A 576716-nucleotide genomic window follows, 5' to 3' on the forward strand; every position below is an offset into this window, starting at 1 on the left:
ATTCACTCCATGAATTGATTGCTACGGCATCTGTTATCAGCAGTCACAACCAGCAACACCAGTAGCAGCCGACTGCACGCAAAGAATGGGAACGTGCAGTGGGATTTACGTGAACTCGGCAAAAGGCATATCTTTCCGACGTAGGCTTGAGAATATTATGGGAACACTTGTACTGTTTCTAAATTAAGTGTAGGTGTGGGAGGAGGGTGCTTCCTGCACACGAATAAAAGCACGCTTGCCAATTGTGGATGCTAATCGTTCGCTTGTATCTGCCTAGACACCTCAACTAGTAGTGAATTATTCCACTTGCAGGGCAAGGTGCGAATGTAGGTGTGTTAAAAATTCTGGAGGCGCTGGGTATCGATCCCAGTACCTCTCGCACGCCAACCGAGCGCTCTACCATCTGAGCTACGCCCACACCGCCGGTGACTAATAGTGCTACATACAGTCATATCAACGTCACAGATCCTTGCACTCCCATTATTCCGCAGACAAATCCTACTCTCTATGTATCAGTGAGGGTGTCTTTCAGGTTTCGTGCATTCTGTATCGAATCGTAGTTGGCCACAATGAAAGTTGCACGCATAACGTCGAAAATAGAGTTCGGACATCGCTCTGAGTATGACGAACGTGTTGTCCACTCTCTAGACTTCAATGACGTTAAGCCTTGATACCTTAGACAGATCTGCACTCGATGACACCTCGATAACAGCCGGTCCCCACACTTACATCTTGCTCTCCTTATGTCAGTACACATCATATCAGTCTGTGACGCTGGTTTTGCAACTTCTTGCGTGCCTTTAGGTTCGTCGCGACCAACACTTACCATGCACTGACCACAAAACATGGATGCGCCGGGGCTTGAACACGAGACCTTTCACACACTAAGCGAACGATCAGCCAACTGAGCTACGGCTGCACACACAACAACGCCTGCCTATTCTCCATTCTTTGCGACTCTGATGTGCACGGACACGATGGTTGGTTGGTTTGTAGCGGCGAAGGTACCAGAGTACAAAGGCGCGGACACGTTCATATACACAAGAGTTCCAAGTAGTTTCGATGCTCTGGTATTACGAATGCAAATTCCGTCTGTTTTTAACGTCTTAAATTGAAAGGGCGGTCACAAATTGGTCCATTTCACTCCTTGTCGACAATCACACAGCACCTGAGATAACAAGCACATCTCGAGCCCCATTGTGCACTCCATTGTTCATGCCATCTCAGTGCCTCGCTCTTTGCTACTGTGTACCACTCTTGTCGTCCAACTGCAAAACACTGGGCCACAACAAGTTTCCGCGTCTCCATTGCACTGATCATACTCCGAAACGCTCCCCAAACTTGGCAATCACCCATGCAGCCGACTTTTCCGACTTTACACGACGCTCACGCAACGCTCACGCTAGTGGCAGCCTTATTTATAGTTCGACGTCGCGCCAAAGCGAATGAGCACATTTCGCCTACGGCTTAGGCCGCTCTCCTAGTGTGGCTGCTCTGTGTCTGCAGGCAGCGAGGGGCTGCAAGCTTCCTGTGTTCGCACCTATATCACCTGTGCTTGCATGTCAGAGACAGACTATCCCAAAACATACAATTCACTCCATGAATTGATTGCTACGGCATCTGTTATCAGCAGTCACAACCAGCAACACCAGTAGCAGCCGACTGCACGCAAAGAATGGGAACGTGCAGTGGGATTTACGTGAACTCGGCAAAAGGCATATCTTTCCGACGTAGGCTTGAGAATATTATGGGAACACTTGTACTGTTTCTAAATTAAGTGTAGGTGTGGGAGGAGGGTGCTTCCTGCGCACGAATAAAAGCACGCTTGCCAATTGTGGATGCTAATCGTTCGCTTGTATCTGCCTAGACACCTCAACTAGTAGTGAATTATTCCACTTGCAGGGCAAGGTGCGAATGTAGGTGTGTTAAAAATTCTGGAGGCGCTGGGTATCGATCCCAGTACCTCTCGCACGCCAACCGAGCGCTCTACCATCTGAGCTACGCCCACACCCCCGGTGACTAATAGTGCTACATACAGTCATACCAACGTCACAGATCCTTGCACTCCCATTATTCCGCAGACAAATCCTGCTCTCTATGTATCAGTGAGGGTGTCTTTCAGGTTTCGTGCATTCTGTATCGAATCGTAGTTGGCCACAATGAAAGTTGCACGCATAACGTCGAAAATAGAGTTCGGACATCGCTCTGAGTATGACGAACGTGTTGTCCACTCTCTAGACTTCAATGACGTTAAGCCTTGATACCTTAGACAGATCTGCACTCGATGACACCTCGATAACAGCCGGTCCCCACACTTACATCTTGCTCTCCTTATGTCAGTACACATCATATCAGTCTGTGACGCTGGTTTTGCAACTTCTTGCGTGCCTTTAGGTTCGCCGCGACCAACACTTACCATGCACTGACCACAAAACATGGATGCGCCGGGGCTTGAACACGAGACCTTTCACACACTAAGCGAACGATCAGCCAACTGAGCTACGGCTGCACACACAACAAGGCCTGCCTATTCTCCATTCTTTGCGACTCTGATGTGCACGGACACGATGGTTGGTTGGTTTGTAGCGGCGAAGGTACCAGAGTACAAAGGCGCGGACACGTTCATATACACAAGAGTTCCAAGTCGTTTCGATGCTCTGGTATTACGAATGCAAATTCCGTCTGTTTTTAACGTCTTAAATTGAAAGGGCGGTCACAAATTGGTCCATTTCACTCCTTGTCGACAATCACACAGCACCTGAGATAACAAGCACATCTCGAGCCCCATTGTGCACTCCATTGTTCATGCCATCTCAGTGCCTCGCTCTTTGCTACTGTGTACCACTCTTGTCGTCCAACTGCAAAACACTGGGCCACAACAAGTTTCCGCGTCTCCATTGCACTGATCATACTCCGAAACGCTCCCCAAACTTGGCAATCACCCATGCAGCCGACTTTTCCGACTTTACACGACGCTCACGCAACGCTCACGCTAGTGGCAGCCTTATTTATAGTTCGACGTCGCGCCAAAGCGAATGAGCACATTTCGCCTACGGCTTAGGCCGCTCTCCTAGTGTGGCTGCTCTGTGTCTGCAGGCAGCGAGGGGCTGCAAGCTTCCTGTGTTCGCACCTATATCACCTGTGCTTGCATGTCAGAGACAGACTATCCCAAAACATACAATTCACTCCATGAATTGATTGCTACGGCATCTGTTATCAGCAGTCACAACCAGCAACACCAGTAGCAGCCGACTGCACGCAAAGAATGGGAACGTGCAGTGGGATTTACGTGAACTCGGCAAAAGGCATATCTTTCCGACGTAGGCTTGAGAATATTATGGGAACACTTGTACTGTTTCTAAATTAAGTGTAGGTGTGGGAGGAGGGTGCTTCCTGCACACGAATAAAAGCACGCTTGCCAATTGTGGATGCTAATCGTTCGCTTGTATCTGCCTAGACACCTCAACTAGTAGTGAATTATTCCACTTGCAGGGCAAGGTGCGAATGTAGGTGTGTTAAAAATTCTGGAGGCGCTGGGTATCGATCCCAGTACCTCTCGCACGCCAACCGAGCGCTCTACCATCTGAGCTACGCCCACACCCCCGGTGACTAATAGTGCTACATACAGTCATATCAACGTCACAGATCCTTGCACTCCCATTATTCCGCAGACAAATCCTACTCTCTATGTATCAGTGAGGGTGTCTTTCAGGTTTCGTGCATTCTGTATCGAATCGTAGTTGGCCACAATGAAAGTTGCACGCATAACGTCGAAAATAGAGTTCGGACATCGCTCTGAGTATGACGAACGTGTTGTCCACTCTCTAGACTTCAATGACGTTAAGCCTTGATACCTTAGACAGATCTGCACTCGATGACTCCTCGATAACAGCCGGTCCCCACACTTACATCTTGCTCTCCTTATGTCAGTACACATCATATCAGTCTGTGACGCTGGTTTTGCAACTTCTTGCGTGCCTTTAGGTTCGCCGCGACCAACACTTACCATGCACTGACCACAAAACATGGATGCGCCGGGGCTTGAACACGAGACCTTTCACACACTAAGCGAACGATCAGCCAACTGAGCCACGGCTGCACACACAACAACGCCTGCCTATTCTCCATTCTTTGCGACTCTGATGTGCACGGACACGATGGTTGGTTGGTTTGTAGCGGCGAAGGTACCAGAGTACAAAGGCGCGGACACGTTCATATACACAAGAGTTCCAAGTCGTTTCGATGCTCTGGTATTACGAATGCAAATTCCGTCTGTTTTTAACGTCTTAAATTGAAAGGGCGGTCACAAATTGGTCCATTTCACTCCTTGTCGACAATCACACAGCACCTGAGATAACAAGCACATCTCGAGCCCCATTGTGCACTCCATTGTTCATGCCATCTCAGTGCCTCGCTCTTTGCTACTGTGTACCACTCTTGTCGTCCAACTGCAAAACACTGGGCCACAACAAGTTTCCGCGTCTCCATTGCACTGATCATACTCCGAAACGCTCCCCAAACTTGGCAATCACCCATGCAGCCGACTTTTCCGACTTTACACGACGCTCACGCAACGCTCACGCTAGTGGCAGCCTTATTTATAGTTCGACGTCGCGCCAAAGCGAATGAGCACATTTCGCCTACGGCTTAGGCCGCTCTCCTAGTGTGGCTGCTCTGTGTCTGCAGGCAGCGAGGGGCTGCAAGCTTCCTGTGTTCGCACCTATATCACCTGTGCTTGCATGTCAGAGACAGACTATCCCAAAACATACAATTCACTCCATGAATTGATTGCTACGGCATCTGTTATCAGCAGTCACAACCAGCAACACCAGTAGCAGCCGACTGCACGCAAAGAATGGGAACGTGCAGTGGGATTTACGTGAACTCGGCAAAAGGCATATCTTTCCGACGTAGGCTTGAGAATATTATGGGAACACTTGTACTGTTTCTAAATTAAGTGTAGGTGTGGGAGGAGGGTGCTTCCTGCACACGAATAAAAGCACGCTTGCCAATTGTGGATGCTAATCGTTCGCTTGTATCTGCCTATACACCTCAACTAGTAGTGAATTATTCCACTTGCAGGGCAAGGTGCGAATGTAGGTGTGTTAAAAATTCTGGAGGCGCTGGGTATCGATCCCAGTACCTCTCGCACGCCAACCGAGCGCTCTACCATCTGAGCTACGCCCACACCCCCGGTGACTAATAGTGCTACATACAGTCATATCAACGTCACAGATCCTTGCACTCCCATTATTACGCAGACAAATCCTACTCTCTATGTATCAGTGAGGGTGTCTTTCAGGTTTCGTGCATTCTGTATCGAATCGTAGTTGGCCACAATGAAAGTTGCACGCATAACGTCGAAAATAGAGTTCGGACATCGCTCTGAGTATGACGAACGTGTTGTCCACTCTCTAGACTTCAATGACGTTAAGCCTTGATACCTTAGACAGATCTGCACTCGATGACTCCTCGATAACAGCCGGTCCCCACACTTACATCTTGCTCTCCTTATGTCAGTACACATCATATCAGTCTGTGACGCTGGTTTTGCAACTTCTTGCGTGCCTTTAGGTTCGCCGCGACCAACACTTACCATGCACTGACCACAAAACATGGATGCGCCGGGGCTTGAACACGAGACCTTTCACACACTAAGCGAACGATCAGCCAACTGAGCCACGGCTGCACACACAACAACGCCTGCCTATTCTCCATTCTTTGCGACTCTGATGTGCACGGACACGATGGTTGGTTGGTTTGTAGCGGCGAAGGTACCAGAGTACAAAGGCGCGGACACGTTCATATACACAAGAGTTCCAAGTAGTTTCGATGCTCTGGTATTACGAATGCAAATTCCGTCTGTTTTTAACGTCTTAAATTGAAAGGGCGGTCACAAATTGGTCCATTTCACTCCTTGTCGACAATCACACAGCACCTGAGATAACAAGCACATCTCGAGCCCCATTGTGCACTCCATTGTTCATGCCATCTCAGTGCCTCGCTCTTTGCTACTGTGTACCACTCTTGTCGTCCAACTGCAAAACACTGGGCCACAACAAGTTTCCGCGTCTCCATTGCACTGATCATACTCCGAAACGCTCCCCAAACTTGGCAATCACCCATGCAGCCGACTTTTCCGACTTTTCACGACGCTCACGCAACGCTCACGCTAGTGGCAGCCTTATTTATAGTTCGACGTCGCGCCAAAGCGAATGAGCACATTTCGCCTACGGCTTAGGCCGCTCTCCTAGTGTGGCTGCTCTGTGTCTGCAGGCAGCGAGGGGCTGCAAGCTTCCTGTGTTCGCACCTATATCACCTGTGCTTGCATGTCAGAGACAGACTATCCCAAAACATACAATTCACTCCATGAATTGATTGCTACGGCATCTGTTATCAGCAGTCACAACCAGCAACACCAGTAGCAGCCGACTGCACGCAAAGAATGGGAACGTGCAGTGGGATTTACGTGAACTCGGCAAAAGGCATATCTTTCCGACGTAGGCTTGAGAATATTATGGGAACACTTGTACTGTTTCTAAATTAAGTGTAGGTGTGGGAGGAGGGTGCTTCCTGCACACGAATAAAAGCACGCTTGCCAATTGTGGATGCTAATCGTTCGCTTGTATCTGCCTAGACACCTCAACTAGTAGTGAATTATTCCACTTGCAGGGCAAGGTGCGAATGTAGGTGTGTTAAAAATTCTGGAGGCGCTGGGTATCGATCCCAGTACCTCTCGCACGCCAACCGAGCGCTCTACCATCTGAGCTACGCCCACACCCCCGGTGACTAATAGTGCTACATACAGTCATATCAACGTCACAGATCCTTGCACTCCCATTATTCCGCAGACAAATCCTACTCTCTATGTATCAGTGAGGGTGTCTTTCAGGTTTCGTGCATTCTGTATCGAATCGTAGTTGGCCACAATGAAAGTTGCACGCATAACGTCGAAAATAGAGTTCGGACATCGCTCTGAGTATGACGAACGTGTTGTCCACTCTCTAGACTTCAATGACGTTAAGCCTTGATACCTTAGACAGATCTGCACTCGATGACTCCTCGATAACAGCCGGTCCCCACACTTACATCTTGCTCTCCTTATGTCAGTACACATCATATCAGTCTGTGACGCTGGTTTTGCAACTTCTTGCGTGCCTTTAGGTTCGCCGCGACCAACACTTACCATGCACTGACCACAAAACATGGATGCGCCGGGGCTTGAACACGAGACCTTTCACACACTAAGCGAACGATCAGCCAACTGAGCCACGGCTGCACACACAACAACGCCTGCCTATTCTCCATTCTTTGCGACTCTGATGTGCACGGACACGATGGTTGGTTGGTTTGTAGCGGCGAAGGTACCAGAGTACAAAGGCGCGGACACGTTCATATACACAAGAGTTCCAAGTCGTTTCGATGCTCTGGTATTACGAATGCAAATTCCGTCTGTTTTTAACGTCTTAAATTGAAAGGGCGGTCACAAATTGGTCCATTTCACTCCTTGTCGACAATCACACAGCACCTGAGATAACAAGCACATCTCGAGCCCCATTGTGCACTCCATTGTTCATGCCATCTCAGTGCCTCGCTCTTTGCTACTGTGTACCACTCTTGTCGTCCAACTGCAAAACACTGGGCCACAACAAGTTTCCGCGTCTCCATTGCACTGATCATACTCCGAAACGCTCCCCAAACTTGGCAATCACCCATGCAGCCGACTTTTCCGACTTTACACGACGCTCACGCTAGTGGCAGCCTTATTTATAGTTCGACGTCGCGCCAAAGCGAATGAGCACATTTCGCCTACGGCTTAGGCCGCTCTCCTAGTGTGGCTGCTCTGTGTCTGCAGGCAGCGAGGGGCTGCAAGCTTCCTGTGTTCGCACCTATATCACCTGTGCTTGCATGTCAGAGACAGACTATCCCAAAACATACAATTCACTCCATGAATTGATTGCTACGGCATCTGTTATCAGCAGTCACAACCAGCAACACCAGTAGCAGCCGACTGCACGCAAAGAATGGGAACGTGCAGTGGGATTTACGTGAACTCGGCAAAAGGCATATCTTTCCGACGTAGGCTTGAGAATATTATGGGAACACTTGTACTGTTTCTAAATTAAGTGTAGGTGTGGGAGGAGGGTGCTTCCTGCGCACGAATAAAAGCACGCTTGCCAATTGTGGATGCTAATCGTTCGCTTGTATCTGCCTAGACACCTCAACTAGTAGTGAATTATTCCACTTGCAGGGCAAGGTGCGAATGTAGGTGTGTTAAAAATTCTGGAGGCGCTGGGTATCGATCCCAGTACCTCTCGCACGCCAACCGAGCGCTCTACCATCTGAGCTACGCCCACACCCCCGGTGACTAATAGTGCTACATACAGTCATACCAACGTCACAGATCCTTGCACTCCCATTATTCCGCAGACAAATCCTACTCTCTATGTATCAGTGAGGGTGTCTTTCAGGTTTCGTGCATTCTGTATCGAATCGTAGTTGGCCACAATGAAAGTTGCACGCATAACGTCGAAAATAGAGTTCGGACATCGCTCTGAGTATGACGAACGTGTTGTCCACTCTCTAGACTTCAATGACGTTAAGCCTTGATACCTTAGACAGATCTGCACTCGATGACACCTCGATAACAGCCGGTCCCCACACTTACATCTTGCTCTCCTTATGTCAGTACACATCATATCAGTCTGTGACGCTGGTTTTGCAACTTCTTGCGTGCCTTTAGGTTCGCCGCGACCAACACTTACCATGCACTGACCACAAAACATGGATGCGCCGGGGCTTGAACACGAGACCTTTCACACACTAAGCGAACGATCAGCCAACTGAGCTACGGCTGCACACACAACAAGGCCTGCCTATTCTCCATTCTTTGCGACTCTGATGTGCACGGACACGATGGTTGGTTGGTTTGTAGCGGCGAAGGTACCAGAGTACAAAGGCGCGGACACGTTCATATACACAAGAGTTCCAAGTCGTTTCGATGCTCTGGTATTACGAATGCAAATTCCGTCTGTTTTTAACGTCTTAAATTGAAAGGGCGGTCACAAATTGGTCCATTTCACTCCTTGTCGACAATCACACAGCACCTGAGATAACAAGCACATCTCGAGCCCCATTGTGCACTCCATTGTTCATGCCATCTCAGTGCCTCGCTCTTTGCTACTGTGTACCACTCTTGTCGTCCAACTGCAAAACACTGGGCCACAACAAGTTTCCGCGTCTCCATTGCACTGATCATACTCCGAAACGCTCCCCAAACTTGGCAATCACCCATGCAGCCGACTTTTCCGACTTTACACGACGCTCACGCAACGCTCACGCTAGTGGCAGCCTTATTTATAGTTCGACGTCGCGCCAAAGCGAATGAGCACATTTCGCCTACGGCTTAGGCCGCTCTCCTAGTGTGGCTGCTCTGTGTCTGCAGGCAGCGAGGGGCTGCAAGCTTCCTGTGTTCGCACCTATATCACCTGTGCTTGCATGTCAGAGACAGACTATCCCAAAACATACAATTCACTCCATGAATTGATTGCTACGGCATCTGTTATCAGCAGTCACAACCAGCAACACCAGTAGCAGCCGACTGCACGCAAAGAATGGGAACGTGCAGTGGGATTTACGTGAACTCGGCAAAAGGCATATCTTTCCGACGTAGGCTTGAGAATATTATGGGAACACTTGTACTGTTTCTAAATTAAGTGTAGGTGTGGGAGGAGGGTGCTTCCTGCACACGAATAAAAGCACGCTTGCCAATTGTGGATGCTAATCGTTCGCTTGTATCTGCCTAGACACCTCAACTAGTAGTGAATTATTCCACTTGCAGGGCAAGGTGCGAATGTAGGTGTGTTAAAAATTCTGGAGGCGCTGGGTATCGATCCCAGTACCTCTCGCACGCCAACCGAGCGCTCTACCATCTGAGCTACGCCCACACCCCCGGTGACTAATAGTGCTACATACAGTCATATCAACGTCACAGATCCTTGCACTCCCATTATTCCGCAGACAAATCCTGCTCTCTATGTATCAGTGAGGGTGTCTTTCAGGTTTCGTGCATTCTGTATCGAATCGTAGTTGGCCACAATGAAAGTTGCACGCATAACGTCGAAAATAGAGTTCGGACATCGCTCTGAGTATGACGAACGTGTTGTCCACTCTCTAGACTTCAATGACGTTAAGCCTTGATACCTTAGACAGATCTGCACTCGATGACTCCTCGATAACAGCCGGTCCCCACACTTACATCTTGCTCTCCTTATGTCAGTACACATCATATCAGTCTGTGACGCTGGTTTTGCAACTTCTTGCGTGCCTTTAGGTTCGCCGCGACCAACACTTACCATGCACTGACCACAAAACATGGATGCGCCGGGGCTTGAACACGAGACCTTTCACACACTAAGCGAACGATCAGCCAACTGAGCCACGGCTGCACACACAACAACGCCTGCCTATTCTCCATTCTTTGCGACTCTGATGTGCACGGACACGATGGTTGGTTGGTTTGTAGCGGCGAAGGTACCAGAGTACAAAGGCGCGGACACGTTCATATACACAAGAGTTCCAAGTCGTTTCGATGCTCTGGTATTACGAATGCAAATTCCGTCTGTTTTTAACGTCTTAAATTGAAAGGGCGGTCACAAATTGGTCCATTTCACTCCTTGTCGACAATCACACAGCACCTGAGATAACAAGCACATCTCGAGCCCCATTGTGCACTCCATTGTTCATGCCATCTCAGTGCCTCGCTCTTTGCTACTGTGTACCACTCTTGTCGTCCAACTGCAAAACACTGGGCCACAACAAGTTTCCGCGTCTCCATTGCACTGATCATACTCCGAAACGCTCCCCAAACTTGGCAATCACCCATGCAGCCGACTTTTCCGACTTTACACGACGCTCACGCTAGTGGCAGCCTTATTTATAGTTCGACGTCGCGCCAAAGCGAATGAGCACATTTCGCCTACGGCTTAGGCCGCTCTCCTAGTGTGGCTGCTCTGTGTCTGCAGGCAGCGAGGGGCTGCAAGCTTCCTGTGTTCGCACCTATATCACCTGTGCTTGCATGTCAGAGACAGACTATCCCAAAACATACAATTCACTCCATGAATTGATTGCTACGGCATCTGTTATCAGCAGTCACAACCAGCAACACCAGTAGCAGCCGACTGCACGCAAAGAATGGGAACGTGCAGTGGGATTTACGTGAACTCGGCAAAAGGCATATCTTTCCGACGTAGGCTTGAGAATATTATGGGAACACTTGTACTGTTTCTAAATTAAGTGTAGGTGTGGGAGGAGGGTGCTTCCTGCACACGAATAAAAGCACGCTTGCCAATTGTGGATGCTAATCGTTCGCTTGTATCTGCCTAGACACCTCAACTAGTAGTGAATTATTCCACTTGCAGGGCAAGGTGCGAATGTAGGTGTGTTAAAAATTCTGGAGGCGCTGGGTATCGATCCCAGTACCTCTCGCACGCCAACCGAGCGCTCTACCATCTGAGCTACGCCCACACCCCCGGTGACTAATAGTGCTACATACAGTCATATCAACGTCACAGATCCTTGCACTCCCATTATTCCGCAGACAAATCCTACTCTCTATGTATCAGTGAGGGTGTCTTTCAGGTTTCGTGCATTCTGTATCGAATCGTAGTTGGCCACAATGAAAGTTGCACGCATAACGTCGAAAATAGAGTTCGGACATCGCTCTGAGTATGACGAACGTGTTGTCCACTCTCTAGACTTCAATGACGTTAAGCCTTGATACCTTAGACAGATCTGCACTCGATGACTCCTCGATAACAGCCGGTCCCCACACTTACATCTTGCTCTCCTTATGTCAGTACACATCATATCAGTCTGTGACGCTGGTTTTGCAACTTCTTGCGTGCCTTTAGGTTCGCCGCGACCAACACTTACCATGCACTGACCACAAAACATGGATGCGCCGGGGCTTGAACACGAGACCTTTCACACACTAAGCGAACGATCAGCCAACTGAGCCACGGCTGCACACACAACAACGCCTGCCTATTCTCCATTCTTTGCGACTCTGATGTGCACGGACACGATGGTTGGTTGGTTTGTAGCGGCGAAGGTACCAGAGTACAAAGGCGCGGACACGTTCATATACACAAGAGTTCCAAGTCGTTTCGATGCTCTGGTATTACGAATGCAAATTCCGTCTGTTTTTAACGTCTTAAATTGAAAGGGCGGTCACAAATTGGTCCATTTCACTCCTTGTCGACAATCACACAGCACCTGAGATAACAAGCACATCTCGAGCCCCATTGTGCACTCCATTGTTCATGCCATCTCAGTGCCTCGCTCTTTGCTACTGTGTACCACTCTTGTCGTCCAACTGCAAAACACTGGGCCACAACAAGTTTCCGCGTCTCCATTGCACTGATCATACTCCGAAACGCTCCCCAAACTTGGCAATCACCCATGCAGCCGACTTTTCCGACTTTACACGACGCTCACGCTAGTGGCAGCCTTATTTATAGTTCGACGTCGCGCCAAAGCGAATGAGCACATTTCGCCTACGGCTTAGGCCGCTCTCCTAGTGTGGCTGCTCTGTGTCTGCAGGCAGCGAGGGGCTGCAAGCTTCCTGTGTTCGCACCTATATCACCTGTGCTTGCATGTCAGAGACAGACTATCCCAAAACATACAATTCACTCCATGAATTGATTGCTACGGCATCTGTTATCAGCAGTCACAACCAGCAACACCAGTAGCAGCCGACTGCACGCAAAGAATGGGAACGTGCAGTGGGATTTACGTGAACTCGGCAAAAGGCATATCTTTCCGACGTAGGCTTGAGAATATTATGGGAACACTTGTACTGTTTCTAAATTAAGTGTAGGTGTGGGAGGAGGGTGCTTCCTGCGCACGAATAAAAGCACGCTTGCCAATTGTGGATGCTAATCGTTCGCTTGTATCTGCCTAGACACCTCAACTAGTAGTGAATTATTCCACTTGCAGGGCAAGGTGCGAATGTAGGTGTGTTAAAAATTCTGGAGGCGCTGGGTATCGATCCCAGTACCTCTCGCACGCCAACCGAGCGCTCTACCATCTGAGCTACGCCCACACCCCCGGTGACTAATAGTGCTACATACAGTCATACCAACGTCACAGATCCTTGCACTCCCATTATTCCGCAGACAAATCCTACTCTCTATGTATCAGTGAGGGTGTCTTTCAGGTTTCGTGCATTCTGTATCGAATCGTAGTTGGCCACAATGAAAGTTGCACGCATAACGTCGAAAATAGAGTTCGGACATCGCTCTGAGTATGACGAACGTGTTGTCCACTCTCTAGACTTCAATGACGTTAAGCCTTGATACCTTAGACAGATCTGCACTCGATGACACCTCGATAACAGCCGGTCCCCACACTTACATCTTGCTCTCCTTATGTCAGTACACATCATATCAGTCTGTGACGCTGGTTTTGCAACTTCTTGCGTGCCTTTAGGTTCGCCGCGACCAACACTTACCATGCACTGACCACAAAACATGGATGCGCCGGGGCTTGAACACGAGACCTTTCACACACTAAGCGAACGATCAGCCAACTGAGCTACGGCTGCACACACAACAAGGCCTGCCTATTCTCCATTCTTTGCGACTCTGATGTGCACGGACACGATGGTTGGTTGGTTTGTAGCGGCGAAGGTACCAGAGTACAAAGGCGCGGACACGTTCATATACACAAGAGTTCCAAGTCGTTTCGATGCTCTGGTATTACGAATGCAAATTCCGTCTGTTTTTAACGTCTTAAATTGAAAGGGCGGTCACAAATTGGTCCATTTCACTCCTTGTCGACAATCACACAGCACCTGAGATAACAAGCACATCTCGAGCCCCATTGTGCACTCCATTGTTCATGCCATCTCAGTGCCTCGCTCTTTGCTACTGTGTACCACTCTTGTCGTCCAACTGCAAAACACTGGGCCACAACAAGTTTCCGCGTCTCCATTGCACTGATCATACTCCGAAACGCTCCCCAAACTTGGCAATCACCCATGCAGCCGACTTTTCCGACTTTACACGACGCTCACGCAACGCTCACGCTAGTGGCAGCCTTATTTATAGTTCGACGTCGCGCCAAAGCGAATGAGCACATTTCGCCTACGGCTTAGGCCGCTCTCCTAGTGTGGCTGCTCTGTGTCTGCAGGCAGCGAGGGGCTGCAAGCTTCCTGTGTTCGCACCTATATCACCTGTGCTTGCATGTCAGAGACAGACTATCCCAAAACATACAATTCACTCCATGAATTGATTGCTACGGCATCTGTTATCAGCAGTCACAACCAGCAACACCAGTAGCAGCCGACTGCACGCAAAGAATGGGAACGTGCAGTGGGATTTACGTGAACTCGGCAAAAGGCATATCTTTCCGACGTAGGCTTGAGAATATTATGGGAACACTTGTACTGTTTCTAAATTAAGTGTAGGTGTGGGAGGAGGGTGCTTCCTGCGCACGAATAAAAGCACGCTTGCCAATTGTGGATGCTAATCGTTCGCTTGTATCTGCCTAGACACCTCAACTAGTAGTGAATTATTCCACTTGCAGGGCAAGGTGCGAATGTAGGTGTGTTAAAAATTCTGGAGGCGCTGGGTATCGATCCCAGTACCTCTCGCACGCCAACCGAGCGCTCTACCATCTGAGCTACGCCCACACCCCCGGTGACTAATAGTGCTACATACAGTCATATCAACGTCACAGATCCTTGCACTCCCATTATTCCGCAGACAAATCCTACTCTCTATGTATCAGTGAGGGTGTCTTTCAGGTTTCGTGCATTCTGTATCGAATCGTAGTTGGCCACAATGAAAGTTGCACGCATAACGTCGAAAATAGAGTTCGGACATCGCTCTGAGTATGACGAACGTGTTGTCCACTCTCTAGACTTCAATGACGTTAAGCCTTGATACCTTAGACAGATCTGCACTCGATGACTCCTCGATAACAGCCGGTCCCCACACTTACATCTTGCTCTCCTTATGTCAGTACACATCATATCAGTCTGTGACGCTGGTTTTGCAACTTCTTGCGTGCCTTTAGGTTCGCCGCGACCAACACTTACCATGCACTGACCACAAAACATGGATGCGCCGGGGCTTGAACACGAGACCTTTCACACACTAAGCGAACGATCAGCCAACTGAGCCACGGCTGCACACACAACAACGCCTGCCTATTCTCCATTCTTTGCGACTCTGATGTGCACGGACACGATGGTTGGTTGGTTTGTAGCGGCGAAGGTACCAGAGTACAAAGGCGCGGACACGTTCATATACACAAGAGTTCCAAGTCGTTTCGATGCTCTGGTATTACGAATGCAAATTCCGTCTGTTTTTAACGTCTTAAATTGAAAGGGCGGTCACAAATTGGTCCATTTCACTCCTTGTCGACAATCACACAGCACCTGAGATAACAAGCACATCTCGAGCCCCATTGTGCACTCCATTGTTCATGCCATCTCAGTGCCTCGCTCTTTGCTACTGTGTACCACTCTTGTCGTCCAACTGCAAAACACTGGGCCACAACAAGTTTCCGCGTCTCCATTGCACTGATCATACTCCGAAACGCTCCCCAAACTTGGCAATCACCCATGCAGCCGACTTTTCCGACTTTACACGACGCTCACGCAACGCTCACGCTAGTGGCAGCCTTATTTATAGTTCGACGTCGCGCCAAAGCGAATGAGCACATTTCGCCTACGGCTTAGGCCGCTCTCCTAGTGTGGCTGCTCTGTGTCTGCAGGCAGCGAGGGGCTGCAAGCTTCCTGTGTTCGCACCTATATCACCTGTGCTTGCATGTCAGAGACAGACTATCCCAAAACATACAATTCACTCCATGAATTGATTGCTACGGCATCTGTTATCAGCAGTCACAACCAGCAACACCAGTAGCAGCCGACTGCACGCAAAGAATGGGAACGTGCAGTGGGATTTACGTGAACTCGGCAAAAGGCATATCTTTCCGACGTAGGCTTGAGAATATTATGGGAACACTTGTACTGTTTCTAAATTAAGTGTAGGTGTGGGAGGAGGGTGCTTCCTGCACACGAATAAAAGCACGCTTGCCAATTGTGGATGCTAATCGTTCGCTTGTATCTGCCTAGACACCTCAACTAGTAGTGAATTATTCCACTTGCAGGGCAAGGTGCGAATGTAGGTGTGTTAAAAATTCTGGAGGCGCTGGGTATCGATCCCAGTACCTCTCGCACGCCAACCGAGCGCTCTACCATCTGAGCTACGCCCACACCCCCGGTGACTAATAGTGCTACATACAGTCATATCAACGTCACAGATCCTTGCACTCCCATTATTCCGCAGACAAATCCTACTCTCTATGTATCAGTGAGGGTGTCTTTCAGGTTTCGTGCATTCTGTATCGAATCGTAGTTGGCCACAATGAAAGTTGCACGCATAACGTCGAAAATAGAGTTCGGACATCGCTCTGAGTATGACGAACGTGTTGTCCACTCTCTAGACTTCAATGACGTTAAGCCTTGATACCTTAGACAGATCTGCACTCGATGACTCCTCGATAACAGCCGGTCCCCACACTTACATCTTGCTCTCCTTATGTCAGTACACATCATATCAGTCTGTGACGCTGGTTTTGCAACTTCTTGCGTGCCTTTAGGTTCGCCGCGACCAACACTTACCATGCACTGACCACAAAACATGGATGCGCCGGGGCTTGAACACGAGACCTTTCACACACTAAGCGAACGATCAGCCAACTGAGCCACGGCTGCACACACAACAACGCCTGCCTATTCTCCATTCTTTGCGACTCTGATGTGCACGGACACGATGGTTGGTTGGTTTGTAGCGGCGAAGGTACCAGAGTACAAAGGCGCGGACACGTTCATATACACAAGAGTTCCAAGTCGTTTCGATGCTCTGGTATTACGAATGCAAATTCCGTCTGTTTTTAACGTCTTAAATTGAAAGGGCGGTCACAAATTGGTCCATTTCACTCCTTGTCGACAATCACACAGCACCTGAGATAACAAGCACATCTCGAGCCCCATTGTGCACTCCATTGTTCATGCCATCTCAGTGCCTCGCTCTTTGCTACTGTGTACCACTCTTGTCGTCCAACTGCAAAACACTGGGCCACAACAAGTTTCCGCGTCTCCATTGCACTGATCATACTCCGAAACGCTCCCCAAACTTGGCAATCACCCATGCAGCCGACTTTTCCGACTTTACACGACGCTCACGCAACGCTCACGCTAGTGGCAGCCTTATTTATAGTTCGACGTCGCGCCAAAGCGAATGAGCACATTTCGCCTACGGCTTAGGCCGCTCTCCTAGTGTGGCTGCTCTGTGTCTGCAGGCAGCGAGGGGCTGCAAGCTTCCTGTGTTCGCACCTATATCACCTGTGCTTGCATGTCAGAGACAGACTATCCCAAAACATACAATTCACTCCATGAATTGATTGCTACGGCATCTGTTATCAGCAGTTACAACCAGCAACACCAGTAGCAGCCGACTGCACGCAAAGAATGGGAACGTGCAGTGGGATTTACGTGAACTCGGCAAAAGGCATATCTTTCCGACGTAGGCTTGAGAATATTATTTGAACACTTGTACTGTTTCTAAATTAAGTGTAGGTGTGGGAGGAGGGTGCTTCCTGCGCACGAATAAAAGCACGCTTGCCAATTGTGGATGCTAATCGTTCGCTTGTATCTGCCTAGACACCTCAACTAGTAGTGAATTATTCCACTTGCAGGGCAAGGTGCGAATGTAGGTGTGTTAAAAATTCTGGAGGCGCTGGGTATCGATCCCAGTACCTCTCGCACGCCAACCGAGCGCTCTACCATCTGAGCTACGCCCACACCCCCGGTGACTAATAGTGCTACATACAGTCATACCAACGTCACAGATCCTTGCACTCCCATTATTCCGCAGACAAATCCTACTCTCTATGTATCAGTGAGGGTGTCTTTCAGGTTTCGTGCATTCTGTATCGAATCGTAGTTGGCCACAATGAAAGTTGCACGCATAACGTCGAAAATAGAGTTCGGACATCGCTCTGAGTATGACGAACGTGTTGTCCACTCTCTAGACTTCAATGACGTTAAGCCTTGATACCTTAGACAGATCTGCACTCGATGACACCTCGATAACAGCCGGTCCCCACACTTACATCTTGCTCTCCTTATGTCAGTACACATCATATCAGTCTGTGACGCTGGTTTTGCAACTTCTTGCGTGCCTTTAGGTTCGCCGCGACCAACACTTACCATGCACTGACCACAAAACATGGATGCGCCGGGGCTTGAACACGAGACCTTTCACACACTAAGCGAACGATCAGCCAACTGAGCTACGGCTGCACACACAACAAGGCCTGCCTATTCTCCATTCTTTGCGACTCTGATGTGCACGGACACGATGGTTGGTTGGTTTGTAGCGGCGAAGGTACCAGAGTACAAAGGCGCGGACACGTTCATATACACAAGAGTTCCAAGTCGTTTCGATGCTCTGGTATTACGAATGCAAATTCCGTCTGTTTTTAACGTCTTAAATTGAAAGGGCGGTCACAAATTGGTCCATTTCACTCCTTGTCGACAATCACACAGCACCTGAGATAACAAGCACATCTCGAGCCCCATTGTGCACTCCATTGTTCATGCCATCTCAGTGCCTCGCTCTTTGCTACTGTGTACCACTCTTGTCGTCCAACTGCAAAACACTGGGCCACAACAAGTTTCCGCGTCTCCATTGCACTGATCATACTCCGAAACGCTCCCCAAACTTGGCAATCACCCATGCAGCCGACTTTTCCGACTTTACACGACGCTCACGCTAGTGGCAGCCTTATTTATAGTTCGACGTCGCGCCAAAGCGAATGAGCACATTTCGCCTACGGCTTAGGCCGCTCTCCTAGTGTGGCTGCTCTGTGTCTGCAGGCAGCGAGGGGCTGCAAGCTTCCTGTGTTCGCACCTATATCACCTGTGCTTGCATGTCAGAGACAGACTATCCCAAAACATACAATTCACTCCATGAATTGATTGCTACGGCATCTGTTATCAGCAGTCACAACCAGCAACACCAGTAGCAGCCGACTGCACGCAAAGAATGGGAACGTGCAGTGGGATTTACGTGAACTCGGCAAAAGGCATATCTTTCCGACGTAGGCTTGAGAATATTATGGGAACACTTGTACTGTTTCTAAATTAAGTGTAGGTGTGGGAGGAGGGTGCTTCCTGCGCACGAATAAAAGCACGCTTGCCAATTGTGGATGCTAATCGTTCGCTTGTATCTGCCTAGACACCTCAACTAGTAGTGAATTATTCCACTTGCAGGGCAAGGTGCGAATGTAGGTGTGTTAAAAATTCTGGAGGCGCTGGGTATCGATCCCAGTACCTCTCGCACGCCAACCAAGCGCTCTACCATCTGAGCTACGCCCACACCCCCGGTGACTAATAGTGCTACATACAGTCATACCAACGTCACAGATCCTTGCACTCCCATTATTCCGCAGACAAATCCTACTCTCTATGTATCAGTGAGGGTGTCTTTCAGGTTTCGTGCATTCTGTATCGAATCGTAGTTGGCCACAATGAAAGTTGCACGCATAACGTCGAAAATAGAGTTCGGACATCGCTCTGAGTATGACGAACGTGTTGTCCACTCTCTAGACTTCAATGACGTTAAGCCTTGATACCTTAGACAGATCTGCACTCGATGACACCTCGATAACAGCCGGTCCCCACACTTACATCTTGCTCTCCTTATGTCAGTACACATCATATCAGTCTGTGACGCTGGTTTTGCAACTTCTTGCGTGCCTTTAGGTTCGCCGCGACCAACACTTACCATGCACTGACCACAAAACATGGATGCGCCGGGGCTTGAACACGAGACCTTTCACACACTAAGCGAACGATCAGCCAACTGAGCTACGGCTGCACACACAACAAGGCCTGCCTATTCTCCATTCTTTGCGACTCTGATGTGCACGGACACGATGGTTGGTTGGTTTGTAGCGGCGAAGGTACCAGAGTACAAAGGCGCGGACACGTTCATATACACAAGAGTTCCAAGTCGTTTCGATGCTCTGGTATTACGAATGCAAATTCCGTCTGTTTTTAACGTCTTAAATTGAAAGGGCGGTCACAAATTGGTCCATTTCACTCCTTGTCGACAATCACACAGCACCTGAGATAACAAGCACATCTCGAGCCCCATTGTGCACTCCATTGTTCATGCCATCTCAGTGCCTCGCTCTTTGCTACTGTGTACCACTCTTGTCGTCCAACTGCAAAACACTGGGCCACAACAAGTTTCCGCGTCTCCATTGCACTGATCATACTCCGAAACGCTCCCCAAACTTGGCAATCACCCATGCAGCCGACTTTTCCGACTTTACACGACGCTCACGCAACGCTCACGCTAGTGGCAGCCTTATTTATAGTTCGACGTCGCGCCAAAGCGAATGAGCACATTTCGCCTACGGCTTAGGCCGCTCTCCTAGTGTGGCTGCTCTGTGTCTGCAGGCAGCGAGGGGCTGCAAGCTTCCTGTGTTCGCACCTATATCACCTGTGCTTGCATGTCAGAGACAGACTATCCCAAAACATACAATTCACTCCATGAATTGATTGCTACGGCATCTGTTATCAGCAGTCACAACCAGCAACACCAGTAGCAGCCGACTGCACGCAAAGAATGGGAACGTGCAGTGGGATTTACGTGAACTCGGCAAAAGGCATATCTTTCCGACGTAGGCTTGAGAATATTATGGGAACACTTGTACTGTTTCTAAATTAAGTGTAGGTGTGGGAGGAGGGTGCTTCCTGCGCACGAATAAAAGCACGCTTGCCAATTGTGGATGCTAATCGTTCGCTTGTATCTGCCTAGACACCTCAACTAGTAGTGAATTATTCCACTTGCAGGGCAAGGTGCGAATGTAGGTGTGTTAAAAATTCTGGAGGCGCTGGGTATCGATCCCAGTACCTCTCGCACGCCAACCGAGCGCTCTACCATCTGAGCTACGCCCACACCCCCGGTGACTAATAGTGCTACATACAGTCATACCAACGTCACAGATCCTTGCACTCCCATTATTCCGCAGACAAATCCTACTCTCTATGTATCAGTGAGGGTGTCTTTCAGGTTTCGTGCATTCTGTATCGAATCGTAGTTGGCCACAATGAAAGTTGCACGCATAACGTCGAAAATAGAGTTCGGACATCGCTCTGAGTATGACGAACGTGTTGTCCACTCTCTAGACTTCAATGACGTTAAGCCTTGATACCTTAGACAGATCTGCACTCGATGACTCCTCGATAACAGCCGGTCCCCACACTTACATCTTGCTCTCCTTATGTCAGTACACATCATATCAGTCTGTGACGCTGGTTTTGCAACTTCTTGCGTGCCTTTAGGTTCGCCGCGACCAACACTTACCATGCACTGACCACAAAACATGGATGCGCCGGGGCTTGAACACGAGACCTTTCACACACTAAGCGAACGATCAGCCAACTGAGCCACGGCTGCACACACAACAACGCCTGCCTATTCTCCATTCTTTGCGACTCTGATGTGCACGGACACGATGGTTGGTTGGTTTGTAGCGGCGAAGGTACCAGAGTACAAAGGCGCGGACACGTTCATATACACAAGAGTTCCAAGTCGTTTCGATGCTCTGGTATTACGAATGCAAATTCCGTCTGTTTTTAACGTCTTAAATTGAAAGGGCGGTCACAAATTGGTCCATTTCACTCCTTGTCGACAATCACACAGCACCTGAGATAACAAGCACATCTCGAGCCCCATTGTGCACTCCATTGTTCATGCCATCTCAGTGCCTCGCTCTTTGCTACTGTGTACCACTCTTGTCGTCCAACTGCAAAACACTGGGCCACAACAAGTTTCCGCGTCTCCATTGCACTGATCATACTCCGAAACGCTCCCCAAACTTGGCAATCACCCATGCAGCCGACTTTTCCGACTTTACACGACGCTCACGCTAGTGGCAGCCTTATTTATAGTTCGACGTCGCGCCAAAGCGAATGAGCACATTTCGCCTACGGCTTAGGCCGCTCTCCTAGTGTGGCTGCTCTGTGTCTGCAGGCAGCGAGGGGCTGCAAGCTTCCTGTGTTCGCACCTATATCACCTGTGCTTGCATGTCAGAGACAGACTATCCCAAAACATACAATTCACTCCATGAATTGATTGCTACGGCATCTGTTATCAGCAGTCACAACCAGCAACACCAGTAGCAGCCGACTGCACGCAAAGAATGGGAACGTGCAGTGGGATTTACGTGAACTCGGCAAAAGGCATATCTTTCCGACGTAGGCTTGAGAATATTATGGGAACACTTGTACTGTTTCTAAATTAAGTGTAGGTGTGGGAGGAGGGTGCTTCCTGCGCACGAATAAAAGCACGCTTGCCAATTGTGGATGCTAATCGTTCGCTTGTATCTGCCTAGACACCTCAACTAGTAGTGAATTATTCCACTTACAGGGCAAGGTGCGAATGTAGGTGTGTTAAAAATTCTGGAGGCGCTGGGTATCGATCCCAGTACCTCTCGCACGCCAACCGAGCGCTCTACCATCTGAGCTACGCCCACACCCCCGGTGACTAATAGTGCTACATACAGTCATACCAACGTCACAGATCCTTGCACTCCCATTATTCCGCAGACAAATCCTACTCTCTATGTATCAGTGAGGGTGTCTTTCAGGTTTCGTGCATTCTGTATCGAATCGTAGTTGGCCACAATGAAAGTTGCACGCATAACGTCGAAAATAGAGTTCGGACATCGCTCTGAGTATGACGAACGTGTTGTCCACTCTCTAGACTTCAATGACGTTAAGTCTTGATACCTTAGACAGATCTGCACTCGATGACACCTCGATAACAGCCGGTCCCCACACTTACATCTTGCTCTCCTTATGTCAGTACACATCATATCAGTCTGTGACGCTGGTTTTGCAACTTCTTGCGTGCCTTTAGGTTCGCCGCGACCAACACTTACCATGCACTGACCACAAAACATGGATGCGCCGGGGCTTGAACACGAGACCTTTCACACACTAAGCGAACGATCAGCCAACTGAGCTACGGCTGCACACACAACAAGGCCTGCCTATTCTCCATTCTTTGCGACTCTGATGTGCACGGACACGATGGTTGGTTGGTTTGTAGCGGCGAAGGTACCAGAGTACAAAGGCGCGGACACGTTCATATACACAAGAGTTCCAAGTCGTTTCGATGCTCTGGTATTACGAATGCAAATTCCGTCTGTTTTTAACGTCTTAAATTGAAAGGGCGGTCACAAATTGGTCCATTTCACTCCTTGTCGACAATCACACAGCACCTGAGATAACAAGCACATCTCGAGCCCCATTGTGCACTCCATTGTTCATGCCATCTCAGTGCCTCGCTCTTTGCTACTGTGTACCACTCTTGTCGTCCAACTGCAAAACACTGGGCCACAACAAGTTTCCGCGTCTCCATTGCACTGATCATACTCCGAAACGCTCCCCAAACTTGGCAATCACCCATGCAGCCGACTTTTCCGACTTTACACGACGCTCACGCTAGTGGCAGCCTTATTTATAGTTCGACGTCGCGCCAAAGCGAATGAGCACATATCGCCTACGGCTTAGGCCGCTCTCCTAGTGTGGCTGCTCTGTGTCTGCAGGCAGCGAGGGGCTGCAAGCTTCCTGTGTTCGCACCTATATCACCTGTGCTTGCATGTCAGAGACAGACTATCCCAAAACATACAATTCACTCCATGAATTGATTGCTACGGCATCTGTTATCAGCAGTCACAACCAGCAACACCAGTAGCAGCCGACTGCACGCAAAGAATGGGAACGTGCAGTGGGATTTACGTGAACTCGGCAAAAGGCATATCTTTCCGACGTAGGCTTGAGAATATTATGGGAACACTTGTACTGTTTCTAAATTAAGTGTAGGTGTGGGAGGAGGGTGCTTCCTGCACACGAATAAAAGCACGCTTGCCAATTGTGGATGCTAATCGTTCGCTTGTATCTGCCTAGACACCTCAACTAGTAGTGAATTATTCCACTTGCAGGGCAAGGTGCGAATGTAGGTGTGTTAAAAATTCTGGAGGCGCTGGGTATCGATCCCAGTACCTCTCGCACGCCAACCGAGCGCTCTACCATCTGAGCTACGCCCACACCCCCGGTGACTAATAGTGCTACATACAGTCATATCAACGTCACAGATCCTTGCACTCCCATTATTCCGCAGACAAATCCTACTCTCTATGTATCAGTGAGGGTGTCTTTCAGGTTTCGTGCATTCTGTATCGAATCGTAGTTGGCCACAATGAAAGTTGCACGCATAACGTCGAAAATAGAGTTCGGACATCGCTCTGAGTATGACGAACGTGTTGTCCACTCTCTAGACTTCAATGACGTTAAGCCTTGATACCTTAGACAGATCTGCACTCGATGACTCCTCGATAACAGCCGGTCCCCACACTTACATCTTGCTCTCCTTATGTCAGTACACATCATATCAGTCTGTGACGCTGGTTTTGCAACTTCTTGCGTGCCTTTAGGTTCGCCGCGACCAACACTTACCATGCACTGACCACAAAACATGGATGCGCCGGGGCTTGAACACGAGCCCTTTCACACACTAAGCGAACGATCAGCCAACTGAGCCACGGCTGCACACACAACAACGCCTGCCTATTCTCCATTCTTTGCGACTCTGATGTGCACGGACACGATGGTTGGTTGGTTTGTAGCGGCGAAGGTACCAGAGTACAAAGGCGCGGACACGTTCATATACACAAGAGTTCCAAGTCGTTTCGATGCTCTGGTATTACGAATGCAAATTCCGTCTGTTTTTAACGTCTTAAATTGAAAGGGCGGTCACAAATTGGTCCATTTCACTCCTTGTCGACAATCACACAGCACCTGAGATAACAAGCACATCTCGAGCCCCATTGTGCACTCCATTGTTCATGCCATCTCAGTGCCTCGCTCTTTGCTACTGTGTACCACTCTTGTCGTCCAACTGCAAAACACTGGGCCACAACAAGTTTCCGCGTCTCCATTGCACTGATCATACTCCGAAACGCTCCCCAAACTTGGCAATCACCCATGCAGCCGACTTTTCCGACTTTACACGACGCTCACGCAACGCTCACGCTAGTGGCAGCCTTATTTATAGTTCGACGTCGCGCCAAAGCGAATGAGCACATTTCGCCTACGGCTTAGGCCGCTCTCCTAGTGTGGCTGCTCTGTGTCTGCAGGCAGCGAGGGGCTGCAAGCTTCCTGTGTTCGCACCTATATCACCTGTGCTTGCATGTCAGAGACAGACTATCCCAAAACATACAATTCACTCCATGAATTGATTGCTACGGCATCTGTTATCAGCAGTCACAACCAGCAACACCAGTAGCAGCCGACTGCACGCAAAGAATGGGAACGTGCAGTGGGATTTACGTGAACTCGGCAAAAGGCATATCTTTCCGACGTAGGCTTGAGAATATTATGGGAACACTTGTACTGTTTCTAAATTAAGTGTAGGTGTGGGAGGAGGGTGCTTCCTGCGCACGAATAAAAGCACGCTTGCCAATTGTGGATGCTAATCGTTCGCTTGTATCTGCCTAGACACCTCAACTAGTAGTGAATTATTCCACTTGCAGGGCAAGGTGCGAATGTAGGTGTGTTAAAAATTCTGGAGGCGCTGGGTATCGATCCCAGTACCTCTCGCACGCCAACCGAGCGCTCTACCATCTGAGCTACGCCCACACCCCCGGTGACTAATAGTGCTACATACAGTCATACCAACGTCACAGATCCTTGCACTCCCATTATTCCGCAGACAAATCCTACTCTCTATGTATCAGTGAGGGTGTCTTTCAGGTTTCGTGCATTCTGTATCGAATCGTAGTTGGCCACAATGAAAGTTGCACGCATAACGTCGAAAATAGAGTTCGGACATCGCTCTGAGTATGACGAACGTGTTGTCCACTCTCTAGACTTCAATGACGTTAAGCCTTGATACCTTAGACAGATCTGCACTCGATGACACCTCGATAACAGCCGGTCCCCACACTTACATCTTGCTCTCCTTATGTCAGTACACATCATATCAGTCTGTGACGCTGGTTTTGCAACTTCTTGCGTGCCTTTAGGTTCGCCGCGACCAACACTTACCATGCACTGACCACAAAACATGGATGCGCCGGGGCTTGAACACGAGACCTTTCACACACTAAGCGAACGATCAGCCAACTGAGCTACGGCTGCACACACAACAAGGCCTGCCTATTCTCCATTCTTTGCGACTCTGATGTGCACGGACACGATGGTTGGTTGGTTTGTAGCGGCGAAGGTACCAGAGTACAAAGGCGCGGACACGTTCATATACACAAGAGTTCCAAGTCGTTTCGATGCTCTGGTATTACGAATGCAAATTCCGTCTGCTTTTAACGTCTTAAATTGAAAGGGCGGTCACAAATTGGTCCATTTCACTCCTTGTCGACAATCACACAGCACCTGAGATAACAAGCACATCTCGAGCCCCATTGTGCACTCCATTGTTCATGCCATCTCAGTGCCTCGCTCTTTGCTACTGTGTACCACTCTTGTCGTCCAACTGCAAAACACTGGGCCACAACAAGTTTCCGCGTCTCCATTGCACTGATCATACTCCGAAACGCTCCCCAAACTTGGCAATCACCCATGCAGCCGACTTTTCCGACTTTACACGACGCTCACGCAACGCTCACGCTAGTGGCAGCCTTATTTATAGTTCGACGTCGCGCCAAAGCGAATGAGCACATTTCGCCTACGGCTTAGGCCGCTCTCCTAGTGTGGCTGCTCTGTGTCTGCAGGCAGCGAGGGGCTGCAAGCTTCCTGTGTTCGCACCTATATCACCTGTGCTTGCATGTCAGAGACAGACTATCCCAAAACATACAATTCACTCCATGAATTGATTGCTACGGCATCTGTTATCAGCAGTCACAACCAGCAACACCAGTAGCAGCCGACTGCACGCAAAGAATGGGAACGTGCAGTGGGATTTACGTGAACTCGGCAAAAGGCATATCTTTCCGACGTAGGCTTGAGAATATTATGGGAACACTTGTACTGTTTCTAAATTAAGTGTAGGTGTGGGAGGAGGGTGCTTCCTGCACACGAATAAAAGCACGCTTGCCAATTGTGGATGCTAATCGTTCGCTTGTATCTGCCTAGACACCTCAACTAGTAGTGAATTATTCCACTTGCAGGGCAAGGTGCGAATGTAGGTGTGTTAAAAATTCTGGAGGCGCTGGGTATCGATCCCAGTACCTCTCGCACGCCAACCGAGCGCTCTACCATCTGAGCTACGCCCACACTCCCGGTGACTAATAGTGCTACATACAGTCATATCAACGTCACAGATCCTTGCACTCCCATTATTCCGCAGACAAATCCTACTCTCTATGTATCAGTGAGGGTGTCTTTCAGGTTTCGTGCATTCTGTATCGAATCGTAGTTGGCCACAATGAAAGTTGCACGCATAACGTCGAAAATAGAGTTCGGACATCGCTCTGAGTATGACGAACGTGTTGTCCACTCTCTAGACTTCAATGACGTTAAGCCTTGATACCTTAGACAGATCTGCACTCGATGACTCCTCGATAACAGCCGGTCCCCACACTTACATCTTGCTCTCCTTATGTCAGTACACATCATATCAGTCTGTGACGCTGGTTTTGCAACTTCTTGCGTGCCTTTAGGTTCGCCGCGACCAACACTTACCATGCACTGACCACAAAACATGGATGCGCCGGGGCTTGAACACGAGACCTTTCACACACTAAGCGAACGATCAGCCAACTGAGCCACGGCTGCACACACAACAACGCCTGCCTATTCTCCATTCTTTGCGACTCTGATGTGCACGGACACGATGGTTGGTTGGTTTGTAGCGGCGAAGGTACCAGAGTACAAAGGCGCGGACACGTTCATATACACAAGAGTTCCAAGTCGTTTCGATGCTCTGGTATTACGAATGCAAATTCCGTCTGTTTTTAACGTCTTAAATTGAAAGGGCGGTCACAAATTGGTCCATTTCACTCCTTGTCGACAATCACACAGCACCTGAGATAACAAGCACATCTCGAGCCCCATTGTGCACTCCATTGTTCATGCCATCTCAGTGCCTCGCTCTTTGCTACTGTGTACCACTCTTGTCGTCCAACTGCAAAACACTGGGCCACAACAAGTTTCCGCGTCTCCATTGCACTGATCATACTCCGAAACGCTCCCCAAACTTGGCAATCACCCATGCAGCCGACTTTTCCGACTTTACACGACGCTCACGCAACGCTCACGCTAGTGGCAGCCTTATTTATAGTTCGACGTCGCGCCAAAGCGAATGAGCACATTTCGCCTACGGCTTAGGCCGCTCTCCTAGTGTGGCTGCTCTGTGTCTGCAGGCAGCGAGGGGCTGCAAGCTTCCTGTGTTCGCACCTATATCACCTGTGCTTGCATGTCAGAGACAGACTATCCCAAAACATACAATTCACTCCATGAATTGATTGCTACGGCATCTGTTATCAGCAGTCACAACCAGCAACACCAGTAGCAGCCGACTGCACGCAAAGAATGGGAACGTGCAGTGGGATTTACGTGAACTCGGCAAAAGGCATATCTTTCCGACGTAGGCTTGAGAATATTATGGGAACACTTGTACTGTTTCTAAATTAAGTGTAGGTGTGGGAGGAGGGTGCTTCCTGCACACGAATAAAAGCACGCTTGCCAATTGTGGATGCTAATCGTTCGCTTGTATCTGCCTAGACACCTCAACTAGTAGTGAATTATTCCACTTGCAGGGCAAGGTGCGAATGTAGGTGTGTTAAAAATTCTGGAGGCGCTGGGTATCGATCCCAGTACCTCTCGCACGCCAACCGAGCGCTCTACCATCTGAGCTACGCCCACACCCCCGGTGACTAATAGTGCTACATACAGTCATATCAACGTCACAGATCCTTGCACTCCCATTATTCCGCAGACAAATCCTACTCTCTATGTATCAGTGAGGGTGTCTTTCAGGTTTCGTGCATTCTGTATCGAATCGTAGTTGGCCACAATGAAAGTTGCACGCATAACGTCGAAAATAGAGTTCGGACATCGCTCTGAGTATGACGAACGTGTTGTCCACTCTCTAGACTTCAATGACGTTAAGCCTTGATACCTTAGACAGATCTGCACTCGATGACTCCTCGATAACAGCCGGTCCCCACACTTACATCTTGCTCTCCTTATGTCAGTACACATCATATCAGTCTGTGACGCTGGTTTTGCAACTTCTTGCGTGCCTTTAGGTTCGCCGCGACCAACACTTACCATGCACTGACCACAAAACATGGATGCGCCGGGGCTTGAACACGAGACCTTTCACACACTAAGCGAACGATCAGCCAACTGAGCCACGGCTGCACACACAACAACGCCTGCCTATTCTCCATTCTTTGCGACTCTGATGTGCACGGACACGATGGTTGGTTGGTTTGTAGCGGCGAAGGTACCAGAGTACAAAGGCGCGGACACGTTCATATACACAAGAGTTCCAAGTAGTTTCGATGCTCTGGTATTACGAATGCAAATTCCGTCTGTTTTTAACGTCTTAAATTGAAAGGGCGGTCACAAATTGGTCCATTTCACTCCTTGTCGACAATCACACAGCACCTGAGATAACAAGCACATCTCGAGCCCCATTGTGCACTCCATTGTTCATGCCATCTCAGTGCCTCGCTCTTTGCTACTGTGTACCACTCTTGTCGTCCAACTGCAAAACACTGGGCCACAACAAGTTTCCGCGTCTCCATTGCACTGATCATACTCCGAAACGCTCCCCAAACTTGGCAATCACCCATGCAGCCGACTTTTCCGACTTTACACGACGCTCACGCTAGTGGCAGCCTTATTTATAGTTCGACGTCGCGCCAAAGCGAATGAGCACATTTCGCCTACGGCTTAGGCCGCTCTCCTAGTGTGGCTGCTCTGTGTCTGCAGGCAGCGAGGGGCTGCAAGCTTCCTGTGTTCGCACCTATATCACCTGTGCTTGCATGTCAGAGACAGACTATCCCAAAACATACAATTCACTCCATGAATTGATTGCTACGGCATCTGTTATCAGCAGTCACAACCAGCAACACCAGTAGCAGCCGACTGCACGCAAAGAATGGGAACGTGCAGTGGGATTTACGTGAACTCGGCAAAAGGCATATCTTTCCGACGTAGGCTTGAGAATATTATGGGAACACTTGTACTGTTTCTAAATTAAGTGTAGGTGTGGGAGGAGGGTGCTTCCTGCACACGAATAAAAGCACGCTTGCCAATTGTGGATGCTAATCGTTCGCTTGTATCTGCCTAGACACCTCAACTAGTAGTGAATTATTCCACTTGCAGGGCAAGGTGCGAATGTAGGTGTGTTAAAAATTCTGGAGGCGCTGGGTATCGATCCCAGTACCTCTCGCACGCCAACCGAGCGCTCTACCATCTGAGCTACGCCCACACCCCCGGTGACTAATAGTGCTACATACAGTCATATCAACGTCACAGATCCTTGCACTCCCATTATTCCGCAGACAAATCCTACTCTCTATGTATCAGTGAGGGTGTCTTTCAGGTTTCGTGCATTCTGTATCGAATCGTAGTTGGCCACAATGAAAGTTGCACGCATAACGTCGAAAATAGAGTTCGGACATCGCTCTGAGTATGACGAACGTGTTGTCCACTCTCTAGACTTCAATGACGTTAAGCCTTGATACCTTAGACAGATCTGCACTCGATGACTCCTCGATAACAGCCGGTCCCCACACTTACATCTTGCTCTCCTTATGTCAGTACACATCATATCAGTCTGTGACGCTGGTTTTGCAACTTCTTGCGTGCCTTTAGGTTCGCCGCGACCAACACTTACCATGCACTGACCACAAAACATGGATGCGCCGGGGCTTGAACACGAGACCTTTCACACACTAAGCGAACGATCAGCCAACTGAGCCACGGCTGCACACACAACAACGCCTGCCTATTCTCCATTCTTTGCGACTCTGATGTGCATGGACACGATGGTTGGTTGGTTTGTAGCGGCGAAGGTACCAGAGTACAAAGGCGCGGACACGTTCATATACACAAGAGTTCCAAGTCGTTTCGATGCTCTGGTATTACGAATGCAAATTCCGTCTGTTTTTAACGTCTTAAATTGAAAGGGCGGTCACAAATTGGTCCATTTCACTCCTTGTCGACAATCACACAGCACCTGAGATAACAAGCACATCTCGAGCCCCATTGTGCACTCCATTGTTCATGCCATCTCAGTGCCTCGCTCTTTGCTACTGTGTACCACTCTTGTCGTCCAACTGCAAAACACTGGGCCACAACAAGTTTCCGCGTCTCCATTGCACTGATCATACTCCGAAACGCTCCCCAAACTTGGCAATCACCCATGCAGCCGACTTTTCCGACTTTACACGACGCTCACGCAACGCTCACGCTAGTGGCAGCCTTATTTATAGTTCGACGTCGCGCCAAAGCGAATGAGCACATTTCGCCTACGGCTTAGGCCGCTCTCCTAGTGTGGCTGCTCTGTGTCTGCAGGCAGCGAGGGGCTGCAAGCTTCCTGTGTTCGCACCTATATCACCTGTGCTTGCATGTCAGAGACAGACTATCCCAAAACATACAATTCACTCCATGAATTGATTGCTACGGCATCTGTTATCAGCAGTCACAACCAGCAACACCAGTAGCAGCCGACTGCACGCAAAGAATGGGAACGTGCAGTGGGATTTACGTGAACTCGGCAAAAGGCATATCTTTCCGACGTAGGCTTGAGAATATTATGGGAACACTTGTACTGTTTCTAAATTAAGTGTAGGTGTGGGAGGAGGGTGCTTCCTGCACACGAATAAAAGCACGCTTGCCAATTGTGGATGCTAATCGTTCGCTTGTATCTGCCTAGACACCTCAACTAGTAGTGAATTATTCCACTTGCAGGGCAAGGTGCGAATGTAGGTGTGTTAAAAATTCTGGAGGCGCTGGGTATCGATCCCAGTACCTCTCGCACGCCAACCGAGCGCTCTACCATCTGAGCTACGCCCACACCCCCGGTGACTAATAGTGCTACATACAGTCATATCAACGTCACAGATACTTGCACTCCCATTATTCCGCAGACAAATCCTACTCTCTATGTATCAGTGAGGGTGTCTTTCAGGTTTCGTGCATTCTGTATCGAATCGTAGTTGGCCACAATGAAAGTTGCACGCATAACGTCGAAAATAGAGTTCGGACATCGCTCTGAGTATGACGAACGTGTTGTCCACTCTCTAGACTTCAATGACGTTAAGCCTTGATACCTTAGACAGATCTGCACTCGATGACTCCTCGATAACAGCCGGTCCCCACACTTACATCTTGCTCTCCTTATGTCAGTACACATCATATCAGTCTGTGACGCTGGTTTTGCAACTTCTTGCGTGCCTTTAGGTTCGCCGCGACCAACACTTACCATGCACTGACCACAAAACATGGATGCGCCGGGGCTTGAACACGAGACCTTTCACACACTAAGCGAACGATCAGCCAACTGAGCCACGGCTGCACACACAACAACGCCTGCCTATTCTCCATTCTTTGCGACTCTGATGTGCACGGACACGATGGTTGGTTGGTTTGTAGCGGCGAAGGTACCAGAGTACAAAGGCGCGGACACGTTCATATACACAAGAGTTCCAAGTAGTTTCGATGCTCTGGTATTACGAATGCAAATTCCGTCTGTTTTTAACGTCTTAAATTGAAAGGGCGGTCACAAATTGGTCCATTTCACTCCTTGTCGACAATCACACAGCACCTGAGATAACAAGCACATCTCGAGCCCCATTGTGCACTCCATTGTTCATGCCATCTCAGTGCCTCGCTCTTTGCTACTGTGTACCACTCTTGTCGTCCAACTGCAAAACACTGGGCCACAACAAGTTTCCGCGTCTCCATTGCACTGATCATACTCCGAAACGCTCCACAAACTTGGCAATCACCCATGCAGCCGACTTTTCCGACTTTACACGACGCTCACGCAACGCTCACGCTAGTGGCAGCCTTATTTATAGTTCGACGTCGCGCCAAAGCGAATGAGCACATTTCGCCTACGGCTTAGGCCGCTCTCCTAGTGTGGCTGCTCTGTGTCTGCAGGCAGCGAGGGGCTGCAAGCTTCCTGTGTTCGCACCTATATCACCTGCGCTTGCATGTCAGAGACAGACTATCCCAAAACATACAATTCACTCCATGAATTGATTGCTACGGCATCTGTTATCAGCAGTCACAACCAGCAACACCAGTAGCAGCCGACTGCACGCAAAGAATGGGAACGTGCAGTGGGATTTACGTGAACTCGGCAAAAGGCATATCTTTCCGACGTAGGCTTGAGAATATTATGGGAACACTTGTACTGTTTCTAAATTAAGTGTAGGTGTGGGAGGAGGGTGCTTCCTGCGCACGAATAAAAGCACGCTTGCCAATTGTGGATGCTAATCGTTCGCTTGTATCTGCCTAGACACCTCAACTAGTAGTGAATTATTCCACTTGCAGGGCAAGGTGCGAATGTAGGTGTGTTAAAAATTCTGGAGGCGCTGGGTATCGATCCCAGTACCTCTCGCACGCCAACCAAGCGCTCTACCATCTCAGCTACGCCCACACCCCCGGTGACTAATAGTGCTACATACAGTCATATCAACGTCACAGATCCTTGCACTCCCATTATTCCGCAGACAAATCCTACTCTCTATGTATCAGTGATGGTGTCTTCAGGTTTCGTGCATTCTGTATCGAATCGTAGTTGGCCACAATGAAAGTTGCACGCATAACGTCGAAAATAGAGTTCGGACATCGCTCTGAGTATGACGAACGTCTTGTCCACTCTCTAGACTTCAATGACGTTAAGCCTTGATACCTTAGACAGATCTGCACTCGATGACACCTCGATAACAGCCGGTCCCCACACTTACATCTTGCTCTCCTTATGTCAGTACACATCATATCAGTCTGTGACGCTGGTTTTGCAACTTCTTGCGTGCCTTTAGGTTCGCCGCGACCAACACTTACCATGCACTGACCACAAAACATGGATGCGCCGGGGCTTGAACCCGACACCTTTCACACTTCTAAGCGAAAGATCAGCCAACTGAGCTACGGCTGCACACACGACCAAGCCTGCCTATTCTCCATTCTTTGCGACTCTGATGTGCACGGACACGATGGTTGGTTGGTTTGTAGCGGCGAAGGTACCAGAGTACAAAGGCGCGGACACGTTCATATACACAAGAGTTCCAAGTAGTTTCGATGCTCTGGTATTACGAATGCAAATTCCGTCTGTTTTTAACGTCTTAAATTGAAAGGGCGGTCACAAATTGGTCCATTTCACTCCTTGTCGACAATCACACAGCACCTGAGATAACAAGCACATCTCGAGCCCCATTGTGCACTCCATTGTTCATGCCATCTCAGTGCCTCGCTCTTTGCTACTGTGTACCACTCTTGTCGTCCAACTGCAAAACACTGGGCCACAACAAGTTTCCGCGTCTCCATTGCACTGATCATACTCCGAAACGCTCCCCAAACTTGGCAATCACCCATGCAGCCGACTTTTCCGACTTTACACGACGCTCACGCTAGTGGCAGCCTTATTTATAGTTCGACGTCGCGCCAAAGCGAATGAGCACATTTCGCCTACGGCTTAGGCCGCTCTCCTAGTGTGGCTGCTCTGTGTCTGCAGGCAGCGAGGGGCTGCAAGCTTCCTGTGTTCGCACCTATATCACCTGTGCTTGCATGTCAGAGACAGACTATCCCAAAACATACAATTCACTCCATGAATTGATTGCTACGGCATCTGTTATCAGCAGTCACAACCAGCAACACCAGTAGCAGCCGACTGCACGCAAAGAATGGGAACGTGCAGTGGGATTTACGTGAACTCGGCAAAAGGCATATCTTTCCGACGTAGGCTTGAGAATATTATGGGAACACTTGTACTGTTTCTAAATTAAGTGTAGGTGTGGGAGGAGGGTGCTTCCTGCGCACGAATAAAAGCACGCTTGCCAATTGTGGATGCTAATCGTTCGCTTGTATCTGCCTAGACACCTGAACTAGTAGTGAATTATTCCACTTGCAGGGCAAGGTGCGAATGTAGGTGTGTTAAAAATTCTGGAGGCGCTGGGCATCGATCCCAGTACCTCTCGCACGCCAACCAAGCGCTCTACCATCTCAGCTACGCCCAAACCCCCGGTGACTAATAGTGCTACATACAGTCATATCAACGTCACAGATCCTTGCACTCCCATTATTCCGCAGACAAATCCTACTCTCTATGTATCAGTGATGGTGTCTTCAGGTTTCGTGCATTCTGTATCGAATCGTAGTTGGCCACAATGAAAGTTGCACGCATAACGTCGAAAATAGAGTTCGGACATCGCTCTGAGTATGACGAACGTGTTGTCCACTCTCTAGACTTCAATGACGTTAAGCCTTGATACCTTAGACAGATCTGCACTCGATGACACCTCGATAACAGCCGGTCCCCACACTTACATCTTGCTCTCCTTATGTCAGTACACATCATATCAGTCTGTGACGCTGGTTTTGCAACTTCTTGCGTGCCTTTAGGTTCGCCGCGACCAACACTTACCATGCACTGACCACAAAACATGGATGCGCCGGGGCTTGAACACGAGACCTTTCACACACTAAGCGAACGATCAGCCAACTGAGCTACGGCTGCACACACAACAACGCCTGCCTATTCTCCATTCTTTGCGACTCTGATGTGCACGGACACGATGGTTGGTTGGTTTGTAGCGGCGAAGGTACCAGAGTACAAAGGCGCGGACACGTTCATATACACAAGAGTTCCAAGTAGTTTCGATGCTCTGGTATTACGAATGCAAATTCCGTCTGTTTTTAACGTCTTAAATTGAAAGGGCGGTCACAAATTGGTCCATTTCACTCCTTGTCGACAATCACACAGCACCTGAGATAACAAGCACATCTCGAGCCCCATTGTGCACTCCATTGTTCATGCCATCTCAGTGCCTCGCTCTTTGCTACTGTGTACCACTCTTGTCGTCCAACTGCAAAACACTGGGCCACAACAAGTTTCCGCGTCTCCATTGCACTGATCATACTCCGAAACGCTCCCCAAACTTGGCAATCACCCATGCAGCCGACTTTTCCGACTTTACACGACGCTCACGCTAGTGGCAGCCTTATTTATAGTTCGACGTCGCGCCAAAGCGAATGAGCACATTTCGCCTACGGCTTAGGCCGCTCTCCTAGTGTGGCTGCTCTGTGTCTGCAGGCAGCGAGGGGCTGCAAGCTTCCTGTGTTCGCACCTATATCACCTGTGCTTGCATGTCAGAGACAGACTATCCCAAAACATACAATTCACTCCATGAATTGATTGCTACGGCATCTGTTATCAGCAGTCACAACCAGCAACACCAGTAGCAGCCGACTGCACGCAAAGAATGGGAACGTGCAGTGGGATTTACGTGAACTCGGCAAAAGGCATATCTTTCCGACGTAGGCTTGAGAATATTATGGGAACACTTGTACTGTTTCTAAATTAAGTGTAGGTGTGGGAGGAGGGTGCTTCCTGCGCACGAATAAAAGCACGCTTGCCAATTGTGGATGCTAATCGTTCGCTTGTATCTGCCTAGACACCTCAACTAGTAGTGAATTATTCCACTTGCAGGGCAAGGTGCGAATGTAGGTGTGTTAAAAATTCTGGAGGCGCTGGGTATCGATCCCAGTACCTCTCGCACGCCAACCAAACGCTCTACCATCTCAGCTACGCCCACACCCCCGGTGACTAATAGTGCTACATACAGTCATATCAACGTCACAGATCCTTGCACTCCCATTATTCCGCAGACAAATCCTACTCCCTATGTATCAGTGATGGTGTCTTCAGGTTTCGTGCATTCTGTATCGAATCGTAGTTGGCCACAATGAAAGTTGCACGCATAACGTCGAAAATAGAGTTCGGACATCGCTCTGAGTATGACGAACGTCTTGTCCACTCTCTAGACTTCAATGACGTTAAGCCTTGATACCTTAGACAGATCTGCACTCGATGACACCTCGATAACAGCCGGTCCCCACACTTACATCTTGCTCTCCTTATGTCAGTACACATCATATCAGTCTGTGACGCTGGTTTTGCAACTTCTTGCGTGCCTTTAGGTTCGCCGCAACCAACACTTACCATGCACTGACCACAAAACATGGATGCGCCGGGGCTTGAACCCGACACCCTTCACACTTCTAAGCGAAAGATCAGCCAACTGAGCTACGGCTGCACACACGACCAAGCCTGCCTATTCTCCATTCTTTGCGACTCTGATGTGCACGGACACGATGGTTGGTTGGTTTGTAGCGGCGAAGGTACCAGAGTACAAAGGCGCGGACACGTTCATATACACAAGAGTTCCAAGTAGTTTCGATGCTCTGGTATTACGAATGCAAATTCCGTCTGTTTTTAACGTCTTAAATTGAAAGGGCGGTCACAAATTGGTCCATTTCACTCCTTGTCGACAATCACACAGCACCTGAGATAACAAGCACATCTCGAGCCCCATTGTGCACTCCATTGTTCATGCCATCTCAGTGCCTCGCTCTTTGCTACTGTGTACCACTCTTGTCGTCCAACTGCAAAACACTGGGCCACAACAAGTTTCCGCGTCTCCATTGCACTGATCATACTCCGAAACGCTCCCCAAACTTGGCAATCACCCATGCAGCCGACTTTTCCGACTTTACATGACGCTCACGCAACGCTCACGCTAGTGGCAGCCTTATTTATAGTTCGACGTCGCGCCAAAGCGAATGAGCACATTTCGCCTACGGCTTAGGCCGCTCTCCTAGTGTGGCTGCTCTGTGTCTGCAGGCAGCGAGGGGCTGCAAGCTTCCTGTGTTCGCACCTATATCACCTGTGCTTGCATGTCAGAGACAGACTATCCCAAAACATACAATTCACTCCATGAATTGATTGCTACGGCATCTGTTATCAGCAGTCACAACCAGCAACACCAGTAGCAGCCGACTGCACGCAAAGAATGGGAACGTGCAGTGGGATTTACGTGAACTCGGCAAAAGGCATATCTTTCCGACGTAGGCTTGAGAATATTATGGGAACACTTGTACTGTTTCTAAATTAAGTGTAGGTGTGGGAGGAGGGTGCTTCCTGCACACGAATAAAAGCACGCTTGCCAATTGTGGATGCTAATCGTTCGCTTGTATCTGCCTAGACACCTCAACTAGTAGTGAATTATTCCACTTGCAGGGCAAGGTGCGAATGTAGGTGTGTTAAAAATTCTGGGGGCGCTGGGTATCGATCCCAGTACCTCTCGCACGCCAACCGAGCGCTCTACCATCTGAGCTACGCCCACACCCCCGGTGACTAATAGTGCTACATACAGTCATATCAACGTCACAGATCCTTGCACTCCCATTATTCCGCAGACAAATCCTACTCTCTATGTATCAGTGAGGGTGTCTTTCAGGTTTCGTGCATTCTGTATCGAATCGTAGTTGGCCACAATGAAAGTTGCACGCATAACGTCGAAAATAGAGTTCGGACATCGCTCTGAGTATGACGAACGTGTTGTCCACTCTCTAGACTTCAATGACGTTAAGCCTTGATACCTTAGACAGATCTGCACTCGATGACACCTCGATAACAGCCGGTCCCCACACTTACATCTTGCTCTCCTTATGTCAGTACACATCATATCAGTCTGTGACGCTGGTTTTGCAACTTCTTGCGTGCCTTTAGGTTCGCCGCGACCAACACTTACCATGCACTGACCACAAAACATGGATGCGCCGGGGCTTGAACACGAGACCTTTCACACACTAAGCGAACGATCAGCCAACTGAGCTACGGCTGCACACACAACAACGCCTGCCTATTCTCCATTCTTTGCGACTCTGATGTGCACGGACACGATGGTTGGTTGGTTTGTAGCGGCGAAAGTACCAGAGTACAAAGGCGCGGACACGTTCATATACACAAGAGTTCCAAGTAGTTTCGATGCTCTGGTATTACGAATGCAAATTCCGTCTGTTTTTAACGTCTTAAATTGACAGGGCAGTCACAAATTGGTCCATTTCACTCCTTGTCGACAATCACACAGCACCTGAGATAACAAGCACATCTCGAGCCCCATTGTGCACTCCATTGTTCATGCCATCTCAGTGCCTCGCTCTTTGCTACTGTGTACCACTCTTGTCGTCCAACTGCAAAACACTGGGCCACAACACGTTTCCGCGTCTCCATTGCACTGATCATACTCCGAAACGCTCCCCAAACTTGGCAATCACCCATGCAGCCGACTTTTCCGACTTTACACGACGCTCACGCAACGCTCACGCTAGTGGCAGCCTTATTCATAGTTCGACGTCGCGCCAAAGCGAATGAGCACATTTCGCCTACGGCTTAGGCCGCTCTCCTAGTGTGGCTGCTCTGTGTCTGCAGGCAGCGAGGGGCTGCAAGCTTCCTGTGTTCGCACCTATATCACCTGTGCTTGCATGTCAGAGACAGACTATCCCAAAACATACAATTCACTCCATGAATTGATTGCTACGGCATCTGTTATCAGCAGTCACAACCAGCAACACCAGTAGCAGCCGACTGCACGCAAAGAATGGGAACGTGCAGTGGGATTTACGTGAACTCGGCAAAAGGCATATCTTTCCGACGTAGGCTTGAGAATATTATGGGAACACTTGTACTGTTTCTAAATTAAGTGTAGGTGTGGGAGGAGGGTGCTTCCTGCGCACGAATAAAAGCACGCTTGCCAATTGTGGATGCTAATCGTTCGCTTGTATCTGCCTAGACACCTCAACTAGTAGTGAATTATTCCACTTGCAGGGCAAGGTGCGAATGTAGGTGTGTTAAAAATTCTGGAGGCGCTGGGTATCGATCCCAGTACCTCTCGCACGCCAACCGAGCGCTCTACCATCTGAGCTACGCCCACACCCCCGGTGACTAATAGTGCTACATACAGTCATACCAACGTCACAGATCCTTGCACTCCCATTATTCCGCAGACAAATCCTACTCTCTATGTATCAGTGAGGGTGTCTTTCAGGTTTCGTGCATTCTGTATCGAATCGTAGTTGGCCACAATGAAAGTTGCACGCATAACGTCGAAAATAGAGTTCGGACATCGCTCTGAGTATGACGAACGTGTTGTCCACTCTCTAGACTTCAATGACGTTAAGCCTTGATACCTTAGACAGATCTGCACTCGAAGACACCTCGATAACAGCCGGTCCCCACACTTACATCTTGCTCTCCTTATGTCAGTACACATCATATCAGTCTGTGACGCTGGTTTTGCAACTTCTTGCGTGCCTTTAGGTTCGCCGCGACCAACACTTACCATGCACTGACCACAAAACATGGATGCGCCGGGGCTTGAACACGAGACCTTTCACACACTAAGCGAACAATCAGCCAACTGAGCTACGGCTGCACACACAACAAGGCCTGCCTATTCTCCATTCTTTGCGACTCTGATGTGCACGGACACGATGGTTGGTTGGTTTGTAGCGGCGAAGGTACCAGAGTACAAAGGCGCGGACACGTTCATATACACAAGAGTTCCAAGTCGTTTCGATGCTCTGGTATTACGAATGCAAATTCCGTCTGTTTTTAACGTCTTAAATTGAAAGGGCGGTCACAAATTGGTCCATTTCACTCCTTGTCGACAATCACACAGCACCTGAGATAACAAGCACATCTCGAGCCCCATTGTGCACTCCATTGTTCATGCCATCTCAGTGCCTCGCTCTTTGCTACTGTGTACCACTCTTGTCGTCCAACTGCAAAACACTGGGCCACAACACGTTTCCGCGTCTCCATTGCACTGATCATACTCCGAAACGCTCCCCAAACTTGGCAATCACCCATGCAGCCGACTTTTCCGACTTTACACGACGCTCACGCAACGCTCACGCTAGTGGCAGCCTTATTCATAGTTCGACGTCGCGCCAAAGCGAATGAGCACATTTCGCCTACGGCTTAGGCCGCTCTCCTAGTGTGGCTGCTCTGTGTCTGCAGGCAGCGAGGGGCTGCAAGCTTCCTGTGTTCGCACCTATATCACCTGTGCTTGCATGTCAGAGACAGACTATCCCAAAACATACAATTCACTCCATGAATTGATTGCTACGGCATCTGTTATCAGCAGTCACAACCAGCAACACCAGTAGCAGCCGACTGCACGCAAAGAATGGGAACGTGCAGTGGGATTTACGTGAACTCGGCAAAAGGCATATCTTTCCGACGTAGGCTTGAGAATATTATGGGAACACTTGTACTGTTTCTAAATTAAGTGTAGGTGTGGGAGGAGGGTGCTTCCTGCGCACGAATAAAAGCACGCTTGCCAATTGTGGATGCTAATCGTTCGCTTGTATCTGCCTAGACACCTCAACTAGTAGTGAATTATTCCACTTGCAGGGCAAGGTGCGAATGTAGGTGTGTTAAAAATTCTGGAGGCGCTGGGTATCGATCCCAGTACCTCTCGCACGCCAACCGAGCGCTCTACCATCTGAGCTACGCCCACGCCCCCGGTGACTAATAGTGCTACATACAGTCATACCAACGTCACAGATCCTTGCACTCCCATTATTCCGCAGACAAATCCTACTCTCTATGTATCAGTGAGGGTGTCTTTCAGGTTTCGTGCATTCTGTATCGAATCGTAGTTGGCCACAATGAAAGTTGCACGCATAACGTCGAAAATAGAGTTCGGACATCGCTCTGAGTATGACGAACGTGTTGTCCACTCTCTAGACTTCAATGACGTTAAGCCTTGATACCTTAGACAGATCTGCACTCGAAGACACCTCGATAACAGCCGGTCCCCACACTTACATCTTGCTCTCCTTATGTCAGTACACATCATATCAGTCTGTGACGCTGGTTTTGCAACTTCTTGCGTGCCTTTAGGTTCGCCGCGACCAACACTTACCATGCACTGACCACAAAACATGGATGCGCCGGGGCTTGAACACGAGACCTTTCACACACTAAGCGAACAATCAGCCAACTGAGCTACGGCTGCACACACAACAAGGCCTGCCTATTCTCCATTCTTTGCGACTCTGATGTGCACGGACACGATGGTTGGTTGGTTTGTAGCGGCGAAGGTACCAGAGTACAAAGGCGCGGACACGTTCATATACACAAGAGTTCCAAGTCGTTTCGATGCTCTGGTATTACGAATGCAAATTCCGTCTGTTTTTAACGTCTTAAATTGAAAGGGCGGTCACAAATTGGTCCATTTCACTCCTTGTCGACAATCACACAGCACCTGAGATAACAAGCACATCTCGAGCCCCATTGTGCACTCCATTGTTCATGCCATCTCAGTGCCTCGCTCTTTGCTACTGTGTACCACTCTTGTCGTCCAACTGCAAAACACTGGGCCACAACAAGTTTCCGCGTCTCCATTGCACTGATCATACTCCGAAACGCTCCCCAAACTTGGCAATCACCCATGCAGCCGACTTTTCCGACTTTACACGACGCTCACGCTAGTGGCAGCCTTATTTATAGTTCGACGTCGCGCCAAAGCGAATGAGCACATATCGCCTACGGCTTAGGCCGCTCTCCTAGTGTGGCTGCTCTGTGTCTGCAGGCAGCGAGGGGCTGCAAGCTTCCTGTGTTCGCACCTATATCACCTGTGCTTGCATGTCAGAGACAGACTATCCCAAAACATACAATTCACTCCATGAATTGATTGCTACGGCATCTGTTATCAGCAGTCACAACCAGCAACACCAGTAGCAGCCGACTGCACGCAAAGAATGGGAACGTGCAGTGGGATTTACGTGAACTCGGCAAAAGGCATATCTTTCCGACGTAGGCTTGAGAATATTATGGGAACACTTGTACTGTTTCTAAATTAAGTGTAGGTGTGGGAGGAGGGTGCTTCCTGCGCACGAATAAAAGCACGCTTGCCAATTGTGGATGCTAATCGTTCGCTTGTATCTGCCTAGACACCTGAACTAGTAGTGAATTATTCCACTTGCAGGGCAAGGTGCGATTGTAGGTGTGTTAAAAATTCTGGAGGCGCTGGGCATCGATCCCAGTACCTCTCGCACGCCAACCAAGCGCTCTACCATCTCAGCTACGCCCACACCCCCGGTGACTAATAGTGCTACATACAGTCATATCAACGTCACAGATCCTTGCACTCCCATTATTCCGCAGACAAATCCTACTCTCTATGTATCAGTGATGGTGTCTTCAGGTTTCGTGCATTCTGTATCGAATCGTAGTTGGCCACAATGAAAGTTGCACGCATAACGTCGAAAATAGAGTTCGGACATCGCTCTGAGTATGACGAACGTGTTGTCCACTCTCTAGACTTCAATGACGTTAAGCCTTGATACCTTAGACAGATGTGCACTCGATGACACCTCGATAACAGCCGGTCCCCACACTTACATCTTGCTCTCCTTATGTCAGTACACATCATATCAGTCTGTGACGCTGGTTTTGCAACTTCTTGCGTGCCTTTAGGTTCGCCGCGACCAACACTTACCATGCACTGACCACAAAACATGGATGCGCCGGGGCTTGAACACGAGACCTTTCACACACTAAGCGAACGATCAGCCAACTGAGCTACGGCTGCACACACAACAAGGCCTGCCTATTCTCCATTCTTTGCGACTCTGATGTGCACGGACACGATGGTTGGTTGGTTTGTAGCGGCGAAGGTACCAGAGTACAAAGGCGCGGACACGTTCATATACACAAGAGTTCCAAGTCGTTTCGATGCTCTGGTATTACGAATGCAAATTCCGTCTGTTTTTAACGTCTTAAATTGAAAGGGCGGTCACAAATTGGTCCATTTCACTCCTTGTCGACAATCACACAGCACCTGAGATAACAAGCACATCTCGAGCCCCATTGTGCACTCCATTGTTCATGCCATCTCAGTGCCTCGCTCTTTGCTACTGTGTACCACTCTTGTCGTCCAACTGCAAAACACTGGGCCACAACAAGTTTCCGCGTCTCCATTGCACTGATCATACTCCGAAACGCTCCCCAAACTTGGCAATCACCCATGCAGCCGACTTTTCCGACTTTACACGACGCTCACGCTAGTGGCAGCCTTATTTATAGTTCGACGTCGCGCCAAAGCGAATGAGCACATATCGCCTACGGCTTAGGCCGCTCTCCTAGTGTGGCTGCTCTGTGTCTGCAGGCAGCGAGGGGCTGCAAGCTTCCTGTGTTCGCACCTATATCACCTGTGCTTGCATGTCAGAGAGACTATCCCAAAACATACAATTCACTCCATGAATTGATTGCTACGGCATCTGTTATCAGCAGTCACAACCAGCAACACCAGTAGCAGCCGACTGCACGCAAAGAATGGGAACGTGCAGTGGGATTTACGTGAACTCGGCAAAAGGCATATCTTTCCGACGTAGGCTTGAGAATATTATGGGAACACTTGTACTGTTTCTAAATTAAGTGTAGGTGTGGGAGGAGGGTGCTTCCTGCGCACGAATAAAAGCACGCTTGCCAATTGTGGATGCTAATCGTTCGCTTGTATCTGCCTAGACACCTCAACTAGTAGTGAATTATTCCACTTGCAGGGCAAGGTGCGAATGTAGGTGTGTTAAAAATTCTGGAGGCGCTGGGCATCGATCCCAGTACCTCTCGCACGCCAACCAAGCGCTCTACCATCTCAGCTACGCCCACACCCCCGGTGACTAATAGTGCTACATACAGTCATATCAACGTCACAGATCCTTGCACTCCCATTATTCCGCAGACAAATCCTACTCTCTATGTATCAGTGATGGTGTCTTCAGGTTTCGTGCATTCTGTATCGAATCGTAGTTGGCCACAATGAAAGTTGCACGCATAACGTCGAAAATAGAGTTCGGACATCGCTCTGAGTATGACGAACGTGTTGTCCACTCTCTAGACTTCAATGACGTTAAGCCTTGATACCTTAGACAGATCTGCACTCGATGACACCTCGATAACAGCCGGTCCCCACACTTACATCTTGCTCTCCTTATGTCAGTACACATCATATCAGTCTGTGACGCTGGTTTTGCAACTTCTTGCGTGCCTTTAGGTTCGCCGCGACCAACACTTACCATGCACTGACCACAAAACATGGATGCGCCGGGGCTTGAACCCGAGACCTTTCACACTTCTAAGCGAAAGATCAGCCAACTGAGCTACGGCTGCACACACGACCAAGCCTGCCTATTCTCCATTCTTTGCGACTCTGATGTGCACGGACACGATGGTTGGTTGGTTTGTAGCGGCGAAGGTACCAGAGTACAAAGGCGCGGACACGTTCATATACACAAGAGTTCCAAGTCGTTTCGATGCTCTGGTATTACGAATGCAAATTCCGTCTGTTTTTAACGTCTTAAATTGACAGGGCAGTCACAAATTGGTCCATTTCACTCCTTGTCGACAATCACACAGCACCTGAGATAACAAGCACATCTCGAGCCCCATTGTGCACTCCATTGTTCATGCCATCTCAGTGCCTCGCTCTTTGCTACTGTGTACCACTCTTGTCGTCCAACTGCAAAACACTGGGCCACAACAAGTTTCCGCGTCTCCATTGCACTGATCATACTCCGAAACGCTCCCCAAACTTGGCAATCACCCATGCAGCCGACTTTTCCGACTTTACACGACGCTCACGCAACGCTCACGCTAGTGGCAGCCTTATTTATAGTTCGACGTCGCGCCAAAGCGAATGAGCACATTTCGCCTACGGCTTAGGCCGCTCTCCTAGTGTGGCTGCTCTGTGTCTGCAGGCAGCGAGGGGCTGCAAGCTTCCTGTGTTCGCACCTATATCACCTGTGCTTGCATGTCAGAGACAGACTATCCCAAAACATACAATTCACTCCATGAATTGATTGCTACGGCATCTGTTATCAGCAGTCACAACCAGCAACACCAGTAGCAGCCGACTGCACGCAAAGAATGGGAACGTGCAGTGGGATTTACGTGAACTCGGCAAAAGGCATATCTTTCCGACGTAGGCTTGAGAATATTATGGGAACACTTGTACTGTTTCTAAATTAAGTGTAGGTGTGGGAGGAGGGTGCTTCCTGCACACGAATAAAAGCACGCTTGCCAATTGTGGATGCTAATCGTTCGCTTGTATCTGCCTAGACACCTCAACTAGTAGTGAATTATTCCACTTGCAGGGCAAGGTGCGAATGTAGGTGTGTTAAAAATTCTGGAGGCGCTGGGTATCGATCCCAGAACCTCTCGCACGCCAACCAAGCGCTCTACCATCTCAGCTACGCCCACACCCCCGGTGACTAATAGTGCTACATACAGTCATATCAACGTCACAGATCCTTGCACTCCCATTATTCCGCAGACAAATCCTACTCTCTATGTATCAGTGATGGTGTCTTCAGGTTTCGTGCATTCTGTATCGAATCGTAGTTGGCCACAATGAAAGTTGCACGCATAACGTCGAAAATAGAGTTCGGACATCGCTCTGAGTATGACGAACGTCTTGTCCACTCTCTAGACTTCAATGACGTTAAGCCTTGATACCTTAGACAGATGTGCACTCGATGACACCTCGATAACAGCCGGTCCCCACACTTACATCTTGCTCTCCTTATGTCAGTACACATCATATCAGTCTGTGACGCTGGTTTTGCAACTTCTTGCGTGCCTTTAGGTTCGCCGCGACCAACACTTACCATGCACTGACCACAAAACATGGATGCGCCGGGGCTTGAACACGAGACCTTTCACACACTAAGCGAACGATCAGCCAACTGAGCTACGGCTGCACACACAACAAGGCCTGCCTATTCTCCATTCTTTGCGACTCTGATGTGCACGGACACGATGGTTGGTTGGTTTGTAGCGGCGAAGGTACCAGAGTACAAAGGCGCGGACACGTTCATATACACAAGAGTTCCAAGTCGTTTCGATGCTCTGGTATTACGAATGCAAATTCCGTCTGTTTTTAACGTCTTAAATTGAAAGGGCGGTCACAAATTGGTCCATTTCACTCCTTGTCGACAATCACACAGCACCTGAGATAACAAGCACATCTCGAGCCCCATTGTGCACTCCATTGTTCATGCCATCTCAGTGCCTCGCTCTTTGCTACTGTGTACCACTCTTGTCGTCCAACTGCAAAACACTGGGCCACAACAAGTTTCCGCGTCTCCATTGCACTGATCATACTCCGAAACGCTCCCCAAACTTGGCAATCACCCATGCAGCCGACTTTTCCGACTTTACACGACGCTCACGCTAGTGGCAGCCTTATTTATAGTTCGACGTCGCGCCAAAGCGAATGAGCACATATCGCCTACGGCTTAGGCCGCTCTCCTAGTGTGGCTGCTCTGTGTCTGCAGGCAGCGAGGGGCTGCAAGCTTCCTGTGTTCGCACCTATATCACCTGTGCTTGCATGTCAGAGAGACTATCCCAAAACATACAATTCACTCCATGAATTGATTGCTACGGCATCTGTTATCAGCAGTCACAACCAGCAACACCAGTAGCAGCCGACTGCACGCAAAGAATGGGAACGTGCAGTGGGATTTACGTGAACTCGGCAAAAGGCATATCTTTCCGACGTAGGCTTGAGAATATTATGGGAACACTTGTACTGTTTCTAAATTAAGTGTAGGTGTGGGAGGAGGGTGCTTCCTGCGCACGAATAAAAGCACGCTTGCCAATTGTGGATGCTAATCGTTCGCTTGTATCTGCCTAGACACCTCAACTAGTAGTGAATTATTCCACTTGCAGGGCAAGGTGCGAATGTAGGTGTGTTAAAAATTCTGGAGGCGCTGGGCATCGATCCCAGTACCTCTCGCACGCCAACCAAGCGCTCTACCATCTCAGCTACGCCCACACCCCCGGTGACTAATAGTGCTACATACAGTCATATCAACGTCACAGATCCTTGCACTCCCATTATTCCGCAGACAAATCCTACTCTCTATGTATCAGTGATGGTGTCTTCAGGTTTCGTGCATTCTGTATCGAATCGTAGTTGGCCACAATGAAAGTTGCACGCATAACGTCGAAAATAGAGTTCGGACATCGCTCTGAGTATGACGAACGTGTTGTCCACTCTCTAGACTTCAATGACGTTAAGCCTTGATACCTTAGACAGATCTGCACTCGATGACACCTCGATAACAGCCGGTCCCCACACTTACATCTTGCTCTCCTTATGTCAGTACACATCATATCAGTCTGTGACGCTGGTTTTGCAACTTCTTGCGTGCCTTTAGGTTCGCCGCGACCAACACTTACCATGCACTGACCACAAAACATGGATGCGCCGGGGCTTGAACCCGAGACCTTTCACACTTCTAAGCGAAAGATCAGCCAACTGAGCTACGGCTGCACACACGACCAAGCCTGCCTATTCTCCATTCTTTGCGACTCTGATGTGCACGGACACGATGGTTGGTTGGTTTGTAGCGGCGAAGGTACCAGAGTACAAAGGCGCGGACACGTTCATATACACAAGAGTTCCAAGTCGTTTCGATGCTCTGGTATTACGAATGCAAATTCCGTCTGTTTTTAACGTCTTAAATTGACAGGGCAGTCACAAATTGGTCCATTTCACTCCTTGTCGACAATCACACAGCACCTGAGATAACAAGCACATCTCGAGCCCCATTGTGCACTCCATTGTTCATGCCATCTCAGTGCCTCGCTCTTTGCTACTGTGTACCACTCTTGTCGTCCAACTGCAAAACACTGGGCCACAACAAGTTTCCGCGTCTCCATTGCACTGATCATACTCCGAAACGCTCCCCAAACTTGGCAATCACCCATGCAGCCGACTTTTCCGACTTTACACGACGCTCACGCAACGCTCACGCTAGTGGCAGCCTTATTTATAGTTCGACGTCGCGCCAAAGCGAATGAGCACATTTCGCCTACGGCTTAGGCCGCTCTCCTAGTGTGGCTGCTCTGTGTCTGCAGGCAGCGAGGGGCTGCAAGCTTCCTGTGTTCGCACCTATATCACCTGTGCTTGCATGTCAGAGACAGACTATCCCAAAACATACAATTCACTCCATGAATTGATTGCTACGGCATCTGTTATCAGCAGTCACAACCAGCAACACCAGTAGCAGCCGACTGCACGCAAAGAATGGGAACGTGCAGTGGGATTTACGTGAACTCGGCAAAAGGCATATCTTTCCGACGTAGGCTTGAGAATATTATGGGAACACTTGTACTGTTTCTAAATTAAGTGTAGGTGTGGGAGGAGGGTGCTTCCTGCACACGAATAAAAGCACGCTTGCCAATTGTGGATGCTAATCGTTCGCTTGTATCTGCCTAGACACCTCAACTAGTAGTGAATTATTCCACTTGCAGGGCAAGGTGCGAATGTAGGTGTGTTAAAAATTCTGGAGGCGCTGGGTATCGATCCCAGAACCTCTCGCACGCCAACCAAGCGCTCTACCATCTCAGCTACGCCCACACCCCCGGTGACTAATAGTGCTACATACAGTCATATCAACGTCACAGATCCTTGCACTCCCATTATTCCGCAGACAAATCCTACTCTCTATGTATCAGTGATGGTGTCTTCAGGTTTCGTGCATTCTGTATCGAATCGTAGTTGGCCACAATGAAAGTTGCACGCATAACGTCGAAAATAGAGTTCGGACATCGCTCTGAGTATGACGAACGTCTTGTCCACTCTCTAGACTTCAATGACGTTAAGCCTTGATACCTTAGACAGATGTGCACTCGATGACACCTCGATAACAGCCGGTCCCCACACTTACATCTTGCTCTCCTTATGTCAGTACACATCATATCAGTCTGTGACGCTGGTTTTGCAACTTCTTGCGTGCCTTTAGGTTCGCCGCGACCAACACTTACCATGCACTGACCACAAAACATGGATGCGCCGGGGCTTGAACACGAGACCTTTCACACACTAAGCGAACGATCAGCCAACTGAGCTACGGCTGCACACACAACAAGGCCTGCCTATTCTCCATTCTTTGCGACTCTGATGTGCACGGACACGATGGTTGGTTGGTTTGTAGCGGCGAAGGTACCAGAGTACAAAGGCGCGGACACGTTCATATACACAAGAGTTCCAAGTCGTTTCGATGCTCTGGTATTACGAATGCAAATTCCGTCTGTTTTTAACGTCTTAAATTGAAAGGGCGGTCACAAATTGGTCCATTTCACTCCTTGTCGACAATCACACAGCACCTGAGATAACAAGCACATCTCGAGCCCCATTGTGCACTCCATTGTTCATGCCATCTCAGTGCCTCGCTCTTTGCTACTGTGTACCACTCTTGTCGTCCAACTGCAAAACACTGGGCCACAACAAGTTTCCGCGTCTCCATTGCACTGATCATACTCCGAAACGCTCCCCAAACTTGGCAATCACCCATGCAGCCGACTTTTCCGACTTTACACGACGCTCACGCTAGTGGCAGCCTTATTTATAGTTCGACGTCGCGCCAAAGCGAATGAGCACATATCGCCTACGGCTTAGGCCGCTCTCCTAGTGTGGCTGCTCTGTGTCTGCAGGCAGCGAGGGGCTGCAAGCTTCCTGTGTTCGCACCTATATCACCTGTGCTTGCATGTCAGAGAGACTATCCCAAAACATACAATTCACTCCATGAATTGATTGCTACGGCATCTGTTATCAGCAGTCACAACCAGCAACACCAGTAGCAGCCGACTGCACGCAAAGAATGGGAACGTGCAGTGGGATTTACGTGAACTCGGCAAAAGGCATATCTTTCCGACGTAGGCTTGAGAATATTATGGGAACACTTGTACTGTTTCTAAATTAAGTGTAGGTGTGGGAGGAGGGTGCTTCCTGCGCACGAATAAAAGCACGCTTGCCAATTGTGGATGCTAATCGTTCGCTTGTATCTGCCTAGACACCTCAACTAGTAGTGAATTATTCCACTTGCAGGGCAAGGTGCGAATGTAGGTGTGTTAAAAATTCTGGAGGCGCTGGGCATCGATCCCAGTACCTCTCGCACGCCAACCAAGCGCTCTACCATCTCAGCTACGCCCACACCCCCGGTGACTAATAGTGCTACATACAGTCATATCAACGTCACAGATCCTTGCACTCCCATTATTCCGCAGACAAATCCTACTCTCTATGTATCAGTGATGGTGTCTTCAGGTTTCGTGCATTCTGTATCGAATCGTAGTTGGCCACAATGAAAGTTGCACGCATAACGTCGAAAATAGAGTTCGGACATCGCTCTGAGTATGACGAACGTGTTGTCCACTCTCTAGACTTCAATGACGTTAAGCCTTGATACCTTAGACAGATCTGCACTCGATGACACCTCGATAACAGCCGGTCCCCACACTTACATCTTGCTCTCCTTATGTCAGTACACATCATATCAGTCTGTGACGCTGGTTTTGCAACTTCTTGCGTGCCTTTAGGTTCGCCGCGACCAACACTTACCATGCACTGACCACAAAACATGGATGCGCCGGGGCTTGAACCCGAGACCTTTCACACTTCTAAGCGAAAGATCAGCCAACTGAGCTACGGCTGCACACACGACCAAGCCTGCCTATTCTCCATTCTTTGCGACTCTGATGTGCACGGACACGATGGTTGGTTGGTTTGTAGCGGCGAAGGTACCAGAGTACAAAGGCGCGGACACGTTCATATACACAAGAGTTCCAAGTCGTTTCGATGCTCTGGTATTACGAATGCAAATTCCGTCTGTTTTTAACGTCTTAAATTGACAGGGCAGTCACAAATTGGTCCATTTCACTCCTTGTCGACAATCACACAGCACCTGAGATAACAAGCACATCTCGAGCCCCATTGTGCACTCCATTGTTCATGCCATCTCAGTGCTTCGCTCTTTGCTACTGTGTACCACTCTTGTCGTCCAACTGCAAAACACTGGGCCACAACAAGTTTCCGCGTCTCCATTGCACTGATCATACTCCGAAACGCTCCCCAAACTTGGCAATCACCCATGCAGCCGACTTTTCCGACTTTACACGACGCTCACGCAACGCTCACGCTAGTGGCAGCCTTATTTATAGTTCGACGTCGCGCCAAAGCGAATGAGCACATTTCGCCTACGGCTTAGGCCGCTCTCCTAGTGTGGCTGCTCTGTGTCTGCAGGCAGCGAGGGGCTGCAAGCTTCCTGTGTTCGCACCTATATCACCTGTGCTTGCATGTCAGAGACAGACTATCCCAAAACATACAATTCACTCCATGAATTGATTGCTACGGCATCTGTTATCAGCAGTCACAACCAGCAACACCAGTAGCAGCCGACTGCACGCAAAGAATGGGAACGTGCAGTGGGATTTACGTGAACTCGGCAAAAGGCATATCTTTCCGACGTAGGCTTGAGAATATTATGGGAACACTTGTACTGTTTCTAAATTAAGTGTAGGTGTGGGAGGAGGGTGCTTCCTGCGCACGAATAAAAGCACGCTTGCCAATTGTGGATGCTAATCGTTCGCTTGTATCTGCCTAGACACCTCAACTAGTAGTGAATTATTCCACTTGCAGGGCAAGGTGCGAATGTAGGTGTGTTAAAAATTCTGGAGGCGCTGGGTATCGATCCCAGTACCTCTCGCACGCCAACCAAGCGCTCTACCATCTCAGCTACGCCCACACCCCCGGTGACTAATAGTGCTACATACAGTCATATCAACGTCACAGATCCTTGCACTCCCATTATTCCGCAGACAAATCCTACTCTCTATGTATCAGTGATGGTGTCTTCAGGTTTCGTGCATTCTGTATCGAATCGTAGTTGGCCACAATGAAAGTTGCACGCATAACGTCGAAAATAGAGTTCGGACATCGCTCTGAGTATGACGAACGTCTTGTCCACTCTCTAGACTTCAATGACGTTAAGCCTTGATACCTTACACAGATGTGCACTCGATGACACCTCGATAACAGCCGGTCCCCACACTTACATCTTGCTCTCCTTATGTCAGTACACATCATATCAGTCTGTGACGCTGGTTTTGCAACTTCTTGCGTGCCTTTAGGTTCGCCGCGACCAACACTTACCATGCACTGACCACAAAACATGGATGCGCCGGGGCTTGAACCCGACACCTTTCACACTTCTAAGCGAAAGATCAGCCAACTGAGCTACGGCTGCACACACGACCAAGCCTGCCTATTCTCCATTCTTTGCGACTCTGATGTGCACGGACACGATGGTTGGTTGGTTTGTAGCGGCGAAGGTACCAGAGTACAAAGGCGCGGACACGTTCATATACACAAGAGTTCCAAGTAGTTTCGATGCTCTGGTATTACGAATGCAAATTCCGTCTGTTTTTAACGTCTTAAATTGAAAGGGCGGTCACAAATTGGTCCATTTCACTCCTTGTCGACAATCACACAGCACCTGAGATAACAAGCACATCTCGAGCCCCATTGTGCACTCCATTGTTCATGCCATCTCAGTGCCTCGCTCTTTGCTACTGTGTACCACTCTTGTCGTCCAACTGCAAAACACTGGGCCACAACAAGTTTCCTCGTCTCCATTGCACTGATCATACTCCGAAACGCTCCCCAAACTTGGCAATCACCCATGCAGCCGACTTTTCCGACTTTACACGACGCTCACGCAACGCTCACGCTAGTGGCAGCCTTATTTATAGTTCGACGTCGCGCCAAAGCGAATGAGCACATTTCGCCTACGGCTTAGGCCGCTCTCCTAGTGTGGCTGCTCTGTGTCTGCAGGCAGCGAGGGGCTGCAAGCTTCCTGTGTTCGCACCTATATCACCTGTGCTTGCATGTCAGAGACAGACTATCCCAAAACATACAATTCACTCCATGAATTGATTGCTACGGCATCTGTTATCAGCAGTCACAACCAGCAACACCAGTAGCAGCCGACTGCACGCAAAGAATGGGAACGTGCAGTGGGATTTACGTGAACTCGGCAAAAGGCATACCTTTCCGACGTAGGCTTGAGAATATTATGGGAACACTTGTACTGTTTCTAAATTAAGTGTAGGTGTGGGAGGAGGGTGCTTCCTGCACACGAATAAAAGCACGCTTGCCAATTGTGGATGCTAATCGTTCGCTTGTATCTGCCTAGACACCTCAACTAGTAGTGAATTATTCCACTTGCAGGGCAAGGTGCGAATGTAGGTGTGTTAAAAATTCTGGGGGCGCTGGGTATCGATCCCAGTACCTCTCGCACGCCAACCGAGCGCTCTACCATCTCAGCTACGCCCACACCCCCGGTGACTAATAGTGCTACATACAGTCATATCAACGTCACAGATCCTTGCACTCCCATTATTCCGCAGACAAATCCTACTCTCTATGTATCAGTGAGGGTGTCTTTCAGGTTTCGTGCATTCTGTATCGAATCGTAGTTGGCCACAATGAAAGTTGCACGCATAACGTCGAAAATAGAGTTCGGACATCGCTCTGAGTATGACGAACGTGTTGTCCACTCTCTAGACTTCAATGACGTTAAGCCTTGATACCTTAGACAGATCTGCACTCGATGACACCTCGATAACAGCCGGTCCCCACACTTACATCTTGCTCTCCTTATGTCAGTACACATCATATCAGTCTGTGACGCTGGTTTTGCAACTTCTTGCGTGCCTTTAGGTTCGCCGCGACCAACACTTACCATGCACTGACCACAAAACATGGATGCGCCGGGGCTTGAACACGAGACCTTTCACACACTAAGCGAACGATCAGCCAACTGAGCTACGGCTGCACACACAACAACGCCTGCCTATTCTCCATTCTTTGCGACTCTGATGTGCACGGACACGATGGTTGGTTGGTTTGTAGCGGCGAAGGTACCAGAGTACAAAGGCGCGGACACGTTCATATACACAAGAGTTCCAAGTAGTTTCGATGCTCTGGTATTACGAATGCAAATTCCGTCTGTTTTTAACGTCTTAAATTGACAGGGCAGTCACAAATTGGTCCATTTCACTCCTTGTCGACAATCACACAGCACCTGAGATAACAAGCACATCTCGAGCCCCATTGTGCACTCCATTGTTCATGCCATCTCAGTGCCTCGCTCTTTGCTACTGTGTACCACTCTTGTCGTCCAACTGCAAAACACTGGGCCACAACACGTTTCCGCGTCTCCATTGCACTGATCATACTCCGAAACGCTCCCCAAACTTGGCAATCACCCATGCAGCCGACTTTTCCGACTTTACACGACGCTCACGCAACGCTCACGCTAGTGGCAGCCTTATTCATAGTTCGACGTCGCGCCAAAGCGAATGAGCACATTTCGCCTACGGCTTAGGCCGCTCTCCTAGTGTGGCTGCTCTGTGTCTGCAGGCAGCGAGGGGCTGCAAGCTTCCTGTGTTCGCACCTATATCACCTGTGCTTGCATGTCAGAGACAGACTATCCCAAAACATACAATTCACTCCATGAATTGATTGCTACGGCATCTGTTATCAGCAGTCACAACCAGCAACACCAGTAGCAGCCGACTACACGCAAAGAATGGGAACGTGCAGTGGGATTTACGTGAACTCGGCAAAAGGCATATCTTTCCGACGTAGGCTTGAGAATATTATGGGAATACTTGTACTGTTTCTAAATTAAGTGTAGGTGTGGGAGGAGGGTGCTTCCTGCGCACGAATAAAAGCACGCTTGCCAATTGTGGATGCTAATCGTTCGCTTGTATCTGCCTAGACACCTCAACTAGTAGTGAATTATTCCACTTGCAGGGCAAGGTGCGAATGTAGGTGTGTTAAAAGTTCTGGAGGCGCTGGGTATCGATCCCAGTACCTCTCGCACGCCAACCGAGCGCTCTACCATCTGAGCTACGCCCACACCCCCGGTGACTAATAGTGCTACATACAGACATACCAACGTCACAGATCCTTGCACTCCCATTATTCCGCAGACAAATCCTACTCTCTATGTATCAGTGAGGGTGTCTTTCAGGTTTCGTGCATTCTGTATCGAATCGTAGTTGGCCACAATGAAAGTTGCACGCATAACGTCGAAAATAGAGTTCGGACATCGCTCTGAGTATGACGAACGTCTTGTCCACTCTCTAGACTTCAATGACGTTAAGCCTTGATACCTTACACAGATGTGCACTCGATGACACCTCGATAACAGCCGGTCCCCACACTTACATCTTGCTCTCCTTATGTCAGTACACATCATATCAGTCTGTGACGCTGGTTTTGCAACTTCTTGCGTGCCTTTAGGTTCGCCGCGACCAACACTTACCATGCACTGACCACAAAACATGGATGCGCCGGGGCTTGAACCCGACACCTTTCACACTTCTAAGCGAAAGATCAGCCAACTGAGCTACGGCTGCACACACGACCAAGCCTGCCTATTCTCCATTCTTTGCGACTCTGATGTGCACGGACACGATGGTTGGTTGGTTTGTAGCGGCGAAGGTACCAGAGTACAAAGGCGCGGACACGTTCATATACACAAGAGTTCCAAGTAGTTTCGATGCTCTGGTATTACGAATGCAAATTCCGTCTGTTTTTAACGTCTTAAATTGAAAGGGCGGTCACAAATTGGTCCATTTCACTCCTTGTCGACAATCACACAGCACCTGAGATAACAAGCACATCTCGAGCCCCATTGTGCACTCCATTGTTCATGCCATCTCAGTGCCTCGCTCTTTGCTACTGTGTACCACTCTTGTCGTCCAACTGCAAAACACTGGGCCACAACAAGTTTCCGCGTCTCCATTGCACTGATCATACTCCGAAACGCTCCCCAAACTTGGCAATCACCCATGCAGCCGACTTTTCCGACTTTACACGACGCTCACGCAACGCTCACGCTAGTGGCAGCCTTATTTATAGTTCGACGTCGCGCCAAAGCGAATGAGCACATTTCGCCTACGGCTTAGGCCGCTCTCCTAGTGTGGCTGCTCTGTGTCTGCAGGCAGCGAGGGGCTGCAAGCTTCCTGTGTTCGCACCTATATCACCTGTGCTTGCATGTCAGAGACAGACTATCCCAAAACATACAATTCACTCCATGAATTGATTGCTACGGCATCTGTTATCAGCAGTCACAACCAGCAACACCAGTAGCAGCCGACTGCACGCAAAGAATGGGAACGTGCAGTGGGATTTACGTGAACTCGGCAAAAGGCATATCTTTCCGACGTAGGCTTGAGAATATTATGGGAACACTTGTACTGTTTCTAAATTAAGTGTAGGTGTGGGAGGAGGGTGCTTCCTGCGCACGAATAAAAGCACGCTTGCCAATTGTGGATGCTAATCGTTCGCTTGTATCTGCCTAGACACCTCAACTAGTAGTGAATTATTCCACTTGCAGGGCAAGGTGCGAATGTAGGTGTGTTAAAAATTCTGGAGGCGCTGGGTATCGATCCCAGTACCTCTCGCACGCCAACCAAGCGCTCTACCATCTCAGCTACGCCCACACCCCCGGTGACTAATAGTGCTACATACAGTCATATCAACGTCACAGATCCTTGCACCCCCATTATTCCGCAGACAAATCCTACTCTCTATGTATCAGTGATGGTGTCTTCAGGTTTCGTGCATTCTGTATCGAATCGTAGTTGGCCACAATGAAAGTTGCACGCATAACGTCGAAAATAGAGTTCGGACATCGCTCTGAGTATGACGAACGTCTTGTCCACTCTCTAGACTTCAATGACGTTAAGCCTTGATACCTTACACAGATGTGCACTCGATGACACCTCGATAACAGCCGGTCCCCACACTTACATCTTGCTCTCCTTATGTCAGTACACATCATATCAGTCTGTGACGCTGGTTTTGCAACTTCTTGCGTGCCTTTAGGTTCGCCGCGACCAACACTTACCATGCACTGACCACAAAACATGGATGCGCCGGGGCTTGAACCCGACACCTTTCACACTTCTAAGCGAAAGATCAGCCAACTGAGCTACGGCTGCACACACGACCAAGCCTGCCTATTCTCCATTCTTTGCGACTCTGATGTGCACGGACACGATGGTTGGTTGGTTTGTAGCGGCGAAGGTACCAGAGTACAAAGGCGCGGACACGTTCATATACACAAGAGTTCCAAGTAGTTTCGATGCTCTGGTATTACGAATGCAAATTCCGTCTGTTTTTAACGTCTTAAATTGAAAGGGCGGTCACAAATTGGTCCATTTCACTCCTTGTCGACAATCACACAGCACCTGAGATAACAAGCACATCTCGAGCCCCATTGTGCACTCCATTGTTCATGCCATCTCAGTGCCTCGCTCTTTGCTACTGTGTACCACTCTTGTCGTCCAACTGCAAAACACTGGGCCACAACAAGTTTCCTCGTCTCCATTGCACTGATCATACTCCGAAACGCTCCCCAAACTTGGCAATCACCCATGCAGCCGACTTTTCCGACTTTACACGACGCTCACGCAACGCTCACGCTAGTGGCAGCCTTATTTATAGTTCGACGTCGCGCCAAAGCGAATGAGCACATTTCGCCTACGGCTTAGGCCGCTCTCCTAGTGTGGCTGCTCTGTGTCTGCAGGCAGCGAGGGGCTGCAAGCTTCCTGTGTTCGCACCTATATCACCTGTGCTTGCATGTCAGAGACAGACTATCCCAAAACATACAATTCACTCCATGAATTGATTGCTACGGCATCTGTTATCAGCAGTCACAACCAGCAACACCAGTAGCAGCCGACTGCACGCAAAGAATGGGAACGTGCAGTGGGATTTACGTGAACTCGGCAAAAGGCATATCTTTCCGACGTAGGCTTGAGAATATTATGGGAACACTTGTACTGTTTCTAAATTAAGTGTAGGTGTGGGAGGAGGGTGCTTCCTGCGCACGAATAAAAGCACGCTTGCCAATTGTGGATGCTAATCGTTCGCTTGTATCTGCCTAGACACCTCAACTAGTAGTGAATTATTCCACTTGCAGGGCAAGGTGCGAATGTAGGTGTGTTAAAAATTCTGGAGGCGCTGGGTATCGATCCCAGTACCTCTCGCACGCCAACCAAGCGCTCTACCATCTCAGCTACGCTCACACCCCCGGTGACTAATAGTGCTACATACAGTCATATCAACGTCACAGATCCTTGCACTCCCATTATTCCGCAGACAAATCCTACTCTCTATGTATCAGTGATGGTGTCTTCAGGTTTCGTGCATTCTGTATCGAATCGTAGTTGGCCACAATGAAAGTTGCACGCATAACGTCGAAAATAGAGTTCGGACATCGCTCTGAGTATGACGAACGTCTTGTCCACTCTCTAGACTTCAATGACGTTAAGCCTTGATACCTTACACAGATGTGCACTCGATGACACCTCGATAACAGCCGGTCCCCACACTTACATCTTGCTCTCCTTATGTCAGTACACATCATATCAGTCTGTGACGCTGGTTTTGCAACTTCTTGCGTGCCTTTAGGTTCGCCGCGACCAACACTTACCATGCACTGACCACAAAACATGGATGCGCCGGGGCTTGAACACGAGACCTTTCACACACTAAGCGAACGATCAGCCAACTGAGCTACGGCTGCACACACAACAACGCCTGCCTATTCTCCATTCTTTGCGACTCTGATGTGCACGGACACGATGGTTGGTTGGTTTGTAGCGGCGAAGGTACCAGAGTACAAAGGCGCGGACACGTTCATATACACAAGAGTTCCAAGTAGTTTCGATGCTCTGGTATTACGAATGCAAATTCCGTCTGTTTTTAACGTCTTAAATTGAAAGGGCGGTCACAAATTGGTCCATTTCACTCCTTGTCGACAATCACACAGCACCTGAGATAACAAGCACATCTCGAGCCCCATTGTGCACTCCATTGTTCATGCCATCTCAGTGCCTCGCTCTTTGCTACTGTGTACCACTCTTGTCGTCCAACTGCAAAACACTGGGCCACAACAAGTTTCCTCGTCTCCATTGCACTGATCATACTCCGAAACGCTCCCCAAACTTGGCAATCACCCATGCAGCCGACTTTTCCGACTTTACACGACGCTCACGCAACGCTCACGCTAGTGGCAGCCTTATTTATAGTTCGACGTCGCGCCAAAGCGAATGAGCACATTTCGCCTACGGCTTAGGCCGCTCTCCTAGTGTGGCTGCTCTGTGTCTGCAGGCAGCGAGGGGCTGCAAGCTTCCTGTGTTCGCACCTATATCACCTGTGCTTGCATGTCAGAGACAGACTATCCCAAAACATACAATTCACTCCATGAATTGATTGCTACGGCATCTGTTATCAGCAGTCACAACCAGCAACACCAGTAGCAGCCGACTGCACGCAAAGAATGGGAACGTGCAGTGGGATTTACGTGAACTCGGCAAAAGGCATACCTTTCCGACGTAGGCTTGAGAATATTATGGGAACACTTGTACTGTTTCTAAATTAAGTGTAGGTGTGGGAGGAGGGTGCTTCCTGCACACGAATAAAAGCACGCTTGCCAATTGTGGATGCTAATCGTTCGCTTGTATCTGCCTAGACACCTCAACTAGTAGTGAATTATTCCACTTGCAGGGCAAGGTGCGAATGTAGGTGTGTTAAAAATTCTGGGGGCGCTGGGTATCGATCCCAGTACCTCTCGCACGCCAACCGAGCGCTCTACCATCTCAGCTACGCCCACACCCCCGGTGACTAATAGTGCTACATACAGTCATATCAACGTCACAGATCCTTGCACTCCCATTATTCCGCAGACAAATCCTACTCTCTATGTATCAGTGAGGGTGTCTTTCAGGTTTCGTGCATTCTGTATCGAATCGTAGTTGGCCACAATGAAAGTTGCACGCATAACGTCGAAAATAGAGTTCGGACATCGCTCTGAGTATGACGAACGTGTTGTCCACTCTCTAGACTTCAATGACGTTAAGCCTTGATACCTTAGACAGATCTGCACTCGATGACACCTCGATAACAGCCGGTCCCCACACTTACATCTTGCTCTCCTTATGTCAGTACACATCATATCAGTCTGTGACGCTGGTTTTGCAACTTCTTGCGTGCCTTTAGGTTCGCCGCGACCAACACTTACCATGCACTGACCACAAAACATGGATGCGCCGGGGCTTGAACACGAGACCTTTCACACACTAAGCGAACGATCAGCCAACTGAGCTACGGCTGCACACACAACAACGCCTGCCTATTCTCCATTCTTTGCGACTCTGATGTGCACGGACACGATGGTTGGTTGGTTTGTAGCGGCGAAGGTACCAGAGTACAAAGGCGCGGACACGTTCATATACACAAGAGTTCCAAGTAGTTTCGATGCTCTGGTATTACGAATGCAAATTCCGTCTGTTTTTAACGTCTTAAATTGACAGGGCAGTCACAAATTGGTCCATTTCACTCCTTGTCGACAATCACACAGCACCTGAGATAACAAGCACATCTCGAGCCCCATTGTGCACTCCATTGTTCATGCCATCTCAGTGCCTCGCTCTTTGCTACTGTGTACCACTCTTGTCGTCCAACTGCAAAACACTGGGCCACAACACGTTTCCGCGTCTCCATTGCACTGATCATACTCCGAAACGCTCCCCAAACTTGGCAATCACCCATGCAGCCGACTTTTCCGACTTTACACGACGCTCACGCAACGCTCACGCTAGTGGCAGCCTTATTCATAGTTCGACGTCGCGCCAAAGCGAATGAGCACATTTCGCCTACGGCTTAGGCCGCTCTCCTAGTGTGGCTGCTCTGTGTCTGCAGGCAGCGAGGGGCTGCAAGCTTCCTGTGTTCGCACCTATATCACCTGTGCTTGCATGTCAGAGACAGACTATCCCAAAACATACAATTCACTCCATGAATTGATTGCTACGGCATCTGTTATCAGCAGTCACAACCAGCAACACCAGTAGCAGCCGACTACACGCAAAGAATGGGAACGTGCAGTGGGATTTACGTGAACTCGGCAAAAGGCATATCTTTCCGACGTAGGCTTGAGAATATTATGGGAATACTTGTACTGTTTCTAAATTAAGTGTAAGTGTGGGAGGAGGGTGCTTCCTGCGCACGAATAAAAGCACGCTTGCCAATTGTGGATGCTAATCGTTCGCTTGTATCTGCCTAGACACCTCAACTAGTAGTGAATTATTCCACTTGCAGGGCAAGGTGCGAATGTAGGTGTGTTAAAAGTTCTGGAGGCGCTGGGTATCGATCCCAGTACCTCTCGCACGCCAACCGAGCGCTCTACCATCTGAGCTACGCCCACACCCCCGGTGACTAATAGTGCTACATACAGACATACCAACGTCACAGATCCTTGCACTCCCATTATTCCGCAGACAAATCCTACTCTCTATGTATCAGTGAGGGTGTCTTTCAGGTTTCGTGCATTCTGTATCGAATCGTAGTTGGCCACAATGAAAGTTGCACGCATAACGTCGAAAATAGAGTTCGGACATCGCTCTGAGTATGACGAACGTCTTGTCCACTCTCTAGACTTCAATGACGTTAAGCCTTGATACCTTACACAGATGTGCACTCGATGACACCTCGATAACAGCCGGTCCCCACACTTACATCTTGCTCTCCTTATGTCAGTACACATCATATCAGTCTGTGACGCTGGTTTTGCAACTTCTTGCGTGCCTTTAGGTTCGCCGCGACCAACACTTACCATGCACTGACCACAAAACATGGATGCGCCGGGGCTTGAACCCGACACCTTTCACACTTCTAAGCGAAAGATCAGCCAACTGAGCTACGGCTGCACACACGACCAAGCCTGCCTATTCTCCATTCTTTGCGACTCTGATGTGCACGGACACGATGGTTGGTTGGTTTGTAGCGGCGAAGGTACCAGAGTACAAAGGCGCGGACACGTTCATATACACAAGAGTTCCAAGTAGTTTCGATGCTCTGGTATTACGAATGCAAATTCCGTCTGTTTTTAACGTCTTAAATTGAAAGGGCGGTCACAAATTGGTCCATTTCACTCCTTGTCGACAATCACACAGCACCTGAGATAACAAGCACATCTCGAGCCCCATTGTGCACTCCATTGTTCATGCCATCTCAGTGCCTCGCTCTTTGCTACTGTGTACCACTCTTGTCGTCCAACTGCAAAACACTGGGCCACAACAAGTTTCCGCGTCTCCATTGCACTGATCATACTCCGAAACGCTCCCCAAACTTGGCAATCACCCATGCAGCCGACTTTTCCGACTTTACACGACGCTCACGCAACGCTCACGCTAGTGGCAGCCTTATTTATAGTTCGACGTCGCGCCAAAGCGAATGAGCACATTTCGCCTACGGCTTAGGCCGCTCTCCTAGTGTGGCTGCTCTGTGTCTGCAGGCAGCGAGGGGCTGCAAGCTTCCTGTGTTCGCACCTATATCACCTGTGCTTGCATGTCAGAGACAGACTATCCCAAAACATACAATTCACTCCATGAATTGATTGCTACGGCATCTGTTATCAGCAGTCACAACCAGCAACACCAGTAGCAGCCGACTGCACGCAAAGAATGGGAACGTGCAGTGGGATTTACGTGAACTCGGCAAAAGGCATATCTTTCCGACGTAGGCTTGAGAATATTATGGGAACACTTGTACTGTTTCTAAATTAAGTGTAGGTGTGGGAGGAGGGTGCTTCCTGCGCACGAATAAAAGCACGCTTGCCAATTGTGGATGCTAATCGTTCGCTTGTATCTGCCTAGACACCTCAACTAGTAGTGAATTATTCCACTTGCAGGGCAAGGTGCGAATGTAGGTGTGTTAAAAATTCTGGAGGCGTTGGTTATCGATCCCAGTACCTCTCGCACGCCAACCAAGCGCTCTACCATCTCAGCTACGCCCACACCCCCGGTGACTAATAGTGCTACATACAGTCATATCAACGTCACAGATCCTTGCACCCCCATTATTCCGCAGACAAATCCTACTCTCTATGTATCAGTGATGGTGTCTTCAGGTTTCGTGCATTCTGTATCGAATCGTAGTTGGCCACAATGAAAGTTGCACGCATAACGTCGAAAATAGAGTTCGGACATCGCTCTGAGTATGACGAACGTCTTGTCCACTCTCTAGACTTCAATGACGTTAAGCCTTGATACCTTACACAGATGTGCACTCGATGACACCTCGATAACAGCCGGTCCCCACACTTACATCTTGCTCTCCTTATGTCAGTACACATCATATCAGTCTGTGACGCTGGTTTTGCAACTTCTTGCGTGCCTTTAGGTTCGCCGCGACCAACACTTACCATGCACTGACCACAAAACATGGATGCGCCGGGGCTTGAACCCGACACCTTTCACACTTCTAAGCGAAAGATCAGCCAACTGAGCTACGGCTGCACACACGACCAAGCCTGCCTATTCTCCATTCTTTGCGACTCTGATGTGCACGGACACGATGGTTGGTTGGTTTGTAGCGGCGAAGGTACCAGAGTACAAAGGCGCGGACACGTTCATATACACAAGAGTTCCAAGTAGTTTCGATGCTCTGGTATTACGAATGCAAATTCCGTCTGTTTTTAACGTCTGAAATTGAAAGGGCGGTCACAAATTGGTCCATTTCACTCCTTGTCGACAATCACACAGCACCTGAGATAACAAGCACATCTCGAGCCCCATTGTGCACTCCATTGTTCATGCCATCTCAGTGCCTCGCTCTTTGCTACTGTGTACCACTCTTGTCGTCCAACTGCAAAACACTGGGCCACAACACGTTTCCGCGTCTCCATTGCACTGATCATACTCCGAAACGCTCCCCAAACTTGGCAATCACCCATGCAGCCGACTTTTCCGACTTTACACGACGCTCACGCAACGCTCACGCTAGTGGCAGCCTTATTCATAGTTCGACGTCGCGCCAAAGCGAATGAGCACATTTCGCCTACGGCTTAGGCCGCTCTCCTAGTGTGGCTGCTCTGTGTCTGCAGGCAGCGAGGGGCTGCAAGCTTCCTGTGTTCGCACCTATATCACCTGTGCTTGCATGTCAGAGACAGACTATCCCAAAACATACAATTCACTCCATGAATTGATTGCTACGGCATCTGTTATCAGCAGTCACAACCAGCAACACCAGTAGCAGCCGACTACACGCAAAGAATGGGAACGTGCAGTGGGATTTACGTGAACTCGGCAAAAGGCATATCTTTCCGACGTAGGCTTGAGAATATTATGGGAATACTTGTACTGTTTCTAAATTAAGTGTAAGTGTGGGAGGAGGGTGCTTCCTGCGCACGAATAAAAGCACGCTTGCCAATTGTGGATGCTAATCGTTCGCTTGTATCTGCCTAGACACCTCAACTAGTAGTGAATTATTCCACTTGCAGGGCAAGGTGCGAATGTAGGTGTGTTAAAAGTTCTGGAGGCGCTGGGTATCGATCCCAGTACCTCTCGCACGCCAACCGAGCGCTCTACCATCTGAGCTACGCCCACACCCCCGGTGACTAATAGTGCTACATACAGACATACCAACGTCACAGATCCTTGCACTCCCATTATTCCGCAGACAAATCCTACTCTCTATGTATCAGTGAGGGTGTCTTTCAGGTTTCGTGCATTCTGTATCGAATCGTAGTTGGCCACAATGAAAGTTGCACGCATAACGTCGAAAATAGAGTTCGGACATCGCTCTGAGTATGACGAACGTCTTGTCCACTCTCTAGACTTCAATGACGTTAAGCCTTGATACCTTACACAGATGTGCACTCGATGACACCTCGATAACAGCCGGTCCCCACACTTACATCTTGCTCTCCTTATGTCAGTACACATCATATCAGTCTGTGACGCTGGTTTTGCAACTTCTTGCGTGCCTTTAGGTTCGCCGCGACCAACACTTACCATGCACTGACCACAAAACATGGATGCGCCGGGGCTTGAACCCGACACCTTTCACACTTCTAAGCGAAAGATCAGCCAACTGAGCTACGGCTGCACACACGACCAAGCCTGCCTATTCTCCATTCTTTGCGACTCTGATGTGCACGGACACGATGGTTGGTTGGTTTGTAGCGGCGAAGGTACCAGAGTACAAAGGCGCGGACACGTTCATATACACAAGAGTTCCAAGTAGTTTCGATGCTCTGGTATTACGAATGCAAATTCCGTCTGTTTTTAACGTCTTAAATTGAAAGGGCGGTCACAAATTGGTCCATTTCACTCCTTGTCGACAATCACACAGCACCTGAGATAACAAGCACATCTCGAGCCCCATTGTGCACTCCATTGTTCATGCCATCTCAGTGCCTCGCTCTTTGCTACTGTGTACCACTCTTGTCGTCCAACTGCAAAACACTGGGCCACAACAAGTTTCCGCGTCTCCATTGCACTGATCATACTCCGAAACGCTCCCCAAACTTGGCAATCACCCATGCAGCCGACTTTTCCGACTTTACACGACGCTCACGCAACGCTCACGCTAGTGGCAGCCTTATTTATAGTTCGACGTCGCGCCAAAGCGAATGAGCACATTTCGCCTACGGCTTAGGCCGCTCTCCTAGTGTGGCTGCTCTGTGTCTGCAGGCAGCGAGGGGCTGCAAGCTTCCTGTGTTCGCACCTATATCACCTGTGCTTGCATGTCAGAGACAGACTATCCCAAAACATACAATTCACTCCATGAATTGATTGCTACGGCATCTGTTATCAGCAGTCACAACCAGCAACACCAGTAGCAGCCGACTGCACGCAAAGAATGGGAACGTGCAGTGGGATTTACGTGAACTCGGCAAAAGGCATATCTTTCCGACGTAGGCTTGAGAATATTATGGGAACACTTGTACTGTTTCTAAATTAAGTGTAGGTGTGGGAGGAGGGTGCTTCCTGCGCACGAATAAAAGCACGCTTGCCAATTGTGGATGCTAATCGTTCGCTTGTATCTGCCTAGACACCTCAACTAGTAGTGAATTATTCCACTTGCAGGGCAAGGTGCGAATGTAGGTGTGTTAAAAATTCTGGAGGCGTTGGTTATCGATCCCAGTACCTCTCGCACGCCAACCAAGCGCTCTACCATCTCAGCTACGCCCACACCCCCGGTGACTAATAGTGCTACATACAGTCATATCAACGTCACAGATCCTTGCACCCCCATTATTCCGCAGACAAATCCTACTCTCTATGTATCAGTGATGGTGTCTTCAGGTTTCGTGCATTCTGTATCGAATCGTAGTTGGCCACAATGAAAGTTGCACGCATAACGTCGAAAATAGAGTTCGGACATCGCTCTGAGTATGACGAACGTCTTGTCCACTCTCTAGACTTCAATGACGTTAAGCCTTGATACCTTACACAGATGTGCACTCGATGACACCTCGATAACAGCCGGTCCCCACACTTACATCTTGCTCTCCTTATGTCAGTACACATCATATCAGTCTGTGACGCTGGTTTTGCAACTTCTTGCGTGCCTTTAGGTTCGCCGCGACCAACACTTACCATGCACTGACCACAAAACATGGATGCGCCGGGGCTTGAACCCGACACCTTTCACACTTCTAAGCGAAAGATCAGCCAACTGAGCTACGGCTGCACACACGACCAAGCCTGCCTATTCTCCATTCTTTGCGACTCTGATGTGCACGGACACGATGGTTGGTTGGTTTGTAGCGGCGAAGGTACCAGAGTACAAAGGCGCGGACACGTTCATATACACAAGAGTTCCAAGTAGTTTCGATGCTCTGGTATTACGAATGCAAATTCCGTCTGTTTTTAACGTCTGAAATTGAAAGGGCGGTCACAAATTGGTCCATTTCACTCCTTGTCGACAATCACACAGCACCTGAGATAACAAGCACATCTCGAGCCCCATTGTGCACTCCATTGTTCATGCCATCTCAGTGCCTCGCTCTTTGCTACTGTGTACCACTCTTGTCGTCCAACTGCAAAACACTGGGCCACAACAAGTTTCCTCGTCTCCATTGCACTGATCATACTCCGAAACGCTCCCCAAACTTGGCAATCACCCATGCAGCCGACTTTTCCGACTTTACACGACGCTCACGCAACGCTCACGCTAGTGGCAGCCTTATTTATAGTTCGACGTCGCGCCAAAGCGAATGAGCACATTTCGCCTACGGCTTAGGCCGCTCTCCTAGTGTGGCTGCTCTGTGTCTGCAGGCAGCGAGGGGCTGCAAGCTTCCTGTGTTCGCACCTATATCACCTGTGCTTGCATGTCAGAGACAGACTATCCCAAAACATACAATTCACTCCATGAATTGATTGCTACGGCATCTGTTATCAGCAGTCACAACCAGCAACACCAGTAGCAGCCGACTGCACGCAAAGAATGGGAACGTGCAGTGGGATTTACGTGAACTCGGCAAAAGGCATATCTTTCCGACGTAGGCTTGAGAATATTATGGGAACACTTGTACTGTTTCTAAATTAAGTGTAGGTGTGGGAGGAGGGTGCTTCCTGCACACGAATAAAAGCACGCTTGCCAATTGTGGATGCTAATCGTTCGCTTGTATCTGCCTAGACACCTCAACTAGTAGTGAATTATTCCACTTGCAGGGCAAGGTGCGAATGTAGGTGTGTTAAAAATTCTGGGGGCGCTGGGTATCGATCCCAGTACCTCTCGCACGCCAACCGAGCGCTCTACCATCTCAGCTACGCCCACACCCCCGGTGACTAATAGTGCTACATACAGTCATATCAACGTCACAGATCCTTGCACTCCCATTATTCCGCAGACAAATCCTACTCTCTATGTATCAGTGAGGGTGTCTTTCAGGTTTCGTGCATTCTGTATCGAATCGTAGTTGGCCACAATGAAAGTTGCACGCATAACGTCGAAAATAGAGTTCGGACATCGCTCTGAGTATGACGAACGTGTTGTCCACTCTCTAGACTTCAATGACGTTAAGCCTTGATACCTTAGACAGATCTGCACTCGATGACACCTCGATAACAGCCGGTCCCCACACTTACATCTTGCTCTCCTTATGTCAGTACACATCATATCAGTCTGTGACGCTGGTTTTGCAACTTCTTGCGTGCCTTTAGGTTCGCCGCGACCAACACTTACCATGCACTGACCACAAAACATGGATGCGCCGGGGCTTGAACACGAGACCTTTCACACACTAAGCGAACGATCAGCCAACTGAGCTACGGCTGCACACACAACAACGCCTGCCTATTCTCCATTCTTTGCGACTCTGATGTGCACGGACACGATGGTTGGTTGGTTTGTAGCGGCGAAGGTACCAGAGTACAAAGGCGCGGACACGTTCATATACACAAGAGTTCCAAGTAGTTTCGATGCTCTGGTATTACGAATGCAAATTCCGTCTGTTTTTAACGTCTTAAATTGACAGGGCAGTCACAAATTGGTCCATTTCACTCCTTGTCGACAATCACACAGCACCTGAGATAACAAGCACATCTCGAGCCCCATTGTGCACTCCATTGTTCATGCCATCTCAGTGCCTCGCTCTTTGCTACTGTGTACCACTCTTGTCGTCCAACTGCAAAACACTGGGCCACAACACGTTTCCGCGTCTCCATTGCACTGATCATACTCCGAAACGCTCCCCAAACTTGGCAATCACCCATGCAGCCGACTTTTCCGACTTTACACGACGCTCACGCAACGCTCACGCTAGTGGCAGCCTTATTCATAGTTCGACGTCGCGCCAAAGCGAATGAGCACATTTCGCCTACGGCTTAGGCCGCTCTCCTAGTGTGGCTGCTCTGTGTCTGCAGGCAGCAAGGGGCTGCAAGCTTCCTGTGTTCGCACCTATATCACCTGTGCTTGCATGTCAGAGACAGACTATCCCAAAACATACAATTCACTCCATGAATTGATTGCTACGGCATCTGTTATCAGCAGTCACAACCAGCAACACCAGTAGCAGCCGACTGCACGCAAAGAATGGGAACGTGCAGTGGGATTTACGTGAACTCGGCAAAAGGCATATCTTTCCGACGTAGGCTTGAGAATATTATGGGAATACTTGTACTGTTTCTAAATTAAGTGTAGGTGTGGGAGGAGGGTGCTTCCTGCGCACGAATAAAAGCACGCTTGCCAATTGTGGATGCTAATCGTTCGCTTGTATCTGCCTAGACACCTCAACTAGTAGTGAATTATTCCACTTGCAGGGCAAGGTGCGAATGTAGGTGTGTTAAAAGTTCTGGAGGCGCTGGGTATCGATCCCAGTACCTCTCGCACGCCAACCGAGCGCTCTACCATCTGAGCTACGCCCACACCCCCGGTGACTAATAGTGCTACATACAGACATACCAACGTCACAGATCCTTGCACTCCCATTATTCCGCAGACAAATCCTACTCTCTATGTATCAGTGAGGGTGTCTTTCAGGTTTCGTGCATTCTGTATCGAATCGTAGTTGGCCACAATGAAAGTTGCACGCATAACGTCGAAAATAGAGTTCGGACATCGCTCTGAGTATGACGAACGTCTTGTCCACTCTCTAGACTTCAATGACGTTAAGCCTTGATACCTTACACAGATGTGCACTCGATGACACCTCGATAACAGCCGGTCCCCACACTTACATCTTGCTCTCCTTATGTCAGTACACATCATATCAGTCTGTGACGCTGGTTTTGCAACTTCTTGCGTGCCTTTAGGTTCGCCGCGACCAACACTTACCATGCACTGACCACAAAACATGGATGCGCCGGGGCTTGAACCCGACACCTTTCACACTTCTAAGCGAAAGATCAGCCAACTGAGCTACGGCTGCACACACGACCAAGCCTGCCTATTCTCCATTCTTTGCGACTCTGATGTGCACGGACACGATGGTTGGTTGGTTTGTAGCGGCGAAGGTACCAGAGTACAAAGGCGCGGACACGTTCATATACACAAGAGTTCCAAGTAGTTTCGATGCTCTGGTATTACGAATGCAAATTCCGTCTGTTTTTAACGTCTTAAATTGAAAGGGCGGTCACAAATTGGTCCATTTCACTCCTTGTCGACAATCACACAGCACCTGAGATAACAAGCACATCTCGAGCCCCATTGTGCACTCCATTGTTCATGCCATCTCAGTGCCTCGCTCTTTGCTACTGTGTACCACTCTTGTCGTCCAACTGCAAAACACTGGGCCACAACAAGTTTCCTCGTCTCCATTGCACTGATCATACTCCGAAACGCTCCCCAAACTTGGCAATCACCCATGCAGCCGACTTTTCCGACTTTACACGACGCTCACGCAACGCTCACGCTAGTAGCAGCCTTATTTATAGTTCGACGTCGCGCCAAAGCGAATGAGCACATTTCGCCTACGGCTTAGGCCGCTCTCCTAGTGTGGCTGCTCTGTGTCTGCAGGCAGCGAGGGGCTGCAAGCTTCCTGTGTTCGCACCTATATCACCTGTGCTTGCATGTCAGAGACAGACTATCCCAAAACATACAATTCACTCCATGAATTGATTGCTACGGCATCTGTTATCAGCAGTCACAACCAGCAACACCAGTAGCAGCCGACTGCACGCAAAGAATGGGAACGTGCAGTGGGATTTACGTGAACTCGGCAAAAGGCATATCTTTCCGACGTAGGCTTGAGAATATTATGGGAACACTTGTACTGTTTCTAAATTAAGTGTAGGTGTGGGAGGAGGGTGCTTCCTGCACACGAATAAAAGCACGCTTGCCAATTGTGGATGCTAATCGTTCGCTTGTATCTGCCTAGACACCTCAACTAGTAGTGAATTATTCCACTTGCAGGGCAAGGTGCGAATGTAGGTGTGTTAAAAATTCTGGGGGCGCTGGGTATCGATCCCAGTACCTCTCGCACGCCAACCGAGCGCTCTACCATCTCAGCTACGCCCACACCCCCGGTGACTAATAGTGCTACATACAGTCATATCAACGTCACAGATCCTTGCACTCCCATTATTCCGCAGACAAATCCTACTCTCTATGTATCAGTGAGGGTGTCTTTCAGGTTTCGTGCATTCTGTATCGAATCGTAGTTGGCCACAATGAAAGTTGCACGCATAACGTCGAAAATAGAGTTCGGACATCGCTCTGAGTATGACGAACGTGTTGTCCACTCTCTAGACTTCAATGACGTTAAGCCTTGATACCTTAGACAGATCTGCACTCGATGACACCTCGATAACAGCCGGTCCCCACACTTACATCTTGCTCTCCTTATGTCAGTACACATCATATCAGTCTGTGACGCTGGTTTTGCAACTTCTTGCGTGCCTTTAGGTTCGCCGCGACCAACACTTACCATGCACTGACCACAAAACATGGATGCGCCGGGGCTTGAACACGAGACCTTTCACACACTAAGCGAACGATCAGCCAACTGAGCTACGGCTGCACACACAACAACGCCTGCCTATTCTCCATTCTTTGCGACTCTGATGTGCACGGACACGATGGTTGGTTGGTTTGTAGCGGCGAAGGTACCAGAGTACAAAGGCGCGGACACGTTCATATACACAAGAGTTCCAAGTAGTTTCGATGCTCTGGTATTACGAATGCAAATTCCGTCTGTTTTTAACGTCTTAAATTGACAGGGCAGTCACAAATTGGTCCATTTCACTCCTTGTCGACAATCACACAGCACCTGAGATAACAAGCACATCTCGAGCCCCATTGTGCACTCCATTGTTCATGCCATCTCAGTGCCTCGCTCTTTGCTACTGTGTACCACTCTTGTCGTCCAACTGCAAAACACTGGGCCACAACACGTTTCCGCGTCTCCATTGCACTGATCATACTCCGAAACGCTCCCCAAACTTGGCAATCACCCATGCAGCCGACTTTTCCGACTTTACACGACGCTCACGCAACGCTCACGCTAGTGGCAGCCTTATTCATAGTTCGACGTCGCGCCAAAGCGAATGAGCACATTTCGCCTACGGCTTAGGCCGCTCTCCTAGTGTGGCTGCTCTGTGTCTGCAGGCAGCGAGGGGCTGCAAGCTTCCTGTGTTCGCACCTATATCACCTGTGCTTGCATGTCAGAGACAGACTATCCCAAAACATACAATTCACTCCATGAATTGATTGCTACGGCATCTGTTATCAGCAGTCACAACCAGCAACACCAGTAGCAGCCGACTGCACGCAAAGAATGGGAACGTGCAGTGGGATTTACGTGAACTCGGCAAAAGGCATATCTTTCCGACGTAGGCTTGAGAATATTATGGGAATACTTGTACTGTTTCTAAATTAAGTGTAGGTGTGGGAGGAGGGTGCTTCCTGCGCACGAATAAAAGCACGCTTGCCAATTGTGGATGCTAATCGTTCGCTTGTATCTGCCTAGACACCTCAACTAGTAGTGAATTATTCCACTTGCAGGGCAAGGTGCGAATGTAGGTGTGTTAAAAGTTCTGGAGGCGCTGGGTATCGATCCCAGTACCTCTCGCACGCCAACCGAGCGCTCTACCATCTGAGCTACGCCCACACCCCCGGTGACTAATAGTGCTACATACAGACATACCAACGTCACAGATCCTTGCACTCCCATTATTCCGCAGACAAATCCTACTCTCTATGTATCAGTGAGGGTGTCTTTCAGGTTTCGTGCATTCTGTATCGAATCGTAGTTGGCCACAATGAAAGTTGCACGCATAACGTCGAAAATAGAGTTCGGACATCGCTCTGAGTATGACGAACGTCTTGTCCACTCTCTAGACTTCAATGACGTTAAGCCTTGATACCTTACACAGATGTGCACTCGATGACACCTCGATAACAGCCGGTCCCCACACTTACATCTTGCTCTCCTTATGTCAGTACACATCATATCAGTCTGTGACGCTGGTTTTGCAACTTCTTGCGTGCCTTTAGGTTCGCCGCGACCAACACTTACCATGCACTGACCACAAAACATGGATGCGCCGGGGCTTGAACCCGACACCTTTCACACTTCTAAGCGAAAGATCAGCCAACTGAGCTACGGCTGCACACACGACCAAGCCTGCCTATTCTCCATTCTTTGCGACTCTGATGTGCACGGACACGATGGTTGGTTGGTTTGTAGCGGCGAAGGTACCAGAGTACAAAGGCGCGGACACGTTCATATACACAAGAGTTCCAAGTAGTTTCGATGCTCTGGTATTACGAATGCAAATTCCGTCTGTTTTTAACGTCTTAAATTGAAAGGGCGGTCACAAATTGGTCCATTTCACTCCTTGTCGACAATCACACAGCACCTGAGATAACAAGCACATCTCGAGCCCCATTGTGCACTCCATTGTTCATGCCATCTCAGTGCCTCGCTCTTTGCTACTGTGTACCACTCTTGTCGTCCAACTGCAAAACACTGGGCCACAACAAGTTTCCTCGTCTCCATTGCACTGATCATACTCCGAAACGCTCCCCAAACTTGGCAATCACCCATGCAGCCGACTTTTCCGACTTTACACGACGCTCACGCAACGCTCACGCTAGTGGCAGCCTTATTCATAGTTCGACGTCGCGCCAAAGCGAATGAGCACATTTCGCCTACGGCTTAGGCCGCTCTCCTAGTGTGGCTGCTCTGTGTCTGCAGGCAGCGAGGGGCTGCAAGCTTCCTGTGTTCGCACCTATATCACCTGTGCTTGCATGTCAGAGACAGACTATCCCAAAACATACAATTCACTCCATGAATTGATTGCTACGGCATCTGTTATCAGCAGTCACAACCAGCAACACCAGTAGCAGCCGACTGCACGCAAAGAATGGGAACGTGCAGTGGGATTTACGTGAACTCGGCAAAAGGCATATCTTTCCGACGTAGGCTTGAGAATATTATGGGAATACTTGTACTGTTTCTAAATTAAGTGTAGGTGTGGGAGGAGGGTGCTTCCTGCGCACGAATAAAAGCACGCTTGCCAATTGTGGATGCTAATCGTTCGCTTGTATCTGCCTAGACACCTCAACTAGTAGTGAATTATTCCACTTGCAGGGCAAGGTGCGAATGTAGGTGTGTTAAAAGTTCTGGAGGCGCTGGGTATCGATCCCAGTACCTCTCGCACGCCAACCGAGCGCTCTACCATCTGAGCTACGCCCACACCCCCGGTGACTAATAGTGCTACATACAGACATACCAACGTCACAGATCCTTGCACTCCCATTATTCCGCAGACAAATCCTACTCTCTATGTATCAGTGAGGGTGTCTTTCAGGTTTCGTGCATTCTGTATCGAATCGTAGTTGGCCACAATGAAAGTTGCACGCATAACGTCGAAAATAGAGTTCGGACATCGCTCTGAGTATGACGAACGTGTTGTCCACTCTCTAGACTTCAATGACGTTAAGCCTTGATACCTTAGACAGATCTGCACTCGAAGACACCTCGATAACAGCCGGTCCCCACACTTACATCTTGCTCTCCTTATGTCAGTACACATCATATCAGTCTGTGACGCTGGTTTTGCAACTTCTTGCGTGCCTTTAGGTTCGCCGCGACCAACACTTAACATGCACTGACCACAAAACATGGATGCGCCGGGGCTTGAACACGAGACCTTTCACACACTAAGCGAACGATCAGCCAACTGAGCTACGGCTGCACACACAACAAGGCCTGCCTATTCTCCATTCTTTGCGACTCTGATGTGCACGGACACGATGGTGGGTTGGTTTGTAGCGGCGAAGGTACCAGAGTACAAAGGCGCGGACACGTTCATATACACAAGAGTTCCAAGTCGTTTCGATGCTCTGGTATTACGAATGCAAATTCCGTCTGTTTTTAACGTCTTAAATTGAAAGGGCGGTCACAAATTGGTCCATTTCACTCCTTGTCGACAATCACACAGCACCTGAGATAACAAGCACATCTCGAGCCCCATTGTGCACTCCATTGTTCATGCCATCTCAGTGCCTCGCTCTTTGCTACTGTGTACCACTCTTGTCGTCCAACTGCAAAACACTGGGCCACAACAAGTTTCCGCGTCTCCATTGCACTGATCATACTCCGAAACGCTCCCCAAACTTGGCAATCACCCATGCAGCCGACTTTTCCGACTTTACACGACGCTCACGCTAGTGGCAGCCTTATTTATAGTTCGACGTCGCGCCAAAGCGAATGAGCACATATCGCCTACGGCTTAGGCCGCTGTCCTAGTGTGGCTGCTCTGTGTCTGCAGGCAGCGAGGGGCTGCAAGCTTCCTGTGTTCGCACCTATATCACCTGTGCTTGCATGTCAGAGACAGACTATCCCAAAACATACAATTCACTCCATGAATTGATTGCTACGGCATCTGTTATCAGCAGTCACAACCAGCAACACCAGTAGCAGCCGACTGCACGCAAAGAATGGGAACGTGCAGTGGGATTTACGTGAACTCGGCAAAAGGCATATCTTTCCGACGTAGGCTTGAGAATATTATGGGAACACTTGTACTGTTTCTAAATTAAGTGTAGGTGTGGGAGGAGGGTGCTTCCTGCGCACGAATAAAAGCACGCTTGCCAATTGTGGATGCTAATCGTTCGCTTGTATCTGCCTAGACACCTGAACTAGTAGTGAATTATTCCACTTGCAGGGCAAGGTGCGAATGTAGGTGTGTTAAAAATTCTGGAGGCGCTGGGCATCGATCCCAGTACCTCTCGCACGCCAACCAAGCGCTCTACCATCTTAGCTACGCCCACACCCCCGGTGACTAATAGTGCTACATACAGTCATATCAACGTCACAGATCCTTGCACTCCCATTATTCCGCAGACAAATCCTACTCTCTATGTATCAGTGATGGTGTCTTCAGGTTTCGTGCATTCTGTATCGAATCGTAGTTGGCCACAATGAAAGTTGCACGCATAACGTCGAAAATAGAGTTCGGACATCGCTCTGAGTATGACGAACGTGTTGTCCACTCTCTAGACTTCAATGACGTTAAGCCTTGATACCTTAGACAGATGTGCACTCGATGACACCTCGATAACAGCCGGTCCCCACACTTACATCTTGCTCTCCTTATGTCAGTACACATCATATCAGTCTGTGACGCTGGTTTTGCAACTTCTTGCGTGCCTTTAGGTTCGCCGCGACCAACACTTACCATGCACTGACCACAAAACATGGATGCGCCGGGGCTTGAACCCGAGACCTTTCACACTTCTAAGCGAAAGATCAGCCAACTGAGCTACGGCTGCACACACGACCAAGCCTGCCTATTCTCCATTCTTTGCGACTCTGATGTGCACGGACACGATGGTTGGTTGGTTTGTAGCGGCGAAGGTACCAGAGTACAAAGGCGCGGACACGTTCATATACACAAGAGTTCCCAGTAGTTTCGATGCTCTGGTATTACGAATGCAAATTCCGTCTGTTTTTAACGTCTTAAATTGAAAGGGCGGTCACAAATTGGTCCATTTCACTCCTTGTCGACAATCACACAGCACCTGAGATAACAAGCACATCTCGAGCCCCATTGTGCACTCCATTGTTCATGCCATCTCAGTGCCTCGCTCTTTGCTACTGTGTACCACTCTTGTCGTCCAACTGCAAAACACTGGGCCACAACAAGTTTCCGCGTCTCCATTGCACTGATCATACTCCGAAACGCTCCCCAAACTTGGCAATCACCCATGCAGCCGACTTTTCCGACTTTACACGACGCTCACGCAACGCTCACGCTAGTGGCAGCCTTATTTATAGTTCGACGTCGCGCCAAAGCGAATGAGCACATTTCGCCTACGGCTTAGGCCGCTCTCCTAGTGTGGCTGCTCTGTGTCTGCAGGCAGCGAGGGGCTGCAAGCTTCCTGTGTTCGCACCTATATCACCTGTGCTTGCATGTCAGAGACAGACTATCCCAAAACATACAATTCACTCCATGAATTGATTGCTACGGCATCTGTTATCAGCAGTCACAACCAGCAACACCAGTAGCAGCCGACTGCACGCAAAGAATGGGAACGTGCAGTGGGATTTACGTGAACTCGGCAAAAGGCATATCTTTCCGACGTAGGCTTGAGAATATTATGGGAACACTTGTACTGTTTCTAAATTAAGTGTAGGTGTGGGAGGAGGGTGCTTCCTGCGCACGAATAAAAGCACGCTTGCCAATTGTGGATGCTAATCGTTCGCTTGTATCTGCCTAGACACCTCAACTAGTAGTGAATTATTCCACTTGCAGGGCAAGGTGCGAATGTAGGTGTGTCAAAAATTCTGGAGGCGCTGGGTATCGATCCCAGTACCTCTCGCACGCCAACCAAGCGCTCTACCATCTGAGCTACACCCACACCCCCGGTGACTAATAGTGCTACATACAGTCATATCAACGTCACAGATCCTTGCACTCCCATTATTCCGCAGACAAATCCTACTCTCTATGTATCAGTGATGGTGTCTTCAGGTTTCGTGCATTCTGTATCGAATCGTAGTTGGCCACAATGAAAGTTGCACGCATAACGTCGAAAATAGAGTTCGGACATCGCTCTGAGTATGACGAACGTCTTGTCCACTCTCTAGACTTCAATGACGTTAAGCCTTGATACCTTACACAGATGTGCACTCGATGACACCTCGATAACAGCCGGTCCCCACACTTACATCTTGCTCTCCTTATGTCAGTACACATCATATCAGTCTGTGACGCTGGTTTTGCAACTTCTTGCGTGCCTTTAGGTTCGCCGCGACCAACACTTACCATGCACTGACCACAAAACATGGATGCGCCGGGGCTTGAACCCGACACCTTTCACACTTCTAAGCGAAAGATCAGCCAACTGAGCTACGGCTGCACACACGACCAAGCCTGCCTATTCTCCATTCTTTGCGACTCTGATGTGCACGGACACGATGGTTGGTTGGTTTGTAGCGGCGAAGGTACCAGAGTACAAAGGCGCGGACACGTTCATATACACAAGAGTTCCAAGTAGTTTCGATGCTCTGGTATTACGAATGCAAATTCCGTCTGTTTTTAACGTCTTAAATTGAAAGGGCGGTCACAAATTGGTCCATTTCACTCCTTGTCGACAATCACACAGCACCTGAGATAACAAGCACATCTCGAGCCCCATTGTGCACTCCATTGTTCATGCCATCTCAGTGCCTCGCTCTTTGCTACTGTGTACCACTCTTGTCGTCCAACTGCAAAACACTGGGCCACAACAAGTTTCCTCGTCTCCATTGCACTGATCATACTCCGAAACGCTCCCCAAACTTGGCAATCACCCATGCAGCCGACTTTTCCGACTTTACACGACGCTCACGCAACGCTCACGCTAGTGGCAGCCTTATTTATAGTTCGACGTCGCGCCAAAGCGAATGAGCACATTTCGCCTACGGCTTAGGCCGCTCTCCTAGTGTGGCTGCTCTGTGTCTGCAGGCAGCGAGGGGCTGCAAGCTTCCTGTGTTCGCACCTATATCACCTGTGCTTGCATGTCAGAGACAGACTATCCCAAAACATACAATTCACTCCATGAATTGATTGCTACGGCATCTGTTATCAGCAGTCACAACCAGCAACACCAGTAGCAGCCGACTGCACGCAAAGAATGGGAACGTGCAGTGGGATTTACGTGAACTCGGCAAAAGGCATATCTTTCCGACGTAGGCTTGAGAATATTATGGGAACACTTGTACTGTTTCTAAATTAAGTGTAGGTGTGGGAGGAGGGTGCTTCCTGCACACGAATAAAAGCACGCTTGCCAATTGTGGATGCTAATCGTTCGCTTGTATCTGCCTAGACACCTCAACTAGTAGTGAATTATTCCACTTGCAGGGCAAGGTGCGAATGTAGGTGTGTTAAAAATTCTGGGGGCGCTGGGTATCGATCCCAGTACCTCTCGCACGCCAACCGAGCGCTCTACCATCTCAGCTACGCCCACACCCCCGGTGACTAATAGTGCTACGTACAGTCATATCAACGTCACAGATCCTTGCACTCCCATTATTCCGCAGACAAATCCTACTCTCTATGTATCAGTGAGGGTGTCTTTCAGGTTTCGTGCATTCTGTATCGAATCGTAGTTGGCCACAATGAAAGTTGCACGCATAACGTCGAAAATAGAGTTCGGACATCGCTCTGAGTATGACGAACGTGTTGTCCACTCTCTAGACTTCAATGACGTTAAGCCTTGATACCTTAGACAGATCTGCACTCGATGACACCTCGATAACAGCCGGTCCCCACACTTACATCTTGCTCTCCTTATGTCAGTACACATCATATCAGTCTGTGACGCTGGTTTTGCAACTTCTTGCGTGCCTTTAGGTTCGCCGCGACCAACACTTACCATGCACTGACCACAAAACATGGATGCGCCGGGGCTTGAACACGAGACCTTTCACACACTAAGCGAACGATCAGCCAACTGAGCTACGGCTGCACACACAACAACGCCTGCCTATTCTCCATTCTTTGCGACTCTGATGTGCACGGACACGATGGTTGGTTGGTTTGTAGCGGCGAAGGTACCAGAGTACAAAGGCGCGGACACGTTCATATACACAAGAGTTCCAAGTAGTTTCGATGCTCTGGTATTACGAATGCAAATTCCGTCTGTTTTTAACGTCTTAAATTGACAGGGCAGTCACAAATTGGTCCATTTCACTCCTTGTCGACAATCACACAGCACCTGAGATAACAAGCACATCTCGAGCCCCATTGTGCACTCCATTGTTCATGCCATCTCAGTGCCTCGCTCTTTGCTACTGTGTACCACTCTTGTCGTCCAACTGCAAAACACTGGGCCACAACACGTTTCCGCGTCTCCATTGCACTGATCATACTCCGAAACGCTCCCCAAACTTGGCAATCACCCATGCAGCCGACTTTTCCGACTTTACACGACGCTCACGCAACGCTCACGCTAGTGGCAGCCTTATTCATAGTTCGACGTCGCGCCAAAGCGAATGAGCACATTTCGCCTACGGCTTAGGCCGCTCTCCTAGTGTGGCTGCTCTGTGTCTGCAGGCAGCGAGGGGCTGCAAGCTTCCTGTGTTCGCACCTATATCACCTGTGCTTGCATGTCAGAGACAGACTATCCCAAAACATACAATTCACTCCATGAATTGATTGCTACGGCATCTGTTATCAGCAGTCACAACCAGCAACACCAGTAGCAGCCGACTGCACGCAAAGAATGGGAACGTGCAGTGGGATTTACGTGAACTCGGCAAAAGGCATATCTTTCCGACGTAGGCTTGAGAATATTATGGGAATACTTGTACTGTTTCTAAATTAAGTGTAGGTGTGGGAGGAGGGTGCTTCCTGCGCACGAATAAAAGCACGCTTGCCAATTGTGGATGCTAATCGTTCGCTTGTATCTGCCTAGACACCTGAACTAGTAGTGAATTATTCCACTTGCAGGGCAAGGTGCGAATGTAGGTGTGTTAAAAATTCTGGAGGCGCTGGGCATCGATCCCAGTACCTCTCGCACGCCAACCAAGCGCTCTACCATCTTAGCTACGCCCACACCCCCGGTGACTAATAGTGCTACATACAGTCATATCAACGTCACAGATCCTTGCACTCCCATTATTCCGCAGACAAATCCTACTCTCTATGTATCAGTGATGGTGTCTTCAGGTTTCGTGCATTCTGTATCGAATCGTAGTTGGCCACAATGAAAGTTGCACGCATAACGTCGAAAATAGAGTTCGGACATCGCTCTGAGTATGACGAACGTGTTGTCCACTCTCTAGACTTCAATGACGTTAAGCCTTGATACCTTAGACAGATCTGCACTCGATGACACCTCGATAACAGCCGGTCCCCACACTTACATCTTGCTCTCCTTATGTCAGTACACATCATATCAGTCTGTGACGCTGGTTTTGCAACTTCTTGCGTGCCTTTAGGTTCGCCGCGACCAACACTTACCATGCACTGACCACAAAACATGGATGCGCCGGGGCTTGAACCCGAGACCTTTCACACTTCTAAGCGAAAGATCAGCCAACTGAGCTACGGCTGCACACACGACCAAGCCTGCCTATTCTCCATTCTTTGCGACTCTGATGTGCACGGACACGATGGTTGGTTGGTTTGTAGCGGCGAAGGTACCAGAGTACAAAGGCGCGGACACGTTCATATACACAAGAGTTCCCAGTAGTTTCGATGCTCTGGTATTACGAATGCAAATTCCGTCTGTTTTTAACGTCTTAAATTGAAAGGGCGGTCACAAATTGGTCCATTTCACTCCTTGTCGACAATCACACAGCACCTGAGATAACAAGCACATCTCGAGCCCCATTGTGCACTCCATTGTTCATGCCATCTCAGTGCCTCGCTCTTTGCTACTGTGTACCACTCTTGTCGTCCAACTGCAAAACACTGGGCCACAACAAGTTTCCGCGTCTCCATTGCACTGATCATACTCCGAAACGCTCCCCAAACTTGGCAATCACCCATGCAGCCGACTTTTCCGACTTTACACGACGCTCACGCAACGCTCACGCTAGTGGCAGCCTTATTTATAGTTCGACGTCGCGCCAAAGCGAATGAGCACATTTCGCCTACGGCTTAGGCCGCTCTCCTAGTGTGGCTGCTCTGTGTCTGCAGGCAGCGAGGGGCTGCAAGCTTCCTGTGTTCGCACCTATATCACCTGTGCTTGCATGTCAGAGACAGACTATCCCAAAACATACAATTCACTCCATGAATTGATTGCTACGACATCTGTTTTCAGCAGTCACAACCAGCAACACCAGTAGCAGCCGACTGCACGCAAAGAATGGGAACGTGCAGTGGGATTTACGTGAACTCGGCAAAAGGCATATCTTTCCGACGTAGGCTTGAGAATATTATGGGAACACTTGTACTGTTTCTAAATTAAGTGTAGGTGTGGGAGGAGGGTGCTTCCTGCGCACGAATAAAAGCACGCTTGCCAATTGTGGATGCTAATCGTTCGCTTGTATCTGCCTAGACACCTCAACTAGTAGTGAATTATTCCACTTGCAGGGCAAGGTGCGAATGTAGGTGTGTCAAAAATTCTGGAGGCGCTGGGTATCGATCCCAGTACCTCTCGCACGCCAACCAAGCGCTCTACCATCTGAGCTACACCCACACCCCCGGTGACTAATAGTGGTACATACAGTCATATCAACGTCACAGATCCTTGCACTCCCATTATTCCGCAGACAAATCCTACTCTCTATGTATCAGTGATGGTGTCTTCAGGTTTCGTGCATTCTGTATCGAATCGTAGTTGGCCACAATGAAAGTTGCACGCATAACGTCGAAAATAGAGTTCGGACATCGCTCTGAGTATGACGAACGTCTTGTCCACTCTCTAGACTTCAATGACGTTAAGCCTTGATACCTTACACAGATGTGCACTCGATGACACCTCGATAACAGCCGGTCCCCACACTTACATCTTGCTCTCCTTATGTCAGTACACATCATATCAGTCTGTGACGCTGGTTTTGCAACTTCTTGCGTGCCTTTAGGTTCGCCGCGACCAACACTTACCATGCACTGACCACAAAACATGGATGCGCCGGGGCTTGAACCCGAGACCTTTCACACTTCTAAGCGAAAGATCAGCCAACTGAGCTACGGCTGCACACACGACCAAGCCTGCCTATTCTCCATTCTTTGCGACTCTGATGTGCACGGACACGATGGTTGGTTGGTTTGTAGCGGCGAAGGTACCAGAGTACAAAGGCGCGGACACGTTCATATACACAAGAGTTCCCAGTAGTTTCGATGCTCTGGTATTACGAATGCAAATTCCGTCTGTTTTTAACGTCTTAAATTGAAAGGGCGGTCACAAATTGGTCCATTTCACTCCTTGTCGACAATCACACAGCACCTGAGATAACAAGCACATCTCGAGCCCCATTGTGCACTCCATTGTTCATGCCATCTCAGTGCCTCGCTCTTTGCTACTGTGTACCACTCTTGTCGTCCAACTGCAAAACACTGGGCCACAACAAGTTTCCGCGTCTCCATTGCACTGATCATACTCCGAAACGCTCCCCAAACTTGGCAATCACCCATGCAGCCGACTTTTCCGACTTTACACGACGCTCACGCAACGCTCACGCTAGTGGCAGCCTTATTTATAGTTCGACGTCGCGCCAAAGCGAATGAGCACATTTCGCCTACGGCTTAGGCCGCTCTCCTAGTGTGGCTGCTCTGTGTCTGCAGGCAGCGAGGGGCTGCAAGCTTCCTGTGTTCGCACCTATATCACCTGTGCTTGCATGTCAGAGACAGACTATCCCAAAACATACAATTCACTCCATGAATTGATTGCTACGGCATCTGTTATCAGCAGTCACAACCAGCAACACCAGTAGCAGCCGACTGCACGCAAAGAATGGGAACGTGCAGTGGGATTTACGTGAACTCGGCAAAAGGCATATCTTTCCGACGTAGGCTTGAGAATATTATGGGAACACTTGTACTGTTTCTAAATTAAGTGTAGGTGTGGGAGGAGGGTGCTTCCTGCGCACGAATAAAAGCACGCTTGCCAATTGTGGATGCTAATCGTTCGCTTGTATCTGCCTAGACACCTCAACTAGTAGTGAATTATTCCACTTGCAGGGCAAGGTGCGAATGTAGGTGTGTCAAAAATTCTGGAGGCGCTGGGTATCGATCCCAGTACCTCTCGCACGCCAACCAAGCGCTCTACCATCTGAGCTACACCCACACCCCCGGTGACTAATAGTGCTACATACAGTCATATCAACGTCACAGATCCTTGCACTCCCATTATTCCGCAGACAAATCCTACTCTCTATGTATCAGTGATGGTGTCTTCAGGTTTCGTGCATTCTGTATCGAATCGTAGTTGGCCACAATGAAAGTTGCACGCATAACGTCGAAAATAGAGTTCGGACATCGCTCTGAGTATGACGAACGTCTTGTCCACTCTCTAGACTTCAATGACGTTAAGCCTTGATACCTTACACAGATGTGCACTCGATGACACCTCGATAACAGCCGGTCCCCACACTTACATCTTGCTCTCCTTATGTCAGTACACATCATATCAGTCTGTGACGCTGGTTTTGCAACTTCTTGCGTGCCTTTAGGTTCGCCGCGACCAACACTTACCATGCACTGACCACAAAACATGGATGCGCCGGGGCTTGAACCCGACACCTTTCACACTTCTAAGCGAAAGATCAGCCAACTGAGCTACGGCTGCACACACGACCAAGCCTGCCTATTCTCTATTCTTTGCGACTCTGATGTGCACGGACACGATGGTTGGTTGGTTTGTAGCGGCGAAGGTACCAGAGTACAAAGGCGCGGACACGTTCATATACACAAGAGTTCCAAGTAGTTTCGATGCTCTGGTATTACGAATGCAAATTCCGTCTGTTTTTAACGTCTTAAATTGAAAGGGCGGTCACAAATTGGTCCATTTCACTCCTTGTCGACAATCACACAGCACCTGAGATAACAAGCACATCTCGAGCCCCATTGTGCACTCCATTGTTCATGCCATCTCAGTGCCTCGCTCTTTGCTACTGTGTACCACTCTTGTCGTCCAACTGCAAAACACTGGGCCACAACAAGTTTCCTCGTCTCCATTGCACTGATCATACTCCGAAACGCTCCCCAAACTTGGCAATCACCCATGCAGCCGACTTTTCCGACTTTACACGACGCTCACGCAACGCTCACGCTAGTGGCAGCCTTATTTATAGTTCGACGTCGCGCCAAAGCGAATGAGCACATTTCGCCTACGGCTTAGGCCGCTCTCCTAGTGTGGCTGCTCTGTGTCTGCAGGCAGCGAGGGGCTGCAAGCTTCCTGTGTTCGCACCTATATCACCTGTGCTTGCATGTCAGAGACAGACTATCCCAAAACATACAATTCACTCCATGAATTGATTGCTACGGCATCTGTTATCAGCAGTCACAACCAGCAACACCAGTAGCAGCCGACTGCACGCAAAGAATGGGAACGTGCAGTGGGATTTACGTGAACTCGGCAAAAGGCATATCTTTCCGACGTAGGCTTGAGAATATTATGGGAACACTTGTACTGTTTCTAAATTAAGTGTAGGTGTGGGAGGAGGGTGCTTCCTGCACACGAATAAAAGCACGCTTGCCAATTGTGGATGCTAATCGTTCGCTTGTATCTGCCTAGACACCTCAACTAGTAGTGAATTATTCCACTTGCAGGGCAAGGTGCGAATGTAGGTGTGTTAAAAATTCTGGGGGCGCTGGGTATCGATCCCAGTACCTCTCGCACGCCAACCGAGCGCTCTACCATCTCAGCTACGCCCACACCCCCGGTGACTAATAGTGCTACATACAGTCATATCAACGTCACAGATCCTTGCACTCCCATTATTCCGCAGACAAATCCTACTCTCTATGTATCAGTGAGGGTGTCTTTCAGGTTTCGTGCATTCTGTATCGAATCGTAGTTGGCCACAATGAAAGTTGCACGCATAACGTCGAAAATAGAGTTCGGACATCGCTCTGAGTATGACGAACGTGTTGTCCACTCTCTAGACTTCAATGACGTTAAGCCTTGATACCTTAGACAGATCTGCACTCGATGACACCTCGATAACAGCCGGTCCCCACACTTACATCTTGCTCTCCTTATGTCAGTACACATCATATCAGTCTGTGACGCTGGTTTTGCAACTTCTTGCGTGCCTTTAGGTTCGCCGCGACCAACACTTACCATGCACTGACCACAAAACATGGATGCGCCGGGGCTTGAACACGAGACCTTTCACACACTAAGCGAACGATCAGCCAACTGAGCTACGGCTGCACACACAACAACGCCTGCCTATTCTCCATTCTTTGCGACTCTGATGTGCACGGACACGATGGTTGGTTGGTTTGTAGCGGCGAAGGTACCAGAGTACAAAGGCGCGGACACGTTCATATACACAAGAGTTCCAAGTAGTTTCGATGCTCTGGTATTACGAATGCAAATTCCGTCTGTTTTTAACGTCTTAAATTGACAGGGCAGTCACAAATTGGTCCATTTCACTCCTTGTCGACAATCACACAGCACCTGAGATAACAAGCACATCTCGAGCCCCATTGTGCACTCCATTGTTCATGCCATCTCAGTGCCTCGCTCTTTGCTACTGTGTACCACTCTTGTCGTCCAACTGCAAAACACTGGGCCACAACACGTTTCCGCGTCTCCATTGCACTGATCATACTCCGAAACGCTCCCCAAACTTGGCAATCACCCATGCAGCCGACTTTTCCGACTTTACACGACGCTCACGCAACGCTCACGCTAGTGGCAGCCTTATTCATAGTTCGACGTCGCGCCAAAGCGAATGAGCACATTTCGCCTACGGCTTAGGCCGCTCTCCTAGTGTGGCTGCTCTGTGTCTGCAGGCAGCGAGGGGCTGCAAGCTTCCTGTGTTCGCACCTATATCACCTGTGCTTGCATGTCAGAGACAGACTATCCCAAAACATACAATTCACTCCATGAATTGATTGCTACGGCATCTGTTATCAGCAGTCACAACCAGCAACACCAGTAGCAGCCGACTGCACGCAAAGAATGGGAACGTGCAGTGGGATTTACGTGAACTCGGCAAAAGGCATATCTTTCCGACGTAGGCTTGAGAATATTATGGGAATACTTGTACTGTTTCTAAATTAAGTGTAGGTGTGGGAGGAGGGTGCTTCCTGCGCACGAATAAAAGCACGCTTGCCAATTGTGGATGCTAATCGTTCGCTTGTATCTGCCTAGACACCTGAACTAGTAGTGAATTATTCCACTTGCAGGGCAAGGTGCGAATGTAGGTGTGTTAAAAATTCTGGAGGCGCTGGGCATCGATCCCAGTACCTCTCGCACGCCAACCAAGCGCTCTACCATCTTAGCTACGCCCACACCCCCGGTGACTAATAGTGCTACATACAGTCATATCAACGTCACAGATCCTTGCACTCCCATTATTCCGCAGACAAATCCTACTCTCTATGTATCAGTGATGGTGTCTTCAGGTTTCGTGCATTCTGTATCGAATCGTAGTTGGCCACAATGAAAGTTGCACGCATAACGTCGAAAATAGAGTTCGGACATCGCTCTGAGTATGACGAACGTGTTGTCCACTCTCTAGACTTCAATGACGTTAAGCCTTGATACCTTAGACAGATCTGCACTCGATGACACCTCGATAACAGCCGGTCCCCACACTTACATCTTGCTCTCCTTATGTCAGTACACATCATATCAGTCTGTGACGCTGGTTTTGCAACTTCTTGCGTGCCTTTAGGTTCGCCGCGACCAACACTTACCATGCACTGACCACAAAACATGGATGCGCCGGGGCTTGAACCCGAGACCTTTCACACTTCTAAGCGAAAGATCAGCCAACTGAGCTACGGCTGCACACACGACCAAGCCTGCCTATTCTCTATTCTTTGCGACTCTGATGTGCACGGACACGATGGTTGGTTGGTTTGTAGCGGCGAAGGTACCAGAGTACAAAGGCGCGGACACGTTCATATACACAAGAGTTCCAAGTAGTTTCGATGCTCTGGTATTACGAATGCAAATTCCGTCTGTTTTTAACGTCTTAAATTGAAAGGGCGGTCACAAATTGGTCCATTTCACTCCTTGTCGACAATCACACAGCACCTGAGATAACAAGCACATCTCGAGCCCCATTGTGCACTCCATTGTTCATGCCATCTCAGTGCCTCGCTCTTTGCTACTGTGTACCACTCTTGTCGTCCAACTGCAAAACACTGGGCCACAACAAGTTTCCTCGTCTCCATTGCACTGATCATACTCCGAAACGCTCCCCAAACTTGGCAATCACCCATGCAGCCGACTTTTCCGACTTTACACGACGCTCACGCAACGCTCACGCTAGTGGCAGCCTTATTTATAGTTCGACGTCGCGCCAAAGCGAATGAGCACATTTCGCCTACGGCTTAGGCCGCTCTCCTAGTGTGGCTGCTCTGTGTCTGCAGGCAGCGAGGGGCTGCAAGCTTCCTGTGTTCGCACCTATATCACCTGTGCTTGCATGTCAGAGACAGACTATCCCAAAACATACAATTCACTCCATGAATTGATTGCTACGGCATCTGTTATCAGCAGTCACAACCAGCAACACCAGTAGCAGCCGACTGCACGCAAAGAATGGGAACGTGCAGTGGGATTTACGTGAACTCGGCAAAAGGCATATCTTTCCGACGTAGGCTTGAGAATATTATGGGAACACTTGTACTGTTTCTAAATTAAGTGTAGGTGTGGGAGGAGGGTGCTTCCTGCACACGAATAAAAGCACGCTTGCCAATTGTGGATGCTAATCGTTCGCTTGTATCTGCCTAGACACCTCAACTAGTAGTGAATTATTCCACTTGCAGGGCAAGGTGCGAATGTAGGTGTGTTAAAAATTCTGGGGGCGCTGGGTATCGATCCCAGTACCTCTCGCACGCCAACCGAGCGCTCTACCATCTCAGCTACGCCCACACCCCCGGTGACTAATAGTGCTACATACAGTCATATCAACGTCACAGATCCTTGCACTCCCATTATTCCGCAGACAAATCCTACTCTCTATGTATCAGTGAGGGTGTCTTTCAGGTTTCGTGCATTCTGTATCGAATCGTAGTTGGCCACAATGAAAGTTGCACGCATAACGTCGAAAATAGAGTTCGGACATCGCTCTGAGTATGACGAACGTGTTGTCCACTCTCTAGACTTCAATGACGTTAAGCCTTGATACCTTAGACAGATCTGCACTCGATGACACCTCGATAACAGCCGGTCCCCACACTTACATCTTGCTCTCCTTATGTCAGTACACATCATATCAGTCTGTGACGCTGGTTTTGCAACTTCTTGCGTGCCTTTAGGTTCGCCGCGACCAACACTTACCATGCACTGACCACAAAACATGGATGCGCCGGGGCTTGAACACGAGACCTTTCACACACTAAGCGAACGATCAGCCAACTGAGCTACGGCTGCACACACAACAACGCCTGCCTATTCTCCATTCTTTGCGACTCTGATGTGCACGGACACGATGGTTGGTTGGTTTGTAGCGGCGAAGGTACCAGAGTACAAAGGCGCGGACACGTTCATATACACAAGAGTTCCAAGTAGTTTCGATGCTCTGGTATTACGAATGCAAATTCCGTCTGTTTTTAACGTCTTAAATTGACAGGGCAGTCACAAATTGGTCCATTTCACTCCTTGTCGACAATCACACAGCACCTGAGATAACAAGCACATCTCGAGCCCCATTGTGCACTCCATTGTTCATGCCATCTCAGTGCCTCGCTCTTTGCTACTGTGTACCACTCTTGTCGTCCAACTGCAAAACACTGGGCCACAACACGTTTCCGCGTCTCCATTGCACTGATCATACTCCGAAACGCTCCCCAAACTTGGCAATCACCCATGCAGCCGACTTTTCCGACTTTACACGACGCTCACGCAACGCTCACGCTAGTGGCAGCCTTATTCATAGTTCGACGTCGCGCCAAAGCGAATGAGCACATTTCGCCTACGGCTTAGGCCGCTCTCCTAGTGTGGCTGCTCTGTGTCTGCAGGCAGCGAGGGGCTGCAAGCTTCCTGTGTTCGCACCTATATCACCTGTGCTTGCATGTCAGAGACAGACTATCCCAAAACATACAATTCACTCCATGAATTGATTGCTACGGCATCTGTTATCAGCAGTCACAACCAGCAACACCAGTAGCAGCCGACTGCACGCAAAGAATGGGAACGTGCAGTGGGATTTACGTGAACTCGGCAAAAGGCATATCTTTCCGACGTAGGCTTGAGAATATTATGGGAATACTTGTACTGTTTCTAAATTAAGTGTAGGTGTGGGAGGAGGGTGCTTCCTGCGCACGAATAAAAGCACGCTTGCCAATTGTGGATGCTAATCGTTCGCTTGTATCTGCCTAGACACCTGAACTAGTAGTGAATTATTCCACTTGCAGGGCAAGGTGCGAATGTAGGTGTGTTAAAAATTCTGGAGGCGCTGGGCATCGATCCCAGTACCTCTCGCACGCCAACCAAGCGCTCTACCATCTTAGCTACGCCCACACCCCCGGTGACTAATAGTGCTACATACAGTCATATCAACGTCACAGATCCTTGCACTCCCATTATTCCGCAGACAAATCCTACTCTCTATGTATCAGTGATGGTGTCTTCAGGTTTCGTGCATTCTGTATCGAATCGTAGTTGGCCACAATGAAAGTTGCACGCATAACGTCGAAAATAGAGTTCGGACATCGCTCTGAGTATGACGAACGTGTTGTCCACTCTCTAGACTTCAATGACGTTAAGCCTTGATACCTTAGACAGATCTGCACTCGATGACACCTCGATAACAGCCGGTCCCCACACTTACATCTTGCTCTCCTTATGTCAGTACACATCATATCAGTCTGTGACGCTGGTTTTGCAACTTCTTGCGTGCCTTTAGGTTCGCCGCGACCAACACTTACCATGCACTGACCACAAAACATGGATGCGCCGGGGCTTGAACCCGAGACCTTTCACACTTCTAAGCGAAAGATCAGCCAACTGAGCTACGGCTGCACACACGACCAAGCCTGCCTATTCTCCATTCTTTGCGACTCTGATGTGCACGGACACGATGGTTGGTTGGTTTGTAGCGGCGAAGGTACCAGAGTACAAAGGCGCGGACACGTTCATATACACAAGAGTTCCCAGTAGTTTCGATGCTCTGGTATTACGAATGCAAATTCCGTCTGTTTTTAACGTCTTAAATTGAAAGGGCGGTCACAAATTGGTCCATTTCACTCCTTGTCGACAATCACACAGCACCTGAGATAACAAGCACATCTCGAGCCCCATTGTGCACTCCATTGTTCATGCCATCTCAGTGCCTCGCTCTTTGCTACTGTGTACCACTCTTGTCGTCCAACTGCAAAACACTGGGCCACAACAAGTTTCCGCGTCTCCATTGCACTGATCATACTCCGAAACGCTCCCCAAACTTGGCAATCACCCATGCAGCCGACTTTTCCGACTTTACACGACGCTCACGCAACGCTCACGCTAGTGGCAGCCTTATTTATAGTTCGACGTCGCGCCAAAGCGAATGAGCACATTTCGCCTACGGCTTAGGCCGCTCTCCTAGTGTGGCTGCTCTGTGTCTGCAGGCAGCGAGGGGCTGCAAGCTTCCTGTGTTCGCACCTATATCACCTGTGCTTGCATGTCAGAGACAGACTATCCCAAAACATACAATTCACTCCATGAATTGATTGCTACGACATCTGTTTTCAGCAGTCACAACCAGCAACACCAGTAGCAGCCGACTGCACGCAAAGAATGGGAACGTGCAGTGGGATTTACGTGAACTCGGCAAAAGGCATATCTTTCCGACGTAGGCTTGAGAATATTATGGGAACACTTGTACTGTTTCTAAATTAAGTGTAGGTGTGGGAGGAGGGTGCTTCCTGCGCACGAATAAAAGCACGCTTGCCAATTGTGGATGCTAATCGTTCGCTTGTATCTGCCTAGACACCTCAACTAGTAGTGAATTATTCCACTTGCAGGGCAAGGTGCGAATGTAGGTGTGTCAAAAATTCTGGAGGCGCTGGGTATCGATCCCAGTACCTCTCGCACGCCAACCAAGCGCTCTACCATCTGAGCTACACCCACACCCCCGGTGACTAATAGTGGTACATACAGTCATATCAACGTCACAGATCCTTGCACTCCCATTATTCCGCAGACAAATCCTACTCTCTATGTATCAGTGATGGTGTCTTCAGGTTTCGTGCATTCTGTATCGAATCGTAGTTGGCCACAATGAAAGTTGCACGCATAACGTCGAAAATAGAGTTCGGACATCGCTCTGAGTATGACGAACGTCTTGTCCACTCTCTAGACTTCAATGACGTTAAGCCTTGATACCTTACACAGATGTGCACTCGATGACACCTCGATAACAGCCGGTCCCCACACTTACATCTTGCTCTCCTTATGTCAGTACACATCATATCAGTCTGTGACGCTGGTTTTGCAACTTCTTGCGTGCCTTTAGGTTCGCCGCGACCAACACTTACCATGCACTGACCACAAAACATGGATGCGCCGGGGCTTGAACCCGACACCTTTCACACTTCTAAGCGAAAGATCAGCCAACTGAGCTACGGCTGCACACACGACCAAGCCTGCCTATTCTCCATTCTTTGCGACTCTGATGTGCACGGACACGATGGTTGGTTGGTTTGTAGCGGCGAAGGTACCAGAGTACAAAGGCGCGGACACGTTCATATACACAAGAGTTCCAAGTAGTTTCGATGCTCTGGTATTACGAATGCAAATTCCGTCTGTTTTTAACGTCTTAAATTGAAAGGGCGGTCACAAATTGGTCCATTTCACTCCTTGTCGACAATCACACAGCACCTGAGATAACAAGCACATCTCGAGCCCCATTGTGCACTCCATTGTTCATGCCATCTCAGTGCCTCGCTCTTTGCTACTGTGTACCACTCTTGTCGTCCAACTGCAAAACACTGGGCCACAACAAGTTTCCTCGTCTCCATTGCACTGATCATACTCCGAAACGCTCCCCAAACTTGGCAATCACCCATGCAGCCGACTTTTCCGACTTTACACGACGCTCACGCAACGCTCACGCTAGTGGCAGCCTTATTTATAGTTCGACGTCGCGCCAAAGCGAATGAGCACATTTCGCCTACGGCTTAGGCCGCTCTCCTAGTGTGGCTGCTCTGTGTCTGCAGGCAGCGAGGGGCTGCAAGCTTCCTGTGTTCGCACCTATATCACCTGTGCTTGCATGTCAGAGACAGACTATCCCAAAACATACAATTCACTCCATGAATTGATTGCTACGGCATCTGTTATCAGCAGTCACAACCAGCAACACCAGTAGCAGCCGACTGCACGCAAAGAATGGGAACGTGCAGTGGGATTTACGTGAACTCGGCAAAAGGCATATCTTTCCGACGTAGGCTTGAGAATATTATGGGAACACTTGTACTGTTTCTAAATTAAGTGTAGGTGTGGGAGGAGGGTGCTTCCTGCACACGAATAAAAGCACGCTTGCCAATTGTGGATGCTAATCGTTCGCTTGTATCTGCCTAGACACCTCAACTAGTAGTGAATTATTCCACTTGCAGGGCAAGGTGCGAATGTAGGTGTGTTAAAAATTCTGGGGGCGCTGGGTATCGATCCCAGTACCTCTCGCACGCCAACCGAGCGCTCTACCATCTCAGCTACGCCCACACCCCCGGTGACTAATAGTGCTACATACAGTCATATCAACGTCACAGATCCTTGCACTCCCATTATTCCGCAGACAAATCCTACTCTCTATGTATCAGTGAGGGTGTCTTTCAGGTTTCGTGCATTCTGTATCGAATCGTAGTTGGCCACAATGAAAGTTGCACGCATAACGTCGAAAATAGAGTTCGGACATCGCTCTGAGTATGACGAACGTGTTGTCCACTCTCTAGACTTCAATGACGTTAAGCCTTGATACCTTAGACAGATCTGCACTCGATGACACCTCGATAACAGCCGGTCCCCACACTTACATCTTGCTCTCCTTATGTCAGTACACATCATATCAGTCTGTGACGCTGGTTTTGCAACTTCTTGCGTGCCTTTAGGTTCGCCGCGACCAACACTTACCATGCACTGACCACAAAACATGGATGCGCCGGGGCTTGAACCCGAGACCTTTCACACTTCTAAGCGAAAGATCAGCCAACTGAGCTACGGCTGCACACACGACCAAGCCTGCCTATTCTCCATTCTTTGCGACTCTGATGTGCACGGACACGATGGTTGGTTGGTTTGTAGCGGCGAAGGTACCAGAGTACAAAGGCGCGGACACGTTCATATACACAAGAGTTCCCAGTAGTTTCGATGCTCTGGTATTACGAATGCAAATTCCGTCTGTTTTTAACGTCTTAAATTGAAAGGGCGGTCACAAATTGGTCCATTTCACTCCTTGTCGACAATCACACAGCACCTGAGATAACAAGCACATCTCGAGCCCCATTGTGCACTCCATTGTTCATGCCATCTCAGTGCCTCGCTCTTTGCTACTGTGTACCACTCTTGTCGTCCAACTGCAAAACACTGGGCCACAACAAGTTTCCGCGTCTCCATTGCACTGATCATACTCCGAAACGCTCCCCAAACTTGGCAATCACCCATGCAGCCGACTTTTCCGACTTTACACGACGCTCACGCAACGCTCACGCTAGTGGCAGCCTTATTTATAGTTCGACGTCGCGCCAAAGCGAATGAGCACATTTCGCCTACGGCTTAGGCCGCTCTCCTAGTGTGGCTGCTCTGTGTCTGCAGGCAGCGAGGGGCTGCAAGCTTCCTGTGTTCGCACCTATATCACCTGTGCTTGCATGTCAGAGACAGACTATCCCAAAACATACAATTCACTCCATGAATTGATTGCTACGGCATCTGTTATCAGCAGTCACAACCAGCAACACCAGTAGCAGCCGACTGCACGCAAAGAATGGGAACGTGCAGTGGGATTTACGTGAACTCGGCAAAAGGCATATCTTTCCGACGTAGGCTTGAGAATATTATGGGAACACTTGTACTGTTTCTAAATTAAGTGTAGGTGTGGGAGGAGGGTGCTTCCTGCGCACGAATAAAAGCACGCTTGCCAATTGTGGATGCTAATCGTTCGCTTGTATCTGCCTAGACACCTCAACTAGTAGTGAATTATTCCACTTGCAGGGCAAGGTGCGAATGTAGGTGTGTCAAAAATTCTGGAGGCGCTGGGTATCGATCCCAGTACCTCTCGCACGCCAACCAAGCGCTCTACCATCTGAGCTACACCCACACCCCCGGTGACTAATAGTGGTACATACAGTCATATCAACGTCACAGATCCTTGCACTCCCATTATTCCGCAGACAAATCCTACTCTCTATGTATCAGTGATGGTGTCTTCAGGTTTCGTGCATTCTGTATCGAATCGTAGTTGGCCACAATGAAAGTTGCACGCATAACGTCGAAAATAGAGTTCGGACATCGCTCTGAGTATGACGAACGTCTTGTCCACTCTCTAGACTTCAATGACGTTAAGCCTTGATACCTTACACAGATGTGCACTCGATGACACCTCGATAACAGCCGGTCCCCACACTTACATCTTGCTCTCCTTATGTCAGTACACATCATATCAGTCTGTGACGCTGGTTTTGCAACTTCTTGCGTGCCTTTAGGTTCGCCGCGACCAACACTTACCATGCACTGACCACAAAACATGGATGCGCCGGGGCTTGAACCCGACACCTTTCACACTTCTAAGCGAAAGATCAGCCAACTGAGCTACGGCTGCACACACGACCAAGCCTGCCTATTCTCCATTCTTTGCGACTCTGATGTGCACGGACACGATGGTTGGTTGGTTTGTAGCGGCGAAGGTACCAGAGTACAAAGGCGCGGACACGTTCATATACACAAGAGTTCCAAGTAGTTTCGATGCTCTGGTATTACGAATGCAAATTCCGTCTGTTTTTAACGTCTTAAATTGAAAGGGCGGTCACAAATTGGTCCATTTCACTCCTTGTCGACAATCACACAGCACCTGAGATAACAAGCACATCTCGAGCCCCATTGTGCACTCCATTGTTCATGCCATCTCAGTGCCTCGCTCTTTGCTACTGTGTACCACTCTTGTCGTCCAACTGCAAAACACTGGGCCACAACAAGTTTCCTCGTCTCCATTGCACTGATCATACTCCGAAACGCTCCCCAAACTTGGCAATCACCCATGCAGCCGACTTTTCCGACTTTACACGACGCTCACGCAACGCTCACGCTAGTGGCAGCCTTATTTATAGTTCGACGTCGCGCCAAAGCGAATGAGCACATTTCGCCTACGGCTTAGGCCGCTCTCCTAGTGTGGCTGCTCTGTGTCTGCAGGCAGCGAGGGGCTGCAAGCTTCCTGTGTTCGCACCTATATCACCTGTGCTTGCATGTCAGAGACAGACTATCCCAAAACATACAATTCACTCCATGAATTGATTGCTACGGCATCTGTTATCAGCAGTCACAACCAGCAACACCAGTAGCAGCCGACTGCACGCAAAGAATGGGAACGTGCAGTGGGATTTACGTGAACTCGGCAAAAGGCATATCTTTCCGACGTAGGCTTGAGAATATTATGGGAACACTTGTACTGTTTCTAAATTAAGTGTAGGTGTGGGAGGAGGGTGCTTCCTGCACACGAATAAAAGCACGCTTGCCAATTGTGGATGCTAATCGTTCGCTTGTATCTGCCTAGACACCTCAACTAGTAGTGAATTATTCCACTTGCAGGGCAAGGTGCGAATGTAGGTGTGTTAAAAATTCTGGGGGCGCTGGGTATCGATCCCAGTACCTCTCGCACGCCAACCGAGCGCTCTACCATCTCAGCTACGCCCACACCCCCGGTGACTAATAGTGCTACATACAGTCATATCAACGTCACAGATCCTTGCACTCCCATTATTCCGCAGACAAATCCTACTCTCTATGTATCAGTGAGGGTGTCTTTCAGGTTTCGTGCATTCTGTATCGAATCGTAGTTGGCCACAATGAAAGTTGCACGCATAACGTCGAAAATAGAGTTCGGACATCGCTCTGAGTATGACGAACGTGTTGTCCACTCTCTAGACTTCAATGACGTTAAGCCTTGATACCTTAGACAGATCTGCACTCGATGACACCTCGATAACAGCCGGTCCCCACACTTACATCTTGCTCTCCTTATGTCAGTACACATCATATCAGTCTGTGACGCTGGTTTTGCAACTTCTTGCGTGCCTTTAGGTTCGCCGCGACCAACACTTACCATGCACTGACCACAAAACATGGATGCGCCGGGGCTTGAACCCGAGACCTTTCACACTTCTAAGCGAAAGATCAGCCAACTGAGCTACGGCTGCACACACGACCAAGCCTGCCTATTCTCCATTCTTTGCGACTCTGATGTGCACGGACACGATGGTTGGTTGGTTTGTAGCGGCGAAGGTACCAGAGTACAAAGGCGCGGACACGTTCATATACACAAGAGTTCCCAGTAGTTTCGATGCTCTGGTATTACGAATGCAAATTCCGTCTGTTTTTAACGTCTTAAATTGAAAGGGCGGTCACAAATTGGTCCATTTCACTCCTTGTCGACAATCACACAGCACCTGAGATAACAAGCACATCTCGAGCCCCATTGTGCACTCCATTGTTCATGCCATCTCAGTGCCTCGCTCTTTGCTACTGTGTACCACTCTTGTCGTCCAACTGCAAAACACTGGGCCACAACAAGTTTCCGCGTCTCCATTGCACTGATCATACTCCGAAACGCTCCCCAAACTTGGCAATCACCCATGCAGCCGACTTTTCCGACTTTACACGACGCTCACGCAACGCTCACGCTTTTTTTTTTTTTTTTTTCTTTTATTGTGATTTTAATACCTGTGACAAACAGGTAGGCCGGCAGCGGACCAAGTATGCCGCTCTTCGGCCTCAGAGTATACACAGAACAGAGATGAGTGAGATATAAAAACAATCAAGACGGCGGGGTACAAACAGTAGACAAAACAGAGTTAAAACGGAGTCGGTCACGTGCGTAGCACAATGGGTAAAAGCGGAGAAACACGGTGCACAAACGCAGATGGCAGATGGCCACACGTGAACCAGCGGAGCACAAACGACGAAACACAAACACACTGCAGGAGAGTCGAGGCACAAACACATGCGATGGTCTTCGGCGTAGGACGATGAAAGTAACTGATGGAAGACAGCAGAGTCGTGGCCTGCCAAGGGGAAAAGGTGTGGGGAAGAGGAGAGAGAGGGGGAGGGGAAGATGCCAGTGGAGGAGAGGGATGGAGGAGAAGGGGGAGGGTAGGGGGAGTGGAAGCCCAAGGAGAAAGGGGAGGGGAGGGAGGGAGAGAAGGGAGAGAGGGTGCCTACAGGAAAAGGAGAGGAGAGGGAAGGTAAGGCTCAAAGTTGGTAGGAGGGGTAGATGGAGGGGAGGAGGGCATCTTCAGGGAGGGGGAGTTGACGGAAGCCACCGAGGGAGAGGGTGTGGAGGGTGTAAAGATGGAGAGCAGGTGGGATATAGGAATGCAGGCGCGGCAGCGGGTTGGGGTGGGAGAGGATGGGAGAGACAAGAGGGTGTGGAGGATCAAGCTTGCGGGAGGTGTAGAGGATCCGTAACCGTTCGAGGAAAAGGAGGAGGTGCGGGAAGGGAATCAGGTCATAGAGGATCCGCGTGGGGGAAGGGAGACGGATGCGATAGGCGAGGCGGAGCGCATGGCGTTCTAGGATCTGAATGGACTTGTAGAAGGTAGGAGGGGCAGAGATCCAGGCGGGATGAGCATAGCAAAGGATAGGACGGATGAGGGACTTGTAGGTGTAGAGGATGGTGGAAGGGTCCAGACCCCATGTACGGCCAGAAAGGAGCTTAAGGAGGCGGAGGCGGGAGCGTGCCTTGGCTTGGATCGTCCGGAGATGTGGGTTCCAGGAGAGGCGACGGTCGAGGGTGACACCAAGGTACTTGAGAGTAGGTGTGAGGGTGATGGGACGGCCATAAATAGTAAGATAGAAATCAAGGAGACGGAAGGAACGAGTGGTTTTGCCTACAATGATCGCCTGGGTCTTGGAAGGATTGACCTTGAGCAACCACTGGTTACACCAAGTGGTGAACCGGTCAAGATAGGATTGGAGAAGGTGCTGGGAGCGTTGCAGGGTGGGAGCGAGGGCAAGGAAGGCAGTGTCATCGGCGTACTGGAGAAGGTGTAGGGGAGGTGCAGGTGGAGGCATGTCTGCCGTGTAAAGGAGGTAGAGAAGAGGGGAAAGGACGGAACCTTGGGGCACACCGGCGGAGGGGTAGAAGGTGTAGGAATCAGTGTTGTGGATGGTGACATAGGAAGGACGGTGGGAAAGGAAGGAAGCGACCAGACGGACATAGTTGAGAGGAAGAGCAAAGGTTTGGAGCTTGAAAAGGAGACCGGAATGCCACACACGGTCATATGCGCGTTCGAGGTCTAGGGAAAGGAAGATGGCGGAACGACGGGAATTGAGTTGTTCGGAGAGGAGGTGAGTGAGGTGAAGGAGGAGGTCATCGGCTGAGAAGGACGGCCGAAAGCCACATTGGGTAGGGGGGAGGAGGCGGTGTTGGTGAAGGTGCTTGTGTAGGCGGCGGGTAAGAATGGATTCCAGGACCTTGCTGAAGACCGAGGTAAGGCTGATGGGACGGTAGGAGGAGACAGCGGAAGGCGGTTTGTCGGGCTTGAGGAACATCAGGATCCGGGAGGTTTTCCACAGGTCGGGGTAGTAGCCGGTGGACAGGACCACATTGTAGAGCCTGGCCAATGTGGAGAGGAAGGAGGCAGGAGCTTCACGGAGGTGACGGTAAGTAACACGATCGTGACCGGGAGCAGTGTTGCGTTTAGGGCGAAGTGTAGCAATGATATCTTGAGTGGTGATTGGGGTATTTAGTTCTGTGTGTGTGATGTTGTCCAAGTACTGGAAGCCAGGAGCAAGCGGGGGGACAGAGGTATCAGTTCGATCACGGACATCTGGAAAGAGGGAATAATCGAACTGGGGATCGTCAGGGATGGTAAGGATATCGGAGAGGTAGGAGGCGAAATGGTTGGCCTTACTAAGGGCATCAGGGAAGGGGTGGTCATCATGAAGGAGAGGGTAGTAGGGAGAGGGTTTAGATCCGGTAAGGCGGCGGAAGGCTGACCAGTACTTGGACGAGTTGATAGGTAAGGTGGCATTAAGACGGGTGCATGTCTGTCGCCAGTCCCGGCGTTTCTTTGCCGTGAGTAAGTTCCTGATGTGTCGCTGTAGTTGCCGGTGGCGTCGTAGTGTGTCCTGGTCACGTGTGTGAAGGAAGGCACGGTAGAGCCGGCGGGATTCACGCAGGAGAAGGACGGCCTGTGGGGGTAAGGTGGGGCGGTGCGGATGGATGGCAATGGTAGGGACGTGGGCCTCCACGGCCTCAGACAAGGTCTGCTGGAGAAAGGAGGCAGCACGGGTAACGTCATCAGGTTGGTGGTAGGTGAGGGGGTGGCTATCGACCTGGAGAGCAAGGGAGTCCCGGTAGGCATTCCAGTTGGCACGGGAGTAGTCATGGACATATTTCGGGGGAGGGTCACGGCGCGGGTCGGGACGGGGGCGACGACCGTCTGATACAGTGAGGAGGACAGGGAGATGGTCACTGCCAATGGGATCAAGGACGTCCACCGCTATGCGGCCAAGCAGGGTGGGGGAGGCTAGGACGACATCGGGAGTGGTATTGGATTCAGGGCGGGTGTGTTGGGGAATTGGAAGGACGTCGCCTTGGAGGGTGGCAAGGAACCGATGCCACCGCCGTAACTGGGCGGCAGAACGACTATGGATGTTAAGGTCGGCGGCGATCACGTAGGAGGAGAAGGTACGGTCGATGTAGGAAAGGAAGTCGAAAGGAATAGGTGCAGCGGGGCGGACATAGATGGTGGCACAGGTAAGGGTAAGGCCGGGGAAGAAGAGACTAAGGATCAAGTGTTCTGTGGGGTCAGGAAGGAGGGGTTGGAGCCGGACAGGGATCTGGCGGTGGTGGCCAATGGCAACTCCGCCACGCGCTATCTGGAGTGGATTGTCAGACCGGTGAAGGAGGTAGGGCGAGGTGTGGACGGTGTGGTGGGGCTGAAGAAAGGTTTCGTTCAGAAGGAAGGCATCCACACGGTGGGTCGTAAGGGTATGCATGAGGAGGTGCTTGTTGGTGGGAAGGGAGCGGATGTTATTGAACAGGATACGGTGCTGTCGTGCCATAATGGGAATTTAAACGAGGGTGTCGAGACGGGAGAAGGTGAAATGGGCCTGGTTGTGGGAATAGGTGGCGTAGGTGTTGAGGTGGAACACGGAACGGGCAGCGAGGGAAATCTGGTGGAGGGTGTGGGGACGCTGAAAGGGATGGACGTTCTGGAGCACTATTGTGACGAACCTGATGATGTCCTCTGCGGTGGGGGGAGGACGGAGGGAATTGCCAGGAGGGGTGGGGTCATCCAAAGGGCGGAGAGGAACAGTGAGTTCAGGAGCGGATGGAGGAGGTCGAGCCTTGCATTTCTGGGAGTAGGTAGGGTGTTGGAGGTTGCAGGTATTGCAGGAGGGAGGAGACTGAAGGTTGGGGCACTGCCGGAGGAAGTGCGCTTGCTTACAATGCGGGCAGACTGGGGCCTCGCGGCACTCTGATGTTGGGTGTGCGTTATAACGCAGACACCTCTGGCAGCGAATGGATTGTGGTGGGGAGCGGGAGGGGTCAACCTTATACCGGCGGTGGAAGAGGAGGGCACCCTCCTTAAGGAGATGGTCGATGGAGGGAGCGTGTTCGGAGAAAACTCGCATAAGGCGAGTGGGGCCCGCAGAGTTGAAAATGCGGCGAACAGCTCGCACCTCCAGGTACGGGTGGGCCTTCAACTCCGCCAGCACCTCTTCCTCCGTGATCGTCGGGCTAAGCCGAGTGATCACGGCGGTGAGGGTCGGCGGGCGACGTGGGGGTTGGGGTTGACGGGGGGAGGAAGGGGAAGGAGCAGGGGCAAGGGAGGCATTAGGTCCAAATCGGGTGAGAGGAATTCGGGAGAGGATGTCGGAGTGTAGGGTAGGGCTTGGGGAGGTGATCAAGACAGAGTCCCTACGGGGGGTAAGAAGGGAGATGGGGGCTGCAGGGAAGTATTGGCGGAGGAGCAAGGTCAGGTTGCGGGCCTCCAGGAGAGAGGGATCAGGACGGGAGAGGAGATACTTGTAGGAGGGGGAGTTAGAAGAGGAAGTAGAGGGGGCTGGAGGGGAGACATCCATGGCATCTAGGGGTGGGGGAGGGGGAAGATGCTGGGACTTCTTGGGTGCAGAGGAGGCGGGGGTGCCACTGGGACGCTTAACAGCGGGGACAGGATGGGAGGAGGCGTGGGGCACAGGAGTGACGGGGAGATGACGGGAAGCGGCAGGTCCCGGTGTCGGTGCTGGTGCTGGTGCTGCTGTTGGTGCTGCTGTTGGTGCTGCTGCTGGTTGTGGCGCTGCTGCAGGTGGTGGTGCTGGCGCCGGCGATGGTGCGGCATGGGTCGTAGCCCGACGGGACACAACCCTGGCAGGGGCCGCATGAGTGGTGTGGGGGAGTGGGGGAAAGGGGTCGTGTGTGGAGGCTTGGGGAGAAGGAGCAGGGGATGGGGCGACAAAGGGAGCTGGGGTGGGAAGGGTGAGGAGGGGCGGGATATAGTAGGACGGGGGCGACTGAGCACACCAAGTAAGAGTAGTGGCAGCGAGGGAGGGCGTCGTATAGACGATGGCGGTGGTAGTGGCGGTGGTGGTGGGGGTGGTCATGATGGCAGTAAGGAAAACTGGAAACACAGAAAAGAAGAATGGGGACAGACAAGGGACAAAGTCAGGAACAGATTACAGATGACAGATGAGAGACGTCGAGGAGCGAGAGGATGAAGGCAAAGACGAAGACGAGAATAGCGACGACAACGAAAGCAGGAGAGGAAGACGAAGCACTGGGTCCTGGCGGCGGCGGCGGCGGCGGCGGCGGCGGGGGCCGGAAGCTGCGGCGGCGGCGGCGGCGGCGGCGGCGGCGGGGGCCGGAAGCTGCGGCGGCGGCGGCGGCGGCGGCGGCTGGGTCCGGAAGCTGCGGCTGGGTCCGGCGACGACTGCTACTGCAAAACTGGCGGCACTGGAAACTGCTGCTGCTGCTGCTGCTGCTGCTGGCGGTTCCGGAACTGCGACTGCGACTGCGACTGCGACTGCGACTGCGACTTCTGCGAAGCCCTAGCACTTCGATACGTAGCAGTACTCTGCAAGGTATCGAAGGGCGGAACTCTTCCGAGGTCCGCCGAAGAATCGAACGCTCACGCTAGTGGCAGCCTTATTTATAGTTCGACGTCGCGCCAAAGCGAATGAGCACATTTCGCCTACGGCTTAGGCCGCTCTCCTAGTGTGGCTGCTCTGTGTCTGCAGGCAGCGAGGGGCTGCAAGCTTCCTGTGTTCGCACCTATATCACCTGTGCTTGCATGTCAGAGACAGACTATCCCAAAACATACAATTCACTCCATGAATTGATTGCTACGGCATCTGTTATCAGCAGTCACAACCAGCAACACCAGTAGCAGCCGACTGCACGCAAAGAATGGGAACGTGCAGTGGGATTTACGTGAACTCGGCAAAAGGCATATCTTTCCGACGTAGGCTTGAGAATATTATGGGAACACTTGTACTGTTTCTAAATTAAGTGTAGGTGTGGGAGGAGGGTGCTTCCTGCGCACGAATAAAAGCACGCTTGCCAATTGTGGATGCTAATCGTTCGCTTGTATCTGCCTAGACACCTCAACTAGTAGTGAATTATTCCACTTGCAGGGCAAGGTGCGAATGTAGGTGTGTCAAAAATTCTGGAGGCGCTGGGTATCGATCCCAGTACCTCTCGCACGCCAACCAAGCGCTCTACCATCTGAGCTACACCCACACCCCCGGTGACTAATAGTGCTACATACAGTCATATCAACGTCACAGATCCTTGCACTCCCATTATTCCGCAGACAAATCCTACTCTCTATGTATCAGTGATGGTGTCTTCAGGTTTCGTGCATTCTGTATCGAATCGTAGTTGGCCACAATGAAAGTTGCACGCATAACGTCGAAAATAGAGTTCGGACATCGCTCTGAGTATGACGAACGTCTTGTCCACTCTCTAGACTTCAATGACGTTAAGCCTTGATACCTTACACAGATGTGCACTCGATGACACCTCGATAACAGCCGGTCCCCACACTTACATCTTGCTCTCCTTATGTCAGTACACATCATATCAGTCTGTGACGCTGGTTTTGCAACTTCTTGCGTGCCTTTAGGTTCGCCGCGACCAACACTTACCATGCACTGACCACAAAACATGGATGCGCCGGGGCTTGAACCCGACACCTTTCACACTTCTAAGCGAAAGATCAGCCAACTGAGCTACGGCTGCACACACGACCAAGCCTGCCTATTCTCCATTCTTTGCGACTCTGATGTGCACGGACACGATGGTTGGTTGGTTTGTAGCGGCGAAGGTACCAGAGTACAAAGGCGCGGACACGTTCATATACACAAGAGTTCCAAGTAGTTTCGATGCTCTGGTATTACGAATGCAAATTCCGTCTGTTTTTAACGTCTTAAATTGAAAGGGCGGTCACAAATTGGTCCATTTCACTCCTTGTCGACAATCACACAGCACCTGAGATAACAAGCACATCTCGAGCCCCATTGTGCACTCCATTGTTCATGCCATCTCAGTGCCTCGCTCTTTGCTACTGTGTACCACTCTTGTCGTCCAACTGCAAAACACTGGGCCACAACAAGTTTCCTCGTCTCCATTGCACTGATCATACTCCGAAACGCTCCCCAAACTTGGCAATCACCCATGCAGCCGACTTTTCCGACTTTACACGACGCTCACGCAACGCTCACGCTAGTGGCAGCCTTATTTATAGTTCGACGTCGCGCCAAAGCGAATGAGCACATTTCGCCTACGGCTTAGGCCGCTCTCCTAGTGTGGCTGCTCTGTGTCTGCAGGCAGCGAGGGGCTGCAAGCTTCCTGTGTTCGCACCTATATCACCTGTGCTTGCATGTCAGAGACAGACTATCCCAAAACATACAATTCACTCCATGAATTGATTGCTACGGCATCTGTTATCAGCAGTCACAACCAGCAACACCAGTAGCAGCCGACTGCACGCAAAGAATGGGAACGTGCAGTGGGATTTACGTGAACTCGGCAAAAGGCATATCTTTCCGACGTAGGCTTGAGAATATTATGGGAACACTTGTACTGTTTCTAAATTAAGTGTAGGTGTGGGAGGAGGGTGCTTCCTGCACACGAATAAAAGCACGCTTGCCAATTGTGGATGCTAATCGTTCGCTTGTATCTGCCTAGACACCTCAACTAGTAGTGAATTATTCCACTTGCAGGGCAAGGTGCGAATGTAGGTGTGTTAAAAATTCTGGGGGCGCTGGGTATCGATCCCAGTACCTCTCGCACGCCAACCGAGCGCTCTACCATCTCAGCTACGCCCACACCCCCGGTGACTAATAGTGCTACATACAGTCATATCAACGTCACAGATCCTTGCACTCCCATTATTCCGCAGACAAATCCTACTCTCTATGTATCAGTGAGGGTGTCTTTCAGGTTTCGTGCATTCTGTATCGAATCGTAGTTGGCCACAATGAAAGTTGCACGCATAACGTCGAAAATAGAGTTCGGACATCGCTCTGAGTATGACGAACGTCTTGTCCACTCTCTAGACTTCAATGACGTTAAGCCTTGATACCTTACACAGATGTGCACTCGATGACACCTCGATAACAGCCGGTCCCCACACTTACATCTTGCTCTCCTTATGTCAGTACACATCATATCAGTCTGTGACGCTGGTTTTGCAACTTCTTGCGTGCCTTTAGGTTCGCCGCGACCAACACTTACCATGCACTGACCACAAAACATGGATGCGCCGGGGCTTGAACACGAGACCTTTCACACACTAAGCGAACGATCAGCCAACTGAGCTACGGCTGCACACACAACAACGCCTGCCTATTCTCCATTCTTTGCGACTCTGATGTGCACGGACACGATGGTTGGTTGGTTTGTAGCGGCGAAGGTACCAGAGTACAAAGGCGCGGACACGTTCATATACACAAGAGTTCCAAGTAGTTTCGATGCTCTGGTATTACGAATGCAAATTCCGTCTGTTTTTAACGTCTTAAATTGACAGGGCAGTCACAAATTGGTCCATTTCACTCCTTGTCGACAATCACACAGCACCTGAGATAACAAGCACATCTCGAGCCCCATTGTGCACTCCATTGTTCATGCCATCTCAGTGCCTCGCTCTTTGCTACTGTGTACCACTCTTGTCGTCCAACTGCAAAACACTGGGCCACAACACGTTTCCGCGTCTCCATTGCACTGATCATACTCCGAAACGCTCCCCAAACTTGGCAATCACCCATGCAGCCGACTTTTCCGACTTTACACGACGCTCACGCAACGCTCACGCTAGTGGCAGCCTTATTCATAGTTCGACGTCGCGCCAAAGCGAATGAGCACATTTCGCCTACGGCTTAGGCCGCTCTCCTAGTGTGGCTGCTCTGTGTCTGCAGGCAGCGAGGGGCTGCAAGCTTCCTGTGTTCGCACCTATATCACCTGTGCTTGCATGTCAGAGACAGACTATCCCAAAACATACAATTCACTCCATGAATTGATTGCTACGGCATCTGTTATCAGCAGTCACAACCAGCAACACCAGTAGCAGCCGACTGCACGCAAAGAATGGGAACGTGCAGTGGGATTTACGTGAACTCGGCAAAAGGCATATCTTTCCGACGTAGGCTTGAGAATATTATGGGAATACTTGTACTGTTTCTAAATTAAGTGTAGGTGTGGGAGGAGGGTGCTTCCTGCGCACGAATAAAAGCACGCTTGCCAATTGTGGATGCTAATCGTTCGCTTGTATCTGCCTAGACACCTCAACTAGTAGTGAATTATTCCACTTGCAGGGCAAGGTGCGAATGTAGGTGTGTTAAAAGTTCTGGAGGCGCTGGGTATCGATCCCAGTACCTCTCGCACGCCAACCGAGCGCTCTACCATCTGAGCTACGCCCACACCCCCGGTGACTAATAGTGCTACATACAGACATACCAACGTCACAGATCATTGCACTCCCATTATTCCGCAGACAAATCCTACTCTCTATGTATCAGTGAGGGTGTCTTTCAGGTTTCGTGCATTCTGTATCGAATCGTAGTTGGCCACAATGAAAGTTGCACGCATAACGTCGAAAATAGAGTTCGGACATCGCTCTGAGTATGACGAACGTCTTGTCCACTCTCTAGACTTCAATGACGTTAAGCCTTGATACCTTACACAGATGTGCACTCGATGACACCTCGATAACAGCCGGTCCCCACACTTACATCTTGCTCTCCTTATGTCAGTACACATCATATCAGTCTGTGACGCTGGTTTTGCAACTTCTTGCGTGCCTTTAGGTTCGCCGCGACCAACACTTACCATGCACTGACCACAAAACATGGATGCGCCGGGGCTTGAACCCGACACCTTTCACACTTCTAAGCGAAAGATCAGCCAACTGAGCTACGGCTGCACACACGACCAAGCCTGCCTATTCTCCATTCTTTGCGACTCTGATGTGCACGGACACGATGGTTGGTTGGTTTGTAGCGGCGAAGGTACCAGAGTACAAAGGCGCGGACACGTTCATATACACAAGAGTTCCAAGTAGTTTCGATGCTCTGGTATTACGAATGCAAATTCCGTCTGTTTTTAACGTCTTAAATTGAAAGGGCGGTCACAAATTGGTCCATTTCACTCCTTGTCGACAATCACACAGCACCTGAGATAACAAGCACATCTCGAGCCCCATTGTGCACTCCATTGTTCATGCCATCTCAGTGCCTCGCTCTTTGCTACTGTGTACCACTCTTGTCGTCCAACTGCAAAACACTGGGCCACAACAAGTTTCCTCGTCTCCATTGCACTGATCATACTCCGAAACGCTCCCCAAACTTGGCAATCACCCATGCAGCCGACTTTTCCGACTTTACACGACGCTCACGCAACGCTCACGCTAGTGGCAGCCTTATTTATAGTTCGACGTCGCGCCAAAGCGAATGAGCACATTTCGCCTACGGCTTAGGCCGCTCTCCTAGTGTGGCTGCTCTGTGTCTGCAGGCAGCGAGGGGCTGCAAGCTTCCTGTGTTCGCACCTATATCACCTGTGCTTGCATGTCAGAGACAGACTATCCCAAAACATACAATTCACTCCATGAATTGATTGCTACGGCATCTGTTATCAGCAGTCACAACCAGCAACACCAGTAGCAGCCGACTGCACGCAAAGAATGGGAACGTGCAGTGGGATTTACGTGAACTCGGCAAAAGGCATATCTTTCCGACGTAGGCTTGAGAATATTATGGGAACACTTGTACTGTTTCTAAATTAAGTGTAGGTGTGGGAGGAGGGTGCTTCCTGCGCACGAATAAAAGCACGCTTGCCAATTGTGGATGCTAATCGTTCGCTTGTATCTGCCTAGACACCTGAACTAGTAGTGAATTATTCCACTTGCAGGGCAAGGTGCGAATGTAGGTGTGTTAAAAATTCTGGGGGCGCTGGGTATCGATCCCAGTACCTCTCGCACGCCAACCGAGCGCTCTACCATCTCAGCTACGCCCACACCCCCGGTGACTAATAGTGCTACATACAGTCATATCAACGTCACAGATCCTTGCACTCCCATTATTCCGCAGACAAATCCTACTCTCTATGTATCAGTGAGGGTGTCTTTCAGGTTTCGTGCATTCTGTATCGAATCGTAGTTGGCCACAATGAAAGTTGCACGCATAACGTCGAAAATAGAGTTCGGACATCGCTCTGAGTATGACGAACGTGTTGTCCACTCTCTAGACTTCAATGACGTTAAGCCTTGATACCTTAGACAGATCTGCACTCGATGACACCTCGATAACAGCCGGTCCCCACACTTACATCTTGCTCTCCTTATGTCAGTACACATCATATCAGTCTGTGACGCTGGTTTTGCAACTTCTTGCGTGCCTTTAGGTTCGCCGCGACCAACACTTACCATGCACTGACCACAAAACATGGATGCGCCGGGGCTTGAACACGAGACCTTTCACACACTTAGCGAACGATCAGCCAACTGAGCTACGGCTGCACACACAACAACGCCTGCCTATTCTCCATTCTTTGCGACTCTGATGTGCACGGACACGATGGTTGGTTGGTTTGTAGCGGCGAAGGTACCAGAGTACAAAGGCGCGGACACGTTCATATACACAAGAGTTCCAAGTAGTTTCGATGCTCTGGTATTACGAATGCAAATTCCGTCTGTTTTTAACGTCTTAAATTGACAGGGCAGTCACAAATTGGTCCATTTCACTCCTTGTCGACAATCACACAGCACCTGAGATAACAAGCACATCTCGAGCCCCATTGTGCACTCCATTGTTCATGCCATCTCAGTGCCTCGCTCTTTGCTACTGTGTACCACTCTTGTCGTCCAACTGCAAAACACTGGGCCACAACACGTTTCCGCGTCTCCATTGCACTGATCATACTCCGAAACGCTCCCCAAACTTGGCAATCACCCATGCAGCCGACTTTTCCGACTTTACACGACGCTCACGCAACGCTCACGCTAGTGGCAGCCTTATTCATAGTTCGACGTCGCGCCAAAGCGAATGAGCACATTTCGCCTACGGCTTAGGCCGCTCTCCTAGTGTGGCTGCTCTGTGTCTGCAGGCAGCGAGGGGCTGCAAGCTTCCTGTGTTCGCACCTATATCACCTGTGCTTGCATGTCAGAGACAGACTATCCCAAAACATACAATTCACTCCATGAATTGATTGCTACGGCATCTGTTATCAGCAGTCACAACCAGCAACACCAGTAGCAGCCGACTGCACGCAAAGAATGGGAACGTGCAGTGGGATTTACGTGAACTCGGCAAAAGGCATATCTTTCCGACGTAGGCTTGAGAATATTATGGGAATACTTGTACTGTTTCTAAATTAAGTGTAGGTGTGGGAGGAGGGTGCTTCCTGCGCACGAATAAAAGCACGCTTGCCAATTGTGGATGCTAATCGTTCGCTTGTATCTGCCTAGACACCTCAACTAGTAGTGAATTATTCCACTTGCAGGGCAAGGTGCGAATGTAGGTGTGTTAAAAGTTCTGGAGGCGCTGGGTATCGATCCCAGTACCTCTCGCACGCCAACCGAGCGCTCTACCATCTGAGCTACGCCCACACCCCCGGTGACTAATAGTGCTACATACAGACATACCAACGTCACAGATCCTTGCACTCCCATTATTCCGCAGACAAATCCTACTCTCTATGTATCAGTGAGGGTGTCTTTCAGGTTTCGTGCATTCTGTATCGAATCGTAGTTGGCCACAATGAAAGTTGCACGCATAACGTCGAAAATAGAGTTCGGACATCGCTCTGAGTATGACGAACGTCTTGTCCACTCTCTAGACTTCAATGACGTTAAGCCTTGATACCTTACACAGATGTGCACTCGATGACACCTCGATAACAGCCGGTCCCCACACTTACATCTTGCTCTCCTTATGTCAGTACACATCATATCAGTCTGTGACGCTGGTTTTGCAACTTCTTGCGTGCCTTTAGGTTCGCCGCGACCAACACTTACCATGCACTGACCACAAAACATGGATGCGCCGGGGCTTGAACCCGACACCTTTCACACTTCTAAGCGAAAGATCAGCCAACTGAGCTACGGCTGCACACACGACCAAGCCTGCCTATTCTCCATTCTTTGCGACTCTGATGTGCACGGACACGATGGTTGGTTGGTTTGTAGCGGCGAAGGTACCAGAGTACAAAGGCGCGGACACGTTCATATACACAAGAGTTCCAAGTAGTTTCGATGCTCTGGTATTACGAATGCAAATTCCGTCTGTTTTTAACGTCTTAAATTGAAAGGGCGGTCACAAATTGGTCCATTTCACTCCTTGTCGACAATCACACAGCACCTGAGATAACAAGCACATCTCGAGCCCCATTGTGCACTCCATTGTTCATGCCATCTCAGTGCCTCGCTCTTTGCTACTGTGTACCACTCTTGTCGTCCAACTGCAAAACACTGGGCCACAACAAGTTTCCTCGTCTCCATTGCACTGATCATACTCCGAAACGCTCCCCAAACTTGGCAATCACCCATGCAGCCGACTTTTCCGACTTTACACGACGCTCACGCTAGTGGCAGCCTTATTTATAGTTCGACGTCGCGCCAAAGCGAATGAGCACATTTCGCCTACGGCTTAGGCCGCTCTCCTAGTGTGGCTGCTCTGTGTCTGCAGGCAGCGAGGGGCTGCAAGCTTCCTGTGTTCGCACCTATATCACCTGTGCTTGCATGTCAGAGACAGACTATCCCAAAACATACAATTCACTCCATGAATTGATTGCTACGGCATCTGTTATCAGCAGTCACAACCAGCAACACCAGTAGCAGCCGACTGCACGCAAAGAATGGGAACGTGCAGTGGGATTTACGTGAACTCGGCAAAAGGCATATCTTTCCGACGTAGGCTTGAGAATATTATGGGAACACTTGTACTGTTTCTAAATTAAGTGTAGGTGTGGGAGGAGGGTGCTTCCTGCACACGAATAAAAGCACGCTTGCCAATTGTGGATGCTAATCGTTCGCTTGTATCTGCCTAGACACCTCAACTAGTAGTGAATTATTCCACTTGCAGGGCAAGGTGCGAATGTAGGTGTGTTAAAAATTCTGGGGGCGCTGGGTATCGATCCCAGTACCTCTCGCACGCCAACCGAGCGCTCTACCATCTCAGCTACGCCCACACCCCCGGTGACTAATAGTGCTACATACAGTCATATCAACGTCACAGATCCTTGCACTCCCATTATTCCGCAGACAAATCCTACTCTCTATGTATCAGTGAGGGTGTCTTTCAGGTTTCGTGCATTCTGTATCGAATCGTAGTTGGCCACAATGAAAGTTGCACGCATAACGTCGAAAATAGAGTTCGGACATCGCTCTGAGTATGACGAACGTGTTGTCCACTCTCTAGACTTCAATGACGTTAAGCCTTGATACCTTAGACAGATCTGCACTCGATGACACCTCGATAACAGCCGGTCCCCACACTTACATCTTGCTCTCCTTATGTCAGTACACATCATATCAGTCTGTGACGCTGGTTTTGCAACTTCTTGCGTGCCTTTAGGTTCGCCGCGACCAACACTTACCATGCACTGACCACAAAACATGGATGCGCCGGGGCTTGAACACGAGACCTTTCACACACTAAGCGAACGATCAGCCAACTGAGCTACGGCTGCACACACAACAACGCCTGCCTATTCTCCATTCTTTGCGACTCTGATGTGCACGGACACGATGGTTGGTTGGTTTGTAGCGGCGAAGGTACCAGAGTACAAAGGCGCGGACACGTTCATATACACAAGAGTTCCAAGTAGTTTCGATGCTCTGGTATTACGAATGCAAATTCCGTCTGTTTTTAACGTCTTAAATTGACAGGGCAGTCACAAATTGGTCCATTTCACTCCTTGTCGACAATCACACAGCACCTGAGATAACAAGCACATCTCGAGCCCCATTGTGCACTCCATTGTTCATGCCATCTCAGTGCCTCGCTCTTTGCTACTGTGTACCACTCTTGTCGTCCAACTGCAAAACACTGGGCCACAACACGTTTCCGCGTCTCCATTGCACTGATCATACTCCGAAACGCTCCCCAAACTTGGCAATCACCCATGCAGCCGACTTTTCCGACTTTACACGACGCTCACGCAACGCTCACGCTAGTGGCAGCCTTATTCATAGTTCGACGTCGCGCCAAAGCGAATGAGCACATTTCGCCTACGGCTTAGGCCGCTCTCCTAGTGTGGCTGCTCTGTGTCTGCAGGCAGCGAGGGGCTGCAAGCTTCCTGTGTTCGCACCTATATCACCTGTGCTTGCATGTCAGAGACAGACTATCCCAAAACATACAATTCACTCCATGAATTGATTGCTACGGCATCTGTTATCAGCAGTCACAACCAGCAACACCAGTAGCAGCCGACTGCACGCAAAGAATGGGAACGTGCAGTGGGATTTACGTGAACTCGGCAAAAGGCATATCTTTCCGACGTAGGCTTGAGAATATTATGGGAATACTTGTACTGTTTCTAAATTAAGTGTAGGTGTGGGAGGAGGGTGCTTCCTGCGCACGAATAAAAGCACGCTTGCCAATTGTGGATGCTAATCGTTCGCTTGTATCTGCCTAGACACCTCAACTAGTAGTGAATTATTCCACTTGCAGGGCAAGGTGCGAATGTAGGTGTGTTAAAAGTTCTGGAGGCGCTGGGTATCGATCCCAGTACCTCTCGCACGCCAACCGAGCGCTCTACCATCTGAGCTACGCCCACACCCCCGGTGACTAATAGTGCTACATACAGACATACCAACGTCACAGATCATTGCACTCCCATTATTCCGCAGACAAATCCTACTCTCTATGTATCAGTGAGGGTGTCTTTCAGGTTTCGTGCATTCTGTATCGAATCGTAGTTGGCCACAATGAAAGTTGCACGCATAACGTCGAAAATAGAGTTCGGACATCGCTCTGAGTATGACGAACGTCTTGTCCACTCTCTAGACTTCAATGACGTTAAGCCTTGATACCTTACACAGATGTGCACTCGATGACACCTCGATAACAGCCGGTCCCCACACTTACATCTTGCTCTCCTTATGTCAGTACACATCATATCAGTCTGTGACGCTGGTTTTGCAACTTCTTGCGTGCCTTTAGGTTCGCCGCGACCAACACTTACCATGCACTGACCACAAAACATGGATGCGCCGGGGCTTGAACCCGACACCTTTCACACTTCTAAGCGAAAGATCAGCCAACTGAGCTACGGCTGCACACACGACCAAGCCTGCCTATTCTCCATTCTTTGCGACTCTGATGTGCACGGACACGATGGTTGGTTGGTTTGTAGCGGCGAAGGTACCAGAGTACAAAGGCGCGGACACGTTCATATACACAAGAGTTCCAAGTAGTTTCGATGCTCTGGTATTACGAATGCAAATTCCGTCTGTTTTTAACGTCTTAAATTGAAAGGGCGGTCACAAATTGGTCCATTTCACTCCTTGTCGACAATCACACAGCACCTGAGATAACAAGCACATCTCGAGCCCCATTGTGCACTCCATTGTTCATGCCATCTCAGTGCCTCGCTCTTTGCTACTGTGTACCACTCTTGTCGTCCAACTGCAAAACACTGGGCCACAACAAGTTTCCTCGTCTCCATTGCACTGATCATACTCCGAAACGCTCCCCAAACTTGGCAATCACCCATGCAGCCGACTTTTCCGACTTTACACGACGCTCACGCAACGCTCACGCTAGTGGCAGCCTTATTTATAGTTCGACGTCGCGCCAAAGCGAATGAGCACATTTCGCCTACGGCTTAGGCCGCTCTCCTAGTGTGGCTGCTCTGTGTCTGCAGGCAGCGAGGGGCTGCAAGCTTCCTGTGTTCGCACCTATATCACCTGTGCTTGCATGTCAGAGACAGACTATCCCAAAACATACAATTCACTCCATGAATTGATTGCTACGGCATCTGTTATCAGCAGTCACAACCAGCAACACCAGTAGCAGCCGACTGCACGCAAAGAATGGGAACGTGCAGTGGGATTTACGTGAACTCGGCAAAAGGCATATCTTTCCGACGTAGGCTTGAGAATATTATGGGAACACTTGTACTGTTTCTAAATTAAGTGTAGGTGTGGGAGGAGGGTGCTTCCTGCGCACGAATAAAAGCACGCTTGCCAATTGTGGATGCTAATCGTTCGCTTGTATCTGCCTAGACACCTCAACTAGTAGTGAATTATTCCACTTGCAGGGCAAGGTGCGAATGTAGGTGTGTTAAAAATTCTGGAGGCGCTGGGTATCGATCCCAGTAACTCTCGCACGCCAACCAAGCGCTCTACCATCTCAGCTACGCCCACACCCCCGGTGACTAATAGTGCTACATACAGTCATATCAACGTCACAGATCCTTGCACTCCCATTATTCCGCAGACAAACCCTACACTCTATGTATCAGTGATGGTGTCTTCAGGTTTCGTGCATTCTGTATCGAATCGTAGTTGGCCACAATGAAAGTTGCACGCATAACGTCGAAAATAGAGTTCGGACATCGCTCTGAGTATGACGAACGTCTTGTCCACTCTCTAGACTTCAATGACGTTAAGCCTTGATACCTTACACAGATGTGCACTCGATGACACCTCGATAACAGCCGGTCCCCACACTTACATCTTGCTCTCCTTATGTCAGTACACATCATATCAGTCTGTGACGCTGGTTTTGCAACTTCTTGCGTGCCTTTAGGTTCGCCGCGACCAACACTTACCATGCACTGACCACAAAACATGGATGCGCCGGGGCTTGAACCCGACACCTTTCACACTTCTAAGCGAAAGATCAGCCAACTGAGCTACGGCTGCACACACGACCAAGCCTGCCTATTCTCCATTCTTTGCGACTCTGATGTGCACGGACACGATGGTTGGTTGGTTTGTAGCGGCGAAGGTACCAGAGTACAAAGGCGCGGACACGTTCATATACACAAGAGTTCCAAGTAGTTTCGATGCTCTGGTATTACGAATGCAAATTCCGTCTGTTTTTAACGTCTTAAATTGAAAGGGCGGTCACAAATTGGTCCATTTCACTCCTTGTCGACAATCACACAGCACCTGAGATAACAAGCACATCTCGAGCCCCATTGTGCACTCCATTGTTCATGCCATCTCAGTGCCTCGCTCTTTGCTACTGTGTACCACTCTTGTCGTCCAACTGCAAAACACTGGGCCACAACAAGTTTCCTCGTCTCCATTGCACTGATCATACTCCGAAACGCTCCCCAAACTTGGCAATCACCCATGCAGCCGACTTTTCCGACTTTACACGACGCTCACGCAACGCTCACGCTAGTGGCAGCCTTATTTATAGTTCGACGTCGCGCCAAAGCGAATGAGCACATTTCGCCTACGGCTTAGGCCGCTCTCCTAGTGTGGCTGCTCTGTGTCTGCAGGCAGCGAGGGGCTGCAAGCTTCCTGTGTTCGCACCTATATCACCTGTGCTTGCATGTCAGAGACAGACTATCCCAAAACATACAATTCACTCCATGAATTGATTGCTACGGCATCTGTTATCAGCAGTCACAACCAGCAACACCAGTAGCAGCCGACTGCACGCAAAGAATGGGAACGTGCAGTGGGATTTACGTGAACTCGGCAAAAGGCATATCTTTCCGACGTAGGCTTGAGAATATTATGGGAACACTTGTACTGTTTCTAAATTAAGTGTAGGTGTGGGAGGAGGGTGCTTCCTGCACACGAATAAAAGCACGCTTGCCAATTGTGGATGCTAATCGTTCGCTTGTATCTGCCTAGACACCTCAACTAGTAGTGAATTATTCCACTTGCAGGGCAAGGTGCGAATGTAGGTGTGTTAAAAATTCTGGGGGCGCTGGGTATCGATCCCAGTACCTCTCGCACGCCAACCGAGCGCTCTACCATCTCAGCTACGCCCACACCCCCGGTGACTAATAGTGCTACATACAGTCATATCAACGTCACAGATCCTTGCACTCCCATTATTCCGCAGACAAATCCTACTCTCTATGTATCAGTGAGGGTGTCTTTCAGGTTTCGTGCATTCTGTATCGAATCGTAGTTGGCCACAATGAAAGTTGCACGCATAACGTCGAAAATAGAGTTCGGACATCGCTCTGAGTATGACGAACGTGTTGTCCACTCTCTAGACTTCAATGACGTTAAGCCTTGATACCTTAGACAGATCTGCACTCGATGACACCTCGATAACAGCCGGTCCCCACACTTACATCTTGCTCTCCTTATGTCAGTACACATCATATCAGTCTGTGACGCTGGTTTTGCAACTTCTTGCGTGCCTTTAGGTTCGCCGCGACCAACACTTACCATGCACTGACCACAAAACATGGATGCGCCGGGGCTTGAACACGAGACCTTTCACACACTTAGCGAACGATCAGCCAACTGAGCTACGGCTGCACACACAACAACGCCTGCCTATTCTCCATTCTTTGCGACTCTGATGTGCACGGACACGATGGTTGGTTGGTTTGTAGCGGCGAAGGTACCAGAGTACAAAGGCGCGGACACGTTCATATACACAAGAGTTCCAAGTAGTTTCGATGCTCTGGTATTACGAATGCAAATTCCGTCTGTTTTTAACGTCTTAAATTGACAGGGCAGTCACAAATTGGTCCATTTCACTCCTTGTCGACAATCACACAGCACCTGAGATAACAAGCACATCTCGAGCCCCATTGTGCACTCCATTGTTCATGCCATCTCAGTGCCTCGCTCTTTGCTACTGTGTACCACTCTTGTCGTCCAACTGCAAAACACTGGGCCACAACACGTTTCCGCGTCTCCATTGCACTGATCATACTCCGAAACGCTCCCCAAACTTGGCAATCACCCATGCAGCCGACTTTTCCGACTTTACACGACGCTCACGCAACGCTCACGCTAGTGGCAGCCTTATTCATAGTTCGACGTCGCGCCAAAGCGAATGAGCACATTTCGCCTACGGCTTAGGCCGCTCTCCTAGTGTGGCTGCTCTGTGTCTGCAGGCAGCGAGGGGCTGCAAGCTTCCTGTGTTCGCACCTATATCACCTGTGCTTGCATGTCAGAGACAGACTATCCCAAAACATACAATTCACTCCATGAATTGATTGCTACGGCATCTGTTATCAGCAGTCACAACCAGCAACACCAGTAGCAGCCGACTGCACGCAAAGAATGGGAACGTGCAGTGGGATTTACGTGAACTCGGCAAAAGGCATATCTTTCCGACGTAGGCTTGAGAATATTATGGGAATACTTGTACTGTTTCTAAATTAAGTGTAGGTGTGGGAGGAGGGTGCTTCCTGCGCACGAATAAAAGCACGCTTGCCAATTGTGGATGCTAATCGTTCGCTTGTATCTGCCTAGACACCTCAACTAGTAGTGAATTATTCCACTTGCAGGGCAAGGTGCGAATGTAGGTGTGTTAAAAGTTCTGGAGGCGCTGGGTATCGATCCCAGTACCTCTCGCACGCCAACCGAGCGCTCTACCATCTGAGCTACGCCCACACCCCCGGTGACTAATAGTGCTACATACAGACATACCAACGTCACAGATCCTTGCACTCCCATTATTCCGCAGACAAATCCTACTCTCTATGTATCAGTGAGGGTGTCTTTCAGGTTTCGTGCATTCTGTATCGAATCGTAGTTGGCCACAATGAAAGTTGCACGCATAACGTCGAAAATAGAGTTCGGACATCGCTCTGAGTATGACGAACGTCTTGTCCACTCTCTAGACTTCAATGACGTTAAGCCTTGATACCTTACACAGATGTGCACTCGATGACACCTCGATAACAGCCGGTCCCCACACTTACATCTTGCTCTCCTTATGTCAGTACACATCATATCAGTCTGTGACGCTGGTTTTGCAACTTCTTGCGTGCCTTTAGGTTCGCCGCGACCAACACTTACCATGCACTGACCACAAAACATGGATGCGCCGGGGCTTGAACCCGACACCTTTCACACTTCTAAGCGAAAGATCAGCCAACTGAGCTACGGCTGCACACACGACCAAGCCTGCCTATTCTCCATTCTTTGCGACTCTGATGTGCACGGACACGATGGTTGGTTGGTTTGTAGCGGCGAAGGTACCAGAGTACAAAGGCGCGGACACGTTCATATACACAAGAGTTCCAAGTAGTTTCGATGCTCTGGTATTACGAATGCAAATTCCGTCTGTTTTTAACGTCTTAAATTGAAAGGGCGGTCACAAATTGGTCCATTTCACTCCTTGTCGACAATCACACAGCACCTGAGATAACAAGCACATCTCGAGCCCCATTGTGCACTCCATTGTTCATGCCATCTCAGTGCCTCGCTCTTTGCTACTGTGTACCACTCTTGTCGTCCAACTGCAAAACACTGGGCCACAACAAGTTTCCTCGTCTCCATTGCACTGATCATACTCCGAAACGCTCCCCAAACTTGGCAATCACCCATGCAGCCGACTTTTCCGACTTTACACGACGCTCACGCAACGCTCACGCTAGTGGCAGCCTTATTTATAGTTCGACGTCGCGCCAAAGCGAATGAGCACATTTCGCCTACGGCTTAGGCCGCTCTCCTAGTGTGGCTGCTCTGTGTCTGCAGGCAGCGAGGGGCTGCAAGCTTCCTGTGTTCGCACCTATATCACCTGTGCTTGCATGTCAGAGACAGACTATCCCAAAACATACAATTCACTCCATGAATTGATTGCTACGGCATCTGTTATCAGCAGTCACAACCAGCAACACCAGTAGCAGCCGACTGCACGCAAAGAATGGGAACGTGCAGTGGGATTTACGTGAACTCGGCAAAAGGCATATCTTTCCGACGTAGGCTTGAGAATATTATGGGAACACTTGTACTGTTTCTAAATTAAGTGTAGGTGTGGGAGGAGGGTGCTTCCTGCGCACGAATAAAAGCACGCTTGCCAATTGTGGATGCTAATCGTTCGCTTGTATCTGCCTAGACACCTCAACTAGTAGTGAATTATTCCACTTGCAGGGCAAGGTGCGAATGTAGGTGTGTTAAAAATTCTGGAGGCGCTGGGTATCGATCCCAGTAACTCTCGCACGCCAACCAAGCGCTCTACCATCTCAGCTACGCCCACACCCCCGGTGACTAATAGTGCTACATACAGTCATATCAACGTCACAGATCCTTGCACTCCCATTATTCCGCAGACAAACCCTACTCTCTATGTATCAGTGATGGTGTCTTCAGGTTTCGTGCATTCTGTATCGAATCGTAGTTGGCCACAATGAAAGTTGCACGCATAACGTCGAAAATAGAGTTCGGACATCGCTCTGAGTATGACGAACGTCTTGTCCACTCTCTAGACTTCAATGACGTTAAGCCTTGATACCTTACACAGATGTGCACTCGATGACACCTCGATAACAGCCGGTCCCCACACTTACATCTTGCTCTCCTTATGTCAGTACACATCATATCAGTCTGTGACGCTGGTTTTGCAACTTCTTGCGTGCCTTTAGGTTCGCCGCGACCAACACTTACCATGCACTGACCACAAAACATGGATGCGCCGGGGCTTGAACCCGACACCTTTCACACTTCTAAGCGAAAGATCAGCCAACTGAGCTACGGCTGCACACACGACGAAGCCTGCCTATTCTCCATTCTTTGCGACTCTGATGTGCACGGACACGATGGTTGGTTGGTTTGTAGCGGCGAAGGTACCAGAGTACAAAGGCGCGGACACGTTCATATACACAAGAGTTCCAAGTAGTTTCGATGCTCTGGTATTACGAATGCAAATTCCGTCTGTTTTTAACGTCTTAAATTGAAAGGGCGGTCACAAATTGGTCCATTTCACTCCTTGTCGACAATCACACAGCACCTGAGATAACAAGCACATCTCGAGCCCCATTGTGCACTCCATTGTTCATGCCATCTCAGTGCCTCGCTCTTTGCTACTGTGTACCACTCTTGTCGTCCAACTGCAAAACACTGGGCCACAACAAGTTTCCTCGTCTCCATTGCACTGATCATACTCCGAAACGCTCCCCAAACTTGGCAATCACCCATGCAGCCGACTTTTCCGACTTTACACGACGCTCACGCAACGCTCACGCTAGTGGCAGCCTTATTTATAGTTCGACGTCGCGCCAAAGCGAATGAGCACATTTCGCCTACGGCTTAGGCCGCTCTCCTAGTGTGGCTGCTCTGTGTCTGCAGGCAGCGAGGGGCTGCAAGCTTCCTGTGTTCGCACCTATATCACCTGTGCTTGCATGTCAGAGACAGACTATCCCAAAACATACAATTCACTCCATGAATTGATTGCTACGGCATCTGTTATCAGCAGTCACAACCAGCAACACCAGTAGCAGCCGACTGCACGCAAAGAATGGGAACGTGCAGTGGGATTTACGTGAACTCGGCAAAAGGCATATCTTTCCGACGTAGGCTTGAGAATATTATGGGAACACTTGTACTGTTTCTAAATTAAGTGTAGGTGTGGGAGGAGGGTGCTTCCTGCACACGAATAAAAGCACGCTTGCCAATTGTGGATGCTAATCGTTCGCTTGTATCTGCCTAGACACCTCAACTAGTAGTGAATTATTCCACTTGCAGGGCAAGGTGCGAATGTAGGTGTGTTAAAAATTCTGGGGGCGCTGGGTATCGATCCCAGTACCTCTCGCACGCCAACCGAGCGCTCTACCATCTCAGCTACGCCCACACCCCCGGTGACTAATAGTGCTACATACAGTCATATCAACGTCACAGATCCTTGCACTCCCATTATTCCGCAGACAAATCCTACTCTCTATGTATCAGTGAGGGTGTCTTTCAGGTTTCGTGCATTCTGTATCGAATCGTAGTTGGCCACAATGAAAGTTGCACGCATAACGTCGAAAATAGAGTTCGGACATCGCTCTGAGTATGACGAACGTGTTGTCCACTCTCTAGACTTCAATGACGTTAAGCCTTGATACCTTAGACAGATCTGCACTCGATGACACCTCGATAACAGCCGGTCCCCACACTTACATCTTGCTCTCCTTATGTCAGTACACATCATATCAGTCTGTGACGCTGGTTTTGCAACTTCTTGCGTGCCTTTAGGTTCGCCGCGACCAACACTTACCATGCACTGACCACAAAACATGGATGCGCCGGGGCTTGAACACGAGACCTTTCACACACTTAGCGAACGATCAGCCAACTGAGCTACGGCTGCACACACAACAACGCCTGCCTATTCTCCATTCTTTGCGACTCTGATGTGCACGGACACGATGGTTGGTTGGTTTGTAGCGGCGAAGGTACCAGAGTACAAAGGCGCGGACACGTTCATATACACAAGAGTTCCAAGTAGTTTCGATGCTCTGGTATTACGAATGCAAATTCCGTCTGTTTTTAACGTCTTAAATTGACAGGGCAGTCACAAATTGGTCCATTTCACTCCTTGTCGACAATCACACAGCACCTGAGATAACAAGCACATCTCGAGCCCCATTGTGCACTCCATTGTTCATGCCATCTCAGTGCCTCGCTCTTTGCTACTGTGTACCACTCTTGTCGTCCAACTGCAAAACACTGGGCCACAACACGTTTCCGCGTCTCCATTGCACTGATCATACTCCGAAACGCTCCCCAAACTTGGCAATCACCCATGCAGCCGACTTTTCCGACTTTACACGACGCTCACGCAACGCTCACGCTAGTGGCAGCCTTATTCATAGTTCGACGTCGCGCCAAAGCGAATGAGCACATTTCGCCTACGGCTTAGGCCGCTCTCCTAGTGTGGCTGCTCTGTGTCTGCAGGCAGCGAGGGGCTGCAAGCTTCCTGTGTTCGCACCTATATCACCTGTGCTTGCATGTCAGAGACAGACTATCCCAAAACATACAATTCACTCCATGAATTGATTGCTACGGCATCTGTTATCAGCAGTCACAACCAGCAACACCAGTAGCAGCCGACTGCACGCAAAGAATGGGAACGTGCAGTGGGATTTACGTGAACTCGGCAAAAGGCATATCTTTCCGACGTAGGCTTGAGAATATTATGGGAATACTTGTACTGTTTCTAAATTAAGTGTAGGTGTGGGAGGAGGGTGCTTCCTGCGCACGAATAAAAGCACGCTTGCCAATTGTGGATGCTAATCGTTCGCTTGTATCTGCCTAGACACCTCAACTAGTAGTGAATTATTCCACTTGCAGGGCAAGGTGCGAATGTAGGTGTGTTAAAAGTTCTGGAGGCGCTGGGTATCGATCCCAGTACCTCTCGCACGCCAACCGAGCGCTCTACCATCTGAGCTACGCCCACACCCCCGGTGACTAATAGTGCTACATACAGACATACCAACGTCACAGATCCTTGCACTCCCATTATTCCGCAGACAAATCCTACTCTCTATGTATCAGTGAGGGTGTCTTTCAGGTTTCGTGCATTCTGTATCGAATCGTAGTTGGCCACAATGAAAGTTGCACGCATAACGTCGAAAATAGAGTTCGGACATCGCTCTGAGTATGACGAACGTCTTGTCCACTCTCTAGACTTCAATGACGTTAAGCCTTGATACCTTACACAGATGTGCACTCGATGACACCTCGATAACAGCCGGTCCCCACACTTACATCTTGCTCTCCTTATGTCAGTACACATCATATCAGTCTGTGACGCTGGTTTTGCAACTTCTTGCGTGCCTTTAGGTTCGCCGCGACCAACACTTACCATGCACTGACCACAAAACATGGATGCGCCGGGGCTTGAACCCGACACCTTTCACACTTCTAAGCGAAAGATCAGCCAACTGAGCTACGGCTGCACACACGACCAAGCCTGCCTATTCTCCATTCTTTGCGACTCTGATGTGCACGGACACGATGGTTGGTTGGTTTGTAGCGGCGAAGGTACCAGAGTACAAAGGCGCGGACACGTTCATATACACAAGAGTTCCAAGTAGTTTCGATGCTCTGGTATTACGAATGCAAATTCCGTCTGTTTTTAACGTCTTAAATTGAAAGGGCGGTCACAAATTGGTCCATTTCACTCCTTGTCGACAATCACACAGCACCTGAGATAACAAGCACATCTCGAGCCCCATTGTGCACTCCATTGTTCATGCCATCTCAGTGCCTCGCTCTTTGCTACTGTGTACCACTCTTGTCGTCCAACTGCAAAACACTGGGCCACAACAAGTTTCCTCGTCTCCATTGCACTGATCATACTCCGAAACGCTCCCCAAACTTGGCAATCACCCATGCAGCCGACTTTTCCGACTTTACACGACGCTCACGCTAGTGGCAGCCTTATTTATAGTTCGACGTCGCGCCAAAGCGAATGAGCACATTTCGCCTACGGCTTAGGCCGCTCTCCTAGTGTGGCTGCTCTGTGTCTGCAGGCAGCGAGGGGCTGCAAGCTTCCTGTGTTCGCACCTATATCACCTGTGCTTGCATGTCAGAGACAGACTATCCCAAAACATACAATTCACTCCATGAATTGATTGCTACGGCATCTGTTATCAGCAGTCACAACCAGCAACACCAGTAGCAGCCGACTGCACGCAAAGAATGGGAACGTGCAGTGGGATTTACGTGAACTCGGCAAAAGGCATATCTTTCCGACGTAGGCTTGAGAATATTATGGGAACACTTGTACTGTTTCTAAATTAAGTGTAGGTGTGGGAGGAGGGTGCTTCCTGCACACGAATAAAAGCACGCTTGCCAATTGTGGATGCTAATCGTTCGCTTGTATCTGCCTAGACACCTCAACTAGTAGTGAATTATTCCACTTGCAGGGCAAGGTGCGAATGTAGGTGTGTTAAAAATTCTGGGGGCGCTGGGTATCGATCCCAGTACCTCTCGCACGCCAACCGAGCGCTCTACCATCTCAGCTACGCCCACACCCCCGGTGACTAATAGTGCTACATACAGTCATATCAACGTCACAGATCCTTGCACTCCCATTATTCCGCAGACAAATCCTACTCTCTATGTATCAGTGAGGGTGTCTTTCAGGTTTCGTGCATTCTGTATCGAATCGTAGTTGGCCACAATGAAAGTTGCACGCATAACGTCGAAAATAGAGTTCGGACATCGCTCTGAGTATGACGAACGTGTTGTCCACTCTCTAGACTTCAATGACGTTAAGCCTTGATACCTTAGACAGATGTGCACTCGATGACACCTCGATAACAGCCGGTCCCCACACTTACATCTTGCTCTCCTTATGTCAGTACACATCATATCAGTCTGTGACGCTGGTTTTGCAACTTCTTGCGTGCCTTTAGGTTCGCCGCGACCAACACTTACCATGCACTGACCACAAAACATGGATGCGCCGGGGCTTGAACACGAGACCTTTCACACACTAAGCGAACGATCAGCCAACTGAGCTACGGCTGCACACACAACAACGCCTGCCTATTCTCCATTCTTTGCGACTCTGATGTGCACGGACACGATGGTTGGTTGGTTTGTAGCGGCGAAGGTACCAGAGTACAAAGGCGCGGACACGTTCATATACACAAGAGTTCCAAGTAGTTTCGATGCTCTGGTATTACGAATGCAAATTCCGTCTGTTTTTAACGTCTTAAATTGACAGGGCAGTCACAAATTGGTCCATTTCACTCCTTGTCGACAATCACACAGCACCTGAGATAACAAGCACATCTCGAGCCCCATTGTGCACTCCATTGTTCATGCCATCTCAGTGCCTCGCTCTTTGCTACTGTGTACCACTCTTGTCGTCCAACTGCAAAACACTGGGCCACAACACGTTTCCGCGTCTCCATTGCACTGATCATACTCCGAAACGCTCCCCAAACTTGGCAATCACCCATGCAGCCGACTTTTCCGACTTTACACGACGCTCACGCTAGTGGCAGCCTTATTTATAGTTCGACGTCGCGCCAAAGCGAATGAGCACATATCGCCTACGGCTTAGGCCGCTGTCCTAGTGTGGCTGCTCTGTGTCTGCAGGCAGCGAGGGGCTGCAAGCTTCCTGTGTTCGCACCTATATCACCTGTGCTTGCATGTCAGAGACAGACTATCCCAAAACATACAATTCACTCCATGAATTGATTGCTACGGCATCTGTTATCAGCAGTCACAACCAGCAACACCAGTAGCAGCCGACTGCACGCAAAGAATGGGAACGTGCAGTGGGATTTACGTGAAGTCGGCAAAAGGCATATCTTTCCGACGTAGGCTTGAGAATATTATGGGAACACTTGTATTGTTTCTAAATTAAGTGTAGGTGTGGGAGGAGGGTGCTTCCTGCGCACGAATAAAAGCACGCTTGCCAATTGTGGATGCTAATCGTTCGCTTGTATCTGCCTAGACACCTGAACTAGTAGTGAATTATTCCACTTGCAGGGCAAGGTGCGAATGTAGGTGTGTTAAAAATTCTGGAGGCGCTGGGCATCGATCCCAGTACCTCTCGCACGCCAACCAAGCGCTCTACCATCTTAGCTACGCCCACACCCCCGGTGACTAATAGTGCTACATACAGTCATATCAACGTCACAGATCCTTGCACTCCCATTATTCCGCAGACAAATCCTACTCTCTATGTATCAGTGATGGTGTCTTCAGGTTTCGTGCATTCTGTATCGAATCGTAGTTGGCCACAATGAAAGTTGCACGCATAACGTCGAAAATAGAGTTCGGACATCGCTCTGAGTATGACGAACGTGTTGTCCACTCTCTAGACTTCAATGACGTTAAGCCTTGATACCTTAGACAGATCTGCACTCGATGACACCTCGATAACAGCCGGTCCCCACACTTACATCTTGCTCTCCTTATGTCAGTACACATCATATCAGTCTGTGACGCTGGTTTTGCAACTTCTTGCGTGCCTTTAGGTTCGCCGCGACCAACACTTACCATGCACTGACCACAAAACATAGATGCGCCGGGGCTTGAACACGAGACCTTTCACACTTCTAAGCGAAAGATCAGCCAACTGAGCTACGGCTGCACACACAACAACGCCTGCCTATTCTCCATTCTTTGCGACTCTGATGTGCACGGACACGATGGTTGGTTGGTTTGTAGCGGCGAAGGTACCAGAGTACAAAGGCGCGGACACGTTCATATACACAAGAGTTCCCAGTAGTTTCGATGCTCTGGTATTACGAATGCAAATTCCGTCTGTTTTTAACGTCTTAAATTGAAAGGGCGGTCACAAATTGGTCCATTTCACTCCTTGTCGACAATCACACAGCACCTGAGATAACAAGCACATCTCGAGCCCCATTGTGCACTCCATTGTTCATGCCATCTCAGTGCCTCGCTCTTTGCTACTGTGTACCACTCTTGTCGTCCAACTGCAAAACACTGGGCCACAACAAGTTTCCGCGTCTCCATTGCACTGATCATACTCCGAAACGCTCCCCAAACTTGGCAATCACCCATGCAGCCGACTTTTCCGACTTTACACGACGCTCACGCTAGTGGCAGCCTTATTTATAGTTCGACGTCGCGCCAAAGCGAATGAGCACATATCGCCTACGGCTTAGGCCGCTGTCCTAGTGTGGCTGCTCTGTGTCTGCAGGCAGCGAGGGGCTGCAAGCTTCCTGTGTTCGCACCTATATCACCTGTGCTTGCATGTCAGAGACAGACTATCCCAAAACATACAATTCACTCCATGAATTGATTGCTACGGCATCTGTTATCAGCAGTCACAACCAGCAACACCAGTAGCAGCCGACTGCACGCAAAGAATGGGAACGTGCAGTGGGATTTATGTGAAGTCGGCAAAAGGCATATCTTTCCGACGTAGGCTTGAGAATATTATGGGAACACTTGTACTGTTTCTAAATTAAGTGTAGGTGTGGGAGGAGGGTGCTTCCTGCGCACGAATAAAAGCACGCTTGCCAATTGTGGATGCTAATCGTTCGCTTGTATCTGCCTAGACACCTCAACTAGTAGTGAATTATTCCACTTGCAGGGCAAGGTGCGAATGTAGGTGTGTTAAAAATTCTGGAGGCGCTGGGTATCGATCCCAGTACCACTCGCACGCCAACCGAGCGCTCTACCATCTGAGCTACGCCCACACCCCCGGTGACTAATAGTGCTACATACAGTCATATCAACGTCACAGATCCTTGCACTCCCATTATTCCGCAGACAAATCCTACTCTCTATGTATCAGTGAGGGTGTCTTTCAGGTTTCGTGCATTCTGTATCGAATCGTAGTTGGCCACAATGAAAGTTGAACTCATAACGTCGAAAATAGAGTTCGGACATCGCTCTGAGTATGACGAACGTGTTGTCCACTCTCTAGACTTCAATGACGTTAAGCCTTGATACCTTAGACAGATCTGCACTCGATGACACCTCGATAACAGCCGGTCCCCACACTTACATCTTGCTCTCCTTATGTCAGTACACATCATATCAGTCTGTGACGCTGGTTTTGCAACTTCTTGCGTGCCTTTAGGTTCGCCGCGACCAACACTTACCATGCACTGACCACAAAACATGGATGCGCCGGGGCTTGAACACGAGACCTTTCACACACTAAGCGAACGATCAGACAACTGAGCTACGGCTGCACACACAACAACGCCTGCCTATTCTCCATTCTTTGCGACTCTGATGTGCACGGACACGATGGTTGGTTGGTTTGTAGCGACGAAGGTACCAGAGTACAAAGGCGCGGACACGTTCATATACACAAGAGTTCCAAGTAGTTTCGATGCTCTGGTATTACGAATGCAAATTCCGTCTGTTTTTAACGTCTTAAATTGAAAGGGCGGTCACAAATTGGTCCATTTCACTCCTTGTCGACAATCACACAGCACCTGAGATAACAAGCACATCTCGAGCCCCATTGTGCACTCCATTGTTCATGCCATCTCAGTGCCTCGCTCTTTGCTACTGTGTACCACTCTTGTCGTCCAACTGCAAAACACTGGGCCACAACAAGTTTCCGCGTCTCCATTGCACTGATCATACTCCGAAACGCTCCCCAAACTTGGCAATCACCCATGCAGCCGACTTTTCCGACTTTACACGACGCTCACGCAACGCTCACGCTAGTGGCAGCCTTATTTATAGTTCGACGTCGCGCCAAAGCGAATGAGCACATTTCGCCTACGGCTTAGGATGCTCTCCTAGTGTGGCTGCTCTGTGTCTGCAGGCAGCGAGGGGCTGCAAGCTTCCTGTGTTCGCACCTATATCACCTGTGCTTGCATGTCAGAGACAGACTGTCCCAAAACATACAATTCACTCAATGAATTGATTGCTACGGCATCTGTTGTCAGCAGTCACAACCAGCAACACCAGTAGCAGCCGACTGCACGCAAAGAATGGGAACGTGCAGTGGGATTTACGTGAAGTCGGCAAAAGGCATATCTTTCCGACGTAGGCTTGAGAATATTATGGGAACACTTGTACTGTTTCTAAATTAAGTGTAGGTGTGGGAGGAGGGTGCTTCCTGCGCACGAATAAAAGCACGCTTGCCAATTGTGGATGCTAATCGTTCGCTTGTATCTGCCTAGACACCTGAACTAGTAGTGAATTATTCCACTTGCAGGGCAAGGTGCGAATGTAGGTGTGTTAAAAATTCTGGAGGCGCTGGGTATCGATCCCAATACCTCTCGCACGCCAACCGAGCGCTCTACCATCTGAGCTACGCCCACGCCCCCAGTGACTAATAGTGCTACATACAGTCATATCAACGTCACAGATCCTTGCACTCCCATTATTCCGCAGACAAATCCTACTCTCTATGTATCAGTGAGGGTGTCTTTCAGGTTTCGTGCATTCTGTATCGAATCGTAGTTGGCCACAATGAAAGTTGCACTCATAACGTCGAAAATAGAGTTCGGACATCGCTCTGAGTATGACGAACGTGTTGTCCACTCTCTAGACTTCAATGACGTTAAGCCTTGATACCTTAGACAGATGTGCACTCGATGACACCTCGATAACAGCCGGTCCCCACACTTACATCTTGCTCTCCTTATGTCAGTACACATCATATCAGTCTGTGACGCTGGTTTTGCAACTTCTTGCGTGCCTTTAGGTTCGCCGCGACCAACACTTACCATGCACTGACCACAAAACATGGATGCGCCGGGGCTTGAACACAAGACCTTTCACACACTAAGCGAACGATCTGCCAACTGAGCTACGGCTGCACACACAACAACGCCTGCCTATTCTCCATTCTTTGCGACTCTGATGTGCACGGACACGATGGTTGGTTGGTTTGTAGCGGCGAAGGTACCAGAGTACAAAGGCGCGGACACGTTCATATACACAAGAGTTCCAAGTAGTTTCGATGCTCTGGTATTACGAATGCAAATTCCGTCTGTTTTTAACGTCTTAAATTGACAGGGCGGTCACAAATTGGTCCATTTCACTCCTTGTCGACAATCACACAGCACCTGAGATAACAAGCACATCTCGAGCCCCATTGTGCACTCCATTGTTCATGCCATCTCAGTGCCTCGCTCTTTGCTACTGTGTACCACTCTTGTCGTCCAACTGCAAAACACTGGGCCACAACACGTTTCCGCGTCTCCATTGCACTGATCATACTCCGAAACGCTCCCCAAACTTGGCAATCACCCATGCAGCCGACTTTTCCGACTTTACATGACGCTCACGCAACGCTCACGCTAGTGGCAGCCTTATTTATAGTTCGACGTTGCGCCAAAGCGAATGAGCACATTTCGCCTACGGCTTAGGCCGCTCTCCTAGTGTGGCTGCTCTGTGTCTGCAGGCAGCGAGGGGCTGCAAGCTTCCTGTGTTCGCACCTATATCACCTGTGCTTGCATGTCAGAGACAGACTATCCCAAAACATACAATTCACTCCATGAATTGATTGCTACGGCATCTGTTATCAGCAGTAACAACCAGCAACACCAGTAGCAGCCGACTGCACGCAAAGAATGGGAACGTGCAGTGGGATTTACGTGAAGTCGGCAAAAGGCATATCTTTCCGACGTAGGCTTGAGAATATTATGGGAACACTTGTACTGTTTCTAAATTAAGTGTAGGTGTGGGAGGAGGGTGCTTCCTGCGCACGAATAAAAGCACGCTTGCCAATTGTGGATGCTAATCGTTCGCTTGTATCTGCCTAGACACCTCAACTAGTAGTGAATTATTCCACTTGCAGGGCAAGGTGCGAATGTAGGTGTGTCAAAAATTCTGGAGGCGCTGGGTATCGATCCCAGTACCTCTCGCACGCCAACCGAGCGCTCTACCATCTGAGCTACGCCCACACCCCCGGTGACTAATAGTGCTACATACAGTCATACCAACGTCACAGATCCTTGCACTCCCATTATTCCGCAGACAAATCCTACTCTCTATGTATCAGTGAGGGTGTCTTTCAGGTTTCGTGCATTCTGTATCGAATCGTAGTTGGCCACAATGAAAGTTGCACGCATAACGTCGAAAATAGAGTTCGGACATCGCTCTGAGTATGACGAACGTGTTGTCCACTCTCTAGACTTCAATGACGTTAAGCCTTGATACCTTAGACAGATCTGCACTCGATGACACCTCGATAACAGCCGGTCCCCACACTTACATCTTGCTCTCCTTATGTCAGTACACATCATATCAGTCTGTGACGCTGGTTTTGCAACTTCTTGCGTGCCTTTAGGTTCGCCGCGACCAACACTTACCATGCACTGACCACAAAACATGGATGCGCCGGGGCTTGAACACGAGACCTTTCACACACTAAGCGAACGATCAGCCAACTGAGCTACGGCTGCACACACAACAACGCCTGCCTATTCTCCATTCTTTGCGACTCTGATGTGCACGGACACGATGGTTGGTTGGTTTGTAGCGGCGAAGGTACCAGAGTACAAAGGCGCGGACACGTTCATATACACAAGAGTTCCAAGTAGTTTCGATGCTCTGGTATTACGAATGCAAATTCCGTCTGTTTTTAACGTCTTAAATTGAAAGGGCGGTCACAAATTGGTCCATTTCACTCCTTGTCGACAATCACACAGCACCTGAGATAACAAGCACATCTCGAGCCCCATTGTGCACTCCATTGTTCATGCCATCTCAGTGCCTCGCTCTTTGCTACTGTGTACCACTCTTGTCGTCCAACTGCAAAACACTGGGCCACAACAAGTTTCCGCGTCTCCATTGCACTGATCATACTCCGAAACGCTCCCTAAACTTGGCAATCACCCATGCAGCCGACTTTTCCGACTTTACACGACGCTCACGCAACGCTCACGCTAGTGGCAGCCTTATTTATAGTTCGACGTCGCGCCAAAGCGAATGAGCACATTTCGCCTACGGCTTAGGCCGCTCTCCTAGTGTGGCTGCTCTGTGTCTGCAGGCAGCGAGGGGCTGCAAGCTTCCTGTGTTCGCACCTATATCACCTGTGCTTGCATGTCAGAGACAGACTATCCCAAAACATACAATTCACTCCATGAATTGATTGCTACGGCATCTGATATCAGCAGTCACAACCAGCAACACCAGTAGCAGCCGACTGCACGCAAAGAATGGGAACGTGCAGTGGGATTTACGTGAACTCGGCAAAAGGCATATCTTTCCGACGTAGGCTTGAGAATATTATGGGAACACTTGTACTGTTTCTAAATTAAGTGTAGGTGTGGGAGGAGGGTGCTTCCTGCGCACGAATAAAAGCACGCTTGCCAATTGTGGATGCTAATCGTTCGCTTGTATCTGCCTAGACACCTCAACTAGTAGTGAATTATTCCACTTGCAGGGCAAGGTGCGAATGTAGGTTTGTTAAAAATTCTGGAGGCGCTGGGTATCGATCCCAGCACCTCTCGCACGCCAACCGAGCGCTCTACCATCTGAGCTACGCCCACACCCCCGGTGACTAATAGTGCTACATACAGTCATATCAACGTCACAGATCCTTGCACTCGCATTATTCCGCAGACAAATCCTACTCTCTATGTATCAGTGAGGGTGTCTTTCAGGTTTCGTGCATTCTGTATCGAATCGTAGTTGGCCACAATGAAAGTTGCACTCATAACGTCGAAAATAGAGTTCGGACATCGCTCTGAGTATGACGAACGTGTTGTCCACTCTCTAGACTTCAATGACGTTAAGCCTTGATACCTTAGACAGATGTGCACTCGATGACACCTCGATAACAGCCGGTCCCCACACTTACATCTTGCTCTCCTTATGTCAGTACACATCATATCAGTCTGTGACGCTGGTTTTGCAACTTCTTGCGTGCCTTTAGGTTCGCCGCGACCAACACTTACCATGCACTGACCACAAAACATGGATGCGCCGGGGCTTGAACACGAGACCTTTCACACACTAAGCGAACGATCAGCCAACTGAGCTACGGCTGCACACACAACAACGCCTGCCTATTCTCCATTCTTTGCGACTCTGATGTGCACGGACACGATGGTTGGTTGGTTTGTAGCGGCGAAGGTACCAGAGTACAAAGGCGCGGACACGTTCATATACACAAGAGTTCCAAGTAGTTTCGATGCTCTGGTATTACGAATGCAAATTCCGTCTGTTTTTAACGTCTTAAATTGACAGGGCGGTCACAAATTGGTCCATTTCACTCCTTGTCGACAATCACACAGCACCTGAGATAACAAGCACATCTCGAGCCCCATTGTGCACTCCATTGTTCATGCCATCTCAGTGCCTCGCTCTTTGCTACTGTGTACCACTCTTGTCGTCCAACTGCAAAACACTGCGCCACAACAAGTTTCCGCGTCTCCATTGCACTGATCATACTCCGAAACGCTCCCCAAACTTGGCAATCACCCATGCAGCCGACTTTTCCGACTTTACACGACGCTCACGCTAGTGGCAGCCTTCTTTATAGTTCGACGTCGCGCCAAAGCGAATGAGCACATTTCGCCTACGGCTTAGGCCGCTCTCCTAGTGTGGCTGCTCTGTGTCTGCAGGCAGCGAGGGGCTGCAAGCTTCCTGTGTTCGCACCTATATCACCTGTGCTTGCATGTCAGAGACAGACTATCCCAAAACATACAATTCACTCCATGAATTGATTGCTACGGCATCTGTTATCAGCAGTCACAACCAGCAACACCAGTAGCAGCCGACTGCACGCAAAGAATGGGAACGTGCAGTGGGATTTACGTGAAGTCGGCAAAAGGCATATCTTTCCGACGTAGGCTTGAGAATATTATGGGAACACTTGTACTGTTTCTAAATTAAGTGTAGGTGTGGGAGGAGGGTGCTTCCTGCGCACGAATAAAAGCACGCTTGCCAATTGTGGATGCTAAACGTTCGCTTGTATCTGCCTAGACACCTCAACTAGTAGTGAATTATTCCACTTGCATGGCAAGGTGCGAATGTAGGTGTGTTAAAAATTCTGGAGGCGCTGGGTATCGATCCCAGTACCTCTCGCACGCCAACCGAGCGCTCTACCATCTGAGCTACGCCCACGCCCCCAGTGACTAATAGTGCTACATACAGTCATATCAACGTCACAGATCCTTGCACTCCCATTATTCCGCAGACAAATCCTACTCTCTATGTATCAGTGAGGGTGTCTTTCAGGTTTCGTGCATTCTGTATCGAATCGTAGTTGGCCACAATGAAAGTTGCACTCATAACGTCGAAAATAGAGTTCGGACATCGCTCTGAGTATGACGAACGTGTTGTCCACTCTCTAGACTTCAATGACGTTAAGCCTTGATACCTTAGACAGATCTGCACTCGATGACACCTCGATAACAGCCGGTCCCCACACTTACATCTTGCTCTCCTTATGTCAGTACACATCATATCAGTCTGTGACGCTGGTTTTTCAACTTCTTGCGTGCCTTTAGGTTCGCCGCGACCAACACTTACCATGCACTGACCACAAAACATGGATGCGCCGGGGCTTGAACACGAGACCTTTCACACACTAAGCGAACGATCAGCCAACTGAGCTACGGCTGCACACACAACAACGCCTGCCTATTCTCCATTCTTTGCGACTCTGATGTGCACGGACACGATGGTTGGTTGGTTTGTAGCGGCGAAGGTACCAGAGTTCAAAGGCGCGGACACGTTCATATACACAAGAGTTCCAAGTAGTTTCGATGCTCTGGTATTACGAATGCAAATTCCGTCTGTTTTTAACGTCTTAAATTGAAAGGGCGGTCACAAATTGGTCCATTTCACTCCTTGTCGACAATCACACAGCACCTGAGATAACAAGCACATCTCGAGCCCCATTGTGCACTCCATTGTTCATGCCATCTCAGTGCCTCGCTCTTTGCTACTGTGTACCACTCTTGTCGTCCAACTGCAAAACACTGGGCCACAACAAGTTTCCGCGTCTCCATTGCACTGATCATACTCCGAAACGCTCCCCAAACTTGGCAATCACCCATGCAGCCGACTTTTCCGACTTTACACGACGCTCACGCAACGCTCACGCTAGTGGCAGCCTTATTTATAGTTCGACGTCGCGCCAAAGCGAATGAGCACATTTCGCCTACGGCTTAGGCCGCTCTCCTAGTGTGGCTGCTCTGTGTCTGCAGGCAGCGAGGGGCTGCAAGCTTCCTGTGTTCGCACCTATATCACCTGTGCTTGCATGTCAGAGACAGACTATCCCAAAACATACAATTCACTCCATGAATTGATTGCTACGGCATCTGTTATCAGCAGTCACAACCAGCAACACCAGTAGCAGCCGACTGCACGCAAAGAATGGGAACGTGCAGTGGGATTTATGTGAAGTCGGCAAAAGGCATATCTTTCCGACGTAGGCTTGAGAATATTATGGGAACACTTGTACTGTTTCTAAATTAAGTGTAGGTGTGGGAGGAGGGTGCTTCCTGCGCACGAATAAAAGCACGCTTGCCAATTGTGGATGCTAATCGTTCGCTTGTATCTGCCTAGACACCTCAACTAGTAGTGAATTATTCCACTTGCAGGGCAAGGTGCGAATGTAGGTGTGTTAAAAATTCTGGAGGCGCTGGGTATCGATCCCAGTACCACTCGCACGCCAACCGAGCGCTCTACCATCTGAGCTACGCCCACACCCCCGGTGACTAATAGTGCTACGTACAGTCATATCAACGTCACAGATCCTTGCACTCCCATTATTCCGCAGACAAATCCTACTCTCTATGTATCAGTGAGGGTGTCTTTCAGGTTTCGTGCATTCTGTATCGAATCGTAGTTGGCCACAATGAAAGTTGAACTCATAACGTCGAAAATAGAGTTCGGACATCGCTCTGAGTATGACGAACGTGTTGTCCACTCTCTAGACTTCAATGACGTTAAGCCTTGATACCTTAGACAGATCTGCACTCGATGACACCTCGATAACAGCCGGTCCCCACACTTACATCTTGCTCTCCTTATGTCAGTACACATCATATCAGTCTGTGACGCTGGTTTTGCAACTTCTTGCGTGCCTTTAGGTTCGCCGCGACCAACACTTACCATGCACTGACCACAAAACATGGATGCGCCGGGGCTTGAACACGAGACCTTTCACACACTAAGCGAACGATCAGCCAACTGAGCTACGGCTGCACACACAACAACGCCTGCCTATTCTCCATTCTTTGCGACTCTGATGTGCACGGACACGATGGTTGGTTGGTTTGTAGCGACGAAGGTACCAGAGTACAAAGGCGCGGACACGTTCATATACACAAGAGTTCCAAGTAGTTTCGATGCTCTGGTATTACGAATGCAAATTCCGTCTGTTTTTAACGTCTTAAATTGAAAGGGCGGTCACAAATTGGTCCATTTCACTCCTTGTCGACAATCACACAGCACCTGAGATAACAAGCACATCTCGAGCCCCATTGTGCACTCCATTGTTCATGCCATCTCAGTGCCTCGCTCTTTGCTACTGTGTACCACTCTTGTCGTCCAACTGCAAAACACTGGGCCACAACAAGTTTCCGCGTCTCCATTGCACTGATCATACTCCGAAACGCTCCCCAAACTTGGCAATCACCCATGCAGCCGACTTTTCCGACTTTACACGACGCTCACGCAACGCTCACGCTAGTGGCAGCCTTATTTATAGTTCGACGTCGCGCCAAAGCGAATGAGCACATTTCGCCTACGGCTTAGGATGCTCTCCTAGTGTGGCTGCTCTGTGTCTGCAGGCAGCGAGGGGCTGCAAGCTTCCTGTGTTCGCACCTATATCACCTGTGCTTGCATGTCAGAGACAGACTGTCCCAAAACATACAATTCACTCAATGAATTGATTGCTACGGCATCTGTTGTCAGCAGTCACAACCAGCAACACCAGTAGCAGCCGACTGCACGCAAAGAATGGGAACGTGCAGTGGGATTTACGTGAAGTCGGCAAAAGGCATATCTTTCCGACGTAGGCTTGAGAATATTATGGGAACACTTGTACTGTTTCTAAATTAAGTGTAGGTGTGGGAGGAGGGTGCTTCCTGCGCACGAATAAAAGCACGCTTGCCAATTGTGGATGCTAATCGTTCGCTTGTATCTGCCTAGACACCTGAACTAGTAGTGAATTATTCCACTTGCAGGGCAAGGTGCGAATGTAGGTGTGTTAAAAATTCTGGAGGCGCTGGGTATCGATCCCAATACCTCTCGCACGCCAACCGAGCGCTCTACCATCTGAGCTACGCCCACGCCCCCAGTGACTAATAGTGCTACATACAGTCATATCAACGTCACAGATCCTTGCACTCCCATTATTCCGCAGACAAATCCTACTCTCTATGTATCAGTGAGGGTGTCTTTCAGGTTTCGTGCATTCTGTATCGAATCGTAGTTGGCCACAATGAAAGTTGCACTCATAACGTCGAAAATAGAGTTCGGACATCGCTCTGAGTATGACGAACGTGTTGTCCACTCTCTAGACTTCAATGACGTTAAGCCTTGATACCTTAGACAGATGTGCACTCGATGACACCTCGATAACAGCCGGTCCCCACACTTACATCTTGCTCTCCTTATGTCAGTACACATCATATCAGTTTGTGACGCTGGTTTTGCAACTTCTTGCGTGCCTTTAGGTTCGCCGCGACCAACACTTACCATGCACTGACCACAAAACATGGATGCGCCGGGGCTTGAACACGAGACCTTTCACACACTAAGCGAACGATCTGCCAACTGAGCTACGGCTGCACACACAACAACGCCTGCCTATTCTCCATTCTTTGCGACTCTGATGTGCACGGACACGATGGTTGGTTGGTTTGTAGCGGCGAAGGTACCAGAGTACAAAGGCGCGGACACGTTCATATACACAAGAGTTCCAAGTAGTTTCGATGCTCTGGTATTACGAATGCAAATTCCGTCTGTTTTTAACGTCTTAAATTGACAGGGCGGTCACAAATTGGTCCATTTCACTCCTTGTCGACAATCACACAGCACCTGAGATAACAAGCACATCTCGAGCCCCATTGTGCACTCCATTGTTCATGCCATCTCAGTGCCTCGCTCTTTGCTACTGTGTACCACTCTTGTCGTCCAACTGCAAAACACTGGGCCACAACACGTTTCCGCGTCTCCATTGCACTGATCATACTCCGAAACGCTCCCCAAACTTGGCAATCACCCATGCAGCCGACTTTTCCGACTTTACATGACGCTCACGCAACGCTCACGCTAGTGGCAGCCGTATTTATAGTTCGACGTTGCGCCAAAGCGAATGAGCACATTTCGCCTACGGCTTAGGCCGCTCTCCTAGTGTGGCTGCTCTGTGTCTGCAGGCAGCGAGGGGCTGCAAGCTTCCTGTGTTCGCACCTATATCACCTGTGCTTGCATGTCAGAGACAGACTATCCCAAAACATACAATTCACTCCATGAATTGATTGCTACGGCATCTGTTATCAGCAGTCACAACCAGCAACACCAGTAGCAGCCGACTGCACGCAAAGAATGGGAACGTGCAGTGGGATTTACGTGAAGTCGGCAAAAGGCATATCTTTCCGACGTAGGCTTGAGAATATTATGGGAACACTTGTACTGTTTCTAAATTAAGTGTAGGCGTGGGAGGAGGGTGCTTCCTGCGCACGAATAAAAGCACGCTTGCCAATTGTGGATGCTAATCGTTCGCTTGTATCTGCCTAGACACCTCAACTAGTAGTGAATTATTCCACTTGCAGGGCAAGGTGCGAATGTAGGTGTGTTAAAAATTCTGGAGGCGCTGGGTATCGATCCCAGTACCTCTCGCACGCCAACCGAGCGCTCTACCATCTGAGCTACGCCCACACCCCCGGTGACTAATAGTGCTACATACAGTCATACCAACGTCACAGATCCTTGCACTCCCATTATTCCGCAGACAAATCCTACTCTCTATGTATCAGTGAGGGTGTCTTTCAGGTTTCGTGCATTCTGTATCGAATCGTAGTTGGCCACAATGAAAGTTGCACGCATAACGTCGAAAATAGAGTTCGGACATCGCTCTGAGTATGACGAACGTGTTGTCCACTCTCTAGACTTCAATGACGTTAAGCCTTGATACCTTAGACAGATCTGCACTCGATGACACCTCGATAACAGCCGGTCCCCACACTTACATCTTGCTCTCCTTATGTCAGTACACATCATATCAGTCTGTGACGCTGGTTTTGCAACTTCTTGCGTGCCTTTAGGTTCGCCGCGACCAACACTTACCATGCACTGACCACAAAACATGGATGCGCCGGGGCTTGAACACGAGACCTTTCACACACTAAGCGAACGATCAGCCAACTGAGCTACGGCTGCACACACAACAACGCCTGCCTATTCTCCATTCTTTGCGACTCTGATGTGCACGGACACGATGGTTGGTTGGTTTGTAGCGGCGAAGGTACCAGAGTACAAAGGCGCGGACACGTTCATATACACAAGAGTTCCAAGTAGTTTCGATGCTCTGGTATTACGAATGCAAATTCCGTCTGTTTTTAACGTCTTAAATTGAAAGGGCGGTCACAAATTGGTCCATTTCACTCCTTGTCGACAATCACACAGCACCTGAGATAACAAGCACATCTCGAGCCCCATTGTGCACTCCATTGTTCATGCCATCTCAGTGCCTCGCTCTTTGCTACTGTGTACCACTCTTGTCGTCCAACTGCAAAACACTGGGCCACAACAAGTTTCCGCGTCTCCATTGCACTGATCATACTCCGAAACGCTCCCTAAACTTGGCAATCACCCATGCAGCCGACTTTTCCGACTTTACACGACGCTCACGCAACGCTCACGCTAGTGGCAGCCTTATTTATAGTTCGACGTCGCGCCAAAGCGAATGAGCACATTTCGCCTACGGCTTAGGCCGCTCTCCTAGTGTGGCTGCTCTGTGTCTGCAGGCAGCGAGGGGCTGCAAGCTTCCTGTGTTCGCACCTATATCACCTGTGCTTGCATGTCAGAGACAGACTATCCCAAAACATACAATTCACTCCATGAATTGATTGCTACGGCATCTGATATCAGCAGTCACAACCAGCAACACCAGTAGCAGCCGACTGCACGCAAAGAATGGGAACGTGCAGTGGGATTTACGTGAACTCGGCAAAAGGCATATCTTTCCGACGTAGGCTTGAGAATATTATGGGAACACTTGTACTGTTTCTAAATTAAGTGTAGGTGTGGGAGGAGGGTGCTTCCTGCGCACGAATAAAAGCACGCTTGCCAATTGTGGATGCTAATCGTTCGCTTGTATCTGCCTAGACACCTCAACTAGTAGTGAATTATTCCACTTGCAGGGCAAGGTGCGAATGTAGGTTTGTTAAAAATTCTGGAGGCGCTGGGTATCGATCCCAGTACCTCTCGCACGCCAACCGAGCGCTCTACCATCTGAGCTACGCCCACACCCCCGGTGACTAATAGTGCTACATACAGTCATATCAACGTCACAGATCCTTGCACTCGCATTATTCCGCAGACAAATCCTACTCTCTATGTATCAGTGAGGGTGTCTTTCAGGTTTCGTGCATTCTGTATCGAATCGTAGTTGGCCACAATGAAAGTTGCACTCATAACGTCGAAAATAGAGTTCGGACATCGCTCTGAGTATGACGAACGTGTTGTCCACTCTCTAGACTTCAATGACGTTAAGCCTTGATACCTTAGACAGATGTGCACTCGATGACACCTCGATAACAGCCGGTCCCCACACTTACATCTTGCTCTCCTTATGTCAGTACACATCATATCAGTCTGTGACGCTGGTTTTGCAACTTCTTGCGTGCCTTTAGGTTCGCCGCGACCAACACTTACCATGCACTGACCACAAAACATGGATGCGCCGGGGCTTGAACACGAGACCTTTCACACACTAAGCGAACGATCAGCCAACTGAGCTACGGCTGCACACACAACAACGCCTGCCTATTCTCCATTCTTTGCGACTCTGATGTGCACGGACACGATGGTTGGTTGGTTTGTAGCGGCGAAGGTACCAGAGTACAAAGGCGCGGACACGTTCATATACACAAGAGTTCCAAGTAGTTTCGATGCTCTGGTATTACGAATGCAAATTCCGTCTGTTTTTAACGTCTTAAATTGACAGGGCGGTCACAAATTGGTCCATTTCACTCCTTGTCGACAATCACACAGCACCTGAGATAACAAGCACATCTCGAGCCCCATTGTGCACTCCATTGTTCATGCCATCTCAGTGCCTCGCTCTTTGCTACTGTGTACCACTCTTGTCGTCCAACTGCAAAACACTGCGCCACAACAAGTTTCCGCGTCTCCATTGCACTGATCATACTCCGAAACGCTCCCCAAACTTGGCAATCACCCATGCAGCCGACTTTTCCGACTTTACACGACGCTCACGCTAGTGGCAGCCTTCTTTATAGTTCGACGTCGCGCCAAAGCGAATGAGCACATTTCGCCTACGGCTTAGGCCGCTCTCCTAGTGTGGCTGCTCTGTGTCCGCAGGCAGCGAGGGGCTGCAAGCTTCCTGTGTTCGCACCTATATCACCTGTGCTTGCATGTCAGAGACAGACTATCCCAAAACATACAATTCACTCCATGAATTGATTGCTACGGCATCTGTTATCAGCAGTCACAACCAGCAACACCAGTAGCAGCCGACTGCACGCAAAGAATGGGAACGTGCAGTGGGATTTACGTGAAGTCGGCAAAAGGCATATCTTTCCGACGTAGGCTTGAGAATATTATGGGAACACTTGTACTGTTTCTAAATTAAGTGTAGGTGTGGGAGGAGGGTGCTTCCTGCGCACGAATAAAAGCACGCTTGCCAATTGTGGATGCTAAACGTTCGCTTGTATCTGCCTAGACACCTCAACTAGTAGTGAATTATTCCACTTGCATGGCAAGGTGCGAATGTAGGTGTGTTAAAAATTCTGGAGGCGCTGGGTATCGATCCCAGTACCTCTCGCACGCCAACCGAGCGCTCTACCATCTGAGCTACGCCCACGCCCCCAGTGACTAATAGTGCTACATACAGTCATATCAACGTCACAGATCCTTGCACTCCCATTATTCCGCAGACAAATCCTACTCTCTATGTATCAGTGAGGGTGTCTTTCAGGTTTCGTGCATTCTGTATCGAATCGTAGTTGGCCACAATGAAAGTTGCACTCATAACGTCGAAAATAGAGTTCGGACATCGCTCTGAGTATGACGCACGTGTTGTCCACTCTCTAGACTTCAATGACGTTAAGCCTTGATACCTTAGACAGATCTGCACTCGATGACACCTCGATAACAGCCGGTCCCCACACTTACATCTTGCTCTCCTTATGTCAGTACACATCATATCAGTCTGTGACGCTGGTTTTTCAACTTCTTGCGTGCCTTTAGGTTCGCCGCGACCAAAACTTACCATGCACTGACCACAAAACATGGATGCGCCGGGGCTTGAACACGAGACCTTTCACACACTAAGCGAACGATCAGCCAACTGAGCTACGGCTGCACACACAACAACGCCTGCCTATTCTCCATTCTTTGCGACTCTGATGTGCACGGACACGATGGTTGGTTGGTTTGTAGCGGCGAAGGTACCAGAGTACAAAGGCGCGGACACGTTCATATACACAAGAGTTCCAAGTAGTTTCGATGCTCTGGTATTACGAATGCAAATTCCGTCTGTTTTTAACGTCTTAAATTGAAAGGGCGGTCACAAATTGGTCCATTTCACTCCTTGTCGACAATCACACAGCACCTGAGATAACAAGCACATCTCGAGCCCCATTGTGCACTCCATTGTTCATGCCATCTCAGTGCCTCGCTCTTTGCTACTGTGTACCACTCTTGTCGTCCAACTGCAAAACACTGGGCCACAACAAGTTTCCGCGTCTCCATTGCACTGATCATACTCCGAAACGCTCCCTAAACTTGGCAATCACCCATGCAGCCGACTTTTCCGACTTTACACGACGCTCACGCTAGTGGCAGCCTTATTTATAGTTCGACGTCGCGCCAAAGCGAATGAGCACATTTCGCCTACGGCTTAGGCCGCTCTCCTAGTGTGGCTGCTCTGTGTCTGCAGGCAGCGAGGGGCTGCAAGCTTCCTGTGTTCGCACCTATATCACCTGTGCTTGCATGTCAGAGACAGACTATCCCAAAACATACAATTCACTCCATGAATTGATTGCTACGGCATCTGTTATCAGCAGTCACAACCAGCAACACCAGTAGCAGCCGACTGCACGCAAAGAATGGGAACGTGCAGTGGGATTTATGTGAACTCGGCAAAAGGCATATCTTTCCGACGTAGGCTTGAGAATATTATGGGAACACGTGTACTGTTTCTAAATTAAGTGTAGGTGTGGGAGGAGGGTGCTTCCTGCGCACGAATAAAAGCACGCTTGCCAGTTGTGGATGCTAATCGTTCGCTTGTATCTGCCTAGACACCTCAACTAGTAGTGAATTATTCCATTTGCAGGGCAAGGTGCGAATGTAGGTGTGTTAAAAATTCTGGAGGCGCTGGGTTTCGATCCCAGTACCTCTCGCACGCCAACCGAGCGCTCTACCATCTGAGCTACGCCCACACCCCCGGTGACTAATAGTGCTACATACAGTCATATCAACGTCACAGATCCTTGCACTCCCATTATTCCGCAGACAAATCCTACTCTCTATGTATCAGTGAGGGTGTCTTTCAGGTTTCGTGCATTCTGTATCGAATCGTAGTTGGCCACAATGAAAGTTGCACGCATAACGTCGAAAATAGAGTTCGGACATCGCTCTGAGTATGACGAACGTGTTGTCCACTCTCTAGACTTCAATGACGTTAAGCCTTGATACCTTAGACAGATCTGCACTCGATGACACCTCGATAACAGCCGGTCCCCACACTTACATCTTGCTCTCCTTATGTCAGTACACATCATATCAGTCTGTGACGCTGGTTTTGCAACTTCTTGCGTGCCTTTAGGTTCGCCGCGACCAACACTTACCATGCACTGACCACAAAACATGGATGCGCCGGGGCTTGAACCCGAGACCTTTCACACACTAAGCAAATGATCAGCCAACTGAGCTACGGCTGCACACACAACAAGGCCTGCCTATTCTCCATTCTTTGCGACTCTGATGTGCACGGACACGATGGTTGGTTGGTTTGTAGCGGCGAAGGTACCAGAGTACAAAGGCGCGGACACGTTCATATACACAAGAGTTCCAAGTCGTTTCGATGCTCTGGTATTATGAATGCAAATTCCGTCTGTTTTTAACGTCTTAAATTGAAAGGGCGGTCACAAATTGGTCCATTTCACTCCTTGTCGACAATCACACAGCACCTGAGATAACAAGCACATCTCGAGCCCCATTGTGCACTCCATTGTTCATGCCATCTCAGTGCCTCGCTCTTTGCTACTGTGTACCACTCTTGTCGTCCAACTGCAAAACACTGGGCCACAACAAGTTTCCGCGTCTCCATTGCACTGATCATACTCCGGAACGCTCCCCAAACTTGGCAATCACCCATGCAGCCGACTTTTCCGACTTTACACGACGCTCACGCTAGTGGCAGCCTTATTTATAGTTCGACGTCGCGCCAAAGCGAATGAGCACATATCGCCTACGGCTTAGGCCGCTCTCCTAGTGTGGCTGCTCTGTGTCTGCAGGCAGCGAGGGGCTGCAAGCTTCCTGTGTTCGCACCTATATCACCTGTGCTTGCATGTCAGAGACAGACTATCCCAAAACATACAATTCACTCCATGAATTGATTGCTACGGCATCTGTTATCAGCAGTCACAACCAGCAACACCAGTAGCAGCCGACTGCAGGCAAAGAATGGGAACGTGCAGTGGGATTTACGTGAACTCGGCAAAAGGCATATCTTTCCGACGTAGGCTTGAGAATATTATGGGAACACTTGTACTGTTTCTAAATTAAGTGTAGGTGTGGGAGGAGGGTGCTTCCTGCGCACGAATAAAAGCACGCTTGCCAATTGTGGATGCTAATCGTTCGCTTGTATCTGCCTAGACACCTCAACTAGTAGTGAATTATTCCACTTGCAGGGCAAGGTGCGAATGTAGGTGTGTTAAAAATTCTGGAGGCGCTGGGTATCGATCCCAGTACCTCTCGCACGCCAACCAAGCGCTCTACCATCTCAGCTACGCCCACACCCCCGGTGACTAATAGTGCTACATACAGTTATATCAACGTCACAGATCCTTGCACTCCCATTATTCCGCAGACAAATCCTACTCTCTATGTATCAGTGATGGTGTCTTCAGGTTTCGTGCATTCTGTATCGAATCGTAGTTGGCCACAATGAAAGTTGCACGCATAACGTCGAAAATAGAGTTCGGACATCGCTCTGAGTATGACGAACGTGTTGTCCACTCTCTAGACTTCAATGACGTTAAGCCTTGATACCTTAGACAGATCTGCACTCGATGACACCTCGATAACAGCCGGTCCCCACACTTACATCTTGCTCTCCTTATGTCAGTACACATCATATCAGTCTGTGACGCTGGTTTTGCAACTTCTTGCGTGCCTTTAGGTTCGCCGCGACCAACACTTACCATGCACTGACCACAAAACATGGATGCGCCGGGGCTTGAACACGAGACCTTTCACACACTAAGCGAACGATCAGCCAACTGAGCTACGGCTGCGCACTCAACAAGGCCTGCCTATTCTCCATTCTTTGCGACTCTGATGTGCACGGACACGATGGTTGGTTGGTTTGTAGCGGCGAAGGTACCAGAGTACAAAGGCGCGGACACGTTCATATACACAAGAGTTCCAAGTAGTTTCGATGCTCTGGTATTACGAATGCAAATTCCGTCTGTTTTTAACGTCTTAAATTGACAGGGCGGTCACAAATTGGTCCATTTCACTCCTTGTCGACAATCACACAGCACCTGAGATAACAAGCACATCTCGAGCCCCATTGTGCACTCCATTGTTCATGCCATCTCAGTGCCTCGCTCTTTGCTACTGTGTACCACTCTTGTCGTCCAACTGCAAAACACTGGGCCACAACACGTTTCCGCGTCTCCATTGCACTGATCATACTCCGAAACGCTCCCCAAACTTGGCAATCACCCATGCAGCCGACTTTTCCGACTTTACACGACGCTCACGCAACGCTCACGCTAGTGGCAGCCTTATTTATAGTTCGACGTCGCGCCAAAGCGAATGAGCACATTTCGCCTACGGCTTAGGCCGCTCTCCTAGTGTGGCTGCTCTGTGTCTGCAGGCAGCGAGGGGCTGCAAGCTTCCTGTGTTCGCACCTATATCACCTGTGCTTGCATGTCAGAGACAGACTATCCCAAAACATACAATTCACTCCATGAATTGATTGCTACGGCATCTGTTATCAGCAGTCACAACCAGCAACACCAGTAGCAGCCGACTGCACGCAAAGAATGGGAACGTGCAGTGGGATTTACGTGAAGTCGGCAAAAGGCATATCTTTCCGACGTAGGCTTGAGAATATTATGGGAACACTTGTACTGTTTCTAAATTAAGTGTAGGTGTGGGAGGAGGGTGCTTCCTGCGCACGAATAAAAGCACGCTTGCCAATTGTGGATGCTAATCGTTCGCTTGTATCTGCCTAGACACCTCAACTAGTAGTGAATTATTCCACTTGCAGGGCAAGGTGCGAATGTAGGTGTGTTAAAAATTCTGGAGGCGCTGGGTATCGATCCCAGTACCTCTCGCACGCCAACCGAGCGCTCTACCATCTGAGCTACGCCCACACCCCCGGTGGCTAATAGTGCTACATACAGTCATATCAACGTCACAGATCCTTGCACTCCCATTATTCCGCAGACAAATCCTACTCTCTATGTATCAGTGAGGGTGTCTTTCAGGTTTCGTGCATTCTGTATCGAATCGTAGTTGGCCACAATGAAAGTTGCACGCATAACGTCGAAAATAGAGTTCGGACATCGCTCTGAGTATGACGAACGTGTTGTCCACTCTCTAGACTTCAATGACGTTAAGCCTTGATACCTTAGACAGATCTGCACTCGATGACACCTCGATAACAGCCGGTCCCCACACTTACATCTTGCTCTCCTTATGTCAGTACACATCATATCAGTCTGTGACGCTGGTTTTGCAACTTCTTGCGTGCCTTTAGGTTCGCCGCGACCAACACTTACCATGCACTGACCACAAAACATGGATGCGCCGGGGCTTGAACCCGAGACCTTTCACACACTAAGCAAACGATCAGCCAACTGAGCTACGGCTGCACACACAACAACGCCTGCCTATTCTCCATTCTTTGCGACTCTGATGTGCACGGACACGATGGTTGGTTGGTTTGTAGCGGCGAAGGTACCAGAGTACAAAGGCGCGGACACGTTCATATACACAAGAGTTCCAAGTCGTTTAGATGCTCTGGTATTATGAATGCAAATTCCGTCTGTTTTTAACGTCTTAAATTGAAAGGGCGGTCACAAATTGGTCCATTTCACTCCTTGTCGACAATCACACAGCACCTGAGATAACAAGCACATCTCGAGCCCCATTGTGCACTCCATTGTTCATGCCATCTCAGTGCCTCGCTCTTTGCTACTGTGTACCACTCTTGTCGTCCAACTGCAAAACACTGGGCCACAACAAGTTTCCGCGTCTCCATTGCACTGATCATACTCCGGAACGCTCCCCAAACTTGGCAATCACCCATGCAGCCGACTTTTCCGACTTTACACGACGCTCACGCTAGTGGCAGCCTTATTTATAGTTCGACGTCGCGCCAAAGCGAATGAGCACATATCGCCTACGGCTTAGGCCGCTCTCCTAGTGTGGCTGCTCTGTGTCTGCAGGCAGCGAGGGGCTGCAAGCTTCCTGTGTTCGCACCTATATCACCTGTGCTTGCATGTCAGAGACAGACTATCCCAAAACATACAATTCACTCCATGAATTGATTGCTACGGCATCTGTTATCAGCAGTCACAACCAGCAACACCAGTAGCAGCCGACTGCACGCAAAGAATGGGAACGTGCAGTGGGATTTACGTGAACTCGGCAAAAGGCATATCTTTCCGACGTAGGCTTGAGAATATTATGGGAACACTTGTACTGTTTCTAAATTAAGTGTAGGTGTGGGAGGAGGGTGCTTCCTGCGCACGAATAAAAGCACGCTTGCCAATTGTGGATGCTAATCGTTCGCTTGTATCTGCCTAGACACCTCAACTAGTAGTGAATTATTCCACTTGCAGGGCAAGGTGCGAATGTAGGTGTGTTAAAAATTCTGGAGGCGCTGGGTATCGATCCCAGTACCTCTCGCACGCCAACCAAGCGCTCTACCATCTCAGCTACGCCCACACCCCCGGTGACTAATAGTGCTACATACAGTTATATCAACGTCACAGATCCTTGCACTCCCATTATTCCGCAGACAAATCCTACTCTCTATGTATCAGTGATGGTGTCTTCAGGTTTCGTGCATTCTGTATCGAATCGTAGTTGGCCACAATGAAAGTTGCACGCATAACGTCGAAAATAGAGTTCGGACATCGCTCTGAGTATGACGAACGTGTTGTCCACTCTCTAGACATCAATGACGTTAAGCCTTGATACCTTAGACAGATCTGCACTCGATGACACCTCGATAACAGCCGGTCCCCACACTTACATCTTGCTCTCCTTATGTCAGTACACATCATATCAGTCTGTGACGCTGGTTTTGCAACTTCTTGCGTGCCTTTAGGTTCGCCGCGACCAACACTTACCATGCACTGACCACAAAACATGGATGCGCCGGGGCTTGAACACGAGACCTTTCACACACTAAGCGAACGATCAGCCAACTGAGCTACGGCTGCGCACTCAACAAGGCCTGCCTATTCTCCATTCTTTGCGACTCTGATGTGCACGGACACGATGGTTGGTTGGTTTGTAGCGGCGAAGGTACCAGAGTACAAAGGCGCGGACACGTTCATATACACAAGAGTTCCAAGTAGTTTCGATGCTCTGGTATTACGAATGCAAATTCCGTCTGTTTTTAACGTCTTAAATTGACAGGGCGGTCACAAATTGGTCCATTTCACTCCTTGTCGACAATCACTCAGCACCTGAGATAACAAGCACATCTCGAGCCCCATTGTGCACTCCATTGTTCATGCCATCTCAGTGCCTCGCTCTTTGCTACTGTGTACCACTCTTGTCGTCCAACTGCAAAACACTGGGCCACAACAAGTTTCCGCGTCTCCATTGCACTGATCATACTCCGAAACTCTCCCCAAACTTGCCAATCACCCATGCAGCCGACTTTTCTGACTTTACACGACGCTCACGCAACGCTCACGCTAGTGGCAGCCTTATTTATAGTTCGACGTCGCGCCAAAGCGAATGAGCACATTTCGCCTACGGCTTAGGCCGCTCTCCTAGTGTGGCTGCTCTGTGTCTGCAGGCAGCGAGGGGCTGCAAGCTTCCTGTGTTCGCACCTATATCACCTGTGCTTGCATGTCAGAGACAGACTATCCCAAAACATACAATTCACTCCATGAATTGATTGCTACGGCATCTGTTATCAGCAGTCACAACCAGCAACACCAGTAGCAGCCGACTGCACGCAAAGAATGGGAACGTGCAGTGGGATTTACGTGAAGTCGGCAAAAGGCATATCTTTCCGACGTAGGCTTGAGAATATTATGGGAACACTTGTACTGTTTCTAAATTAAGTGTAGGTGTGGGAGGAGGGTGCTTCCTGCGCACGAATAAAAGCACGCTTGCCAATTGTGGATGCTAATCGTTCGCTTGTATCTGCCTAGACACCTCAACTAGTAGTGAATTATTCCACTTGCAGGGCAAGGTGCGAATGTAGGTGTGTTAAAAATTCTGGAGGCGCTGGGTATCGATCCCAGTACCTCTCGCACGCCAACCGAGCGCTCTACCATCTGAGCTACGCCCACACCCCCGGTGACTAATAGTGCTACATACAGTCATATCAACGTCACAGATCCTTGCACTCCCATTATTCCGCAGACAAATCCTACTCTCTATGTATCAGTGAGGGTGTCTTTCAGGTTTCGTGCATTCTGTATCGAATCGTAGTTGGCCACAATGAAAGTTGCACGCATAACGTCGAAAATAGAGTTCGGACATCGCTCTGAGTATGACGAACGTGTTGTCCACTCTCTAGACTTCAATGACGTTAAGCCTTGATACCTTAGACAGATCTGCACTCGATGACACCTCGATAACAGCCGGTCCCCACACTTACATCTTGCTCTCCTTATGTCAGTACACATCATATCAGTCTGTGACGCTGGTTTTGCAACTTCTTGCGTGCCTTTAGGTTCGCCGCGACCAACACTTACCATGCACTGACCACAAAACATGGATGCGCCGGGGCTTGAACCCGAGACCTTTCACACACTAAGCGAACGATCAGCCAACTGAGCTACGGCTGCACACACAACAACGCCTGCCTATTCTCCATTCTTTGCGACTCTGATGTGCACGGACACGATGGTTGGTTGGTTTGTAGCGGCGAAGGTACCAGAGTACAAAGGCGCGGACACGTTCATATACACAAGAGTTCCAAGTAGTTTCGATGCTCTGGTATTACGAATGCAAATTCCGTCTGTTTTTAACGTCTTAAATTGAAAGGGCGGTCACAAATTGGTCCATTTCACTCCTTGTCGACAATCACACAGCACCTGAGATAACAAGCACATCTCGAGCCCCATTGTGCACTCCATTGTTCATGCCATCTCAGTGCCTCGCTCTTTGCTACTGTGTACCACTCTTGTCGTCCAACTGCAAAACACTGGGCCACAACAAGTTTCCGCGTCTCCATTGCACTGATCATACTCCGAAACGCTCCCCAAACTTGGCAATCACCCATGCAGCCGACTTTTCCGACTTTACACGACGCTCACGCAACGCTCACGCTAGTGGCAGCCTTATTTATAGTTCGACGTCGCGCCAAAGCGAATGAGCACATTTCGCCTACGGCTTAGGCCGCTCTCCTAGTGTGGCTGCTCTGTGTCTGCAGGCAGCGAGGGGCTGCAAGCTTCCTGTGTTCGCACCTATATCACCTGTGCTTGCATGTCAGAGACAGACTATCCCAAAACATACAATTCACTCCATGAATTGATTGCTACGGCATCTGTTATCAGCAGTCACAACCAGCAACACCAGTAGCAGCCGACTGCACGCAAAGAATGGGAACGTGCAGTGGGATTTACGTGAAGTCGGCAAAAGGCATATCTTTCCGACGTAGGCTTGAGAATATTATGGGAACACTTGTACTGTTTCTAAATTAAGTGTAGGTGTGGGAGGAGGGTGCTTCCTGCGCACGAATAAAAGCACGCTTGCCAATTGTGGATGCTAATCGTTCGCTTGTATCTGCCTAGACACCTCAACTAGTAGTGAATTATTCCACTTGCAGGGCAAGGTGCGAATGTAGGTGTGTTAAAAATTCTGGAGGCGCTGGGTATCGATCCCAGTACCTCTCGCACGCCAACCGAGCGCTCTACCATCTGAGCTACGCCCACACCCCCGGTGACTAATAGTGCTACATACAGTCATATCAACGTCACAGATCCTTGCACTCCCATTATTCCGCAGACAAATCCTACTCTCTATGTATCAGTGAGGGTGTCTTTCAGGTTTCGTGCATTCTGTATCGAATCGTAGTTGGCCACAATGAAAGTTGCACGCATAACGTCGAAAATAGAGTTCGGACATCGCTCTGAGTATGACGAACGTCTTGTCCACTCTCTAGACATCAATGACGTTAAGCCTTGATACCTTAGACAGATCTGCACTCGATGACACCTCGATAACAGCCGGTCCCCACACTTACATCTTGCTCTCCTTATGTCAGTACACATCATATCAGTCTGTGACGCTGGTTTTGCAACTTCTTGCGTGCCTTTAGGTTCGCCGCGACCAACACTTACCATGCACTGACCACAAAACATGGATGCGCCGGGGCTTGAACACGAGACCTTTCACACACTAAGCGAACGATCAGCCAACTGAGCTACGGCTGCACACACAACAACGCCTGCCTATTCTCCATTCTTTGCGACTCTGATGTGCACGGACACGATGGTTGGTTGGTTTGTAGCGGCGAAGGTACCAGAGTACAAAGGCGCGGACACGTTCATATACACAAGAGTTCCAAGTAGTTTCGATGCTCTGGTATTACGAATGCAAATTCCGTCTGTTTTTAACGTCTTAAATTGAAAGGGCGGTCACAAATTGGTCCATTTCACTCCTTGTCGACAATCACACAGCACCTGAGATAACAAGCACATCTCGAGCCCCATTGTGCACTCCATTGTTCATGCCATCTCAGTGCCTCGCTCTTTGCTACTGTGTACCACTCTTGTCGTCCAACTGCAAAACACTGCGCCACAACAAGTTTCCGCGTCTCCATTGCACTGATCATACTCCGAAACGCTCCCCAAACTTGGCAATCACCCATGCAGCCGACTTTTCCGACTTTACACGACGCTCACGCTGGTGGCAGCCTTCTTTATAGTTCGACGTCGCGCCAAAGCGAATGAGCACATTTCGAATACGGCTTAGGCCGCTCTCCTAGTGTGGCTGCTCTGTGTCTGCAGGCAGCGAGGGGCTGCAAGCTTCCTGTGTTCGCACCTATATCACCTGTGCTTGCATGTCAGAGACAGACTATCCCAAAACATACAATTCACTCCATGAATTGATTGCTACGGCATCTGTTATCAGCAGTCACAACCAGCAACACCAGTAGCAGCCGACTGCACGCAAAGAATGGGAACGTGCAGTGGGATTTACGTGAACTCGGCAAAAGGCATATCTTTCCGACGTAGGCTTGAGAATATTATGGGAACACTTGTACTGTTTCTAAATTAAGTGTAGGTGTGGGAGGAGGGTGCTTCCTGCGCACGAATAAAAGCACGCTTGCCAATTGTGGATGCTAATCGTTCGCTTGTATCTGCCTAGACACCTCAACTAGTAGTGAATTATTCCACTTGCAGGGCAAGGTGCGAATGTAGGTGTGTTAAAAATTCTGGAGGCGCTGGGTATCGATCCCAGTACCTCTCGCACGCCAACCGAGCGCTCTACCATCTGAGCTACGCCCACACCCCCAGTGACTAATAGTGCTACATACAGTCATATCAACGTCACAGATCCTTGCACTCCCATTATTCCGCAGACAAATCCTACTCTCTATGTATCAGTGAGGGTGTCTTTCAGGTTTCGTGCATTCTGTATCGAATCGTAGTTGGCCACAATGAAAGTTGCACGCATAACGTCGAAAATAGAGTTCGGACATCGCTCTGAGTATGACGAACGTGTTGTCCACTCTCTAGACTTCAATGACGTTAAGCCTTGATACCTTAGACAGATCTGCACTCGATGACACCTCGATAACAGCCGGTCCCCACACTTACATCTTGCTCTCCTTATGTCAGTACACATCATATCAGTCTGTGACGCTGGTTTTGCAACTTCTTGCGCGCCTTTAGGTTCGCCGCGACCAACACTTACCATGCACTGACCACAAAACACGGATGCGCCGGGGCTTGAACACGAGACCTTTCACACACTAAGCGAACGATCAGCCAACTGAGCTACGGCTGCACACACAACAACGCCTGCCTATTCTCCATTCTTTGCGACTCTGATGTGCACGGACACGATGGTTGGTTGGTTTGTAGCGGCGAAGGTACCAGAGTACAAAGGCGCGGACACGTTCATATACACAAGAGTTCCAAGTAGTTTCGATGCTCTGGTATTACGAATGCAAATTCCGTCTGTTTTTAACGTCTTAAATTGAAAGGGCGGTCACAAATTGGTCCATTTCACTCCTTGTCGACAATCACACAGCACCTGAGATAACAAGCACATCTCGAGCCCCATTGTGCACTCCATTGTTCATGCCATCTCAGTGCCTCGCTCTTTGCTACTGTGTACCACTCTTGTAGTCCAACTGCAAAACACTGGGCCACAACAAGTTTCCGCGTCTCCATTGCACTGATCATACTCCGAAACGCTCCCTAAACTTGGCAATCACCCATGCAGCCGACTTTTCCGACTTTACACGACGCTCACGCAACGCTCACGCTAGTGGCAGCCTTATTTATAGTTCGACGTCGCGCCAAAGCGGATGAGCACATTTCGCCTACGGCTTAGGCCGCTCTCCTAGTGTGGCTGCTCTGTGTCTGCAGGCAGCGAGGGGCTGCAAGCTTCCTGTGTTCGCACCTATATCACCTGTGCTTGCATGTCAGAGACAGACTATCCCAAAACATACAATTCACTCCATGAATTGATTGCTACGGCATCTGTTATCAGCAGTCACAACCAGCAACACCAGTAGCAGCCGACTGCACGCAAAGAATGGGAACGTGCAGTGGGATTTACGTGAACTCGGCAAAAGGCATATCTTTCCGACGTAGGCTTGAGAATATTATGGGAACACTTGTACTGTTTCTAAATTAAGGGTAGGTGTGGGAGGAGGGTGCTTCCTGCGCACGAATAAAAGCACGCTTGCCAATTGTGGATGCTAATCGTTCGCTTGTATCTGCCTAGACACCTCAACTAGTAGTGAATTATTCCACTTGCAGGGCAAGGTGCGAATGTAGGTGTGTTAAAAATTCTGGAGGCGCTGGGTATCGATCCCAGTACCTCTCGCACGCCAACCGAGCGCTCTACCATCTCAGCTACGCCCACACCCCCGGTGACTAATAGTGCTACATACAGTCATATCAACGTCACAGATCCTTGCACTCCCATTATTCCGCAGACAAATCCTACTCTCTATGTATCAGTGAGGGTGTCTTTCAGGTTTCGTGCATTCTGTATCGAATCGTAGTTGGCCACAATGAAAGTTGCACGCATAACGTCGAAAATAGAGTTCGGACATCGCTCTGAGTATGACGAACGTGTTGTCCACTCTCTAGACTTCAATGACGTTAAGCCTTGATACCTTAGACAGATCTGCACTCGATGACACCTCGATAACAGCCGGTCCCCACACTTACATCTTGCTCTCCTTATGTCAGTACACATCATATCAGTCTGTGACGCTGGTTTTGCAACTTCTTGCGTGCCTTTAGGTTCGCCGCGACCAACACTTACCATGCACTGACCACAAAACATGGATGCGCCGGGGCTTGAACACGAGACCTTTCACACACTAAGCGAACGATCAGCCAACTGAGCTACGGCTGCACACACAACAAGGCCTGCCTATTCTCCATTCTTTGCGACTCTGATGTGCACGGACACGATGGTTGGTTGGTTTGTAGCGGCGAAGGTACCAGAGTACAAAGGCGCGGACACGTTCATGTACACAAGAGTTCCAAGTAGTTTCGATGCTCTGGTATTACGAATGCAAATTCCGTCTGTTTTTAACGTCTTAAATTGAAAGGGCGGTCACAAATTGGTCCATTTCACTCCTTGTCGACAATCACACAGCACCTGAGATAACAAGCACATCTCGAGCCCCATTGTGCACTCCATTGTTCATGCCATCTCAGTGCCTCGCTCTTTGCTACTGTGTACCACTCTTGTCGTCCAACTGCAAAACACTGGGCCACAACAAGTTTCCGCGTCTCCATTGCACTGATCATACTCCGAAACGCTCCCTAAACTTGGCAATCACCCATGCAGCCGACTTTTCCGACTTTACACGACGCTCACGCTAGTGGCAGCCTTATTTATAGTTCGACGTCGCGCCAAAGCGAATGAGCACATTTCGCCTACGGCTTAGGCCGCTCTCCTAGTGTGGCTGCTCTGTGTCTGCAGGCAGCGAGGGGCTGCAAGCTTCCTGTGTTCGCACCTATATCACCTGTGCTTGCATGTCAGAGACAGACTATCCCAAAACATACAATTCACTCCATGAATTGATTGCTACGGCATCTGTTATCAGCAGTCACAACCAGCAACACCAGTAGCAGCCGACTGCACGCAAAGAATGGGAACGTGCAGTGGGATTTACGTGAAGTCGGCAAAAGGCATATCTTTCCGACGTAGGCTTGAGAATATTATGGGAACACTTGTACTGTTTCTAAATTAAGTGTAGGTGTGGGAGGAGGGTGCTTCCTGCGCACGAATAAAAGCACGCTTGCCAATTGTGGATGCTAATCGTTCGCTTGTATCTGCCTAGACACCTCAACTAGTAGTGAATTATTCCACTTGCAGGGCAAGGTGCGAATGTAGGTGTGTTAAAAATTCTGGAGGCGCTGGGTATCGATCCCAGTACCTCTCGCACGCCAACCGAGCGCTCTACCATCTGAGCTACGCCCACACCCCCGGTGACTAATAGTGCTACATACAGTCATATCAACGTCACAGATCCTTGCACTCCCATTATTCCGCAGACAAATCCTACTCTCTATGTATCAGTGAGGGTGTCTTTCAGGTTTCGTGCATTCTGTATCGAATCGTAGTTGGCCACAATGAAAGTTGCACGCATAACGTCGAAAATAGAGTTCGGACATCGCTCTGAGTATGACGAACGTCTTGTCCACTCTCTAGACATCAATGACGTTAAGCCTTGATACCTTAGACAGATCTGCACTCGATGACACCTCGATAACAGCCGGTCCCCACACTTACATCTTGCTCTCCTTATGTCAGTACACATCATATCAGTCTGTGACGCTGGTTTTGCAACTTCTTGCGTGCCTTTAGGTTCGCCGCGACCAACACTTACCATGCACTGACCACAAAACATGGATGCGCCGGGGCTTGAACACGAGACCTTTCACACACTAAGCGAACGATCAGCCAACTGAGCTACGGCTGCACACACAACAACGCCTGCCTATTCTCCATTCTTTGCGACTCTGATGTGCACGGACACGATGGTTGGTTGGTTTGTAGCGGCGAAGGTACCAGAGTACAAAGGCGCGGACACGTTCATATACACAAGAGTTCCAAGTAGTTTCGATGCTCTGGTATTACGAATGCAAATTCCGTCTGTTTTTAACGTCTTAAATTGAAAGGGCGGTCACAAATTGGTCCATTTCACTCCTTGTCGACAATCACACAGCACCTGAGATAACAAGCACATCTCGAGCCCCATTGTGCACTCCATTGTTCATGCCATCTCAGTGCCTCGCTCTTTGCTACTGTGTACCACTCTTGTCGTCCAACTGCAAAACACTGCGCCACAACAAGTTTCCGCGTCTCCATTGCACTGATCATACTCCGAAACGCTCCCCAAACTTGGCAATCACCCATGCAGCCGACTTTTCCGACTTTACACGACGCTCACGCTGGTGGCAGCCTTCTTTATAGTTCGACGTCGCGCCAAAGCGAATGAGCACATTTCGAATACGGCTTAGGCCGCTCTCCTAGTGTGGCTGCTCTGTGTCTGCAGGCAGCGAGGGGCTGCAAGCTTCCTGTGTTCGCACCTATATCACCTGTGCTTGCATGTCAGAGACAGACTATCCCAAAACATACAATTCACTCCATGAATTGATTGCTACGGCATCTGTTATCAGCAGTCACAACCAGCAACACCAGTAGCAGCCGACTGCACGCAAAGAATGGGAACGTGCAGTGGGATTTACGTGAACTCGGCAAAAGGCATATCTTTCCGACGTAGGCTTGAGAATATTATGGGAACACTTGTACTGTTTCTAAATTAAGTGTAGGTGTGGGAGGAGGGTGCTTCCTGCGCACGAATAAAAGCACGCTTGCCAATTGTGGATGCTAATCGTTCGCTTGTATCTGCCTAGACACCTCAACTAGTAGTGAATTATTCCACTTGCAGGGCAAGGTGCGAATGTAGGTGTGTTAAAAATTCTGGAGGCGCTGGGTATCGATCCCAGTACCTCTCGCACGCCAACCGAGCGCTCTACCATCTGAGCTACGCCCACACCCCCAGTGACTAATAGTGCTACATACAGTCATATCAACGTCACAGATCCTTGCACTCCCATTATTCCGCAGACAAATCCTACTCTCTATGTATCAGTGAGGGTGTCTTTCAGGTTTCGTGCATTCTGTATCGAATCGTAGTTGGCCACAATGAAAGTTGCACGCATAACGTCGAAAATAGAGTTCGGACATCGCTCTGAGTATGACGAACGTGTTGTCCACTCTCTAGACTTCAATGACGTTAAGCCTTGATACCTTAGACAGATCTGCACTCGATGACACCTCGATAACAGCCGGTCCCCACACTTACATCTTGCTCTCCTTATGTCAGTACACATCATATCAGTCTGTGACGCTGGTTTTGCAACTTCTTGCGCGCCTTTAGGTTCGCCGCGACCAACACTTACCATGCACTGACCACAAAACACGGATGCGCCGGGGCTTGAACACGAGACCTTTCACACACTAAGCGAACGATCAGCCAACTGAGCTACGGCTGCACACACAACAACGCCTGCCTATTCTCCATTCTTTGCGACTCTGATGTGCACGGACACGATGGTTGGTTGGTTTGTAGCGGCGAAGGTACCAGAGTACAAAGGCGCGGACACGTTCATATACACAAGAGTTCCAAGTAGTTTCGATGCTCTGGTATTACGAATGCAAATTCCGTCTGTTTTTAACGTCTTAAATTGAAAGGGCGGTCACAAATTGGTCCATTTCACTCCTTGTCGACAATCACACAGCACCTGAGATAACAAGCACATCTCGAGCCCCATTGTGCACTCCATTGTTCATGCCATCTCAGTGCCTCGCTCTTTGCTACTGTGTACCACTCTTGTAGTCCAACTGCAAAACACTGGGCCACAACAAGTTTCCGCGTCTCCATTGCACTGATCATACTCCGAAACGCTCCCTAAACTTGGCAATCACCCATGCAGCCGACTTTTCCGACTTTACACGACGCTCACGCAACGCTCACGCTAGTGGCAGCCTTATTTATAGTTCGACGTCGCGCCAAAGCGGATGAGCACATTTCGCCTACGGCTTAGGCCGCTCTCCTAGTGTGGCTGCTCTGTGTCTGCAGGCAGCGAGGGGCTGCAAGCTTCCTGTGTTCGCACCTATATCACCTGTGCTTGCATGTCAGAGACAGACTATCCCAAAACATACAATTCACTCCATGAATTGATTGCTACGGCATCTGTTATCAGCAGTCACAACCAGCAACACCAGTAGCAGCCGACTGCACGCAAAGAATGGGAACGTGCAGTGGGATTTACGTGAACTCGGCAAAAGGCATATCTTTCCGACGTAGGCTTGAGAATATTATGGGAACACTTGTACTGTTTCTAAATTAAGGGTAGGTGTGGGAGGAGGGTGCTTCCTGCGCACGAATAAAAGCACGCTTGCCAATTGTGGATGCTAATCGTTCGCTTGTATCTGCCTAGACACCTCAACTAGTAGTGAATTATTCCACTTGCAGGGCAAGGTGCGAATGTAGGTGTGTTAAAAATTCTGGAGGCGCTGGGTATCGATCCCAGTACCTCTCGCACGCCAACCGAGCGCTCTACCATCTCAGCTACGCCCACACCCCCGGTGACTAATAGTGCTACATACAGTCATATCAACGTCACAGATCCTTGCACTCCCATTATTCCGCAGACAAATCCTACTCTCTATGTATCAGTGAGGGTGTCTTTCAGGTTTCGTGCATTCTGTATCGAATCGTAGTTGGCCACAATGAAAGTTGCACGCATAACGTCGAAAATAGAGTTCGGACATCGCTCTGAGTATGACGAACGTGTTGTCCACTCTCTAGACTTCAATGACGTTAAGCCTTGATACCTTAGACAGATCTGCACTCGATGACACCTCGATAACAGCCGGTCCCCACACTTACATCTTGCTCTCCTTATGTCAGTACACATCATATCAGTCTGTGACGCTGGTTTTGCAACTTCTTGCGTGCCTTTAGGTTCGCCGCGACCAACACTTACCATGCACTGACCACAAAACATGGATGCGCCGGGGCTTGAACACGAGACCTTTCACACACTAAGCGAACGATCAGCCAACTGAGCTACGGCTGCACACACAACAAGGCCTGCCTATTCTCCATTCTTTGCGACTCTGATGTGCACGGACACGATGGTTGGTTGGTTTGTAGCGGCGAAGGTACCAGAGTACAAAGGCGCGGACACGTTCATGTACACAAGAGTTCCAAGTAGTTTCGATGCTCTGGTATTACGAATGCAAATTCCGTCTGTTTTTAACGTCTTAAATTGAAAGGGCGGTCACAAATTGGTCCATTTCACTCCTTGTCGACAATCACACAGCACCTGAGATAACAAGCACATCTCGAGCCCCATTGTGCACTCCATTGTTCATGCCATCTCAGTGCCTCGCTCTTTGCTACTGTGTACCACTCTTGTCGTCCAACTGCAAAACACTGGGCCACAACAAGTTTCCGCGTCTCCATTGCACTGATCATACTCCGAAACGCTCCCTAAACTTGGCAATCACCCATGCAGCCGACTTTTCCGACTTTACACGACGCTCACGCTAGTGGCAGCCTTATTTATAGTTCGACGTCGCGCCAAAGCGAATGAGCACATTTCGCCTACGGCTTAGGCCGCTCTCCTAGTGTGGCTGCTCTGTGTCTGCAGGCAGCGAGGGGCTGCAAGCTTCCTGTGTTCGCACCTATATCACCTGTGCTTGCATGTCAGAGACAGACTATCCCAAAACATACAATTCACTCCATGAATTGATTGCTACGGCATCTGTTATCAGCAGTCACAACCAGCAACACCAGTAGCAGCCGACTGCACGCAAAGAATGGGAACGTGCAGTGGGATTTACGTGAAGTCGGCAAAAGGCATATCTTTCCGACGTAGGCTTGAGAATATTATGGGAACACTTGTACTGTTTCTAAATTAAGTGTAGGTGTGGGAGGAGGGTGCTTCCTGCGCACGAATAAAAGCACGCTTGCCAATTGTGGATGCTAATCGTTCGCTTGTATCTGCCTAGACACCTCAACTAGTAGTGAATTATTCCACTTGCAGGGCAAGGTGCGAATGTAGGTGTGTTAAAAATTCTGGAGGCGCTGGGTATCGATCCCAGTACCTCTCGCACGCCAACCGAGCGCTCTACCATCTGAGCTACGCCCACACCCCCGGTGACTAATAGTGCTACATACAGTCATATCAACGTCACAGATCCTTGCACTCCCATTATTCCGCAGACCAATCCTACTCTCTATGTATCAGTGAGGGTGTCTTTCAGGTTTCGTGCATTCTGTATCGAATCGTAGTTGGCCACAATGAAAGTTGCACGCATAACGTCGAAAATAGAGTTCGGACATCGCTCTGAGTATGACGAACGTGTTGTCCACTCTCTAGACTTCAATGACGTTAAGCCTTGATACCTTAGACAGATCTGCACTCGATGACACCTCGATAACAGCCGGTCCCCACACTTACATCTTGCTCTCCTTATGTCAGTACACATCATATCAGTCTGTGACGCTGGTTTTGCAACTTCTTGCGTGCCTTTAGGTTCGCCGCGACCAACACTTACCATGCACTGACCACAAAACATGGATGCGCCGGGGCTTGAACCCGAGACCTTTCACACACTAAGCGAACGATCAGCCAACTGAGCTACAGCTGCACACACAACAACGCCTGCCTATTCTCCATTCTTTGCGACTCTGATGTGCACGGACACGATGGTTGGTTGGTTTGTAGCGGCGAAGGTACCAGAGTACAAAGGCGCGGACACGTTCATATACACAAGAGTTCCAAGTAGTTTCGATGCTCTGGTATTACGAATGCAAATTCCGTCTGTTTTTAACGTCTTAAATTGAAAGGGCGGTCACAAATTGGTCCATTTCACTCCTTGTCGACAATCACACAGCACCTGAGATAACAAGCACATCTCGAGCCCCATTGTGCACTCCATTGTTCATGCCATCTCAGTGCCTCGCTCTTTGCTACTGTGTACCACTCTTGTCGTCCAACTGCAAAACACTGGGCCACAACAAGTTTCCGTGTCTCCATTGCACTGATCATACTCCGAAACGCTCCCTAAACTTGGCAATCACCCATGCAGCCGACTTTTCCGACTTTACACGACGCTCACGCTAGTGGCAGCCTTATTTATAGTTCGACGTCGCGCCAAAGCGAATGAGCACATTTCGCCTACGGCTTAGGCCGCTCTCCTAGTGTGGCTGCTCTGTGTCTGCAGGCAGCGAGGGGCTGCAAGCTTCCTGTGTTCGCACCTATATCACCTGTGCTTGCATGTCAGAGACAGACTGTCCCAAAACATACAATTCACTCAATGAATTGATTGCTACGGCATCTGTTATCAGCAGTCACAACCAGCAACACCAGTAGCAGCCGACTGCACGCAAAGAATGGGAACGTGCAGTGGGATTTACGTGAAGTCGGCAAAAGGCATATCTTTCCGACGTAGGCTTGAGAATATTATGGGAACACTTGTACTGTTTCTAAATTAAGTGTAGGTGTGGGAGGAGGGTGCTTCCTGCACACGAATAAAAGCACGCTTGCCAATTGTGGATGCTAATCGTTCGCTTGTATCTGCCTAGACACCTCAACTAGTAGTGAATTATTCCACTTGCAGGGCAAGGTGCGAATGTAGGTGTGTTAAAAATTCTGGAGGCGCTGGGTATCGATCCCAGTACCTCTCGCACGCCAACCAAGCGCTCTACCATCTCAGCTATGCCCACACCCCCGGTGACTAATAGTGCTACATACAGTTATATCAACGTCACAGATCCTTGCACTCCCATTATTCCGCAGACAAATCCTACTCTCTATGTATCAGTGATGGTGTCTTCAGGTTTCGTGCATTCTGTATCGAATCGTAGTTGGCCACAATGAAAGTTGCACGCATAACGTCGAAAATAGAGTTCGGACATCGCTCTGAGTATGACGAACGTGTTGTCCACTCTCTAGACATCAATGACGTTAAGCCTTGATACCTTAGACAGATCTGCACTCGATGACACCTCGATAACAGCCGGTCCCCACACTTACATCTTGCTCTCCTTATGTCAGTACACATCATATCAGTCTGTGACGCTGGTTTTGCAACTTCTTGCGTGCCTTTAGGTTCGCCGCGACCAACACTTACCATGCACTGACCACAAAACATGGATGCGCCGGGGCTTGAACACGAGACCTTTCACACACTAAGCGAACGATCAGCCAACTGAGCTACGGCTGCGCACTCAACAAGGCCTGCCTATTCTCCATTCTTTGCGACTCTGATGTGCACGGACACGATGGTTGGTTGGTTTGTAGCGGCGAAGGTACCAGAGTACAAAGGCGCGGACACGTTCATATACACAAGAGTTCCAAGTAGTTTCGATGCTCTGGTATTACGAATGCAAATTCCGTCTGTTTTTAACGTCTTAAATTGACAGGGCGGTCACAAATTGGTCCATTTCACTCCTTGTCGACAATCACTCAGCACCTGAGATAACAAGCACATCTCGAGCCCCATTGTGCACTCCATTGTTCATGCCATCTCAGTGCCTCGCTCTTTGCTACTGTGTACCACTCTTGTCGTCCAACTGCAAAACACTGGGCCACAACACGTTTCCGCGTCTCCATTGCACTGATCATACTCCGAAACGCTCCCCAAACTTGGCAATCACCCATGCAGCCGACTTTTCCGACTTTACACGACGCTCACGCAACGCTCACGCTAGTGGCAGCCTTATTTATAGTTCGACGTCGCGCCAAAGCGAATGAGCACATTTCGCCTACGGCTTAGGCCGCTCTCCTAGTGTGGCTGCTCTGTGTCTGCAGGCAGCGAGGGGCTGCAAGCTTCCTGTGTTCGCACCTATATCACCTGTGCTTGCATGTCAGAGACAGACTATCCCAAAACATACAATTCACTCCATGAATTGATTGCTACGGCATCTGTTATCAGCAGTCACAACCAGCAACACCAGTAGCAGCCGACTGCACGCAAAGAATGGGAACGTGCAGTGGGATTTACGTGAAGTCGGCAAAAGGCATATCTTTCCGACGTAGGCTTGAGAATATTATGGGAACACTTGTACTGTTTCTAAATTAAGTGTAGGTGTGGGAGGAGGGTGCTTCCTGCGCACGAATAAAAGCACGCTTGCCAATTGTGGATGCTAATCGTTCGCTTGTATCTGCCTAGACACCTCAACTAGTAGTGAATTATTCCACTTGCAGGGCAAGGTGCGAATGTAGGTGTGTTAAAAATTCTGGAGGCGCTGGGTATCGATCCCAGTACCTCTCGCACGCCAACCGAGCGCTCTACCATCTGAGCTACGCCCACACCCCCGGTGACTAATAGAGCTACATACAGTCATATCAACGTCACAGATCCTTGCACTCCCATTATTCCGCAGACAAATCCTACTCTCTATGTATCAGTGAGGGTGTCTTTCAGGTTTCGTGCATTCTGTATCGAATCGTAGTTGGCCACAATGAAAGTTGCACGCATAACGTCGAAAATAGAGTTCGGACATCGCTCTGAGTATGACGAACGTGTTGTCCACTCTCTAGACTTCAATGACGTTAAGCCTTGATACCTTAGACAGATCTGCACTCGATGACACCTCGATAACAGCCGGTCCCCACACTTACATCTTGCTCTCCTTATGTCAGTACACATCATATCAGTCTGTGACGCTGGTTTTGCAACTTCTTGCGTGCCTTTAGGTTCGCCGCGACCAACACTTACCATGCACTGACCACAAAACATGGATGCGCCGGGGCTTGAACACGAGACCTTTCACACACTAAGCGCACGATCAGCCAACTGAGCTACGGCTGCACACACAACAACGCCTGCCTATTCTCCATTCTTTGCGACTCTGATGTGCACGGACACGATGGTTGGTTGGTTTGTAGCGGCGAAGGTACCAGAGTACAAAGGCGCGGACACGTTCATATACACAAGAGTTCCAAGTAGTTTCGATGCTCTGGTATTACGAATGCAAATTCCGTCTGTTTTTAACGTCTTAAATTGAAAGGGCGGTCACAAATTGGTCCATTTCACTCCTTGTCGACAATCACACAGCACCTGAGATAACAAGCACATCTCGAGCCCCATTGTGCACTCCATTGTTCATGCCATCTCAGTGCCTCGCTCTTTGCTACTGTGTACCACTCTTGTCGTCCAACTGCAAAACACTGGGCCACAACACGTTTCCGCGTCTCCATTGCACTGATCATACTCCGAAACGCTCCCCAAACTTGGCAATCACCCATGCAGCCGACTTTTCCGACTTTACACGACGCTCACGCAACGCTCACGCTAGTGGCAGCCTTATTTATAGTTCGACGTCGCGCCAAAGCGAATGAGCACATTTCGCCTACGGCTTAGGCCGCTCTCCTAGTGTGGCTGCTCTGTGTCTGCAGGCAGCGAGGGGCTGCAAGCTTCCTGTGTTCGCACCTATATCACCTGTGCTTGCATGTCAGAGACAGACTATCCCAAAACATACAATTCACTCCATGAATTGATTGCTACGGCATCTGTTATCAGCAGTCACAACCAGCAACACCAGTAGCAGCCGACTGCACGCAAAGAATGGGAACGTGCAGTGGGATTTACGTGAAGTCGGCAAAAGGCATATCTTTCCGACGTAGGCTTGAGAATATTATGGGAACACTTGTACTGTTTCTAAATTAAGTGTAGGTGTGGGAGGAGGGTGCTTCCTGCGCACGAATAAAAGCACGCTTGCCAATTGTGGATGCTAATCGTTCGCTTGTATCTGCCTAGACACCTCAACTAGTAGTGAATTATTCCACTTGCAGGGCAAGGTGCGAATGTAGGTGTGTTAAAAATTCTGGAGGCGCTGGGTATCGATCCCAGTACCTCTCGCACGCCAACCGAGCGCTCTACCATCTGAGCTACGCCCACACCCCCGGTGACTAATAGAGCTACATACAGTCATATCAACGTCACAGATCCTTGCACTCCCATTATTCCGCAGACAAATCCTACTCTCTATGTATCAGTGAGGGTGTCTTTCAGGTTTCGTGCATTCTGTATCGAATCGTAGTTGGCCACAATGAAAGTTGCACGCATAACGTCGAAAATAGAGTTCGGACATCGCTCTGAGTATGACGAACGTGTTGTCCACTCTCTAGACTTCAATGACGTTAAGCCTTGATACCTTAGACAGATCTGCACTCGATGACACCTCGATAACAGCCGGTCCCCACACTTACATCTTGCTCTCCTTATGTCAGTACACATCATATCAGTCTGTGACGCTGGTTTTGCAACTTCTTGCGTGCCTTTAGGTTCGCCGCGACCAACACTTACCATGCACTGACCACAAAACATGGATGCGCCGGGGCTTGAACACGAGACCTTTCACACACTAAGCGCACGATCAGCCAACTGAGCTACGGCTGCACACACAACAACGCCTGCCTATTCTCCATTCTTTGCGACTCTGATGTGCACGGACACGATGGTTGGTTGGTTTGTAGCGGCGAAGGTACCAGAGTACAAAGGCGCGGACACGTTCATATACACAAGAGTTCCAAGTAGTTTCGATGCTCTGGTATTACGAATGCAAATTCCGTCTGTTTTTAACGTCTTAAATTGAAAGGGCGGTCACAAATTGGTCCATTTCACTCCTTGTCGACAATCACACAGCACCTGAGATAACAAGCACATCTCGAGCCCCATTGTGCACTCCATTGTTCATGCCATCTCAGTGCCTCGCTCTTTGCTACTGTGTACCACTCTTGTCGTCCAACTGCAAAACACTGGGCCACAACAAGTTTCCGCGTCTCCATTGCACTGATCATACTCCGAAACGCTCCCCAAACTTGGCAATCACCCATGCAGCCGACTTTTCCGACTTTACACGACGCTCACGCAACGCTCACGCTAGTGGCAGCCTTATTTATAGTTCGACGTCGCGCCAAAGCGAATGAGCACATTTCGCCTACGGCTTAGGCCGCTCTCCTAGTGTGGCTGCTCTGTGTCTGCAGGCAGCGAGGGGCTGCAAGCTTCCTGTGTTCGCACCTATATCACCTGTGCTTGCATGTCAGAGACAGACTATCCCAAAACATACAATTCACTCCATGAATTGATTGCTACGGCATCTGTTATCAGCAGTCACAACCAGCAACACCAGTAGCAGCCGACTGCACGCAAAGAATGGGAACGTGCAGTGGGATTTACGTGAACTCGGCAAAAGGCATATCTTTCCGACGTAGGCTTGAGAATATTATGGGAACACTTGTACTGTTTCTAAATTAAGTGTAGGTGTGGGAGGAGGGTGCTTCCTGCGCACGAATAAAAGCACGCTTGCCAATTGTGGATGCTAATCGTTCGCTTGTATCTGCCTAGACACCTCAACTAGTAGTGAATTATTCCACTTGCAGGGCAAGGTGCGAATGTAGGTGTGTTAAAAATTCTGGAGGCGCTGGGTATCGATCCCAGTACCTCTCGCACGCCAACCGAGCGCTCTACCATCTGAGCTACGCCCACACCCCCGGTGACTAATAGTGCTACATACAGTCATATCAACGTCACAGATCCTTGCACTCCCATTATTCCGCAGACAAATCCTACTCTCTATGTATCAGTGAGGGTGTCTTTCAGGTTTCGTGCATTCTGTATCGAATCGTAGTTGGCCACAATGAAAGTTGCACGCATAACGTCGAAAATAGAGTTCGGACATCGCTCTGAGTATGACGAACGTGTTGTCCACTCTCTAGACTTCAATGACGTTAAGCCTTGATACCTTAGACAGATCTGCACTCGATGACACCTCGATAACAGCCGGTCCCCACACTTACATCTTGCTCTCCTTATGTCAGTACACATCATATCAGTCTGTGACGCTGGTTTTGCAACTTCTTGCGTGCCTTTAGGTTCGCCGCGACCAACACTTACCATGCACTGACCACAAAACATGGATGCGCCGGGGCTTGAACACGAGACCTTTCACACACTAAGCGAACGATCAGCCAACTGAGCTACGGCTGCACACACAACAACGCCTGCCTATTCTCCATTCTTTGCGACTCTGATGTGCACGGAAACGATGGTTGGTTGGTTTGTAGCGGCGAAGGTACCAGAGTACAAAGGCGCGGACACGTTCATATACACAAGAGTTCCAAGTAGTTTCGATGCTCTGGTATTACGAATGCAAATTCCGTCTGTTTTTAACGTCTTAAATTGAAAGGGCGGTCACAAATTGGTCCATTTCACTCCTTGTCGACAATCACACAGCACCTGAGATAACAAGCACATCTCGAGCCCCATTGTGCACTCCATTGTTCATGCCATCTCAGTGCCTCGCTCTTTGCTACTGTGTACCACTCTTGTCGTCCAACTGCAAAACACTGCGCCACAACAAGTTTCCGCGTCTCCATTGCACTGATCATACTCCGAAACGCTCCCCAAACTTGGCAATCACCCATGCAGCCGACTTTTCCGACTTTACACGACGCTCACGCTGGTGGCAGCCTTCTTTATAGTTCGACGTCGCGCCAAAGCGAATGAGCACATTTCGCCTACGGCTTAGGCCGCTCTCCTAGTGTGGCTGCTCTGTGTCTGCAGGCAGCGAGGGGCTGCAAGCTTCCTGTGTTCGCACCTATATCACCTGTGCTTGCATGTCAGAGACAGACTATCCCAAAACATACAATTCACTCCATGAATTGATTGCTACGGCATCTGTTATCAGCAGTCACAACCAGCAACACCAGTAGCAGCCGACTGCACGCAAAGAATGGGAACGTGCAGTGGGATTTACGTGAACTCGGCAAAAGGCATATCTTTCCGACGTAGGCTTGAGAATATTATGGGAACACTTGTACTGTTTCTAAATTAAGTGTAGGTGTGGGAGGAGGGTGCTTCCTGCGCACGAATAAAAGCACGCTTGCCAATTGTGGATGCTAATCGTTCGCTTGTATCTGCCTAGACACCTCAACTAGTAGTGAATTATTCCACTTGCAGGGCAAGGTGCGAATGTAGGTGTGTTAAAAATTCTGGAGGCGCTGGGTATCGATCCCAGTACCTCTCGCACGCCAACCGAGCGCTCTACCATCTGAGCTACGCCCACACCCCCAGTGACTAATAGTGCTACATACAGTCATATCAACGTCACAGATCCTTGCACTCCCATTATTCCGCAGACAAATCCTACTCTCTATGTATCAGTGAGGGTGTCTTTCAGGTTTCGTGCATTCTGTATCGAATCGTAGTTGGCCACAATGAAAGTTGCACGCATAACGTCGAAAATAGAGTTCGGACATCGCTCTGAGTATGACGAACGTGTTGTCCACTCTCTAGACTTCAATGACGTTAAGCCTTGATACCTTAGACAGATCTGCACTCGATGACACCTCGATAACAGCCGGTCCCCACACTTACATCTTGCTCTCCTTATGTCAGTACACATCATATCAGTCTGTGACGCTGGTTTTGCAACTTCTTGCGTGCCTTTAGGTTCGCCGCGACCAACACTTACCATGCACTGACCACAAAACATGGATGCGCCGGGGCTTGAACACGAGACCTTTCACACACTAAGCGAACGATCAGCCAACTGAGCTACGGCTGCACACACAACAAGGCCTGCCTATTCTCCATTCTTTGCGACTCTGATGTGCACGGACACGATGGTTGGTTGGTTTGTAGCGGCGAAGGTACCAGAGTACAAAGGCGCGGACACGTTCATATACACAAGAGTTCCAAGTAGTTTCGATGCTCTGGTATTACGAATGCAAATTCCGTCTGTTTTTAACGTCTTAAATTGAAAGGGCGGTCACAAATTGGTCCATTTCACTCCTTGTCGACAATCACACAGCACCTGAGATAACAAGCACATCTCGAGCCCCATTGTGCACTCCATTGTTCATGCCATCTCAGTGCCTCGCTCTTTGCTACTGTGTACCACTCTTGTAGTCCAACTGCAAAACACTGGGCCACAACAAGTTTCCGCGTCTCCATTGCACTGATCATACTCCGAAACGCTCCCTAAACTTGGCAATCACCCATGCAGCCGACTTTTCCGACTTTACACGACGCTCACGCAACGCTCACGCTAGTGGCAGCCTTATTTATAGTTCGACGTCGCGCCAAAGCGAATGAGCACATTTCGCCTACGGCTTAGGCCGCTCTCCTAGTGTGGCTGCTCTGTGTCTGCAGGCAGCGAGGGGCTGCAAGCTTCCTGTGTTCGCACCTATATCACCTGTGCTTGCATGTCAGAGACAGACTATCCCAAAACATACAATTCACTCCATGAATTGATTGCTACGGCATCTGTTATCAGCAGTCACAACCAGCAACACCAGTAGCAGCCGACTGCACGCAAAGAATGGGAACGTGCAGTGGGATTTACGTGAACTCGGCAAAAGGCATATCTTTCCGACGTAGGCTTGAGAATATTATGGGAACACTTGTACTGTTTCTAAATTAAGTGTAGGTGTGGGAGGAGGGTGCTTCCTGCGCACGAATAAAAGCACGCTTGCCAATTGTGGATGCTAATCGTTCGCTTGTATCTGCCTAGACACCTCAACTAGTAGTGAATTATTCCACTTGCAGGGCAAGGTGCGAATGTAGGTGTGTTAAAAATTCTGGAGGCGCTGGGTATCGATCCCAGTACCTCTCGCACGCCAACCGAGCGCTCTACCATCTGAGCTACGCCCACACCCCCGGTGACTAATAGTGCTACATACAGTCATATCAACGTCACAGATCCTTGCACTCCCATTATTCCGCAGACAAATCCTACTCTCTATGTATCAGTGAGGGTGTCTTTCAGGTTTCGTGCATTCTGTATCGAATCGTAGTTGGCCACAATGAAAGTTGCACGCATAACGTCGAAAATAGAGTTCGGACATCGCTCTGAGTATGACGAACGTGTTGTCCACTCTCTAGACTTCAATGACGTTAAGCCTTGATACCTTAGACAGATCTGCACTCGATGACACCTCGATAACAGCCGGTCCCCACACTTACATCTTGCTCTCCTTATGTCAGTACACATCATATCAGTCTGTGACGCTGGTTTTGCAACTTCTTGCGTGCCTTTAGGTTCGCCGCGACCAACACTTACCATGCACTGACCACAAAACATGGATGCGCCGGGGCTTGAACACGAGACCTTTCACACACTAAGCGAACGATCAGCCAACTGAGCTACGGCTGCACACACAACAACGCCTGCCTATTCTCCATTCTTTGCGACTCTGATGTGCACGGAAACGATGGTTGGTTGGTTTGTAGCGGCGAAGGTACCAGAGTACAAAGGCGCGGACACGTTCATATACACAAGAGTTCCAAGTAGTTTCGATGCTCTGGTATTACGAATGCAAATTCCGTCTGTTTTTAACGTCTTAAATTGAAAGGGCGGTCACAAATTGGTCCATTTCACTCCTTGTCGACAATCACACAGCACCTGAGATAACAAGCACATCTCGAGCCCCATTGTGCACTCCATTGTTCATGCCATCTCAGTGCCTCGCTCTTTGCTACTGTGTACCACTCTTGTCGTCCAACTGCAAAACACTGCGCCACAACAAGTTTCCGCGTCTCCATTGCACTGATCATACTCCGAAACGCTCCCCAAACTTGGCAATCACCCATGCAGCCGACTTTTCCGACTTTACACGACGCTCACGCTGGTGGCAGCCTTCTTTATAGTTCGACGTCGCGCCAAAGCGAATGAGCACATTTCGCCTACGGCTTAGGCCGCTCTCCTAGTGTGGCTGCTCTGTGTCTGCAGGCAGCGAGGGGCTGCAAGCTTCCTGTGTTCGCACCTATATCACCTGTGCTTGCATGTCAGAGACAGACTATCCCAAAACATACAATTCACTCCATGAATTGATTGCTACGGCATCTGTTATCAGCAGTCACAACCAGCAACACCAGTAGCAGCCGACTGCACGCAAAGAATGGGAACGTGCAGTGGGATTTACGTGAACTCGGCAAAAGGCATATCTTTCCGACGTAGGCTTGAGAATATTATGGGAACACTTGTACTGTTTCTAAATTAAGTGTAGGTGTGGGAGGAGGGTGCTTCCTGCGCACGAATAAAAGCACGCTTGCCAATTGTGGATGCTAATCGTTCGCTTGTATCTGCCTAGACACCTCAACTAGTAGTGAATTATTCCACTTGCAGGGCAAGGTGCGAATGTAGGTGTGTTAAAAATTCTGGAGGCGCTGGGTATCGATCCCAGTACCTCTCGCACGCCAACCGAGCGCTCTACCATCTGAGCTACGCCCACACCCCCGGTGACTAATAGTGCTACATACAGTCATATCAACGTCACAGATCCTTGCACTCCCATTATTCCGCAGACAAATCCTACTCTCTATGTATCAGTGAGGGTGTCTTTCAGGTTTCGTGCATTCTGTATCGAATCGTAGTTGGCCACAATGAAAGTTGCACGCATAACGTCGAAAATAGAGTTCGGACATCGCTCTGAGTATGACGAACGTGTTGTCCACTCTCTAGACTTCAATGACGTTAAGCCTTGATACCTTAGACAGATCTGCACTCGATGACACCTCGATAACAGCCGGTCCCCACACTTACATCTTGCTCTCCTTATGTCAGTACACATCATATCAGTCTGTGACGCTGGTTTTGCAACTTCTTGCGTGCCTTTAGGTTCGCCGCGACCAACACTTACCATGCACTGACCACAAAACATGGATGCGCCGGGGCTTGAACACGAGACCTTTCACACACTAAGCGAACGATCAGCCAACTTTTTTTTTTTTTTTTTTTTTTTTTCCCGCTTGTGTTCGTTTCATCTGCTCAGGGCGGACGTCGTTAGACATCCGGTTAAGTTCGTAGTTGATCGATTAACTCAGTTTTTTTTATTACAGAGAGAAGCTAACCCTCTGACCGAACACGCTGAGCTACCGTGCCGGCACCAACTGAGCTACGGCTGCACACACAACAACGCCTGCCTATTCTCCATTCTTTGCGACTCTGATGTGCACGGAAACGATGGTTGGTTGGTTTGTAGCGGCGAAGGTACCAGAGTACAAAGGCGCGGACACGTTCATATACACAAGAGTTCCAAGTAGTTTCGATGCTCTGGTATTACGAATGCAAATTCCGTCTGTTTTTAACGTCTTAAATTGAAAGGGCGGTCACAAATTGGTCCATTTCACTCCTTGTCGACAATCACACAGCACCTGAGATAACAAGCACATCTCGAGCCCCATTGTGCACTCCATTGTTCATGCCATCTCAGTGCCTCGCTCTTTGCTACTGTGTACCACTCTTGTCGTCCAACTGCAAAACACTGCGCCACAACAAGTTTCCGCGTCTCCATTGCACTGATCATACTCCGAAACGCTCCCCAAACTTGGCAATCACCCATGCAGCCGACTTTTCCGACTTTACACGACGCTCACGCTGGTGGCAGCCTTCTTTATAGTTCGACGTCGCGCCAAAGCGAATGAGCACATTTCGCCTACGGCTTAGGCCGCTCTCCTAGTGTGGCTGCTCTGTGTCTGCAGGCAGCGAGGGGCTGCAAGCTTCCTGTGTTCGCACCTATATCACCTGTGCTTGCATGTCAGAGACAGACTATCCCAAAACATACAATTCACTCCATGAATTGATTGCTACGGCATCTGTTATCAGCAGTCACAACCAGCAACACCAGTAGCAGCCGACTGCACGCAAAGAATGGGAACGTGCAGTGGGATTTACGTGAACTCGGCAAAAGGCATATCTTTCCGACGTAGGCTTGAGAATATTATGGGAACACTTGTACTGTTTCTAAATTAAGTGTAGGTGTGGGAGGAGGGTGCTTCCTGCGCACGAATAAAAGCACGCTTGCCAATTGTGGATGCTAATCGTTCGCTTGTATCTGCCTAGACACCTCAACTAGTAGTGAATTATTCCACTTGCAGGGCAAGGTGCGAATGTAGGTGTGTTAAAAATTCTGGAGGCGCTGGGTATCGATCCCAGTACCTCTCGCAAGCCAACCGAGCGCTCTACCATCTGAGCTACGCCCACACCCCCAGTGACTAATAGTGCTACATACAGTCATATCAACGTCACAGATCCTTGCACTCCCATTATTCCGCAGACAAATCCTACTCTCTATGTATCAGTGAGGGTGTCTTTCAGGTTTCGTGCATTCTGTATCGAATCGTAGTTGGCCACAATGAAAGTTGCACGCATAACGTCGAAAATAGAGTTCGGACATCGCTCTGAGTATGACGAACGTGTTGTCCACTCTCTAGACTTCAATGACGTTAAGCCTTGATACCTTAGACAGATCTGCACTCGATGACACCTCGATAACAGCCGGTCCCCACACTTACATCTTGCTCTCCTTATGTCAGTACACATCATATCAGTCTGTGACGCTGGTTTTGCAACTTCTTGCGTGCCTTTAGGTTCGCCGCGACCAACACTTACCATGCACTGACCACAAAACATGGATGCGCCGGGGCTTGAACACGAGACCTTTCACACACTAAGCGAACGATCAGCCAACTGAGCTACGGCTGCACACACAACAAGGCCTGCCTATTCTCCATTCTTTGCGACTCTGATGTGCACGGACACGATGGTTGGTTGGTTTGTAGCGGCGAAGGTACCAGAGTACAAAGGCGCGGACACGTTCATATACACAAGAGTTCCAAGTAGTTTCGATGCTCTGGTATTACGAATGCAAATTCCGTCTGTTTTTAACGTCTTAAATTGAAAGGGCGGTCACAAATTGGTCCATTTCACTCCTTGTCGACAATCACACAGCACCTGAGATAACAAGCACATCTCGAGCCCCATTGTGCACTCCATTGTTCATGCCATCTCAGTGCCTCGCTCTTTGCTACTGTGTACCACTCTTGTAGTCCAACTGCAAAACACTGGGCCACAACAAGTTTCCGCGTCTCCATTGCACTGATCATACTCCGAAACGCTCCCTAAACTTGGCAATCACCCATGCAGCCGACTTTTCCGACTTTACACGACGCTCACGCAACGCTCACGCTAGTGGCAGCCTTATTTATAGTTCGACGTCGCGCCAAAGCGAATGAGCACATTTCGCCTACGGCTTAGGCCGCTCTCCTAGTGTGGCTGCTCTGTGTCTGCAGGCAGCGAGGGGCTGCAAGCTTCCTGTGTTCGCACCTATATCACCTGTGCTTGCATGTCAGAGACAGACTATCCCAAAACATACAATTCACTCCATGAATTGATTGCTACGGCATCTGTTATCAGCAGTCACAACCAGCAACACCAGTAGCAGCCGACTGCACGCAAAGAATGGGAACGTGCAGTGGGATTTACGTGAACTCGGCAAAAGGCATATCTTTCCGACGTAGGCTTGAGAATATTATGGGAACACTTGTACTGTTTCTAAATTAAGTGTAGGTGTGGGAGGAGGGTGCTTCCTGCGCACGAATAAAAGCACGCTTGCCAATTGTGGATGCTAATCGTTCGCTTGTATCTGCCTAGACACCTCAACTAGTAGTGAATTATTCCACTTGCAGGGCAAGGTGCGAATGTAGGTGTGTTAAAAATTCTGGAGGCGCTGGGTATCGATCCCAGTACCTCTCGCACGCCAACCGAGCGCTCTACCATCTGAGCTACGCCCACACCCCCGGTGACTAATAGTGCTACATACAGTCATATCAACGTCACAGATCCTTGCACTCCCATTATTCCGCAGACAAATCCTACTCTCTATGTATCAGTGAGGGTGTCTTTCAGGTTTCGTGCATTCTGTATCGAATCGTAGTTGGCCACAATGAAAGTTGCACGCATAACGTCGAAAATAGAGTTCGGACATCGCTCTGAGTATGACGAACGTGTTGTCCACTCTCTAGACTTCAATGACGTTAAGCCTTGATACCTTAGACAGATCTGCACTCGATGACACCTCGATAACAGCCGGTCCCCACACTTACATCTTGCTCTCCTTATGTCAGTACACATCATATCAGTCTGTGACGCTGGTTTTGCAACTTCTTGCGTGCCTTTAGGTTCGCCGCGACCAACACTTACCATGCACTGACCACAAAACATGGATGCGCCGGGGCTTGAACACGAGACCTTTCACACACTAAGCGAACGATCAGCCAACTGAGCTACGGCTGCACACACAACAACGCCTGCCTATTCTCCATTCTTTGCGACTCTGATGTGCACGGAAACGATGGTTGGTTGGTTTGTAGCGGCGAAGGTACCAGAGTACAAAGGCGCGGACACGTTCATATACACAAGAGTTCCAAGTAGTTTCGATGCTCTGGTATTACGAATGCAAATTCCGTCTGTTTTTAACGTCTTAAATTGAAAGGGCGGTCACAAATTGGTCCATTTCACTCCTTGTCGACAATCACACAGCACCTGAGATAACAAGCACATCTCGAGCCCCATTGTGCACTCCATTGTTCATGCCATCTCAGTGCCTCGCTCTTTGCTACTGTGTACCACTCTTGTCGTCCAACTGCAAAACACTGCGCCACAACAAGTTTCCGCGTCTCCATTGCACTGATCATACTCCGAAACGCTCCCCAAACTTGGCAATCACCCATGCAGCCGACTTTTCCGACTTTACACGACGCTCACGCTGGTGGCAGCCTTCTTTATAGTTCGACGTCGCGCCAAAGCGAATGAGCACATTTCGCCTACGGCTTAGGCCGCTCTCCTAGTGTGGCTGCTCTGTGTCTGCAGGCAGCGAGGGGCTGCAAGCTTCCTGTGTTCGCACCTATATCACCTGTGCTTGCATGTCAGAGACAGACTATCCCAAAACATACAATTCACTCCATGAATTGATTGCTACGGCATCTGTTATCAGCAGTCACAACCAGCAACACCAGTAGCAGCCGACTGCACGCAAAGAATGGGAACGTGCAGTGGGATTTACGTGAACTCGGCAAAAGGCATATCTTTCCGACGTAGGCTTGAGAATATTATGGGAACACTTGTACTGTTTCTAAATTAAGTGTAGGTGTGGGAGGAGGGTGCTTCCTGCGCACGAATAAAAGCACGCTTGCCAATTGTGGATGCTAATCGTTCGCTTGTATCTGCCTAGACACCTCAACTAGTAGTGAATTATTCCACTTGCAGGGCAAGGTGCGAATGTAGGTGTGTTAAAAATTCTGGAGGCGCTGGGTATCGATCCCAGTACCTCTCGCACGCCAACCGAGCGCTCTACCATCTGAGCTACGCCCACACCCCCAGTGACTAATAGTGCTACATACAGTCATATCAACGTCACAGATCCTTGCACTCCCATTATTCCGCAGACAAATCCTACTCTCTATGTATCAGTGAGGGTGTCTTTCAGGTTTCGTGCATTCTGTATCGAATCGTAGTTGGCCACAATGAAAGTTGCACGCATAACGTCGAAAATAGAGTTCGGACATCGCTCTGAGTATGACGAACGTGTTGTCCACTCTCTAGACTTCAATGACGTTAAGCCTTGATACCTTAGACAGATCTGCACTCGATGACACCTCGATAACAGCCGGTCCCCACACTTACATCTTGCTCTCCTTATGTCAGTACACATCATATCAGTCTGTGACGCTGGTTTTGCAACTTCTTGCGTGCCTTTAGGTTCGCCGCGACCAACACTTACCATGCACTGACCACAAAACATGGATGCGCCGGGGCTTGAACACGAGACCTTTCACACACTAAGCGAACGATCAGCCAACTGAGCTACGGCTGCACACACAACAAGGCCTGCCTATTCTCCATTCTTTGCGACTCTGATGTGCACGGACACGATGGTTGGTTGGTTTGTAGCGGCGAAGGTACCAGAGTACAAAGGCGCGGACACGTTCATATACACAAGAGTTCCAAGTAGTTTCGATGCTCTGGTATTACGAATGCAAATTCCGTCTGTTTTTAACGTCTTAAATTGAAAGGGCGGTCACAAATTGGTCCATTTCACTCCTTGTCGACAATCACACAGCACCTGAGATAACAAGCACATCTCGAGCCCCATTGTGCACTCCATTGTTCATGCCATCTCAGTGCCTCGCTCTTTGCTACTGTGTACCACTCTTGTAGTCCAACTGCAAAACACTGGGCCACAACAAGTTTCCGCGTCTCCATTGCACTGATCATACTCCGAAACGCTCCCTAAACTTGGCAATCACCCATGCAGCCGACTTTTCCGACTTTACACGACGCTCACGCAACGCTCACGCTAGTGGCAGCCTTATTTATAGTTCGACGTCGCGCCAAAGCGAATGAGCACATTTCGCCTACGGCTTAGGCCGCTCTCCTAGTGTGGCTGCTCTGTGTCTGCAGGCAGCGAGGGGCTGCAAGCTTCCTGTGTTCGCACCTATATCACCTGTGCTTGCATGTCAGAGACAGACTATCCCAAAACATACAATTCACTCAATGAATTGATTGCTACGGCATCTGTTATCAGCAGTCACAACCAGCAACACCAGTAGCAGCCGACTGCACGCAAAGAATGGGAACGTGCAGTGGGATTTACGTGAACTCGGCAAAAGGCATATCTTTCCGACGTAGGCTTGAGAATATTATGGGAACACTTGTACTGTTTCTAAATTAAGTGTAGGTGTGGGAGGAGGGTGCTTCCTGCGCACGAATAAAAGCACGCTTGCCAATTGTGGATGCTAATCGTTCGCTTGTATCTGCCTAGACACCTCAACTAGTAGTGAATTATTCCACTTGCAGGGGAAGGTGCGAATGTAGGTGTGTTAAAAATTCTGGAGGCGCTGAGTATCGATCCCAGTACCTCTCGCACGCCAACCGAGCGCTCTACCATCTGAGCTACGCCCCCACCCCCGGTGACTAATAGTGCTACATACAGTCATATCAACGTCACAGATCCTTGCACTCCCATTATTCCGCAGACAAATCCTACTCTCTATGTATCAGTGAGGGTGTCTTTCAGGTTTCGTGCATTCTGTATCGAATCGTAGTTGGCCACAATGAAAGTTGCACGCATAACGTCGAAAATAGAGTTCGGACATCGCTCTGAGTATGACGAACGTGTTGTCCACTCTCTAGACTTCAATGACGTTAAGCCTTGATACCTTAGACAGATGTGCACTCGATGACACCTCGATAACAGCCGGTCCCCACACTTACATCTTGCTCTCCTTATGTCAGTACACATCATATCAGTCTGTGACGCTGGTTTTGCAACTTCTTGCGTGCCTTTAGGTTCGCCGCGACCAACACTTACCATGCACTGACCACAAAACATGGATGCGCCGGGGCTTGAACACGAGACCTTTCACACACTAAGCGAACGATCAGCCAACTGAGCTACGGCTGCACACACAACAAGGCCTGCCTATTCTCCATTCTTTGCGACTCTGATGTGCACGGACACGATGGTTGGTTGGTTTGTAGCGGCGAAGGTACCAGAGTACAAAGGCGCGGACACGTTCATATACACAAGAGTTCCAAGTAGTTTCGATGCTCTGGTATTACGAATGCAAATTCCGTCTGTTTTTAACGTCTTAAATTGAAAGGGCGGTCACAAATTGGTCCATTTCACTCCTTGTCGACAATCACACAGCACCTGAGATAACAAGCACATCTCGAGCCCCATTGTGCACTCCATTGTTCATGCCATCTCAGTGCCTCGCTCTTTGCTACTGTGTACCACTCTTGTCGTCCAACTGCAAAACACTGGGCCACAACAAGTTTCCGCGTCTCCATTGCACTGATCATACTCCGAAACGCTCCCTAAACTTGGCAATCACCCATGCAGCCGACTTTTCCGACTTTACACGACGCTCACGCTAGTGGCAGCCTTATTTATAGTTCGACGTCGCGCCAAAGCGAATGAGCACATTTCGCCTACGGCTTAGGCCGCTCTCCTAGTGTGGCTGCTCTGTGTCTGCAGGCAGCGAGGGGCTGCAAGCTTCCTGTGTTCGCACCTATATCACCTGTGCTTGCATGTCAGAGACAGACTATCCCAAAACATACAATTCACTCCATGAATTGATTGCTACGGCATCTGTTATCAGCAGTCACAACCAGCAACACCAGTAGCAGCCGACTGCACGCAAAGAATGGGAACGTGCAGTGGGATTTACGTGAAGTCGGCAAAAGGCATATCTTTCCGACGTAGGCTTGAGAATATTATGGGAACACTTGTACTGTTTCTAAATTAAGTGTAGGTGTGGGAGGAGGGTGCTTCCTGCGCACGAATAAAAGCACGCTTGCCAATTGTGGATGCTAATCGTTCGCTTGTATCTGCCTAGACACCTCAACTAGTAGTGAATTATTCCACTTGCAGGGCAAGGTGCGAATGTAGGTGTGTTAAAAATTCTGGAGGCGCTGGGTATCGATCCCAGTACCTCTCGCACGCCAACCGAGCGCTCTACCATCTGAGCTACGCCCACACCCCCGGTGACTAATAGTGCTACATACAGTCATATCAACGTCACAGATCCTTGCACTCCCATTATTCCGCAGACCAATCCTACTCTCTATGTATCAGTGAGGGTGTCTTTCAGGTTTCGTGCATTCTGTATCGAATCGTAGTTGGCCACAATGAAAGTTGCACGCATAACGTCGAAAATAGAGTTCGGACATCGCTCTGAGTATGACGAACGTGTTGTCCACTCTCTAGACTTCAATGACGTTAAGCCTTGATACCTTAGACAGATCTGCACTCGATGACACCTCGATAACAGCCGGTCCCCACACTTACATCTTGCTCTCCTTATGTCAGTACACATCATATCAGTCTGTGACGCTGGTTTTGCAACTTCTTGCGTGCCTTTAGGTTCGCCGCGACCAACACTTACCATGCACTGACCACAAAACATGGATGCGCCGGGGCTTGAACACGAGACCTTTCACACACTAAGCGAACGATCAGCCAACTGAGCTACGGCTGCACACACAACAACGCCTGCCTATTCTCCATTCTTTGCGACTCTGATGTGCACGGACACGATGGTTGGTTGGTTTGTAGCGGCGAAGGTACCAGAGTACAAAGGCGCGGACACGTTCATATACACAAGAGTTCCAAGTAGTTTCGATGCTCTGGTATTACGAATGCAAATTCCGTCTGTTTTTAACGTCTTAAATTGAAAGGGCGGTCACAAATTGGTCCATTTCACTCCTTGTCGACAATCACACAGCACCTGAGATAACAAGCACATCTCGAGCCCCATTGTGCACTCCATTGTTCATGCCATCTCAGTGCCTCGCTCTTTGCTACTGTGTACCACTCTTGTCGTCCAACTGCAAAACACTGGGCCACAACAAGTTTCCGCGTCTCCATTGCACTGATCATACTCCGAAACGCTCCCTAAACTTGGCAATCACCCATGCAGCCGACTTTTCCGACTTTACACGACGCTCACGCAACGCTCACGCTAGTGGCAGCCTTATTTATAGTTCGACGTCGCGCCAAAGCGAATGAGCACATTTCGCCTACGGCTTAGGCCGCTCTCCTAGTGTGGCTGCTCTGTGTCTGCAGGCAGCGAGGGGCTGCAAGCTTCCTGTGTTCGCACCTATATCACCTGTGCTTGCATGTCAGAGACAGACTATCCCAAAACATACAATTCACTCCATGAATTGATTGCTACGGCATCTGTTATCAGCAGTCACAACCAGCAACACCAGTAGCAGCCGACTGCACGCAAAGAATGGGAACGTGCAGTGGGATTTACGTGAACTCGGCAAAAGGCATATCTTTCCGACGTAGGCTTGAGAATATTATGGGAACACTTGTACTGTTTCTAAATTAAGTGTAGGTGTGGGAGGAGGGTGCTTCCTGCGCACGAATAAAAGCACGCTTGCCAATTGTGGATGCTAATCGTTCGCTTGTATCTGCCTAGACACCTCAACTAGTAGTGAATTATTCCACTTGCAGGGCAAGGTGCGAATGTAGGTGTGTTAAAAATTCTGGAGGCGCTGGGTATCGATCCCAGTACCTCTCGCACGCCAACCGAGCGCTCTACCATCTGAGCTACGCCCCCACCCCCGGTGACTAATAGTGCTACATACAGTCATATCAACGTCACAGATCCTTGCACTCCCATTATTCCGCAGACAAATCCTACTCTCTATGTATCAGTGAGGGTGTCTTTCAGGTTTCGTGCATTCTGTATCGAATCGTAGTTGGCCACAATGAAAGTTGCACGCATAACGTCGAAAATAGAGTTCGGACATCGCTCTGAGTATGACGAACGTGTTGTCCACTCTCTAGACTTCAATGACGTTAAGCCTTGATACCTTAGACAGATCTGCACTCGATGACACCTCGATAACAGCCGGTCCCCACACTTACATCTTGCTCTCCTTATGTCAGTACACATCATATCAGTCTGTGACGCTGGTTTTGCAACTTCTTGCGTGCCTTTAGGTTCGCCGCGACCAACACTTACCATGCACTGACCACAAAACATGGATGCGCCGGGGCTTGAACACGAGACCTTTCACACACTAAGCGAACGATCAGCCAACTGAGCTACGGCTGCACACACAACAAGGCCTGCCTATTCTCCATTCTTTGCGACTCTGATGTGCACGGACACGATGGTTGGTTGGTTTGTAGCGGCGAAGGTACCAGAGTACAAAGGCGCGGACACGTTCATATACACAAGAGTTCCAAGTCGTTTCGATGCTCTGGTATTACGAATGCAAATTCCGTCTGTTTTTAACGTCTTAAATTGAAAGGGCGGTCACAAATTGGTCCATTTCACTCCTTGTCGACAATCACACAGCACCTGAGATAACAAGCACATCTCGAGCCCCATTGTGCACTCCATTGTTCATGCCATCTCAGTGCCTCGCTCTTTGCTACTGTGTACCACTCTTGTCGTCCAACTGCAAAACACTGGGCCACAACAAGTTTCCGCGTCTCCATTGCACTGATCATACTCCGAAACGCTCCCCAAACTTGGCAATCACCCATGCAGCCGACTTTTCCGACTTTACACGACGCTCACGCTAGTGGCAGCCTTATTTATAGTTCGACGTCGCGCCAAAGCGAATGAGCACATATCGCCTACGGCTTAGGCCGCTCTCCTAGTGTGGCTGCTCTGTGTCTGCAGGCAGCGAGGGGCTGCAAGCTTCCTGTGTTCGCACCTATATCACCTGTGCTTGCATGTCAGAGAGACTATCCCAAAACATACAATTCACTCCATGAATTGATTGCTACGGCATCTGTTATCAGCAGTCACAACCAGCAACACCAGTAGCAGCCGACTGCACGCAAAGAATGGGAACGTGCAGTGGGATTTACGTGAACTCGGCAAAAGGCATATCTTTCCGACGTAGGCTTGAGAATATTATGGGAACACTTGTACTGTTTCTAAATTAAGTGTAGGTGTGGGAGGAGGGTGCTTCCTGCGCACGAATAAAAGCACGCTTGCCAATTGTGGATGCTAATCGTTCGCTTGTATCTGCCTAGACACCTCAACTAGTAGTGAATTATTCCACTTGCAGGGCAAGGTGCGAATGTAGGTGTGTTAAAAATTCTGGAGGCGCTGGGCATCGATCCCAGTACCTCTCGCACGCCAACCAAGCGCTCTACCATCTCAGCTACGCCCACACCCCCGGTGACTAATAGTGCTACATACAGTCATATCAACGTCACAGATCCTTGCACTCCCATTATTCCGCAGACAAATCCTACTCTCTATGTATCAGTGATGGTGTCTTCAGGTTTCGTGCATTCTGTATCGAATCGTAGTTGGCCACAATGAAAGTTGCACGCATAACGTCGAAAATAGAGTTCGGACATCGCTCTGAGTATGACGAACGTGTTGTCCACTCTCTAGACTTCAATGACGTTAAGCCTTGATACCTTAGACAGATCTGCACTCGATGACACCTCGATAACAGCCGGTCCCCACACTTACATCTTGCTCTCCTTATGTCAGTACACATCATATCAGTCTGTGACGCTGGTTTTGCAACTTCTTGCGTGCCTTTAGGTTCGCCGCGACCAACACTTACCATGCACTGACCACAAAACATGGATGCGCCGGGGCTTGAACCCGAGACCTTTCACACTTCTAAGCGAAAGATCAGCCAACTGAGCTACGGCTGCACACACGACCAAGCCTGCCTATTCTCCATTCTTTGCGACTCTGATGTGCACGGACACGATGGTTGGTTGGTTTGTAGCGGCGAAGGTACCAGAGTACAAAGGCGCGGACACGTTCATATACACAAGAGTTCCAAGTCGTTTCGATGCTCTGGTATTACGAATGCAAATTCCGTCTGTTTTTAACGTCTTAAATTGACAGGGCAGTCACAAATTGGTCCATTTCACTCCTTGTCGACAATCACACAGCACCTGAGATAACAAGCACATCTCGAGCCCCATTGTGCACTCCATTGTTCATGCCATCTCAGTGCCTCGCTCTTTGCTACTGTGTACCACTCTTGTCGTCCAACTGCAAAACACTGCGCCACAACAAGTTTCCGCGTCTCCATTGCACTGATCATACTCCGAAACGCTCCCCAAACTTGGCAATCACCCATGCAGCCGACTTTTCCGACTTTACACGACGCTCACGCAACGCTCACGCTAGTGGCAGCCTTATTTATAGTTCGACGTCGCGCCAAAGCGAATGAGCACATTTCGCCTACGGCTTAGGCCGCTCTCCTAGTGTGGCTGCTCTGTGTCTGCAGGCAGCGAGGGGCTGCAAGCTTCCTGTGTTCGCAACTATATCACCTGTGCTTGCTTGTCAGAGACAGACTATCCCAAAACATACAATTCACTCCATGAATTGATTGCTACGGCATCTGTTATCAGCAGTCACAACCAGCAACACCAGTAGCAGCCGACTGCACGCAAAGAATGGGAACGTGCAGTGGGATTTACGTGAAGTCGGCAAAAGGCATATCTTTCCGACGTAGGCTTGAGAATATTATGGGAACACTTGTACTGTTTCTAAATTAAGTGTAGGTGTGGGAGGAGGGTGCTTCCTGCACACGAATAAAAGCACGCTTGCCAATTGTGGATGCTAATCGTTCGCTTGTATCTGCCTAGACACCTCAACTAGTAGTGAATTATTCCACTTGCAGGGCAAGGTGCGAATGTAGGTGTGTTAAAAATTCTGGAGGCGCTGGGTATCGATCCCAGTACCTCTCGCACGCCAACCAAGCGCTCTACCATCTCAGCTACGCCCACACCCCCGGTGACTAATAGTGCTACATACAGTTATATCAACGTCACAGATCCTTGCACTCCCATTATTCCGCAGACAAATCCTACTCTCTATGTATCAGTGATGGTGTCTTCAGGTTTCGTGCATTCTGTATCGAATCGTAGTTGGCCACAATGAAAGTTGCACGCATAACGTCGAAAATAGAGTTCGGACATCGCTCTGAGTATGACGAACGTGTTGTCCACTCTCTAGACATCAATGACGTTAAGCCTTGATACCTTAGACAGATCTGCACTCGATGACACCTCGATAACAGCCGGTCCCCACACTTACATCTTGCTCTCCTTATGTCAGTACACATCATATCAGTCTGTGACGCTGGTTTTGCAACTTCTTGCGTGCCTTTAGGTTCGCCGCGACCAACACTTACCATGCACTGACCACAAAACATGGATGCGCCGGGGCTTGAACACGAGACCTTTCACACACTAAGCGAACGATCAGCCAACTGAGCTACGGCTGCGCACTCAACAAGGCCTGCCTATTCTCCATTCTTTGCGACTCTGATGTGCACGGACACGATGGTTGGTTGGTTTGTAGCGGCGAAGGTACCAGAGTACAAAGGCGCGGACACGTTCATATACACAAGAGTTCCAAGTAGTTTCGATGCTCTGGTATTACGAATGCAAATTCCGTCTGTTTTTAACGTCTTAAATTGACAGGGCGGTCACAAATTGGTCCATTTCACTCCTTGTCGACAATCACTCAGCACCTGAGATAACAAGCACATCTCGAGCCCCATTGTGCACTCCATTGTTCATGCCATCTCAGTGCCTCGCTCTTTGCTACTGTGTACCACTCTTGTCGTCCAACTGCAAAACACTGGGCCACAACACGTTTCCGCGTCTCCATTGCACTGATCATACTCCGAAACGCTCCCCAAACTTGGCAATCACCCATGCAGCCGACTTTTCCGACTTTACACGACGCTCACGCAACGCTCACGCTAGTGGCAGCCTTATTTATAGTTCGACGTCGCGCCAAAGCGAATGAGCACATTTCGCCTACGGCTTAGGCCGCTCTCCTAGTGTGGCTGCTCTGTGTCTGCAGGCAGCGAGGGGCTGCAAGCTTCCTGTGTTCGCACCTATATCACCTGTGCTTGCATGTCAGAGACAGACTATCCCAAAACATACAATTCACTCCATGAATTGATTGCTACGGCATCTGTTATCAGCAGTCACAACCAGCAACACCAGTAGCAGCCGACTGCACGCAAAGAATGGGAACGTGCAGTGGGATTTACGTGAAGTCGGCAAAAGGCATATCTTTCCGACGTAGGCTTGAGAATATTATGGGAACACTTGTACTGTTTCTAAATTAAGTGTAGGTGTGGGAGGAGGGTGCTTCCTGCGCACGAATAAAAGCACGCTTGCCAATTGTGGATGCTAATCGTTCGCTTGTATCTGCCTAGACACCTCAACTAGTAGTGAATTATTCCACTTGCAGGGCAAGGTGCGAATGTAGGTGTGTTAAAAATTCTGGAGGCGCTGGGTATCGATCCCAGTACCTCTCGCACGCCAACCGAGCGCTCTACCATCTGAGCTACGCCCACACCCCCGGTGACTAATAGTGCTACATACAGTCATATCAACGTCACAGATCCTTGCACTCCCATTATTCCGCAGACCAATCCTACTCTCTATGTATCAGTGAGGGTGTCTTTCAGGTTTCGTGCATTCTGTATCGAATCGTAGTTGGCCACAATGAAAGTTGCACGCATAACGTCGAAAATAGAGTTCGGACATCGCTCTGAGTATGACGAACGTGTTGTCCACTCTCTAGACTTCAATGACGTTAAGCCTTGATACCTTAGACAGATCTGCACTCGATGACACCTCGATAACAGCCGGTCCCCACACTTACATCTTGCTCTCCTTATGTCAGTACACATCATATCAGTCTGTGACGCTGGTTTTGCAACTTCTTGCGTGCCTTTAGGTTCGCCGCGACCAACACTTACCATGCACTGACCACAAAACATGGATGCGCCGGGGCTTGAACACGAGACCTTTCACACACTAAGCGAACGATCAGCCAACTGAGCTACGGCTGCACACACAACAACGCCTGCCTATTCTCCATTCTTTGCGACTCTGATGTGCACGGACACGATGGTTGGTTGGTTTGTAGCGGCGAAGGTACCAGAGTACAAAGGCGCGGACACGTTCATATACACAAGAGTTCCAAGTAGTTTCGATGCTCTGGTATTACGAATGCAAATTCCGTCTGTTTTTAACGTCTTAAATTGAAAGGGCGGTCACAAATTGGTCCATTTCACTCCTTGTCGACAATCACACAGCACCTGAGATAACAAGCACATCTCGAGCCCCATTGTGCACTCCATTGTTCATGCCATCTCAGTGCCTCGCTCTTTGCTACTGTGTACCACTCTTGTCGTCCAACTGCAAAACACTGGGCCACAACAAGTTTCCGCGTCTCCATTGCACTGATCATACTCCGAAACGCTCCCTAAACTTGGCAATCACCCATGCAGCCGACTTTTCCGACTTTACACGACGCTCACGCAACGCTCACGCTAGTGGCAGCCTTATTTATAGTTCGACGTCGCGCCAAAGCGAATGAGCACATTTCGCCTACGGCTTAGGCCGCTCTCCTAGTGTGGCTGCTCTGTGTCTGCAGGCAGCGAGGGGCTGCAAGCTTCCTGTGTTCGCACCTATATCACCTGTGCTTGCATGTCAGAGACAGACTATCCCAAAACATACAATTCACTCCATGAATTGATTGCTACGGCATCTGTTATCAGCAGTCACAACCAGCAACACCAGTAGCAGCCGACTGCACGCAAAGAATGGGAACGTGCAGTGGGATTTACGTGAAGTCGGCAAAAGGCATATCTTTCCGACGTAGGCTTGAGAATATTATGGGAACACTTGTACTGTTTCTAAATTAAGTGTAGGTGTGGGAGGAGGGTGCTTCCTGCGCACGAATAAAAGCACGCTTGCCAATTGTGGATGCTAATCGTTCGCTTGTATCTGCCTAGACACCTCAACTAGTAGTGAATTATTCCACTTGCAGGGCAAGGTGCGAATGTAGGTGTGTTAAAAATTCTGGAGGCGCTGGGTATCGATCCCAGTACCTCTCGCACGCCAACCGAGCGCTCTACCATCTGAGCTACGCCCACACCCCCGGTGACTAATAGTGCTACATACAGTCATATCAACGTCACAGATCCTTGCACTCCCATTATTCCGCAGACCAATCCTACTCTCTATGTATCAGTGAGGGTGTCTTTCAGGTTTCGTGCATTCTGTATCGAATCGTAGTTGGCCACAATGAAAGTTGCACGCATAACGTCGAAAATAGAGTTCGGACATCGCTCTGAGTATGACGAACGTGTTGTCCACTCTCTAGACTTCAATGACGTTAAGCCTTGATACCTTAGACAGATCTGCACTCGATGACACCTCGATAACAGCCGGTCCCCACACTTACATCTTGCTCTCCTTATGTCAGTACACATCATATCAGTCTGTGACGCTGGTTTTGCAACTTCTTGCGTGCCTTTAGGTTCGCCGCGACCAACACTTACCATGCACTGACCACAAAACATGGATGCGCCGGGGCTTGAACACGAGACCTTTCACACACTAAGCGAACGATCAGCCAACTGAGCTACGGCTGCACACACAACAACGCCTGCCTATTCTCCATTCTTTGCGACTCTGATGTGCACGGACACGATGGTTGGTTGGTTTGTAGCGGCGAAGGTACCAGAGTACAAAGGCGCGGACACGTTCATATACACAAGAGTTCCAAGTAGTTTCGATGCTCTGGTATTACGAATGCAAATTCCGTCTGTTTTTAACGTCTTAAATTGAAAGGGCGGTCACAAATTGGTCCATTTCACTCCTTGTCGACAATCACACAGCACCTGAGATAACAAGCACATCTCGAGCCCCATTGTGCACTCCATTGTTCATGCCATCTCAGTGCCTCGCTCTTTGCTACTGTGTACCACTCTTGTCGTCCAACTGCAAAACACTGGGCCACAACAAGTTTCCGCGTCTCCATTGCACTGATCATACTCCGAAACGCTCCCCAAACTTGGCAATCACCCATGCAGCCGACTTTTCCGACTTTACACGACGCTCACGCTAGTGGCAGCCTTCTTTATAGTTCGACGTCGCGCCAAAGCGAATGAGCACATTTCGCCTACGGCTTAGGCCGCTCTCCTAGTGTGGCTGCTCTGTGTCTGCAGGCAGCGAGGGGCTGCAAGCTTCCTGTGTTCGCACCTATATCACCTGTGCTTGCATGTCAGAGACAGACTATCCCAAAACATACAATTCACTCCATGAATTGATTGCTACGGCATCTGTTATCAGCAGTCACAACCAGCAACACCAGTAGCAGCCGACTGCACGCAAAGAATGGGAACGTGCAGTGGGATTTACGTGAAGTCGGCAAAAGGCATATCTTTCCGACGTAGGCTTGAGAATATTATGGGAACACTTGTACTGTTTCTAAATTAAGTGTAGGTGTGGGAGGAGGGTGCTTCCTGCGCACGAATAAAAGCACGCTTGCCAATTGTGGATGCTAATCGTTCGCTTGTATCTGCCTAGACACCTCAACTAGTAGTGAATTATTCCACTTGCAGGGCAAGGTGCGAATGTAGGTGTGTTAAAAATTCTGGAGGCGCTGGGTATCGATCCCAGTACCTCTCGCACGCCAACCGAGCGCTCTACCATCTGAGCTACGCCCACACCCCCGGTGACTAATAGTGCTACATACAGTCATATCAACGTCACAGATCCTTGCACTCCCATTATTCCGCAGACCAATCCTACTCTCTATGTATCAGTGAGGGTGTCTTTCAGGTTTCGTGCATTCTGTATCGAATCGTAGTTGGCCACAATGAAAGTTGCACGCATAACGTCGAAAATAGAGTTCGGACATCGCTCTGAGTATGACGAACGTGTTGTCCACTCTCTAGACTTCAATGACGTTAAGCCTTGATACCTTAGACAGATCTGCACTCGATGACACCTCGATAACAGCCGGTCCCCACACTTACATCTTGCTCTCCTTATGTCAGTACACATCATATCAGTCTGTGACGCTGGTTTTGCAACTTCTTGCGTGCCTTTAGGTTCGCCGCGACCAACACTTACCATGCACTGACCACAAAACATGGATGCGCCGGGGCTTGAACACGAGACCTTTCACACACTAAGCGAACGATCAGCCAACTGAGCTACGGCTGCACACACAACAACGCCTGCCTATTCTCCATTCTTTGCGACTCTGATGTGCACGGACACGATGGTTGGTTGGTTTGTAGCGGCGAAGGTACCAGAGTACAAAGGCGCGGACACGTTCATATACACAAGAGTTCCAAGTAGTTTCGATGCTCTGGTATTACGAATGCAAATTCCGTCTGTTTTTAACGTCTTAAATTGAAAGGGCGGTCACAAATTGGTCCATTTCACTCCTTGTCGACAATCACACAGCACCTGAGATAACAAGCACATCTCGAGCCCCATTGTGCACTCCATTGTTCATGCCATCTCAGTGCCTCGCTCTTTGCTACTGTGTACCACTCTTGTCGTCCAACTGCAAAACACTGGGCCACAACAAGTTTCCGCGTCTCCATTGCACTGATCATACTCCGAAACGCTCCCTAAACTTGGCAATCACCCATGCAGCCGACTTTTCCGACTTTACACGACGCTCACGCTAGTGGCAGCCTTATTTATAGTTCGACGTCGCGCCAAAGCGAATGAGCACATTTCGCCTACGGCTTAGGCCGCTCTCCTAGTGTGGCTGCTCTGTGTCTGCAGGCAGCGAGGGGCTGCAAGCTTCCTGTGTTCGCACCTATATCACCTGTGCTTGCATGTCAGAGACAGACTATCCCAAAACATACAATTCACTCCATGAATTGATTGCTACGGCATCTGTTATCAGCAGTCACAACCAGCAACACCAGTAGCAGCCGACTGCACGCAAAGAATGGGAACGTGCAGTGGGATTTACGTGAACTCGGCAAAAGGCATATCTTTCCGACGTAGGCTTGAGAATATTATGGGAACACTTGTACTGTTTCTAAATTAAGTGTAGGTGTGGGAGGAGGGTGCTTCCTGCGCACGAATAAAAGCACGCTTGCCAATTGTGGATGCTAATCGTTCGCTTGTATCTGCCTAGACACCTCAACTAGTAGTGAATTATTCCACTTGCAGGGCAAGGTGCGAATGTAGGTGTGTTAAAAATTCTGGAGGCGCTGGGTATCGATCCCAGTACCTCTCGCACGCCAACCGAGCGCTCTACCATCTGAGCTACGCCCACACCCCCGGTGACTAATAGTGCTACATACAGTCATATCAACGTCACAGATCCTTGCACTCCCATTATTCCGCAGACCAATCCTACTCTCTATGTATCAGTGAGGGTGTCTTTCAGGTTTCGTGCATTCTGTATCGAATCGTAGTTGGCCACAATGAAAGTTGCACGCATAACGTCGAAAATAGAGTTCGGACATCGCTCTGAGTATGACGAACGTGTTGTCCACTCTCTAGACTTCAATGACGTTAAGCCTTGATACCTTAGACAGATCTGCACTCGATGACACCTCGATAACAGCCGGTCCCCACACTTACATCTTGCTCTCCTTATGTCAGTACACATCATATCAGTCTGTGACGCTGGTTTTGCAACTTCTTGCGTGCCTTTAGGTTCGCCGCGACCAACACTTACCATGCACTGACCACAAAACATGGATGCGCCGGGGCTTGAACCCGAGACCTTTCACACACTAAGCGAACGATCAGCCAACTGAGCTACGGCTGCACACACAACAACGCCTGCCTATTCTCCATTCTTTGCGACTCTGATGTGCACGGACACGATGGTTGGTTGGTTTGTAGCGGCGAAGGTACCAGAGTACAAAGGCGCGGACACGTTCATATACACAAGAGTTCCAAGTAGTTTCGATGCTCTGGTATTACGAATGCAAATTCCGTCTGTTTTTAACGTCTTAAATTGAAAGGGCGGTCACAAATTGGTCCATTTCACTCCTTGTCGACAATCACACAGCACCTGAGATAACAAGCACATCTCGAGCCCCATTGTGCACTCCATTGTTCATGCCATCTCAGTGCCTCGCTCTTTGCTACTGTGTACCACTCTTGTCGTCCAACTGCAAAACACTGGGCCACAACAAGTTTCCGTGTCTCCATTGCACTGATCATACTCCGAAACGCTCCCTAAACTAGGCAATCACCCATGCAGCCGACTTTTCCGACTTTACACGACGCTCACGCAACGCTCACGCTAGTGGCAGCCTTATTTATAGTTCGACGTCGCGCCAAAGCGAATGAGCACATTTCGCCTACGGCTTAGGCCGCTCTCCTAGTGTGGCTGCTCTGTGTCTGCAGGCAGCGAGGGGCTGCAAGCTTCCTGTGTTCGCACCTATATCACCTGTGCTTGCATGTCAGAGACAGACTGTCCCAAAACATACAATTCACTCAATGAATTGATTGCTACGGCATCTGTTATCAGCAGTCACAACCAGCAACACCAGTAGCAGCCGACTGCACGCAAAGAATGGGAACGTGCAGTGGGATTTACGTGAAGTCGGCAAAAGGCATATCTTTCCGACGTAGGCTTGAGAATATTATGGGAACACTTGTACTGTTTCTAAATTAAGTGTAGGTGTGGGAGGAGGGTGCTTCCTGCACACGAATAAAAGCACGCTTGCCAATTGTGGATGCTAATCGTTCGCTTGTATCTGCCTAGACACCTCAACTAGTAGTGAATTATTCCACTTGCAGGGCAAGGTGCGAATGTAGGTGTGTTAAAAATTCTGGAGGCGCTGGGTATCGATCCCAGTACCTCTCGCACGCCAACCAAGCGCTCTACCATCTCAGCTACGCCCACACCCCCGGTGACTAATAGTGCTACATACAGTTATATCAACGTCACAGATCCTTGCACTCCCATTATTCCGCAGACAAATCCTACTCTCTATGTATCAGTGATGGTGTCTTCAGGTTTCGTGCATTCTGTATCGAATCGTAGTTGGCCACAATGAAAGTTGCACGCATAACGTCGAAAATAGAGTTCGGACATCGCTCTGAGTATGACGAACGTGTTGTCCACTCTCTAGACATCAATGACGTTAAGCCTTGATACCTTAGACAGATCTGCACTCGATGACACCTCGATAACAGCCGGTCCCCACACTTACATCTTGCTCTCCTTATGTCAGTACACATCATATCAGTCTGTGACGCTGGTTTTGCAACTTCTTGCGTGCCTTTAGGTTCGCCGCGACCAACACTTACCATGCACTGACCACAAAACATGGATGCGCCGGGGCTTGAACACGAGACCTTTCACACACTAAGCGAACGATCAGCCAACTGAGCTACGGCTGCGCACTCAACAAGGCCTGCCTATTCTCCATTCTTTGCGACTCTGATGTGCACGGACACGATGGTTGGTTGGTTTGTAGCGGCGAAGGTACCAGAGTACAAAGGCGCGGACACGTTCATATACACAAGAGTTCCAAGTAGTTTCGATGCTCTGGTATTACGAATGCAAATTCCGTCTGTTTTTAACGTCTTAAATTGACAGGGCGGTCACAAATTGGTCCATTTCACTCCTTGTCGACAATCACTCAGCACCTGAGATAACAAGCACATCTCGAGCCCCATTGTGCACTCCATTGTTCATGCCATCTCAGTGCCTCGCTCTTTGCTACTGTGTACCACTCTTGTCGTCCAACTGCAAAACACTGGGCCACAACACGTTTCCGCGTCTCCATTGCACTGATCATACTCCGAAACGCTCCCCAAACTTGGCAATCACCCATGCAGCCGACTTTTCCGACTTTACACGACGCTCACGCAACGCTCACGCTAGTGGCAGCCTTATTTATAGTTCGACGTCGCGCCAAAGCGAATGAGCACATTTCGCCTACGGCTTAGGCCGCTCTCCTAGTGTGGCTGCTCTGTGTCTGCAGGCAGCGAGGGGCTGCAAGCTTCCTGTGTTCGCACCTATATCACCTGTGCTTGCATGTCAGAGACAGACTATCCCAAAACATACAATTCACTCCATGAATTGATTGCTACGGCATCTGTTATCAGCAGTCACAACCAGCAACACCAGTAGCAGCCGACTGCACGCAAAGAATGGGAACGTGCAGTGGGATTTACGTGAAGTCGGCAAAAGGCATATCTTTCCGACGTAGGCTTGAGAATATTATGGGAACACTTGTACTGTTTCTAAATTAAGTGTAGGTGTGGGAGGAGGGTGCTTCCTGCGCACGAATAAAAGCACGCTTGCCAATTGTGGATGCTAATCGTTCGCTTGTATCTGCCTAGACACCTCAACTAGTAGTGAATTATTCCACTTGCAGGGCAAGGTGCGAATGTAGGTGTGTTAAAAATTCTGGAGGCGCTGGGTATCGATCCCAGTACCTCTCGCACGCCAACCGAGCGCTCTACCATCTGAGCTACGCCCACACCCCCGGTGACTAATAGTGCTACATACAGTCATATCAACGTCACAGATCCTTGCACTCCCATTATTCCGCAGACAAATCCTACTCTCTATGTATCAGTGAGGGTGTCTTTCAGGTTTCGTGCATTCTGTATCGAATCGTAGTTGGCCACAATGAAAGTTGCACGCATAACGTCGAAAATAGAGTTCGGACATCGCTCTGAGTATGACGAACGTGTTGTCCACTCTCTAGACTTCAATGACGTTAAGCCTTGATACCTTAGACAGATCTGCACTCGATGACACCTCGATAACAGCCGGTCCCCACACTTACATCTTGCTCTCCTTATGTCAGTACACATCATATCAGTCTGTGACGCTGGTTTTGCAACTTCTTGCGTGCCTTTAGGTTCGCCGCGACCAACACTTACCATGCACTGACCACAAAACATGGATGCGCCGGGGCTTGAACACGAGACCTTTCACACACTAAGCGAACGATCAGCCAACTGAGCTACGGCTGCACACACAACAACGCCTGCCTATTCTCCATTCTTTGCGACTCTGATGTGCACGGACACGATGGTTGGTTGGTTTGTAGCGGCGAAGGTACCAGAGTACAAAGGCGCGGACACGTTCATATACACAAGAGTTCCAAGTAGTTTCGATGCTCTGGTATTACGAATGCAAATTCCGTCTGTTTTTAACGTCTTAAATTGAAAGGGCGGTCACAAATTGGTCCATTTCACTCCTTGTCGACAATCACACAGCACCTGAGATAACAAGCACATCTCGAGCCCCATTGTGCACTCCATTGTTCATGCCATCTCAGTGCCTCGCTCTTTGCTACTGTGTACCACTCTTGTCGTCCAACTGCAAAACACTGGGCCACAACAAGTTTCCGCGTCTCCATTGCACTGATCATACTCCGAAACGCTCCCCAAACTTGGCAATCACCCATGCAGCCGACTTTTCCGACTTTACACGACGCTCACGCAACGCTCACGCTAGTGGCAGCCTTATTTATAGTTCGACGTCGCGCCAAAGCGAATGAGCACATTTCGCCTACGGCTTAGGCCGCTCTCCTAGTGTGGCTGCTCTGTGTCTGCAGGCAGCGAGGGGCTGCAAGCTTCCTGTGTTCGCACCTATATCACCTGTGCTTGCATGTCAGAGACAGACTATCCCAAAACATACAATTCACTCCATGAATTGATTGCTACGGCATCTGTTATCAGCAGTCACAACCAGCAACACCAGTAGCAGCCGACTGCACGCAAAGAATGGGAACGTGCAGTGGGATTTACGTGAAGTCGGCAAAAGGCATATCTTTCCGACGTAGGCTTGAGAATATTATGGGAACACTTGTACTGTTTCTAAATTAAGTGTAGGTGTGGGAGGAGGGTGCTTCCTGCGCACGAATAAAAGCACGCTTGCCAATTGTGGATGCTAATCGTTCGCTTGTATCTGCCTAGACACCTCAACTAGTAGTGAATTATTCCACTTGCAGGGCAAGGTGCGAATGTAGGTGTGTTAAAAATTCTGGAGGCGCTGGGTATCGATCCCAGTACCTCTCGCACGCCAACCGAGCGCTCTACCATCTGAGCTACGCCCACACCCCCGGTGACTAATAGTGCTACATACAGTCATATCAACGTCACAGATCCTTGCACTCCCATTATTCCGCAGACAAATCCTACTCTCTATGTATCAGTGAGGGTGTCTTTCAGGTTTCGTGCATTCTGTATCGAATCGTAGTTGGCCACAATGAAAGTTGCACGCATAACGTCGAAAATAGAGTTCGGACATCGCTCTGAGTATGACGAACGTGTTGTCCACTCTCTAGACTTCAATGACGTTAAGCCTTGATACCTTAGACAGATCTGCACTCGATGACACCTCGATAACAGCCGGTCCCCACACTTACATCTTGCTCTCCTTATGTCAGTACACATCATATCAGTCTGTGACGCTGGTTTTGCAACTTCTTGCGTGCCTTTAGGTTCGCCGCGACCAACACTTACCATGCACTGACCACAAAACATGGATGCGCCGGGGCTTGAACACGAGACCTTTCACACACTAAGCGAACGATCAGCCAACTGAGCTACGGCTGCACACACAACAACGCCTGCCTATTCTCCATTCTTTGCGACTCTGATGTGCACGGACACGATGGTTGGTTGGTTTGTAGCGGCGAAGGTACCAGAGTACAAAGGCGCGGACACGTTCATATACACAAGAGTTCCAAGTAGTTTCGATGCTCTGGTATTACGAATGCAAATTCCGTCTGTTTTTAACGTCTTAAATTGAAAGGGCGGTCACAAATTGGTCCATTTCACTCCTTGTCGACAATCACACAGCACCTGAGATAACAAGCACATCTCGAGCCCCATTGTGCACTCCATTGTTCATGCCATCTCAGTGCCTCGCCCTTTGCTACTGTGTACCACTCTTGTCGTCCAACTGCAAAACACTGCGCCACAACAAGTTTCCGCGTCTCCATTGCACTGATCATACTCCGAAACGCTCCCCAAACTTGGCAATCACCCATGCAGCCGACTTTTCCGACTTTACACGACGCTCACGCTAGTGGCAGCCTTCTTTATAGTTCGACGTCGCGCCAAAGCGAATGAGCACATTTCGCCTACGGCTTAGGCCGCTCTCCTAGTGTGGCTGCTCTGTGTCTGCAGGCAGCGAGGGGCTGCAAGCTTCCTGTGTTCGCACCTATATCACCTGTGCTTGCATGTCAGAGACAGACTATCCCAAAACATACAATTCACTCCATGAATTGATTGCTACGGCATCTGTTATCAGCAGTCACAACCAGCAACACCAGTAGCAGCCGACTGCACGCAAAGAATGGGAACGTGCAGTGGGATTTACGTGAACTCGGCAAAAGGCATATCTTTCCGACGTAGGCTTGAGAATATTATGGGAACACTTGTACTGTTTCTAAATTAAGTGTAGGTGTGGGAGGAGGGTGCTTCCTGCGCACGAATAAAAGCACGCTTGCCAATTGTGGATGCTAATCGTTCGCTTGTATCTGCCTAGACACCTCAACTAGTAGTGAATTATTCCACTTGCAGGGCAAGGTGCGAATGTAGGTGTGTTAAAAATTCTGGAGGCGCTGGGTATCGATCCCAGTACCTCTCGCACGCCAACCGAGCGCTCTACCATCTGAGCTACGCCCACACCCCCAGTGACTAATAGTGCTACATACAGTCATATCAACGTCACAGATCCTTGCACTCCCATTATTCCGCAGACAAATCCTACTCTCTATGTATCAGTGAGGGTGTCTTTCAGGTTTCGTGCATTCTGTATCGAATCGTAGTTGGCCACAATGAAAGTTGCACGCATAACGTCGAAAATAGAGTTCGGACATCGCTCTGAGTATGACGAACGTGTTGTCCACTCTCTAGACTTCAATGACGTTAAGCCTTGATACCTTAGACAGATCTGCACTCGATGACACCTCGATAACAGCCGGTCCCCACACTTACATCTTGCTCTCCTTATGTCAGTACACATCATATCAGTCTGTGACGCTGGTTTTGCAACTTCTTGCGTGCCTTTAGGTTCGCCGCGACCAACACTTACCATGCACTGACCACAAAACATGGATGCGCCGGGGCTTGAACACGAGACCTTTCACACACTAAGCGAACGATCAGCCAACTGAGCTACAGCTGCACACACAACAACGCCTGCCTATTCTCCATTCTTTGCGACTCTGATGTGCACGGACACGATGGTTGGTTGGTTTGTAGCGGCGAAGGTACCAGAGTACAAAGGCGCGGACACGTTCATATACACAAGAGTTCCAAGTAGTTTCGATGCTCTGGTATTACGAATGCAAATTCCGTCTGTTTTTAACGTCTTAAATTGAAAGGGCGGTCACAAATTGGTCCATTTCACTCCTTGTCGACAATCACACAGCACCTGAGATAACAAGCACATCTCGAGCCCCATTGTGCACTCCATTGTTCATGCCATCTCAGTGCCTCGCTCTTTGCTACTGTGTACCACTCTTGTCGTCCAACTGCAAAACACTGGGCCACAACAAGTTTCCGCGTCTCCATTGCACTGATCATACTCCGAAACGCTCCCTAAACTTGGCAATCACCCATGCAGCCGACTTTTCCGACTTTACACGACGCTCACGCTAGTGGCAGCCTTATTTATAGTTCGACGTCGCGCCAAAGCGAATGAGCACATTTCGCCTACGGCTTAGGCCGCTCTCCTAGTGTGGCTGCTCTGTGTCTGCAGGCAGCGAGGGGCTGCAAGCTTCCTGTGTTCGCACCTATATCACCTGTGCTTGCATGTCAGAGACAGACTATCCCAAAACATACAATTCACTCCATGAATTGATTGCTACGGCATCTGTTATCAGCAGTCACAACCAGCAACACCAGTAGCAGCCGACTGCACGCAAAGAATGGGAACGTGCAGTGGGATTTACGTGAACTCGGCAAAAGGCATATCTTTCCGACGTAGGCTTGAGAATATTATGGGAACACTTGTACTGTTTCTAAATTAAGTGTAGGTGTGGGAGGAGGGTGCTTCCTGCGCACGAATAAAAGCACGCTTGCCAATTGTGGATGCTAATCGTTCGCTTGTATCTGCCTAGACACCTCAACTAGTAGTGAATTATTCCACTTGCAGGGGAAGGTGCGAATGTAGGTGTGTTAAAAATTCTGGAGGCGCTGGGTATCGATCCCAGTACCTCTCGCACGCCAACCGAGCGCTCTACCATCTGAGCTACGCCCCCACCCCCGGTGACTAATAGTGCTACATACAGTCATATCAACGTCACAGATCCTTGCACTCCCATTATTCCGCAGACAAATCCTACTCTCTATGTATCAGTGAGGGTGTCTTTCAGGTTTCGTGCATTCTGTATCGAATCGTAGTTGGCCACAATGAAAGTTGCACGCATAACGTCGAAAATAGAGTTCGGACATCGCTCTGAGTATGACGAACGTGTTGTCCACTCTCTAGACTTCAATGACGTTAAGCCTTGATACCTTAGACAGATCTGCACTCGATGACACCTCGATAACAGCCGGTCCCCACACTTACATCTTGCTCTCCTTATGTCAGTACACATCATATCAGTCTGTGACGCTGGTTTTGCAACTTCTTGCGTGCCTTTAGGTTCGCCGCGACCAACACTTACCATGCACTGACCACAAAACATGGATGCGCCGGGGCTTGAACACGAGACCTTTCACACACTAAGCGAACGATCAGCCAACTGAGCTACGGCTGCACACACAACAACGCCTGCCTATTCTCCATTCTTTGCGACTCTGATGTGCACGGACACGATGGTTGGTTGGTTTGTAGCGGCGAAGGTACCAGAGTACAAAGGCGCGGACACGTTCATATACACAAGAGTTCCAAGTAGTTTCGATGCTCTGGTATTACGAATGCAAATTCCGTCTGTTTTTAACGTCTTAAATTGACAGGGCGGTCACAAATTGGTCCATTTCACTCCTTGTCGACAATCACACAGCACCTGAGATAACAAGCACATCTCGAGCCCCATTGTGCACTCCATTGTTCATGCCATCTCAGTGCCTCGCTCTTTGCTACTGTGTACCACTCTTGTCGTCCAACTGCAAAACACTGGGCCACAACAAGTTTCCGCGTCTCCATTGCACTGATCATACTCCGAAACGCTCCCTAAACTTGGCAATCACCCATGCAGCCGACTTTTCCGACTTTACACGACGCTCACGCTTTTTTTTTTTTTTTTCCTTTATTGTGATTTTAATACCTGTGACAAACAGGTAGGCCGGCAGCGGACCAAGTATGCCGCTCTTCGGCCTCAGAGTATACACAGAACAGAGATGAGTGAGATATAAAAACAATCAAGACGGCGGGGTACAAACAGTAGACAAAACAGAGTTAAAACGGAGTCGGTCACGTGCGTAGCACAATGGATAAAAGCGGAGAAACACGGTGCACAAACGCAGATGGCAGATGGCCACACGTGAACCAGCGGAGCACAAACGACGAAACACAAACACACTGCAGGAGAGTCGAGGCACAAACACATGCGATGGTCTTCGGCGTAGGACGATGAAAGTAACTGATGGAAGACAGCAGAGTCGTGGCCTGCCAAGGGGAAAAGGTGTGGGGAAGAGGAGAGAGAGGGGGAGGGGAAGATGCCAGTGGAGGAGAGGGATGGAGGAGAAGGGGGAGGGTAGGGGGAGTGGAAGCCCAAGGAGAAAGGGGAGGGGAGGGAGGGAGAGAAGGGAGAGAGGGTGCCCACAGGAAAAGGAGAGGAGAGGGAAGGTAAGGCTCAAAGTTGGTAGGAGGGGTAGATGGAGGGGAGGAGGGCATCATCAGGGAGGGGGAGTTGACGGAAGCCACCGAGGGAGAGGGTGTGGAGGGTGTAAAGATGGAGAGCAGGTGGGATACAGGAATGCAGGCGCGGCAGCGGGTTGGGGTGGGAGAGGATGGGAGAGACAAGAGGGTGTGGAGGATCAAGCTTGCGGGAGGTGTAGAGGATCCGTAACCGTTCGAGGAAAAGGAGGAGGTGCGGGAAGGGAATCAGGTCATAGAGGATCCGCGTGGGGGAAGGGAGACGGATGCGATAGGCGAGGCGGAGCGCATGGCGTTCTAGGATCTGAATGGACTTGTAGAAGGTAGGAGGGGCAGAGATCCAGGCGGGATGAGCATAGCAAAGGATAGGACGGATGAGGGACTTGTAGGTGTAGAGGATGGTGGAAGGGTCCAGACCCCATGTACGGCCAGAAAGGAGCTTAAGGAGGCGGAGGCGGGAGCGCGCCTTGGCTTGGATCGTCCGGAGATGTGGGTTCCAGGAGAGGCGACGGTCGAGGGTGACACCAAGGTACTTGAGAGTAGGTGTGAGGGTGATGGGACGGCCATAAATAGTAAGATAGAAATCAAGGAGACGGAAGGAACGAGTGGTTTTGCCTACAATGATCGCCTGGGTCTTGGAAGGATTGACCTTGAGCAACCACTGGTTACACCAAGTGGTGAACCGGTCAAGATAGGATTGGAGAAGGTGCTGGGAGCGTTGCAGGGTGGGAGCGAGGGCAAGGAAGGCAGTGTCATCGGCGTACTGGAGAAGGTGTAGGGGAGGTGCAGGTGGAGGCATGTCTGCCGTGTAAAGGAGGTAGAGAAGAGGGGAAAGGACGGAACCTTGGGGCACACCGGCGGAGGGGTAGAAGGTGTAGGAATCAGTGTTGTGGATGGTGACATAGGAAGGACGGTGGGAAAGGAAGGAAGCGACCAGACGGACATAGTTGAGAGGAAGAGCAAAGGTTTGGAGCTTGAAAAGGAGACCGGAATGCCACACACGGTCATATGCGCGTTCGAGGTCGAGGGAAAGGAAGATGGCGGAACGACGGGAATTGAGTTGTTCGGAGAGGAGGTGAGTGAGGTGAAGGAGGAGGTCATCGGCTGAGAAGGACGGCCGAAAGCCACATTGGGTAGGGGGGAGGAGGCGGTGTTGGTGAAGGTGCTTGTGTAGGCGGCGGGTAAGAATGGATTCCAGGACCTTGCTGAAGACCGAGGTAAGGCTGATGGGACGGTAGGAGGAGACAGCGGAAGGCGGTTTGTCGGGCTTGAGGAACATCAGGATCCGGGAGGTTTTCCACAGGTCGGGGTAGTTGCCGGTGGACAGGACCACATTGTAGAGCCTGGCCAATGTGGAGAGGAAGGAGGCAGGAGCTTCACGGAGGTGACGGTAAGTAACACGATCGTGACCGGGAGCAGTGTTGCGTTTAGGGCGAAGTGTAGCAATGATATCTTGAGTGGTGATTGGGGTATTTAGTTCTGTGTGTGTGATGTTGTCCAAGTACTGGAAGCCAGGAGCAAGCGGGGGGACAGAGGTATCAGTTCGATCACGGACATCAGGAAAGAGGGAATAATCGAACTGGGGATCGTCAGGGATGGTAAGGATATCGGAGAGGTAGGAGGCGAAATGGTTGGCCTTACTAAGGGCATCAGGGAAGGGGTGGTCATCATGAAGGAGAGGGTAGTAGGGAGAGGGTTTAGATCCGGTAAGGCGGCGGAAGGCTGACCAGTACTTGGACGAGTTGATAGGTAAGGTGGCATTAAGACGGGTGCATGTCTGTCGCCAGTCCCGGCGTTTCTTTGCCGTGAGTAAGTGCCTGATGTGTCGCTGTAGTTGCCGGTGGCGTCGTAGTGTGTCCTGGTCACGTGTGTGAAGGAAGGCACGGTAGAGCCGGCGGGATTCACGCAGGAGAAGGACGGCCTGTGGGGGTAAGGTGGGGCGGTGCGGATGGATGGCAATGGTAGGGACGTGGGCCTCCACGGCCTCAGACAAGGTCTGCTGGAGAAAGGAGGCAGCACGGGTAACGTCATCAGGTTGGTGGTAGGTGAGGGGGTGGCTATCGACCTGGAGAGCAAGGGAGTCCCGGTAGGCATTCCAGTTGGCACGGGAGTAGTCATGGACATATTTCGGGGGAGGGTCATGGCGCGGGTCGGGACGGGGGCGACGACCGTCTGATACAGTGAGGAGGACAGGGAGATGGTCACTGCCAATGGGATCAAGGACGTCCACCGCTATGCGGCCAAGCAGGGTGGGGGAGGCTAGGACGACATCGGGAGTGGTATTGGATTCAGGGCGGGTGTGTTGGGGAATTGGAAGGACGTCGCCTTGGAGGGTGGCAAGGAACCGATGCCACCGCCGTAACTGGGCGGCAGAACGACTATGGATGTTAAGGTCGGCGGCGATCACGTAGGAGGAGAAGGTACGGTCGATGTGGGAAAGGAAGTCGAAAGGAATAGGTGCAGCGGGGCGGACATAGATGGTGGCACAGGTAAGGGTAAGGCCGGGGAAGAAGAGACTAAGGATCAAGTGTTCTGTGGGGTCAGGAAGGAGGGGTTGGAGCCGGACAGGGATCTGGCGGTGGTGGCCAATGGCAACTCCGCCACGCGCTATCTGGAGTGGATTGTCAGACCGGTGAAGGAGGTAGGGCGAGGTGTGGACGGTGTGGTGGGGCTGAAGAAAGGTTTCGTTCAGAAGGAAGGCATCCACACGGTGGGTCGTAAGGGTATGCATAAGGAGGTGCTTGTTGGTGGGAAGGGAGCGGATGTTATTGAACAGGATACGGTGCTGTCGTGCCATAATGGGAATTTAAACGAGGGTGTCGAGACGGGAGAAGGTGAAATGGGCCTGGTTGTGGGAATAGGTGGCGTAGGTGTTGAGGTGGAACACGGAACGGGCAGCGAGGGAAATCTGGTGGAGGGTGTGGGGACGCTGAAAGGGATGGACGTTCTGGAGCACTATTGTGACGAACCTGATGATGTCCTCTGCGGTGGGGGGAGGACGGAGGGAATTGCCAGGAGGGGTGGGGTCATCCAAAGGGCGGAGAGGAACAGTGAGTTCAGGAGCGGACGGAGGAGGTCGAGCCTTGCATTTCTGGGAGTAGGTAGGGTGTTGGAGGTTGCAGGTATTGCAGGAGGGAGGAGACTGAAGGTTGGGGCACTGCCGGAGGAAGTGCGCTTGCTTACAATGCGGGCAGACTGGGGCCTCGCGGCACTCTGATGTTGGGTGTGCGTTATAACGCAGACACCTATGGCAGCGAATGGATTGTGGTGGGGAGCGGGAGGGGTCAACCTTATACCGGCGGTGGAAGAGGAGGGCACCCTCCTTAAGGAGATGGTCGATGGAGGGAGCGTGTTCGGAGAAAACTCGCATAAGGCGAGTGGGGCCCGCAGAGTTGAAAATGCGGCGAACAGCTCGCACCTCCAGGTACGGGTGGGCCTTCAACTCCGCCAGCACCTCTTCCTCCGTGATCGTCGGGCTAAGCCGAGTGATCACGGCGGTGAGGGTCGGCGGGCGACGTGGGGGTTGGGGTTGACGGGGGGAGGAAGGGGAAGGAGCAGGGGCAAGGGAGGCATTAGGTCCAAATCGGGTGAGAGGAATTCGGGAGAGGATGTCGGAGTGTAGGGTAGGGCTTGGGGAGGTGATCAAGACAGAGTCCCTACGGGGGGTAAGAAGGGAGATGGGGGCTGCAGGGAAGTATTGGCGGAGGAGCAAGGTCAGGTTGCGGGCCTCCAGGAGAGAGGGATCAGGACGGGAGAGGAGATACTTGTAGGAGGGGGAGTTAGAAGAGGAAGTAGAGGGGGCTGGAGGGGAGACATCCATGGCATCTAGGGGTGGGGGAGGGGGAAGATGCTGGGACTTCTTGGGTGCAGAGGAGGCGGGGGTGCCACTGGGACGCTTAACAGCGGGGACAGGATGGGAGGAGGTGTGGGGCACAGGAGTGACGGGGAGATGACGGGAAGCGGCAGGTCCCGGTGTCGGTGCTGGTGCTGGTGCTGCTGTTGGTGCTGCTGTTGGTGCTGCTGCTGGTTGTGGCGCTGCTGCAGGTGGTGGTGCTGGCGCCGGCGATGGTGCGGCATGGGTCGTAGCCCGACGAGACACAACCCTGGCAGGGGCCGCATGAGTGGTGTGGGGGAGTGGGGGAAAGGGGTCGTGTGTGGAGGCTTGGGGAGAAGGAGCAGGGGATGGGGCGACAAAGGGAGCTGGGGTGGGAAGGGTGAGGAGGGGCGGGATATAGTAGGACGGGGGCGACTGAGCACACCAAGTAAGAGTAGTGGTAGCGAGGGAGGGCGTCGTATAGACGATGGCGGTGGTAGTGGCGGTGGTGGTGGGGGTGGTCATGATGGCAGTAAGGAAAACTGGAAGCACAGAAAAGAAGAATGGGGACAGACAAGGGACAAAGTCAGGAACAGATTACAGATGACAGATGAGAGACGTCGAGGAGCGAAAGGATGAAGGCAAAGACGAAGACGAGAATAGCGACGACAACGAAAGCAGGAGAGGAAGACGAAGCACTGGGTCCTGGCGGCGGCGGCGGCGGCGGCGGCGGCGGGGGCCGGAAGCTGCGGCGGCGGCGGCGGCGGCGGCGGCTGGGTCCGGAAGCTGCGGCTGGGTCCGGCGACGACTGCTACTGCAAAACTGGCGGCACTGGAAACTGCTGCTGCTGCTGCTGCTGCTGCTGGCGGTTCCGGAACTGCGACTGCGACTGCGACTGCGACTGCGACTGCGACGGCGACTTCTGCGAAGCCCTAACACTTCGATACGTAGCAGTACTCTGCAAGGTATCGAAGGGCGGAACTCTTCCGAGGTCCGCCGAAGAATGACGCTCACGCTAGTGGCAGCCTTATTTATAGTTCGACGTCGCGCCAAAGCGAATGAGCACATTTCGCCTACGGCTTAGGCCGCTCTCCTAGTGTGGCTGCTCTGTGTCTGCAGGCAGCGAGGGGCTGCAAGCTTCCTGTGTTCGCACCTATATCACCTGTGCTTGCATGTCAGAGACAGACTATCCCAAAACATACAATTCACTCCATGAATTGATTGCTACGGCATCTGTTATCAGCAGTCACAACCAGCAACACCAGTAGCAGCCGACTGCACGCAAAGAATGGGAACGTGCAGTGGGATTTACGTGAAGTCGGCAAAAGGCATATCTTTCCGACGTAGGCTTGAGAATATTATGGGAACACTTGTACTGTTTCTAAATTAAGTGTAGGTGTGGGAGGAGGGTGCTTCCTGCGCACGAATAAAAGCACGCTTGCCAATTGTGGATGCTAATCGTTCGCTTGTATCTGCCTAGACACCTCAACTAGTAGTGAATTATTCCACTTGCAGGGCAAGGTGCGAATGTAGGTGTGTTAAAAATTCTGGAGGCGCTGGGTATCGATCCCAGTACCTCTCGCACGCCAACCGAGCGCTCTACCATCTGAGCAACGCCCACACCCCCGGTGACTAATAGTGCTACATACAGTCATATCAACGTCACAGATCCTTGCACTCCCATTATTCCGCAGACCAATCCTACTCTCTATGTATCAGTGAGGGTGTCTTTCAGGTTTCGTGCATTCTGTATCGAATCGTAGTTGGCCACAATGAAAGTTGCACGCATAACGTCGAAAATAGAGTTCGGACATCGCTCTGAGTATGACGAACGTGTTGTCCACTCTCTAGACTTCAATGACGTTAAGCCTTGATACCTTAGACAGATCTGCACTCGATGACACCTCGATAACAGCCGGTCCCCACACTTACATCTTGCTCTCCTTATGTCAGTACACATCATATCAGTCTGTGACGCTGGTTTTGCAACTTCTTGCGTGCCTTTAGGTTCGCCGCGACCAACACTTACCATGCACTGACCACAAAACATGGATGCGCCGGGGCTTGAACCCGAGACCTTTCACACACTAAGCGAACGATCAGCCAACTGAGCTACAGCTGCACACACAACAACGCCTGCCTATTCTCCATTCTTTGCGACTCTGATGTGCACGGACACGATGGTTGGTTGGTTTGTAGCGGCGAAGGTACCAGAGTACAAAGGCGCGGACACGTTCATATACACAAGAGTTCCAAGTAGTTTCGATGCTCTGGTATTACGAATGCAAATTCCGTCTGTTTTTAACGTCTTAAATTGAAAGGGCGGTCACAAATTGGTCCATTTCACTCCTTGTCGACAATCACACAGCACCTGAGATAACAAGCACATCTCGAGCCCCATTGTGCACTCCATTGTTCATGCCATCTCAGTGCCTCGCTCTTTGCTACTGTGTACCACTCTTGTCGTCCAACTGCAAAACACTGGGCCACAACAAGTTTCCGTGTCTCCATTGCACTGATCATACTCCGAAACGCTCCCTAAACTTGGCAATCACCCATGCAGCCGACTTTTCCGACTTTACACGACGCTCACGCAACGCTCACGCTAGTGGCAGCCTTATTTATAGTTCGACGTCGCGCCAAAGCGAATGAGCACATTTCGCCTACGGCTTAGGCCGCTCTCCTAGTGTGGCTGCTCTGTGTCTGCAGGCAGCGAGGGGCTGCAAGCTTCCTGTGTTCGCACCTATATCACCTGTGCTTGCATGTCAGAGACAGACTGTCCCAAAACATACAATTCACTCAATGAATTGATTGCTACGGCATCTGTTATCAGCAGTCACAACCAGCAACACCAGTAGCAGCCGACTGCACGCAAAGAATGGGAACGTGCAGTGGGATTTACGTGAAGTCGGCAAAAGGCATATCTTTCCGACGTAGGCTTGAGAATATTATGGGAACACTTGTACTGTTTCTAAATTAAGTGTAGGTGTGGGAGGAGGGTGCTTCCTGCACACGAATAAAAGCACGCTTGCCAATTGTGGATGCTAATCGTTCGCTTGTATCTGCCTAGACACCTCAACTAGTAGTGAATTATTCCACTTGCATGGCAAGGTGCGAATGTAGGTGTGTTAAAAATTCTGGAGGCGCTGGGTATCGATCACAGTACCTCTCGCACGCCAACCGAGCGCTCTACCATCTGAGCTACGCCCACGCCCCCGGCGACTAATAGTGCTACATACAGTCATATCAACGTCACAGATCCTTGCACTCCCATTATTCCGCAGACAAATCCTACTCTCTATGTATCAGTGAGGGTGTCTTTCAGGTTTCGTGCATTCTGTATCGAATCGTAGTTGGCCACAATGAAAGTGGCACGCATAACGTCGAAAATAGAGTTCGGACATCGCTCTGAGTATGACGAACGTGTTGTCCACTCTCTAGACTTCAATGACGTTAAGCCTTGATACCTTAGACAGATCTGCACTCGATGACACCTCGATAACAGCCGGTCCCCACACTTACATCTTGCTCTCCTTATGTCAGTACACATCATATCAGTCTGTGACGCTGGTTTTGCAACTTCTTGCGTGCCTTTAGGTTCGCCGCGACCAACACTTACCATGCACTGACCACAAAACATGGATGCGCCGGGGCTTGAACCCGAGACCTTTCACACACTAAGCGAACGATCAGCCAACTGAGCTACGGCTGCACACACGACAAAGCCTGCCTATTCTCCATTCTTTGCGACTCTGATGTGCACGGACACGATGTTTGGTTGGTTTGTAGCGGCGAAGGTACCAGAGTACAAAGGCGCGGACACGTTCATATACACAAGAGTTCCAAGTAGTTTCGATGCTCTGGTATTACGAATGCAAATTCCGTCTGTTTTTAACGTCTTAAATTGAAAGGGCGGTCACAAATTGGTCCATTTCACTCCTTGTCGACAATCACACAGCACCTGAGATAACAAGCACATCTCGAGCCCCATTGTGCACTCCATTGTTCATGCCATCTCAGTGCCTCGCTCTTTGCTACTGTGTACCACTCTTGTCGTCCAACTGCAAAACACTGGGCCACAACAAGTTTCCGTGTCTCCATTGCACTGATCATACTCCGAAACGCTCCCTAAACTTGGCAATCACCCATGCAGCCGACTTTTCCGACTTTACACGACGCTCACGCTAGTGGCAGTCTTATTTATAGTTCGACGTCGCGCCAAAGCGAATGAGCACATTTCGCCTACGGCTTAGGCCGCTCTCCTAGTGTGGCTGCTCTGTGTCTGCAGGCAGCGAGGGGCTGCAAGCTTCCTGTGTTCGCACCTATATCACCTGTGCTTGCATGTCAGAGACAGACTGTCCCAAAACATACAATTCACTCAATGAATTGATTGCTACGGCATCTGTTGTCAGCAGTCACAACCAGCAACACCAGTAGCAGCCGACTGCACGCAAAGAATGGGAACGTGCAGTGGGATTTACGTGAAGTCGGCAAAAGGCATATCTTTCCGACGTAGGCTTGAGAATATTATGGGAACACTTGTACTGTTTCTAAATTAAGTGTAGGTGTGGGAGGAGGGTGCTTCCTGCGCACGAATAAAAGCACGCTTGCCAATTGTGGATACTAATCGTTCGCTTGTATCTGCCTAGACACCTCAACTAGTAGTGAATTATTCCACTTGCATGGCAAGGTGCGAATGTAGGTGTGTTAAAAATTCTGGAGGCGCTGGGTATCGATGCCAGTACCTCTCGCACGCCAACCGAGCGCTCTACCATCTGAGCTACGCCCACGCCCCCAGTGACTAATAGTGCTACATACAGTCATATCTACGTCACAGATCCTTGCACTCCCATTATTCCGCAGACAAATCCTACTCTCTATGTATCAGTGAGGGTGTCTTTCAGGTTTCGTGCATTCTGTATCGAATCGTAGTTGGCCACAATGAAAGTTGAACTCATAACGTCGAAAATAGAGTTCGGACATCGCTCTGAGTATGACGAACGTGTTGTCCACTCTCTAGACTTCAATGACGTTAAGCCTTGATACCTTAGACAGATCTGCACTCGATGACACCTCGATAACAGCCGGTCACCACACTTACATCTTGCTCTCCTTATGTCAGTACACATCATATCAGTCTGTGACGCTGGTTTTGCAACTTCTTGCGTGCCTTTAGGTTCGCCGCGACCAACACTTACCATGCACTGACCACAAAACAAGGATGCGCCGGGGCTTGAACCCGAGACCTTTCACACACTAAGCGAACGATCAGCCAACTGAGCTACGGCTGCACACACAATAACGCCTGCCTATTCTCCATTCTTTGCGACTCTGATGTGCACGGACACGATGGTTGGTTGGTTTGTAGCGGCGAAGGTACCAGAGTACAAAGGCGCGGACACGTTCATATACACAAGAGTTCCAAGTAGTTTCGATGCTCTGGTATTACGAATGCAAATTCCGTATGTTTTTAACGTCTTAAATTGAACGGGCGGTCACAAATTGGTCCATTTCACTCCTTGTCGACAATCACACAGCACCTGAGATAACAAGCACATCTCGAGCCCCATTGTGCACTCCATTGTTCATGCCATCTCAGTGCCTCGCTCTTTGCTACTGTGTACCACTCTTGTCGTCCAACTGCAAAACACTGGGCCACAACAAGTTTCCGCGTCTCCATTGCACTGATCATACTCCGAAACGCTCCCTAAACTTGGCAATCACCCATGCAGCCGACTTTTCCGACTTTACACGACGCTCACGCTAGTGGCAGCCTTATTTATAGTTCGACGTCGCGCCAAAGCGAATGAGCACATTTCGCCTACGGCTTAGGCCGCTCTCCTAGTGTGGCTGCTCTGTGTCTGCAGGCAGCGAGGGGCTGCAAGCTTCCTGTGTTCGCACCTATATCACCTGTGCTTGCATGTCAGAGACAGACTGTCCCAAAACATACAATTCACTCAATGAATTGATTGCTACGGCATCTGTTGTCAGCAGTCACAACCAGCAACACCAGTAGCAGCCGACTGCACGCAAAGAATGGGAACGTGCAGTGGGATTTACGTGAACTCGGCAAAAGGCATATCTTTCCGACGTAGGCTTGAGAATATTATGGGAACACTTGTACTGTTTCTAAATTAAGGGTAGGTGTGGGAGGAGGGTGCTTCCTGCGCACGAATAAAAGCACGCTTGCCAATTGTGGATGCTAATCGTTCGCTTGTATCTGCCTAGACACCTCAACTAGTAGTGAATTATTCCACTTGCATGGCAAGGTGCGAATGTAGGTGTGTTAAAAATTCTGGAGGCGCTGGGTATCGATCCCAGTACCTCTCGCACGCCAACCGAGCGCTCTACCATCTGAGCTACGCCGACGCCCCCGGTGACTAATAGTGCTACATACAGTCATATCAACGTCACAGATCCTTGCACTCCCATTATTCCGCAGACAAATCCTACTCTCTATGTATCAGTGAGGGTGTCTTTCAGGTTTCGTGCATTCTGTATCGAATCGTAGTTGGCCACAATGAAAGTTGCACCCATAACGTCGAAAATAGAGTTCGGACATCGCTCTGAGTATGACGAACGTGTTGTCCACTCTCTAGACTTCAATGACGTTAAGCCTTGATACCTTAGACAGATCTGCACTCGATGACACCTCGATAACAGCCGGTCCCCACACTTACATCTTGCTCTCCTTATGTCAGTACACATCATATCAGTCTGTGACGCTGGTTTTGCAACTTCTTGCGTGCCTTTAGGTTCGCCGCGACCAACACTTACCATGCACTGACCACAAAACATGGATGCGCCGGGGCTTGAACACGAGACCTTTCACACACTAAGCGAACGATCAGCCAACTGAGCTACGGCTGCACACACAACAACGCCTGCCTATTCTCCATTCTTTGCGACTCTGATGTGCACGGACACGATGGTTGGTTGGTTTGTAGCGGCGAAGGTACCAGAGTACAAAGGCGCGGACACGTTCATATACACAAGAGTTCCAAGTAGTTTCGATGCTCTGGTATTACGAATGCAAATTCCGTCTGTTTTTAACGTCTTAAATTGAAAGGGCGGTCACAAATTGGTCCATTTCACTCCTTGTCGACAATCACACCGCACCTGAAATAACAAGCACATGTCGAGCCCCATTGTGCACTCCATTGTTCATGCCATCTCAGTGCCTCGCTCTTTGCTACTGTGTACCACTCTTGTCGTCCAACTGCAAAACACTGGGCCACAACAAGTTTCCGCATCTCCATTGCACTGATCATACTCCGAAACGCTCCCTAAACTTGGCAATCACCCATGCAGCCGACTTTTCCGACTTTACACGACGCTCACGCAACGCTCACGCTAGTGGCAGCCTTATTTATAGTTCGACGTCGCGCCAAAGCGAATGAGCACATTTCGCCTACGGCTTAGGCCGCTCTCCTAGTGTGGCTGCTCTGTGTCTGCAGGCAGCGAGGGGCTGCAAGCTTCCTGTGTTCGCACCTATATCACCTGTGCTTGCATGTCAGAGACAGACTGTCCCAAAACATACAATTCACTCAATGAATTGATTGCTACGGCATCTGTTGTCAGCAGTCACAACCAGCAACACCAGTAGCAGCCGACTGCACGCAAAGAATGGGAACGTGCAGTGGGATTTACGTGAAGTCGGCAAAAGGCATATCTTTCCGACGTAGGCTTGAGAATATTATGGGAACACTTGTACTGTTTCTAAATTAAGTGTAGGTGTGGGAGGAGGGTGCTTCCTGCGCACGAATAAAAGCACGCTTGTCAATTGTGGATGCTAATCGTTCGCTTGTATCTGCCTAGACACCTCAACTAGTAGTGAATTATTCCACTTGCATGGCAAGGTGCGAATGTAGGTGTGTTAAAAATTCTGGAGGCGCTGGGTATCGATCCCAGTACCTCTCGCACGCCAACCGAGCGCTCTACCATCTGAGCTACGCCCACGCCCCGGTTACTAATAGTGCTACATACAGTCATATCAACGTCACAGATCCTTGCACTCCCATTATTCCGCAGACAAATCCTACTCTCTATGTATCAGTGAGGGTGTCTTTCAGGTTTCGTGCATTCTGTATCGAATCGTAGTTGGCCACAATGAAAGTTGCACTCATAACGTCGAAAATAGAGTTCGGACATCGCTCTGAGTATGACGAACGTGTTGTCCACTCTCTAGACTTCAATGACGTTAAGCCTTGATACCTTAGACAGATCTGCACTCGATGACACCTCGATAACAGCCGGTCCCCACACTTACATCTTGCTCTCCTTATGTCAGTACACATCATATCAGTCTGTGACGCTGGTTTTGCAACTTCTTGCGTGCCTTTAGGTTCGCCGCGACCAACACTTACCATGCACTGACCACAAAACATGGATGCGCCGGGGCTTGAACCCGAGACCTTTCACACACTAAGCGAACGATCAGCCAACTGAGCTACGGCTGCACACACAACAACGCCTGCCTATTCTCCATTCTTTGCGACTCTGATGTGCACGGACACGATGGTTGGTTGGTTTGTAGCGGCGAAGGTACCAGAGTACAAAGGCGCGGACACGTTCATATACACAAGAGTTCCAAGTAGTTTCGATGCTCTGGTATTACGAATGCAAATTCCGTCTGTTTTTAACGTCTTAAATTGAAAGGGCGGTCACAAATTGGTCCATTTCACTCCTTGTCGACAATCACACCGCACCTGAAATAACAAGCACATCTCGAGCCCCATTGTGCACTCCATTGTTCATGCCATCTCAGTGCCTCGCTCTTTGCTACTGTGTACCACTCTTGTCGTCCAACTGCAAAACACTGGGCCACAACAAGTTTCCGCATCTCCATTGCACTGATCATACTCCGAAACGCTCCCTAAACTTGGCAATCACCCATGCAGCCGACTTTTCCGACTTTACACGACGCTCACGCTAGTGGCAGCCTTATTTATAGTTCGACGTCGCGCCAAAGCGAATGAGCACATTTCGCCTACGGCTTAGGCCGCTCTCCTAGTGTGGCTGCTCTGTGTCTGCAGGCAGCGAGGGGCTGCAAGCTTCCTGTGTTCGCACCTATATCACCTGTGCTTGCATGTCAGAGACAGACTGTCCCAAAACATACAATTCACTCAATGAATTGATTGCTACGGCATCTGTTGTCAGCAGTCACAACCAGCAACACCAGTAGCAGCCGACTGCACGCAAAGAATGGGAACGTGCAGTGGGATTTACGTGAAGTCGGCAAAAGGCATATCTTTCCGACGTAGGCTTGAGAATATTATGGGAACACTTGTACTGTTTCTAAATTAAGTGTAGGTGTGGGAGGAGGGTGCTTCCTGCGCACGAATAAAAGCACGCTTGCCAATTGTGGATGCTAATCGTTCGCTTGTATCTGCCTAGACACCTCAACTAGTAGTGAATTATTCCACTTGCATGGCAAGGTGCGAATGTAGGTGTGTTAAAAATTCTGGAGGCGCTGGGTATCGATCCCAGTACCTCTCGCACGCCAACCGAGCGCTCTACCATCTGAGCTACGCCCACGCCCCCAGTGACTAATAGTGCTACATACAGTCATATCAACGTCACAGATCCTTGCACTCCCATTATTCCGCAGACAAATCCTACTCTCTATGTATCAGTGAGGGTGTCTTTCAGGTTTCGTGCATTCTGTATCGAATCGTAGTTGGCCACAATGAAAGTTGCACTCATAACGTCGAAAATAGAGTTCGGACATCGCTCTGAGTATGACGAACGTGTTGTCCACTCTCTAGACTTCAATGACGTTTAGCCTTGATACCTTAGACAGATCTGCACTCGATGACACCTCGATAACAGCCGGTCCCCACACTTACATCTTGCTCTCCTTATGTCAGTACACATCATATCAGTCTGTGACGCTGGTTTTGCAACTTCTTGCGTGCCTTTAGGTTCGCCGCGACCAACACTTACCATGCACTGACCACAAAACATGGATGCGCCGGGGCTTGAACCCGAGACCTTTCACACACTAAGCGAACGATCAGCCAACTGAGCTACGGCTGCACACACAACAACGCCTGCCTATTCTCCATTCTTTGCGACTCTGATGTGCACGGACACGATGGTTGGTTGGTTTGTAGCGGCGAAGGTACCAGAGTACAAAGGCGCGGACACGTTCATATACACAAGAGTTCCAAGTAGTTTCGATGCTCTGGTATTACGAATGCAAATTCCGTCTGTTTTTAACGTCTTAAATTGAACGGGCGGTCACAAATTGGTCCATTTCACTCCTTGTCGACAATCACACAGCACCTGAGATAACAAGCACATCTCGAGCCCCATTGTGCACTCCATTGTTCATGCCATCTCAGTGCCTCGCTCTTTGCTACTGTGTACCACTCTTGTCGTCCAACTGCAAAACACTGGGCCACAACAAGTTTCCGCGTCTCCATTGCACTGATCATACTCCGAAACGCTCCCTAAACTTGGCAATCACCCATGCAGCCGACTTTTCCGACTTTACACGACGCTCACGCAACGCTCACGCTAGTGGCAGCCTTATTTATAGTTCGACGTCGCGCCAAAGCGAATGAGCACATTTCGCCTACGGCTTAGGCCGCTCTCCTAGTGTGGCTGCTCTGTGTCTGCAGGCAGCGAGGGGCTGCAAGCTTCCTGTGTTCGCACCTATAACACCTGTGCTTGCATGTCAGAGACAGACTGTCCCAAAACATACAATTCACTCAATGAATTGATTGCTACGGCATCTGTTGTCAGCAGTCACAACCAGCAACACCAGTAGCAGCCGACTGCACGCAAAGAATGGGAACGTGCAGTGGGATTTACGTGAAGTCGGCAAAAGGCATATCTTTCCGACGTAGGCTTGAGAATATTATGGGAACACTTGTACTGTTTCTAAATTAAGTGTAGGTGTGGGAGGAGGGTGCTTCCTGCGCACGAATAAAAGCACGCTTGCCAATTGTGGATGCTAATCGTTCGCTTGTATCTGCCTAGACACCTCAACTAGTAGTGAATTATTCCACTTGCATGGCAAGGTGCGAATGTAGGTGTGTTAAAAATTCTGGAGGCGCTGGGTATCGATCCCAGTACCTCCTGCACGCCAACCGAGCGCTCTACCATCTGAGCTACGCCCACGCCCCCGGTGACTAATAGTGCTACATACAGTCATATCAACGTCACAGATCCTTGCACTCCCATTATTCCGCAGACAAATCCTACTCTCTATGTATCAGTGAGGGTGTCTTTCAGGTTTCGTGCATTCTGTATCGAATCGTAGTTGGCCACAATGAAAGTGGCACGCATAACGTCGAAAATAGAGTTCGGACATCGCTCTGAGTATGACGAACGTGTTGTCCACTCTCTAGACTTCAATGACGTTAAGCCTTGATACCTTAGACAGATCTGCACTCGATGACACCTCGATAACAGCCGGTCCCCACACTTACATCTTGCTCTCCTTATGTCAGTACACATCATATCAGTCTGTGACGCTGGTTTTGCAACTTCTTGCGTGCCTTTAGGTTCGCCGCGACCAACACTTACCATGCACTGACCACAAAACATGGATGCGCCGGGGCTTGAACCCGAGACCTTTCACACACTAAGCGAACGATCAGCCAACTGAGCTACGGCTGCACACACAACAACGCCTGCCTATTCTCCATTCTTTGCGACTCTGATGTGCACGGACACGATGGTTGGTTGGTTTGTAGCGGCGAAGGTACCAGAGTACAAAGGCGCGGACTCGTTCATATACACAAGAGTTCCAAGTAGTTTCGATGCTCTGGTATTACGAATGCAAATTCCGTCTGTTTTTAACGTCTTAAATTGAAAGGGCGGTCACAAATTGGTCCATTTCACTCCTTGTCGACAATCACACAGCACCTGAGATAACAAGCACATCTCGAGCCCCATTGTGCACTCCATTGTTCATGCCATCTCAGTGCCTCGCTCTTTGCTACTGTGTACCACTCTTGTCGTCCAACTGCAAAACACTGGGCCACAACAAGTTTCCGTGTCTCCATTGCACTGATCATACTCCGAAACGCTCCCTAAACTTGGCAATCACCCATGCAGCCGACTTTTCCGACTTTACACGACGCTCACGCTAGTGGCAGCCTTATTTATAGTTCGACGTCGCGCCAAAGCGAATGAGCACATTTCGCCTACGGCTTAGGCCGCTCTCCTAGTGTGGCTGCTCTGTGTCTGCAGGCAGCGAGGGGCTGCAAGCTTCCTGTGTTCGCACCTATATCACCTGTGCTTGCATGTCAGAGACAGACTGTCCCAAAACATACAATTCACTCAATGAATTGATTGCTACGGCATCTGTTGTCAGCAGTCACAACCAGCAACACCAGTAGCAGCCGACTGCACGCAAAGAATGGGAACGTGCAGTGGGATTTACGTGAAGTCGGCAAAAGGCATATCTTTCCGACGTAGGCTTGAGAATATTATGGGAACACTTGTACTGTTTCTAAATTAAGTGTAGGTGTGGGAGGAGGGTGCTTCCTGCGCACGAATAAAAGCACGCTTGCCAATTGTGGATGCTAATCGTTCGCTTGTATCTGCCTAGACACCTCAACTAGTAGTGAATTATTCCACTTGCATGGCAAGGTGCGAATGTAGGTGTGTTAAAAATTCTGGAGGCGCTGGGTATCGATCCCAGTACCTCTCGCACGCCAACCGAGCGCTCTACCATCTGAGCTACGCCCACGCCCCCAGTGACTAATAGTGCTACATACAGTCATATCAACGTCACAGATCCTTGCACTCCCATTATTCCGCAGACAAATCCTACTCTCTATGTATCAGTGAGGGTGTCTTTCAGGTTTCGTGCATTCTGTATCGAATCGTAGTTGGCCACAATGAAAGTTGCACTCATAACGTCGAAAATAGAGTTCGGACATCGCTCTGAGTATGACGAACGTGTTGTCCACTCTCTAGACTTCAATGACGTTAAGCCTTGATACCTTAGACAGATCTGCACTCGATGACACCTCGATAACAGCCGGTCCCCACACTTACATCTTGCTCTCCTTATGTCAGTACACATCATATCAGTCTGTGACGCTGGTTTTGCAACTTCTTGCGTGCCTTTAGGTTCGCCGCGACCAACACTTACCATGCACTGACCACAAAACATGGATGCGCCGGGGCTTGAACCCGAGACCTTTCACACACTAAGCGAACGATCAGCCAACTGAGCTACGGCTGCACACACAACAACGCCTGCCTATTCTCCATTCTTTGCGACTCTGATGTGCACGGACACGATGGTTGGTTGGTTTGTAGCGGCGAAGGTACCAGAGTACAAAGGCGCGGACACGTTCATATACACAAGAGTTCCAAGTAGTTTCGATGCTCTGGTATTACGAATGCAAATTCCGTCTGTTTTTAACGTCTTAAATTGAAAGGGCGGTCACAAATTGGTCCATTTCACTCCTTGTCGACAATCACACAGCACCTGAGATAACAAGCACATCTCGAGCCCCATTGTGCACTCCATTGTTCATGCCATCTCAGTGCCTCGCTCTTTGCTACTGTGTACCACTCTTGTCGTCCAACTGCAAAACACTGGGCCACAACAAGTTTCCGTGTCTCCATTGCACTGATCATACTCCGAAACGCTCCCTAAACTAGGCAATCACCCATGCAGCCGACTTTTCCGACTTTACACGACGCTCACGCAACGCTCACGCTAGTGGCAGCCTTATTTATAGTTCGACGTCGCGCCAAAGCGAATGAGCACATTTCGCCTACGGCTTAGGCCGCTCTCCTAGTGTGGCTGCTCTGTGTCTGCAGGCAGCGAGGGGCTGCAAGCTTCCTGTGTTCGCACCTATAACACCTGTGCTTGCATGTCAGAGACAGACTGTCCCAAAACATACAATTCACTCAATGAATTGATTGCTACGGCATCTGTTATCAGCAGTCACAACCAGCAACACCAGTAGCAGCCGACTGCACGCAAAGAATGGGAACGTGCAGTGGGATTTACGTGAAGTCGGCAAAAGGCATATCTTTCCGACGTAGGCTTGAGAATATTATGGGAACACTTGTACTGTTTCTAAATTAAGTGTAGGTGTGGGAGGAGGGTGCTTCCTGCGCACGAATAAAAGCACGCTTGCCAATTGTGGATGCTAATCGTTCGCTTGTATCTGCCTAGACACCTCAACTAGTAGTGAATTATTCCACTTGCATGGCAAGGTGCGAATGTAGGTGTGTTAAAAATTCTGGAGGCGCTGGGTATCGATCCCAGTACCTCTCGCACGCCAACCGAGCGCTCTACCATCTGAGCTACGCCCACGCCCCCGGTGACTAATAGTGCTACATACAGTCATATCAACGTCACAGATCCTTGCACTCCCATTATTCCGCAGACAAATCCTACTCTCTATGTATCAGTGAGGGTGTCTTTCAGGTTTCGTGCATTCTGTATCGAATCGTAGTTGGCCACAATGAAAGTGGCACGCATAACGTCGAAAATAGAGTTCGGACATCGCTCTGAGTATGACGAACGTGTTGTCCACTCTCTAGACTTCAATGACGTTAAGCCTTGATACCTTAGACAGATCTGCACTCGATGACACCTCGATAGCAGCCGGTCCCCACACTTACATCTTGCTCTCCTTATGTCAGTACACATCATATCAGTCTGTGACGCTGGTTTTGCAACTTCTTGCGTGCCTTTAGGTTCGCCGCGACCAACACTTACCATGCACTGACCACAAAACATGGATGCGCCGGGGCTTGAACCCGAGACCTTTCACACACTAAGCGAACGATCAGCCAACTGAGCTACGGCTGCACACACGACAAAGCCTGCCTATTCTCCATTCTTTGCGACTCTGATGTGCACGGACACGATGTTTGGTTGGTTTGTAGCGGCGAAGGTACCAGAGTACAAAGGCGCGGACACGTTCATATACACAAGAGTTCCAAGTAGTTTCGATGCTCTGGTATTACAAATGCAAATTCCGTCTGTTTTTAACGTCTTAAATTGAAAGGGCGGTCACAAATTGGTCCATTTCACTCCTTGTCGACAATCACACAGCACCTGAGATAACAAGCACATCTCGAGCCCCATTGTGCACTCCATTGTTCATGCCATCTCAGTGCCTCGCTCTTTGCTACTGTGTACCACTCTTGTCGTCCAACTGCAAAACACTGGGCCACAACAAGTATCCGCATCTCCATTGCACTGATCATACTCCGAAACGCTCCCTAAACTTGGCTATCACCCATGCAGCCGACTTTTCCGACTTTACACGACGCTCACGCTAGTGGCAGCCTTATTTATAGTTCGACGTCGCGCCAAAGCGAATGAGCACATTTCGCCTACGGCTTAGGCCGCTCTCCTAGTGTGGCTGCTCTGTGTCTGCAGGCAGCGAGGGGCTGCAAGCTTCCTGTGTTCGCACCTATATCACCTGTGCTTGCATGTCAGAGACAGACTGTCCCAAAACATACAATTCACTCAATGAATTGATTGCTACGGCATCTGTTGTCAGCAGTCACAACCAGCAACACCAGTAGCAGCCGACTGCACGCAAAGAATGGGAACGTGCAGTGGGATTTACGTGAAGTCGGCAAAAGGCATATCTTTCCGACGTAGGCTTGAGAATATTATGGGAACACTTGTACTGTTTCTAAATTAAGTGTAGGTGTGGGAGGAGGGTGCTTCCTGCGCACGAATAAAAGCACGCTTGCCAATTGTGGATGCTAATCGTTCGCTTGTATCTGCCTAGACACCTCAACTAGTAGTGAATTATTCCACTTGCATGGCAAGGTGCGAATGTAGGTGTGTTAAAAATTCTGGAGGCGCTGGGTATCGATCCCAGTACCTCTCGCACGCCAACCGAGCGCTCTACCATCTGAGCTACGCCCACGCCCCCAGTGACTAATAGTGCTACATACAGTCATATCAACGTCACAGATCCTTGCACTCCCATTATTCCGCAGACAAATCCTACTCTCTATGTATCAGTGAGGGTGTCTTTCAGGTTTCGTGCATTCTGTATCGAATCGTAGTTGGCCACAATGAAAGTTGCACTCATAACGTCGAAAATAGAGTTCGGACATCGCTCTGAGTATGACGAACGTGTTGTCCACTCTCTAGACTTCAATGACGTTAAGCCTTGATACCTTAGACAGATCTGCACTCGATGACACCTCGATAACAGCCGGTCCCCACACTTACATCTTGCTCTCCTTATGTCAGTACACATCATATCAGTCTGTGACGCTGGTTTTGCAACTTCTTGCGTGCCTTTAGGTTCGCCGCGACCAACACTTACCATGCACTGACCACAAAACATGGATGCGCCGGGGCTTGAACCCGAGACCTTTCACACACTAAGCGAACGATCAGCCAACTGAGCTACGGCTGCACACACAACAATGCCTGCCTATTCTCCATTCTTTGCGACTCTGATGTGCACGGACACGATGGTTGGTTGGTTTGTAGCGGCGAAGGTACCAGAGTACAAAGGCGCGGACACGTTCATATACACAAGAGTTCCAAGTAGTTTCGATGCTCTGGTATTACGAATGCAAATTCCGTCTGTTTTTAACGTCTTAAATTGAAAGGGCGGTCACAAATTGGTCCATTTCACTCCTTGTCGACAATCACACCGCACCTGAAATAACAAGCACATCTCGAGCCCCATTGTGCACTCCATTGTTCATGCCATCTCAGTTCCTCGCTCTTTGCTACTGTGTACCACTCTTGTCGTCCAACTGCAAAACACTGGGCCACAACAAGTTTCCGCGTCTCCATTGCACTGATCATACTCCGAAACGCTCCCTAAACTTGGCAATCACCCATGCAGCCGACTTTTCCGACTTTACACGACGCTCACGCAACGCTCACGCTAGTGGCAGCCTTATTTATAGTTCGACGTCGCGCCAAAGCGAATGAGCACATTTCGCCTACGGCTTAGGCCGCTCTCCTAGTGTGGCTGCTCTGTGTCTGCAGGCAGCGAGGGGCTGCAAGCTTCCTGTGTTCGCACCTATATCACCTGTGCTTGCATGTCAGAGACAGACTATCCCAAAACATACAATTCACTCCATGAATTGATTGCTACGGCATCTGTTATCAGCAGTCACAACCAGCAACACCAGTAGCAGCCGACTGCACGCAAAGAATGGGAACGTGCAGTGGGATTTACGTGAACTCGGCAAAAGGCATATCTTTCCGACGTAGGCTTGAGAATATTATGGGAACACTTGTACTGTTTCTAAATTAAGGGTAGGTGTGGGAGGAGGGTGCTTCCTGCGCACGAATAAAAGCACGCTTGCCAATTGTGGATGATAATCGTTCGCTTGTATCTGCCTAGACACCTCAACTAGTAGTGAATTATTCTACTTGCATGGCAAGGTGCGAATGTAGGTGTGTTAAAAATTCTGGAGGCGCTGGGTATCGATCCCAGTACCTCTCGCACGCCAACCGAGCGCTCTACCATCTGAGCTACGCCCACACCCCCAGTGACTAATAGTGCTACATACAGTCATATCAACGTCACAGATCCTTGCACTCCCATTATTCCGCAGACAAATCCTACTCTCTATGTATCAGTGAGGGTGTCTTTCAGGTTTCGTGCATTCTGTATCGAATCGTAGTTGGCCACAATGAAAGTGGCACGCATAACGTCGAAAATAGAGTTCGGACATCGCTCTGAGTATGACGAACGTGTTGTCCACTCTCTAGACTTCAATGACGTTAAGCCTTGATACCTTAGACAGATCTGCACTCGATGACACCTCGATAACAGCCGGTCCCCACACTTACATCTTGCTCTCCTTATGTCAGTACACATCATATCAGTCTGTGACGCTGGTTTTGCAACTTCTTGCGTGCCTTTAGGTTCGCCGCGACCAACACTTACCATGCACTGACCACAAAACATGGATGCGCCGGGGCTTGAACCCGAGACCTTTCACACACTAAGCGAACGATCAGCCAACTGAGCTACGGCTGCACACACAACAACGCCTGCCTATTCTCCATTCTTTGCGACTCTGATGTGCACGGACACGATGGTTGGTTGGTTTGTAGCGGCGAAGGTACCAGAGTACAAAGGCGCGGACACGTTCATATACACAAGAGTTCCAAGTAGTTTCGATGCTCTGGTATTACGAATGCAAATTCCGTCTGTTTTTAACGTCTTAAATTGAAAGGGCGGTCACAAATTGGTCCATTTCACTCCTTGTCGACAATCACACAGCACCTGAGATAACAAGCACATCTCGAGCCCCATTGTGCACTCCATTGTTCATGCCATCTCAGTGCCTCGCTCTTTGCTACTGTGTACCACTCTTGTCGTCCAACTGCAAAACACTGGGCCACAACAAGTTTCCGTGTCTCCATTGCACTGATCATACTCCGAAACGCTCCCTAAACTTGGCAATCACCCATGCAGCCGACTTTTCCGACTTTACACGACGCTCACGCTAGTGGCAGCCTTATTTATAGTTCGACGTCGCGCCAAAGCGAATGAGCACATTTCGCCTACGGCTTAGGCCGCTCTCCTAGTGTGGCTGCTCTGTGTCTGCAGACAGCGAGGGGTTGCAAGCTTCCTGTGTTCGCACCTATATCACCTGTGCTTGCATGTCAGAGACAGACTGTCCCAAAACATACAATTCACTCAATGAATTGATTGCTACGGCATCTGTTGTCAGCAGTCACAACCAGCAACACCAGTAGCAGCCGACTGCACGCAAAGAATGGGAACGTGCAGTGGGATTTACGTGAAGTCGGCAAAAGGCATATCTTTCCGACGTAGGCTTGAGAATATTATGGGAACACTTGTACTGTTTCTAAATTAAGTGTAGGTGTGGGAGGAGGGTGCTTCCTGCGCACGAATAAAAGCACGCTTGCCAATTGTGGATGCTAATCGTTCGCTTGTATCTGCCTAGACACCTCAACTAGTAGTGAATTATTCCACTTGCATGGCAAGGTGCGAATGTAGGTGTGTTAAAAATTCTGGAGGCGCTGGGTATCGATCCCAGTACCTCTCGCACGCCAACCGAGCGCTCTACCATCTGAGCTACGCCCACGCCCCCGGTGACTAATAGTGCTACATACAGTCATATCAACGTCACAGATCCTTGCACTCCCATTATTCCGCAGACAAATCCTACTCTCTATGTATCAGTGAGGGTGTCTTTCAGGTTTCGTGCATTCTGTATCGAATCGTAGTTGGCCACAATGAAAGTGGCACGCATAACGTCGAAAATAGAGTTCGGACATCGCTCTGAGTATGACGAACGTGTTGTCCACTCTCTAGACTTCAATGACGTTAAGCCTTGATACCTTAGACAGATCTGCACTCGATGACACCTCGATAACAGCCGGTCCCCACACTTACATCTTGCTCTCCTTATGTCAGTACACATCATATCAGTCTGTGACGCTTGTTTTGCAACTTCTTGCGTGCCTTTAGGTTCGCCGCGACCAACACTTACCATGCACTGACCACAAAACATGGATGCGCCGGGGCTTGAACCCGAGACCTTTCACACACTAAGCGAACGATCAGCCAACTGAGCTACGGCTGCACACACGACAAAGCCTGCCTATTCTCCATTCTTTGCGACTCTGATGTGCACGGACACGATGGTTGGTTGGTTTGTAGCGGCGAAGGTACCAGAGTACAAAGGCGCGGACACGTTCATATACACAAGAGTTCCAAGTAGTTTCGATGCTCTGGTATTACGAATGCAAATTCCGTCTGTTTTTAACGTCTTAAATTGAAAGGGCGGTCACAAATTGGTCCATTTCACTCCTTGTCGACAATCACACAGCACCTGAGATAACAAGCACATCTCGAGCCCCATTGTGCACTCCATTGTTCATGCCATCTCAGTGCCTCGCTCTTTGCTACTGTGTACCACTCTCGTCGTCCAACTGCAAAACACTGGGCCACAACAAGTTTCCGCATCTCCATTGCACTGATCATACTCCGAAACCCTCCCTAAACTTGGCAATCACCCATGCAGCCGACTTTTCCGACTTTACACGACGCTCACGCTAGTGGCAGCCTTATTTATAGTTCGACGTCGCGCCAAACCGAATGAGCACATTTCGCCTACGGCTTAGGCCGCTCTCCTAGTGTGGCTGCTCTGTGTCTGCAGGCAGCGAGGGGCTGCAAGCTTCCTGTGTTCGCACCTATATCACCTGTGCTTGCATGTCAGAGACAGACTGTCCCAAAACATACAATTCACTCAATGAATTGATTGCTACGGCATCTGTTGTCAGCAGTCACAACCAGCAACACCAGTAGCAGCCGACTGCACGCAAAGAATGGGAACGTGCAGTGGGATTTACGTGAAGTCGGCAAAAGGCATATCTTTCCGACGTAGGCTTGAGAATATTATGGGAACACTTGTACTGTTTCTAAATTAAGTGTAGGTGTGGGAGGAGGGTGCTTCCTGCGCACGAATAAAAGCACGCTTGCCAATTGTGGATGCTAATCGTTCGCTTGTATCTGCCTAGACACCTCAACTAGTAGTGAATTATTCCACTTGCATGGCAAGGTGCGAATGTAGGTGTGTTAAAAATTCTGGAGGCGCTGGGTATCGATCCCAGTACCTCTCGCACGCCAACCGAGCGCTCTACCATCTGAGCTACGCCCACGCCCCCAGTGACTAATAGTGCTACATACAGTCATATCAACGTCACAGATCCTTGCACTCCCATTATTCCGCAGACAAATCCTACTCTCTATGTATCAGTGAGGGTGTCTTTCAGGTTTCGTGCATTCTGTATCGAATCGTAGTTGGCCACAATGAAAGTTGCACTCATAACGTCGAAAATAGAGTTCGGACATCGCTCTGAGTATGACGAACGTGTTGTCCACTCTCTAGACTTCAATGACGTTAAGCCTTGATACCTTAGACAGATCTGCACTCGATGACACCTCGATAACAGCCGGTCCCCACACTTACATCTTGCTCTCCTTATGTCAGTACACATCATATCAGTCTGTGACGCTGGTTTTGCAACTTCTTGCGTGCCTTTAGGTTCGCCGCGACCAACACTTACCATGCACTGACCACAAAACATGGATGCGCCGGGGCTTGAACCCGAGACCTTTCACACACTAAGCGAACGATCAGCCAACTGAGCTACGGCTGCACACACAACAACGCCTGCCTATTCTCCATTCTTTGCGACTCTGATGTGCACGGACACGATGGTTGGTTGGTTTGTAGCGGCGAAGGTACCAGAGTACAAAGGCGCGGACACGTTCATATACACAAGAGTTCCAAGTAGTTTCGATGCTCTGGTATTACGAATGCAAATTCCGTCTGTTTTTAACGTCTTAAATTGAAAGGGCGGTCACAAATTGGTCCATTTCACTCCTTGTCGACAATCACACCGCACCTGAAATAACAAGCACATCTCGAGCCCCATTGTGCACTCCATTGTTCATGCCATCTCAGTTCCTCGCTCTTTGCTACTGTGTACCACTCTTGTCGTCCAACTGCAAAACACTGGGCCACAACAAGTTTCCGCGTCTCCATTGCACTGATCATACTCCGAAACGCTCCCTAAACTTGGCAATCACCCATGCAGCCGACTTTTCCGACTTTACACGACGCTCACGCAACGCTCACGCTAGTGGCAGCCTTATTTATAGTTCGACGTCGCGCCAAAGCGAATGAGCACATTTCGCCTACGGCTTAGGCCGCTCTCCTAGTGTGGCTGCTCTGTGTCTGCAGGCAGCGAGGGGCTGCAAGCTTCCTGTGTTCGCACCTATATCACCTGTGCTTGCATGTCAGAGACAGACTATCCCAAAACATACAATTCACTCCATGAATTGATTGCTACGGCATCTGTTATCAGCAGTCACAACCAGCAACACCAGTAGCAGCCGACTGCACGCAAAGAATGGGAACGTGCAGTGGGATTTACGTGAACTCGGCAAAAGGCATATCTTTCCGACGTAGGCTTGAGAATATTATGGGAACACTTGTACTGTTTCTAAATTAAGGGTAGGTGTGGGAGGAGGGTGCTTCCTGCGCACGAATAAAAGCACGCTTGCCAATTGTGGATGATAATCGTTCGCTTGTATCTGCCTAGACACCTCAACTAGTAGTGAATTATTCTACTTGCATGGCAAGGTGCGAATGTAGGTGTGTTAAAAATTCTGGAGGCGCTGTGTATCGATCCCAGTACCTCTCGCACGCCAACCGAGCGCTCTACCATCTGAGCTACGCCCACACCCCCAGTGACTAATAGTGCTACATACAGTCATATCAACGTCACAGATCCTTGCACTCCCATTATTCCGCAGACAAATCCTACTCTCTATGTATCAGTGAGGGTGTCTTTCAGGTTTCGTGCATTCTGTATCGAATCGTAGTTGGCCACAATGAAAGTGGCACGCATAACGTCGAAAATAGAGTTCGGACATCGCTCTGAGTATGACGAACGTGTTGTCCACTCTCTAGACTTCAATGACGTTAAGCCTTGATACCTTAGACAGATCTGCACTCGATGACACCTCGATAACAGCCGGTCCCCACACTTACATCTTGCTCTCCTTATGTCAGTACACATCATATCAGTCTGTGACGCTGGTTTTGCAACTTCTTGCGTGCCTTTAGGTTCGCCGCGACCAACACTTACCATGCACTGACCACAAAACATGGATGCGCCGGGGCTTGAACCCGAGACCTTTCACACACTAAGCGAACGATCAGCCAACTGAGCTACGGCTGCACACACAACAACGCCTGCCTATTCTCCATTCTTTGCGACTCTGATGTGCACGGACACGATGGTTGGTTGGTTTGTAGCGGCGAAGGTACCAGAGTACAAAGGCGCGGACACGTTCATATACACAAGAGTTCCAAGTAGTTTCGATGCTCTGGTATTACGAATGCAAATTCCGTCTGTTTTTAACGTCTTAAATTGAAAGGGCGGTCACAAATTGGTCCATTTCACTCCTTGTCGACAATCACACAGCACCTGAGATAACAAGCACATCTCGAGCCCCATTGTGCACTCCATTGTTCATGCCATCTCAGTGCCTCGCTCTTTGCTACTGTGTACCACTCTTGTCGTCCAACTGCAAAACACTGGGCCACAACAAGTTTCCGTGTCTCCATTGCACTGATCATACTCCGAAACGCTCCCTAAACTTGGCAATCACCCATGCAGCCGACTTTTCCGACTTTACACGACGCTCACGCTAGTGGCAGCCTTATTTATAGTTCGACGTCGCGCCAAAGCGAATGAGCACATTTCGCCTACGGCTTAGGCCGCTCTCCTAGTGTGGCTGCTCTGTGTCTGCAGACAGCGAGGGGTTGCAAGCTTCCTGTGTTCGCACCTATATCACCTGTGCTTGCATGTCAGAGACAGACTGTCCCAAAACATACAATTCACTCAATGAATTGATTGCTACGGCATCTGTTGTCAGCAGTCACAACCAGCAACACCAGTAGCAGCCGACTGCACGCAAAGAATGGGAACGTGCAGTGGGATTTACGTGAAGTCGGCAAAAGGCATATCTTTCCGACGTAGGCTTGAGAATATTATGGGAACACTTGTACTGTTTCTAAATTAAGTGTAGGTGTGGGAGGAGGGTGCTTCCTGCGCACGAATAAAAGCACGCTTGCCAATTGTGGATGCTAATCGTTCGCTTGTATCTGCCTAGACACCTCAACTAGTAGTGAATTATTCCACTTGCATGGCAAGGTGCGAATGTAGGTGTGTTAAAAATTCTGGAGGCGCTGGGTATCGATCCCAGTACCTCTCGCACGCCAACCGAGCGCTCTACCATCTGAGCTACGCCCACGCCCCCGGTGACTAATAGTGCTACATACAGTCATATCAACGTCACAGATCCTTGCACTCCCATTATTCCGCAGACAAATCCTACTCTCTATGTATCAGTGAGGGTGTCTTTCAGGTTTCGTGCATTCTGTATCGAATCGTAGTTGGCCACAATGAAAGTGGCACGCATAACGTCGAAAATAGAGTTCGGACATCGCTCTGAGTATGACGAACGTGTTGTCCACTCTCTAGACTTCAATGACGTTAAGCCTTGATACCTTAGACAGATCTGCACTCGATGACACCTCGATAACAGCCGGTCCCCACACTTACATCTTGCTCTCCTTATGTCAGTACACATCATATCAGTCTGTGACGCTTGTTTTGCAACTTCTTGCGTGCCTTTAGGTTCGCCGCGACCAACACTTACCATGCACTGACCACAAAACATGGATGCGCCGGGGCTTGAACCCGAGACCTTTCACACACTAAGCGAACGATCAGCCAACTGAGCTACGGCTGCACACACGACAAAGCCTGCCTATTCTCCATTCTTTGCGACTCTGATGTGCACGGACACGATGGTTGGTTGGTTTGTAGCGGCGAAGGTACCAGAGTACAAAGGCGCGGACACGTTCATATACACAAGAGTTCCAAGTAGTTTCGATGCTCTGGTATTACGAATGCAAATTCCGTCTGTTTTTAACGTCTTAAATTGAAAGGGCGGTCACAAATTGGTCCATTTCACTCCTTGTCGACAATCACACAGCACCTGAGATAACAAGCACATCTCGAGCCCCATTGTGCACTCCATTGTTCATGCCATCTCAGTGCCTCGCTCTTTGCTACTGTGTACCACTCTTGTCGTCCAACTGCAAAACACTGGGCCACAACAAGTTTCCGTGTCTCCATTGCACTGATCATACTCCGAAACGCTCCCTAAACTTGGCAATCACCCATGCAGCCGACTTTTCCGACTTTACACGACGCTCACGCAACGCTCACGCTAGTGGCAGTCTTATTTATAATTCGACGTCGCTCCAAAGCGAATGAGCACATTTCGCCTACGGCTTAGGCCGCTCTCCTAGTGTGGCTGCTCTGTGTCTGCAGGCAGCGAGGGGCTGCAAGCTTCCTGTGTTCGCACCTATATCACCTGTGCTTGCATGTCAGAGACAGACTGTCCCAAAACATACAATTCACTCAATGAATTGATTGCTACGGCATCTGTTGTCAGCAGTCACAACCAGCAACACCAGTAGCAGCCGACTGCACGCAAAGAATGGGAACGTGCAGTGGGATTTACGTGAAGTCGGCAAAAGGCATATCTTTCCGACGTAGGCTTGAGAATATTATGGGAACACTTGTACTGTTTCTAAATTAAGTGTAGGTGTGGGAGGAGGGTGCTTCCTGCGCACGAATAAAAGCACGCTTGCCAATTGTGGATGCTAATCGTTCGCTTGTATCTGCCTAGACACCTCAACTAGTAGTGAATTATTCCACTTGCATGGCAAGGTGCGAATGTAGGTGTGTTAAAAATTCTGGAGGCGCTGGGTATCGATCCCAGTACCTCCTGCACGCCAACCGAGCGCTCTACCATCTGAGCTACGCCCACGCCCCCGGTGACTAATAGTGCTACATACAGTCATATCAACGTCACAGATCCTTGCACTCCCATTATTCCGCAGACAAATCCTACTCTCTATGTATCAGTGAGGGTGTCTTTCAGGTTTCGTGCATTCTGTATCGAATCGTAGTTGGCCACAATGAAAGTGGCACGCATAACGTCGAAAATACAGTTCGGACATCGCTCTGAGTATGACGAACGTGTTGTCCACTCTCTAGACTTCAATGACGTTAAGCCTTGATACCTTAGACAGATCTGCACTCGATGACACCTCGATAACAGCCGGTCCCCACACTTACATCTTGCTCTCCTTATGTCAGTACACATCATATCAGTCTGTGACGCTGGTTTTGCAACTTCTTGCGTGCCTTTAGGTTCGCCGCGACCAACACTTACCATGCACTGACCACAAAACATGGATGCGCCGGGGCTTGAACCCGAGACCTTTCACACACTAAGCGAACGATCAGCCAACTGAGCTACGGCTGCACACACAACAACGCCTGCCTATTCTCCATTCTTTGCGACTCTGATGTGCACGGACACGATGGTTGGTTGGTTTGTAGCGGCGAAGGTACCAGAGTACAAAGGCGCGGACACGTTCATATACACAAGAGTTCCAAGTAGTTTCGATGCTCTGGTATTACGAATGCAAATTCCGTCTGTTTTTAACGTCTTAAATTGAAAGGGCGGTCACAAATTGGTCCATTTCACTCCTTGTCGACAATCACACAGCACCTGAGATAACAAGCACATCTCGAGCCCCATTGTGCACTCCATTGTTCATGCCATCTCAGTGCCTCGCTCTTTGCTACTGTGTACCACTCTTGTCGTCCAACTGCAAAACACTGGGCCACAACAAGTTTCCGTGTCTCCATTGCACTGATCATACTCCGAAACGCTCCCTAAACTTGGCAATCACCCATGCAGCCGACTTTTCCGACTTTACACGACGCTCACGCTAGTGGCAGCCTTATTTATAGTTCGACGTCGCGCCAAAGCGAATGAGCACATTTCGCCTACGGCTTAGGCCGCTCTCCTAGTGTGGCTGCTCTGTGTCTGCAGGCAGCGAGGGGCTGCAAGCTTCCTGTGTTCGCACCTATATCACCTGTGCTTGCATGTCAGAGACAGACTGTCCCAAAACATACAATTCACTCAATGAATTGATTGCTACGGCATCTGTTGTCAGCAGTCACAACCAGCAACACCAGTAGCAGCCGACTGCACGCAAAGAATGGGAACGTGCAGTGGGATTTACGTGAAGTCGGCAAAAGGCATATCTTTCCGACGTAGGCTTGAGAATATTATGGGAACACTTGTACTGTTTCTAAATTAAGTGTAGGTGTGGGAGGAGGGTGCTTCCTGCGCACGAATAAAAGCACGCTTGCCAATTGTGGATGCTAATCGTTCGCTTGTATCTGCCTAGACACCTCAACTAGTAGTGAATTATTCCACTTGCATGGCAAGGTGCGAATGTAGGTGTGTTAAAAATTCTGGAGGCGCTGGGTATCGATCCCAGTACCTCTCGCACGCCAACCGAGCGCTCTACCATCTGAGCTACGCCCACGCCCCCAGTGACTAATAGTGCTACATACAGTCATATCAACGTCACAGATCCTTGCACTCCCATTATTCCGCAGACAAATCCTACTCTCTATGTATCAGTGAGGGTGTCTTTCAGGTTTCGTGCATTCTGTATCGAATCGTAGTTGGCCACAATGAAAGTTGCACTCATAACGTCGAAAATAGAGTTCGGACATCGCTCTGAGTATGACGAACGTGTTGTCCACTCTCTAGACTTCAATGACGTTAAGCCTTGATACCTTAGACAGATCTGCACTCGATGACACCTCGATAACAGCCGGTCCCCACACTTACATCTTGCTCTCCTTATGTCAGTACACATCATATCAGTCTGTGACGCTGGTTTTGCAACTTCTTGCGTGCCTTTAGGTTCGCCGCGACCAACACTTACCATGCACTGACCACAAAACATGGATGCGCCGGGGCTTGAACCCGAGACCTTTCACACACTAAGCGAACGATCAGCCAACTGAGCTACGGCTGCACACACAACAACGCCTGCCTATTCTCCATTCTTTGCGACTCTGATGTGCACGGACACGATGTTTGGTTGGTTTGTAGCGGCGAAGGTACCAGAGTACAAAGGCGCGGACACGTTCATATACACAAGAGTTCCAAGTAGTTTCGATGCTCTGGTATTACGAATGCAAATTCCGTCTGTTTTTAACGTCTTAAATTGAAAGGGCGGTCACAAATTGGTCCATTTCACTCCTTGTCGACAATCACACAGCACCTGAGATAACAAGCACATCTCGAGCCCCATTGTGCACTCCATTGTTCATGCCATCTCAGTGCCTCGCTCTTTGCTACTGTGTACCACTCTTGTCGTCCAACTGCAAAACACTTGGCCACAACAAGTTTCCGTGTCTCCATTGCACTGATCATACTCCGAAACGCTCCCTAAACTAGGCAATCACCCATGCAGCCGACTTTTCCGACTTTACACGACGCTCACGCAACGCTCACGCTAGTGGCAGCCTTATTTATAGTTCGACGTCGCGCCAAAGCGAATGAGCACATTTCGCCTACGGCTTAGGCCGCTCTCCTAGTGTGGCTGCTCTGTGTCTGCAGGCAGCGAGGGGCTGCAAGCTTCCTGTGTTCGCACCTATATCACCTGTGCTTGCATGTCAGAGACAGACTGTCCCAAAACATACAATTCACTCAATGAATTGATTGCTACGGCATCTGTTATCAGCAGTCACAACCAGCAACACCAGTAGCAGCCGACTGCACGCAAAGAATGGGAACGTGCAGTGGGATTTACGTGAAGTCGGCAAAAGGCATATCTTTCCGACGTAGGCTTGAGAATATTATGGGAACACTTGTACTGTTTCTAAATTAAGTGTAGGTGTGGGAGGAGGGTGCTTCCTGCGCACGAATAAAAGCACGCTTGCCAATTGTGGATGCTAATCGTTCGCTTGTATCTGCCTAGACACCTCAACTAGTAGTGAATTATTCCACTTGCATGGCAAGGTGCGAATGTAGGTGTGTTAAAAATTCTGGAGGCGCTGGGTATCGATCCCAGTACCTCTCGCACGCCAACCGAGCGCTCTACCATCTGAGCTACGCCCACGCCCCCGGTGACTAATAGTGCTACATACAGTCATATCAACGTCACAGATCCTTGCACTCCCATTATTCCGCAGACAAATCCTACTCTCTATGTATCAGTGAGGGTGTCTTTCAGGTTTCGTGCATTCTGTATCGAATCGTAGTTGGCCACAATGAAAGTGGCACGCATAACGTCGAAAATAGAGTTCGGACATCGCTCTGAGTATGACGAACGTGTTGTCCACTCTCTAGACTTCAATGACGTTAAGCCTTGATACCTTAGACAGATCTGCACTCGATGACACCTCGATAGCAGCCGGTCCCCACACTTACATCTTGCTCTCCTTATGTCAGTACACATCATATCAGTCTGTGACGCTGGTTTTGCAACTTCTTGCGTGCCTTTAGGTTCGCCGCGACCAACACTTACCATGCACTGACCACAAAACATGGATGCGCCGGGGCTTGAACCCGAGACCTTTCACACACTAAGCGAACGATCAGCCAACTGAGCTACGGCTGCACACACGACAAAGCCTGCCTATTCTCCATTCTTTGCGACTCTGATGTGCACGGACACGATGTTTGGTTGGTTTGTAGCGGCGAAGGTACCAGAGTACAAAGGCGCGGACACGTTCATATACACAAGAGTTCCAAGTAGTTTCGATGCTCTGGTATTACAAATGCAAATTCCGTCTGTTTTTAACGTCTTAAATTGAAAGGGCGGTCACAAATTGGTCCATTTCACTCCTTGTCGACAATCACACAGCACCTGAGATAACAAGCACATCTCGAGCCCCATTGTGCACTCCATTGTTCATGCCATCTCAGTGCCTCGCTCTTTGCTACTGTGTACCACTCTTGTCGTCCAACTGCAAAACACTGGGCCACAACAAGTTTCCGTGTCTCCATTGCACTGATCATACTCTGAAACGCTCCCTAAACTAGGCAATCACCCATGCAGCCGACTTTTCCGACTTTACACGACGCTCACGCAACGCTCACGCTAGTGGCAGCCTTATTTATAGTTCGACGTCGCGCCAAAGCGAATGAGCACATTTCGCCTACGGCTTAGGCCGCTCTCCTAGTGTGGCTGCTCTGTGTCTGCAGGCAGCGAGGGGCTGCAAGCTTCCTGTGTTCGCACCTATATCACCTGTGCTTGCATGTCAGAGACAGACTGTCCCAAAACATACAATTCACTCAATGAATTGATTGCTACGGCATCTGTTATCAGCAGTCACAACCAGCAACACCAGTAGCAGCCGACTGCACGCAAAGAATGGGAACGTGCAGTGGGATTTACGTGAAGTCGGCAAAAGGCATATCTTTCCGACGTAGGCTTGAGAATATTATGGGAACACTTGTACTGTTTCTAAATTAAGTGTAGGTGTGGGAGGAGGGTGCTTCCTGCGCACGAATAAAAGCACGCTTGCCAATTGTGGATGCTAATCGTTCGCTTGTATCTGCCTAGACACCTCAACTAGTAGTGAATTATTCCACTTGCATGGCAAGGTGCGAATGTAGGTGTGTTAAAAATTCTGGAGGCGCTGGGTATCGATCCCAGTACCTCTCGCACGCCAACCGAGCGCTCTACCATCTGAGCTACGCCCACGCCCCCGGTGACTAATAGTGCTACATACAGTCATATCAACGTCACAGATCCTTGCACTCCCATTATTCCGCAGACAAATCCTACTCTCTATGTATCAGTGAGGGTGTCTTTCAGGTTTCGTGCATTCTGTATCGAATCGTAGTTGGCCACAATGAAAGTGGCACGCATAACGTCGAAAATAGAGTTCGGACATCGCTCTGAGTATGACGAACGTGTTGTCCACTCTCTAGACTTCAATGACGTTAAGCCTTGATACCTTAGACAGATCTGCACTCGATGACACCTCGATAGCAGCCGGTCCCCACACTTACATCTTGCTCTCCTTATGTCAGTACACATCATATCAGTCTGTGACGCTGGTTTTGCAACTTCTTGCGTGCCTTTAGGTTCGCCGCGACCAACACTTACCATGCACTGACCACAAAACATGGATGCGCCGGGGCTTGAACCCGAGACCTTTCACACACTAAGCGAACGATCAGCCAACTGAGCTACGGCTGCACACACGACAAAGCCTGCCTATTCTCCATTCTTTGCGACTCTGATGTGCACGGACACGATGTTTGGTTGGTTTGTAGCGGCGAAGGTACCAGAGTACAAAGGCGCGGACACGTTCATATACACAAGAGTTCCAAGTAGTTTCGATGCTCTGGTATTACAAATGCAAATTCCGTCTGTTTTTAACGTCTTAAATTGAAAGGGCGGTCACAAATTGGTCCATTTCACTCCTTGTCGACAATCACACAGCACCTGAGATAACAAGCACATCTCGAGCCCCATTGTGCACTCCATTGTTCATGCCATCTCAGTGCCTCGCTCTTTGCTACTGTGTACCACTCTTGTCGTCCAACTGCAAAACACTGGGCCACAACAAGTTTCCGTGTCTCCATTGCACTGATCATACTCCGAAACGCTCCCTAAACTTGGCAATCACCCATGCAGCCGACTTTTCCGACTTTACACGACGCTCACGCAACGCTCACGCTAGTGGCAGCCTTATTTATAGTTCGACGTCGCGCCAAAGCGAATGAGCACATTTCGCCTACGGCTTAGGCCGCTCTCCTAGTGTGGCTGCTCTGTGTCTGCAGGCAGCGAGGGGCTGCAAGCTTCCTGTGTTCGCACCTATATCACCTGTGCTTGCATGTCAGAGACAGACTGTCCCAAAACATACAATTCACTCAATGAATTGATTGCTACGGCATCTGTTGTCAGCAGTCACAACCAGCAACACCAGTAGCAGCCGACTGCACGCAAAGAATGGGAACGTGCAGTGGGATTTACGTGAAGTCGGCAAAAGGCATATCTTTCCGACGTAGGCTTGAGAATATTATGGGAACACTTGTACTGTTTCTAAATTAAGTGTAGGTGTGGGAGGAGGGTGCTTCCTGCGCACGAATAAAAGCACGCTTGCCAATTGTGGATGCTAATCGTTCGCTTGTATCTGCCTAGACACCTCAACTAGTAGTGAATTATTCCACTTGCATGGCAAGGTGCGAATGTAGGTGTGTTAAAAATTCTGGAGGCGCTGGGTATCGATCCCAGTACCTCTCGCACGCCAACCGAGCGCTCTACCATCTGAGCTACGCCCACGCCCCCAGTGACTAATAGTGCTACATACAGTCATATCAACGTCACAGATCCTTGCACTCCCATTATTCCGCAGACAAATCCTACTCTCTATGTATCAGTGAGGGTGTCTTTCAGGTTTCGTGCATTCTGTATCGAATCGTAGTTGGCCACAATGAAAGTTGCACTCATAACGTCGAAAATAGAGTTCGGACATCGCTCTGAGTATGACGAACGTGTTGTCCACTCTCTAGACTTCAATGACGTTAAGCCTTGATACCTTAGACAGATCTGCACTCGATGACACCTCGATAACAGCCGGTCCCCACACTTACATCTTGCTCTCCTTATGTCAGTACACATCATATCAGTCTGTGACGCTGGTTTTGCAACTTCTTGCGTGCCTTTAGGTTCGCCGCGACCAACACTTACCATGCACTGACCACAAAACATGGATGCGCCGGGGCTTGAACCCGAGACCTTTCACACACTAAGCGAACGATCAGCCAACTGAGCTACGGCTGCACACACAACAACGCCTGCCTATTCTCCATTCTTTGCGACTCTGATGTGCACGGACACGATGGTTGGTTGGTTTGTAGCGGCGAAGGTACCAGAGTACAAAGGCGCGGACACGTTCATATACACAAGAGTTCCAAGTAGTTTCGATGCTCTGGTATTACGAATGCAAATTCCGTCTGTTTTTAACGTCTTAAATTGAAAGGGCGGTCACAAATTGGTCCATTTCACTCCTTGTCGACAATCACACAGCACCTGAGATAACAAGCACATCTCGAGCCCCATTGTGCACTCCATTGTTCATGCCATCTCAGTGCCTCGCTCTTTGCTACTGTGTACCACTCTTGTCGTCCAACTGCAAAACACTGGGCCACAACAAGTTTCCGTGTCTCCATTGCACTGATCATACTCCGAAACGCTCCCTAAACTAGGCAATCACCCATGCAGCCGACTTTTCCGACTTTACACGACGCTCACGCAACGCTCACGCTAGTGGCAGCCTTATTTATAGTTCGACGTCGCGCCAAAGCGAATGAGCACATTTCGCCTACGGCTTAGGCCGCTCTCCTAGTGTGGCTGCTCTGTGTCTGCAGGCAGCGAGGGGCTGCAAGCTTCCTGTGTTCGCACCTATATCACCTGTGCTTGCATGTCAGAGACAGACTGTCCCAAAACATACAATTCACTCAATGAATTGATTGCTACGGCATCTGTTATCAGCAGTCACAACCAGCAACACCAGTAGCAGCCGACTGCACGCAAAGAATGGGAACGTGCAGTGGGATTTACGTGAAGTCGGCAAAAGGCATATCTTTCCGACGTAGGCTTGAGAATATTATGGGAACACTTGTACTGTTTCTAAATTAAGTGTAGGTGTGGGAGGAGGGTGCTTCCTGCGCACGAATAAAAGCACGCTTGCCAATTGTGGATGCTAATCGTTCGCTTGTATCTGCCTAGACACCTCAACTAGTAGTGAATTATTCCACTTGCATGGCAAGGTGCGAATGTAGGTGTGTTAAAAATTCTGGAGGCGCTGGGTATCGATCCCAGTACCTCTCGCACGCCAACCGAGCGCTCTACCATCTGAGCTACGCCCACGCCCCCAGTGACTAATAGTGCTACATACAGTCATATCAACGTCACAGATCCTTGCACTCCCATTATTCCGCAGACAAATCCTACTCTCTATGTATCAGTGAGGGTGTCTTTCAGGTTTCGTGCATTCTGTATCGAATCGTAGTTGGCCACAATGAAAGTTGCACTCATAACGTCGAAAATAGAGTTCGGACATCGCTCTGAGTATGACGAACGTGTTGTCCACTCTCTAGACTTCAATGACGTTAAGCCTTGATACCTTAGACAGATCTGCACTCGATGACACCTCGATAACAGCCGGTCCCCACACTTACATCTTGCTCTCCTTATGTCAGTACACATCATATCAGTCTGTGACGCTGGTTTTGCAACTTCTTGCGTGCCTTTAGGTTCGCCGCGACCAACACTTACCATGCACTGACCACAAAACATGGATGCGCCGGGGCTTGAACCCGAGACCTTTCACACACTAAGCGAACGATCAGCCAACTGAGCTACGGCTGCACACACGACCAAGCCTGCCTATTCTCCATTCTTTGCGACTCTGATGTGCACGGACACGATGGTTGGTTGGTTTGTAGCGGCGAAGGTACCAGAGTACAAAGGCGCGGACACGTTCATATACACAAGAGTTCCAAGTAGTTGCGATGCTCTGGTATTACGAATGCAAATTCCGTCTGTTTTTAACGTCTTAAATTGAAAGGGCGGTCACAAATTGGTCCATTTCACTCCTTGTCGACAATCACACAGCACCTGAGATAACAAGCACATCTCGAGCCCCATTGTGCACTCCATTGTTCATGCCATCTCAGTGCCTCGCTCTTTGCTACTGTGTACCACTCTTGTCGTCCAACTGCAAAACACTGGGCCACAACAAGTTTCCGTGTCTCCATTGCACTGATCATACTCCGAAACGCTCCCTAAACTAGGCAATCACCCATGCAGCCGACTTTTCCGACTTTACACGACGCTCACGCAACGCTCACGCTAGTGGCAGCCTTATTTATAGTTCGACGTCGCGCCAAAGCGAATGAGCACATTTCGCCTACGGCTTAGGCCGCTCTCCTAGTGTGGCTGCTCTGTGTCTGCAGGCAGCGAGGGGCTGCAAGCTTCCTGTGTTCGCACCTATATCACCTGTGCTTGCATGTCAGAGACAGACTGTCCCAAAACATACAATTCACTCAATGAATTGATTGCTACGGCATCTGTTATCAGCAGTCACAACCAGCAACACCAGTAGCAGCCGACTGCACGCAAAGAATGGGAACGTGCAGTGGGATTTACGTGAAGTCGGCAAAAGGCATATCTTTCCGACGTAGGCTTGAGAATATTATGGGAACACTTGTACTGTTTCTAAATTAAGTGTAGGTGTGGGAGGAGGGTGCTTCCTGCGCACGAATAAAAGCACGCTTGCCAATTGTGGATGCTAATCGTTCGCTTGTATCTGCCTAGACACCTCAACTAGTAGTGAATTATTCCACTTGCATGGCAAGGTGCGAATGTAGGTGTGTTAAAAATTCTGGAGGCGCTGGGTATCGATCCCAGTACCTCTCGCACGCCAACCGAGCGCTCTACCATCTGAGCTACGCCCACGCCCCCGGTGACTAATAGTGCTACATACAGTCATATCAACGTCACAGATCCTTGCACTCCCATTATTCCGCAGACAAATCCTACTCTCTATGTATCAGTGAGGGTGTCTTTCAGGTTTCGTGCATTCTGTATCGAATCGTAGTTGGCCACAATGAAAGTGGCACGCATAACGTCGAAAATAGAGTTCGGACATCGCTCTGAGTATGACGAACGTGTTGTCCACTCTCTAGACTTCAATGACGTTAAGCCTTGATACCTTAGACAGATCTGCACTCGATGACACCTCGATAGCAGCCGGTCCCCACACTTACATCTTGCTCTCCTTATGTCAGTACACATCATATCAGTCTGTGACGCTGGTTTTGCAACTTCTTGCGTGCCTTTAGGTTCGCCGCGACCAACACTTACCATGCACTGACCACAAAACATGGATGCGCCGGGGCTTGAACCCGAGACCTTTCACACACTAAGCGAACGATCAGCCAACTGAGCTACGGCTGCACACACGACCAAGCCTGCCTATTCTCCATTCTTTGCGACTCTGATGTGCACGGACACGATGGTTGGTTGGTTTGTAGCGGCGAAGGTACCAGAGTACAAAGGCGCGGACACGTTCATATACACAAGAGTTCCAAGTAGTTGCGATGCTCTGGTATTACGAATGCAAATTCCGTCTGTTTTTAACGTCTTAAATTGAAAGGGCGGTCACAAATTGGTCCATTTCACTCCTTGTCGACAATCACACAGCACCTGAGATAACAAGCACATCTCGAGCCCCATTGTGCACTCCATTGTTCATGCCATCTCAGTGCCTCGCTCTTTGCTACTGTGTACCACTCTTGTCGTCCAACTGCAAAACACTGGGCCACAACAAGTTTCCGTGTCTCCATTGCACTGATCATACTCCGAAACGCTCCCTAAACTAGGCAATCACCCATGCAGCCGACTTTTCCGACTTTACACGACGCTCACGCAACGCTCACGCTAGTGGCAGCCTTATTTATAGTTCGACGTCGCGCCAAAGCGAATGAGCACATTTCGCCTACGGCTTAGGCCGCTCTCCTAGTGTGGCTGCTCTGTGTCTGCAGGCAGCGAGGGGCTGCAAGCTTCCTGTGTTCGCACCTATATCACCTGTGCTTGCATGTCAGAGACAGACTGTCCCAAAACATACAATTCACTCAATGAATTGATTGCTACGGCATCTGTTATCAGCAGTCACAACCAGCAACACCAGTAGCAGCCGACTGCACGCAAAGAATGGGAACGTGCAGTGGGATTTACGTGAAGTCGGCAAAAGGCATATCTTTCCGACGTAGGCTTGAGAATATTATGGGAACACTTGTACTGTTTCTAAATTAAGTGTAGGTGTGGGAGGAGGGTGCTTCCTGCGCACGAATAAAAGCACGCTTGCCAATTGTGGATGCTAATCGTTCGCTTGTATCTGCCTAGACACCTCAACTAGTAGTGAATTATTCCACTTGCATGGCAAGGTGCGAATGTAGGTGTGTTAAAAATTCTGGAGGCGCTGGGTATCGATCCCAGTACCTCTCGCACGCCAACCGAGCGCTCTACCATCTGAGCTACGCCCACGCCCCCGGTGACTAATAGTGCTACATACAGTCATATCAACGTCACAGATCCTTGCACTCCCATTATTCCGCAGACAAATCCTACTCTCTATGTATCAGTGAGGGTGTCTTTCAGGTTTCGTGCATTCTGTATCGAATCGTAGTTGGCCACAATGAAAGTGGCACGCATAACGTCGAAAATAGAGTTCGGACATCGCTCTGAGTATGACGAACGTGTTGTCCACTCTCTAGACTTCAATGACGTTAAGCCTTGATACCTTAGACAGATCTGCACTCGATGACACCTCGATAGCAGCCGGTCCCCACACTTACATCTTGCTCTCCTTATGTCAGTACACATCATATCAGTCTGTGACGCTGGTTTTGCAACTTCTTGCGTGCCTTTAGGTTCGCCGCGACCAACACTTACCATGCACTGACCACAAAACATGGATGCGCCGGGGCTTGAACCCGAGGCCTTTCACACACTAAGCGAACGATCAGCCAACTGAGCTACGGCTGCACACACGACAAAGCCTGCCTATTCTCCATTCTTTGCGACTCTGATGTGCACGGACACGATGTTTGGTTGGTTTGTAGCGGCGAAGGTACCAGAGTACAAAGGCGCGGACACGTTCATATACACAAGAGTTCCAAGTAGTTTCGATGCTCTGGTATTACAAATGCAAATTCCGTCTGTTTTTAACGTCTTAAATTGAAAGGGCGGTCACAAATTGGTCCATTTCACTCCTTGTCGACAATCACACAGCACCTGAGATAACAAGCACATCTCGAGCCCCATTGTGCACTCCATTGTTCATGCCATCTCAGTGCCTCGCTCTTTGCTACTGTGTACCACTCTTGTCGTCCAACTGCAAAACACTGGGCCACAACAAGTTTCCGTGTCTCCATTGCACTGATCATACTCCGAAACGCTCCCTAAACTTGGCAATCACCCATGCAGCCGACTTTTCCGACTTTACACGACGCTCACGCAACGCTCACGCTAGTGGCAGCCTTATTTATAGTTCGACGTCGCGCCAAAGCGAATGAGCACATTTCGCCTACGGCTTAGGCCGCTCTCCTAGTGTGGCTGCTCTGTGTCTGCAGGCAGCGAGGGGCTGCAAGCTTCCTGTGTTCGCACCTATATCACCTGTGCTTGCATGTCAGAGACAGACTGTCCCAAAACATACAATTCACTCAATGAATTGATTGCTACGGCATCTGTTATCAGCAGTCACAACCAGCAACACCAGTAGCAGCCGACTGCACGCAAAGAATGGGAACGTGCAGTGGGATTTACGTGAAGTCGGCAAAAGGCATATCTTTCCGACGTAGGCTTGAGAATATTATGGGAACACTTGTACTGTTTCTAAATTAAGTGTAGGTGTGGGAGGAGGGTGCTTCCTGCGCACGAATAAAAGCACGCTTGCCAATTGTGGATGCTAATCGTTCGCTTGTATCTGCCTAGACACCTCAACTAGTAGTGAATTATTCCACTTGCATGGCAAGGTGCGAATGTAGGTGTGTTAAAAATTCTGGAGGCGCTGGGTATCGATCCCAGTACCTCTCGCACGCCAACCGAGCGCTCTACCATCTGAGCTACGCCCACGCCCCCGGTGACTAATAGTGCTACATACAGTCATATCAACGTCACAGATCCTTGCACTCCCATTATTCCGCAGACAAATCCTACTCTCTATGTATCAGTGAGGGTGTCTTTCAGGTTTCGTGCATTCTGTATCGAATCGTAGTTGGCCACAATGAAAGTGGCACGCATAACGTCGAAAATAGAGTTCGGACATCGCTCTGAGTATGACGAACGTGTTGTCCACTCTCTAGACTTCAATGACGTTAAGCCTTGATACCTTAGACAGATCTGCACTCGATGACACCTCGATAACAGCCGGTCCCCACACTTACATCTTGCTCTCCTTATGTCAGTACACATCATATCAGTCTGTGACGCTGGTTTTGCAACTTCTTGAGTGCCTTTAGGTTCGCCGCGACCAACACTTACCATGCACTGACCACAAAACATGGATGCGCCGGGGCTTGAACCCGAGACCTTTCACACACTAAGCGAACGATCAGCCAACTGAGCTACAGCTGCACACACGACAAAGCCTGCCTATTCTCCATTCTTTGCGACTCTGATGTGCACGGACACGATGGTTGGTTGGTTTGTAGCGGCGAAGGTACCAGAGTACAAAGGCGCGGACACGTTCATATACACAAGAGTTCCAAGTAGTTTCGATGCTCTGGTATTACGAATGCAAATTCCGTCTGTTTGTAACGTCTTAAATTGAAAGGGCGGTCACAAATTGGTCCATTTCACTCCTTGTCGACAATCACACAGCACCTGAGATAACAAGCACATCTCGAGCCCCATTGTGCACTCCATTGTTCATGCCATCTCAGTGCCTCGCTCTTTGCTACTGTGTACCACTCTTGTCGTCCAACTGCAAAACACTGAGCCACAACAAGTTTCCGTGTCTCCATTGCACTGATCATACTCCGAAACGCTCCCTAAACTTGGCAATCACCCATGCAGCCGACTTTTCCGACTTTACACGACGCTCACGCAACGCTCACGCTAGTGGCAGTCTTATTTATAGTTCGACGTCGCGCCAAAGCGAATGAGCACATTTCGCCTACGGCTTAGGCCGCTCTCCTAGTGTGGCTGCTCTGTGTCTGCAGGCAGCGAGGGGCTGCAAGCTTCCTGTGTTCGCACCTATATCACCTGTGCTTGCATGTCAGAGACAGACTGTCCCAAAACATACAATTCACTCAATGAATAGATTGCTACGGCATCTGTTGTCAGCAGTCACAACCAGCAACACCAGTAGCAGCCGACTGCACGCAAAGAATGGGAACGTGCAGTGGGATTTACGTGAAGTCGGCAAAAGGCATATCTTTCCGACGTAGGCTTGAGAATATTATGGGAACACTTGTACTGTTTCTAAATTAAGTGTAGGTGTGGGAGGAGGGTGCTTCCTGCGCACGAATAAAAGCACGCTTGCCAATTGTGGATGCTAATCGTTCGCTTGTATCTGCCTAGACACCTCAACTAGTAGTGAATTATTCCACTTGCATGGCAAGGTGCGAATGTAGGTGTGTTAAAAATTCTGGAGGCGCTGGGTATCGATCCCAGTACCTCTCGCACGCCAACCGAGCGCTCTACCATCTGAGCTACGCCCACGCCCCCGGTGACTAATAGTGCTACATACAGTCATATCAACGTCACAGATCCTTGCACTCCCTTTATTCCGCAGACAAATCCTACTCTCTATGTATCAGTGAGGGTGTCTTTCAGGTTTCGTGCATTCTGTATCGAATCGTAGTTGGCCACAATGAAAGTTGAACTCATAACGTCGAAAATAGAGTTCGGACATCGCTCTGAGTATGACGAACGTGTTGTCCACTCTCTAGACTTCAATGACGTTAAGCCTTGATACCTTAGACAGATCTGCACTCGATGACACCTCGATAACAGCCGGTCCCCACACTTACATCTTGCTCTCCTTATGTCAGTACACATCATATCAGTCTGTGACGCTGGTTTTGCAACTTCTTGAGTGCCTTTAGGTTCGCCGCGACCAACACTTACCATGCACTGACCACAAAACATGGATGCGCCGGGGCTTGAACCCGAGACCTTTCACACACTAAGCGAACGATCAGCCAACTGAGCTACAGCTGCACACACGACAAAGCCTGCCTATTCTCCATTCTTTGCGACTCTGATGTGCACGGACACGATGGTTGGTTGGTTTGTAGCGGCGAAGGTACCAGAGTACAAAGGCGCGGACACGTTCATATACACAAGAGTTCCAAGTAGTTTCGATGCTCTGGTATTACGAATGCAAATTCCGTCTGTTTTTAACGTCTTAAATTGAAAGGGCGGTCACAAATTGGTCCATTTCACTCCTTGTCGACAATCACACAGCACCTGAGATAACAAGCACATCTCGAGCCCCATTGTGCACTCCATTGTTCATGCCATCTCAGTGCCTCGCTCTTTGCTACTGTGTACCACTCTTGTCGTCCAACTGCAAAACACTGAGCCACAACAAGTTTCCGTGTCTCCATTGCACTGATCATACTCCGAAACGCTCCCTAAACTTGGCAATCACCCATGCAGCCGACTTTTCCGACTTTACACGACGCTCACGCAACGCTCACGCTAGTGGCAGTCTTATTTATAGTTCGACGTCGCGCCAAAGCGAATGAGCACATTTCGCCTACGGCTTAGGCCGCTCTCCTAGTGTGGCTGCTCTGTGTCTGCAGGCAGCGAGGGGCTGCAAGCTTCCTGTGTTCGCACCTATATCACCTGTGCTTGCATGTCAGAGACAGACTGTCCCAAAACATACAATTCACTCAATGAATAGATTGCTACGGCATCTGTTGTCAGCAGTCACAACCAGCAACACCAGTAGCAGCCGACTGCACGCAAAGAATGGGAACGTGCAGTGGGATTTACGTGAAGTCGGCAAAAGGCATATCTTTCCGACGTAGGCTTGAGAATATTATGGGAACACTTGTACTGTTTCTAAATTAAGTGTAGGTGTGGGAGGAGGGTGCTTCCTGCGCACGAATAAAAGCACGCTTGCCAATTGTGGATGCTAATCGTTCGCTTGTATCTGCCTAGACACCTCAACTAGTAGTGAATTATTCCACTTGCATGGCAAGGTGCGAATGTAGGTGTGTTAAAAATTCTGGAGGCGCTGGGTATCGATCCCAGTACCTCTCGCACGCCAACCGAGCGCTCTACCATCTGAGCTACGCCCACGCCCCCGGTAACTAATAGTGCTACATACAGTCATATCAACGTCACAGATCCTTGCACTCCCTTTATTCCGCAGACAAATCCTACTCTCTATGTATCAGTGAGGGTGTCTTTCAGGTTTCGTGCATTCTGTATCGAATCGTAGTTGGCCACAATGAAAGTTGAACTCATAACGTCGAAAATAGAGTTCGGACATCGCTCTGAGTATGACGAACGTGTTGTCCACTCTCTAGACTTCAATGACGTTAAGCCTTGATACCTTAGACAGATCTGCACTCGATGACACCTCGATAACAGCCGGTCCCCACACTTACATCTTGCTCTCCTTATGTCAGTACACATCATATCAGTCTGTGACGCTGGTTTTGCAACTTCTTGCGTGCCTTTAGGTTCGCCGCGACCAACACTTACCATGCACTGACCACAAAACATGGATGCGCCGGGGCTTGAACCCGAGACCTTTCACACACTAAGCGAACGATCAGCCAACTGAGCTACGGCTGCACACACGACAAAGCCTGCCTATTCTCCATTCTTTGCGACTCTGATGTGCACGGACACGATGGTTGGTTGGTTTGTAGCGGCGAAGGTACCAGAGTACAAAGGCGCGGACACGTTCATATACACAAGAGTTCCAAGTAGTTTCGATGCTCTGGTATTACAAATGCAAATTCCGTCTGTTTGTAACGTCTTAAATTGAAAGGGCGGTCACAAATTGGTCCATTTCACTCCTTGTCGACAATCACACAGCACCTGAGATAACAAGCACATCTCGAGCCCCATTGTGCACTCCATTGTTCATGCCATCTCAGTGCCTCGCTCTTTGCTACTGTGTACCACTCTTGTCGTCCAACTGCAAAACACTGGGCCACAACAAGTTTCCGTGTCTCCATTGCACTGATCATACTCCAAAACGCTCCCTAAACTTGGCAACCACCCATGCAGCCGACTTTTCCGACTTTACACGACGCTCACGCAACGCTCACGCTAGTGGCAGCCTTATTTATAGTTCGACGTCGCGCCAAAGCGAATGAGCACATTTCGCCTACGGCTTAGGCCGCTCTCCTAGTGTGGCTGCTCTGTGTCTGCAGGCAGCGAGGGGCTGCAAGCTTCCTGTGTTCGCACCTATATCACCTGTGCTTGCATGTCAGAGACAGACTGTCCCAAAACATACAATTCACTCAATGAATAGATTGCTACGACATCTGTTGTCAGCAGTCACAACCAGCAACACCAGTAGCAGCCGACTGCACGCAAAGAATGGGAACGTGCAGTGGGATTTACGTGAAGTCGGCAAAAGGCATATCTTTCCGACGTAGGCTTGAGAATATTATGGGAACACTTGTACTGTTTCTAAATTAAGTGTAGGTGTGGGAGGAGGGTGCTTCCTGCGCACGAATAAAAGCACGCTTGCCAATTGTGGATGCTAATCGTTCGCTTGTATCTGCCTAGACACCTCAACTAGTAGTGAATTATTCCACTTGCATGGCAAGGTGCGAATGTAGGTGTGCTAAAAATTGTGGAGGCGCTGGGTATCGATCCCAGTACCACTCGCACGCCAACCGAGCGCTCTACCATCTGAGCTACGCCCACGCCCCCGGTGACTAATAGTGCTACATACAGTCATATCAACGTCACAGATCCTTGCACTCCCTTTATTCCGCAGACAAATCCTACTCTCTATGTATCAGTGAGGGTGTCTTTCAGGTTTCGTGCATTCTGTATCGAATCGTAGTTGGCCACAATGAAAGTTGAACTCATAACGTCGAAAATAGAGTTCGGACATCGCTCTGAGTATGACGAACGTGTTGTCCACTCTCTAGACTTCAATGACGTTAAGCCTTGATACCTTAGACAGATCTGCACTCGATGACACCTCGATAACAGCCGGTCACCACACTTACATCTTGCTCTCCTTATGTCAGTACACATCATATCAGTCTGTGACGCTGGTTTTGCAACTTCTTGCGTGCCTTTAGGTTCGCCGCGACCAACACTTACCATGCACTAACCACAAAACATGGATGCGCCGGGGCTTGAACCCGAGACCTTTCACACACTAAGCGAACGATCAGCCATCTGAGCTACGGCTGCACACACAACAACGCCTGCCTATTCTCCATTCTTTGCGACTCTGATGTGCACGGACACGATGGTTGGTTGGTTTGTAGCGGCGAAGGTACCAGAGTACAAAGGCGCGGACACGTTCATATACACAAGAGTTCCAAGTAGTTTCGATGCTCTGGTATTACGAATGCAAATTCCGTCTGTTTTTAACGTCTTAAATTGAACGGGCGGTCACAAATTGGTCCATTTCACTCCTTGTCGACAATCACACAGCACCTGAGATAACAAGCACATCTCGAGCCCCATTGTGCACTCCATTGTTCATGCCATCTCAGTGCCTCGCTCTTTGCTACTGTGTACCACTCTTGTCGTCCAACTGCAAAACACTGGGCCACAACAAGTTTCCGCGTCTCCATTGCACTGATCATACTCCGAAACGCTCCCTAAACTTGGCAATCACCCATGCAGCCGACTTTTCCGACTTTACACGACGCTCACGCAACGCTCACGCTAGTGGCAGCCTTATTTATAGTTCGACGTCGCGCCAAAGCGAATGAGCACATTTCGCCTACGGCTTAGGCCGCTCTCCTAGTGTGGCTGCTCTGTGTCTGCAGGCAGCGAGGGGCTGCAAGCTTCCTGTGTTCGCACCTATATCACCTGTGCTTGCATGTCAGAGACAGACTGTCCCAAAACATACAATTCACTCAATGAATAGATTGCTACGACATCTGTTGTCAGCAGTCACAACCAGCAACACCAGTAGCAGCCGACTGCACGCAAAGAATGGGAACGTGCAGTGGGATTTACGTGAAGTCGGCAAAAGGCATATCTTTCCGACGTAGGCTTGAGAATATTATGGGAACACTTGTACTGTTTCTAAATTAAGTGTAGGTGTGGGAGGAGGGTGCTTCCTGCGCACGAATAAAAGCACGCTTGCCAATTGTGGATGCTAATCGTTCGCTTGTATCTGCCTAGACACCTCAACTAGTAGTGAATTATTCCACTTGCATGGCAAGGTGCGAATGTAGGTGTGCTAAAAATTGTGGAGGCGCTGGGTATCGATCCCAGTACCACTCGCACGCCAACCGAGCGCTCTACCATCTGAGCTACGCCCACGCCCCCGGTGACTAATAGTGCTACATACAGTCATATCAACGTCACAGATCCTTGCACTCCCTTTATTCCGCAGACAAATCCTACTCTCTATGTATCAGTGAGGGTGTCTTTCAGGTTTCGTGCATTCTGTATCGAATCGTAGTTGGCCACAATGAAAGTTGCACTCATAACGTCGAAAATAGAGTTCGGACATCGCTCTGAGTATGACGAACGTGTTGTCCACTCTCTAGACTTCAATGACGTTAAGCCTTGATACCTTAGACAGATCTGCACTCGATGACACCTCGATAACAGCCGGTCCCCACACTTACATCTTGCTCTCCTTATGTCAGTACACATCATATCAGTCTGTGACGCTGGTTTTGCAACTTCTTGCGTGCCTTTAGGTTCGCCGCGACCAACACTTACCATGCACTGACCACAAAACATGGATGCGCCGGGGCTTGAACCCGAGACCTTTCACACACTAAGCGAACGATCAGCCATCTGAGCTACGGCTGCACACACAACAACGCCTGCCTATTCTCCATTCTTTGCGACTCTGATGTGCACGGACACGATGGTTGGTTGGTTTGTAGCGGCGAAGGTACCAGAGTACAAAGGCGCGGACACGTTCATATACACAAGAGTTCCAAGTAGTTTCGATGCTCTGGTATTACGAATGCAAATTCCGTCTGTTTTTAACGTCTTAAATTGAACGGGCGGTCACAAATTGGTCCATTTCACTCCTTGTCGACAATCACACAGCACCTGAGATAACAAGCACATCTCGAGCCCCATTGTGCACTCCATTGTTCATGCCATCTCAGTGCCTCGCTCTTTGCTACTGTGTACCACTCTTGTCGTCCAACTGCAAAACACTGGGCCACAACAAGTTTCCGCGTCTCCATTGCACTGATCATACTCCGAAACGCTCCCTAAACTTGGCAATCACCCATGCAGCCGACTTTTCCGACTTTACACGACGCTCACGCAACGCTCACGCTAGTGGCAGCCTTATTTATAGTTCGACGTCGCGCCAAAGCGAATGAGCACATTTCGCCTACGGCTTAGGCCGCTCTCCTAGTGTGGCTGCTCTGTGTCTGCAGGCAGCGAGGGGCTGCAAGCTTCCTGTGTTCGCACCTATATCACCTGTGCTTGCATGTCAGAGACAGACTGTCCCAAAACATACAATTCACTCAATGAATTGATTGCTACGGCATCTGTTGTCAGCAGTCACAACCAGCAACACCAGTAGCAGCCGACTGCACGCAAAGAATGGGAACGTGCAGTGGGATTTACGTGAAGTCGGCAAAAGGCATATCTTTCCGACGTAGGCTTGAGAATATTATGGGAACACTTGTACTGTTTCTAAATTAAGTGTAGGTGTGGGAGGAGGGTGCTTCCTGCGCACGAATAAAAGCACGCTTGCCAATTGTGGATGCTAATCGTTCGCTTGTATCTGCCTAGACACCCCAACTAGTAGTGAATTATTCCACATGCATGGCAAGGTGCGAATGTAGGTGTGTTAAAAATTCTGGAGGCGCTGGGTATCGATCCCAGTACCTCTCGCACGCCAACCGAGCGCTCTACCATCTGAGCTACGCCCACGCCCCCGGTGACTAATAGTGCTACATACAGTCATATCAACGTCACAGATCCTTGCACTCCCATTATTCCGCAGACAAATCCTACTCTCTATGTATCAGTGAGGGTGTCTTTCAGGTTTCGTGCATTATGTATCGAATCGTAGTTGGCCACAATGAAAGTTGCACTCATAACGTCGAAAATAGAGTTCGGACATCGCTCTGAGTATGACGAACGTGTTGTCCACTCTCTAGACTTCAATGACGTTAAGCCTTGATACCTTAGACAGATCTGCACTCGATGACACCTCGATAACAGCCGGTCCCCACACTTACATCTTGCTCTCCTTATGTCAGTACACATCATATCAGTCTGTGACGCTGGTTTTGCAACTTCTTGCTTGCCTTTAGGTTCGCCGCGACAAACACTTACCATGCACTGACCACAAAACATGGATGCGCCGGGGCTTGAACCCGAGACCTTTCACACACTAAGCGAACGATCAGCCAACTGAGCTACGGCTGCACACACGACCAAGCCTGCCTATTCTCCATTTTTTGCGACTCTGATGTGCACGGACACGATGGTTGGTTGGTTTGTAGCGGCGAAAGTACCAGAGTACAAAGGCGCGGACACGTTCATATACACAAGAGTTCCATGTAGTTTCGATGCTCTGGTATTACGAATGCAAATTCCGTCTGTTTTTAACGTCTTAAATTGAAAGGGCGGTCACAAATTGGTCCATTTCACTCCTTGTCGACAATCACACAGCACCTGAGATAACAAGCACATCTCGAGCCCCATTGTGCACTCCATTGTTCATGCCATCTCAGTGCCTCGCTCTTTGCTACTGTGTACCACTCTTGTCGTCCAACTGCAAAACACTGAGCCACAACAAGTTTCCGTGTCTCCATTGCACTGATCATACTCCGAAACGCTCCCTAAACTTGGCAATCACCCATGCAGCCGACTTTTCCGACTTTACACGACGCTCACGCAACGCTCACGCTAGTGGCAGTCTTATTTATAGTTCGACGTCGCGCCAAAGCGAATGAGCACATTTCGCCTACGGCTTAGGCCGCTCTCCTAGTGTGGCTGCTCTGTGTCTGCAGGCAGCGAGGGGCTGCAAGCTTCCTGTGTTCGCACCTATATCACCTGTGCTTGCATGTCAGAGACAGACTGTCCCAAAACATACAATTCACTCAATGAATAGATTGCTACGACATCTGTTGTCAGCAGTCACAACCAGCAACACCAGTAGCAGCCGACTGCACGCAAAGAATGGGAACGTGCAGTGGGATTTACGTGAAGTCGGCAAAAGGCATATCTTTCCGACGTAGGCTTGAGAATATTATGGGAACACTTGTACTGTTTCTAAATTAAGTGTAGGTGTGGGAGGAGGGTGCTTCCTGCGCACGAATAAAAGCACGCTTGCCAATTGTGGATGCTAATCGTTCGCTTGTATCTGCCTAGACACCTCAACTAGTAGTGAATTATTCCACTTGCATGGCAAGGTGCGAATGTAGGTGTGCTAAAAATTGTGGAGGCGCTGGGTATCGATCCCAGTACCACTCGCACGCCAACCGAGCGCTCTACCATCTGAGCTACGCCCACGCCCCCGGTGACTAATAGTGCTACATACAGTCATATCAACGTCACAGATCCTTGCACTCCCTTTATTCCGCAGACAAATCCTACTCTCTATGTATCAGTGAGGGTGTCTTTCAGGTTTCGTGCATTCTGTATCGAATCGTAGTTGGCCACAATGAAAGTTGAACTCATAACGTCGAAAATAGAGTTCGGACATCGCTCTGAGTATGACGAACGTGTTGTCCACTCTCTAGACTTCAATGACGTTAAGCCTTGATACCTTAGACAGATCTGCACTCGATGACACCTCGATAACAGCCGGTCACCACACTTACATCTTGCTCTCCTTATGTCAGTACACATCATATCAGTCTGTGACGCTGGTTTTGCAACTTCTTGCGTGCCTTTAGGTTCGCCGCGACCAACACTTACCATGCACTAACCACAAAACATGGATGCGCCGGGGCTTGAACCCGAGACCTTTCACACACTAAGCGAACGATCAGCCATCTGAGCTACGGCTGCACACACAACAACGCCTGCCTATTCTCCATTCTTTGCGACTCTGATGTGCACGGACACGATGGTTGGTTGGTTTGTAGCGGCGAAGGTACCAGAGTACAAAGGCGCGGACACGTTCATATACACAAGAGTTCCAAGTAGTTTCGATGCTCTGGTATTACGAATGCAAATTCCGTCTGTTTTTAACGTCTTAAATTGAACGGGCGGTCACAAATTGGTCCATTTCACTCCTTGTCGACAATCACACAGCACCTGAGATAACAAGCACATCTCGAGCCCCATTGTGCACTCCATTGTTCATGCCATCTCAGTGCCTCGCTCTTTGCTACTGTGTACCACTCTTGTCGTCCAACTGCAAAACACTGGGCCACAACAAGTTTCCGCGTCTCCATTGCACTGATCATACTCCGAAACGCTCCCTAAACTTGGCAATCACCCATGCAGCCGACTTTTCCGACTTTACACGACGCTCACGCAACGCTCACGCTAGTGGCAGCCTTATTTATAGTTCGACGTCGCGCCAAAGCGAATGAGCACATTTCGCCTACGGCTTAGGCCGCTCTCCTAGTGTGGCTGCTCTGTGTCTGCAGGCAGCGAGGGGCTGCAAGCTTCCTGTGTTCGCACCTATATCACCTGTGCTTGCATGTCAGAGACAGACTGTCCCAAAACATACAATTCACTCAATGAATAGATTGCTACGACATCTGTTGTCAGCAGTCACAACCAGCAACACCAGTAGCAGCCGACTGCACGCAAAGAATGGGAACGTGCAGTGGGATTTACGTGAAGTCGGCAAAAGGCATATCTTTCCGACGTAGGCTTGAGAATATTATGGGAACACTTGTACTGTTTCTAAATTAAGTGTAGGTGTGGGAGGAGGGTGCTTCCTGCGCACGAATAAAAGCACGCTTGCCAATTGTGGATGCTAATCGTTCGCTTGTATCTGCCTAGACACCTCAACTAGTAGTGAATTATTCCACTTGCATGGCAAGGTGCGAATGTAGGTGTGCTAAAAATTGTGGAGGCGCTGGGTATCGATCCCAGTACCACTCGCACGCCAACCGAGCGCTCTACCATCTGAGCTACGCCCACGCCCCCGGTGACTAATAGTGCTACATACAGTCATATCAACGTCACAGATCCTTGCACTCCCTTTATTCCGCAGACAAATCCTACTCTCTATGTATCAGTGAGGGTGTCTTTCAGGTTTCGTGCATTCTGTATCGAATCGTAGTTGGCCACAATGAAAGTTGAACTCATAACGTCGAAAATAGAGTTCGGACATCGCTCTGAGTATGACGAACGTGTTGTCCACTCTCTAGACTTCAATGACGTTAAGCCTTGATACCTTAGACAGATCTGCACTCGATGACACCTCGATAACAGCCGGTCCCCACACTTACATCTTGCTCTCCTTATGTCAGTACACATCATATCAGTCTGTGACGCTGGTTTTGCAACTTCTTGCGTGCCTTTAGGTTCGCCGCGACCAACACTTACCATGCACTGACCACAAAACATGGATGCGCCGGGGCTTGAACCCGAGACCTTTCACACACTAAGCGAACGATCAGCCATCTGAGCTACGGCTGCACACACAACAACGCCTGCCTATTCTCCATTCTTTGCGACTCTGATGTGCACGGACACGATGGTTGGTTGGTTTGTAGCGGCGAAGGTACCAGAGTACAAAGGCGCGGACACGTTCATATACACAAGAGTTCCAAGTAGTTTCGATGCTCTGGTATTACGAATGCAAATTCCGTCTGTTTTTAACGTCTTAAATTGAACGGGCGGTCACAAATTGGTCCATTTCACTCCTTGTCGACAATCACACAGCACCTGAGATAACAAGCACATCTCGAGCCCCATTGTGCACTCCATTGTTCATGCCATCTCAGTGCCTCGCTCTTTGCTACTGTGTACCACTCTTGTCGTCCAACTGCAAAACACTGGGCCACAACAAGTTTCCGCGTCTCCATTGCACTGATCATACTCCGAAACGCTCCCTAAACTTGGCAATCACCCATGCAGCCGACTTTTCCGACTTTACACGACGCTCACGCAACGCTCACGCTAGTGGCAGCCTTATTTATAGTTCGACGTCGCGCCAAAGCGAATGAGCACATTTCGCCTACGGCTTAGGCCGCTCTCCTAGTGTGGCTGCTCTGTGTCTGCAGGCAGCGAGGGGCTGCAAGCTTCCTGTGTTCGCACCTATATCACCTGTGCTTGCATGTCAGAGACAGACTGTCCCAAAACATACAATTCACTCAATGAATTGATTGCTACGGCATCTGTTGTCAGCAGTCACAACCAGCAACACCAGTAGCAGCCGACTGCACGCAAAGAATGGGAACGTGCAGTGGGATTTACGTGAAGTCGGCAAAAGGCATATCTTTCCGACGTAGGCTTGAGAATATTATGGGAACACTTGTACTGTTTCTAAATTAAGTGTAGGTGTGGGAGGAGGGTGCTTCCTGCGCACGAATAAAAGCACGCTTGCCAATTGTGGATGCTAATCGTTCGCTTGTATCTGCCTAGACACCCCAACTAGTAGTGAATTATTCCACATGCATGGCAAGGTGCGAATGTAGGTGTGTTAAAAATTCTGGAGGCGCTGGGTATCGATCCCAGTACCTCTCGCACGCCAACCGAGCGCTCTACCATCTGAGCTACGCCCACGCCCCCGGTGACTAATAGTGCTACATACAGTCATATCAACGTCACAGATCCTTGCACTCCCATTATTCCGCAGACAAATCCTACTCTCTATGTATCAGTGAGGGTGTCTTTCAGGTTTCGTGCATTATGTATCGAATCGTAGTTGGCCACAATGAAAGTTGCACTCATAACGTCGAAAATAGAGTTCGGACATCGCTCTGAGTATGACGAACGTGTTGTCCACTCTCTAGACTTCAATGACGTTAAGCCTTGATACCTTAGACAGATCTGCACTCGATGACACCTCGATAACAGCCGGTCCCCACACTTACATCTTGCTCTCCTTATGTCAGTACACATCATATCAGTCTGTGACGCTGGTTTTGCAACTTCTTGCTTGCCTTTAGGTTCGCCGCGACAAACACTTACCATGCACTGACCACAAAACATGGATGCGCCGGGGCTTGAACCCGAGACCTTTCACACACTAAGCGAACGATCAGCCAACTGAGCTACGGCTGCACACACGACCAAGCCTGCCTATTCTCCATTTTTTGCGACTCTGATGTGCACGGACACGATGGTTGGTTGGTTTGTAGCGGCGAAAGTACCAGAGTACAAAGGCGCGGACACGTTCATATACACAAGAGTTCCATGTAGTTTCGATGCTCTGGTATTACGAATGCAAATTCCGTCTGTTTTTAACGTCTTAAATTGAAAGGGCGGTCACAAATTGGTCCATTTCACTCCTTGTCGACAATCACACAGCACCTGAGATAACAAGCACATCTCGAGCCCCATTGTGCACTCCATTGTTCATGCCATCTCAGTGCCTCGCTCTTTGCTACTGTGTACCACTCTTGTCGTCCAACTGCAAAACACTGAGCCACAACAAGTTTCCGTGTCTCCATTGCACTGATCATACTCCGAAACGCTCCCTAAACTTGGCAATCACCCATGCAGCCGACTTTTCCGACTTTACACGACGCTCACGCAACGCTCACGCTAGTGGCAGTCTTATTTATAGTTCGACGTCGCGCCAAAGCGAATGAGCACATTTCGCCTACGGCTTAGGCCGCTCTCCTAGTGTGGCTGCTCTGTGTCTGCAGGCAGCGAGGGGCTGCAAGCTTCCTGTGTTCGCACCTATATCACCTGTGCTTGCATGTCAGAGACAGACTGTCCCAAAACATACAATTCACTCAATGAATAGATTGCTACGACATCTGTTGTCAGCAGTCACAACCAGCAACACCAGTAGCAGCCGACTGCACGCAAAGAATGGGAACGTGCAGTGGGATTTACGTGAAGTCGGCAAAAGGCATATCTTTCCGACGTAGGCTTGAGAATATTATGGGAACACTTGTACTGTTTCTAAATTAAGTGTAGGTGTGGGAGGAGGGTGCTTCCTGCGCACGAATAAAAGCACGCTTGCCAATTGTGGATGCTAATCGTTCGCTTGTATCTGCCTAGACACCTCAACTAGTAGTGAATTATTCCACTTGCATGGCAAGGTGCGAATGTAGGTGTGCTAAAAATTCTGGAGGCGCTGGGTATCGATCCCAGTACCACTCGCACGCCAACCGAGCTCTCTACCATCTGAGCTACGCCCACGCCCCCGGTGACTAATAGTGCTACATACAGTCATATCAACGTCACAGATCCTTGCACTCCCTTTATTCCGCAGACAAATCCTACTCTCTATGTATCAGTGAGGGTGTCTTTCAGGTTTCGTGCATTCTGTATCGAATCGTAGTTGGCCACAATGAAAGTTGAACTCATAACGTCGAAAATAGAGTTCGGACATCGCTCTGAGTATGACGAACGTGTTGTCCACTCTCTAGACTTCAATGACGTTAAGCCTTGATACCTTAGACAGATCTGCACTCGATGACACCTCGATAACAGCCGGTCCCCACACTTACATCTTGCTCTCCTTATGTCAGTACACATCATATCAGTCTGTGACGCTGGTTTTGCAACTTCTTGCGTGCCTTTAGGTTCGCCGCGACCAACACTTACCATGCACTGACCACAAAACATGGATGCGCCGGGGCTTGAACCCGAGACCTTTCACACACTAAGCGAACGATCAGCCATCTGAGCTACGGCTGCACACACAACAACGCCTGCCTATTCTCCATTCTTTGCGACTCTGATGTGCACGGACACGATGGTTGGTTGGTTTGTAGCGGCGAAGGTACCAGAGTACAAAGGCGCGGACACGTTCATATACACAAGAGTTCCAAGTAGTTTCGATGCTCTGGTATTACGAATGCAAATTCCGTCTGTTTTTAACGTCTTAAATTGAACGGGCGGTCACAAATTGGTCCATTTCACTCCTTGTCGACAATCACACAGCACCTGAGATAACAAGCACATCTCGAGCCCCATTGTGCACTCCATTGTTCATGCCATCTCAGTGCCTCGCTCTTTGCTACTGTGTACCACTCTTGTCGTCCAACTGCAAAACACTGGGCCACAACAAGTTTCCGCGTCTCCATTGCACTGATCATACTCCGAAACGCTCCCTAAACTTGGCAATCACCCATGCAGCCGACTTTTCCGACTTTACACGACGCTCACGCAACGCTCACGCTAGTGGCAGCCTTATTTATAGTTCGACGTCGCGCCAAAGCGAATGAGCACATTTCGCCTACGGCTTAGGCCGCTCTCCTAGTGTGGCTGCTCTGTGTCTGCAGGCAGCGAGGGGCTGCAAGCTTCCTGTGTTCGCACCTATATCACCTGTGCTTGCATGTCAGAGACAGACTGTCCCAAAACATACAATTCACTCAATGAATTGATTGCTACGGCATCTGTTGTCAGCAGTCACAACCAGCAACACCAGTAGCAGCCGACTGCACGCAAAGAATGGGAACGTGCAGTGGGATTTACGTGAAGTCGGCAAAAGGCATATCTTTCCGACGTAGGCTTGAGAATATTATGGGAACACTTGTACTGTTTCTAAATTAAGTGTAGGTGTGGGAGGAGGGTGCTTCCTGCGCACGAATAAAAGCACGCTTGCCAATTGTGGATGCTAATCGTTCGCTTGTATCTGCCTAGACACCCCAACTAGTAGTGAATTATTCCACATGCATGGCAAGGTGCGAATGTAGGTGTGTTAAAAATTCTGGAGGCGCTGGGTATCGATCCCAGTACCTCTCGCACGCCAACCGAGCGCTCTACCATCTGAGCTACGCCCACGCCCCCGGTGACTAATAGTGCTACATACAGTCATATCAACGTCACAGATCCTTGCACTCCCATTATTCCGCAGACAAATCCTACTCTCTATGTATCAGTGAGGGTGTCTTTCAGGTTTCGTGCATTATGTATCGAATCGTAGTTGGCCACAATGAAAGTTGCACTCATAACGTCGAAAATAGAGTTCGGACATCGCTCTGAGTATGACGAACGTGTTGTCCACTCTCTAGACTTCAATGACGTTAAGCCTTGATACCTTAGACAGATCTGCACTCGATGACACCTCGATAACAGCCGGTCCCCACACTTACATCTTGCTCTCCTTATGTCAGTACACATCATATCAGTCTGTGACGCTGGTTTTGCAACTTCTTGCTTGCCTTTAGGTTCGCCGCGACAAACACTTACCATGCACTGACCACAAAACATGGATGCGCCGGGGCTTGAACCCGAGACCTTTCACACACTAAGCGAACGATCAGCCAACTGAGCTACGGCTGCACACACGACCAAGCCTGCCTATTCTCCATTTTTTGCGACTCTGATGTGCACGGACACGATGGTTGGTTGGTTTGTAGCGGCGAAAGTACCAGAGTACAAAGGCGCGGACACGTTCATATACACAAGAGTTCCATGTAGTTTCGATGCTCTGGTATTACGAATGCAAATTCCGTCTGTTTTTAACGTCTTAAATTGAAAGGGCGGTCACAAATTGGTCCATTTCACTCCTTGTCGACAATCACACAGCACCTGAGATAACAAGCACATCTCGAGCCCCATTGTGCACTCCATTGTTCATGCCATCTCAGTGCCTCGCTCTTTGCTACTGTGTACCACTCTTGTCGTCCAACTGCAAAACACTGAGCCACAACAAGTTTCCGTGTCTCCATTGCACTGATCATACTCCGAAACGCTCCCTAAACTTGGCAATCACCCATGCAGCCGACTTTTCCGACTTTACACGACGCTCACGCAACGCTCACGCTAGTGGCAGTCTTATTTATAGTTCGACGTCGCGCCAAAGCGAATGAGCACATTTCGCCTACGGCTTAGGCCGCTCTCCTAGTGTGGCTGCTCTGTGTCTGCAGGCAGCGAGGGGCTGCAAGCTTCCTGTGTTCGCACCTATATCACCTGTGCTTGCATGTCAGAGACAGACTGTCCCAAAACATACAATTCACTCAATGAATAGATTGCTACGACATCTGTTGTCAGCAGTCACAACCAGCAACACCAGTAGCAGCCGACTGCACGCAAAGAATGGGAACGTGCAGTGGGATTTACGTGAAGTCGGCAAAAGGCATATCTTTCCGACGTAGGCTTGAGAATATTATGGGAACACTTGTACTGTTTCTAAATTAAGTGTAGGTGTGGGAGGAGGGTGCTTCCTGCGCACGAATAAAAGCACGCTTGCCAATTGTGGATGCTAATCGTTCGCTTGTATCTGCCTAGACACCTCAACTAGTAGTGAATTATTCCACTTGCATGGCAAGGTGCGAATGTAGGTGTGCTAAAAATTCTGGAGGCGCTGGGTATCGATCCCAGTACCACTCGCACGCCAACCGAGCGCTCTACCATCTGAGCTACGCCCACGCCCCCGGTGACTAATAGTGCTACATACAGTCATATCAACGTCACAGATCCTTGCACTCCCTTTATTCCGCAGACAAATCCTACTCTCTATGTATCAGTGAGGGTGTCTTTCAGGTTTCGTGCATTCTGTATCGAATCGTAGTTGGCCACAATGAAAGTTGAACTCATAACGTCGAAAATAGAGTTCGGACATCGCTCTGAGTATGACGAACGTGTTGTCCACTCTCTAGACTTCAATGACGTTAAGCCTTGATACCTTAGACAGATCTGCACTCGATGACACCTCGATAACAGCCGGTCACCACACTTACATCTTGCTCTCCTTATGTCAGTACACATCATATCAGTCTGTGACGCTGGTTTTGCAACTTCTTGCGTGCCTTTAGGTTCGCCGCGACCAACACTTACCATGCACTGACCACAAAACAGGGATGCGCCGGGGCTTGAACCCGAGACCTTTCACACACTAAGCGAACGATCAGCCAACTGAGCTACGGCTGCACACACAACAACGCCTGCCTATTCTCCATTCTTTGCGACTCTGATGTGCACGGACACGATGGTTGGTTGGTTTGTAGCGGCGAAGGTACCAGAGTACAAAGGCGCGGACACGTTCATATACACAAGAGTTCCAAGTAGTTTCGATGCTCTGGTATTACGAATGCAAATTCCGTCTGTTTTTAACGTCTTAAATTGAACGGGCGGTCACAAATTGGTCCATTTCACTCCTTGTCGACAATCACACAGCACCTGAGATAACAAGCACATCTCGAGCCCCATTGTGCACTCCATTGTTCATGCCATCTCAGTGCCTCGCTCTTTGCTACTGTGTACCACTCTTGTCGTCCAACTGCAAAACACTGGGCCACAACAAGTTTCCGCGTCTCCATTGCACTGATCATACTCCGAAACGCTCCCTAAACTTGGCAATCACCCATGCAGCCGACTTTTCCGACTTTACACGACGCTCACGCTAGTGGCAGCCTTATTTATAGTTCGACGTCGCGCCAAAGCGAATGAGCACATTTCGCCTACGGCTTAGGCCGCTCTCCTAGTGTGGCTGCTCTGTGTCTGCAGGCAGCGAGGGGCTGCAAGCTTCCTGTGTTCGCACCTATATCACCTGTGCTTGCATGTCAGAGACAGACTGTCCCAAAACATACAATTCACTCAATGAATTGATTGCTACGGCATCTGTTGTCAGCAGTCACAACCAGCAACACCAGTAGCAGCCGACTGCACGCAAAGAATGGGAACGTGCAGTGGGATTTACGTGAAGTCGGCAAAAGGCATATCTTTCCGACGTAGGCTTGAGAATATTATGGGAACACTTGTACTGTTTCTAAATTAAGTGTAGGTGTGGGAGGAGGGTGCTTCCTGCGCACGAATAAAAGCACGCTTGCCAATTGTGGATGCTAATCGTTCGCTTGTATCTGCCTAGACACCTCAACTAGTAGTGAATTATTCCACATGCATGGCAAGGTGCGAATGTAGGTGTGTTAAAAATTCTGGAGGCGCTGGGTATCGATCCCAGTACCTCTCGCACGCCAACCGAGCGCTCTACCATCTGAGCTACGCCCACGCCCCCGGTGACTAATAGTGCTACATACAGTCATATCAACGTCACAGATCCTTGCACTCCCATTATTCCGCAGACAAATCCTACTCTCTATGTATCAGTGAGGGTGTCTTTCAGGTTTCGTGCATTATGTATCGAATCGTAGTTGGCCACAATGAAAGTTGCACTCATAACGTCGAAAATAGAGTTCGGACATCGCTCTGAGTATGACGAACGTGTTGTCCACTCTCTAGACTTCAATGACGTTAAGCCTTGATACCTTAGACAGATCTGCACTCGATGACACCTCGATAACAGCCGGTCCCCACACTTACATCTTGCTCTCCTTATGTCAGTACACATCATATCAGTCTGTGACGCTGGTTTTGCAACTTCTTGCTTGCCTTTAGGTTCGCCGCGACAAACACTTACCATGCACTGACCACAAAACATGGATGCGCCGGGGCTTGAACACGAGACCTTTCACACACTAAGTGAACGATCAGCCAACTGAGCTACGGCTGCACACACGACCAAGCCTGCCTATTCTCCATTCTTTGCGACTCTGATGTGCACGGACACGATGGTTGGTTGGTTTGTAGCGGCGAAGGTACCAGAGTACAAAGGCGCGGACACGTTCATATACACAAGAGTTCCAAGTAGTTTCGATGCTCTGGTATTACGAATGCAAATTCCGTCTGTTTTTAACGTCTTAAATTGAAAGGGCGGTCACAAATTGGTCCATTTCACTCCTTGTCGACAATCACACAGCACCTGAGATAACAAGCACATCTCGAGCCCCATTGTGCACTCCATTGTTCATGCCATCTCAGTGCCTCGCTCTTTGCTACTGTGTACCACTCTTGTCGTCCAACTGCAAAACACTGGGCCACAACAAGTTTCCGCGTCTCCATTGCACTGATCATACTCCGAAACGCTCCCCAAACTTGGCAATCACACATGCAGCCGATTTTTCCGACTTTACACGACGCTCACGCTAGTGGCAGCCTTATTTATAGTTCGACGTCGCGCCAAAGCGAATGAGCACATTTCGCCTACGGCTTAGGCCGCTCTCCTAGTGTGGCTGCTCTGTGTCTGCAGGCAGCGAGGGGCTGCAAGCTTCCTGTGTTCGCACCTATATCACCTGTGCTTGCATGTCAGAGACAGACTATCCCAAAACATACAATTCACTCCATGAATTGATTGCTACGGCATCTGTTATCAGCAGTCACAACCAGCAACACCAGTAGCAGCCGACTGCACGCAAAGAATGGGAACGTGCAGTGGGATTTACGTGAACTCGGCAAAAGGCATATCTTTCCGACGTAGGCTTGAGAATATTATGGGAACACTTGTACTGTTTCTAAATTAAGGGTAGGTGTGGGTGGAGGGTGCTTCCTGCGCACGAATAAAAGCACGCTTGCCAATTGTGGATGATAATCGTTCGCTTGTATCTGCCTAGACACCTCAACTAGTAGTGAATTATTCCACTTGCATGGCAAGGTGCGAATGTAGGTGTGTTAAAAATTCTGGAGGGGCTGGGTATCGATCCCAGTACCTCTCGCACGCCAACCGAGCGCTCTACCATCTGAGCTACGCCCACACCCCCGGTGACTAATAGTGCTACATACAGTCATATCAACGTCACAGATCCTTGCACTCCCATTATTCCGCAGACTAATCCTACTCTCTATGTATCAGTGAGGGTGTCTTTCAGGTTTCGTGCATTCTGTATCGAATCGTAGTTGGCCACAATGAAAGTTGCACGCATAACGTCGAAAATAGACTTCGGACATCGCTCTGAGTATGACGAACGTGTTGTCCACTCTCTAGACTTCAATGACGTTAAGCCTTGATACCTTAGACAGATCTGCACTCGATGACACCTCGATAACAGCCGGTCCCTACACTTACATCTTGCTCTCCTTATGTCAGTACACATCATATCAGTCTGTGACGCTGGTTTTGCAACTTCTTGCGTGCCTTTAGGTTCGCCGCGACCAACACTTACCATGCACTGACCACAAAACATGGATGCGCCGGGGCTTGAACCCGAGACCTTTCACATACTAAGCGAACGATCAGCCAACTGAGCTACGGCTGCACACACGACAAAGCCTGCCTATTCTCCATTCTTTGCGACTCTGATGTGCACGGACACGATGGTTGGTTGGTTTGTAGCGGCGAAGGTACCAGAGTACAAAGGCGCGGACACGTTCATATACACAAGAGTTCCAAGTAGTTTCGATGCTCTGGTATTACGAATGCAAATTCCGTCTGTTTTTAACGTCTTAAATTGAAAGGGCGGTCACAAATTGGTCCATTTCACTCCTTGTCGACAATCACACAGCACCTGAGATAACAAGCACATCTCGAGCCCCATTGTGCACTCCATTGTTCATGCCATCTCAGTGCCTCGCTCTTTGCTACTGTGTACCACTCTTGTCGTCCAACTGCAAAACACTGGGCCACAACAAGTTTCCTCGTCTCCATTGCACTGATCATACTCCGAAACGCTCCCCAAACTTGGCAATCACCCATGCAGCCGACTTTTCCGACTTTACACGACGCTCACGCTAGTGGCAGCCTTATTTATAGTTCGACGTCGCGCCAAAGCGAATGAGCACATTTCGCCTACGGCTTAGGCCGCTCTCCTAGTGTGGCTGCTCTGTGTCTGCAGGCAGCGAGGGGCTGCAAGCTTCCTGTGTTCGCACCTATATCACCTGTGCTTGCATGTCAGAGACAGACTGTCCCAAAACATACAATTCACTCAATGAATTGATTGCTACGGCATCTGTTGTCAGCAGTCACAACCAGCAACACCAGTAGCAGCCGACTGCACGCAAAGAATGGGAACGTGCAGTGGGATTTACGTGAACTCGGCAAAAGGCATATCTTTCCGACGTAGGCTTGAGAATATTATGGGAACACTTGTACTGTTTCTAAATTAAGTGTAGGTGTGGGAGGAGGGTGCTTCCTGCGCACGAATAAAAGCACGCTTGCCAATTGTGGATGCTAATCGTTCGCTTGTATCTGCCTAGACACCTCAACTAGTAGTGAATTATTCCACTTGCATGGCAAGGTGCGAATGTAGGTGTGTTAAAAATTCTGGAGGCGCTGGGTATCGATCCCAGTACCTCTCGCACGCCAACCGAGCGCTCTACCATCTGAGCTACGCCCACACCCACGGTGACTAATAGTGCTACATACAGTCATATCAACGTCACAGATCCTTGCACTCCCATTATTCCGCAGACAAATCCTACTCTCTATGTATCAGTGAGGGTGTCTTTCAGGTTTCGTGCATTCTGTATCGAATCGTAGTTGGCCACAATGAAAGTTGCACTCATAACGTCGAAAATAGAGTTCGGACATCGCTCTGAGTATGACGAACGTGTTGTCCACTCTCTAGACTTCAATGACGTTAAGCCTTGATACCTTAGACAGATCTGCACTCGATGACACCTCGATAACAGCCGGTCCCCACACTTACATCTTGCTCTCCTTATGTCAGTACACATCATATCAGTCTGTGACGCTGGTTTTGCAACTTCTTGCTTGCCTTTAGGTTCGCCGCGACCAACACTTACCATGCACTGACCACAAAACATGGATGCGCCGGGGCTTGAACCTGAGACCTTTCACACACTCAGCGAACGATCAGCCAACTGAGCTACGGCTGCACACACGACCAAGCCTGCCTATTCTCCATTCTTTGCGACTCTGATGTGCACGGACACGATGGTTGGTTGGTTTGTAGCGGCGAAGGTACCAGAGTACAAAGGCGCGGACACGTTCATATACACAAGAGTTCCAAGTAGTTTCGATGCTCTGGTATTACGAATGCAAATTCCGTCTGTTTTTAACGTCTTAAATTGAAAGGGCGGTCACAAATTGGTCCATTTCACTCCTTGTCGACAATCACACAGCACCTGAGATAACAAGCACATCTCGAGCCCCATTGTGCACTCCATTGTTCATGCCATCTCAGTGCCTCGCTCTTTGCTACTGTGTACCACTCTTGTCGTCCAACTGCAAAACACTGGGCCACAACAAGTTTCCGCGTCTCCATTGCACTGATCATACTCCGAAACGCTCCCCAAACTTGGCAATCACCCATGCAGCCGATTTTTCCGACTTTACACGACGCTCACGCTAGTGGCAGCCTTATTTATAGTTCGACGTCGCGCCAAAGCGAATGAGCACATTTCGCCTACGGCTTAGGCCGCTCTCCTAGTGTGGCTGCTCTGTGTCTGCAGGCAGCGAGGGGCTGCAAGCTTCCTGTGTTCGCACCTATATCACCTGTGCTTGCATGTCAGAGACAGACTGTCCCAAAACATACAATTCACTCAATGAATTGATTGCTACGGCATCTGTTGTCAGCAGTCACAACCAGCAACACCAGTAGCAGCCGACTGCACGCAAAGAATGGGAACGTGCAGTGGGATTTACGTGAAGTCGGCAAAAGGCATATCTTTCCGACGTAGGCTTGAGAATATTATGGGAACACTTGTACTGTTTCTAAATTAAGTGTAGGTGTGGGAGGAGGGTGCTTCCTGCGCACGAATAAAAGCACGCTTGCCAATTGTGGATGCTAATCGTTCGCTTGTATCTGCCTAGACACCTCAACTAGTAGTGAATTATTCCACTTGCATGGCAAGGTGCGAATGTAGGTGTGTTAAAAATTCTGGAGGCGCTGGGTATCGATCCCAGTACCTCTCGCACGCCAACCGAGCGCTCTACCATCTGAGCTACGCCCACGCCCCCGGTGACTAATAGTGCTACATACAGTCATATCAACGTCACAGATCCTTGCACTCCCATTATTCCGCAGACTAATCCTACTCTCTATGTATCAGTGAGGGTGTCTTTCAGGTTTCGTGCATTCTGTATCGAATCGTAGTTGGCCACAATGAAAGTTGCACTCATAACGTCGAAAATAGAGTTCGGACATCGCTCTGAGTATGACGAACGTGTTGTCCACTCTCTAGACTTCAATGACGTTAAGCCTTGATACCTTAGACAGATCTGCACTCGATGACACCTCGATAACAGCCGGTCCCCACACTTACATCTTGCTCTCCTTATGTCAGTACACATCATATCAGTCTGTGACGCTGGTTTTGCAACTTCTTGCTTGCCTTTAGGTTCGCCGCGACAAACACTTACCATGCACTGACCACAAAACATGGATGCGCCGGGGCTTGAACCCGAGACCTTTCACACACTAAGCGAACGATCAGCCAACTGAGCTACGGCTGCACACACGACCAAGCCTGCCTATTCTCCATTCTTTGCGACTCTGATGTGCACGGACACGATGGTTGGTTGGTTTGTAGCGGCGAAGGTACCAGAGTACAAAGGCGCGGACACGTTCATATACACAAGAGTTCCAAGTAGTTTCGATGCTCTGGTATTACGAATGCAAATTCCGTCTGTTTTTAACGTCTTAAATTGAAAGGGCGGTCACAAATTGGTCCATTTCACTCCTTGTCGACAATCACACAGCACCTGAGATAACAAGCACATCTCGAGCCCCATTGTGCACTCCATTGTTCATGCCATCTCAGTGCCTCGCTCTTTGCTACTGTGTACCACTCTTGTCGTCCAACTGCAAAACACTGGGCCACAACAAGTTTCCGCGTCTCCATTGCACTGATCATACTCCGAAACGCTCCCCAAACTTGGCAATCACCCATGCAGCCGATTTTTCCGACTTTACACGACGCTCACGCTAGTGGCAGCCTTATTTATAGTTCGACGTCGCGCCAAAGCGAATGAGCACATTTCGCCTACGGCTTAGGCCGCTCTCCTAGTGTGGCTGCTCTGTGTCTGCAGGCAGCGAGGGGCTGCAAGCTTCCTGTGTTCGCACCTATATCACCTGTGCTTGCATGTCAGAGACAGACTATCCCAAAACATACAATTCACTCCATGAATTGATTGCTACGGCATCTGTTATCAGCAGTCACAACCAGCAACACCAGTAGCAGCCGACTGCACGCAAAGAATGGGAACGTGCAGTGGGATTTACGTGAACTCGGCAAAAGGCATATCTTTCCGACGTAGGCTTGAGAATATTATGGGAACACTTGTACTGTTTCTAAATTAAGGGTAGGTGTGGGAGGAGGGTGCTTCCTGCGCACGAATAAAAGCACGCTTGCCAATTGTGGATGATAATCGTTCGCTTGTATCTGCCTAGACACCTCAACTAGTAGTGAATTATTCCACTTGCATGGCAAGGTGCGAATGTAGGTGTGTTAAAAATTCTGGAGGCGCTGGGTATCGATCCCAGTACCTCTCGCACGCCAACCGAGCGCTCTACCATCTGAGCTACGCCACACCCCCGGTGACTAATAGTGCTACATACAGTCATATCAACGTCACAGATCCTTGCACTCCCATTATTCCGCAGACTAATCCTACTCTCTATGTATCAGTGAGGGTGTCTTTCAGGTTTCGTGCATTCTGTATCGAATCGTAGTTGGCCACAATGAAAGTTGCACGCATAACGTCGAAAATAGAGTTCGGACATCGCTCTGAGTATGACGAACGTGTTGTCCACTCTCTAGACTTCAATGACGTTAAGCCTTGATACCTTAGACAGATCTGCACTCGATGACACCTCGATAACAGCCGGTCCCCACACTTACATCTTGCTCTCCTTATGTCAGTACACATCATATCAGTCTGTGACGCTGGTTTTGCAACTTCTTGCGTGCCTTTAGGTTCGCCGCGACCAACACTTACCATGCACTGACCACAAAACATGGATGCGCCGGGGCTTGAACCCGAGACCTTTCACATACTAAGCGAACGATCAGCCAACTGAGCTACGGCTGCACACACGACAAAGCCTGCCTATTCTCCATTCTTTGCGACTCTGATGTGCACGGACACGATGGTTGGTTGGTTTGTAGCGGCGAAGGTACCAGAGTACAAAGGCGCGGACACGTTCATATACACAAGAGTTCCAAGTAGTTTCGATGCTCTGGTATTACGAATGCAAATTCCGTCTGTTTTTAACGTCTTAAATTGAAAGGGCGGTCACAAATTGGTCCATTTCACTCCTTGTCGACAATCACACAGCACCTGAGATAACAAGCACATCTCGAGCCCCATTGTGCACTCCATTGTTCATGCCATCTCAGTGCCTCGCTCTTTGCTACTGTGTACCACTCTTGTCGTCCAACTGCAAAACACTGGGCCACAACAAGTTTCCGTGCCTCCATTGCACTGATCATACTCCGAAACGCTCCCCAAACTTGGCAATCACCCATGCAGCCGACTTTTCCGACTTTACACGACGCTCACGCTAGTGGCAGCCTTATTTATAGTTCGACGTCGCGCCAAAGCGAATGAGCACATTTCGCCTACGGCTTAGGCCGCTCTCCTAGTGTGGCTGCTCTGTGTCTGCAGGCAGCGAGGGGCTGCAAGCTTCCTGTGTTCGCACCTATATCACCTTTGCTTGCATGTCAGAGACAGACTATCCCAAAACATACAATTCACTCCATGAATTGATTGCTACGGCATCTGTTATCAGCAGTCACAACCAGCAACACCAGTAGCAGCCGACTGCACGCAAAGAATGGGAACGTGCAGTGGGATTTACGTGAACTCGGCAAAAGGCATATCTTTCCGACGTAGGCTTGAGAATATTATGGGAACACTTGTACTGTTTCTAAATTAAGTGTAGGTGTGGGAGGAGGGTGCTTCCTGCGCACGAATAAAAGCACGCTTGCCAATTGTGGATGCTAATCGTTCGCTTGTATCTGCCTAGACACCTCAACTAGTAGTGAATTATTCCACTTGCAGGGCAAGGTGCGAATGTAGGTGTGTTATAAATTCTGGAGGCGCTGGGTATCGATCCCAGTACCTCTCGCACGCCAACCGAGCGCTCTACCATCTGAGCTACGCCCACACCCCCGGTGACTAATAGTGCTACATACAGTCATATCAACGTCACAGATCCTTGCACTCCCATTATTCCGCAGACAAATCCTACTCTCTGTGTGTCAGTGAGGGTGTCTTTCAGGTTTCGTGCATTCTGTATCGAATCGTAGTTGGCCACAATGAAAGTTGCACGCATAACGTCGAAAATAGAGTTCGGACATCGCTCTGAGTATGACTAACGTGTTGTCCACTCTCTAGACTTCAATGACGTTAAGCCTTGATACCTTAGACAGATCTGCACTCGATGACACCTCGATAACAGCCGGTCCCCACACTTACATCTTGCTCTCCTTATGTCAGTACACATCATATCAGTCTGTGACGCTGGTTTTGCAACTTCTTGCGTGCCTTTAGGTTCGCCGCGACCAACACTTACAATGCACTGACCACAAAACATGGATGCGCCGGGGCTTGAACCCGAGACCTTTCACACACTCAGCGAACGATCAGCCAACTAAGCTACGGCTGCACACACGACCAAGCCTGCCTATTCTCCATTCTTTGCGACTCTGATGTGCACGGACACGATGGTTGGTTGGTTTGTAGCGGCGAAGGTACCAGAGTACAAAGGCGCGGACACGTTCATATACACAAGAGTTCCAAGTAGTTTCGATGCTCTGGTATTACGAATGCAAATTCCGTCTGTTTTTAACGTCTTAAATTGAAAGGGCGGACACAAATTGGTCCATTTCACTCCTTGTCGACAATCACACAGCACCTGAGATAACAAGCACATCTCGAGCCCCATTGTGCACTCCATTGTTCATGCCATCTCAGTGCCTCGCTCTTTGCTACTGTGTACCACTCTTGTCGTCCAACTGCAAAACACTGGGCCACAACAAGTTTCCGCGTCTCCATTGCACTGATCATACTCCGAAACGCTCCCCAAACTTGGCAATCACCCATGCAGCCGACTTTTCCGACTTTACACGACGCTCACGCTAGTGGCAGCCTTATTTATAGTTCGACGTCGCGCCAAAGCGAATGAGCACATTTCGCCTACGGCTTAGGCCGCTCTCCTAGTGTGGCTGCTCTGTGTCTGCAGGCAGCGAGGGGCTGCAAGCTTCCTGTGTTCGCACCTATATCACCTGTGCTTGCATGTCAGAGACAGACTATCCCAAAACATACAATTCACTCCATGAATTGATTTTTACGGCATCTGTTATCAGCAGTCACAACCAGCAACACCAGTAGCAGCCGACTGCACGCAAAGAATGGGAACGTGCAGTGGGATTTACGTGAACTCGGCAAAAGGCATATCTTTCCAACGTAGGCTTGAGAATATTATGGGAACACTTGTACTGTTTCTAAATTAAGTGTAGGTGTGGGAGGAGGGTGCTTCCTGCGCACGAATAAAAGCACGCTTGCCAATTGTGGATGCTAATCGTTCGCTTGTATCTGCCTAGACACCTCAACTAGTAGTGAATTATTCCACTTGCATGGCAAGGTGCGAATGTAGGTGTGTTAAAAATTTTGGAGGCGCTGGGTATCGATCCCAGTACCTCTCGCACGCCAACCGAGCGCTCTACCATCTGAGCTACGCCCACACCCCCGGTGAATAGCAGTGCTACATACAGTCATATCAACGTCACAGATCCTTGCACTCCCATTATTCCGCAGACTAATCCTACTCTCTATGTATCAGTGAGGGTGTCTTTCAGGTTTCGTGCATTCTGTATCGAATCGTAGTTGGTCACAATGAAAGTTGCACGCATAACGTCGAAAATAGAGTTCGGACATCGCTCTGAGTATGACGAACGTGTTGTCCACTCTCTAGACTTCAATGACGTTAAGCCTTGATACCTTAGACAGGTCTGCACTCGATGACACCTCGATAACAGCCGGTCCCTACACTTACATCTTGCTCTCCTTATGTCAGTACACATCATATCAGTCTGTGACGCTGGTTTTGCAACTTCTTGCGTGCCTTTAGGTTCGCCGCGACCAACACTTACCATGCACTGACCACAAAACATGAAGACGCCGGGGCTTGAACCCGAGACTTTTCACACACTAAGCGAACGATCAGCCAACTGAGCTACGGCTGCACACACGACAAAGCCTGCCTATTCTCCATTCTTTGCGACTCTGATGTGCACGGACACGATGGTTGGTTGGTTTGTAGCGGCGAAGGTACCAGAGTACAAAGGCGCGGACACGTTCATATACACAAGAGTTCCAAGTAGTTTCGATGCTCTGGTATTACGAATGCAAATTCCGTCTGTTTTTAACGTCTTAAATTGAAAGGGCGGTCACAAATTGGTCCATTTCACTCCTTGTCGACAATCACACAGCACCTGAGATAACAAGCACATCTCGAGCCCCATTGTGCACTCCATTGTTCATGCCATCTCAGTGCCTCGCTCTTTGCTACTGTGTACCACTCTTGTCGTCCAACTGCAAAACACTGGGCCACAACAAGTTTCCGTTTCTCCATTGCACTGATCATACTCCGAAACGCTCCCCAAACTTGGCAATCACCCATGCAGCCGACTTTTCCAACTTTACACGACGCTCACGCTAGTGGCAGCCTTATTTATAGTTCGACGTCGCGCCAAAGCGAATGAGCACATTTCGCCTACGGCTTAGGCCGCTCTCCTAGTGTGGCTGCTCTGTGTCTGCAGGCAGCGAGGGGCTGCAAGCTTCCTGTGTTCGCACCTATATCACCTGTGCTTGCATGTCAGAGACAGACTATCCCAAAACATACAATTCACTCCATGAATTGATTGCTACGGCATCTGTTATCAGCAGTCACAACCAGCAACACCAGTAGCAGCCGACTGGGAACGTGCAGTGGGATTTACGTGAACTCGGCAAAAGGCATATCTTTCCGACGTAGGCTTGAGAATATTATGGGAACACTTGTACTGTTTCTAAATTAAGTGTAGGTGTGGGAGGAGGGTGCTTCCTGCGCACGAATAAAAGCACGCTTGCCAATTGTGGATGCTAATCGTTCGCTTGTATCTGCCTAGACACCTCAACTAGTAGTGAATTATTCCACTTGCAGGGCAAGGTGCGAATGTAGGTGTGTTAAAAATTCTGGAGGCGCTGGGTATCGATCCCAGTACCTCTCGCACGCCAACCGAGCGCTCTACCATCTGAGCTACGCCCACACCCCCGGTGACTAATAGTGCTACATACAGTCATATCAACGTCACAGATCCTTGCACTCCCATTATTCCGCAGACAAATCCTACTCTCTGTGTATCAGTGAGGGTGTCTTTCAGGTTTCGTGCATTCTGTATCGAATCGTAGTTGGCCACAATGAATGTGGCACGCATAACGTCGAAAATAGAGTTCGGACATCGCTCTGAGTATGACGAACGTGTTGTCCACTCTCTAGACTTCAATGACGTTAAGCCTTGATACCTTAGACAGATCTGCACTCGATGACACCTCGATAACAGCCGGTCCCCACACTTACATCTTGCTCTCCTTATGTCAGTACACATCATATCAGTCTGTGACGCTGGTTTTGCAACTTCTTGCGTGCCTTTAGGTTCGCCGCGACCAACACTTACCATGCACTGACCACAAAACATGGATGCGCCGGGGCTTGAACCCGAGACCTTTCACACACTCAGCGAACGATCAGCCAACTGAGCTACGGCTGCACACACGACAAAGCCTGCCTATTCTCCATTCTTTGCGACTCTGATGTGCACGGACACGATGGTTGGTTGGTTTGTAGCGGCGAAGGTACCAGAGTACAAAGGCGCGGACACGTTCATATACACAAGAGTTCCAAGTAGTTTCGATGCTCTGGTATTACGAATGCAAATTCCGTCTGTTTTTAATGTCTTAAATAGAAAGGGCGGTCACAAATTGGTCCATTTCACTCCTTGTCGACAATCACACAGCACCTGAGATAACAAGCACATCTCGAGCCCCATTGTGCATTCCATTGTTCATGCCATCTCAGTGCCTCGCTCTTTGCTACTGTGTACCACTCTTGTCGTCCAACTGCAAAACACTGGGCCACAACAAGTTTCCGTGTCTCCATTGCACTGATCATACTCCGAAACGCTCCCCAAACTTGGCAATCACCCATGCAGCCGACTTTTCCGACTTTACACGACGCTCACGCTAGTGGCAGCCTTATTTATAGTTCGACGTCGTGCCAAAGCGAATGAGCACATTTCGCCTACGGCTTAGGCCGCTCTCCTAGTGTGGCTGCTCTGTGTCTGCAGGCAGCGAGGGGCTGCAAGCTTCCTGTGTTCGCACCTATATCACCTGTGCTTGCATGTCAGAGACAGACTATCCCAAAACATACAATTCACTCCATGAATTGATTGCTACGGCATCTGTTATCAGCAGTCACAACCAGCAACACCAGTAGCAGCCGACTGCACGCAAAGAATATGAACGTGCAGTGGGATTTACGTGAACTCGGCAAAAGGCATATCTTTCCGACGTAGGCTTGAGAATATTATGGGAACACTTGTACTGTTTCTAAATTAAGTGTAGGTGTGGGAGGAGGGTGTTTCCTGCGCACGAATAAAAGCACGCTTGCCAATTGTGGATGCTAATCGTTCGCTTGTATCCGCCTAGACACCTCAACTAGTAGTGAATTATTCCACTTGCATGGCAAGGTGCGAATGTAGGTGTGTTAAAAATTATGGAGGCGCTGGGTATCGATCCCAGTACCTCTCGCACACCAACCGAGCGCTCTACCATCTGAGCTACGCCCACATCCCCGGTGACTAATAGTGCTACATACAGTCATATCAACGTCACAGATCCTTGCACTCCCACCATTCCGCAGACCAATCCTACTCTCTATGTATCAGTGAGGGTGTCTTTCAGGTTTCGTGCATTCTGTATCGAATCGTAGTTGGCCACAATGAAAGTTGCACGCATAACGTCGAAAATAGAGTTCGGACATCGCTCTGAGTATGACGAACGTGTTGTCCACTCTCTAGACTTCAATGACGTTAAGCCTTGATACCTTAGACAGATCTGCACTCGATGACACCTCGATAACAGCCGGTCCCCACACTTACATCTTGCTCTCCTTATGTCAGTACACATCACATCACTCTGTGACGCTGGTTTTGCAACTTCTTGCGTGCCTTTAGGTTCGCCGCGACCAACACTTACCATGCACTGACCACAAACATGGATGCGCCGGGGCTTGAACCCGAGACCTTTCACACACTCAGCAAACGATCAGCCTACTGAGCTACGGCTGCACACACGACAAAGCCTGCCTATTCTCCATTCTTTGCGACACTGATGTGCACGGACACGATGGTTGGTTGGTTTGTAGTGGCCAAGGTACCAGAGTACAAAGGCGCGGACACGTTCATATACACAAGAGTTCCAAGTAGTTTCGATGCTCTGGTATTACGAATGCAAATTCCGTCTGTTTTTAACGTCTTAAATTGAAAGGGCGGTCACAAATTGGTCCATTTCACTCCTTGTCGACAATCACACAGCACCTGAGATAACAAGCACATCTCGAGCCCCATTGTGCACTCCATTGTTCATGCCATCTCAGTGCCTCGCTCTTTGCTACTGTGTACCACTCTTGTCGTCCAACTGCAAAACACTGGGCCACAACAAGTTTCCGCGTCTCCATTGCACTGATCATACTCCGAAACGCTCCCCAAACTTGGCAATCACCCATGCAGCCGACTTTTCCGACTTTACACGACGCTCACGCAACGCTCACGCTAGTGGCAGCCTTATTTATAGTTCGACGTCGCGCCAAAGCGAATGAGCACATTTCGCCTACGGCTTAGGCCGCTCTCCTAGTGTGGCTGCTCTGTGTCTGCAGGCAGCGAGGGGCTGCAAGCTTCCTGTGTTCGCACCTATATCACCTGTGCTTGCATGTCAGAGACAGACTATCCCAAAACATACAATTCACTCCATGAATTGATTGCTACGGCATCTGTTATCAGCAGTCACAACCAGCAACACCAGTAGCAGCCGACTGCACGCAAAGAATGGGAACGTGCAGTGGGATTTACGTGAACTCGGCAAAAGGCATATCTTTCCGACGTAGGCTTGAGAATATTATGGGAACACTTGTACTGTTTCTAAATTAAGTGTAGGTGTGGGAGGAGGGTGTTTCCTGCGCACGAATAAAAGCACGCTTGCCAATTGTGGATGCTAATCGTTCGCTTGTATCCGCCTAGACACCTCAACTAGTAGTGAATTATTCCACTTGCATGGCAAGGTGCGAATGTAGGTGTGTTAAAAATTATGGAGGCGCTGGGTATCGATCCCAGTACCTCTCGCACGCCAACCGAGCGCTCTACCATCTGAGCTACGCCCACACCCACGGTGACTAATAGTGCTACATACAGTCATATCAACGTCACAGACCCTTGCACTCCCATTATTCCGCAGACAAATCCTACTCTCTGTGTATCAGTGAGGGAGTCTTTCAGGTTTCGTGCATTCTGTATCGAATCGTAGTTGGCCACAATGAAAGTTGCACGCATAACGTCGAAAATAGAGTTCGGACATCGCTCTGAGTATGACGAACGTGTTGTCCACTCTCTAGACTTCAATGACGTTAAGCCTTGATACCTTAGACAGATCTGCACTCGATGACACCTCGATAACAGCCGGTCCCCACACTTACATCTTGCTCTCCTTATGTCAGTACACATCATATCAGTCTGTGACGCTGGTTTTGCAACTTCTTGCGTGCCTTTAGGTTCGCCGCGACCAACACTTACCATGCACTGACCACAAAACATGGATGCGCCGGGGCTTGAACCCGAGACCTTTCACACACTCAGCGAACGATCAGCCAACTGAGCTACGGCTGCACACACGACCAAGCCTGCCTATTCTCCATTCTTTGCGACTCTGATGTGCACGGACACGATGGTTGGTTGGTTTGTAGCGGCGAAGGTACCAGAGTACAAAGGCGCGGACACGTTCATATACACAAGAGTTCCAAGTAGTTTCGATGCTCTGGTATTACGAATGCAAATTCCGTCTGTTTTTAACGTCTTAAATTGAAATGGCGGTCACAAATTGGTCCATTTCACTCCTTGTCGACAATCACACAGCACCTGAGATAACAAGCACATCTCGAGCCCCATTGTGCACTCCATTGTTCATGCCATCTCAGTGCCTCGCTCTTTGCTACTGTGTACCACTCTTGTCGTCCAACTGCAAAACACTGGGCCACAACAAGTTTCCGCGTCTCCATTGCACTGATCATGCTCCGAAACGCGCCCTAAACTTGGCAATCACCCATGCAGCCGACTTTTCCGACTTTACACGACGCTCACGCTAGTGGCAGCCTTATTTATAGTTCGACGTCGCGCCAAAGCGAATGAGCACATTTCGCCTACGGCTTAGGCCGCTCTCCTAGTGTGGCTGCTCTGTGTCTGCAGGCAGCGAGGGGCTGCAAGCTTCCTGTGTTCGCACCTATATCACCTGTGCTTGCATGTCAGAGACAGACTATCCCAAAACATACAATTCACTCCATGAATTGATTGCTACGGCATCTGTTATCAGCAGTCACAACCAGCAACACCAGTAGCAGCCGACTGCACGCAAAGAATGGGAACGTGCAGTGGGATTTACGTGAACTCGGCAAAAGGCATATCTTTCCGACGTAGGCTTGAGAATGTTATGGGAACACTTGTACTGTTTCTAAATTAAGTGTAGGTGTGGGAGGAGGGTGCTTCCTGCGCACGAATAAAAGCACGCTTGCCAATTGTGGATGCTAATCGTTCGCTTGTATCTGCCTAGACACCTCAACTAGTAGTGAATTATTCCACTTGCATGGCAAGGTGCGAATGTAGGTGTGTTAAAAATTCTGGAGGCGCTGGGTATCGATCCCAGTACCTCTCGCACACCAACCGAGCGCTCTACCATCTGAGCTACGCCCACATCCCCGGTGACTAATAGTGCTACATACAGTCATATCAACGTCACAGATCCTTGCACTCCCACTATTCCGCAGACCAATCCTACTCTCTATGTATCAGTGAGGGTGTCTTTCAGGTTTCGTGCATTCTGTATCGAATCGTAGTTGGCCACAATGAAAGTTGCACGCATAACGTCGAAAATAGAGTTCGGACATCGCTCTGAGTATGACGAATGTGTTGTCCACTCTCTAGACTTCAATGACGTTAAGCCTTGATACCTTAGACAGATCTGCACTCGATGACACCTCGATAACAGCCGGTCCCCACACTTACATCTTGCTCTCCTTATGTCAGTACACATCACATCACTCTGTGACGCTGGTTTTGCAACTTCTTGCGTGCCTTTAGGTTCGCCGCGACCAACACTTACCATGCACTGACCACAAAACATGGATGCGCCGGGGCTTGAACCCGAGACCTTTCACACACTCAGCGAACGATCAGCCTACTGAGCTACGGCTGCACACACGACCAAGTCTGCCTATTCTCCATTCTTTGCGACTCTGATGTGCACGGACACGATGGTTGGTTGGTTTGTAGCGGCGAAGGTACCAGAGTACAAAGGCGCGGACACGTTCATATACACAAGAGTTCCAAGTAGTTTCGATGCTCTGGTATTACGAATGCAAATTCCGTCTGTTTTTAACGTCTTAAATTGAAAGGGCGGTCACAAATTGGTCCATTTCACTCCTTGTCGACAATCACACAGCACCTGAGATAACAAGCACATCTCGAGCCCCATTGTGCACTCCATTGTTCATGCCATCTCAGTGCCTCGCTCTTTGCTACTGTGTACCACTCTTGTCGTCCAACTGCAAAACACTGGGCCACAACAAGTTTCCGCGTCTCCATTGCACTGATCATACTCCGAAACGCTCCCCAAACTTGGCAATCACCCATGCAGCCGACTTTTCCGACTTTACTCGACGCTCACGCAACGCTCACGCTAGTGGCAGCCTTATTTATAGTTCGACGTCGCGCCAAAGCGAATGAGCACATTTCGCCTACGGCTTAGGCCGCTGTCGTAGTGTGGCTGCTCTGTGTCTGCAGGCAGCGAGGGGCTGCAAGCTTCCTGTGTTCGCACCTATATCACCTGTGCTTGCATGTCAGAGACAGACTATCCCAAAACATACAATTCACTCCACGAATTGATTGCTACGGCATCTGTTATCAGCAGTCACAACCAGCAACACCAGTAGCAGCCGACTGCACGCAAAGAATGGGAACGTGCAGTGGGATTTACGTGAACTCGGCAAAAGGCATATCTTTCCGACGTAGGCTTGAGAATGTTATGGGAACACTTGTACTGTTTCTAAATTAAGTGTAGGTGTGGGAGGAGGGTGCTTCCTGCGCACGAATAAAAGCACGCTTGCCAATTGTGGATGCTAATCGTTCGCTTGTATCTGCCTAGACACCTCAACTAGTAGTGAATTATTCCACTTGCATGGCAAGGTGCGAATGTAGGTGTGTTAAAAATTCTGGAGGCGCTGGTTATCGATCCCAGTACCTCTCGCACGCCAACCGAGCGCTCTACCATCTGAGATACGCCCACACCCCCGGTGACTAACAGTGCTACATACAGTCATATCAACGTCACAGATCCTTGCACTCCCATTATTCCGCAGACTAATCCTACTCTCTATGTATCAGTGAGGGTGTCTTTCAGGTTTCGTGCATTCTGTATCGAATCGTAGTTGGCCACAATGAAAGTTGCACGCATAACGTCGAAAATAGAGTTCGGACATCGCTCTGAGTATGACGAACGTGTTGTCCACTCTCTAGACTTCAATGACGTTAAGCCTTGATACCTTAGACAGATCTGCACTCGATGACACCTCGATAACAGCCGGTCCCCACACTTACATCTTGCTCTCCTTATGTCAGTACACATCATATCACTCTGTGACGCTGGTTTTGTAACTTCTTGCGTGCCTTTAGGTTCGCCGCGACCAACACTTACCATGCACTGACCAGAAAACATGGATGCGCCGGGGCTTGATCCCGAGACCTTTCACACACTAAGCGAACGATCAGCCAACTGAGCTACGGCTGCACACACGACAAAGCCTGCCTATTCTCCATTCTTTGCGACTCTGATGTGCACGGACACGATGGTTGGTTGGTTTGTAGCGGCGAAGGTACCAGAGTACAAAGGCGCGGACACGTTCATATACACAAGAGTTCCAAGTAGTTTCGATGCTCTGGTATTACGAATGCAAATTCCGTCTGTTTTTAACGTCTTAAATTGAAAGGGCGGTCACAAATTGGTCCATTTCACTCCTTGTCGACAATCACACAGCACCTGAGATAACAAGCACATCTCGAGCCCCATTGTGCATTCCATTGTTCATGCCATCTCAGTGCCTCGCTCTTTGCTACTGTGTACCACTCTTGTCGTCCAACTGCAAAACACTGGGCCACAACAAGTTTCCGCGTCTCCATTGCACTGATCATACTCCGAAACGCTCCCCAAACTTGGCAATCACCCATGCAGCCGACTTTTCCGACTTTACTCGACGCTCACGCAACGCTCACGCTAATGGCAGCCTTATTTATAGTTCGACGTCGCGCCAAAGCGAATGAGCACATTTCGCCTACGGCTTAGGCCGCTCTCCTAGTGTGGCTGCTCTGTGTCTGCAGGCAGCGAGGGGCTGCAAGCTTCCTGTGTTCGCACCTATATCACCTGTGCTTGCATGTCAGAGACAGACTATCCCAAAACATACAATTCACTCCATGAATTGATTGCTACGGCATCTGTTATCAGCAGTCACAACCAGCAACACCAGTAGCAGCCGACTGCACGCAAAGAATGGGAACGTGCAGTGGGATTTACGTGAACTCGGCAAAAGGCATATCTTTCCGACGTTGGCTTGAGAATATTATGGGAACACTTGTACTGTTTCTAAATTAAGTGTAGGTGTGGGAGGAGGGTGTTTCCTGCGCACGAATAAAAGCACGCTTGCCAATTGTGGATGCTAATCGTTCGCTTGTATCTGCCTAGACACCTCAACTAGTAGTGAATTATTCCACTTGCATGGCAAGGTGCGAATGTAGGTGTGTTAAAAATTCTGGAGGCGCTGGGTATCGATCCCAGTACCTCTCGCACGCCAACCGAGCGCTCTACCATCTGAGCTACGCCCACACCCACGGTGACTAATAGTGCTACATACAGCCATATCAACGTCACAGACCCTTGCACTCCCATTATTCCGCAGACAAATCCTCTCTGTGTATCAGTGAGGGAGTCTTTCAGGTTTCGTGCATTCTGTATCGAATCGTAGTTGTCCACAATGAAAGTTGCACGCATAACGTCGAAAATAGAGTTCGGACATCGCTCTGAGTATGACGAACGTGTTGTCCACTCTCTAGACTTCAATGACGTTAAGCCTTGATACCTTAGACAGATGTGCACTCGATGACACCTCGATAACAGCCGGTCCCCACACTTACATCTTGCTCTCCTTATGTCAGTACACATCATATCAGTCTGTGACGCTGGTTTTGCAACTTCTTGCGTGCCTTTAGGTTCGCCGCGACCAACACTTACCATGCACTGACCACAAAACATGGATGCGCCGGGGCTTGAACCCGAGACCTTTCACACACTCAGCGAACGATCAGCCTACTGAGCTACGGCTGCACACACGACCAAGCCTGCCTATTTTCCATTCTTTGCGACTCTGATGTGCACGGACACGATGGTTGGTTGGTTTGTAGCGGCGAAGGTACCAGAGTACAAAGGCGCGGACACGTTCATATACACAAGAGTTCCAAGTAGTTTCGATGCTCTGGTATTACGAATGCAAATTCCGTCTGTTTTTAACGTCTTAAATTGAAAGGGCGGTCACAAATTGGTCCATTTCACTCCTTGTCGACAATCACACAGCACCTGAGATAACAAGCACATCTCGAGCCCCATTGTGCATTCCATTGTTCATGCCATCTCAGTGCCTCGCTCTTTGCTACTGTGTACCACTCTTGTCGTCCAACTGCAAAACACTGGGCCACAACAAGTTTCCGCGTCTCCATTGCACTGATCATACTCCGAAACGCTCCCCAAACTTGGCAATCACCCATGCAGCCGACTTTTATGACTTTACACGACGCTCACGCTAGTGGCAGCCTTATTTATAGTTCGACGTCGCGCCAAAGCGAATGAGCACATTTCGCCTACGGCTTAGGCCGCTGTCCTAGTGTGGCTGCTCTGTGTCTGCAGGCAGCGAGGGGCTGCAAGCTTCCTGTGTTCGCACCTATATCACCTGTGCTTGCATGTCAGAGACAGACTATCCCAAAACATACAATTCACTCCACGAATTGATTGCTACGGCATCTGTTATCAGCAGTCACAACCAGCAACACCAGTAGCAGCCGACTGCACGCAAAGAATGGGAACGTGCAGTGGGATTTACGTGAACTCGGCAAAAGGCATATCTTTCCGACGTAGGCTTGAGAATGTTATGGGAACACTTGTACTGTTTCTAAATTAAGTGTAGGTGTGGGAGGAGGGTGCTTCCTGCGCACGAATAAAAGCACGCTTGCCAATTGTGGATGCTAATCGTTCGCTTGTATCTGCCTAGACACCTCAACTAGTAGTGAATTATTCCACTTGCATGGCAAGGTGCGAATGTAGGTGTGTTAAAAATTCTGGAGGCGCTGGTTATCGATCCCAGTACCTCTCGCACGCCAACCGAGCGCTCTACCATCTGAGATACGCCCACACCCCCGGTGACTAACAGTGCTACATACAGTCATATCAACGTCACAGATCCTTGCACTCCCATTATTCCGCAGACTAATCCTACTCTCTATGTATCAGTGAGGGTGTCTTTCAGGTTTCGTGCATTCTGTATCGAATCGTAGTTGGCCACAATGAAAGTTACACGCATAACGTCGAAAATAGAGTTCGGACATCGCTCAGAGTATGACGAACGTGTTGTCCACTCTCTAGACTTCAATGACGTTAAGCCTTGATACCTTAGACAGATCTGCACTCGATGACACCTCGATAACAGCCGGTCCCCACACTTACATCTTGCTCTCCTTATGTCAGTACACATCATATCACTCTGTGACGCTGGTTTTGTAACTTCTTGCGTGCCTTTAGGTTCGCCGCGACCAACACTTACCATGCACTGACCAGAAAACATGGATGCGCCGGGGCTTGATCCCGAGACCTTTCACACACTAAGCGAACGATCAGCCAACTGAGCTACGGCTGCACACACGACAAAGCCTGCCTATTCTCCATTCTTTGCGACTCTGATGTGCACGGACACGATGGTTGGTTGGTTTGTAGCGGCGAAGGTACCAGAGTACAAAGGCGCGGACACGTTCATATACACAAGAGTTCCAAGTAGTTTCGATGCTCTGGTATTACGAATGCAAATTCCGTCTGTTTTTAACGTCTTAAATTGAAAGGGCGGTCACAAATTGGTCCATTTCACTCCTTGTCGACAATCACACAGCACCTGAGATAACAAGCACATCTCGAGCCCCATTGTGCATTCCATTGTTCATGCCATCTCAGTGCCTCGCTCTTTGCTACTGTGTACCACTCTTGTCGTCCAACTGCAAAACACTGGGCCACAACAAGTTTCCGCGTCTCCATTGCACTGATCATACTCCGAAACGCTCCCCAAACTTGGCAATCACCCATGCAGCCGACTTTTCCGACTTTACACGACGCTCACGCTAGTGGCAGCCTTATTTATAGTTCGACGTCGCGCCAAAGCGAATGAGCACATTTCGCCTACGGCTTAGGCCGCTCTCCTAGTGTGGCTGCTCTGTGTCTGCAGGCAGCGAGGGGCTGCAAGCTTCCTGTGTTCGCACCTATATCACCTGTGCTTGCATGTCAGAGACAGACTATCCCAAAACATACAATTCACTCCATGAATTGATTGCTACGGCATCTGTTATCAGCAGTCACAACCAGCAACACCAGTAGCAGCCGACTGCACGCAAAGAATGGGAACGTGCAGTGGGATTTACGTGAACTCGGCAAAAGGCATATCTTTCCGACGTAGGCTTGAGAATATTATGGGAACACTTGTACTGTTTCTAAATTAAGTGTAGGTGTGGGAGGAGGGTGTTTCCTGCGCACGAATAAAAGCACGCTTGCCAATTGTGGATGCTAATCGTTCGCTTGTATCTGCCTAGACACCTCAACTAGTAGTGAATTATTCCACTTGCATGCAAGGTGCGAATGTAGGTGTGTTAAAAATTATGGAGGCGCTGGGTATCGATCCCAGTACCTCTCGCACGCCAACCGAGCGCTCTACCATCTGAGCTACGGCCACACCCACGGTGACTAATAGTGCTACATACAGCCATATCAACGTCACAGACCCTTGCACTCCCATTATTCCGCAGACAAATCCTACTCTCTGTGTATCAGTGAGGGAGTCTTTCAGGTTTCGTGCATTCTGTATCGAATCGTAGTTGGCCACAATGAAAGTTGCACGCATAACGTCGAAAATAGAGTTCGGACATCGCTCTGAGTATGACGAACGTGTTGTCCACTCTCTAGACTTCAATGACGTTAAGCCTTGATACCTTAGACAGATCTGCACTCGATGACACCTCGATAACAGCCGGTCCCCACACTTACATCTTGCTCTCCTTATGTCAGTACACATCATATCAATCTGTGACGCTGGTTTTGCAACTTCTTGCGTGCCTTTAGGTTCGCCGCGACCAACACTTACCATGCACTGACCACAAAACATGGATGCGCCGGGGCTTGAACCCGAGACCTTTCACACACTCAGCGAACGATCAGCCAACTGAGCTACGGCTGCACACACGACCAAGCCTGCCTATTCTCCATTCTTTGCGACTCTGATGTGCACGGACACGATGGTTGGTTGGTTTGTAGCGGCGAAGGTACCAGAGTACAAAGGCGCGGACACGTTCATATACACAAGAGTTCCAAGTAGTTTCGATGCTCTGGTATTACGAATGCAAATTCCGTCTGATTTTAACGTCTTAAATTGAAAGGGCGGTCACAAATTGGTCCATTTCACTCCTTGTCGACAATCACACAGCACCTGAGATAACAAGCACATCTCGAGCCCCATTGTGCATTCCATTGTTCATGCCATCTCAGTGCCTCGCTCTATGGTACTGTGTACCACTCTTGTCGTCCAACTGCAAAACACTGGGCCACAACAAGTTTCCGCGTCTCCATTGCACTGATCATACTCCGAAACGCTCCCCAAACTTGGCAATCACCCATGCAGCCGACTTTTCCGACTTTACACGACGCTCACGCAACGCTCACGCTAGTGGCAGCCTTATTTATAGTTCGACGTCGCGCCAAAGCGAATGAGCACATTTCGCCTACGGCTTAGGCCGCTCTCCTAGTGTGGCTGCTCTGTGTCTGCAGGCAGCGAGGGGCTGCAAGCTTCCTGTGTTCGCACCTATATCACCTGTGTTTGCATGTCAGAGACAGACTATCCCAAAACATACAATTCACTCCATGAATTGATTGCTACGGCATCTGTTATCAGCAGTCACAACCAGCAACACCAGTAGCAGCCGACTGCACGCAAAGAATGGGAACGTGCAGTGGGATTTACGTGAACTCGGCAAAAGGCATATCTTTCCGACGTAGGCTTGAGAATATTATGGGAACACTTGTACTGTTTCTAAATTAAGTGTAGGTGTGGGAGGAGGGTGTTTCCTGCGCACGAATAAAAGCACGCTTGCCAATTGTGGATGCTAATCGTTCGCTTGTATCTGCCTAGACACCTCAACTAGTAGTGAATTATTCCACTTGCATGCAAGGTGCGAATGTAGGTGTGTTAAAAATTATGGAGGCGCTGGGTATCGATCCCAGTACCTCTCGCACGCCAACCGAGCGCTCTACCATCTGAGCTACGCCCACACCCACGGTGACTAATAGTGCTACATACAGCCATATCAACGTCACAGACCCTTGCACTCCCATTATTCCGCAGACAAATCCTACTCTCTGTGTATCAGTGAGGGAGTCTTTCAGGTTTCGTGCATTCTGTATCGAATCGTAGTTGGCCACAATGAAAGTTGCACGCATAACGTCGAAAATAGAGTTCGGACATCGCTCTGAGTATGACGAACGTGTTGTCCACTCTCTAGACTTCAATGACGTTAAGCCTTGATACCTTAGACAGATCTGCACTCGATGACACCTCGATAACAGCCGGTCCCCACACTTACATCTTGCTCTCCTTATGTCAGTACACATCATATCAGTCTGTGACGCTGGTTTTGCAACTTCTTGCGTGCCTTTAGGTTCGCCGCGACCAACACTTACCATGCACTGACCACAAAACATGGATGCGCCGGGGCTTGAACCCGAGACCTTTCACACACTCAGCGAACGATCAGCCAACTGAGCTACGGCTGCACACACGACCAAGCCTGCCTATTCTCCATTCTTTGCGACTCTGATGTGCACGGACACGATGGTTGGTTGGTTTGTAGCGGCGAAGGTACCAGAGTACAAAGGCGCGGACACGTTCATATACACAAGAGTTCCAAGTAGTTTCGATGCTCTGGTATTACGAATGCAAATTCCGTCTGATTTTAACGTCTTAAATTGAAAGGGCGGTCACAAATTGGTCCATTTCACTCCTTGTCGACAATCACACAGCACCTGAGATAACAAGCACATCTCGAGCCCCATTGTGCATTCCATTGTTCATGCCATCTCAGTGCCTCGCTCTATGCTACTGTGTACCACTCTTGTCGTCCAACTGCAAAACACTGGGCCACAACAAGTTTCCGCGTCTCCATTGCACTGATCATACTCCGAAACGCTCCCCAAACTTGGCAATCACCCATGCAGCCGACTTTTCCGACTTTACACGACGCTCACGCTTTTTTTTTTTTTTTTTTTTTTTCTTTATTGTCATTTTATACCTACAAAGGTAGGCCGGCAGCGGCCTAATATGCCGCTCTTCGGCCACAAGAAACATACAAGAGATAAAAACAGGAAGACATAATCTCAAAACACAGACATGGAGGACAAAAATCAGAAGACAACAGAGAATAAAAAGAAATGAAGTCGTTCACCGACGCAGCACTGTTTCAGTTTTAAAAAGACGGGCAGCACAGCACGGAACAGAGAACACTAGCACAGGTGAACGGTGGAGCAGAAAACGAAGAAACACTCGAGGCACAGACGGGACGAAAGACACGGACACTGCGGAGATGGGCTTCGGCGCTTGCAGGGGCACTGTCCACACCGAAAAGCTGGGGGCCTGCCAAGGGAAAAAACAGGGGGAGGGAAGGAGGGAGGGGGAGATAGGATGCCAGGGAGGAGGAGGGGAGAAAACGAAAAAAGGGGGGGTGGAAGCCCAGGGAGAGGGGGAGGGGAGGTAAGGATGAAAGGAGGGAGAGAGGGAGGGAGAGAAGGGAGAGAGGGTGCCCACAGGAAAATGAGAGGAGAGGGGAAGGCAAGGCTCAAAGTTGGTAGGAGGGGTAGATGGAGGAGAGGAGGGCATCATCCGGGAGGGGGAGTCGGCGGAAACCACCTTGGGAGAGGGTGTGGAGAGTGTGAAGATGGAGAGCAGGTGGGATACAGGAGTACAGGCGCGGCAGTGGGTTGGGGTGGGAGAGGATGGAAGAGACAAGCGGGTGGGGAGGATCAAGCTTGCGGGAGGTGTAGAGGATCCGTATCCGTTGGAGGAAGAGAAGGAGGTGTGGGAAGGGGATGAGGTCATAGAGGAGCCGCGTGGGGGAAGGGAGGCGGATGCGATAGGCGAGGCGGAGTGCATGCCGTTCAAGGATTTGAAGGGATTTGTAAAAGGTAGGCGGGGCAGAGATCCAGGCGGGATGGGCATAACAGAGGATAGGGCGGATGAGAGATTTATAGGTGTGGAGGACGGTGGAGGGGTCCAGACCCCATGTGCGGCCAGAAAGGAGCTTCAGGAGGTGGAGTCGGGAGCGTGCCTTGGCTTGGATTGTCCGGAGATGAGGGGTCCAGGAGAGGCGACGGTCAAGGGTGACGCCAAGGTACTTGAGGGTGGGTGTGAGGTTAATAGGACGGCCATAAATGGTAAGATAGAAATCAAGGAGACGGAAGGAAGGGGTGGTTTTGCCTACGATGATTGCCTGGGTCTTGGAAGGATTGACCTTGAGCAACCACTGGTTACACCAAGAGGTGAACCGGTCAAGATGGGATTGGAGAAGGTGTTGGGAGCGTTGCAGGGTGGGGGCAAGGGCAAGGAAGGCGGTGTCATCGGCGTACTGGAGAAGGTGAAGGGGGGGTGCAGGTGGAGGCATGTCCGCCGTATAAAGAAGGTAAAGAAGAGGGGAAAGGACGGAACCTTGGGGCACACCGGCAGAGGGGTAGAAGGTGTAGGAATCAGTGTTGTGGATAGTGACATAGGAAGGGCGGTGGGAAATGAAGGAGGCGATCAGACGGACGTAGTTAATAGGAAGAGCAAAGGTTTGGAGCTTGAAGAGGAGACCAGAATGCCACACTCGGTCATAGGCGCGTTCAAGGTCAAGGGAGAGGAATATGGCGGAGCGACGGGAGTTGAGTTGTTCGGAGAGGAGGTGAGTGAGGTGAAGGAGAAGGTCATCGGCAGAGAAGGATGGTCGAAAGCCACATTGGGTGGAGGGAAGGAAGCGGTGCCGGTGGAGATGCTGGTGGATGCGGCGGGTTAGAATGGATTCCAGGACCTTGCTGAAGACCGAGGTAAGGCTTATAGGACGGTAGGAGGAGACAGCGGAAGGTGGTTTATCGGGTTTGAGGAACATCAGGATCCGGGAGGTTTTCCACAGGTCGGGGTAGAAGCCGGTGGACAAGACCACATTGTACAGCCTGGCCAGGGTGGAGAGGAAGGGGGCGGGAGCTTCACGGAGGTGACGGTAAGTAACACGGTCGTGACCAGGAGCAGTGTTGCGTTTGGTGCGGAGTATATCGATGATGTCTTGAGTAGTTATAGGGGTATTGAGTTCAGTGTGTGTAATGTTGTCCAAGTACTGGAAGCCAGGAGCTAGTGGAGGGATAGAGGTGTCAGTTCGATCGCGGACATCGGGGAAGAGGGAATAATCGAACTGGGGATCGTCAGGGATGGTAAAGACATCGGTGAGGTAGGAGGCAAAATGGTTGGCCTTACTAAGGTTGTCAGGAAAGGGATTGTCATTATGAAGGAGAGGATAGTAAGGGGGGGGTTTTGATCCAGTAAGGCGGCGGAAGGCTGACCAGTATTTGGACGAGTTAATAGGTAGGGTAGCATTAAGACGGGTGCATGTCTGTCGCCAGTCCCGGCGTTTCTTAGCCGCGAGCAAGTTCCGGATGTGTCTCTGGAGTTGCCGGTGGCGTTGTAGTATGTCCCGGTCACGCGTGTGGAGGAAGGCACGGTAGAGACGACGGGATTCTCGAAGGAGGAGGACGGCCTGTGGGGGTAAAGTGGGACGGTGCGGGTGGATGGCGACGGTAGGGATGTGGGCCTCCACGGCCTCAGACAAGACGCTCACGCTAGTGGCAGCCTTATTTATAGTTCGACGTCGCGCCAAAGCGAATGAGCACATTTCGCCTACGGCTTAGGCCGCTCTCCTAGTGTGGCTGCTCTGTGTCTGCAGGCAGCGAGGGGCTGCAAGCTTCCTGTGTTCGCACCTATATCACCTGTGCTTGCATGTCAGAGACAGACTATCCCAAAACATACAATTCACTCCATGAATTGATTGCTACGGCATCTGTTATCAGCAGTCACAACCAGCAACACCAGTAGCAGCCGACTGCACGCAAAGAATGGGAACGTGCAGTGGGATTTACGTGAACTCGGCAAAAGGCATATCTTTCCGACGTAGGCTTGAGAATATTATGGGAACACTTGTACTGTTTCTAAATTAAGTGTAGGTGTGGGAGGAGGGTGTTTCCTGCGCACGAATAAAAGCACGCTTGCCAATTGTGGATGCTAATCGTTCGCTTGTATCTGCCTAGACACCTCAACTAGTAGTGAATTATTCCACTTGCATGCAAGGTGCGAATGTAGGTGTGTTAAAAATTATGGAGGCGCTGGGTATCGATCCCAGTACCTCTCGCACGCCAACCGAGCGCTCTACCATCTGAGCTACGCCCACACCCACGGTGACTAATAGTGCTACATACAGCCATATCAACGTCACAGACCCTTGCACTCCCATTATTCCGCAGACAAATCCTACTCTCTGTGTATCAGTGAGGGAGTCTTTCAGGTTTCGTGCATTCTGTATCGAATCGTAGTTGGCCACAATGAAAGTTGCACGCATAACGTCGAAAATAGAGTTCGGACATCGCTCTGAGTATGACGAACGTGTTGTCCACTCTCTAGACTTCAATGACGTTAAGCCTTGATACCTTAGACAGATCTGCACTCGATGACACCTCGATAACAGCCGGTCCCCACACTTACATCTTGCTCTCCTTATGTCAGTACACATCATATCAGTCTGTGACGCTGGTTTTGCAACTTCTTGCGTGCCTTTAGGTTCGCCGCGACCAACACTTACCATGCACTGACCACAAAACATGGATGCGCCGGGGCTTGAACCCGAGACCTTTCACACACTCAGCGAACGATCAGCCAACTGAGCTACGGCTGCACACACGACCAAGCCTGCCTATTCTCCATTCTTTGCGACTCTGATGTGCACGGACACGATGGTTGGTTGGTTTGTAGCGGCGAAGGTACCAGAGTACAAAGGCGCGGACACGTTCATATACACAAGAGTTCCAAGTAGTTTCGATGCTCTGGTATTACGAATGCAAATTCCGTCTGATTTTAACGTCTTAAATTGAAAGGGCGGTCACAAATTGGTCCATTTCACTCCTTGTCGACAATCACACAGCACCTGAGATAACAAGCACATCTCGAGCCCCATTGTGCATTCCATTGTTCATGCCATCTCAGTGCCTCGCTCTATGCTACTGTGTACCACTCTTGTCGTCCAACTGCAAAACACTGGGCCACAACAAGTTTCCGCGTCTCCATTGCACTGATCATACTCCGAAACGCTCCCCAAACTTGGCAATCACCCATGCAGCCGACTTTTCCGACTTTACACGACGCTCACGCTAGTGGCAGCCTTATTTATAGTTCGACGTCGCGCCAAAGCGAATGAGCACATTTCGCCTACGGCTTAGGCCGCTCTCCTAGTGTGGCTGCTCTGTGTCTGCAGGCAGCGAGGGGCTGCAAGCTTCCTGTGTTCGCACCTATATCACCTGTTCTTGCATGTCAGAGACAGACTATCCCAAAACATACAATTCACTCCATGAATTGATTGCTACGGCATCTGTTATCAGCAGTCACAACCAGCAACACCAGTAGCAGCAGACTGCACGCAAAGAATGGGAACGTGCAGTGGGATTTACGTGAACTCGGCAAAAGGCATATCTTTCCGACGTAGGCTTGAGAATATTATGGGAAAACTTGTACTGTTTCTAAATTAAGTGTAGGTGTGGGAGGAGGGTGCTTCCTGCGCACGAATAAAAGCACGCTTGCCAATTGTGGATGCTAATCGTTCGCTTGTATCTGCCTAGACACCTCAACTAGTAGTGAATTATTCCACTTGCATGGCATGGTGCGAATGTAGGTGTGTTAAAAATTCTGGAGGCGCTGGGTATCGATCCGAGTACCTCTCGCACGCCAACCGAGTGCTCTACCATCTGAGCTACGCCCACACCCCCGGTGACTAATAGTGCTACATACAGTCATATCAACGTCACAGATCCTTGCACTCCCATTATTCCGCAGACAAATCCTACTCTCTAAGTATCAGTGAGGGTGTCTTTCAGGTTTCGTGCATTCTGTATCGAATCGTAGTTGGCCACAATGAAAGTTGCACGCATAACGTCGAAAATAGAGTTCGGACATCGCTCTGAGTATGACGAACGTGTTGTCCACTCTCTAGACTTCAATGACGTTAAGCCTTGATACCTTAGACAGATCTGCACTCGATGACACCTCGATAACAACCGGTCCCCACACTTACATCTTGCTCTCCTTATGTCAGTACACATCATATCAGTCTGTGACGCTGGTTTTGCAACTTCTTGCGTGCCTTTAGGTTCGCCGCGACCAACACTTACCATGCACTGACCACAAAACATGGATGCGCCGGGGCTTGAACCCGAGACTTTTCACACACTAAGCGAACGATCAGCCAACTGAGCTACGGCTGCACACAAGACAAAGCCTGCCTATTCTCCATTCTTTGCGACTCTGATGTGCACGGACACGATGGTTGGTTGGTTTGTAGCGGCGAAGGTACCAGAGTACAAAGGCGCGGACTCGTTCATATACACAAGAGTTCCAAGTAGTTTCGATGCTCTGGTATTACGAATGCAAATTCCGTCTGTTTTTAACGTCTTAAATTGAAAGGGCGGTCACAAATTGGTCCATTTCACTCCTTGTCGACAATCACACAGCACCTGAGATAACAAGCACATCTCGAGCCCCATTGTGCACTCCATTGTTCATGCCATCTCAGTGCCTCGCTCTTTGCTACTGTGTACCACTCTTGTCGTCCAACTGCAAAACACTGGGCCACAACAAGTTTCCGCGTCTCCATTGCACTGATATACTCCGAAACGCTCCTCAAACTTGGGATCACCCATGCAGCCGACTTTTCCGACTTTACACGACGCTCACGCTAGTGGCAGCCTTATTTATAGTTCGACGTCGCGCCAAAGCGAATGAGCACATTTCGCCTACGGCTTAGGCCGCTCTCCTAGTGTGGCTGCTCTGTGTCTGCAGGCAGCGAGTGGCTGCAAGCTTCCTGTGTTCGCACCTATATCACCTGTGCTTGCATGTCAGAGACAGACTATCCCAAAACATACAATTCACTCCATGAATTGATTGCTACGGCATCTGTTATCAGCAGTCACAACCAGCAACACCAGTAGCAGCCGACTGCACGCAAAGAATGGGAACGTGCAGTGGGATTTACGTGAACTCGGCAAAAGGCATATCTTTCCGACGTAGGCTTGAGAATATTAAGGGGAACACTTGTACTGTTTCTAAATTAAGTGTAGGTGTGGGAGGAGGGTGCTTCTTGCGCACGAATAAAAGCACGCTTGCCAATTGTGGATGCTAATCGTTCGCTTGTATCTGCCTAGACACCTCAACTAGTAGTGAATTATTCCACTTGCATGGCAAGGTGCGAATGTAGGTGTGTTAAAAATTATGGAGGCGCTGGGTATCGATCCCAGTACCTCTCGCACGCCAACCGAGCGCTCTACCATCTGAGCTACGCCCACACCCCCGGTGACTAGTAGTGCTACATACAGTCATATCAACGTCACAGATCCTTGCACTCCCATTATTCCGCAGACTAATCCTACTCTCTATGTATCAGTGAGGGTGTCTTTCAGGTTTCGTGCATTCTGTATCGAATCGTAGTTGGCCACAATGAAAGTTGCACGCATAACGTCGAAAATAGAGTTCGGACATCGCTCTGAGTATGACGAACGTGTTGTCCACTCTCTAGACTTCAATGACGTTAAGCCTTGATACCTTAGACAGATCTGCACTCGATGACACCTCGATAACAGCCGGTCCCCACAATTACATCTTGCTCTCCTTATGTCAGTACACATCATATCAGTCTGTGACGCTGGTTTTCCAACTTCTTGCGTGCCTTTAGGTTCGCCGCGACCAACACATACCATGCACTGACCACAAAACATGGATGCGCCGGGGCTTGAACCCGAGACCTTTCACACACTCAGCGAACGATCAGCCAACTGAGCTACGGCTGCACACACGACCAAGCCTGCCTATTCTCCATTCTTTGCGACTCTGATGTGCACGGACACGATGGTTGGTTGGTTTGTAGCGGCGAAGGTACCAGAGTACAAAGGCGCGGACACGTTCATATACACAAGAGTTCCAAGTAGTTTCGATGCTCTGGTATTACGAATGCAAATTCCGTCTGTTTTTAACGTCTTAAATTGAAAGGGCGGTCACAAATTGGTCCATTTCACTCCTTGTCGACAATCACACAGCACCTGAGATAACAAGCACATCTCGAGCCACATTGTGCACTCCATTGTTCATGCCATCTCAGTGCCTCGCTCTTTGCTACTGTGTACCACTCTTGTCGTCCAACTGCAAAACACTGGGCCACAACAAGTTTCCGCGTCTCCATTGCACTGATCATACTCCGAAACGCTCCCCAAACTTGGCAATCACCCATGCAGCCGACTTTTCCGACTTTACACGACGCTCACGCTAGTGGCAGCCTTATTTATAGTTCGACGTCGCGCCAAAGCGAATGAGCACATTTCGCCTACGGCTTAGGCCGCTCTCCTAGTGTGGCTGCTCTGTGTCTGCAGGCAGCGAGGGGCTGCAAGCTTCCTGTGTTCGCACCTACATCACCTGTGCTTGCATGTCAGGGACAGACTATCCCAAAACATACAATGCACACCATGAATTGATTGCTACGGCATCTGTTATCAGCAGTCACAACCAGCAACACCAGTAGCAGCCGACTGCACGCAAAGAATGGGAACGTGCAGTGGGATTTACGTGAACTCGGCAAAAGGCATATCTTTCCGACGTAGGCTTGAGAATATTATGGGAACACTTGTACTGTTTCTAAATTAAGTGTAGGTGTGGGAGGAGGGTGCTTCCTGCGCACGAATAAAAGCACGCTTGCCAATTGTGGATGCTAATCGTTCGCTTGTATCTGCCTAGACATCTCAACTAGTAGTGAATTATTCCACTTGCATGGCAAGGTGCGAATGTAGGTGTGTTAAAAATTCTGGAGGCGCTGGGTATCGATCCCAGTACCTCTCGCACGCCAACCGAGCGCTCTACCATCTGAGCTACGCCCACACCCCCGGTGACTAATAGTACTACATACAGTCATATCAACGTCACAGATCCTTGCACTCCCATTATTCCGCAGACTAATCCTACTCTCTATGTATCAGTGAGGGTGTCTTTCAGGTTTCGTGCATTCTGTATCGAATCGTAGTTGGCCACAATGAAAGTTGCACGCATAACGTCGAAAATAGAGTTCGGACATCGCTCTGAGTATGACGAACGTGTTGTCCACTCTCTAGACTTCAATGACGTTAAGCCTTGATACCTTAGACAGATCTGCACTCGATGACACCTCGATAACAGCCGGTCCCCACACTTACATCTTGCTCTCCTTATGTCAGTACACATCATATCAGTCTGTGACGCTGGTTTTGCAACTTCTTGCATGCCTTTAGGTTCGCCGCGACCAACACTTAACATGCACTGACCACAAAACATGGATGCGCCGGGGCTTGAACCCGAGACCTTTCACACACTAAGCGAACGATCTGCCAAGTGAGGTACGGCTGCACACACGACCAGGCCTGCCTATTCTCCATTCTTTGCGACTCTGATGTGCACGGACACGATGGTTGGTTGGCTTGTAGCGGTGAAGGTACCAGAGTACAAAGGCGCGGACACGTTCATATACACAAGAGTTCCAAGTAGTTTCGATGCTCTGGTATTACGAATGCAAATTCCGTCTGTTTTTAACGTCTTAAATTGAAAGGGCGGTCACAAATTGGTCCATTTCACTCCTTGTCGACAATCACACAGCACCTGAGATAACAAGCACATCTCGAGCCCCATTGTGCACTCCATTGTTCATGCCATCTCAGTGCCTCGCTCTTTGCTACCGTGTACCACTCTTGTCGTCCAACTGCAAAACACTGGGCCACAACAAGTTTCCGCGTCTCCATTGCACTGATCATACTCCGAAACGCTCCCCAAACTTGGCAATCACCCATGCAGCCGACTTTTCCGACTTTACACGACGCTCACGCTAGTGGCAGCCTTATTTATAGTTCGACGTCGCGCCAAAGCGAATGAGCACATTTCGCCTACGGCTTAGGCCGCTCTCCTAGTGTGGCTGCTCTGTGTCTGCAGGCAGCGAGGGGCTGCAAGCTTCCTGTGTTCGCACCTATATCACCTGTGCTTGCATGTCAGAGACAGACTATCCCAAAACATACAATTCACTCCATGAATTGATTGCTACGGCATCTGTTATCAGCAGTCACAACCAGCAACACCAGTAGCAGCAGACTGCACGCAAAGAATGGGAACGTGCAGTGGGATTTACGTGAACTCGGCAAAAGGCATATCTTTCCGACGTAGGCTTGAGAATATTATGGGAAAACTTGTACTGTTTCTAAATTAAGTGTAGGTGTGGGAGGAGGGTGCTTCCTGCGCACGAATAAAAGCACGCTTGCCAATTGTGGATGCTAATCGTTCGCTTGTATCTGCCTAGACACCTCAACTAGTAGTGAATTATTCCACTTGCATGGCATGGTGCGAATGTAGGTGTGTTAAAAATTCTGGAGGCGCTGGGTATCGATCCGAGTACCTCTCGCACGCCAACCGAGTGCTCTACCATCTGAGCTACGCCCACACCCCCGGTGACTAGTAGTGCTACATACAGTCATATCAACGTCACAGATCCTTGCACTCCCATTATTCCGCAGACTAATCCTACTCTCTATGTATCAGTGAGGGTGTCTTTCAGGTTTCGTGCATTCTGTATCGAATCGTAGTTGGCCACAATGAAAGTTGCACGCATAACGTCGAAAATAGAGTTCGGACATCGCTCTGAGTATGACGAACGTGTTGTCCACTCTCTAGACTTCAATGACGTTAAGCCTTGATACCTTAGACAGATCTGCACTCGATGACACCTCGATAACAGCCGGTCCCCACAATTACATCTTGCTCTCCTTATGTCAGTACACATCATATCAGTCTGTGACGCTGGTTTTGCAACTTCTTGCGTGCCTTTAGGTTCGCCGCGACCAACACATACCATGCACTGACCACAAAACATGGATGCGCCGGGGCTTGAACCCGAGACCTTTCACACACTCAGCGAACGATCAGCCAACTGAGCTACGGCTGCACACACGACCAAGCCTGCCTATTCTCCATTCTTTGCGACTCTGATGTGCACGGACGCGATGGTTGGTTGGTTTGTAGCGGCGAAGGTACCAGAGTACAAAGGCGCGGACACGTTCATATACACAAGAGTTCCAAGTAGTTTCGATGCTCTGGTATTACGAATGCAAATTCCGTCTGTTTTTAACGTCTTAAATTGAAAGGGCGGTCACAAATTGGTCCATTTCACTCCTTGTCGACAATCACACAGCACCTGAGATAACAAGCACATCTCGAGCCACATTGTGCACTCCATTGTTCATGCCATCTCAGTGCCTCGCTCTTTGCTACTGTGTACCACTCTTGTCGTCCAACTGCAAAACACTGGGCCACAACAAGTTTCCGCGTCTCCATTGCACTGATCATACTCCGAAACGCTCCCCAAACTTGGCAATCACCCATGCAGCCGACTTTTCCGACTTTACACGACGCTCACGCTAGTGGCAGCCTTATTTATAGTTCGACGTCGCGCCAAAGCGAATGAGCACATTTCGCCTACGGCTTAGGCCGCTCTCCTAGTGTGGCTGCTCTGTGTCTGCAGGCAGCGAGGGGCTGCAAGCTTCCTGTGTTCGCACCTACATCACCTGTGCTTGCATGTCAGGGACAGACTATCCCAAAACATACAATGCACACCATGAATTGATTGCTACGGCATCTGTTATCAGCAGTCACAACCAGCAACACCAGTAGCAGCCGACTGCACGCAAAGAATGGGAACGTGCAGTGGGATTTACGTGAACTCGGCAAAAGGCATATCTTTCCGACGTAGGCTTGAGAATATTATGGGACCACTTGTACTGTTTCTAAATTAAGTGTAGGTGTGGGAGGAGGGTGCTTCCTGCGCACGAATAAAAGCACGCTTGCCAATTGTGGATGCTAATCGTTCGCTTGTATCTGCCTAGACATCTCAACTAGTAGTGAATTATTCCACTTGCATGGCAAGGTGCGAATGTAGGTGTGTTAAAAATTCTGGAGGCGCTGGGTATCGATCCCAGTACCTCTCGCACGCCAACCGAGCGCTCTACCATCTGAGCTACGCCCACACCCCGGTGTCTAGTAGTGCTACATACAGTCATATCAACGTCACAGATCCTTGCACTCCCATTATTCCGCAGACAAATCCTACTCTCTATGTATCAGTGAGGGTGTCTTTCAGGTTTCGTGCATTCTGTATCGAATCGTAGTTGGCCACAATGAAAGTTGCACGCATAACGTCGAAAATAGAGTTCGGACATCGCTCTGAGTATGACGAACGTGTTGTCCACTCTCTAGACTTCAATGACGTTAAGCCTTGATACCTTAGACAGATCTGCACTCGATGGCACCTCGATAACAGCCGGTCCCCACACTTACATCTTGCTCTCCTTATGTCAGTACACATCATATCAGTCTGTGACGCTGGTTTTGCAACTTCTTGCGTGCCTTTAGGTTCGCCGCGACCAACACTTACCATGCACTGACCACAAAACATGGATGCGCCGGGGCTTGAACCCGAGACCTTTCACACACTAAGCGAACGATCAGCCAACTGAGCTACGTCTGCACACACGACAAAGCCTGCCTATTCTCCATTCTTTGCGACTCTGATGTGCACGGACACGATGGTTGGTTGGTTTGTAGCGGCGAAGGTACCAGAGTACAAAGGCGCGGACACGTTCATATACACAAGAGTTCCAAGTAGTTTCGATGCTCTGGTATTACGAATGCAAATTCCGTCTGTTTTTAACGTCTTAAATTGAAAGGGCGGTCACAAATTGGTCCATTACACTCCTTGTCGACAATCACACAGCACATGAGATAACAAGCACATCTCGAGCCCCATTGTGCACTCCATTGTTCAGGCCATCTCAGTGCCTCGCTCTTTGCTACTGTGTACCACTCTTGTCGTCCAACTGCAAAACACTAGGCCACAACAAGTTTCCGCGTCTCCATTGCACTGATCATACTCCGAAACGCTCCCCAAACTTGGCAATCGCCCATGCAGCCGACTTTTCCGACTTTACACGACGCTCACGCTAGTGGCAGCCTTATTTATAGTTCGACGTCGCGCCAAAGCGAATGAGCACATTTCGCCTACGGCTTAGGCCGCTCTCCTAGTGTGGCTGCTCTGTGTCTGCAGGCAGTGAGGGGCTGCAAGCTTCCTGTGTTCGCACCTATATCACCTGTGCTTGCATGTCAGAGACAGACTATCCCAAAACATACAATTCACTCCATGAATTGATTGCTACGGCATCTGTTATCAGCAGTCACAACCAGCAACACCAGTAGCAGCCGACTGCACGCAAAGAATGGGAACGTGCAGTGGGATTTACGTGAACTCGGCAAAAGGCATATCTTTCCGACGTAGGCTTCAGAATATTATGGGAACACTTGTACTGTTTCTAAATTAAGTGTAGGTGTGGGAGGAGGGTGCTTCCTGCGCACGAAAAAAAGCACGCTTGCCAATTGTGGATGCTAATCGTTCGCTTGTATCTGCCTAGACATCTCAACTAGTAGTGAATTATTCCACTTGCATGACAAGGTGCGAATGTAGGTGTGTTAAAAATTCTGGAGGCGCTGGGTATCGATCCCAGTACCTCTCGCACGCCAACCGAGCGCTCTACCATCTGAGCTACGCCCACACCCCCGGGGACTAATAGTGCTACATACAGTCATATCAACGTCACAGATCCTTGCACTCCCATTATTCCGCAGACAAATCCTACTCTCTATGTATCAGTGAGGGTGTCTTTCAGGTTTCGTGCATTCTGTATCGAATCGTAGTTGGCCACAATGAAAGTTGCACGCATAACGTCGAAAATAGAGTTCGGACATCGCTCTGAGTATGACGAACGTGTTGTCCACTCTCTAGACGTCAATGACGTTAAGCCTTGATACCTTAGACAGATCTGCACTCGATGACACCTCGATAACAGCCGGTCCCCACACTTACATCTTGCTCTCCTTATGTCAGTACATATCATATCAGTCTGTGACGCTGGTTTTGCAACTTCTTGCGTGCCTTTAGGTTCGCCGCGACCAACACTTACCATGCACTGACCACAAAACATGGATGCGCCGGGGCTTCAACCCGAGACTTTTCACACACTAAGCGAACGATCAGCCAACTGAGCTACGGCTGCACACACGACCAAGCCTGCCTATTCTCCATTCTTTGCGACTCTGATGTGCACGGACACGATGGTTGGTTGGTTTGTAGCGGCGAAGGTACCAGAGTACAAAGGCGCGGACACGTTCATATACACAAGAGTTCCAAGTAGTTGCGATGCTCTGGTATTACGAATGCAAATTCCGTCTGTTTGTAACGTCTTAAATTGAAAGGGCGGTCACAAATTGGTCCATTTCACTCCTTGTCGACAATCACACAGCACCTGAGATAACAAGCACATCTCGAGCCCCATTGTGCACTCCATTGTTCATGCCATCTCAGTGCCTCACTCTTTGCTACTGTGTACCACTCTTGTCGTCCAACTGCAAAACACTGGGCCACAACAAGTTTCCGCGTCTCCATTGCACTGATCATACTCCGAAACGCTCCCCAAACTTGGCAATCACCCATGCAGCCGACTTTTCCGACTTTACACGACGCTCACGCTAGTGGCAGCCTTATTTATAGTTCGACGTCGCGCCAAAGCGAATGAGCACATTTCGCCTACGGCTTAGGCCGCTCTCCTAGTGTGGCTGCTCTGTGTCTGCAGGCAGCGAGGGGCTGCAAGCTTCCTGTGTTCGCACCTATATCACCTGTGCTTGCATGTCAGAGACAGACTATCGCAAAACATACAATTCACTCCATGAATTGATTGCTACGGCATCTGTTATCAGCAGTCACAACCAGCAACACCAGTAGCACCCGACTGCACGCAAAGAATGGGAACGTGCAGTGGGATTTACGTGAACTCGGCAAAAGGCATATCTTTCCGACGTAGGCTTGAGAATATTATGGGAACACTTGCACTGTTTCTAAATTAAGTGTAGGTGTGGGAGGAGGGTGCTTCCTGCGCACGAATAAAAGCACGCTTGCCAATTGTGGATGCTAATCGTTCGCATGTATCTGCCTAGACACCTCAACTAGTAGTGAATTATTCCACTTGCATGGCAAGGTGCGAATGTAGGTGTGTTAAAAATTATGGAGGCGCTGGGTATAGATCCCAGTACCTCTCGCACGCCAACCGAGCGCTCTACCATCTGAGCTACGCCCACACCCCCGGTGACAACTAGTGCTACATACAGTCATACCAACGTCACAGATCCTTGCACTCCCATTATTCCGCAGACGAATCCTACTCTCTATGTATCAGTGAGGGTGTCTTTCAGGTTTCGTGCATTCTGTATCGAATCGTAGTTGGCCACAATGAAAGTTGCACGCATAACGTCGAAAATAGAGTTCGGACATCGCTCTGAGTATGACGAACGTGTTGTCCACTCTCTAGACTTCAATGACGTTAAGCCTTGATACCTTAGACAGATCTGCACTCGATGACACCTCGATAACAGCCGGTCCCCACACTTACATCTTGCTCTCCTTATGTCAGAACATATCATATCAGTCTGTGACGCTGGTTTTGCAACTTCTTGCGTGCCTTTAGGTTCGCCGCGACCAACACTTACCATGCACTGACCACAAAACATGGATGCTCCGGGGCTTGAACCCGAGACCTTTCACACACTAAGCGAACGATCTGCCAACTGAGCTACGGCTGCACACACGACCAAGCCTGCCTATTCTCCATTCTTTGCGACTCTGATGTGCACGGACACGATGGTTGGTTGGTTTGTAGCGGCGAAGGTACCAGAGTACAAAGGCGCGGACACGTTCATATACACAAGAGTTCCAAGTAGTTGCGATGCTCTGGTATTACGAATGCAAATTCCGTCTGTTTGTAACGTCTTAAATTGAAAGGGCGGTCACAAATTGGTCCATTTCACTCCTTGTCGACAATCACACAGCACCTGAGATAACAAGCACATCTCGAGCCCCATTGTGCACTCCATTGTTCATGCCATCTCAGTGCCTCGCTCTTTGCTACTGTGTACCACTCTTGTCGTCCAACTGCAAAACACTGGGCCACAACAAGTTTCCGCGTCTCCATTGCACTGATCATACTCCGAAACGCTCCCCAAACTTGGCAATCACCCATGCAGCCGACTTTTCCGACTTTACACGACGCTCACGCTAGTGGCAGCCTTATTTATAGTTCGACGTCGCGCCAAAGCGAATGAGCACATTTCGCCTACGGCTTAGGCCGCTCTCCTAGTGTGGCTGCTCTGTGTCTGCAGGCAGCGAGGGGCTGCAAGCTTCCTGTGTTCGCACCTACATCACCTGTGCTTGCATGTCAGGGACAGACTATCCCAAAACATACAATGCACACCATGAATTGATTGCTACGGCATCTGTTATCAGCAGTCACAACCAGCAACACCAGTAGCAGCAGACTGCACGCAAAGAATGGGAACGTGCAGTGGGATTTACGTGAACTCGGCAAAAGGCATATCTTTCCGACGTAGGCTTGAGAATATTATGGGAAAACTTGTACTGTTTCTAAATTAAGTGTAGGTGTGGGAGGAGGGTGCTTCCTGCGCACGAATAAAAGCACGCTTGCCAATTGTGGATGCTAATCGTTCGCTTGTATCTGCCTAGACACCTCAACTAGTAGTGAATTATTCCACTTGCATGGCATGGTGCGAATGTAGGTGTGTTAAAAATTCTGGAGGCGCTGGGTATCGATCCGAGTACCTCTCGCACGCCAACCGAGTGCTCTACCATCTGAGCTACGCCCACACCCCCGGTGACTAATAGTGCTACATACAGTCATATCAACGTCACAGATCCTTGCACTCCCATTATTCCGCAGACAAATCCTACTCTCTAAGTATCAGTGAGGGTGTCTTTCAGGTTTCGTGCATTCTGTATCGAATCGTAGTTGGCCACAATGAAAGTTGCACGCATAACGTCGAAAATAGAGTTCGGACATCGCTCTGAGTATGACGAACGTGTTGTCCACTCTCTAGACTTCAATGACGTTAAGCCTTGATACCTTAGACAGATCTGCACTCGATGACACCTCGATAACAACCGGTCCCCACACTTACATCTTGCTCTCCTTATGTCAGTACACATCATATCAGTCTGTGACGCTGGTTTTGCAACTTCTTGCGTGCCTTTAGGTTCGCCGCGACCAACACTTACCATGCACTGACCACAAAACATGGATGCGCCGGGGCTTGAACCCGAGACTTTTCACACACTAAGCGAACGATCAGCCAACTGAGCTACGGCTGCACACAAGACAAAGCCTGCCTATTCTCCATTCTTTGCGACTCTGATGTGCACGGACACGATGGTTGGTTGGTTTGTAGCGGCGAAGGTACCAGAGTACAAAGGCGCGGACTCGTTCATATACACAAGAGTTCCAAGTAGTTTCGATGCTCTGGTATTACGAATGCAAATTCCGTCTGTTTTTAACGTCTTAAATTGAAAGGGCGGTCACAAATTGGTCCATTTCACTCCTTGTCGACAATCACACAGCACCTGAGATAACAAGCACATCTCGAGCCCCATTGTGCACTCCATTGTTCATGCCATCTCAGTGCCTCGCTCTTTGCTACTGTGTACCACTCTTGTCGTCCAACTGCAAAACACTGGGCCACAACAAGTTTCCGCGTCTCCATTGCACTGATATACTCCGAAACGCTCCTCAAACTTGGGATCACCCATGCAGCCGACTTTTCCGACTTTACACGACGCTCACGCTAGTGGCAGCCTTATTTATAGTTCGACGTCGCGCCAAAGCGAATGAGCACATTTCGCCTACGGCTTAGGCCGCTCTCCTAGTGTGGCTGCTCTGTGTCTGCAGGCAGCGAGTGGCTGCAAGCTTCCTGTGTTCGCACCTATATCACCTGTGCTTGCATGTCAGAGACAGACTATCGCAAAACATACAATTCACTCCATGAATTGATTGCTACGGCATCTGTTATCAGCAGTCACAACCAGCAACACCAGTAGCAGCCGACTGCACGCAAAGAATGGGAACGTGCAGTGGGATTTACGTGAACTCGGCAAAAGGCATATCTTTCCGACGTAGGCTTGAGAATATTAAGGGGAACACTTGTACTGTTTCTAAATTAAGTGTAGGTGTGGGAGGAGGGTGCTTCTTGCGCACGAATAAAAGCACGCTTGCCAATTGTGGATGCTAATCGTTCGCTTGTATCTGCCTAGACACCTCAACTAGTAGTGAATTATTCCACTTGCATGGCAAGGTGCGAATGTAGGTGTGTTAAAAATTATGGAGGCGCTGGGTATCGATCCCAGTACCTCTCGCACGCCAACCGAGCGCTCTACCATCTGAGCTACGCCCACACCCCCGGTGACTAGTAGTGCTACATACAGTCATATCAACGTCACAGATCCTTGCACTCCCATTATTCCGCAGACTAATCCTACTCTCTATGTATCAGTGAGGGTGTCTTTCAGGTTTCGTGCATTCTGTATCGAATCGTAGTTGGCCACAATGAAAGTTGCACGCATAACGTCGAAAATAGAGTTCGGACATCGCTCTGAGTATGACGAACGTGTTGTCCACTCTCTAGACTTCAATGACGTTAAGCCTTGATACCTTAGACAGATCTGCACTCGATGACACCTCGATAACAGCCGGTCCCCACAATTACATCTTGCTCTCCTTATGTCAGTACACATCATATCAGTCTGTGACGCTGGTTTTCCAACTTCTTGCGTGCCTTTAGGTTCGCCGCGACCAACACATACCATGCACTGACCACAAAACATGGATGCGCCGGGGCTTGAACCCGAGACCTTTCACACACTCAGCGAACGATCAGCCAACTGAGCTACGGCTGCACACACGACCAAGCCTGCCTATTCTCCATTCTTTGCGACTCTGATGTGCACGGACACGATGGTTGGTTGGTTTGTAGCGGCGAAGGTACCAGAGTACAAAGGCGCGGACACGTTCATATACACAAGAGTTCCAAGTAGTTTCGATGCTCTGGTATTACGAATGCAAATTCCGTCTGTTTTTAACGTCTTAAATTGAAAGGGCGGTCACAAATTGGTCCATTTCACTCCTTGTCGACAATCACACAGCACCTGAGATAACAAGCACATCTCGAGCCACATTGTGCACTCCATTGTTCATGCCATCTCAGTGCCTCGCTCTTTGCTACTGTGTACCACTCTTGTCGTCCAACTGCAAAACACTGGGCCACAACAAGTTTCCGCGTCTCCATTGCACTGATCATACTCCGAAACGCTCCCCAAACTTGGCAATCACCCATGCAGCCGACTTTTCCGACTTTACACGACGCTCACGCTAGTGGCAGCCTTATTTATAGTTCGACGTCGCGCCAAAGCGAATGAGCACATTTCGCCTACGGCTTAGGCCGCTCTCCTAGTGTGGCTGCTCTGTGTCTGCAGGCAGCGAGGGGCTGCAAGCTTCCTGTGTTCGCACCTACATCACCTGTGCTTGCATGTCAGGGACAGACTATCCCAAAACATACAATGCACACCATGAATTGATTGCTACGGCATCTGTTATCAGCAGTCACAACCAGCAACACCAGTAGCAGCCGACTGCACGCAAAGAATGGGAACGTGCAGTGGGATTTACGTGAACTCGGCAAAAGGCATATCTTTCCGACGTAGGCTTGAGAATATTATGGGAACACTTGTACTGTTTCTAAATTAAGTGTAGGTGTGGGAGGAGGGTGCTTCCTGCGCACGAATAAAAGCACGCTTGCCAATTGTGGATGCTAATCGTTCGCTTGTATCTGCCTAGACATCTCAACTAGTAGTGAATTATTCCACTTGCATGGCAAGGTGCGAATGTAGGTGTGTTAAAAATTCTGGAGGCGCTGGGTATCGATCCCAGTACCTCTCGCACGCCAACCGAGCGCTCTACCATCTGAGCTACGCCCACACCCCCGGTGACTAATAGTACTACATACAGTCATATCAACGTCACAGATCCTTGCACTCCCATTATTCCGCAGACTAATCCTACTCTCTATGTATCAGTGAGGGTGTCTTTCAGGTTTCGTGCATTCTGTATCGAATCGTAGTTGGCCACAATGAAAGTTGCACGCATAACGTCGAAAATAGAGTTCGGACATCGCTCTGAGTATGACGAACGTGTTGTCCACTCTCTAGACTTCAATGACGTTAAGCCTTGATACCTTAGACAGATCTGCACTCGATGACACCTCGATAACAGCCGGTCCCCACACTTACATCTTGCTCTCCTTATGTCAGTACACATCATATCAGTCTGTGACGCTGGTTTTGCAACTTCTTGCATGCCTTTAGGTTCGCCGCGACCAACACTTAACATGCACTGACCACAAAACATGGATGCGCCGGGGCTTGAACCCGAGACCTTTCACACACTAAGCGAACGATCTGCCAAGTGAGGTACGGCTGCACACACGACCAGGCCTGCCTATTCTCCATTCTTTGCGACTCTGATGTGCACGGACACGATGGTTGGTTGGCTTGTAGCGGTGAAGGTACCAGAGTACAAAGGCGCGGACACGTTCATATACACAAGAGTTCCAAGTAGTTTCGATGCTCTGGTATTACGAATGCAAATTCCGTCTGTTTTTAACGTCTTAAATTGAAAGGGCGGTCACAAATTGGTCCATTTCACTCCTTGTCGACAATCACACAGCACCTGAGATAACAAGCACATCTCGAGCCCCATTGTGCACTCCATTGTTCATGCCATCTCAGTGCCTCGCTCTTTGCTACCGTGTACCACTCTTGTCGTCCAACTGCAAAACACTGGGCCACAACAAGTTTCCGCGTCTCCATTGCACTGATCATACTCCGAAACGCTCCCCAAACTTGGCAATCACCCATGCAGCCGACTTTTCCGACTTTACACGACGCTCACGCTAGTGGCAGCCTTATTTATAGTTCGACGTCGCGCCAAAGCGAATGAGCACATTTCGCCTACGGCTTAGGCCGCTCTCCTAGTGTGGCTGCTCTGTGTCTGCAGGCAGCGAGGGGCTGCAAGCTTCCTGTGTTCGCACCTATATCACCTGTGCTTGCATGTCAGAGACAGACTATCCCAAAACATACAATTCACTCCATGAATTGATTGCTACGGCATCTGTTATCAGCAGTCACAACCAGCAACACCAGTAGCAGCAGACTGCACGCAAAGAATGGGAACGTGCAGTGGGATTTACGTGAACTCGGCAAAAGGCATATCTTTCCGACGTAGGCTTGAGAATATTATGGGAAAACTTGTACTGTTTCTAAATTAAGTGTAGGTGTGGGAGGAGGGTGCTTCCTGCGCACGAATAAAAGCACGCTTGCCAATTGTGGATGCTAATCGTTCGCTTGTATCTGCCTAGACACCTCAACTAGTAGTGAATTATTCCACTTGCATGGCATGGTGCGAATGTAGGTGTGTTAAAAATTCTGGAGGCGCTGGGTATCGATCCGAGTACCTCTCGCACGCCAACCGAGTGCTCTACCATCTGAGCTACGCCCACACCCCCGGTGACTAGTAGTGCTACATACAGTCATATCAACGTCACAGATCCTTGCACTCCCATTATTCCGCAGACTAATCCTACTCTCTATGTATCAGTGAGGGTGTCTTTCAGGTTTCGTGCATTCTGTATCGAATCGTAGTTGGCCACAATGAAAGTTGCACGCATAACGTCGAAAATAGAGTTCGGACATCGCTCTGAGTATGACGAACGTGTTGTCCACTCTCTAGACTTCAATGACGTTAAGCCTTGATACCTTAGACAGATCTGCACTCGATGACACCTCGATAACAGCCGGTCCCCACAATTACATCTTGCTCTCCTTATGTCAGTACACATCATATCAGTCTGTGACGCTGGTTTTGCAACTTCTTGCGTGCCTTTAGGTTCGCCGCGACCAACACATACCATGCACTGACCACAAAACATGGATGCGCCGGGGCTTGAACCCGAGACCTTTCACACACTCAGCGAACGATCAGCCAACTGAGCTACGGCTGCACACACGACCAAGCCTGCCTATTCTCCATTCTTTGCGACTCTGATGTGCACGGACGCGATGGTTGGTTGGTTTGTAGCGGCGAAGGTACCAGAGTACAAAGGCGCGGACACGTTCATATACACAAGAGTTCCAAGTAGTTTCGATGCTCTGGTATTACGAATGCAAATTCCGTCTGTTTTTAACGTCTTAAATTGAAAGGGCGGTCACAAATTGGTCCATTTCACTCCTTGTCGACAATCACACAGCACCTGAGATAACAAGCACATCTCGAGCCACATTGTGCACTCCATTGTTCATGCCATCTCAGTGCCTCGCTCTTTGCTACTGTGTACCACTCTTGTCGTCCAACTGCAAAACACTGGGCCACAACAAGTTTCCGCGTCTCCATTGCACTGATCATACTCCGAAACGCTCCCCAAACTTGGCAATCACCCATGCAGCCGACTTTTCCGACTTTACACGACGCTCACGCTAGTGGCAGCCTTATTTATAGTTCGACGTCGCGCCAAAGCGAATGAGCACATTTCGCCTACGGCTTAGGCCGCTCTCCTAGTGTGGCTGCTCTGTGTCTGCAGGCAGCGAGGGGCTGCAAGCTTCCTGTGTTCGCACCTACATCACCTGTGCTTGCATGTCAGGGACAGACTATCCCAAAACATACAATGCACACCATGAATTGATTGCTACGGCATCTGTTATCAGCAGTCACAACCAGCAACACCAGTAGCAGCCGACTGCACGCAAAGAATGGGAACGTGCAGTGGGATTTACGTGAACTCGGCAAAAGGCATATCTTTCCGACGTAGGCTTGAGAATATTATGGGACCACTTGTACTGTTTCTAAATTAAGTGTAGGTGTGGGAGGAGGGTGCTTCCTGCGCACGAATAAAAGCACGCTTGCCAATTGTGGATGCTAATCGTTCGCTTGTATCTGCCTAGACATCTCAACTAGTAGTGAATTATTCCACTTGCATGGCAAGGTGCGAATGTAGGTGTGTTAAAAATTCTGGAGGCGCTGGGTATCGATCCCAGTACCTCTCGCACGCCAACCGAGCGCTCTACCATCTGAGCTACGCCCACACCCGGGTGTCTAGTAGTGCTACATACAGTCATATCAACGTCACAGATCCTTGCACTCCCATTATTCCGCAGACAAATCCTACTCTCTATGTATCAGTGAGGGTGTCTTTCAGGTTTCGTGCATTCTGTATCGAATCGTAGTTGGCCACAATGAAAGTTGCACGCATAACGTCGAAAATAGAGTTCGGACATCGCTCTGAGTATGACGAACGTGTTGTCCACTCTCTAGACTTCAATGACGTTAAGCCTTGATACCTTAGACAGATCTGCACTCGATGGCACCTCGATAACAGCCGGTCCCCACACTTACATCTTGCTCTCCTTATGTCAGTACACATCATATCAGTCTGTGACGCTGGTTTTGCAACTTCTTGCGTGCCTTTAGGTTCGCCGCGACCAACACTTACCATGCACTGACCACAAAACATGGATGCGCCGGGGCTTGAACCCGAGACCTTTCACACACTAAGCGAACGATCAGCCAACTGAGCTACGTCTGCACACACGACAAAGCCTGCCTATTCTCCATTCTTTGCGACTCTGATGTGCACGGACACGATGGTTGGTTGGTTTGTAGCGGCGAAGGTACCAGAGTACAAAGGCGCGGACACGTTCATATACACAAGAGTTCCAAGTAGTTTCGATGCTCTGGTATTACGAATGCAAATTCCGTCTGTTTTTAACGTCTTAAATTGAAAGGGCGGTCACAAATTGGTCCATTACACTCCTTGTCGACAATCACTCAGCACATGAGATAACAAGCACATCTCGAGCCCCATTGTGCACTCCATTGTTCAGGCCATCTCAGTGCCTCGCTCTTTGCTACTGTGTACCACTCTTGTCGTCCAACTGCAAAACACTAGGCCACAACAAGTTTCCGCGTCTCCATTGCACTGATCATACTCCGAAACGCTCCCCAAACTTGGCAATCGCCCATGCAGCCGACTTTTCCGACTTTACACGACGCTCACGCTAGTGGCAGCCTTATTTATAGTTCGACGTCGCGCCAAAGCGAATGAGCACATTTCGCCTACGGCTTAGGCCGCTCTCCTAGTGTGGCTGCTCTGTGTCTGCAGGCAGTGAGGGGCTGCAAGCTTCCTGTGTTCGCACCTATATCACCTGTGCTTGCATGTCAGAGACAGACTATCCCAAAACATACAATTCACTCCATGAATTGATTGCTACGGCATCTGTTATCAGCAGTCACAACCAGCAACACCAGTAGCAGCCGACTGCACGCAAAGAATGGGAACGTGCAGTGGGATTTACGTGAACTCGGCAAAAGGCATATCTTTCCGACGTAGGCTTCAGAATATTATGGGAACACTTGTACTGTTTCTAAATTAAGTGTAGGTGTGGGAGGAGGGTGCTTCCTGCGCACGAAAAAAAGCACGCTTGCCAATTGTGGATGCTAATCGTTCGCTTGTATCTGCCTAGACATCTCAACTAGTAGTGAATTATTCCACTTGCATGACAAGGTGCGAATGTAGGTGTGTTAAAAATTCTGGAGGCGCTGGGTATCGATCCCAGTACCTCTCGCACGCCAACCGAGCGCTCTACCATCTGAGCTACGCCCACACCCCCGGGGACTAATAGTGCTACATACAGTCATATCAACGTCACAGATCCTTGCACTCCCATTATTCCGCAGACAAATCCTACTCTCTATGTATCAGTGAGGGTGTCTTTCAGGTTTCGTGCATTCTGTATCGAATCGTAGTTGGCCACAATGAAAGTTGCACGCATAACGTCGAAAATAGAGTTCGGACATCGCTCTGAGTATGACGAACGTGTTGTCCACTCTCTAGACGTCAATGACGTTAAGCCTTGATACCTTAGACAGATCTGCACTCGATGACACCTCGATAACAGCCGGTCCCCACACTTACATCTTGCTCTCCTTATGTCAGTACATATCATATCAGTCTGTGACGCTGGTTTTGCAACTTCTTGCGTGCCTTTAGGTTCGCCGCGACCAACACTTACCATGCACTGACCACAAAACATGGATGCGCCGGGGCTTCAACCCGAGACTTTTCACACACTAAGCGAACGATCAGCCAACTGAGCTACGGCTGCACACACGACCAAGCCTGCCTATTCTCCATTCTTTGCGACTCTGATGTGCACGGACACGATGGTTGGTTGGTTTGTAGCGGCGAAGGTACCAGAGTACAAAGGCGCGGACACGTTCATATACACAAGAGTTCCAAGTAGTTGCGATGCTCTGGTATTACGAATGCAAATTCCGTCTGTTTGTAACGTCTTAAATTGAAAGGGCGGTCACAAATTGGTCCATTTCACTCCTTGTCGACAATCACACAGCACCTGAGATAACAAGCACATCTCGAGCCCCATTGTGCACTCCATTGTTCATGCCATCTCAGTGCCTCACTCTTTGCTACTGTGTACCACTCTTGTCGTCCAACTGCAAAACACTGGGCCACAACAAGTTTCCGCGTCTCCATTGCACTGATCATACTCCGAAACGCTCCCCAAACTTGGCAATCACCCATGCAGCCGACTTTTCCGACTTTACACGACGCTCACGCTAGTGGCAGCCTTATTTATAGTTCGACGTCGCGCCAAAGCGAATGAGCACATTTCGCCTACGGCTTAGGCCGCTCTCCTAGTGTGGCTGCTCTGTGTCTGCAGGCAGCGAGGGGCTGCAAGCTTCCTGTGTTCGCACCTATATCACCTGTGCTTGCATGTCAGAGACAGACTATCGCAAAACATACAATTCACTCCATGAATTGATTGCTACGGCATCTGTTATCAGCAGTCACAACCAGCAACACCAGTAGCAGCCGACTGCACGCAAAGAATGGGAACGTGCAGTGGGATTTACGTGAACTCGGCAAAAGGCATATCTTTCCGACGTAGGCTTGAGAATATTATGGGAACACTTGCACTGTTTCTAAATTAAGTGTAGGTGTGGGAGGAGGGTGCTTCCTGCGCACGAATAAAAGCACGCTTGCCAATTGTGGATGCTAATCGTTCGCATGTATCTGCCTAGACACCTCAACTAGTAGTGAATTATTCCACTTGCATGGCAAGGTGCGAATGTAGGTGTGTTAAAAATTATGGAGGCGCTGGGTATAGATCCCAGTACCTCTCGCACGCCAACCGAGCGCTCTACCATCTGAGCTACGCCCACACCCCCGGTGACAACTAGTGCTACATACAGTCATACCAACGTCACAGATCCTTGCACTCCCATTATTCCGCAGACGAATCCTACTCTCTATGTATCAGTGAGGGTGTCTTTCAGGTTTCGTGCATTCTGTATCGAATCGTAGTTGGCCACAATGAAAGTTGCACGCATAACGTCGAAAATAGAGTTCGGACATCGCTCTGAGTATGACGAACGTGTTGTCCACTCTCTAGACTTCAATGACGTTAAGCCTTGATACCTTAGACAGATCTGCACTCGATGACACCTCGATAACAGCCGGTCCCCACACTTACATCTTGCTCTCCTTATGTCAGAACATATCATATCAGTCTGTGACGCTGGTTTTGCAACTTCTTGCGTGCCTTTAGGTTCGCCGCGACCAACACTTACCATGCACTGACCACAAAACATGGATGCTCCGGGGCTTGAACCCGAGACCTTTCACACACTAAGCGAACGATCTGCCAACTGAGCTACGGCTGCACACACGACCAAGCCTGCCTATTCTCCATTCTTTGCGACTCTGATGTGCACGGACACGATGGTTGGTTGGTTTGTAGCGGCGAAGGTACCAGAGTACAAAGGCGCGGACACGTTCATATACACAAGAGTTCCAAGTAGTTGCGATGCTCTGGTATTACGAATGCAAATTCCGTCTGTTTGTAACGTCTTAAATTGAAAGGGCGGTCACAAATTGGTCCATTTCACTCCTTGTCGACAATCACACAGCACCTGAGATAACAAGCACATCTCGAGCCCCATTGTGCACTCCATTGTTCATGCCATCTCAGTGCCTCGCTCTTTGCTACTGTGTACCACTCTTGTCGTCCAACTGCAAAACACTGGGCCACAACAAGTTTCCGCGTCTCCATTGCACTGATCATACTCCGAAACGCTCCCCAAACTTGGCAATCACCCATGCAGCCGACTTTTCCGACTTTACACGACGCTCACGCAACGCTCACGCTAGTGGCAGCCTTATTTATAGTTCGACGTCGCGCCAAAGCGAATGAGCACATTTCGCCTACGGCATAGGCCGCTCTCCTAGTGTGGCTGCTCTGTGTCTGCAGGCAGCGAGGGGCTGCAAGCTTCCTGTGTTCGCACCTATATCACCTGTGCTTGCATGTCAGAGACAGACTATCCCAAAACATACAATTTACTCCATGAATTGATTGCTACGGCATCTGTTATCAGCAGTCACAACCAGCAACACCAGTAGCAGCCGACTGCACGCAAAGAATGGGAACGTGCAGTGGGATTTACGTGAACTCGGCAAAAGGCATATCTTTCCGACGTAGGCTTGAGAATATTATGGGAACACTTGTACTGTTTCTAAATTAAGTGTAGGTGTGGGAGGAGGGTGCTTCCTGCGCACGAATAAAAGCACGCTTGCCAATTGTGGATGCTAATCGTTCGCGTGTATCTGCCTAGACACCTCAACTAGTAGTGAATTATTCCACTTGCATGGCAAGGTGCGAATGTAGGTGTGTTAAAAATTATGGAGGCGCTGGGTATAGATCCCAGTACCTCTCGCACGCCAACCGAGCGCTCTACCATCTGAGCTACGCCCACACCCCCGGTGACTAGTAGTGCTACATACTGTCATACCAACGTCACAGATCCTTGCACTCCCATTATTCCGCAGACGAATCCTACTCTCTATGTATCAGTGAGGGTGTCTTTCAGGTTTCGTGCATTCTGTATCGAATCGTAGTTGGCCACAATGAAAGTTGCACGCATAACGTCGAAAATAGAGTTCGGACATCGCTCTGAGTATGACGAACGTGTTGTCCACTCTCTAGACTTCAATGACGTTAAGCCTTGTTACCTTAGACAGATGTGCACTCGATGACACCTCTATAACAGCCGGTCCCCACACTTACATCTAGCTCTCCTTATGTCAGTACACATCATATCAGTCTGTGACGCTGGTTTTGCAACTTCTTGCGTGCCTTTAGGTTCGCCGCGACCAACACTTACCATGCACTGACCACAAAACATGGATGCGCCGGGGCTTGAACCCGAGACCTTTCACACACTAAGCGAACGATCTGCCAACTGAGCTACGGCTGCACACACGACCAAGCCTGCCTATTCTCCATTCTTTGCGACTCTGATGTGCACGGACACGATGGTTGGTTGGTTTGTAGCGGCGAAGGTACCAGAGTACAAAGGCGCGGACACGTTCATATACACAAGAGTTCCAAGTAGTTGCGATGCTCTGGTATTACGAATGCAAATTCCGTCTGTTTGTAACGTCTTAAATTGAAAGGGCGGTCACAAATTGGTCCATTTCACTCCTTGTCGACAATCACACAGCACCTGAGATAACAAGCACATCTCGAGCCCCATTGTGCACTCCATTGTTCATGCCATCTCAGTGCCTCGCTCTTTGCTACTGTGTACCACTCTTGTCGTCCAACTGCAAAACACTGGGCCACAACAAGTTTCCGCGTCTCCATTGCACTGATCATACTCCGAAACGCTCCCCAAACTTGGCAATCACCCATGCAGCCGACTTTACACGACGCTCACGCAACGCTCACGCTAGTGGCAGCCTTATTTATAGTTCGACGTCGCGCCAAAGCGAATGAGCACATTTCGCCTACGGCTTAGGCCGCTCTCCTAGTGTGGCTGCTCTGTGTCTGCAGGCAGCGAGGGGCTGCAAGCTTCCTGTGTTCGCACCTATATCACCTGTGCTTGCATGTCAGAGACAGACTATCGCAAAACATACAATTCACTCCATGAATTGATTGCTACGGCATCTGTTATCAGCAGTCACAACCAGCAACACCAGTAGCAGCCGACTGCACGCAAAGAATGGGAACGTGCAGTGGGATTTACGTGAACTCGGCAAAAGGCATATCTTTCCGACGTAGGCTTAAGAATATTATGGGAACACTTGTACTGTTTCTAAATTAAGTGTAGGTGTGGGAGGAGGGTGCCTCCTGCACACGAATAAAAGCACGCTTGCCAATTGTGGATGCTAATCGTTCGCTTGTATATGCCTAGACACCTCAACTAGTAGTGAATTATTCCACTTGCATGGCAAGGTGCGAATGTAGGTGTGTTAAAAATTCTGAAGGCGCTGGGTATCGATCCCAGTACCTCTCGCACGCCAACCGAGCGCTCTACCATCTGAGCTACGCCCACACCCCCGGTGACTAATAGTGCTACATACAGTCATATCAACGACACAGATCCTTGCACTCCCATTATTCCGCAGACGAATCCTACTCTCTATGTATCAGTGAGGGTGTCTTTCAGGTTTCGTGCATTCTGTATCGAATCGTAGTTGGCCACAATGAAAGTTGCACGCATAACGTCGAAAATAGAGTTCGGACATCGCTCTGAGTATGACGAACGTGTTGTCCACTCTCTAGACTTCAATGACGTTAAGCCTTGATACCTTAGACAGATCTGCACTCGATGACACCTCGATAACAGCCGGTCCCCACACTTACATCTAGCTCTCCTTATGTCAGTACACATCATATCAGTCTGTGACGCTGGTTTTGCAACTTCTTGCGTGCCTTTAGGTTCGCCGCGACCAACACTTACCATGCACTGACCACAAAACATGGATGCGCCGGGGCTTGAACCCGAGACCTTTCACACACTAAGCGAACGATCTGCCAACTGAGCTACTGCTGCACACACGACCAAGCCTGCCGATTCTCCATTCTTTGCGACTCTGATGTGCACGGACACGATGGTTGGTTGGTTTGTAGCGGCGAAGGTACCAGAGTACAAAGGCGCGGACACGTTCATATACACAAGAGTTCCAAGTAGTTGCGATGCTCTGGTATTACGAATGCAAATTCCGTCTGTTTGTAACGTCTTAAATTGAAAGGGCGGTCACAAATTGGTCCATTTCACTCCTTGTCGACAATCACACAGCACCTGAGATAACAAGCACATCTCGAGCCCCATTGTGCACTCCATTGTTCATGCCATCTCAGTGCCTCGCTCTTTGCTACTGTGTACCACTCTTGTCGTCCAACTGCAAAACACTGGGCCACAACAAGTTTCCGCGTCTCCATTGCACTGATCATACTCCGAAACGCTCCCCAAACTTGGCAATCACCCATGCAGCCGACTTTACACGACGCTCACGCAACTCTCACGCTAGTGGCAGCCTTATTTATAGTTCGACGTCGCGCCAAAGCGAATGAGCACATTTCGCCTACGGCTTAGGCCGCTCTCCTAGTGTGGCTGCTCTGTGTCTGCAGGCAGCGAGGGGCTGCAAGCTTCCTGTGTTCGCACCTATATCACCTGTGCTTGCATGTCAGAGACAGACTATCCCAAAACATACAATTCACTCCATGAATTGATTGCTACGGCATCTGTTATCAGCAGTCACAACCAGCAACACCAGTAGCAGCCGACTGCACGCAAAGAATGGTAACGTGCAGTGGGATTTACGTGAACTCGGCAAAAGGCATATCTTTCCGACGTAGGCTTGAGAATATTATGGGAACACTTGTACTGTTTCTAAATTAAGTGTAGGTGTGGGAGGAGGGTGCCTCCTGCGCACGAATAAAAGCACGCTTGCCAATTGTGGATGCTAATCGTTCGCTTGTATCTGCCTAGACACCTCAACTAGTAGTGAATTATTCCACTTGCATGGCAAGGTGCGAATGTAGGTGTTTTAAAAATTCTGAAGGCGCTGGGTATCGATCCCAGTACCTCTCGCACGCCAACCGAGGGCTTTACCATCTGAGCTACGCCCACACCCCCGGTGACTAATAGTGCTACATACAGTCATATCAACGTCACAGATCCTTGCACTCCCATTATTCCGCAGACGAATCCTACTCTCTATGTATCAGTGAGGGTGTCTTTCAGGTTTCGTGCATTCTGTATCGAATCGTAGTTGGCCACAATGAAAGTTGCACGCATAACGTCGAAAATAGAGTTCGGACATCGCTCTGAGTATGACGAACGTGTTGTCCACTCTCTAGACTTCAATGACGTTAAGCCTTGATACCTTAGACAGATCTGCACTCGATGACACCTCGATAACAGCCGGTCCCCACACTTACATCTAGCTCTCCTTATGTCAGTACACATCATATCAGTCTGTGACGCTGGTTTTGCAACTTCTTGCGTGCCTTTAGGTTCGCCGCGACCAACACTTACCATGCACTGACCACAAAACATGGATGCGCCGGGGCTTGAACCCGAGACCTTTCACACACTAAGCGAACGATCTGCCAACTGAGCTACGGCTGCACACACGACCAAGCCTGCCTATTCTCCATTCTTTGCGACTCTGATGTGCACGGACACGATGGTTGGTTGGTTTGTAGCGGCGAAGGTACCAGAGTACAAAGGCGCGGACACGTTCATATACACAAGAGTTCCAAGTAGTTTCGATGCTCTGGTATTACGAATGCAAATTCCGTCTGTTTGTAACGTCTTAAATTGAAAGGGCGGTCACAAATTGGTCCATTTCACTCCTTGTCGACAATCACACAGCACCTGAGATAACAAGCACATCTCGAGCCCCATTGTGCACTCCATTGTTCATGCCATCTCAGTGCCTCGCTCTTTGCTACTGTGTACCACTCTTGTCGTCCAACTGCAAAACACTGGGCCACAACAAGTTTCCGCGTCTCCATTGCACTGATCATACTCCGAAACGCTCCCCAAACTTGGCAATCACCCATGCAGCCGACTTTACACGACGCTCACGCAACGCTCACGCTAGTGGCAGCCTTATTTATAGTTCGACGTCGCGCCAAAGCGAATGAGCACATTTCGCCTACGGCTTAGGCCGCTCTCCTTGTGTGGCTGCTCTGTGTCTGCAGGCAGCGAGGGGCTGCAAGCTTCCTGTGTTCGCACCTATATCACCTGTGCTTGCATGTCAGAGACAGACTATCCCAAAACATACAATTCACTCCATGAATTGATTGCTACGGCATCTGTTATCAGCAGTCACAACCAGCAACACCAGTAGCAGCCGACTGCACGCAAAGAATGGGAACGTGCAGTGGGATTTACGTGAAGTCGGCAGAAGGCATATCTTTCCGACGTAGGCTTGAGAATATTATGGGAACACTTGTACTGTTTCAAAATTAAGTGTAGGTGTGGGAGGAGGGTGCTTCCTGCGCACGAATAAAAGCACGCTTGCCAATTGTGGATGCTAATCGTTCGCTTGTATCTGCCTAGACACCTCAACTAGTAGTGAATTATTCCACTTGCATGGCAAGGTGCGAATGTAGGTGTGTTAAAAATTCTGGAGGCGCTGGGTATCGACCCTAGTACCTCTCACACGCCAACCGAGCGCTCTACCATCTGAGCTACGCCCACACCCCCGGTGACTAATAGTGCTACATACAGTCATATCAACGTCACAGACCCTTGCACTCCCATTATTCCGCAGACAAATCCTACTCTCTATGTATCAGTGAGGGTGTCTTTCAGGTTTCGTGCATTCTGTATCGAATCGTAGTTGGCCACAATGAAAGTTGCACGCATAACGTCGAAAATAGAGATCGGACATCGCTCTGAGTATGACGAACGTGTTGTCCACTCTCTAGACTTCAATGACGTTAAGCCTTGATACCTTAGACAGATCTGCACTCGACGACACCTCGATAACAGCAGGTCCCCACACTTACATCTTGCTCTCCTTATGTCAGTACACATCATATCAGTCTGTGACGCTGGTTTTGCAACTTCTTGCGTGCCTTTAGGTTCGCCGCGACCAACACTTACCATGCACTGACCACAAAACGTGAATGCGCCGGGGCTTGAACCCGAGACCTTTCACACACTAAGCGAACGATCTGCCAACTGAGCTACGGCTGCACACACGACCAAGCCTGCCTATTCTCCATTCTTTGCGACTCTGATGTGCACGGACACGATGGTTGGTTGGTTTGTAGCGGCGAAGGTACCAGAGTACAAAGGCGCGGACACGTTCATATACACAAGAGTTCCAAGTAGTTGCGATGCTCTGGTATTACGAATGCAAATTCCGTCTGTTTGTAACGTCTTAAATTGAAAGGGCGGTCACAAATTGGTCCATTTCACTCCTTGTCGACAATCACACAGCACCTGAGATAACAAGCACATCTCGAGCCCCATTGTGCACTCCATTGTTCATGCCATCTCAGTGCCTCGCTCTTTGCTACTGTGTACCACTCTTGTCGTCCAACTGCAAAACACTGGGCCACAACAAGTTTCCGCGTCTCCATTGCACTGATCATACTCCGAAACGCTCCCCAAACTTGGCAATCACCCAAGCAGCCGACTTTTCCGACTTTACACGACGCTCACGCTAGTGGCAGCCTTATTTATAGTTCGACGTCGCGCCAAAGCGAATGAGCACATTTCGCCTACGGCTTAGGCCGCTCTCCTAGTGTGGCTGCTCTGTGTCTGCAGGCAGCGAGGGGCTGCAAGCTTCCTGTGTTCGCACCTATATCACCTGTGCTTGCATGTCAGAGACAGACTATCCCAAAACATACAATTCACTCCATGAATTGATTGCTACGGCATCTGTTATCAGCAGTCACAACCAGCAACACCAGTAGCAGCCGACTGCACGCAAAGAATGGTAACGTGCAGTGGGATTTACGTGAACTCGGCAAAAGGCATATCTTTCCGACGTAGGCTTGAGAATATTATGGGAACACTTGTACTGTTTCTAAATTAAGTGTAGGTGTGGGAGGAGGGTGCTTCCTGCGCACGAATAAAAGCACGCTTGCCAATTGTGGATGCTAATCGTTCGCTTGTATCTGCCTAGACACCTCAACTAGTAGTGAATTATTTCACTTGCATGGCAAGGTGCGAATGTAGGTGTGTTAAAAATTCTGGAGGCGCTGGGTATCGATCCCAGTACCTCTCACACGCCAACCGAGCGCTCTACCATCTGAGCTACGCCCATATCCCCGGTGACTAATAGTGCTACATACAGTCATATCAACGTCACAGATCCTTGCACTCCGATTATTCCGCTGACGAATCCTACTCTCTATGTATCAGTGAGGGTGTCTTTCAGGTTTCGTGCATTCTGTATTGAATCGTAGTTGGCCACAATGAAAGTGGCACGCATAACGTCGAAAATAGAGTTCGGACATCGCTCTGAGTATGACGAACGTGTAGTCCACTCTCTAGACTTCAATGACGTTAAGCCTTGATACCTTAGACAGATCTGCACTCGATGACACCTCGATAACAGCCGGTCCCCACACTTACATCTTGCTCTCCTTATGTCAGTACACATCATATCAGTCTGTGACGCTGGTTTTGCAACTTCTAGCGTGCCTTTAGGTTCGCCGCGACCAGCACTTACCATGCACTGACCACAAAACATGGAGGCTCCGGGGCTTGAACCCGAGACCTTTCACACACTAAGCGAACGATCTGATAACTGAGCTACGGCTGCACACACGACCAAGCCTGCCTATTCTCCATTCTTTGCGACTCTGATGTGCACGGACACGATGGTTGGTTGGTTTGTAGCGGCGAAGGTACCAGAGTACAAAGACGCGGACACGTTCATATACACAAGAGTTCCAAGTAGTTTCGATGCTCTGGTATTACGAATGCAAATTCCGTCTGTTTGTAACGTCTTAAATTGAAAGGGCGGTCACAAATTGGTCCATTTCACTCCTTGTCGACAATCACACAGCACCTGAGATAACAAGCACATCTCGAGCCCCATTGTGCACTCCATTGTTCATGCCATCTCAGTGCCTCGCTCTTTGCTACTGTGTACCACTCTTGTCGTCCAAATGCAAAACACTGGGCCACAACAAGTTTCGGCGTCTCCATTGCACTGATCATACTCCGAAACGCTCCCCAAACTTGGCAATCACCCATGCAGCCGACTTTTCCGACTTTACACGACGCTCACGCAACGCTCACGCTAGTGGCAGCCTTATTTATAGTTCGACGTCGCGCCAAAGCGAATGAGCACATTTCGCCTACGGCTTAGGCCGCTCTCCTAGTGTGGCTGCTCTGTGTCTGCAGGCAGCGAGGGGCTGCAAGCTTCCTGTGTTCGCACCTATATCACCTGTGCTTGCATGTCAGAGACAGACTATCCCAAAACATACAATTCACTCCATGAATTGATTGCTACGGCATCTGTTATCAGCAGTCACAACCAGCAACACCAGTAGCAGCCGACTGCACGCAAAGAATGGGAACGTGCAGTGGGATTTACGTGAACTCGGCAAAAGGCATATCTTTCCGACGTAGGCTTGAGAATATTATGGGAACACTTGTACTGTTTCTAAATTAAGTGTAGGTGTGGGAGGAGGGTGCCTCCTGCGCGCGAATAAAAGCACGCTTGCCAATTGTGGATGCTAATCGTTCGCTTGTATCTACCTAGACACCTCAACTAGTAGTGAATTATTCCACTTGCATGGCAAGGTGCGAATGTAGGTGTGTTAAAAATTCTGGAGGCGCTGGATATCGATCCCAGTACCTCTCGCACGCCAACCGAGCGCTCTACCATCTGAGCTACGCCCACACCCCCGGTGACTAATAGTGCTACATACAGCCGTATCAACGTCACAGACCCTTGCACTCCCATTATTCCGCAGACAAATCCTACTCTCTGTGTATCAGTGAGGGTGTCTTTCAGGTTTCGTGCATTCTGTATCGAATCGTAGTTGGCCACAATGAAAGTGGCACGCATAACGTCGAAAATAGAGTTCGGACATCGCTCTGAGTATGACGAACGTGTTGTCCACTCTCTAGACTTCAATGACGTTAAGCCTTGATACCTTAGACAGATCTGCACTCGATGACACCTCGATAACAGCCGGTCCCCACACTTACATCTTGCTCTCCTTATGTCAGTACACATCATATCAGTCTGTGACGCTGGTTTTGCAACTTCTTGCGTGCCTTTAGGTTCGCCGCGACCAACACTTACCATGCACTGACCACAAAACATGGATGCTCCGGGGCTTGAACCCGAGACCTTTCACACACTAAGCGAACGATCTGACAACTGAGCTACGGCTGCACACACGACCAAGCCTGCCTATTCTCCATTCTTTGCGACTCTGATGTGCACGGACACGATGGTTGGTTGGTTTGTAGCGGCGAAGGTACCAGAGTACAAAGGCGCGGACACGTTCATATACACAAGAGTTCCAAGTAGTTGCGATGCTTCTGGTATTACGAATGCAAATTCCGTCTGTTTGTAAAGTCTTAAATTGAAAGGGCGGTCACAAATTGGTCCATTTCACTCCTTGTCGACAATCACACAGCACCTGAGATAACAAGCACATCTCGAGCCCCATTGTGCACTCCATTGTTCATGCCATCTCAGTGCCTCGCTCTTTGCTACTGTGTACCACTCTTGTCGTCCAACTGCAAAACACTGGGCCACAACAAGTTTCTGCGTCTCCATTGCACTGATTATACTCCGAAACGCTCCCCAAACTTGGCAATCACCCATGCAGCCGACTTTTCCGACTTTACACGACGCTCACGCTAGTGGCAGCCTTATTTATAGTTCGACGTCGCGCCAAAGCGAATGAGCACATTTCGCCTACGGCTTAGGCCGCTCTCCCAGAGTGGCTGCTCTGTGTCTGCAGGCAGCGAGGGGCTGCAAGCTTCCTGTGTTCGCACCTATACCACCTGCGCTTGCTTGTCAGAGACAGACTATCCCAAAACATACAATTCACTCCATGAATTGATTGCTACGGCATCTGTTATCAGCAGTCACAACCAGCAACACCAGTAGCTGCCGACTGCACGCAAAGAATGGGAACGTGCAGTGGGATTTACGTGAACTCGGCAAAAGGCATATCTTTCCGACGTAGGCTTGAGAATATTATGGGAACACTTGTACTGTTTCTAAATTAAGTGTAGGTGTGGGAGGAGGGTGCTTCCTGCGCACGAATAAAAGCACGCTTGCCAATTGTGGATGCTAATCGTTCGCTTGTATCTGCCTAGACACCTCAACTAGTAGTGAATTATTTCACTTGCATGGCAAGGTGCGAATGTAGGTGTGTTAAAAATTCTGGAGGCGCTGGGTATCGATCCCAGTACCTCTCACACGCCAACCGAGCGCTCTACCATCTGAGCTACGCCCATATCCCCGGTGACTAATAGTGCTACATACAGTCATATCAACGTCACAGATCCTTGCACTCCCATTATTCCGCAGACGAATCCTACTCTCTATGTATCAGTGAGGGTGTCTTTCAGGTTTCGTGCATTCTGTATTGAATCGTAGTTGGCCACAATGAAAGTGGCACGCATAACGTCGAAAATAGAGTTCGGACATCGCTCTGAGTATGACGAACGTGTTGTCCACTCTCTAGACTTCAATGACGTTAAGCCTTGATACCTTAGACAGATCTGCACTCGATGACACCTCGATAACAGCCGGTCCCCACACTTACATCTTGCTCTCCTTATGTCAGTACACATCATATCAGTCTGTGACGCTGGTTTTGCAACTTCTAGCGTGCCTTTAGGTTCGCCGCGACCAGCACTTACCATGCACTGACCACAAAACATGGAGGCTCCGGGGCTTGAACCCGAGACCTTTCACACACTAAGCGAACGATCTGCCAACTGAGCTACGGCTGCACACACGACCAAGCCTGCCTATTCTCCATTCTTTGCGACTCTGATGTGCACGGACACGATGGTTGGTTGGTTTGTAGCGGCGAAGGTACCAGAGTACAAAGACGCGGACACGTTCATATACACAAGAGTTCCAAGTAGTTTCGATGCTCTGGTATTACGAATGCAAATTCCGTCTGTTTTTAACGTCTTAAATTGAAAGGGCGGTCACAAATTGGTCCATTTCACTCCTTGTCGACAATCACACAGCACCTGAGATAACAAGCACATCTCGAGCCCCATTGTGCACTCCATTGTTCATGCCATCTCAGTGCCTCGCTCTTTGCTACTGTGTACCACTCTTGTCGTCCAACTGCAAAACACTGGGCCACAACAAGTTTCCGCGTCTCCATTGCACTGATCATACTCCGAAACGCTCCCCAAACTTGGCAATCACCCAAGCAGCCGACTTTTCCGACTTTACACGACGCTCACGCTAGTGGCAGCCTTATTTATAGTTCGACGTCGCGCCAAAGCGAATGAGCACATTTCGCCTACGGCTTAGGCCGCTCTCCCATTGTGGCTGCTCTGTGTCTGCAGGCAGCGAGGGGCTGCAAGCTTCCTGTGTTCGCACCTATATCACCTGTAGTCGCTTGTCAGAGACAGACTATCCCAAACCATACAATTCACTCCATGAATTGATTGCTACGGCATCTGTTATCAGCAGTCACAACCATCAACACCAGTAGCAGCCGACTGCACGCAAAGAATGGTAACGTGCAGTGGGATTTACGTGAACTCGGCAAAAGGCACATCTTTCCGACGTAGGCTTGGGAATATTATGGGAACACTTGTACTGTTTCTAAATTAAGTGTAGGCGTGGGAGGAGGGTGCTTCCTGCGCACAAATAAAAGCACGCTTGCCAATTGTGGATGCTAATCGTTCGCTTGTATCTGCCTAGACACCTCTGCTAGTTGTGAATTATTCCACTTGCATGGCAAGGTGCGAATGTAGGTGTGTTAAAAATTCTGGAGGCGCTGGGTATCGATCCCAGTACCTCTCACACGCCAACCGAGCGCTCTACCATCTGAGCTACGCCTACCCCACCCCCGTGACTAATAGTGCTACATACAGCCACATCAACGTCACAGACCCTTGCACTCCCATTATTCCGCAGACAAATCCTACTCTCTATGTATCAGTGAGGGTGTCTTTCAGGTTTCGTGCATTCTGTATCGAATCGTAGTTGGCCACAATGAATGTGGCACGCATAACGTCGAAAATAGAGTTCGGACATCGCTCTGAGTATGACGAACGTGTTGTCCACTCTCTAGACTTCAATGACGTTAAGCCTTGATACCTTAGACAGATCTGCACTCGATGACACCTCGATAACAGCCGGTCCCCACACTTACATCTTGCTCTCCTTATGTCAGTACACATCATATCAGTCTGTGACGCTGGTTTTGCAACTTCTAGCGTGCCTTTAGGTTCGCCGCGACCAGCACTTACCATGCACTGACCACAAAACATGGAGGCTCCGGGGCTTGAACCCGAGACCTTTCACACACTAAGCGAACGATCTGCCAACTGAGCTACGGCTGCACACACGACCAAGCCTGCCTATTCTCCATTCTTTGCGACTCTGATGTGCACGGACACGATGGTTGGTTGGTTTGTAGCGGCGAAGGTACCAGAGTACAAAGGCGCGGACACGTTCATATACACAAGAGTTCCAAGTAGTTGCGATGCTTCTGGTATTACGAATGCAAATTCCGTCTGTTTGTAACGTCTTAAATTGAAAGGGCGGTCACAAATTGGTCCATTTCACTCCTTGTCGACAATCACACAGCACCTGAGATAACAAGCACATCTCGAGCCCCATTGTGCACTCCATTGTTCAGGCCATCTCAGTGCCTCGCTCTTTGCTACTGTGTACCACTCTTGTCGTCCAACTGCAAAACACTGGGCCACAACAAGTTTCCGCGTCTCCATTGCACTGATCATACTCCGAAACGCTCCCCAAACTTGGCAATCACCCATACAGCCGACTTTTCCGACTTTACACGACGCTCACGCTAGTGGCAGCCTTATTTATAGTTCGACGTCGCGCCAAAGCGAATGAGCACATTTCGCCTACGGCTTAGGCCGCTCTCCCAGAGTGGCTGCTCTGTGTCTGCAGGCAGCGAGGGGCTGCAAGCTTCCTGTGTTCGCACCTATACCACCTGCGCTTGCTTGTCAGAGACAGACTATCCCAAAACATACAATTCACTCCATGAATTGATTGCTACGGCATCTGTTATCAGCAGTCACAACCAGCAACACCAGTAGCTGCCGACTGCACGCAAAGAATGGGAACGTGCAGTGGGATTTACGTGAACTCGGCAAAAGGCATATCTTTCCGACGTAGGCTTGAGAATATTATGGGAACACTTGTACTGTTTCTAAATTAAGTGTAGGTGTGGGAGGAGGGTGCTTCCTGCGCACGAATAAAAGCACGCTTGCCAATTGTGGATGCTAATCGTTCGCTTGTATCTGCCTAGACACCTCAACTAGTTGTGAATTATTTCACTTGCATGGCAAGGTGCGAATGTAGGTGTGTTAAAAATTCTGGAGGCGCTGGGTATCGATCCCAGTACCTCTCACACGCCAACCGAGCGCTCTACCGTCTGAGCTACGACTACCCCACCCCCGTGACTAATAGTGCTACATACAGCCATATCAACGTCACAGACCCTTGCACTCCCATTATTCCGCAGACAAATCCTACTCTCTATGTATCAGTGAGGGTGTCTTTCAGGTTTCGTGCATTCTGTATCGAATCGTAGTTGGCCACAATGAATGTGGCACGCATAACGTCGAAAATAGAGTTCGGACATCGCTTCTGAGTATGACGAACGTGTTGTCCACTCTCTAGACTTCAATGACGTTAAGCCTTGATACCTTAGACAGATCTGCACTCGATGACACCTCGATAACAGCCGGTCCCCACACTTACATCTTGCTCTCCTTATGTCAGTACACATCATATCAGTCTGTGACGCTGGTTTTGCAACTTCTAGCGTGCCTTTAGGTTCGCCGCGACCAGCACTTACCATGCACTGACCACAAAACATGGAGGCTCCGGAGCTTGAACCCGAGACCTTTCACACACTAAGCGAACGATCTGCCAACTGAGCTACGGCTGCACACACGACCAAGCCTGCCTATTCTCCATTCTTTGCGACTCTGATGTGCACGGACACGATGGTTGGTTGGTTTGTAGCGGCGAAGGTACCAGAGTACAAAGACGCGGACACGTTCATATACACAAGAGTTCCAAGTAGTTTCGATGCTCTGGTATTACGAATGCAAATTCCGTCTGTTTTTAACGTCTTAAATTGAAAGGGCGGTCACAAATTGGTCCATTTCACTCCTTGTCGACAATCACACAGCACCTGAGATAACAAGCACATCTCGAGCCCCATTGTGCACTCCATTGTTCATGCCATCTCAGTGCCTCGCTCTTTGCTACTGTGTACCACTCTTGTCGTCCAACTGCAAAACACTGGGCCACAACAAGTTTCCGCGTCTCCATTGCACTGATCATACTCCGAAACGCTCCCCAAACTTGGCAATCACCCAAGCAGCCGACTTTTCCGACTTTACACGACGCTCACGCTAGTGGCAGCCTTATTTATAGTTCGACGTCGCGCCAAAGCGAATGAGCACATTTCGCCTACGGCTTAGGCCGATCTCCCATTGTGGCTGCTCTGTGTCTGCAGGCAGCGAGGGGCTGCAAGCTTCCTGTGTTCGCACCTATATCACCAGTAGTCGCTTGTCAGAGACAGACTATCCCAAACCATACAATTCACTCCATGAATTGATTGCTACGGCATCTGTTATCAGCAGTCACAACCATCAACACCAGTAGCAGCCGACTGCACGCAAAGAATGGTAACGTGCAGTGGGATTTACGTGAACTCGGCAAAAGGCACATCTTTCCGACGTAGGCTTGGGAATATTATGGGAACACTTGTACTGTTTCTAAATTAAGTGTAGGCGTGGGAGGAGGGTGCTTCCTGCGCACGAATAAAAGCACGCTTGCCAATTGTGGATGCTAATCGTTCGCTTGTATCTGCCTAGACACCTCTGCTAGTTGTGAATTATTCCACTTGCATGGCAAGGTGCGAATGTAGGTGTGTTAAAAATTCTGGAGGCGCTGGGTATCGATCCCAGTACCTCTCACACGCCAACCGAGCGCTCTACCGTCTGAGCTACGACTACCCCAGCCCCGTGACTAATAGTGCTACATACAGCCATATCAACGTCACAGACCCTTGCACTCCCATTATTCCGCAGACAAATCCTACTCTCTATGTATCAGTGAGGGTGTCTTTCAGGTTTCGTGCATTCTGTATCGAATCGTAGTTGGCCACAATGAATGTGGCACGCATAACGTCGAAAATAGAGTTCGGACATCGCTCTGAGTATGACGAACGTGTTGTCCACTCTCTAGACTTCAATGACGTTAAGCCTTGATACCTTAGACAGATCTGCACTCGATGACACCTCGATAACAGCCGGTCCCCACACTTACATCTTGCTCTCCTTATGTCAGTACACATCATATCAGTCTGTGACGCTGGTTTTGCAACTTCTAGCGTGCCTTTAGGTTCGCCGCGACCAGCACTTACCATGCACTGACCACAAAACATGGAGGCTCCGGGGCTTGAACCCGAGACCTTTCACACACTAAGCGAACGATCTGCCAACTGAGCTACGGCTGCACACACGACCAAGCCTGCCTATTCTCCATTCTTTGCGACTCTGATGTGCACGGACACGATGGTTGGTTGGTTTGTAGCGGCGAAGGTACCAGAGTACAAAGACGCGGACACGTTCATATACACAAGAGTTCCAAGTAGTTTCGATGCTCTGGTATTACGAATGCAAATTCCGTCTGTTTTTAACGTCTTAAATTGAAAGGGCGGTCACAAATTGGTCCATTTCACTCCTTGTCGACAATCACACAGCACCTGAGATAACAAGCACATCTCGAGCCCCATTGTGCACTCCATTGTTCATGCCATCTCAGTGCCTCGCTCTTTGCTACTGTGTACCACTCTTGTCGTCCAACTGCAAAACACTGGGCCACAACAAGTTTCCGCGTCTCCATTGCACTGATCATACTCCGAAACGCTCCCCAAACTTGGCAATCACCCATGCAGCCGACTTTTCCGACTTTACACGACGCTCACGCTAGTGGCAGCCTTATTTATAGTTCGACGTCGCGCCAAAGCGAATGAGCACATTTCGCCTACGGCTTAGGCCGCTCTCCTAGTGTGGCTGCTCTGTGTCTGCAGGCAGCGAGGGGCTGCAAGCTTCCTGTGTTCGCACCTATATCACCTGTGCTTGCTTGTCAGAGACAGACTATCCCAAAACATACAATTCACTCCATGAATTGATTGCTACGGCATCTGTTATCAGCAGTCACAACCATCAACACCAGTAGCAGCCGACTGCACGCAAAGAATGGTAACGTGTAGTGGGATTTACGTGAACTCGGCAAAAGGCACATCATTCCGACGTTGGCTTGGGAATATTATGGGAACACTTGTACTGTTTCTAAATTAAGTGTAGGCGTGGGAGGAGGGTGCTTCCTGCGCACGAATAAAAGCACGCTTGCCAATTGTGGATGCTAATCGTTCGCTTGTATCTGCCTAGACACCTCTGCTAGTTGTGAATTATTCCACTTGCATGGCAAGGTGCGAATGTAGGTGTGTTAAAAATTCTGGAGGCGCTGGGTATCGATCCCAGTACCTCTCACACGCCAACCGAGCGCTCTACCATCTGAGCTACGACTACCCCACCCCCGTGACTAATAGTGCTACATACAGCCATATCAACGTCACAGACCCTTGCACTCCCATTATTCCGCAGACAAATCCTACTCTCTATGTATCAGTGAGGGTGTCTTTCAGGTTTCGTGCATTCTGTATCGAATCGTAGTTGGCCACAATGAATGTGGCACGCATAACGTCGAAAATAGAGTTCGGACATCGCTCTGAGTATGACGAACGTGTTGTCCACTCTCTAGACTTCAATGACGTTAAGCCTTGATACCTTAGACAGATCTGCACTCGATGACACCTCGATAACAGCCGGTCCCCACACTTACATCTTGCTCTCCTGATGTCAGTACACATCATATCAGTCTGTGACGCTGGTTTTGCAACTTCTAGCGTGCATTTAGGTTCGCCGCGACCAGCACCTACCATGCACTGACCACAAAACATGGAGGCGCCGGGGCTTGAACCCGAGACCTTTCACACACTAAGCGAACGATCTGCCAACTGAGCTACGGCTGCACACACGACCAAGCCTGCCATTTCTCCATTCTTTGCGACTCTGATGTGCACGGACACGATGGTTGGTTGGTTTGTAGCGGCGAAGGTACCAAAGTACAAAGGCGCGGACACGTTCATATACACAAGAGTTCCAAGTAGTTTCGATGCTCTGGTATTACGAATGCAAATTCCGTCTGTTTGTAACGTCTTAAATTGAAAGGGCGGTCACAAATTGGTCCATTTCACTCCTTGTCGACAATCACACAGCACCTGAGATAACAAGCACATCTCGAGCCCCATTGTGCACTCCATTGTTCATGCCATCTCAGTGCCTCGCTCTTTGCTACTGTGTACCACTCTTGTCGTCCAACTGCAAAACACTGGGCCACAACAAGTTTCCGCGTCTCCATTGCACTGATCATACTCCGAAACGCTCCCCAAACTTGGCAATCACCCAAGCAGCCGACTTTTCCGACTTTACACGACGCTCACGCTAGTGGCAGCCTTATTTATAGTTCGACGTCGCGCCAAAGCGAATGAGCACATTTCGCCTACGGCTTAGGCCGCTCTCCCATTGTGGCTGCTCTGTGTCTGCAGGCAGCGAGGGGCTGCAAGCTTCCTGTGTTCGCACCTATATCACCTGTAGTCGGTTGTCAGAGACAGACTATCCCAAACCATACAATTCACTCCATGAATTGATTGCTACGGCATCTGTTATCAGCAGTCACAACCATCAACACCAGTAGTAGCCGACTGCACGCAAAGAATGGTAACGTGCAGTTGGATTTACGTGAACTCGGCAAAAGGCACATCTTTCCGACGTAGGCTTGGGAATATTATGGGAACACTTGTACTGTTTCTAAATTAAGTGTAGGTGTGGGAGGAGGGTGCCTCCTGCGCACGAATAAAAGCACGCTTGCCAATTGTGGATGCTAATCGTTCGCTTGTATCTGCCTAGACACCTCTGCTAGTTGTGAATTATTCCACTTGCATGGCAAGGTGCGAATGTAGGTGTGTTAAAAATTCTGGAGGCGCTGGGTATCGATCCCAGTACCTCTCACACGCCAACCGAGCGATCTACCATCTGAGCTACGACTACCCCACCCCCGTGACTAATAGTGCTACATACAGCCATATCAACGTCACAGACCCTTGCACTCCCATTATTCCGCAGACAAATCCTACTCTCTATGTATCAGTGAGGGTGTCTTTCAGGTTTCGTGCATTCTGTATCGAATCGTAGTTGGCCACAATGAATGTGGCACGCATAACGTCGAAAATAGAGTTCGGACATCGCTCTGAGTATGACGAACGTGTTGTCCACTCTCTAGACTTCAATGACGTTAAGCCTTGATACCTTAGACAGATCTGCACTCGATGACACCTCGATAACAGCCGGTCCCCACACTTACATCTTGCTCTCCTGATGTCAGTACACATCATATCAGTCTGTGACGCTGGTTTTGCAACTTCTAGCGTGCATTTAGGTTCGCCGCGACCAGCACCTACCATGCACTGACCACAAAACATGGAGGCGCCGGGGCTTGAACCCGAGACCTTTCACACACTAAGCGAACGATCTGCCAACTGAGCTACGGCTGCACACACGACCAAGCCTGCCTATTCTCCATTCTTTGCGACTCTGATGTGCACGGACACGATGGTTGGTTGGTTTGTAGCGGCGAAGGTACCAAAGTACAAAGGCGCGGACACGTTCATATACACAAGAGTTCCAAGTAGTTTCGATGCTCTGGTATTACGAATGCAAATTCCGTCTGTTTTTAACGTCTTAAATTGAAAGGGCGGTCACAAATTGGTCCATTTCTCTCCTTGTCGACAATCACACAGCACCTGAGATAACAAGCACATCTCGAGCCCCATTGTGCACTCCATTGTTCATGCCATCTCAGTGCCTCGCTCTTTGCTACTGTGTACCACTCTTGTCGTCCAACTGCAAAACACTGGGCCACAACAAGTTTCCGCGTCTCCATTGCACTGACCATACTCCGAAACGCTCAACAAACTTGGCAATCACCCAAGCAGCCGACTTTTCCGACTTTACACGACGCTCACGCTAGTGGCAGCCTTATTTATAGTTCGACGTCGCGCCAAAGCGAATGAGCACATTTCGCCTACGGCTTAGGCCGCTCTCCCATTGTGGCTGCTCTGTGTCTGCAGGCAGCGAGGGGCTGCAAGCTTCCTGTGTTCGCACCTATATCACCTGTAGTCGGTTGTCAGAGACAGACTATCCCAAACCATACAATTCACTCCATGAATTGATTGCTACGGCATCTGTTATCTGCAGTCACAACCATCAACACCAGTAGTAGCCGACTGCACGCAAAGAATGGTAACGTGCAGTGGGATTTACGTGAACTCGGCAAAAGGCACATCTTTCCGACGTAGGCTTGGGAATATTATGGGAACACTTGTACTGTTTCTAAATTAAGTGTAGGTGTGGGAGGAGGGTGCCTCCTGCGCACGAATAAAAGCACGCTTGCCAATTGTGGATGCTAATCGTTCGCTTGTATCTGCCTAGACACCTCTGCTAGTTGTGAATTATTCCACTTGCATGGCAAGGTGCGAATGTAGGTGTGTTAAAAATTCTGGAGGCGCTGGGTATCGATCCCAGTACCTCTCACACGCCAACCGAGCGATCTACCATCTGAGCTACGACTACCCCACCCCCGTGACTAATAGTGCTACATACAGCCATATCAACGTCACAGACCCTTGCACTCCCATTATTCCGCAGACAAATCCTACTCTCTATGTATCAGTGAGGGTGTCTTTCAGGTTTCGTGCATTCTGTATCGAATCGTAGTTGGCCACAATGAATGTGGCACGCATAACGTCGAAAATAGAGTTCGGACATCGCTCTGAGTATGACGAACGTGTTGTCCACTCTCTAGACTTCAATGACGTTAAGCCTTGATACCTTAGACAGATCTGCACTCGATGACACCTCGATAACAGCCGGTCCCCACACTTACATCTTGCTCTCCTTATGTCAGTACACATCATATCAGTCTGTGACGCTGGTTTTGCAACTTCTAGCGTGCCTTTAGGTTCGCCGCGACCAGCACTTACCATGCACTGACCAGAAAACATGGAGGCTCCGGGGCTTGAACCCGAGACCTTTCACACACTAAGCGAACGATCTGCCAACTGAGCTACGGCTGCACACACGACCAAGCCTGCCTATTCTCCATTCTTTGCGACTCTGATGTGCACGGACACGATGGTTGGTTGGTTTGTAGCGGCGAAGGTACCAGAGTACAAAGACGCGGACACGTTCATATACACAAGAGTTCCAAGTAGTTTCGATGCTCTGGTATTACGAATGCAAATTCCGTCTGTTTTTAACGTCTTAAATTGAAAGGGCGGTCACAAATTGGTCCATTTCACTCCTTGTCGACAATCACACAGCACCTGAGATAACAAGCACATCTCGAGCCCCATTGTGCACTCCATTGTTCATGCCATCTCAGTGCCTCGCTCTTTGCTACTGTGTACCACTCTTGTCGTCCAACTGCAAAACACTGGGCCACAACAAGTTTCCGCGTCTCCATTGCACTGATCATACTCCGAAACGCTCCCCAAACTTGGCAATCACACAAGCAGCCGTCTTTTCCGACTTTACACGACGCTCACGCTAGTGGCAGCCTTATTTATAGTTCGACGTCGCGCCAAAGCGAATGAGCACATTTCGCCTACGGCTTAGGCCGCTCTCCCATTGTGGCTGCTCTGTGTCTGCAGGCAGCGAGGGGCTGCAAGCTTCCTGTGTTCGCACCTATATCACCTGTAGTCGGTTGTCAGAGACAGACTATCCCAAACCATACAATTCACTCCATGAATTGATTGCTACGGCATCTGTTATCAGCAGTCACAACCATCAACACCAGTAGCAGCCGAATGCACGCAAAGAATGGTAACGTGCAGTGGGATTTACGTGAACTCGGCAAAAGGCACATCTTTCCGACGTAGGCTTGGGAATATTATGGGAACACTTGTACTGTTTCTAAATTAAGTGTAGGCGTGGAAGGAGGGTGCTTCCTGCGCACGAATAAAAGCACGCTTGCCAATTGTGGATGCTAATCGTTCGCTTGTATCTGCCTAGACACCTCTGCTAGTTGTGAATTATTCCACTTGCATGGCAAGGTGCGAATGTAGGTGTGTTAAAAATTCTGGAGGCGCTGGGTATCGATCCCAGTACCTCTCACACGCCAACCGAGCGCTCTACCATCTGAGCTACGACTACCCCACCCCCGTGACTAATAGTGCTACATACAGCCATATCAACGTCACAGACCCTTGCACTCCCATTATTCCGCAGACAAATCCTACTCTCTATGTATCAGTGAGGGTGTCTTTCAGGTTTCGTGCATTCTGTATCGAATCGTAGTTGGCCACAATGAATGTGGCACGCATAACGTCGAAAATAGAGTTCGGACATCGCTCTGAGTATGACGAACGTGTTGTCCACTCTCTAGACTTCAATGACGTTAAGCCTTGATACCTTAGACAGATCTGCACTCGATGACACCTCGATAACAGCCGGTCCCCACACTTACATCTTGCTCTCCTTATGTCAGTACACATCATATCAGTCTGTGACAATGGTTTTGCAACTTCTAGCGTGCCTTTAGGTTCGCCGCGACCAGCACTTACCATGCACTGACCACAAAACATGGAGGCGCCGGGGCTTGAACCCGAGACCTTTCACACACTAAGCGAACGATCTGCCAACTGAGCTACGGCTGCACACACGACAAAGCCTGCCTATTCTCCATTCTTTGCGACTCTGATGTGCACGGACACGATGGTTGGTTGGTTTGTAGCGGCGAAGGTACCAAAGTACAAAGGCGCGGACACGTTCATATACACAAGAGTTCCAAGTAGTTTCGATGCTCTGGTATTACGAATGCAAATTCCGTCTGTTTTTAACGTCTTAAATTGAAAGGGCGGTCACAAATTGGTCCATTTCACTCCTTGTCGACAATCACACAGCACCTGAGATAACAAGCACATCTCGAGCCCCATTGTGCACTCCATTGTTCATGCCATCTCAGTGCCTCGCTCTTTGCTACTGTGTACCACTCTTGTCGTCCAACTGCAAAACACTGGGCCACAACAAGTTTCCGCGTCTCCATTGCACTGATCATACTCCGAAACGCTCCCCAAACTTGGCAATCACCCAAGCAGCCGACTTTTCCGACTTTACACGACGCTCACGCTAGTGGCAGCCTTATTTATAGTTCGACGTCGCGCCAAAGCGAATGAGCACATTTCGCCTACGGCTTAGGCCGCTCTCCCATTGTGGCTGCTCTGTGTCTGCAGGCAGCGAGGGGCTGCAAGCTTCCTGTGTTCGCACCTATATCACCTGTAGTCGCTTGTCAGAGACAGACTATCCCAAACCATACAATTCACTCCATGAATTGATTGCTACGGCATCTGTTATCAGCAGTCACAACCATCAACACCAGTAGTAGCCGACTGCACGCAAAGAATGGTAACGTGCAGTGGGATTTACGTGAACTCGGCAAAAGGCACATCTTTCCGACGTAGGCTTGGGAATATTATGGGAACACTTGTACTGTTTCTAAATTAAGTGTAGGTGTGGGAGGAGGGTGCCTCCTGCGCACGAATAAAAGCACGCTTGCCAATTGTGGATGCTAATCGTTCGCTTGTATCTGCCTAGACACCTCTGCTAGTTGTGAATTATTCCACTTGCATGGCAAGGTGCGAATGTAGGTGTGTTAAAAATTCTGGAGGCGCTGGGTATCGACCCCAGTACCTCTCGCACGCCAACCGAGCGCTCTAAGATCTGAGCTACGCCCACCCCCCGGTGACTAATAGTGCTACATACAGCCATATCAACGTCACAGACCCTTGCACTCCCATTATTCGGTAGACAAATCCTACTCTCTATGTATCAGTGAGGATGTCTTTCAGGTTTCGTGCATTCTGTATTGAATCGTAGTTGGCCACAATGAAAGTGGCACGCATAACGTCGAAAATAGAGTTCGGACATCGCTCTGAGTACGACGAACGTGTTGTCCACTCTCTAGACTTCAATGACGTTAAGCCTTGATACCTTAGACAGATCTGCACTCGATGACACCTCGATAACAGCCGGTCCCCACACTTACATCTTGCTCTCCTTATGTCAGTACACATCATATCAGTCTGTGACGCTGGTTTTGCAACTTCTAGCGTGCCTTTAGGTTCGCCGCGACCAGCACTTACCATGCACTGACCACAAAACATGGAGGCGCCGGGACTTGAACCCGAGACCTTTCACACACTAAGCGAACGATCTGCCAACTGAGCTACGGCTGCACACCGACAAAGCCTGCCTATTCTCCATTCTTTGCGACTCTGATGTGCACGGACACGATGGTTGGTTGGTTTGTAGCGGCGAAGGTACCAGAGTACAAAGACGCGGACACGTTCATATACACAAGAGTTCCAAGTAGTTTCGATGCTCTGGTATTACGAATGCTAATTCCGTCTGTTTTTAACGTCTTAAATTGAAAGGGTGGTCACAAATTGGTCCATTTCACTCCTTGTCGACAATCACACAGCACCTGAGATAACAAGCACATCTCGAGCCCCATTGTGCACTCCATTGTTCATGCCATCTCAGTGCCTCGCTCTTTGCTACTGTGTACCACTCTTGTCGTCCAACTGCAAAACACTGGGCCACAACAAGTTTCCGCGTCTCCATTGCACTGACCATACTCCGAAACGCTCAACAAACTTGGCAATCACCCAAGCAGCCGATTTTCCGACTTTACACGACGCTCACGCTAGTGGCAGCCTTATTTATAGTTCGACGTCGCGCCAAAGCGAATGAGCACATTTCGCCTACGGCTTAGGCCGCTCTCCCATTGTGGCTGCTCTGTGTCTGCAGGCAGCGAGGGGCTGCAAGCTTCCTGTGTTCGCACCTATATCACCTGTAGTCGGTTGTCAGAGACAGACTATCCCAAACCATACAATTCACTCCATGAATTGATTGCTACGGCATCTGTTATCTGCAGTCACAACCATCAACACCAGTAGTAGCCGACTGCACGCAAAGAATGGTAACGTGCAGTGGGATTTACGTGAACTCGGCAAAAGGCACATCTTTCCGACGTAGGCTTGGGAATATTATGGGAACACTTGTACTGTTTCTAAATTAAGTGTAGGTGTGGGAGGAGGGTGCCTCCTGCGCACGAATAAAAGCACGCTTGCCAATTGTGGATGCTAATCGTTCGCTTGTATCTGCCTAGACACCTCTGCTAGTTGTGAATTATTCCACTTGCATGGCAAGGTGCGAATGTAGGTGTGTTAAAAATTCTGGAGGCGCTGGGTATCGATCCCAGTACCTCTCACACGCCAACCGAGCGATCTACCATCTGAGCTACGACTACCCCACCCCCGTGACTAATAGTGCTACATACAGCCATATCAACGTCACAGACCCTTGCACTCCCATTATTCCGCAGACAAATCCTACTCTCTATGTATCAGTGAGGGTGTCTTTCAGGTTTCGTGCATTCTGTATCGAATCGTAGTTGGCCACAATGAATGTGGCACGCATAACGTCGAAAATAGAGTTCGGACATCGCTCTGAGTATGACGAACGTGTTGTCCACTCTCTAGACTTCAATGACGTTAAGCCTTGATACCTTAGACAGATCTGCACTCGATGACACCTCGATAACAGCCGGTCCCCACACTTACATCTTGCTCTCCTTATGTCAGTACACATCATATCAGTCTGTGACGCTGGTTTTGCAACTTCTAGCGTGCCTTTAGGTTCGCCGCGACCAGCACTTACCATGCACTGACCAGAAAACATGGAGGCTCCGGGGCTTGAACCCGAGACCTTTCACACACTAAGCGAACGATCTGCCAACTGAGCTACGGCTGCACACACGACCAAGCCTGCCTATTCTCCATTCTTTGCGACTCTGATGTGCACGGACACGATGGTTGGTTGGTTTGTAGCGGCGAAGGTACCAGAGTACAAAGACGCGGACACGTTCATATACACAAGAGTTCCAAGTAGTTTCGATGCTCTGGTATTACGAATGCAAATTCCGTCTGTTTTTAACGTCTTAAATTGAAAGGGCGGTCACAAATTGGTCCATTTCACTCCTTGTCGACAATCACACAGCACCTGAGATAACAAGCACATCTCGAGCCCCATTGTGCACTCCATTGTTCATGCCATCTCAGTGCCTCGCTCTTTGCTACTGTGTACCACTCTTGTCGTCCAACTGCAAAACACTGGGCCACAACAAGTTTCCGCGTCTCCATTGCACTGATCATACTCCGAAACGCTCCCCAAACTTGGCAATCACACAAGCAGCCGTCTTTTCCGACTTTACACGACGCTCACGCTAGTGGCAGCCTTATTTATAGTTCGACGTCGCGCCAAAGCGAATGAGCACATTTCGCCTACGGCTTAGGCCGCTCTCCCATTGTGGCTGCTCTGTGTCTGCAGGCAGCGAGGGGCTGCAAGCTTCCTGTGTTCGCACCTATATCACCTGTAGTCGGTTGTCAGAGACAGACTATCCCAAACCATACAATTCACTCCATGAATTGATTGCTACGGCATCTGTTATCAGCAGTCACAACCATCAACACCAGTAGCAGCCGAATGCACGCAAAGAATGGTAACGTGCAGTGGGATTTACGTGAACTCGGCAAAAGGCACATCTTTCCGACGTAGGCTTGGGAATATTATGGGAACACTTGTAGTGTTTCTAAATTAAGTGTAGGCGTGGGAGGAGGGTGCTTCCTGCGCACGAATAAAAGCACGCTTGCCAATTGTGGATGCTAATCGTTCGCTTGTATCTGCCTAGACACCTCTGCTAGTTGTGAATTATTCCACTTGCATGGCAAGGTGCGAATGTAGGTGTGTTAAAAATTCTGGAGGCGCTGGGTATCGATCCCAGTACCTCTCACACGCCAACCGAGCGCTCTACCATCTGAGCTACGACTACCCCACCCCCGTGACTAATAGTGCTACATACAGCCATATCAACGTCACAGACCCTTGCACTCCCATTATTCCGCAGACAAATCCTACTCTCTATGTATCAGTGAGGGTGTCTTTCAGGTTTCGTGCATTCTGTATCGAATCGTAGTTGGCCACAATGAATGTGGCACGCATAACGTCGAAAATAGAGTTCGGACATCGCTCTGAGTATGACGAACGTGTTGTCCACTCTCTAGACTTCAATGACGTTAAGCCTTGATACCTTAGACAGATCTGCACTCGATGACACCTCGATAACAGCCGGTCCCCACACTTACATCTTGCTCTCCTTATGTCAGTACACATCATATCAGTCTGTGACAATGGTTTTGCAACTTCTAGCGTGCCTTTAGGTTCGCCGCGACCAGCACTTACCATGCACTGACCACAAAACATGGAGGCGCCGGGGCTTGAACCCGAGACCTTTCACACACTAAGCGAACGATCTGCCAACTGAGCTACGGCTGCACACACGACAAAGCCTGCCTATTCTCCATTCTTTGCGACTCTGATGTGCACGGACACGATGGTTGGTTGGTTTGTAGCGGCGAAGGTACCAAAGTACAAAGGCGCGGACACGTTCATATACACAAGAGTTCCAAGTAGTTTCGATGCTCTGGTATTACGAATGCAAATTCCGTCTGTTTTTAACGTCTTAAATTGAAAGGGCGGTCACAAATTGGTCCATTTCACTCCTTGTCGACAATCACACAGCACCTGAGATAACAAGCACATCTCGAGCCCCATTGTGCACTCCATTGTTCATGCCATCTCAGTGCCTCGCTCTTTGCTACTGTGTACCACTCTTGTCGTCCAACTGCAAAACACTGGGCCACAACAAGTTTCCGCGTCTCCATTGCACTGATCATACTCCGAAACGCTCCCCAAACTTGGCAATCACCCAAGCAGCCGACTTTTCCGACTTTACACGACGCTCACGCTAGTGGCAGCCTTATTTATAGTTCGACGTCGCGCCAAAGCGAATGAGCACATTTCGCCTACGGCTTAGGCCGCTCTCCCATTGTGGCTGCTCTGTGTCTGCAGGCAGCGAGGGGCTGCAAGCTTCCTGTGTTCGCACCTATATCACCTGTAGTCGCTTGTCAGAGACAGACTATCCCAAACCATACAATTCACTCCATGAATTGATTGCTACGGCATCTGTTATCAGCAGTCACAACCATCAACACCAGTAGTAGCCGACTGCACGCAAAGAATGGTAACGTGCAGTGGGATTTACGTGAACTCGGCAAAAGGCACATCTTTCCGACGTAGGCTTGGGAATATTATGGGAACACTTGTACTGTTTCTAAATTAAGTGTAGGTGTGGGAGGAGGGTGCCTCCTGCGCACGAATAAAAGCACGCTTGCCAATTGTGGATGCTAATCGTTCGCTTGTATCTGCCTAGACACCTCTGCTAGTTGTGAATTATTCCACTTGCATGGCAAGGTGCGAATGTAGGTGTGTTAAAAATTCTGGAGGCGCTGGGTATCGACCCCAGTACCTCTCGCACGCCAACCGAGCGCTCTAAGATCTGAGCTACGCCCACCCCCCGGTGACTAATAGTGCTACATACAGCCATATCAACGTCACAGACCCTTGCACTCCCATTATTCGGTAGACAAATCCTACTCTCTATGTATCAGTGAGGATGTCTTTCAGGTTTCGTGCATTCTGTATTGAATCGTAGTTGGCCACAATGAAAGTGGCACGCATAACGTCGAAAATAGAGTTCGGACATCGCTCTGAGTATGACGAACGTGTTGTCCACTCTCTAGACTTCAATGACGTTAAGCCTTGATACCTTAGACAGATCTGCACTCGATGACACCTCGATAACAGCCGGTCCCCACACTTACATCTTGCTCTCCTTATGTCAGTACACATCATATCAGTCTGTGACGCTGGTTTTGCAACTTCTAGCGTGCCTTTAGGTTCGCCGCGACCAGCACTTACCATGCACTGACCACAAAACATGGAGGCGCCGGGACTTGAACCCGAGACCTTTCACACACTAAGCGAACGATCTGCCAACTGAGCTACGGCTGCACACCGACAAAGCCTGCCTATTCTCCATTCTTTGCGACTCTGATGTGCACGGACACGATGGTTGGTTGGTTTGTAGCGGCGAAGGTACCAGAGTACAAAGACGCGGACACGTTCATATACACAAGAGTTCCAAGTAGTTTCGATGCTCTGGTATTACGAATGCTAATTCCGTCTGTTTTTAACGTCTTAAATTGAAAGGGTGGTCACAAATTGGTCCATTTCACTCCTTGTCGACAATCACACAGCACCTGAGATAACAAGCACATCTCGAGCCCCATTGTGCACTCCATTGTTCATGCCATCTCAGTGCCTCGCTCTTTGCTACTGTGTACCACTCTTGTCGTCCAACTGCAAAACACTGGGCCACAACAAGTTTCCGCGTCTCCATTGCACTGATCATACTCCGAAACGCTCCCCAAACTTGGCAATCACACAAGCAGCCGTCTTTTCCGACTTTACACGACGCTCACGCTAGTGGCAGCCTTATTTATAGTTCGACGTCGCGCCAAAGCGAATGAGCACATTTCGCCTACGGCTTAGGCCGCTCTCCCATTGTGGCTGCTCTGTGTCTGCAGGCAGCGAGGGGCTGCAAGCTTCCTGTGTTCGCACCTATATCACCTGTAGTCGGTTGTCAGAGACAGACTATCCCAAACCATACAATTCACTCCATGAATTGATTGCTACGGCATCTGTTATCAGCAGTCACAACCATCAACACCAGTAGCAGCCGAATGCACGCAAAGAATGGTAACGTGCAGTGGGATTTACGTGAACTCGGCAAAAGGCACATCTTTCCGACGTAGGCTTGGGAATATTAAGGGAACACTTGTACTGTTTCTAAATTAAGTGTAGGCGTGGGAGGAGGGTGCTTCCTGCGCACGAATAAAAGCACGCTTGCCAATTGTGGATGCTAATCGTTCGCTTGTATCTGCCTAGACACCTCTGCTAGTTGTGAATTATTCCACTTGCATGGCAAGGTGCGAATGTAGGTGTGTTAAAAATTCTGGAGGCGCTGGGTATCGATCCCAGTACCTCTCACACGCCAACCGAGCGCTCTACCATCTGAGCTACGACTACCCCACCCCCGTGACTAATAGTGCTACATACAGCCATATCAACGTCACAGACCCTTGCACTCCCATTATTCCGCAGACAAATCCTACTCTCTATGTATCAGTGAGGGTGTCTTTCAGGTTTCGTGCATTCTGTATCGAATCGTAGTTGGCCACAATGAATGTGGCACGCATAACGTCGAAAATAGAGTTCGGACATCGCTCTGAGTATGACGAACGTGTTGTCCACTCTCTAGACTTCAATGACGTTAAGCCTTGATACCTTAGACAGATCTGCACTCGATGACACCTCGATAACAGCCGGTCCCCACACTTACATCTTGCTCTCCTTATGTCAGTACACATCATATCAGTCTGTGACAATGGTTTTGCAACTTCTAGCGTGCCTTTAGGTTCGCCGCGACCAGCACTTACCATGCACTGACCACAAAACATGGAGGCGCCGGGGCTTGAACCCGAGACCTTTCACACACTAAGCGAACGATCTGCCAACTGAGCTACGGCTGCACACACGACAAAGCCTGCCTATTCTCCATTCTTTGCGACTCTGATGTGCACGGACACGATGGTTGGTTGGTTTGTAGCGGCGAAGGTACCAAAGTACAAAGGCGCGGACACGTTCATATACACAAGAGTTCCAAGTAGTTTCGATGCTCTGGTATTACGAATGCAAATTCCGTCTGTTTTTAACGTCTTAAATTGAAAGGGCGGTCACAAATTGGTCCATTTCACTCCTTGTCGACAATCACACAGCACCTGAGATAACAAGCACATCTCGAGCCCCATTGTGCACTCCATTGTTCATGCCATCTCAGTGCCTCGCTCTTTGCTACTGTGTACCACTCTTGTCGTCCAACTGCAAAACACTGGGCCACAACAAGTTTCCGCGTCTCCATTGCACTGATCATACTCCGAAACGCTCCCCAAACTTGGCAATCACCCAAGCAGCCGACTTTTCCGACTTTACACGACGCTCACGCTAGTGGCAGCCTTATTTATAGTTCGACGTCGCGCCAAAGCGAATGAGCACATTTCGCCTACGGCTTAGGCCGCTCTCCCATTGTGGCTGCTCTGTGTCTGCAGGCAGCGAGGGGCTGCAAGCTTCCTGTGTTCGCACCTATATCACCTGTAGTCGCTTGTCAGAGACAGACTATCCCAAACCATACAATTCACTCCATGAATTGATTGCTACGGCATCTGTTATCAGCAGTCACAACCATCAACACCAGTAGTAGCCGACTGCACGCAAAGAATGGTAACGTGCAGTGGGATTTACGTGAACTCGGCAAAAGGCACATCTTTCCGACGTAGGCTTGGGAATATTATGGGAACACTTGTACTGTTTCTAAATTAAGTGTAGGTGTGGGAGGAGGGTGCCTCCTGCGCACGAATAAAAGCACGCTTGCCAATTGTGGATGCTAATCGTTCGCTTGTATCTGCCTAGACACCTCTGCTAGTTGTGAATTATTCCACTTGCATGGCAAGGTGCGAATGTAGGTGTGTTAAAAATTCTGGAGGCGCTGGGTATCGACCCCAGTACCTCTCGCACGCCAACCGAGCGCTCTAAGATCTGAGCTACGCCCACCCCCCGGTGACTAATAGTGCTACATACAGCCATATCAACGTCACAGACCCTTGCACTCCCATTATTCGGTAGACAAATCCTACTCTCTATGTATCAGTGAGGATGTCTTTCAGGTTTCGTGCATTCTGTATTGAATCGTAGTTGGCCACAATGAAAGTGGCACGCATAACGTCGAAAATAGAGTTCGGACATCGCTCTGAGTATGACGAACGTGTTGTCCACTCTCTAGACTTCAATGACGTTAAGCCTTGATACCTTAGACAGATCTGCACTCGATGACACCTCGATAACAGCCGGTCCCCACACTTACATCTTGCTCTCCTTATGTCAGTACACATCATATCAGTCTGTGACGCTGGTTTTGCAACTTCTAGCGTGCCTTTAGGTTCGCCGCGACCAGCACTTACCATGCACTGACCACAAAACATGGAGGCGCCGGGACTTGAACCCGAGACCTTTCACACACTAAGCGAACGATCTGCCAACTGAGCTACGGCTGCACACCGACAAAGCCTGCCTATTCTCCATTCTTTGCGACTCTGATGTGCACGGACACGATGGTTGGTTGGTTTGTAGCGGCGAAGGTACCAGAGTACAAAGACGCGGACACGTTCATATACACAAGAGTTCCAAGTAGTTTCGATGCTCTGGTATTACGAATGCTAATTCCGTCTGTTTTTAACGTCTTAAATTGAAAGGGTGGTCACAAATTGGTCCATTTCACTCCTTGTCGACAATCACACAGCACCTGAGATAACAAGCACATCTCGAGCCCCATTGTGCACTCCATTGTTCATGCCATCTCAGTGCCTCGCTCTTTGCTACTGTGTACCACTCTTGTCGTCCAACTGCAAAACACTGGGCCACAACAAGTTTCCGCGTCTCCATTGCACTGATCATACTCCGAAACGCTCCCCAAACTTGGCAATCACCCATGCAGCCGACTTTTCCGACTTTACACGACGCTCACGCAACGCTCACGCTAGTGGCAGCCTTATTTATAGTTCGACGTCGCGCCAAAGCGAATGAGCACATTTCGCCTACGGCTTAGGCCGCTCTCCCAGAGTGGCTGCTCTGTGTCTGCAGGCAGCGAGGGGCTGCAAGCTTCCTGTGTTCGCACCTATACCACCTGCGCTTGCTTGTCAGAGACAGACTATCTCAAAACATACAATTCACTCCATGAATTGATTGCTACGGCATCTGTTATCAGCAGTCACAACCAGCAACACCAGTAGCAGCCGACTGCACGCAAAGAATGGGAACGTGCAGTGGGATTTACGTGAACTCGGCAAAAGGCATATCTTTCCGACGTAGGCTTGAGAATATTATGGGAACACTTGTACTGTTTCTAAATTAAGTGTAGGTGTGGGAGGAGGGTGCTTCCTGCGCACGAATAAAAGCACGCTTGCCAATTGTGGATGCTAATCGTTCGCTTGTATCTGCCTAGACACCTCTGCTAGTTGTGAATTATTCCACTTGCATGGCAAGGTGCGAATGTAGGTGTGTTAAAAATTCTGGAGGCGCTGGGTATCGACCCCAGTACCTCTCGCACGCCAACCGAGCGCTCTAAGATCTGAGCTACGCCCACCCCCCGGTGACTAATAGTGCTACATACAGCCATATCAACGTCACAGACCCTTGCACTCCCATTATTCGGTAGACAAATCCTACTCTCTATGTATCAGTGAGGATGTCTTTCAGGTTTCGTGCATTCTGTATTGAATCGTAGTTGGCCACAATGAAAGTGGCACGCATAACGTCGAAAATAGAGTTCGGACATCGCTCTGAGTATGACGAACGTGTTGTCCACTCTCTAGACTTCAATGACGTTAAGCCTTGATACCTTAGACAGATCTGCACTCGATGACACCTCGATAACAGCCGGTCCCCACACTTACATCTTGCTCTCCTTATGTCAGTACACATCATATCAGTCTGTGACGCTGGTTTTGCAACTTCTAGCGTGCCTTTAGGTTCGCCGCGACCAGCACTTACCATGCACTGACCACAAAACATGGAGGCGCCGGGGCTTGAACCCGAGACCTTTCACACACTAAGCGAACGATCTGCCAACTGAGCTACGGCTGCACACACGACAAAGCCTGCCTATTCTCCATTCTTTGCGACTCTGATGTGCACGGACACGATGGTTGGTTGGTTTGTAGCGGCGAAGGTACCAAAGTACAAAGGCGCGGACACGTTCATATACACAAGAGTTCCAAGTAGTTTCGATGCTCTGGTATTACGAATGCAAATTCCGTCTGTTTTTAACGTCTTAAATTGAAAGGGCGGTCACAAATTGGTCCATTTCACTCCTTGTCGACAATCACACAGCACCTGAGATAACAAGCACATCTCGAGCCCCATTGTGCACTCCATTGTTCATGCCATCTCAGTGCCTCGCTCTTTGCTACTGTGTACCACTCTTGTCGTCCAACTGCAAAACACTGGGCCACAACAAGTTTCCGCGTCTCCATTGCACTGATCATACTCCGAAACGCTCCCCAAACTTGGCAATCACCCATGCAGCCGACTTTTCCGACTTTACACGACGCTCACGCAACGCTCACGCTAGTGGCAGCCTTATTTATAGTTCGACGTCGCGCCAAAGCGAATGAGCACATTTCGCCTACGGCTTAGGCCGCTCTCCCAGAGTGGCTGCTCTGTGTCTGCAGGCAGCGAGGGGCTGCAAGCTTCCTGTGTTCGCACCTATACCACCTGCGCTTGCTTGTCAGAGACAGACTATCTCAAAACATACAATTCACTCCATGAATTGATTGCTACGGCATCTGTTATCAGCAGTCACAACCAGCAACACCAGTAGCAGCCGACTGCACGCAAAGAATGGGAACGTGCAGTGGGATTTACGTGAACTCGGCAAAAGGCATATCTTTCCGACGTAGGCTTGAGAATATTATGGGAACACTTGTACTGTTTCTAAATTAAGTGTAGGTGTGGGAGGAGGGTGCTTCCTGCGCACGAATAAAAGCACGCTTGCCAATTGTGGATGCTAATCGTTCGCTTGTATCTGCCTAGACACCTCTGCTAGTTGTGAATTATTCCACTTGCATGGCAAGGTGCGAATGTAGGTGTGTTAAAAATTCTGGAGGCGCTGGGTATCGACCCCAGTACCTCTCGCACGCCAACCGAGCGCTCTAAGATCTGAGCTACGCCCACCCCCCGGTGACTAATAGTGCTACATACAGCCATATCAACGTCACAGACCCTTGCACTCCCATTATTCGGTAGACAAATCCTACTCTCTATGTATCAGTGAGGATGTCTTTCAGGTTTCGTGCATTCTGTATTGAATCGTAGTTGGCCACAATGAAAGTGGCACGCATAACGTCGAAAATAGAGTTCGGACATCGCTCTGAGTATGACGAACGTGTTGTCCACTCTCTAGACTTCAATGACGTTAAGCCTTGATACCTTAGACAGATCTGCACTCGATGACACCTCGATAACAGCCGGTCCCCACACTTACATCTTGCTCTCCTTATGTCAGTACACATCATATCAGTCTGTGACGCTGGTTTTGCAACTTCTAGCGTGCCTTTAGGTTCGCCGCGACCAGCACTTACCATGCACTGACCACAAAACATGGAGGCGCCGGGGCTTGAACCCGAGACCTTTCACACACTAAGCGAACGATCTGCCAACTGAGCTACGGCTGCACACACGACAAAGCCTGCCTATTCTCCATTCTTTGCGACTCTGATGTGCACGGACACGATGGTTGGTTGGTTTGTAGCGGCGAAGGTACCAAAGTACAAAGGCGCGGACACGTTCATATACACAAGAGTTCCAAGTAGTTTCGATGCTCTGGTATTACGAATGCAAATTCCGTCTGTTTTTAACGTCTTAAATTGAAAGGGCGGTCACAAATTGGTCCATTTCACTCCTTGTCGACAATCACACAGCACCTGAGATAACAAGCACATCTCGAGCCCCATTGTGCACTCCATTGTTCATGCCATCTCAGTGCCTCGCTCTTTGCTACTGTGTACCACTCTTGTCGTCCAACTGCAAAACACTGGGCCACAACAAGTTTCCGCGTCTCCATTGCACTGATCATACTCCGAAACGCTCCCCAAACTTGGCAATCACCCATGCAGCCGACTTTTCCGACTTTACACGACGCTCACGCAACGCTCACGCTAGTGGCAGCCTTATTTATAGTTCGACGTCGCGCCAAAGCGAATGAGCACATTTCGCCTACGGCTTAGGCCGCTCTCCCAGAGTGGCTGCTCTGTGTCTGCAGGCAGCGAGGGGCTGCAAGCTTCCTGTGTTCGCACCTATACCACCTGCGCTTGCTTGTCAGAGACAGACTATCTCAAAACATACAATTCACTCCATGAATTGATTGCTACGGCATCTGTTATCAGCAGTCACAACCAGCAACACCAGTAGCAGCCGACTGCACGCAAAGAATGGGAACGTGCAGTGGGATTTACGTGAACTCGGCAAAAGGCATATCTTTCCGACGTAGGCTTGAGAATATTATGGGAACACTTGTACTGTTTCTAAATTAAGTGTAGGTGTGGGAGGAGGGTGCTTCCTGCGCACGAATAAAAGCACGCTTGCCAATTGTGGATGCTAATCGTTCGCTTGTATCTGCCTAGACACCTCTGCTAGTTGTGAATTATTCCACTTGCATGGCAAGGTGCGAATGTAGGTGTGTTAAAAATTCTGGAGGCGCTGGGTATCGACCCCAGTACCTCTTGCACTCCAACCGAGCGCTCTAAGATCTGAGCTACGCCCACCCCCCGGTGACTAATAGTGCTACATACAGCCATATCAACGTCACAGACCCTTGCACTCCCATTATTCGGTAGACAAATCCTACTCTCTATGTATCAGTGAGGATGTCTTTCAGGTTTCGTGCATTCTGTATTGAATCGTAGTTGGCCACAATGAAAGTGGCACGCATAACGTCGAAAATAGAGTTCGGACATCGCTCTGAGTATGACGAACGTGTTGTCCACTCTCTAGACTTCAATGACGTTAAGCCTTGATACCTTAGACAGATCTGCACTCGATGACACCTCGATAACAGCCGGTCCCCACTCTTACATCTTGCTCTCCTTATGTCAGTACACATCATATCAGTCTGTGACGCTGGTTTTGCAACTTCTAGCGTGCCTTTAGGTTCGCCGCGACCAGCACTTACCATGCACTGACCACAAAACATGGAGGCGCCGGGACTTGAACCCGAAACCTTTCACACACTAAGCGAACGATCTGCCAACTGAGCTACGGCTGCACACACGACAAAGCCTGCCTATTCTCCATTCTTTGCGACTCTGATGTGCACGGACACGATGGTTGGTTGGTTTGTAGCGGCGAAGGTACCAGAGTACAAAGACGCGGACACGTTCATATACACAAGAGTTCCAAGTAGTTTCGATGCTCTGGTATTACGAATGCAAATTCCGTCTGTTTTTAACGTCTTAAATTGAAAGGGTGGTCACAAATTGGTCCATTTCACTCCTTGTCGACAATCACACAGCACCTGAGATAACAAGCACATCTCGAGCCCCATTGTGCACTCCATTGTTCATGCCATCTCAGTGCCTCGCTCTTTGCTACTGTGTACCACTCTTGTCGTCCAACTGCAAAACACTGGGCCACAACAAGTTTCCGCGTCTCCATTGCACTGATCATACTCCGAAACGCTCCCCAAACTTGGCAATCACCCATGCAGCCGACTTTTCCGACTTTACACGACGCTCACGCAACGCTCACGCTAGTGGCAGCCTTATTTATAGTTCGACGTCGCGCCAAAGCGAATGAGCACATTTCGCCTACGGCTTAGGCCGCTCTCCCAGAGTGGCTGCTCTGTGTCTGCAGGCAGCGAGGGGCTGCAAGCTTCCTGTGTTCGCACCTATACCACCTGCGCTTGCTTGTCAGAGACAGACTATCTCAAAACATACAATTCACTCCATGAATTGATTGCTACGGCATCTGTTATCAGCAGTCACAACCAGCAACACCAGTAGCAGCCGACTGCACGCAAAGAATGGGAACGTGCAGTGGGATTTACGTGAACTCGGCAAAAGGCATATCTTTCCGACGTAGGCTTGAGAATATTATGGGAACACTTGTACTGTTTCTAAATTAAGTGTAGGTGTGGGAGGAGGGTGCTTCCTGCGCACGAATAAAAGCACGCTTGCCAATTGTGGATGCTAATCGTTCGCTTGTATCTGCCTAGACACCTCTGCTAGTTGTGAATTATTCCACTTGCATGGCAAGGTGCGAATGTAGGTGTGTTAAAAATTCTGGAGGCGCTGGGTATCGACCCCAGTACCTCTCGCACGCCAACCGAGCGCTCTAAGATCTGAGCTACGCCCACCCCCCGGTGACTAATAGTGCTACATACAGCCATATCAACGTCACAGACCCTTGCACTCCCATTATTCGGTAGACAAATCCTACTCTCTATGTATCAGTGAGGATGTCTTTCAGGTTTCGTGCATTCTGTATTGAATCGTAGTTGGCCACAATGAAAGTGGCACGCATAACGTCGAAAATAGAGTTCGGACATCGCTCTGAGTATGACGAACGTGTTGTCCACTCTCTAGACTTCAATGACGTTAAGCCTTGATACCTTAGACAGATCTGCACTCGATGACACCTCGATAACAGCCGGTCCCCACACTTACATCTTGCTCTCCTTATGTCAGTACACATCATATCAGTCTGTGACGCTGGTTTTGCAACTTCTAGCGTGCCTTTAGGTTCGCCGCGACCAGCACTTACCATGCACTGACCACAAAACATGGAGGCGCCGGGGCTTGAACCCGAGACCTTTCACACACTAAGCGAACGATCTGCCAACTGAGCTACGGCTGCACACACGACAAAGCCTGCCTATTCTCCATTCTTTGCGACTCTGATGTGCACGGACACGATGGTTGGTTGGTTTGTAGCGGCGAAGGTACCAAAGTACAAAGGCGCGGACACGTTCATATACACAAGAGTTCCAAGTAGTTTCGATGCTCTGGTATTACGAATGCAAATTCCGTCTGTTTTTAACGTCTTAAATTGAAAGGGCGGTCACAAATTGGTCCATTTCACTCCTTGTCGACAATCACACAGCACCTGAGATAACAAGCACATCTCGAGCCCCATTGTGCACTCCATTGTTCATGCCATCTCAGTGCCTCGCTCTTTGCTACTGTGTACCACTCTTGTCGTCCAACTGCAAAACACTGGGCCACAACAAGTTTCCGCGTCTCCATTGCACTGATCATACTCCGAAACGCTCCCCAAACTTGGCAATCACCCATGCAGCCGACTTTTCCGACTTTACACGACGCTCACGCAACGCTCACGCTAGTGGCAGCCTTATTTATAGTTCGACGTCGCGCCAAAGCGAATGAGCACATTTCGCCTACGGCTTAGGCCGCTCTCCCAGAGTGGCTGCTCTGTGTCTGCAGGCAGCGAGGGGCTGCAAGCTTCCTGTGTTCGCACCTATACCACCTGCGCTTGCTTGTCAGAGACAGACTATCTCAAAACATACAATTCACTCCATGAATTGATTGCTACGGCATCTGTTATCAGCAGTCACAACCAGCAACACCAGTAGCAGCCGACTGCACGCAAAGAATGGGAACGTGCAGTGGGATTTACGTGAACTCGGCAAAAGGCATATCTTTCCGACGTAGGCTTGAGAATATTATGGGAACACTTGTACTGTTTCTAAATTAAGTGTAGGTGTGGGAGGAGGGTGCTTCCTGCGCACGAATAAAAGCACGCTTGCCAATTGTGGATGCTAATCGTTCGCTTGTATCTGCCTAGACACCTCTGCTAGTTGTGAATTATTCCACTTGCATGGCAAGGTGCGAATGTAGGTGTGTTAAAAATTCTGGAGGCGCTGGGTATCGACCCCAGTACCTCTCGCACTCCAACCGAGCGCTCTAAGATCTGAGCTACGCCCACCCCCCGGTGACTAATAGTGCTACATACAGCCATATCAACGTCACAGACCCTTGCACTCCCATTATTCGGTAGACAAATCCTACTCTCTATGTATCAGTGAGGATGTCTTTCAGGTTTCGTGCATTCTGTATTGAATCGTAGTTGGCCACAATGAAAGTGGCACGCATAACGTCGAAAATAGAGTTCGGACATCGCTCTGAGTATGACGAACGTGTTGTCCACTCTCTAGACTTCAATGACGTTAAGCCTTGATACCTTAGACAGATCTGCACTCGATGACACCTCGATAACAGCCGGTCCCCACTCTTACATCTTGCTCTCCTTATGTCAGTACACATCATATCAGTCTGTGACGCTGGTTTTGCAACTTCTAGCGTGCCTTTAGGTTCGCCGCGACCAGCACTTACCATGCACTGACCACAAAACATGGAGGCGCCGGGACTTGAACCCGAAACCTTTCACACACTAAGCGAACGATCTGCCAACTGAGCTACGGCTGCACACACGACAAAGCCTGCCTATTCTCCATTCTTTGCGACTCTGATGTGCACGGACACGATGGTTGGTTGGTTTGTAGCGGCGAAGGTACCAGAGTACAAAGACGCGGACACGTTCATATACACAAGAGTTCCAAGTAGTTTCGATGCTCTGGTATTACGAATGCAAATTCCGTCTGTTTTTAACGTCTTAAATTGAAAGGGTGGTCACAAATTGGTCCATTTCACTCCTTGTCGACAATCACACAGCACCTGAGATAACAAGCACATCTCGAGCCCCATTGTGCACTCCATTGTTCATGCCATCTCAGTGCCTCGCTCTTTGCTACTGTGTACCACTCTTGTCGTCCAACTGCAAAACACTGGGCCACAACAAGTTTCCGCGTCTCCATTGCACTGATCATACTCCGAAACGCTCCCCAAACTTGGCAATCACCCATGCAGCCGACTTTTCCGACTTTACACGACGCTCACGCAACGCTCACGCTAGTGGCAGCCTTATTTATAGTTCGACGTCGCGCCAAAGCGAATGAGCACATTTCGCCTACGGCTTAGGCCGCTCTCCCAGAGTGGCTGCTCTGTGTCTGCAGGCAGCGAGGGGCTGCAAGCTTCCTGTGTTCGCACCTATACCACCTGCGATTGCTTGTCAGAGACAGACTATCTCAAAACATACAATTCACTCCATGAATTGATTGCTACGGCATCTGTTATCAGCAGTCACAACCAGCAACACCAGTAGCAGCCGACTGCACGCAAAGAATGGGAACGTGCAGTGGGATTTACGTGAACTCGGCAAAAGGCATATCTTTCCGACGTAGGCTTGAGAATATTATGGGAACACTTGTACTGTTTCTAAATTAAGTGTAGGTGTGGGAGGAGGGTGCTTCCTGCGCACGAATAAAAGCACGCTTGCCAATTGTGGATGCTAATCGTTCGCTTGTATCTGCCTAGACACCTCTGCTAGTTGTGAATTATTCCACTTGCATGGCAAGGTGCGAATGTAGGTGTGTTAAAAATTCTGGAGGCGCTGGGTATCGACCCCAGTACCTCTCGCACGCCAACCGAGCGCTCTAAGATCTGAGCTACGCCCACCCCCCGGTGACTAATAGTGCTACATACAGCCATATCAACGTCACAGACCCTTGCACTCCCATTATTCGGTAGACAAATCCTACTCTCTATGTATCAGTGAGGATGTCTTTCAGGTTTCGTGCATTCTGTATTGAATCGTAGTTGGCCACAATGAAAGTGGCACGCATAACGTCGAAAATAGAGTTCGGACATCGCTCTGAGTATGACGAACGTGTTGTCCACTCTCTAGACTTCAATGACGTTAAGCCTTGATACCTTAGACAGATCTGCACTCGATGACACCTCGATAACAGCCGGTCCCCACTCTTACATCTTGCTCTCCTTATGTCAGTACACATCATATCAGTCTGTGACGCTGGTTTTGCAACTTCTAGCGTGCCTTTAGGTTCGCCGCGACCAGCACTTACCATGCACTGACCACAAAACATGGAGGCGCCGGGACTTGAACCCGAGACCTTTCACACACTAAGCGAACGATATGCCAACTGAGCTACGGCTGCACACACGACAAATCCTGCCTATTCTCCATTCTTTGCGACTCTGATGTGCACGGACACGATGGTTGGTTGGTTTGTAGCGGCGAAGGTACCAGAGTACAAAGACGCGGACACGTTCATATACACAAGAGTTCCAAGTAGTTTCGATGCTCTGGTATTACGAATGCAAATTCCGTCTGTTTTTAACGTCTTAAATTGAAAGGGTGGTCACAAATTGGTCCATTTCACTCCTTGTCGACAATCACACAGCACCTGAGATAACAAGCACATCTCGAGCCCCATTGTGCACTCCATTGTTCATGCCATCTCAGTGCCTCGCTCTTTGCTACTGTGTACCACTCTTGTCGTCCAACTGCAAAACACTGGGCCACAACAAGTTTCCGCGTCTCCATTGCACTGATCATACTCCGAAACGCTCCCCAAACTTGGCAATCACCCAAGCAGCCGACTTTTCCGACTTCACACGACGCTCACGCTAGTGGCAGCCTTATTTATAGTTCGACGTCGCGCCAAAGCGAATGAGCACATTTCGCCTACGGCTTAGGCCGCTCTCCCAGAGTGGCTGCTCTGTGTCTGCAGGCAGCGAGGGGCTGCAAGCTTCCTGTGTTCGCACCTATACCACCTGCGCTTGCTTGTCAGAGACAGACTATCTCAAAACATACAATTCACTCCATGAATTAATTGCTACGGCATCTGTTATCAGCAGTCACAACCAGCAACACCAGTAGCAGCCGACTGCACGCAAAGAATGGTAACGTGCAGTGGGATTTACGTGAACTCGGCAAAAGGCATATCTTTCCGACGTAGGCTTGAGAATATTATGGGAACACTTGTACTGTTTCTAAATTAAGTGTAGGTGTGGGAGGAGGGTGCTTCCTGCGCACGAATAAAAGCACGCTTGCCAATTGTGGATGCTAATCGTTCGCTTGTATCTGCCTAGACACCTCTGCTAGTTGTGAATTATTCCACTTGCATGGCAAGGTGCGAATGTAGGTGTGTTAAAAATTCTGGAGGCGCTGGGTATCGACCCCAGTACCTCTCGCACGCCAACCGAGCTCTCTAAGATCTGAGCTACGCCCACCCCCCGGTGACTAATAGTGCTACATACAGCCATATCGACGTCACAGACCCTTGCACTCCCATTATTCGGTAGACAAATCCTACTCTCTATGTATCAGTGAGGATGTCTTTCAGGTTTCGTGCATTCTGTATTGAATCGTAGTTGGCCACAATGAAAGTGGCACGCATAACGTCGAAAATAGAGTTCGGACATCGCTCTGAGTATGACGAACGTGTTGTCCACTCTCTAGACTTCAATGACGTTAAGCCTTGATACCTTAGACAGATCTGCACTCGATGACACCTCGATAACAGCCGGTCCCCACACTTACATCTTGCTCTCCTTATGTCAGTACACATCATAGCAGTCTGTGACGCTGGTTTTGCAACTTCTTGCGTGCCTTTAGGTTCGCCGCGACCAACACTTACCATGCACTGACCACAAAACATGGAGGCGCCGGGGCTTGAACCCGACACCTTTCACACACTAAGCGAACGATCTGCCAACTGAGCTACGGCTGCACACACGACCAAGCCTGCCTATTCTCCATTCTTTGCGACTCTGATGTGCACGGACACGATGGTTGGTTGGTTTGTAGCGGCGAAGGTACCAGAGTACAAAGGCGCGGACACGTTCATATACACAAGAGTTCCAAGTAGTTTCGATGATCTGGTATTACGAATGCAAATTCCGTCTGTTTTTAACGTCTTAAATTGAAAGGGCGGTCACATATTGGTCCATTTCACTCCTTGTCGACAATCACACAGCACCTGAGATAACAAGCACATCTCGAGCCCCATTGTGCACTCCATTGTTCATGCCATCTCAGTGCCTCGCTCTTTGCTACTGTGTACCACTCTTGTCGTCCAACTGCAAAACACTGGGCCACAACAAGTTTCCGCGTCTCCATTGCACTGATCATACTCCGCAACGCTCCCCAAACTTGGCAATCACCCAAGCAGCCAACTTTTCCGACTTCACACGACGCTCACGCTAGTGGCAGCCTTATTTATAGTTCGACGTCGCGCCAAAGCGAATGAGCACATTTCGCCTACGGCTTAGGCCGCTCTCCCAGAGTGGCTGCTCTGTGTCTGCAGGCAGCGAGGGGCTGCAAGCTTCCTGTGTTCGCACCTATACCATCTGCGCTTGCTTGTCAGAGACAGACTATCTCAGAACATACAATTCACTCCATGAATTGATTGCTACGGCATCTGTTATCAGCAGTCACAACCAGCAACACCAGTAGCAGCCGACTGCACGCAAAGAATGGGAACGTGCAGTGGGATTTACGTGAACTCGGCAAAAGGCATATCTTTCCGACGTAGGCTTGAGAATATTATGGGAACACTTGTACTGTTTCTAAATTAAGTGTAGGTGTGGGAGGAGGGTGCTTCCTGCGCACGAATAAAAGCACGCTTGCCAATTGTGGATGCTAATCGTTCGCTTGTATCTGCCTAGACACCTCTGCTAGTTGTGAATTATTCCACTTGCATGGCAAGGTGCGAATGTAGGTGTGTTAAAAATTCTGGAGGCGCTGGGTATCGACCCCAGTACCTCTCGCACGCCAACCGAGCTCTCTAAGATCTGAGCTACGCCCACCCCCCGGTGACTAATAGTGCTACATACAGCCATATCAACGTCACAGACCCTTGCACTCCCATTATTCCGCAGACAAATCCTACTCTCTATGTATCAGTGAGGGTGTCTTTCAGGTTTCGTGCATTCTGTATCGAATCGTAGTTGGCCACAATGAAAGTGGCACGCATAACGTCGAAAATAGAGTTCGGACATCGCTCTGAGTGTAACGAACGTTTTGTCCACTCTCTAGACTTCAATGACGTTAAGCCTTGATACCTTAGACAGATCTGCACTCGATGACACCTCGATAACAGCCGGTCCCCACACTTACATCTTGCACTCCTTATGTCAGTACACATCATATCAGTCTGTGACGCTGGTTTTGCAACTTCTTGCGTGCCTTTAGGTTCACCGCGACCAACACTTACCATGCACTGACCACAAAACATGGATGCGCCGGTGCTTGAACCCGAGACCTTTCACACACTAAGCGAACGATCTGCCAACTGAGCTACGACTGCACACACAACCTAGCCTGCCTATTCTCCATTCTTTGCGACTCTGATGTGCACGGACACGATGGTTGGTTGGTTTGTAGCGGCGAAGGTACCAGAGTACAAAGGCGCGGACACGTTCATATACACAAGAGTTCCAAGTAGTTTCGATGCTCTGGTATTACGAATGCAAATTCCGTCTGTTTGTAACGTCTTAAATTGAAAGGGCATTCACAAATTGGTCCATTTCACTCCTTGTCGACAATCACACAGCACCTGAGATAACAAGCACATATCGAGCCCCATTGTGCACTCCATTGTTCATGCCATCTCAGTGCCTCGCTCTTTGCTACTGTGTACCACTCTTGTCGTCCAACTGCAAAACACTGGGCCACAACAAGTTTCCGCGTTTCCATTGCACTTATCATACAACGAAACGCTCCCCAAACTTGGCAATCACCCACGCAGCCGACTTGTCCGACTTTACACGACGCTCACGCTAGTGGCAGCCTTATTTATAGTTCGACGTCGCGCCAAAGCGAATGAGCACATTTCGCCTACGGCTTAGGCCGCTCTCCTAGTGTGGCTGCTCTGTGTCTGCAGGCAGCGAGGGGCTGCAAGCTTCCTGTGTTCGCACCTATATCACCTGTGCTTGCATGTCAGAGACAGACTATCCCAAAACATACAATTCACTCCATGAATTGATTGCTACGGCATCTGTTATCAGCAGTCACAACCAGCAACACCAGTAGCAGCCGACTGCACGCAAAGAATGGGAACGTGCAGTGGGATTTACGTGAACTCGGCAAAAGGCATATCTTTCCGACGTAGGCTTGAGAATATTATGGGAACACTTGTGCTGTTTCTAAATTAAGTGTAGGTGTGGGAGGAGGGTGCTTCCTGCGCACGAATAAAAGCACGCTTGCCAATTGTGGATGCTAATCGTTCGCTTGTATCTGCCTAGACACCTCTGCTAGTTGTGAATTATTCCACTTGCATGGCAAGGTGCGAATGTAGGTGTGTTAAAAATTCTGGAGGCGCTGGGCATCGATCCCAGTACCTCTCGCACGCCATCCGAGCGCTTTACCATCTGAGCTACGACTACCACAGCCCCGTGACTAATAGTGCTACATACAGCCATATCAACGTCACAGACCCTTGGACTCCCATTATTCCGCAGACAAATCCTACTCTCTATGTATCAGTGAGGGTGTCTTTCAGATTTCGTGCATTCTGTATCGAATCGTAGTTGGCCACAATGAAAGTGGCACGCATAACGTCGAAAATAGAGTTCGGACATCGCTCTGAGTATGACGAACATGTTGTCCACTCTCTAGACTTCAATGACGTTAAGCCTTGATACCTTAGACAGATCTGCACTCGATGACACCTCGATAACAGCCGGTCCCCACACTTTCATCTAGCTCTCCTTATGTCAGTACACATCATATCAGTCTGTGACGCTGGTTTTGCAACTTCTTGCGTGCCTTTAGGTTCGCCGCGACCAACACTTACCATGCACTGACCACAAAACATGGAGACGCCGGGGCTTGAACCCGAGACCTTTCACACACTAAGCGAACGATCTGCCAACTGAGCTACGGCTGCACACACGACCAAGCCTGCTTATTCTGCTTTCTTTGCGACTCTGATGTGCACGGACACGATGGTTGGTTGGTTTGTAGCGGCGAAGGTACCAGAGTACAAAGGCGCGGACACGTTCATATACACAAGAGTTCCAAGTAGTTTCGATGCTCTGGTATTACGAATGCAAATTCCGTCTGTTTTTAACGTCTTAAATTGAAAGGGCGGTCACAAATTGGTCCATTTCACTCCTTGTCGACAATCACACAGCACCTGAGATAACAAGCACATCTCGAGCCCCATTGTGCACTCCATTGTTCATGCCATCTCAGTGCCTCGCTCTTTGCTACTGTGTACCACTCTTGTCGTCCAACTGCAAAACACTGGGCCACAACAAGTTTCCGCGTCTCCATTGCACTGATCATACTCCGAAACGCTCCCCAAACTTGGCAATCACCCACGCAGCCGACTTGTCCGACTTTACACGACGCTCACGCTAGTGGCAGCCTTATTAATAGTTCGACGTCGCGCCAAGGCGAATGAGCACATTTCGCCTACGGCTTAGGCCGCTCTCCTAGTGTGGCTGCTCTGTGTCTGCAGGCAGCGAGGGGCTGCAAGCTTCCTGTGTTCAACCTATATCACCTGTGCTTGCTTGTCAGAGACAGACTATCCCAAAACATACAATTCACTCCATGAATTGATTGCTACGGCATCTGTTATCAGCAGTCACAACCAGCAACACCAGTAGCAGCCGACTGCACGCAAAGAATGGGAACGTGCAGTGGGATTTACGTGAACTCGGCAAAAGGCACATCATTCCTACGTAGGCTTGGGAATATTATGGGAACACTTGTACTGTTTCTAAATTAAGTGTAGGTGTGGGAGGAGGGTGCTTCCTGCGCACGAATAAAAGCACGCTTGCCAATTGTGGATGCTAATCTTTCGCTTGTATCTGCCTACACACCTCTGCTAGTTGTGAATTATTCCACTTGCATGGCAAGGTGCGAATGTAGGTGTGTTAAAAATTCTGGAGGCGCTGGGCATCGATCCCAGTACCTCTCGCACGCCAACCGAGCGCTTTACCATCTGAGCTACGACTACCACAGCCCCGTGACTAATAGTGCTACATACAGCCATATCAACGTCACAGACCCTTGGACTCCCATTATTCCGCAGACAAATCCTACTCTCTATGTATCAGTGAGGGTGTCTTTCAGGTTTCGTGCATTCTGTACCGAATCGTAGTTGGCCACAATGAAAGTGGCACGCATAACGTCGAAAATAGAGTTCGGACATCGCTCTGAGTGTGACGAACATGTTGTCCACTCTCTAGACTTCAATGACGTTAAGCCTTGATACCTTAGACAGATCTGCACTCGATGACACCTCGATAACAGCCGGTCCCCACACTTACATCTAGCTCTCCTTATGTCAGTACACATCATATCAGTCTGTGACGCTGGTTTTGCAACTTCTTGCGTGCCTTTAGGTTCGCCGCGACCAACACTTACCATGCACTGACCACAAAACATGGAGGCGCCGGGGCTTGAACCCGAGACCTTTCACACACTAAGCGAACGATCTGCCAACTGAGCTACGGCTGCACACACGACCAAGCCTGCCTATTCTCCATTCTTTGCGACTCTGATGTGCACGGACACGATTTTTGGTTGGTTTGTAGCGGCGAAGGTACCAGAGTACAAAGGCGCGGACACGTTCATATACACAAGAGTTCCATGTAGTTTCGATGCTCTGGTATTACGAATGCAAATTCCGTCTGTTTTTAACGTCTTAACTTGAAAGGGCGGTCACAAATTGGTCCATTTCACTCCTTGTCGACAATCACACAGCACCTGAGATAACAAGCACATCTCGAGCCCCATTGTGCACTCCATTGTTCATGCCATCTCAGTGCCTCGTCTTTGCTACTGTGTACCACTCTTGTCGTCCAACTGCAAAACACTGGGCCACAACAAGTTTCCGCGTCTCCATTGCACTGATCATACTCCGAAACGCTCCCCAAACTTGGCAATCACCCACGCAGCCGACTTGTCCGACTTTACACGACGCTCACGCTAGTGGCAGCCTTATTTATAGTTCGACGTCGCGCCAAGGCGAATGAGCACATTTCGCCTACGGCTTAGGCCGCTCTCCTAGTGTGGCTGCTCTGTGTCTGCAGGCAGCGAGGGGCTGCAAGCTTCCTGTGTTCAACCTATATCACCTGTGCTTGCTTGTCAGAGACAGACTATCCCAAAACATACAATTCACTCCATGAATTGATTGCTACGGCATCTGTTATCAGCAGTCACAACCAGCAACACCAGTAGCAGCCGACTGCACGCAAAGAATGGGAACGTGCAGTGGGATTTACGTGAACTCGGCAAAAGGCACATCATTCCTACGTAGGCTTGGGAATATTATGGGAACACTTGTACTGTTTCTAAATTAAGTGTAGGTGTGGGAGGAGGGTGCTTCCTGCGCACGAATAAAAGCACGCTTGCCAATTGTGGATGCTAATCTTTCGCTTGTATCTGCCTAGACACCTCTGCTAGTTGTGAATTATTCCATTTGCATGGCAAGGTGCGAATGTAGGTGTGTTAAAAATTCTGGAGGCGCTGGGTATCGATCCCAGTACCTCTCGCACGCCAACCGAGTGCTCTACCATCTGAGCTACGCCCACCCCTGTGACTAATAATGCTACATACAGCCATATCAGCGTCACAGACCCTTGGACTCCCATTATTCCGCAGACAAATCCTACTCTCTATGTATCAGTGAGGGTGTCTTTCAGATTTCGTGCATTCTGTATCGAATCGTAGTTGGCCACAATGAAAGTGGCACGCATAACGTCGAAAATAGAGTTCGGACATCGCTCTGAGTATGACGAACATGTTGTCCACTCTCTAGACTTCAATGACGTTAAGCCTTGATACCTTAGACAGATCTGCACTCGATGACACCTCGATAACAGCCGGTCCCCACACTTTCATCTAGCTCTCCTTATGTCAGTACACATCATATCAGTCTGTGACGCTGGTTTTGCAACTTCTTGCGTGCCTTTAGGTTCGCCGCGACCAACACTTACCATGCACTGACCACAAAACATGGAGACGCCGGGGCTTGAACCCGAGACCTTTCACACACTAAGCGAACGATCTGCCAACTGAGCTACGGCTGCACACACGACCAACCCTGCTTATTCTCCATTCTTTGCGACTCTGATGTGCACGGACACGATGGTTGGTTGGTTTGTAGCGGCGAAGGTACCAGAGTACAAAGGCGCGGACACGTTCATATACACAAGAGTTCCAAGTAGTTTCGATGCTCTGGTATTACGAATGCAAATTCCGTCTGTTTTTAACGTCTTAAATTGAAAGGGCGGTCACAAATTGGTCCATTTCACTCCTTGTCGACAATCACACAGCACCTGAGGTAACAAGCACATCTCGAGCCCCATTGTGCACTCCATTGTTCATGCCATCTCAGTGCCTCGCTCTTTGCTACTGTGTACCACTCTTGTCGTCCAACTGCAAAACACTGGGCCACAACAAGTTTCCGCGTCTCCATTGCACTGATCATACTCCGAAACGCTCCCCAAACTTGGCAATCACCCACGCAGCCGACTTGTCCGACTTTACACGACGCTCACGCTAGTGGCAGCCTTATTTATAGTTCGACGTCGCGCCAAGGCGAATGAGCACATTTCGCCTACGGCTTAGGCCGCTCTCCTAGTGTGGCTGCTCTGTGTCTGCAGGCAGCGAGGGGCTGCAAGCTTCCTGTGTTCGCAACTATATCACCTGTGCTTGCTTGTCAGAGACAGACTATCCCAAAACATACAATTCACTCCATGAATTGATTGCTACGGCATCTGTTATCAGCAGTCACAACCAGCAACACCAGTAGCAGCCGACTGCACGCAAAGAATGGGAACGTGCAGTGCGATTTACGTGAACTCGGCAAAAGGCACATCATTCCTACGTAGGCTTGGGAATATTATGGGAACACTTGTACTGTTTCTAAATTAAGTGTAGGTGTGGGAGGAGGGTGCTTCCTGCACACGAATTAAAGCACGCTCGTTCGCTTGTATCTGCTTAGACACCTCTGCTAGTTGTGAATTATTCCACTTGCATGGCAAGGTCCGAATGTAGGTGTGTTAAAAATTCTGGAGGCGCTGGGTATCGATCCCAGTACCCCTCGCATGCCAACCGAGCGCTGTACAATCTGAGCTACGCCCACCTCCCCAGTGACTAATAGTGCTACATACAGCCATATCAACGTCACAGACCCTTGCACTCCCATTATTCCGCAGACAAATCCTACTCTCTGTGTATCAGTGAGGGTGTCTTTCAGGTTTCGTGCATTCTGTATCGAATCGTAGTTGGCCACAATGAAAGTGGCACGCATAACGTCGAAAATAGAGATCGGACATCGCTCTGAGTATGACGAACGTGTTGTCCACTCTCTAGACTTCAATGACGTTAAGCCTTGATACCTTAGACAGATCTGCACTCGATGACACCTCGATAACAGCCGGTCCCCACACTTACATCTTGCTCTCCTTATGTCAGTACACATCATATCATTCTGTGACGCTGGTTTTACAACTTCTTGCGTGCCTTTAGGTTCGCCGCGACCAACACTTACCATGCACTGACCACAAAACGTGGAGACGCCGGGGCTTGAACCCGAGACCTTTCACACACTAAGCGAACGATCTGCCAAATGAGCTACGCCTGCACACACGACCAAGCCTGCCTATTCTCCATTCTTTGCGACTCTGATGTGCACGGACACGATGGTTGGTTGGTTTGTAGCGGCGAAGGTACCAGAGTACAAAGGCGCGGACACGTTCATATACACAAGAGTTCCAAGTAGTTTCGATGCTCTGGTATTACGAATGCAAATTCCGTCTGTTTTTAACGCCGTAAATTGAAAGGGCGGTCACAAATTGGTCCATTTCACTCCTCGTCGACAATCACACAGCAGCTGAGGTAACAAGCACATCTCGAGCCCCATTGTGCACTCCATTGTTCATGCCAACTCAGTGCCTCTCTCTTTGCTACTGTGTACCACTCTTGTCGTCCAACTGCAAAACACTGGGCCACAACAAGTTTCCGCGTCTCCATTGCACTGATCATACTCCGAAACGCTCCCCAAACTTGACAATCACCCACGCAGCCGACTTTTCCGACTTTACACGACGCTCATGCTAGTGGCAGCCTTATTTATAGTTCGACGTCGCGCCAAAGCGAATGAGCACATTTCGCCTACGGCTTAGGCCGCTCTCCTAGTGTGGCTGCTCTGTGTCTGCAGGCAGCGAGGGGCTGCAAGCTTCCTGTATTCGCACCTATATCACCTGTGCTTGCTTGTCAGAGACAGACTATCCCAAAACATACAATTCACTCCATGAATTGTTTGCTACGGCATCTGTTATCAGCAGTCACAACCAGTAACACCAGTAGCAGCCGACTGCACGCAAAGAATGGGAACGTGCAGTGGGATTTACGTGAACTCGGCAAAAGGCATATCCTTTCCGACGTAGGCTTGAGAATATTATGGGAACACTTGTACTGTTTCTAAATTAAGTGTAGGTGTGGGAGGAGGGTGCTTCCTGCACACGAATAAAAGCACGCTTGCCAATTGTGGATGCTAATCGTTCGCTTGTATCTGCCTAGACACCTCTGCTAGTTGTGAATTATTCCACTTGCATGGCAAGGTGCGAATGTAGGTGTGTTAAAAATTCTGGAGGCGCTGGGTATCGATCCCAGTACCTCTCGCACGCCAAACGAGCGCTCTACCATCTGAGCTACGCCCACCCCCCCGGTGACTAATAGTGCTACATACAGCCATATCAACGTACAGACCCTTGCACTTCCATTATTCCGCAGACAAATCCTACTCTCTATGTATCAGTGAGGGTGTCTTTCAGGTTTCGTGCATTCTGTATCGAATCGTAGTTGGCCACATTGAAAGTGGCACGCATAACGTCGAAAATAGAGTTCGGACATCGCTCTGAGTATGACGAACGTGTTGTCCACTCTCTAGACTTCAATGACGTTAAGCCTTGATACCTTAGACAGATCTGCACTCGATGACACCTCGATAACAGCCGGTCCCCACACTTACATCTTGCTCTCCTTATGTCAGTACACATCATATCAGTCTGTGACGCTGGTTTTGCAAATTCTCGCGTGCCTTTAGGTTAGCCGCGACCAACACTTACCATGCACTGACCACAAAACATGGAGACGCCGGGGCTTGAACCCGAGACCTTTCTCACACTGAGCGAATGATCTGCCAACTGAGCTACACCTGCACACACGACCAAGCCTGCCTATTCTCCATTCTTTGCGACTCTGATGTGCACGGACACGATGGTTGGTTGGTTTGTAGCGGCGAAGGTACCAGAGTATAAAGGCGCGGACACGTTCATATACACAAGAGTTCCAAGTAGTTTCGATGCTCTGGTATTACGAATGCAAATTCCGTCTGTTTTTAACGTCTTAAATTGAAAGGGCGGTCACAAATTGGTCCATTTCACTCCTCGTCGACAATCACACAGCAGCTGAGGTAACAAGCACATCTCGAGCCCCATTGTGCACTCCATTGTTCATGCCAACTCAGTGCCTCGCTCTTTGCTACTGTGTACCACTCTTGTCGTCCAACTGCAAAACACTGGGCCACAACAAGTTTCCGCGTCTCCATTGCACTGATCATACTCCGAAACGCTCCCCAAACTTGACAATCACCCACGCAGCCGACTTTTCCGACTTTACACGACGCTCATGCTAGTGGCAGCCTTATTTATAGTTCGACATCCCGCCAAAGCGAATGAGCACATTTCGCCTACGGCTTAGGCCGCTCTCCTAGTGTGGCTGCTCTGTGTCTGCAGGCAGCGAGGGGCTGCAAGCTTCCTGTGTTCGCACCTATATCACCTGTGCTTGCTTGTCAGAGACAGACTATCCCAAAACATACAATTCACTCCATGAATTGATTGCTACGGCATCTGTTATCAGCAGTCACAACCAGCAACACCAGTAGCAGCCGACTGCACGCAAAGAATGGGAACGTGCAGTGGGATTTACGTGAACTCGGCAAAAGGCATATCCTTTCCGACGTAGGCTTGAGAATAATATGGGAACACTTGTACTGTTTCTAAATTAAGTGTAGGTGTGGGAGGAGGGTGCTTCCTGCGCACGAATAAAAGCACGCTTGCCAATTGTGGATGCTAATCGTTCGCTTGTATCTGCCTAGACACCTCTGCTAGTTGTGAATTATTCCACTTGCATGGCAAGGTGCGAATGTAGGTGTGTTAAAAATTCTGTAGGCGCTGGGTATCGATCCCAGTACCTCTCGCACGCCAACCGAGCGCTCTACCATCTGAGCTACGCCCACCCCCCCGGTGACTAATGGTGCTACATACAGCCATATCAACGTCACAGACCCTTGCACTCGCATTATTCCGCAGACAAATCCTACTCTCTATGTATCAGTGAGGGTGTCTTTCAGGTTTCGTGCATTCTGTATCGAATCGTAGTTGGCCACATTGAAAGTGGCACGCATAACGTCGAAAATAGAGTTCGGACATCGCTCTGAGTATGACGAACGTGTTGTCCACTCTCTAGACTTCAATGACGTTAAGCCTTGATACCTTAGACAGATCTGCACTCGATGACACCTCGATAACAGCCGGTCCCCACACTTACAGCTTGCTCTCCTTATGTCAGTACACATCATATCAGTCTGTGACGCTGGTTTCGCAAATTCTCGCGTGCCTTTAGGTTAGCCGCGACCAACACTTACCATGCACTGACCACAAAACATGGAGATGCCGGGGCTTGAACGCGAGACCTTTCTCACACTAAGCGAATGATCTGCCAACTGAGCTACACCTGCACACACGACCAAGCCTGCCTATTCTCCATTCTTTGCGACTCTGATGTGCACGGACACGATGGTTGGTTGGTTTGTAGCGGCGAAGGTACCAGAGTACAAAGGCGCGGACACGTTCATATACACAAGAGTTCCAAGTAGTTTCGATGCTCTGGTATTACGAATGCAAATTCCGTCTGTTTTTAACGTCTTAAATTGAAAGGGCGGTCACAAATTGGTCCATTTCACTCCTCGTCGACAATCACACAGCAGCTGAGGTAACAAGCACATCTCGAGCCCCATTGTGCACTCCATTGTTCATGCCAACTCAGTGCCTCTCTCTTTGGTACTGTGTACCACTCTTGTCGTCCAACTGCAAAACACTGGGCCACAACAAGTTTCCGCGTCTCCATTGCACTGATCATACTCCGAAACGCTCCCCAAACTTGACAATCACCCACGCAGCCAACTTTTCCGACTTTACACGACGCTCATGCTAGTGGCAGCCTTATTTATAGTTCGACGTCGCGCCAAAGCGAATGAGCACATTTCGCCTACGGCTTAGGCCGCTCTCCTAGTGTGGCTGCTCTGTGTCTGCAGGCAGCGAGGGGCTGCAAGCTTCCTCTATTCGCACCTATATCACCTGTGCTTGCTTGTCAGAGACAGACTATCCCAAAACATACAATTCACTCCATGAATTGATTGCTACGGCATCTGTTATCAGCAGTCACAACCAGCAACACCAGTAGCAGCCGACTGCACGCAAAGAATGGGAACGTGCAGTGGGATTTACGTGAACTCGGCAAAAGGCATATCTTTCAGACGAAGGCTTGAGAATATTATGGGAACACTTGTACTGTTTCTAAATTAAGTGTAGGTGTGGGAGGAGGGTGCTTCCTGCGCACGAATAAAAGCACGCTTGCCAATTGTGGATGCTAATCGTTCGCTTGTATCTGCCTAGACACCTCTGCTAGTTGTGAATTATTCCACTTGCATGGCAAGGTGCGAATGTAGGTGTGTTAAAAATTCTGGAGTCGGTGGGTATCGATCCCAGTAGCTCTCGCACGCCAACCGAGCGCTCTACCATCTGAGCTACGCCCATCCCCCCGGTGACTAATTGTGCTACATACAGCCATATCAACGTCACAGACCCTTGTACTCCCATTATTCCGCAGACAAATCCTACTCTCTATGTATCAGTGAGTGTGTCTTTCAGCTTTCGTGCATTCTGTATCGAATCGTAATTGGCCATAATGAAAGTGGCACGCATAACGTCGAAAATAGAGTTCGGACATCGCTCTGAGTATGACGAACGTGTTGTCCACTCTCTAGACTTCAATGACGTTAAGCCTTGATACCTTAGACAGATCTGCACTCGATGACACCTCGATAACAGCCGGTCCCCACACTTACATCTTGCTCTCCTTATGTCAGTACACATCATATCATTCTGTGTCGCTGGTTTTGCAACTTCTTGCGTGCCTTTAGGTTCGCCGCGACCAACACTTACCATGCACTGACCACAAAACATAGAGACGCCTGGGCTTGAACGCGAGACCTTTCACACACTAAGCGAACGATCTGCCAACTAAGCTACGCCTGCACACACGACCAAACCTGCCTATTCTCCATTCTTTGCGACTCTGATGTGCACGGGCACGATGGGTGGTTGGTTTGTAGCGGTGAAGGTACCAGAGTACAAAGGCGCGGACACGTTCATATACACAAGTGTTCCAAGTAGTTTCGATGCTCTGGTATTACGAATGCAAATTCCGTCTGTTTTTATCGCGTTAAATTGAAAGGGCGGTCACAAATTGGTCCATTTCACTCCTTGTCGACAATCACACAGCAGCTGAGGTAACAAGCACATCTCGAGCCCCATTGTGCACTCCATTGTTCATGCCAACTCAGTGCCTCGCTCTTTGCTATTGTGTACCACTCTTGTCGTCCAACTGCATAACACTGGGCCACAACAAGTTTCCGCGTCTCCATTGCACTGATCATACTCCGAAACGCTCCCCAAACTTGGCAATCACCCATGCAGCCGACTTTTCCGACTTTACACGACGCTCACGCTAGTGGCAGCCTTATTTATAGTTCGACGTCGCGCCAAAGCGAATGAGCACATTTCGCCTACGGCTTAGGCCGCTCTCCTAGTGTGGCTGCTCTGTGTCTGCAGGCAGCGAGGGGCTGCAAGCTTCCTGTGTTCGCACCTATATAACCTGTGCTTGCTTGTCTGAGGCAGACTATCCCAAAACATACAATTCACTCCATGAATTGATTGCTACGGCATCTGTTATCAGCAGTCACAACCAGCAACACCAGTAGCAGCCGACTGCACGCAAAGAATGTGAACGTGCAGTGGGATTTACGTAAACTCGGCAAAAGGCATATCTTTCCGACGTAGGCTTGAGAATATTATGGGAACACTTGTACTGTTTCTAAATTAAGTGTAGGTGTGGGAGGAGGGTGCTTCCTGCGCACGAATAAAAGCACGCTTGCCAATTGTAGATGCTAATCGTTCGCTTGTATCTGCCTAGACACCTCTGCTAGTTGTGAATTATTCCACTTGCATGGCAAGGTGCGAACGTAGGTGTGTTAAAAATTCTGGGGGCGCTGGGTATCGATCCCAGTACCTCTCGCACGCCAACCGAGCGCTCTACCATCTGAGCTACGCCCAACCCACCGGTGACTAATAGTGCTACATACAGACATATCAACGTCACAGACCCTTGCACTCCCATTATTCCGCAGACAAATCCTACTCTCTATGTATCAGTGAGGGTGTCTTTCAGCTTTCGTGCATTCTGTACCGAATCGTAGTTGGCCACAATGAAAGTGGCACGCATAACGTCGAAATTAGAGTTCGGACATCGCTCTGAGTATGACGAACGTGTTGTCCACTCTCTAGACTTCAATGACGTTAAGCCTTGATACCTTAGACAGATCTGCACTCGATGACACCTCGATAACAGCCGGTCCCCACACTTACATCTTGCTCTCCTTATGTCAGTACACATCATAGCAGTCTGTGACGCTGGTTTTGCAACTTCTTGCGTGCCTTAGGTTCGCCGCGACCAACACTTACCATGCACTGACCACAAAACATGGAGACGCCGGGGCTTGAACCCGAGACCTTTCACACACTAAGCGAACGATCTGCCAACTGAGCTACGCCTGTACACACGACCAAGCCTGCCTATTCTCCATTCTTTGCGACTCTGATGTGCACGGGCACGATGGGTGGTTGGTTTGTAGCGGTGAAGGTACCAAGGTACAAAGGCGCGGACACGTTCATATACACAAGAGTTCCAAGTAGTTTCGATGCTCTGGTATTACGAATGCAAATTCCGTCTGTTTTTAACGCGTTAAATTGAAAGGGCGGTCACAAATTGGTCCATTTCACTCCTTGTCGACAATCACACAGCAGCTGAGGTAACAAGCACATCTCGAGCCCCATTGTGCACTCCATTGTTCATGCCAACTCAGTGCCTCGCTCTTTGCTATTGTGTACCACTCTTGTCGTCCAACTGCAAAACACTGGGCCACAACAAGTTTCCGCGTCTCCATTGCACTGATCATACTCCGAAAGGCTCCCCAAACTTGGCAATCACCCACGCAGCCGACTTTACACGACGCTCACGCAACGCTCACGCTAGTGGCAGCCTTATTTATAGTTCGACGTCGCGCCAAAGCGAATGAGCACATTTCGCCTACGGCGTAGGCCGCTCTCCTAGTGTGGCTGCTCTGTGTCTGCAGGCAGCGAGGGGCTGCAAGCTTCCTGTGTTCGCACCTATATCACCTGTGCTTGCTTGTCAGAGACAGACTATCCCAAAACATACAATTCACTCCATGAATTTTTTGCTACGGCATCTGTTATCAGCAGTCACAACCAGCAACACCAGTAGCAGTCGACTGCACGCAAAGAATGGGAACGTGCAGTGGGATTTACGTGAACTCGGCAAAAGGCATATCTTTCCGACGTAGGCTTGAGAATATTATGGGAACACTTGTACTGTTTCTAAATTAAGTGTAGGTGTGGGAGGAGGGTGCTTCCTGCGCACGATTAAAAGCACGCTTGCCAGTTGTAGATGCTAATCGTTCGCTTGTATCTGCCTAGACACCTCTGCTAGTTGTGAATTATTCCACTTGCATGGCAAGGTGCGAATGTAGGTGTGTTAAAAATTCTGGAGGCGCTGGGTATCGATCCCAGTACCTCTCGCACGCCAACCAAGCGCTCTACCATCTGAGCTACGCCCACTCCCCCGGTGACTAATAGTGCTACATACAGCCATATCAACGTCACAGACCCTTGCACTCCCATTATTCCGCAGACAAATCCTACTCTCTATGTATCAGTGAGGGTGTCTTTCAGGTTTCGTGCATTCTGTATCGAATCGTAGTTGGCCACAATGAAAGTGGCACGCATAACGTCGAAAATAGAGTTCGGACATCGCTCTGAGTATGACGAACGTGTTGTCCACTCTCTAGACTTCAATGACGTTAAGCCTTGATACCTTAGACAGATCTGCACTCGATGACACCTCGATAACAGCCGGTCCCCACACTTACATCTTGCTCTCCTTATGTCAGTACACATCATATCAGTCTGTGACGCTGGTTTTGCAACTTCTTGCGTGCCTTTAGGTTCGCCGCGACCAACACTTACCATGCACTGACCACAAAACATGGAGACGCCGGGGCTTGAACCCGAGATCTTTCACACACTAAGCGAACGATCTGCCAACTGAGCTACGCCTGCACACACGACCAAGCCTGCCTATTCTCCATTCTTTGCGACTCTGATGTGCACGGACACGATGGTTGGTTGGTTTGTAGCGGCGAAGGTACCAGAGTACAAAGGCGCGGACACGTTCATATACACAAGAGTTCCAAGTAGTTTCTTTGCTCTGGTATTACGAATGCAAATTCCGTCTGTTTTTAACGCGTTAAATTGAAAGGGCGGTCACAAATTGGTCCATTTCACTCCTTGTCGACAATCACACAGCAGCTGAGGTAACAAGCACATCTCGAGCCCCATTGTGCACTCCATTGTTCATGCCAACTCAGTGCCTCGCTCTTTGCTATTGTGTACCACTCTTGTCGTCCAACTGCAAAACACTGGGCCACAACAAGTTTCCGCGTCTCCATTGCACTGATCATACTCCGAAAGGCTCCCCAAACTTGGCAATCACCCACGCAGCCGACTTTACACGACGCTCACGCAACGCTCACGCTAGTGGCAGCCTTATTTATAGTTCGACGTCGCGCCAAAGCGAATGAGCACATTTCGCCTACGGCTTAGGCCGCTCTCCTAGTGTGGCTGCTCTGTGTCTGCAGGCAGCGAGGGGCTGCAAGCTTCCTGTGTTCGCACCTATATCACCTGTGCTTGCTTGTCAGAGACAGACTATCCCAAAACATACAATTCACTCCATGAATTGATTGCTACGGCATCTGTTATCAGCAGTCACAACCAGCAACACCAGTAGCAGTCGACTGCACGCAAAGAATGGGAACGTGCAGTGGGATTTACGTGAACTCGGCAAAAGGCATATCTTTCCGACGTAGGCTTGAGAATATTATGGGAACACTTGTACTGTTTCTAAATTAAGTGTAGGTGTGGGAGGAGGGTGCTTCCTGCGCACGATTAAAAGCACGCTTGCCAGTTGTAGATGCTAATCGTTCGCTTGTATCTGCCTAGACACCTCTGCTAGTTGTGAATTATTCCACTTGCATGGCAAGGTGCGAATGTAGGTGTGTTAAAAATTCTGGAGGCGCTGGGTATCGATCCCAGTACCTCTCGCACGCCAACCGAGCGCTCTACCATCTGAGCTACGCCCACTCCCCCGGTGACTAATAGTGCTACATACAGCCATATCAACGTCACAGACCCTTGCACTCCCATTATTCCGCAGACAAATCCTACTCTCTATGTATCAGTGAGGGTGTCTTTCAGCTTTCGTGCATTCTGTATCGAATCGTAGTTGGCCACAATGAAAGTGGCACGCATAACGTGGAAAATAGAGTTCGGACATCGCTCTGAGTATGACGAACGTGTTGTCCACTCTCTAGACTTCAATGACGTTAAGCCTTGATACCTTAGACAGATCTGCACTCGATGACACCTCGATAACAGCCGGTCCCCACACTTACATCTTGCTCTCCTTATGTCAGTACACATCATATCAGTCTGTGACGCTGGTTTTGCAACTTCTTTCGTGCCTTTAGGTTCGCCGCGACCAACACTTACCATGCACTGACCACAAAACATGGAGACGCCGGGGCTTGAACCCGAGATCTTTCACACACTAAGCGAACGATCTGCCAACTGAGCTACGCCTGCACACACGACCAAGCCTGCCTATTCTCCATTCTTTGCGACTCTGATGTGCACGGACACGATGGTTGGTTGGTTTGTAGCGGCGAAGGTACCAGAGTACAAAGGCGCGGACACGTTCATATACACAAGAGTTCCAAGTAGTTTCTTTGCTCTGGTATTAAGAATGCAAATTCCGTCTGTTTTTAACGCGTTAAATTGAAAGGGCGGTCACAAATTGGTCCATTTCACTCCTTGTCGACAATCACACAGCAGCTGAGGTAACAAGCACATCTCGAGCCCCATTGTGCACTCCATTGTTCATGCCAACTCAGTGCCTCGCTCTTTGCTATTGTGTACCACTCTTGTCGTCCAACTGCAAAACACTGGGCCACAACAAGTTTCCGCGTCTCCATTGCACTGATCATACTCCGAAAGGCTCCCCAAACTTGGCAATCACCCACGCAGCCGACTTTACACGACGCTCACGCTAGTGGCAGCCTTATTTATAGTTCGACGTCGCGCCAAAGCGAATGAGCACATTTCGCCTACGGCTTAGGCCGCTCTCCTAGTGTGGCTGCTCTGTGTCTGCAGGCAGCGAGGGGCTGCAAGCTTCCTGTGTTCGCACCTATATCACCTGTGCTTGCTTGTCAGAGACAGACTATCCCAAAACATACAATTCACTCCATGAATTGATTGCTACGGCATCTGTTATCAGCAGTCACAACCAGCAACACCAGTAGCAGCCGACTGCACGCAAAGAATGGGAACGTGCAGTGGGATTTACGTGAACTCGGCAAAAGGCATATCTTTCCGACGTAGGCTTGAGAATATTATGGGAACACTTGTACTGTTTCTAAATTAAGTGTAGGTGTGGGAGGAGGGTGCTTCCTGCGCACGAATAAAAGCACTCTTGCCAATTGTGGATGCTAATCGTTCGCTTGTATCTGCCTAGACACCTCTGCTAGTTGTGAATTATTCCACTTGCATGGCAAAGTGCGAATGTAGGTGTGTTAAAAATTCTGGAGGCGCTGGGTATCGATCCCTGTACCTCCCGCACGCCAACCGAGCGCTATACCATCTGAGTTACGCCCACTCCACCGGTGACTAATAGTGCTACATACAGCCATATCAACGTCACAGACCCTTGCACTCCCATTATTCCGCAGACAAATCCTACTCTCTATGTATCAGTGAGGGTGTCTTTCAGGTTTCGTGCATTCTGTATCGAATCGTAGTTGGCCACAATGAAAGTGGCACGCGTAACGTCGAAAATAGAGTTCGGACCTCGCTCTGAGTATGACGAACGTGTTGTCCACTCTCTAGACTTCAATGACGTTAAGCCTTGATACCTTAGACAGATTTGCACTCGATGACACCTCGATAACAGCCGGTCCCCACACTTACATCTTGCTCTCCTTATGTCAGTACACATCATAGCAGTCTGTGACGCTGGTTTTGCAACTACTTGCGTGCCTTTAGGTTCGCCGCGACCAACACTTACCATGCACTGACCACAAAACATGGAGACGCCGGGGCTTGAACGCGAGACCTTTCACACACTAAGCGAACGATCTGCCAACCGAGCTACGCCTGCACACACGACCAAGCCTGCCTATTCTCCATTCTTTGCGACTCTGATGTGCACGGACACGATGGTTGGTTGGTTTGTAGCGGCGAAGGTACCAGAGTACAAAGGCGCGGGCACGTTCATATACACAAGAGTTCCAAGTAGTTTCGATGCTCTGGTATTACGAATGCAAATTCCGTCTGTTTTTAACGCGTTAAATTGAAAGGGCGGTCACAAATTGGTCCATTTCACTCCTTGTCGACAATCACACAGCAGCTGAGGTAACAAGCACATCTCGAGCCCCATTGTGCACTCCATTGTTCATGCCAACTCAGTGCCTCGCTCTTTGCTACTGTGTACCACTCTTGTCGTCCAACTGCAAAACACTGGGCCACAACAAGTTTCCGCGTCTCCATTGCACTGATCATACTCCGAAAGGCTCCCCAAACTTGGGAATCACCCACGCAGCCGGCTTTACACGACGCTCACGCAACGCTCACGCTAGTGGCAGCCTTATTTATAGTTCGACGTCGCGCCAAAGCGAATGAGCACATTTCGCCTACGGCTTAGGCCGCTCTCCTAGTGTGGCTGCTCTGTGTCTGCAGGCAGCGAGGGGCTGCAAGCTTCCTGTGTTCGCACCTATATCACCTGTGCTTGCTTGTCAGAGACAGACTATCCCAAAACATACAATTCACTCCATGAATTGATTGCTACGGCATCTGTTATCAGCAGTCACAACCAGCAACACCAGTAGCAGTCGACTGCACGCAAAGAATGGGAACGTGCAGTGGGATTTACGTGAACTCGGCAAAAGGCATATCTTTCCGACGTAGGCTTGAGAATATTATGGGAACACTTGTACTGTTTCTAAATTAAGTGTAGGTGTGGGAGGAGGGTGCTTCCTGCGCACGAATAAAAGCACGCTTGCCAATTGTAGATGCTAATCGTTCGCTTGTATCTGCCTAGACACCTCTGCTAGTTGTGAATTATTCCACTTGCATGGCAAGGTGCGAATGTAGGTGTGTTAAAAATTCTGGAGGCGCTGGGTATCGATCCCAGTACCTCTCGCACGCCAACCGAGCGCTCTACCATCTGAGCTACGCCCACCCCACCGGTGACTAATAGTGCTACATACAGCCATATCAACGTCACAGACCCTTGCACTCCCATTATTCCGCCGACAAATCCTACTCTCTGAGTATCAGTGAGGGTGTCTTTCAGCTTTCGTGCATTCTGTATCGAATCGTAGTTGGCCACAATGAAAGTGGCACGCATAACGTCGAAAATAGAGTTCGGACATCGCTCTGAGTATGACGAACGTGTTGTCCACTCTCTAGACTTCAATGACGTTAAGCCTTGATACCTTAGACAGATCTGCACTCGATGACACCTCGATAACAGCCGGTCCCCACACTTACATCTTGCTCTCCTTATGTCAGTACACATCATAGCAGTCTGTGACGCTGGTTTTGCAACTTCTTGCGTGCCTTTAGGTTCGCCGCGACCAACACTTACCATGCACTGACCACAAAACATGGAAACGCCGGGGCTTGAACGCGAGACCTTTCACACACTGAGCGAAAGATCTGCCAACTGAGCTACGGCTGCACACACGACCAAGCCTGCCTATTCTCCATTCTTTGCGACTCTGATGTGCACGGACACGATGGTTGGTTGGTTTGTAGCGGCGAAGGTACCAGAGTACAAAGGCGCGGACACGTTCATATACACAACAGTTCCAAGTAGTTTCGATGCTCTGGTCTTACGAATGCAAATTCCGTCTGTTGTTAACGCCTTAAATTGAAAGGGCGGTCACAAATTGGTCCATTTCACTCCTTGTCGACAATCACACAGCAGCTGAGGTAACAAGCACATCTCGAGCCCCATTGTGCACTCCATTGTTCATGCCAACTCAGTGCCTCGCTCTTTGCTACTGTGTACCACTCTTGTCGTCCAACTGCAAAACACTGGGCCACAACAAGTTTCCGCGTCTCCATTGCACTGATCATACTCCGAAACGCTCCCCAAACTTGGCAATCACCCACGCAGCCGACTTTTCCGACTTTACACGACGCTCACGCTAGTGGCAGCCTTATTTATAGTTCGACGTCGCGCCAAAGCGAATGAGCACATTTCGCCTACGGCTTAGGCCGCTCTCCTAGTGTGGTTGCTCTGTGTCTGCAGGCAGCGAGGGGCTGCAAGCTTCCTGTGTTCGCACCTATATCACCTGTGCTTGCTTGTCAGAGACAGACTATCCCAAAACATACAATTCACTCCATGAATTGATTGCTACGGCATCTGTTATCAGCAGTCACAACCAGCAACACCAGTAGCAGTCGACTGCACGCAAAGAATGGGAACGTGCAGTGGGATTTACGTGAACTCGGCAAAAGGCATATCTTTCCGACGTAGGCTTGAGAATATTATGGGAACACTTGTACTGTTTCTAAATTAAGTGTAGGTGTGGGAGGAAGGTGCTTCCTGCGCACGAATAAAAGCACGCTTGCCAATTGTAGATGCTAATCGTTCGCTTGTATCTGCCTAGACACCTCTGCTAGTTGTGAATTATTCCACTTGCATGGCAAGGTGCGAATGTAGGTGTGTTAAAAATTCTGGAGGCGCTGGGTATCGATCCCAGTACCTCTCGCACGCCAACCGAGCGCTCTACCATCTGAGCTACGCCCACCCCACCGGTGACTAATAGTGCTACATACAGCCATATCAACGTCACAGACCCTTGCACTCCCATTATTCCGCCGACAAATCCTACTCTCTGAGTATCAGTGAGGGTGTCTTTCAGCTTTCGTGCATTCTGTATCGAATCGTAGTTGGCCACAATGAAAGTGGCACGCATAACGTCGAAAATAGAGTTCGGACATCGCTCTGAGTATGACGAACGTGTTGTCCACTCTCTAGACTTCAATGACGTTAAGCCTTGATACCTTAGACAGATCTGCACTCGATGACACCTCGATAACAGCCGGTCCCCACACTTACATCTTGCTCTCCTTATGTCAGTACACATCATAGCAGTCTGTGACGCTGGTTTTGCAACTTCTTGCGTGCCTTTAGGTTCGCCGCGACCAACACTTACCATGCACTGACCACAAAACATGGAAACGCCGGGGCTTGAACGCGAGACCTTTCACACACTGAGCGAAAGATCTGCCAACTGAGCTACGGCTGCACACACGACCAAGCCTGCCTATTCTCCATTCTTTGCGACTCTGATGTGCACGGACACGATGGTTGGTTGGTTTGTAGCGGCGAAGGTACCAGAGTACAAAGTCGCGGACACGTTCATATACACAACAGTTCCAAGTAGTTTCGATGCTCTGGTCTTACGAATGCAAATTCCGTCTGTTGTTAACGCCTTAAATTGAAAGGGCGGTCACAAATTGGTCCATTTCACTCCTTGTCGACAATCACACAGCAGCTGAGGTAACAAGCACATCTCGAGCCCCATTGTGCACTCCATTGTTCATGCCAACTCAGTGCCTCGCTCTTTGCTACTGTGTACCACTCTTGTCGTCCAACTGCAAAACACTGGGCCACAACAAGTTTCCGCGTCTCCATTGCACTGATCATACTCCGAAACGCTCCCCAAACTTGGCAATCACCCACGCAGCCGACTTTTCCGACTTTACACGACGCTCACGCTAGTGGCAGCCTTATTTATAGTTCGACGTCGCGCCAAAGCGAATGAGCACATTTCGCCTACGGCTTAGGCCGCTCTCCTAGTGTGGCTGCTCTGTGTCTGCAGGCAGCGAGGGGCTGCAAGCTTCCTGTGTTCGCACCTATATCACCTGTGCTTGCTTGTCAGAGACAGACTATCCCAAAACATACAATTCACTCCATGAATTGATTGCTACGGCATCTGTTATCAGCAGTCACAACCAGCAACACCAGTAGCAGCCGACTGCACGCAAATAATGGGAACGTGCAGTGGGATTTACGTGAACTCGGCAAAAGGCATATCTTTCCGACGTAGGCTTGAGAATATTATGGGAACACTTGTACTGTTTCTAAATTAAGTGTAGGTGTGGGTGGAGGGTGCTTCCTGCGCACGATTAAAAGCAGGCTTGCCAATTGTGGATGCTAATCGTTCGCTTGTATCTGCCTAGACACCTCTGCTAGTCGTGAATTATTCCACTTGCATGGCAAGGTGCGAATGTAGGTGTGTTAAAAATTCTGGAGGCGCTGGGTATCGATCCCAGTACCTCTCGCACGCCAACCGAGCGCTCTACCATCTGAGCTACGCCCACCCCACCGGTGACTAATAGTGCTACATACAGCCATATCAACGTCACAGACCCTTGCACTCCCATTATTCCGCCGACAAATCCTACTCTCTGAGTATCAGTGAGGGTGTCTTTCAGCTTTCGTGCATTCTGTATCGAATCGTAGTTGGCCACAATGAAAGTGGCACGCATAACGTCGAAAATAGAGTTCGGACATCGCTCTGAGTATGACGAACGTGTTGTCCACTCTCTAGACTTCAATGACGTTAAGCCTTGATACCTTAGACAGATCTGCACTCGATGACACCTCGATAACAGCCGGTCCCCACACTTACATCTTGCTCTCCTTATGTCAGTATACATCATAGCAGTCTGTGACGCTGGTTTTGCAACTTCTTGCGTGCCTTTAGGTTCGCCGCGACCAACACTTACCATGCACTGACCACAAAACATGGAGACGCCGGGGCTTGAACCAGAGACCTTTCACACACTAAGCGAACGATCTGCCAACTGAGCTACGCCTGCACATACGACCAAGCCTGCCTATTCTATATTCTTTGCGACTCTGATGTGCACGGACACGACGGTTGGTTGGTTTGTAGCGGCGAAGGTACCAGAGTACAAAGGCGCGGACACGTTCATATACACAAGAGATCCAAGTAGTTTCGATGCTCTGGTATTACGAATGCAAATTCCGTCTGTTTTTAACGTCTTAAATTGAAAGGGCGGTCACAAATTGGTCCATTTCACTCCTTGTCGACAGTCACACAGCACCTGAGATAACAAGCACATCTCGAGCCCCATTGTGCACTCCATTGTTCATGCCATCTCAGTGCCTCGCTCTTTGCTACTGTGTACCACTCCTTCGTCCAACTGCAAAACACTGGGCCACAACAAGTTTCCGCGTCTCCATTGCACTGATCATACTCCGAAACGCTCCCCAAACTTGGCAATCACCCACGCAGCCGACTTTTCCGACTTTACACGACGCTCACGCTAGTGGCAGCCTTATTTACAGTTCGACGTCGCGCCAAAGCGAATGAGCACATTTCGCCTACGGCTTAGGCCGCTCTCCTAGTGTGGCTGCTCTGTGTCTGCAGGCAGCGAGGGGCTGCAAGCTTCCTGTGTTCGCACCTATATCACCTGTGCTTGCTTGTCAGAGACAGACTATCCCAAAACATACAATTCACTTCATGAATTGATTGCTACGGCATCTGTTATCAGCAGTCACAACCAGCAACACCAGTAGTAGCCGACTGCACGCAAAGAATGGGAACGTGCAGTGGGATTTACGTGAACTCGGCAAAAGGCATATCTTTCCGACGTAGGCTTGAGAATATTATGGGAACACTTGTACTGTTTCTAAATTAAATGTAGGTGTGGGAGGAGGGTGCTTTCTGCGCACGAATAAAAGCACGCTTGCCAATTGTGGATGCTAATCGTTCGCTTGTATCTGCCTAGACACCTCTGCTAGTTGTGAATTATTCCACTTGCATGGCAAAGTGCGAATGTAGGTGTGTTAAAAATTCTGGAGGCGGTGGGTATCGATCCCTGTACCTCTCGCACGCCAACCGAGCGCTATACCATCTGAGTTACGCCCACCCCACCTGTGACTAATGGTGCTACATACAGCCATATCAACGTCACAGACCCTTGCACTCCCATTATTCCGCAGACAAATCCTACTCTCTATGTATCAGTGAGGGTGTCTTTCAGGTTTCGTGCATTCTGTATCGAATCGTAGTTGGCCACAATGAAAGTGGCACGCATAACGTCGAAAATAGAGTTCGGACATCGCTCTGAGTATGACGAACGTGTTGTCCACTCTCTAGACTTCAATGACGTTAAGCCTTGATACCTTAGACAGATCTGCACTCGATGACACCTCGATAACAGCCGGTCCCCACACTTACATCTTGCTCTCCTTATGTCAGTACACATCATATCAGTCTGTGACGCTGGTTTTGCAACTTCTTGCGTGCCTTTAGGTTCGCCGCGACCAACACTTACCATGCACTGACCACAGAACATGGAGACGCCGGGGCTTGAACCCGAGACCTTTCACACACTAAGCGAACGATCTGCCAACTGAGCTACGCCTGCACATACCACCAAGCCTGCCTATTCTCCATTCTTTGCGACTCTGATGTGCACGGACACGATGGTTGGTTGGTTTGTAGCGGCGAAGGTACCAGAGTACAAAGGCGCGGACACGTTCATATACACAAGAGATCCAAGTAGTTTCGATGCTCTGGTATTACGAATGCAAATTCCGTCTGTTTTTAACGTCTTAAATTGAAAGGGCGGTCACAAATTGGTCCATTTCACTCCTTGTCGACAGTCACACAGCACCTGAGATAACAAGCACATCTCGAGCCCCATTGTGCACTCCATTGTTCATGCCATCTCAGTGCCTCGCTCTTTGCTACTGTGTACCACTATTGTCGTCCAACTGCAAAACACTGGGCCACAACAATTTTCCGCGTCTCCATTGCACTGATCATACTCCGAAACGCTCCCCAAACTTGGGAATCACCCACGCAGCTGACTTTTCCGACTTTACACGACGCTCACGCTAGTGGCAGCCTTATTTATAGTTCGACGTCGCGCCAAAGCGAATGAGCACATATCGCCTACGGCTTAGGCCGCTCTCCTAGTGTGGCTGCTCTGTGTCTGCAGGCAGCGAGGGGCTGCAAGCTTATTGTGTTCGCACCTATATCACATGTGCTTGCTTGTCAGAGACAGACTATCCCAAAACATACAATTCACTTCATGAATTGATTGCTACGGCATCTGTTATCAGCATTCACAACCAGCAACACCAGTAGTAGCCGACTGCACGCAAAGAATGGGAACGTGCAGTGGGATTTACGTGAACTCGGCAAAAGGCATATCTTTCCGACGTAGGCTTGAGAATATTATGGGAACACTTGTACTGTTTCTAAATTAAGTGTAGGTGTGGGAGGAGGGTGCTTCCTGAGCACGCATAAAAGCACGCTTGCCAATTGTGGATGCTAATCGTTCGCTTGTATCTGCCTAGACACCTCTGCTAGTTGTGAATTATTCCACTTGCATGGCAAAGTACGAATGTAGGTGTGTTAAAAATTCTGGAGGCGTTGGGTACCGATCCCAGTACCTCTCGCACGCCAACCGAGCGCTCTACCATCTGAGCTACGCCCACCCCCCCGGTGCCTAATAGTGCAACATACAGACATATCAACGTCACAGACCCTTGCACTCCCATTATTCCTCAGACAAATCCTACCCCCTATGTATCAGTGAGGGTGTCTTTCAGCTTTCGTGCATTCTGTATCGAATCGTAGTTGGCCACATTGAAAGTGGCACGCATAACGTCGAAAATAGAGTTCGGACATCGCTCTGAGTATGACGAACGTGTTGTCCACTCTCTAGACTTCAAAGACGTTAAGCCTTGATACCTTAGACAGATCTGCACTCGATGACACCTCGATAACAGCCGGTCCCCACACTTACATCTTGCTCTCCTTATGTCAGTACACATCATATCAGTCTGTGACGCTGGTTTGCAACTTCTTGCGTGCCTTTAGGTTCGCCGCGACCAACACTTACCATGCACTGACCACAAAACATGGAGACGCCGGGGCTTGAACCCGAGACCTTTCACACCCTAAGCGAACGATCTGCCAACTGAGCTACGCCTGCACACACGACCAACCCTGCCTATTCTCCATTCTTTGCGACTCTGATGTGCACGGACACGATGGTTGGTTGGTTTGTAGCGGCGAAGGTACCAAAGTACAAAGGCGCGGACACGTTCATATACACAAGAGTTCCAAGTAGTTTCGATGCTCTGGTATTACGAATGCAAATTCCGTCTGTTTTTAACGTCTTAAATTGAAAGGGCGGTCACAAATTGGTCCATTTCACTCCTTGTCGACAATCACACAGCACCTGAGATAACAAGCACATCTCGAGCCCCATTGTGCACTCCATTGTTCATGCCATCTCAGTGCCCCGCTCTTTGCTACTGTGTACCACTCTTGTCGTCCAACTGCAAAACACTGGGCCACAACAAGTTTCCGCGTCTCCATTGCACTGATCACACTCCGAAACGCTCCCCAAACTTGGCAATCACCCACCCAGCCGCCTTTTCCGACTTTACACGACGCTCACGCAACGCTCACGCTAGTGGCAGCCTTATTTATAGTTCGACGTCGCGCCAAAGCGAATGAGCACATTTCGCCTACGGCTTAGGCCGCTCTCCTAGTGTGGCTGCTCTGTGTCTGCAGGCAGCGAGGGGCTGCAAGCTTCCTGTGTTCGCACCTATATCACCTGCGCTTGCTTGTCAGGGACAGACTATCCCAAAACATACAATTCACTCCATGAATTGATTGCTACGGCATCTGTTATCAGCAGTCACAACCAGCAACACCAGTAGCAGCCGACTGCACGCAAAGAATGGGAACGTGCTGTGGGATTTACGTGATCTCGGCAAAAGGCATATCTTTCCGACGTAGGCTTGAGAATATTATGGGAACACTTGTACTGTTTCTAAATTAAGTGTTTAGTGTGGGAGGAGGGTGCTTCCTGCGCACGAATAAAAGCACGCTTGCCAATTGTGGATGCTAATAGTTCGCTTGTATCTGCCTAGACACCTCTGCTAGTTGTGAATTATTCCACTTGCATGGCAAGGTGAGAATGTCGGTGTGTTAAAAATTCTGGTGGCGCTGGGTATCGATCCCAGTACCTCTCGCACGCCAACCGAGCGCTCTACCATCTGAGCTACGCCCACACCCCCGGTGACTAATAGTGCAACATACAGACATATCAACGTCACAGACCCTTGCACTCCCATTATTCCGAAGACAAATCATACTCTCTATGTGTCACTGAGGGTGTCATTCAGCTTTCGTGCATTCTGTATCGAATCGTAGTTGGCCACATTGAAAGTGGCACGCATAACGTCGAAAATAGAGTTCGGACATCGCTCTGAGTATGACGAACATGTTGTCCACTCTCTAGACTTCAATGACGTTAAGCCTTGAAACCTTAGACAGATCTGCACTCGATGACACCTCGATAACAGCCGGTCCCCACACTTACATCTTGCTCTCCTTATGTCAGTACACATCATATCAGTCTGTGACGCTGGTTTTGCAACTTCTTGCGTGCCTTTAGGTTCGCCGCGAAAAACACTTACCATGCACTGACCACAAAACATGGAGACGCCGGGGCTTGAACCCGAGACCTTTCACACACTAAGCGAACCATCTGCCAACTGAGCTACGCCTGCACACACAACCAAGCCTGCCTATTCTCCATTCTTTGCGACTCTGATGTACACGGACACGACGGTTGGTTGGTTTGTAGCGGCGAAGGTACCAGAGTACAAAGGCGCGGACACGTTCATATACACAAGAGTTCCAAGTAGTTTCGATGCTCTGGTATTACGAATGCAAATTCCGTCTGTTTTTAACGTCTTAAATTGAAAGGGCGGTCACAAATTGGTCCATTTCACTCCTTGTCGACAATCACACAGCACCTGAGATAACAAGCACATCTCGAGCCCCATTGTGCACTCCATTGTTCATGCCATCTCAGTGCCTCGCTCTTTGCTACTGTGTACCACTCTTGTCGTCCAACTGCAAAAAACTGGGCCACAACAAGTATCCGCGTCTCCATTGCACTGATCATACTCCGAAACGCTCCCCAAACTTGGCAATCACCCACGTAGCCGACTTTACACGATGCTCACGCAACGCTCACGCTAGTGGCAGCCTTATTTATAGTTCGACGTCGCGCCAAAGCGAATGAGGACATTTCGCCTACGGCTTAGGCCGCTCTCCTAGTGTGGCTGCTCTGTGTCTGCAGGCAGCGAGGGGCTGCAAGCTTCCTGTGTTCGCACCTATATCACCTGTGCTTGCTTGTCAGAGACAGACTATCTCAAAACATACAATTCACTCCATGAATTGATTGCTACGGCATCTGTTATCAGCAGTCACAACCAGCAACACCAGTAGCAGCCGACTGCACGCAAAGAATGGGAACGTGCAGTGGGATTTACGTGAACTCGGCAAAAGGCATATCTTTCCGACATAGGCTTGAGAATATTATGGGAACACTTGTACTGTTTCTAAATTAAGTGTAGGTGTGGGAGGAGGGTGCTTCCTGCGCACGAATAAAAGCACGCTTGCCAATTGTGGATGCTAATCGTTCGCTTGTATCTGCCTAGACACCTCTGCTAGTTGTGAATTATTCCACTTGCATGGCAAGGTGCGAATGTAGGTGTGTTAAAAATTCTGGAGGCGCTGGGTATCGATCCCAGTACCTCTCGCACGCCAACCGAGCGCTCTACCATCTGAGCTACGCCCACCCCCCGGTGACTAATAGTGCTACATACAGCTATATCAACGTCACAGACCCTTGCACTCCCATTATTCCGCAGACAAATCCTACTCTCTATGTATCAGTGAGGGTGTCTTTCAGGTTTCGTGCACTCTGTATCGAATCGTAATTGGCCACAATGAAAGTGGCACGCATAACGTCGAAAATAGAGTTCGGACATCGTTCTGAGTATGACGAACGTGTTGTCCACTCTCTAGACTTCAATGACGTTAAGCCTTGATACCTTAGACAGATCTGCACTCGATGACACCTCGATAACATCCGGTCCCCACACTTACATCTTGCTCTCCTTATGTCAGTACACATCATATCAGTCTGTGACGCTGGTTTTGCAAACTTCTTGCGTGCCTTTAGGTTCGCCGCGACCAACACTTACCATGCACTGACCACAAAACATGGAGACGACGGGGCTTGAACCCGAGACCTTTCACAAACTAAGCGAACCATCTGCCAACTGAGCTACGCCTGCACCCACGACCAAGCATCCCTATTCTCCATTCTTTGCGACTCTGATGTGCACGGACACGGCGGTTGGTTGGTTTGTAGCGGCGAAGGTACCAGAGTACAAAGGCGCGGACACGTTCATATACACAAGAGTTCCAAGTAGTTTCGATGCTCTGGTATTACGAATGCAAATTCCGTCTGTTTTTAACGTCTTAAATTGAAAGGGCGGTCACAAATTGGTCCATTTCACTCCTTGTCGACAATCACACAGCACCTGAGATAACAAGCACATCTCGAGCCCCATTGTGCACTCCATTGTTCATGTCACCTCAGTGCCACGCTCTTTGCTACTGTGTACCACTCTTGTCGTCCAACTGCAAAACACTGGGCCACAACAAGTTTCCGCGTCTCCATTGCACTGATCATACTCCGAAACGCTCCCCAAACTTGGCAATCACCCACGTATCCGACTTTACACGACGCTCACGCAACGCTCACGCTAGTGGCAGCCTTATTTATAGTTCGACGTCGCGCCAAAGCGAATGAGCACATTTCGCCTACGGCTTAGGCCGCTCTCCTAGTGTGGCTGCTCTGTGTCTGCAGGCAGCGAGGGGCTGCAAGCTTCCTGTGTTCGCACCTATATCACCTGTGCTTGCTTGTCAGAGACAGACTATCCCAAAACATACAATTCACTCCATGAATTGATTGCTACGGCATCTGTTATCAGCAGTCACAACCAGCAACACCGGTGGCAGCAGACTGCACGCAAAGAATGGGAACGTGCAGTGGGATTTACGTGAACTCGGCAAAAGGTATATCTTTCCGACGTACTCTTGAGAATATTATGGGAACTCTTGTACTGTTTCTAAATTAAGTGTAGGTGTGGGATGAGGGTGCTTCCTGCGCACGAATAAAAGCACGCTTGCCAATTGTGGATGCTAATCGTTCGCTTGTATCTGCCTAGACACCTCTGCTAGTTGTGAATTATTCCACTTGCATGGCAAAGTGCGAATGTAGGTGTGTTAAAAATTCTGGAGGCACTGGGTATGGATCCCAGTACCTCTCGCACGCCATCCGAGCGCTCTACCATCTGAGCTACGCCCACCCCCTCCGGTGACTAAAAGTGCTACATACGGCCATATCAACGTCACAGACCCTTGCACTCCCATTATTCCGCAGACAAATCCTACTCTCTATGTATCAGTGAGGGTGTCTTTCAGGTTTCGTGCATTCTGTATCGAATCGTAGTTGGCCATATTGAAAGTGGCACGCATAACGTCGAAAATAGAGTTCGGACATCGCTCTGAGTATGACGAACGTGTTGTCCACTCTAGACTTCAATGACGTTAAGCCTTGATACCTTAGACAGATCTGCACTCGATGACACCTCGATAACAGCCGGTCCCCACACTTACATCTTGCTCTCCTTATGTCAGTACAAATCATATCAGTCTGTAACGCTGGTTTTGCAACTTCTTGCGTGCCGTTAGGTTCACCGCAGCCGACACTTATCATGCACTGACCACAAAAGATGGAGACGCCGGTGCTTGAACCCGAGACCTTTCACACACTAAGCGTACGATCTGCCAACTGAGCCACGGCTGCACACACGACCAAGCCTGCCTATTCTCCATTCTTTGCGACACTGATGTGCACGGACACGATGGTTGGTTGGTTTGTAGCGGCGAAGGTACCAGAGTACAAAGGCGCGGACACGTTCATATACACAAGAGTTCCAAGTAGTTTCGATGCTCTGGTATTACGAATGCAAATTCCGTCTGTTTTTAACGTCTTAAATTGAAAGGGCGGTCACAAATTGGTCCAATTCACTAGTTGTCGACAATCACACAGCACCTGAGATAACAAGCACATTTCGAGCCCCATTGTGCACTCCATTGTTCATGCCATCTCAGTGCCGCGCTCTTTGCTACTGTGTACCACTCTTGTCGTCCAACTGCAAAACACTGGGCCACAACAAGTTTCCGCGTCTCCATTGCACTGATCATACTCCGAAACGCTCCTCAAACTTGGCAATCACCCACGCAGCCGACTTTTCCGACTTTACACGACGCTCACGCTAGTGGCAGCCTTATTTATAGTTCGACGTCGCGCCAAAGCGAATGAGCACATTTCGCCTACGGCTTAGGCCGCTCTCCTAGTGTGGCTGCTCTGTGTCTGCAGGCAGCGAGGGGCTGCAAGCTTCCTGTGTTCGCACCTATATCACCTGTGCTTGCTTGTCAGAGACAGACTATCCCAAAACATACAATTCACTCCATGAATTGATTGCTACGGCATCTGTTATCAGCAGTCACAACCAGCAACACCAGTAGCAGCCGACTGCACGCAAAGAATGGGAACGTGCAGTGGGATTTACGTGAACTCGGCAAAAGGCATATCTTTCCGACGTAGGCTTGAGAATATTATGGGAACACTTGTACTGTTTCTAAATTAAGTGTAGGTGTGGGAGGAGGGTGCTTCCTGCGCACGAATAAAAGCACGCTTGCCAATTGTGGATGCTAATCGTTCGCTTGTATCTGCCTAGACACCTCTGCTAGTTGTGAATTATTCCACTTGCATGGCAAGGTGCGAATGTAGGTGTGTTAAAAATTCTGGAGGCGCTGGGTATCGATCCCAGTACCTCTCGCACGCCATCCGAGCGCTCTACCATCTGAGCTACGCCCACCCCACCAGTGACTAATAGTGCTACATACAGCTATATCAACGTCACAGACCCTTGCACTCCCATTATTCCGCAGACAAATCCTACTCTCTATGTATCAGTGAGGGTGTCTTTCAGGTTTCGTGCATTCTGTATCGAATCGTAGTTGGCCATATTGAAAGTGGCACGCATAACGTCGAAAATAGAGTTCGGACATCGCTCTGAGTATGACGAACGTGTTGTCCACTCTCTAGACTTCAATGACGTTAAGCCTTGATACCTTAGACAGATCTGCACTCGATGACACCTCGATAACAGCCGGTCCCCACACTTACATCTTGCTCTCCTTATGTCAGTACACATCATATCAGTCTGTGACGCTAGTTTTGCAACTTCTTGCGTGCCTTTAGGTTCGCCGCGACCAGCACTTACCATGCACTGACCACAAAACATGGAGGCGCCGGGGATTGAACCCGAGACCTTTCACACATTAAGCGAACGATCTGCCAACTGAGCTACGGCTGCACACACGACAGAGCCTGCCTATTCTCCATTCTTTGCGACTCTGATGTGCACGGACACGATGGTTGGTTGGTTTGTAGCGGCGAAGGTACCAGAGTACAAAGGCGCGGACACGTTCATATACACAAGAGTTCCAAGTAGTTCGATGCTCTGGTATTACGAATGCAAATTCCGTCTGTTTTTAACGTCTCAAATTGAAAGGGCGGTCACAAATTGGTCCATTTCACTCCTTGTCGACAATCACACAGCACCTGAGATAACAAGCACATCTCGAGCCCCATTGTGCACTCCATTGTTCATGCCATCTCAGTGCCTCGCTCTTTGCTACTGTGTACCACTCTTGTCGTCCAACTGCAAAACACTGGGCCACAACAAGTTTCCGCGTCTCCATTGCACTGATCATACTCCGAAACGCTCCCCAAACTTGGCAATCACCCACGCAGCCGACTTTTCCAACTTTACACGACGCTCACGCTAGTGGCAGCCTTATTTATAGTTCGACGTCGCGCCATAGCGAATGAGCACATTTCGCCTACGGCTTAGGCCGCTCTCCTAGTGTGGCTGCTCTGTGTCTGCAGGCAGCGAGGGGCTGCAAGCTTCCTGTGTTCGCTTCTATATCACCTGTGCTTGCTTGTCAGAGACAGACTATCCCAAAACATACAATTCACTCCATGAATTGATTGCTACGGCATGTGTTATCAGCAGTCACAATCAGCAACACTAGTAGCAGCCGACTGCACGCAAAGAATGGGAACGTGCAGTGGGATTTACGTGAACTCGGCAAAAGGCATTTCTTTCCGACGTAAGCTTGAGAATATTATGGGAACACTTGTACTGTTTCTAAATTAAGTGTAGGTGTGGGAGGAGGGTGCTTCCTGCGCACGAATAAAAGCACGCTTGCCAATTGCGGATGCTAATCGTTCGCTTGTATCTGCCTAGACACCTCTGCTAGTTGTGAATTATTCCACTTGCATGGCAAGGTGCGAATGTAGGTGTGTTAAAAATTCAGGAGGCGCTGGGTATCGATCCCAGTACCTCTCGCACGCCAACCGAGCGCTCTACCATCTGAGCTACGCGCACCCCCCCCCCCCCCCCCCCGGTGACTAATAGTGCTACATACAGCCATATCAACGTCACAGACCCTTGCACTCCCATTATTCCGCAGACAGATCCTACTCTCTATGTATCAGTGAGGGTGTCTTTCAGCTTTCGTGCATTCTGTATCGAATCGTAGTTGGCCACATTGAAAGTGGCACGCATAACGTCGAAAATAGAGTTCGGACATCGCTCTGAGTATGACGAACGTGTTGTCCACTCTCTAGACTTCAATGACGTTAAGCCTTGATACCTTAGACAGATCTGCACTCGATGACACCTCGATAACAGCCGGTCCCCACACTTACATCTTGCTCTCCTTATGTCAGTACACATCATATCAGTCTGTGACGCTGGTTTTGCAACTTCTTGCGTGCCTTTAGGTTAGCCGCGACCAACACTTACCATGCACTGACCACAAAACATGGAGACGCCAGGGCTTGAACCCGAGACCTTTCACACACTAAGAGAACGATCTGCCAACTGAGCTACGCCTGAACACACGACCAAGCCTGCCTATTCTCCATTCTTTGCGACTCTGATGTGCACGGACACGATGGTTGGTTGGTTTGTAGCGGCGAAGGTACCAGAGTACAATGGAGCGGACACGTTCATATACACAAGAGTTCCAAGTAGTTTCGATGCTCTGGTATTACGAATGCAAATTCCGTCTGCTTTTAACGTCTTAAATTGAAAGGGCGGTCACAAATTGGTCCATTTCACTCCTTGTCGACAATCACACAGCACCTGAGATAACAAGCACATCTCGAGCCCCATTGTGCACTCCATTGTTCATGCCATCTCAGTGCCTCGCTCTTTGCTACTGTGTACCACTCTTGTCGTCCAACTGCAAAACACTGGGCCACAACAAGGTTCCGCGTCTCCATTGCACTGATCATACTCCGAAACGCTCCCCAAACTTGGCAATCACCCACGCAGCCGACTTTTCCGACTTTACACGACGCTCACGCTAATGGCAGCCTTATTTATAGTTCGACGTCGCGCCAAAGCGAATGAGCACATTTCGCCTACGGCTTAGGCCGCTCTCCTAGTGTGGCTGCTCTGTGTCTGCAGGCAGCGAGGGGCTGCAAGCTTCCTGTGTTCGCACCTATATCACCTGTGCTTGCTTGTCAGAGACAGACTATCCCAAAACATACAATTCACTCCATGAATTGATTGCTACGGCATCTGTTATCAGCAGTCACAACCAGCAACACCAGTAGCAGCCGACTGCACGCAAAGAATGGGAACGTGCAGTGGGATTTACGTGAACTCGGCAAAAGGCATATCTTTCCGACGTAGGCTTGAGAATATTATGGGAACACTTGTACTGTTTCTAAATTAAGTGTAGGTGTGGGAGGAGGGTGCTTCCTGCGCACGAATAAAAGCACGCTTGCCAATTGTGGATGCTAATCGTTCGCTTGTATCTGCTAGTTGTGAATTATTCCACTTGCATGGCAAGGTGCGAATGTAGGTGTGTTAAAAGTTCAGGAGGCGCTGGGTATCGATCCCAGTACCTCTCGCACGCCAACCGAGCGCTCTACCATCTGAGCTACGCCCACCCCACCAGTGACTAATAGTGCTACATACAGCCATATCAACGTCACAGACCCTTGCACTCCCATTATTCCGCAGACAAATCCTACTCTCTATGTATCAGTGAGGGTGTCTTACAGGTTTCGTGCATTCTGTATCGAATCGTAGTTGGCCATATTGAAAGTGGCACGCATAACGTCGAAAATAGAGTTCGGACATCGCTCTGAGTATGACGAACGTGTTGTCCACTCTCTAGACTTAAATGACGTTAAGCCTTGATACCTTAGACAGATCTGCACTCGATGACACCTCGATAACAGCCGGTCCCCACACATACATCTTGCTCTCCTTATGTCAGTACACATCAAATCAGTCTGTGACGCTGGTTTTGCAACTTCTTGCGTGCCTTTAGGTTCGCCGCGACCAACACTTACCATGCACTGACCACAAAACATGGAGACGCCGGGGCTTGAACCCGAGACCTTTCACACACTAAGCGAACGATCTGCCAACTGAGCTACGCCTGCACGCACGACCAAATCTGCCTATTCTCCATTCTTTGCGAGTCTGATGTGCACGGACACGATGGTTGGTTGGTTTGTAGCGGCGAAGGTACCAGAGTACAAAGGCGCGGACACGTTCATATACACAAGAGTTCCAAGTAGTTTCGATGCTCTGGTATTACGAATGCAAATTCCGTCTGTTTTTAACGTCTTAATTTGAAAGGGCGGTCACAAATTGATCCATTTCACTCCTTGTCGACAATCACACAGCACCTGAGATAACAAGCACATCTCGAGCCCCATTGTGCACTCCATTGTTCATGCCATCTCAGTGCCTCGCTCTTTGCTACTGTGTACCACTCTTGTCGTCCAACTGCAAAACACTGGGCCACAACAAGTTTCCGCGTCTCCATTGCACTGATCATACTCCGAAACGCTCCCCAAACTTGGCAATCACCTACGCAGCCGACTTTTCCGACTTTACACGACGCTCACGCTAGTGGCAGCCTTATTTATAGTTCGACGTCGCGCCAAAGCGAATGCGCACATTTCGCCTACGGCTTAGGCCGCTCTCCTAGTGTGGCTGCTCTGTGTCTGCAGGCAGCGAGGGGCTGCAAGCTTCCTGTGTTCGCACCTATATCACCTGTGCTTGCTTGTCAGAGACAGACTATCCCAAAACATACAATTCACTCCATGAATTGATTGCTACGGCATCTGTTATCAGCAGTCACAACCAGCAACACCAGTAGCAGCCGACTGCACGCAAAGAATGGGAACGTGCAGTGGGATTTACGTGAACTCGGCAAAAGGCATATCTTTCCGACGTAGGCTTGAGAATATTATGGGAACACTTGTACTGTTTCTAAATTAAGTGTAGGTGTGGGAGGAGGGTGCTTCCTGCGCACGAATAAAAGCACGCTTGCCAATTGTGGATGCTAATCGTTCGCTTGTATCTGCCTAGACACCTCTGCTAGTTGTGAATTATTCCACTTGCATGGCAAGGTGCGAATGTAGGTGTGTTAAAAGTTCAGGAGGCGCTGGGTATCGATCCCAGTACCTCCCGCACGCCAACCGAGCGCTCTACCATCTGAGCTACGCCCCCCCCCGGTGACTAATAGTGCTACATACAGCCATATCAACGTCACAGACCCTTGCACTCCCATTATTCCGCAGACAAATCCTACTCTCTATGTATCAGTGAGGGTGTCTTTCAGGTTTCGTGCATTCTGTATCGAATCGTAGTTGGCCACATTGAAAGTGGCACGCATAACGTCGAAAATAGAGTTCGGACATCGCTCTGAGTATGACGAACGTGTTGTCCACTCTCTAGACTTCAATGACGTTAAGCCTTGATACCTTAGACAGATCTGCACTCGATGACACCTCGATAACAGCCGGTCCCCACACTTACATCTTGCTCTCCTTATGTCAGTACACATCATATCAGTCTGTGACGCTGGTTTTGCAACTTCTTGCGTGCCTTTAGGTTCGCCGCGACCAACACTTACCATGCACTGACCACAAAACATGGAGACGCCGGGGCTTGAACCCGAAACCTTTCACACACTAAGCGAACGATCTGCCAACTGAGCTACGCCTGCACGCACGACCAAACCTGCCTATTCTCCATTCTTTGCGAGTCTGATGTGCACGGACACGATGGTTGGTTGGTTTGTAGCGGCGAAGGTACCAGAGTACAAAGGCGCGGACACGTTCATATACACAAGAGTTCCAAGTAGTTTCGATGCTCTGGTATTACGAATGCAAATTCCGTCTGTTTTTAACGTCTTAATTTGAAAGGGCGGTCACAAATTGATCCATTTCACTCCTTGTCGACAATCACACAGCACCTGAGATAACAAGCACATCTCGAGCCCCATTGTGCACTCCATTGTTCATGCAATCTCAGTGCCTCGGTCTTTGCTACTGTGTACCACTCTTGTCGTCCAACTGCAAAACACTGGGCCACAACAAGTTTCCGCGTCTCCATTGCACTGATCATACTCCGAAACGCTCCCCAAACTTGGCAATCACCCACGCAGCCGACTTTTCCAACTTTACACGACGCTCACGCTAGTGGCAGCCTTATTTATAGTTCGACGTTTCGCCATAGCGAATGAGCACATTTCGCCTACGGCTTAGGCCGCTCTCCTAGTGTGGCTGCTCTGTGTCTGCAGGCAGCGAGGGGCTGCAAGCTTCCTGTGTTCGCTTCTATATCACCTGTGCTTGCTTGTCAGAGACAGACTATCTCAAAACATACAATTCACTCCATGAATTGATTGCTACGGCATGTGTTATCTGCAGTCACAATCAGCAACACTAGTAGCAGCCGACTGCACGCAAAGAATGGGAACGTGCAGTGGGATTTACGTGAACTCGGCAAAAGGCATTTCTTTCCGACGTAAGCTTGAGAATATTATGGGAACACTTGTACTGTTTCTAAATTAAGTGTAGGTGTGGGAGGAGGGTGCTTCCTGCGCACGAATAAAAGCACGCTTGCCAATTGTGGATGCTAATCGTTCGCTTGTATCTGCCTAGACACCTCTGCTAGTTGTGAATTATTCCACTTGCATGGCAAGGTGCGAATGTAGGTGTGTTAAAAATTCAGGAGGCGCTGGGTATCGATCCCAGTACCTCTCGCACGCCAACCGAGCGCTCTACCATCTGAGCTAGGCCCACCCCCCCCCCCCGGTGACTAATAGTGCTACATACAGCCATATCAACGTCACAGACCCTTGCACTCCCATTATTCCGCAGACAGATCCTACTCTCTATGTATCAGTGAGGGTGTCTTTCAGCTTTCGTGCATTCTGTATCGAATCGTAGTTGGCCACATTGAAAGTGGCACGCATAACGTCGAAAATAGAGTTCGGACATCGCTCTGAGTATGACGAACGTGTTGTCCACTCTCTAGACTTCAATGACGTTAAGCCTTGATACCTTAGACAGATCTGCACTCGATGACACCTCGATAACAGCCGGTCCCCACACTTACATCTTGCTCTCCTTATGTCAGTACACATCATATCAGTCTGTGACGCTGGTTTTGCAACTTCTTGCGTGCCTTTAGGTTAGCCGCGACCAACACTTACCATGCACTGACCACAAAACATGGAGACGCCAGGGCTTGAGCCCGAGACCTTTCACACACTAAGAGAACGATCTGCCAACTGAGCTACGCCTGAACACACGACCAAGCCTGCCTATTCTCCATTCTTTGCGACTCTGATGTGCACGGACACGATGGTTGGTTGGTTTGTAGCGGCGAAGGTACCAGAGTACAATGGAGCGGACACGTTCATATACACAAGAGTTCCAAGTAGTTTCGATGCTCTGGTATTACGAATGCAAATTCCGTCTGCTTTTAACGTCTTAAATTGAAAGGGCGGTCACAAATTGGTCCATTTCACTCCTTGTCGACAATCACACAGCACCTGAGATAACAAGCACATCTCGAGCCCCATTGTGCACTCCATTGTTCATGCCATCTCAGTGCCTCGCTCTTTGCTACTGTGTACCACTCTTGTCGTCCAACTGCAAAACACTGGGCCACAACAAGGTTCCGCGTCTCCATTGCACTGATCATACTCCGAAACGCTCCCCAAACTTGGCAATCACCCACGCAGCCGACTTTTCCGACTTTACACGACGCTCACGCTAATGGCAGCCTTATTTATAGTTTGACGTCGCGCCAAAGCGAATGAGCACATTTCGCCTACGGCTTAGGCCGCTCTCCTAGTGTGGCTGCTCTGTGTCTGCAGGCAGCGAGGGGCTGCAAGCTTCCTGTGTTCGCACCTATATCACCTGTGCTTGCTTGTCAGAGACAGACTATCCCAAAACATACAATTCACTCCATGAATTGATTGCTACGGCATCTGTTATCAGCAGTCACAACCAGCAACACCAGTAGCAGCCGACTGCACGCAAAGAATGGGAACGTGCAGTGGGATTTACGTGAACTCGGCAAAAGGCATATCTTTCCGACGTAGGCTTGAGAATATTATGGGAACACTTGTACTGTTTCTAAATTAAGTGTAGGTGTGGGAGGAGGGTGCTTCCTGCGCACGAATAAAAGCACGCTTGCCAATTGTGGATGCTAATCGTTCGCTTGTATCTGCTAGTTGTGAATTATTCCACTTGCATGGCAAGGTGCGAATGTAGGTGTGTTAAAAGTTCAGGAGGCGCTGGGTATCGATCCCAGTACCTCTCGCACGCCAACCGAGCGCTCTACCATCTGAGCTACGCCCACCCCACCAGTGACTAATAGTGCTACATACAGCCATATCAACGTCACAGACCCTTGCACTCCCATTATTCCGCAGACAAATCCTACTCTCTATGTATCAGTGAGGGTGTCTTACAGGTTTCGTGCATTCTGTATCGAATCGTAGTTGGCCATATTGAAAGTGGCACGCATAACGTCGAAAATAGAGTTCGGACATCGCTCTGAGTATGACGAACGTGTTGTCCACTCTCTAGACTTCAATGACGTTAAGCCTTGATACCTTAGACAGATCTGCACTCGATGACACCTCGATAACAGCCGGTCCCCACACATACATCTTGCTCTCCTTATGTCAGTACACATCAAATCAGTCTGTGACGCTGGTTTTGCAACTTCTTGCGTGCCTTTCGGTTCGCCGCGACCAACACTTACCATGCACTGACCACAAAACATGGAGACGCCGGGGCTTGAACCCGAGACCTTTCACACACTAAGCGAACGATCTGCCAACTGAGCTGCGCCTGCACGCACGACCAAATCTGCCTATTCTCCATTCTTTGCGAGTCTGATGTGCACGGACACGATGGTTGGTTGGTTTGTAGCGGCGAAGGTACCAGAGTACAAAGGCGCGGACACGTTCATATACACAAGAGTTCCAAGTAGTTTCGATGCTCTGGTATTACGAATGCAAATTCCGTCTGTTTTTAACGTCTTAATTTGAAAGGGCGGTCACAAATTGATCCATTTCACTCCTTGTCGACAATCACACAGCACCTGAGATAACAAGCACATCTCGAGCCCCATTGTGCACTCCATTGTTCATGCCATCTCAGTGCCTCGCTCTTTGCTACTGTGTACCACTCTTGTCGTCCAACTGCAAAACACTGGGCCACAACAAGTTTCCGCGTCTCCATTGCACTGATCATACTCCGAAACGCTCCCCAAACTTGGCAATCACCTACGCAGCCGACTTTTCCGACTTTACACGACGCTCACGCTAGTGGCAGCCTTATTTATAGTTCGACGTCGCGCCAAAGCGAATGAGCACATTTCGCCTACGGCTTAGGCCGCTCTCCTAGTGTGGCTGCTCTGTGTCTGCAGGCAGCGAGGGGCTGCAAGCTTCCTGTGTTCGCACCTATATCACCTGTGCTTGCTTGTCAGAGACAGACTATCCCAAAACATACAATTCACTCCATGAATTGATTGCTACGGCATATGTTATCAGCAGTCACAACCAGCAACACCAGTAGCAGCCGACTGCACGCAAAGAATGGGAACGTGCAGTGGGATTTACGTGAACTCGGCAAAAGGCATATCTTTCCGACGTAGGCTTGAGAATATTATGGGAACACTTGTACTGTTTCTAAATTAAGTGTAGGTGTGGGAGGAGGGTGCTTCCTGCGCACGAATAAAAGCACGCTTGCCAATTGTGGATGCTAATCGTTCGCTTGTATCTGCCTAGACACCTCTGCTAGTTGTGAATTATTCCACTTGCATGGCAAGGTGCGAATGTAGGTGTGTTAAAAGTTCAGGAGGCGCTGGGTATCGATCCCAGTACCTCTCGCACGCCAACCGAGCGCTCTACCATCTGAGCTACGCCCACCCCCCGGTGACTAATAGTGCTACATACAGCCATATCAACGTCACAGACCCTTGCACTCCCATTATTCCGCAGACAGATCCTACTCTCTATGTATCAGTGAGGGTGTCTTTCAGCTTTCGTGCATTCTGTATCGAATCGTAGTTGGCCACATTGAAAGTGGCACGCATAACGTCGAAAATAGAGTTCGGACATCGCTCTGAGTATGACGAACGTGTTGTCCACTCTCTAGACTTCAATGACGTTAAGCCTTGATACCTTAGACAGATCTGCACTCGATGACACCTCGATAACAGCCGGTCCCCACACTTACATCTTGCTCTCCTTATGTCAGTACACATCATATCAGTCTGTTACGCTGGTTTTGCAACTTCTTGCGTGCCTTTATGTTCGCCGCGACCAACACTTACCATGCACTGACCACAAAACATGGAGACGCCAGGGCTTGAACCCGAGACCTTTCACACACTAAGAGAACGATCTGCCAACTGAGCTACGCCTGAACACACGACCAAGCCTGCCTATTCTCCATTCTTTGCGACTCTGATGTGCACGGACACGATGGTTGGTTGGTTTGTAGCGACGAAGGTACCAGAGTACAATGGAGCGGACACGTTCATATACACAAGAGTTCCAAGTAGTTTCGATGCTCTGGTATTACGAATGGAAATTCCGTCTGCTTTTAACGTCTTAAATTGAAAGGGCGGTCACAAATTGGTCCATTTCACTCCTTGTCGACAATCACACAGCACCTGAGATAACAAGCACATCTCGAGCCCCATTGTGCACTCCATTGTTCATGCCATCTCAGTGCCTCGCTCTTTGCTACTGTGTACCACTCTTGTCGTCCAACTGCAAAACACTGGGCCACAACAAGTTTCCGCGTCTCCATTGCACTGATCATACTCCGAAACGCTCCCCAAACTTGGCAATCACCCACGCAGCCGACTTTTCCGACTTTACACGACGCTCACGCTAGTGGCAGCCTTATTTATAGTTCGACGTCGCGCCAAAGCGAATGAGCACATTTCGCCTACGGCTTAGGCCGCTCTCCTAGTGTGGCTGCTCTGTGTCTGCAGGCAGCGAGGGGCTGCAAGCTTCCTGTGTTCGCACCTATATCACCTGTGCTTGCTTGTCAGAGACAGACTATCCCAAAACATACAATTCACTCCATGAATTGATTGCTACGGCATCTGTTATCAGCAGTCACAACCAGCAACACCAGTAGCAGCCGACTGCACGCAAAGAATGGGAACGTGCAGTGGGATTTACGTGAACTCGGCAAAAGGCATATCTTTCCGACGTAGGCCTGAGAATATTATGGGAACACTTGTACTGTTTCTAAATTAAGTGTAGGTGTGGGAGGAGGGTGCTTCCTGCGCACGAATAAAAGCACGCTTGCCAATTGTGGATGCTAATCGTTCGCTTGTATCTGCCTAGACACCTCTGCTAGTTGTGAATTATTCCACTTGCATGGCAAGGTGCGAATGTAGGTGTGTTAAAAGTTCAGGAGGCGCTGGGTATCGATCCCAGTACCTCTCGCACGCCAACCGAGCGCTCTACCATCTGAGCTACGCCCACCCCACCAGTGACTAATAGTGCTACATACAGCCATATCAACGTCACAGACCCTTGCACTCCCATTATTCCGCAGACAAATCCTACTCTCTATGTATCAGTGAGGGTGTCTTTCAGGTTTCGTGCATTCTGTATCGAATCGTAGTTGGCCACATTGAAAGTGGCACGCATAACGTCGAAAATAGAGTTCGGACATCGCTCTGAGTATGACGAACGTCTTGTCCACTCTCTAGACTTCAATGACGTTAAGCCTTGATACCTTAGACAGATCTGCACTCGATGACACCTCGATAACAGCCGGTCCCCACACTTACATCTTGCTCTCCTTATGTCAGTACACATCATATCAGTCTGTGACGCTGGTTTTGCAACTTCTTGCGTGCCTTTAGGTTCGCCGCGACCAACACTTACCATGCACTGACCACAAAACATGGAGACGCCGGGGCTTGAACCCGAACCCTTTCACACACTAAGCGAACGATCTGCCAACTGAGCTACGCCTGCACGCACGACCAAACCTGCCTATTCTCCATTCTTTGCGAGTCTGATGTGCACGGACACGATGGTTGGTTGGTTTGTAGCGGCGAAGGTACCAGAGTACAAAGGCGCGGACACGTTCATATACACAAGAGTTCCAAGTAGTTTCGATGCTCTGGTATTACGAATGCAAATTCCGTCTGTTTTTAACGTCTTAATTTGAAAGGGCGGTCACAAATTGATCCATTTCACTCCTTGTCGACAATCACACAGCACCTGAGATAACAAGCACATCTCGAGCCCCATTGTGCACTCCATTGTTCATGCCATCTCAGTGCCTCGCTCTTTGCTACTGTGTACCACTCTTGTCGTCCAACTGCAAAACACTGGGCCACAACAAGTTTCCGCGTCTCCATTGCACTGATCATACTCCGAAACGCTCCCCAAACTTGGCAATCACCCACGCAGCCGACTTTTCCAACTTTACACGACGCTCACGCTAGTGGCAGCCTTATTTATAGTTCGACGTCGCGCCATAGCGAATGAGCACATTTCGCCTACGGCTTAGGCCGCTCTCCTAGTGTGGCTGCTCTGTGTCTGCAGGCAGCGAGGGGCTGCAAGCTTCCTGTGTTCGCTTCTATATCACCTGTGCTTGCTTGTCAGAGACAGACTATCCCAAAACATACAATTCACTCCATGAATTGATTGCTACGGCATGTGTTATCAGCAGTCACAATCAGCAACACTAGTAGCAGCCGACTGCACGCAAAGAATGGGAACGTGCAGTGGGATTTACGTGAACTCGGCAAAAGGCATTTCTTTCCGACGTAAGCTTGAGAATATTATGGGAACACTTGTACTGTTTCTAAATTAAGTGTAGGTGTGGGAGGAGGGTGCTTCCTGCGCACGAATAAAAGCACGCTTGCCAATTGTGGATGCTAATCGTTCGCTTGTATCTGCCTAGACACCTCTGCTAGTTGTGAATTATTCCACTTGCATGGCAAGGTGCGAATGTAGGTGTGTTAAAAATTCAGGAGGCGCTGGGTATCGATCTCAGTAAATCCGGCACGCCAACCGAGCGCTCTACCATCTGAGCTACGCCCACCCCCCGGTGACTAATAGTGCTACATACAGCCATATCAACGTCACAGACCCTTGCACTCCCATTATTCCGCAGACAGATCCTACTCTCTATGTATCAGTGAGGGTGTCTTTCAGCTTTCGTGCATTCTGTATCGAATCGTAGTTGGCCACATTGAAAGTGGCACGCATAACGTCGAAAATAGAGTTCGGACATCGCTCTGAGTATGACGAACGTGTTGTCCACTCTCTAGACTTCAATGACGTTAAGCCTTGATACCTTAGACAGATCTGCACTCGATGACACCTCGATAACAGCCGGTCCCCACACTTACATCTTGCTCTCCTTATGTCAGTACACATCATATCAGTCTGTGACGCTGGTTTTGCAACTTCTTGCGTGCCTTTATGTTCGCCGCGACCAACACTTACCATGCACTGACCACAAAACATGGAGACGCCAGGGCTTGAACCCGAGACCTTTCACACACTAAGAGAACGATCTGCCAACTGAGCTACGCCTGAACACACGACCAAGCCTGCCTATTCTCCATTCTTTGCGACTCTGATGTGCACGGACACGATGGTTGGTTGGTTTGTAGCGGCGAAGGTACCAGAGTACAATGGAGCGGACACGTTCATATACACAAGAGTTCAAAGTAGTTTCGATGCTCTGGTATTACGAATGCAAATTCCGTCTGCTTTTAACGTCTTAAATTGAAAGGGCGGTCACAAATTGGTCCATTTCACTCCTTGTCGACAATCACACAGCACCTGAGATAACAAGCACATCTCGAGCCCCATTGTGCACTCCATTGTTCATGCCATCTCAGTGCCTCGCTCTTTGCTACTGTGTACCACTCTTGTCGTCCAACTGCAAAACACTGGGCCACAACAAGGTTCCGCGTCTCCATTGCACTGATCATACTCCGAAACGCTCCCCAAACTTGGCAATCACCCACGCAGCCGACTTTTCCGACTTTACACGACGCTCACGCTAATGGCAGCCTTATTTATAGTTTGACGTCGCGCCAAAGCGAATGAGCACATTTCGCCTACGGCTTAGGCCGCTCTCCTAGTGTGGCTGCTCTGTGTCTGCAGGCAGCGAGGGGCTGCAAGCTTCCTGTGTTCGCACCTATATCACCTGTGCTTGCTTGTCAGAGACAGACTATCCCAAAACATACAATTCACTCCATGAATTGATTGCTACGGCATCTGTTATCAGCAGTCACAACCAGCAACACCAGTAGCAGCCGACTGCACGCAAAGAATGGTAACGTGCAGTGGGATTTACGTGAACTCGGCAAAAGGCATATCTTTCCGACGTAGGCTTGAGAATATTATGGGAACACTTGTACTGTTTCTAAATTAAGTGTAGGTGTGGGAGGAGGGTGCTTCCTGCGCACGAATAAAAGCACGCTTGCCAATTGTGGATGCTAATCGTTCGCTTGTATCTGCCTAGACACCTCTGCTAGTTGTGAATTATTCCACTTGCATGGCAAGGTGCGAATGTAGGTGTGTTAAAAATTCAGGAGGCGCTGGGTATCGATCCCAGTACCTCTCGCACGCCAACCAAGCGCTCTACCATCTGAGCTACGCCCACCCCCCCGGTGACTAATAATGCTCCATACAGCCATATCAACGTCACAGACCCTTGCACTCCCATTATTCCGCAGACAGATCCTACTCTCTATGTATCAGTGAGGGTGTCTTACAGGTTTCGTGCATTCTGTATCGAATCGTAGTTGGCCATATTGAAAGTGGCACGCATAACGTCGAAAATAAAGTTCGGACATCGCTCTGAGTATGACGAACGTGTTGTCCACTCTCTAGACTTCAATGACGTTAAGCCTTGATACCTTAGACAGATCTGCACTCGATGACACCTCGATAACAGCCGGTCCCCACACTTACACCTTGCTCTCCTTATGTCAGTACACATCATATCAGTCTGTTACGCTGGTTTTGCAACTTCTTGCGTGCCTTTAGGTTCGCCCAGACCAACACTTACCATGCACTGACCACAAAACATGGAGACGCCAGGGCTTGAACCCGAGACCTTTCACACACTAAGAGAGCGATCTGCCAACTGAGCTACGCCTGAACACACGACCAAGCCTGCCTATTCTCCATTCTTTCCGACTCTGATGTGCACGGACACGATGGTTGGTTGGTTTGTAGCGGCGAAGGTACCAGAGTACAATGGAGCGGACACGTTCATATACACAAAAGTTCCAAGTAGTTTCGATGGTCTGGTATTACGAATGCAAATTCCATCCGCTTTTAACGTCTTAAATTGAAAGGGCGGTCACAAATTGGTCCATTTCACTCCTTGTCGACAATCACACAGCACCTGAGATAACAAGCACATCTCGAGCCCCATTGTGCACTCCATTGTTCATGCCATCTCAGTGCCTCGCTCTTTGCTACTGTGTACCACTCTTGTCGTCCAACTGCAAAACACTGGGCCACAACAAGTTTCCGCGTCTCCATTGCACTGATCATACTCCGAAACGCTCCCCAAACTTGGCAATCACCCACGCAGCCGACTTTTCCGACTTTACACGACGCTCACGCTAGTGGCAGCCTTATTTATAGTTCGACGTCGCGCCAAAGCGAATGAGCACATTTCGCCTACGGCTTAGGCCGCTCTCCTAGTGTGGCTGCTCTGTGTCTGCAGGCAGCGAGGGGCTGCAAGCTTCCTGTGTTCGCACCTATATCACCTGTGCTTGCTTGTCAGAGACAGACTATCCCAAAACATACAATTCACTCCATGAATTGATTGCTACGGCATCTGTTATCAGCAGTCACAACCAGCAACACCAGTAGCAGCCGACTGCACGCAAAGAATGGGAACGTGCAGTGGGATTTACGTGAACTCGGCAAAAGACATATCTTTCCGACGTAGGCTTGAGAATATTATGGGAACACTTGTACTGTTTCTAAATTAAGTGTAGGTGTGGGAGGAGGGTGCTTCCTGCGCACGAATAAAAGCACGCTTGCCAATTGTGGATGCTAATCGTTCGCTTGTATCTGCCTAGACACCTCTGCTAGTTGTGAATTATTCCACTTGCATGGCAAGGTGCGAATGTGGGTGTGTTAAAAGTTCAGGAGGCGCTGGGTATCGATCCCAGTACCTCTCGCACGCAAACCGAGCGCTCTACCATCTGAGCTACGCCCACCCCACCAGTGACTAATAATGCTACATACAGCCATATCAACGTCACAGACCCTTGCACTCCCATTATTCCGCAGACAAATCCTACTCTCTATGTATCAGTGAGGGTGTCTTACAGGTTTCGTGCACTCTGTATCGAAGCGTAGTTGGCCATATTGAAAGTGGCACGCATAACGTCGAAAATAGAGTTCGGACATCGCTCTGAGTATGACGAACGTGTTGTCCACTCTCTAGACTTCAATGACGTTAAGCCTTGATACCTTAGACAGATCTGCACTCGATGACACCTCGATAACAGACGGTCCCCACACTTACATCTTGCTCTCCTTATGTCAGTACACATCATATCAGTCTGTGACGCTGGTTTTGCAACGTCTTGCGTGCCTTTAGGTTCGCCGCAGCCGACACTTATCATGCACTGACCACAAAACATGGAGACGCCGGGGCTTGAACCCGAGACCTTTCACACACTAAACGTACGATCTGCCAACTGAGCCACGGCTGCACACACGACCAAGCTTGCCTATTCTCCATTCTTTGCGACACTGATGTGCACGGACACGATGGTTGGTTGGTTTGTAGCGGCGAAGGTACCAGAGTACAAAGGCGCGGACACGTTCATATACACAAGAGTTCCAAGTAGTTTCGATGCTCTGGTATTACGAATGCAAATTCCGTCTGTTTTTAACGTCTTAATTTGAAAGGGCGGTCACAAATTGATCCATTTCACTCCTTGTCGACAATCACACAGCACCTGAGATAACAAGCACATCTCGAGCCCCATTGTGCACTCCATTGTTCATGCCTTCTCAGTGCTACTGTGTACCACTCTTGTCGTCCAACTGCAAAACACTGGGCCACAACAAGTTTCCGCGTCTCCATTGCACTGATCATACTCCGAAACGCTCCCCAAACTTGGCAATCACCCAAGCAGCCGACTTTTCCGACTTTACACGACGCTCACGCTAGTGGCAGCCTTATTTATAGTTCGACGTCGCGCCAAAGCGGTTGAGCACATTTCGCCTACGGCTTAGGCCGCTCTCCTAGTGTGGCTGCTCTGTGTCTGCAGGCAGCGAGGGGCTGCAAGCTTCCTGTGTTCGCACCTATATCACCTGTGCTTGCTTGTCAGAGACAGACTATCCCAAAACATACAATTCACTCCATGAATTGATTGCTACGGCATCTGTTATCAGCAGTCACAACCAGCAACACCAGTAGCAGCCGACTGCACGCAAAGAATGGGAACGTGCAGTGGGATTTACGTGAACTCGGCAAAAGGCATATCTTTCCGACGTAGGCTTGAGAATATTATGGGAACACTTGTACTGTTTCTAAATTAAGTGTAGGTGTGGGAGGAGGGTGCTTCCTGCGCACGAATAAAAGCACGCTTGCCAATTGTGGATGCTAATCGTTCGCTTGTATCTGCCTAGACACCTCTGCTAGTTGTGAATTATTCCACTTGCATGGCAAAGTGCGAATGTAGGTGTGTTAAAAATTCTGGAGGCACTGGGTATCGATCCCAGTACCTCTCGCACGCCAACCGAGCGCTCTACCATCTGAGCTACGCCCACACCCCCGGTGACTAATAGTGCTACATACAGCCATATCAACGTCACAGACCCTTGCACTCCCATTATTCCGCAGACAAATCCTGCTCTCTATGTATCAGTGAGGGTGTCTTTCAGGTTTCGTGCATTCTGTATCGAATCGTAGTTGGCCACATTGAAAGTGGCACGCATAACGTCGAAAATAGAGTTCGGACATCGCTCTGAGTATGACGAACGTGTTGTCCACTCTCTAGACTTCAATGACGTTAAGCCTTGATACCTTAGACAGATCTGCACTCGATGACACCTCGATAACAGCCGGTCCCCACACTTACATCATGCTCTCCTTATGTCAGTACACATCATATCAGTCTGTGACGCTGGTTTTGCAACTTCTTGCGTGCCTTTAGGTTCGCCGCGACCAACACTTACCATGCACTGACCACAAAACATGGAGACGCAGGGGCTTGAACCCGAGACCTTTCACACACTAAGCGAACGATCTGCCAACTGAGCTACGCCTGCACACGCGACCAATCCTGCCTATTCTCCATTCTTTGCGACTCTGATGTGCACGGACACGATGGTTGGTTGGTTTGTAGCGACGAAGGTACCAGAGTACAAAGGCGCGGACACGTTCATATACACAAGAGTTCCAAGTAGTTTCGATGCTCTGGTATTACAAATGCGAGTTCCGTCTGTTTTTAACGTCTTAAATTGAAAGGGCGGTCACAAATTGGTCCATTTCACTCCTTGTCGACAATCACATAGCACCTGAGATAACAAGCACGTCTCGAGCCCCATTGTGCACTCCATTGTTCATGCCAACACAGTGCCTCGCTCTTTGCTACTGTGTACCACTCTTGTCGTCCAACTGCAAAACACTGGGCCACAACAAGTTTCCGCGTCTCCATTGCACTGATCATACTCCGAAACGCTCCCCAAACTTGGCAGTCACCCATGCAGCCGACTTTTCCGACTTCACACGACGCTCACGCAACGCTTACGCTAGTGACAGCCTTATTTATACACTCCTGGAAATGGAAAAAAGAACACATTGACGCCGGTGTGTCAGACCCACCATACTTGCTCCGGACACTGCGAGAGGGCTGTACAAGCAATGATCACACGCACGACACAGCGGACACAAAAGTAACCGCGGTGTCGGCCGTCGAATGGCGCTAGCTGCGCACCATTTCTGCACCGCCGCCGTCAGTGTCAGCCAGTTTGCCGTGGCATACGGAGCTCCATCGCAGTCTTTAACACTGGTAGCATGCCGCGACAGCGTGGACATGAACCGTATGTGCAGTTGACGGACTTTGAGCGAGGGCGTATAGTGGGCATGGGGGAGGCCGGGTGGACGTACCGCCGAATTGGTCTACACTTGGGGCGTGAGGTCTCCACAGTACATCGATGTTGTCGCCAGTGGTCGGCGGAAGGTGCACGTGCCCGTCGACCTGGGACCGGACCGCAGCGACGCACTGATGCACGCCAAGAACGTAGGATCCTACGCAGTGCCGTAGGGGACCGCACCGCCACTTCCCAGCAAATTAGGGACACTGTTGCTCCTGGGGTATCGGCGAGGACCATTCGCAACCGTCTCCATGAAGCTGGGCTACGGTCCCGCACACCGTTAGGCCGTCTTCCGCTCACGCCCCAACATCGTGCAGCCCGCCTCCAGTGGTGTCGCGACAGGCGTGAATGGAGGGACGAATGGCGACGTGTCGTTTTCAGCGATGAGAGTCGCTTCTGCCTTGGTGCAGTGATGGTCGTATGCGTGTTTGGCGCCGTGCAGGTGAGCGCCACAATCAGGACTGCATACGACCGAGGCACACAGGGCCAACACCCGGCATCATGGTGTGGGGAGCGATCTCCTACACTGGCCGTACACCTCTGGTGATCGTCGAGGGGACACTGAATAGTGCACGGTACATCCAAACCGTCATCGAACCCATCGTTCTACCATTCCTAGACCGGCAAGCGAACTTGCTGTTCCAACAGGACAATCCACGTCGGCATGTATCCTGTGCCACCCAACGTGCTCTAGAAGGTGTAAGTCAACTACCCTGGCCAGCAAGATCTCCGGATGTGTCCCCCATTGAGCATGTTTGGGACTGGATGAAGCGTCGTCTCACGCGGTCTGCACGTTCAGCACGAACGCTGGTCCAACTGAGGCGCCAGGTGGAAATGGCATGCAAGCCGTTCCACAGGACTACATCCAGCATCTCTACGATCGTCTCCATGGGAGAATAGCAACCTGCATTGCTGCGAAAGGTGGATATACACTATACTAATGCCGACATTGTGCATGCTCTGTTGCCTGTGTCTATGTGCCTGTGGTTCTGTCAGTGTGATCATGTGATGTATCTGACCCCAGGAATGTGTCAATAAAGTTTCCCCTTCCTGGGACAATGAATTCACGGTGTTCTTATTTCAATTTCCAGGAGTGTAGTTCGACGTCACGCCAAAGCGAATGAGCACATTTCGCCTACGGCTTACGCCGCTGTCCTAGTGTGGCTGCTCTGTGTCTGCAGGCAGCGAGGGGCTGCAAGCTTCCTGTGTTCGCACCTATATCACCTGTGCTTGCTTGTCAGAGACAGACTATCCCAAAACATACAACTCACTCCATGAATTGATTGCTACGGCATCTGTTATCAGCAGTCACAACCAGCAACACCAGTAGCAGCCGACTGCACGCAAAGAATGGGAACGTGCAGTGGGATTTACGTGAACTCGGCAAAAGGCATATCTTTCCGACGTAGGCTTGAGAATATAATGGGAACATTGTACTGTTTCTAAATTAAGTGTAGTTGTGGGACGAGGGTGCTTCCTGCACACGAATAAAAGCACGCTTGCCAATTGTGGATGCTAATCGTTCGCTTGTATCTGCGTAGACACCTCTGCTAGTTGTGAATTATTCCACTTGCATGGCAAGGTGCGCATGTAGGTGTGTTAAAAATTCTGGAGGCGCTGGGAATCGATCCCAATACCTCTCGCACGCTAACCGAGCGCTCTACCATCTGAGCTACGCCCACCCCCCGGTGACTAATAGTGTTACATACAGAAATATCAACGTCACAGACCCTTACACTCCCATTATTCCGCAGACAAATCCTACTCTCTATGTATCAGTGGGAAATTAAGGAGATGGGACCTGGATAAACTGAAAGAACCAGAGGTTGTACAGAGTTTCAGAGAGAGCATAAGGGAACAATTGACAGGAATAGGGGAAAGAAATACAGTAGAAGAAGGATGTGTAGCTCTGAGGGATGTAGTAGTGAAGGCAGCAGAGGATGAAGTAGGTACAAAGACGCGGGCTGCTAGGCATCCTTGGGTAACAGAAGAAATATTGAATTTAATTGATGAAAGGAGAAAATATAAAAATGCAGTAAATGAAGCAGGCAAAAAGGAATACAAACGTCTCAAAAATGAGATCGACAGGAAGTGCAAAATGGCTAAACAGGGATGGCTAGAGGACAAATGTAAGGATGTAGAAGCTTATCTCACTAGGGGTAAGATAGATACTGCCTACAGGAAAATTAAAGAGACCTTTGGAGAGAAGAGAACCACGTGTATGAAAATCAAGAGCTCAGATGGCAGCCCAGTTCTAAGCAAAGAAGGGAAGGCAGAAAGGTGGAAGGAGTATATAGAAGGTTTATACAAGGGCGATGTACTTGAGGACAATATTATGGAAATAGAAGAGGATGTAGATGAAGACGAAATGGGAGATACGATACTGCGTGAAGAGTTTGACAGAGCACTGAAAGACCTGGGTCGAAACAAGGCCCTCGGAGTAGACAACATTCCATTAGAACTACTGACGGCCTTGGGAGAGCCAGTCATGACAAAACTCTACCAGCTGGTGAGAAAGATGTATGAGAAAGGCGAAATACCCTCAGACTTCAAGAAGAATATAATAATTCCAATCCCAAAGAAAGCAGGTGCTGACAGATGTGAAAATTACCGAACTATCAGTTTAATAAGCCACGGCTGCAAAATACTAACGCGAATTCTTTACAGACGAATGGAAAAACTGGTAGATGCAGACCTCGGGGAGGATCAGTTTGGATTCCGTCGAAATGTTGGAACACGTGAGGCAATACTGACCTTACGACTTATCTTGGAAGAAAGATTAAGAAAAGGCAAACCTACGTTTCTAGCATTTGTAGACTTAGAGAAAGCTTTTGACAATGTTGACTGGAATACTCTTTTTCAAATTCTAAAGGTGGCAGGGGTAAAATACAGGGAGCGAAAGGCTATTTATAATTTGTACAGAAACCAGATGGCAGTAATAAGAGTCGAGGGGCATGAAAGGAAAGCAGTGGTTGGGAAAGGAGTGAGACAGGGTTGTAGCCTCTCCCCGATGTTATTCAATCTGTATATTGAGCAAGCAGTAAAGGAAACAAAAGAAAAATTTGGAGTAGGTATTAAAATTCATGGAGACGAAGTAAAAACTTTGAGGTTCGCTGATGACATTGTAATTTTGTCAGAAACGGCAAAGGACTTGGAAGAGCTGTTGAACGGAATGGACAGTGTCTTGAAAGGAGGATATATGATGAACATTAACAAAAGCAAAACGAGGGTAATGGAATGTAGTCAAATTAAATCGGGTGATGCTGAGGGAATTAGATTAGGAAGTGAGACACTTAAAGTAGTAAAGGAGTTTTGCTATTTAGGAAGTAAAATAACTGATGATGGTCGAAGTAGAGAGGATATAAAATGTAGACTGGCAATGGCAAGGAAAGCGTTTCTGAAGAACAGAAATTTGTTAACATCGAATATAGATTTATGTATCAGGAAGTCGTTTCTGAAAGTATTTGTTTGGAGTGTAGCCATGTATGGAAGTAAAACATGGACGATAACTAGTTTGGACAAGAAGAGAATAGAAGCTTTCGAAATGTGGTGCTACAGAAGAATACTGAAGATAAGGTGGATAGATCATGTAACTAATGAGGAGGTATTGAATAGGATTGGGGAGAAGAGAAGTTTGTGGCACAACTTGACTAGAAGAAGGGATCGGTTGGTAGGACATGTTTTGAGGCATCAAGGGATCACAAATTTAGCATTGGAGGGCAGCGTGGAGGGTAAAAATCGTAGAGGGAGACCGAGAGATGAGTACACTAAGCAGATTCAGAAGGATGTAGGTTGCAGTAGGTACTGGGAGATGAAGCAGCTTGCACAGGATAGAGTAGCATGGAGAGCTGCATCAAGCCAGTCTCAGGACTGAAGACAACAACAACATGTATCAGTGAGGGAGTCTTTCAGGTTTCGTGCATTCTGTATCGAATCGTAGTTGGCCACATTGAAAGTGGCACGCATAACGTCGAAAATAGAGTTCGGACATCGCTCTGAGTATGACGAACGTGTTGTGCACTCTCTAGACTTCAATGACGTTAAGCCTTGATACCTTAGACAGATCTGCACTCGGTGACACCTCGTTAACAGCCGGTCCCCACACTTACATCTTGCTCTCCTTATGTCAGTACACATCATATCAGTCTGTGACGCTGGTTTTGCAACTTCTTGCGTGCCTTTAGGTTCGCCGCAGCCGACACTTATCATGCACTGACCACAAAACATGGAGACGCCGGGGCTTGAATCCGAGACCTTTCACACACTAAGCGAACGATCTGCCAACTGAGCTACGGCTGCACGCACGTCCAAGCCTGCCTATTCACCATTCTTTGCGACTCTGATGTGCACGGACACGATGGTTGGTTGGTTTGTAGCGGCGAAGGTACCAGAGTACAAAGGCGCGGACACGTTCATATACACAAGGGTTCCAACTAGTTTCGATGCTCTGGTATTACGATTGCAAATTCCGTCTGTTTTTAACGTCTTAAATTGAAAGGGCGGTCACAAATTGTTCCATTTTACTCCTTGTCGACAATCACACAGCACCTGAGGTAACAAGCACATCTCGAGCCCCATTGTGCACTCCATTGTTCATGCCATCTCAGTGCCTCGTTCTTTGCTACTGTGTACCACTCTTGTCGTCCGACTGCAAAACACTGGGCCACAACAAGTTTCCGCGTCTCCATTGCACTGATCATACTCCGAAACGCTCCCCAAACTTGGCAATCACCCATGCAGCCGATTTTTCGACTTTACACGACGCTCACGCTAGTGACTGCCTTATTTATAGTTCGAAGTCGCGCCAAAGCGAATGAGCACATTTCGCCTACGGCTTAGGCCGCTCTCCTAGTGTGGCTGCTCTGTGTCTGCAGGCAGCGAGGGGCTGCTAGCTTCCTGTGTTCGCACCTATATCACCTGTGCTTGCTGTCAGAGACAGACTATCCCAAAACATACAACTCACTCCATGAATTGATTGCTACGGCATCTGTTACCAGCAGTCACAACCAGCAACACCAGTAGCAGCCGACTGCACGCAAAGAATGGGAACGTGCAGTGGGATTTACGTGAACTCGGCAAAAGGCATATCTTTCCGATGTAGGCTTGAGAATATTATGGGAACACTTGTACTGTTTCTAAATTAAGTGTAGGTGTGGGAGGAGGGTGCTTCCTGCGCAATAATAAAAGCACGGTTGCCAATTGTGGATGCTAATCGTTCGCTTGTATCTGCCTAGACACCTCTGCTAGTTGTGAATTATTCCACTTGCATGTGCAAGGTGCGCATGTATGTGTGTTAAAAATTCTGGAGGCCCTGGGTATCGATTCCAGTACCTCTCGCACGCCAACCGAGCGCTCTACCATCTGAGCTACGCTTGCCAACTGTGGATGCTAATCGTTCGCTTGTATCTGTCTAGACACCTCTGCTAGTTGTGAATTATTCGACTTGCATGGCAAGGTGCGCATGTAGGTGTGTTAAAAATTCAGGAGGCGCTGGGTATCGATCCCAGTACCTCTCGCACGCCAACTGAGCGCTCTACCATCTGAGCTACGCCCACCCCCCCCGGTGACTAATAGTGCTACATACAGCCATATCAACGTCACAGACCCTTGCACTCCCATTATTCCGCAGACAAATCCTACTCTCTGTGTATCAGTGAGGGTGTCTTTCAGGTTTCGTGCATTCTGTATCGAATCGTAGTTGGCTACAATGAAAGTGGCACGCATAACGTCGAAAATCGAGTTCGGACATCGCTTTGAGTATGACGAACGTGTTGTCCACTCTCTAGACTTCAATGACGTTAAGCCTTGATACCTTAGACAGATCTGCACTCTGTGACACCTCGTTAACAGCCGGTCCCCACACTTACATCTTGCTCTCCTTATGTCAGTACACATCATATCGGTCTGTGACGCTGGTTTTGCAACTTCTTGCGTGCCTGTAGGTTCGCCGCGACCAACACTTACCATTCACTGACCACAAATCATGGAGGCGCCGGGGCTTGAACCCGAGACCCTTCACACACTAAGCGAACGATCTGCCAACTGTGCTACGGCGGCACACACGATCAAGCCTGCCTATTCTCCATTCTTTGCGAGTCTGATGTGTACGGACACGATGGTTGGTTGGTTTGTAGCGGCGGAGGTACCAGAGTACAAAGGCGCGGACACGTTCATATACACAAGAGTTCCAAGTAGTTTCGATGCTCTGGTATTACGAATGCAAATTCCGTCTCTTTTTAAAGTCTTCAATTGAAAGGGCGGTCACAAATTGGTCCATTTAACTCCTTGTCGACAATCACACAGCAGCTGAGGTAACAAGCACATCTCGAGCCCCCATTGTGCACTCAATTTTTCATGCCAACTCAGTGCCTCCCTCATTGCTACTGTGTACCACTCTTGTCGTCCATCCGATGCACATCTGGAGGCATTCTGTAATCTGTAGACCTTCAAAGTGTTGATGAAACACAGAAATTGCATCGAGATTGAATACAACAGTCACCATGGGCACATTCATCCATGGGAGTAATGTCTCAAACAGTCTACGCTTTGATCGTTCCCTGGAAAACCAGTAGTAGTTTCCGATGCACATCTGGAGGCATTCTGTAATCTGTGGACTATCAGAGTGATATTGAAACACAGATATTGCATCGGGATGGAATAGAACAATCACCATGCGCACTTTCCTCCATGGGAGTAATGTCTCAAACAGTATACGCTTTGATCGTTCCCTGGAAGACCTGTAGTAGTTTCGGATGCACATCTGGAGGCAATTGGGAAACTGTGGGCAATCAGAGTGTTGATGAAACACAGAAGTTGCATCGGGATTGAATACAACAGTCACCATGCGCACATTCATCCATGGGAGTAATGTCTCAAACAGTCTAGGTTTTGATCGTTCCCTGGAAAACCAGTAGTAGTTTCCGATGCACATCTGGAGGCATTCTGTAATCTGTGGACTATCAGAGTGTTAATGTAGCACAGAAATTGCATCGGGATTGAATACAACAGTCACCATGCGCACTTTCCTCCATGGGAGTAATGTCTCAAATAGTCTACGCTTTGATCGTTCCCTGGAAAACCAGTAGTAGTTTCCGAAGCACATCTGGATTCATTCTGTAATCTGTGGACTATCAGAGTGTTGATGTAACACAGAAATTGCATCGGGATTGAATTCAACAGTCACCATGCGCACTTTCCTCCATGGGAGTAATGTCTCAAACAGTCTACGCTTTGATCGTTCACTGGAAGACCAGTAGTAATTTCCTAGGCACATCTGGAGGCATTCTGTAATCAGTGGACTATCAGAGTGTAGATGAAACACAGAAATTGCATCGGGATTGAATACAACAGTCACCATGCGTATTTTCATCCATGGGAGTAATGTCTCAAACATTCTACGCTTTGATTCGTCCCTGGAAAACCAGTAGTAGTTTCCGATGCACATCTGGAGGCATTCTGTAATCTGTGAACTATCAGAGTGTTGTTGAAACACAGCAATTGCATCGGGATTGAATACAACAGTCACAATTCGCACTTTCCTCCATGGGAGTAATGTCTCAAAGAGTCTACGCTTTGACCATTCCCTGGAAGACCAGTAGTAGATTCCGATGCACATCTGGAGGCATTCTGTAATCTGTGGACTATCAGAGTGTTGATGTAACACAGAAATTGCATCGGTATTGAATACAACAGTCACCATGCGCACTTTCCTCCATGGGAGTAATGTCTCAGAGAGTCTACGCTTTTTTCGTTCCCTGGAAGACCAGTAGTAGAGTCCGATGCACATCTGGAGGCATTCTGTAATCTGTGGACTATCAGAGTGTTGTTGAAACACAGATATTGGATCGGGATTGAATACAACAGTCACCATGCACACTTTCCTCCATGGGAATAATGTCGCAAACTGTCATCGCTTTGATCGTTCCCTGAAGACCAGTAGTAGTTTCCGAGGCAGATCTGGAGGCATTCTGTAATCAGTGGACTATCAGAGTGTTGATGAAACACAGAAATTGCATCGGGATTGAATACAACAGTCACCATGCACACTTTCATTCATGGGAGTAATTTCTCAAACAGTCTAGGCTTTGATCGTTCCCTGGAAGACCAGTAGTAGTTTCCGATGCACATCTGGAGGCATTCTGTAATCTGTGGACTAACAGAGTGTTGATGAAACACAGAAATTGCATCGGGATTGAATACAACAGTCACCATGCGCAATATCCTCCATGGGAGTAATGTCTCAAACAGTTTACGCTTTGATCTTTCCCTGGAAGACCAGTAGTAGTTTCAGATGCACATCATTAGGCATTCTGTAATCTGTGGACTATCAGAGTGTTGATGAAACACAGAAATTGCATTGGGATTGAATACAACAGTCACCATGCGCACTTTCCTCCATGGGAGTAATGTCTCAAACAGTCTACGCTTTGATTCGTCCCTGGAAAACCAGTAGTAGTTTCCGATGCACATCTGGAGGCATTCTGTAATCTGTGAACTGTCAGAGTGTTGTTGAAACACAGAAATTGCATCGGGATTGATTACAACAGTCACAATTCGCACTTTCCTCCATGGGAGTAATGTCTCAAACAGTCTACGCTTTGATCGTTCGCTGGAAGACCAGTAGTAGTTTCCGATGCACATCTGGAATCATTCTGTAATTTGTGGACTATCAGAATGTTGGTGAACCACAGATATTGCATCGGGATTGAATACAACAGTATACATGCGACTTTCCTCCATAGGAGTAATGTCTCAAAGGGTCTACGCTTTGAGCGTTCCCTGGAAGACCAGTAATAGTATCCGGTGCACATCTGGAGGCATTCTGTAATCTGTGGACCTTCTAAGTGTTGATGAAACCCAGAAATTGCCTCGGGACTGAATACAACAGTCACCATGCGCACTTTCCTTCATGGGAGTAATGTCACAAACAGTCTACGCTTTGATCCTTCCCTGGAAGACCAGTAGTAGTTTCAGATGCACATCTGGAGGCAATCTGGAAACTGTGGGGTATCAGAGTGTTGATGAAACACAGAAATTGCATCGGGATTGAATACAACAGTCACCATGCCAACTTTCATCCATGGGAGTAATGTCTCAAACAGACTACGCTTTGATCGTTCCCTTTAATACCAGTAGTAGTTTCCGATGCACATCTGGAGGCATTCTGTAATCTGTGGACTATCAGAGTGCTGTTGAAACACAGATTTGCATCGGGATTGAATACAACAGTCACCATGCGCACTTTCCTCCATGGGAGTCATGTCTCAAACTGTTATCGCTTTGATCTTTCCCCGAAGACCAGTAGTAGTTTTCGAGGCACATCTTTAGAAATTCTGTAATCAGTGGACTATCAGAGTGTTGATGAAGCACAGAAATTCCATCGGGATTTATTACAACAGTCACCATGCGCACTTTCATCCATGAGAGTAGTGTCTCAAACAGTCTACGCTTTGATCGTTCCCTGGAGAACCAGTAGTAGTTTCCGATGCACATCTGGAGGCATTCTGTAATCTGTGAACTATCAGAGTGTTGCATCGGGATTGATTACAAAAGTCACCATGCGCACTTTCTTCCATGGGAGTAATGTCTCAAACAGTCTACGCTTTGACCGTTCCCTGGAAGACCAGTAGTACATTCCGATGCACATCTGGAGGCATTATGTAATCTGTGGACTATCAGGGTGTTGATGTAACACAGAAATTGCATCGGGATTGAATACAACAGACACCATGCGCACTTTCATCCATGGGAGTAATGTCTCAAACTCTCATCGCTTTGATCGTTCCCTGAAGACCAGTAGTAGTTTCCGAGGCACATCTGGAGGCATTCTGTAATCAGTGGACTATCAGAGTGTTGATGAAACACAGAAATTGCATCGGGATTGAATACAACAGTCACCATGCGCACTTTCATCCATGGGAGTAATGTCTCAAACAGTCTACGCTTTGATCGTTCCCTGAAAACCACTAGAAGTTTCCGATGCACATCTGGAGGCATTCTGTAATCTGTGAACTATCAGAGTGTTGTTGAAACACAGAAATTGCATCGGGATTGATTACAACAGTCACCATGCGCACTTTCTTCCATGGGAGTAAAGTCTCAAACAGTCTACGCTTTGACCGTTCAGTGGAAGACCAGTAGTAGATTCCGATGTACATCTGGAGGCTTTCTGTATTCTGTGGACTATCAGAGTGTTGATGTAACAGAGAAATTGCATCGGGATTGAATACAACAGTCACCATGCGCACTTTCCTCCATGGGAATAATGTATCAAACTGTCATCGCTTTGATCGTTTCCTGAAGACCAGTAGTAGTTTCCGAGGCACATCTGAAGGCATTCTGTAATCAGTGGACTATCAGAGTGTTGATGAAATACAGAAATTGCATCGGGATTGAATACAACAGTCACCATGTTCACTTTCATTCATGGGAGTAATGTCTCAAAAATTCTACGCTGTGATCGATCCCTGGAAGACCACTAGTAGTTTCCGATGCACATCTGGAGGCATTCTGTAATCTGTGGACCTTCAAAGTGTTGATGTAACTCAGAAATTGCATCGGGATTGAATACAACAGTCACCATGCGCACTTTCCTCCATGGGAGTAATTCTCAAACAGTCTACGTTTTGATCGTTCCCGCGAAGACCAGTAGTAGATTCCGATGCACATCTGGAGGCATTCTGTAATCTGTAGACTATCAGAGTATTGATGAAACACAGAAATTGCATCGGGATTGAATTCTACAATCACCATGCGCACTTTCCTCCATGGGAGTAATGTCTCTAACAGTCTACGCATTGATCGTTCCCTGGAAGACCAGTAGTAGTTTCCGATGCACATCTGGAGGTTCTGTAATCAGTGGACTATCAGAGTGTTGATGAAACACAGAAATTGCATCGGGATTGAATACAACAGTCACCATGCGCACTTTCCTCCATGGGAGTAATGTCTCAAACTGTCATCGCTTTGATCGTTCCCTGAAGACCGGTAGTAATTTCCGAGGCACATCTGGAGGCATTCTGTAAACTGTGGAGTATCAGAGTGTTGATGAAACACACAAATTGCATCGGGATTTAATACAACAGTTACCACGCGCACTTTCATCCATGGGAGTAATGTCTCAAACAGTCTACGATTTGACCGTTCCCTGGAAGTCCAGTAGTAGATTCCGTTGCACATCTGGAGGCATTCTGTAATCTGTGGACTATCAGAGTGTTGATGTAACACAGAAATTGCATCGGGATTGCATACAACAGTCACCATGCGCACTTTCCTCCATGGGAGTAATGTCTCAAACAGTCTACGCTTTGATCGTTCCCTGGAAGACCATTAGTAGTTTCCGAAGCACATCTGGAGGCATTCTGTAATCTGTGGACTTACAAAGTGTAGATGAAACACAGAAATTGCATCGGGATTGAATACAACAGTATACATGCGACTTCCCTTCATAGGAGTAATGTCTCAAAGGGTCTACGCTTTGATCGTTCGCTGGAAGACCAGTAGTAGTTTCCGATGCACATCTGGAGGTTCTGTAATCTGTGGACCTTCAAAGTGTTGATGAAACACAGAAATTGCATCGGGATTGAATGCAACAGTCACCATGCGCACTTTCCTCCATGGGAGTAATTCTTAAACAGTCTACGTTTTGATGGTTCCCGGGAAGACCAGTAGTAGCTTCCGATGCACATCTGGAGGTTCTGTAATCTGTGGACTATCAGAGTGTTGATGAAACACAGATATTGCATCGGGATTGAATTCAACAGTCACCATGCGCACTTTCCTCCATGGGAGTAATGTCTCAAACAGTCTACGCTTTGATCGTTCCCTGGAAGACCAGTAGAAGTTTCCGATGCACATCTGGAGGTTCTGTAATCTGTGGACCATCAAAGTGTTGATGAAACACAGAAATTGCATCGGGATTGAATACAACAGTCACCATGCGCACTTTCCTCCATGGGAGTAATGTCTCAAACTGTCATCGCTTTGATCGTTCGCTGAAGACCAGTATTAGTTTCCGAGGCACATCTGGAGGCATTCTGTAATCAGTGGACTATCAGAGTGTTGATGAAACACAGAAATTGCATCGGGATTGAATACAAAAGATACCATGCGCACTTTCATCCATGGGAGTAATGTCTCAAACAGTCTACGCTTTGATCGTTCCCTGGAAGACCATTAGTAGTTTCCGAAGCACATCTGGAGGCATTCTGTAATCTGTGGACTAACAAAGTGTAGATGAAACACAGAAATTGCATCGGGATTGAATACAACAGTATACATGCGACTTTCCTCCATTGGAGTAATGTCTCAAAGGGTCTACGCTTTGATCGTTCGCTGGAAGACCAGTAGTAGTTTCCGATGCACATCTGGAGGTTCTGTAATCTGTGGACCTTCAAATTGTTGATGAAACACAGAAATTGCATCGGGATTGAATACAACAGTCACCATGCGCACTTTCCTCCATGGGAGTAATGTCTCAATCAGTCTACGTTTTGATGGTTCCCGGGAAGACCAGTAGTAGCTTCCGATGCACATCTGGAGGCATTCTGTAATCTGTGGACTATCAGAGTGTTGATGAAACACAGAAATTGCATCGGGATTGAATACAACAGTCACCATGCGCACTTTCCTCCATGGGAGTAATGTCTCAAACTGTCATCGCTTTGATCGTTCGCTGAAGACCAGTAGTAGTTTCCGAGGCACATCTGGAGGCATTCTGTAATCAGTGGACTATCAGAGTGTTGATGAAACACAGAAATTGCATCGGGATTGAATACAAAAGATACCATGCGCACTTTCATCCATGGGAGTAATGTCTCAAACAGTCTACGCTTTGATCGTTCCCTGGAAAACCAGTAGTAGTTTCCGATGCACATATGGAGGCATTCTGTAATCTGAGGACTACCAGAGTATTGATGAAACACAGAAATTGCATCGGGATTGAATACAACAGTCACCATGCGCACTTTCCTCCATGGGAGTAATTCTCAAACAGTCTACGTTTTGATCGTTCCCGCGAAGACCAGTAGTAGATTCCGATGCACATCTGGAGGCATTCTGTAATCTGTGGACTATCAGAGTATTGATGAAACACAGAAATTGCATCGGGATTGAATTCTACAATCACCATGCGCACTTTCCTCCATGGGAGTAATGTCTCTAACAGTCTACGCATTGATCGTTCCCTGGAAGACCAGTAGTAGTTTCCGATGCACATCTGGAGGTTCTGTAATCAGTGGACTATCAGAGTGTTGATGAAACACAGAAATTGCATCGGGATTGAATACAACAGTCACCATGCGCACTTTCGTCCATGGGAGTAATGTCTCAAACTGTCATCGCTTTGATCGTTCCCTGAAGACCGGTAGTAGTTTCCGAGGCACATCTGGAGGCATTCTGTAAACTGTGGAGTATCAGAGTGTTGATGAAACACACAAATTGCATCGGGATTTAATACAACAGTTACCACGCGCACTTTCATCCATGGGAGTAATGTCTCAAACAGTCTACGCTTTGATCGTTCCCTGGAAAACCAGTAGTAGTTTCCGATGCACATCTGGAGGCATTCTGTAATCTGTGGACTATCAGAGTGTTGATGTAACACAGATATTGCATCGGGATTGAGTACAACAGTCACCATGCGCATTTTCATCCATGGGAGTAATGTCTCAAACAGTCTACGCTTTGATCGTTCCCTGGAAAACCAGCAGTAGTTTCCGATGCACATCTGGAGGCATTCTGTAATCTGTGAACTATCAGAGTGTTGTTGAAACACAGAAATTGCATCGGGTTTGATTACAACAGTCACCATTCGTACTTTCCTCCATGGGAGTAATGTCTCAAACAGTCTACGATTTGACCGTTCCCTGGAAGACCAGTAGTGGATTCCGTTGCACAACTGGAGGCATTCTGTAATCTGTGGACTATCAGAGTGTTGATGTAACACAGAAATTGCATCGGGATTGCATACAACAGTCACCATGCGCACTTTCCTCCATGGGAGTAATGTCTCAAACAGTCTACAATTGATCGTTCCCTGGAAGACCATTAGTAGTTTCCGAAGCACATCTGGAGGCATTCTGTAATCTGTGGACTAACAAAGTGTAGATGAAACACAGAAATTGCATCGGGATTGAATACAACAGTATACATGCGACTTTCCTCCATAGGAGTAATGTCTCAAAGGGTCTACGCTTTGATCGTTCGCTGGAAGACCAGTAGTAGTTTCCGATGCACATCTGGAGGTTCTGTAATCTGTGGACCTTCAAAGTGTTGATGAAACACAGAAATTGCATCGGGATTGAATACAACAGTCACCATGCGCACTTTCCTCCATGGGAGTAATTCTTAAACAGTCTACGTTTTGATGGTTCCCGTTAAGACCAGTAGTAGCTTCCGATGCACATCTGGAGGCATTCTGTAATCTGTGGACTATCAGAGTGTTGATGAAACACAGATATTGCATCGGGATTGAATTCAACAGTCACCATGCGCACTTTCCTCCATGGGAGTAATGTCTCAAACAGTCTACGCCTTGATTGTTCCCTGGAAGACCAGTACTAGTTTCCGATGCACATCTGGAGGTTCTGTAATCTGTGGACCATCAAAGTGTTGATGAAACACAGAAATTGCATCGGGATTGAATACAACAGTCACCATGCGCACTTTCCTCCATGGGAGTAATGTCTCAAACTGTCATCGCTTTGATCGTTCGCTGAAGACCAGTAGTAGTTTCCGAGGCACATCTGGAGGCATTCTGTAATCAGTGGACTATCAGAGTGTTGATGAAACACAGAAATTGCATCGGGATTGAATACAAAAGATACCATGCGCACTTTCATCCATGGGAGTAATGTCTCAAACAGTCTACGCTTTGATCGTTCCCTGGAGGACCATTAGTAGTATCCGAAGCACATCTGGAGGCATTCTGTAATCTGTGGACTAACAAAGTGTAGATGAAACACAGAAATTGCATCGGGATTGAATACAACAGTATACATGCGACTTTCCTCCATAGGAGTAATGTCTCAAAGGGTCTACGCTTTGATCGTTCGCTGGAAGACCAGTAGTAGTTTCCGATGCATATCTGGAGGTTCTGTAATCTGTGGACCTTCAAAGTGTTGATGAAACACAGAAATTGCATCGGGATTGAATACAACAGTCACCATGCGCACTTTCTTCCATGGGAGTAATTCTTAAACAGTCTACGTTTTGATGGTTCCCGGGAAGACCAGTAGTAGCTTCCGATGCACATCTGGAGGCATTCTGTAATCTGTGGACTATCAGAGTGTTGATGAAACACAGATATTGCATCGGGATTGAATTCAACAGTCACCATGCGCACTTTCCTCCATGGGAGTAATGTCTCAAACAGTCTACGCTTTGATCGTTCCCTGGAAGACCAGTAGTAGTTTCCCATGCACATCTGGAGGTTCTGTAATCTGTGGACCATCAAAGTGTTGATGAAACACAGAAATTGCATCGGGATTGAATACAACAGTCACCATGCGCACTTTCCTCCATGGGAGTAATGTCTCAAACTGTCATCGCTTTGATCGTTCGCTGAAGACCAGTAGTAGTTTCCGAGGCACATCTGGAGCCACTCTGTAATCAGTGGACTATCAGAGTGTTGATGAAACACAGAAATTGCATCGGGATTGAATACAAAAGATACCATGCGCACTTTCATCCATGGGAGTAATGTCTCAAACAGTCTACGCTTTGATCGTTCCCTGGAAAACCAGTAGTAGTTTCCGATGCACATATGGAGGCATTCTGTAATCTGTGGACTATCAGAGTGTTGATGTAACACAGAAATTGCATCGGGATTGAATACAACAGTCACCATGCGCACTTTTCTCCATGGGAGTAATGTCTCAAAGTGTCTACGATTTTTTGGTTCCCTGGAAGACCAGTAGTAGAGACCGATGCACATCTGGAGGCATTCTGTAATCTGTGGACTATGAGCGTATTGATGAAACACAGATATTGCATCGGGATTGAATACAACAGTCACCATCCGCACTTTCCTCCATGGGAGTAATGTCTCAAACAGTCTACGCTTTGATCGTTCCCTTTAAGGGCAGTAGTAGTTTCCGATGCACATCTGGAGGCATTCTGTAATCTGTGGACTATCAGGATGATGGTGAACCACAGATATTGCATCGGGATTGAATACAACAGAATACATGCGACTTTCCTCCATAGGAGTAATGTCTCAAAGGGTCTACGCTTTGATCGTTACCTGGAAGACCAGTAGTAGTATCCGATGCACAACTGGAGGCATTCTGTAGGCTGTGGACTTTCTAAGTGTTGATGAAACACAGAAATTGCCTCGGGATTGAATACAACAGTGACCATGCGCACTTTCCTCCATGGGAGTAATGTCTCAAACAGTCTACGCTTTGATCGTTTCCTGGAAGACCAGTAGTAGTTTCCGCTGCACATCTGGAGGCATTCTGTAATCTGTGGATTATCAGAGTGTTGATGTAAATCAGAAATTACATCGGGATTGAGTACAACAGTCCCCATGTGCATTTTCCGCCTTGGGAGTAATTCTCAAACAGTCTACGTTTTGATCGTTCCGGGGAAGACCAGTAGTAGCTTCCAATGAACATCTGGAGGCATTCTGTAATCTGTGGACTTTCAGAGTGTTGATGAAACACAGATATTGCATCGGGATTGAATACAACAGTCACCATGCGCACGTTCCTCCATGGGAGTAATGTCTCAAACAGTCTACGCTTTGACCGTTCCCTGGAAGACCAGTAGTAGTTTCCGATGCACATCTGGAGGCATTCTGTAATCTGTGGACCTTCAAAGTGTTGATGAAACACTGAAATTGCATCTGGATTGAATACAACAGTCACCATGAGCACTTTCCTCCATGGGAGTAATGTCTCAAACTGTCATCGCTTTGGTCGTTCCCTGAAGACCAGTAGTAGTTTCCGAGGCAGATCTGGAGGCATTCTGTAATCAGTGGACTATCAGAGTGTTGATGAAACAAAGAAATTGCATCGGGATTGAATACAACAGTCACCATGCACACTTTCATTCATAGGATTAATGTCTCAAACAGTCTACACTTTGATCGTTCCATGAATACCAGTAGTAGTTTCCGATGCACATCTGGAGGCATTCTGTAATCTGTGGACTAACAGAGTGTTGATGAAACACAGAAATTGCATCGGGATTGAATACAACAGTCACCATGCGCAATTTCCTCCATGGCAGTAATTTCTCAAACAGTTTACGCTTTGATCGTTCCCTGGAAGACCAGTAGTAGTTTCAGATGCACATCTGGAGGCATTCTGTAATATGTGGACTATCAGAGTGTTGATGAAACACAGAAATCGCATTGGGATTGAATACAACAGTCACCATGCGCACTTTCCTCCATGGGAGTAATGTCTCAAACAGTCTACGCTTTGATCGTTCCCTTTAAGAGCAGTAGTAGGTTCCGATGCACATCTGGAGGCATTCTGTAATCTGTGGACTATCAGGATGATGGTGACCACAGATATTGCATCGGGATTGAATACAACAGAATACATGCGACTTTCCTCCATAGGAGTAATGTCTCAAAGTGTCTACGCTTTGATCGTTACCTGGAAGACCAGTAGTAGTATCCGATGCACAACTGGAGGCATTCTGTAGTCTGTGGACTTTCTAAGTGTTGATGAAACACAGAAATTGCCTCGGGATTGAATACAACAGTGACCATGCGTACTTTCCTCCATGGGAGTAATGTCTCAAACAGTCTACGCTTTGATCGTTTCCTGGAAGACCAGTAGTAGTTTCCGCTGCACATCTGGAGGCATTCTGTAATCTGTGGATTATCAGAGTGTTGATGTAAATCAGATATTGCATCGGGATTGAGTACAACAGTCCCCATGTGCATTTTCCGCCTTGGGAGTAATTCTCAAACAGTCTACGTTTTGATCGTTCCGGGGAAGACCAGTAGTAGCTTCCAATGAACATCTGGAGGCATTCTGTAATCTGTGGACTTTCAGAGTGTTGATGAAACACAGATATTGCATCGGGATTGAATACAACAGTCACCATGCGCAATTTCCTCCATGGCAGTAATGTCTCAAACAGTTTACGCTTTGATCGTTCCCTGGAAGACCAGTAGTAGTTTCAGATGTACATCTGGAGGCATTCTGTAATCTGTGGACTATCAGAGTGTTGATGAAACACAGAAATCGCATTGGGATTGAATACAACAGTCACCATGCGCACTTTCCTCCATGGGAGTAATGTCTCAAACAGTCTACGATTTGATCGTTCCCTTTAAGAGCAGTAGTAGTTTCCGATGCACATCTGGAGGCATTCTGTAATCTGTGGACTATCAGGATGATGGTGAACCACAGATATTGCATCGGGATTGAATACAACAGAATACATGCGACTTTCCTCCATAGGAGTAATGTCTCAAAGTGTCTACGCTTTGATCGTTACCTGGAAGACCAGTAGTAGTATCCGATGCACAACTGGAGGCATTCTGTAGTCTGTGGACTTTCTAAGTGTTGATGAAACACAGAAATTGCCTCGGGATTGAATACAACAGTGACCATGCGTACTTTCCTCCATGGGAGTAATGTCTCAAACAGTCTACGCTTTGATCGTTTCCTGGAAGACCAGTAGTAGTTTCCGCTGCACATCTGGAGGCATTCTGTAATCTGTGGATTATCAGAGTGTTGATGTAAATCAGAAATTGCATCGGGATTGTGTACAACAGTCCACATGTGCATTTTCCGCCTTGGGAGTAATTCTCAAACAGTCTACGTTTTGATCGTTCCGGGGAAGACCAGTAGTAGCTTCCAATGAACATCTGGAGGCATTCTGTAATCTGTGGACTTTCAGAGTGTTGATGAAACACAGATATTGCATCGGGATTGAATACAACAGTCACCATGCGCACGTTCCTCCATGGGAGTAATGTCTCAAACAGTCTACGCTTTGACCGTTCCCTGGAAGACCAGTAGTAGTTTCCGATGCACATCTGGAGGCATTCTGTAATCTGTGGACCTTCAAAGTGTTGATGAAACACTGAAATTGCATCTGGATTGAATACAACAGTCACCATGAGCACTTTCCTCCATGGGAGTAATGTCTCAAACAGTCTACGCTTTGATCGTCCCCTAGAAGACCAGTAGTAGTATCCGATGCACATCTGGAGGCATTCTGTAACCTGTCGACCTTCAAAATGTTGATGAAACACAGAAATTGCCTCGGGATTGAATACAACTGTCACCATGCGCACTTTCCTCCATGGGAGTAATGTCTCAAACAGTCTACGTTTTGATCGTTCCCTGGAAAACCGGTAGTAGTTTCCGATGCAAATCTGGAGGCATTCTGTAATCTGTGGACTATCTGAATGTTGGTGAACCACAGATATTGCATCGTGATTGAATACAACAGTATACATGCGACTTTCCTCCATAGGAGTAATGTCTCAAAGGGTCTACGCTTTGATCGTTCCCTGGGAGACCAGTAGTAATATCCGATGCACATCTGGAGGCATTCTGTAATCTGTGGACCTTCTAAGTGTTGATGAAACACATAAATTGCCTCGGGATTGAATACAACAGTCACCATTCGCCCTTTCCTACATGGGAGTAATGTCTCAAACAGTCTACGCTTTGATCGTTTCTGGAAGACCAGCAGTAATTTCCGATGCACGTCTGGGGGCATTCTGTAATCTGTGGACTATCAGAGTGTTGATGAAACACAGAAATAGCATCATCATTGAATTCAACAGTCACCTTGCGCACTTTCCTCCACGGGAGTAATGTCTCAAACAGTCTACGCTTTGATCGTTCCCTGGAAGAGCAGTAGTAGTTTCCGATGCACATCTGGAGGCATTCTGTAATCTGTGGACTATCAGAATGTTGGTGAACCACAGATATTGCATCGGGATTGAATACAACAGTATACATGCGACTTTCCTCCATAGGAGTAATGTCTCAAAGGGTCTATTATTTGATCGTTCCCTGGAAGACCAGTAGTAGTATCCGATGCACAACTGGAGGCATTCTGTAATCTGTGGACTTTCTAAGTGTTGATGAAACACAGAAATTGCCTCGGGATTGAATACAACAGTCACCATTCGCCCTTTCCTCCATGGGAGTAATGTCTCAAACAGTCTACGCTTTGATCGTTCACTGGAAGACCAGTAGTAGTTTCCGACGTACATCTGGAGGCATTCTGTAATCTGTGGACTATCAGAGTGTTGATGAAACACAGAAATTGCATCGGGATTGAATACAACATTAACAATGCGCACTTTCCTCCATGGGGGTAATGTCTCATACAGTCTACGCTTTGATCGTTCCCTGGAAGACCAGTAGTAGTTTTCGATGCACAACTGGAGGCATTCTGTAGTCTGTGGACTTTCTAAGTGTTGATGAAACACAGAAATTGCCTCGGGATTGAATACAACAGTGACCATGCGTACTTTCCTCCATGGGAGTAATGTCTCAAACAGTCTACGCTTTGATCGTTTCCTGGAAGACCAGTAGTAGTTTCCGCTGCACATCTGGAGGCATTCTGTAATCTGTGGATTATCAGAGTGTTGATGTAAATCAGATATTGCATCGGGATTGAGTACAACAGTCCCCATGTGCATTTTCCGCCTTGGGAGTAATTCTCAAACAGTCTACGTTTTGATCGTTCCGGGGAAGACCAGTAGTAGCTTCCAATGAACATCTGGAGGCATTCTGTAATCTGTGGACTTTCAGAGTGTTGATGAAACACAGATATTGCATCGGGATTGAATACAACAGTCACCATGCGCAATTTCCTCCATGGCAGTAATGTCTCAAACAGTTTACGCTTTGATCGTTCCCTGGAAGACCAGTAGTAGTTTCAGATGCACATCTGGAGGCATTCTGTAATCTGTGGACTATCAGAGTGTTGATGAAACACAGAAATCGCATTGGGATTGAATACAACAGTCACCATGCGCACTTTCCTCCATGGGAGTAATGTCTCAAACAGTCTACGATTTGATCGTTCCCTTTAAGAGCAGTAGTAGTTTCCGATGCACATCTGGAGGCATTCTGTAATCTGTGGACTATCAGGATGATGGTGAACCACAGATATTGCATCGGGATTGAATACAACAGAATACATGCGACTTTCCTCCATAGGAGTAATGTCTCAAAGTGTCTACGCTTTGATCGTTACCTGGAAGACCAGTAGTAGTATCCGATGCACAACTGGAGGCATTCTGTAGTCTGTGGACTTTCTAAGTGTTGATGAAACACAGAAATTGCCTCGGGATTGAATACAACAGTGACCATGCGTACTTTCCTCCATGGGAGTAATGTCTCAAACAGTCTACGCTTTGATCGTTTCCTGGAAGACCAGTAGTAGTTTCCGCTGCACATCTGGAGGCATTCTGTAATCTGTGGATTATCAGAGTGTTGATGTAAATCAGAAATTGCATCGGGATTGTGTACAACAGTCCACATGTGCATTTTCCGCCTTGGGAGTAATTCTCAAACAGTCTACGTTTTGATCGTTCCGGGGAAGACCAGTAGTAGCTTCCAATGAACATCTGGAGGCATTCTGTAATCTGTGGACTTTCAGAGTGTTGATGAAACACAGATATTGCATCGGGATTGAATACAACAGTCACCATGCGCACGTTCCTCCATGGGAGTAATGTCTCAAACAGTCTACGCTTTGACCGTTCCCTGGAAGACCAGTAGTAGTTTCCGATGCACATCTGGAGGCATTCTGTAATCTGTGGACCTTCAAAGTGTTGATGAAACACTGAAATTGCATCTGGATTGAATACAACAGTCACCATGAGCACTTTCCTCCATGGGAGTAATGTCTCAAACAGTTTACGCTTTGATCGTTCCCTGGAAGACCAGTAGTAGTTTCAGATGCACATCTGGAGGCATTCTGTAATATGTGGACTATCAGAGTGTTGATGAAACACAGAAATCGCATTGGGATTGAATACAACAGTCACCATGCGCACTTTCCTCCATGGGAGTAATGTCTCAAACAGTCTACGCTTTGATCGTTCCCTTTAAGAGCAGTAGTAGGTTCCGATGCACATCTGGAGGCATTCTGTAATCTGTGGACTATCAGGATGATGGTGAACCACAGATATTGCATCGGGATTGAATACAACAGAATACATGCGACTTTCCTCCATAGGAGTAATATCTCAAAGTGTCTACACTTTGATCGTTCCATGAATACCAGTAGTAGTTTCCGATGCACATCTGGAGGCATTCTGTAATCTGTGGACTAACAGAGTGTTGATGAAACACAGAAATTGCATCGGGATTGAATACAACAGTCACCATGCGCAATTTCCTCCATGGCAGTAATTTCTCAAACAGTTTACGCTTTGATCGTTCCCTGGAAGACCAGTAGTAGTTTCAGATGCACATCTGGAGGCATTCTGTAATATGTGGACTATCAGAGTGTTGATGAAACACAGAAATCGCATTGGGATTGAATACAACAGTCACCATGCGCACTTTCCTCCATGGGAGTAATGTCTCAAACAGTCTACGCTTTGATCGTTCCCTTTAAGAGCAGTAGTAGGTTCCTATGCACATCTGGAGGCATTCTGTAATCTGTGGACTATCAGGATGATGGTGAACCACAGATATTGCATCGGGATTGAATACAACAGAATACATGCGACTTTCCTCCATAGGAGTAATGTCTCAAAGTGTCTACGCTTTGATCGTTACCTGGAAGACCAGTAGTAGTATCCGATGCACAACTGGAGGCATTCTGTAGTCTGTGGACTTTCTAAGTGTTGATGAAACACAGAAATTGCCTCGGGATTGAATACAACAGTGACCATGCGTACTTTCCTCCATGGGAGTAATGTCTCAAACAGTCTACGCTTTGATCGTTTCCTGGAAGACCAGTAGTAGTTTCCGCTGCACATCTGGAGGCATTCTGTAATCTGTGGATTATCAGAGTGTTGATGTAAATCAGATATTGCATCGGGATTGAGTACAACAGTCCCCATGTGCATTTTCCGCCTTGGGAGTAATTCTCAAACAGTCTACGTTTTGATCGTTCCGGGGAAGACCAGTAGTAGCTTCCAATGAACATCTGGAGGCATTCTGTAATCTGTGGACTTTCAGAGTGTTGATGAAACACAGATATTGCATCGGGATTGAATACAACAGTCACCATGCGCAATTTCCTCCATGGCAGTAATGTCTCAAACAGTTTACGCTTTGATCGTTCCCTGGAAGACCAGTAGTAGTTTCAGATGCACATCTGGAGGCATTCTGTAATCTGTGGACTATCAGAGTGTTGATGAAACACAGAAATCGCATTGGGATTGAATACAACAGTCACCATGCGCACTTTCCTCCATGGGAGTAATGTCTCAAACAGTCTACGATTTGATCGTTCCCTTTAAGAGCAGTAGTAGTTTCCGATGCACATCTGGAGGCATTCTGTAATCTGTGGACTATCAGGATGATGGTGAACCACAGATATTGCATCGGGATTGAATACAACAGAATACATGCGACTTTCCTCCATAGGAGTAATGTCTCAAAGTGTCTACGCTTTGATCGTTACCTGGAAGACCAGTAGTAGTATCCGATGCACAACTGGAGGCATTCTGTAGTCTGTGGACTTTCTAAGTGTTGATGAAACACAGAAATTGCCTCGGGATTGAATACAACAGTGACCATGCGTACTTTCCTCCATGGGAGTAATGTCTCAAACAGTCTACGCTTTGATCGTTTCCTGGAAGACCAGTAGTAGTTTCCGCTGCACATCTGGAGGCATTCTGTAATCTGTGGATTATCAGAGTGTTGATGTAAATCAGAAATTGCATCGGGATTGTGTACAACAGTCCACATGTGCATTTTCCGCCTTGGGAGTAATTCTCAAACAGTCTACGTTTTGATCGTTCCGGGGAAGACCAGTGGTAGCTTCCAATGAACATCTGGAGGCATTCTGTAATCTGTGGACTTTCAGAGTGTTGATGAAACACAGATATTGCATCGGGATTGAATACAACAGTCACCATGCGCACGTTCCTCCATGGGAGTAATGTCTCAAACAGTCTACGCTTTGACCGTTCCCTGGAAGACCAGTAGTAGTTTCCGATGCACATCTGGAGGCATTCTGTAATCTGTGGACCTTCAAAGTGTTGATGAAACACTGAAATTGCATCTGGATTGAATACAACAGTCACCATGAGCACTTTCCTCCATGGGAGTAATGTCTCAAACAGTCTACGCTTTGATCGTCCCCTAGAAGACCAGTAGTAGTATCCGATGCACATCTGGAGGCATTCTGTAACCTGTCGACCTTCAAAATGTTGATGAAACACAGAAATTGCCTCGGGATTGAATACAACTGTCACCATGCGCACTTTCCTCCATGGGAGTAATGTCTCAAACAGTCTACGTTTTGATCGTTCCCTGGAAAACCGGTAGTAGTTTCCGATGCAAATCTGGAGGCATTCTGTAATCTGTGGACTATCTGAATGTTGGTGAACCACAGATATTGCATCGTGATTGAATACAACAGTATACATGCGACTTTCCTCCATAGGAGTAATGTCTCAAAGGGTCTACGCTTTGATCGTTCCCTGGGAGACCAGTAGTAATATCCGATGCACATCTGGAGGCATTCTGTAATCTGTGGACCTTCTAAGTGTTGATGAAACACATAAATTGCCTCGGGATTGAATACAACAGTCACCATTCGCCCTTTCCTACATGGGAGTAATGTCTCAAACAGTCTACGCTTTGATCGTTTCTGGAAGACCAGCAGTAATTTCCGATGCACGTCTGGGGGCATTCTGTAATCTGTGGACTATCAGAGTGTTGATGAAACACAGAAATAGCATCATCATTGAATGCAACAGTCACCTTGCGCACTTTCCTCCACGGGAGTAATGTCTCAAACAGTCTACGCTTTGATCGTTCCCTGGAAGAGCAGTAGTAGTTTCCGATGCACATCTGGAGGCATTCTGTAATCTGTGGACTATCAGAATGTTGGTGAACCACAGATATTGCATCGGGATTGAATACAACAGTATACATGCGACTTTCCTCCATAGGAGTAATGTCTCAAAGGGTCTATTATTTGATCGTTCCCTGGAAGACCAGTAGTAGTATCCGATGCACAACTGGAGGCATTCTGTAATCTGTGGACTTTCTAAGTGTTGATGAAACACAGAAATTGCCTCGGGATTGAATACAACAGTCACCATTCGCCCTTTCCTCCATGGGAGTAATGTCTCAAACAGTCTACGCTTTGATCGTTTCCTGGAAGACCAGCAGTAATTTCCGATGCACGTCTGGGGGCATTCTGTAATCTGTGGACTATCAGAGTGTTGATGAAACACAGAAATAGCATCGGCATTAAATGCAACAGTCACCTTGCGCACTTTCCTCCACAGGAGTAATGTCTCAAACAGTCTACGCTTTGATCGTTTCTTGGAGGTCCAGTAGTAGTTTCCGATGCATATCTGGAGGCATTCTGTAATCTGTGGACTATCAGAGTGTTGATGAAACACAGAAATTGCATCGGGATTGAATACAACAGTCACCATGCGCACGTTCCTCCGAGGGAGTAATGTCTCAAACAGTCTACGCTTTGATCGTTCCCAGGAAGACCAGTAGTAGTATCCGATGCACATCTGGAGGCATTCTGTAATCTGTGGACGTTCAAAATGTTGATGAAACACAGAAATAGCATCGGGATTAAATACAACAGTCCCCATGCGCACTTTCCTCCAAGGGAGTAATGTCTCAAACAGTCCACGCTTTGATCGTTTCCTGGAAGACCAGTAGTAGTTTCCGCTGCACATCTGGAGGCATTCTGTTATCTGTGGACTATCAGAGTGTTGATGTAACTCAGAAATTGCATCGGGATTGCGTACAACAGTCCCCATGCGCATCTTCCGCCATGGGAGTAATTCTCAAACAGTCTACATTTTGATCGTTCCGGGGATGACCAGTAGTAGCTTCCGATGCACATCTGGAGGTTCTGTAATCTGTGGACCTTCAAAGTGTTGATGAAACACAGAAGTTGCATCGGGATTGAATACAACAGTCACCATGCGCACTTTCCTCCATGGGAGTAATGTCTCAAACTGTCATCGCTTTGATCGTTCGCTGAAGACCAGTAGTAGTTTCCGATGCACATCTTTAGGCATTCTGGAAACTGTGGACGATCAGAGTGTTGATGAAACACAGAAATTGCATCGGGATTGAATACAACAGTCACCGTGCTCACTTTCCTCCATGGGAGTAATGTCTCAAACTGTCATCGCTTTGATCGTTCCCTGGAAGACCAGTAGTAGTTTCCGATGCACATCTGGAGGCATTCTGTCATCTGTGGACCTTCAAAGTGTTGATGAAACACTGAAATTGCATCTGGATTGAATACAACAGTATACATGCGACTTGCCTCCATAGGAGTAATGTCTCAAAGGGTCTACGATTTGAACGTTCCCTGGAAGACCAGTAGTAGTATCCGATGCACAACTGGAGGCATTCTGTAATTTGTGGACTTTCTAAGTGTTGATGAAACACAGAAATAGCATCGGCATTGAATGCAACAGTCAACTTGCGCACTTTCCTCCACGGGAGTAATGTCTCAAACAGTCTACGCTTTGATCGTTTCTTGGAAGTCCAGTAGTAGTTTCCGATGCATATCTTTAGGCATTCTGTAATCTGTGGACTATCAGAGTGTTGATGAAACACAGAAATTGCATCGGGATTGAATACAACAGTCACCATGCGCACGTTCCTCCATGGGAGTAATGTCTCAAACAGTCTACGCTTTGATCGTTTACTGGAAGACCAGTAGTAGTATCCGATGCACATCTGGAGGCATTCTGTAATCTGTGGACGTTCAAAATGTTCATGAAACACAGAAATTGCATCGGTATTGAATACAACAGTCCCCATGCGCACTTTCCTCCAAGGGAGTAATGTCTCAAACAGTCTACGCTTTGATCGTTTCCTGGAAGACCAGAAGTAGTTTCCGCTGCACATCTGGAGGCATTCTGTTATCTGTGGACTATCCGAGTGTTGATGTAACTCAGAAATTGCATCGGGATTGAGTACAACAGTCCCCATGCGCATCTTCCGCCATGGGAGTAATTCTCAAACAGTCTACGTTTTGATCGTTCCGGGGAAGACCAGTAGTAGCTTCCGATGCACATCTGGAGGCATTCTGTAATCTGCGGACTATCAGGGTGTTGATGAAACACAGATATTGCATCGGGATTGAATACAACAGTCACCATGCGCACGTTCCTCCATGGGAGTAATGTCTCAAACAGTCTACGCTTTGATCGTCCCCTGGAAGACCAGTAGTAGTTTCCGATGCACATCTTTAGGCATTCTGGAAACTGTGGACTATCAGAGTGTTGATGAAACACAGAAATTGCATCGGGATTGAATACAACAGTCACCGTGCTCACTTTCCTCCATGGGAGTAATGTCTCAAACTGTCATCGCTTTGATCGTTCCCTGAAGACCAGTAGTACTTTCCGATGCACATCTGGAGGTATTCTGTAATCTGTGGACTATCAGGGTGTTGATGAAACACGGAAATTGCATCGGGATTGAATACAACAGTCACCATGAGCACTTTCCTCCATGTGAGTAATGTCTCAAACAGTCTATGCTTCGATCGTTACCTGGAAGACCAGTAGTAGTTTCCGATGCACATCTGGAGGCATTCTGTAATCTGTGGACCCTCGAAGTGTTGATGTAACACAGAAATTGCCTCGGGATTGAATACAACAGTCACCATGCCCATATTCCTCCATGGGACTAATGTCTCAAACAGTCTACGCTTTGGTCGTTCACTGGTAGACCTGTATTAATTTCCGACGCACATCTGGAGGCATTCTGTAATCTGTGGACTATCAGAGTGTTGTTGAAACACAGAAATTGCATCGGGATTGAATACAAGAGTCACCATGCGCACTTTCCTCCATGGGAGTAATGTCTCAAATTGTCATCGCTTTGATCGTTACCTGAAGACCAGTAGTAATTTCCGAGGCACGTTTGGAGGCATTCTGTAATCTTTGGACTATCAGAGTGTTGATGTAACACAGAAATTGCATCGGGATTGAATACAAGAGTCACCATGCGCAATTTCCTCCATGGGAGTAATGTCTCAAACAGTTTACGCTTTGATCGTTCCCTGGAAGACCAGTAGTAGTTTCAGATGCACATCTGGAGGCATTCTGTAGTCTGTGGACTATCAGAATGTTTGTGAACTTCAGATATTGCATCGGGATTGAATACAACAGTATACATGCGACTTGCCTCCATAGGAGTAATGTCTCAAAGGGTCTACGATTTGATCGTTCCCTGGAAGACCAGTAGTAGTATCCGATGCACAACTGGAGGCATTCTGTAATCTGTGGACTCTCTAAGTGTTGATGAAACACAGAAATTGCCTCGGGATTGAATACAACAGTCACCATTCGCACTTTCCTCCAAGGGAGTAATGTCTCAAACAGTCTATGCTTTGATCGTTTCCTGGAAGACCAGTAGTAGTTTCCGCTGCACATCTGGAGGCATTCTGTTATCTGTGGACTATCAGAGTGTTGATGTAACTCAGAAATTGCATCGGGATTGAGTACAACAGTCCCCATGCGCATTTTCCGCCATGGGAGTAATTCTCAAACAGTCTACGTTTTGATCGTTCCGGGGAAGACCAGTAGTAGCTTCCGATGCACATCTGGAGGCATTCTGTAATCTGTGGACTATCAGGGTGTTGATGAAACACAGATATTGCATCGGGATTGAATACAACAGTCACCATGCGCAATTTCCTCCATGGGAGTAATGTCTCAAACAGTCTACGCTTTGATCATCCCCTGGAAGACCAGTAGTAGTTTCTGATGCACATCTGGAGGCATTCTGGAAACTGGGGACTATCAGAGTGTTGATGAAACACAGAAATTGCATCGGAATTGAATACAACAGTCACCGTGCTCACTTTCCTCCATGGGAGTAATGTCTCATACTGTCATCGCTTTGATCGTTCCCTGAAGACCAGTAGTAGTTTCCGATGCACGTCTGGAGGACTTCTGTAATCATTGGACTATCTGAGTGTTGATGAAACACAGAAATTGCCTCGGGATTGAATACAACTGTCACCATGCGCACTTTCCTCCATGGGAGTAATGTCTCAAACAGTCTACGATTTGATCGTTCCCTGGAAGACCATTAGTAGTTTGCGATGCACATCTGGAGGCATTCTGTAATCTGTGGACTATCAGAATATTGGTGAACCACAGATATTGCATCGGGATTGAATACAACAGTATACTTGCGACTTTCCTCCATAGGAGTAATGTCTCAAAGGGTCTACGCTTTGATCGTTCCCTGGAAGACCAGTAGTAGTATCCGATGCACAGCTGGAGGCATTCTGTAATCTGTGGACGTTCAAAATGTTGATGAAACACTGAAATTGCATCGGGATTGAATACAACAGTCCCCATGCGCACTTTCCTCCAAGGGAGTAATGTCTCAAACAGTCTACGCTTTGATCGTTTCCTGGAAGACCAGTAGTAGTTTCCGCTGCACATCTGGAGGCATTCTGTTATCTGTGGACTATCAGAGTGTTGATGTAACTCATAAATTGCATCGGGATTGAGTACAACAGTCCCCATGCGCATTTTCCGCCATGGGAGTAATTCTCAAACAGTCTACGTTTTGATCGTTCCGGGGAAGACCAGTAGTAGCTTCCGATGCACATCTGGAGGCATTCTGTAATCTGTGGACTATCAGGGTGTTGATGAAACACAGATATTGCATCGGGATTGAATACAACAGTCACCATGCGCACGTTCCTCCATGGGAGTAATGTCTCAAACAGTCTACGCTTTGATCGTCCCCTGGAAGACCAGTAGTAGTTTCCGATGCACATCTTCAGGCATTCTGGAAACTGTGGACTATCAGAGTGTTGATGAAACACAGAAATTGCATCGGGATTGAATACAACATTCACCGTGCTCACTTTCCTCCATGGGAGTAATGTCTCAAACTGTCATCGCTTTGATCGTTCCCTGGAAGACCAGTAGTAATTTCCGATGCACATCTGGAGGCATTCTGTAATCTGTGGACCTCCAAAGTGTTGATGAAACACTGAAATTGCAGCTGGATTGAATACAATAGTCACCATGCGCACTTTCCTCCATGGGAGTAATGTCTCAAACAATCTACGCTTTGATCGTTCCCTGGAAGACGAGTAGTAGTTCCAGTTGCACATCTGGAGGCATTCTGGAAACTGTGGACTATCAGAGTGTTGATGAAACACAGAAATTGCATCGGGATTGAATACAACAATCACCGTGCGCCCTTTCCTCCATGGGAGTAATGTCTCAAACTGTCATCGCTTTGATCGTTCACTGAAGACCAGTAGTACTTTCCGATGCACATCTGGAGGCATTCTGTAATCTGTGGACTATCAGGGTGTTGATGAAACACGGAAATTGCATCGGGATTGAATACAACAGTCACCATGAGCACTTTCCTCCATGTGAGTAATGTCTCAAAAAGTCTATGCTTCGATCGTTACCTGGAAGACCAATAGTAGTTTCCGATGCACATCTGGAGGCATTCTGTAATCTGTGGACCCTCGAAGTGTTGATGTAACACAGAAATTGCCTCGGGATTGAATACAACAGTCACCATGCCCATATTCCTCCATGGGACTAATGTCTCAAACAGTCTACGCTTTGGTCGTTCACTGGTAGACCAGTATTAATTTCCGACGCACATCTGGAGGCATACTGTAATCTGTGGACTATCAGAGTGTTGTTGAATCACAGAAATTGCATCGGGATTGAATACAAGAGTCACCATGCGCACTTTCCTCCATGGGAGTAATGTCTCAAATTGTCATCGCTTTGATCGTTACCTGAAGACCAGTAGTAATTTCCGAGGCACATCTGGAGGCATTCTGTAATCTGTGGACTATCAGAGTGTTGATGTAACACAGAAATTGCATCGGGATTGAATACAACAGTCACCATGCGCAATTTCCTCCATGGGAGTAATGTCTCAAACAGTTTACGCTTTGATCGTTCCCTGGAAGACCAGTAGTAGTTTCAGATGCACATCTGGAGGCATTCTGTAATCTGTGGACTATCAGAGTGTTGATGAAACACAGAAATCGCATCGGGATTGAATACAACAGTCACCATGCCCACTTTCCTCCATGGGAGTAATGTCTCTAACAGTCTACGCTTTGATCGTTCCCTGGAAGAGCAGTAGTAGTTTCCGATGCACATCTGGAGGCATTCTGTAATCTGTGGACTATCAGAATGTTGGTGAACCTCAGATATTGCATCGGGATTGAATACAACAGTATACATGCGACTTGCCTCCATAGGAGTAATGTCTCAAAGGGTCTACGATTTGATCGTTCCCTGGAAGACCAGTAGTAGTATCCGATGCACAACTGGAGGCATTCTGTAATCTGGGGACTTTCTAAGTGTTGATGAAACACAGAAATTGCCTCGGGATTGAATACAACAGTCACCATTCGCACTTTCCTCCAAGGGAGTAATGTCTCAAACAGTCTACCCTTTGATCGTTTCCTGGAAGACCAGTAGTAGTTTCCGCTGCACATCTGGAGGCATTCTGTTATCTGTGGACTATCAGAGTGTTGATGTAACTCAGAAATTGCATCGGGATTGAGTACAACAGTCCCCATGCGCATTTTCCGCCATGGGAGTAATTCTCAAACAGTCTACGTTTTGATCGTTCCGGGGAAGACCAGTAGTAGCTTCCGATGCACATCTGGAGGCATTCTGTAATCTGTGGACTATCAGAGTGTTGATGAAACACAGAAATTGCATCGGAATTGAATACAACAGTCACCGTGCTCACTTTCCTCCATGGGAGTAATATCTCAAACTGTCATCTCTTTGATCGTTCCCTGAAGACCAGTAGTAGTTTCCGATGCACGTCTGGAGGACTTCTGTAATCAGTGGACTATCTGAGTGTTGATGAAACACAGAAATTGCCTCGGGATTGAATACAACTGTCACCATGCGCACTTTCCTCCATGGGAGTAATGTCTCAAACAGTCTACGTTTTGATCGTTCCCTGGAAGACCAGTAGTAGTTTCCGATGCACATCTGGAGGCATTCTGTAATCTGTGGACTATCAGAATGTTGGGGAACCACAGATATTGCATCGGGATTGAATACAACAGTATACTTGCGACTTTCCTCCATAGGACTAATGTCTCAAAGGGTCTACGCTTTGATCGTTCCCTGGAAGACCAGTAGTAGTATCCGATGCACATCTGGAGGCATTCTGTAATCTGTGGACCTTCTAAGTGTTGATGAAACACAGAAATTGCCTCGGGATTGAATACAACAGTCACAATGAGCACGTTCCCCCATGGGAATAATGTCTCAAACAGTCTACGCTTTGATCGTTCCCTGGAAGACCAGTAGTAGTTTCCGATGCACATCTTGAGGCATTCTGTAATCTGTGGACCTTAAAAGTGTTGATGAAAGACAGAAATAGCATCGGCATTGAATACAACAGTCACCATGCGCACTTTCCTCCATGGGAGTAATGTCTCAAACTGTCATCGCTTTGATCGTTACCTGAAGACCAGTAGTAATTTCCGAGGCACATCTAGAGACATTCTGTAATCAGTTGACCATCAGAGTGTTGATGAAACACAGAAAATGCATCGGGATTGAATATAACAGTCACCATGCGCACTTTATTCCATGGGAGTAATGCCTCAAACAGTCTACGCTTTAATCGTTCCCTGGAAGACCAGTAGTAGTTTCCGATGCACATCTGGAGGCATTCTGTAATCTGTGGACCAACAGAGTGTTGATGAAACACAGAAATTGCATCAGGATTGAATATAACAGTCACCATGCGCAATTTCCTCCATGGGAGTAGTGTCTCAAACAGTTTACGCTTTGATCGTTCCCTGGAAGACCAGTAGTAGTTTCAGATGCACATCTGGAGGCATTCTGTAATCTGTGGACTATAAGAGTGTTGATGAAACACAGAAATCGCATCGGGATTGAATACAACAGTCACCATGCGCACTTTCCTCCATGGGAGTAATGTCTCAAACAGTCTACGCTTTGATCGTTCCCTGGAAGAGCAGTAGTAGTTTCCGATGCACATCTGGAGGCATTCTGTAATCTGTGGACTATCAGAATGTTGGTGAACCACAGATATTGCATCGGGATTGAATACAACAGTATACATGCGACTTGCCTCCATAGGAGTAATGTCTCAAAGGGTCTACGATTTGATCGTTCCCTGGAAGACCAGTAGTAGTATCCGATGCACAACTACGGGCATTCTGTAATCTGTGGACTTTCTAAGTGTTGATGAAACACAGAAATTGCCTCCGGATTGAATACAACAGTCACCATTCGCCCTTTCCTCCATGGGAGTAATGTCTCAAACAGTCTACCCTTTGATCGTTTCCTGGAAGACCAGCAGTAATTTTCGATGCACGTCTGGGGCATTCTGTAATCTGTGGACTTTCAGTGTGTTGATGAAACACAGAAATAGCATCGGCATTGAATGCAACAGTCACCTTGCGCACTTTCCTCCACGGGAGTAATGTCTCAAACAGTCTTCGCTTTGATCGTTTCTTGGAAGTCCAGTAGTAGTTTCCGATGCATATCTGGAGGCATTCTGTAATCTGTGGACTATCAGAGTGTTGATGAAACACAGAAATTGCATCGGGATTGAATACAACAGTCACCATGTGCTCGTTCCTCCATGGGAGTAATGTCTCAAACAGTCTACGCTTTGATCGTCCCCTGGTAGACCAGTAGTAGTTTCCGATGCACATCTGGAGGCATGCTGGAAACTGTGGACTATCAGAGTGTTGATGAATCACAGAAATTGCATCGGGATTGAATACAACAGTCACCGTGCTCACTTTCCTCCATGGGAGTAATTTCTCAAACTGTCATCGCTTTGGTCGTTCCCTGAAGACCAGTAGTAGTTTCCGATGCACGTCTGGAGGACCTTTGTAATCAGTGGACTTTCTGAGTGTTGATGAAACACAGGAATTGCCTCGGGATTGAATACAACTGTCACCATGCGCACTTTCCTAAATGGGAGCAATGTCTCAAACAGTCTACGTTTTGACCGTTCCCTGGAGGACCAGTATTAGATTCCGATGCACATCTGGAGGCATTCCGTAATCTGTGGACTATCAGAGTGTTGTTGAAACACAGAAATTACATTGGTATTGGATACAACAGTCACCATGCGCACTTTCCTCCATGGGAGTAATGTCTCAAACAGTCTACGCTTTGATCGTTTCCTGGAAGTCCAGTAGTAGTTTCCGATGCATATCTGGAGGCATTCTGTAATCTGTGGACTATCAGAATGTTGATGAAACACAGAAATTGCATCGGGATCGAATACAACAGTCACCATGTGCACCTTCCTCCACGGGAGTAATGTCTCAAACAGTCTACGCCTTGATCGTTCGTTGGAAGACCAGTAGTAGTTTCCGATGCACATCTGGAGGCATTCTGTAATCTGTGGACCTTCAAAGTGTTGATGAAACACTGAAATTGCATCTAGATTGAATACAATAGTCATCATGCGCACTTTCCTCCATGGAAGTAATGTCCCAAACAGTCTACGCTTTGATCGTTCCCTGGAAGACCAGTAGTAGTTTCAGATGCACATCTGGAGGCATTCTGTAATCTGTGAACTATCAAAGTGTTGATGAAACACAGAAATTGCCTCGGGATTGAATACAACAGTCACCATGTGCTCTTTCCTCCATGGGAGGAATGTCTCAAACAGTCTACGTTTTGACCGTTCCCTGGAGGACCAGTAGTACATTCCGATGCACATCTGGAGGCATTCTGTAATCAGGGGACCTTAAAAGTGTTGATGAAACACTGAAATTGCATCTGGATTGAATACAATAGTCACCATGTGCACTTTCCTCCATGGGAGTAATGTCTCAAACAGTCTACGTTTTGATCGTTCCCTGGAAGACCAGTAGTAGTTTCAGATGCACATCTGGAGGCATTCTGGAAACTGTGGACTATCAGAGTGTTGTTGAAACACAGAAATTGCATCAGGATTGCATACAAGAGTCACCATGCGCACTTTCCTCCATGGGAGTAATATCACAAACTGTCATCGCTTTGATCGTTACCTGAAGACCAGTAGTAATTTTCGATCCACATCTGGAGGCATTCTGTAATCAGTGGACCATCAGAGAGTTGATGAAACACAGAAAATGCATCGGGATTGAATACAACAGTCACCATGCGCCCTTTCGTCCATGGGAGTAATGTCTCAAACAGTTTACGCCTTGATCGTTCCCTGGAAGACCAGTAGTAGTTTCCGATGCACATCTGGAGGCATTCTGTAATCTGTTGACTATCAGGGTGTTGATGAAACACGGAAATTGCATCGGGATTGAATACAACAGTCACAATGCGCACTTTCCTCCATGGGAGTAATGTCTCAAACAGTCTACGCTTCGATTGTTACCTGGAGGACCAGTAGTAGTTTCCGATGCACATCTGGAGGCATTCTGTAATCTGTGGACATTCGAAGTGTTGACGTAACACAGAAATTGCCACGGGATTGAATACAACAGTCACCATGCCCACATTCCTCCATGTTAGTAATGTCTCAAACGGTCTACGCTTTGGTCGTTCACTGGAAGACCAGTAGTAGTTTCCGCTGCACATCTGGAGGCATTCTGTTATCTGTAGACTATCCGAGTGTTGATGTAACTCAGAAATTGCATCGGGATTGAGTACAACAGTCCCCATGCGCATCTTCCGCCACGGGAGTAATTCTCAAACAGTCTACGTTTTGATCGTTCCGGGGAAGACCAGTAGTAGCTTCCGATGCACATCTGGAGGCATTCTGTAATCTGTGGACTATCAGGGTGTTGATGTAACACAGGAATTGCTTCGGGATTGAATACAACAGTCACCATGCGCACTTTCCTCCATTAGAGTAATGTCTCAAACGGTCTACGCTTTTTTCGTTCCCTGAATGAGCAGTAGTAGATTGCGATGCACATCTGGAGGCATTCTGTAATCTGTGGAGTATCAGAGTGTTGTTGAAACACAGAAATTGAATCGGTAATGAATACAACAGTCACCATGCGCACTTTCTTCCATGGAAGTAATGTCTCAAACAGGCTACGCTTTGATCGTTTCCTGGAAGACCAGTAGTAGTATCCGATACACATCTGGAGGCATTCTGTAATCTGTGGGCTATCAGAGTGTTGATGAAACACAGAAATTGCATCGGGATTGAATACATCAGTCACCATGCACACTTTCCCCCATGGGAGTAATGTCTCAAACAGTCTACGCTTTGATCCTTCCCTGGAAGACCAGTAGTAGTTTTCGATGCACATCTGGAGGCATTCTGTAATCTGTGGACCTTCAAAGTGTTGATGAAACACCGATATTGCATCAGGATTGAATACAACAGTCACCATGCGCACTTTCCTCCATGGGAGTTATGTCTCAAACAGTCTGCGCTTTGATCGTTCCCTGGAAGACCAGTAGTAGTTTCCGTTGCGCATTGGAGGCATTCTGTAATCTGTGGACCTTCAAAGTGTTGATGAAACACAGAAATTGCCTCGGGATTGAATACAACTGTCACCATGCGCACTTTCCTCCATGGGAGTAATGTCTCAAGTATTCTACGCTTTGTTAGTTCCCTGGAAGACCAGTAGTAGTTTCCCATGCACATCTGGAGGCATTCTGTAATCTGTGGACCTTCAAAGTGTTGATGAAACACAGAAATTGCCTCGGGATTGAATACAACAGTCACCATGCGCACTTTCCTCAATGGGAGTAATGTCTCAAATAGTCTAAGCTTTTTTTGGTTCTCATGAGGACCAGTAGTAGTTTCCGATGCGCATCTGAAGGCATTCTGTAATCTGTGGGCTATCAGAGTGTTGATGAAACACAGAAATCGCATCGGGATTGAATACAACAGTCACCATGCGCACTTTCCTCCATGGGAGTAATGTCTCAAACAGTCTACGCTTTGATCATCCCCTGGAAGACCAGTAGTAGTTTTCAATGCACATCTGGAGGCATTTTGTAATCTGTGGACCTTCAAAGTGTTGATGAAACACCGAAATTGCATCAGGATTGAATACAACAGTCACCATGCGCACTTTCCTTCATGGGAGTAATGTCTCAAACAGTCTACGCATTGATCGTTCCCTTGAAGACCAGTAGTAGTTTCAGATGCACATCTGGATCCATTCTGGAATCTGTGGACTATCAGAGTGTTGATGAAACACAGAAATTTTATCGGGATTGAATACAACAGTCACCATGCGCACTCTCCTCCATGGGAGTAATGTCTCAAACAGTCTACGCTTTGATCGTTCCCTGAAAGACCAGTAGTAGTTTCAGATGCACATCTGGAGGCAATTTGGAAACTGTGGGCTATCAGAGTGTTGATGAAACACAGAAATTGCATCGGCATTGAATACAGCAGTCACCATGCGCACATTCATCCACGGGAGTAATGTCTCAAACAGTCTACGCTTTGATCGTTCCCTGGAAAACCAGTAGTAGTTTCCGATGCACATCTGGAGGCATTCTGTAATCAGTGGACTATCAGAGTGCTGATGAAACACAGAAATTGCACCGGGATTGGATACAACAGTCACCATGCGCACTTTAATCTTTGGGAGTAATGTCTCATACAGTCTACATTTCGATCGTTCCCTGGAAGAAAAGTAGTAGTTTCCGATGCATATCTGGAGGCATTCTGTAATCTGTGGACCTTCAAAGTGTTGATGAAACACCGAAATTGCATCAGGATTGAATACAACAGTCACCATGCGCACTTTCCACAGTGGGAGTAATGTCTCAAACAGTCTACGATTTTTCGTTCCCATGAAGACCAGTAGTAGTTTCCGATGCACATCTGGAGCATTCTGTAATCTGTGGACTATCAGGGTGTTGTTGAAACACAGAAATTGCATCGGGATTGAATACAACAGTCACCATGCGCAATTTCCTCCATGAGAGTAATGTCTCAAACTGTCATCGCTTTGATCGTTCCCTGAAGACCAGTAGTAGTTTTCCTTGCACATGTGGAGGACTTCTGTAACCAGTGGACTATCTGAGTGTTGATGAAACTCAGAAATAGCATAGGGATAGAATGCAACAGTCACCATGCGCACTTTCCTCAATGGGGGTAATGTCTCAAAGAGTCTACGCTTTGATCGTTCCCTGGAAGACCATTAGTAGTTTCCGATGCACATCTGGAGGAATTCTGTAATCTGTTGACCTTCAGAGTGTTGATAAAACACAGAAATAGCATCGGGATTCAATTCGACAGGCAGCATGCGGACTTTTCTCCATGGAGTAATGTCTCGAACAGTCTACGGTTCGATCGTTCCCTGGAAGACCAGTAGTAGTTTCCGCTACACATGTGGAGTCATTCTGTAATCTGTAGACCTTCAAAGCGTTGATGAAACACAGAACTTGCCTCGGGATTGAATACAACAGTCACCATGCGCACTTTTCTCCATGGGAGTAATGTCTCAAACAGTCTACGCTTTGATCGTTCCCTGGAAGGCCAGTAGTAGTTTCCGATGCAAATCTGGAGGTATTCTGTAATCTGTAGACTATCAGACTGTTGATGAAACACAGAAATTGCATCGGGATTGAATACAACAGTCACCATGCGGACTTTCCTCCATGGGAGTAATGTCTCAAATAGTCTACGCTTTGATCGTTCCCTCGAAGACCAGTAGTAGTTTCCGATGCACATGTGGAGGCATTCTGTAATCTGGGGACCTTCAAAGTGTTGATTAAACACTGAAATTGCCTCGCGATTGAATACAACTGTCACCATGCGCACTTTCCCCCATGGGAGTAATGTTTCAAATAGTCTACGTTTTGATCGTTCCCTGGAAGACCAGTAGTAGTTTCCGCTGCACATCTGGAGGCATTCTGTAATCTGTGGACTATCAGGGTGTTGATGAAACACAGAAATTGCATCGGGATTCAAATCAACAGGCACCATGCAGACGTTTCTCCATGGGAGTAATGTCTCAAACAGTCTACGCCTTGATCGTTCCCTGGGAGACCAGTAGTAGTTTCCGTTGCACATCTGGAGGAATTCTGCAGTCTGTGGGCCTTCAAAGTGTTGGTGAAACACAGAAATTGCCTCGGGATAGAATACAACAGTCATCATGCGCACTTTCCTCCATGGGAGTAATGTCTCAAACAGTCTACGCTTTAATCGTTCCCTGGAAGACCAGTAGTAGTTTCCGATGAACATCTGGAAGCATTCTGTAATCTGTGGACTATCAGAGTGTTGATGAAACACAGAAATTGCATCGGGATTGAATACAACAGTCATCATACGTTATTTCCTCCATGGGAGTAATGTCTCATAGAGTTTACGCTTTGATCGGTTCCTGGAAGACCAGTAATAGTTTCCGATGCACATCTGTAGGCATTCAGTAATCTGTGGACTATCAGAGTGTTGATGATAAACAGAAATCGCATCGGGATTGAATACAACAGTTACCATGCGCACTTTCCTCCATGGGAGTAATGTCTCAAACAGTCTACGCTTTGACCGTTACCTGGAAGACCAGTAGAAGTTTCCGATGCACATCAAGAGGCATTCTGTAATCTGTGGACCTTCAATGTGTTGATGAAACACAGAAATTGCCTCGGGATTGAATACAACAGTCACCATGCGCATGGTCCTCCATGGGAGTAATGTCTCAAACAGTCTACGCTTTGATCGTTCCCTTGTAGACTAGTAGTAGGTTCCGATGCACATCTTGAGGCATTCTGTAATCTGTGGACTATCAGAGTGTTGATGAAACACAGAAATTGCATCGGGATTGAATACAACCGTCACCATGCGCACTTTAATCCATGGGAGTAATGTCTCATATAGTCTACGCATTGATCTTTCCCTCGAAGACCAGTAGTAGTTTCCGATGCACATGTGGAGGCATTCTGTAATCTGTGGACTTTCAAAGTGTTGATGAAACACTGAAATTGCCTCGGGATTGAATACAACTGTCACCATGCGCACAATCCTCCATGGGAGTAATGTCTCAAACAGTCTACGTTTTGATCGTTCCCTGAAAGACCAGTAGTAGTTTCCGATGCACATCTGCAGGCATTCTGTAATCTGTGGACTATCAGGGTGTTGATGAAACACAGAAAATGCATCGGGATTGAATACAACAGTCACCATGCGCACTTTAATCCATGGGAGTAATGTCTCAAACAGTCTACGCCATGATCGTTCCCTGGAAGACGTAGTTGTTTTCGTTGCACATCTGGAGGCATTCTGTAATCTGTGGACCTTCAAAGTGTTGGTGAAACACAGAAATTGCCTTGGGATAGAACACAACAGTCACCATGCGCACTTTCCTCCATGGGAGCAATGTCTCAAACAGTCTACGCTGTGATCGTTCCCTTGTAGACCAGTAGTAGGCTCCGATGCACATCTGGAGGCATTCTGTAATCTGTGGACTATCAGAGTGTTGATGAAACACAGAAATTGCATCGGGATTGAATACAACCGACACCATGCGCACTTTCCTCCATGGGAGTAATGCCTCAAATAGTCTCCGCTTTGATCGTTCCCTCGAAGATCAGTAGTAGTTTCTGATGCACATGTGGAGGCATTTTGTAATCTGTGGACCTTCAAAGTGTTGATGAAACACTGAAATTGCCTCGCGATTGAATACAACTGTCACCTTGCGCACTTTCCCCCATGGGAGTAATGTCTCAAATAGTCTACGTTTTGATCGTTCCCTGGAAGACCAGTAGTAGTTTCCGCTGCACATCTGGAGGCATTCTGTAATCTGTGGGCTATCAGGATGTTGATGAAACACAGATATTGCATCGGGATTGAATACAACAATCATCATGCGCACGTTCCTCCATGGGAGTAATGTCTCAAACAGTCTACGCTTTGATCGTTACTTGGAAGACCAGCAGTAGTTGCCGATGCACATCTGGAGGCATTCTGTAATCTGTGGACCTTCAAAATTATTGATGAAACACAGAAACTGCCTCGGGATTGAATACAACAGTCACCATGCGCACTTTCCTCCATGGGAGTAATGTCTCAAACTGTCATCGCTTTGATCGTTCCCTGATGTCCAGTAGTAGTTTCCGATGCACATCTGGAGGACTTCTGTAATCAGTGGACTATCTGAGTGTTAATGAAACATAGAAATTGCATCGGGATTGAATACTACAGTCACCATGCGCACTTCAATCCATGGGAGTAATGTCTCAAACAGTCTACGCTTTGATCGTTCCCTGGCAGACCATTAGTAGTTTCAGATGCACAATCTGGATGCCTTCTGTAATCTGTTGACCTTCAGAGTGTTGATAAAGCACAGAAATTGCATCGGGATTCAATTCAACAGGCAAAATGCGGACATTTCTCCATGGGAGTAATGTCTCAAACAGGCTACGATTTGATCGTTCCCTGGAAGTCCAGTAGTTGCTTCCGCCGCACATCTAGAGGCATTCTGTAATCTGTGGACCTTCAAAGTGTTGATGAAACACAGAAATTGCCTCGGGATTGAATACAACTGTCACCATGCGGACTTTCCTCCATGGGAGTAATGTCTCAAACAGTCTACGTTTTGATCATTCCCTGGAAGACGAGTAGTAGTTTCTGATGCACATCTGGAGGCATTCTGTAATCTGTGGACTATCAGGGTGTTGATGAAACACAGAAATTGCATCGGGATTGAATACAACAGTCACCATGCGCACGTTCCTCCATGGGAGTAACGTCTCAAACTGTCATCGCTTTTATCGTTCCCTGAAGACCAGTAGTAGTTTCCGATGCACATCTTGAGGGCTTCTGTAATCAGTGGACTATCTGAGTGTAAATGAAACACAGAATTTGCATTGCGATTGAATACAACAGTCACCATGCGAGCTTGCCCCCGTGGGAGTACTGTCTCAAACAGTCTACGCTTTGATCGTTTCCTGGAAGACCATTAGTAGTTTCCGATGCACATCTGGAGGCATTCTGTAATCTGTTGACCTTCAGAGTGTTGATAAAACACAGAAATTGCATCGGGATTCAATTCAACAGGCACCATGCGGACATTTCTCCATGGGAGTAATGTCACAAACAGTCTACGCTTTGATGGTTCCCTGGAAGACCAGTAGTAGTTTCCGATGCACATCTGGAGGCATTCTGAAATCTGTTGACTATCAGAGTGTTGTTGAAACACAGAAATTTCATAGAGATTGAATACAACAGTTACCATGCGCACATTCCTCCATAGGAGTTATGTCTCAAACAGTCTACGCCTTGATCGTCCCTGGAAGACCAAAAGTAGTTTCCGATGCACATCTGGAGGCATTCTGTAATCTGTGGACCTTCAAAGTGTTGGTGAAACACAAAAATTGCCTCGGGATAGAATACAACAGTCACCATGCGTACTTTCCTCCATGGGAGTAATGTCTCAAACAGTCTACGCTATGATCGTTCCCATGTAGACTAGTAGTAGGTTCCGATGCACATCTGGAGGCATTCTGTAATCTGTGGACTATCAGAGTGTTGATGATACACAGAAATTGCATCGGGATTGAATACATCAGTCATCATGCGCACTTTCCTCCATGGGAGTAATGTCTCAAACAGTCTACGCTTTGATCGTTCCCTGGAAGACAAGTAGTAGTTTCCGTTGCAAATCTGGAGGTATTCTGTAATCTGTGGACTATCAGAGTGTTGTAGAGACACAGACCCTGCATCGGGATTGAATACAACCGTCACCATGCGCACTTTCCTCCATGGGAGCAATGTCTCAAATAGTCTACGCTTTGATCGTACCCTGGAAGACCAGTAGTAGTTTCCGATGCACATCAGGAGGCATTCTGTAATCTGTGGACCTTCAAAGTGTTGATGAAACACAGAAATTGCATCGGGATTGAATACAATATTCACAATGCGAACTTTCCTACATGTGAGTAATGTCTCAAACAGTCTACGCTTCGATCGTTACCTGGAAAACCAGTAGCAGTTTCCGATGCACATCTGGAGGCATTCTGTAATCTGTGGACCTTCGAAGTGTGGATGTAACACAGAAATTGCCTCGGGATTGAATACAAAAGTCACCACGCCCACATTCCTCGATGGGAGTAATGTCTCAAACAGTCTACGCTTTGGTCGTTCACTGGAAGACCAGTATTAATTTCCGACGCACATCTGTAGGAATTCTGTAATCTGTGGACTATAAGGGTGTTGATGAAACACGGAAATTACATCTGTATTGAATACAACAGTCACCATGCGAACTTTCCTACAAGTGAGTAATGTCTCAAACAGTCTACGCTTCGATCGTTACCTGGAAAACCAGTAGCAGTTTCCAATGCACATCTGGAGGCATTCTGTAATCTGTGGACCTTCGAAGTGTGGATGTAACACAGAAATTGCCTCGGTATTGAATACAACAGTCACCACGCCCACATTCCTCGATGGGAGTAATGTCTCAAACAGTCTACGCTTTGGTCTTTCACTGGAAGACCAGTATTAATTTCCGACGCACATCTGGAGGCATTCTGTAATCTGTGGACTATCAGAGTGTTGTTGAAACACAGAAATTGCATCGGGATTGAATACAAGAGTCACCATGCGCACTTTCCCCCATGGGAGTAATGTCTCAAACTGTCATCGCTTTGATCGTTACCTGAAGACCTGTAGTAATTTCCGAGGCACATCTGGAGGCATTCTGTAATCAGTGGACCGTCAGAGTGTTGATGAAACACAGAAAATGCATCGGGATTGAATACAACAGTCACCATGCGCACTTTATTCCATGGGAGTAATGTCTCAAACAGTCTACGCTTTGATCGTTCCCTGGATGACCAGTAGTAGTTTCCGATGCACATCTGGAGGCATTCTGTAATCTGTGGACTAACTGATTGTTGATGAAACACAGAAATTGCATCCGGATTGAATACAACAGTCACCATGCGCAATTTCCTCCATGGGAGTAATGTCTCAAACAGTTTACGCTTTGATCGTTCCCTGGAAGACCAGTAGTAGTTTCAGATGCACATCTGTAGGCATTCTGTAATCTGTGGACTATCAGAGTGTTGATGAAACACAGAAATCGCATCGGGATTGAATACAACAGTCACCATGCGCACTTTATTCCATGGGAGTAATGTCTCAAACAGTCTACGCTTTGATAGTTCCCTGGAAGACCAGTAGTAATTTCCGATGCACGTCTGGTGGCATTCTGCAATCTGTGGACTATCAGAGTGTTGATGAAACACAGAAATTGAATCTAAATTGAATACAACAGTCACCATGCGCACTTTCCTCCAAGGGAGTAATTACTCAAACAGCCTACACTTTGATCGTTTCCAAAAAGACCAGTAGTAGTTTCCGCTGCACATCTGGAGGCATTCTGTAATCTGTGGACTATCAGAGTGTTGATGAAACACAGATATTGCATCGGGATTGAATACACAGTCACCATGAGCACGTTCCTCCATGGGAGTAATGTCTCAAACAGTCTACGCTTTGATCGTTCCCTGGAAGACCAGTAGTAATTTCCGATGCACATCTGGAGGCATTCTGTAATCTGTGGACCTTCAAAGTGTTGATGAAACACTGAAATTGCATCTGGATTGAATACAATAGTCACCTTGCGCACTTTCCTCCATGGGAGTAATGTCTCAAACAGTCTACGCTTTGATCGTTCCCTGGAAGAGCAGTAGTAGTTCCAGTTGCACATCTCGAGCCATTCTGGAAACTGTGGACTATCAGAGTGTTGATGAAACACATAAATTGCATCGGGATTGAATACAACAATCACGGTGCGCCCTTTCCTCCTTGGGAGTAATGTCTCAAACTGTCATCGCTTTGATCGTTCCCTGACGACCAGTAGTAGTTTCCGATGCACATCTGGAGGCATTCTGTAATCTGTGGACTATCAGGGTGTTGATGAAACACGTAAATTGCATCCGGATTGAATACAACAGTCACCATGCGCACTTTCCTCCATGGGAGTAATGTCTCAAACGGTCATCGCTTTGATCGTTACCTGAAGACCAGTAGTAATTTCCGAGGCATATCTGGAGGCATTCTGTAATCAGTGGACCATCAGAGTGTTGATGAAACACTGAAATTGCCTCGCGATTGAATACAACTGTCACCTTGCGCACTTTCCCCCATGGGAGTAATGTCTCAAATAGTCTACGTTTTGATCGTTCCCTGAAAGACCAGTAGTAGTTTCCGCTGCACATCTGGAGGCATTCTGTAATCTGTGGACTATCAGAATGTTGGTGAACCACAGATATTGAATCGGGATTGAATACAACAGTATACATGCGACTTGCCTCCATGGGAGTAATGTCTCAAAGGGTCTACGATTTGATCGTTAACTGGAAGACCAGAAGTAGTATCCGATGCACAACTGGAGGCATTCTGTAATCTGTGGACTTTCTAAGTGTTGATGAAACACAGGAATTGCCTCGGGATTGAATACAACAGTCACCATTCGCCCTTTCCTCCATGGGAGTAATGTCTCAAACAGTCTACGCTTTGATCGTTTCCTGGAAGATCAGCAGTAATTTCCGATGCACGTCTGGGGGCATTCTGTAGTCTGTGGACTATCAGAGTGTTGATGAAACACAGAAATAGCATCATCATTGAATGCAACAGTCACCTTGCGCACTTTCCTCCACGGGAGTAATGTCTCAAACAGTCTACGCTTTGATCGTTCCCTGGAAGAGCAGTTTTAGTTTCCGATGCACATCTGGAGGCATTCTGTAATCTGTGGACTATCAGAATGTTGGTGAACCACAGATATTGCATCGGGATTGAATACAACAGTATACATGCGACTTTCCTCCATAGGAGTAATGTCTCAAAGGGTCTACGATTTGATCGTTCCCTGGAAGACCAGTAGTAGTATCCGATGCACAACTGGAGGCATTCTGTAATCTGTGGACTTTCTAAGTGTTGATGAAACACAGAAATTGCCTCGGGATTGAATACAACAGTCACCATGCGCACTTTCCTCCATGGGAGTAATGTCTCAAACAGTCTACGCTTTGACCGTTACCTGGAAGACCAGTAGAAGTTTCCGATGCACATCAAGAGGCATTCTGTAATCTGTGGACCTTCAATGTGTTGATGAAACACAGGAATTGCCTCGGGATTGAATACAACAGTCACCATTCGCCCTTTCCTCCATGGGAGTAATGTCTCAAACAGTCTACGCTTTGATCGTTTCCTGGAAGACCAGCAGTAATTTCCGATGCACGTCTGGGGGCATTCTGTAGTCTGTGGACTATCAGAGTGTTGATGAAACACAGAATTAGCATCATCATTGAATGCAACATTCACCTTGCGCACTTTCCTCCACGGGAGTAATGTCTCAAACAGTCTACGCTTTGATCGTTCCCTGGAAGAGCAGTTTTAGTTTCCGATGCACATCTGGAGGCATTCTGTAATCTGTGGACTATCAGAATGTTGGTGAACCACAGATATTGCATCGGGATTGAATACAACAGTATACATGCGACTTTCCTCCATAGGAGTAATGTCTCAAAGGGTCTACGATTTGATCGTTCCCTGGAAGACCAGTAGTAGTATCCGATGCACAACTGGAGGCATTCTGTAATCTGTGGACTTTCTAAGTGTTGATGAAACACAGAAATTGCCTCGGGATTGAATACAACAGTCACCATGCGCACTTTCCTCCATGGGAGTAATGTCTCAAACAGTCTACGCTTTGACCGTTACCTGGAAGACCAGTAGAAGTTTCCGATGCACATCAAGAGGCATTCTGTAATCTGTGGACCTTCAATGTGTTGATGAAACACAGAAATTGCCTCGGGATTGAATACAACAGTCACCATGCGCATGGTCCTCCATGGGAGTAATGTCTCAAACAGTCTACGCTTTGATCGTTCACTGGAAGACCAGTAGTAGTTTCCGACGCACATCTGGAGGCATTCTGTTATCTGTGGACTATCAGAGTGTTGTTGATACACATAAATTTCATAGAGATTGAATACAACAGTTACCATGCGCACTTTACTAAATGGGAGTTATGTCTCAAACAGTCTACGCCTTGATCGTTCACTGGAAGACCAGTAGTAGTTTACGTTGCACATCTGGAGGCATTCTGTAATCTGTGGACCTTCAAAGTGTTGGTGAAACACAGAAATTGCCTCGGGATAGAACACAGCAGTCACCATGCGCACTTTCCTCCATGGGAGCAATGTCTCAAACAGTCTACGCTGTGATCGTTCCCTTGTAGACTAGTAGTAGGTTCCGATGCACATCTTGAGGCATTCTGTAATCTGTGGACTATCAGAGTGTTGATGAAACACAGAAATTGCATCGGGATTGAATACAACCGTCACCATGCGCACTTTAATCCATGGGAGTAATGTCTCAAATAGTCTACGCATTGATCGTTCCCTCGAAGACCAGTAGTAGTTTCCGATGCACATGTGGAGGCATTCTGTAATCTGTGGACTTTCAAAGTGTTGATGAAACACAGAAATTGCCTCGGAATTGAATACAACTGTCACCATGCGCACAATCCTCCATGGGAGTAATGTCTCAAACAGTCTACGATTTGATCGTTCCCTGAAAGACCAGTAGTAGTTTCCGATGCACATCTGCAGGCATTCTGTAATCTGTGGACTATCAGGGTGTTGATGAAACACAGAAAATGCATCGGGATTGAATACAACAGTCACCATGCGCACTTTAATCCATGGGAGTAATGTCTCAAACAGTCTACGCCATGATCGTTCCCTGGAAGACGTAGTTGTTTTCGTTGCACATCTGGAGGCATTCTGTAATCTGTGGACCTTCAAAGTGTTGGTGAAACACAGAAATTGCCTTGGGATAGAACACAACAGTCACCATGCGCACTTTCCTCCATGGGAGCAATGTCTCAAACAGTCTACGCTGTGATCGTTCCCTTGTAGACTAGTAGTAGGTTCCGATGCACATCTGGAGGCATTCTGTAATCTGTGGACTATCAGAGTGTTGATGAAACACAGAAATTGCATCGGGATTGAATACAACCGACATCATGCGCACTTTCCTCCATGGGAGTAATGCCTCAAATAGTCTCCGCTTTGATCGTTCCCTCGAAGACCAGTAGTAGTTTCTGATGCACATGTGGAGGCATTTTGTAATCTGTGGACCTTCAAAGTGTTGATGAAACACTGAAATTGCCTCGCGATTGAATACAACTGTCACCTTGCGCACTTTCCCCCATGGGAGTAATGTCTCAAATAGTCTACGTTTTGATCGTTCCCTGAAAGACCAGTAGTAGTTTCCGCTGCACATCTGGAGGCATTCTGTAATCTGTGGGCTATCAGGGTGTTGATGAAACACAGATATTGCATCGGGATTGAATACAACAATCATCATGCGCACGTTCCTCCATGGGAGTAATGTCTCAAACAGTCTACGCTTTGATCGTTACTTGGAAGACCAGCAGTAGTTGCCGATGCACATCTGGAGGCATTCTGTAATCTGTGGACCTTCAAAATTGTTGATGAAACACAGAAACTGCCTCGGGATTGAATACAACAGTCACCATGCGCACTTGAATCCATGGGAGTAATGTCTCAAACAGTCTACGCTTTGATCGTTCCCTGGCAGACCATTAGTAGTTTCCGATGCACAATCTGGATGCATTCTGTAATCTGTTGACCTTCAGAGTGTTGATAAAGCACAGAAATTGCATCGGGATTCAATTCAACAGGCAAAATGCGGACATTTCTCCATGGGAGTAATGTCTCAAACAGGCTAAAATTTGATCGTTCCCTGGAAGTCCAGTAGTTGCTTCCGCTGCACATCTAGAGGCATTCTGTAATCTGTGGACCTTCAAAGTGTTGATGAAACACAGAAATTGCCTCGGGATTGAATACAACTGTCACCACGCGGACTTTTCTCCATGGGAGTAATGTCTCAAACAGTCTACGTTTTGATCATTCCCTGGAAGACGAGTAGTAGTTTCCGATGCACATCTGGAGGCATTCTGTAATCTGTGGACTATCAGGGTGTTGATGAAACACAGAAATTGCATCGGGATTGAATACAACAGTCACCATGCGCACGTTCCTCCATGGGAGTAACGTCTCAAACGGTCATCGCTTTTATCGTTCCCTGAAGACCAGTAGTAGTTTCCGATGCACATCTTGAGGGCTTCTGTAATCAGTGGACTATCTGAGTGTAAATGAAACACAGAATTTGCATTGCGATTGAATACAACAGTCACCATGCGAGCTTGCCCCCGTGGGAGTACTGTCTCAAACAGTCTACGCTTTGATCGTTCCCTGGAAGACCATTAGTAGTTTCCGATGCACATCTGGAGGCATTCTGTAATCTGTTGACCTTCAGAGTGTTGATAAAACACAGAAATTACATCGGGATTCAATTCAACAGGCACCATGCGGACATTTCTCCATGGGAGTAATGTCTCAAACAGTCTACGCTTTGATCGTTCCCTGGAAGACCAGTAGTAGTTTCCGATGCACATCTGGAGGCATTCTGAAATCTGTTGACTATCAGAGTGTTGTTGAATCACAGAAATTTCATAGAGATTGAATACAACAGTTTCCGTGCGCACTTTCCTCCATAGGAGTTATGTCTCAAACAGTCTACGCCTTGATCGTTCCCTGGAAGACCAAAAGTAGTTTCCGATGCACATCTGGAGACATTCTGTAATCTGTGGACCTTCAAAGTGTTGGTGAAACACAAAAATTGCCTCGGGATAGAATACAACAGTCACCATGCGTACTTTCCTCCATGGGAGTAATGTCTCAAACAGTCTACGTTATGATCGTTCCCATGTAGACTAGTAGTAGGTTCCGATGCACATCTGGAGGCATTCTGTAATCTGTGGACTATCAGAGTGTTGATGATACACAGAAATTGCATCGGGATTGAATACATCAGTCATCATGCGCACTTTCCTCCATGGGAGTAATGTCTCAAACAGTCTACGCTTTGATCGTTCCCTGAAAGACAAGTAGTAGTTTCCGTTGCAAATCTGGAGGTATTCTGTAATCTGTGGACTATCAGAGTGTTGTAGAGACACAGACCCTGCAACGGGATTGAATACAACCGTCACCATGCGCACTTTCCTCCATGGGAGCAATGTCTCAAATAGTCTACGCTTTGATCGTACCCTGGAAGACCAGTAGTAGTTTCCGATGCACATCTGGAGGCAGTCTGTAATCTGTGGACTATCAGGGTGTTGATGAAGCACAGAAAATGCGTCGGGATTGAATACAACAGTCACCATGCGCACTTTCCTCTATGGGAGTAATGGCCCAAACAGTCTACGCTTTGATCGTTAACTGGAAGACCAGTAGTAGTTACCGATGCACATCAGGAGGCATTCTGTAATCTGTGGACCTTCAAAGTGTTGATGAAACACAGAAATTGCATCGGGATTGAATACAACATTCACAATGCGAACTTTCCTACATGTGAGTAATGTCTCAAACAGTTTACGCTTCGATCGTTACCTGGAAAACCAGTAGTAGTTTCCGATGCACATCTGGAGGCATTCTGTAATCTGTGGACCTTCGAAGTGTGGATGTAACACAGAAATTGCCTCGGGATTGAATACAACAGTCACCACGCCCACATTCCTCGATGGGAGTAATGTCTCAAACAGTCTACGCTTTGGTCGTTCACTGGAAGACCAGTATTAATTTCCGACGCACATCTGTAGGAATTCTGTAATCTGTGGACTATAAGGGTGTTGATGAAACACGGAAATTACATCTGTATTGAATACAACAGTCACCATGCGAACTTTCCTACATGTGAGTAATGTCTCAAACTGTCTACGCTTCGATCGTTACCTGGAAAACCAGTAGCAGTTTCCGATGCACATCTGGAGGCATTCTGTAATCTGTGGACCTTCGAAGTGTGGATGTAACACAGAAATTGCCTCGGGATTGAATACAACAGTCACCACGCCCACATTCCTCGATGGGAGTAATGTCTCAAACAGTCTACGCTTTGGTCTTTCACTGGAAGACCAGTATTAATTTCCGACGCATATCTGGAGGCATTCTGTAATCTGTGGACTATCAGAGTGTTGTTGAAACACAGAAATTGCATCGGGATTGAATACAACAATCACGGTGCGCCCTTTCCTCCGTGGTTGTAATGTCTCAAACTGTCATCGCTTTGATCGTTCCCTGACGACCAGTAGTAGTTTCCGATGCACATCTGGAGGCATTCTGTAATCTGTGGACTATCAGGGTGTTGATGAAACACGTAAATTGCATCCGGATTGAATACAACAGTCACCATGCGCACTTTCCTCCATGGGAGTAATGTCTCAAACGGTCATCGCTTTGATCGTTACCTGAAGACCAGTAGTAATTTCCGAGGCATATCTGGAGGCATTCTGTAATCAGTGGACGATCAGAGTGTTGATGAAACACAGAAAATGCATCGGGATTGAATACAACAGTCACCATGCGCACTTTATTCCATGGGAGTAATGTCTCAAACAGTCTACGCTTTAATCGTTCCCTGGAAGACCAGTAAGAGTTTCTGATGCACATCTGGAGGCATTCTGTAATCTGTGGACTATCAGAGTGTTGATGAAACACAGAAATCGCATCGGGATTGAATACAACAGTCACCATGCGCACTTTACTCAATGGGAGTAATGTCTCAAACAGTCTACGCTTTGATCGTTCCCTGGAAGAGCAGTAGTAGTTTCCGATGCACATCTGGAGGCATTCTGTAATCTGTGGACTATCAGAATGTTGGTGAACCACAGATATTGAATCGGGATTGAATACAACAGTATACATGCGACTTGCCTCCATAGGAGTAATGTCTCAAAGGGTCTACGATTTGATCGTTAACTGGAAGACCAGAAGTAGTATCCGATGCACAACCGGAGGCATTCTGTAATCTGTGGACTTTCTAAGTGTTGATGAAACACAGAAATTGCCTCGGGATTGAATACAACAGTCACCATTCGCCCTTTCCTCCATGGGAGTAATGTCTCAAAGAGTCTACGCTTTGATCGTTTCCTGGAAGACCAGCAGTAATTTCCGATGCACGTCTGGGGGCATTCTGTAGTCTGTGGACTATCAGAGTGTTGATGAAACACAGAAATAGCATCATCATTGAATGCAACAGTCACCTTGCGCACTTTCCTCCACGGGAGTAATGTGTCAAACAGTCTACGCTTTGATCGTTCCCTGGAAGAGCAGTTTTAGTTTCCGATGCACATCTGGAGGCATTCTGTAATCTGTGGACTATCAGAATGTTGGTGATCCACAGATATTGCATCGGGATTGAATACAACAGTATACATGCGACTTTCCTCCATACGAGTAATGTCTCAAAGGGTCTACGATTTTATCTTTCCCTGGAAGACCAGTAGTAGTATCCGATGCACAACTGGAGGCATTCTGTAATCTGTGGACTTTCTAATTGTTGATGAAACACAGAAATTGCCTCGGGATTGAATACAACAGTCACCATTCGCCCTTTCCTCCATGGGAGTAATGTCTCAAACAGTCTACGCTTTGATCGTTTCCTGGAAGACCAGCAGTAATTTCCGATGCACGTCTGGGGGCATTCTGTAATCTGTGGACTATCAGAGTGTTGATGAAACACAGAAATAGCATCGGCATTGAATGCAACAGTTACCTTGCCCACTTTCCTCCACAGGAGTAATGTCTCAAACAGTCTACGCTTTGATCGTTTCTTGGAAATCCAGTAGTAGTTTCCGATGCATATCTGGAGGCATTCTGTAATCTGTGGACTATCAGAGTGTTGATGAAACACAGAAATTGCATCGGGATTGAATACAACAGTCACCATGCGCACGTTCCTCCGTGGGAGTAATGTCTCAAACAGTCTACGCTTTGATCGTTCCCAGGAAGACCAGTAGTAGTATCCGATGCACATCTGGAGGCATTCTGTAATCTGTGGACGTTCAAAATGTTGATGAAACACAGAAATAGCATCGGGATTAAATACAACAGTCCCCATGCGCACTTTCCTCCAAGGGAGTAATGTCTCAAACAGTCCACGCTTTGATCGTTTCCTGGAAGACCAGTAGTAGTTTCCGCTGCACATCTGGAGGCATTCTGTTATCTGTGGACTATCAGAGTGTTGATGTAACTCAGAAATTGCATCGGGATTGCGTACAACAGTCCCCATGCGCATCTTCCGCCATGGGAGTAATTCTCAAACAGTCTACATTTTGATCGTTCCGGGGATGACCAGTAGTAGCTTCCCATGCACATCTGGAGGTTCTGTAATCTGTGGACCTTCAAAGTGTAGATGAAACACAGAAATTGCATCGGGATTGAATACAACAGTCACCATGCGCACTTTCCTCCATGGGAGTAATGTCTCAAACTGTCATCGCTTTGATCGTTCGCTGAAGACCAGTAGTGGTTTCCGATGCACATCTTTAGGCATTCTGGAAACTGTGGACTATCAGAGTGTTGATGAAACACAGAAATTGCATCGGGATTGAATACAACAGTCACCGTGCTCACTTTCCTCCATTGGAGTAATGTTTCAAACTGTCATCGCTTTGATCGTTCCCTGGAAGACCAGTAGTAATTTCCGATGCACATCTGGAGGCATTCTGTAATCTGTGGACCTTCAAAGTGTTGATGAAACACTGAAATTGCATCTGGATTGAATACAATATTCACCATGCGCACTTTCCTCCATGGGAGTAATGTTTCAAACAGTCTACGCTTTGATCGTTCCCTGGAAGACCAGTACTAGTTCCAGTTGCACATCTGGAGGCATTCTGGAAACTGTGGACTAACAGAGTGTTGATGAAACACAGAAATTGCATCGGGATTGAATACAACAATCACCGTGCGCCCTTTCCTCCATGGGAGTAATGTCTCAAACTGTCATCGCTTTGATCGTTCCCTGAAGACCAGTAGTACTTTCTGATGCACATCTGGAGGCATTCTGTAATCTGTGGACTATCAGGGTGTTGATGAAACACGGAAATTGCATCGGGATTGAATACAACAGTCACCATGAGCACTTTCCTCCATGGGAGTAATGTCTCAAACAGTCTATGCTTCGATCGTTACCTGGAAGACCAGTAGTAGTTTCCGATGCACATCTGGAGGCATTCTGTAATCTTAGGACCCTCGAAGTGTTGATGTAACACAGAAATTGCCTCGGGATTGAATACAACAGTCACCATGCCCACATTCCTCCATGGGAGTAATGTCTCAAACAGTCTACGCTTTGGTCGTTCACTGGTAGACCAGTATTAATTTCCGACGCACATCTGGAGGCATTCTGAAATCTGTGGACTATCAGAGTGTTGTTGAAACACAGAAATTGCATCGGGATTGAATACAAGAGTCACCATGCGCACTTTCCTCCATGGGAGTAATGTCTCAAACTGTCATCGCTTTGATCGTTACCTGAAGACCAGTAGTAATTTCCGAGGCACATCTGGAGGCATTCTGTAATCAGTGGACCATCAGAGTGTTGATGAAACACAGAAATTGCATCGGGATTGAATACAACAGTCACCGTGCTCACTTTCCTCCATTGGAGTAATGTCTCAAACTGTCATCGCTTTGATCGTTACCTGAAGACCAGTAGTAATTTCCGAGGCACATCTGGAGGCATTCTGGAAACTGTGGACTATCAGAGTGTTGATGAAACACAGAAATTGCATCGGGATTGAATACAACAGTCACCGTGCTCACTTTCCTCCATTGGAGTAATGTTTCAAACTGTCATCGCTTTGATCGTTCCCTGGAAGACCAGTAGTAATTTCCGATGCACATCTGGAGGCATTCTGTAATCTGTGGACCTTCAAAGTGTTGATGAAACACTGAAATTGCATCTGGATTGAATACAATATTCACCATGCGCACTTTCCTCCATGGGAGTAATGTTTCAAACAGTCTACGCTTTGATCGTTCCCTGGAAGACCAGTACTAGTTCCAGTTGCACATCTGGAGGCATTCTGGAAACTGTGGACTAACAGAGTGTTGATGAAACACAGAAATTGCATCGGGATTGAATACAACAATCACCGTGCGCCCTTTCCTCCATGGGAGTAATGTCTCAAACTGTCATCGCTTTGATCGTTCCCTGAAGACCAGTAGTACTTTCTGATGCACATCTGGAGGCATTCTGTAATCTGTGGACTATCAGGGTGTTGATGAAACACGGAAATTGCATCGGGATTGAATACAACAGTCACCATGAGCACTTTCCTCCATGGGAGTAATGTCTCAAACAGTCTATGCTTCGATCGTTACCTGGAAGACCAGTAGTAGTTTCCGATGCACATCTGGAGGCATTCTGTAATCTTAGGACCCTCGAAGTGTTGATGTAACACAGAAATTGCCTCGGGATTGAATACAACAGTCACCATGCCCACATTCCTCCATGGGAGTAATGTCTCAAACAGTCTACGCTTTGGTCGTTCACTGGTAGACCAGTATTAATTTCCGACGCACATCTGGAGGCATTCTGAAATCTGTGGACTATCAGAGTGTTGTTGAAACACAGAAATTGCATCGGGATTGAATACAAGAGTCACCATGCGCACTTTCCTCCATGGGAGTAATGTCTCAAACTGTCATCGCTTTGATCGTTACCTGAAGACCAGTAGTAATTTCCGAGGCACATCTGGAGGCATTCTGTAATCAGTGGACCATCAGAGTGTTGATGAAACACAGAAAATGCATCGGGATTGAATACAACAGTCACCATGCGCACTTTATTCCATGGGAGTAATGTCTCAAACAGTCTACGCTTTAATCGTTCCCTGGAAGACCAGTAGTAGTTTCCGATGCACATCTGGAGGCATTCTGTAATCTGTGGACTAACAGAGTGTTGATGAAACACAGAAATTGCATCAGGATTGAGTATAACAGCCACCATTCGCAATTTCCTCCATGGGAGTAATGTCTCAAACTGTTTACGCTTTGATCGTTCCCTGGAAGACCAGTAGTAGTTTCAGATGCACATCTGGAGGCATTCTGTAATCTGTGGACTATCAGAATGTTGGTGAACCACAGATATTGCATCGGGATTGAATACAACAGTATACATGCGACTTGCCTCCATAGGAGTAATGTCTCAAAGGGTCTACGATTTGATCGTTCCCTCGAAGACCAGTAGTAGTATCCGATGCACAACTGGAGGCATTCTGTAATTTGTGGACTTTCTAAGTGTTGATGAAACACAGAAATTGCCTCGGGATTGAATACAACAGTCACCATTCGAACTTTTCTCCATGGGAGTAATGTCTCAAAAAGTCTACGCTTTGATCGTTTCCTGGAAGACCAGCAGTAATTTCCGATGCACGTCTGGGGGCATTCTGTAATCTGTGGACTATCAGAGTGTTGATGAAACACAGAAATAGCATCGGCATTGAGTGCAACAGTCACCTTGCGCACTTTCCTCCACGGGAGTAATGTCTCAAACAGTCAACGCTTTGATCGTTTCTTGGAAGTCCAGTAGTAGTTTCCGATGCAAATCTGGAGGCATTCTGTAATCTGTGGACTATCAGAGTGTTGATGAAACACAGAAATTGCATCGGGATTGAATACAACAGTCACCATGCGCACGTTCCCCCATGGGAGTAATGTCTCAAACAGTCTACGCTTTGATCGTTTACTGGAAGACCAGTAGTAGTATCCGATGCACATCTGGAGGCATTCTGTAATCTGTGGACGTTCAAAATGTTCATGAAACACAGAAATTGCATCGGGATTGAATACAACAGTCACCATGCGCACGTTCCCCCATGGGAGTAATGTCTCAAACAGTCTACGCTTTGATCGTTTCCTGGAAGACCAGCAGTAATTTCCGATGCACGTCTGGGGGCATTCTGTAATCTGTGGACTATCAGAGTGTTGATGTAACTCAGAAATTGCATCGGGATTGAGTACAACAGTCCCCATGCGCATCTTCCGCCATGGGAGTAATTCTCAAACAGTCTACGTTTTGATCGTTTCGGGGAAGACCAGTAGTAGCTTCCGATGCACATCTGGAGGCATTCTGTAATCTGTGGACTATCAGGGTGTTGATGAAACACAGATATTGCATCGGGATTGAATACAACAGTCACCATGCGCACGTTCCTCCATGGGAGTAATGTCTCAAACAGTCTACGCTTTGATCGTCCCCTGGAAGACCAGTAGTAGTTTCCGATGCACATCTTTAGGCATTCTGGAAACTGTGGACTATCAGAGTGTTGATGAAACACAGAAATTGCATCGGGATTGAATACAACAGTCACCGTGCTCACTTTCCTCCATGGGAGTAATGTCTCAAACTGTCATCGCTTTGATCGTTCCCTGGAAGACCAGTAGTAATTTCCGATGCACATCTGGAGGCATTCTGTAATCTGTGGACCTTCAAAGTGTTGATGAAACACTGAAATTGCATCTGGATTGAATACAATAGTCACCATGCGCACTTTCCTCCATGGGAGTAATGTCTCAAACAGTCTACGCTTTGATCGTTCCCTGGAAGACCAGTAGTTGTTCCAGTTGCACATCTGGAGGCATTCTGGAAACTGTGGACTATCAGAGTGTTGATGAAACACAGAAATTGCATCGGGATTGATTACAACAATCACCGTGCGCCCTTTCCTCCATGGGAGTAATGTCTCAAACTGTCATCGCTTTGATCGTTCCCTGAAGACCAGTAGTACTTTCCGATGCACATCTGGAGGCATTCTGTAATCTGTGGACTATCAGGGTGTTGATGAAACACGGAAATTGCATCAGGATTGAATACAACAGTCACCATGAGCACTTTCCTCCATGTGAGTAATGTCTCAAACAGTCTATGCTTCGATCGTTACCTGGAAGACCAGTAGTAGTTTCCGATGCACATCTGGAGGCATTCTGTAATCTGTGGACCCTCGAAGTGTTGATGTAACACAGAAATTGCCTCGGGATTGAATACAACAGTCACCATGCCCATATTCCTCCATGGGACTAATGTCTCAAACAGTCTACGCTTTGGTCGTTCACTGGTAGACCAGTATTAATTTCCGACGCACATCTGGAGGCATTCTGTAATCTGTGGACTATCAGAGTGTTGTTGAAACACAGAAATTGCATCGGGATTGAATACAAGAGTCACCATGCGCACTTTCCTCCATGGGAGTAATGTCTCAAATTGTCATCGCTTTGATCGTTACCTGAAGACCAGTAGTAATTTCCGAGGCACATCTGGAGGCATTCTGTAATCTGTGGACTATCAGAGTGTTGATGTAACACAGAAATTGCATCGGGATTGAATACAACAGTCACCATGCGCAATTTCCTCCATGGGAGTAATGTCTCAAACAGTTTACGCTTTGATCGTTCCCTGGAAGACCAGTAGTAGTTTCAGATGCACATCTGGAGGCATTCTGTAATCTGTGGACTATCAGAGTGTTGATGAAACACAGAAATCGCATCGGGATTGAATACAACAGTCACCATGCCCACTTTCCTCCATGGGAGTAATGTCTCTAACAGTCTACGCTTTGATCGTTCCCTGGAAGAGCAGTAGTAGTTTCCGATGCACATCTGGAGGCATTCTGTAATCTGTGGACTATCAGAATGTTGGTGAACCTCAGATATTGCATCGGGATTGAATACAACAGTATACATGCGACTTGCCTCCATAGGAGTAATGTCTCAAAGGGTCTACGATTTGATCGTTCCCTGGAAGACCAGTAGTAGTATCCGATGCACAACTGGAGGCATTCTGTAATCTGTGGACTTTCTAAGTGTTGATGAAACACAGAAATTGCCTCGGGATTGAATACAACAGTCACCATTCGCACTTTCCTCCAAGGGAGTAATGTCTCAAACAGTCTATGCTTTGATCGTTTCCTGGAAGACCAGTAGTAGTTTCCGCTGCACATCTGGAGGCATTCTGTTATCTGTGGACTATCAGCGTGTTGATGAAACACAGATATTGCATCGGGATTGAATACAACAGTCACCATGCGCAATTTCCTCCATGGGAGTAATGTCTCAAACAGTCTACGCTTTGATCATCCCCTGGAAGACCAGTAGTAGTTTCCGATGCACATCTGGAGGCATTCTGGAAACTGGGGACTATCAGAGTGTTGATGAAACACAGAAATTGCATCGGAATGGAATACAACAGTCACCGTGCTCACTTTCCTCCATGGGAGTAATGTCTCAAACTGTCATCGCTTTGATCGTTCCCTGAAGACCAGTAGTAGTTTCCGATGCACGTCTGGAGGACTTCTGTAATCAGTGGACTATCTGAGTGTTGATGAAACACAGAAATTGCCTCGGGATTGAATACAACTTTCACCATGCGCACTTTCCTCCATGGGAGTAATGTCTCAAACAGTCTACGATATGATCGTTCCCTGGAAGACCAGTAGTAGTTTGCGATGCACATCTGGAGGCATTCTGTAATCTGTGGACTATCAGAATGTTGGTGAACCACAGATATAGCATCGGGATTGAATACAACAGTATACTTGCGACTTTCCTCCATAGGAGTAATGTCTCAAAGGGTCTACGCTTTGATCGTTCCCTGGAAGACCAGTAAGAGTTCCAGTTGCACATCTGAAGGCATTCTGGAAACTGTGGACTATCAGAGTGTTGATGAAACACAGAAATTGCATCGGGATTGAATACAACAGTCACCGTGCGCCCTTTCCTCCATGGGAGTAATGTCTCAAACTGTCATCGCTTTGATCGTTCACTGAAGACCAGTAGTACTTTCCGATGCACATCTGGAGGCATTCTGTAATCTGTGGACTATCAGGGTGTTGATGAAACACGGAAATTGCATCGGGATTGAATACAACAGTCACCATGAGCACTTTCCTCCATGTGAGTAATGTCTCAAAAAGTCTATGCTTCGATCGTTACCTGGAAGACCAGTAGTAGTTTCCGATGCACATCTGGAGGCATTCTGTAATCTGTGGACCCTCGAAGTGTTGATGTAACACAGAAATTGCCTCGGGATTGAATACAACAGTCACCATGCCCATATTCCTCCATGGGACTAATGTCTCAAACAGTCTACGTTTTGGTCGTTCACTGGTAGACCAGTATTAATTTCCGACGCACATCTGGAGGCATTCTGTAATCTGTGGACTATCAGAGTGTTGTTGAAACACAGAAATTGCATCGGGATTGAATACAAGAGTCACCATGCGCACTTTCCTCCATGGGAGTAATGTCTCAAATTGTCATCGCTTTGATCGTTACCTGAAGACCAGTAGTAATTTCCGAGGCACATCTGGAGGCATTCTGTAATCTGTGGACTATCAGAGTGTTGATGTAGCACAGAAATTGCATCGGGATTGAATACAACAGTCACCATGCCCACTTTCCTCCATGGGAGTAATGTCTCTAACAGTCTACGCTTTGATCGTTCCCTGGAAGAGCAGTAGTAGTTTCCGATGCACATCTGGAGGCATTCTGTAATCTGTGGACTATCAGCATGTCGGTGAACCTCAGATATTGCATCGGGATTGAATACAACAGTATACATACGACTTGCCTCCATAGGAGTAATGTCTCAAAGGGTCTACGATTTGATCGTTCCCTGGAAGACCAGTAGTAGTATCCGATGCACAACTGGAGGCATTCTGTAATCTGTGGACTTTCTAAGTGTTGATGAAACACAGAAATTGCCTCGGGATTGAATACAACAGTCACCATTCGCACTTTCCTCCAAGGGAGTAATGTCTCAACCAGTCTACGCTTTGATCGTTTCCTGGAAGACCAGTAGTAGTTTCCGCTGCACATCTGGAGGCATTCTGTTATCTGTGGACTATCAGAGTGTTGATGTAACTCAGAAATTGCATCGGGATTGAGTACAACAGTCCCCATGCGCATTTTCCGCCATGGGAGTAATTCTCAAACAGTCTACGTTTTGATCGTTCCGGGGAAGACCAGTAGTTGCTTCCGATGCACATCTGGAGGCATTCTGTAATCTGTGGACTATCAGGGTGTTGATGAAACACAGATATTGCATCGGGATTGAATACAACAGTCACCATGCGCAATTTCCTCCATGGGAGTAATGTCTCAAACAGTCTACGTTTTGATCGTCCCCTGGAAGACCAGTAGTAGTTTCCGATGCACATCTGGAGGCATTCTGGAAACTGTGGACTATCAGAGTGTTGATGAAACACAGAAATTGCATCGGAATTGAATACAACAGTCACTGTGCACACTTCCTCCATGGGAGTAATGTCTCAAACTGTCATCGCTTTGATCGCTCCCTGAAGACCAGTAGTAGTTTCCGATGCACGTCTGGAGGACTTCTGTAATCAGTGGTCTATCTGAGTGTTGATGAAACACAGAAATTGCCTCGGGATTGAATACAACTGTCACCATGTGCACTTTCCTCCATGGGAGTAATGTCTCAAACAGTCTACGTTTTGATCGTTCCCTGGAAGACCAGTAGTAGTTTCCGATGCACATCTTGAGGCATACTGTAATCTGTGGACTATCAGAATGTTGGTGAACCACAGATATTGCATCGGGATTGAATACAACAGTATACTTGCGACTTTCCTCCATAGGAGTAATGTCTCAAAGGGTCTACGCTTTGATCGTTCCCTGGAAGACCAGTAGTAGTATCCGATGCACATCTGGAGGCATTCTGTAATCTGTGGACCTTCTAAGTGTTGATGAAACACAGAAATCGCCTCGGGATTGAATACAACAGTCACAATGAGCACGTTCCCCCATGGGAGTAATGTCTCAAACAGTCTACGCTTTGATCGTTCCCTGGAAGACCAGTAGTAGTTTCCGATGCACATCTTGAGGCATTCTGTAATCTGTGGACCTTAAAAGTGTTGATGAAAGACAGAAATAGCATCGGCATTGAATACAACAGTCACCATGCGCACTTTCCTCCATGGGAGTAATGTCTCAAACTGTCATCTCTTTGATCGTTACCTGATGACCAGTAGTAATTTCCGAGGCACATCTAGAGACATTCTGTAATCAGTGGACCATCAGACTGTTGATGAAACACAGAAAATGCATCGGGATTGAAAACAACAGTCACCATGCGCACTTTATTCCATGGGAGTAATGCCTCAAACAGTCTACGCTTTAATCGTTCCCTGGAAGACCAGTAGTAGTTTCCGATGCACATCTGGAGGCATTCTGTAATCTGTGGACTATCAGAGTGTTGATGTAACTCAGAAATTGCATCGGGATTGAATACAACAGTATACTTGCGACTTTCCTCCATAGGAGTAATGTCTCAAAGGGTCTACGATTTGATCGTCCCTGGAAGACCAGTAGTAGTATCCGATGCACAACTACAGGCATTCAGTAATCTGTGGACTTTCTAAGTGTTGATGAAACACAGAAATTGCCTCCGGATTGAATACAACAGTCACTATTCGCCCTTTCCTCCATCGGAGTAATGTCTCAAACAGTCTACCCTTTGATCGTTTCCTGGAAGACCAGCAGTAATTTCCGATGCACGTCTGGGGGCATTCTGTAATCTGTGGACTTTCAGTGTGTTGATGAAACACAGAAATAGCATCGGCATTGAATGCAACAGTCACCTTGCGCACTTTCCTCCACGGGAGTAATGTCTCAAACAGTCTTCGCTTTGATCGTTTCTTGGAAGTCCAGTAGTAGTTTCCGATACATATCTGGAGGCATTCTGTAATCTGTGGACTATCAGGGTGTTGAGGAAACACAGAAATTGCATCGGGATTGAATACAACAGTCACCATGCGCTCGTACCTCCATGGGAGTAATGTCTCAAACAGTCTACGCTTTGATCGTCCCCTGGTAGACCAGTAGTAGTTTCCGATGCACATTTGGAGGCATTCTGGAAACTGTGGACTATCAGAGTGTTGATGAATGACAGAAATTGCATCGGGATTGAATACAACAGTCACCGTGCTCACTTTCCTCCATGGGAGTAATTTCTCAAACTGTCATCGCTTTGGTCGTTCCCTGAAGACCAGTAGTAGTTTCCGATGCACGTCTGGAGGACTTTTGTAATCAGTGGACTTTCTGAGTGTTGATGAAACACAGAAATTGCCTCGGGATTGAATACAACTGTCACCATGCGCACTTCCCTCCATGGGAGCAATGTCTCAAACAGTCTACGTTTTGACCGTTCCCTGGAGGACCAGTAGTAGATTCCGATGCACATCTGGAGGCATTCCGTAATCTGTGGACTATCAGAGTGTTGTTGAAACACAGAAATTACATTGGTATTGGATACAACAGTCACCATGCGCACTTTCCTCCATGGGAGTAATGTCTCAAACAGTCTACGCTTTGATCGTTTCCTGGAAGTCCAGTAGTAGTTTCCGATGCATATCTAGAGGCAATCTGTAATCTGTGGACTATCAGAATGTTGATGAAACACAGAAATTGCATCGGGATCGAATACAACAGTCACCATGCGCACCTTCCTCCTTGGGAGTAATGTCTCAAACAGTCTACGCCTTGATCGTTCCCTGGAAGACCAGTAGTAGTTTCCGATGCACATCTGGAGGCATTCTGTAATCTGTGGACCTTAAAAATGTTCATGAAACACAGAAATTGCATCAAGATTGAGTACAACAGTCCGCATGCGCACTTTCCCCCATGGGAGTAATTCTCAAACAGTCTACGTTTTGATCGTTCCGGGGAAGACCAGTAGTAGTTTCAGATGCACATCTGGAGGCATTCTGTAGTCTGTGGACTATCAGAGTGTTGATGAAACACAGATATTGCATCGGGATTGAATACAACAGTCACCATGAGCACGTTCCTGCATGGGAGTAATGTCTCAAACAGTCTACGCTTTGATCGTTCCCTGGAAGACCAGTAGTAGTTTCCGATGCACATCTGGAGGCATTCTGTAATCTGTGGACCTTCAAAGTGTTGATGAAACACTGAAATTGCATCTAGATTGAATACAATAGTCATCATGCGCACTTTCCTCCATGGAAGTAATGTCCCAAACAGTCTACGCTTTGATCGTTCCCTGGAAGACCAGTAGTAGTTTCAGATGCACATCTGGAGGCATTCTGTAATCTGTGAACTATCAGAGTGTTGTTGAAACACAGAAATTGCATCGGAATTGCATACAAGAGTCACCATGCGCCCTTTCGTCCATGGGAGTAATGTCTCAAACAGTTTACGCCTTGATCGTTCCCTGGAAGACCAGTAGTAGTTTCCGATGCACATCTGGAGGCATTCTGTAATCTGTGGACTATCAGAGTGTTGATGTAACACAGGAATTGCATCGGGATTGAATACAACAGTCACCATGCGCACTTTCCTCCATTAAAGTAATGTCTCAAACGGTCTACGCTTTTTTCGTTCCCTGGATGAGCAGTAGTAGATTGCGATGCACATCTGGAGGCATTCTGTAATCCGTGGACCTTCAAAGTGTTGATGAAACACAGAAATTGCATCAGGAATGAATACAACAGTCACCATCCGCCCTTTCCTCCATGGGAGTAATGTTTGAAACAGTCTACGGTTTGATCGTTCCCAGGAAGACCAGTAGTAGTTTCCGATGCACATCTGGAGGCATTCTGTAGTCTTTTGACCTTCAAAGTGTTGATGAAACACCGATATTGCATCAGGATTGAATACAACAGTCACCATGCGCACTTACCTCCATGGGAGTTATGTCTCAAACAGTCTACGCTTTGATCGTTCCCTGGAAGACCAGTAGTAGTTTCCGTTGCGCATTGGAGGCAATCTGTAATCTGTGGACCTTCAAAGTGTTGATGAAACACAGAAATTGCCTCGGGATTGAATACCACTGTCACCATGCGCACTTTCCTCCATGGGAGTAATGTCTCAAGTATTCTACGCTTTGTTAGTTCCCTGGAAGACCAGTAGTAGTTTCCCATGCACATCTGGAGGCATTCTGTAATCTGTGGACCTTCAAAGTGTTGATGAAACACAGAAATTGCCTCGGGATTGAATACAACAGTCACCATGCGCACTTTCCTCAATGGGAGTAATGTCTCAAATAGTCTACGCTTTTTTTCGTTCCCATGAGGACCAGTAGTAGTTTCCGATGCGCATCTGAAGGCATTCTGTAATCTGTGGGCTATCAGAGTGTTGATGAAACACAGAAATCGCATCGGGATTGAATACAACAGTCACCATGCGCACTTTCCTCCATGGGAGTAATGTCTCAAACAGTCTACGCTTTGATCCTTCCCTGGAAGACCAGTAGTAGTTTTCAATGCACATCTGGAGGCATTTTGTAATCTGTGGACCTTCAAAGTGTTGATGAAACACCGAAATTGCATCAGGATTGAATACAACAGTCACCATGCGCACTTTCCTTCATGGGAGTAATGTCTCAAACAGTCTACGCATTGATCGTTCCCTTGAAGACCAGTAGTAGTTTCAGATGCACATCTGGATCCATTCTGGAATCTGTGGACTATCAGAGTGTTGATGAAACACAGAAATGGCATCGGGATTGAATACAACAGTCACCATGCGCACTCTCCTCCATGGGAGTAATGTCTCAAACAGTCTACGCTTTGATCGTTCCCTGAAAGACCAGTAGTAGTTTCAGATGCACATCTGGAGGCAATTTGGAAACTGTGGGCTAACAGAGTGTTGATGAAACACAGAAATTGCATCGGCATTGAATACAGCAGTCACCATGCGCACATTCATCCACGGAAGTAATGTCTCAAACAGTCTACGCTTTGATCGTTCCCTGGAAAACCAGTAGTAGTTTCCGATGCACATCTGGAGGCATTCTGTAATCAGTGGACTATCAGAGTGCTGATGAAACACAGAAATTGCACCGGGATTGGATACAACAGTCACCATGCGCACTTTAATCTTTGGGAGTAATGTCTCATACAGTCTACATTTCGATCGTTCCCTGGAAGAAAAGTAGTAGTTTTCGATGCATATCTGGAGGCATTCTGTAATCTGTGGACCTTCAAAGTGTTGTTGAAACACAGAAATTGCCTCGGGGTTGACTACAACAATCACCATGCGCACTTTCCTCCATGGGAGTAATGTCTCAAACAGTCTACGCTTTTTTCGTTCCCATGAAGAACAGTAGTAGTTTCCGATGCACATCTGGAGGCATTCTGTAATCTGTGGACTATCAGAATGTTGTTGAAACACAGAAATTGAATCGTGATTGAATACAACAGTCACCATGCGCACTTTCCACAGTGGGAGTAATGTCTCAAACAGTCTACGATTTTTCGTTCCCATGAAGACCAGTAGTAGTTTCCGATGCACATCTGGAGCATTCTGTAATCTGTGGACTATCAGGGTGTTGTTGAAACACAGAAATTGCATCGGGATTGAATACTACAGTCACCATGCGCAATTTCCTCCATGAGAGTAATGTCTCAAACTGTCATCGCTTTGATCGTTCCCTGAAGACCAGTAGTAGTTTTCGTTGCACATGTGGAGGACTTCTGTAACCAGTGGACTATCTGAGTGTTGATGAAACTCAGAAATAGCATAGGGATAGAATGCAACAGTCACCATGCGCACTTTCCTCAATGGGGTAATGTCTCAAAGAGTCTACGCTTTGATCGTTCCCTGGAAGACCATTAGTAGTTTCCGATGCACATCTGGAGGAATTCTGTAATCTGTTGACTTTCAGAGTGTTGATAAAACACAGAAATAGCATAGGGATTCAATTCGACAGGCACCATGCGGACTTTTCTTCATGGAGTAATGTCTCGAACAGTCTACGGTTCGATCGTTCCCTGGAAGACCAGTAGTAGTTTCCGCTACACATGTGGAGTCATTCTGTAATCTGTGGACCTTCAAAGTGTTGATGAAACACAGAACTTGCCTCGGGATTGAATACAACAGTCACCATGCGCACTTTTCTCCATGGGAGTAATGTCTCAAACAGTCTACGCTTTGATCGCTCCCTGGAAGGCCAGTAGTAGTTTCCGATGCAAATCTGGAGGTATTCTGTAATCTGTAGACTATCAGACAGTTGATGAAACACAGAAATTGCATCGGGATTGAATACAACAGTCACCATGCGGACTTTCCTCCATGGGAGTAATGTCTCAAATAGTCTACGCTTTGATCGTTCCCTCGAAGACCAGTAGTAGTTTCCGATGCACATGTGGAGGCATTCTGTAATCTGGGGACCTTCAAAGTGTTGATTAAACACTGAAATTGCCTCGCGATTGAATACAACTGTCACCATGCGCACTTTCCCCCATGGGAGTAATGTTTCAAATAGTCTACGTTTTGATCGTTCCCTGGAAGACCAGTAGTAGTTTCCGCTGCACATCTGGAGGCATTCTGTAATCTGTGGACTATCAGGGTGTTGATGAAACACAGAAATTGCATCGGGATTCAAATCAACAGGCACCATGCGGACGTTTCTCCATGGGAGTAATGTCTCAAACAGTCTACGCCTTGATCGTTCCCTGGGAGACCTGTAGTAGTTTCCGTTGCACATCTGGAGGAATTCTGCAGTCTGTGGGCCTTCAAAGTGTTGGTGAAACACAGAAATTGCCTCGGGATAGAATACAACAGTCATCATGCGCACTTTCCTCCATGGGAGTAATGTCTCAAACAGTCTACGCTTTAATCGTTCCCTGGAAGACCAGTAGTAGTTTCCGATGAACATCTGGAAGCATTCTGTAATCTGTGGACTATCAGAGTGTTGATGAAACACAGAAATTGCATCGGGATTGAATACAACAGTCATCATACGTTATTTCCTCCATGGGAGTAATGTCTCATAGAGTTTACGCTTTGATCGGTTCCTGGAAGACCAGTAATAGTTTCCGATGCACATCTGTAGGCATTAAGTAATCTGTGGACTATCAGAGTGTTGATGATAAACAGAAATCGCATCGGGATTGAATATAACAGTCACCATGCGCACTTTCCTCCATGGGAGTAATGTCTCAAACAGTCTACGCTTTGACCGTTACCTGGAAGACCAGTAGAAGTTTCCGATGCACATCAAGAGGCATTCTGTAATCTGTGGACCTTCAATGTGTTGATGAAACACAGAAATTGCCTCGGGATTGAATACAACAGTCACCATGCGCATGGTCCTCCATGGGAGTAATGTCTCAAACAGTCTACGCCTTGATCGTTCCCTGGGAGACCAGTAGTAGTTTCCGTTGCACATCTGGAGGAATTCTGCAGTCTGTGGGCCTTCAAAGTGTTGGTGAAACACAGAAATTGCCTCGGGATAGAATACAACAGTCATCATGCGCACTTTCCTCCATGGGAGTAATGTCTCAAACAGTCTACGCTTTAATCGTTCCTGGAAGACCAGTAGTAGTTTCCGATGAACATCTGGAAGCATTCTGTAATCTGTGGACTATCAGAGTGTTGATGAAACACAGAAATTGCATCGGGATTGAATACAACAGTCATCATACGTTATTTCCTCCATGGGAGTAATGTCTCATAGAGTTTACGCTTTGATCGGTTCTTGGAAGACCAGTAATAGTTTCCGATGCACATGTGGAGGCATTCTGTAATCTGTGGACTTTCAAAGTGTTGATGAAACACTGAAATTGCCTCGGGATTGAATACAACTGTCACCATGCGCACATTCCTCCATGGGAGTAATGTCGCAAACAGTCTACGTTTTGATCGTTCCCTGAAAGACCAGTAGTAGTTTCCGATGCACATCTGTAGGCATTCTGTAATCTGTGGACTATCAGGGTGTTGATGAAACACAGAAAATGCATCGGGATTGAATACAACAGTCACCATGCGCACTTTCCTCCATGGGAGTAAAGTCTCAAACAGTCTACGCTTTGATCGTTACCTGGAAGACCAGCAGTAGTTTCCGATGCACATCAAGAGGCATTCTGTAATCTGTGGACCTTCAAAGTGTTGATGAAACACAGAAATTGCCTCGGTATTGAATACAACAGTCACCATGCGCATGTTCCTCCATGGGAGTAATGTCTCAAACAGTCTACGCTTTGATCGTCCCCTGGAAGACCAGTAGTAGTTTCCGATGCACATCTTTAGGCATTCTGGAAACTGTGGACTATCAGAGTGTTGATGAAACACAGAAATTGCATCGGGATTGAATACAACAGTCACCGTGCTCACTTTCCTCCATGGGAGTAATGTCTCAAACTGTCATCGCTTTGATCGTTCCCTGGAAGACCAGTAGTAATTTCCGATGCACATCTGGAGGCATTCTGTAATCTGTGGACCTTCAAAGTGTTGATGAAACACTGAAATTGCATCTGGATTGAATACAATAGTCACCATGCGCACTTTCCTCCATGGGAGTAATGTCTCAAACAGTCTACGCTTTGATCGTTCCCTGGAAGACCAGTAGTTGTTCCAGTTGCACATCTGGAGGCATTCTGGAAACTGTGGACTATCAGAGTGTTGATGAAACACAGAAATTGCATCGGGATTGATTACAACAATCACCGTGCGCCCTTTCCTCCATGGGAGTAATGTCTCAAACTGTCATCGCTTTGATCGTTCCCTGAAGACCAGTAGTACTTTCCGATGCACATCTGGAGGCATTCTGTAATCTGTGGACTATCAGGGTGTTGATGAAACACGGAAATTGCATCAGGATTGAATACAACAGTCACCATGAGCACTTTCCTCCATGTGAGTAATGTCTCAAACAGTCTATGCTTCGATCGTTACCTGGAAGACCAGTAGTAGTTTCCGATGCACATCTGGAGGCATTCTGTAATCTGTGGACCCTCGAAGTGTTGATGTAACACAGAAATTGCCTCGGGATTGAATACAACAGTCACCATGCCCATATTCCTCCATGGGACTAATGTCTCAAACAGTCTACGCTTTGGTCGTTCACTGGTAGACCAGTATTAATTTCCGACGCACATCTGGAGGCATTCTGTAATCTGTGGACTATCAGAGTGTTGTTGAAACACAGAAATTGCATCGGGATTGAATACAAGAGTCACCATGCGCACTTTCCTCCATGGGAGTAATGTCTCAAATTGTCATCGCTTTGATCGTTACCTGAAGACCAGTAGTAATTTCCGAGGCACATCTGGAGGCATTCTGTAATCTGTGGACTATCAGAGTGTTGATGTAACACAGAAATTGCATCGGGATTGAATACAACAGTCACCATGCGCAATTTCCTCCATGGGAGTAATGTCTCAAACAGTTTACGCTTTGATCGTTCCCTGGAAGACCAGTAGTAGTTTCAGATGCACATCTGGAGGCATTCTGTAATCTGTGGACTATCAGAGTGTTGATGAAACACAGAAATCGCATCGGGATTGAATACAACAGTCACCATGCCCACTTTCCTCCATGGGAGTAATGTCTCTAACAGTCTACGCTTTGATCGTTCCCTGGAAGAGCAGTAGTAGTTTCCGATGCACATCTGGAGGCATTCTGTAATCTGTGGACTATCAGAATGTTGGTGAACCTCAGATATTGCATCGGGATTGAATACAACAGTATACATGCGACTTGCCTCCATAGGAGTAATGTCTCAAAGGGTCTACGATTTGATCGTTCCCTGGAAGACCAGTAGTAGTATCCGATGCACAACTGGAGGCATTCTGTAATCTGTGGACTTTCTAAGTGTTGATGAAACACAGAAATTGCCTCGGGATTGAATACAACAGTCACCATTCGCACTTTCCTCCAAGGGAGTAATGTCTCAAACAGTCTATGCTTTGATCGTTTCCTGGAAGACCAGTAGTAGTTTCCGCTGCACATCTGGAGGCATTCTGTTATCTGTGGACTATCAGCGTGTTGATGAAACACAGATATTGCATCGGGATTGAATACAACAGTCACCATGCGCAATTTCCTCCATGGGAGTAATGTCTCAAACAGTCTACGCTTTGATCATCCCCTGGAAGACCAGTAGTAGTTTCCGATGCACATCTGGAGGCATTCTGGAAACTGGGGACTATCAGAGTGTTGATGAAACACAGAAATTGCATCGGAATGGAATACAACAGTCACCGTGCTCACTTTCCTCCATGGGAGTAATGTCTCAAACTGTCATCGCTTTGATCGTTCCCTGAAGACCAGTAGTAGTTTCCGATGCACGTCTGGAGGACTTCTGTAATCAGTGGACTATCTGAGTGTTGATGAAACACAGAAATTGCCTCGGGATTGAATACAACTTTCACCATGCGCACTTTCCTCCATGGGAGTAATGTCTCAAACAGTCTACGATATGATCGTTCCCTGGAAGACCAGTAGTAGTTTGCGATGCACATCTGGAGGCATTCTGTAATCTGTGGACTATCAGAATGTTGGTGAACCACAGATATAGCATCGGGATTGAATACAACAGTATACTTGCGACTTTCCTCCATAGGAGTAATGTCTCAAAGGGTCTACGCTTTGATCGTTCCCTGGAAGACCAGTAAGAGTTCCAGTTGCACATCTGAAGGCATTCTGGAAACTGTGGACTATCAGAGTGTTGATGAAACACAGAAATTGCATCGGGATTGAATACAACAGTCACCGTGCGCCCTTTCCTCCATGGGAGTAATGTCTCAAACTGTCATCGCTTTGATCGTTCACTGAAGACCAGTAGTACTTTCCGATGCACATCTGGAGGCATTCTGTAATCTGTGGACTATCAGGGTGTTGATGAAACACGGAAATTGCATCGGGATTGAATACAACAGTCACCATGAGCACTTTCCTCCATGTGAGTAATGTCTCAAAAAGTCTATGCTTCGATCGTTACCTGGAAGACCAGTAGTAGTTTCCGATGCACATCTGGAGGCATTCTGTAATCTGTGGACCCTCGAAGTGTTGATGTAACACAGAAATTGCCTCGGGATTGAATACAACAGTCACCATGCCCATATTCCTCCATGGGACTAATGTCTCAAACAGTCTACGTTTTGGTCGTTCACTGGTAGACCAGTATTAATTTCCGACGCACATCTGGAGGCATTCTGTAATCTGTGGACTATCAGAGTGTTGTTGAAACACAGAAATTGCATCGGGATTGAATACAAGAGTCACCATGCGCACTTTCCTCCATGGGAGTAATGTCTCAAATTGTCATCGCTTTGATCGTTACCTGAAGACCAGTAGTAATTTCCGAGGCACATCTGGAGGCATTCTGTAATCTGTGGACTATCAGAGTGTTGATGTAGCACAGAAATTGCATCGGGATTGAATACAACAGTCACCATGCCCACTTTCCTCCATGGGAGTAATGTCTCTAACAGTCTACGCTTTGATCGTTCCCTGGAAGAGCAGTAGTAGTTTCCGATGCACATCTGGAGGCATTCTGTAATCTGTGGACTATCAGCATGTCGGTGAACCTCAGATATTGCATCGGGATTGAATACAACAGTATACATACGACTTGCCTCCATAGGAGTAATGTCTCAAAGGGTCTACGATTTGATCGTTCCCTGGAAGACCAGTAGTAGTATCCGATGCACAACTGGAGGCATTCTGTAATCTGTGGACTTTCTAAGTGTTGATGAAACACAGAAATTGCCTCGGGATTGAATACAACAGTCACCATTCGCACTTTCCTCCAAGGGAGTAATGTCTCAACCAGTCTACGCTTTGATCGTTTCCTGGAAGACCAGTAGTAGTTTCCGCTGCACATCTGGAGGCATTCTGTTATCTGTGGACTATCAGAGTGTTGATGTAACTCAGAAATTGCATCGGGATTGAGTACAACAGTCCCCATGCGCATTTTCCGCCATGGGAGTAATTCTCAAACAGTCTACGTTTTGATCGTTCCGGGGAAGACCAGTAGTTGCTTCCGATGCACATCTGGAGGCATTCTGTAATCTGTGGACTATCAGGGTGTTGATGAAACACAGATATTGCATCGGGATTGAATACAACAGTCACCATGCGCAATTTCCTCCATGGGAGTAATGTCTCAAACAGTCTACGTTTTGATCGTCCCCTGGAAGACCAGTAGTAGTTTCCGATGCACATCTGGAGGCATTCTGGAAACTGTGGACTATCAGAGTGTTGATGAAACACAGAAATTGCATCGGAATTGAATACAACAGTCACTGTGCACACTTCCTCCATGGGAGTAATGTCTCAAACTGTCATCGCTTTGATCGCTCCCTGAAGACCAGTAGTAGTTTCCGATGCACGTCTGGAGGACTTCTGTAATCAGTGGTCTATCTGAGTGTTGATGAAACACAGAAATTGCCTCGGGATTGAATACAACTGTCACCATGTGCACTTTCCTCCATGGGAGTAATGTCTCAAACAGTCTACGTTTTGATCGTTCCCTGGAAGACCAGTAGTAGTTTCCGATGCACATCTTGAGGCATACTGTAATCTGTGGACTATCAGAATGTTGGTGAACCACAGATATTGCATCGGGATTGAATACAACAGTATACTTGCGACTTTCCTCCATAGGAGTAATGTCTCAAAGGGTCTACGCTTTGATCGTTCCCTGGAAGACCAGTAGTAGTATCCGATGCACATCTGGAGGCATTCTGTAATCTGTGGACCTTCTAAGTGTTGATGAAACACAGAAATCGCCTCGGGATTGAATACAACAGTCACAATGAGCACGTTCCCCCATGGGAGTAATGTCTCAAACAGTCTACGCTTTGATCGTTCCCTGGAAGACCAGTAGTAGTTTCCGATGCACATCTTGAGGCATTCTGTAATCTGTGGACCTTAAAAGTGTTGATGAAAGACAGAAATAGCATCGGCATTGAATACAACAGTCACCATGCGCACTTTCCTCCATGGGAGTAATGTCTCAAACTGTCATCTCTTTGATCGTTACCTGATGACCAGTAGTAATTTCCGAGGCACATCTAGAGACATTCTGTAATCAGTGGACCATCAGACTGTTGATGAAACACAGAAAATGCATCGGGATTGAAAACAACAGTCACCATGCGCACTTTATTCCATGGGAGTAATGCCTCAAACAGTCTACGCTTTAATCGTTCCCTGGAAGACCAGTAGTAGTTTCCGATGCACATCTGGAGGCATTCTGTAATCTGTGGACTATCAGAGTGTTGATGTAACTCAGAAATTGCATCGGGATTGAATACAACAGTATACTTGCGACTTTCCTCCATAGGAGTAATGTCTCAAAGGGTCTACGATTTGATCGTCCCTGGAAGACCAGTAGTAGTATCCGATGCACAACTACAGGCATTCAGTAATCTGTGGACTTTCTAAGTGTTGATGAAACACAGAAATTGCCTCCGGATTGAATACAACAGTCACTATTCGCCCTTTCCTCCATCGGAGTAATGTCTCAAACAGTCTACCCTTTGATCGTTTCCTGGAAGACCAGCAGTAATTTCCGATGCACGTCTGGGGGCATTCTGTAATCTGTGGACTTTCAGTGTGTTGATGAAACACAGAAATAGCATCGGCATTGAATGCAACAGTCACCTTGCGCACTTTCCTCCACGGGAGTAATGTCTCAAACAGTCTTCGCTTTGATCGTTTCTTGGAAGTCCAGTAGTAGTTTCCGATACATATCTGGAGGCATTCTGTAATCTGTGGACTATCAGGGTGTTGAGGAAACACAGAAATTGCATCGGGATTGAATACAACAGTCACCATGCGCTCGTACCTCCATGGGAGTAATGTCTCAAACAGTCTACGCTTTGATCGTCCCCTGGTAGACCAGTAGTAGTTTCCGATGCACATTTGGAGGCATTCTGGAAACTGTGGACTATCAGAGTGTTGATGAATGACAGAAATTGCATCGGGATTGAATACAACAGTCACCGTGCTCACTTTCCTCCATGGGAGTAATTTCTCAAACTGTCATCGCTTTGGTCGTTCCCTGAAGACCAGTAGTAGTTTCCGATGCACGTCTGGAGGACTTTTGTAATCAGTGGACTTTCTGAGTGTTGATGAAACACAGAAATTGCCTCGGGATTGAATACAACTGTCACCATGCGCACTTCCCTCCATGGGAGCAATGTCTCAAACAGTCTACGTTTTGACCGTTCCCTGGAGGACCAGTAGTAGATTCCGATGCACATCTGGAGGCATTCCGTAATCTGTGGACTATCAGAGTGTTGTTGAAACACAGAAATTACATTGGTATTGGATACAACAGTCACCATGCGCACTTTCCTCCATGGGAGTAATGTCTCAAACAGTCTACGCTTTGATCGTTTCCTGGAAGTCCAGTAGTAGTTTCCGATGCATATCTAGAGGCAATCTGTAATCTGTGGACTATCAGAATGTTGATGAAACACAGAAATTGCATCGGGATCGAATACAACAGTCACCATGCGCACCTTCCTCCTTGGGAGTAATGTCTCAAACAGTCTACGCCTTGATCGTTCCCTGGAAGACCAGTAGTAGTTTCCGATGCACATCTGGAGGCATTCTGTAATCTGTGGACCTTAAAAATGTTCATGAAACACAGAAATTGCATCAAGATTGAGTACAACAGTCCGCATGCGCACTTTCCCCCATGGGAGTAATTCTCAAACAGTCTACGTTTTGATCGTTCCGGGGAAGACCAGTAGTAGTTTCAGATGCACATCTGGAGGCATTCTGTAGTCTGTGGACTATCAGAGTGTTGATGAAACACAGATATTGCATCGGGATTGAATACAACAGTCACCATGAGCACGTTCCTGCATGGGAGTAATGTCTCAAACAGTCTACGCTTTGATCGTTCCCTGGAAGACCAGTAGTAGTTTCCGATGCACATCTGGAGGCATTCTGTAATCTGTGGACCTTCAAAGTGTTGATGAAACACTGAAATTGCATCTAGATTGAATACAATAGTCATCATGCGCACTTTCCTCCATGGAAGTAATGTCCCAAACAGTCTACGCTTTGATCGTTCCCTGGAAGACCAGTAGTAGTTTCAGATGCACATCTGGAGGCATTCTGTAATCTGTGAACTATCAGAGTGTTGTTGAAACACAGAAATTGCATCGGAATTGCATACAAGAGTCACCATGCGCCCTTTCGTCCATGGGAGTAATGTCTCAAACAGTTTACGCCTTGATCGTTCCCTGGAAGACCAGTAGTAGTTTCCGATGCACATCTGGAGGCATTCTGTAATCTGTGGACTATCAGAGTGTTGATGTAACACAGGAATTGCATCGGGATTGAATACAACAGTCACCATGCGCACTTTCCTCCATTAAAGTAATGTCTCAAACGGTCTACGCTTTTTTCGTTCCCTGGATGAGCAGTAGTAGATTGCGATGCACATCTGGAGGCATTCTGTAATCCGTGGACCTTCAAAGTGTTGATGAAACACAGAAATTGCATCAGGAATGAATACAACAGTCACCATCCGCCCTTTCCTCCATGGGAGTAATGTTTGAAACAGTCTACGGTTTGATCGTTCCCAGGAAGACCAGTAGTAGTTTCCGATGCACATCTGGAGGCATTCTGTAGTCTTTTGACCTTCAAAGTGTTGATGAAACACCGATATTGCATCAGGATTGAATACAACAGTCACCATGCGCACTTACCTCCATGGGAGTTATGTCTCAAACAGTCTACGCTTTGATCGTTCCCTGGAAGACCAGTAGTAGTTTCCGTTGCGCATTGGAGGCAATCTGTAATCTGTGGACCTTCAAAGTGTTGATGAAACACAGAAATTGCCTCGGGATTGAATACCACTGTCACCATGCGCACTTTCCTCCATGGGAGTAATGTCTCAAGTATTCTACGCTTTGTTAGTTCCCTGGAAGACCAGTAGTAGTTTCCCATGCACATCTGGAGGCATTCTGTAATCTGTGGACCTTCAAAGTGTTGATGAAACACAGAAATTGCCTCGGGATTGAATACAACAGTCACCATGCGCACTTTCCTCAATGGGAGTAATGTCTCAAATAGTCTACGCTTTTTTTCGTTCCCATGAGGACCAGTAGTAGTTTCCGATGCGCATCTGAAGGCATTCTGTAATCTGTGGGCTATCAGAGTGTTGATGAAACACAGAAATCGCATCGGGATTGAATACAACAGTCACCATGCGCACTTTCCTCCATGGGAGTAATGTCTCAAACAGTCTACGCTTTGATCCTTCCCTGGAAGACCAGTAGTAGTTTTCAATGCACATCTGGAGGCATTTTGTAATCTGTGGACCTTCAAAGTGTTGATGAAACACCGAAATTGCATCAGGATTGAATACAACAGTCACCATGCGCACTTTCCTTCATGGGAGTAATGTCTCAAACAGTCTACGCATTGATCGTTCCCTTGAAGACCAGTAGTAGTTTCAGATGCACATCTGGATCCATTCTGGAATCTGTGGACTATCAGAGTGTTGATGAAACACAGAAATGGCATCGGGATTGAATACAACAGTCACCATGCGCACTCTCCTCCATGGGAGTAATGTCTCAAACAGTCTACGCTTTGATCGTTCCCTGAAAGACCAGTAGTAGTTTCAGATGCACATCTGGAGGCAATTTGGAAACTGTGGGCTAACAGAGTGTTGATGAAACACAGAAATTGCATCGGCATTGAATACAGCAGTCACCATGCGCACATTCATCCACGGAAGTAATGTCTCAAACAGTCTACGCTTTGATCGTTCCCTGGAAAACCAGTAGTAGTTTCCGATGCACATCTGGAGGCATTCTGTAATCAGTGGACTATCAGAGTGCTGATGAAACACAGAAATTGCACCGGGATTGGATACAACAGTCACCATGCGCACTTTAATCTTTGGGAGTAATGTCTCATACAGTCTACATTTCGATCGTTCCCTGGAAGAAAAGTAGTAGTTTTCGATGCATATCTGGAGGCATTCTGTAATCTGTGGACCTTCAAAGTGTTGTTGAAACACAGAAATTGCCTCGGGGTTGACTACAACAATCACCATGCGCACTTTCCTCCATGGGAGTAATGTCTCAAACAGTCTACGCTTTTTTCGTTCCCATGAAGAACAGTAGTAGTTTCCGATGCACATCTGGAGGCATTCTGTAATCTGTGGACTATCAGAATGTTGTTGAAACACAGAAATTGAATCGTGATTGAATACAACAGTCACCATGCGCACTTTCCACAGTGGGAGTAATGTCTCAAACAGTCTACGATTTTTCGTTCCCATGAAGACCAGTAGTAGTTTCCGATGCACATCTGGAGCATTCTGTAATCTGTGGACTATCAGGGTGTTGTTGAAACACAGAAATTGCATCGGGATTGAATACTACAGTCACCATGCGCAATTTCCTCCATGAGAGTAATGTCTCAAACTGTCATCGCTTTGATCGTTCCCTGAAGACCAGTAGTAGTTTTCGTTGCACATGTGGAGGACTTCTGTAACCAGTGGACTATCTGAGTGTTGATGAAACTCAGAAATAGCATAGGGATAGAATGCAACAGTCACCATGCGCACTTTCCTCAATGGGGTAATGTCTCAAAGAGTCTACGCTTTGATCGTTCCCTGGAAGACCATTAGTAGTTTCCGATGCACATCTGGAGGAATTCTGTAATCTGTTGACTTTCAGAGTGTTGATAAAACACAGAAATAGCATAGGGATTCAATTCGACAGGCACCATGCGGACTTTTCTTCATGGAGTAATGTCTCGAACAGTCTACGGTTCGATCGTTCCCTGGAAGACCAGTAGTAGTTTCCGCTACACATGTGGAGTCATTCTGTAATCTGTGGACCTTCAAAGTGTTGATGAAACACAGAACTTGCCTCGGGATTGAATACAACAGTCACCATGCGCACTTTTCTCCATGGGAGTAATGTCTCAAACAGTCTACGCTTTGATCGCTCCCTGGAAGGCCAGTAGTAGTTTCCGATGCAAATCTGGAGGTATTCTGTAATCTGTAGACTATCAGACAGTTGATGAAACACAGAAATTGCATCGGGATTGAATACAACAGTCACCATGCGGACTTTCCTCCATGGGAGTAATGTCTCAAATAGTCTACGCTTTGATCGTTCCCTCGAAGACCAGTAGTAGTTTCCGATGCACATGTGGAGGCATTCTGTAATCTGGGGACCTTCAAAGTGTTGATTAAACACTGAAATTGCCTCGCGATTGAATACAACTGTCACCATGCGCACTTTCCCCCATGGGAGTAATGTTTCAAATAGTCTACGTTTTGATCGTTCCCTGGAAGACCAGTAGTAGTTTCCGCTGCACATCTGGAGGCATTCTGTAATCTGTGGACTATCAGGGTGTTGATGAAACACAGAAATTGCATCGGGATTCAAATCAACAGGCACCATGCGGACGTTTCTCCATGGGAGTAATGTCTCAAACAGTCTACGCCTTGATCGTTCCCTGGGAGACCTGTAGTAGTTTCCGTTGCACATCTGGAGGAATTCTGCAGTCTGTGGGCCTTCAAAGTGTTGGTGAAACACAGAAATTGCCTCGGGATAGAATACAACAGTCATCATGCGCACTTTCCTCCATGGGAGTAATGTCTCAAACAGTCTACGCTTTAATCGTTCCCTGGAAGACCAGTAGTAGTTTCCGATGAACATCTGGAAGCATTCTGTAATCTGTGGACTATCAGAGTGTTGATGAAACACAGAAATTGCATCGGGATTGAATACAACAGTCATCATACGTTATTTCCTCCATGGGAGTAATGTCTCATAGAGTTTACGCTTTGATCGGTTCCTGGAAGACCAGTAATAGTTTCCGATGCACATCTGTAGGCATTAAGTAATCTGTGGACTATCAGAGTGTTGATGATAAACAGAAATCGCATCGGGATTGAATATAACAGTCACCATGCGCACTTTCCTCCATGGGAGTAATGTCTCAAACAGTCTACGCTTTGACCGTTACCTGGAAGACCAGTAGAAGTTTCCGATGCACATCAAGAGGCATTCTGTAATCTGTGGACCTTCAATGTGTTGATGAAACACAGAAATTGCCTCGGGATTGAATACAACAGTCACCATGCGCATGGTCCTCCATGGGAGTAATGTCTCAAACAGTCTACGCCTTGATCGTTCCCTGGGAGACCAGTAGTAGTTTCCGTTGCACATCTGGAGGAATTCTGCAGTCTGTGGGCCTTCAAAGTGTTGGTGAAACACAGAAATTGCCTCGGGATAGAATACAACAGTCATCATGCGCACTTTCCTCCATGGGAGTAATGTCTCAAACAGTCTACGCTTTAATCGTTCCTGGAAGACCAGTAGTAGTTTCCGATGAACATCTGGAAGCATTCTGTAATCTGTGGACTATCAGAGTGTTGATGAAACACAGAAATTGCATCGGGATTGAATACAACAGTCATCATACGTTATTTCCTCCATGGGAGTAATGTCTCATAGAGTTTACGCTTTGATCGGTTCTTGGAAGACCAGTAATAGTTTCCGATGCACATGTGGAGGCATTCTGTAATCTGTGGACTTTCAAAGTGTTGATGAAACACTGAAATTGCCTCGGGATTGAATACAACTGTCACCATGCGCACATTCCTCCATGGGAGTAATGTCGCAAACAGTCTACGTTTTGATCGTTCCCTGAAAGACCAGTAGTAGTTTCCGATGCACATCTGTAGGCATTCTGTAATCTGTGGACTATCAGGGTGTTGATGAAACACAGAAAATGCATCGGGATTGAATACAACAGTCACCATGCGCACTTTCCTCCATGGGAGTAAAGTCTCAAACAGTCTACGCTTTGATCGTTACCTGGAAGACCAGCAGTAGTTTCCGATGCACATCAAGAGGCATTCTGTAATCTGTGGACCTTCAAAGTGTTGATGAAACACAGAAATTGCCTCGGTATTGAATACAACAGTCACCATGCGCATGTTCCTCCATGGGAGTAATGTCTCAAACAGTCTACGCTTTGATCGTTCACTGGAAGACCAGTACTAGTTTCCGACGCACATCTGGAGGCATTCTGTAATCTGTGGACTATCTGAGTGTTAATGAAACAAAGAAATTGCATCGGGATTGAATACTACAGTCACCATGCGCACTTGAATCCATGGGAGTAATGTCTCAAACAGTCTACGCTTTGATCGTTCCCTGGCAGACCATTAGTAGTTTCCGATGCACATCTGGAGGCATTCTGTAATCTGTTGACCTTCAGAGTGTTGATAAAGCACAGAAATTGCATCGGGATTCAATTCAACAGGCAAAATGCGGACATTTCTCCATGGGAGTAATGTCTCAAACATTCTACGCTTTGATCGTTCCCTGGAAGTCCAGTAGTTGCTTCCGCCGCACATCTAGAGGCATTCTGTAATCTGTGGACCTTCAAAGTGTTGATGAAACACAGAAATTGCCTCGGGATTGAATACAACTGTCAACATGCGAACTTTCCTCCATGGGAGTAATGTCTCAAACAGTCTACGTTTTGATCGTTCCCTGGAAGACGAGTAGTAGTTTCCGATGCACATCTGGAGGCATTCTGTAATCTGTGGACTATCAGGGTGTTGATGAAACACAGAAATTGCATCGGGATTGAATACAATTGTCACCATGCGCACTTTCCTCCATGGGAGTAACGTCTCAAACTGTCATCGCTTTTATCGTTCCCTGAAGACCAGTAGTAGTTTCCGATGCACATCTTGAGGGCTTCTGTAATCAGTGGACTATCTGAGTGTAAATGAAACACAGAAATTGCATTGCGATTGAATACAACAGTCACCATGCGAGCTTGCCCCCGTGGGAGTACTGTCTCAAACAGTCTACGCTTTGATCGTTCCCTGGAAGACCATTAGTAGTTTCCGATGCACATCTGGAGGCATTCTGTAATCTGTTGACCTTCAGAGTGTTGATAAAACACAGAAATTGCATCGGGATTCAATTCAACAGGCACCATGCGGAAATTTCTCCATGGGAGTAATGTCTCAAACAATCTACGACTTGATCGTTACGTGGGAGACCAGTAGTAGTTTCCGTTGCACATCAGGAGGCATTCTGCAATCTGTGGGCCTTCAAAGTGTTGGTGAAACACAGAAATTGCCACGGGATAGAATACAACAGTCACCATGCGCACTTTCCTCCATGGGAGTAATGTCGCAAACAGTCTATGCTTTGATCGTTCCCTGGAAGACCAGTAGTAGTTTCCGATGCACATCTGGAGGCATTCTGAAATCTGTTGACTATCAGAGTGTTGCTGAAACACATAAATTTCATAGAGATTGAATACAACAGTTACCATGCACACTTTCCTCCATGGGAGTTATGTCTCAAACAGTCTACGCCTTGATCGTTCCCTGGAAGACGTAGTTGTTTTCGTTGCACATCTGGAGGCATTCTGTAATCTGTGGACCTTCAAAGTGTTGGTGAAACACAGAAATTGCCTTGGGATAGAACACAACAGTCACCATGCGCACTTTCCTCCATGGGAGCAATGTCTCAAACAGTCTACGCTGTGATCGTTCCCTTGTAGGCTAGTAGTAGGTTCCGATGCACATCTGGAGGCATTCTGTAATCTGTGGACTATCAGAGTGTTGCTGAAACACATAAATTTCATAGAGATTGAATACAACAGTTACCATGCACACTTTCCTCCATGGGAGTAATGTCTCAAATAGTCTACGTTTTGATCGTTCCCTGGAAGCCCAGTAGTAGTTTCCGCTGCACATCTGGAGGCATTCTGTAATCTGTGGACTATCAGGGTGTTGATGAAACACAGATATTGCATCGGGATTGAATACAACAATCATCATGCGCACGTTGATCCATGGGAGTAATGTCTCAAACAGTCTACGGTTTGATCGTTACTTGGAAGACCAGCAGTAGTTGCCGATGCACATCTGGAGGCATTCTGTAATCTGTGGACCTTCAAAATTGTTGATGAAACATTGAAACTGCCTCGGGATTGAATACAACAGTCACCATGCGCTCTTTCCTCCATGGGAGTAATGTCTCAAACTGTCATCGCTTTGATCGTTCCCTGAAGACCAGTAGTAGTTTCCGATGCACATCTGGAGGACTTCTGTAATCAGTGGACTATCTGAGTGTTAATGAAACAAAGAAATTGCATCGGGATTGAATACTACAGTCACCATGCGCACTTGAATCCATGGGAGTAATGTCTCAAACAGTCTACGCTTTGATCGTTCCCTGGCAGACCATTAGTAGTTTCCGATGCACATCTGGAGGCATTCTGTAATCTGTTGACCTTCAGAGTGTTGATAAAGCACAGAAATTGCATCGGGATTCAATTCAACAGGCAAAATGCGGACATTTCTCCATGGGAGTAATGTCTCAAACATTCTACGCTTTGATCGTTCCCTGGAAGTCCAGTAGTTGCTTCCGCCGCACATCTAGAGGCATTCTGTAATCTGTGGACCTTCAAAGTGTTGATGAAACACAGAAATTGCCTCGGGATTGAATACAACTGTCAACATGCGAACTTTCCTCCATGGGAGTAATGTCTCAAACAGTCTACGTTTTGATCGTTCCCTGGAAGACGAGTAGTAGTTTCCGATGCACATCTGGAGGCATTCTGTAATCTGTGGACTATCAGGGTGTTGATGAAACACAGAAATTGCATCGGGATTGAATACAATTGTCACCATGCGCACTTTCCTCCATGGGAGTAACGTCTCAAACTGTCATCGCTTTTATCGTTCCCTGAAGACCAGTAGTAGTTTCCGATGCACATCTTGAGGGCTTCTGTAATCAGTGGACTATCTGAGTGTAAATGAAACACAGAAATTGCATTGCGATTGAATACAACAGTCACCATGCGAGCTTGCCCCCGTGGGAGTACTGTCTCAAACAGTCTACGCTTTGATCGTTCCCTGGAAGACCATTAGTAGTTTCCGATGCACATCTGGAGGCATTCTGTAATCTGTTGACCTTCAGAGTGTTGATAAAACACAGAAATTGCATCGGGATTCAATTCAACAGGCACCATGCGGAAATTTCTCCATGGGAGTAATGTCTCAAACAATCTACGACTTGATCGTTACGTGGGAGACCAGTAGTAGTTTCCGTTGCACATCAGGAGGCATTCTGCAATCTGTGGGCCTTCAAAGTGTTGGTGAAACACAGAAATTGCCACGGGATAGAATACAACAGTCACCATGCGCACTTTCCTCCATGGGAGTAATGTCGCAAACAGTCTATGCTTTGATCGTTCCCTGGAAGACCAGTAGTAGTTTCCGATGCACATCTGGAGGCATTCTGAAATCTGTTGACTATCAGAGTGTTGTTGAAACACAGAAATTTCATAGGGATTGAATACAACAGTTACCATGCGTACTTTCCTCCATAGGAGTTATGTCTCAAACAGTCTACGCCTTGATCGTTCAGTGGAAGACCAAAAGTAGTTTCCGATGCACATCTGGAGGCATTCTGTAATCTGTGGACCTTCAAAGTGTTGGTGAAACACAAAAATTGCCTCGGGATAGAATACAACAGTCACCATGCGTACTTTTCTCCATGGGAGTAATGTCTCAAACAGTCTACGCTATGATCGTTCCCATGTAGACTAGTAGTAGGTTCCGATGCACATCTGGAGGCATTCTGTAATCTGTGGATTATCAGAGTGTTGATGATACACAGAAATTGCATCGGGATTGAATACATCAGTCATCATGCGCACTTTCCTCCATGGGAGTAATGTCTCAAACAGTCTACGCTTTGATCGTTCCCTGGCAGACAAGTAGTAGTTTCCGTTGCAAATCTGGAGGTATTCTGTAATCTGTGGACTATCAGAGTGTTGTAGAGACACAGACCCTGCATCGGGATTGAATACAACCGTCACCATGCGCACTTTCCTCCATGGGAGCAATGTCTCAAATAGTCTACGCTTTTGATCGTACCCTGGAAGACCAGTAGTAGTTTCCGATGCACATCTGGAGGCAGTCTGTAATCTGTGGACTATCAGGGTGTTGATGAAGCACAGAAAATGCATCGGGATTGAATACAACAGTCACCATGCGCACTTTCCTCTATGGGAGTAATGGCCCAAACAGTCTACGCTTTGATCGTTAACTGGAAGACCAGTAGTAGTTACCGATGCACATCAGGAGGCATTCTGTAATCTGTGGACCTTCAAAGTGTTGTTGAAACACAGAAATTGCATCGGGATTGAATACAACATTCACAATGCGCACTTTCCTCCATGGGGGTAAACTCTCAAACAGTCTACGCTTTGATCGTTCCCTGGAAGACCAGTAGTAGCTTCCGATGCACATCTGGAGGCATTCTGTAATCTGTGGACTATCAGAGTGTTGATGATACACAGAAATTGCATCGGGATTGAATACATCAGTCATCATGCGCACTTTCCTCCATGGGAGTAATGTCTCAAACAGTCTACGCATTGATCGTTTCCTGGAAGACCAGTAGTAGTTTCCCAAGCCCATCTGGAGGCATTCTGTATCTGTGGACAATCAGAGTGTTGATGAAACACAGAAATAGCATCGGGATTGAATACAACAGTCCCAATGCGCACTTTCCTCCATGGGAGTAATGTCTCAAACACTCTACGCTTTGGTAGTTCCCTTGAAGACCAGTTGTAGTTTCCGCTGCACATCTGGAGGCCTTCTGTAATCTGTGGAACTTCAAAGTGTTGATGAAACAGAGAAATTGCATCTGGATTCAATACAACAGTCACCATGCACACTTACCTCCATGAGAGTAATGTCTCAAACAGTCTATGCATTGATCGTTCCCTGGAAGACCAGTAGTAGTTTCCGATGCACATCTGGAGGCATTCTGTAATATGTGGACCTTCAAAGTGTTGATGAAACACAGAAATTGCATCGGGATTGAATACAACAGTCACAATGCGCACGTTCCTCCATGGGAGTAACGTCTCAAACTGTCATCGCTTTTATCGTTCCCTAAAGACCAGTAGCAGTTTACGATGCACATCTTGAGGACTTCTGTAATCATTGGACTATCTGAGTGTAAATGAGACACAGAAATTGCATCGGGATTGAATACAAATGTCACCATGCGCTCTTGCCCCCATGGGAGTACTGTCTCAAACAGTCTACGCTTTGATCGTTCCCTGGAAGTCCATTAGTAGTTTCCGATGCACATCTGGAGGCATTCTGTAATCTGTTGACCTTCAGAGTGTTGATAAAACACAGAAATTGCATCGGGATTCAATTCAACAGGCACTATTCGGACATTTATCCATGGGAGTAATGTCTCAAACAGTCTACGCTTTGATCGTTCCCTGGAAGACCAGTAGTAGTTTCCGATGCACATCTGGAGGCATTCTGTAATCTGTTGACTATCAGAGTGTTGTTGAAACACAGATATTTCATAGAGATTGAATACAACAGTTACCATGCGCACTTTCCTCCACAGGAGTTATGTCTCAAACAGTCTACGCCTTGATCGTTCAATGGACGACCAAAAGTAGTTTTCGTTGCACATCTGGAGGCATTCTGTAATCTGTGGACCTTCAAAGTGTTGGTGAAACACAGAAATTGCCTCGGGATAGAATACAACAGTCACCATGCGTACTTTCCTCCATGGGAGTAATGTCTCAAACAGTCTACGCTATGGTCGTCCCCTTGTAGACTAGTAGTAGGTTCCGATGCACATCTGGAGGCATTCTGTAATCTGTGGACTATTAGAGTGTTGAACACAGAAAATTGCATCGTGATTGAATACAATAGTCACCATGCGCACTTTCCTCCATGGGAGTAATGTCTCAAACAGTCTACGCATTGATCGTTCCCTGGAAGACCAGTAGTAGGTTCCGATGCACATCTGGAGGCATTCTGTAATCTGTGGACTATCAGAGTGTTGATGATACACAGAAATTGCATCGGGATTGAATACAACAGTCACCATGCGCATGTTCCTCCATGGGAGTAATGTCTCAAACAGTCTACGCTTTGATCGTTCCCTGGAAGACAAGTAGTAGTTTCCGTTGCAATTCTGGAGGTATTCTGTAATCTGTGGACTATCAGAGTGTTGTAGAGACACAGACCCTGCATAGGGATTGAATACAAACGTCACCATACGCACTTTCCTCCATGGGAGTAATGTCTCAAATAGTCTACGCTTTGATCGTTCCCTGGAAGACCAGTAGTAGTTTCCGATGCACATCTGGAGGCATTCTGTAATCTGTGGACTATCAGGGTGTTGATGAAGCACAGAAAATGCATCGGGATTGAATACAACAGTCACCATGCGCACTTTCCTCCATGGGAGTAATGGCCCAAACAGTCTACGCTTTGATCGTTAACTGGAAGACCAGTAGTAGTTACCGATGCACATCAGGAGGCATTCTGTAATCTGTGGACCTTCAAAGTGTTGATGAAACACAGAAACTGCCTCGGGATTGAATACAACAGTCACCATGCGCATGTTCCTCCATGGGAGTAATGTCTCAAACAGTCTACGCTTTGATCGTTCACTGGAAGACCAGTAGTAGTTTCCGACGCACATCTGGAGGCATTCTGTAATCTGTGGACTATCAGAGTGTTGATGAAACACAGAAATTGAATTGGGATTGAATACAACATTCACAATGCGCACTTTACTCCATGGGGGTAATGTCTCAAACAGTCTACGCATTGATCGTTCCCTGGAAGACCAGTAGTAGTTTCCTATGCCCATCTGGAGGCATTCTGTATCTGTGGACAATCAGAGTGTTGATGAAACACAGAAATAGCATCGGGATTGAATACAACAGTCCCAATGCGCACTTTCCTCCATGGCAGTAATGTCTCAAACACTCTACGCTTTGGTAGTTCCCTTGAAGACCAGTTGTGGTTTCCGCTGCACATCTGGAGGCATTCTGTAATCTGTGGAATTTCAAAGTGTTGATGAAACAGAGAAATTGCATCTGGATTCAATACAACGGTCACCATGCACACTTACCACCATGAGAGTAATGTCTCAAACAGTCTATGCATTGATCGTTCCCTGGAAGACCAGTAGTAGTTTCCGATGCACATCTGGAGACATTCTGTAATATGTGGACCTTCAAAGTGTTGATGAAACACAGAAATTGCCTCGGGATAGAATACAACAGTCATCATGCGCACTTCCCCCATGGGAGTAATGTCTCAAACAGTCTACGCTTTGATCGTTCCCTGGAAGACCAGTAGTAGTTTCCGATGCACATCTGGAAGAATTCTGTAGTCTGTGGACTATCAGAGTGTTGATGAAACACAGAAATTGCATCGGGATTGAATACAACAGTCACCATACGCAATTTCCTCCATGGGAGTAATGTCTCAAAGAGTTTACGCTTTGATCGTTTCCTGGAAGACCAGTAATAGTTTCTTATGCACATCTGTAGGCATTCTGTAATCTGTGGACTATCAGAGTGTTGATGATAAACACAAATCGCATCGGGATTGAATACAACAGTCACCATGCGCACTTTCCTCCATGGGAGCAATGTCTCAAACAGTCTACGTTTTGATCGTTCCCTGAAAGACCAGTAGTAGTTTCCGATGCACATCTGTAGGCATTCTGTAATCTGTGGACTATCAGGGTGTTGATGAAACACGGAATATGCATCGGGATTGAATACAACAGTCAGCATGCGCACTTTCCTCCATGGGAGTAATGTCTCAAACAGTCTACGCTTTGATCGTTACCTGGAAGACCAGTAGTAGTTTCCGATGCACATCAAGAGGCATTCTGTAATCTGTGGACCTTCAAAGTGTTGATGAAACACAGAAATTGCCTCGGGATTGAATACAACAGTCAGCATGCGCATGTTCCTCCATTTGAGTTATGTCTCAAACAGTCTACGCTTTGATCGTTCACTGGAAGACCAGTAGTAGTTTCCGACGCACATCTGGAGGCATTCTGTAATATGTGGACTATCAGAGTGTTGTTGAAACACATAAATTTCATAGAGATTGAATACAACAGTTACCATGCGCACTTTCCTCCATGGGAGTTATGTCTCAAACAGTCTACGCCTTGATCGTTCCCTGGAAGACCAGTAGTAGTTTTCGTTGCACATCTGGAGGCATTCTGTAATCTGTGGACCTTCAAAGTGTTGGTGAAACACAGAAATTGCCTCGGGAAAGAACACAACAGTCACCATGCGCACTTTCCTCCATGGGAGCAATGTTTCAAACAGTCTACGCTGTGATCGTTCCCTTGTAGACTAGTAGTTGGTTCCGATGCACATCTGGAGGCATTCTGTAATCTGTGGACTATCAGAGTGTTGATGAAACACAGAAATTGCATCGGGATTGAATACAACCGACACAATGCGCACTTTCCTCCATGGGAGTATAGTCTCAAATAGTCTACGCTTTGATCGTTCACTCGAAGACCAGTAGTAGATTCTGATGCACATGTGGAGGCATTATGAAATCTGTGGACCTTCAAAGTGTTGATGAAACACTGAAATTGCCTCGCGATTGAATACAACTGTCACCATGCGCACTTTCCCCCATGGGAGTAATGTCTCAAATAGACTACGTTTCGATCGTTCCCTGGAAGACCAGTTGTAGTTTCCGCTGCACATCTGGAGGCATTCTGTAATCTGTGGACTATCAGGGTGTTGATGAAGCACAGAAATTGCAACGGGACTGAATACAACAATCATAATGCGCACGTTCCTCCATGGGAGTAATGTCTCAAACAGTCTACGCTTTGATCGTTCCCTGGCAGACCAGTAGTAGTTTCCGCTGCACATCTGGAGGCATTCTGTAATCTGTGGAACTACAAAGTGTTGATGAAACAGAGAAATTGCATCTGGATTCAATACAACGGTCACCATGCACACTTACCACCATGAGAGTAATGTCTCAAACAGTCTATGCATTGATCGTTCCCTGGAAGACCAGTAGTAGTTTCCGATGCACATCTGGAGACATTCTGTAATATGTGGACCTTCAAAGTGTTGATGAAACACAGAAATTGCCTCGGGATAGAATACAACAGTCATCATGCGCACTTCCCCCATGGGAGTAATGTCTCAAACAGTCTACGCTTTGATCGTTCCCTGGAAGACCAGTAGTAGTTTCCGATGCACATCTGGAAGAATTCTGTAGCCTGTGGACTATCAGAGTGTTGATGAAACACAGAAATTGCATCGGGATTGAATACAACAGTCACCATACGCAATTTCCTCCAAGGGAGTAATGTCTCAAAGAGTTTACGCTTTGATCGTTTCCTGGAAGACCAGTAATAGTTTCTTATGCACATCTGTAGGCATTCTGTAATCTGTGGACTATCAGAGTGTTGATGATAAACACAGTTCGCATCGGGATTGAATACAACAGTCACCATGCGCACTTTCCTCCATGTTAGTAATGTCTCAAACAGTCTACGCTTTGATCGTTACCTGGAAGACCAGTAGTAGTTTCCGATGCACATCAAGAGGCATTCTGTATTCTGTGGACCTTCAAAGTGTTGGTGAAACACAGAAATTGCCTCGGGATAGAACCCAACAGTCACCATGCGCACTTTCCTCCATGGGAGCAATGTCTCAAACAGTCTACGTTTTGATCGTTCCCTGAAAGACCAGTAGTAGTTTCCGATGCACATCTGTAGGCATTCTGTAATCTGTGGACTATCAGGGTGTTGATGAAACACGGAATATGCATCGGGATTGAATACAACAGTCAGCATGCGCACTTTCCTCCATGGGAGTATAGTCTCAAATAGTCTACGCTTTGATCGTTCACTCGAAGACCAGTAGTAGTTTCTGATGCACATGTGGAGGCATTATGTAATCTGTGGACCTTCAAAGTGTTGATGAAACACTGAAATTGCCTCGCGATTGAATACAACTGTCACCATGCGCACTTTCCCCCATGGGAGTAATGTCTCAAATAGACTACGTTTTGATCGTTCCCTGGAAGACCAGTTGTAGTTTCCGCTGCACATCTGGAGGCATTCTGTAATCTGTGGACTATCAGGGTGTTGATGAAGCACAGAAATTGCAACGGGACTGAATACAACAATCATAATGCGCACGTTCCTCCATGGGAGTAATGTCTCAAACAGTCTACGCTTGATCGTTACCTGGAAGACCAGTAGTAGTTGCCGATGTACATCTGGAGGCATTCTGTAGTCTGTGGACCTTCAAAATTGTTGATGAAACACAGAAACTGCCTCGAGATGAAATACAACAGTCACCATGCGCACTTTCCTCCATGGGAGATATGTCTCAAACTGTCATCGCCTTGATCGTTCCCTGAAGACCAGTAGTAGTTTCCGATGCACATCTGGAGGACTTCTGTAATCAGTGGACTATCTGAGTGTTAATGAAACATATAAATTGCATCGGGATTGAATACTACAGTCACCATGCGCACTTGCCTCCATGGGAGTAATGTATCAAACAGTCTACGCTTTGATCGTTCCCTGGCAGACCATTAGTAGTTTCCGATGCACAATCTGGATGCATTCTGTAATCTGTTGACCTTCAGAGTGTTGATAAAGCACAGAAATTGCATCGGGATTCAATTCAACAGGCACCATGCGGACATTTCTCCATGGGAGTAATGTCTCAAACAAGCTACGCTTTGATCGTTCCCTGGAAGACCAGTAGTAGTTTCCGATGCACATCTCGAGGCATTCTGTAATCTGTGGACCTTCAAAGTGTTGATGAAACACAGAAATTGCCTCGGGATTGAATAAAACTGTCACCATGCGCACTTTCCTCCATGGGAGTAATGTCTCAAACAGTCTACGTTTTGATCGTTCCCTGGAAGACGAGTAGTAGTTTCCGATGCACATCTGGAGGCATTCTGTAATCTGTGGACTATCAGTGTGTTGATAAAACACAGATATTGCATCGGGATTGAATACAACAGTCACCATGCGCACGTTCCTCCATGGGAGTAACGTCTCAAACTGTCATCGCTTTTATCGTACCCTGAAGACCAGTAGTAGTTTCCGATGCACATCTGGAGGCATTCTGTAATCTGTTGACCTTCAGAGTGTTGATAAAACACAGAAATTGCATCGGGATTCAATTCAACAGGCACTATTCGGACATTTATCCATGGGAGTAATGTCTCAAACAGTCTACGCTTTGATCGTTCCCTGGAAGACCAGTAGTAGTTTCCGATGCACATCTGGAGGCATTCTGTAATCTGTTGACTATCAGAGTGTTGTTGAAACACAGATATTTCATAGAGATTGAATACAACAGTTACCATGCGCACTTTCCTCCACAGGAGTTATGTCTCAAACAGTCTACGCCTTGATCGTTCAATGGACGACCAAAAGTAGTTTTCGTTGCACATCTGGAGGCATTCTGTAATCTGTGGACCTTCAAAGTGTTGGTGAAACACAGAAATTGCCTCGGGATAGAATACAACAGTCACCATGCGTACTTTCCTCCATGGGAGTAATGTCTCAAACAGTCTACGCTATGGTCGTCCCCTTGTAGACTAGTAGTAGGTTCCGATGCACATCTGGAGGCATTCTGTAATCTGTGGACTATTAGAGTGTTGAACACAGAAAATTGCATCGTGATTGAATACAATAGTCACCATGCGCACTTTCCTCCATGGGAGTAATGTCTCAAACAGTCTACGCATTGATCGTTCCCTGGAAGACCAGTAGTAGGTTCCGATGCACATCTGGAGGCATTCTGTAATCTGTGGACTATCAGAGTGTTGATGATACACAGAAATTGCATCGGGATTGAATACAACAGTCACCATGCGCATGTTCCTCCATGGGAGTAATGTCTCAAACAGTCTACGCTTTGATCGTTCCCTGGAAGACAAGTAGTAGTTTCCGTTGCAATTCTGGAGGTATTCTGTAATCTGTGGACTATCAGAGTGTTGTAGAGACACAGACCCTGCATAGGGATTGAATACAAACGTCACCATACGCACTTTCCTCCATGGGAGTAATGTCTCAAATAGTCTACGCTTTGATCGTTCCCTGGAAGACCAGTAGTAGTTTCCGATGCACATCTGGAGGCATTCTGTAATCTGTGGACTATCAGGGTGTTGATGAAGCACAGAAAATGCATCGGGATTGAATACAACAGTCACCATGCGCACTTTCCTCCATGGGAGTAATGGCCCAAACAGTCTACGCTTTGATCGTTAACTGGAAGACCAGTAGTAGTTACCGATGCACATCAGGAGGCATTCTGTAATCTGTGGACCTTCAAAGTGTTGATGAAACACAGAAACTGCCTCGGGATTGAATACAACAGTCACCATGCGCATGTTCCTCCATGGGAGTAATGTCTCAAACAGTCTACGCTTTGATCGTTCACTGGAAGACCAGTAGTAGTTTCCGACGCACATCTGGAGGCATTCTGTAATCTGTGGACTATCAGAGTGTTGATGAAACACAGAAATTGAATTGGGATTGAATACAACATTCACAATGCGCACTTTACTCCATGGGGGTAATGTCTCAAAGAGTCTACGCATTGATCGTTCCCTGGAAGACCAGTAGTAGTTTCCTATGCCCATCTGGAGGCATTCTGTATCTGTGGACAATCAGAGTGTTGATGAAACACAGAAATAGCATCGGGATTGAATACAACAGTCCCAATGCGCACTTTCCTCCATGGCAGTAATGTCTCAAACACTCTACGCTTTGGTAGTTCCCTTGAAGACCAGTTGTGGTTTCCGCTGCACATCTGGAGGCATTCTGTAATCTGTGGAATTTCAAAGTGTTGATGAAACAGAGAAATTGCATCTGGATTCAATACAACGGTCACCATGCACACTTACCACCATGAGAGTAATGTCTCAAACAGTCTATGCATTGATCGTTCCCTGGAAGACCAGTAGTAGTTTCCGATGCACATCTGGAGACATTCTGTAATATGTGGACCTTCAAAGTGTTGATGAAACACAGAAATTGCCTCGGGATAGAATACAACAGTCATCATGCGCACTTCCCCCATGGGAGTAATGTCTCAAACAGTCTACGCTTTGATCGTTCCCTGGAAGACCAGTAGTAGTTTCCGATGCACATCTGGAAGAATTCTGTAGTCTGTGGACTATCAGAGTGTTGATGAAACACAGAAATTGCATCGGGATTGAATACAACAGTCACCATACGCAATTTCCTCCATGGGAGTAATGTCTCAAAGAGTTTACGCTTTGATCGTTTCCTGGAAGACCAGTAATAGTTTCTTATGCACATCTGTAGGCATTCTGTAATCTGTGGACTATCAGAGTGTTGATGATAAACACAAATCGCATCGGGATTGAATACAACAGTCACCATGCGCACTTTCCTCCATGGGAGCAATGTCTCAAACAGTCTACGTTTTGATCGTTCCCTGAAAGACCAGTAGTAGTTTCCGATGCACATCTGTAGGCATTCTGTAATCTGTGGACTATCAGGGTGTTGATGAAACACGGAATATGCATCGGGATTGAATACAACAGTCAGCATGCGCACTTTCCTCCATGGGAGTAATGTCTCAAACAGTCTACGCTTTGATCGTTACCTGGAAGACCAGTAGTAGTTTCCGATGCACATCAAGAGGCATTCTGTAATCTGTGGACCTTCAAAGTGTTGATGAAACACAGAAATTGCCTCGGGATTGAATACAACAGTCAGCATGCGCATGTTCCTCCATTTGAGTTATGTCTCAAACAGTCTACGCTTTGATCGTTCACTGGAAGACCAGTAGTAGTTTCCGACGCACATCTGGAGGCATTCTGTAATATGTGGACTATCAGAGTGTTGTTGAAACACATAAATTTCATAGAGATTGAATACAACAGTTACCATGCGCACTTTCCTCCATGGGAGTTATGTCTCAAACAGTCTACGCCTTGATCGTTCCCTGGAAGACCAGTAGTAGTTTTCGTTGCACATCTGGAGGCATTCTGTAATCTGTGGACCTTCAAAGTGTTGGTGAAACACAGAAATTGCCTCGGGAAAGAACACAACAGTCACCATGCGCACTTTCCTCCATGGGAGCAATGTTTCAAACAGTCTACGCTGTGATCGTTCCCTTGTAGACTAGTAGTTGGTTCCGATGCACATCTGGAGGCATTCTGTAATCTGTGGACTATCAGAGTGTTGATGAAACACAGAAATTGCATCGGGATTGAATACAACCGACACAATGCGCACTTTCCTCCATGGGAGTATAGTCTCAAATAGTCTACGCTTTGATCGTTCACTCGAAGACCAGTAGTAGATTCTGATGCACATGTGGAGGCATTATGAAATCTGTGGACCTTCAAAGTGTTGATGAAACACTGAAATTGCCTCGCGATTGAATACAACTGTCACCATGCGCACTTTCCCCCATGGGAGTAATGTCTCAAATAGACTACGTTTCGATCGTTCCCTGGAAGACCAGTTGTAGTTTCCGCTGCACATCTGGAGGCATTCTGTAATCTGTGGACTATCAGGGTGTTGATGAAGCACAGAAATTGCAACGGGACTGAATACAACAATCATAATGCGCACGTTCCTCCATGGGAGTAATGTCTCAAACAGTCTACGCTTTGATCGTTCCCTGGCAGACCAGTAGTAGTTTCCGCTGCACATCTGGAGGCATTCTGTAATCTGTGGAACTACAAAGTGTTGATGAAACAGAGAAATTGCATCTGGATTCAATACAACGGTCACCATGCACACTTACCACCATGAGAGTAATGTCTCAAACAGTCTATGCATTGATCGTTCCCTGGAAGACCAGTAGTAGTTTCCGATGCACATCTGGAGACATTCTGTAATATGTGGACCTTCAAAGTGTTGATGAAACACAGAAATTGCCTCGGGATAGAATACAACAGTCATCATGCGCACTTCCCCCATGGGAGTAATGTCTCAAACAGTCTACGCTTTGATCGTTCCCTGGAAGACCAGTAGTAGTTTCCGATGCACATCTGGAAGAATTCTGTAGCCTGTGGACTATCAGAGTGTTGATGAAACACAGAAATTGCATCGGGATTGAATACAACAGTCACCATACGCAATTTCCTCCAAGGGAGTAATGTCTCAAAGAGTTTACGCTTTGATCGTTTCCTGGAAGACCAGTAATAGTTTCTTATGCACATCTGTAGGCATTCTGTAATCTGTGGACTATCAGAGTGTTGATGATAAACACAGTTCGCATCGGGATTGAATACAACAGTCACCATGCGCACTTTCCTCCATGTTAGTAATGTCTCAAACAGTCTACGCTTTGATCGTTACCTGGAAGACCAGTAGTAGTTTCCGATGCACATCAAGAGGCATTCTGTATTCTGTGGACCTTCAAAGTGTTGGTGAAACACAGAAATTGCCTCGGGATAGAACCCAACAGTCACCATGCGCACTTTCCTCCATGGGAGCAATGTCTCAAACAGTCTACGTTTTGATCGTTCCCTGAAAGACCAGTAGTAGTTTCCGATGCACATCTGTAGGCATTCTGTAATCTGTGGACTATCAGGGTGTTGATGAAACACGGAATATGCATCGGGATTGAATACAACAGTCAGCATGCGCACTTTCCTCCATGGGAGTATAGTCTCAAATAGTCTACGCTTTGATCGTTCACTCGAAGACCAGTAGTAGTTTCTGATGCACATGTGGAGGCATTATGTAATCTGTGGACCTTCAAAGTGTTGATGAAACACTGAAATTGCCTCGCGATTGAATACAACTGTCACCATGCGCACTTTCCCCCATGGGAGTAATGTCTCAAATAGACTACGTTTTGATCGTTCCCTGGAAGACCAGTTGTAGTTTCCGCTGCACATCTGGAGGCATTCTGTAATCTGTGGACTATCAGGGTGTTGATGAAGCACAGAAATTGCAACGGGACTGAATACAACAATCATAATGCGCACGTTCCTCCATGGGAGTAATGTCTCAAACAGTCTACGCTTGATCGTTACCTGGAAGACCAGTAGTAGTTGCCGATGTACATCTGGAGGCATTCTGTAGTCTGTGGACCTTCAAAATTGTTGATGAAACACAGAAACTGCCTCGAGATGAAATACAACAGTCACCATGCGCACTTTCCTCCATGGGAGATATGTCTCAAACTGTCATCGCCTTGATCGTTCCCTGAAGACCAGTAGTAGTTTCCGATGCACATCTGGAGGACTTCTGTAATCAGTGGACTATCTGAGTGTTAATGAAACATATAAATTGCATCGGGATTGAATACTACAGTCACCATGCGCACTTGCCTCCATGGGAGTAATGTATCAAACAGTCTACGCTTTGATCGTTCCCTGGCAGACCATTAGTAGTTTCCGATGCACAATCTGGATGCATTCTGTAATCTGTTGACCTTCAGAGTGTTGATAAAGCACAGAAATTGCATCGGGATTCAATTCAACAGGCACCATGCGGACATTTCTCCATGGGAGTAATGTCTCAAACAAGCTACGCTTTGATCGTTCCCTGGAAGACCAGTAGTAGTTTCCGATGCACATCTCGAGGCATTCTGTAATCTGTGGACCTTCAAAGTGTTGATGAAACACAGAAATTGCCTCGGGATTGAATAAAACTGTCACCATGCGCACTTTCCTCCATGGGAGTAATGTCTCAAACAGTCTACGTTTTGATCGTTCCCTGGAAGACGAGTAGTAGTTTCCGATGCACATCTGGAGGCATTCTGTAATCTGTGGACTATCAGTGTGTTGATAAAACACAGATATTGCATCGGGATTGAATACAACAGTCACCATGCGCACGTTCCTCCATGGGAGTAACGTCTCAAACTGTCATCGCTTTTATCGTACCCTGAAGACCAGTAGTAGTTTCCGATGCACATCTTGAGGACTTCTTTAATCAGTGGACTATCTGAGTGTAAATGAAACACAGAAATTGCATCGGGATTGAACACAACAGTCACCATGCGAGCTTGCCCCCATGGGAGTACTGTCTCAAACAGTCTACGCTTTGATCGTTCCCTGGAAGACCATTAGTAGTTTCCGATGCACATCTGGAGGCATTCTGTAATCTGTTGACCTTCAGAGTGTTGATAAAACACAGAAATTGCATCGGGATACAATTCAACAGGCACCATGCGGACATTTCTCCATGGGAGTAATGTCTCAAACAATCTACGACTTGATCGTTACGTGGGAGACCAGTAGTAGTTTCCGTTGCACATCAGGAGGCATTCTGCAATCTGTGGGCCTTCAAAGTGTTGGTGAAACACAGAAATTGCATCGGGAATGAATACAACAGTCACCATGCGCACTTTCCTCCATATGAGTAATGTCTCTAACAGTCTACGCTTTGATCGTTCCCTGGAAGACCAGTAGTAGTTTCCGATGCACATCTGGAGGCATTCAGTAATCTGTTGACTATCAGAGTGTTGTTGAAACACAGAAATTTCATAGAGATTGAATACAACAGTTACCATGCGCACTTTCCTCCATGGAAGTAATGTCTCAAACAGTCTACGCTATGATCGTTCCCTCGTAGACTAGTAATAGGTTCCGATGCACATCTGGAGGCATTCTGTAATCTGTGGACTATCAGAGTGTTGATGATACACAGAAATTGCATCGGGATTGAATACAACAGTCACCATGCGCACTTTCCTCCATGGGAGTAATGTCTCAAACAGTCTACGCTTTGATCTTTCCCTGGCAGACAAGTAGTAGTTTCCGTTGCAAATCTGGAGGTATTCTGTAATCTGTGGACTATCAGAGTGTTGTAGAGACACAGACCCTTCATCGGGATTGAATACAACCGTCACCATGCGCACTTTCCTCCATGGGAGTAATGTCTTAAATAGTCTACGCTTTGATCGTACCCTGGAAGACCAGTAGTAGTTTCCGATGCACATCTGGAGGCAGTCTGTAATCTGTGGACTATCAGGGTGTTGATGAAGCACAGAAAATGCATCGGGATTGAATACAACAGTCACCATGCGCACTTTCCTCTATGGGAGTATTGGCCCAAACAGTCTACGCTTTGATCGTTAACTGGAAGACCAGTAGCAGTTACCGATGCACATCAGGATTCATTCTGTAATCTGTGGACCTTCAAAGTGTTGATGAAACACAGAAATTGCCTCGGGATTGAATACAACAGTCACCATGCGCATGTTCCTCCATGGGAGTAATGTTTCAAACAGTCTACGCTTTGATCGTTCACTGGAAGACCAGTAGTAGTTTCCGACGCACATCTGGAGGCATTCTGTAATCTGTGGACTATCAGAGTGTTGATGAAACACAGAAATTGCATCGGGATTGAATACAACATTAACAATGCGCACTTTCCTCCATGGGGGTAATGTCTCATACAGTCTACGCTTTGATCGTTCCCTGGAAGACCAGTAGTAGTTTCCGATGCACATCTGGAGGCATTCTGTAATATGTGGACCCTCAAAGTGTTTATAAAACACAGAAATTGCATCGGGATTCAATTCAACAGGCACCATGCGGACTTTTCTCCATGGGAGTAATGTCTCAATCAGTCTAAGTTTTGACTGTTCCCTGGAAACCCAGTAGTAGTTTCCGATGCTCGTCTGGACGCATTCTGTAATCTGTGGACGTTCAAAGTGTTGATGAAACCCAGAAATTGCCTCGGGATTGAATACAACAGTCACCATGCGCACTTTTCTCCATGGGAGTAATGTCTCAAAAATTCTACGCTTTTTCAGTTTCCTGGAAGACCAGTAGTAGATTCCGATGGACACCTGGAGGCATTCTGTAATCTGTGAACTATCAGAGTGTTGATGTAACACAGAAATTGCCTCTGCATTGAATACAACAGTCACCATGCGCATTTTCCACAGTGGGAGTAATGTCTCAAACAGTCTACGCTTTTTTCGTTCAAATGAAGACCAGTAGTAGTTTCCGATGCTCATCTGGAGCATTCTGTAATCTGTGGACTATCAGAGTGTTGTTGAAATACAGAAATTGCATAGGGATTGAATACATCAGTCACTATGCGCACTTTCCTCCATGGTAGTAACGTCTCAAACTGTCATCGCTTCGATCGCTCCATGAAGACCAGTAGTAGTTTCCGATGCATATCTGGAGGCATTCTGTAATCTGTGGACCTTCAAAGTGTTGTTGAAACACAGAAATTGCCTCGGGATTCAATTCAAAAGGCACCATGCGGAGTTTTCTCCACGGGAGTAATGTCTCAATCAGTCTAAGTTTTGACTGTTCCCTGGAAACACAGTAGTAGTTTCCGATTCACATCTGGAGGCATTCTGTAATCTGTGGACCTTCAAAGTGTTGATGAAACACAGAAATTGCCTCGAGATTGAATACAACAGTCACCATGCGCACTTTTCTAGATGGGAGTAATGTCTCAAACAGGCTACGGTTTTTCAGTTCCCTGGAAGACCAGTAGTAGATTCCGATGCACATCTGGAGGCATTCTGTAATCTGTGGACTATCAGAGTGTTGATGTAACACAAAAATTGCCTCTGCATTGAATACAACAGTCACCATTCGCACTTTCCACAGTGGGAGTAATGTCTCAAACAGTCTACGCTTTTTTCGTTCCCATGAAGACCAGTAGTAGTTTCCGATGCACATCTGGAGCATTCTGTAATCTGTGGACTATCAGAGTGTTGTTGAACACAGAAATTGCATCGGGATTGAATACATCAGTCACCATGCGCACGTTCCTCCATGGGAGTAATGTCTCAAACTGTCATCGTTTTGATCGTTCCATGAAGACCAGTAGTAGTTTCCGATGCACATCTGGAGGCATTCTGTAATCTGTGGACTATCAGAGTGTAGATGAAACACAGAAATATCATCGGGATTGAATACAACAGTCACCATGCGGAAGTTCCTCCATGGGAGTAATGTCTCAAGTAGTCTACGCCTTGGTCGTTCTTAGGAAGACCAGTACTAGTTTCCGATGCACATCTGAAGGCATTCTGTAATCTGTGGACCTTCAAAGTGTTGTTGAAACACAGAAATTGCCTCGGGATTCAATTCACCAGGCACCATGCGCACTTTCCTCCTTGATAGTAATGTCTCAAGCAGTCTACGCATTGATCGTTCCCTGGAAGACCAGTAGTAGTTTCCGATGCACATCTGGAGGCATTCTGTAATATGTGGACCCTCAAAGTGTTGATAAAACACAGAAATTGCATCGGGATTCAATTCAACAGGCACCATGCGGACTTTTCTCCAGGGGAGTAATTTCTCAATCAGTCTAAGTTTTGACTGTTCCCTGGAAACCCTGTAGTAGTTTCCGATGCTCATCTGGAGGCATTCTGTAATCTGTGGACCTTCAAAGTGTTGATGAAACACAGAAACTGTCTCGGGATTGAATACAACAGTCACCATGCGCACTTTTCTCCATGGGAGTAATGTCTCAAACAGTCTACGCTTTTTTCGTTCCCATGAAGACCAGTAGTAGTTTCCGATGCACATCTGGAGGCATTCTGTAATCTGTGGACTATCAGAGTGTTGTTGAAATACAGAAATTGCATAGGGATTGAATACATCAGTCACTATGAGCACTTTCCTCTATGGGAGTAATGTCTCAAACTGTCATCGCTTCGATCGTTCCATGAAGACCAGTAGTAGTTTCCGATGCACATCTGGAGGCATTCTGTAATCTGTGGACATTCAAAGTGTTGTTGAAACACAGAAATTGCCTCGGGATCCTATTCAAGAGGCACCATGCGGACTTTTCTCCATGGGAGTAATGTCTCAATCAGTCTAAGATTTGACTGTTCCCTGGAAACACAGTAGTAGTTTCCGATGCACATCTGGAGGCATTCTGTAATCTGTGGACCTTCAAAGTGTTGATGAAACACAGAAATTGCCTCGGGATTGAATACAAGAGTCACCATGCGCTCTTTTCTCCATGGGAGTAATGTCTCAAACAGTCTACGCTTTTTCAGTTCCCTGGAAGACCAGTAGTAGATTCCGATGCACATCTGGAGGCATTCTGTAATCTGTGGACTATCAGAGTGTTGATGTAACACAGAAATTGCCTCTGCATTGAATACAACACTCACCATTCGCACTTTCCACAGTGGGAGTAATGTCTCCAACAGTCTACGCTTTTTTCGTTCCCATGAAGACCAGCAGTAGGTTCCGATGCACATCTGGAGCTTTCTGTAATCTGTGGACTATCAGAGTGTTGTTGAACACAGAAATTGCATCGGGATTGAATACATCAGTCACCATTCGCACTTTCCTCCATGGGAGTAATGTCTCAAACTGTCATCGCTTTGATCGTTCCATGAAGACCAGTAGTAGTTTCCGATGCACATCTGGAGGCATTCTGTAATCTGTGGACAATCAGAGTGTGGATGAAACACAGAAATTGCATCGGGATTGAATACAACAGTCACCATGCGGAAGTTCCTCCATGGGAGTAATGTCCCAAATAGTCTACGCCTTGGTCGTTCTTAGGAAGACCAGTACTAGTTTCCTATGCACATCTGGAGGCATTCTGTAATCTGTGGACTATCAGAGTGTTGATGATAAACACAGTTCGCATCGGGATTGAATACAACAGTCACCATGCACACTTACCTCCATGAGAGTAATGTCTCAAACAGTCTACGCATTGATCGTTCCCTGGAAGACCAGTAGTAGTTTCCGATGCACATCTGGAGGCATTCTGTAATATGTGGATTCTCAAAGTGTTGATAAAACACAGAAATTGCATCGGGATTTAATTCAACAGGCACCATGCGGACTTTTCTCCATGGGAGTAATGTCTCAATCAGTCTAAGTTTTGACTGTTCCCTGGAAACCCAGTAGTAGTTTCCGATGCTCGTCTGGAGGCATTCTGTACTCTGTGGACCTTCAAAGTGTTGATGAAACACAGTAATTGCCTCGGGATTGAATACAACAGTCACCATGCGCACTTTTCTCCATGGGAGTAATGTCTCAAAATGTCTACGCTTTTTCAGTTCCCTGGAAGACCAGTAGTAGATTCCGATGGACATCTGGAGGCATTCTGTAATCTGTGGACTATCAGAGTGTTGATGTAACACAGAAATTGCCTCTGCATTGAATACAACAGTCACCATGCGCATTTTCCACAGTATGAGTAATGTCTCAAACAGTCTACGCTTTTTTCGTTCAAATGAAGACCAGTAGTAGTTTCCGATGCTCATCTGGAGCATTCTGTAATCTGTGGACTATCAGAGTGTTGTTGAAACACAGAAATTGCATCGGGATTGAATACATCAGTCACCATGCGCACTTTCCTCCATGGGAGTAATGTCTCAAACTGTCATCGCTTTGATCGTTCCATGAAGACCAGTAGTAGTTTCCGATGCACATCTGGAGGCATTCTGTAATCTGTGGACTATCAGAGTGTAGATGAAACACAGAAATTGCATCGGGATTGAATACCACAGTCACCATGCGGAAGTTCCTCCATGGGAGTAATGTCTCAAGTAGTCTACGCTTTGGTCGTTCTTAGGAAGACCAGTAGTAGTTTCCGATGCACATCTGGAGGCATTCTGTAATCTGTGGACCTTGAACGTGTTGATGAAACATAGAAATTGCCTCGGGATTGAATACAACAGTCACCATGAGCACTTTCCTCCATGGGAGTAATGTCTCAAGCAGTCTACGCTTTTTTCGTTCCCATGAAGACCAGTAGTAGTTTCCGATGCACATCTGGAGGCATTCTTTAATCTGTAGACTATCAGAGTGTTGACGTAACACAGAAATTGCCTCTGCATTGAATACAACAGTCACCATGCGCACTTCCCACAGTGGGAGTAATGTCTCAAACAGTCTACGCTTTTTTCGTTCCCATGAAGACCAGTAGTAGTTTCCGATGCACATCTGGAGCATTCTGTAATCTGTGGACTATCAGAGTGTTGTTGAACACAGAAATTGCATCGGGATTGAATACATCAGTCACCATGCGCAATTTCCTCCTTGGGAGTAATGTCTCAAACTGGCATCGCTTTGATCGTTCCATGAAGACCAGTAGTAGTTTCCGATGCACATCTGGAGGCATTCTGTAATCTGTGGACCTTCAAAGTGTTGATGAAACTCAGAAATTGCCTCGGGATTGAATACAACAGTCACCATGCGCACTTTTCTCCATGGGAGTAATGTCTCAAAATGTCTACGCTTTTTCAGTTCCCTGGAAGACCAGTAGTAGATTCCGATGGACATCTGGAGGCATTCTGTAATCTGTGGACTATCAGAGTGTTGATGTAACACAGAAATTGCCTCTGCATTGAATACAACAGTCACCATGCGCATTTTCCACAGTGGGAGTAATGTCTCAAACAGTCTACGCTTTTTTCGTTCAAATGAAGACCAGTAGTAGTTTCCGATGCTCATCTGGAGCATTCTGTAATCTGTGGACTATCAGAGTGTTGTTGAAACACAGAAATTGCATCGGGATTGAATACATCAGTCACCATGCGCACTTTCCTCCATGGGAGTAATGTCTCAAACTGTCATCGCTTTGATCGTTCCATGAAGACCAGTAGTAGTTTCCGATGCACATCTGGAGGCATTCTGTAATCTGTGGACTATCAGAGTGTAGATGAAACACAGAAATTGCGTCGGGATTGAATACCACAGTCACCATGCGGAAGTTCCTCCATGGGAGTAATGTCTCAAGTAGTCTACGCTTTGGTCGTTCTTAGGAAGACCAGTAGTAGTTTCCGATGCACATCTGGAGGCATTCTGTAATCTGTGGACCTTGAACGTGTTGATGAAACACAGAAATTGCCTCGGGATTGAATACAACAGTCACCATGCGCACTTTTCTCCATGGGAGTAATGTCTCAAACAGTCTACGCTTTTTTCGTTCCCATGAAGACCAGTAGTAGTTTCCGATGCACATCTGGAGGCATTCTTTAATCTGTGGACTATCAGAGTGTTGATGTAACACAGAAATTGCCTCTGCATTGAATACAACAGTCACCATGCGCACTTCCCACAGTGGGAGTAATGTCTCAAACAGTCTACGCTTCTTTCGTTCCCATGAAGACCAGTAGTAGTTTCCGATGCACATCTGGAGCATTCTGTAATCTGTGGACTATCAGAGTGTTGTTGAACACAGAAATTGCATCGGGATTGAATACATCAGTCACCATGCGCAATTTCCTCCTTGGGAGTAATGTCTCAAACTGGCATCGCTTTGATCGTTCCATGAAGACCAGTAGTAGTTTCCGATGCACATCTGGAGGCATTCTGTAATCTGTGGACTATCAGAGTGTAGATGAAACACAGAAATTGCATCGGGATTGAATACAACAGTCACCATGCGCACTTTCCTCCATGGGAGTGATGTCTCAAACTGTCATCGCTTCGATCGTTCCATGAAGACCAGTAGAAGTTTAAGATGCACATCTGGAGGCATTATGTAATCTGTGGACCTTCAAAGTAATGATGAAACTCAGAAATTGCCTCGGGATTGAATACAACAGTCACCATGCGCACTTTTCTCCATGGGAGTAATGTCTCAAACAGTGTACGCTTTTTCCGTTCCCTGGAAGACCAGTAGTAGATTCCGATGGACATCTGGAGGCATTCTATAATCTGTGGACTATCAGAGTGTTGATGTACCACAGAAATTGCATCGCTATTGAATACAACATTCACCAAGCGCACTTTCCTCAATGGGAGTAATGTCTCAAAGAGTCTACGATTTGATCGTTTCCTGGAAGACCAGTAGTAGTTTCCGATGCACATCTGGTGGCATTCTGTAATCTGTGGACCCTCAAAGTGTTGTTGAAACACAGAAATTGCCTCGGGATTGAGTACAACAGTCACCATGCGCACTTTCCTCCATGGGAGTAATGTCTCAAGTAGTCTACGCTTTGATCGTATCCTGGAAAACAATTAGTAGTTCCCGATGCACATCTAGAGGCATTCTGTAATCTGTGGACCTTCAAAGTGTTGATGAAACACAGAAATTGCATCGGGATTGAATACATCAGTCACCATGCGCACTTTCCCTCATGGGAGTAATGTCTCAAACTGTCATCGCTTCAATCGTTCCATGAAGACCAGCAGTAGTTTCCGATGCACATCTGGAGGACTTCTGTAATCAGTGGACTATCTGAGTGTTGATGAAACACAGAAATTGCATCGGAATTGAATACAACAGTCACCATACGCACTTTCCTCAATGGGAGCAATGTCTCAAACAGTCTACGTTTTGATCTTTCCCTGAAAGACCAGTAGTAGTTTCCGATGCATATCTGTAGGCATTCTGTAATCTGTGGACTATCAGGGTGTTGATGAAACACAGAAAATTCATCGGGATTGAATACAACAGTCACCATGCGCACTTTCCTCCATGGGAGTAATGTCTCAAACAGTCTACGCTTTGATCGTTACCTGGAAGACCAGTAGTAGTTTCCGATGCACATCAAGAGGCATTCTGTAATCTGTGGACCTTCAAAGTGTTGATGAAACACAGAAATTTCCTCGGGATTGAATACAACAGTCACCATGCGCATGTTCCTCCATGGGAGTAATGTCTCAAACAGTCTACGCTTTGATCGTTCACTGGAAGACCAGTAGTAGTATCCGACGCACATCTGGAGGCATTCTGTAATCTGTGGACTATCAGAGTGTTGTTGAAACACATAAATTTTATAGAGATTGAATACAACAGTTACCATGCGCACTTTCCTCCATGGGAGTTATGTCACAAACAGTCTACGCCTTGATCGTTCCCTGGAAGACCAGTAGTAGTTTTCGTTGCACATCTGTAGGCATTCTGTAATCTGTGGACCTTCAAAGTGTTGGTGAAACACAGAAATTGCCTCTAGATTGAATACAACAGTCACCATGCGCACTTTCCTCCATGGGAGTAATGTCTCAAACAGTCTACGCTTTGATCGTTACCTGGAAGACCAGTAGTAGTTTCCGATGCACATCAAGAGGCATTCTGTAATCTGTGGACCTTCAAAGTGTTGATGAAACACAGAAATTTCCTCGGGATTGAATACAACAGTCACCATGCGCATGTTCCTCCATGGGAGTAATGTCTCAAACAGTCTACGCTTTGATTGTTCACAGGAAGACCAGTAGTAGTTTCCTAAGCCCATCTGAAGTCATTCTGTATCTGTGGATAATCATAGAGTTGATGAAACACAGAAATAGCATCGGGATTGAATACAACAGTCACCATGCGCATGTTCCTCCATGGGAGTAATGTCTCAAACAGTCTACGCTTTGATCGTTCACAGGAAGACCAGTAGTAGTTTCCGACGCACATCTGGAGGCATTCTGTAATCTGTGGACTATCAGAGTGTTGATGAAACACAGAAATTGCATTGGGATTGAATACAACATTCACAATGCGCACTTTCCCCCATGGGGGTAATGTCTCAAACAGTCTACGCTTTGATCGTTCCCTGGAAGACCAGTAGTAGTTTCCGATACACATCTGGAGGCATTCTGTAATCTGTGGACTATCAGAGTGTTGAACACAGAAAATTGCATCGTGATTGAATACAATAGTCACCATGCGCACTTTCCTCCATGATAGTAATGTCTCAAACAGTCTACGCATTGATCGTTCCCTGGAAGACAAGTAGTAGTTTCCTAAGCCCATCTGAAGTCATTCTGTATCTGTGGATAATCATAGAGTTGATGAAACACAGAAATAGCATCGGGATTGAATACAACAGTCACAATGCGCACTTTCCTCCATGGGAGTAATGTCTCAAACACTCAACGCTTTGGAAGTTCCCTTGAAGACCAGTTGTAGTTTCCGCTGCACATCTGGAGGCATTCTGTAATCTGTGGACCTTCAAAGTGTTGATGAAACAGAGAAATTGTATCTGTATTTAATACAACAGTCACCATGCACACTTACCTCCATGAGAGTAATGTCTCAAACAGTCTATGCATTGATTGTTCCCTGGAAGACCAGTAGTAGTTTCCGATGCACATCTGGAGGCATTATGTAATATGTCGACCCTCAAAGAGTTAATAAAACACAGAAATTGCATCGGGATTCAATTCAAAAGGCACGATGTGGACTTTTCTCCATGGGAGTAATGTCTCAATCAGTCTAAGCTTTGACTGTTCCCTGGAAACCCAGTAGTAGTTTCCGATGCTCATCTGGAGGCATTCTGTAATCTGTGGACCTTCAAAGTGTTGATGAAACACAGAAATTGCCTCGGGATTGAATACAACATTCACCATGCGCACTTTCCTCCATGGGAGTAATGTCTCAAACAGTCTACGCTTTTTCAGTTCCCTACAAGACCAGTAGTAGATTCCGATGCACATCTGGAGGCATTCTGTAATCAGTGGACTATCTGAGTGTTGATGAAACACAGAAATTGCATCGGAATTGAATACAACAGTCACCATACGCACTTTCCTCAATGGGAGTAATGTCTCAAACAGTCTACGCTTTGATCGACCCCAGAAAGACCAGTAGTAGTTTCCGATGCACATCTGGAGGACTTCTGTAATCTGTGGACCTTCAAAGTGTTGTTGAAACACAGAAATTGCATCGGGATTGAATACATCAGTCAGCATGCGCACTTTCCCTCATTGGAGTAATGTCTCAAACTGTCATCGCTTCAAACGTTCCATGAAGACCAGTAGTAGTTTCCGATGCACATCTGGAGGACTTCTGTAATCAGTGGACTGTCTGAGTGTTGATGAAACACAGAAATTGCATCGGAATTGGATACATCAGTCACCATACGCACTTTCCTCAATGGGAGTAATGTCTCAAACAGTCTACGATTTGATCGTCCCCTGAAAGACCAGTAGTAGTTTCCGATGCACATCTGGAGGCATTCTGTAGTCTGTGTACCTTCAAAGTGTTGATAAAACACAGAAATTGCATCGGAATTCAGTTCAACAGGCACCATGCGGACTTTTCTCCATGGGAGTAATGTCTCAATCAGTCTACGATTTGACTGTTCCCTGGAAACCCAGTTGTAGTTTCCGATGCACATCTGGAGGCATTCTGTAATCTGTGGACCTTCAAAGTGTTGATGAAACACAGAAATTGCCTCGGGATTGAATACAACAGTCACCACGCGCACTTTTCTCCATGGGAGTAATGTCTCAAACAGTCTACGCTTTTTCAGTTCCCTGGAAGACCAGTAGTAGATTCCGATGCACTTCTGGAGGCATTCTGTAAACTGTGGACTATCAGAGTGTTGTTGAAACACAGAAATTGCAACAGGATTGAATACATCAGTCACCATGCGCACTTTCTCCATGGGAGTAATGTCTCAAACTGTCATCGCTTCGATCGTTCCATGAAGACCAGTAGTAGATTCCGATGCACATCTGGAGGCATTCTGTAATCTGTGGACTATCAGAGTGTTGTTGAAACACATAAATTTTATAGAGATTGAATACAACAGTTACCATGCGCACTTTCCTCCATGCGAGTTATGTCTCAAACAGTCTACGCCTTGATCGTTCCCTGGAAGACCAGTAGTAGTTTTCGTTGCACATCTGTAGGCATTCTGTAATCTGTGGACCTTCAAAGTGTTGGTGAAACACAGAAATTGCCTCTAGATTGAATACAACAGTCACCATGCGCATGTTCCGCCATGGGAGTAATGTCTCAAACAGTCTACGCTTTGATCGTTCACAGGAAGACCAGTAGTAGTTTCCTAAGCCCATCTGAAGTCATTCTGTATCTGTGGATAATCATAGAGTTGATGAAACACAGAAATAGCATCGGGATTGAATACAACAGTCACCATGCGCATGTTCCTCCACGGGAGTAATGTCTCAAACAGTCTACGCTTTGATCGTTCACAGGAAGACCAGTAGTAGTTTCCGACGCACATCTGGAGGCATTCTGTAATCTGTGGACTATCAGAGTGTTGATGAAACACAGAAATTGCATTGGGATTGAATACATCATTCACAATGCGCACTTTCCCCCATGGGGGTAATGTCTCAAACAGTCTACGCTTTGATCGTTCCCTGGAAGACCAGTAGTAGTTTCCGATACACATCTGGAGGCATTCTGTAAACTGTGGACTATCAGAGTGTTGAACACAGAAAATTGCATCGTGATTGAATACAATAGTCACCATGCGCACTTTCCTCCATGATAGTAATGTCTCAAACAGTCTACGCATTGATCGTTCCCTGGAAGACCAGTAGTAGTTTCCTAAGCCCATCTGAAGTCATTCTGTATCTGTGGATAATCATAGAGTTGATGAAACACAGAAATAGCATCGGGATTGAATACAACAGTCATAATGCGCACTTTCCTCCTTGGGAGTAATGTCTCAAACACTCAACGCTTTGGAAGTTCCCTTGAAGACCAGTTGTAGTTTCCGATGCACATCTGGAGGCATTCTGTAATATGTGGACCCTCAAAGAGTTAATAAAACACAGAAATTGCATCGGGATTCAATTCAAAAGGCACCATGCGGACTTTTCTCCATGGGAGTAATGTCTCAATCAGTCTAAGCTTTGACTGTTCCCTGGAAACCCAGTAGTAGTTTCCGATGCTCATCTGGAGGCATTCTGTAATCTGTGGACCTTCAAAGTGTTGATGAAACACAGAAATTGCCTCGGGATTGAATACAACATTCACCATGCGCACTTTTCTCCATGGGAGTAATGTCTCAAACAGTCTACGCTTTTTCAGTTTCCTACAAGACCAGTAGTAGATTCCGATGCACATCTGGAGGCATTCTGTAATCTGTGGACTATCAGAGTGTTGATGTAACACAGAAATTGCCTCTGCATTGAATACAACAGTCACCATGCGCACTTTCCACAGTGGGAGTAATGTCTCAAACAGTCTACGCTTTTTTCGTTCCCATGAAGACCAGTATTAGTTTCCGATGCTCATCTGGAGGCATTCTGAAATCTGTGGACCTTCAAAGTGTTGATGAAACACAGAATTTGCCTCGGGATTTAATACAACTATCACCATGCGCACTTTCCTCCATGGGAGTAATGTCTCAAATAGTCTACTCTTTTTTCGCTCCCATGAAGACCAGTAGTAGTTTCCGATGCACATCTGGAGGCATTCTGTAATCTGTGGACTATCAGAGTGTTGTTGAAACACAGAAATTGCCTCGGGATTGAATACATCTGTCACCATGCGCACTTTCCTCCATGGGAGTAATGTCTCAAACTGTCATCGCTTCGATCGTTCCATGAAGACCAGTAGTAGTTTTCGATGCACATCTGGAGGCATTCTGTAATCTGTGGACCTTCAAAGTGTTGATGAAACACAGAAATTGCCTCGGGATTGAATACAACAGTCACCATTTTCATTTTTCTCCATTGGAGTAATGTCTCAAACAGTCTACGATTTTTTCGTTCCCATGAAGACCAGTAGTAGTTTCCGATGCACATCTGGAGGCATTCTGTAATCTGTGGACCTTCAAAGTGTTGTTGAAACACTGAAATTGCCTCGGGATTGAATACAACAGTCACCATGCGCACTTTTCTCCATGGGAGTAATGTCTCAAACAGTCTACGCTTTTTCCGTTCCCTGGAAGACCAGTAGTAGATTCCGATGCACATCTTTAGGCATTCTGTAATCTGTGCACTATCAGAGTGTTGATGTAACACAGAAATTGCCTCTGCATAGAATACAACAGTCACCATGGGCACTTTCCACAGTGGGAGTAATGTCTCAAACAGTCTACGCTTGTTTCGTTCCCATAAAGACCAGTAGTAGTTTCCGATGCACATCTGGAGCATTCTGTAATCTGTGGACTATCAGAGTGTTGTTGAACACAGAAATTGCATCGGGATTGAATACATCAGTCACCATGCGCACTTTCCTCCATGGGAGTAATGTCTCAAACTGTCATCGCTTTGATCGTTCCATGAAGATTAGCAGTAGTTTCCGATGCACATCTGGAGGCATTCTGTAATCTGTGGACTATCAGAGTGTAGATGAAACACAGAGATTGCATCGGGATTGAATACAACAGTCACCATGCGGAAGTTCCTCCATGGGAGTAATGTCTCAAGTAGTCTACGCCTTGGTCGTTCTTAGGAAGACCAGTACTAGTTTCCGATGCACATCTGGAGGCATTCTGTAATATGTAGACCTTCAAAGTTTTGATGAAACAAAGAAATTGCCTCGGGATTGAATACAACTATCACCATGCGCACTTTCCTCCATGGGAGTAATGTCTCACACAGTCTACGCTTTTTTCGTTCCCATGAAGACCAGTAGTAGTTTCCGATGCACATCTGGAGGACTTCTGTAATCAGTGGACTATCTGAGTGTTGATGAAACACAGAAATTGCATCGGAATTGAATACAACAGTCACCATACGCACTTTCCTCAATGGGAGTAATGTCTCAAACAGTCTACGCTTTGATCGACCCCAGAAAGACCAGTAGTAGTTTCCGATGCACATCTGGAGGCATTCTGTAATCTGTGGACCTTCAAAGTGTTGATGAAACACAGAAATTGCCTCGGGATTGAATACAACAGTCACCATGCGCACTTTCCTCCATGGGAGTAATGTCTCAAACAGTCTACGCTTTTTCTGTTCCCTGGAAGACCAGTAGTAGATTCCGATGCACATCTGGAGGCATTCTGTAATCTGTATACTATCAGAGTGTTGATGTAACACAGAAATAGCATCGCTATTGAATACAACATTCACCATGCGCACTTTCCTCCATGCGAGTAATGACTCAAACAGTCTACGACTTGATCGTTTCCTGGAAGACCAGTAGTAGTTTCCGATGCACATCTGCAGGCATTCTGTAATCTGTGGACCTTCAAAGTGTTGTTGAAACACAGAAATTGCATCGGGATTGAATACATCAGTCAGCATGCGCACTTTCCCTCATTGGAGTAATGTCTCAAACTGTCATCGCTTCAAACGTTCCATGAAGACCAGTAGTAGTTTCCGATGCACATCTGGAGGACTTCTGTAATCAGTGGACTGTCTGAGTGTTGATGAAACACAGAAATTGCATCGGAATTGGATACATCAGTCACCATACGCACTTTCCTCAATGGGAGTAATGTCTCAAACAGTCTACGATTTGATCGTCCCCTGAAAGACCAGTAGTAGTTTCCGATGCACATCTGGAGGCATTCTGTAGTCTGTGTTCCTTCAAAGTGTTGATAAAACACAGAAATTGCATCGGAATTCAATTCAACAGGCACCATGCGGACTTTTCTCCATGGGAGTAATGTCTCAATCAGTCTACGATTTGACTGTTCCCTGGAAACCCAGTTGTAGTTTCCGATGCACATCTGGAGGCATTCTGTAATCTGTGGACCTTCAAAGTGTTGATGAAACACAGAAATTGCCTCGGGATTGAATACAACAGTCACCACGCGCACTTTTCTCCATGGGAGTAATGTCTCAAACAGTCTACGCTTTTTCAGTTCCCTGGAAGACCAGTAGTAGATTCCGATGCACTTCTGGAGGCATTCTGTAAACTGTGGACTATCAGAGTGTTGATGTAACACAGAAATTGCCTCTGCAACAGTCACCATGCGCACTTTCCACAGTGGGAGTAATGTCTCAAACAGTCTACGCTTTTTTCGTTCCCATGAAGACCAGTAGTAGTTTCCGATGCACATCTGGAGCATTCTGTAATCTGTGGACTATCAGAGTGTTGTTGAAACACAGAAATTGCAACAGGATTGAATACATCAGTCACCATGCGCACTTTCTCCATGGGAGTAATGTCTCAAACTGTCATCGCTTCGATCGTTCCATGAAGACCAGTAGTAGATTCCGATGCACATCTGGAGGCATTCTGTAATCTGTGGACTATCAGAGTGTTGATGTAACACAGAAATTGCCTCTGCATTGAATACAACAGTCACCATGCGCACTTTCCTCCATGGGAGTAATGTCTCAAACTGTCATCGCTTCGATCGTTCCATGAAGACCAGTAGTAGATTCCGATGCACATCTGGAGGCATTCTGTAATCTGTGGACTATCAGAGTGTTGATGTAACACAGAAATTGCCTCTGCATTGAATACAACAGTCACCATGCGCACTTTCCTCCATGGGAGTAATGTCTCAAACAGTCTACGCTTTTTTCGTTCCCATGAAGACCAGTAGTAGTTTCCGATGCACATCTGGAGGCATCCTGTAATCTGTGGACTATCAGAGTGTTGTTGAAACACAGAAATTGCATCGCTATTGAATACAACATTCACCATGCGCACTTTCCTCCATGGGAGTAATGTCTCAAATAGTCTACGATTTGATCGTTTCCTGGCAGACCAGTAGTAGTTTCCGATGCACATCTGGAGGCATTGTGTAATCTGTGGACCCTCAAAGTGTTGTTGAAACACAGAAATTGCCTTGGGAGGGAATACAATAGTCACCATGCGCACTTTCGTCAATGGGAGTAATGTCACAAACAGTCTATGCTTTTTTGGTTCCCGTGAAGACCAGTAGTACATTCCGATGCACATCTGGAGGCATTCTGTAATCTGTGGACTATCAGAGAGTTGATGAAACACAGAAATTGCATTGGGATTGAATACAACAGTCACCATGCGCACTTTCCTCCATGGGAGTAATGTCTCAAACAGTCTACGCTTTGATCCATCCCTGGAAGACCAGTAGTAGTATCCGATGCACATCTGGAGGCATTCTGTAATCTGTGGACCTTCCAAGTATTGATGAAACACAGAAATTGCATCAGGATGGAATACAACAGACTCCATGCGCACTTTCCTCCATTAGAGTAATGTCTCAAATAGTCTACGTTTTGATCGTTCCCTTGAAGGCCAGTAGTAGTTTCAGATGCACATCTGGAGGCATTCTGGAAACTGTGGACTATCAGAGTGTTGATGAAACACAGAAATTGTATCGGGATTGAATACAACAGTCACCATGCGCACTTTCCTCCATGGGAGTAATGTCTCAAACTGTCATCGCTTCGATCGTTCCATGAAGACCAGTAGTAGTTTTCGATGCACATCTGGAGGCATTCTGTAATCTGTGGACCTTCAAAGTGTTGATGAAACACAGAAATTGCCTCGGGATTGAATACAACAGTCACCATTTTCACTTTTCTCCATTGGAGTAATGTCTCAAACAGTCTACGATTTTTTCGTTCCCATGAAGACCAGTAGTAGTTTCCGATGCACATCTGGAGGCATTCTGTAATCTGTGGACTATCAGAGTGTTGTTGAAACACAGAAATTGCCTCGGGATTGAATACAACAGTCACCATGCGCACTTTCCTCCATGGGAGTAATGTCTCAAACAGTCTACGCTTTTTCCGTTCCCTGGAAGACCAGTAGTAGATTCCGATGCACATCTTTAGGCATTCTGTAATCTGTGCACTATCAGAGTGTTGATGTAACACAGAAATTGCCTCTGCATAGAATACAACAGTCACCATGGGCACTTTCCACAGTGGGAGTAATGTCTCAAACAGTCTACGCTTGTTTCGTTCCCATAAAGACCAGTAGTAGTTTCCGATGCACATCTGGAGCATTCTGTAATCTGTGGACTATCAGAGTGTTGTTGAACACAGAAATTGCATCGGGATTGAATACATCAGTCACCATGCGCACTTTCCTCCATGGGAGTAATGTCTCAAACTGTCATCGCTTTGATCGTTCCATGAAGATTAGCAGTAGTTTCCGATGCACATCTGGAGGCATTCTGTAATCTGTGGACTATCAGAGTGTAGATGAAACACAGAGATTGCATCGGGATTGAATACAACAGTCACCATGCGGAAGTTCCTCCATGGGAGTAATGTCTCAAGTAGTCTACGCCTTGGTCGTTCTTAGGAAGACCAGTACTAGTTTCCGATGCACATCTGGAGGCATTCTGTAATACGTAGACCTTCAAAGTTTTGATGAAACAAAGAAATTGCCTCGGGATTGAATACAACTATCACCATGCGCACTTTCCTCCATGGGAGTAATGTCTCACACAGTCTACGCTTTTTTCGTTCCCATGAAGACCAGTAGTAGTTTCCGATGCACATCTGGAGACTTCTGTAATCAGTGGACTATCTGAGTGTTGATGAAACACAGAAATTGCATCGGAATTGAATACAACAGTCACCATACGCACTTTCCTCAATGGGAGTAATGTCTCAAACAGTCTACGCTTTGATCGACCCCAGAAAGACCAGTAGTAGTTTCCGATGCACATCTGGAGGCATTCTGTAATCTGTGGACATTCAGAGTGTTGATGAACACATAAATTGCATCGGGATTGAATACAACAGGCACCATACGGACTTTTTTCAATGATAGTAGTGTCTCAAACTTTCTATGCATTGATAGATTCCTGAAAGACCAGTTGTAGCTTCCGAAGCACATCTGGAGGCTTCTTTAAATCTGTGGACCTTCCAGTGTTGATGAAACACAGAATTTGCATTGGGATTGAATACAATAAGCAACATGCGACTTTTCTCCATGCGAGTAATGTATGAAACTGTCTCCGCTTTGATCGATTCCTGGTAGACCAGTAGTAGATTCTGAAGCACATGTTTAGACATTCTGTAATCTGTGGTCCTTCAGAGTGTTGATGAAACACAGAAATTTCGTCGGGACTGAATACAACAGAACCATGTGGACGTTTGTCCATGGGAGTAATGTCTCAAACTGTCTACCCTTTGATCGATTCCTGAGAGACCAGTAGTAGGTTCCGAAGCATATTCGGAGACATTCTGTAATCTGTGGTCGTTTAGAGTGTTGATGAAACACAGAAAACGTTTCTCCATGGAACTAATGTCTCAAACTGTCTATGCTTTGATCGATACCTGGGAGACCAGTAGTATTTTCCGAAGCACATCTGGAAGCCTCCTGTACTCTGTGGTCCTTCAGGGTGTAGATGAAGCACAGAATTTGCATCGAAATTGAATACAACAGGCACCATTCGGACTTTTCTCCATGGGAGTAATTTCTCAAGCTGTCTACGCTTTGATCGATTCCTGGGAGACCAGCAGAAGTCTCCGAAGCACATGTGGAGGCATTCTGTAATTTTGTGACCTTCAGAGTGTTGATGAAAAACTGGAATTGAACCGGGATTGTATACAACAGGCACCATGCAGACTATTTTCCATGGGAGTAATGTCTCAACCTGTCTACGGTTTGATCGATTAATGGGACTCGAGTTGCAGTTTCCGAAGCATATCTGGAGGCTTCCTGGAATCTGTGGATCTTCAGAGTGTTGATGAAACACATACATTGCATCGGGATTGAATACAACAAACACCATACGGACTTTTCTCCATCGGAGTAGTGTCTCAATTTGTCTACGCTTTGATCGATTCCTGGGAGACCAGTAGTAGTTTCCGAAGCACATCTGGATGCTTCCTGTTATCGGTTGTCGTTTAGAGTGTTGATGAAACACAGAATTTGCATCGGGATTAAATACGGTAGGCACCAGGTGGACTTTTCTCCATGGGGTAATGTCTCAAACTGTTTAAGTTTTGATCGATTCCTGGGAGACCAGTAGAAGTTTCCGAAGCACATCTGGAGGCGTTCTGTAATCTGTGGACGTTCAGATTGGTGATGAACCACTTAAATGATATCGGGATTGAATACAACAGGCACCATGCGGAATTTTCACCATGGGAGTAATGTCTCAATCCTTGTACGCTTTTATCGATTCCTGGGAGAGTAGTAGAAGTTTCCGAAGCACATCTGGAGGCATTCTGTAGTCTGTGGACCTTCAGAGCGTTAATGAAACACAGAAATTGCATCGGGATTCAATACAGTAGATCGATTTCTGGGAGACCAGTGGTAGTTTCCGACGCACATCTGTAGTCATCCTGTAATCAGTGATCCATCAGAGTGTTGATGAAACACAGAAATTGCATCGGAATTGAATAAAACAGGCACCATAAGGACTTTTCTCCATGGGAGTAGTGTCTCAAACTGTCTACGCTTTGATCGATTCCTGGGTGTCCAGTAGTGGTTTCCAAAGCACATCTGGTGGCATTCTGTAATCTGTGGACGTTCAGATTGATGATGAACCACAGAAATTGCATCGGCATGGAATACAACAGGCACCATGCGGATTTTCTCCATGGGAGTAATGTCTGAAACTGTCTACGATTTGATCGAATCGTGGGAAACCATTAGTAGTTTCCGAAGCACATCTGTAGTCATCCAGTAATCTGTGGTCCTTCAGAGTGTTGATGAAACACAGAAATTGCATCGGGACTGAATAAAACAGGCACCATGCGGACTTTTCTCCATGGGAGTAATGTCTCAAACTGCATACGCTTTGATCGATTCCTGGGAGACCAGTAGTAGATTCCGAAGCACATCTGTAGTCTTCCTGTAATCTGTGTACCTTCAGAGTGTTGATGAAACAGAAATTGCATCAGGATTGAATACAGTAGGCACCATGCGGACGTTTCTGCATGGGAGTCATGTCTCAAACTGTCTACGATCTTATCGATTGTTGAGTGACCAGCAGCAGATTCAGAAGCACATCTGGAGTCTTTCTGTAATCTGTGGACCTTCAGAGAGTTGAGGAAACACAGAAATTGAATCGGGATTGAATACAACAGGCACCATGTGGACTTTTCTCCATGGGAGTAACTTATCAAACTGTCTACGCTTTGATCGATTCCTCGGAGACTAGTAGTAGTTTCCGAAGCACATCTGGACACATTCTGTAATCTGTGGTCCTTCAGAGTGTTGATGAAACACAGTAATTTCGTCTGGACTGAATACAACAACACCATGCAGACGTTTGTCCATCGGTGTAATGTCTCAAACTGTCTACGCTTTGATCGATTCCTGAGAGACCAGTAGTAGATTCCGAAGCACATCCGGAGACATTCTGTAATCTGTGGTCGTTTAGAGTGTTGATGAAACACAGAAAACTTTTCTCCATAGGAGTAGTGTCTCAAACTGTCTACGCTCTGATCGAAACCTCGGAGACCAGTAGTAGTTCCCGAAGCACATCTGGAGATATTCTGTAATCTGTGGACCTTCAGAGTGTTGATGAAACACAGAAATTGCATCGCGATTGAATACAGTAGGCACCATGCGGACGTTTCTGTATGGGAGTAATGTCTCAAACTGTCTACGCTTTGATCGTTTCCTCGGAGACTAGTAGTAGTTTCGAAGTACATTTGGAGGCATTTTGTAGTCTGTGGACCTTCTGAGTGCTGATGAAACACAATAATTGCACCGGGATTGAATGCAACAGGCACCATGCGGACTTTTCTCCACGTGAGTAATGTCTCAAAGTGTATACGCTTTGATTGAATCCTAGGAGACCGGTAGTAAATTCCGAAGCACATCTGTAGTCCTCCTGTAATCTGTGGACCTTCTGAGTGTTGATGAACCACAGAAATTGCATCAGGATTGAATACAACAAACACCAAACGGACTTTTCTCCATGTGAGTAATGTCTCAAGTTGTCTACGCTTTGATCGTTTCCTTGGAGACCAGTGGTAGTTTCCCAAGCACATCTGTAGTCATCCTGTAAGCTGTGATCGTTCAGAGTGTTCATGAAACACAGAAATTGCATCGGAATTGCATACAACAGGCACCATGCAGACTATTTTCCAAAGGAGTAATGTCTGAAACTGTCTACGCTTTGATCGATTCCTGGGAGACCAGTAGTAGTTTCCGAAGCATATCTGTAGTCATCCAGTAATCTGTGGTCCATCAGAGTGTTCATGAAACACAGAAATTGCATCGGGACTGAATACAACAAGCACCATGCGGACTTATCTCCATGGGAGTAACGTCTCATACTGTATACGCTTCGACCGATTCCTGGGAGACCAGTAGTAGATTCCGAAGCACGTCTGTAGGCATTCTGTAATTTTTGGACCTTCAGAGTGTTGATGAAACACAGGAATTGCACCGGGATTGTATACAACAGGCACCATGCAGACTATTTTCCATGGGAGTAATGTCTCAAGCTGTCTACGCTTTGATCGATTCCTGGGAGACCAGTAGAAATTTTCGAAGCACATCTGGAGGAATTCTGTAATCTGCGGACGTTCAGTTTGATGATGAACCACAGAAATTGCATCGGGATTTAATACAACAGTCACCATGCGGAATTTTCTCCATGGGAGTAATGTCTCAATTCGTGTACGCTTTGATCGATTCCTGGGAGAGCAGTAGAAGTTTCCGAAGCACATCTGGAGGCATTCTGTAATCTGTGGTCGTTTAGAGTGTTGATGAAACATAGAATTTGCAATGGGATGGAATACAGTCGGTACCATGCGGACTTTTCTCCATGGGAGTAATGTCTCATACTGTTTACGATTTGATCGATTTCTGGGAGACCATCATTAGTTTCAGAAGCACATTAGAAGGCTTCCTGTAATATGTGGACCTTCACAGTGTTGATGAAACACATAAATTGCATCGGGATTCAATACAGAAGACACAATGTGAAGGTTTCTCCATGGGAGTAATGTCTCAAACTGTCGACGCTTTGATCGATTCCTGGGAGACCAGTGGTAGTTTCCGAAGCACATCTGTAGTCATCCTGTAATCTGTGATCCTTCAGAGTGTTGATGAAACACAGAAATTGCATCGCGATTGAATACAGTAGGCACCATTCGGACGTTTCTGTATGGGAGTAATGTCTCAAACTGTCTACGCTTTGATCGTTTCCTCGGAGACTAGTAGTAGTTTCCGAAGTACATTTGGAGGCATTCTGTTATCTGTGGACCTTCTGAGTGTTGATGAAACACAGAAATTGCATCTGAATTGAATAAAACAGGCACCATGCGGACTTTTCTCCATGGGAGTAATGTCTCAAACTGTCTACGCTTTGATCGATTCCTGGGAGTCCAATAGTAGTTTCCGAAGCACATCTAGAGGCATTCTGTAATTTTTGGACCTTCAGATTGTTGATGAAACACTGGAATTGCACCGGGATTGTACACAACAGGCATCATGCAGACTATTTTCCATGGGAGTAATGTCTCAAGCTGTCTACGCTTTGATCGATTAATGGGACACCAGTTGTAGTTTCCGAAGCACATCTGGAGGCTTCCTGTAATCTGTGGACCTTCTGAGTGTTGATGAAACACATACATTGCATTGGGATTGAATACAACAAACACCATACTGACTTTCCTCCATGGGAGTAATGTCTCAAGTTGTCTACGTTTTGATCGACTCCTGGGAGACCAGTAGTAGTTTCCGAGGCACATCTGGAGGCTTCCTGTTATCTGTGGTCGTTTAGAGTGTTGATGAAACACAGAATTTGCATCGGGATTAAATACGGTAGGCACCATGTAGATTTTTCTCCATGGGAGTATGTCTCAAACTGTTTAAGCTTTGATCGATTCCTGGCAGACCAGTAGAAGTTTCCGAAGCACATCTGGAGGCGTTCTGTAATCTGCGGACGTTCAGATTGATGATGAACCACAGAAATTGCATCGATATTGAATACAACAGGCACCATGCGGAATTTTCTCCATGCGAGTAATGTCTCAATCCTTGTAAGCTTCTATCGATTCCTGGGAGAGTAGCAGAAGTTTCCGAAGCACATCTGGAGGCATTCTGTAGTCTGTGGACTTTCAGAGTGATGATGAAACACAGAAATTGCATCGGGATTCAATACAGTAGACACCATGCGAACTTTTCTCCATGGGAGTAATGTCTCTAACTGTCGACGATTCGATCGGTTGCTGGGAGACCAGTGGAAGTTTCCGAAACACATCTGTAGTCATCCTGTAATCTGTGATAATTCAGAGTGTTGATGAAACACAGAAATTGCATCGGAATTGAATAAAACAGGCACCATGCGGGCTTTTCTCCATGGGAGTAATGTATCAAACTGTCTATGGTTTGACGATTCCTGAGAGACCATTAGTAGTTTCCGAAGAACATCTGTAGTCATCCAGTAATCTGTGGTCCTTCAGAGTGTTGATGAAACACAGAAATTGCATTGGGACTGAACACAACAGGCACCATGCGGACTTTTCTCCATGGTATTAATGTCTGAAACTGTATACGCTTTGACCGATTACTGGGAGACCAGTAGTAGTTTCCGAAGCACATCTGTAGTCTTCCTGTAATCTGTGGATCCTCAGAGTGTTGATGAAACACAGAATTTGCAACGGGATTGAATACAACAGGCGCCATGCGGACGTTTCTCTATGGGAGTAATGTCTCAAACTGTCTACGCTTGAATAGATTCCTCGGAGACCAGTAGTAGATTCCGAAGCAAGTCTAGAGTCATTCTGTAATTTGTGGTCCTTCAGAGTGGTGATGAAACAGAGAAATATCGTCGGCACTGAATACAACAGCACCATGCGTTCGTTTGTCCATGGGCGAAATGTCTCAAACTGTCTACGCTTTGATCGATTCCTGAGAGACCAGTAGTAGGTTCCGAAGCACATCTGGAGACATTCTGTAATCTGTGGTCGTTTAGAGTGTTGATGAAACACAGAAAACTTTTCTCCATGTCAGTAATGTCTGAAACTGTGTACGATCTGATCGAATCCTCGGAGACCAGTAGTAGTTTCCGAACTACATCTGGAGACATTCTGTAATCTGTGGACATTCAGAGTGTTGATGAAACACAGAAATTGCATCGGGATTGCATACAACAGGCACCATGCAGACTATTTTCCATGAGAGTAATGTCTCAAACTGTCTACGCTTTGATCGATTTCTGAGAGACCAGTAGTAGATTTCGAAGCAGATCAGGAAACATTCTGTAATCTGTGGTCGTTTAGAGTGTTGATGAAACACGAAATTGCATCGGGATTGAATATAGCAGGCACCATGCGGACTTTTCTCCATGGGAGCAATGTCTCAAACTGTCTACGCTTTGATCGATTTCTCGGAGACTAGTAGTAGTTTCTTAAGCACATCTGGAGACATTTCGTAATATGTGGCCGTTTAGAGTGACGATGAAACACAGAAACTGCATCGGGATTGAATACAACAGGCACCATGCCGACTATTTTCAATGGGAGTAATGTCTCAAAATGTCTACGCTTTGATCGATTCCTGGGAGTCCAGTAGTAGTTTCCGAAGCACATCTGTAGGCATTCTGTAATCTGTGGACGTTCAGATTGATGATGAAAGACAGAAATTGCATTGGCATGGAATACAACAGGCACCAGGCGGTTTTTCCTCCACGGGAGTAATATCTTAATCTGTCTACGCCTTGATCGATTCCTGGGAGACCAGTAGTAGTTTCCGAAGCACATCTGTAGTCATCCAATAATCTCTGGTCCTTCAGAGTGTTGATGAGGCACAGAAATTGCATCGGGACTGAATACAACAGGCACCATGCGGACTTCTCACCATGGGAGTAATGTCTCAAACTGTATACGCTTTGATAGATTCCTGGGAGACCTGTAGTACATTCCGAAGCACATCTGTAGTCTTGCTGTAATCTGTGGACCTTCAGAGTGTTGATAAAACATGGAAATTGCACCGCGATTGATTACATTAGTCACCATGAGGACGTTTCTCCATGGGAGTAATGACTCAAACTGTCTACGATTTGATCGATTCTTGAGGGACCAGTAGAAGGTTCACAAGCACATCTGGAGGCATTCTGTAATCTGTGGACCTTCAGAGTGTACATGAAACACAGAATTTGCAGATTGATAGTATACAACAGGCACCATGTGGACGTTTCTCCATGTGAGTAATGTCTCAAACTGTCTACGCTTTGATCGATTCCTGGGAGACCAGTGGTAGTTTCCGAAGCACATCTGGAGTCTTCCTGTAATCTGTGCACCTTCAGAGAGTTGATGAAACACAGAAATTGCACCGCGATTGATTACATTAGTCACCATGAGGACGTTTCTCCATGGGAGTAATGTCTCAAACTGTCTACGATTTGATCGACTCATGAGAGACCAGTAGTATTTTTCGAAGCACATCTGGAGACATTCTGTAATCAGTGGTCCTTCAGAGTGTTGATGATACACAGAAATTGCTTCGGGATTGATTACAACAGGCACCATGCGGACTTTTCTCCATGGGAGTAATGTATCTAGCTGTCTACGCTTTGAACGAATCCTGGGAGACCAGTAGTAGTTTCCGAAGCACATCTTTAGTCATCCTGTAATCTGTGGTCCTTCAGAATGTTGATGAAACACAATAATAGTAACGGGATTGAATACAACAGTCACCATGCGGACTTTCCTCCATGGGAGTAATGTATCTAACTGTCTACGCTTTGATCGATTCCTGAGAGACCAGTAGCAGGTTCCGAAGCACATCTTGTGGCATTCTGTAATCTGTGGAATGTTAGAGTGTTGATGAAACACAGAAATTGCATCGGGATTGAATACAACACGCAGCATGCTGACATTTCACCATGGGAGTAATGTCTCAAAATGTCTAAGCTTAAATAGATTCCTCGGAGACCAGAAGTAGTTTCCGAAGCACATCAGGAGACATTCTGTAATCTGTGGTGCTTCAGAGTGTTGATGAAGAACATAAATTGCATCGGGAGTGAATACGACAATCACCATGCGGACTTATCTCCATGGGAGTAATGTCTCAAACTTTCTAAGTTTTGATCGATACCTGGAAGACAAGTACAAGTTTCCGAAGCACATCTGGAGACATTCTGTAATCTGTGGTGCTTCAGAGTGTTGATGAAACATAGAAATATCGACGGGAATGAATACAACAGCCTCATGCTGACGTTAGGCCATACGAGTAATATCTCGAGCTGTCTACGATTTGATCGTGTCCTGAGAGACCAGTAGTTGTTTCCGAAGCACATCTGGAGACATTCCATAATCTGTGGTCGTTTAGAGTGTTGATAAAACACAGAAACCTTCTTTCCATTGGAGTAATGTCTCAAACAGTCTACGCTTTGATCGATTCCTCGGAGACCAGTAGCAGTTTCCGAAGCACATCTGGAGGAATTCTGTGATCTGTGGACCTTCAGAGTGTTGATGAAACACAGAAATTGCATCGGGATTGGATACAACAGGCACCATGGAGACTATTTTCCATAGGAGTAATGTCTCAAACTGTCTACGCTTTGATTGATTCCTGGGAGACCAGTAGTAGAATCCGAAGCACATCTGGAGGCGTTTTGTAATTTTGGAACTTCAGAGTATTGATGAAACACAGAAATTGCATCGGGATTGAATACAACAGGCAGCATGCGGACATTTCACCATAGGAGTAATGTCTCTAACTGTCTACGCTAGAATAGATTCCTCGGAGACAAGTAGTAGTTTCCGAAGCACTTATGGAGACATTCTGTAATCTGTGGTCCTCAGATTGTTGATGAAACACATAAATTGCATCGGGATTGAATACGACAGGCACCATGCGGACTTATCTCCATGGGAGTAATGTCTGAAAAAGTCTACGCTTTGATCGATTCCTGGGAGACCAGTAGTAGTTTCCGAAGTATATCTGTAGTCATACTGTAATCTGTGGTCCTTCAGAGTGTTGATGATTCACAGAAATTCCATCGGGATTGAATACAACAGGCACCATGCGGACTTTTCACCATGGGAGTTAAATATCTAACTGTCTACGCTTTGATCGATTCCTGGGAGACCAGTAGTAGTTTCCGAAGAACATCTGTAGTCATCCTGTAATCTTTGGTCCTTCAGAATGTTGATGAAACACAGAAATAGTAACGGGATAAAATACAACAGGCACCATGCGGACTTTCCTCCATGGGACTAATGTATCTAACTGTCTACGCTTTGATCGATTCCTGAGAGACCAGTAGTAGGTTCCGAAGCACATCTGGAGGCATTCTGTAATCTGTGGAACGTTAGAGTGTTGATGAAACACAGAAATTATATCGGAATTGAATACAACACGTACCATTCGGACTTTTCTCCATGGGAGTATTGTATCAAACTGTCTACGTCTTGCTCGATTCCTGGGAGACCATTAGTAGTTTCCGAAGCACATCTGGAGGCTTCCTGTAATCTCTGGACCTTCAGTGTGCTGATGATACACAGAAATTGCATCGGCATTGAATATAACAGGCACTATGTTGACTTTTCTCCATGGGGGTGATGTCTCACTCTGTCTACGATTTGATCGAATCCTGAGAGACCAGCAGTAGGTTCCGAATCACATCTGGAGACATTCTGTAATCTGTGGTCCTTAAGTGTGTTGATGAAACACAGAAATATCGTCTTGATTGAATACAAAAGCCCCATGCGGACGTTTGTCGTTAGGAGTAATGTCTCGATCTGTCTACGCTCTGATCGATTCCTGGGAGACCAGTAGTAGTTTCCGAAGCATATCTGTAGTCATCCTGTAATCTGTCGTCCTTCAGAGTGTTGATGAAACACAGAAATTGCATCGGTATTACATACAACAGGCACCATGCGGACTTTTCTCCATGTGAGTAATGTTTGAAACTGTCTACGCTTTGATAGATTCCTGGGAGACCAGTAGTAGTTTCCGAAGCATATCTGGAGGCTTCCTGTAATCTGCTGACCTCCAGAGAGTTGATGAAAAACAGAAATTGCATCGCGATTGAATAGAGTAGGCACCATACGGACGTTCTCCATGTGAGTAGTGCCTCACACTGTCTACGCATTTATTGATTCCTGAGAGACCAGTAGTAAGTTCCGAAGTACATCTGGAGGCATTTTGTAATCTTTGGAACTTCAGAGTGGTGATGAAACACAGTAATTTCATCGGGATTGAATACGACAGGCACCATGCGGACTTATCTCCATGGGAGTAATGTCTCAAACTTTCTAAGTTTTGATCGATACCTGGAATACCAGTAGTTGTTTCCGAAGCACATTTTGAGACATTCTGTTATCTCAGGTCCTTCTGAGTGTTGATGAAACACATAAATTGCATCGGGATTGAATACAACACGCACCATGCGGACTTATCTCCATGGGAGTAATGTCTCAAACTTTCTAAGTTTTGATCGATACCTGGAATACCAGTAGTAGTTTGCGAAGCACATTTGGAGACATTCTGTAATCTGTAGCCCTTCAGAGTGTTGATGAAACACAGAAATTGCATCAGGATTGAATACAACAGGCATCATGCGGACTTCTCTCCATGGGAGTACTGTATCAAACTGTCTACGCTCTGATCGATTCTTGAGAGACCAGTAGTAGGTTCCGAAGCACATCTGGAAACGTTCTGTAATCTGTGGTCGTTTAGAGGGTTGATGAAACACGGAAACATTTCTCCATGGGAGTAATATCTCAAACTGTCTACGCTTTGATCGATTCCTGTTAGACCAGTAGTAGTTTCCGAAGCACATCTGGAGGCTTCCTGTAATCTGTGCACCTTCGGAGTGTTGATGAAACACAGAAATTGCATCGCGATTGAATACAGTAAGCACCACGAAGACGTTTCTCCATGGGAGTAATATCTCAAACTGTCTACGATTAGATCGACTCTTGAGAGACCATTAGTAGGTTCCGAAGCACATCTGGAGACATTCTGTAGACTGTGGTCCTTCAGAGTGTTGATAAAAACAGAAATTGCATCGGGATTGAATACAACACTTACTATGCGGACTTTTCTCAATTGGAGTAATGCATCAAACTGTCAACTCCTTGATCAATTCCTGGGAGACCAGAAGTAGTGTCCGAAGCACACCTGGAGGCTTCCTGTAATCTGCAGACCTCCAGAGAGGTGATGAAACACAGAAATTGCATCGCGATTGAATAGAGTAGGCACCATACGGACATTTCTCCAAGGACGTAGTGTCTCAAACTGTCTACGATTTGATCGATTCCTGAGAGACCAGTAGTAAGTTCCGAAGTACATCTGGAGGCATTCTGTAATCTGTGGAAGTTCAGATTGATGATAAACTACAGGAATTGCATCGGCATGGAATACAACAGGCACCATGCGGACTTTTCTCCATGGGAGTAATGTCTGAAACTGTCTACGATTTGATCGATTCCTGGGAGACCAGTAGTAGTTTCCGAAGCACATCTGGAGGCTTCCTGTAGTCTGTGGACCTTCAGAGTGTTGATGAAACACAGAAATTGCATCGCTATTGAATACAACAGGCACCATGCGAACTATTCTCCATGGGAGTAATGTCTCAACCTGACTACGATTTGATCGATTCTTGGGAGACCAGTAGTAGGTTCCGAAGTACATCTGGAGACATTCTTTAATCTGTAGTCGTTTAGAGTGTTGATGAAACGCAGAAAACTTTTCTCCATGGGAGTAATGTCTCAAACTGTCTACGCTTTGAACGAAACCTCGGTGACCAGTAGTAGTATCCGAAGCACAACTGGAGACATTCTGTAATCTGTGGACCATCAGAGTGTTGATGAAACACAGAAATTGCATCGCGATTGAATACAGTAGGCACCATGCGGACGTTTCTGTATGGGAGTAATGTCTCATACTGTCTACGCTTTAAACGATTCCTGAGAGACCAGTAGTAGTTTCCGAAGCAGATCTGGAGACATTCTGTAATCTGTGGTCATTCAGAGTGTTGATGAAGCACAGAAATTTCATCGGGATTGAATGCAACAGGCACCATGCGGACTTTTCTCCATGGGTGTACGTTCTCGAACTGTCTACGATTTGATCGATTCCTGAGAGACCAGTAGTAGGTTCCGAATCACATCTGGTGGCATTCTGTAATCTGTGGACCTTCAGAGTGTTGATGAAACACAGGAATTGCATCGGGATTGAATACAACAGGCACCATGCGGTCGTTTCTCCATGGGAGTAATGTCTCAAACTGTCTACGCTTTGATCGATTCCTGTGAGACCAGTAGTAGTTTTCGAAGCACATCTGGAGGCTTCCTGTAATCTGTGGAAATTCAGAGTGTTGGTGAAACACAGAAATTGCATCGGGATTGAATATAACAGGCACCATGCGTAACTTTCTCCGTGGGGGTAAAGTCTCAATCTGTCTACGATATTATCGATTCCCGAGAGACCAGCAGTAGGTTCCGAAGCACATCTGGAGACATTCTGTAATCTGTGGTCCTTCAGAGTGTTAATGAAACACAGAATTCGCATCGGGATTGCATACAACAGGCACCATGCTGACTTTTCTCCATGGGAGTAATATCTCAAACTGTTGTACGCTTTGATTGATTCCTGGGAGACCAGTAGTAGTTTCCGAAGCACATCTGGAGACATTCTGTAATCTGTGGACTTTCAGAGTTTTGATGAAACACAGAAATTGCATCGCGATTGAATGCATTAGGCATCATGCGGACTTTTCTATATGGAAGTAATGTCTCACACTTTCTACGCTTTGATCGAATCCTGGAAGACCAGTACTACTTTCAGAAACACATCTGGAGGCATTCTGTAGTCTGTGGACCTTCAGATTTTTGATGAAACACAGAAATTGCATCGCAATTGAATGCAGTAGGCATCATGCGGACTTTTCTCCATGGAAGAAATGTCTCAAATTGTCTACGCTTTGATCGATTCTTGGAAGACCAGTACTACTTTCAGAAACACATCTGGAGGCATTCTGTAATCTGTGGACCTTCAGAGTGTTGATGAAACATAGATATTGCATCGGGATTGAATACAACAGGCACCTTGCAGACTTTTATCCATGGGTGTAATATATCAATCTGTCAACGCTTTGATCGCTCCCTGGAAGACCAGCCATACTTTCCGAAGCACATGTGGAGGCGTTCTGTAATCTGTGGACCTTCACAGTGTTGATGAAACACAGAAATTGCATCTGGATTGCATACAACAGGCACCATGCTGACTTTTCTCCATGGGAGTAATGTCTCAAACTGTCTACGCTTGAATAGATTCCTCGGAGACCAGTAGTAGTTTCCGAAGGATATCTGGAGACATTCTGTAGTATGTGGACCTTCAGAGTGTTGATGAAACATGGAAATTGAATCGCGATTGAAAACAGTATGCACCATGCTGACGTTTCTGTATGGGAGTAATGTCTCAGTTTGTCACCGCTTTGATCGATTCCTGAGAGACCAGTAGTAGTTTCCGAACTACACCTTTAGACATTCTGTAATCTGTGGTCCTTCTGAGTGTCGATGAAGCACAGAAATTGCAACAGGTTTGAGAACAACATTCACCATGCGGACTTTTCGCCATGGGTGTAATATATCAATCTGTCAACGCTTTGATCGCTCCCTGGAAGACCAGCCATACTTTCCGAAGCACATGTGGAGGCGTTCTGTAATCTGTGGTCCTTCAGAGTGTTGATGAAACACAGAAATTGCATCGGGATTGAAGGCAACAGGCACCATGCTGACTTTTCTCCATGGGAGTAATGTCTCAAACTGTCTACGCTTGAATAGATTCCCCGGAGACCAGTAGTAGTTTCCGAAGCACGTCTGGAGACATTCTGTAATCTGTGGTCCTTCAGAATGTTGATGAAACACAGAAATTGCATCAAGATTGAATACAACAGGCACCATGCAAACATTTCTCAATGTGAGTAATGTAACAAACTATCTACGCTTTGATCGATTCCTGGCAGACCAGTAGTAGTTTCCGACGCACATCTGGAGGCTTCCTGTAATCTGTGGACCTTCAGAGTGTTAATGAAACACAGAAATTGCTTCTCGATTGCATACAACAGGCACCATGCAGACTATTTTCCGTGGGAGTATTGTCTCAAACTGTCTACGTTTTGATCTATACCTGGGAGACCAGTAGTAGTTTCCGAAGCACATCTGGAGGCTTCCTGTAATCTGTGGACCTTCAGAGTGTTGATGAAACACAAAAATTGCATCGGCAGTGAATTCAACAGGCACCATTCGGACTTTTCTCCATGGATGTAATGTCTCAAACTGTCTACGCTTTCAACGTTCCTGGAAGACCAAAAGTAGTTTACCAAGCACATTTGGAGGCATTATGTAATCTGAGGGCCTTCAGAGTGTTGATGAAACACAGAAATGGCATCGGGATTGAATTCAACAGGCACCACGCGGATTTTTCTCCATGAGAGTAATGTGTCAACTTGTCTACGTTAAGAAAATTCCCTGGAAGACCAGTAGTAGTTTCCGAAACACATCTGGAGGCGTTCTGTGATCTGTGGACCTTACGAGTGTTGATGAAACACACAAATTGCATCGGGATTGAATACAAAAGTCACCATGCGGACTTTTCAACATGGGAGTAATGTCTCAATCTGTCTACGCTTTGATCATTCAGCTGGAAGAATAGTAGTAGTTTCCAAAGCATATCTGGAGGTAATTTGTAACCTGTGGACCTTACGAGTGTTGATGAAACACAGAAATTGCATCCGGATTGAATACAACAGGCACCATGCGGACTTTTCTCCAAGGGTGTAATGTATCAAACTATTTACTCTTTGATTGATTCTTCGGAGACCAGTAGTAGTTTCCGAAGCACATCTGGAGGCTTCCATTAATCTGTGGACCTTCAGAGTGTAGATGAAACACAGAAATTGCATCGGGATTGAATACAACAGGCACCAAGAGGACTTTTCTCCATGGGAGTAATGTCTCAAACTGTCTACGCTTGAATAGATTCCTCGGAGACCAGTAGTAGTTTCCGAAGCACATCTGGAGACATTCTGTAATCAGTGGTCCTTCAGAGTGTTGATGAAACACAGAAATTGCATCGGGATTGAATACAACAGGCACCATGCGAACTTTTCTCCATGGGAGAGATGTATCAAACTGTCTACGCTTTGATCGATTCCTGGGAGACCAGTAGTAGACTCCGAAGCACATCCCGAGCCTTCCTGTAATTTGTGGACCTTCAGAGTATTGATGAAACACTGAAATTGCATCGGGATTGAATATATTATTCACCATGCGGAATTTTCTGCATGGGGGTAATGTCTCAAACAGTCTACGATTTGATCGATTATTGAGAGACCAGCAGTAGGTTCCGAAGCACATTCGGAGTTATTCTGTAATCTGTGGACCTTCAGAGTGTTGGTGAAACACAGAAATTGATTCAGGATTCCATACAACAGACACCATGCAGACTATTTTCCATGGGAGTAATGTCTTAAACTGTCTATGCTTTCATCCATTCCTGAGAGACCAGTAGAAGTTTCCGAAGCAGATCTGGAGACATTCTCTAATCTGTGGTCCTTTAGAGTGTTGATGAAGCACAGAAATTGCATCGGGATTGAATACAACAGGCACAATGCGTACTTTTCTCTATGGGTGTAATGTATCAAACTGTCTACTCTTTCATCGAATCCTGGGAGACCAGTAGTAATTTCCGAAGCACATCTGGAGACATTCTGTAATCAGTGGTCCTTCAGAGTGTTGATGAAACACAGAAATAAGATCGGGATTGAATAAAACAGGCACCATGCGAACTTTTCTCCATGGGAGTAATGTATCATACTGTCTACGCTTTGATCGATTCCTGGGAAACCAGTACTAGACTCCGAAGCACATCCGGAGGCTTCCTGTTAACTGTGGACCTTCAGAGTATTGATGTATCACAGAAATTGCATGGGGATTGAATATAACAATCACCATGCGGAATTTTGTCCATGGGTGTAATGTATCAAACTGTCTACTCTTTGATCGATTCCTCGGAGACCAGTAGTAGTTTCCGAAGCAACTCTGGAGGCTTTCCTTAATCTGTGGACCTTCAGAGTGTAGACGAAACACAGAAATTGCATCGGGATTGAATACAACAGGCACCATGCGGACTTTCCTCCAAGTGTGTAATGTCTCAAACTGTCTACGCTTACATAGATTCCTCGGAGACCAGTAGTAGTTTCCGAAGCACATCTGGAGACATTCTGTAACCAGTGGTCCTTCAGAGTGTTGATGAAACACAGAAATTGCATCGGGATAGAATACAACAGGCTACATGTGAACTTTTCTCCATGGGAGTAATGTCTCAAACAGTCTACGCTTTGATCGATTCCTGAGACACCAGTAGTAATTTCCGAAGCAGATCTGGAGACATTCTGTAATCAGTGGTCCTTCAGAGTGTTGATGAAACACAGAAATTGCATCGGCATTGAATACAACAGGCACCATGCGGCCTTTTTTCCATGGGTGTAATGTATCAAACTGTCTACTATTTGATCGAATCCAGGGAGACCAGTAGTAGTTTCCGAAGCACATCTGGAGCCATTCTGTAATCATTGGTCCTTCAGAGTTTTGATGAAACACAGAAATTGTATCGGGATTGAATAAAACAGGCACCATGCGAACTTTTCTCCATGGGAGTAATGTATCAAACTGTCTACGCTTTGATCGATCCCTGGGAGACCAGTAGTAGACTCCAAAGCACATCTGGAGGCTTCCTGTTATCTGTGGACCTTCAGAGTATTGACGAAACACAGAAATTGCATCGGGATTGAATATAACATTCACCATGCGGAATTTTCTCCATGGGGGTAATGTGTCAAACTGTCTACGATTTGATCGATGCATGAGAGACCAGCAGTAGGTTCCGAACACATCTGAGACATTCTGTATTCTGTGGTCCTTCATTGTGTTGATGAATCACAGAAATTGCATCGGGATTGAATACAACAGGCACTATGCGGATGTTTCTCCAATCAGAGTAATGTCTCAAACTGTCTTCGCTTTGATTGATTCCTGGAGACCAGTAGTAGTTTCCGAAGCACATCTGGTGACATTCTGTAATCTGTGGACTTTCAGAGTTTAGATGAGACACAGAAATTGCATCGCGATTGAATGCAGTAGGCATCATGCGGACTTTTCTAAACGGAAGTAATGTCTCAAACTGTCTACGGTTTGATCGATTCTTGGATAACCAGTACTAGTTTCAGAAACACATCTGGAGGCATTCTGTAGTCTGTGGACCTTCAGAGTGTTGATGAAACACAGATATTGCATCGGGATTGAATACAACAGGCACCTTGCGGACATTTCTCCATGGGAGTAATGTCTCAAACTGTCTACGCTTTCAACGTCCTGGAAGACCAAGAGTAGTTTACCAAGCACATTTGGAGGCATTATGTAATCTGAGGGCCTTCAGAGTGTTGATGAAACACAGAAATAGCACCGGGATTTCATATAACAGGCACCATGCGGCTTTTTCTCCATGGGAGTAATGTGTCAACTTGTCTACGTTTTGAAAATTCCCTGGAAGACCAGTAGTAGTTTCCGAAGTACATCTGGAGGCGTTCTGTAATCTGCAGCCCTTCAGAGTGTTATTGAAATACAGAAATTGCATCGGGTTTAAGTACAACAGGAACCATGCCTTCATTTCTCCATGGGAGTAATGTCTCAAACTGTATACGATTTAATCGTTCCCTGGAAGACCAGTAGTATTTTCCGAAGCACATCTATAAGCGTTGTGTAATCTGTGGTCCATCAGAGTGTTGACGAATCACAGAAATTGCATCGGGATTGAATACAACAGACACCACGCGGACTTTTCTCCATGGGAGTAATGTCTCAAACTGTATACGATTTGATCATTCCCTGGAGGACCAGTGGTCGTTAGCGAAGCACATCTGGAGGCACTCTGTAATCTGTGGACCTTCAGAGTGTTGATGAAACACAGCAGTTGCATCGCGATTGAATACGGTAGGCACCATGCGGACGTTTCTGTATGGGAGTAATGTCTCAAACTGTCTACGCTTTGACCGATTCCTCAGAGACCAGTAGTAGTTTCCGAAGTACATTTGGAGTTATTCTGTAATCTGTGGTCCTTCAGAGTGTTGATGAAACACAGAAATTGCATCGGGATTTTTACAACAGGCACCATGCGGACTTTTCTCCATGTGAGTAATGTCTCAAACTGACAACGATTTGATCGATTCTTGGGAGACCAGTAGTAGCTTCCGAAGTACTTCTGGAGACATTCTGTAATCTGTAGTAATTTAGAGTGTTCATGAAACACAGAATACTTTTCTCCATGGGAGTAATGTCTCAAACTGTCTACGCTTTGATCGATTCCTCGGAGACCAGTAGTCGTTTCTGAAGTACATTTGGAGTTATTCTGTAATCTGTGGTCCTTCAGTGTGTTGATGAAACACAGAAATTGCATCGGGATTGAATACAACAGGCACCACGCGGACTTTTCTCCATGGGAGTAATGTGACAACCTGTCTACGTTTTGAAAATTCCTTGGAAGACCAGTAGTAGTTTCCGAAGCACATCTGGAAGCGTTCTGTAATCTGTGGACCTTACGAGTGTTGATGAAACACAGAAATTGCAGCGGGATTGAATACAACAGGCACCATGCGGACTTTTCTGCATGGGAGTAATGTCTCAATCTGTGAAAGCTTTGATCATTAAGCTGGAAGAACAGTAGTAGTTTCCAAAGCATATCAGGAGTCAATTTGTAATCTGTGGACCTTACGAGTGTTGATGAAACACAGAAATTGCATCGGGATTTAATACAACAGGCACCATGCGGACTTTTCTCCATGTGAGTAATGTCTCAAACTGACTACGATTTGATCGATTCTTGGAAGACCAGTACTAGACTCCGAAGCACATCTGGAGGCTTCCTGTAATCTGTGGACCTTCAGAGTATTGACGAAACACAGATATTGCATCGGGATTGAATATAACATTCACCATGCTGAATTTTCTCCATGGGGGTAATGTGTCAAACTGTCTACGATTTGATCGATGCCTGAGAGACCAGCAGTAGGTTCCGAACACATCTGGAGACATTCTGTAATCTGTGGTCCTCCATAGTGTTGATGAATCACAGAAATTGCATCGGGATTGAATACAACAGTCACTATGCGTATGTTTCTCCATTGGGAGTAATGTCTCAAACTGTCTACGCTTTGATTGATTCCTGGAGACCAGTAGTAGTTTCCGAAGCACATCTGGAGACATTCTGTAATCTGTGGACTTTCAGAGTTTACATGAGACACAGAAATTGCATCGCGATTGAATGCGGTAGGCATCATGCGGACTTTTCTCCACGGTAGTAATGTCTCAAACTGTCTACGCTTTGATCGATTCTTTCAAAACCAGTACTAGTTTCAGAAACACATCTGGAGGCATTCCGTAGTCTGTGGACCTTCAGAGTGTTGATGAAACACAGATATTGCTGCGGGATTGAATACAACAGGCACCATGCGGACATTTCTCCATGGGAGTAATGTATCAAACTGTCTACGCTTTGATCGATCCCTGGGAGACCAGTAGTAGACTCCGAAGCACATCTGGAGGCTTCCTGTTATCTGTGGACCTTCAGAGTATTGACGAAACACAGAAATTGCATCGGGATTGAATATAACATTCACCATGCGGAATTTTCTCCATGGGGGTAATGTGTCAAACTGTCTACGATTTGATCGATGCATGAGAGACCAGCAGTAGGTTCCGAACACATCTGAGACATTCTGTATTCTGTGGTCCTTCATTGTGTTGATGAATCACAGAAATTGCATCGGGATTGAATACAACAGGCACTATGCGGATGTTTCTCCAATCGGAGTAATGTCTCAAACTGTCTTCGCTTTGATTGATTCCTGGAGCCCAGTAGTAGTTTCCGAAGCACATCTGGTGACATTCTGTAATCTGTGGACTTTCAGAGTTTCGATGAGACACAGAAATTGCATCGCGATTGAAAGCAGTAGGCATCATGCGGACTTTTCTAAACGGAAGTAATGTCTCAAACTGTCTACGCTTTGATCGATTCTTGGATAACCAGTACTAGTTTCAGAAACACATCTGGAGGCATTCTGTAGTCTGTGGACCTTCAGAGTGTTGATGAAACACAGATATTGCATCGGGATTGAATACAACAGGCACCTTGCGGACATTTCTCCATGGGAGTAATGTCTCAAACTGTCTACGCTTTCAACGTCCTGGAAGACCAAGAGTAGTTTACCAAGCACATTTGGAGGCATTATGTAATCTGAGGGCCTTCAGAGTGTTGATGAAACACAGAAATAGCACCGGGATTTTATACAATAGGCACCATGCTGCCTTTTCTCCATGGGAGTAATGTGTCAACTTGTCTACGTTTTGAAAATTCCCTGGAAGACCAGTAGTAGTTTCCGAAGCACATCTGGAGGCGTTCTGTAATCTGCAGCCCTTCAGAGTGTTATTGAAATACAGTAATTGCATCGGGTTTAAGTACAACAGGAACCATGCCTTCATTTCTCCATGGGAGTAATGTCTCAAACTGTATACGAGTTAATCGTTCCCTGGAAGACCAGTAGTATTTCCGAAGCACATCTATAAGCGTTGTGTAATCTGTGGTCCATCAGAGTGTTGACGAATCACAGAAATTGCATCGGGATTGAATACAACAGACACCACGCGGACTTTTCTCCATGGGAGTAATGTCTCAAACTGTATACGATTTGATCATTCCCTGGAGGACCAGTGGTCGTTAGCGAAGCACATCTGGAGGCACTCTGTAATCTGTGGACCTTCAGAGTGTTGATGAAACACAGCAGTTGCATCGCGATTGAATACGGTAGGCACCATGCGGACGTTTCTGTATGGGAGTAATGTCTCAAACTGTCTACGCTTTGACCGATTCCTCAGAGACCAGTAGTAGTTTCCGAAGTACATTTGGAGTTATTCTGTAATCTGTGGTCCTTCAGAGTGTTGATGAAACACAGAAATTGCATCGGGATTTTTACAACAGGCACCATGCGGACTTTTCTCCATGTGAGTAATGTCTCAAACTGTTGTACGCTTGAATAGATTCATCGGAGACCAGTAGTAGGTTCCGAAGTACATTTGGATACATTCTGTAATCTGTGGTCCTTCAGAATGTTGATGAAACACAGAAATTGCATCGCGATTGAATGCAGTAGGCATCATGCGGACTTTTCTCCATGGAAGTAATGTCTCACACTGTCTACGCTTTGATTGATTCCTGGGAGACCAGTAGTAGTTTCCGAAGCACATCTGGAGACATTCTGTAATCTGTGGACTTTCAGAGTTTTGATGAAACACAGAAATTGCATCGCGATTGAATGCATTAGGCATCATGTGGACTTTTCTATATGGAAGTAATGTCTCACACTGTCTACGCTTTGATCGAATCCTGGAAGACCAGTACTACTTTCAGAAACACATCTGGAGGCATTCTGTAGTCTGTGGACCTTCAGATTTTTGATGAAACACAGAAATTGTATCGCAATTGAATGCAGTAGGCATCATGCGGACTTTTCTCCATGGAAGAAATGTCTTTGATCGATTCTTGGAAGACCAGTACTACTTTCAGAAACACATCTGGAGGCATTCTGTAGTCTGTGGACCTTCAGAGTGTTGATGAAACATAGATATTGCATCGGGATTGAATACAACAGGCACCTTGCGGACTTTTATCCATGGGTGTAATATATCAATCTGTCAACGCTTTGATCGCTCCCTGGAAGACCAGCCATACTTTCCGAAGCACATGTGGAGGCGTTCTGTAATCTGTGGACCTTCACAGTGTTGATGAAACACAGAAATTGCATCTGGATTGCATACAACAGGCACCATGCGGACTTTTCTCCAAGGGTGTAATGTATCAAACTATTTACTCTTTGATTGATTCTTCGGAGACCAGAAGTAGTTTCCGAAGCACATCTGGAGGCTTCCATTAATCTGTGGACCTTCAGAGTGTAGATGAAACACAGAAATTGCATCGGGATTGAATACAACTGGCACCAAGCGGACTTTTCTCCATGGGAGTAATGTCTCAAACTGTCTACGCTTGAATAGATTCCTCGGAGACCAGTAGTAGTTTCCGAAGCACATCTGGAGACATTCTGTAATCAGTGGTCCTTCAGAGTGTTGATGAAAAACAGAAATTGCATCGGGATTGAATACAACAGGCACCATGCGAACTTTTCTCCATGGGAGTAATGTATCAAACTGTCTACGCTTTGATCGATTCCTGGGAGACCAGTAGTAGCCTCCGAAGCACATCCCGAGCCTTCCTGTAATTTGTGGACCTTCAGAGTATTGATGAAACACTGAAATTGCATCGGGATTGAATATATTATTCACCATGCGGAATTTTCTCCATGGGGGTAATGTCTCAAACAGTCTACGATATGATCGATTATTGAGAGACCAGCAGTAGGTTCCGAAGCACATTCGGAGTTATTCTGTAATCTGTGGACCTCCAGAGTGTTGGTGAAACACAGAAATTGATTCAGGATTCCATACAACAGACACCATGCAGACTATTTTCCATGGCAGTAATGTCTTAAGCTGTCTACGCTTTGATCCATTCCTGAGAGACCAGTAGAAGTTTCCGAAGCTGATCTGGAGACATTCTCTAATCTGTGGTCCTTTAGAGTGTTGATGAAGAACAGAAGTTGCATCGGGATTGAATACAACTGGCACAATGCGTACTTTTCTCTATGGGTGTAATGTATCAAACTGTCTACTCTTTCATCGAATCCTGGGAGACCAGTAGTAATTTCCGAAGCACATCTGGAGACATTCTGTAATCAGTGGTCCTTCAGAGTGTTGATGAAACACAGAAATAAGATCGGGATTGAATAAAACAGGCACCATGCGAACTTTTCTCCATGGGAGTAATGTATCATACTGTCTACGCTTTGATCGATTCCTGGGAGACCAGTACTAGACTCCGAAGCACATCCGGAGGCTTCCTGTTAACTGTGGACCTTCAGAGTATTGATGTATCACAGAAATTGCATGGGGATTGAATATAACAATCACCATGCGGAATTTTGTCCATGGGTGTAATGTATCAAACTGTCTACTCTTTGATCGATTCCTCGGAGACCAGTAGTAGTTTCCGAAGCAACTCTGGAGGCTTTCTTTAATCTGTGGACCTTCAGAGTGTAGACGAAACACAGAAATTGCATCGGGATTGAATACAACAGGCACCATGCGGACTTTCCTCCATGGGAGTAAGGTCTCAAACTGTCTACGCTTATATAGATTCCTCGGAGACCAGTAGTAGTTTCCGAAGCACATCTGGAGACATTCTGTAACCAGTGGTCCTTCAGAGTGTTGATGAAACACAGAAATTGCATCGGGATAGAATACAACAGGCTACATGTGAACTTTTCTCCATGGGAGTAATGTCTCAAACAGTCTACGCTTTGATCGATTCCTGAGACACCAGTAGTAATTTCCGAAGCAGATCTGGAGACATTCTGTAATCTGTGGTCCTTCAGAGTGTTGATGAAACACAGAAATTGCATCGGCATTGAATACAACAGGCACCATGCGAACTTTTCTCCATGGGGGTAATGTCTCATACTGTCTACGATTTGATCGATTCCTGAGAGACCAGTAGTAATTTCTGAAGCACATTTGGAGTTATTCTGTAATCTGTGGTCCTTCAGAGTGTTGATGAAGCACAGAAATTGCATCGGGATTGAATACAGCAGGCACCATGCGGCCTTTTCTCCACGGGTGTAATGTATCAAACTGTCTACTATTTGATCGAATCCAGGGAGACCAGTAGTAGTTTCCGAAGCACATCTGGAGCCATTCTGTAATCAGTGGTCCTTCAGAGTTTTGATGAAACACAGAAATTGTATCGGGATTGAATAAAACAGGCACCATGCGAACTTTTCTCCATGGGAGTAATGTATCAAACTGTCTACGCTTTGATCGATCCCTGGGAGACCAGTAGTAGACTCCGAAGCACATCTGGAGGCTTCCTGTTATCTGTGGACCTTCAGAGTATTGACGAAACACAGAAATTGCATCGGGATTGAATATAACATTCACCATGCGGAATTTTCTCCATGGGGGTAATGTGTCAAACTGTCTACGATTTGATCGATGCATGAGAGACCAGCAGTAGGTTCCGAACACATCTGAGACATTCTGTATTCTGTGGTCCTTCATAGTGTTGATGAATCACAGAAATTGCATCGGGATTGAATACAACAGGCACAATGCGGATGTTTCTCCAATCGGAGTAATGACTCAAACTGTCTTCGCTTTGATTGATTCCTGGAGACCAGTAGTAGTTTCCGAAGCACATCTGGTGACATTCTGTAATCTGTGGACTTTCAGAGTTTAGATGAGACACAGAAATTGCATCGCGATTGAATGCAGTAGGCATCATGCGGACTTTTCTAAACGGAAGTAATGTCTCAAACTGTCTACGGTTTGATCGATTCTTGGATAACCAGTACTAGTTTCAGAAACACATCTGGAGGCATTCTGTAGTCTGTGGACCTTCAGAGTGTTGATGAAACACAGATATTGCATCGGGATTGAATACAACAGGCACCTTGCGGACATTTCTCCATGGGAGTAATGTCTCAAACTGTCTACGCTTTCAACGTCCTGGAAGACCAAGAGTAGTTTACCAAGCACATTTGGAGGCATTATGTAATCTGAGTGCCTTCAGAGTGTTGATGAAACACAGAAATAGCACCGGGATTTCATATAACAGGCACCATGCGGCTTTTTCTCCATGGGAGTAATGTGTCAACTTGTCTACGTTTTGAAAATTCCCAGGAAGACCAGTAGTAGTTTCCGAAGCACATCTGGAGGCGTTCTGTAATCTGCAGCCCTTCAGAGTGTTATTGAAATACAGAAATTGCATCGGGTTTAAGTACAACAGGAACCATGCCTTCATTTCTCCATGGGAGTAATGTCTCAAACTGTATACGATTTAATCGTTCCCTGGAAGACCAGTAGTATTTTCCGAAGCACATCTATTAGCGTTGTGTAATCTGTGGTCCATCAGAGTGTTGACGAATCACAGAAATTGCATCGGGATTGAATACAACAGACACCACGCTGACTTATCTCCATGGGAGTAATGTCTCAAACTGTATACGATTTGATCATTCCCTGGAGGACCAGTGGTCGTTAGCGAAGCACATCTGGAGGCACTCTGTAATCTGTGGACCTTCAGAGTGTTGATGAAACACAGCAGTTGCATCGCGATTGAATACGGTAGGCACCATGCGGACGTTTCTGTATGGGAATAATGTCTCAAACTGTCTACGCTTTGACCGATTCCTCAGAGACCAGTAGTAGTTTCCGAAGTACATTTGGAGTTATTCTGTAATCTGTGGTCCTTCAGAGTGTTGATGAAACACAGAAATTGCATCGGGATTTTTACAACAGGCACCATGCGGACTTTTCTCCATGTGAGTAATGTCTCAAACTGACAACGATTTGATCGATTCTTGGGAGACCAGTAGTAGCTTCCGAAGTACATCTGGAGACATTCTGTAATCTGTAGTAATTTAGAGTGTTCATGAAACACAGAATACTTTTCTCCATGGGAGTAATGTCTCAAACTGTCTACGCTTTGATCGATTCCTCGGAGACCAGTAGTCGTTTCCGAAGTACATTTGGAGTTATTCTGTAATCTGTGGTCCTTCAGTGTGTTGATGAAACACAGAAATAGCATCGGGATTGAATACAACAGGCACCATGCGGACCTTTCTCCATGGGAGTAATGTGACAACCTGTCTACGTTTTCAAAATTCCTTGGAAGACCAGTAGTAGTTTCCGAAGCACATCTGGATGCGTTCTGTAATCTGTGGACCTTACGAGTGTTGATGAAACACAGAAATTGCAGCGGGATTGAATACAACAGGCACCATGCGGACTTTTCTGCATGGGAGTAATGTCTCAATCTGTGAAAGCTTTGATCATTAAGCTGGAAGAACAGTAGTAGTTTCCAAAGCATATCAGGAGTCAATTTGTAATCTGTGGACCTTACGAGTGTTGATGAAACACAGAAATTGCATCGGGATTTAATACAACAGGCACCATGCGGACTTTTCTCCATGTGAGTAATGTCTCAAACTGACTACGATTTGATCGATTCTTGGAAGACCAGTACTAGACTCCGAAGCACATCTGGAGGCTTCCTGTAATCTGTGGACCTTCAGAGTATTGACGAAACACAGATATTGCAACGGGATTGAATATAACATTCACCATGCTGAATTTTCTCCATGGGGGTAATGTGTCAAACTGTCTACGATTTGATCGATGCCTGAGAGACCAGCAGTAGGTTCCGAACACATCTGGAGACATTCTGTAATCTGTGGTCCTCCATAGTGTTGATGAATCACAGAAATTGCATCGGGATTGAATACAACAGTCACTATGCGTATGTTTCTCCATTGGGAGTAATGTCTCAAACTGCTTACGCATTGATTGATTCCTGGAGACCAGTAGTAGTTTCCGAAGCACATCTGGAGACATTCTGTAATCTGTGGACTTTCAGAGTTTACATGAGACACAGAAATTGCATCGCGATTGAATGCAGTAGGCATCATGCGGACTTTTCTCCACGGAAGTAATGTCTCAAACTGTCTACGCTTTGATCGATTCTTTCAAAACCAGTACTAGTTTCAGAAACACATCTGGAGGCATTCCGTAGTCTGTGGACCTTCAGAGTGTTGATGAAACACAGATATTGCAGCGGGATTGAATACAACAGGCACCATGCGGACATTTCTCCAGGGGAGTAATGTATCAAACTGTCTACGCTTTGATCGATCGCTGGTAGACCAGTAGTTGACTCCGAAGCACATCTGGAGGCTTCCCGTTATCTGTGGACCTTCAGAGTATTGACGAAACACAGAAATTGCATCGGGATTGAATATAACATTCACCATGCGGAATTTTCTCCGGGGGGGGGTAATGTGTCAAACTGTCTACGATTTGATCGATGCATGAGAGACCAGCAGTAGGTTCCGAACACATCTGAGACATTCTGTATTCTGTGGTCCTTCATAGTGTTGATGAATCACATTAATTGCATCGGGATTGAATACAACAGGCACTATGCGGATGTTTCTCCAATCGGAGTAATGTCTCAAACTGTCTTCGCTTTGATTGATTCCTGGAGACCAGTAGTAGTTTCCGAAGCACATCTGGTGACATTCTGTAATCTGTGGAATTTCAGAGTTTAGATGAGACACAGAAATTGCATCGCGATTGAATGCAGTAGGCATCATGCGGACTTTTCTAAACGGAAGTAATGTCTCAAACTGTCTACGCTTTGATCGATTCTTGGATAACCAGTACTAGTTTCAGAAACACATCTGGAGGCATTCTGTAGTCTGTGTACCTTCAGAGTGTTGATGAAACACAGATATTGCATCGGGATTGAATACAACAGGAACCTTGCGGACATTTCTCCATGGGAGTAATGTCTCAAACTGTCTACGCTTTCAACGTCCTGGAAGACCAAGAGTAGTTTACCAAGCACATTTGGAGGCATTATGTATTCTGAGGGCCTTCAGAGTGTTGATGAAACACAGAAATAGCACCGGGATTTTATACAATAGGCACCATGCTGCCTTTTCTCCATGGGAGTAATGTGTCAACTTGTCTACGTTTTGAAAATTCCCTGGAAGACCAGTAGTAGTTTCCGAAGCACACCTGGAGGCGTTCTGTAATCTGCAGCCCTTCAGAGTGTTATTGAAATACAGATATTGCATCGGGTTTAAGTACAACAGGAACCATGCCTTCATTTCTCCATGGGAGTAATGTCTCAAACTGTATACGATTTAATCGTTCCCTGGAAGACCAGTAGTATTTTCCGAAGCACATCTATAAGCGTTGTGTAATCTGTGGTCCATCAGAGTGTTGACGAATCACAGAAATTGCATCGGGATTGAATACAACAGACACCACGCGGACTTTTCTCCATGGGAGTAATGTCTCAAACTGTATACGATTTGATCATTCCCTGGAGGACCAGTGGTCGTTAGCGAAGCACATCTGGAGGCACTCTGTAATCTGTGGACCTTCAGAGTGTTGATGAAACACAGCAGTTGCATCGCGATTGAATACGGTAGGCACCATGCGGACGTTTCTGTATGGGAGTAATGTCTCAAACTGTCTACGCTTTGACCGATTCCTCAGAGACCAGTAGTAGTTTCCGAAGTACATTTGGAGTTATTCTGTAATCTGTGGACCTTCAGAGTGTTGATGAAACACAGAAATTGCATCGGGATTTTTACAACAGGCACCATGCGGACTTTTCTCCATGTGAGTAATGTCTCAAACTGACAACGATTTGATCGATTCTTGGGAGACCAGTAGTAGCTTCCGAAGTACATCTGGAGACATTCTGTAATCTGTAGTCGTTTAGAGTGTTCATGAAACACAGAATACTTTTCTCCATGGGAGTAATGTCTCAAACTGTCTACGCCTTGATCGAATCCACGGAGGCCAGTAGTAGTTTCCGAAGCACATCTGGGGACCTTCTGCAATCTGTGTACCTTCAGAGTGTTGATGAAACACAGAAATTGCATCGCGATTGAATACGGTAGGCACCATGCGGACGTTTCTGTATGGGAGTAATGTCTCAAACTGTCTATGGTTTGATCGATTCCTCGGAGACCAGTAGTCGTTTCCGAAGTACATTTGGAGTTATTCTGTAATCTGTGGTCCTTCAGTGTGTTGATGAAACACAGAAAGAGCATCGGGATTGAATACAACAGGCACCATGCGGACCTTTCTCCATGGGAGTAATGTGACAACCTGTCTACGTTTTGAAAATTCCTTGGAAGACCAGTAGTAGTTTCCGAAGCACATCTGGAAGCGTTCTGTAATCTGTGGACCTTACGAGTGTTGATGAAACACAGAAATTGCAGCGGGATTGAATACAACAGGCACCATGCGGACTTTTCTGCATTGGGAGTAATGTCTCAATTTGTGAAAGCTTTGATCATTAAGCTGGAAGAACAGTAGTAGTTTCCGAAGCATATCAGGAGTCAATTTGTAATCTGTGGACCTTACGAGTGTTGATGAAACACAGAAATTGCGTCGGGATTTAATACAACAGGCACCATGCGGACTTTTCTCCATGTGAGTAATGTATCAAACTGTCTACGCTTTGATCGATCCCTGGGAGACCAGTAGTAGACTCCGAAGCACATCTGGAGGCTTCCTGTTATCTGTGGACCTTCAGAGTATTGACGAAACACAGAAATTGCATCGGGATTGAATATAACATTCACCATGCGGAATTTTCTCCATGGGGGTAATGTGTCAAACTGTCGACGATTTGATCGATGCATGAGAGACCAGCAGTAGGTTCCGAACACATCTGAGACATTCTGTATTCTGTGGTCCTTCATAGTGTTGATGAATCACAGAAATTTCATCGGGATTGAATACAACAGGCACTATGCGGATGTTTCTCCAATCGGAGTAATGTCTCTAACTGTCTTCGCTTTGATTGATTCCTGGAGACCAGTAGTAGTTTCCGAAGCACATCTGGTGACATTCTGTAATCTGTGGACTTTCAGAGTTTAGATGAGACACAGAAATTGCATCGCGATTGAGTGCAGTAGGCATCATGCGGACTTTTCTAAACGGAAGTAATGTCTCAAACTGTCTACGCTTTGATCGATTCTTGGATAACCAGTACTAGTTTCAGAAACACATCTGGAGGCATTCTGTAGTCTGTGGACCTTCAGAGTGTTGATGAAACACAGATATTGCATCGGGATTGAATACAACAGGCACCTTGCGGACATTTCTCCATGGGAGTAATGTCTCAAACTGTCTACGCTTTCAACGTCCTGGAAGACCAAGAGTAGTTTACCAAGCACATTTGGAGGCATTATGTAATCTGAGGGCCTTCAGAGTGTTGATGAAACACAGAAATAGCACCGGGATTTTATACAATAGGCACCATGCTGCCTTTTCTTCATGGGAGTAATGTGTCAACTTGTCTACGTTTTGAAAATTCCCTGGAAGACCAGTAGTAGTTTCCGAAGCACATCTGGAGGCGTTCTGTAATCTGCAGCCCTTCAGAGTGTTATTGAAATACAGATATTGCATCGGGTTTAAGTACAACAGGAACCATGCCTTCATTTCTCCATGGGAGTAATGTCTCAAACTGTATACGATTTAATCGTTCCCTGGAAGACCAGTAGTATTTTCCGAAGCACATCTATATGCGTTGTGTAATCTGTGGTCCATCAGAGTGTTGACGAATCACAGAAATTGCATCGGGATTGAATACAACAGACACCACGCGGACTTTTCTCCATGGGAGTAATGTCTCAAACTGTATACGATTTGATCATTCCCTGGAGGACCAGTGGTCGTTAGCGAAGCACATCTGGAGGCACTCTGTAATCTGTGGACCTTCAGAGTGTTGATGAAACACAGCAATTGCATCGCGATTGAATACGGTAGGCACCATGCGGACGTTTCTGTATGGGAGTAATGTCTCAAACTGTCTACGCTTTGACCGATTCCTCAGAGACCAGTAGTAGCTTCCGAAGTACATTTGGTGTTATTCTGTAATCTGTGGACCTTCAGAGTGTTGATGAAACACAGAAATTGCATCGGGATTTTTACAACAGGCACCATGCGGACTTTTCTCCATGTGAGTAATGTCTCAAACTGACAACGATTTGATCGATTCTTGGGAGACCAGTAGTAGCTTCCTAAGTACATCTGGAGACATTCTGTAATCTGTAGTCGTTTAGAGTGTTCATGAAACACAGAATACTTTTCTCCATGGGAGTAATGTCTCAAACTGTCTACGCCTTGATCGAATCCTCGGAGGCCAGTAGTAGTTTCCGAAGCATATCTGGGGACCTTCTGCAATCTGTGTACCTTCAGAGTGTTGATGAAACACAGAAATTGCATCGCGATTGAATACGGTAGGCACCATGCGGACGTTTCTGTATGGGAGTAATGTCTCAAACTGTCTACGGTTTGATCGATTCCTCGGAGACCAGTAGTCGTTTCCGAAGTACATTTGGAGTTATTCTGTAATCTGTGGTCCTTCAGTGTGTTGATGAAACACAGAAATAGCATCGGGATTGAATACAACAGGCACCATGCGGACTTTTCTCCATGGGAGTAATGTGACAACCTGTCTACGTTTTGAAAATTCCTTGGAAGACCAGTAGTAGTTTCCGAAGCACATCTGGAAGCGTTCTGTAATCTGTGGACCTTACGAGTGTTGATGAAACACAGAAATTGCAGCGGGATTGAATACAACAGGCACCACGCGGACTTTTCTGCATTGGGAGTAATGTCTCAATCTGTGAAAGCTTTGATCATTAAGCTGGAAGAACAGTAGTACTTTCCAAAGCATATCAGGAGTCAATTTGTAATCTGTGGACCTTACGAGTGTTGATGAAACACAGAAATTGCATCGGGATTTAATACAACAGGCACCATGCGGACTTTTCTCCATGTGAGTAATGTCTCAAACTGACTACGATTTGATCGATTCTTGGAAGACCAGTACTAGACTCCGAAGCACATGTGGAGGCTTCCTGTAATCTGTGGACCTTCAGAGTATTGACGAAACACAGATATTGCATCGGGATTGAATATAACATTCACCATGCTGAATTTTCTCCATGGGGGTAATGTGTCAAACTGTCTACGATTTGATCGATGCCTGAGAGACCAGCAGTAGGTTCCGAACACATCTGGAGACATTCTGTAATCTGTGGTCCTTCATAGTGTTGATGAATCACAGAAATTGCTTCGGGATTGAATGCAACAGTCACTATGCGTATGTTTCTCCATTGGGAGTAATGTCTCAAACTGTCTACGCTTTGATTGATTCCTGGAGACCAGTAGTAGTTTCCGAAGCACATCTGGAGACATTCTGTAATCTGTGGACTTTCAGAGTTTACATGAGACACAGAAATTGCGTCGCGATTGAATGCGGTAGGCATCATGCGGACTTTTGTCCACGGAAGTAATGTCTCAAACTGTCTACGCTTTGATCGATTCTTTCAAAACCAGTACTAGTTTCAGAAACACATCTGGAGGCATTCCGTAGTCTGTGGACCTTCAGAGTGTTGATGAAACACAGATATTTCAGCGGGATTGAATACAACAGGCACCATGCGGACATTTCTCCATGGGAGTAATGTCTCAAATTGTTTACGCTCTGATCGAATCCTGGAAGACCAATAGTAGTGCCCGAAGCACATCTGGAGGCATTCAGTAGTCTGTGTACCTTCAGAGTGTTGATGAAACACAACTATTGCGTCGGCATTGAATACAATAGGCACCATGCTTACTTCTGTAAATGGGAGAAATGTCTCAAACTATCTACGCTTTGATCGTTCCCTGGAAGACCAGTAGCAGTTTCCGAAGCACATCTCTAGGCATTCTGTAATCCGTGGACTATCAGAGTGTTGATGAGACACACAAATTGCATCGGGATTGAATACAACATATAGTATGCTGACATTTCTCCCTGGGAGTAATGTCTCAAACTGTCTACGCTTTGATCGGTTCCTGGAGGACCAACAGTAGTTTCCGAGGTACATCTGGAGGCATTGTGTAATCTGTGGCCCTTCAGAGTGTTGATGAAACACAGAAATTGCATCGGGATTGAATTCAACAGGCACCATGCGGACTTTCCTCCATGGGAGAAATGTCTCAAACTGTCTTCGCTTTCAACGTCCTGGAAGGCCAAAAGTAGTTTACCAAGCACATTTGGAGGCATTATGTAATCGGATTGCCTTCAGAGTGTTGATGAAACAAAGAAATAGCCCCGTGATTTTAATACAATAGGCACCATGCTGCCTTTTCTCCATTGGAGTAATGTGTCAACTTGTCTACGTTTTGAAAATTTCCTGGAAGACCAGTAGTAGCTTCCGAAGCACATCTGGAGGCGTTCTGTAATCTGCAGCCCTTCAGAGTGTTACTGAAATACAGAAATTGCATCGGGTTTAAGTACAACAGGAACCATGCCTTCATTTCTCCATGGGAGTAATGTCTGAAACTGTCTACGCTTTGACCGATTCCTCGGAGACCAGTAGTAGCTTCCGAAGTACATTTGGAGTTATTCTGTAATCTGTGGTCCTTCAGCGTGTTGATGAAACACAGAAATTGCATCGGGATTCATTACAACAGGCACCATGCGGACTTTTCTCCATGTGAGTAATGTCTCAAAGTGACAACGATTTGATCGATTCTTGGGAGACCAGTAGTAGCTTCCGAAGTACATCTGGAGACATTCTGTAATCTGTAGTCGTTCAGAGAGTTGATGAAACACAGAAAACTTTTCTCCATGGGAGTAATGTCTCAAACTGTCTACGCTTTGATCAAATCCTCGGAGACCAGTAGTAGTTTCCGAAGCACATCTGGGGACCTTCTATAATCTGTGTACCTTCAGAGTGTTGATGAAACACAGAAATTGCATCGCGATTGAATACGGTAGGCACCATGCGGACGTTTCTGTATGGGAGTAATGTCTCAAACTGTCTACGCCTTGATTGATTCCTCGGAGACCAGTAGTAGTTTCCGAAGTACATTTGGAGATATTCTGTAATCTGTGGTCCTTCAGTGTGTTGATGAAACACAGAAATTGCATCGGGATTGAATACAACAGGCACCATGCGGACTTTTCTCCATGGGAGTAATGTGACAACCTGTCTACGTTTTGAAAATTCCTTGGAAGACCAGTAGTAGTTTCCGAAGCACATCTGGAGGCGTCCAGTAATCTGTGGACCTTACGAGTGTTGATGAAACACAGAAATTGCATCGGGATTTAATACAACAGGCACCATGCGGACTTTTCTCCATGTGAGTAATGTCTCAAACTGACTACGATTTGATCGATTCTTGGGAGACCAGTAGTAGGATCCGAAGTACATCTGGACACATTCTGTAATCTGTAGTCGTTTGGAGTGTTGATGAAACACAGAAAACTTTTCTCCATGGGAGTAATGTCTCAAACTGTCTACGCTTTGATCGAATCCTCGGAGACCAGTAGTAGTTTCCGAAGCACATCTGGCGACATTCTCTAATCTGTCGACCTTCAGAGTGTTGACGAAACACAGAAATTGCATCGCGATTGAATACAGTAGGCACCATGCGGACGTTTCTGTATGGGAGTAATGTCTCAAACTGTCTACGCTTTGATCGATTCCTCGGAGACCAGTAGTAGTTTCCGAAGTACATTTGGAGTTATTCTGTAATCTGTGGTCCTTCAGTGTGTTGATGAAACACAGAAATTGCATCGGGATTGAATACAACAGGCACAATGCCAACTTTTCTCCATGGGAGTAATGTCTCAAACTGTCTACGCTTTGATCGATTCCTGGGAGACCAGTAGTAGACTCCGAAGCACATCTGGAGACATTCTGTAATCTGTGGACTTTCAGAGTTTACATGAGACACAGAAATTGCATCGCGATTGAATGCAGTAGGCATCATGCGGACTTTTCTCCACGGAAGTAATGTCTCAAACTGTCTACGCTTTGATCGATTCTTTCAAAACCAGTACTAGTTTCAGAAACACATCTGGAGGCATTCTGTAGTCTGTGGACCTTCAGAGTGTTGATGAAACACAGATATTGCATCGGGATGGAATACAACAGGCACCATGCGGACATTTCTCCATGGGAGTAATGTCTCAAACTGTTTACGCTCTGATCGAATTCTGGAAGACCAATAGTAGTGCCCGAAGCACATCTGGAGGCATTCAGTAGTCTGTGTACCTTCAGAGTGTTGATGAAACACAACTACTGCGTCGGCATTGAATACAATAGGCACCATGCTTACTTCTGTATATGGGAGTAATGTCTCAAACTATCTACGCTTTGATCGTTCCCTGGAAGACCAGTAGCCGTTTCCGAAGCACATCTCTAGGCATTCTGTAATCCGTGGACTATCAGAGTGTTGATGAGACACACAAATTGCATCGGGATTGAATACAACATATAGTATGCTGACATTTCTCCTTGGGAGTAATGTCTCAAACTGTCTACGCTTTGATCGGTTCCTGGAGGACCAACAGTAGTTTCCGAGGCACATCTGGAGGCATTGTGTAATCTGTGGCCCTTCAGAATGTTGATGAAACACAGAAATTGCATCGGGATTGAATTCAACAGGCACCATGCGGACTTCCCTCCATGGGAGAAATGTCTCAAACTGTCTACGCTTTCAACGTCCTGGAAGACCAAAAGTAGTTTACCAAGCACATTTGCAGGCATTATGTAATCTGAGGGCCTTCAGAGTGTTGATGAAACACAGAAATAGCCCCGGGATTTTATACAATACTCACCATGCTGCCTTTTCCCCATGGGAGTAATGTGTCAACTTGTCTACGTTTTGAAAATTCCCTGGAAGACCAGTAGTAGCTTCCGAAGCACATCTGGATTCGTTCTGTAATCTGCAGCCCTTCAGAGTGTTATTGAAATACAGAAATTGCATCGGGTTTAAGTACAACAGGAACCATGCCTTCATTTCTCCATGGGAGTAATGTCTCAAACTGTATACGATTTAATCGTTCCCTGGAAGACCAGTAGTATTTTCCGAAGCACATCTGGAAGCGTTGTGTAATCTGTGGTCCATCAGAGTGTTGACGAATCACAGAAATTGCATCGGGATTGAATACAACAGGCACCACGCGGATTTTTCTCCATGGGAGTAATGTCTCAAACTGTATACGATTTGATCATTCCCTGGAGGACCAGTGGTCGTTTGCGAAGCACATCTGCAGGTACTCTGTAATCTGTGGACCTTCAGAGTGTTGATGAAACACAGAAATTGCATCGCGATTGAATACGGTAGGCACCATGCGGACGTTTCTGTATGGGAGTAATGTGTCAAACTGTCTACGCTTTGACCGATTCCTCGGAGACCAGTAGTAGTTTCCGAAATACATTTGGAGTTATTCTGTAATCTGTGGTCCTTCAGCGTGTTGATGAAACACAGAAATTGCATCGGGATTTATTACAACAGGCACCACGCGGACTTTTCTCCATGTGAGTAATGTCTCAAACTGACAACGATTTGATCGATTCTTGGGAGACCAGTAGTAGCTTCCGAAGTACATCTGAAGACATTCTGTAGTCTGTAGTCGTTTAGAGAGTTGATGAAACACAGAAAACGTTTCTCCATGGGAGTAATGTCTCAAACTGTCTACGCTTTGATCGAATCCTCGGAGACCAGTAGTAGTTTCCGAAGCACATCTGGGGACCTTCTGTAATCTGTGTACCTTCAGAGTGTTGATGAAACACAGAAATTGCATCGCGATTCAATACGGTAGGCACCATGCGGACGTTTCTGTATGGAAGTAATGTCTCAAACTGTCTACGCTTTGATCGATTCCTCGGAGACCAGTAGTAGTTTCCGAAGTACATTTGGAGATATTCTGTAATCTGTGGTCCTTCAGTGTGTTGATGAAACACAGAAATTGCATCGGGATTGAATACAACAGGCACCATGCGGACTTTTCTCCATGGGAGTAATGTGACAACCTGTCTACGTTTTGAAAATTCCTTGGAAGACCAGTAGTAGTTTCCGAAGCACATCTGGAGGCGTCCAGTAATCTGTGGACCTTACGAGTGTTGATGAAACACACAAATTGCATCGGGATTTAATACAACAGGCACCATGCGGACTTTTCTCCATGTGAGTAATGTCTCAAACTGACTACGATTTGATCGATTCTTGGGAGACCAGTAGTAGGATCCGAAGTACATCTGGACACATTCTGTAATCTGTAGTCGTTTAGAGTGTTGATGAAACACAGAAAACTTTTCTCCATGGGAGTAATGTCTCAAACTGTCTTCGCTTTGATCGATTCCTCGGAGACCAGTAGTAGTTTCCGAAGTACATTTGGAGATATTCTGTAATCTGTGGTCCTTCAGTGTGTTGATGAAACACAGAAATTGCAACGGGATTGAATACAACAGGCACCATGCGGACTTTTCTCCATGGGAGTAATGTGACAACCTGTCTACGTTTTGAAAATTACTTGGAAGACCAGTAGTAGTTTCCGAAGCACATCTGGAGGCGTCCAGTAATCTGTGGACCTTACGAGTGTTGATGAAACACAGAAATTGCATCGGGATTGAATACAACAGGCACCATGCCAACTTTTCTCCATGGGAGTAATGTCTCAAACTGTCTACGCTTTGATCGATTCCTGGGAGACCAGTAGTAGACTCCGAAGCATATCTGGAGGCTTCCTGTAATCTGTGGACCTTCAGAGTATTGATGAAACACAGAATTTGCATCGTAATTGAATATAACATTCACCATGCGGAATTTTCTCCATGGGGGTAATGTCTCAAACTGTCTACGATTTGATCGATTCCTGGGAGACCAGTAGTAGTTTCCGAAGCAGATCTGTAGACACTCTGTAATCTGTGGTCCTTCATAGTATTGATGAAACACAGAAATTGCATCGCGATTGAATACAGTAGGCGCCATGCGGACTTTTCTCCATGGGTTTAATGTATCAAACTGTCTACTCTTTGATCTATTCCTCGGAGACCAGTAGTAGTTTCCGAAGCACATCTGGAGGGTTCCTGTCATCTGTGGACCTTCAGAGTATTGATGAAACACAGAAATTGCATCGGGATTGAATATAACATTCACCATGCGGAATTTTCTCCAACGAAGTAATGTCTCAAACTGTCTACGCTTTGATCGATTCTTGGAAAACCAGCACTAGTTTCAGAAACACATCTGGAGGCATTCTGTATCCTGTGGACCTTTAGAGTGTTGATGAAACACAGATATTGTATAGGGATTGAATACAACAGGCACCATGCGGACATTTCTCCATGGGAGAAATGTCTCAAACTGTTTACGCTTTGATCGAATCCTGGAAGACCAATAATAGTGCCCGAAGCACATCTTGAGGCATTCCGTAGTCTGTGTACCTTCAGAGTGTAGATGAAACACAACTATAGCTTCGGCATTGAACACAATTGGCACCATGCTTACTTCTGTATATGGGAGTAATGTCTTAATCTGTCTACGCTTTGATCATTAAGCTCTAAGAACAGTAGTAGTTTTTAAAGCATATCTGGAGGTAATTTGTAATCTGTGTACCTTACGGGTGTTGATGAAACACAGAAATTGCATCGGGATTTAATACAACAGGCACCATGCGGACTTTTCTAAATGGGAGTAATGTCTCAAACTGATTACGATTTGATCGATTTTTGGGAGTCTAGTAGTAGGTTCCGACGTACATCTGGAGACATTCTATAAACAGTAGTCGTTTGGAGTGTTGATGAAACACAGATAACTTTTCTCCGTGGGAGTAATGTCTCAAACTGTCTACGCTATGATCGAATCCTCGGAGACCTGTAGCAGATTTCGAAGCACATCTGGAGACATTCTGTAATCTGTGGACCTTCAGAGTGTAAATAAAACACAGAAATTGCATCGGGATTGAATACAACAGGCACCATGCGGACTTTTCTCCATGGGAGTAATGTCTCAAACTGTCTACGATTGAATAGATTCCTCGGAGACCAGTAGTAGTTTCCGAAGCACATCTGGAGACGTTCTGTAATCAGTGGTCCTTCAGAGTAGTGATGAAACAGAGAAATTGCATCGGGATTGAATACAAAAGGCACCATGCGGACTTTCCTCCACCGGAGTATTGTCACAAACTGACTACGATTTGATTGATCTCTATAAGACCAATAGAATTTTCCGAAGCACATCTGGAGGCATTCTGAAATCTGTTGACCTTCAGAGTGTTGATGAAACACAGAAATTGCATCGGGATTGAATACAACAGGCACCATGCGGACTTTTCTCCATGGGTGAAATGTATCAAACTGTCTACTCTTTGATCGAATCCTCGGAGACCAGTAGTAGTTTCCGAAGCACGTCTGGAGACATTCTGTAATCAGTGGTCTTTCAGAGTGTTGATGAAACACAGAAATTGTATCGGGATTGAATAAAACAGGCACCATGCGAAATTTTCTCCGTGGGAGTAATGTATCAAACAGTCTACGCTTTGATCGATTCCTGGGAGACCAGTAGTAGACTACGAAGCACATCTGAAGGCTTCCTGTAATCTGTGGACCTTCAGAGTATTGATGAAACACAGAAATTGCATCGGGATTGAATACAACAGGCACTATGCGGATGTTTCTCCATTGGAAGTAATGTCTTAAACTGTCTACGCTTTGATTGATTCCTGGGAGACCAGTAGAAGTTTTCGAAGCACATCTGGAGACGTTCTGTAATCTGTGGACTTTCAGAGTTTTGATGAAACACAGAAATTGCATCGCGATTGAATGCAGTAGGCATCATGCGGACTTTTCTCCATGGAAGTAATGTCTCAAACTGTCTACGCTTTGATCGATTCCTCGGAGACCAGTAGTAGTTTCCGAAGCACATTTGGAGTTATTCTGTAATCTGTGGACCTTCAGAGTGTTGATGAAACACAGAAATTGATTCGGGATTGCATACAACAGGAACCATGCAGACTATTTTCCATGGGAGTAATGTCTTAAACTGTCTACGCTCATTTCGATTCCTGAGAGACCAGTAGTAGTTTCCCAAGCAGATCTGGAGACATTCTGCAATCTGTGGTCCTTCAGAGTGTTGATGAAGCACAGAAATCGCATCTGGATTGAATACAACAGGCGCCATGCGGACTTTTCTTAATGGGTATAATGTATCAAACTGTGTACTCTTTGATCGATTCCTGGGACACCAGTAGTAGTTTCCGAAGCACATCTGGAGGCATTCTGTAATCTGGGGACCTTCAGAGTATTGATAAAACACAGAAAATGCAACGGGATTAAATACAACAGCCACCATGCGGACTTCTCTCCATGGGAGTAATGTCTCAAACCTTCTATACTTTGATCGATTCCTGGCAGACAAGTCGTAGTTTCCGAAGCACATGTTGAGGCGTTCTGTAATCTGTGGACCTTCTGAGTGTTGATGACACACAGAAATTGCATCGGGATTGAATACAACATGCACCATGCGGACATTTCTAAATGGGAATAACGTCACAAACTGTCTACGCTTTTATCGATTCTTGAAAGACCAGTAGTAGTTTCCGAAGCACATCTGGAGGCATTCTGTTATCTGTGGACTTTCAGAGTGTTGATGAAGCACAGAAATTGCATTGGGATTGAATAAAATAGGCATAATGCGGACTTATCTCCTAAGGAGTAATGTCTCAAACTGTCTACGATTTGATCGATTCTTGAAAGACCAGTAGTAGATTCCGAAGCACATCTGGGGGCATTCTGTAATCTGATGACCTTCAGAGTGTTGATGAATCACAGATATTGCATAGGGATTGAATACAACAGGCACCATGCGGACTTATCTCCAAAGGAGTAATGTCTCAAACTGTCTACGTTTTGATCGTTTCCTGGAAGACCACTAGTAGTTGCCGAAGCAAATCTGGAGGCAATCTGTCGTCTGAGGAGATTCAGAGTGTTGTTGAAACACAGAAATTGCATCGGGATTGAATACAACAGGCACAATGATTACTTTTCTCCATGGGAGTCATGTCTCGAACTGTCTACCTTTTGATAGTTCCCTGGAAGAGCAGTGGTAGGTTCCGAAGCACATCTGAAGCCATTCTGTAATCTGTGGACCTTCAGAGTGTTCATGAAACACATAAATTGCATCGGGATTGATTAGAACAAGCTCCATGCGAACTTTTCTCCATGGGAGTAATGTCTCAAACTGTCTATGCTTTGATCGATTCTTGGAAGACCTGTGGTAGTTTCCGAAGCACATCTGGAGGCATTCTGTAGTCTGTGGATCTTCAGTGTGTTGATGAAATCAGAAAATGCATCGGAATTGAATGCAACAGGCTCCTTGCGCACTTTTGCCCATGGGAGTAATGTCTCAAACTGTCTATCTTTGATCGTTCCCTGGAAGACCAGTAGCAGTTTCCGAAGCACATGTGGAGGAATTCTTTATTCTGCGGACCTTCAGAGTGTTGATGTAACACTGATATTGCATTAGCATTGAATACAACAGGCACCATGCGGACTTTACTCCATGGGAGTAATGTCTCAAACCTTATACGCTTTGATCGTTTCTTGGAAGACCAGTAATAGTTTCCGAAGCACATCTGGAGGCATTCTGTAATGTGTGGATCTTCAGAGTGTTGATGAAACACAGAAATTGCGGCAAGATTGAATACAACAGGCACCATGCGGACTTTTCTCCATGGGAGTAATGTCTCAAACTGTCTACGCTTTGATCGTTCCCTGGAAGACCAGTAGCAGTTTCCGAAGCCCATGTGGAGGCATTCTGTTATCTGTGGACCTCCAGAGTGTTGATGAAACACAGAAAATGCATCGGGATTGAATGCAACAGGCACCATGCGGACCTTTCTCCATGGGGGTAATGTCTCAAACTGTCTACGATTTGATCGATTCCTGGGAGACCAGTACTAGTTTCAGAAACACATCTGGAGGCATTCTGTATCCTGTGGACCTTCAGAGTGTTGATGAAACACAGAAATTGCATCGCGATTGAATACAGTAGGCGCAATGCGGACTTTTCTCCATGGGTTTAATGTATCAAACTGTCTACTCTTTGATCTATTCCTCGGAGACCAGTAGTAGTTTCCGAAGCACATCTGGAGGGTTCCTGTCATCTGTGGACCTTCAGAGTATTGATGAAACACAGAAGTTGCATCGGGATTGAATATAACATTCACCATGCGGAATTTTCTCCATCGAGGTAATGTCTCAAACTGTCTACGCTTTGATCGATTCTTGGAAAACCAGTACTAGTTTCAGAAACACATCTGGAGGCATTCTGTATCCTGTGGACCTTCAGAGTGTTGATGAAACACAGATATTGTATCGGGATTGAATACAACAGGCACCATGCGTACATTTCTCCATGGGAGAAATGTCTCAAACTGTTTACGCTTTGATCGAATCCTGGAAGACCAATAGTAGTGCCCGAAGCACATCTGGAGGCATTCCGTAGTCTGTGTATCTTCAGAGTGTAGATGAAACACAACTATTGCTTCGGCATTGAATACAATTGGCACCATGCTTACTTCTGTATATGGGAGTAATGTCTTAATCTGTCTCCGCTTTGATCATTAAGCTCTAAGAACAGTAGTAGTTTTTAATGCATATCTGGAGATAATTTGTAATCTGTGGACCTTACGTGTGTTGATGAAACACAGAAATTGCATCGGGATTTAATACAACAGGCACCATGCGGACTTTTCTCCATGGGAGTAATGTCTCAAACTGATTACGATTTGATCGATTTTTGGGAGTCCAGTAGTAGGTTCCGACGTACATCTGGAGACATTCTATAAACAGTAGTCGTTTGGAGTGTTGATGAAACACCTAAAACTTTTCTCCATGGGAGTAATGTCTCAAACTGTCTACGCTATGATCGAATCCTCGGAGACCTGTAGCAGATTTCGAAGCACATCTGGAGACGTTCTGTAATCAGTGGTCCTTCAGAGTAGTGATGAAACACAGAAATTGCATCGGGATTGAATACAACAGGCACCATACGGACTTTTCTCCATGGGTGAAATGTATCAAACTGTCTACTCTTTGATCGAATCCTCGGAGACCAGTAGTAGTTTCCGAAGCACGTCTGGAGACATTCTGTAATCAGTGGTCCTTCAGAGTGTTGATGAAGCACAGAAATCGCATCGGGATTGAATACAACAGGCGCCATGCGGACTTTTCTTAATGGGTATAATGTATCAAACTGTGTACTCTTTGATCGATTCCTCGGAGACCAGTAGTAGTTTCCGAAGCACATCTGGAGGCATTCTGTAATCTGGGGACCTTCAGAGTATTGATAAAGCACAGAAAATGCAACGGGATTAAATACAACAGCCACCATGCGGACTTCTCTCCATGGGAGTAATGTCTCAAACCTTCTATACTTTGATCGCTTCCTGGCAGACCAGTACTAGTTTCCGAAGCACATCTGGAGGCATTCCGTAATGTGTGGACCTTCAGAGTGTTGATGAAACACAGAAATTGCAACGACATTCAAATCAACAGGCACCATGCGGATTTTACTCCATGGGAGTAATGTCTCAAACTGTCTACACTTTTATCGATTCTTGAAAGACCAGTAGTAGTTTCCGAAGCACATCTGAAGGCATTCTGTTATCTGTGGACTTTCAGAGTGTTGATGAAGCACAGAAATTGCATTGGGATTGAATAAAATAGGCATAATGCGGACTTATCTCCTAAGGAGTAATGTCTCAAACTGTCTACGATTTGATCGATTCTTCAAAGACCAGTAGTAGATTCCGAAGCACATCTGGGGGCATTCTGTAATCTGATGACCTTCAGAGTGTTGATGAATCACAGAAATTGCATAGGGATTGAATACAACAGGCACCATGCGGACTTATCTCCAAAGGAGTAATGTCTCAAACTGTCTACGTTTTGATCGTTTCCTGGAAGACCACTAGTAGTTGCCGAAGCAAGTCTGGAGGCAATCTGTCATCTGAGGAGCTTCAGAGTGTTGTTGAAACACAGAAATTGCATCGGGATTGAATACAACAGGCACAATGATTACTTTTCTCCATGGGAGTTATGTCTCAAACTGTCTACCTTTTGATAGTTCCCTGGAAGAGCAGTAGTAGGTTCCGAAGCACATCTGAAGCCATTCTGTAATCTGTGGACCTTCAGAGTGTTCATGAAACACATAAATTGCATCGGGATTGATTAGAACAAGCTCCATGCGAACTTTTCTCCATGGGAGTAATGTCTCAAACTGTCTATGCTTTGATCGATTCTTGGAAGACCAGTGGTAGTTTCCGAAGCACATCTGGAGGCATTCTGTAGTCTGTGGATCTTCAGTGTGTTGATGAAATCAGAAAATGCATCGGAATTGAATGCAACAGGCTCCTTGCGCACTTTTGCCCATGGGAGTAATGTCTCAAACTGTCTACCTTTGGTCGTTCCCTGGAAGACCAGTAGCAGTTTCCGAAGCACATCTGGAGGAATTCTTTATTCTGCGGACCTTCAGAGTGTTGATGTAACACTGATATTTCATTAGCATTGAATACAACAGGCACCATGCGGACTTTACTCCATGGGAGTAATGTCTCAAACCTTATACGCTTTGATCGTTTCTTGGAAGACCAGTAATAGTTTCCGAAGCACATCTGGAGGCATTCTGTAATGTGTGGATCTTCAGAGTGTTGATGAAACACAGAAAGTGCGGCAAGATTGAATACAACAGGCACCATGCGGACTTTTCTCCATGGGAGTAATGTGTCAAACTGTCTATGCTTTGATCGATTCTTGGAAGACCAGTGGTAGTTTCCGAAGCACATCTGGAGGCATTCTGTAGTCTGTGGATCTTCAGTGTGTTGATGAAATCAGAAAATGCATCGGAATTGAATGCAACAGGCTCCTTGCGCACTTTTGCCCATGGGAGTAATGTCTCAAACTGTCTACCTTTGATCGTTCCCTGGAAGACAAGTAGCAGTTTCCGAAGCACATCTGGAGGAATTCTTTATTCTGCGGACCTTCAGAGTGTTGATGTAACACTGATATTTCATTAGCATTGAATACAACAGGCACCATGCGGACTTTACTCCATGGGAGTAATGTCTCAAACCTTATACGCTTTGATCGTTTCTTGGAAGACCAGTAATAGTTTCCGAAGCACATCTGGAGGCATTCTGTAATGTGTGGATCTTCAGAGTGTTGATGAAACACAGAAATTGCGGCAAGATTGAATACAACAGGCACCATGCGGACTTTTCTCCATGGGAGTAATGTGTCAAACTGTCTACGCATTGATCGTTCGCTGGAAGACCAGTAGTAGTTTCCGTAGCACATCTGGAGGCATTCTGTAATGTGTTGACTTTCAGAGTGTTGATGAAACACAGAAATTGCTTCGGGATTGAATACAACAGGCACCGTGTGGACTTTTCTCCCTGGGAGTAACGTGTCAAACTGTCTGAGCTTTGAGCGTCTCCTGGAAGAGCAGTAGTAGTTCCCGAAACACAGCCGGAGACTCTGTGTAATCTGATGTCCTTCAGAGTGTTGACAAAACACAGAAATTGCACCGGGATTGAATACAACAGGCACCATGCGGACATTTCTCCATGGGAGTAATGTCTCAAACTGTCTACGCTTTGATCGTTCCCTGGAAGACCAGTAGCAGTTTCCGAAGCCCATGTGGAGGCATTCTATTATCTGTGGACCTTCAGAGTGTTGATGAAACACAGAAAATGCATCGGGATTGAATGCAACTGGCACCATGCGGACCTTTCTCCATGGGAGTAATGTCTCAAAAAGTCTTCGCTTTGATCTTTCCCTGGAAGACCAGTAGTAGGTTCCGAAGCACATGTGAAGCCGTTCTGTAATCTGTGGACCTTCAGAGTGTTGATGAAACAAAGAAAATGCATCGGGATTGAAAACAACATTCACCATTCGACTTTTGTCCATGGAAATAATGTCTCAAACTATCTACGCTTTGATCGTTCGATGGAAGACCAGTAGTTGTTTCTGAAGCACATCTGGAGGTATCCTGTGATCTGTGGACTTTCAGAGTGTTGATGAAACACAGAAATTGCATCGGGATTGAATACAACAGGCACCATGCGGACTCTCCTCCATCGGAGTGTTGTCTCAAACTGTCTACGATTTGATCGATCTCTATAAGACCAATAGAAATTTCCGAAGCACATCTGGAGGCATTCTGAAATCTGTTGACCGACAGAGTGTTGGTGAAACACAGAAATTGCATCGGGATTGAATACAACAATCATCATGCGGACTTTTCTCCATGGGAGTAATGTCTGAGACTGTATGAGCTTTGATCATTCCCTGGAAGACCAGTAGTAGTTTCCGAAGCACATCTGGAGGCATTCTGTTATCTGTGGACCTTCAGAGTGTTGATAAAACACAGAAATTGCATTGGGATTGAATACAACATTCACCATGCGGACTTTTCAACATGGGAGTAATGTCTCAAACTTTCCACGCTTTGATCGTTCCCTGGAAGACCAGTAGTAGTTTCCGAAGCACATCTGGAGGCATTCTGCAATCTATGGACCTTCAGAGTGTTGATTAACACAGAAATTGCATCGGGATTGAATACAACAGTCATCATGCGGACTTTTCTCCATGGGAGTAATGTCTCAATCTGTCTATGCTTTGATCGTTCCCTAGAAGAACGGTAGTAGTTTCCGAAGCAAGTCTGGAGTCGCTGTGTAATATGATGTCCTTCAGAGTGCCTATGAAACAGAGCAATTGCATCGGGATTGAATACAACAGCCGCCATGCGGACTTTTCTCCATGGGAGTAATGTCTCAATCTGTCTACGCTTTGATCTTTCCCTGGAAGTCTAGTAGTAATTTCCGAAGCATATCTGGTGCCAATCTGTAATATGTGGACCTTCAGAGTGTTGATGAACCACAGAAATTGCATCGGGATTGTAAACAACAGGCACCAATCGGACTTTTCTCCATCGGAGTAATGTTTCAAACTGTCTACGCTTTGATCGATCCCTGGAAGACCACTACTAGTTGCCAAAGCATATCTGGAGGCATTCTGTAATCTGTGGACCTTTAGAGTGTTGATGAAACACAGAAATTGCATCGGGATTAAATACAACAGGCACCATGCTTACTATTCTACATGGGAGTAGTGTCTTAAACTGTCTACGCTTTGATGGTTCCCTGGAAGACGAGTAGTAGTTTCCGAAGGACATCTGGCGACATTCTCTAATCTGTGGACCTTCAGATTGTTCATGAAACACAGAAATTGCATCGGGATTGAATACAAAAGGCACCATGCGGAATTTTCTTCATTTGAGTAATGTCTTAAACTGTCTCCGCTTTGATCGTTCCTTGGAAGACCAGTAGTAGTTTCCGAAGCACATGTGGAGGCGTTCTGTAATGTGTGGATCTTCAGAGTATTGATGAAAAACCGAAAATGCAGCAAGATTGAATACTATAGGCACCATGCCTGCTTTTCTCCATGGGAGTAATGTCTCATACTGTCTACGCTTTGATCGACTCCTGGAAGACCAGTAGTAGTTTCCGAAGCACATCTCTAGTCATTCTGTAATCTGTGGTAAATCAGAATGTTGATGAAACCCAGAAATTGCATTGGGATTGAATACAACAGGCACCTTTCGGACTTTTCTCCATGGGATAATGTCTAAATGTGTCTACGCTTTATCGTTCCCTGGAGGACCAGTAGTAGTTTCCGAAGCACATCTGGAGGCATTCTGTAATCTGTGGACCTTCACAGTGTTAATGAAACACAGAAATTGCATAGGGATTGAATACAACAGGCACCATGCGGACTTTTTTCCATGGGAGTAATATCTCATACTGGCTACGGTTTGATCGTTCCCTGGAAGACCAGTAGTAGTTTCCGAAGCACATCTGGAGGCATTCTGCAATCTATGGACCTTCAGAGTGTTGATTAACACAGAAATTGCATCGGGATTGAATACAACAGTCATCATGCGGACTTTTCTCCATGGGAGTAATGTCTCAAACTGTCTGAGCTTTGATCATTCCCTGGAAGACCAGTAGTAGTTTCCGAAGCACATCTTGAGTCATTCTGTAATCTGTGGCCCTTCAGATTGTTGATGAAATACAGAAATTGCATCGGGTTTAAATACAACAGGCACCTTTCTGTCATTTCTCCATGGGAGTAATGTCTCAATCTGTCTACGATTGGATCGTCCCCTGGAAGACTAGTTGTAGTTTCCAAAGCATATCTGGAGGCATCCTGTAATCTGTGGACCTTCAGAGTGTTGATGAAACACATAAATTGCATCGGGATTGAATACAACAAGCACCATGCGGCCTTTTCTCCATGGGGGTTATGTCTCAAACTGACTACGCTTTGAACGTCCCTGGAAGACCAGTAGTAGTTTCCGAAGCACATCTCGAGGTGTTGTGTAATCTGTGGTCCTTCTGAGTTTTGATGAAACAGAGAAATTGCATCGGGATTGAATACAAAAGGCACCATGCGGACTTTCCTCCATCGGAGTATTGACTCAAACTGTTCACGATTTGATCGATCTCTATTAGGCCAATAGAATTTTCCGAAGCACATCTGGAGGCATTCTGAAATCTTTTGACCTACAGAGTGTTGATGAAACACAGAAATTGAATCGGGATTGAATACAACAGGCACCATGCGACTTTTGTCCATGGAAAAAATGTCTCAAACTGTCTACGCTTTGATCGTTACCTGGAAGACCAGTAGTAGTTTCCGAAGCACATCTGGAGGCATCTTGTAATCTGTGGACCTTCAGAGTGTTGATGAAACAGAGAAATTTCATAGGGATTGAGTACAAAAGGCACCATGCGGACTTCTCTCCATATCAGTAATGTCTCAAAATGTCTACGCTTAGATCGTTAAATCGAAGAGCAGTAGTAGTTTCCGAAGCACATCTGGAGGCATTCTGTAATGTGTTGACTTTCAGAGTGTTGATGAAACACAGAAATTGCTTCGGGATTGAATACAACAGGCACCATGTGGACTTTTCTCCCTGGGAGTAACGTGTCAAACTGTCTGAGCTTTGACCGTCTCCTGGAAGACCAGTAGTAGTTCCCGAAACACAGCCGGAGACGCTGTGTAATCTAATGTCCTTCAGAGTGTTGCAAAACACAGAAATTGCATCGGGATTGAATACAACAGGCACCATGCGGACTTTTCTCCATGGGAGTAATGTCTCAAACTGTCTACGCTTTGATCGATTCCTCGGAGCCAGTAGTAGTTTCCGAAGCACATTTGGAGTTATTCTGTTATCTGTGGACCTTCAGAGTGTTGATGAAACACAGAAATTGATTCGGGATTGCATACAACAGGAACCATGCAGACTATTTTCCATGGGAGTAATGTCTTAAACTGTCTACGCTCATATCGATTCCTGAGAGACCAGTAGTAGTTTCCCAAGCAGATCTGGAGACATTCTGCAATCTGTGGTCCTTCAGAGTGTTGATGAAGCACAGAAATCGCATCGGGATTGAATACAACAGGCGCCATGCGGACTTTTCTTAATGGGTATAATGTATCAAACTGTGTACTCTTTGATCGATTCCTCGGAGACCAGTAGTAGTTTCCGAAGCACATCTGGAGGCATTCTATAATCTGGGGACCTTCAGAGTATTGATAAAACACAGAAAATGCAACGGGATTAAATACAACAGCCACCATGCGGACTTCTCTCCATGGGAGTAATGTCTCAAACCTTCTATACTTTGATCGCTTCCTGGCAGACCAGTACTAGTTTCCGAAGCACATCTGGAGGCATTCCGTAATGTGTGGACCTTCAGAGTGTTGATGAAACACAGAAATTGCAACGACATTCAAATCAACAGGCACCATGCGGATTTTACTCCATGGGAGTAATGTCTCAAACTGTCTACGCTTTTATCGATTCTTGAAAGACCAGTAGTAGTTTCCGAAGCACATCTGGAGGCATTCTGTTATCTGTGGACTTTCAGAGTGTTGATGAAGCACAGAAATTGCATTGGGATTGAATAAGATAGGGATAATGCGGACTTATCTCCTAAGGAGTAATGTCTCAAACTGTCTACGTTTTGATCGTTTCCTGGAAGACCACTAGTAGTTGCCGAAGCAAATCTGGAGGCAATCTGTCATCTGAGGAGCTTCAGAGTGTTGTTGAAACACAGAAATTGCATCGGGATTGAATACAACAGGCACAATGATTACTTTTCTCCATGGGAGTTATGTCTCAAACTGTCTACCTTTTGATAGTTCCCTGGAAGAGCAGTAGTAGGTTCCGAAGCACATCTGAAGCCATTCTGTAATCTGTGGGCCTTCAGAGTGTTCATGAAACACATAAATTGCATCGGGATTGATTAGAACAAGCTCCATGCGAACTTTTCTCCATGGGAGTAATGTCTCAAACTGTCTATGCTTTGATCGATTCTTGGAAGACCAGTGGTAGTTTCCGAAGCACATCTGGAGGCATTCTGTAGTCTGTGGATCTTCAGTGTGTTGATGAAATCAGAAAATGCATCGGAATTGAATGCAACAGGCTCCTTGCGCACTTTTGCCCATGGGAGTAATGTCTCAAACTGTCTACCTTTGATCGTTCCCTGGAAGACCAGTAGCAGTTTCCGAAGCACATCTGGAGGAATTCTTTATTCTGCGGACCTTCAGAGTGTTGATGTAACACTGATATTTCATTAGCATTGAATACAACAGGCACCATGCGGACTTTACTCCATGGGAGTAATGTCTCAAACCTTATACGCTTTGATCGTTTCTTGGAAGACCAGTAATAGTTTCCGAAGCACATCTGGAGGCATTCTGTAATGTGTGGATCTTCAGAGTGTTGATGAAACACAGAAATTGCGGCAAGATTGAATACAACAGGCACCATGCGGACTTTTCTCCATGGGAGTAATGTGTCAAACTGTCTACGCATTGATCGTTCGCTGGAAGACCAGTAGTAGTTTCCGTAGCACATCTGGAGGCATTCTGTAATGTGTTGACTTTCAGAGTGTTGATGAAACACAGAAATTGCTTCGGGATTGAATACAACAGGCACCGTGTGGACTTTTCTCCCTGGGAGTAACGTGTCAAACTGTCTGAGCTTTGAGCGTCTCCTGGAAGAGCAGTAGTAGTTCCCGAAACACAGCCGGAGACTCTGTGTAATCTGATGTCCTTCAGAGTGTTGACAAAACACAGAAATTGCACCGGGATTGAATACAACAGGCACCATGCGGACATTTCTCCATGGGAGTAATGTCTCAAACTGTCTACGCTTTGATCGTTCCCTGGAAGACCAGTAGCAGTTTCCGAAGCCCATGTGGAGGCATTCTATTATCTGTGGACCTTCAGAGTGTTGATGAAACATAGAAAATGCATCGGGATTGAAAACAACATTCACCTTTCGACTTTTGTCCATGGAAATAATGTCTCAAACTATCTACGCTTTGATCGTTCGATGGAAGACCAGTAGTTGTTTCTGAAGCACATCTGGAGGTATCCTGTTATCTGTGGACTTTCAGAGTGTTGATGAAACACAGAAATTGCATCGGGATTGAATACAACAGGCACCATGCGGACTCTCCTCCATCGGAGTGTTGTCTCAAACTGTCTACGATTTGATCGATCTCTATAAGACCAATAGAATTTTCCGAAGCACATCTGGAGGCATTCTGAAATCTGTTGACCGACAGAGTGTTGGTGAAACACAGAAATTGCATCGGGATTGAATACAACAATCATCATGCGGACTTTTCTCCATGGGAGTAATGTCTGAGACTGTCTGAGCTTTGATCATTCCCTGGAAGACCAGTAGTAGTTTCCGAAGCACATCTGGAGGCATTCTGTTATCTGTGGACCTTCAGAGTGTTGATAAAACACAGAAATTGCATTGGGATTGAATACAACATTCACCATGCGGACTTTTCAACATGGGAGTAATGTCTCAAACTTTCCACGCTTTGATCGTTCCCTGGAAGACCAGTAGTAGTTTCCGAAGCACATCTGGAGGCATTCTGCAATCTATGGACCTTCAGAGTGTTGATTAACACAGAAATTGCATCGGGATTGAATACAACAGTCATCATGCGGACTTTTCTCCATGGGAGTAATGTCTCAATCTGTCTATGCTTTGATCGTTCCCTAGAAGAACGGTAGTAGTTTCCGAAGCAAGTCTGGAGTCGCTGTGTAATATGATGTCCTTCAGAGTGCCTATGAAACAGAGCAATTGCATCGGGATTGAATACAACAGGCGCCATGCGGACTTTTCTCCATGGGAGTAATGTCTCAATCTGTCTACGCTTTGATCTTTCCCTGGAAGTCTAGTAGTAATTTCCGAAGCATATCTGGTGCCAATCTGTAATATGTGGACCTTCAGAGTGTTGATGAACCACAGAAATTGCATCGGGATTGTAAACAACAGGCACCAATCGGACTTTTCTCCATCGGAGTAATGTTTCAAACTGTCTACGCTTTGATCGATCCCTGGAAGACCACTACTAGTTGCCAAAGCATATCTGGAGGCATTCTGTAATCTGTGGACCTTTAGAGTGTTGATGAAACACAGAAATTGCATCGGGATTAAATACAACAGGCACCATGCTTACTATTCTACATGGGAGTAGTGTCTTTTACTGTCTACGCTTTGATCGTTCCCTGGAAGACGAGTAGTAGTTTCCGAAGGACATCTGGCGACATTCTCTAATCTGTGGACCTTCAGATTGTTCATGAAACACAGAAATTGCATCGGGATTGAATACAAAAGGCACCATGCGGAATTTTCTTCATTTGAGTAATGTCTTAAACTGTCTCCGCTTTGATCGTTCCTTGGAAGACCAGTAGTAGTTTCCGAAGCACATGTGGAGGCGTTCTGTAATGTGTGGATCTTCAGAGTATTGATGAATAACCGAAAATGCAGCAAGATTGAATACTATAGGCACCATGCCTGCTTTTCTCCATGGGAGTAATGTCTCATACTGTCTACGCTTTGATCGACTCCTGGAAGACCAGTAGTAGTTTCCGAAGCACATCTCTAGTCATTCTGTAATCTGTGGTAAATCAGAATGTTGATGAAACCCAGATATTGCATCGGGATTGAATACAACAGGCACCTTTCGGACTTTTCTCCATGGGATAATGTCTAAATGTGTCTACGCATTATCGTTCCCTGGAGGACCAGTAGTAGTTTCCGAAGCACATCTGGAGGCATTCTGTAATCTGTGGACCTTCAGAGTGTTAATGAAACACAGAAATTGCATAGGGATTGAATACAACAGGCACCATGCGGACTTTTTTCCATGGGAGTAATATCTCATACTGTCTACGGTTTGATCGTTCCCTGGAAGACCAGTAGTAGTTTCCGAAGCACATCTGGAGGTATTCTGCAATCTATGGACCTTCAGAGTGTTGATAAACACAGAAATTGCATCGGGATTGAATACAACAGTCATCATGCGGACTTTTCTCCATGGGAGTAATGTCTCAAACTGTCTGAGCTTTGATCATTCCCTGGAAGACCAGTAGTAGTTTCCGAAGCACATCTTGAGTCATTCTGTAATCTGTGGCCCTTCAGATTGTTGATGAAATACAGAAATTGCATCGGGTTTAAATACAACAGGCACCTATCTGTCATTTCTCCATGGGAGTAATGTCTCAATCTGTCTACGATTGGATCGTCCCCTGGAAGACTAGTTGTAGTTTCCAAAGCATATCTGGAGGCATTCTGTAATTTGCGTACCTTCAGAGTGTTGATGAAACACAGAAAATCAATTGGGATTGAATGCAACCAGCACCATGCCAACTTTTCTCCATGGGAGTAATGTCTCAAACTGTCTTCGATTTGATCGTTCCCTTTAAGAACTGTCGTAGATCCCGAAGCACATGTGGAGGCGTTATCTAATCTGTAGATCTTCAGAGTGATGAAACATAGAAATTGCATCAGGATTGAATACAACAGACACCATGCGACTTTTCTCCATTGCAGAAATGTTTCAAAGTGTCTACGCTTTGATCGTCCCCTTGGAAGACCAGTAGATGTCTACGGTTTGGGCGATTCCTGGAAGACCAGTAGTAGTTTCCGAAGCACATCTGTGGACCTTCAGAGTGGTGATGATACAGAAATTTCATCAGCATTGAATACAACAGGCACCATGCGGACTTTTCTCCATGGGAGTAATGTCTCAAACCTTCTACGCTTTGATCGATTCTTGGAAGACCAGTACTAGGTTCAGAAACACATCTGCAGGCATTCTGTAGTCTGTGGATCTTCAGAGTGTTGATGAAAAACAGAAAATGCTATGGGAATGAATACAACAGGCGCCATGCGGACTTTTCTCCATGGGAGTAATGTCTCAAACTGTCTACGCTTTGATCGTTCCGTGGAAGACCAGTAGTAGATTCCGAAGCACATCTGGAGGCATTCTGTAATCTGTGGACCTTCAGAGAGTTGA

The 576716-nt window shown here is 47.8% G+C and overlaps 3 non-coding genes across 3 annotated transcripts; all 3 read right to left on the reverse strand.

Annotated features, from left to right (window-relative positions):
* Nucleotides 1–182101: 182101 nt before the first annotated feature.
* Nucleotides 182102–182174, reverse strand: Trnaa-ggc (transfer RNA alanine (anticodon GGC)). Its single transcript has one exon. It is a non-coding gene; the product is annotated as a tRNA-Ala (tRNA).
* A 17358-nt stretch (nucleotides 182175–199532) lies between these two features.
* Nucleotides 199533–199605, reverse strand: Trnaa-ggc (transfer RNA alanine (anticodon GGC)). Its single transcript has one exon. It is a non-coding gene; the product is annotated as a tRNA-Ala (tRNA).
* A 166231-nt stretch (nucleotides 199606–365836) lies between these two features.
* Trnaa-ggc (transfer RNA alanine (anticodon GGC)) lies at nucleotides 365837–365909 on the reverse strand. Its single transcript has one exon. It is a non-coding gene; the product is annotated as a tRNA-Ala (tRNA).
* Between the last annotated feature and the right edge of the window lie 210807 nt (nucleotides 365910–576716).

This window comes from Schistocerca gregaria, chromosome 9 (assembly GCF_023897955.1).
Source record: "Schistocerca gregaria isolate iqSchGreg1 chromosome 9, iqSchGreg1.2, whole genome shotgun sequence".
Taxonomy (NCBI): Eukaryota; Metazoa; Arthropoda; class Insecta; order Orthoptera; family Acrididae; genus Schistocerca; species Schistocerca gregaria.